This window comes from Gouania willdenowi, chromosome 18, assembly GCF_900634775.1.
Source record: "Gouania willdenowi chromosome 18, fGouWil2.1, whole genome shotgun sequence".
NCBI classification, from domain to species: Eukaryota; Metazoa; Chordata; class Actinopteri; order Blenniiformes; family Gobiesocidae; genus Gouania; species Gouania willdenowi.
Window position 1 is genome coordinate 12,006,889 of NC_041061.1, and position 406,239 is coordinate 12,413,127.

The 406,239-nt window shown below is 36.3% G+C and overlaps 2 protein-coding genes across 3 annotated transcripts; both read right to left on the reverse strand.

Moving 5' to 3' along the window:
- Window positions 1-92,239: 92,239 nt before the first annotated feature.
- caap1 (caspase activity and apoptosis inhibitor 1) lies at window positions 92,240-98,151 on the reverse strand. 2 transcript variants are annotated; one of them, XM_028474787.1, is made up of 7 exons: window positions 97,930-98,151; window positions 96,238-96,429; window positions 95,836-95,920; window positions 95,693-95,738; window positions 95,532-95,599; window positions 92,461-92,893; window positions 92,240-92,255 (listed from the first exon to the last, which is right to left on the reverse strand). In XM_028474787.1, coding segments are annotated over exons 1-7 (930 nt in total). In that variant the 5' UTR covers window positions 98,035-98,151; the 3' UTR covers window positions 92,240-92,254. The 2 variants fall into 2 exon arrangements, with proteins under 2 accessions (XP_028330588.1, XP_028330587.1); XM_028474786.1 differs by lacking the exon at window positions 92,240-92,255 and having other exon boundaries at window positions 92,297-92,893.
- Window positions 98,152-138,685: 40,534 nt separating this feature from the next.
- Window positions 138,686-381,773, reverse strand: LOC114480064 (ATP-binding cassette sub-family A member 1). Its single transcript, XM_028473858.1, has 50 exons — window positions 381,622-381,773; window positions 371,291-371,420; window positions 364,798-364,891; window positions 364,510-364,651; window positions 364,260-364,399; window positions 359,788-359,915; window positions 358,076-358,273; window positions 353,409-353,495; window positions 353,111-353,306; window positions 335,750-335,889; window positions 335,152-335,268; window positions 329,639-329,836; window positions 324,122-324,327; window positions 322,779-322,970; window positions 310,150-310,372; window positions 304,741-304,962; window positions 297,843-298,047; window positions 297,471-297,587; window positions 295,958-296,129; window positions 295,190-295,321; window positions 294,428-294,567; window positions 293,064-293,201; window positions 285,264-285,487; window positions 282,813-282,888; window positions 278,991-279,193; window positions 276,944-276,992; window positions 275,541-275,648; window positions 275,356-275,388; window positions 271,474-271,613; window positions 263,661-263,788; window positions 255,324-255,422; window positions 254,147-254,336; window positions 236,198-236,292; window positions 235,512-235,617; window positions 226,711-226,785; window positions 223,034-223,203; window positions 213,726-213,903; window positions 210,785-210,900; window positions 209,532-209,676; window positions 198,452-198,575; window positions 193,804-193,933; window positions 192,011-192,131; window positions 181,085-181,147; window positions 177,267-177,373; window positions 176,533-176,674; window positions 174,959-175,093; window positions 170,500-170,603; window positions 168,686-168,778; window positions 149,133-149,376; window positions 138,686-141,536 (listed from the first exon to the last, which is right to left on the reverse strand). Exons 2-50 carry the CDS (start codon window positions 371,354-371,356, stop codon window positions 141,405-141,407), a joined length of 6,783 nt encoding a protein of 2,260 aa, XP_028329659.1. The 5' UTR covers window positions 371,357-371,420; window positions 381,622-381,773; the 3' UTR covers window positions 138,686-141,404.
- Between the last annotated feature and the right edge of the window lie 24,466 nt (window positions 381,774-406,239).

The following is a 406,239-nucleotide window of genomic DNA, read 5'->3' on the forward strand; positions in this document are numbered from 1 at the left end:
TTTTTTGTGCTTTTTAATTTTGTCATTTTCTCTACTTTTCTTCATTCCAACACAAAATAACTGCCGTGGTATTTTTGCAGTTGTATTTAGAGTAATTCCAAAGCCTTAGATCAAGAAAAAAAAATTTAGAATTTTTTCACTTTTTGGCCATGCCGCGCCTTATTTTTTTGTGCTTTTTAATTTTTGTCATTTTCTCTACTTTTCTTCATTCCAACACAAAATAACTGCCGTGGTAATTTTTGCACTTGTATTTAGAGTAATTCCAAAGCCTTAGATCAAGAAAAAAAAAATTATAAATTTTTTCACTTTTTGGCCATGCCGCGCCTTATTTTTTTGTGCTTTTTAATTTTTGTCATTTTCTCTACTTTTCTTCATTCCAACACAAAATAACTGCCGTGGTAATTTTTGCAGTTGTATTTAGAGTAATTCCAAAGCCTTAGATCAAGAAAAAAAAAATTATAAATTTTTTCACTTTTTGGCCATGCCGCGCCTTATTTTTTTGTGCTTTTTAATTTTTGTCATTTTCTCTACTTTCTTCATTCCAACACAAAATAACTGCCGTGGTATTTTTGCAGTTGTATTTAGAGTAATTCCAAAGCCTTAGATCAAGAAAAAAAAAATTCTAAATTTTTTCACTTTTTGGCCATGCCGCGCCTTATTTTTTTTTCCTTTTAATTTTTGTCATTTTCTCTACTTTTCTTCATTCCAACACAAAATAACTGCCGTGGGAAGTTTTGCACTTGTATTTAGAGTAATTCCAAAGCCTTAGATCAAGAAAAAAAAAATTCTAAATTTTTTCACTTTTTGGCCATGCCGCGCCTTATTTTTTTGTGCTTTTTAATTTTTGTCATTTTCTCTACTTTACTTCATTCCAACACAAAATAACTGCCGTGGTAATTTTTGCACTTGTATTTAGAGTAATTCCAAAGCCTTAGATCAAGAAAAAAAAAATTCTAAATTTTTTCACTTTTTGGCCATGCCGCGCCTTATTTTTTTGTGCTTTTTAATTTTTGTCATTTTCTCTACTTTTCTTCATTCCAACACAAAATAACTGCCGTGGTATGTTTTGCAGTTGTATTTAGAGTAATTCCAAAGCCTTAGATCAAGAAAAAAAAAAAAAAAAAATTTTTTCACTTTTTGGCCATGCCGCGCCTTATTTTTTTGTGCTTTTTAATTTTTGTCATTTTCTCTACTTTTCTTCATTCCAACACAAAATAACTGCCGTGGTATGTTTTGCAGTTGTATTTAGAGTAATTCCAAAGCCTTAGATCAAGAAAAAAAAAATTATAAATTTTTTCACTTTTTGGCCATGCCGCGCCTTATTTTTTTGTGCTTTTTAATTTTTGTCATTTTCTCTACTTTTCTTCATTCCAACACAAAATAACTGCCGTGGTATGTTTTGCAGTTGTATTTAGAGTAATTCCAAAGCCTTAGATCAAGAAAAAAAAAATTATAAATTTTTTCACTTTTTGGCCATGCCGCGCCTTATTTTTTTGTGCTTTTTAATTTTTGTCATTTTCTCTACTTTACTTCATTCCAACACAAAATAACTGCCGTGGTAATTTTTGCAGTTGTATTTAGAGTAATTCCAAAGCCTTAGATCAAGAAAAAAAAAATAAAATTTTTTTTTCACTTTTTGGCCATGCCGCGCCTTATTTTTTGTGCTTTTTAATTTTTGTCATTTTCTCTACTTTACTTCATTCCAACACAAAATAACTGCCGTGGTATTTTTGCAGTTGTATTTAGAGTAATTCCAAAGCCTTAGATCAAGAAAAAAAAAATAATAATTTTTTTCACTTTTTGGCCATGCCGCGCCTTATTTTTTGTGCTTTTTAATTTTTGTCATTTTCTCTACTTTACTTCATTCCAACACAAAATAACTGCCGTGGTATTTTTTGCAGTTGTATTTAGAGTAATTCCAAAGCCTTAGATCAAGAAAAAAAAAATAAAAAATTTTTTTCACTTTTTGGCCATGCCGCGCCTTATTTTTTTGTGCTTTTTAATTTTTGTCATTTTCTCTACTTTACTTCATTCCAACACAAAATAACTGCCGTGGTATTTTTGCAGTTGTATTTAGAGTAATTCCAAAGCCTTAGATCAAGAAAAAAAAAATAAATAATTTTTTTCACTTTTTGGCCATGCCGCGCCTTATTTTTTTGTGCTTTTTAATTTTTGTCATTTTCTCTACTTTACTTCATTCCAACACAAAATAACTGCCGTGGTAATTTTTGCAGTTGTATTTAGAGTAATTCCAAAGCCTTAGATCAAGAAAAAAAAAATTATAATTTTTTTCACTTTTTGGCCATGCCGCGCCTTATTTTTTTGTGCTTTTTAATTTTTGTCATTTTCTCTACTTTTCTTCATTCCAACACAAAATAACTGCTGTGGTTTTTTTGCAGTTGTATTTAGAGTAATTCCAAAGCCTTAGATCAAGAAAAAAAAAATTATAAATTTTTTCACTTTTTGGCCATGCCGCGCCTTATTTTTTTGTGCTTTTTAATTTTTGTCATTTTCTCTACTTTACTTCATTCCAACACAAAATAACTGCCGTGGTATTTTTGCAGTTGTATTTAGAGTAATTCCAAAGCCTTAGATCAAGAAAAAAAAAATAATAATTTTTTTCACTTTTTGGCCATGCCGCGCCTTATTTTTTGTGCTTTTTAATTTTTGTCATTTTCTCTACTTTTCTTCATTCCAACACAAAATAACTGCCGTGGTATTTTTGCAGTTGTATTTAGAGTAATTCCAAAGCCTTAGATCAAGAAAAAAAAAAATTATAAATTTTTTTTACTTTTTGGCCATGCCGCGCCTTATTTTTTTGTGCTTTTTAATTTTTGTCATTTTCTCTACTTTTCTTCATTCCAACACAAAATAACTGCCGTGGTAATTTTTGCAGTTGTATTTAGAGTAATTCCAAAGCCTTAGATCAAGAAAAAAAAAATTATAATTTTTTTCACTTTTTGGCCATGCCGCGCCTTATTTTTTTGTGCTTTTTAATTTTTGTCATTTTCTCTACTTTTCTTCATTCCAACACAAAATAACTGCTGTGGTATTTTTGCAGTTGTATTTAGAGTAATTCCAAAGCCTTAGATCAAGAAAAAAAAATTATTTATTTTTTTCACTTTTTGGCCATGCCGCGCCTTATTTTTTTGTGCTTTTTAATTTTTGTCATTTTCTCTACTTTTCTTCATTCCAACACAAAATAACTGCCGTGGTATTTTTGCAGTTGTATTTAGAGTAATTCCAAAGCCTTAGATCAAGAAAAAAAAAATTATAATTTTTTTCACTTTTTGGCCATGCCGCGCCTTATTTTTTTGTGCTTTTTAATTTTTGTCATTTTCTCTACTTTACTTCATTCCAACACAAAATAACTGCCGTGGTATTTTTTGCAGTTGTATTTAGAGTAATTCCAAAGCCTTAGATCAAGAAAAAAAAAATTATAAATTTTTTCACTTTTTGGCCATGCCGCGCCTTATTTTTTTGTGCTTTTTAATTTTTGTCATTTTCTCTACTTTTCTTCATTCCAACACAAAATAACTGCCGTGGTATTTTTGCACTTGTATTTAAAGTAATTCCAAAGCCTTAGATCAAGAAAAAAAAAATTATAAATTTTTTCACTTTTGGCCATGCCGCGCCTTATTTTTTTGTGCTTTTTAATTTTTGTCATTTTCTCTACTTTTCTTCATTCCAACACAAAATAACTGCCGTGGTATTTTTGCAGTTGTATTTAGAGTAATTCCAAAGCCTTAGATCAAGAAAAAAAAAATTATAAATTTTTTCACCTTTTGGCCATGCCGCGCCTTATTTTTTTGTGCTTTTTAATTTTTGTCATTTTCTCTACTTTACTTCATTCCAACACAAAATAACTGCCGTGGTATTTTTTGCAGTTGTATTTAGAGTAATTCCAAAGCCTTAGATCAAGAAAAAAAAAAATTATAATTTTTTTCACTTTTTGGCCATGCCGCGCCTTATTTTTTTGTGCTTTTTAATTTTTGTCATTTTCTCTACTTTTCTTCATTCCAACACAAAATAACTGCCGTGGTATTTTTGCAGTTGTATTTAGAGTAATTCCAAAGCCTTAGATCAAGAAAAAAAAATTTATAATTTTTTCACTTTTTGGCCATGCCGCGCCTTATTTTTTTGTGCTTTTTAATTTTTGTCATTTTCTCTACTTTTCTTCATTCCAACACAAAATAACTGCCGTGGTATTTTTGCAGTTGTATTTAGAGTAATTCCAAAGCCTTAGATCAAGAAAAAAAAAATTATAAATTTTTTCACTTTTTGGCCATGCCGCGCCTTATTTTTTTGTGCTTTTTAATTTTTGTCATTTTCTCTACTTTTCTTCATTCCAACACAAAATAACTGCCGTGGTATTTTTTGCAGTTGTATTTAGAGTAATTCCAAAGCCTTAGATCAAGAAAAAAAAAATTATAAATTTTTTCACTTTTTGGCCATGCCGCGCCTTATTTTTTTGTGCTTTTTAATTTTTGTCATTTTCTCTACTTTTCTTCATTCCAAAACAAAATAACTGCCGTGGTATTTTTGCACTTGTATTTAGAGTAATTCCAAAGCCTTAGATCAAGAAAAAAAAAATTCTAAATTTTTTCACTTTTTGGCCATGCCGCGCCTTATTTTTTTGTGCTTTTTAATTTTTGTCATTTTCTCTACTTTTCTTCATTCCAACACAAAATAACTGCCGTGGGAAGTTTTGCAGTTGTATTTAGAGTAATTCCAAAGCCTTAGATCAAGAAAAAAAAAATTATAAATTTTTTCACTTTTTGGCCATGCCGCGCCTTATTTTTTTGTGCTTTTTAATTTTTGTCATTTTCTCTACTTTTCTTCATTCCAACACAAAATAACTGCCGTGGTATTTTTGCACTTGTATTTAGAGTAATTCCAAAGCCTTAGATCAAGAAAAAAAAAATTATAAATTTTTTCACCTTTTGGCCATGCCGCGCCTTATTTTTTTGTGCTTTTTAATTTTTGTCATTTTCTCTACTTTTCTTCATTCCAACACAAAATAACTGCCGTGGTAATTTTTGCAGTTGTATTTAGAGTAATTCCAAAGCCTTAGATCAAGAAAAAAAAAATTATAAATTTTTTCACTTTTTGGCCATGCCGCGCCTTATTTTTTTGTGCTTTTTAATTTTTGTCATTTTCTCTACTTTTCTTCATTCCAACACAAAATAACTGCCGTGGTAATTTTTGCACTTGTATTTAGAGTAATTCCAAAGCCTTAGATCAAGAAAAAAAAAATTATAAATTTTTTCACTTTTTGGCCATGCCGCGCCTTATTTTTTTGTGCTTTTTAATTTTTGTCATTTTCTCTACTTTTCTTCATTCCAACACAAAATAACTGCCGTGGTAATTTTTGCAGTTGTATTTAGAGTAATTCCAAAGCCTTAGATCAAGAAAAAAAAATTATAAATTTTTTCACTTTTTGGCCATGCCGCGCCTTATTTTTTTGTGCTTTTTAATTTTTGTCATTTTCTCTACTTTTCTTCATTCCAACACAAAATAACTGCCGTGGTATTTTTTGCAGTTGTATTTAGAGTAATTCCAAAGCCTTAGATCAAGAAAAAAAAAATTATAATTTTTTTCACTTTTTGGCCATGCCGCGCCTTATTTTTTTGTGCTTTTTAATTTTTGTCATTTTCTCTACTTTACATCAGTCCAACACAAAATAACTGCCGTGGTATTTTTTGCACTTGTATTTAGAGTAATTCCAAAGCCTTAGATTAGGAAAAAAAAAATAAAATTTTTTTTTCACTTTTTGGCCATGCCGCGCCTTATTTTTTTGTGCTTTTTAATTTTTGTCATTTTCTCTACTTTTCTTCATTCCAACACAAAATAACTGCCGTGGTATTTTTTGCAGTTGTATTTAGAGTAATTCCAAAGCCTTAGATCAAGAAAAAAAAAATTATAATTTTTTCACTTTTTGGCCATGCCGCGCCTTATTTTTTTGTGCTTTTTAATTTTTGTCATTTTCTCTACTTTTCTTCATTCCAACACAAAATAACTGCCGTGGTATTTTTTGCAGTTGTATTTAGAGTAATTCCAAAGCCTTAGATCAAGAAAAAAAAAATTATTATTTTTTTCACTTTTTGGCCATGCCGCGCCTTATTTTTTTGTGCTTTTTAATTTTTGTCATTTTCTCTACTTTACTTCATTCCAACACAAAATAACTGCCGTGGTAATTTTTGCAGTTGTATTTAGAGTAATTCCAAAGCCTTAGATCAAGAAAAAAAAAATAAAAATTTTTTTTCACTTTTTGGCCATGCCGCGCCTTATTTTTTTGTGCTTTTTAATTTTTGTCATTTTCTCTACTTTACTTCATTCCAACACAAAATAACTGCCGTGGTATTTTTGCAGTTGTATTTAGAGTAATTCCAAAGCCTTAGATCAAGAAAAAAAAAATAATAATTTTTTTCACTTTTTGGCCATGCCGCGCCTTATTTTTTTGTGCTTTTTAATTTTTGTCATTTTCTCTACTTTACTTCATTCCAACACAAAATAACTGCCGTGGTATTTTTGCAGTTGTATTTAGAGTAATTCCAAAGCCTTAGATCAAGAAAAAAAAAATAATAATTTTTTCACTTTTTGGCCATGCCGCGCCTTATTTTTTTGTGCTTTTTAATTTTTGTCATTTTCTCTACTTTACTTCATTCCAACACAAAATAACTGCCGTGGTAATTTTTGCAGTTGTATTTAGAGTAATTCCAAAGCCTTAGATCAAGAAAAAAAAAAATAATTTTTTTCACTTTTTGGCCATGCCGCGCCTTATTTTTTTGTGCTTTTTAATTTTTGTCATTTTCTCTACTTTTCTTCATTCCAACACAAAATAACTGCCGTGGTATTTTTTGCAGTTGTATTTAGAGTAATTCCAAAGCCTTAGATCAAGAAAAAAAAAAATAAAATTTTTTTTTCACTTTTTGGCCATGCCGCGCCTTATTTTTTGTGCTTTTTAATTTTTGTCATTTTCTCTACTTTACTTCATTCCAACACAAAATAACTGCCGTGGTATTTTTTGCAGTTGTATTTAGAGTAATTCCAAAGCCTTAGATCAAGAAAAAAAAATTTATAATTTTTTTCACTTTTTGGCCATGCCGCGCCTTATTTTTTTGTGCTTTTTAATTTTTGTCATTTTCTCTACTTTTCTTCATTCCAACACAAAATAACTGCCGTGGTATTTTTTGCAGTTGTATTTAGAGTAATTCCAAAGCCTTAGATCAAGAAAAAAAAAATTATAAATTTTTTCACTTTTTGGCCATGCCGCGCCTTATTTTTTTGTGCTTTTTAATTTTTGTCATTTTCTCTACTTTTCTTCATTCCAACACAAAATAACTGCCGTGGTAGTTTTGCACTTGTATTTAGAGTAATTCCAAAGCCTTAGATCAAGAAAAAAAAAATTATAAATTTTTTCACTTTTTGGCCATGCCGCGCCTTATTTTTTTGTGCTTTTTAATTTTTGTCATTTTCTCTACTTTTCTTCATTCCAACACAAAATAACTGCCGTGGTAATTTTTGCACTTGTATTTAGAGTAATTCCAAAGCCTTAGATCAAGAAAAAAAAAATTATAAATTTTTTCACTTTTTGGCCATGCCGCGCCTTATTTTTTTGTGCTTTTTAATTTTTGTCATTTTCTCTACTTTTCTTCATTCCAACACAAAATAACTGCCGTGGTAATTTTTGCAGTTGTATTTAGAGTAATTCCAAAGCCTTAGATCAAGAAAAAAAAAATTATAAATTTTTTCACTTTTTGGCCATGCCGCGCCTTATTTTTTTGTGCTTTTTAATTTTTGTCATTTTCTCTACTTTTCTTCATTCCAACACAAAATAACTGCCGTGGTATTTTTTGCACTTGTATTTAGAGTAATTCCAAAGCCTTAGATCAAGAAAAAAAAAATTATAAATTTTTTCACTTTTTGGCCATGCCGCGCCTTATTTTTTTGTGCTTTTTAATTTTTGTCATTTTCTCTACTTTTCTTCATTCCAACACAAAATAACTGCCGTGGTATTTTTGCACTTGTATTTAGAGTAATTCCAAAGCCTTAGATCAAGAAAAAAAAAATTATAAATTTTTTCACTTTTTGGCCATGCCGCGCCTTATTTTTTTGTGCTTTTTAATTTTTGTCATTTTCTCTACTTTTCTTCATTCCAACACAAAATAACTGCCGTGGTATTTTTGCAGTTGTATTTAGAGTAATTCCAAAGCCTTAGATCAAGAAAAAAAAAATTATAAATTTTTTCACTTTTTGGCCATGCCGCGCCTTATTTTTTTGTGCTTTTTAATTTTTGTCATTTTCTCTACTTTTCTTCATTCCAACACAAAATAACTGCCGTGGTATTTTTGCAGTTGTATTTAGAGTAATTCCAAAGCCTTAGATCAAGAAAAAAAAAATTATAATTTTTTTCACTTTTTGGCCATGCCGCGCCTTATTTTTTTGTGCTTTTTAATTTTTTTCATTTTCTCTACTTTTCTTCATTCCAACACAAAATAACTGCCGTGGTATTTTTGCAGTTGTATTTAGAGTAATTCCAAAGCCTTAGATCAAGAAAAAAAAAATTATAAATTTTTTCACTTTTTGGCCATGCCGCGCCTTATTTTTTTGTGCTTTTTAATTTTTGTCATTTTCTCTACTTTTCTTCATTCCAACACAAAATAACTGCCGTGGTATTTTTGCAGTTGTATTTAGAGTAATTCCAAAGCCTTAGATCAAGAAAAAAAAATTATAAATTTTTTCACTTTTTGGCCATGCCGCGCCTTATTTTTTTGTGCTTTTTAATTTTTGTCATTTTCTCTACTTTTCTTCATTCCAACACAAAATAACTGCCGTGGTATTTTTGCAGTTGTATTTAGAGTAATTCCAAAGCCTTAGATCAAGAAAAAAAAAATAAAAAATTTTTTTCACTTTTTGGCCATGCCGCGCCTTATTTTTTTGTGCTTTTTAATTTTTGTCATTTTCTCTACTTTACTTCATTCCAACACAAAATAACTGCCGTGGTATTTTTTGCAGTTGTATTTAGAGTAATTCCAAAGCCTTAGATCAAGAAAAAAAAAATTATAAATTTTTTCACTTTTTGGCCATGCCGCGCCTTATTTTTTTGTGCTTTTTAATTTTTGTCATTTTCTCTACTTTACTTCATTCCAACACAAAATAACTGCCGTGGTATTTTTTGCAGTTGTATTTAGAGTAATTCCAAAGCCTTAGATCAAGAAAAAAAAAATAAAAATTTTTTCACTTTTTGGCCATGCCGCGCCTTATTTTTTTGTGCTTTTTAATTTTTGTCATTTTCTCTACTTTTCTTCATTCCAACACAAAATAACTGCCGTGGTAATTTTTGCAGTTGTATTTAGAGTAATTCCAAAGCCTTAGATCAAGAAAAAAAAAATAATAATTTTTTTCACTTTTTGGCCATGCCGCGCCTTATTTTTTTGTGCTTTTTAATTTTTGTCATTTTCTCTACTTTACTTCATTCCAACACAAAATAACTGCCGTGGTATTTTTTGCAGTTGTATTTAGAGTAATTCCAAAGCCTTAGATCAAGAAAAAAAAATAAATAATTTTTTTCACTTTTTGGCCATGCCGCGCCTTATTTTTTTGTGCTTTTTAATTTTTGTCATTTTCTCTACTTTACTTCATTCCAACACAAAATAACTGCCGTGGTAATTTTTGCAGTTGTATTTAGAGTAATTCCAAAGCCTTAGATCAAGAAAAAAAAAATAAAAATTTTTTTTCACTTTTTGGCCATGCCGCGCCTTATTTTTTTGTGCTTTTTAATTTTTGTCATTTTCTCTACTTTACTTCATTCCAACACAAAATAACTGCCGTGGTAATTTTTGCAGTTGTATTTAGAGTAATTCCAAAGCCTTAGATCAAGAAAAAAAAAATAATAATTTTTTTCACTTTTTGGCCATGCCGCGCCTTATTTTTTTGTGCTTTTTAATTTTTGTCATTTTCTCTACTTTACTTCATTCCAACACAAAATAACTGCCGTGGTATTTTTTGCAGTTGTATTTAGAGTAATTCCAAAGCCTTAGATCAAGAAAAAAAAAATAAAAATTTTTTCACTTTTTGGCCATGCCGCGCCTTATTTTTTTGTGCTTTTTAATTTTTGTCATTTTCTCTACTTTACTTCATTCCAACACAAAATAACTGCCGTGGTATTTTTTGCAGTTGTATTTAGAGTAATTCCAAAGCCTTAGATCAAGAAAAAAAAAATTATTTTTTTCACTTTTTGGCCATGCCGCGCCTTATTTTTTTGTGCTTTTTAATTTTTGTCATTTTCTCTACTTTACTTCATTCCAACACAAAATAACTGCCGTGGTATTTTTTGCACTTGTATTTAGAGTAATTCCAAAGCCTTAGATCAAGAAAAAAAAAATAAAAATTTTTTTTCACTTTTTGGCCATGCCGCGCCTTATTTTTTTGTGCTTTTTAATTTTTGTCATTTTCTCCACTTTACTTCATTCCAACACAAAATAACTGCCGTGGTATTTTTTGCAGTTGTATTTAGAGTAATTCCAAAGCCTTAGATCAAGAAAAAAAAAAAAAAAATTTTTTCACTTTTTGGCCATGCCGCGCCTTATTTTTTTGTGCTTTTTAATTTTTGTCATTTTCTCTACTTTACTTCATTCCAACACAAAATAACTGCCGTGGTATTTTTTGCAGTTGTATTTAGAGTAATTCCAAAGCCTTAGATCAAGAAAAAAAAAATAATAATTTTTTTCACTTTTTGGCCATGCCGCGCCTTATTTTTTTGTGCTTTTTAATTTTTGTCATTTTCTCTACTTTACTTCATTCCAACACAAAATAACTGCCGTGGTATTTTTTGCAGTTGTATTTAGAGTAATTCCAAAGCCTTAGATCAAGAAAAAAAAATAAATAATTTTTTTCACTTTTTGGCCATGCCGCGCCTTATTTTTTTGTGCTTTTTAATTTTTGTCATTTTCTCTACTTTACTTCATTCCAACACAAAATAACTGCCGTGGTATTTTTGCAGTTGTATTTAGAGTAATTCCAAAGCCTTAGATCAAGAAAAAAAAAATAATAATTTTTTTCACTTTTTGGCCATGCCGCGCCTTATTTTTTTGTGCTTTTTAATTTTTGTCATTTTCTCTACTTTACTTCATTCCAACACAAAATAACTGCCGTGGTATTTTTTGCAGTTGTATTTAGAGTAATTCCAAAGCCTTAGATCAAGAAAAAAAAATAAATATTTTTTTTCACTTTTTGGCCTTAATTTTTTGTGCTTTTTAATTTTTGTCATTTTCTCCACTTTACTTCATTCCAACACAAAATAACTGCCGTGGTATTTTTTGCAGTTGTATTTAGAGTAATTCCAAAGCCTTAGATCAAGAAAAAAAAAATAAATAATTTTTTTCACTTTTTGGCCATGCCGCGCCTTAATTTTTTGTGCTTTTTAATTTTTGTCATTTTCTCCACTTTACTTCAGTCCAACACAAAATAACTGCCGTGGTATTTTTTGCAGTTGTATTTAGAGTAATTCCAAAGCCTTAGATCAAGAAAAAAAAATAATTTTTTTCACTTTTTGGCCATGCTGCGCCTTAATTTTTTGTGCTTTTTAATTTATAAGCCTTAGATCAAGAAAAAAAAATAAATGATTTTTTTCACTTTTTGGCCATGCCGCGCCTTAATTTTTTGTGCTTTTTAATTTTTGTCATTTTCTCCACTTTACTTCAGTCCAACACAAAATAACTGCCGTGGTATTTTTTGCAGTTGTATTTAGAGTAATTCCAAAGCCTTAGATCAAGAAAAAAAAATAATTTTTTTCACTTTTTGGCCATGCTGCGCCTTAATTTTTTGTGCTTTTTAATTTATAAGCCTTAGATCAAGAAAAAAAAATTCTAAATTTTTTCACTTTTTGGCCATGCCGCGCCTTATTTTTTTTGTGCTTTTCAATTTTTGTCATTTTCTCTACTTTACTACAGTCTAACCCCAAATAACTGCAGTGGTAATTTTTGCACTTGTATTTAGAGTAATTCCAAAGCCTTAGATCCAGGAGAAAAAAAAAAGACATTTTTTTGCCAATTTTTTGTGGTTTTTAGTATTTATGTCAGTTTCTCTAATTCACCTCAGTCCTAAATCCAGATTTTTTTTTTTCATTTTTTAGCCACACTGCACCTTACCTCCAAATGTTTTGTGCTTTTCAGAAACTCAAACACTTACTTCACCTGGAGGTGGAGACACAAGCAGCAATACCTGGAAAGACAAAGACAAGAGTTAACACATGAAGGTAGACTCGATAACAGAACAAACAAAGACTCTCAAAAAAATAAAAAAAAAAAAAGACCAAAAGGGCTACACACAAACAAAACATGACAGACTCTGACATAACCCCCCCTTAAGCAGCGGGTTTCAAATGCTCCAAAACAATGCCTGGGAGTTGGCAGGGGTTCCGGTGGAAGAACCAGGTAGAACATTCCCAAAAACAAGACTGGGGAGTGATGAGCCGGAGGTCTGCCATGATTGGGGAGCGCTTGTTTGGCGGTTTGCTGAGTGACAGACCGGACACGACAGAAGAGGGCTCTGGCGGTCCAGACGAAAAGGGCAGGGAACCGGCTGTGGTGGCAGAGTTAAGCTAGCCTGGAAGCTAGGGAACTCGTTTAAACAAGCCTGGACCTGGTGGGGCTGGGCTGTCGTCTTAGATCGGCCTTTTCCTTGCAGGACCATGGGACAAAACGCAGCAGCACACGAGGAGGTAAACATTGACAACGAACTAGCAGCCATTCTGTGTCTAAGCAGTCAGCTCAATAGTGAAGGAGGCCTGATAGGGAACGGGCGACACCTGGGTGCAATACATAAGGCAGCTAATCACTCACAATCCAAACACACTGATTTTGTCAATTTTTGTACTTCACTTTCGTCTAACCCTGTTTAATTGATTTGGTAATTTTTGCACTATTCCATAGCCTTAAATCCAGAAAAAAAGAATTCAACAATTTTTCACCTTTTTGCCATACTGCACCTTATCTCCAATTTTTTGTGCTTTTCAGAAAGCCAAAAACACAGACATCTCTGGGAGGCGGAGACAAGAGCAGGAATATCTGGAAACAAAAAGACAAGAATAAACGGGGAATTAAAAGGACAAAAAGGGCTACACACAAACAAAAAATGACAGACCCTGACATACTAAACTTCAGTCTTACCCCGTTTAATTGCCGTAGTCATTTTTGCACTAGTATTTAGGTTCCTTCCAAAGCCCTAAATTCAGAAAAAAAGCACTTTTCATTTTTTGCCATACTGTTCAAAAAGAAGACAAAATTAACTTGCTGGAATTATTACGCAGAAGTCGAGGACACATCAAAGGGATCAGCAGATGACTCTGAAGAAGACTGGCAGTTAACAGTTGAAAAATGTCTGGAGATCAAAGTAAATTTCTTTAAAAAATGTTGTCTGAATAATGGAAACCTTAACACATTATTCAAAAAGAAGACAAAATGAACTTGCTGGAATTAGGATCCAATGACTTCAGAAAATAGGCCTTGGGTGACGCAGTGAAAGTTAAATTTGTCCTTCAGCAAAGCAGAAATCTCCTTTCTTAACAGGTGCAACATACCTGAACATTGGCACATCATCCCAAAGAGATCCTGTGCTGAGCATTACCTGCTTTGAACTTTGAGCTCTCTACGCGTCCCCATTCTCAGAGCAGAGGCAACATGGACTCAAGGTGCACTTCAAGGTAATTTCTGAAACTGATGGTGAGTCTAAGCACTGCAGAAGCTCCCCAGAAAAGAATACCTTCACTTAAAGCTTGCATGGATAAAGAGCTTTCCTTTAGATGTGAGGTCGTGGTGACGTTTACGCAGAGGTTACCATCTCCGCTCTGGTGCAACTCTCACTAAACTCTGAGGATGAGGCCACGATATTTAAATTTTGTCTTTGCAAAGCAGGGCAGCTTTGGAAAATGTCTTTTACACTCTAATCCAGTGGTTCTCAAACCTTTTTTAATCTGTTTTCTTTAAATGTAATCTGCTTGTTTATCACAGTATACTTCACTGATAACCAGAAAGTAGCCCCAGGAATCAGGTGGATAGCTTACCTTTAACTTCTGTTATTATCCTTGAGGTCAATCGGACCCCATTCAAAGTTTTTCATTCAAAAAAATAACAGTTGCCTTTTTTATGTTTCATATTTCATGACTTTTCTAATTTGATGGGTAAAGTTTTAAAGTCTTCACACTAGCTCTCAGTCAGCCTCAGAATAGACTTTAAAGTTCTGCTGCTGGTGTATAAATCTGTGAATGGGTTTGGTCCAGAATACATCAGTGACATGTTAGTAAGGTATGAACCCAGCAGGTCTCTCAGATCTATGGACACAGGTCAGATAGTGGAGCCCATGGCTCACAGTAAACATGGTGATGCTGCGTTTAGTTGTTATGCTGCAAAGAAGTGGAACAAACTGCCAGCAGAGCTAAAGTCAGCATCTAATGTGAACATTTTTAAATCAAAGTTAAAGGCACTTTTTTTCTCTACTGCATATGATTGAGAGAGAAATTTCTGGTCATGTTGTTGATGTAATGTGTTTGTTGATGATTTTACTGATGATTTTAATTGATTTTATTGATGATTTTAAATGTCCTTATTGATTTTAAACAATTGAATGTTTTATCATGTAAAGCACATTGAGTTGCCCTGACTATTAAATGCGCTATACAAATAAATTTGCCTTGCCTTACAATTGATTAAGCAAAAAATTATTTTTTCAGTGTTCTGAACACATATTGCACGCATTGGTGTTCGTCTGGTGGTCAATTTGACCTCAAGTGGTTTTAGCTGTGTAAAACTTGTCTGTATGTGTGTGACCTTACATCCTCACACCTGCAGGTGCAGAGTTGATACATGACATAGTGGAGCGAGAGAAAATAAGCCATCTCACAAATTATGTTCACACTGGGTTTTTATTTCATTTTATTTTAAGTTTTGTACATTGTTTATCTGGTGTTAAATATGGATTAACTTTTTTGTTTGAACTGTGTTCCAGTTGTTATTTACTGTGTGGCAATTCTGAGAGTTTTAGTGTAGGCTTGGTGCTTTGTTTTATCAGTAATTTTTTTGTTATTTGTCATACCAAAGCTCTCTTTTGTCATGTTGTATTCTCCTTCTGTATTTTAATACCTTTTACATTTCTAGTTGCCTTTTAAAATCTGGCCAGGGACAACAGATGAAAACTAGCCTCTTTTAGCTAACTCTGGCTCATTTACAGCATCTACAGTTTGTCTATTAATGTGCATTGTCCCTTTTAAATAAACAATAAATGAAAATGAAAATGAGAACAGGTCAAGGTTTCATTATCAAGGGTAAATAAACAAAATGCCTGACACAAAAACTTTGTCAACAATTTTCTGAAAATCCTTTTTTGCAGGAAAATATCCCTTGAGGATAATAGGAGGGTTAATAAAGATTAAAAAACAAAAGAAAAAAAAAAATATATGTATACAAAACCTATGTAAACAACAATATTACTTGTGGAGTGTGGATCATGGCATCATATCAACATAACTATCCTCTTCATCCTCATTCTGTAACCTAGCTTACTATCCTTAACACAAAAGACAGAGGAAAATAATTCATTAAATTAATTTAAAATCTATATAAATGACTGCATACACACTGACTAATAAACATTCTGTCGCTGCACAGCTTTATCACTTATTGCTGTCCAACATACAGTGCATTTAAATTCATTTCTCCATCTTGATTTTTCTGGCTGACAGTTTTTTAAGCAGCTTCATCCAGACTCCCCAGCTAGTCTCCTCCTAGCTAGCTGGCAGAGCTCCATCCCACCCAGATCAGCTGTTCCATTGGATTATCATTGACAGGCAGTCTCGACCTGCTGAGTGAGGCACTTTTCTTCCTGATTCTCCATCTGACATTGGGACGGACAACAAACAACTCTTTTCCACGGGGAGCACCGCTTCCATAATCCATACTGACCTTCCCTGGCTGCAATTCAGCGTTATTTTTAGTCGAGCTGAGGAAGGGAAACCGAACCTCAACAACAATTTTCTCTGCAGGCTTCCCGATAGATGATTGCTTTTATATTTGATGAAATGCAAGAAAGTACAGGTTTCATAAGCTTTTTATACGTCTAGACTATACACTCGACTAATCATACATTGTTATCAAACTTTTAAAGTAGCAGACACAGTATGGTGCATGCAGTTTTGAGTAGAATCCATCACCTGCCGTTTATGGGTTGAGTTTTCAACCTTTCCTAATATATTGCAAACTTTGATGGCCTTAGAACTTCGGGAACACTAAGGGTGTAAGAAAAAAATTGATTTGGGGATATATCACAGTATTTCACCATGCAATTATCGTATCGATATAAAATGTCCAAATCGATTTCATTGCTCTAACACATGCATAGCACGTAAAAGCCCAGTCACTATAGGTGCCAGTGAACCACATCAAACCTTGTTACATTACCTAACTCCTCAATGCATTTTAGCTTGGAATTAAAAAACTGTCAGATTCTGTACAATGATTATATGAGGGTTGTCAGAATGTTGGATTTTAACCTGAATGCTTGTGTAGAATAATTATTGGGGGAAATTGACTAAGTAAATGTCTAAACACACACACAGCATCATAAAAAAGATGTGGACAAGAGCAGAAGATAATAATTCTTGGAACAGGAATCAGAAGAGAACAAAGACCCTGGAAGACACTCCCGTTATGTTGTTGGTTAGCGGAGCAGTCTGCTGTGAAGGAAGCAGAGAACTACGATCGTGCTTGTAGCTTTACATGTATCAGGGTTCTTGATTACAACATGTATTAGGGTTATTGTTAATACATCTAGTCATCTATGTAAGGTGAAAAGAAATTGATGTAACTCATTTAGCTACCTACTGCCACCTAGTGACATAGAAGAGTAGTTCCATCCATCCATTTTCAGAGCTGCTTGTTCCTGATTTTCAGGGTCGTGAGGGTCTGCCGGCACCCATTTCCGGCTCACACTGGGCGCTCGGCGGGGGTACACCCTGGACAGGGCACCAGTCCATTGCAGGGCAACACAGACACAAACAACCACTCACACTCACTCCTATGGTAAATTTAAAGACTCCAATCAACCTAACAGTCATGTTTTTGGATTGTGGGAGGAAGCTGGAGTACCCAGAGGAAACCCACGCAGCACGGGGAGAACAGAAGACTACTTCAACACTTTAAATATCAAACACATTGAAAGGATATTATTCAAAAGTTACTGAAGTAATAGCAAATCTTTCGACAAACCCAGAAAAAAAAGGTCATATAAAAAAGCTCTACAGTCCCTAGTGTTTTAAAAACATAACTTTCCCCGAGTCTGCCAACACATTATTTAGCTGACCTCCACAAATGTCCATAAAACACTTGAATAAGCTGGAACGCTCTGAGAGATATGCTCCGTCATTACCATACACTCCAGCACTGCATTATTTTGTGACCAATCAGCATTCTTTATTCTGCTTCAATCATCTCAGAAGGTCCATAATAATGCATTATTACAGAGCTGAACAGATAAATACGACTTGTGTATGCTTGAGTCATTTCTAAGATTTGCAATACCCAACTGTTTGAGAAAATTGGACTTTTAAAGTAAAATATCATCACCTGCATTTTTTTACTGTTTCCAATCATCAAACAAATTTAACCCTACTATTATCCCTGTGGTCAATTTGACCCCATTCAATGTTCACCATTCAAAAATAATAGATGACTTTTGTGTTGGTTCATATTTCAGGATTTTTCCTAATTTGATGGTGATAACTGATTAAGCATAACATTATCATGATTTCTTTTCAATGTGCTGAACACAAAAACTTGGTCAACAGTTTTCTAAAAATCATTTTCTGCAGGCAAATGTGTAATATTTGAGAAAAAAAGTCACATTATTAAGAAATTATTTAGTTTATTGACCAATATTAATTTTAAAATGTGTTTAAGTGTCGAAACTCCAAATTGTCATTAGTATGCCGGCACCTGCCATGTAATAATAGCGCATGCATCGTGGCGGGATGTACTGAGGTCGACGTCTACTGACAGGACTAATTTTCAGTCACCTTCCTTTCAGCTCTGCAAATGATCAGAGCCTCAGCTTTGGTTACACCCACCTTTCCTACTAAATAAGCACCCAGATAAGCAGATTGCAGGATCTGCTTCACGCCTGTGGAGACATTAATCTTCATACTGATAATAATCTGTATAAACACAATAAATCTATTATGGTGTATTTTCTCTGCACAGATGAGTAACTGGCACATGTTTGTGTCTGACTGCGTTACAGCTAAATAACTTGGCTGCCTAGTGTCTTATCATTGTAATAAATGAGATGTGATGATTACAAATGTTTTAATTATTTGCATTTTTTGTTAGATTAGGCAGCAATGAGCTGCCTGCAAATCAAAAGGATGTGAAGCAAATGAAACAGGACATTGTTTCCAGTGACAATCCCAGAGACTAATATTTGGAAGAGTTAATAAGTAGCTACTAAAAGAGAAAAGCAGTGACTTTACCCTGTTGGGAATAATTCCTTGTGGAGCTGTGCTGTGTGTGCAGAGAGTCTCTGTGTGTGTGTTTTGTGTGCGTGTACGTGCGTTTTCAAACAGCTGCAGTGCTTTCAAGTCTCAGAGAGAGGAAAAGACCGATGCAAGGAACGTGGAGAAAAGGTGAGTAAATGTTAAAATTACCATATTGATGGATGTTACAATATGAGGGCTTCATCTTGTTCATCGGAATTTCAATGACGCATAATTATAATGGTCATTTGCTTTACATATTTGCATAGTTCGGAGGATCATGATTCAATTTTGAGCTAATTTTAAACAACAGAGAAAAATGAAGGTAGGAAACTTAGTTTTTAGTGGGTCAGCATCGTGTGTCTTCAAATACCAGCAGATGCAGGGAGCAAAGAGTGGGGGGTGGGATGACTTATTATTGATAAATGGCGGAGAATGACTGAGTATCATGACTAAACAACTTCATAGCTGTTAGAAAAAGTTGAAAACTTAGCCTATACCCATCATCCATCTATATATTGACTGTAATGACTTACGTTTTAGCTTCACATCAACATTAAGACATATCATTCAAATTACTCTAATATTTCATGGTTTGTTTACCTATTACCACCCTGTATTTGTATATCCCAGTCAGTGACAGTCAACGTTACAACCTTACTCTGTAATATTTATCACTGTGTGTCTCAGAGAGTGTGTTTGCATAAACTGTCCATGGATAGCTGCTGCAGGTTCCCTCTCTCAGGTCTCCATAGCAACACCTTGTCATCTGTTTTTTTTTTTTTTCTTCTTCTTTTTTATTTAGTCAGGCTGCGTCGTCGTCATGTCATGGAGAAACATGGCCCCCAGTACCTATCACAGAGTGACAGAGCAATTTAAGCATCTCGCTAATCCTTATTTTCTCTCTCAAACAAGTGACTTTACCTGCCTTCCTTAAGGAAAATAGAATTCTGAGTGAGTGTAAAGTGATTTATATAGTATTATAAGAACTGGATTTAGTTTCAACAGACATGATGTCCAGTCCTGCAGACGTGATGTGTAGTCCTGCAGTTACTTATTTTGCAGTTCCTAAAGCAAATCCCAAAAAATTGTACTTCAAAAAGATGGAAGGAATGTGCAGCTCAACAAAATACAAAGTACAGAAAAACACAGCAAAAAATGCACAAAATGACATAAAATGACAACACATTACAGAATAGCTCCAAAGACACACAAACTACAAAATTACAGAAAATGACAGGAAAATACAGAAAACAACAACAAAAATACAGAAACTGACCCCAAAAATGCACAAATCGACACCAAAAAAGCAGAAAATGACAAAAATATACAAAATGACACCAAGAACACAAAATACACGAAAATTCCAAAATACATAAAATGACCACTTAAAAAAAAAAAAAAAATGAACAAACAAAACAACATATTACAGAATAGCACCAAACACACACACAGTGTTTACATAAAATGACAGGAAAATACAGAACGTGACCCCAAAAATGCACAGACAACAAAAATGCAGAAAATGACAGAAAAATACACGAAATTACAACAAGAACACAAAAACACACACGATGAGTCCAAAAGCACACAAAATGTGAAAGCTGAAAAAACATCAAAACCACAAAGACAAAAAAAAAAAAGACAAAACCCTTCTTTCCCTGCTGTATTAATACTCTGATTGGCCATTATTCTTAACACTGTGCAGTGGGATTCAGATATGTGTTGTGTGTGCAAAACAAATCTCGCTCCCAACCGCATAGATGAGGTTGTTGTTTTGGTCTTACATCAAGGTAAAGACAGCTCGTCCGAACACGGCAAAGTAAATCTACATAATCTATCAATAAGCTGTAAAGCTTTGAGCCTTCAAGAAGACTCAGTGGATCAATACAGCGCTGCAGGTATCGACAGGGCTTTAAATGGTGGCTTAGCACAATGTGCAACCTCTGGAAACATTTTTCACAGCTACACCCAGCTTGCACATTTGTCGCAAAGACGGAAACCTATTCATTCACAAGACTAAACATCTGTGCAAGAAGAGCCCCGGGGTGGGAAAGGAGTGAATTCTAAAGAGGACGCTGATCGGGATCGGTTCATCATGTCAGCTTGGGAAATAAACAACTTTACGAAGTGTGAGTGATTGTAGACACACGTGTATCATTCCAAATCTCATGGCTGTGTGGATGTGTAGGCAATGACAAGCTGGTAGCTACAATGTCAGGTGGCAAAGATGAGATACTGAATCACTAGTAGAAGGACACTTGGCAAATATTGAGGCGATAGTGACTCCTCATTATAATCCAAGGTGAGAGCTCAGTAATGTTCACACTGTTCTAGCCACTATCCATTGTGTCAAAAATATCAAAACAAAAACCAACAATTGCACAATTCCAAAAGCAGTGACAGGAATTTATAAACCTTTTTACGTTACGGTAATTTATTTTTTGGTATACATCTCCAGTACCTTCACCATTCATAGGCAGTTTGTTTAATACTCCTCCATGTCAATAGGTGGCAGAAGAGAGCAGCATAAGCCTAAAGTGTGCAATAAACTGTTCGGTGAAGCCATTTTCAATGCATAACACATTGATTAGACAATGGTGGTCATACTCAACCGCCCCATGATGCATTGCAACCGGAAGATAAAATCATCCTGGGACTGGCTTCAATGTAAGAGTCAAACATCCCTGTTTCAAAACAAAAGTATATCTTCTGGTCTTCCATTAGTTTTTAGTGCTTTTGTAAATAGAGCTCTTGTTTTGAAGTTAAGTGGAAGTTTAGTCAGTAGCAAAAAAGGCAAATCTCCGAAATGTCGGAATTAAATGTGTATAGGTGAGTTTTATGGATGAAATCACCAAGTCCTCGCTTAAAATGCTTTCAGAAGTTTTAAAGGTATTTCGTAGACAGTATATACTCAGTTTGTAGTGCATGGTACGGTGTGTGCTATTTCGAACACAGTCTAAGACTCATTTTTGTCAGTAATTTATATTTTGCAACAGAGCAGCCATAATTTTTTTTTTGTTACATTAGTTCCACTTAATCTAAGGTTTGGTTTTGTGTCAATATTTTTTTGGCTAACTCTGGTTCATTTACAGAAACACTGAGTAAACGTATATAGTCCCGGGAAAAATAAATCAATGGCATGAATTAAATAAATTGAACCAATACTTTCAGAAGGTGGCAAATCAACAGAGATACTTAGCCTCAGTGTGCTTCAGGTTTTTGTCGTTGTAGGTTCGAAATGCATCTTGGGAAACGTGGAGGTACTATACTTTAGTGGGAACAGTCATCATCCTAATCATACTTACAGTGTAGTATATAGCAGAAAGTATGTACTCATTGAATTTGTAGTGTATAGTACAGAGTGTGCAGTTTCAAACAGAGCCGAATCTAAGTAGAAACGTTTCCTACCATTCAGTTGGTAATTCTAAGCTTGTGATAGGTTAAGTAAGCAAAATGTATTTGTATCGCGCTTCTCACAGACAATAGTCACAAAGGGCTTCAAAATAAATACAATAAATGAGTATAAGAGCATGTAATCAAGTAACTAGTATAAATTATAACAAAACACAATGCTAGGTCAGGTTGGACTTAGAATGCTTGCTGATACAAGTTGGTTTTTAGGTACTCAGTTATTATTTTAGGTTATTGTTAATCAGCAAGACACAATGTTAAATAAGTCTTTCAGAAGTAATCAGACCTCCCTTCTTGGTAGTAATATTTGTGAATAGAAAGTAATTTAGTGACTTAAGTAATTAATATGACTTAAACTAAATTTATACTCATTTTAGATACAATAACTAAGTCAGAAGTGAAACTAAACAAACATTGTTTTCGTCACCCAACATTGCTTTTGTCACAATGCAATATTTAGGACTAAAACAGAAGAAGTTTTCACGTGTTTTAGGGACAACAGAATCAAAGCAGGACTTTAGTATTTTATTTAAACTTAATTTGAAATGCCAGCCTGGTACTGCTGCATCAACGCTTTCCAGTAATTCTAAAATAATCTATTGAAAGGATTTCTTCATAAAACCAATGGAAATACTGCATTTTATTAATATCAAGATATGCTTCCCCATTCAAATCTAGCATTGCACTCCTCTAGTCTTTCACACTATTCTACAGTCCTCTAACTCCTCTCCTGTGAATAAGAACCAACAGAATCTGACGATTTCTAAAGATTACTCAGCCATCAAAGCTCTGTCAATAACAAAAGAGGCAAACCCTAATAGACATCTGATTTGTAGCAGCACAAAACTTCACGCTCCAGTAAATGATCCTCTGGTAGATTTCCCTTGAGTTGTTAAAGGAGTAACTTTTCAGTATCTTCAAAGGAAAGCAGAAATACCACACATCTCTGATTCTAAACCAAACGCTGGCATCGTTCATGAATAAAATGAAGAGCTGATCACATCATGCTGCTTTACTTTGCATAGCTTCCCCTCCAGGAGCTTTTGACAAAACTCTTTTGTTTTTCTAGGTCCGCCCCAATGGCATAAAGTCTCCGTGGAGCCTGACAGGGCCAAAAACAAATGAAACGTATTTTGGACCGACATGAAAGGTGAGGAAGGAGCACAAAAGTCTCCATCTGGAAATGTCAACGAACACAGCGAATGTTTTTTTTGAAAATCTTGAGTCCTGACTCCTGCTCCCCCTCATGCTGCCTCTGATGCGAATCTTGCCAGCTTCTAAAGCGTAGCCAGATTATGAGCAGTCGACAGGAAGCCCATTGGGTTGCTGTAGAAGTAGTAAAAGCAAAAGGGCTGCACTGAAGCGCTGAGTGAAATTGGGCTAAGTGGGCTGTGAATGGTTGGAAGTGGAATCTGGCAGGTTGTCTTGCAAGTTGCATAATTGAATGTTTGGAAATGTTTAAAATGGAATCGCTGTCGAAATATTAAACTACACAACTGATTACAGATTCTTCAGAATAGAACAGAGGTAGGTAGAGCAGCCAGGATATTCATTCAGGTAGGAGTAACCTTGTTTTGAAGTCATTTTACTTGAATGTAAGTGGAAAGTGTCACAAAATATCACTTGAGTACTGTGAGTACTGAGTAACTGTTAGAGCGGAAAAGTCTGATTATTTTCAATGACGCCATAATTTGTGTGAAACAAAACATAAAATAATGTGGAAATTGTGATATTCATTGTGATACTTAAGTGAATGTGGCCGAGTACTACCCACCTCTAAAATCAAAAATGCTGTTCTGATTACTTGGATTCAGACCGTATTGTGCTGTATCACTGGGAAATGTAAATGTTTATTACATTGATCACGGGGTAAGCATATATAAGCTTTATAGCTTCAGCCTACTCCTTTTTTGAGCTTCTATAACTGGATAACGTGAAAACAAAACAAAGGGTTACAACTTTGGTATTTAGGAACTAAAGTTTAGGAAAAGTCATGTATTCCAATTGAAAGGATAGGTTACCATATATCCATCATCATCTACTTGTAATTGTTCAGGTTTCTTTATTTAGGCATAAGATAGAGCACACCACAGTCGAGACCAGTGTTTCACAAATGGGGTTACGTGTGCCCCTAGGGGTATGCAATGGCACTACAGGGGGTACTGGAGGTGAGACCGTGGAAAATTTACAAATAAAAGTTTTCAAAATATGTGTCAGAAAAGTTAGTTTTACTTAATAGAGTAAACTATTGCTTTGCACTGAAAGAAGGATATGTTTAGAGTTCTAGTTCTAGTAGCTGTTATTTAACTGGTCTGGCCCAAAACAGATCAAAGTGTGCTGTATGTGGCCCCAGAAGTAAAATGTGTTTGACACACCTGGGCTCGGCCATTACATTGAGTAAGGTCTTGTTTTTAAAGTAAATTCAATATACCCATCCTTTGCGTGATTATTTTTCACCTAATAAAATAGGTGAATGCTTTAGCCAAGATTCTGACATTTGCATGGCTTTAAAAAAATAAAAAAATAAATTAAAAACTGTTCAGTTTTTAACAGTTATCGTCACTTTTTATCATTTCTTCAAGAAAAAAACATTTTTTTTTGTAAAATGAAGAACTCAGCTGGCCTAAAAGACCAAGGTTAGCGGACTCAAAACGCCACTCATTTTGTTGTTCTTGTGTTGTGTACACGAGTTCAAATCGTTACTCCTCTGCTATTCGTGAACGGATCGAACTGAAATTTGGTAGGTATAATCTATGGATGTGTATGCATCAATGCTCGAAGCCCGCTTGTCAATTTGGGGCCCCAAAAGAAATAAAAAAACAAAAGTCGAATTTGAGAGCCCTATTTTTCAAATGAATACTCCTCCGTTAATGTTCGTTGAATCGGGCTGTAATTTGACATGGATATTCCATGAGCGGATGTCAAGAACCTCTCGGAGACCTTTGTCCTTTTTCTGGTCATTTCTAAATATATCAGAACATAGTTGTGTGATATATCGTTTCAAAAGCAATTCAACATATTACGATTTCACGTCACACAATTTGATTTGTTTTACTTGGTGGAACCGAGTCATTTGACTGAATTCTCGGGAACTAGGTACGTGCTATTCGGTGCAGAGATGTTCCGCGGGCCCAGCCGTAGTTCTTCTGAACTTATCAATAGAATGGCTTACTTGTGGTAAGCTACTCCAATTTGGAAAAATCATTTTGATTCATGAAGGTGGGTGAGGTTATGTTCTGCACTTTTATAATGACCTCCATGTAGCACATAGCTGTAAAATGTCTTCAGTGTATTTTAAATGTACAGCCAGAGATGTGTGCTTTTGATAATGCTGCGTATCATGTTTGTAGTTAGATAAAGCAACAGGATTTATTTTTTTTAACTTTATGTACAGTAGTTTACAGGTTAGAATTGAAAGAGAGCTTTTGTGGTTACTCAAACCATTATTGCAGATGCAAGACACTACTTGGGGCCTCCTAGTGGCTTATTGCAAATGCATAGTCCTCATATAGCCAGAAACGGTTCTGGTACCATAAGACTTGTTAAAGAGAGATTATTCTGGACTAGTAAATCATGTTGAATGACCTTTAATTTGAAATTATTTCCCATTATATTGGCATTACTGGTACTTTAATGGTGTAATTCAAGTAAAGTGAAAACGAAGCCGGTTTTCCCTGATTTTTGGCAACTTGGTCAAATACATCAGATTATAATCACAAACTAAAAGTAAAGCATCACTCCTAAGACAATCAAAAATGCTGTTGCTTACTTAACCAAAAAATCTATCTTGATGTCCTTGAATCTTAGAAAAGTCCTAGTTTTAAATTATACACATCATTATTTGCAGACTCTGACTTGGTGATCAATGCCAGCCTTCTTGGTCCACAGACACTGGTGGCCTACCCTGGCGAGCTAGCTGGAGACCATGAGACTCTTCCTGTGCTTTAGTCATTAAAAAGTCTGGCCTTATTCTGCCAATTCCTCTCCCCACCTACTTCAATCCTCCTAATTGATGGATGAGGATGTTATAGGAAATGGCAGGAGTTGTTATGGTGGTAATTTTTCTTCAAATATATCTGCCACTTGGCTGCTGAAGGGAAAGAGTGAACGACAACTTTTCTTGTACTGAGGAAAGGCAGAGAGGAGAGGCACGTGGGCTGGCAACGCTGCATCAGCAGGGGGTATAAAGGACAGACAGGCTAGATGATTGATGGGAAGTTAAAATGTAGAAAGAACAACCTTCTCTCTCATCATGCCCACAGCCTCAATGTCCAAAATAGTGGAATGAATGTTGGATGTTTCACAAAAAAGGAACAAAGCCCTTTCTTTTTGTCTATGATGGTCCTTTTTAATAACACACCACTTTCCCTGCAAACGATTTCTCTATTGACAAAGTGTACTAATGAAATGTCGTCTTCCAACAGCTCACCAAGACAATTGATGTTCAACAAGTTTTGTCGGTTTTATATGAACTTCACCTCCTGTACTCTTTTTAGGTCTTTGAGGTATTAACTATGCTCATGCTCAACATGAAAAAATTGAAGCTACAAAACTTTAAAAGTCTTTAAGGACTGCTGATGATCCTTGGACCAAAACGTTTCATCAGTGTTACAGAATTTGCACAACATAATAGAAGGTTTTCAAAACTAATAATTGGTCCATGAATCATTTCCATCACATTTTCTTCTAAGCATATAAGGCAAAAACACAAGTCCATTTGATTCTCCTGAGATCACCTGTCAAACTCAAGGCTCAGGGGCCAAATCCAGCCACTTAGAACATACAATTCGTCCCGCGGGCGAAAGTAAAAATGACTGGAAAAAAAAAACATTCATTGTGTGAATTACCAAAAAAATAATTTGTAGATATTGAAGTCCCTACACAATTTTAAATGAAAATGTAATGAAACACAAAATAAAGGAAATTTAAGTGAAGAACCTGCAGGAACTGTCACTTTTTGCTTGGATAGTGGATATATCGCATGATGGCTGTCATTTTTAAAGTTTTTTTTACAAAATCTTTTAATTTTCCTAAAATTATTACATAATACTTTCCTTAATTAAATATAAAATGGTCACAAATCACACATTTAAAGTGAAGCCCCTGTTGGGACTGGGACCACTTATTGTTTGGATACTGTCGATTTCTTACATATTTTGTATTTTATGGGTATGTACAAGTGCAAACTAGTGCGCAATAATGTTGAAATTACTCATTGTCCAGCATAAAATTTGTGGCCCTCTTGTGATCAAACTGCAACGTGTTTGGCCCCTGAACTAAAATGAGTTTGACACCCCTGCCTTGGATGGAGCCAAAAACTCAGCTTTGGGGCCTACATAGTGGCTCATGAGACTCTATGCAATTGTGGGTTCCTCCTTTAGTCAAAAGAAACTGTGGAAGTTAACTCAAATATACTATTAAGTCCTGTAAGGTCAATACTCCTTTTATACTTCATGCTTTTACACAATTCTTTAATGATGAAGGGCAGATTTGCAAGGAAAATACTTCATTATTATTGATTTGCATTCAATTCCTTCCTTCACATTAGAAACAATTTATTGCTGGTAATAACAATGGAACTGCATTCAATTAGAAAACAACACAGTGAGCGTCTGTGTGCTTTCATTAAAGCCTAACTGGTGATTTAGGAATCAGTCTTGCTCTGCAGGGGTTGTTAGTTTGAGGGGAAATGATGTCCGACCTCTGAGAATACTTGCCAACCGTGCTGCACCATCTCCATACCAATGAAATGCAAACTTAGTTTTTTTAGCATACGGTCTGTAAACCTAAAAAAGAAGTACACACGCAGATAGAAAAAAAGAAATACCATTATTCAAGTCGACTTCCTTCCCTCCATTGCATAGACTTTGGACATATACCCCTTCACGTGTCCATCGCATGGAGCACAGAGTCAGGAAAACAGCACGATTCAAACTGAGATTATACAAATATTAAGGCAAGATGGACAGACTTTTAATAACTGATTCTGCTACTATGGTTAAAGAAATATATTCTATGAAAGGGGAAAAAGAGGGAAAGCACTTAATGTCTAAGAATGGCCCCCTCAGTTCACTGTTTTGCCATTTGAGGTATAAATTACACTTAAGTTAAAAGAAAACCAGCTGAAAGCTAAATTAGCATCCCGCTCAGTTAATGATCCCCTATTGTGGCGCAGCCTCTGGAGCGTTAGATCTAATGTTTTCAATTACTGACACACTGAATGAGCCGCTTTTTAAATAAAAAAAAATAAAAAGAAATTAGCTGCTAATGTTAATGAGGGCTTTGAAGAATATGAACACTGACCTATACAGCAGAATGCATTTCCTGCTCATTTGAAATATATGTTTAACTAAGGTTGGTATGTGTTGCAGTGCCAACAAACAAAAATACCACTAGCACTACATCCGTTAATGGTTTATGCTAAAGCTATCATTCATTGGTAAAACTGCTTGGAGGTCATTTTCTCACGTCATGTAAAATATAGGTTTTATAGGAACTATATAGTATATTATCTGTTGTCAGGGTTGTTTCAATTCTGATTATTCAATCTTTGTTCAAACCATAAATAAAAAACTGCCAGTATTCATCAGAGAAGTCTGCTAATTGCTTTGATGTTTCCTTTGAAACATCCTTGATACCTTTGAAACATCAACGCAGACACCTTTGACAAAGACTGGCAGTTGTCAGTCGAAACATGTCATGAGATCAAAGTGGAACAGTTGTCTGAATAAATGAAACCTTAACACACTATTCAAAAGAAAACAAAAAGAATGTTGCAGGAATTACAACGCAGAAGGCAAGGAAACTTCAATGGAAACATCAAAGTGATCAGCAGACGCCTCTGACAAAGACTGGCAGTTGACAGTGGAAACATACCAGGTGATCAAAGTGGATTTCCTAAGGAACAGTTCTCTGAATAAATTAAACCTTCACATATTATTCAAAAAGAATGCAATAAGAATCTTGCTGGAATTATATAAAATAAAACAACCAACAATTAATAATGTGTGCTGGTTATGTGATCGCTTACCATACTAATTTCAAAGTTTAGGAGTTGCACCCGTATAATCTTTAATACTAAAAATCACTAGTAAATGGTAAATGGACTTGATTTATATAGCACTTTATCCTCACACTGAAGTAGTCTCAAAGCGCTTTACAATATCAGCTCATTCACCCAATCATACTCACATTCACACACCAATCGGACTGAGCTGCCATGCAAGGCGCTAGTCGACCACTGGGAGCAACCTAAGGTTCGATACATAGACTGGTATAGACTGGGATCTAACCCCCAACCTCTCGATCAGAAGACGATCCCTCTACCACCTGAGCCATGGTCGCCCAAGTAGTAAGGTAAATGTAGATAATTGAATGGGGGTGAGAGCCTGCAGTCAATATGACGTTGTTAGAAAATGATGTTGTCAGAACAAAGCCCCTCCAGAGACTGTAAACTGACTCTGTGACCTTTTAAATATGTACACACTGACTAAATGTATTGTATAATGTCAGTGGGAACAAATATCGCACCTAATTCCTCCTTGTCACAGCGTTAGTGGTGTTTTACAATTATACAGTTTACTCAATATATAATGTATCCCTGATTTATCAAACTCTGATATTTCAGTCGCAAAAACCCTGAGTAAACTGTGACAGTAATAAGTAAGTAATAATTAGGTAAAACAAATAGACCAAAGAGTGGATAAGTAAAAATAACTTGTTCCTTTTTATGTATTTAGAAAGAAAAACTGCAAGTCAAATGTCAAACCACATTATTTTTTCATTTTATTTCATGGGGGGGTTGCTTTAAATAGGTCCCTTAAGTTCTTAATTATTTATTATTTATTTATTTTTCTTCAATATAAATTCAATATTCACCCAGATTTATTTACTTTATTTAGCACTTTGAGATTTGGTATCAAATGTAAAGTGCATTACAAATAAAATGTATTTATTATTATTATTACAAAGCAGTGATTTTGAAATCTTCATCTATAAGATTTTCATTTTGTTACTTAAAAGTAGTATGCAATGAAAAACAAGGGTTAACTTTGAGTTTGTCCTATTCTAGCATTTTGGTAACATTAACTGATTGCCGCAAAATGCACAAAAATTAAGAACACCAGATATGACTAATGACGAAAAATAATTCAATGTGAGGATATCTCATGTACGTATAACATTAAAGGTGTATTTTATTGCTTTCCTTAATGGGTTTCTTTTTCCATACTCCAGTATAAAATCTGGCACAGATTTTAGTATTTTACGCAGCCTTTAGACATACTCGAGACTATAAAACATTTTGTTTCATCCTTACTCTTGGTGCAATAAATCTTAGGTAATGTTTCCTATATCAATTCTCGAATATACAACAAGGTAGGTGGCTTAAGTTTGTTTCTTGTTTACCAACTGGAAGTACAACTCTGCATTCAAAAGAAAAGCTTTTGTTTTTTAAACTTTAAAACATAGTCAAGTTGGGGAATAAGGAAGATTGTTTTGTTGCTTCTGTTTTAGTGTTAGGTTTCATACTGTTAGCTAAACATTGTAGAACAACAATCAAAGATGGCTCCAGTCACGCAGTCCCTACATTGAGAAATCAACCTGTTTCTCGATTTGGAAAACAAGAGCGGGAATATTTTCAAGCTTTCATCTCAGACGTTCTTATTTGTTTACCAACGACTCCCTATTGCGTCGTTTACGTCATTTGCATTCAGCGAACAAAGGTGCTACACAATATTAATGATATTTTTTATTGCCAAGTCTCTTTGGCTTTCTCAAAGTAGAGATCATAGGCATGTCCTGAGGCTACAGAAGGATTACTCTGTAGTGAGACACAACACAGCAGCGCAGACAGCTACGACGAAGTCATTTGCTTGATTTGGTTCTAAGACGAACAGCAAGGAAACGGTTATGCACAATAAAATAATTTCCTTAGTAGAGATTTTATTTCTAGGGATGTATGTGTATGGGGTGTGTGTTTGTGCTGCCCCTCAGTGACTTTTTGACAGCTGTTTGCGTTTGAAGAAGCACAGCGGTAATTTATTTATTTCCCACTTTGTGGATATGTAAAGTGTCTTTGCTCTCCTTTTAAGACACAAACAGACACAGGAAAAATCCTTGAGCCCTCTTTGTTATTCACTGTTTGAACAACAGCGAGACGTGGTGCGCAATAATAACAATCACTGCCTACGAGTCCTCAAAAGAGCAAACCTGCAGCATGTAATACAAATGCTGCTGCAGGTCAAGCACAGTCATCGATGATGATGAATGACTTCAACAGAAAAAACACAGCACACCACGCCCACCTTCAGAATGCCGTGGGAAATACCATCGCACATTTCGTTAGATCTCAGAAACTACAGTGAGCAAGTTAGTACTTGGATGAAAGAACACCAGCTGTGGTAGCTTACCACCACTATGAAAGACATAAATGAAAGAAAATTGCAATATAAAGCACTTTCAGTGTCTATAAACCCAGTGCATTATTAACAACCGCTTTATTTGACGCCGAGACGTCAAAGTCAATTTGCAGTGGTAATTGAAGTAAATGGAACTGTGAGCATAGTGGACTGGAGGCTCTGTGTTCATTTCATATAACAAATTAACAATTCTGGATGTTTGTTGGACTTTATCTGCCCTCACTGTATGCAATCACACATAATATAACATATTAGGATGACTTCTGCTATACATTGTCATTTCACTAAACAAACTTAACCGCATTGCATAGATTATTATCATTAATATTAATTAAAAGCGGGAAGAGTTGTGTCTTCATCATTCAATTAAAGAAAAAGTTGCTTCAAAAATAATAATTTAAAAAAAATTACTTCACCTAAAAAACACCTTTTTAAATCAAATAAATGTTTTTGAATGCAATTATTTAAAACCCAAATAATAGCATTGAACACTTTTTTCTTTGGTTGAAAAGGTTTATTAATCAAAGTGAGTTGTCCGATTGAAATCATCCATCTTTGTATTTTATACAAATTATGGGAGAACATTAATGAGGACACATGAAAGCGATCAGTAGAATCACCTCTGAGGAAGACTGACAGTTGGCAGTCGAACATGTCAGGAGATTAAATTTCCTGAAAAAAGGTGTCTGAATAACCGGAACCCATACACATTTACAGTATGTCTTTATTATTTCAATCCCCAATGTGTTTGAATAAAACAAATATTTGAACCCAAAAAGTTGCGTTTCAACACTTTTGTCTTTGACTGAACAGAAATTTTGAAAATTTCAAAGTTATAAACTTCTTGATTATCATCCGGTAACACTAAATTTGGAAAATTTTAATTAGGTTTTTGATTGGCTGGATGGGGCTGGGGTGGGGCGGCACTCTTTGCATGGCAGGAACCACATTGTGAATAGTTGTTTATACTAGTTTGTTTATTATGTAAGTATTATAATATTGAAGTAAATAGTTTGTTAAAATGGAGGTATTATAATGTTAATGTACTGTACATGGTGTTCTTTCAGAATTGTTGATTAAAAACACATTTTGAAGTGTACTTTTGCTTCTTTTTAATTTCTATCAATGCATCTTAACAGCTATGTGTACACCAACATCAAGGGTATATATTTTGTTCATACAAGAAATATATAGTTTCCTCATATTGATTCTCTGTGAGACCTTTAATGCCTTAAATTATTTCAGAGATGAGGTTTCTTGGATTATTTCTTTCTGGTTAAAAATGAAGCTGACAGACATTTCTCTCCCCATTCTTCCATATTTATAAAACACTTATTAATACAGTAGGAAGTTTGCTCTATAGAAGTAGGTGGTTGGCTCTTAAAATAGTCGTTTTGGGTGTGCTGGTGCAATATGTCTAGCCATGGAACGGCTCCTGCAGAGAAGTACGATGTGAAGACCTCTCGTCCATAGCTGTTAGCTGTGGTCCTGAAGGAGTCACCTGTGGCCAGATACCTGCACAGTGATCAACATAGAAAAGCTCAGATCATTGATAATCAGACATATATAATGTGGGTGTGTGTACGTGTGCATAAAAGGTTGAGAGATTAGAGAGAGAACAGGCCTTATCTCCCAGAATGTGTTGCCAGATGACAATAATTAACAGTAGTAAATAACTAATGATTTATGAATTATTAATATATGAGTTAAAAACTAAAAATATTATTAATGAAACAAGCCTTATCTTCCAGAATAGGTCTCCAGAGGACAAAAATATGACTAATGACTAAAAATAATTCAATGTGAGGATATCTCATGTACGTATAACATTAAAGATGTATTTTATTGCTTTCCTTAATGGGTTTCTTCTTCCATACTCCAGTATAAATCTGGCACAGTGTTAGTATTTTACACAGCCTTTAGACATGACCCGAGACTATAAAACTATCTATCTTTATTGTGTATGTGAGAGATGTGTCTGGTGAATCATGGCATCTTCGGTTGCTTATGAAACTTACCGGAGACAGACAGACAGTCGTTCGGCTGCAGAGATGGAGCTCCGGTAGTTGGTATCCTGCCGGGACATCCGTGGGCCAATCTGACCCAGCAGGTCGTCGAATCGGGCGCTGGTCATCCACAGGTACCGCTGGAAGCAGTCATCATCCAGGCGTACCTCCTGAAGCAGGCAGTGAAGCTCACCGAGTTGGATATGGCACTGGTTAACCTGGTGAAACCAGGAAAGCCGACGTTTCTTCCCCTTCTGAGGTTAAGGAGCAGTGAATTGATGGGGGTCTTCCATAGTTGATGATGGAAACAAACAGAGCCTGGTTGTTGCCTTTTTGGGAGTCTGGTGGGCGGAGCTTCGCTTCATACGCGAATATGAAGCAAACAGGGAAACATTTTTTGATCCTGCGGAAAATTTCGCGCAACAGGCGCGAACGGTCCCGCAGAAAACGTGTTTGGTGTAAACGCAGCATAAGGGTCACATATGAGTCACACACACACAGACACGTTTTGCACAGCTAAAACAGCATGGGTCAAATAGACCCCAGGGGAACACCAATGGTGCAATATGTGTTCAGGCCCATTGAAAAAATATCATCATGATAATGTTATGCTTAATCGATTGCACCCATTAAATTAGGAAAAGTTATGAAATATGAAGTAATAAAAAAATAAAAAAAGTCAACAACTTTTTTTGAATGAAAAATCTTGAATGGAGTCAAACTGACCCCAATGATAATATGAGGGTTAAGTGCACTTATGGACATGAATTTAAACAATTTCAGCACATTGCGGTATTATTGTACTACCTTCGCCACATACTGACATTGAGGACTATCTGTTTACTCCATCTACTAAAGATAAGACACTGGCCATGTTGTTTTAGTGGTATGAATCGTAATTAATAGTACTGTTTCTCTCATTGGAGTGAAAGTGAAAGCATCAAATCTAAATAGTCTCACAGCATATCAGCCCTGGCTAAAGCAAAACTTGTTCTGGATCCCCTCTACATTCTGTATAATTCACACATTCTGCTTTATTTAGATTACTGTATAGAGGCATGGAGAACACCCTACAAAACCTCACTTCAACCACTTTTCACTTCTGCAGAAAAGAGCAATCAGAACTGTTCATAATGTAGAGGATTCACACAAATTAATAAAATCGACTTGATGGAGCATAAAACAGCACAAATGTTATATGAAGTAAGGAATTAACTGATACCCAAAAATATTCAGGAAAAAATTTATGAAAGAGAGGGAGGTTATAATTTAGGAGGGAAATCAAATTAAACTGTTAAACTGTGGAACAGACTGAGTACTGAATTTAAAATAATTCTGATGCATAATTCTTGTAAAAAGAGCGTAAATAAATGATTTTTTCAGTGCTATGCTGATAAATAATTAGCACAAGGTGCTCACTTGATATTTGCAGTAAAAAAGTTGCGGGGTATGGTACAATATTTGAAATGGTTAATGTAAAAGAACAATTACTGCGTGGTTTCTGTGTGAGTATTATATTGCATTGGTTGTTTATTTAGATCATAGTTTTCAAGTTGGTTAGTAAACTGATTGATTATACTTTATTATTAATTATTATAATTATAAATTGAGACTTTGTTAAAATTTAAGATAGGAAATCTAAATATTGAAAGGGGTTAGAATTAGATATACTTCTTCCTACTCCTTTTTGTTCATGTAAACTGAGATACGTAAGAATTTGAAGATGCAAGATACAGTTTTTTTTGTTATCCTTGATTTATTTTACAGTATTTTACCCTATTTTTAAGTTGTGATTTACATGATCAAATAAATAACTAAATAAATAAATCCAAGTGAACAGTCACAGTACATCTCACACCTAATGATCCTCATGGTTGAAAATGCCTCTAACTAATAGGTAGCACATCAACTCCTACTTGTGTGCATTCTATTCTTTGCTTGTTCATTAAATCTGTAAACATTGTAACGCAGGGCAAACAGTGTGGACATGCAGTAGATACGTGTTGCTGAATTAAAAGATTACAATCTTAAATCTTTAAGCAAAGCAAACATTCACTGAATCCCACACAGTCTTTATCTGCCAAAGGCTTTGTCAATACAGGCATGACTTTTATTAATTCAGAGCTCCGCTGAGGCATTGATCAAAGCCTCTGACGTCCCCATGATCTCATTTCAGGCTGTAATGTGAAACTAAGGGTCAATAAAGATGTCTTATTCAATTCTCACATTGGCTAGTCTGGAGGTTTGAGGGGTGAGAAATGTCTACATTAACATCTTCTCTGATTCACTCAGAACACTGGCACAACTCTTCCTATTTGCAGTCTTTTCCCATCACTACACCTAAAGTTGCTATTTAAAAACAAACAGAACAAACAGTCACTTGAAGCCAGATTGTGTATTTTGCATATTGCTATTAGCTGCCGCTGCTACTTCAGGCATGTTTATGTGATTAAGTGTTCCATTTAGTGGTACAAAGTGGGATTACATATGATTAACCTGGGGGTGGACTGGGATTAAATAAATATTATAATTCATAAACCATATTTAATCTACGTTTTCATTTTAGCTGGATTAATTTACCTGAAATAATTATTACAGCATACTATTAAGGGATTTAATCAAAGCAATTAAAGTTAATAACCTTGTCATTTCACATGTAGAAAGCTAATATGAGATGTCTTTATCTGGCATGGCAAAACAATGTGCTTACATTTTGTACATTTTGGCTTTTGACAATATGTGAAAACTAATGATATGCTGATAGTAGCCTGATATTATATGGAGTTCTCGCATCCCAAGGTGAGTTTGAGGAGCTGTTTCATGTGGTCTTTTGTTTTCATGTACTTGTTCTGGGGTAAAGCAATGACTTTACTACAGTAGTATGCTTTCACTGGTTGAGTTGAATCCCTCTTTTGCATCAGCAGCCTCCTATTTTGGATTTATTATTACAGCTATGTTTCCTGCTGAAAACAAAGAGTTCAGTTGCAAAAACAAAGCTCAGTTTTCATATTTTTTTCAGAAAATTAACGATCTGCATTTGCAAAAAAAAAACAAAAACAAAAAAAACATTGTTCAACTGTTGAAAATGTAGTCAAAGTATTTCAACTTGGTTTGTTGTGTGTGACTGCCCTCTATGGGTTCAAACCAGGCTTTTGCTTTTTACATCACAAACGTCTACTTTTGGCCCCACCCCCTTCTATAAAACCTAGCAAATACATGTGAACTGCAATCTGTGGTGAGTTTTCCCAAATGAATTCAAGAAAATTCAATTCTAATATAATATACAAACATACAACTATGACAAAATATACATGAATTAATTTGTTGTTTCTTTTTTTTATTTTATTTTTTTTATTTTTTTGTTGTTCTTTTAAAAACAAGTTGTTTTTGGCGCTCGAGTCACTTGACCGTCTTCCTGTCTTGAGGTTGGTTCTTCTTCTGTTGCGCAATTCTTCTTCACAATATATCTGATGAAGTGACACTGCGCCCAGCAGTTCATGTATGGTACTGCAGCAAAAATGTAGTAGAAAGCGGCCGCCGGCCTGATTTTGTCATGACGCCTCATTGCAACATTATCAATTATGTTACTAATCATTTTTGCATTGTTGTATAAGTTACACAAATTGTGATTTTCTCAAATTTTGAGGCAGTCCATATATTTAATTCTATTTTTTTCATTTGACCCCCCCCCCCCCGGCAAGAATATCAAACTCTGCCTATGGATTAGAGAGGTATAATGAGTATTAAGTAGTAGTTAGCAGAGCATATATTGTTCTTTGGAGATTTTATAGTATAAACTGGGCGTGTCTTAACTGCTCTTGAAGCCCCGCCCACAATCAAGGCATTTTTTTTTTTTTTCCCCAGCCTAGATGCATGTCAACCAAAACCTCTGAGTTTAGTTCCTATTTAATATTCTTGTACTGTGCTATCCAGAGGTGATTTTCAGTCCTGAGGTTAAAACAACAGAAAACCACTGGTCTATATTAGCTGTAAAGAAAGGCCCCTTATTCCTTTTTTTCCATTACTGGAAAGAACCAATAATGTGTGTGAAAACATGTTAGTGAGTGTGCTCTGCTCACACATACTTTATGGTGAGTTAAAAGCATGAAGAGACATCAGATTAATAATACATGGGTCATTTGTGGATCAACAGTGGGCCATCAGGCAAGTGAATGGGCCTGAGGATTTATTCTGATTACTGCACACCAATAAAGATCCATTTGCAACCTGAATGTGACAGCTCATAATTAAGAAGCCTTCCTTAAAACAAAAGAGAGAAGGAGTTCTGCAGGAATGTGTCATTAACTCCAGGGAGAACCGCTAACATGCTAAATGGACCGGGCTCTATTTCACCTGCAGTTTGTCAACAAGCAAGAAAGATGGTCTTTAGGCCAAAAAAGTTAATCAGCATCTTTCTTATTATATTTAGGCCACAATGTGGAGTAATACCATTAGCCTGCAAGGGATTGGCTGCATTGTGCTTTAAATGCATTAAAAAATTATTGATTGAAGTCAAAGGCAACAAAGTACGGCAACATATATCAACCAGGTTCACCACTGAACCCTAACCACGTAGTAAGCTTCTTGTTGCACTAGCACTTATTTACACACACCAATCAGGACTTTTTAATTAGGTATTACTAAAAAAAAAAAAAAAAACTTCCTCAATTGCAGGCCAGACACAACTCCATCACTGCCAATCACACTCTGTCCTTCTGACAGCATAATGGATTAAGTGCTGGTGGCGGCAGTCGGCTACCTTTTTAATTGGTTTGTCTAAATGTTTTATGAAATCAAGATAAAATTCAATCAGCCCCGTAAAAGTGCTGATTCATCTTAAATGGATTTGGACGTTTGATGGATCAGTGACCGATGGGGCTGCAAAGTGATATGTTGCCCAATGTCGCAACAGCTCAAGGTTAAACGCTGCAAGCAGTGATTTTATGGCTGAGCAGGGTGTGTGTGTGTGTGTACGTGCAACACACACACTTTTTTACTGCAGGATGTGCTGCAGCAAAAGCACATGACGCCTTTTTTACAATGGATGCAACGACTGAAACATTGAGAGGACCAAGCGGACAGCATGATCAATCTCACACAGTGCATGACTGTGCTGGCCAGATGAAGCATTTCACACTCAGTTCATTAATTTCACCACTAGGCTTCCAATGAAAAGCAATGACTATAAAACCTCCGCTCCGAGACTTGCTTCTATTCATTTATTTGTTCTATGCAGCATTGAGCACGAGCCTTACCTTTCCCTCTGATCATCTTTGAGTCTAAAACAGTGACACAATTGCACTTGTAATTGATTATCATTAACCTTGAAAAGTGAACTTAACAAGTAGTCTTAGTTAAATTAGTTAAGGCCAGCATAATCTGTTCCGAGGTAACTTTAGAAAATAATCCGTTATAGCACAAGTGTCAAACTCAAGGCCTGGGGGAACAAATTTCATTCATCATTTTTAGTCTCAATTTGTTGAAAGAACTGTTAATTTTTCCAAAATCCATACATTTTTTCTCAAATTATTCCACAAAATTTCCCCAAATTAAATAAAAATGTGTCACAAAATAAAGGACATTTAGGTGAAGATCCTGCAGGGACCGATATCTGTCACTTATTGCTTGGATAGTGGATATATTGCATGATGGCTGTCATTTTTAAAGTGAAACTGTTAAAATAAAACTAAATTCTTACAAAATATTTAAATTTTCCTCAAATTATTACGGAATATTTTAATTAAATATAAATTGATCACAAATCTAGTAAATTTTAAGTTGAGCACCTTTGTAACTGATATCTGTCACTTATTGCTTGGAAATGGTTGGTTTCTTACATATTTTGTATTTTATGTATACGTACAAGTTGCAAACAAGGGCACAATAATGTTGAAATTACTGTGGCCCTCTTGAGATCAAACTGCTCCCGTGTTTGGCCCCTGAACTAAAGGAGTTTGCTACCCCTACCTTATAGGAATATAGAAAATGTAATCTAGCCAAACCAGTTAACATACATAGATAAAACCAAAATGAACATCAAGTGAGATTGATGCAAAGAAACAATGAACCTGTCCACCAGCCTGATAACAGTTTGTCCTGTGCGGCCTTGGCCATAACACTACAACAAAATCACTTTTGAATTAAAGCAAAAGATTTTGTTTTCATGCAGATTTTTTGGTCTGAGAATCTATACCTTTGGCAAAAACAGGTTTGTGAGCCCATATGTTTAGTTTGACCTAGTGCCAATAAGTGCCGTCCTCTAAATAACACTAATGATTATTCCGATTGCCGTGTGATAAACCAATCAACCCACTACTAAGCTGTAATGTTTGCCTCCTGGAATGGAGAACTGACACAATCAGTGGGCATAACAATTATAAACAGTGAAATCCTGAGCGTTATCCTGGCATTACTTTTAGAGTCAAAGTCTAATTGTGCTTTAAGGGGGGTTGTGTAATGACACGAATTGTGAATGTTGGGATGAGAATTGATGCTTTTATTCAAATGAGATTGATTTCAAATTAAAAGCCTAAAACTCTCCTGTGACAGAAGCAAGCAGACGTACTCGTCGCATATTCTCCATATCGCACTTTGCAGGTTAGGCTGTAATTGGAGTTTGCTGGCAGTCTGTTGCTGTGATTCACTGTGTTCTTGCATAGATATTTTCCTTCGCCGTGACATATGCTATCTGGGATGTCAGCTGAAATTAGAGGATGAGCGAAATGCAAAGCCATTTCCTGCCTGTTCCATTGTGCTGCTCAGCCATGTTGCTCGCCCATTGTAAAGGCTTCCTCTGAGTTATCTGTCAGGCCCAGCGAGCACACTATTATTTTCTGCCATTTGACTGTCCCTTCTTCCACAGTGCAACAATTCTGTCAAGCCATGTGATCAATCTGATTCCTTTGACATCTAGCGAGCGGGATCTGGCCATCTGTAATGGCAGTAACGTTTCCTGTCAGAAAATAGTCCCAGGGAATCGGGTGTTGGAGAGAGGGAGAGTAACTTAAAATGAGGATAAGAGAGTGACTAAAAGGACATGGAGAAAAGAGAGAACGTATAACTATTAGGGGAAATATTGCAGCCCAGGCTTTACCTAAAAGCAAAGTCAAAGCAGAACTTTCAGTGTCTTGATATGTGACGCATAAAAAAACCTGGTGGACTAAAAAGGTTTCTTCCTGTTGATTGTTCCAAACTTCATAAAAGGGAGCGACGAAGCAAACGGAAAGGCATTAGAATTCAACTGCTCTTACGTCTGTGTAGCATTTCAAGGAGAGACGTGGGCAAGCCATTACACCATTTGCGACATAGCTGTCAAAGTTGACAAACTGGCAAAACTTGAACGTTCATTCTTAGTCTGTTGCTCTTTTCAATGTCACTAAGAAAAGGTCGACGTTGAATAAAGCCTGTCATCTTCAGTTTATAGAAATCGAAACAGAATGAAGGACACCCTGAAGACAAAAGTTTAACAAAAAGTCAGACTTCTGGACTCATATCAGAACCTTTAGATTAAACTAGTCATCTTCCCTTATAACCAGAAAAATGTTGTGCCCTTGGGACCTTTATATTTTTCCATTAAAACCTGCTCATTTGCATTATTGGTTATAAAGTGTCTGCAAACTTCTCGAAAGCCTCGCCTCTGTCTGGAGAAACGGCACCTCAGTTTTTAAGCGATTCATTTCGTAATACATAGTACTCAAGACAACCACCCGAGACCAAGACTTGTCTTGCATTCATAACCATTAGGCTACTAAAAAGGAATATGCCGTATTTAAAATACATCTAAAATAAAACGCAATAAATATCCCACTTTGCAATTGGGTTAAACAAAAGTTTAGAAGCTAAACTGTTCTTACTTAAGCGTTGGATTCATGCACAAGTCAACTGTGGGCGGGGCACTGAAGTAAAGGACATGCTGTCCTATTCAACATGTTATTGTATTGAAAAGTACAAGGGAATAAAGCTGCAACACAACTTTTATATTAAAGACACTTTTCCAAAGCTCTTACTGTCCAATCTGATAATGCATTTTAGTTAGCAAAACAGTATTTCATTATACAGTGAAAGCATGCTAATTATAGGTTATAATAATGAGGCTTTGTTTAGTAGTTGTATTTATTAAGCAAAAATGCCCTTGCCACATGGCCCACTAAGGGTGTAGGGAACCAATCTGATAGACACTTCTAGAATAAAAAGAGGCAAATATTTACGACACAAGATGAGCTGTTATTAGTTTGCGGAGGCAGATAGTAAACACACAATTCAACCAAATAAAACTAACACCACTTCTCTGCCTAAACTTTGCAACAAGATTACATTGAAACTGATTTACAAATAAGAGAATATCATATCATCATGTCTTAGTGTGATAAGCTCATGAATATCAATTATTTCCCTTGGTCTACTGCTCGTAAAGACATTCAGAGCAGCAACGGTGAAGAGAAATGTGAGAAGCCTAAATGTTTTCCAAAGTTTCATGTCAACAATATCCTGCCTCTTTTCCCCCCTTTCACAGTGACAGACGCTAGGTATTATATCCAAATTGGATCTGTGAGATGGGAGCCTTGTCCGCATCTGCTCTGAGAGCCATGCATGCTGAGGCGGCTGATCGTTCGAGGAGGCACAGAAAATTGTGCTGTCATGGTTGGAAATGCTGAGAGATTAATGCGGGTAAATTTCACTGCCATCATCTCACTTTCATTATCAAGTAACTGCGCTGGGAGACTTAAAAAAAAAAAAAAAAATTCTCAGTTAAACCTGAGATGCGACTGTGACATTATGATGACAATTCAGTGTGTGTGTGCTATTCTGACAGATATGGGCATATCATGGTGAGCCATTACTGTCTTTAGTAGATTGGCTTGGCTTTTTATTTTTCATTTTTTTGCTGAGGTGTAATTGCGCAACTGCCTGGCATTAGGACCACCTCATCAAATTTGTTTGGGTGAGGCTGCTTTCCAAATGTACCAGAGTGAACACTTTAAAGTGCACACACGGCACTTACTTGGATTGTTTAACGTGGTCCTCCACTGTTTTTACAAATGTGGCTAAAATCTTTGAAATGAACTTATTAGAAGATCTTTGCCTAACAAAATGCATTCTTTTGCAACCATATTGTTTTTATTACTTTCAAAAATGGCACTACTTCACAGTTTTTAGTGCTTGTTGTTCCACTATCTTGAAATTACGTGATTGATGATGTCACATGGCCCCATTTGCCTATAAACATCCCATCATTTTTTATTGGAGTGAAGCAGTCAGCATGCTTTTTAGATAATTTAGCAGCTTTTTTTGGTCAAAATGCCAATTTGTGTTGCTTTTGGTTGCTCTAAATCAGATATAGGCAACTGGTAGCCCTTACTCTAATTTTGAGCAGCCCCCAAAGTAAAGGCACAAAATGACTACAAAAACACAGAAAACAGCAACAAAAAAACACACAAAATTAGAGAAAATTTACAAAATACAAAATTACAAAACAACAATGAAAACAAAGAAAACAAATACACAAAAAATGTGTCAAAAATTACAACATGAAAACAAAAACCCACAAAATTACTCCCAAAACTCGCAACAACAACAACAACAACTAAATGAGAGGAAAATGAGCACAATGACTAGAAAAACACAGAAAAATATACAAACGTTTCTAAAATCACAAAATGACAACAAAAATGAACACAATGGCTTATAACACACAAAACAACAAAAAAAAAAACAAAAAAAATGAGGAAAAAATGCTAAATGACTTCAAAAACACACAAAGCGACAGTAAAAACACATAAGACAACAGCAGAAAGCGCAAAATGATGGAGAAATACACAAAATGACCAAAACCACATGAAATGCCAACACAAACTAATTGTTAATCCCTGTATTAATGCTCAGATTGGTCATTTTTCTAAGTGCTGACATGAATATTGATAAACTGTGGGGGATCCCTGTAAGTGTATACCATTGGTTTAACTGGACAGGACTGTGAAGGTGAAGTTTCAAGGTCTACACTACAGGAAGTGAATCAATATGCAAGATGTTGGGTTTACATGCTAATATGGCCTTAGGTCTTCTTCCGCGAGCGCTAAGGTGTACCGTTACACAGAGACGGTGGCAGTGTTAATGTATTCCCGATCATGCTTCAGTCATGGGATCGCCTCGAGATAGCAGGGTATGTGGCTCAATGCAGGTGCATTAAATGTCATTTCAATCATCTGTTACAAAGCTCTAGGTTACATGGTCTAATGGGTGGTAGGTGTGTTTCCTGCAAGCAGTATTATTAAGTTCTTATTCTATCCTCTCCTGGGATTGCATATCATTGTTAATGCAAGCTAATAAGGATGAAAAATCCAGCTGAAGGGTAAAGTTTTAGTGAGACATAATAATGTAATAAGACACTGTGATTTTAACGTTTTAAGCTAATGTATGCAAACATGCTTGTATATCTATCTGAGCAATCTTGAAAAACTATATTTTACATTTATTCTGGCAACATTGTAGGCTGATGGATTTTAATGGCTGTAAATAAAGTCAGTCATTATATAAAAATAAATGTATTGTAATTTCATCCCATTAAAAATGACCCAGCTGTTTGATCTCAGCACAGAGTTTGAAAGCCAATAGCAACCTGCAGCAGCTCACAAAAGCTATTATGTTTGACTTGGCCCAGATGAGTTTTTTTTTTTTTTTTTAAACACTTTTTGGATGTGCTAACATAGTAAACCTGTTTATAAACACCTACCTAAATTTGAACTAAAACCATACGTAGAAAGCCTTTGCTAGCAAATTTGATAGCTCGGAAAAAAAGCTGAGAATGCATATTTATTCAAATTGCACCCTTGACTTTAGTTTAAGATCAAGTTGAAATAAATTAAAATTCTGCATTTTATTTAAATTAGATTCATATTTGAGAAAGTGAAAGTACAGAATCCAGTTGTTTAACATTGTGTGTCGTGTTTTAATTTAAAATAAGAATAATATCTATTTTTTCAAATTAAATATCAAATGTATTTTCATTCAGTAATTAATTATATCAATTACTAGACATTTCAGGCGACCCCATTTAAATTCCAGGCTACAACACATGGGGTCATGACCCCAAGGTTGAAAAACACTGGCTTACACTGATGTATGACGAGCAAAGTACAGAAGAATATTACAGATACGCTTCAATAACAGTCAAAACGTGATTTCTCATGGAAGAATAACTCTAACCCTTAGCTAGCCCTAGGAATAGCATACACTGCACTTGCATTTTGCAGTCTACTGAAAATACCTATACAAGTAAAGTAGATTACTGCTTAGTAAAGCAAAGCAGAGCTTGCTAAATGTAACTAAGAATCTGAAATGTCATTTTTTCAGCATGAACGTAAAAGTGCTTATGACAAAAAGAAAAATCTAGAAAAATGAAAAAACTGTTTTTTGGGGATGATTTCATGTCAGCAGTCTTAACAAATCAAAATATGATTAATGACGCTCATAAATTCTATGGAATGAAGCTGCTTTTAATGAATGAACCTTCAAACTTCCCACACGATGATTAATCATTGTCTACTGCAAACAGAAGAACTTTTTTCTTTGAAAAACATAACTTTGGTCAGCTTTGACTGTAATTAGTTCCACTGAAGTTTCATTAGTTTCAACGACATTTTATTAATCCTCATTACTCACCACACACGCTGTCTAATACAAATGCAAAATAGGGAACTAACTATCATAAGATATTCAACTTATGACTCTATGTCTAAATTTTTAATTGTGATGATAATGTTTGCAATATTTGCATATAAAATGTGGGCTCTGCTAAACCAGTAGTCAACCAACCATCAGGGGGCGAACGCATGGTTAAGGCTTTATTTAGCTGCCTCAATAACAAGTGAGCGACACTTCAGCAGCAGCTATGAGTCAATAGACAGACTGAGGTGGCGAGTCATGTTTAAAGAAGAAAGTACAGCAGCAATTGAAGATGAGGAGCATCATAATGAGGGGCTCATTCCTCAAAAGGGATCAACATCGGTTGTCTGGGTGTTTTGTATTCAGAACAAGTGATGTTAAAGAAGTCATGTACAGATTGCAGCAGAGTTGTGTCTGTCCCGCAAGGTAACGACTAACCTGTTAAACCATTTGAAACAGCATCACAAATATGAGGAATGTAAGAAGGCTTAGGGCGCATTCACACCGACAGACCTTACAGTGGTTTAAACTCTCTAGGATTGAATTGCTCGGATTGTCGGCATCGTTTGGGCAGTGAGAATGTTATGTCTGTATGGTGGGCATAGGTAGTGAGAATAATACAGGGTTATGTTGCTAAAGTTATATTTAGCATTGTTCTATTTCTGCCCTGGGCTCAGCATTACTCTTTTGAGTCAGCACTGTTCTTAGGTGCCGTGATCGTTGTGTGATGCCTGATAGAAGAAGTTCTGACTCGATGTGTGTGAAAAGACGGATGTAAATAAAATGTAAATAAAAGTAGTTGGTTGTGAACACATCAGCGTGTAAACAAGTTTCCAGGCAGCTCTGCTCCACGGACATAATAGTGAATGGGCAAAAAATGTCTAGAGCGGATCAAACTCTATTCTAGAGCGATTGTTTCTGCCACAGTCTCGGAGCGTTTCCAATCAAACCCTAGAGTGATTAGGAGCGCCGTGAACGCAACCGCTCTTGGAGCGGATGAAACACTTTGTTGTCAGGAGTGTCGACGACGGCGCAAAAAAGGGCTTTAAAACCACCAACAGCACGGCAATGTGTTGCTGCTTCACTGTTTAACGCTGTTGAATCATAACATAATCTAATCGCTAGAGTGGACATGGGCTCATCTATAAACGGTCACATTTACAGACCTTGGAGTCGCTGTTAGCTTACCAATAAACAGGAAGAGATTCATCACCCTTACAATAAGTGTTGACTAGGCCACTGGGAGTGAGGCCCAAGGCCAAGGCAGGCTGACTTGATAATAATGTATCATGTTTTTCTGCAGTCAGTGCCTTCTTCTCGCCCTTATCTCTCTGCTCTGTTTCAGGTGTCGTGAAGCTGATGATGGCAGTTCCTGATCTGTGGTTCACGACTCAACTTGTCTGGAACACTCTGATGTTCTATCACTCTATCTAGTTCTGTTGGTCCTTCTGTCCACGAACCCCAACCAGTCGAGGCAGATGGCTGCCACCTCTGAACCTGGTTCTGCTGGAGATTTATTCCTGTTAAAAGGGATTTGTTTCTTCCCACTGTCGCTAAATGCTTGTTCATGTGGATCTTGTGGGGTTTTTTCTTTCTTATTATGAATTTTATATTTTGATAAGCGCATTGAGATAGGAGTGTGACGCTATCTCGATATGGCGATATATCGCCATATCGGATTTAAGATTTATTTTATCATTTTCAAAACCTTTTCTGCTTTTTCACTAAAATGTGCAGGTATGTCTTCACAGAAATGTTAATACTGAAGGAACCAATATATTGTTTACTGAAATATTGCACTATAATGCCTGTCACTGGTAAGAAAGACCCTATTTTTTGTTTACAGAAAGCAATATTGGAGATACTTATTTGTTTACATTCATATGTTGACACTTATTTACAGAAATGTTACACTAAAATAGTGTCACTGTTCATAGGACACTTTTTCAATTTATTGCCCTTCAGAGATATAAAATAAAAAAAAAATATTTTTTCACTTAATCTTTTTTTTTCTTATGTCAGATTATTGTGAGCTGTGTATCGTATCGTATTGTGAGGTACCCAGAGGTTCCCACCCCTACATGGAGATGACTTTGTTGTAATTTGCGCTATACAAATAAAGTTGAATTTAATTGAATTTAATTGTGAAAGAACAAAGAGAAGGCAGAGGTTTCTGTGCACTCTTGAGCGCTCGCTTTGACCCATTGTTGAAAGCTTCTTCTTGTGTTTCTGTTTTTTGCCCTTGAGAAGTCTCTACTCGAGTAACGGCACCCTCAAGTGGTTAGCTTGAGGCTGTATGGAGCGGATCAGAAGTTGCACTTTGAATGCAAACCAAGCCAAACCAAAGGAATAAAATTATTAGATGTCCTCCGCCCATTCAGACCAAGACCAAACCGGTGTGAAAGCACCTTAAAGCTAACGTTGCTTCACTAAATCCCTGACCATGTCCAGCAGCAACTCGGGTAACCATAACAGCAATCCTGCACCAGGCAACACTGTACTCATCTACTTCCCAAAGACACGCTGAAATAACAGACGCAATATTATTTTATTTGGTCACAGATGGGTGTCCAATAAATACAGTGAGCAATCAGTGCTTGTGCATTTCTGCAACACGTTCCCCATCAGAAAGCGTCCTTCGCGCTCAAGACAGAAAATGTTGACAGGCTGGTGTTTTTTGCCAAAAACCTATAAGTCTAAGCCTAACGTTATCACCTTTTCTGTATAAGCTGTAATCGTTTCCAATGAGTTGCACTTTATGATTTCATTCTGCAATCACAATTCTTTGGTAGATTTCTTTTTTTTTTCTTCTTTTTTTAAGTATTTACCATTATTCTTCGTTAAACCTTAATTCAAAAGTATAAAGGTAGTGCAATAAAAAAATACAAATCAAAATATTTGCGATTATCATTTTGGCCATATTCATGCAGCACTAATTTGTTGTTTTGCTATCATAGGTTTAAATGGTAGCATTTCAATCTGTAGATGTCTTTTTTTTTTTTTTTTTTAACTCTGCAAGCATAGTAGATAATAATTTCCAGGGGATTTGGTATGACCTCACTCAAACTAGGTCACTGTCTCAACAGAAACTGTACCTGCTGCACTTACTGTGAGTTCTCAGACAAGCTTCCTCCCACCGGACCAGGCCAGACTAAAACCGGTCGAGTGAAGTGAGGTGAAATGTAAATTCAAAATTTTACTTTCAAAGTAGCTCAGAGCATTAAGGAACAGCAAACTGCTGCTATGAAAGTTTCATTGTGAGGCTCTGATGCTAATCCCTTTCTCATCACTCCGCTGAATGCTTTCGGTGCAGTTAAAAGAGAAACAATCGATAATGAACTGAATCTGGCCACATTAGAGCCCTCTTGTGGGATATCAGTGTTTCTCTTCCTCCCCATGAATCCATAAACACGAGCCCAACGCGGGGACATAAAAAAAAAAAGAAAGTGTTCTCAGTGCATCTTTTTTTTTTTTCTTTCAAAGATGAAAACAACAGCACTCATCTTTTTTTAGAAATCCATTGGCGTCCTTCGACATCAATATTGTTCAAAGGCACCATTTCAATGTCAAACAGTAATACTACTAAGTACTACAATTAAACCCCATTTCCCCCTCGCTTCAAACGCTTCTCATGTAAATGAACTTAACGTTACATTAGAGCACAAAAGCCACCACTTTCCGCTGCTAATTTGTGGACTTCTGTGTGGTTGAGCCTTTTGTTCAGTCAGGTCACGTGTGCCCCCGTTACCTCCCCTGTTTCTCACAGGGTCACATTCCACTTCAGTTAATTGAGTAATTAAATATTTTTATAACCGTGCTCATGGAGGTTTATAAATACTGTAATAACAGAGACGACCTTCGACTGTGAAGGTCAAACTTGTCGCACAGGTTTTTGTCTGGCCTGTTTAATATTTCACAAGTTCAAAATGAAAAATCGTCGAGCCAATTCAAATATACCTTCAAGTCATTGGCAGCGGCTTTCAGAGGGGGACTTTATGATTATAGTCGGGCTGAGCCTCTCTTTCCCACACAACAGTCCTTATGTAAAGTAAATCACTTTAAAACAGTCGATTCAATACTAATTTACGAAATAGAGACAATAACCAATTTTCACATATTTTTTCCCCAAGATGTTTTGCAAATAATTTAGGGTTCTTTGTCTACATATTTTTAATTTCTTATGTATTTTTCCATGGCCATAGATATTTTGTTTCAAATGTTCCCAAATTCTGTTTTAGGGTATTGTCATTTACGTTTTATTTATGCATTTTATCGGCTAACTCTAAACAGTTTCATGTAATTAGTGACGAACTAAAATTAATAGAAATGATAGGGATTAAGATATATCTTTTCTATGCTAATCTCACTAGACTGATCACAACTGAGCGGCCTCATGAGATTTTTCAGCCCATGGTTTTGCACCATTTTACAAACTACATACTGTATATTACCAAGTAACAAGTTTCACATGGAATGGTTTGGCAAAAATCTGAGATTCTACTCAAACACTTAGGCAAGGTATATAGCTCGTCACATATTGTAGCTATTTGCATTTCAGGAAGTTACTGTAATGACGTGATTTCTGTCTGTTTTTCGTTGACGGCCCTTCTTTGACTACTACTACAATTGGACAATGCATTTGTTGAATGCAAAATTATGTCATATCACTTGAAATGCCAAAAATATACATTTGTAGAATGAAGAATTACCTTAAATTTATTGATCTATGGTATGAGGCCTATATATGTCTATATAATTAAAAATATCAAAGTTGCTTTAATTCTTTTAATAACTTGTGTTTTTTAGACAGATATGTATGTTGCCTTTCACGTAACCTTTGTTTTGCAATGGCCCACCTATCGCCACATAGGCAATATTTGTTATGTATGTGTCAGTGTACTAATTCTCTGTGTTTATGGTGGATTTACATGGATTGTTATTGGCTCATATTATCCACAAGCACTTTAATAGTAGACTGAAAAAAAACATTTTAACATTTGTATGGCATTTTTGACAGAAATCACCAAAGTCACTTTTAGGACTCAAGAAACAAGTTAAACTCATGAAGACACTTCGACCAAGTACTATATTTAAGAAATACAACCTGTCAATGTGTACACACTATTTACTTCACACTGCTGGAATTAAGTGTCCAGTAGTTCAACCAGAAACCCGAGCCATTAGAACGTTTCCTCGGGGGATCACAAACGTCTCCACCAAACTGTTGCTAATCCATCTTTTATGTGTGGAGATATTTCACTGGACTCCATCCACCCCATATCTTTTCAAAGGTACTTCGGTATCATTCCACTAATGAGTGGACTCTCAGAGCACAAGAGTTAAAACCCAACGCATCTCTCATTTCATGCAAACGATATACTCCGATTTACCGTGATCACAGAAAATGGACGGAGAAAATGAACTACACTCAATCCGACACAGACCTGTTGCGTTTTTTTCTCTCTCTTTAATAAAAATTGAGCCCCAACATGACACAGAAATGCCTCACATGCATGTTTTGGGACAAAATCATGCATTTGCATGGTTTTTTTTTTTAATGAAAATGTCAAGAAAGTGCGACAATCGGTCAATATCTCTCACGGTGTGTTACGGTCAAACAAGCGACTATGTTATCTTCTGATTAAAAATGAATGCAGAGCTTCATTTGAAGAGTGTTTTTAATGTGTTGTGATGTGATAAACAAGCAGTTCAGATTACAATGACTGCCTTCAAATCTGAAAAGGCACTAGTACAAAGACAGGCTTAGTTAATGGTCTATTAGCTGAACTCGTGATGAGTTTACCTGGTGACACTTCATGACAGAAGCATCTCCAATCATACGGCTGTGTGGGGTTTGGTGCAAAACGTGAGGGTGATTCACCATTTCCATGATATTTTTCCAATTAAACAGATAGCTGAGTGTCTAGAAGTTGAAGTTAGACTAACGTTGACGTTAACAACACTGAAGCATATAATGTAACCCTATTAACCCTATTTAGCATGTTTAGTAAGATTTGGGGTATTTTATTAGCCAGTAAAGCCATTTAAACAGGAAAAGATGATTAAACAAAAAAGAAAGCGGAAAAGTGTACCATGAGGCAACATGACGCAGAAATAAGTAAACCCTGAAACGGATTTTTTTTAAATTTTTAAATGGACAATCGGATGCCCTACATTAGTGGTTCCCAAACTGGGAAGTTATGTCTGGGGGGCCATTAAGGATGGAATGTAGTTTTTTTTTTTTTTTTTTTTGCACTCAAAGAACTTTAGTATTACTGTTTTAAAATATGTGACTGTACATGTTGACCTTTTTCAATAAAGATAACATTTTTATCTATTTTGTTGAAAATCTGTTCTGATGGGAGGGCCTTAAAAATGTTTTATTGTTCAAAGGGGGATGCAACAGAAAAAGATTAGGAACCACTACCCCCACATAATTTACGTTGTTGTGACATTTTGTTATTATGAACAACAAGCCTCTGTTGTGTTGTGTTTACCCTTCTGTTGGGCTATTGGCCCCCCAACACTCACTTTCTAAAACATAAATTAGCAGACAATTAGAACACTGAGTCTAATGTTAGAAACTGATCTTTGGTGTAACCTCTATTTCTACATGTAGTTAAGCTAGGGATAGCATTAAAAAGCTTTAACACCAATCAGGCAGCAGCATCCTTCCTAACACACTGTCCGGCCCCTACAGTCCAATCTCCAAACTCACCTTGATACGATGTGATCATCCGACCGTTGCATAAAAAAGCTGAACGCTAAACATTAATCCCACAGGCTGGCACTAATTTGACTAATCAGCAGTTAAGGGACACAGGGATGCTGTCGCCTGAATGACAAATGCCAATATTCACAGTGATGAGGGAGTCTAAAGTGTGTGTGTGTGTGTGGGGGGGGGGCGGGGGGGGGGGGGGGGGGGGGGGTGAATGTGGATCAACAAGTCAATATGGAAGGACTGATCCATCATTTTGTCAGCCATTGTTTGGAGACTGAAGCATGTGTTTTTTCAATGAAAGGACACTCAGTGCACAGCAGGAGGGGTCAGCAAGCGACGCATCCCCTGAAAATGTGTGACTATGCCAACAAAGTGGCACGTACGTTTAATTAAAGAAGAGTAAAGTGAGAAATGTGCGGCTTTTAGCTTTGGTGCTACTTCTAAGCAGTAATGGCACTTTAACAAAGGTGTGAATTACTTTAATTCGCGCAAAAAGTGAAAGGTCGTATGTCGCCATTATATCGCAATACCACTAAATGCGTCACCCTCCTAACAGACCGGACTCATCTGAATAGCCCTGATCAAAGGCATTGAACCAGGAGGTTAGTGAACTCATCTCTCAACCCCAATTGTGTACACGTTGAGCTCTCTTCCATCAGTGTGGCAAAGAAAAACACACTGTGGTCCTGATTTAATGCTGCATCAATAATAAGCCTCTTTCAAAAAAAGAAAAAAATGCTCTCAATTCCGTACACGCTCCCACGCTATACAAGCGTAGCATTTACAGGGAGCTTTTAAGCAATTGCATTATTTAAAAAGCCACCCCCCTAACGCACAAAAGCAATTTGGTAGAATAGCGATCGTAAAATATAGCCTTCAGAAATTTGCCGTGGGCACAAATGGTTTGTCTTTCATCGCTGTTTTTTTTTTTTTTTTTTTTCTGTTTTTGTCCTCTAGTCAGACATGGCACCCACCACTCGCGCCTGTTGCAGACAGCATCATAAGTGTTACCGCCGCACTCCAACACAATTGATCTCCCATTAGGTACTCTTGAACTTTTCAACCCCGACCCAATTCACCAAGCACTTTCCAGGGTGCTCGACGGATTTGCCCTTCTGATTTTTTTTTTTTTTTGCAGCACACACTCGATGCTGAGAGACACCACAGATGTCCAAAACCTTCAAACTGTAGGTGGCAAGAACAGTTAGTTCTAATTTTCTTTTTGGAATCAAAGTTAGTTGGGTCAGAATCCAGTTGGATTGGTTATTATTTCAAAAGCTTTCACTCACCCAGTAAATATTATGTAGAGAAGGCAAGCCAAGCAGCTAATTAAAACGCTGAAATGGTGTAACCTTTAGTGGTTCTATGCTTTAAGAATTGCATCTTGTCTACCAGAAAGAGGCAAATTAAATCAGGTCCCAACAGTGGGAGACAAGTTCAATGTGTATGATTTATCGACTTAGACAAATGAAATCACTGTCAGTTTATTCTTGGAAAAAAAAAAAAAGCCTTTGATGTCTCATCTTTAGAACTAAATTAAATTTGTATACAATTCAATTTGGTCAAAATAGCATTCGCCCACGCTGATCAAATTGGACAGCACATCAGCTGTTCCCTTTGGATTGTGCGCATAATATGTTTCAAACATGAGCCAATATTATATAATGTAAAAAGAATTGGCCAAAACCACACCACCAGTTTAGGTCACCACCCAGAAACACCAACAATAGAAATTCTAAAAAACCAAAGATCAGAAAATTAAACTATTGCAAAGCAGTCCTAATTTTGGCAACCATTCTAGATTTAGTTTTAGAATAAAATTGAATATTGGTTTTATTCACATAATAGTCAATTTTACAGTTTTAAAAAGTAAATGGTTTTAGTCTTAAAGTCACATGGGAACATAATTTAATACTTAATAATGTTAGGCAAGTACATAAATGATTCTCAAATTAAACAACACAAACAATGACAAATAACTATGAATTATATAGTACAGCTTAAAAACATTTAAAACTAGTTCATTTTCATATTTATTTTCTCATATTATGAATTAAAATAGTCCTTAACATTACCAGTTTAAACTAATCAGGCATTATCAGATTCATTTTTACTGTAGAACCTTAAGAAAAAACATTTGCACAACAGTGAAAGGTTATTGGCAAAATAAGTGTCTTATTTTTCCCATTAAAAAAACCTGTTCAGATTCAAGTTGTTTCATCTCAAAATGCAGTATAGTGTAATTTTTGTTACGTTATCAAATATCATTGTCTCCTCTATAATATAGAGAAAAAAAAAACTGGCAATAAACATACTGCTTTATTTTCTTTTAAAAAATGAACAGCGTTCCAAATTTTCAACATGGCCCTGTTTGACTACATAATAACAGTTGATTTGGCTCACAAATTATTATGCTTTTTATTTTGTTTTCACCAAAATAGGATAATTTTTTAGTCACACTTGGCTTTGACACACCTGTCAATGATGTTGATGTTTTCTGTTTTTACTTGATTAGGAAGTATTAAATTCTAATCTTCATGTTCATTTCACATTTTTTTATTCATAAAGCTACTCTGCATTCATAATCCATCTGATATAAATGAAAGGTCCAAGAGAGCAACATTTTATACAGCCATTACTGCATGAAAATGAGTTGCCATTTGATGACACTGCCAACAAATAATCAACTAGTGTGGAAAATTATATCATACAGATCCAAGTCATTTGATGACAGATTAATTTTATTCCAAATTTAATAGATATTACTTCTCATCACAGGTAAAAAAAAACAACAAAAAAAAAAACAAAACACAGTTTAAAATTGCTGCGTGCATCTCAACAGACCAAATCATGTAAAGATTTGGAGATATGTTCAAGAACAAGACTTGAATGCATCTTGGATTCATTCTGCATTATGCAAAGTGATACAAACTTTTTCTTAAATTTGTTTCCTCTGGCTGGTTTGGCGACATCTTCCCCCGTCATCTTTGACTACAGAGTGTTTTAAATCTTAAGCTGACCTGCTCTTTACACGTTCCATGATATCCCACTTCATCTGGCTTCATTGAAGATGCCCAAAAAGAAACTATCAGGTGTAGCAGACAAATTCAAGAGCATTTTCTATTAACTCAGCTCCCTGAGCCTATTCAGGTCGCCTGGACTCATCATTTCCTGAAAAGCATCCTCAGTAGCCGACTGATAACAATGACAAATGTGCTTATTTTCACACTGCAATCACATCCCCTTCCAAATCCATAGTCATTTTCTGTTAAAGAAGGAAACCAACATTACCTAAGTGAGTGATTTATGAACTTCTCGACACAGCTTTAAGCACAGAAACCACAATGGGGAGGTTGGATTAGCCCCATTACATTACTTAGTAAAGTCGATATCATACGATTATACACAGGTAATGTACGCTAAGTCTTAACATGAAAAACTTTAGCTAAATACTAACAGTTTGCGAAAATAAGCAGGACAATCTGTCCACCATGCTGGTTTACAAGGAAACATATAAGTGCTGTATTTGCAATAGAGCAAAGGGAAAATAATATAGAAACCCCAGGTACTCATAACAGATACCGTTAGCCAGGGAAACAGCGAGAACCCGTGAATTACCAGACAAAGAAATGTCATGTATACTGAAGCATAAATATGGCATCTGTGGCTCAGCAGTAAAGCTGAAAAAGGACCGCCCTGTCAGAGAGAGTGCCAGGAAAAATACTGCATCTCCATCTACCACCTGTTCATATCAGGGGACACAGAAAGAGCTGCTCTGCATGTTTATAACAACATGTTCATTACAATTACGACTAAAAAACAGCAAACAAAAGCTCTGAAAAGGATGAATATTTCAGTGTTTACTGCATTATTTATACCTGTACATATAGATAGTATTGTTTTTTGTCCTCATACATTGTTTGTTTATACGTGTGGACAGGCTTGTCTGAACCATGTGGAGTAGTGGTAACTTGGCGTTCAACACATTTTTATTTTATTTGTTTTGTGGCAGAGAATGGGAATTTTATTTTACTATCGGAGATATTTCACTCTAAATAAAAAAAAGCTGTGTGCACCCCAATAAAAGGTGATTGCATGTTCTGTAAATGGGTGGAGTGGAGATATGAGTTGTGGTTAAAACGGTGCTCTATACCTAAGTTACTATAGTTCTTTAAGAAGAAGTGCAGTCGATGGCCTGAACAATAAAATGGTGCTCATTCATTTGAAAAAAATAATGATAATATTGTTGCTTGAAATACAATCAATGGTTGGCAGCAAAATTCAACTGGAGGCAGCATTTTTGCGTTAGCTCCCCATCGTCTTTATTTGCGTTTCTGTTTTGCTTTTTTCCACATTTATTTAAAAAAAATTTATATTGTGTCTGGAGCTGTTACTGGATCTGTAATGTCACCGTGGAGTTGGCCACAGCAATATCTTCACCTGGAACCAACTGTGACTTCGCTCTGTGTGACATGAGTGAGGAGGTATTGAAGGAAGAAATGAAGGGGATATTCTAGTGATTCTAAGGAGAATAATTATGCCAGAGACATGCATCACTATGGAGGGTGGTAACATATTACTTGTTGTCGCAACTGTGCCTTGTTGAGTACTAGTTAGACTACTTAGTATCTGTGGCAGCTTGACAAGGACTTATGGCAAAGAGCCGTATTTTTCCTAGTGTGTTCATTACCTCCTAAGTGCTTTACATTATCACCTATTCACACAGTAATGAGATACATTTAGTGTGTTGCCCAAGGATATTTCGATATGGTTAGGTATAGCCCTGGCATCAAACCCCCAACATCTAAAACATCACGTCAACTAATTGTTACGGTTTGTTGTTGTTTTTTTTTTTTTTTTTTTAATATTCCTGTTGAGTTTAAAAGGTCATAACCAGAGTAAGTTTGTAATAATGTCAAAAGTTAAAGTCAAATAAAAACATGGTTATTTTTCCAAGTGGAATTTTTTTTGGTCTTTATTTGCTTTCCAAAAAATTTTATATCATCTTGTTATCGGAAGCCCCTTATCTATCATATCGTGAAGTCAGGGTATTGTCCCATTTCTAATAGTGAACATTTATTTAATTTCTAATTCATAACATTTGATACATTTTTTTTAATGAAGGTTGGAATAATTAAGTGCTTATTGATTCTCCCCTTTGTCTTCTGTTGGTTTCAGAGTTTGCCGTGTTCATTCATTCATTCTAATTATGCATTTTTGACATTTTTGCTTTAACTTTTAATACATTAAGTAGTCATTCCACATGACTTCTTCTTAACCATCTGGAGTCCAGGGTATAACTTTTTAAATAAATAAAACGTTTTAGCTTGCCTTGTTTGGTATAATTTTTTTTTCAACACTACTTCAGCTATATGAATTCATAATTAATTGATCATTTTGACTTATTTGAAAGTCAAATAAGTCAAAAATATAGTTTGAAATATATATGATTGAATATTTCCCTGTACTCCCAATAGGAGTTATGCAAACTCGTGGTTGTGGATCACTGCTCTCGGGCTCCTTGTATTTCAGTTTGTAGCTTTTGACCAACAAAAGGATGAGGATAAGAGGTGTATCAAGTTGGGGTTTATAAACTGCCAATCCAGCTGTCAGTGAAAAAAACTGTTTGGATCTGATCTGAAAGAAGCATCTGTTAAAGACAGAACTCTCCCCTACAGATAAGAACGTGTGAACTTAATCCCTGGAGCTCCTCCAGGCCTCAGGATGTCAAAGGGGAAAAAAAAAGAGCAATAGCCAGTCAGTCCTCCTCATCCAATACATTCTCTCCATTTCCAGCTCCTTTTTTCTTTTTTTCTAATTACATATCCTGCCACTAAAAGCCAGAAAAAAAGTGATGTAAACAAAATAATTTGAGAAAGGTCAGTTTTAATCACAATTACGAATATAACTGCTTACTGCTGACTATTTTCAAAACAGACCAGCAATGATTTCCAATGTGTTTGAAGGGATTACTTTCAATAGCAACAGGAGTGGAGATACTTTACTTTGCCTAGGATTTCACTTATCTTAAAAACTTACTTACTTATTCATAAAACCTAGTAAGAAAAACATTTTTTGTGCAACAATATATTCCAAGTACAGCATATTTGATATTTAATGGGGCAGTATTATGAAAAAAAAAAATCACTTTATAATGGTTTTACTACAGTGATATACATCCCTTTAGCTCATTCAGAGGGTCAAAGTTGAAAAAGTTACTTTTCCTACATCCCTTGTTACTCCACATTTTGTAAAATGTCAGCTCCAAACGGGCCAGTTGGATTTTTCTCGCGTTGTGTGAAAACCCTACTCTTGACAATCCTGGCTCCTCCTACCCTACAAGAATGTGAGCTCCTCCTTCTCAATCTACCTCACAGGTAAAACAAAAATTGCGAAGGCAGGTTGATATTAGAGTTGATATCTTTACGTGCAGTTTATGGATAATCCAGATCAACCGAAAAGCGGTTTCACTTTTAGTAGCCGTGATACTACTGTACCTTGTATCACCTTTATGGGATGATCCGACGTGTTTGTGACCCAATGGGATGCAGTGGTCGAACAAAACAATGAACTATCGTCTTAAGTGGATGATTTCTGTGACCAGAAAAGGTAAAGAAGAGGAGAAAGCGGCGTAGCAGCTCATGTGAGTGCTTGAAACAGCTGACTCAGCTGATAGTTGAGCGTTTATTTTCCTGCGGCGCAGCGCAAGCGGTTACAATCAGTTCCATTTTTAGTAGCCGTCAGACAAGTAAAGAGGAGAAGAGAGACTGTTAATGATTTACTGGTGCTGCTGCTGTGATAAACACACATGCTGAAGTAACGCCTACTCATGCATATGTACAAAGGCCCAAAAAACAGCTTGCTATTAGGAGTGCTCTGATAGTGACTTTTCAGGGGACTAAAACTCCAAAAAACAGGCGAGTTTGGGAAAATAAACCTTAAATACTATGTTGTTGGGGTTCTTAGAACAAACAGAGATGGGTGAAAAACAGCATAATACTGGAGCTTTAAATAAAAGTTGCTGCTGAAGAGAGAAGCTGCTGTGCTCGTACTGTAAAGCTCCGCCCCTTCTATAATACATTTCCTTTTGGTTTTCATTCAGTTACAACTTTGGTGAAACCTAATTCCAGACGTGAACATCCATAATTCCAACCGAACCTACAAATATATTCCACCGCAGGTTAATCATACACTAGTTATTGTACAGGATTAAAAGCACACTTAGCAATAGCATTTAATAAAAGCTTTTCATTACAAACAGGAAGAAAACTCTCCTGGGTTGGTTAAGAATGTGCACAATGGTTTATTTGTCGATAATTATAGTTCCTTGACAACAATTACGAACAATTAAATCTGTAATGGGCAGGTAGTGGATAATCTGCCTGCTGTGACACCCTGAAAACTCCACACAGTACTTAGTGGCTAATTATAATTTACGTGTGATTAATAATTGCTGTAAGCTCCCAGCACATGCAAGGCTAAATGTGTTGTTAGAATCTAAGGTGATACTTCATTGTCTATTCATAACTCATCATTAGGCATTACAGTGGCCGACTTAATACTGAGTTTGAGCCCGTTGGCCACATAATTAAAGAATATTGTTGCAGTTCAATTTTCTCTGAGGTTTTACTCCCTGGTTTCAGCAAAATGCAAACAAATGGGACATTTTCACCCTGAGGGATGCGCGCGCGCGCACACAATCTGTGTTCCACCCCGTCAAGCAACAACCTGATGTCACAGAAGGTTCCTACCGATATACTGTACATGACACTCAATAAACACCCACATACATATACATAAATAAAATGGCCATGACAATATTTATGTTGCGTTTTTTTTGTTTGTGCTGCGATGCATTTTACTGGGAGATATCGCCTAAACAATACCCCAAACCCTGAAGACAGTGTTGTAATAAGATGCAATCGAACAAAATAACTTCCAATCAAAACTCATTAAGTTTAAAAGTCATGTATCACAGCACGAGAAAAAAAAAAATAAAAAATGCGGAAGTCGTAGAGGCAAGCACGAAAAGTGAAACTATTAATTTTGGGACAAGGTTCCCCTTAAGATTATTTTGAATTCCCACACCAAAGTCCATTGAAAAATCTAGGACTTTAAGTGAGAATTGAGCCAGCTGTGAATGCTGTGAGGTAGGGGCGGGGCTTACTGCGCCCTCACTGCTCATTGTAAAGAGAAACAAGCCATGTTTTCATCTTCCAAAGTCTTAACTAACACAAGAAAGGATCACTACATCTGTTGCCAGTTGCTTAGTTTGATTTGATAAAGAGTCACTGGAGGATTCTGAAACTAATTAAATGTTCCACAGCACAATGTTTCGGTGGTATATGGAGTATTCATTTAAGAAAAAAAAAAAATTCCACCCTGCACGAAAATATCCTGAAAACCGATTTATTACCCCATGTACTGTATGTTTACACATGAAACATATTTTCAACATCTGTGGAGATCAAAAGAAATATAATATTAAACTATCAACATAATACTGTATATTTTGTCAAGCATTTTTTTTTCACTAGTATATAGCAACATAAAACTGCACCATATGTGCATCACTATAGTTGCAGCATCCATGGAGCACCAAAGCTTTGAATGAAAACGATAAAAATGACCTTTTTTTTTTTTTTTTTTACAGCTGTGGGTAGATTAAACAGACCCAGAGCAGCAGCTGCTGCACAGAATTATGAGTCAAAGCTGTGTTGACAGGTGGTAGTAGGTTTAACACCCATAAAAGCTCAGGTAAAAGTCAAGACTGTAAATCAAAATTGAGAGAATCCGGGATTAGTGACGCGGTAACGTTGGACATGGATTCACAGCTTGTTTGTAAGAATTCCAGCTAAGTAACTATAAAGCAGGGGTGTTAAACTCATTTTACTTCAGGGGCAAAATACGGAGCAGTTTGATCTCAAGTGGGCAGCAAACTGTAGGCAGGCAAACAAGAAATTTCAACAATAATAGGCCCTACTTTGCGCTCCCAGCTTTAAATGATAAGTGAGTAAGGCACCAATAATATCCAAGCAATAAGTGATGGATATCAGTCCCTACAGGGTCTTCACCTAATTGTACTTGATTTTATGCCTTATATTTATCTAATTTGGGGAACTATTGTGGAATAATTTGAGTTAAATAAAAAAAAGTTGAGCGTTATTTTAACAATTTGCTTTTACAAACGATTGCCATCATGATATAATCATGGAAAAACTGTGAGCGCTGGCAAATATTGTAAAATTTTCTTAAATTTGTCTATTTTGCAGGACTATGATATCCACCAACAATTTAATTGGTAATTTACACATTGATTCTTCATGTTTTTTTGGTCATTTTTACTTTCTCCTGCGAACCAAATTGGTTGCCCTAAATGGCCGGAATTGGCCCTCGGGTCTTGAGTTTAACACATGTGCTATACTGAATGCTTTCTGACACATTCTTAAAGTCTGTTGCACGTAAAATCATTCAATAAGTAATGTTTATTTTTCACAAAGAATTATACACTTTGAAATATTGGATGTGTTCCTCTTTTTGCTCCTTATACAACAATCTGTTGCAGAGTCGACACACATTGACCTTGTTTTTATTTTTTTTAAAAGAAATAAATTCTAGCAATTTTTTACTGCATTTCTGAAAGAAAACTGTAACATTTAATATTCAAGGCCAAATGTTCCTTGTTGTTTAGCTTTTTTCATTCTAAACCATAAATCTCAACCTTTTTCGGGTCATGACCCCATTTTGATTTTCACCAATTTCTGGCGACTAATTTTTGATCATGCTTGTTTAAGTGAGTTACAAATATGGAGTAGCCGGGATTAGTGCACAAGATGTCCCACCTCAGATATTCTTATACTGCATTTTATTTCAACTAGATTTATTTTTGAGAGTTTAATTATTAAATACAGTTGTTTGATATTTAATGTGTGTGATGTGTTAATTTGGAGTACGAATATTATTTTTTCTTTTTACCAATTACTAGACATTCTAGGTGACCTTATTTTAATTCCAGGCAACCCCAAGGTTGAAAAACACTGTCCTTAACAATATTACTAATAAACCTGGTACATCGCTGTAGCCAATCAGAGTATATGCATGTGTTTACAAGATCACTCTTAAAGATTTTCATTAAAAGTTTTCTAGTGCATATTAGGCATCATTCATCTCCACTCTTAAAACACAAAAGCCAACATGCCATAAAAAACATCAACACATTCAAAATAAGCCATTTCTATGTCTTCCCCTTTAAAAGATTCCAGAAAGAATCTAGAGCAGACAGGGAGATTATGAGTGTTTGAAAAGTACTTTAAAGAGACCACTGATGTATGTAAATCGATGCCTCTTTTCTCCTTTGTGTGTATCTGAAAGCAAAGAAAAGCAAACCCCTAATGTGAGAACCTGCACTGCCCCCTATTGGTGAATTATTGACATACACCATGGAGGTTTTGAATTATTAAAAGCTTCCTAATTTTTGCATGGCACTTTTCTTTTTTTTTCTTTTTTTACCAGCTCAATGTCGGAGTGACCTTGAGCTGATAAAGCACTTATAGGAAATGAGCAGCGGGATGAATGAGAATTATGTCATGTGGAAATAGAGATTTTCAAAAGGCGTCTGCTGTATTATTAAAGGCCCTTTTTACCCTATTTGTGTGCGTCGAACCCAAACCTTGATTGCACCAAACATCCATTTTCTACAGTTGCCATTTGAAGATTACCTGCACCAAATCTCATTAGGAATAAAAAAAAAAAATAAAATAAAAATGCTAGCTAAGTATTGCACAACAACTGGGGAAATGGAAGACAATACAGGGAGATGGAGTTTGTTCTATCTGGCTGCTTAGAGCCTGAGCTGGGTGGATAAATCAAATCAATGGCTGGGAAGCACTTCTGGTCAGTCACACTGGGAAAAAGAGAGAGAGAGAGAGAGAGAGAGAGAGAGACAGAGAGAAAGAGAGAGGACATTGGGAGTAAAAGCCCCACACGCTGGAAAATGAACTGCTGTCTTTCAAACCAAAATCCCACATGATAGGGACGCAGTGAAGTGGCACGTGTACTGTGACGGTGTCTTGTTAGAGACTTAAGTAGAAGAACCACCACTGCATTTAAGTCTTTCTGTAGTTTCGGGAGCAGTGGAGAAAGAAAAAAAAATAAATAAATAAAAAATATATATATATATATATATAAGAGACACGGTGGGAGAGCACAAAGGGTAAAGTCAAAGAGGGAGGACAGGAAAGGAAAAAAGAAGAACAGGAGAGATACATATCTGGCCATGGATCACCGGGCTTTTTTTTCTAGTTCATCGGAACTTGTGCTCGGATTCATGTAATCTGTTTAGCTGTTCATTGGTCCCTGAGGTAGATCTCACCTCCTTTACAGTCTGACAAAAGGCCACGGTGCTTTTTAGATCTCCAGCAGCCAGGAACGGCATCAGAAGTCTGGCAACATATTTCAAATTAATTTTACAGAATCAAATACAAGTTCATCCCAGTATTGACAAAAATAGGTTTTAACTGGACAATTGGTATAAAATGGTGTTTCTCAAATGGGGGTACGCGATGGCACTACAGGGGGTAATTGAGAGAGAGAGAGAGAGAGAGAAACTTTTAAGAAATGAAAGCATTAAAAATATGGGGTTTGATAATGTTTGTTTTTAGTTAAAAATAGTAATCATACTAAATATTACCAGCAACTCATAGAACGACAACAAAAACAGACAAAATACTAGAACGATAAACTGAATAACAAGAAGAACAGACAAAATACACAAAATGACACCAAAAACATGCACTGAGAGAAATTTACTTACTATTCAAAGCACAACACAAAACGACAACAAAGACATACTAAATGAGAGACAAATACGCAAGATCACTAAAAAATAACAGAGAAACATACAAAACAACATTAAAAACAATCAAACAACACCAAAAACACACACACAGAGAATAATTTAAATAATACCAACAACACACAAAAACGACACTAAATGAGAAAAAAGTATGCAAGATCACGACAAAATACACAAAAATAACAGAAAAACATACAAGACGACAATAAAATAAGACAAAAATATATTGAATAATAAAAAGAACAGACAAACAACAACAGAATATACAAAATTACACAAAACACACAAAATGATGATTCAGGAGGCACTAAATACTGTTTCATTCCACTTATTTACAAAATGAAATTCTTTAAAATATGTCTCATCACTCATTCATTCCATCATTATGATCTAATGTTACCTTTTCACAGAATTCTGAGCAAAATCTTCTAGTCACACAAAGGGGGTACTTGGATTCAAAAGTTTGAGAACCACTGGTGTGGAATAATGTGGTGCCTTTATAGGGGTAAAAAGCCAAGTCATATAGGTTTGCTAGACAGCTATAGTGGTCTAATTACAAAACAAAGCATGTGACAGTGAGTAAGTAGCCATGCAGAATAGTATGAAAAACCACTTGCTTTGTCTTTGTCTAGAAGACTAAAAACTAAGCAACAAGAAGTAAAAAAAATAAAAAAGAAAAAAGAAGTTCATATGTAATTGCTAAAACAAAATTCCAAAGTGGCAAATAGCGATTGTCAAACAGAGACAGTTTTTTGGATGTAAACAAGGAAATTAGGTGGAAGACAGTTTATAGACCAACTCAAGCAAGCTGCACAAATCAATTAATATGTTTTCTTGTTCCTGAAGAAACATTTCAAACTGCGCTAATTGTGAGACATGAAAAGCTAAATAAACTGTGCAAACATGACACTCAACAACATAAGTTATTCACAGTATCAGAGTGCTGGTAAACAAGTGAAATACTTAACACCTATTTGGCAATGTAATTATTGCTAAAAGGACTTAAAGCTAGTACCCCCGATATTTATTTTCATTAAATAAATTCATAGTGTATGCCTCATATACAATGTATGCCTCATAGACCAATGAATCATTATTAGCATTAACATTATTATTAACATATAACAATATTTACTCCAAATAGAAAAAAAAAGGTCAAAATTTCAATTTGTTTTTATCTCCACTGTAAACGTTCTAGTTTGTCGACACTTTTATTACATTCAATTGTGGAATACTTACAATGTAAACAAATATATAGAAGTGTTTCACTTCATTCTTACTGTGATTTATTGTTTCATCAAAAAATAAAGGGGACAGGGATTCTTTTGACAACTGTTTTGTACTAGTTTGTTCCCGGTATTCCACATGATGTCAGAATAAAGTAATACTTCCATGCACACGTGCAAATGTCAATAAATGAACCATTTAAGTTGGAGATACAAAACAACTCAAGCGACAATTCCAACCTTTAACAAAAAAGTGCAACCTTCAAGTTGATTCACACCAAGTTTTGTTGCTGCTAAATGTTAAATATTGCTGCCAATAGAAGCAAATCAGTAGGAGAAAAGGGACTTTGTTTAGTTTTCTTTTATTGCTAGTATTTGCAAATAAACATATAAAAAGGAGGTTTGCGATGAATGAAGTTGCATTGGCGAGACGTATTATTGAGAGCGTTTGCTCATTGGGCAGACAGAGACATCGGCGTTTGGCCGATAGATTAAAGATACTCAGAGCGGCCTCTCTACAGCTTATATTAACCTTTATTTAGCTCGGATCATTCAATTAGAATAAATATCTCCATATCCATAGTCGAGTAGTCTATATTCTGATAGGAATATGGCAATATCACAACAACAAAAACAATATACTACCAATAAATTTCCAGCAGCATAGCCAAAACAGCCCCAGCACAAAAACAGCTTGATGGAAGTGACATTTTACAGTTCTACAATTTTATAAGTGGTATCACTGATTTGGGGGGGAAAAAAAACACACAAAATGACGCATTAGGAGTAGAATGACGACGCATGATCTGAGGCCGACATCGGCGAGACGTATGCGTGCTATCTGAGATCATTTTATTATGTGACAATTTAGGTTCTCAGTCAAACCTTTATATCATTAATACACATTTTCTCTATGCAACCTTTCATGTTTGAGTCTAAGACATTTATCAAGTTAACGCACGCTAATGCCAGCTTCCTATCTGGTGGGTGTAAAAACTTAGCCATGAAATGCTAATGTTTCTGCTAGCTTGTTTCTGCTATTCCCAGGAGGTCAGGTGAAAACTGACTGCAGATGTATCATGTAACAGCACACTGTTCATTTGAAAATATTTGTATATCAAAACAATTATCTTAAATAACACCTTGTTTTTTGAATAATTGCTCCCTAACTTTGGGGGTTTTTCTCCTTGAGTGTTTTCATTGGTGTTTTGATAGAACAACTTAATACCCCACTGTACTACAGTACAATACACTACAATAAAAACAACAGATAACACTATTTTATTTAGATGCAATGTTGACTGGATTAGCACCAACCTCTCTAATTTCCTAATGATGCTTCGTGAAGGTTTTCAACTCGTCTTGCTTTATGTTTTTGCTCCTAAAAGCAAATTTGGTTTTGTCTTTCAGCACCACCTGCTTCAAAAGTCTGCTTCACGTAGCTCCTTAACAGCACATCAGACAGCTAGAACAGTGCAGACTTCAATGCAGAGCTAATGTCAGGCTGACATTTAAAAAGAGGAGCTTTAGTGAAAAAGAGGCAAAAAAAAAATTAAATTACTGTTGCAGAACATCTACCGGTTGATATTAACTCTTCTTCATTCACAATGCTTATTTATCACTTTTGTGTACTGGTACTAAGAAAGGAAAAGGGGACAAACTGAATGCCACTCCAGCTATTTTGAGCCAAAAATAGATGTTAGTGATTACACAGGAGAGTGTGTACGAGTTAAAACAACACACACTCAAGCAAAACATGGCAACTCCAGGAAACCACCAATAATCAGATATTTTAAGCACAAGAATAATGGAAGTAAGAATATAATGCAAGCCTAAGTAAATGTTTGTTAGCTTTTAGTCTGGAAACATGACTTGGGTCTTATTTTGTTTATTCTAAATCTATTTCACTGTAATTTTACACTACTAAACATTGATGTGAGGTTTTTATTTATTTTTTTTTTATTGCCAATGTAAAGTCCAAATTCCCTGAGGTTTCATTAAAAGTTCTGTCTTTGTAATTAACAGACCCACCCACAGAAAGAACAGCTGAAGCCTTCAAAAGACAGACAGAAAAAGACTTTCAAACAACTAATCAGCTGGTTTTTTTTCTCCTCCTCTGGGAAAAGCTCGAAATATTCTTCCCTCCCTCAAAAATCCACACCAGTAAATACAATATGGCCCGAGATGGGGGAAATAAAATGAAATGATGTAAGCCAGTAAAGGAATACAGGAAATAAGCAGATGCTACACTCACACCCAAATAATCCTTCCTGGGAATTTCTGGAGCGCAAAGCGCAGCGTAGATTTCCGCTTCCTTCATCATTCTAAGAACTAAAAAGGATTCTTAACCCAAATGACAAAGACTGCATAACAGGAAGATTATATGTAACCTTTACTAGTAGGAATGAGGGGCAATTTAGACTCCAACTGGTGATAGCAAAGACATCCGCGTTTTAAAGTGTCTTCCTTCCAAATCTGCAGTAAGATGTTTGATAGTCGCATCAAAATGGTTTCAAAGTCTGATTTCTTGTTTATTGGTGAGTGTAATGTCTCAATCTGTTCACTGTAATGTTTTGGATCTTCTTAGGAATAATCGGATGACCTAAGAACTAAACTAAAAGCTATTTCAATGTACATTGTCTATAAAGAAGTGTAGTCCTGACGCAATGTCAACATGGGAACACTGAATGGTTGAATACTCCAAAATGGCGATGCCCATATAACAGGATTTTCAGTGCATTTGAAGGCGATGAGTTGATATAAACAACGCCAAAGACATTGGCTGTGTTCGAAATGGCACACTGTGTAGTATACACTACAAACTCAATGAGTGTAGGCTTATATATACTATAGTATACTTCGAAGTATCCCAAGATGTATTTCGAACCGAGAACGACAAAAACCTGAAAGACAGTGAGGCTAAATATCTTTGTTGATTCTCCACCATTGAAAGTTCTGAAAACATTTTAAACGAGAAAGTGACCAAGTAGAATATCAACATTTGGTCATTTGATCCATAAAACTCATGTATACATCATGTGACATCTCGGATATTTTTGGAGACCCACCATTGTGCTACTGACGAAACTTCAAGTTAACTTCAAAACAAGAGCCCTATTTACAAAAGCATTAAAAAAAACAAATGAAAGACAAGAAGAGATGCTTTTGTTTTGAAAAGGGTATGTTTGATTTTGAGCTTGAAGCCGGTCCCAGGACCATTTTACGTATATGGATATAGTATACATCCATGTATTTCTCGCATAATCAATATTTGCATACTACCTAATGTGAACGCACTACATACTAATTTTGACCTCAGACTTAGTATGAGTAGTACGTTACTATGCTATTTCAAACACAGCCATTGTCATCACCTAAAGTGCATTTGTGTAATTGGTCGCATACTGTATCTCTTGAAGCTTTTCCTTCCTCAGGGATGTTTGAAGGTTCCTCTAAACAGGTTGCTAGCTCATATGACAGAACAAGATACATTGAAACTAGATAATATTCACATGAAATATTCATTTATGGTAGAATTTTTCCTAATATGGTAAACATATGAAAACAACCTACGACTGCATTTAATAAAATGTCTACTTTGCAAACATAATTTATTTACAATTCTGTTTGTGTTGCCACACAACTCTTTATTGGCCAGTATTTGGCAGCAGATTAAGGCAATTGCGTGAAACTTTTTAATTTAGCCGAAATTTAAAGTGTAAAGCATAAATTACTTGTTCACTATGTGTGAACAAGTACCTACGAATGCCATTCTCACTCTCTAGAACCAAACGGTGGTCCCAAGTGAAAGATGGTCGTATGGCGACGACTCCTAGAACATGGTAAGACCTGATTCTCTCTATAATCCTAAAACACTGCAGAGCACCGTCAGGGTTTAACGAAGCAACATGACAGTGCATTGTATCAAAAGCCGGTAGGGGTCTGCGGTGGCATTCCACTCTCCCCTCATTAAAACACTCCTAATGGGCTCAGAGGAGAGCAAACCACTCTTACTGGCTTAACGCTTGTGCAGGTTGTCAGGGGAAATTATTTTTGTCTAAGGACAAACTTGTCACTCAGCGCTGAAATATTGATTTAAGTAAACTTTCAGGGAGTTGTCACAGACAGTGGTATAATGTGCCGTGTCTGTGGAGCTGATGACTCTAAGATACTCAAAGATGTAGAAAACTTTAAACCTAGATTTCTAATCAGGTGAAAAGTAAAAGATTTGAATTGTATGAAAAGGGTTAAACTACAACTTTGAAAAGACCTTCAGGATAAAGCTGAGTTAAATCATATTGTACATAATTTCATTCATAGGCATCACAATGGGATCAAAGCTAAAGGCTGAAGGTTCGTGCTTGATTTTTCCGTTCACCTTTTTCTCCGCATACTTCAATTTTCTTATAGAAATCCAATGATATGCAGGATATTTATTGATAACTTTAAGTTAACAAAAATAGGTAATTGTGTTTTGCCATACGGTAAGCAGGAACTGTAAACAATGTTTCTGATTGTACAGCAGGCGACTTCTCTGTGGGGTTTTCAGCTCATCGGCAGCAAAACATCTAGCAAGTGAAAATCAAATTGCAAAATAATGTGAATCACTTTGTGTGATGGTATAAGAAAATACGCTCCTCACTTAACTAGGAGCCCATTACAAGCCTGTTTACATTAGACTCCTGAAAATAATATGGTACCTAACCATGTCCGATTGCTTTCTGTGCTGGCAGCCAGTTAGCGTAGCAGGCTAGCTGCAGTTCAATTCCAGTAAAAAGTGACCATAAAAAGCTTTAAATTGACTAATATGTATAGTTTGAAACTTTTTTTTGTTTTTTTTAATCAGGGGGAATAATCAGAACCTTCCCTCCAGCATGCTCTGATTTTTCAAAGACTGAATATTGGCATTCACTTTAGCTAATAGCGCTTTTGGCTCAGGAAATGTGCCAATGAGATTTGCATCAAGCCAATCCAAAGCAGTCTAACATCCAAAAATGTGACATGAAGCCCAGAGCGACTTATATTTGAAAGCGACCTGAAAAATGTATATCTTACATAATAAATGATGTCTTTCTGAAGACCTTTAATACAAAATCTAAATGAGATACATTACAGTCAACCAAAGGCTGCTTTAGTCATCAAATGTTGTTATAAAAAGGGACTGAAATAATCTATTAGCCTCCAAAGGTATACATTTGTAATCATTCTCAAAATACTCAATAAAAGACTTATCAGAAGCAACCAGCAAGTTTTACAATCAAGCGTTTAGGGTATCTGTAAATGTAGTAGCGTAGATGTCGACTTGGGGAGTATTTAAACTTGGAAATTTCAGGAGTGTTTACAGAGCTATTTAACCTCATGCTAACATCACATCAACAAAATCTATATTTCTGGAACAATAGAAGGTAAATTTAAGTGTATATCAAATGCTATATCATGTTTACATAAATATCTTTAAAGTACAACCACATGCTTGATAAACAGATGAACATTAGTATGCTTTTATTGTTTGTCCTCATTACTAACCATTACTTACAATCCTACGCCTTAAGCTAGCAAAGACAAATACATTCTTATCCAGTCTGACAATGCAGAGAACAAAAATTAAACAGGATGGACTGTGTGTGTCATGCTCTTTGTGAGAAACCTTAATGGCCTCATTAGGGGTTCAGAAGATGGCAAATAACTCCTATAGCATGAGATGCAATATGGGAGTTTGTGTCGGCGAAGTGGCAGAGGAATAGTAGTGGCTCGAAAATTAAAGACAAGGCCAAATGATATGGTAATTAGTATGACAGTAATTGTGTGTTTACTCAGTTAATGGGTGCAGATGCTTAAACGTAGATAATAGGCAGATATGTCCTTGAGGTGGTGCGATTACCATAAAATGAGCCTTATTTTTCCATTTAGACACGGTCACACTTCTTTATTGAGATTAATGGCACAGTTGCAGTGATAGCGATTTGATACATTGTGTTCATTACAATATGAAGTAATGCTTTTTTTTTTTGTTTATTTTCCATTAGTTGTGGAATGGAAACCTGCAGTCGTATTATTTAGCGCCATAAAATTATTTGCACAGATGGGTGCAATGGATACACATTCATTAACACAAAGCTCCTGCTATTATTGTCATTTAATGACACCCTATGGAGAATGGGTTCACGACGCTCCACAAATGTATGTATGACGGTTAGAAGAGACATTAGACTTGCACACCTTGAAATAAATTCTTATAGTATTCTCAGAAATTTGTTTGTGCTGTCCCTTCAGTTTTCACACAAAAACAGGCTCTATCAAAATAGTATATTCAAGTTTGACACAATTTCTTGAATGGCTAAATAAATTGTATCAGAGTACAAGTGTTTAACAACCCACATGAAAGCAATATCTGCATTGCAATGCAGAGATGTTGAAAGGACATTCAGGCTATGTGAAAACACAGTTCTGTACGACACATCAGGATCATAGTATAGAAGTTGAACCTACAATCTCCTTCTAACACACAAACAAATGGCATATATTCAAATGTTGGATGTCATGCATGGAGAATAAAACTGCATCTGTCATTCTATCAGTCCTTTCATCTGTGCCTTTTGTGTTATCTACTTTATTCATGCAGGCTATGGGCACAGCTTCTTATAGAAGAGGCAGCTGTTGAATAATAGTTTCTCCCCCTTCAATTATTTTTCTGAAATATTTACACAAAAAGCTGCAAAATAAGGTGGATCGTAGATAAGGGAAAAATTGTTATTCGTTCAAGTAAATAATGTTTTAAGGTTATGAGTTTTTGAGTTGATTCAGGTTATTGGTGCAGTCCACAAGGTGGGAAAACTAGCAAGACTTCCTCTAAACTCCGCCCCATCCAACACCACATCCCCACAACCCTGAACACACATCTGATATAAAACTAACAAATCCCTCGAAAGCAGAAGAAATACTGAGCTGTGCAACAGAAAGACAGCAACCTGTGCATGACTTTTCAAGCTATTCAGATCCTCATTTGTGCTCGATATTGACGTGAAGGCATCTGATTGGTCATTTCTCGTCGGACTGAATGGCAGGGATTGGTCAGAGTTTTTAGAGGATTCCAGCTGCTACAGAGGTTCGACTCTTTTTGTTCCATTGCCAGAATACGTAATGTACTGAATAATCTCAGGATGGAAGGACCATTTACCAAGTATAACATAAAGTGTTGCTGAACAAAATTGTCGACTATTCCTTTAAACATATTAAATTGTAATTGTTCAAAAAATGCCTTGATTATGGGCAGGGCTCCTGGAGGAGTTACGACAATCTCAGTCTTCAAAGAACTATCTATGCTATGCTAACTAGCTACTTAATACTCACTATACCTCTCTATTCACAATATCTCAGTTCAACCTATTCCGTCAGAGTCCAAAGTGATAGTTCCTATAGGAGGGGCGGAGCCATCAGTGCTTGTTTGTGACACAAAATGGTTGAATGATGTCACAGAATCTTGTTCTCAGGCAATAGCAAAATGAAGTTGTAATAGCCTTTTTTCAATCCATAGAGGGCAGTCACTTTTATAATTTACAACAAAACACGCCAAATCGAAGTACTTGGACTAAAATGTTGAGAGTTGGACCTGGATTAAACAACAAACACTACTTCATACTATATACATTTGTTTTCAGCAAAAAAAAAAGTGGATTTGGATACAGCCCTTGTGAACTGTTGCGTTGCATACCCTAGAATTGTAACTCTTACCATCCTTAGTGTTTTCACACAGCCAACATTATTCTCTCATCCAAACTACCTCATGGATAAATCATTTTTAGAAATCCCAGTACACATTTCAGTTTAATGTCCGATACCAGTATCTGTATCAGCAAATCTTTGATATATATATAGTTTAACTAACTCTATGAAACCCTTCAATAGTCCCTCCTGTCACATTTTATATAAAGGCAGATTGATTGTATGTGTGAGCTCTGGACAAATGAAGGCCTTACTATCAGTTGACCTTAGAAGAGTATCTAAAGCCAATGCTGAGAATGCAGTCTTTTCCCTAATTTATGCTGCCACTTCAAATTCTGTCAGTTTCTCTCCAATGTGTCCCAGTTATTGACCTCCACTCTAATGTCAGCACTGCAGCTAATCTTTAGACACCCCCCAAACAACCGATCTTTATTTAATGCCCAACCTGCAGAGACAATGCACATCATGCATAACACTGAAACACAGTTTTGTGATTATATCTTCAGATAAATCCACATTAATCATGTGTTCAGTGCAAAGTCAGGCACAGCCCTGAAACTCCCTGTATGATTTTTCGCACTGCGGCACTTTCTGTAATGAAGGGAAGCCATAAGTCTTCAAAACAGCAGCTATCCTGGCAATCTATAAACATACATCATCCGGTAACAACACATTCATCACGGAATAGCGAGGAAAAGAGCTGAGGAAGGGAAGGCTTTTGCGTAATACCTCCGATTAAATCTCCGGTGAGCTGCACAAAAGTTCCCTTCTCGAGCAAAATCATTTGTTCTTAGCAAATTAGTGCAGGCAGGTGCTATTATTCTCACATGAACTCTTTGGCTTTGGGAAAGAAATTAATCTTTTCAGAAATAGGAGTGCAAATCGCTGTGAAGTTATTCAATCCCTGCCAAATGATTCAAGTAAAATTACCTTTTTTTCTGCTTTGCATGCAACTACTGAGCTTCGGTGCAGATTATATAAAGAACAATGACAGGGACTGTCAAAGAGCAGCAGTCTTGGTTCACGGCACCCAAGAGCTGTAGGGTGAAAAAGAAAAAAAAAAAAAAAGGAATCCAATGGATGCTCTGTAACGACGCTATTTCACTTTAAAGCTTAATGTAGCCTTAAGATGAATAACCCTTTGCTCTTCTGGCAAGGCCAAAAAAAGGCGTCGCCACAGTTTTTAACATTTAAAACGTGTCAAATTTTCCCCAACAACACCTCGGTGTGTTTAACTGACCCTTTCTTGCAAAACAGCCACAGAATGCTGCCGCGATATGAATAAATAAGCAAACAATCTTGTGCCACCTTACACGGCGTACAGTTCTGAACTCAATTTCACACACCACTGCTTTCTCAGACAATTTAGACAGGCTGATGCCAGCGGCAGAAAGTGAAGAGACAATGCATTTATTTATCGACTTTTTGGCAGAAGGGGGGATTTGTCAGACTGTGTGTGCGTGGTTGTGTGTCGTAGGAGTGTTGAGTGACTGCGTGTGTGTGCGTACGAGCCGCATATGCCTGTGCTGCTTCATGTGACAGACACATCGTAGAGAAGGAAGTGGAATGTGATTCAGCCCCAAAGAGAGAGGGGGAAGACAAGAGGCACTACCCAGGGAATTGTTTTCTTAGTAACCCGCACTCGTGCAATGTGTCTGAGTGGGACATAAAACACACTGAGTCCATAGAGAGAAAGACTTTTCTGTTGGAATAGTAACACATGGAAATGACTGTAATTGAGTTGGAATGCAAACTTGGCCAAATACTACAATAATTCAGATGAAACTACTAAAATAATGTTCTTGATCAACTACAATAACAGCAATGTCTATTTGTTCTACTTCAAAATCATCCACAGAAAGCAAGTAGCATCTCCTCTACTATCATCTTAGCATATTTTGCATCTTTTACATAATACCTTCTTGCACCACAAGAGGCTTTACTTATGATCAAACCATCAAGACTCACTGAGTGAGTAAAAGGCTAAGATGCTAATATTTTTTTTTGGTGTAACTTGAGCAAATTTGCTGCTTTTAGGCAAACAGGCTTGTGTTTAAGTGTTGCCCAAACAATACTAGCTTACAAACTTGAATCAGAATCATTAAACACAGGACGTGATGTTAAATCGTCCTTTGTGCCCAACGATGGTACATGAGGTTTACCATTTGAGAAAGGCATGGGAGTTGTTGCTCAGAAATGGGAAGGATGTACATTTGTGACACATCAGTCGTGTTCCTTTGAATCAGGGGGTGTTTTGGCCTTTTACACATTAGACATCCACATCAAAGGTGGCCAACTACAGGGTGATCAAGCCTGAGCTTGATAAGTGTATACCATAAGTGTTTACCATTCTCTCCTATCGGCAGGTTTAGGCCACCTCAGGGACAAAATCGCAACACAAAATTATAATTATGAGTGAAACTTCTGTATACGTTGAACAATCTTATACTCATGACTGTAGCATCACTATGACTGTAGTGTCAATGAACGAATTGAGTTTCTGCTAAGAAAACAAAAGAAATATATAAATCAAAATTATTTCAACATATAAGGTACTATTAGTGTTGATGAATACGTATAAAGCAATTTATAAAATAAAAAGTAAATGATTCCAGTAGCTCAAATGAAAGCATAAAAAATGTACCTCTCTGAACAGATTTGCCGGTTGAAAATGAAAATTTAGTAAAATTACTGAAACCACCAATGGTGGGGGGAGCATTCATTTGGTACTAATGGTCAGTGAGATACCACCAAAAATAATGTTCTTTGTGCCTTTATCAAAAAGTACAGCTTAACCCACATAAAGTTACAAAACTAATGTTTATGCAGTTATTATACAGTTGAGACCTGTAATAACTTTTTTGACTAATAATTGTCATATTTGCGTTGAATTTACTTTTTCTATTGTAGCCTATTGTAGACCAGGACTAAAATGTCGAACACATTTTAAAAAACATTTAAAAATAGTAACATATTTTCCAAGCAATACCATACACCAAGACAAATAAAGGACAATTTGTAGTCAATCATTCTCTGTATTTTGCTTAGCTCTGAAGTGTTTAATGCTTGACTGAAGATGAATTCAGTTTGTAGTGAATACATTTGGCGAGCTACAAGCTATGTTAGCATAGCAGGCTAAATGGGGCTCATTCTTTGTCGCTAGCATCTTTGTTCTTCTCATGCTTTGTGACTATCAACTGCATTCTTAACATTTGGTGCTTTTTGAGAATAATTGAGAAAAAATAATAATGTAACTGAAAGAAGTTGCTGTGGGAGACTAATAATATAATCACAGCAATATTTTGTCCAGTGAATGGCAGAACAAAATGTTATTGAGCCAATTCACCAGAGAACTAAAACTACATCTAATTTGCTGTAAATAATAACTTTACAGTATCTACTGTGTAGTGGTGATAGGTGTTCATATTATCTACATTTAAACTGTGTTTAGGGATAATATCCAATCCCATTTTCCCACATTAAATGAACATTACACCGCAATAAACCAAACATGAAGGTCACTGATCATTTAGGTACTCAAAGCATCATTGTTATCATCTTGCCCACCACTTTTACTGGTTTTTGCCCAAACCACATCATCATAGTGATATGCACCAGGTGCACAGTCATTGTCTGATTCCAATGAGTTTCAGTGGAGCTTTGACGACAGCACAACATAAGAAAAGACAAAAGCGTGTTTCGAAGTTGTTGACTTATGTTCTCCCTGCAGCTGTTTTATTGCTACCCTGGTGTTTCTACCCTGTAAATCACAGGTGGACACCACAAGTTGATGACTGCAAAACAGCAGTGCAACAAAAGATGCAACAAGCAGTCCTAAAAGAAGTAAAAGAGAACTTAAACAGTGTGATGAGTGTTTTTGAAGGTTAACTAATTTTCTGACTCCAACATGAACTAAAAGCTTTTCTAAGAAATCTCCCTTGTTCCAACTTACACATCTGAAAAGCCATTTATACAAGGAATGATTGCACTTCATATTTCGGGAAAATAAATAGGTTTTGAAATTGAATTTCAGATAAAATAGTGATTTCTCTTCAATTTACCTGCACTAACACTTCCTCCAAGTACAGATTTACCTCATTCTAACTCTTTCTTCATCCTTCTCGTAAAAACCAATCTTTTAAACTTCATTTCATATCACTCGCACTCACTTTACAAAGTAACATCAAGGACAAAACTTTAAGCTCCCATGAGGAAAATAGAGTAGCTTACCCGAAAAAGACTTTTTTTTACTTGGAAAATATTCAAAGCCCATGCGTGTGTGAAATATCCAAGTGCTTTCCAAGTAGAACCGAAAGGGTTCAGGTCCACTGAGCAGTTTCTTATCAGACTTTGGGTAAATGACTGTGACGTATCAAATAAATTTCCCCTTAAAATTCACAACTAAAGCAGGTGTGACATTCCATTGGGATTTCTCATTATAAAACCCAACAGGGGGTGATGTGTTTGAAAGTAATGCAACATGTCCAACTCTGAGGAGTTTCTGTCATTGTTTTTTTTCCTTGTGATTTGCTATGACCAACATAGGTGTAAAGAGTTTTTTTTTTACCACAAAAGGGAATCTATGCATGTAACCGACTCTTGGGAAGAAGATGCAAGACCAGTGTGATAAATCTGAAGCATTTTTTTTCCTTCTTGGATAAAGAAGTGAGTTCAGAATTTAGTTACTCAACAATGCCATTTTTCAGGCTTAAAACACGAAGACTATGAGTTCCAGGCGTGACCTTTTTTTCCCCCCCGTTTCCCTCCCACCGCGTGTTCATTATAAGACGTAAAACCTATGAATATAGATCCATGTGTCATAAGTGTTCCAAGTAAAAGACAAATGTGAACAAAAGACTCCTGAAAAGATGAATACTGTTTCCTCTCAGCAATATAAAGGGTTTAGTCTTCCCCACTGTATGCTATTATCATCATTTGCCAGTAAGCAGAAGCTCTTCAGATGCTCCCCAGAGAGTAGCGCTCAGCTATACGAGCGCCTTTGCCACGTTACCATGGAAACACCTTCAAGGCATAGCCCCCTTACAGAAAACTGACACGCCTCACTTAAATAAGCATTCAGACGGGGAAATATCATCCCTGTTGTTCAAACTTCAAGCCAGTATCTTTGGATCATCTTTCAATTCAGCCTGGAATTTTTTATTTTATTTTTTTTTTTAATCTTTCTTTAAATGTGTGTATTGGTTTAAAATTCTTCATACACAATGTGGTAATAGCCACTTTAATTTCAGATAGAAAATATAGTAAAACATAGTTTCAAATCATATTTGTCTTGATATCGTATTACTTATATTTCTAAAATAATTACTTTTTAGGTGTTTTTAAATGATTTCATACAAAGTACCCACATCCATATACCACCTTTCAATCAGAGGTGTTCAGAGTATTGATATATCATACTCAAGTAGAAGTACTGTTACTTTTGAAATTGTACTCAAGCACAAGTAAATCAAACATAAAATACTCAAGTACAAGTCAAAAGTAAAAACTACTAAATAATTGTACCACCCATGTTTATTTTTAATATAGTATAATACTTTGATATCATATTGGTCTTGGTGTCTTATTACTTATACTTCTAGAACAACTACTTTTTCTTTTTAGGTGTTTTTTTTTTTTTAAGATTTCATATACGCATCCATCAATTAAATATTCAAAGTAAAAGTTACTAGTTACTTTGACCCCCATGTTTATTTTTGCCATGATTTCCTTGCATACAGTAAACATCTCATGTACAAAGAAAGTTAACTTATTTTCATTTTCATTCAGTAATGGTTGAGTGTAGAAATGTAAAAAAATACTTAACTTCTTTAAAACATACTTAAGTACAAGTAAAATTACTGATTTAGAAACATACTCAAAAAAGTACAAGTACCCTTTAAAGCAACTCAATTACAGTAACACAAATACTTGTAATCCGTTACTTTCACCTCTGCTTTCAATTAATTAGTATTAGAACAGAAAATTTAAACAGTGGCCTCACACATTACGACTGATTTTGTGCTCAGGTTTTAACACAGGTAGAGATATGCAACAAAGAAATGCGCTACTGTAATCATCTTCTTCCTGTTGACTCGTTTTGTCATGTGCAAATTGCAAGAATTAAAAAACTCTCTGACACGGCATCGGTGTCCTCCATCACCTAAACGAGGACTTTGATGAGGTTAAGTACGGCAGTAGCCCCTGCTCGATTGTTTCACACACTCAGCGGTGGGGAGCCAATTTTCTAAGGGGGCCTGCTTGGTTTTGATTAAGTCACATTTTATTATCCCGTCCCTGCACCCGTGTAATGAGTCTGGTGTAAGGGCGATAAAGCTTTGATGAAACATCCAACACAGCTGTTATGACTTCACAGCGATCTAAAATAAATAAAAAAATATTTTGGTGAATGCTGAGTCTAACTCTTTGAGGAGGGGGGTGTTTGTTTACCTTGCGGGGGGAAACAGGGAAAATAGAGATAGGTTGGGTAAATGCCAAGCCTGGCCTGATCGAACGGAAGCTACATTACCGCTCGACTGTCTAAAAGCGACATCATCACTCACGTGCAGAACACTGATTGCTCTTTTATGACATATCATTACCACCCTGACTCATGAATCACCTGGGAACAGGTTGAGGTGAGCCTATCAATGCAAAGGAGTATTGTAACAGCCGGACCATAGCTGTGAGTAGCAATGACTCATGATGGATTTTTAAGGTTGTTGATTTTTGTGGCGAGTCATCTCTTCCGCGTGACCTTCACTTCTACAAAATGATAGTTAATTCATCTTTGCGGCAAAAAAATAAAAAATTCAACGCAAGTTCGATGGAGAAGTCTCAAGGGGGCACAGCAACTGATTAGTTTGGGTTGGCTGAGATTAAACAAATTGGCCAAGGTTGATTAATGTTAGAATTACTCTAAACTCACCTTGATTAATTCCAGAGAGATCATTATCAGTTTGCTGAACTGCTTAGCCTCTGAAAACAAGTAGCTCATTTCCTAAACTTAGACCAACATCGCACATTTGTTTGAAAAGGACTTTTCTCTCTTTAACACACCCTCTAACCGTATTGTTCTCAGTTAAAATGATTCCATCTACAGATATTCCATTATTGTCAGTAAATAGGGTTAATTGACTTACCGCATATGGTCAGTCATGCAGATAATGTGGTGCTGGAGGCAGTCCATCAAACTTTATGCAGTCATTTGCAGAGCTAACCAGCAAGCTCCTCTCAGATGTCTCCATTCACCACCCGGCCCAAAAAACACGTGTTCCTGCTAGAGAAGGAAAGACATTTTAGCATATGTCCCCAATTCCCAATTGAATCAATAAATCAGTCCAACAAAGAACTCATACTTTCAACCATTGAGTTAAGTTTCAAACTCGATATCTGAACAAAGTTGCTCATCATTTTCATACATAATTACCAGTTATGCTCTACAAAAGTTTATTAGCGATTTTAGCTAGCAAGCGTTAAGGTAAGAATACTATAGAAATAATCAGAAAAAGCCATAGGAGATGAAGAACCATTGCAATTTGTAGCCCTCTAGTTTTCTGTCATTTCATTTTGGTATGTAGGTTAGCTCTTCAGTGATGAAATGTTTGGTGGTTAGGGAAATGCTTTCAAGTTTTGAAAACACACTTTTGTAGGCCATGTTTGAAACGGCAAACTAACGTACTACTCATACTAAGTTTGACGTCAAAATGTGTATGTAGTGCGTTCACATTAGATAGTATGAAAAGATCGAGTACGCGAGAAACACCCTTATGTATAGTATAACGAGACTTTTTTTCAGTATGCACGGTGGGCACACGAGTCATACTCAACCGCCCCATGATGCATTGCTAGCACAATGTAAAATCATCCTGGGGCCGGCTTCAAGCTAAAAATCAAACATCACCTTTTCAAAACAAAAGCATCTGTTCTTGTCTTTTTGAAGTTTTGTCAGAAGCACAATGGCGGGTCTCTGATAATCTTTGAAATGTCGAAATTAAATTGTCTACGCTGTTTTCTGAGATTTCACATGATCACATGTTGATATTCTACTTGGTCACTTTCTCACTAAAAATGCTTTCAGAACTTTCAAAAGTGGAGAATAAACAGAGATATTTAGCCTTAGTGTTCTTCCGGTTTTTGTCGCCGTAGGTTCAAAATGCATCTTGGGAAAAATGGAAGTATACTTCAGTAAGAACGGTCATAATCATAATCATACTTATAGCATATAGTAAACACTATACTCTTTGAGTTTGTAGTGTATAGTACGGAGTGTGCCATTTTAAACACAGCTATAAACACAGCTATAGTGTTTAAAATTGGCCTGCTAGAGGCTACATTAGCTTAGTAGGCCAAACAGGGTTAATTCTCATTTTCTAGCATCTTTGCTCTTCTTTGTCATTTGTGGCTATATCAATATTGTTTATTCTTTGTCGCATGACTAAAATAGTGTTCTTTGATGCTATTTGTGAATGATTTTGCTGAATTTTTTTCCCTACTCTTTCAGACAAGAAAAAATATTTAGAATTTAAAAAGGTTTTAAAGAATTTGTGTTGAGTTTAACTGAGCTTAACTTTCTAGGCATTTAGACTGCTTTTGCAAACATTTGTGAAAGGAAGAAAATTCAAGTGGGTTCCCATGATAGTTTAGAACTTAGCATTTGTGTAACAAGTCCAAAACTTTAGGAAACCCGAACACAGTGGTGTAAAGTGCTCAATGGAGACTCTTTATCTGTAGTGACAAGTCAAGCCTCTCTGTTTAGTGGTTGTCAGGTGAGCTGTGCTTTACTGAATGCATTGTCCATAAAGACATGGCTGAGTGAGTTTGTCCTGCCCTCAACCTGATACAACACCATTGGGATGAATTTGAGTGGTGATTATATGCAGGTCCTTCTTGTTGAACATCAATACCTGACTTTAGAAATAGACTTTTGAAAGTATCGTCAACAAACTTCCATAAAGTCACTCCTAAACATTGACAATAGCTTTGCTATGAGTCTGCCAACATATAATAGACGACATATATGCAGGGTTGGGGTCAATTCCATTTTCAATTATTCAATTACAATTACAATAACCAGCATTTCTTCCAATTACAAATACATTACAATTATTATTTTTCACCTTAAAGTCAATTCCAATTATGTTCTCAATTACTGCAGTTCAATTACAATTTCACTAATTTGTATTTATATAGCATTGTGATGATTGTATACAGTTTTGTATGTGTGTACAATGTCATTTTAGCATCTTTACATAAATATTTGAGTGCATTTATATTGTAATATCTTATGTAAAAGCCCAACTAGGGACAAGATTTGGAATTTAGCATAAGCTCAACTCTTTTGTACAAAACATCAGTTACATTCACAGTATTGTTACTCTGTAAAATTGTATTGTACCTATAAAATACTAATAATAATAATCATAATCTATTATATTTTAACTCAAACCCACTACCGTTTCTAAACCTTACGACCTGTATGAGTGTGAAAATATATGTGTAAGCCAACCCATGTAAAGCTTTTCTAGATATATGCTTCACAAACTAGATATGCAAAATCCACAATAGTATTACATTTGACAGAAATTCACTAACGTGTCCATAAGAAAATGAGTAGGTGGCTAATATTAGCAGCTACAAAGGAAACTTCTCTGGTGAGTTGAGAGATAAGACGGTTTCTTTGGACTGAAAAGGAATTAACACTTGGAGATAATGTTGATTCACTGCTGCCATTAAAGTAGTTTGTTTTGATAGTTCCAGCATCAAAAAGTCATTTAAGTCTCCCAAGTAGCGTTCCCTTAAAACCTCTCACAATCAGAGCCCAAGATAAGCAATCAGTGTAGGGAGCCTGAAAGCAGACTGCCGCTGCCTAATTGGCTGTCAGGGCACTCCATTCATCTGATGAGCTGAAGAAAAGGCGTGTGTGCACGCTGAAAGATGAAGGGGGTTAGTAGGGGTCAGCTTTTGTTTTAGCTCAGACTTTTTTGTTGTTGTTGTTTGACTCATCGTGGAGGGATGTGTGTACGGCGGTCACAAATTGCGTAAATTGGAGATTGGGGGAAGGGAGTTATCATTTGTCAACCCAAAGTGATGAAGGAAAATTATGCCGTGTGGTTTTGTGAAACAAAGAAAGCTAAACTGAGACCGAAGTTAAAAAAAAAAAAAAATCCAAGAAAACAATTTCTCAGGCAGAAAATAAAAGGTTATCTGTTATCTATCTTGCTGTTTTTACCCTGGAGTCACATGGAGCCATATGGTTAAAACAAAGAACAGTGCCATTAACCCATGACAAAGATTGAGAGGAGGGCCCTGATGGGATGGCAAACAAACGTGTTGAGGTGTACCCTCCTCTCCTGACATTCCTTTTGACAATTACTTATGTAATGCAATTGCTTGCCAGCTGGTGGTGGGAAGCACTTTGACAGTTTTATCAAAACACTGACAAAAGTAATTTTCTCACTGTAATCCTTTTGTGCTTTCAGTGGAAAATAAAGCATCCAAATAAGAGTACATAAATGGCACCCCACCGGAGTTTGACAGTTCAGCGACACAAACAGCTCACATCATGAAAAAGTATTTGTTACCAGCGCCGTGTGCTGCACACCATCATCTGTCTTGGGGATGCTTTTGGGGTCTATTGGTGTTCATAAGACAACTGGGACTATACCAATGCAGCTGTTCACGGCTCAGCTTTACAAAAATGCCCATTAGTCTGAGGAGTTAAAGGAATTTTCTCATTTTTTTGGAAAAAATATTTGCGTGCGTTTTGTGTACAAGCTAGAAAACAGATCAATTTTTATGAGCTCATTAACAAGTATTAGCATTTTGATGCTGCGTTTAGTTGTTATGCTACAAAGAAGTGGAACACACTGCCAGCAGAGCTAAAGTCAGCATCAAACGTGAACATTTTTAAATCAAAGTTAAAGGCACTTTTTTTCTCTACTGCGTATGATTGAGAGAGAGATGTTTGGTCATGTTGTTGATGTCATGTGTTTGTTGACGATTTTAATTGATTTTACTGATGATTTTAAATGTTCTTATTGATTTTAAACAATTGAATGTTTTATCATATAAAGCACAATGAGTTGCCTTGTATATGAATTGCCCTATACAAATAAATTTGCCTTGCCTTGATACTGTTACATTAATCTGAAAGTGTTGATGACATAACAGATTTCTAACTTTGAGGAACAGTTATTGGTTTCATGTTGTTTTTAAGTTTTAACTTATTTCATAGTTGAAATATAATAGCTAAGGCTTTGAGCAAGTAGAAATTCAATCTTTAAATATGTTACTATGGTGAAGCTTGGCAAAGCTGTTGTTATAACAGTAGACAAGACTTCAAATTATCCCCTATTGTAATGAGGTGAATTAAGGCTCCTACTGTGAAAAGATCGAAGCAAAATGTGCTTTTTTTTGTAAATAGGCTGGTAGTATACAGGAAAAAATGTAGCTTAACATTCATGAATATGATTTTCTGCTACTGCATTACAATTAAATAGTATGTAACTTATGCATGGAAGCAACTTTCTTTTGAGAAAGGCTTCTAATGTAAAATAAAAAAAATACATTTTGAAACAAAGGCTTTATTTGAGACTAAACACAAGTAAAGTACTCTAGGTTTGTTTTGTTTTTTTAAAAGCACCATTCACCAAGTAACATTGCTTGTATTTTCTAAAAACTGAATCTGATTCAGGTTCGACTAGCCATAGGCCACTTTTATTACAGCAGGGGCCACATTATGATAATTCACATCAGGATTTAGAAGAAAAGTAGAATCTAAAGTCAGAGCTTCAAATATAACCAGTCTGACCATAATTGTTATTGTTGTATATTTTTTTTGTCTTTTTGTGTGTTTTTACTTTCTTTTTGTGTAATTTCTCTCATTTTATGCAATACATTGAGTTTTTTGTATTTAGTATGGTTTTCTCTCATTTTGTGTGTTTTTGTATGTCATTTTTAGTACTATTGTCATTCAGGCACGTTTTTGTATGTCATTTTTTGTTGTTACCTCCCATGTAGGTCATTTTTGTCAGTGTGGCTATGCAAGATGCAATTTGGGGGCCCTAAATTTACCAATAGATGGATTCCTTATCCATTTTATGGCCTACATTTATGACTTGCTATAATCTATTACACAATCTCAGCTAAAGAGGCTACAGTCTTTACATCTTTTTAAAAATGTAATATCTTAACTTGATTAAATCTCCATCTATGACTTTGCTAGGATTCTGTCTTGGGGCTCCCTGGTGGTTTACTTGCATAGTGTCTGCATACAGCAAAAAAAACACTCCTGTAAGGCACAAAAGCCCTTTATACTAACCATAGATTAATGCACATTGGTAACGCTTTCCTGAAACTGCTCCGTTATCAAAGATAAAAATCCTGGAGGCTATTGATGGCTTTACTTCAGCGAGAACGCCCAGCTATCCCGAGGACGGGGCTTGTTGATCGTGTTGCAGAGGCTGTCGCAGAGGGAGTCAGCTTTGATGTAATATTGTGATATTTCATTTGATTATGCTGATTTGATAGTGCGAGGTCATCCATCCTGGCTGATGTCTCTCGATATCCTTCAAAAGCATTTTGCGTTATTGGCTTGCTGGTCTACTGTGCAGAATTTCAATGGTTGTTTGATAGTATTAATGCACCATTTGAATGCAGACCCCGGAGTCGAGGAGGGCTGCAAAGATCGATGCAGAGAGAGCCTGCGTGGAATCTGAAAGTCCGAGGAGTCAGCAGAGGGGAGGGATTTTCTCCAGATGATAGGCTGGAGCGGAATATCAAATGATCTGATCTCTTTCAGGGATTTCTGAGTGTGACCAAAAAAAGGGGAGCTTTTGTCCTTCACATAGATCCATAACCACAAAAAGCCCCTGTATCGCTTTACCAAAGGGACTCTGCCAAGCAAAAAGCCCTTAGAGAGAAAAAAGCTCAGTATATCCACACATATATGAAGGGAGCAGATGTGCAGCTAATATGATCACAATTTGTCCTAAGTCTAAAGTTTAGGAAAGTTTTTATGATAATGTCACTTTAATTTCTTTTCATTTAAAGCTGCCAGGGGACAATTTTCTTTTAAATCAGATAAAGACAGTGTAGGCCTCATAGGTCATTAAATTGAAGATCTGCTCAAAAAAAAAAAAAAAAAACCCAAAATAAAACGTACGTTTGAGTCTCCACTGTTAACACTTTCTCTTTGACATTGTCGGAAAAGTTTTGCGCATGCCATTGTGGGATGTGGAATCCCGCAGACGAATGCATAAGTATTTTTATTTCATTTTTACTGGGATTACTTTTTTGTCTGGAAAATACAGCTAAAGTGACTTCCCAACACATTTCTAGTGTTTTCACAGACTGAAAGTTGTGGACCTTGTATTTTGGGGCTTACGATGAAAGATCCAAATCTGGCCGCAATTGAACATCTCAAGGAGTTAGGTGATACCACGGGAAACACCTGAAACAAACTAGAACAAAAATATGTCAAGTGAAAATAATTCTACTCCACTTTCCTGACATGTTAATAAAGCCAGTGTTTAATGTGGAGTTTTTTCAACCAACTAATTTTCCTTTTATTGATCTCTGAGGCCGACACTGTGGCCGTGTTTGGAATGGCATACTAACGTACTACTCATACTACGTTTAAAGTCAAAAGTACTGTGTAGTGCCTTCACATTTAATAGTATGGAAAGATTGACTATGCAAGAAATACCCGGATATACAATATATTATATGAGGAATTTTTTTAAGTATGCACAATTGGCACACTAGTCATACTTAACCACCCCATGATGCATTGCGAGCAGACATTCAGGGAATGTAAAATCGTACTGGGACCGTCTTCAAGCTAAAAGTCCAACATCCTCATTTCAAAACAAAAGCATTTCTTTTTGTCTTCCATTAGTTTCTAAACGCTTTTGTAAATGTGGCGTTAACCGGAAGTTATGTCAGTAACACAATGGCAGAAAATATGGAATCTCCGAAATGTTGCAATGAAATGTGTTTCCGCAAGTTTCATGGATCAAATGAGCACATGTTGATATTCTACTTGGTCACTTTCTCGCTTAAAATGTTTTCAAAACTTTCAAAGGTGGCAAATTAACGGAGAAATTTACTCTCAGTGTGCTTCAGGTTTTTGTCGTAGGTTCTTGGAAGTATACTTCATCATCCTAACAGTATATAGTAGACAGTATATACTCATTGAGTTTGTAGTGTATACAGTAAGACGTTATTGTACCATTTCGAACACAGCCTATGTCTTTACCTAATGCCACCTACCAAATAGAAGAGATAATACAGCGTATGCATGCTACTTCCCCTTCATAACAAAAGCTAAAAAAACTTGTTTTTGTTGGACACACAAAAACAGATCCAAGCTGCAATATTTGAATAGCTTTTGAAATCTTCTTTTGATACCTTAAGTTCCTGTGACCCTTCCAACCCGTCTTTAGCATTCCCTATCTAGTGTCGCAACATTTTTTTATGGAGAAAAAGTTTTTAGACGCAATTTGAAGAAAACAAAAAGTGTCCAATGAGTCACCGCACTGGGAAATGAATTCATTTCGTCATACAGAGGTGTCAAGTTCATTTTCTGTCCGTGTGAGCTGTTAATTCAATTTAATTCAGGAGGAACGAAAATTTGAAATGAGTTACTTTATTTATGCAAACAGGAAGTCTGTTTCCAACCAATAAATAAATACACATCAAAAATTTCCCAGTCTTTTCTCACGACAGCACTCCCACATTTACAGAGTGGACTTATTTATTTCAGGTTGCATCACAATAATGAACAACTTTAGGAAGACTTTAACGAACAACATTTAAATTCAGGAATTTGTCTAGTCGAGGTTACGTCTACTGGATATAAAGTAAAAGAGTCAGAACATGGTCTCTTCACCCTTAGCGCGGCCTTGGCCAATCAATGCTCCAAGCCCACAGGTGTGAAGATGAGTATCTTGTTTTCCTATAATTAAATGATTGATTCATTGATAATCTGAAACACTTGGTCCTCTTGTTGTCTTTGACTAATCTAAAGTCTGAACATTTGGCTGTTAAATTCAATTAACATTGATAACAGCTAAAAAAAAAAAAAACAACAAAAAATAGTCACCTTTGCAGAAACGCTGCACATTGTTAAATGACTTTGGTACATACTTATTTCTTTCCACTACACATGAATCTTTCTACAGTTCTTGAGGTGCTGACTAAGAACAAAATCACTATAAGAAGATATCTGGAGGAATTGTATAAGTAATCCATTCAGTCACCAGAAAAAGAAAAATAAATAAAGCTGAACATTGTATTTTCTGAGATCTGCAGTCATTCAGAGCTGCTGTTTGTTTTTGATGTGTTACTGAATTGTTACATCCACTTTGGTGCTTATTTTGCGTTGCATTATCTGCTGTATCTATAAAAGTCTTTCTACTTCTGTAAGCTCCACAAAGTTGATGAGCTTTGCTCAATATATTTGCACCGTTTTGAACGGATCCAATCAGAATCTACTACAGCAGTAATTAGAGATGAACTAAAGGAGGCAACACTCCCACAACCTCGTTTTTGATTTTGATCATGAACATCTTTCATAAAAGCATGTGAAGAAGAAGTTAATTCAAACTGGTAGGTGGCACTTAAAAACCAGGTGAAATTCATCTCCATCAATCCATTTTCCATCCTGATACTTAGAAGCCATTTATCTGCACACACTTAATCACAATTGGCCTTCTAACGGCTGTAAAATGACACCAGTAAACGCACACCGCCAATCACAGGAAGCACAAGCACTTCACAGTCTTTGCATTTCCCTTGTTTTTTTTTTTTTTTAGTAGAGTGGACATTTTTCCTCTTCTTATCAGTTACTATCAAGGATCTGTGGTGCATAGATGCAGAGGAGACAACACGCCTAACTCTCCCACTCTTCCCTCACCACCTCCATGCAAGGAATAAACCCTTTTATATGCAAATAAAATCAAATCACATATCATTGGACACAGGGCCATCTGGAAGAGGGAATGAAGGGGAGAGATTTTTGGGGTCCATCCATAAAGTCAGCAAAATGATGGTCCACTGTTCTATGAATCTGTGATATCCATATTTATTTATTTATCTGAATAATACTCACTGTTATCCATTAACTTTATTATTATTTGGGCTACAGCATATAGTCATCTTAAAGATGTAAATCCGTGTTTGATCAGGAATAAAATGGGTTAAAATTGACCAAAAATGGTGAAAAATGGATTTTAAAAACCACAGACAATGGTTAAAAGATGCAAAATAGAGTGGCCAAAAATGGACGTAAAAAGGGATTAAAGTGTTAATATTGAAACAATTTAAACTGGGAAATAATGGGCATGACAAATCGTAAATGTGGTTAAATTGGCAAAAAATATGCCCGAAATATGGTAGAAAGAGGTTAAAAGTGACAATAATGGGTCAACATATGTGACATTAAGTAGATTAAGTGATGGAAAGGGTTAATAAGTGCTGAAAATGTCTTGAAAGTTAAAAAAAAAATGTGCAGAAACCGCACTGAAATTTGATGGAGACACAGCAGAAAGGAGTAATGTAGCAAAAATGCATTAAAAGGAACAAAAATATGGCGAGAAAAAGTCATGAAAATAGGTTAAAATATGTCAGGTTTGGTGTAGTTGCAGAACAAGGTTAAAAAATAAGCAAAAATGGGCTCAAATTTTTCAAAAAATATTTGCAGATTCTTGAAGGCATCTGACGACCCTTAAGGTTGAGAACCTCTGCAATAGAGTGGAGCGAACCAGCTTTACAATAAATCAGAGGAAACTGTCAACATTAGGTTAAAAAGGATTTTAATCCCTTCTGATTCACAGAGGACAGTAAAAAGATAATACACAATTACATTCTACAACTATACAATGATTCATACAGGTGAGATTAGATGCCCCTACTTCTGCTTTAATAGACAACCATAATCCTAATCTCGTGCTGCTAAATACTGCATCTGATTTTCAGAGGTGAAAGTAATGGATTACAAGTTCTCACGTTACTGTCATCGAGTTGCTTTTATGGGTACATTTCTAAATCAGTAATTAGACCCGTATTTTAGGATGTTTTAAATTAAGTAATTTGTTACATTTCTACACCCAACTGTTATGGACTAAATTATACATATTTTGTGATAATTTTTTATTTCACATTGAACATAATCCATGTGTTCTTAGTTGTGCCATTTCTGATCAAAGCACAGCCACTTTTCTGGTTTCATGTTGTGGTTTCTACCTATTATGGTATTACACACATGGCACATTTGGTCAGGCACTGTTTTATAGTTCATAAATGTAGCACCAGTGGACGTGCACTGTAGCTGTTCCCACTCAACATTCTTGAAGCCAAAAAACAGCGCTAAGGGGTGCTTCCATCTTGCAAATTTGACGTCATTTGGAGCCAGAGTCTGTGCAGTAGGGTCCGGTGGGAGGAGCCCTGGTAACACAGCCCACCCATTTAGCGTACTGCCCTGGTGAGTTACGCACAGCCCAGCTACGCCAAGAATGGCTTGTTCAGATCATAGAGGTTAGTACAAATCCACAATATATTTCAGCTCAAATATCTCGTTGAATGGCGTCTCAAAGATGTAACTGCTATTCACAGCAAGTCTGTCAATCATTATCATATATGATACAAAAATCACGTTTTTCAACCTCAAATAACTTATTTAAAACAAACTTCACAGAAAAAGGACCACTTGAACACAATGTAGGGTGATAACCAATGATCACAGCAGAGTTTAGGTTTGAAATAAATTATGTGATGAGTATTTTAACGTTAGTTTGACCCATATCCCATCTGTCATTGAGGAGGCTGGGTTTATGAGCTATACTGCAGCCAGTCAGCAGGGGGAGCTCTAAAAATAAAAGTGTCACTTCCAGTCCATTCTTTTTACTGGCTATGATTTATATTTGGAGCCTGATAAATTTTTTTTAATTTAATTAACTGGTGATATTTAAAGAATTGTACATTTTAACAAACCTTTTATTTTATACAGATGGCTTTATGAAAATAAATTATGTTCCAATCGTGAAAGATTTCATCTCTTCCTTTATAAGTTTATACATGAGTTGTTTACTGTATGCAAGGGAACCGTGGAAAGATTTAATACCGAAAATAAATGTCGGAGAGTGAAAGTAAACAGTAACTTTTATGTGATAAGTTTTTGTTTATTTAGACAAGGTTTTTCAGTAAATTTGATATCCTGACATATTTCAGCTGTCAACTGCCAGTCTTCCTCAGAGGTGTAAGTCTAAACATATCAGTCGTTAACATTTCCTGAAAAACCTTGTTTGAATAAACAAAACCTTAACATGTTTAAAAAACTTTTAAATATACTTTTACTTGGAATATTATTTAATTGAGCTACTTTGTACTTGAGTATTTTATGTATGTATTACTTGTACGTGAGTACAATTTCAATCAAGTAACAGTACTTTTACTTTAGTAGGATATATCAGTACTCAGAGTTGTAAAGACTACTGATATAGCCTACTCAAGTAGAAGTACTGTTACTTGGTTGAAGTTGTACTCAACTAAAAGTAAGACATGCATAAAATAAGTACAAGTAAAAAGTAGCTCAATTAAATAATACAGTAAAAGCTATAAGTTATTTTCACTCCCCACAACTATTTTTGGTAATAAATCTTGCCACGGTTCCCTTGCATACAGTAAACATCTCATGTATAAACTTAAAAAGGAAGAGACCTTACACAATTGGAACTTAATTTATTTTTCCCAAAGACATTTGTATAAAATAAAAGGTTTGTCAAAATGTATAATTATTTCATTTTTTTTTTAAATTATTAAATAACACCAATTAATTAAATTCAAAATAGAAAAAAACATGATCAGGTTCTAAGTATAGCTACATTTATGAACTCTAAAACATGCCTAATATGACATGTGAGTAACAACATAATAGGTAGAAACCACAACACGAACCATAGAAAGTGGCTGTGAGTTGATCAGAAATGGCACGACTAAGAACATAATGGATTAAGTTCAATGTAGACATGTGTCAAAATTGAGGCCCGGGGGCCAAATCCGGCCCTATAGAGCATCCATTTCAATTCGCAGGAGAAAGTAAAAATGACAATGAAAATATGAATTATTGCGTAAAAGACCAAATAATCTAGTTGTGAATGCTTCGCGATATTTTTAAGGGCTTGCATTTTTCCTTTGTTTATATCACATGAATGTAGTCATTTTTCCTTGCAAATTGTGAAAAAAACAAATTTTTTCTAAAATTTCTCGCAATTTTTCACAAACAATTCCACAAACTTCCTCTAATAATATTTTATTATTAATATGATTAATTCAAAGTTAATTTAACTGATATTGAAAATAATGTTAAAATTGTTTTTTCCCCCACAAAAAAATTGCAGCCTACTTAAGATCAAAATGGTCCATATTTGGCCCCTGAACTAAAAATGAGTTTGACACCACTAATGTACACCATAAAACAGAAATAAAGAAATGATCACAAAAATTTTACTTCGTAATGGTTGGGTGTAGGAATAGAACAAATTACTTTTCTTCTTTTAAAACTAAAATTGTTTTAGAAATATACAAGTACCCATAGAATAAACTCAATTACAGTAACGTGAGTGCTTATATGATCCATTACTTACACCTCTGCTGTCTTTGATCAGGGTCATGCCTTCCGTCTCCTTCCTGTTGCAGGGTAACACTGCCATCTAGTGGCCAAAGAGGAAAACACGCCTGGAGTCACCTCTGCTCACATAAACCAAGGTTTTATTTATTTACAGTGTGTGCGAAATAACTACAAAATGAAATGTACACTCACCAAGCATTCCAATACGTTTTCACACTTAGATGTGAGAGCTCACACACACACACACACACACAGACACACAGAGAGAAAGAGAGAGAAACACACACTAGGGGCTTTTTCGGGTAGAGAGCATCTTCCCATTGCTTGCTTTCATCAGAGCCTTTATGGCCCTCGCCCTCATTTCCAGCTCCAGTAGCTCCAGCTGTTGAATGGAAGGCTGTGACACGGAGGAGGCGGAGCCACTAGGAGCATTCGCTGCAGGTGAAGCCACTTGTGTGGGCTGTGGTGGGACACTACTACTGTTTTCAACGTCTTTGCTAGAAGACGAGGACAGAGCTAAGATCTCCTTTACGCTTTTGTCAATGTCGCTCTGAATGTCTTTCTTTGGCTCTGCTTTAGCAGCAGTTTGTTTCTTGGCTAATTTTTCAGCCACATCAGCAGCTTTCACCGTCTGATCGTCCTTAGGCCCCTCAATGTCACTGTCGTATGTGTCTGCGTTAATGCTGAGGACGTCGCTCTCCTCACCAGAACCTCCTTCTTCTGTGGAAAACCATCCCAGTCAATACTTAAAGTAAATTTTACCTAATTCCAGAAAAGTTCATTTTGTCTTCTTTTTTTTTTAAATAAATATGTCAGTTTAATTTATTTAGACAACTTTTTTCAGGAAATTTATATTGATCTCCTGACATGTTTCGACTGCCAACTGTCAGTCTTCCTCACAAGCATCTACTGATCAGGGTTAGGGTCACTTACATTTTTCAGTTACAATTATGTTTACAAATACAATTCAAATACCATTGAAGTTTTCAGCATTATTTTTTTCAATTAGAATGATTTCTTTATTCTCAGAAAGTCAATTACAATTATGTTCTCAATTAATTACAGTTAATCACAATTACTGAGCCAGAAATGAAAAACCCAATAAAAGTTCACCTTCCTCTAGTGTTAGAATCTATTATGATGACGGGTCCTAAATCAGTTGTAAAATACACTAAAAACAAATATCTATAATTTAATTTATTTCCTATCTATTGATTACCCTGTTAGGCTAACTAATCAATACAAATATAGGTTTTAATATTGATGGTGTGGGCGTCTACCTTTTTCTTGTGTCAGTATACCCGTCTATTAAAAAGATTGACAAGGTAAAATCTGGGAAAGCTTTATATGAAACATATTTTAATAATTGTGAACTACATATGTGTAGAACTGTAACATGGTTCCCTAGTTTTACATTAAATTATAACTTATAATTTTTTATAGAATTTTCATGGCAATTACAAAGTCAATGATCGAAAGTCAATTACAATTTAATTATGATTACAACAGTGACATTTTAAAAATCACAATCATATTTACACCTAGGGCTGGGCGATATATCGAATATACTCGATATATCGCAGCTTGTAGTCTGTGCGGTGTTGAAAATGACCATACCGTTAAACTCGCGGACTTTTTTTTTTTTTTTTTTTTATAAATATCTTAGTGGCATTATGCACAAAAGGTGCACTTAAATTTAGTGTTGTTTTGAAATGTCATCTTAATGACAACATGCACAAAAGGGCACTATTTGTTTTAAAATATTGTAGTGGCATTATGTACAAAAAGTGCACTTTAATTTTGTGTTTTGAAATGCCATGTGAGTTGCATCCTGCACTAATGTCTTGTTTTGAAATGTCTCTGTGACAATTTTGCACAGAACGTGCACTTTCTGTTGACAATTTTATGTTTGAGCCACTCACTGTTTAATAAATACAGTTATGTCAACTTTGACTTAGTTGTGATATCCCCTTTTTTGCATGAAAGTTTAAAATTGGCATATATTAATGCAGTATGATCAAGAATGTTTTAATGTAGACATATAGAATCATCATACTGGTGTGATTTTGTGCATCAAAGTGTTAATTCAAGGGTAATGCAAAATATCGAGATATATATCGTGTATCGTGACATGGCCTAAAAATATCGCGGTATTTATAAAAGGCCATATCGCCCAGCCCTATTTACACCATAATTGTAATTAATTTGGTTGGGGTCAATTATAATTGTAATCACATAATTGATAATTAAAAGTATTTAATTCAGATAATTCACTTTGTAATAGTAATTGATGTGGAAATTCTATAAAAACTCATTTATGATTTAAACACAAACCTGGGGAATCATGTTACAGTTCTATGGCTTACAAATGTGTACCTTTAACAATTATTAAAATAAGTTTCATATTCACTTTTCTCACTAACTGTCAGTTCTGAGGATCGTTTTACCATTTAAAAAACAAAAAAAAAAGAAACCAACTGGTACACAGACACAAAAAAGACTCAAAAATATTAATACCAATATTTTTATGGATAAGATAGTCTAACATGGTAAACAATAGACAAATAAAAAATTGATAGATAATATTTTTTAGTGTATTTTATAGCTGATTTAAGACTAACAGATGCCGACAGAAGACATAGCATAAGTTTTATGGGGTTATTTATTAAAGGCTCAGTAATTGTAATTTAACTTTAGTGATTGAGAACTTAATTGTAATTGACTTTCAGAGGTAAAGTAATAATTTAAATTGTAATTAGTACAGTGTACATTTTAGGACATCCTCTGGTCTCAGAGTGATATATCGGATATCAGTCATTTATCAGACCAAATGGACTCAGGCCTTTAAACACGACAGGGTGGTTTTATTTTGAAGGAACCGAAAGCACACATGAATAAGTAAGTAGAAAAGCTGTGCTATCCTTTTATTTTTTCAAAGTTAAGGTATATCAATGTATTGTTTGATTAATAAATACATAGTTAAACAAAAATGTATTATATCTTAACCTTTAAAAATAAAAAAAATAAAAAAGAACAGCGTTAAAATCCAGATAGGTAAATACACATGATGTCATCAATATGTGAATAATTGAAAAGTAATTGTAATTCTTGTAACCGTTTCTGATCGCTTTCATGTGTCCTTATGAGTTCTTTCTGGGCGTGGCCAACTGAAGAGTTAGGGTTAGGGGAAACGCCCAGAAACAACTCATTAGGACACATGAAAGTGATCATGAGATGCCTCTGAGGAAGACTGACAGTTGGCAGTCAAAACATGTCAGGAGATCAAAGTAAATTAAACTTTAACATATTAAATTGTTTTTCTTTACATGGAAAATAATGCTTTTAAATAACTGAATACCTTGTTTGGGTTGCTCTGTTTTTGCCGTGTCCTTAAGGCATGATGTGGAGTCAATGTTATTGTCTTGTCTTAATAAAACAAATAAAAGACACATGAGAAAAGCACAAAATTCAACACATGCATTAAAAAAAAAAGAAAAGAGTGATTAACTGTGAACTCACTGGCTTTCAGAGTTGTTGTTGCCTTTTCCATCACAAAGCTCATCACCTTGACCACAAAAGAAAGGAAAAAATGGATTTAATCACCTGTTTGAAGATGAAATTAAAGTATAAAAGTTTCAAAAGTGGCAAAACGTCAATCTTACCTGTTAGAATCTGAATAAGATTTTTCTCAGGGATCGGCATCAGTTGCTCGCAACATAGTGTTTTGATTTCCTGTAAACTACAGTCCTGGAAATAATGACAGGTTTAAAAAGCATTTTTGACTACGCTAACACAGTGGAAGGCGGCGCATACAGTTCTGCATCAACACGAATTTTGGTCGATATATATGTGTTTATGAAGATTTTGCTTTGTTTTGGTTTTACATTGAAGTCAGCTGTATAGCATGCGATGCACATAAGAAACAAAATGCAAAGGGAACATTTCAAATGCAAAAAAAAAAAAATTACACAAATAAATAAAGGAAAGAGACTATTTTTAGTTTGGATTGCTTTGATTATAAACCAGACTTTTCTGCTATGATTTCAACTAGTTGCACTAATCACCTTGAATTCATCAGGCAGCATCCTCCGGAGCTTCTTCTCTCCCAACACTTGAAAACACTGCTCCAGCAGCTCCTGCTTGTCACCAACGTACGCTGTGATTGGTTTAAAGGCAACGCTGAGGTCCAGTCCTCCCTCCTCAATGTCACTACTGATCCTGTCCAGCTCTGTGTCGGCCAGCTCATCCTTTGGCTCCTTTAGGTGTTGAAAACAACAAGAAATATTTAGATATTTGTTAAAGAAATTATATTCATGCATACACATATGTATTACTTTATGATCTTAGTAGTCTTTCATATAGTTAATCTCAAGTTTTTGCCCTTTGAATAACACATTAGTGTTTCTCACTTAAACTCAAAGTAATGTCAAGTTAAATCATTAACTGCATAATGTCAAGTTAAATCAATAACACACTGGGACAGGGTTGGGCTGACATCCTTATCTAAGGTTTTTACCTTTTTGCTCCCTATCGAAGGTTTTGTTAGTAGATGGTTTACATCACCACCCACTTTTACAAGTATAAAATATGTTCCATTTTTGTTCTTTTTCAGACAATCAGCTGACTTCTACTGCAATTGTCTCCTTGGTTCTTTCATTAAAACCAAAGCTCATTTCTCAGTGTTTTCTTCTTGACTCTTACATGGTGGTTTTTTCTCTCTCATGTAACAATATTGGAAATAAATTCTAGTTTAAAATTAAAGCTTTTAATCCTTTTGTTGAATTGAAAACAACCCCAAAAAAAAAAACCCAACAATATTATACATTATAGAGGTCACTATTGCTTCACTTAAAGATAAGGGTGTCCCGATATCCATTCATATTTGTCTGATATCACAATAAACAAACAAGTATTGAATTAAACTAATTATATGGGCCTGCATCTAAAATCACTAACACATTGTTTATATTGGTTGATGTTATTTTTCAGAGTCTTCTAATTTTACTTTTTTTTTTTTTTTTTTTTTCAATTGTATTACAATCTTACATTTAGGTCAATTTATTGTTTAGGGTGTTCTATAATGTATATTATTTATTTAATACAAGTGGAGAACAATTTTACATTTAAATTAAGCTAGTGTTTTTTGTTTCGCACTTTAAAACTTTTTTTTTCCTCCATTGGATTTATTGAGGTTATTTTTCAGGGTCTTCTAACTTATCCTTCATTTATTCTATTCAATTATAAAATATTATTTTGTTTGGTTATTAATACATGAGTCAGTTTTCCACCAATTCTAACAAGCCTTTTATGACATTATAAAATACAAAACAAGTAATAAACTGTTTGATTCGTGCCGATATCGTATTGGATTGATATCTGTAATATATCTTGGTAGTTGAATAAGTTATATATGTACAAACTCTAGTTAAATATCTAATCTTTTACATTTATTCCCACACAAACAATTTAGGTTAAAACTAAATACTAAAGTTTGGAGCGAGTCCACACCACTTATCCCACAGTGTTATTTCTGCAAACGTTTTATTTTACAAACACTGCCGTAGAAAACTAACTCGCTCGCTCCTGTAGTAGATAAGATAGTTGAGCAACTATAGGACATTTTAGCATTTAACACAACACTAAATGGTGCACATTCATCATGTATATAGGAATACATGCTATGTCGGTCATTCACGTGTAGCCATAGTTAACGTCTAATTGTCACCAGGTGTGGAAAACATTTAAAGAAAACTCACCTCCGGTTTGCATTCCGCGCTTCTTCGTTTCCTTCCGTCACGTCGATCTTCGGGCACCGAATGTTTCCTCTTCTTCTCACTGCTCCGTGATTTTCTTTTCAGCATTTTAAACTAGGTTTTTTTTTAAATCCCTTTTAACTCAAAAAATAACATTCACAGCTGCTGCTGTCCCATGCTGTCGCAGGATGATGAAGTCACCGGATATACGTCTTCTTCTTCGCCTCGAGTTTCCGTTCACATGGAGATTTTTGGCATTTGATACCTCCTACTGGACAAAAGCGTTATTGCACCAACCGAAATGTCAATACATAACTCAAAATTAAACTTAAAAAAATGGAGATTAAAGTTAATGAAACGGTTTGAATACACACTAAATATAAATATGAACAAAACATATTGCGCACATTTTTCAATCTTTTATTTCTACATTGATTTATTATTTAAATTAGAGTAAATTGTCCTTTTTAATCTCACATTGGGGAAATGCCCTTGTCACAGCAGCAAAGTGATAAAACAAATAGGAAAAATAAAATGCACTTCACAAAAAAACATTTTTACAATATGGTACAAAATATTTATCAATAATAATAATGATAATAATATCCAAAACATTTTACCACCATGCGATATACAAATGAGTATGGCTGACTTTTTTTTACAGCAGCAATTATGGAAACAAAAAAAGGCACTGGAAGTAATATTTAACAGTGTTTTTCAATCTTGGGGTTGGGAGCCCATGTGGGGTTGGTTGAAATTAAAATGGGGTCACCTAAAAAGGTCAAGTAATTAATTAGAAAAAAAAAAAAAAAAAAAAAAAGACACAAGACACACAATAAATATCAAATACCTAACACAAAAAAGGTTGGGAACCTCTGATTTAACAGGAAAGAAGAAAGTATGGAGCTGCTGTAACTGGCTGCCCCTCAGGCAGCACCATATTAAAATAGTATAGAAAAGAGTAATGAATTTGCATTTTAATAGTAAATATGTCTGTGGAAAATGACTTTTTTTTTCATTTTTAATTCTTAAAAAAACTTTTTTGGAGGCAATGAATCAGTATTTCCTCATTTTTCCCCCTGATTTTTTTTCAAAACATAAATGTAACCTTTTAAAAAAACTAAATGAATGAGCACTTTTTAAAAAATGTTATTAGCCTTTATTTAGTCAGTAGAACCACGTTGAGAATAATAATCTCTTTTACAATTGTATCGTGGCAGCAGTACATAAAACAATAAAACAAGTTACAGTGTCAAAATAAAAGTTAAATGTTTGTAAAACAAGTAAATAGCACAGAAGACCTGAGGGGAATTCCATAAAGCGGGTTATGTTCAAACTATGAGTATGTTTGGGCTCAAATGAGGGGAACTCTGAGTATCCCATTCTTAACCGCTGGGTATGTTCTTCTCTGAGTTTGTTACCATGGTAACATTGTCCGTGAACTAAATTTGGGGCGTATTTCATCAAAGTGTTGATGAAATAGTTGAACCAGGTTTATGGTTTAGACCTGGTTCAACTAAGCTGTCCGTGACCATGCTGGCTTTCACCATTTCATCAAACTCTTCTCAGCTTCAAGCTCCCCAGCTGAGCCGAGCCAGCTGACAGTGTTTAGCTTTAGTGCACGTCCTCATAAGACCCACGAGATCAATCACAGATTTAATGATTAGAGTGACAGCGCATGCGCTGCAGCTTTTACGATGAATGAGAAGCCAATAGGAACCAATGCTGAGACCAACAGGACGTGACGTCATCTGTTACTGAGCAGTGAAAATAAATGACGGACACGTTAAAACATTTAAAAGTGGTAAAGGGTTAAAGAAATTGTCATTTATTAAATTTATCATAGCAAACAACTGAAGCATGTGATCACACACTGATTGTGTGCATTTGATACGTTTTTTTTAACGCCTGTCAGCATTTAATAAAAGAGATGATGTAACACAATTAAATATAACATGTAATTTATGAGACTTGAGTGTTTGATGAATAGTTTGTTGAACTCAGCACTAAATGAACATCGAGAGCAGACAGCAGATGCTGCAGGTGCAGGTGAGTGTACACAAGAGTTGCATGCATTGTGCATCCATCCCTGGGACTGTCCCTGAAGCACCTCCCTCTTTGTATATCCACAGCTTTCTCATTATTAATCTCTGATCAATGAATGGACACATTCATACCGTGTGGTAAACGGAGGTGATGGATGATATTATTATTGGATATTATTACTGATGGTTTAAACACATGGAGACTGTGATATCTCATTAAAAATACGGTACACATTAAACATGTCATAAGACAATCATTCCATCGTCATTTGTATGGATTTAAAATCATATTAAAACATTTACCATGATATTCTGTTTAATTTCCTTTTAAAAATACCGTATTAAAGCGGTATTTAAAAAAAAAAAAAGTATAACAGAAGTCTTTTTGACTCCTTTTTCCTTTTGTAGATCTTTTATGAGTGTTTTAAAGCATCACTAAATGACTTCTTTAATAATGATGCCATGGTTTCACGAGAGTGCGTCTGCAGCTTAAGCCAAGCCTGCTGCTTAAACCTGGTCGGGAGCAGGTTTGACCCACAGACTGTGTTACTATGGTAACCAAGATGTTTTATTTTTTGTAAACTCTTGGTCAACATACCCCGCAATGGGAAACTCTGGGTATCGGATTCCATTACAGCTGGTATGAAGTGGGTCAATCAACCCTGAGTATGTAAACCTTGGGTTACTTACGTGCACGCGTGTGATAAAAAAGCCATCATCAATGGATCAAAGGTTAGACGAACTACCATGGTAACCACCCGGAAGAGAGTGATTTATTTACCCTGATGGGTGAAATAAGCCAGCGTTTGAGAAATATGAGCCTTCAGTGACTATAATGGCTTAAATCACCCGTGATTTGTCGCGCTTTTTGGTCGCTTCATCACTTTATCACTTTATCACTTCAATCACGTGACAAGCGGGGAATAATATGAATAAAATGTCTCTGGAGAGACAAAAGCAGCAGCATAGGATGGCTGCATAGAGAGCCCTCCCGTTACACTGGCTATAAAGACAGTGACGGTAGCTTAATATCGCATCGTTTATATTAATTTTTTCATGTAATATTGTCGCCAGAGTCATCTCAATGTCCAAAAAATATGTAATTAAAAAAAAAAAAAACGACTGAAGCGGGATGCGAACCCACGATCCTTCGCTTCCAAGAGCAATGTCATAATAATTTAAATTGTCATCTCTCCTGCAATTTCTCCACAGGTTTGTATCCAGGGAACTTTACTACAGACGTCAGTAGGCGTTTTTAATGCAGATCAACCTCAGTGTATTTCACTTAATGCTCTGCATCCACAATGTTCTAAAGAAAACTACCGTTTGCACAAAAAAAAACATTGAACCAAAAAAAAAAAGTAAAGCAACACATTAGTAATGATGTGAGCACGTCTGTGGTGTGATGTTACTAATGTGTTTCAGAGAAGAGTGTCAAGGTTCATTAAAGTGTTCAGAAGCGGTCTTCAGATGGGCGGAGCCAGGTAGAAACCCAGGGTTTCTTTGATAAAAATTGCCAGCGACCAGGTTTAATTCACGGACAATGTTGCCATAGTAACATACTCAGAAGAAGAACATACCTCGCTTTCAGAAATGGGATACTCAGAGTTTCCCTCATTTGAGCCCGAACATACTCAGAGTTTGATCATCATTTTGTCGAAGAAACCCTGGGTTTCTACATGGCTCCGCCCACCTGAACACGCTTTAATGTACCTTGACACTTTAATCTGACACACATTTAACATTACACACCACAGACGTGCTCACATCATTACTAATGCTGTGATGCTTTACGTCTTCTTTTTTGTGTTTGTTTTGCAAATGGTAGTTTTCTTCATAACATTGTGGATGAAGATCATTTAGGGAAGACTGACTACTAACGTAGTATATTCAAATAGATTGACTGTGGCACAACAAGTTTATGCTTCACTCTTAAGCTCGTAGGGTCGGGGGTTCGAACCCAGTCGACGTGACTCTGGCGATTACATTGAAAATCACTATAAATTACTCATTGTCAACCAGCTGGCTGAACTATTTCACCCAACGGGGTGAATAAATCACTCTCTTCCGGGTGGTTGCCATGGTAGTTTGAGTATATCTATGCTCCATTGATGAAGGCTTTTTATCGCCCATTTGCACAAAGTTTCCCATCGCGGGGTATGTTGACCCATAGTTTATGGATATATACTCAGAGTTTGCTGAACCTCTTTTCTGGAATACACCTCAGTACATGAAAACCAGTAAATAGTAATTAGATGAAAACCATTTAAAAGTAATTAGTAAAAAAAAAAAAAAAAAACATGACACACAATAAATATCAAATAACTCTATCCTATACTTGTAAATTTTAAATAACATGCAGTACAAAAATATCTGAGGTGGCACACTTGTCATTTGTGGACTAATCCTGGCGACTCTGTATTTGTAGCACACGTTAATAAACATGATCCAAAACTAATTCTTGGGGGCGGGGAAAATGTCTCTGTGGTCGCTGGACATTTATGAGATAAAAGGGGTCACGACCCGAAAAAGGTTGGTAACCTCTGATTTAACAGGAAAGAAGAAAGTACAGAGCTGCTGTAACTGGCTGAACCATATTAAAATAGTGTATAATAGTGTTTAACTATTTGCATTTCAATAGTGAATATTTCTGTGGATAATTACTTATTTTCCATTTTTATTTCAGAAAAAAACTATTTTGGAGGCAATTAATCAGGCTTTCCCAAATTTTCCCCCTGATATTTTTAAAAACATAAATGTAAGCTTAAACAATAAAAGAAAGATAGATAGATAGATAGATCTTTATTTCACAGTCCATATATATAAAAATACAATATATACAAATCACTGAAAGAAAAAAAAGAATGATATAAATGAGCACATTTTTGAATATTATTAGCCTTTATTTAGGCAGGAGAACCACTTTGAGAATAATAATCTGTTTTACAAGTGTACCCTGGCAGCAGTACATAAAACAATAAAACAATTTACAGTGTCAAAATAAAAGTAAAAAGTTTTTAAAACAAGTAAATAGCACAAAAGACGAGTACATGAAAACCAGTAAAAAGCACTTTTTTTGATGATTAAATTAATGAGTTTGTGCTATTTTCGTGGTTGAAAAATAGGTTTTCCATAAGGTGACCTGATGCATCCGATTCTGCAGATTCACAGCTGTCATTCGACTGGAACTTTTACTTTAATCCCTCTAGCTGACGATGGAAGTGCAAAATAACTGTTTCACGTTGTCACTTTCACACTTCAAAGCTTGCTGAGATGCCTGCTGACAGTCACTCACCAGTCTTCCTCTATAGTAAGTGATCTCGCCCTCTCTCAGTTTCCATCTGCCTCACTTGTTTCATCACATGTCTGCATAGCGAACTCATTACGCCGCCAAAACTTCCCAACCAGACTCATTTACACCCTTTGGGATGACACGTTTCACAAACAGCCAGAACTGTGCTTGCTGAATGTGACACAGGTTGGTCATGCTTTACAGTGCAAAACAAAGAAACACATGTGGAAATACTCCAGTAATGAACGTATGCATTATGCATGGACTCTAAGGATATGCAAAACTGGGCATAAAGAGGGAAACAGGCTCAAATGTAATCAACAAGAAATGGTTTGTTAGGGTAAAAATTCCAGGTGTGATTAAAATATTGGAATGAAATTATGCACATACAAAAAAAATATAAAACATTTCCTACAAAATCAAATTCAAGGTAATAAATTTAAGAAACTTATGTTGATTAAAGCAGTGGTTCCCAACCTTTTTAGGCCACGGCCCCCAAAATAAAGGTTCCAGAGACTGAGGACCCCCACTGTACCTGAAGGTGGTTGAACACAGACATTAACATTGAAGAACAGTCATGTGGAGACAGGGTCATCTACAAGAAGGAAAAAAAGGGAGAGATTTTGGGGACCATCCATAAAGTCAGCAAAATGATGGTCCGTTGTTCTATGAATCTGTGATAACCACATTTATTTATTCATCTGAATAATATCCACTGTAATCCAGTCATATTAAAGATGTAAATCCATGTTTTAATCGGAAATAAAATTGTGAATGAGCTTATAAAAGCAAAAATAAGCATGAAATATGGTGAAAAGTGCAGAAAATGTCATGAAAAAAGCATTAAAGGCATTTAAATTTGATGGGGAAGTGGCAGAAATGGGAGTAATGTAGCAAAAATGCATTAAATGGAAGATAAATATGGCAAGAAAAAGTGATGAAAATAGGTTTAAATATGGCAATTTTGGTAGTTGGAGAAAAAGTGGTAAAAAGGTTTCAAAGTGTCAATATTAGAACAAGTAGTTTAAACTGGATAATAATGGGCATGACAAATTGTGAATGTGGTAAATTGGCAAAAATAATCATGAACTATAGTGAAAAGAGGTTAAAAGTGACAATAATGGGTCAACATATACAACATTAGCTGGGAAAAGTCATGGAAAGGGTTTATAACATATGCTGAAAATGTCTTTAAAGTGGAAAAAAGGTGCAGGAATGGAATTGAAATTTGATGAAGTGGCAGAGATGGGAGTAATGTAACAAAAATGCATTAAAACAAGCAAACATATGGCAAGTTTGGTGTAGTGGCACAAAAAAGGTAAAAAGTAAGCAATAATGGGCTCATATTGTTCAAAAAATTATCTTTGTTTCTTGAAGGCATCTGTCGACTTCAAATGGGGTCCTGACCCCAAAGTTGAGAACCACTGGTTTAAAGTTTGGTGCAGAGGTTCCATTCATTTTCTGCTGTGATCCGGCCTTTATCACCACCCTGGTAGCTATGTGTTCTCCCTCAGCTGGACTAGGGCTCAGGCTCCAAGGCGGTGACGACAGCAATGCTGCTGTAAATCACTCTAATTGGCTTCCCCCGCTTCTGCCTGGAATAAGGCGGGAGACGATGCAATGGTTGCCCAGGCGCCATGGCGACAGCTGTCTCCGCATAATGCAGGTTGTTATTCTGATGCCAGCCGCCCCGAATTACAGTTCTGGATGTGGTGGACGGTGGGCATCGATCACAATCACGTCACACTATGTTTTCCTTGCAAAAAATCTGCTCTCATGTGTCTGGATATATCACCGCATTAAAATAGCCATGATGGAGCTGCCACTGTGTGGACAAAAGAGGGGGTGGGAACAGTGAAGGAAAAAAATTAGAAACATCAGATCAATCTAGGTTTAAACCAGACATGGGCAACTGCCGGCCCGGGGCCCACATGTAGCCCTCAGTCTAATATTGTACGGCCCCCAAAAGTAAAAACACGAAATGACAGAAAAATGCCCAATATTAACACCAAAAAGTCAGAGGACGACCACAAAAACACAGAAAAATGACTCCTACAACATAAATTTATTCCAAAATCACACAAAATGAGAGAAAAGCATACAAAGCGACAACAAAAGTAATAATGAGGAAAAAACTATACAAATCCACATAACACAACAACAAATAACAAAGAAATACAAAATTACAACAAAAATACACATATCAGTGCAAAAACACACAATATATAACAAAAATAATAATAATAAAAAAAATTTAAAACAACAACAAAAATACACAAAATCACATAAAAAAACATTAGATAATTACAAAAATAACATTATAATCTACAAAACGACCTCAAAAACACAAAAATCCTTTGTTTTGTTCTTGTGTTACATCACTTTCACTGTGATAAAGCTGTTCCAAAATGAGAACATTGGGTCACACATAGGTCACACACAGATAGACAAGTTTTACACAGCTAAAACAGCTTGGGGTCAAGTTGACCACAGAGGAACACCAATGTGTGCAATATGCGTTCAGCACATTGAAAACAAACCATGATGATTATATGCTTAATCAATTGTACCCATGAAATAAGGAAAAGGCATGAATTATGAAACAAAACAAAGAAAAAGAAAGTAAACTATTATTTTTTGAATGATGAGCATTAAATGGGGTCAAATTGACCCCAAGGATAACAGGAGGGTTAAACAAAGCTGCTGAGTTGTGATGAGGTTGATTTCAATGAAGTTTTTGAGTTGTCCTTTTGTCCTTTTGCGGGACAAGATTGAGTGTTTAATGCACATCCAAGGCCTTGTTGTTGTTGAATTAAAAAACATTGGCTGATCCTTGGGGCAACCAGGTGAAAGATGTGTGACATTTTAATTAAAGTGTGGTGGTTACATCACAGCATGAAACACAATGAGTCACAGAGAGAAAATCTAAAACATCTCAGAGAAGAAATTATCTCATTCAAAAACAAACAGAAAATGAAGAAGAAAAAAAAAAACAGATATGTTGACAGGTGAATTAAACACTTGTTTGTCAGGGGAAATTACAGCGCAAAGCCATTAATGTGTCATTTTCTTACCTGACATTCCACTATGTATGTGACGTCCCTATGGAAGGTGATCTAAAAATGAGTCTTAGTCAGAAGTGTTGTTTACCACCTTTCCCCACAGAGTACAGAGTATTGAATAAGCCTCTAAATACTATAAATATGAATAAGAAGAAGCAAGACTTAAATGGAAAATAACATGAATACAGAAACAGCTGATCTGCTGCCATATTTGGTAAGTGTTTGGTGTCCATATGTATGTCACTTTATCATACTTCTGATGAGTGCAGCACTTTCCCCATTGAACTATAGGAAAATAGTGATGTGATGCACAGGGCCAATCACATATGAGGACTTAGATCATGTGGTGCGCCGAATGTAAAAACTCACTCACTTTTTCATAGCCAACATAATTTGAACATTTAGCTCACTTTACTCACGTTTAGCTCAATATTCATTTGAGACATAAATTCATGTAAAACAGCATGTTCCACATCATTGTTCAAAATGTGTACCCATGAAAAAGAAATGCAAATGTAAATATTAAATCTAAATCAAAACATTATATGTAAACCTAAATGTTAAATCTAAATCTAATCGTTAAATCTAAATCTAATCGTTAAACCTAAATCTAATCATTAAATCTAAATCTAATCGTTAAATCTAAATCTAATCGTTAAATCTAAATGTTAAATTGGTCGTCAAATGTAAAGCTAAATGTTTAGAGACTATGCAAACTGGGCAGGTAAGCACCTGCCGATCACGAGGCCCCGCCCACACCACCGACTGGCTCAGTGAGTGGTGGGGTGTGTGGACATTTCGCTTTAAACTTGGAGACCGATTTAACATTTAAATTCAACATTTAGATTGACATATAGATTTACATTTAACTTTTACATTCAGATTTATTTTTCATGTTTACATATTTTTAACAAAGATATATAACATACTGTTTTACATGAATTTGTCTCAAATGGAAAAAAAAATGAGCTAAATGTGAGAAAAGTGAGCTAAATATGAAAAATATTTTGACAGTGTCCCCATAAAGTGCTTAAAGTGTATTGATTATTTAATAGTGTATGGTTGTTGTTTTTGTCTTTCTACTTTTTCTCCTTTGTTTCCCTTGAAAAAAATGATTTAAAAAAGGGAAGGAAGGGGGATAATAAAGATAAAAAATAAAATAGTGTATGTATTGGGATTACATCTGTTCTATCTCAGAAAACTTTCTCAAAAACTGGACTGAAATCGCAGTTTACCATTTATGAAATCAGTTTGGTCCTATTTTCTCTCATGTGTGCGTTGGTTACCAGTGTTTTGTCAAACTCACTTTAATTCAGGCACTAAACACTGACCAGTTTGAGGTGTAAATGGCTGCTAGTTTTTGGTGGGAAAACAAGCAATTTCACAATTACAGTGCCCTAGTTTTCACTTCCTCATATAAATGATTCATAATAAAGTATCAAAGGAACTTACAATATAAAGTTCCTTCCTGCAGAGACAAATTTTCTTGAATTCTCGAACAAATTCGATTCAATTTGGCCAAACTTTGTGGGACAATTTCAGGACAATTGCATGATTTTGAAAACAAAAAAAACAAAAACAATTTGTGATTAAAAATGACTGATGTAACGATAAGAAAACAGAGCCCCTGCAAATAATGCCAAATATACTGTTTCCGTTTCCATTTACACTGGTGCCTTTCCAAAAAACTCAATACTGATTACATCATAGTTTGATATTTCTAGCTGTAATTACATATTTACAATAATGTCACCTTCACATCATTGAAGTGAGAGTTGTTGATACACGATTACACAAACTCTAGAATTCGCTCATTGATTTTCATTTCTAAATGTGCCTTTCCCTGCCAATTATTCCTCCAAAAAATGAAAAAAAAAAAAGACAACAGGGAAGGTTTCATGTGGAGCGTAAAAATCTTCTTTTGTCTTTTTCAATTTCCTTATTTTATCCCCTCCGTCACAAACACCTTCCCTAAAGCCTTCCAAGTTGTGAACAGACAACATTCCAATCAACACCTGTCTTCGTCAAATCAACACGTATTGACAGTGGGATTTTAACAGCCTTTCTGACAAACTGAGATGGATGGGGTTCAACTGTGCTTTACCATCCCAAATACCCTACACAGCAGAGTGTCACATTTAGGCATACAGCTGGGATCTGTCCTGTGCGCCAATTATTTCACTAGAATTTTAAGAATGTGCCGCTGTGAGGTTTTATTAGCTTATTAAAAGGTGACTGGTCTTATTAATTGTGTAAAAAAGAACCCCAAAAAGTGTTTTTAATTTGGACATGTATAGAACAGAAACTTTGAAAAGCTTTAGTTGTAGAGAAAAAAAAAAAAAAGTTTGTAAGTCATTGATGTCAAAAATCAAGTGCAATAACAGACCTTTGGACTTGAAATCCAAAAGTGTGATGGATAAAACAGCACGAATCCAAGCCGCTTTTCACTTTTCATGTCTGATGAGAGGTTGTTGACATTGAGAGGCTTTGATAGTGTGTCACTGGTCCAGAGATCAAACTGCACTGTGATTGTAAATGTCTGAAAGAGAACGTTTCACAGTGACAGAGTCACAGCTGCAGCAAAGCAAGGCAAAAAGAAATAAATGTAGCTTTCTAAACGCACCCAATCCAAATCATCCTGTCTATTATAGCTGTTTATAAATGCCAAAATCAAAAGAATGACTTTACAACATTTGTATAATAATGAAATCAATGCAGTAGGTCATTTTTTTATCAGAAAACTAACCTGAACCTCTCTTTAATCTAGCCATCTATGCAGTAGCATTATGTTTTTAGCTAAATTTCACTGGGTGGTAAATCCTTATGGGATGCCAATTGTAAAGTTGCGCATGCTAAAATAAACAGCAACATTTAGCAAGAAATCATGTTAAAAAACAAATGCAAATTATTTTTTTGTTACTTTTGATGATATTTACACCAATACATGAGATATTTTTTTTCTAGTAAAAAAATAATGTAAATGTTAAATGTAAAATCTAAATGTTGAGTATAAATATCTAGTCTAAATATATATAAATATGTAGTTTCACCTATGACATTTAAATTTAGATTTAACATTTTGATTAAACATTTTGATTCAACATTTGCATTTAACATTTATATTTAACATTCATATTTAACATTTATATTTATATTTAACATGTCTATTTATATTTAACATTTATATTTTTAGTTAACATTTAAATTTAACTTTATATTTAGACTTAACATTGACATGATATCTTTACGAGAAAAGAAATATCACTAATTTTCAAAATATTGTTGTAAATCTGGTCAAAACTAACATTAAAGTTTTTTTTAAACGTGTTTTGTTGCTAAATGTTGCAAAAAGTTGCTGTTTATTTTAACATGCAAAACTTTACAATCAACGCTCCATAAATCCTTGGTCACTCACATTCAAGCCCTTCTTCCACTCAGTTACAAAACTCCTGGCAGTTCATTCTTTAAGTGGAAAGGGAGCACAAGAAATGAAATGATTACTTAATGTGTTAATTAAGCTTTAAATAGAAGGTTAAATATCTAAATCACACAATCTTCAAAAACAGCCATAAGCAGCCTCGAACAGAGAAAAATGGCTCAGACAAACACATCACTTTGGTTTTGGCTGTGATTTAGCTCTCCTGCTTCCCTCATTGTGCATGCTGTTAACTTGAATATCAATTGTTCTCACTTAAGCTGTTCTCTGCGGTGCTGCAAAGCAGCTTGTTAGCGCTTTGCAAAAAACACAAAGCTACGTTTACACAGTTGTTCTCCACTTGAGTAATGAAATCCAAAAATGTCCATTAAGAATCTATTCATTGCCTTTCATTGACTGCAGGAGCAATGCGGCGCATCAGCAACCACCACAGTCACGGCTGAGAGAAGAGGATTCAACACACTTCAAACCAAACAACACTTGACGGTGTTGCCTTCTGGCTAAACTACTGTAGTCAGATTATTCAACAGCAGTGATATGTTTAAACATTTATGAGCCCTGAGGTTTTTAATTAGACATGTAAATGTTCACCAAGTGTACAGTGTTGCTTTAACAATTTTCTAAATTAGTAAAAAAGTCAGAAGCATATATATATATATATATATACAGCCTACACCCTAATTTAAGCACTAATGAGAGGCTAGAAGAGTTTTTTTCTGAGTGGAACTTGACTTTGTGAAGAGTAATAAGGATAGTCCAGGCTCTACTTACCCAGTAACGCCTTTTTCTCTGACTGCATTTTATCCATTTATCACAAGAGGGAGTTACACTCAAAAACAGGAAGTCGAAAGTTCTGGAAAAAAAAACAAAAAGAATTTTATCATTTCAATTAAATACTAGATGACATATTTTAAAGAGCGATACACAAGACATCACAAGAATGCATGCGTTATAGTGGAATAATGTATATACCCCTCGGGGAAAATGGGTAAAAACGCAGAGAAGAATTTCACTAAGATGATGAAAAAATACATTTTATTTTTTTACCAATTGGTGTCTTAAATGTCACTGCAGTGAATCATTTATTATTAGCCTTCTAATATACATAATATCCCTTTATATATGGGCATCGCAATTTTGGAGATTTTAGCCAATTAGCATTCAAATCATCTTCCCCTTACGTTAAGACTCCCCTTGACTACTACTACTTTGTATTTACCCTCCAACAGTTGCTTGGTTTCACGTCATCCAGTTGCTTGGAGGTAATGACATTTTTCCTAAAAAGACCAGGAACATTACGGTAGATGGATTTGGACGTTGCATGTACGAGGGAATGAGAAATCAGACAAGAAACGGTTAAGTCTACGCAACCAAGCGAACTATCGGAAGCCTTAAACCTCAAACAGTTGGAGTTAAATCATGAATGGAGCACTTCCTTGAGTAATCACTACATCACAGTTTGTCAAACATGTCATTTTGTATCCCTAAAATACTCAATCTTCCACCGCTGAAATATTCTGCCATTTCCAGGAGAACTAATTAACACAGGGGTGTCCAAACCTAGTCCTGGAGGGACACTAGTCCACCTGGTTTTAGATTTAAGGATGCTTTCACACCGGTATAAACCCGGATTCTGGCCGAATGGGCGGAGAACAGCTGACATTTTTATCGCCTTGATTTGTGGTTTTGTGTTGATTGCGCACCGTTTCCCTTCCAAATAGTTTCTGATGCAGTTGGGGGTGCCGTTACTAGAGTAGAAACTGTTCTCGACAGACGAATAAAAAGAAAAGAAAAGGCTGTGAGTGTGTCTTCTTCACCTGTTCTTTCACAACATTAAACAATGGAGCAGTTACAAGTTGCTGTGCTTTTGGTGGTCTTGATGTTTTGTTTCGGGCTGTAGCCCATTCTCCTGCCCACACACAATGCCATGTGCTCTACATCATCTTCAACACTTTAAAAGTGTTTGTGTTCACATCAGCTGACCAGAATCATTCCAGACTTTGTCTGGAAGAGCTCCAATCTACCTTGCTGATCCGCTCTAGACTTAGTTCGCATGTTCACACCAAGAAAACAAAGTAAACTATCGAGTAAACCAATTCTGGAGCGTTTTAACCGCTCTAGAATTCTTTGGTGCGAATGCACCTTTGTGTTCCAGCTCAAACACAGCTTTCTACATTATAGGATTGATTGATTGATATGTTATCTCTAATTTAGGGGCTCACCTCCGCCACCAAAACAGTCAACATGGGAAAACCTCATCATATATGGTGATCTCACATATTTGCATTGCATCTTTTATTACCTTCGCAGACACTTCCCTCCTTCAGAATTGACAGTTGTCACATCCACATTCTCTGTAGCTTGTAAGGCACTACTCTGTAACCACGTGTCCTATTTATTACATTTTCTCAAAAGACCTGGCACACATTTACACTACGACATGTAAATCAGCAGGAGATTATCCATCTTAAATCGATGGTATACTTCAGGAAAACGAAAAAATAAGCTTTTCCCCATAAACCACTTAACTGTTGTCAGTCATGCTCATATTCTAGTTGTCACTGCGGGATAAGCCTCTCCCTGCTTACACCACAAGGCTCGAAAATGTTTAGTAAATAACAACATAAAAGTGCCACTTCTTCATAGGACAGGTGACGAGACGTGCCGAGGAAATGAAGCTGGCGTGTGTCATCTGTGTGCATTTCATGCAGGCCGAGGGAGTTGAGAAACGAAGCAACATGTGATGGAATGGGAAAGAAAAGGAAGGTAAGGGAGCTCCAGCTGAGAAAGAGCAATGAACTTTGAAGTTTCTTTGGAGAGCAACCAGAAGCTCAGTTGCAAGGTTTACTTAGAGCTGTGCTCGGTGTGTTAAAAGGGAGAGCAAGTGAACAAGCAGGCAGAGATAGCTTGTCAGGTCTAACAGGGCGAGATGAGAAGAAGAAGGCAGAGGATGGGATTTAGCTATCCTCTCACATTTGATTCAGTAACCGAGGATGAAAACTGAAAAAGCTCTCAAGAGCCCAACAGTATTCTCCCAAAATCCTTGAGTGCTGTATTGTTCCCGGTATGCTAAACCTAGTTTGCCCCCACAATAAGGCAGAGTTATCCTACAAGTCGATGTGTCACATGTGATTCATACGACCTGATTGTCTCCTTTTTCATTCCAACTGCCTTGATAACAACTGGAATGAATTCATTTTTAAAACTAAGCACTAAGTTAGCTGACTTGGCAAAGCATAGCAGTGAATCATGTATGTAAATAGCTAACTCTAGCATAGCAACAAGTATTATAAACACAAATGACACACTCTTGACTATACACTATAAACTCAATGACCATATACTGTCTACTACTATGATTAGGATGATGACCTTTCCCACTAAAGCACTTCCAAGTATCTCATAAGACATTTTGAAACCACAACAAAAACCTGAAGCACACTGAGGCTAAATATCTCCGTTGATTCGCCACCTTTGAAAGTTCTGAAAACATTTTAAGAGAGAAAGGGACCAAGTAGAATATCAACATGGTCATTTGATCCATACAAGTCGAGTATACACATTTCATGCCGATGTTTCAGAGATTTTCGAAGACCCGTCATTGTGGTACTGACAAAACTTCTGGTTAAGCTCAAAACAAGAGCCCAAAAGCGTTAAAAACTAATTGAAGACAAGAAGAGATGCTTTTGTTAAGAAAAGGAGATGTTTCACTTTTAGCTTGAAGCCAGTCCGAGTACGATTTTACATTCCGCGCACAATGCATCATGGGGCGATCGAGTATGACTAGTGCCCACCGTGCATTATTAAAAAATGTCCCGATATAGTATACATCCAGGTTTTTCTCGCATACTCAATGTTTTCGTACTATCTAATGTAAGCGCTCTACATACTAATTTTGACGTCACACTTAGTATGAGTAGTAAGTTACTATGTAATTTCGAACAGAAAGTATTTCAAAGCAGGCACAATAAAGCAACAACATGGGAAACAAAATGTCATAGTTTTCACTGGAGTCTAAAGTTAGGGTTCATGTAGATATTACTGTAAACATTATAATAAGAAGATACATTTTAAGGTAACCTTTAAAAGGAAAATACTTTAAATCAACCATATGACGGACTACGGGCCAAGCTTTGCATTTTAGAGCCATTTCAGCTCTCAGGAGGATATCTACAATTTCAAAAGATGCTGGTTTATCTTTGTCTAATTATATTTCCTCTTAAATATAATACTAAAGGAAATCTAAAGTCAGGTGATTAAAAATAACTGATAACAAAATGTTCCTACACAAGATTTGAAATGTTCTATATGGTATTTGCTCAGAAGAGAATAGATCATTTTTTGGAGAATCTACCTCTCGGTCCACATGCTGCAAAAGCGCGTGATTTCCATAGATGGCGCTGTTTCCCTGCTGCAGAAAGTAAAAAGGCTCATTGCTGCCCACGAACAAATGATTCAGCAGCTGACCTTGAATCATCAGGAGTATGATGTCATGCTGTGACAAGCATCACCCAAAATTCAGCAGCCTGAGTCACACGCTGCTTGTATGAAATGAAAGCGAAGTGATATGTGATGTGTCTAGACGACAAATGATCCCAGCAAATATGTGGCCCGTTCCACTCTCGATGTGTTATGACATTCATATCATGGAAGTCCAAATGGTCGATGTAGATTCATCTGTATTTGAAATTGGGTTTTTAGCAAAAATTAGGTGTAATTTCTCAACAATAGGGAGAAAGTGGAATGTTGAAAGTGTCCTTGTTAGTCTTAGAGGAGTGAGTATGCCTTATTCCCACTGATTATGAGTTCCTTTATTACCTTTTATTATTTAAAAACACTTAATTATAAAAAAAAAACGTTTTAATTAACAAATATTTTCATTGTGTAATATATAGTTAATTAGTTACAATGCATTTCCAGACAGTTTGAGGATGTTGCAGGCATTTCTTGCTATAGGTTGACTATGTTACTTTTGCATGGGACCCCAATAGGGGAACTAAGTGTGCCTGTTTTATTTACCAATTTCTTTAAAATAATGTTTGCCGATAACAGCAAGACAAACACAATTCTTTACTGTGCTGGTGTTTTTGAGGCATAATTAGAATCAGAAGCAGAATACTTCAATAATCCCAGGGGGGGAATTACTTTGTTACACTGACTCTAAGCACAAGTTATAACAAGGCGAAAAGAAACACTAATAATAAAAAAATGCATACAAGATTAAAAGTAAGTAAATAGTAAATATAGAGACTAAGTCAATTATTATATTAAAATAAGAACAAGGATTAAATAAAGGTGCAAACATGGAGATATAATACAAATACACAAGTATCAAGTCAAAGCCAAGTCATAATGAAGGTAAACATGTTGGAGCCTAAAGTGCCCCAGTGTACGACGCCAACCTAACACTTATAAAGAGACTGCTGGGGAATGGTTCACCCAAAAAAGAAGTTTATATCTGCAAATACTGTCTCAATGGGTCCACATTGGTGTTTTCCAACCACGGGTTATGATGAGAAGTACGTGAGTATGTTGTAGGCGGTTTGTACACATATCTCCACATTTATGAGCCTTTAAATCTACATGTATGCTGCCCAATCAATCATTCGACTCAGTATAAACAACTGCGGAAAGAGATTACATTACAAGGTGAAGCGAAATCAAACACAAAAACAAAAAAGAACATCCTCAATACTCATTAATTTTAATGGTGGTTACTTTTTCCTTAATCGACAATAAAGCAAATGAAACGATCAGTTCTGTAAGTGAATCACCTTGAAGGTAAACATCAAAGTGCCCTTGAGCAATGCATCTGGAACAGAGGATGGCAACAGTAAGAGCTGCTGTTTGATCTGCGCTGCTTAAGTCAGTAAATATGTGTGAAGGTAAAGCAGGACATTTGTGCTGAAGGAGTTTGCATGCTAAGCAAGACTTAACAGGATATAGTCGGGTTAGGACACACACGCACGCACGCACACGCACACGCACACACACTTACTTCAAGTACAACACACACAGTCTTTGCTCTGTACTGAGAATACAATGCATGGACTGTCTACCGTTCCTTTCTATCTTTACAGCTATTAAATATGAAAAAACGTAACCCCCAAAAGTACATTCACCTTCACCTGATAGCTGCAAAAACTATGAAACGTAATATATCATTGATGTTATATCCTAATGTTTTCATGTAACTGATCCATTGCGTGACCTCATCATCCATCACAGTTTTCAATCTGTCTCCTTTCTTCTGCTCACTCCTGTACTCCAAAAAACGAGCTCCCAAGCTGTGCCCTGCCCATCGAAACAATTTCAAACGTTTCACAATTGTCTCAGACGGGATACCTCAGACAGAACCGGCCCTGTACTGTGTATGTGTCCAATAAGAAGGTCATGTTTGAAAGATTGTTTTGCAACTAATGAACAAAGTGCAAAATGCAACATGCTGTCTGAAAGTCCATTTAGAAATAGTTATCAATGTTAAAGTCAAGCTCTTTCACCTGCATTCAGTGCTCACAGCCTCTATTTATACCTTTGAAATAATTGTTTCACTTGCATTTTAAGGGAACAATCAAAAACCTCAATAGAAATCACTGAAGTCATTGGATTTACTGAATGTCGCCTGATGCGGACAATAACTACTGGCACCTTTTTATTTTTCACATTTTCAATTGTTATGGTAACGTGATTAAAATACTTTCCATTTAGAAAATATCCCAGTCTTCATCTCCTGTGAGTGAGTTTAGCAGAAACCTAGTAACTTTAAAAAGAGAGATAGAGTAAAAAAAAAATGCATCGTATTGCAATAAATGTTTGCCAGAAGATAATATTGTGTAACCAGTCTGCAACTGTTGTTTGGTTGTAATATGAATAAAAACACAGTGTGCCTTGAACTATGGTTTCATCATAAAGGAAACATTTTGTGTGATGGCAAATAGCATCAGTTTTTCTGTCTTTAACCCTTCTATTATCCTCAAATATTACTCACACATTTTATCCCTGGGGTCAATCTGATCCCAAAGATATTTGCCTCCAGAAAATGATTTTCAGAATATTGTTTACCATGTTTTTGTATCAGGCACTTTGTTTATTTGTACATAAATAACTCCTTAATAATGAAACCTAGACCTGCTCTATAGCGCCACCATCAGTCCAAACTTTTAAATTAGAATTTATTTATCTTGAATTATTTTTATCCAAATATCCTCAAATATACTAACAAAATGACCACTAGAGTATGAACCCTATTGGTTGTGGTGATGCTATGACCTTTCTTTTTTCCTGCAGAGCCAGCAACAGGTCAAACTTTCAGTTTTAGAGTTTGTGTATCTTGAAAATCTTTCATTTAAATCAACACATTCATGACTCTCACAGAATGAACCATATTAATTGATGTTGAAAACCCCCCATTTCCTCTCATGAACATATTTATTTACTTATTTTTGTGCAACATATTTGGGGTTATTCACTATAAAGTCCACTGTCTCAGACACATCCTCATCTACGTCACTTTCACTGTGAAAGAGCTGTTCCATGTCATACTGTATATCAACTCTGCACCTGCAGGTGTGGGGATTTTACACAGCTAAAACAGCTTGTGGTCAAACTGACTCCAGAGAAACACCAATGCATGCAATATGCCTTCAGCTCATTGAAAAAATATCATCAAGAGGCTTAATCAATTGTACCAATGAAATTTGGAAAAGTCATGAAAAGAAAACAAACAAGTTAATTATTGTTTTATAAATGATGAACATTTAATGAGGTCAAATTGACCCCAAGGATAATGGGAGGGTTAAATGTGCACATAGACGAATCATCAACAATTTGCTTGGCAATCACAATAACAACAGTATTTTGTTAAGTCTGAAGTAAACACCCATGTTTGGCTTTAGTTCCCATAGACTGCCTAAACACCATTTTCCAGCAGCTGTGCATGATGTCACCTCATTGACACAGCACATCCTGACTTTGATGGAGCAACCTCACCTATGGCCCCCGTGTCCTACACCGCTTGGCATGACCCGCTCATTAGCAGGTTGAAGGGTCCAAACCCACCATCTGTCCGATAGCTAAGGTTCAGGGGGGTACCACTGTGTCCCAATGCACTCTCCCTATAGCTGAGAAGCCAAGGAGCAGAAGGTGACATTCCAACTTTCTGTTTCTTTCTCCAAATAACTCGAAAAAAGCTTGGTCCTGAAAACTCAGCCAAAAGTTGTTTGTTTTCATTGTTAGAAAGGGCAGCGAGAGTGGATCTCTGAGAGAGGAGTCTCATTTTGTCTGTGTCTGGCTGTGTGTGCTGTAAACACTTGTTTATACCCACTCAGTTTTAGCAAGGGGAAGTCAGGGAAGGACAAAGAAACCAGCTTTTTCCCCAAAACACCATTTGTTCAAGAGGAACCGAGACTTGATGAAAGCATGTCTGTCTGCACTGCTTTGCCATGGCAGTTTATGTCTGTCCTTTAAAAGTCATAAAACTGCAGAACAGGGAGGAGGTTCAGAAGCTGAGCGTCTCCTGTCAGAGCTGCCTGGTACTGATGCGAGCTGTCACCCAGACTGAAATTAGGACAGGCTCCGACGGTCAGAAAATCACAGGCACGGTAGAGTCATCGCAATCGCTGTCACTACGAATGAATTTCACAGTAATAATTCTCAATCCTTTCATTGTGCAGGTGTATGTGTTACCATTTCTAACCTTCTAAGAAAGCCATTAATTCATGGACGGAAACGTCTTTTAGGCAAGACTTAGAATGGTGCTTATTCTTAGCAAAATACTATTCAATGTGAAAGGCTAATATGAGAGTTTGGAACAAAGATAGTTTATGTACCTTAAAGTAAAAGTCAGTTAAATATCATCTTTTGAATTACATGCTGCCATATATTGGAAGACTAATCAATAAAGAAAGTATTTCAGGAACTTTAGCTTGAGCCATTAGCCAGTAACCTAATTTAGAATAAAAGCTAAATAATAGCTGATTAGAGAAAAAAAACTTTAATATTTCAAGAGAAAAAACATACAAACCACTCTAGTCACAATGATAACCAAAAACATTATAAATGAAAGTACTCTTTGTTATCCAATAATTTGATTTTCAAACAAGCTAACCGCTAGCTTGCTAAAAAAAAAGTCAGTTCTACTATAACCTTTCTTTGTCACCAATTATTTTATTTGACGCTAAATAATGAATTAATTTATTATTAATTTCCACACTTTGTTATGTTAAAATATTAGGAATAAAATGATTAAAGGTGTTTGTTGTCATCCCCTTCTTTAAAAAATAATAAATAAATTAGGAATTAGACTCACCCATTGTAACTTGAATATTTCAAAAGTGGAAAAAAAAAAGTTGTAGGTAATAATTTAATTGTAAAGTCCTTGAACACAATCTTTCTGATTATCCTGCAACAGGTATATGGTATTCTACATTTAGTGTTTCTTCTCAACAATACTTTTTGGTCATTTCCATTATCTTATCATGATAACTTGAAATATAGACATTATTTTGTATCAAGGAAGCCCCACTAACTCAGTTAAATGAATATAGGCAAAGCAAATCATCTTTTTTGTATTGTGTAACATGTGGAGTGATTTTGAAATTGAGATCTAAATTAAGAGAAAACAATGACCCAGCAGCAGACAGTAGAACTTGATGAGATCTACCTGTCTGTACTTGATGTAACACTGCAGACCTGTACCACTAGGGGCCAGTAAGTCAACATCAGATGAAGCCGTACCAAGTATTTCCTATGCAGTCTCATTGATTACACTCTCAGGCCTCTCAAACCTGGACATTTCTACACACCACAAAGTGATTCATAGAAGCACACAATAGCACATTGACTGCGATAAATATTCTGCTGATCAGTAGTAAATGAAGTTTATTCTCGAACTTATTTCATAATAATTAAAACAAATATCTGGTGTCTTCATTGATATTTATAAGGTTTTGTGCTGCAGGGGGAAAGAAAAGCCTCTATCTTGTGCCAGGTCTGCAGAGTAAAAGTGATATGGCTTGAAGGTATTATTGGCAGTGAGTGAAATTCAGGTGAAAATCTAAAGCGTGACATTAACGTGATGTTGCAAACAACTCTACCTTTGATGTCTCTAGTCAGCATTCAACTCAGCCACCTTATTCTTCCCCTCTCCAAATAATTCTCTCTGATGACAAACCAAGTTTCTTATGTGAAGTTTCTATAGCAACCCTGTTGCCAGCATGATCTCATCAGTAAATTTCCCTATAGGCTTTCTGACAAAAAACAACAAAGACTTTGGGCACCAGGTTGACTTTGTGGTGTTGAGGGACAGAGGCAAAGTTTGAGATTCTTGCCGCGGAGGGCAAAAGAAAAAAATAGAATTAAATATGTAGACCGTCTCGAGATTTGCAACAATAATGCAAAAATGAATAGTAACATAATAGATAATGTTAACTCCGCACATTTTGGCAGCTTTTTGCTTCATTTTTGCTGCAGTACCATACACGAATTTTGGCCGCAGTGTCACTTCACCTTTTACAATGTGAAGAAGAATTGCTCAACAGAAGAAGAACCAACCTAAAGTCTCAAAATAATAATGGCTTGCATTTATATAGCGCTTCTTTCAAGGACAGTCAAAGTGCGTTACAGAAACTGTTATTCATTCACACCAGTCACTCACGTAAGTTATACTGGTGGTGGTAAGCTACATTGTAGCCACAGTTGCCCTAGGGCATACTGACAGAAGCGTGGCTGCCATTTCACCCCTACGCCACACCCGACCACCACCAACATTCATGCACAATTCATACCCATTTGTATGAGCCAATGAGGGTAAAGTGCCTTGCCCAAGGACACAATGACAATGACTTGAATAGAGCAGGATTTGAACCCCCACCACCTTCAGATATTGGACGACCCACTCTACCACTGAGCCATGGTCAAAAGCTCACATGTATTTTGTACAGTCACTGTGTTTTATGGCACAAAATATTATAAAGTGCAAAACTCCATGAATTCTGACGGATGCTTCTTGAGCTCCATTTCTACTCAGTGTTTGAGTGGCTCAATGACTTACTGCTGAATTGTAACCAGGAGTAACCAAAAAAAGTTGAAGATTGTGGTTTTAAGCAACCTATTGACCTCATTTTTTTTTTTTTTTTTTTTACAAATGTAAGACTTTCTCTCCCCAGCAGACACGATAATATGCTGTGTAAGCATTTGCCACAACAACAACAACAAAAAAGAGGTAAAAAATGTAAGTGTCCGCAAAGTCCTTGTAATGTGGTGAGCAGTCAACGGGGGAAAACCAGGTGTTCGAGGGCAGAGGACAGGGCACAACCTAGCTTGTTAATGTCTCCCTGACAGCAGGAGACGCCTAATGTGGGTGGAATACACACAGCTCCGGCATTGATGGGCCTTCGAGGGGGCCTCTCACGCAGTTGGAAACCTAGCAGCTTTTAGGCTCTGGCTGTGGCCCTGGAGGTCTTTAGAAATGTCAGTCATGTGTCTCTGCACACTCATGCTGGGACTCCAATGTTATTTAAGTCTTGCAATCAAAAACTTCCACAGGCTAGTTTCATTTTAGAACAAAGACGGTTGCTTCCTTAATAGCCTACTCTCCAAAAATGTGGGACAGATACCATTAGAGGAAACAATTAAGTTGTAAAAGTCCTCAAGACTTTTCTTTTATGCTTAGACTGTGTTTTAAACACATGGCCAGACAAAAGGTTGATGCTAAGCTAACTGGTCAATGACTAATGAAGTAAAATCAAAGCTTTGATAGCACACATTTTGATTCAAGTATTGATTTTCAGTTAAATTAAGGAATCTGATATTTAAAAGCTGTCATATAATTTTTCTAGGTTTTACCATAAGCATGGCAAGAAAAATAGCTTAAGGCGCTTAGCTGCACACATGCTTGTAGTTCCGGTTAGCGTGGCAAATAAAACCTATTTAACTTTCTTTTATGGCTCAAAGTTTCATGTATGTTTTTGATAGGTTTTCCTCTTATGGCCTTATGAGCCTTTAAATATATTTTCACTCAAAGCAATATTGAAGAAAGTTGTAGCATTATTCAGGTTACGACTTGGAAGGATGCAATCAAGTGTTAACTGATTATGTTTGGTGAAAATCTGAATCTTAAGGCACTGTTTTCACAAAGGTAACCCATCTCAAAATCCAACGTCTCTATTTTTTAATATCAGATAGAAAGTACATATTGCATACCCAATAAGTGAGTCTTTGTAATCAAGAAATAAAACATAGTAAAACTCAAGAGGAAGTAGCTGCCAGGTTGAAATGCTTCTGTAATCTAAATCCAAATGCAGACCAATATTTGCTGCTTTATTGATTTTGCCATGTCGAAAATCTTATGGGCTTTCCTGTTTTTTCAGCGAGTTGACAAGAAAACGCATTCATTTGGCTGAGCAGAATAATCACGGAAGCATCCATTACTTTTCCCCATATACAACCTAAAGTGACACAATTTATTACAGATCAATCATTTTATCTCCGTCTGCAAACATTTGCCAACATCATTCTGCTACTTGTCATACAAATACAGCCTAAAAAGTTCAGGTGGAGCAGCCAGAAACTCACTCAGACATTGATTTGCAGTCGTAATAAACAGCTAAACGTTTGAGCTGAAAGTTATTAAAGCAGAACTAGAGATGAAAAAAAAGAAATAGGTGGTTTGCTCAAGGTGATGTTTTCCAAGTAATAAAAATGTTTGTTTTTTTAGGTCTTGAATGACAATTGCCGTAAAAGCTCCTAAAAAAAGTTGAACCTTTAGCAGAGACTCACATTGAGAGCTTCTTCTAACCAACAGCTTTATCAACTTTGTGACCTTTGCTTGGAGAAATGTATTTTGGCTGCTTCGTGACTTTTCACTGTTGTTTTGTCCTTCAACAACATTGGTAAACAACTATTTATGGAAACATACGCACATAATATTCGTTTAGAAGATTGTTGATAACTTATACTTCAAAAAATTGATGTTAACTTCTTTTTCTTATTAATATAGTACCCATTGGCAGAGTTTGAAAATTTTGCCGGGGGGAAAGAAAAAAATAGAATAAAAATATAGACCGTCTGAAGATATGCACCAACCCCAACATGTGTAACGTATACAATCATGCAAAACCAATTAGTAACCTGGTCAAAATGCATCTTCTCACTCATTCACGCTATTAAGAGATTAAATGCTTCTCAAATACAGCAGCATATCACAAGTTTCATTGTTACGGCCCCCTCCAGGATGTTTGACCAAATGGCTTGAGGGGCCGCAACATAAAAGATGCCGAACAGAAATCGAAGGTTTTCAAAGTATTTGATATCCCATTTTATACAGCTCCTTCTCCCTCTCCACCTGATTACTGATGTCAATCAGGTATGTTAGGTGAGAGGGAGGAAAGGCAGGCTGAGAGGCCAGGAGTCACCAGCCATAACAATCATACCATTTGAAAACTTAGAATATTCATTTTTTGACCATATAAACCATTTTAGGACACAACCATCACAGCAAACACAGTCAAATATTTTGTCTCACTGAATCCATATATTCCATCAAAGCGGTCTCAAAATCTTCCTAAGACATTTAAAAATTTAATGAATCCCAGCATTTAGTCTAAAACACAATAAACTGCGGTAAAATAATAAAATGTAAAGTCCTATTTACAATAGGAAAGCAGCTTCACCATTTTTTAGCTCTGTAAGGCTGACGGTGTCGTTAAAAATCCTCATTTTTAGCTTAATGTTGTAAATTTATGATATAATCACGCTGCCGGCCGCTTTCTGCTTCATTTTTGCTGCAGTACCACACATGAAGTGCTGGGTGCAGTGTCTCTTCACTGTTTACATTGTGAAGAAGAATTGAGTGACAGAAGAAAAACCAACCTAAAGTCTCAAAAGTCTGAAACCGTTTCACTGAAAACTTATACTCCACACCTGAGGTAGAACTAACATCTGTTACATGAAACTAACAGAATCACAGCAGTTTATGTCCATTATACAACAAATGAAGAACTAAGTCACATGACTCGAGTGCCAAAAAATAACTTGTATTTTCAAAAGAAAAACAAATTAATTAATACATATTTTGTACAGTCACTGTTTTATGACACTAAAAATATTTGTATATTATGTATATTATATTAAGAATTGTATTTTGTGAAATTAATTTGGGAAAACTGTAAAGAAAACTTTTGATTACTAGCGGGGCAATGCTCTCCCTGCCCCCGCAAACTCTGTGTATAATAGTACCTATCCAATAATAAAACAGCTATTGTTGAAATTAACTTTCAGATAAAGACTAAATAGATGAGCTGAAAAGCTTCTTAAACTTTAACTAAACAAAGTTCATACAGTCTTACTGAAAGTCTGGTTGGGATGTGGCGGGCGTGTCAGGTATAGGAGCTTTGACATTGTCACTGGCACATCATAATGAAAATAGCCTCGGAGCGCTTCTGCCATGACATCCTCATTTTCGTCTCTTCGATTGTGGATAGACCTGCCATTCAGCGCGCTCGACAGCCGTCAATCACTCCACACATTGATGACCCTCATTATGTGAGCGTGGCCATACGGAGCCATGCTTTGTGAGAGCTGGAGCAGCTTGGCATTCACTACTGTACCCTTCCTTCGTGGTTGTGGGAAGCAGATTGCGATAGAGATAGAGGCCACGCTCTTGGTCACCTCGGTAAAAGTCTCATCGCCACAGTTACGCTGACAAACAAAATATGGCTACCACGCTCGGGGGGGTGACTGTAATGGACTCCTTGCATCTGTTTGAGAATGTCATCCCAGATGTCCCCTTCTGTCCTTTTGAGAGCAACAGAATGGATGAGTAAGAACCAGCCAGGCTGCTTATGAATGAAAGTTTTCAAAATTAAAGTCTCCTTCTGCATGACTGTAATTTTGTTTCGTAAACAGGCTCATATGGGTTTTTCCAATCCTAATATAAACCCACTGATGATACTTATATTTGAATCAGGCAAAAGGTTAACTTCCATGTCAACAGAAAAGATTGAACCACCACTTCTCCATTTAGAAACAGATCGATTTCAAGACCACTGCATCTTTTGGGTATACATTTAATTTCACCCTAATCTGTAACATCCATTCAAACCTTTTGGGGGGAGGAGAATTACAGGCTTCTCAAGGATGCCTTTATCAGAAATCACTCAAAGTTCACAAAAAGCCTCTCTGTAAGAAAATTGACAGATGCCCAACAATCACCCCCATTACTGAAGATGATGACCAAGTTTAGATATTACTTATAGTTGTGTTCCTGCTGCATTAAATAAGATCAAGAAAACCATTAAAACTTTTGTAACCGCGTCATGTAGAAAATGATGAAGGGGCAGTGGCAGCTGGGACATTTTTTCTCCAGGGGGGGCCACAACTCCAAAATAGATATACACCAAAAAGAGTGTTTGTGTGTAGCTTTGAACAAATAAGTAAAGAAAATTGCAGTCACAGAACTGCTTTCAAACTAACCACATTTATTGCCACAGAACCCATAACTGAGCAAGAACAAATGTTGTTTATACCAGGGGTTCTCAACTGGTCTCACCCTAATACGGTCATTGAAACATGACCCAATTATTTTTAGAATTCAACCAACCAAATTTAGTTTTTCAAAAATAGCTGTTGAAAACACAAATTAATAATCCTTTTTCAAACATGAATTCATATATTTCCCTGTGCAACATGCATTTCACAGCATGCCTGTCAAAAGAAAAGTTTCTTTAAAAATAAAAGGCATATTAACTATGCACTTCGTGACCCACTTTTGGGTCACGACCCACCAGTTGAGAATCACTGCTTTATACAATAGAGTGAGTGAGTGTGGGTCAGGGTTATTATACTGTACTTCTTGAAATTGAATTTGTTTTTTATTTTGTTTTTCAGATTTAATTTTTTTTAATTTATTTTTTTGTTTTAATTAGTTTAACAAGTACTTAAATAAAAACGGGGGTGACATATTACTGCCCATGCAAAACTTTTAACGAGGGTGAACGTCATCAATCATTATCAATATAATATTCATTTTGATTGTCTAAACACAGATATACATTTCTTTTGTAAAGTATTTTTAATTCATTATTCATTTTTATTTTGTTTTTCATGTCTTACTCAAACGAATGTGGTGAGTGGTGGGGCGGCGCCCTAGTGCCTTATATTGGCCAGCCGCCACTGTGAAGGGGTCATTTAGAAGAGACTGTAATCAATAACGTCAGATCAGATCAGAATCTATCAGAATCAGTTAAAAGTATAATTCTCTGGTTTTGCTTTAAAGAGTGTGACATGTTCAGTCAAGTGGTCAAGGGTTCCACGTAGGCTTGGCATTACAACATACCTGTAAGTTTTACATCCTTAAATGAAGAGGGCCCCGACCAAGGGTTACCAGTTGTTGAAACCATTAAATACTGGGCTGTAAAGAAAGACAGTAAGAAAAAAAAATATGATAATGATGTTCAAGAACACTTTACTTGAAGTTTTATTCATGAGGCTGACATTACACTATTATTATATGTCATTAGCATTAATAAGGTGTCATGAAGGCTGTTATTAAGTGTCATTCGCTAAATTATGACACTTTTGGAGCTATGTTGGCATTTTTTGGGTTAGGTGGAATAATCTAGTAAGGGTTTAGGGTAAGGCTTAGGGATAGGGTAACGAACGACACTTAATGACACCTTATCCATGCTAATGACAGGTGTCATGTATAAAACTTCAAGTAAGGTATTACAGAGGGTTTTGGGTATTTAATTTTTTTTAAAATGCCATGTGTGAAAGCAAGAGGAGCTGTACGAGAGGCGTGAGGACAATGATAACCCCACTAGTCCCTCGTCACTGGCATAGTTTTTGGCAGTCTCAGATGATAATGCACAGAAGCCATTTCTGACATAAAGAAATTATCATTTCATAATTAAACTTTAACCAACATAACCCTAACAGCCTCTACACCTTCACAAAATCCTTGATAAATGGTGTACAGTGCAGAGAAACCCGAGTAACATGTGCCGGCCCACACCCTGACTTTGACTCTCCTTACCAAACTGAGTGGTCCAGAACCATTCAAGGGGTTTCATTGAGAGAAAATAACCACAAATCAAACCATTCGGACAGTTGACAGTTTTAGAACGTACAAACAGGGTCTAAAATTAACCCCCAATCTGCACCAATCAAAACAGTAAACCAAGACTGGGTAAAGCTCATACCATCACACCGGTACAAAGGAAGTCCCTGGCACACGAAAGGTTGGAAACCACTACTATTATGTACTACCAGTACATTTTCCAAAAAACAAAGATAAAGATAGATTAGAAACTCTCTCCATCTGCTTTTGTTGAAAAATATTTGAACACAATTTTGTCTGCTATGTATCATAGAGGCCTAATTCTTATTCCCAACATCACCAGATGAGTCGAGATATGGGTACTCAAGATCGTAGCACCGACCAGACAAGGATGAATTGAAATGTCAAAATCAACAAAGATCAAATGAGTAATTCTTGCAGCAGAAATATATTTGCCATTCAACAAACAGAAAAACGATATCTCTGTCCAATGCAGGACTAATTAAATTTTTGCTTTCCTTCAGTGTTTATTGTAGTTTTGTCTTCCCTCTACTTTCATAGAAGACTTCAATTTTTCTAAATTAATGTTAACTTTTTTTGTACTTTCGGACATTAGGGCTGACCTTCACATCCAGGATGTTTTCTGTATTTAATTCATGATGCCAGAAGTAGTTAGTATGGAAATGAAAGTCTTTGTCTTGAGGATTGCCTCCTCAGAATATCTAAAGCACATTTTCATTTAACATAGAGTTGTATTGGGGAATGTAAGCTTTACTTTTTTCTTTTTTTTTTTTTAACCCTTTTTTACTATTATTTAAAGAATTATAAGCTAAGCTGAGCTGGCAAACCATGGCTACAACAGATTAAGCATGGCTGAGGAACCAGTCTCTATTGCCATCGACGAGCACCTTGTGTTTCCACCACCGAAGCGTTTATTTTTAGACCTCAGCGTGAACGTTCCACATTTCTCGGTTTCTCTCTTCATTTGGCCGTATCCTCAGAGACGACTGCGTGCAGAGGAGCGTCGCCTCCATCCTCTTTCACTGTCAGTGGTTTCTGGTGATGTGGGATGCCAAGTGGGCTGGAGAATGTTAATCAAAGCTGTTGGAAAACGCAAACAAGCCGCTGCGAGGCAGGGACCAAACATGCAGAAGCACTTCTATTCACAGAAGCGAGGGCCATTCAGCGCTGTTTCTGGTGATATGTTGTAGGCCTATATATATATATATATATTTCATTTGAAGAAATAGACGTTAAGTTTTGGCCATGCAGGTGCAGCACTATCAGATAATGAATTACACAAAGTTAGCTACTGACGAGGGTTAACCTGACTAGAGAATGATTCACATGCACAAAGATGCAGATGAAGATAATACATAAAAAGAGTAGGAGATCAAGCAAGGGGCCTTCAACATCTTTCTGAGAAAGGATTAAATAAGACATAGTGACCACACATACTACCGCATATAGGTTGATGGCCATATCTCAAAAGGGCCTTGTATGGGGAGATACCCCTCCCCATGGTAGAACAAAACAACTTTATTTTTTTCAAAGAATAAACTATAAGAAGTCAGAAAATTATTCTTGTGGTCGCTGGAATTGGTGGCAGGGGTGATATACCTGTGGAAGATTTTTGCAATTTATCGAAATAACATAATTGTCAAATGAATTCACTTCAAAAAAATATTTGTGTACGTCATTTTTTACCAAAATGTCGACAATGATGAGTCACATCTTCAACAAAACAAGTTGGGTCGCTTCTAAATTTATTTTGGTCATCAATAGTCAAAAATATTTTCACTTCGGGAATTGTTGCGCAAGATTGTCCATAACATTGTCATAATACACCATTCCAAATTTTGGTTAATTTTATTTTTTACAATTTTGTCAGAAAATTAGGGGTTAGTTAGCGGACTGTATTCGTGCAATAATTGTTTCTTCTTGCTGAAAGTATTATTTTATGAGCTTGGAGAATGAACTGGGATGATTTTTTCACAACATTAATTGCAAAGGTAAATTAATTTGTCCCTTTTTGTCAAAATAGATTTCTCATCCTTGTTGACATTTTCATATCAAACATGACATTAAAAAATGTTTTAAAATATATTAATTTGATAATTACGTGTTTCCGATAAATCGCAAAAATCATCACCAAGGTATATCATTAAATTGAGCTCAAAAACACCCCGGCCACCAATTCCGGAAACCACAAGAATCACTTTCTTACTTCTAATATATCATACAAAAATACAGTTGTGTTTTGTTCTACCATGGGGAGGGGTATCACATTTTTTCCTGGTGCTGGCCACAGACCTAATAGGATGAGGCTTCTCCTTACCCGTGCTCACTAGAATACACACAAGATTCCCTATGTATATGAAATGAATGTATTTTACCAAAAAGCATGAACAGAACTACTATAATTAGACTAGTCCCTTAAGAACAAGACAGCAAGAACAAAAAAATAGGCTTCTTACCCCAAGTAACCCAGGGATTTGGGGCATCAAGTTGAAGTCAGTCACTCGAGTTAAAGGTCTTCACTTTTTTCCTTGCAGACTTTTAGATGTGGAGTCAAAGGGAAAAGCTAAAAAGTCTGCAGAAAGCCCAAATTGCTGACTTGTGGGCTTAGTAGAGGGGTGAAAGCAGGCCTTTGCCAAAATTCATCTAGTCTGTAAAAGCTCTCAAGCGAATATTTTAGTGTGGGCTCAGCACTGACTTCCTGATTCTGCTTGGCTGTAGTCTGTAAAGGAGCGAGAGGGGTCTCACAGTTCACTACTCTGCTGATATGATCATAAAAGACATCAGGTGATATTGGCTGCTTCTTGTCTTTGAAATAAGGTTTGGAAGACGGTCTTTAATTCCTGCCAGTAATGGCAGTGACCTATTAGGGTTCATGTGCTGTTCGTCAATTCAGATGAGTATCATAAATGTTAGCAAACGAATATATTTTGGCTCTGATTCCTACACTTGATAGTTGAAATTAGGTAGAATAAAGAGTCTTGCAAACCACATGTTTTGTAATGCGATATTAGTCCATTGGACTCGTGAGATGTGTGTGCACAGCTTAAACATTTGAGTCCGGCACACTTGGAAATCCACACTTCAGGAGCTCTACAGGAGACATACCAAAAAGGACAGCGTGCTCTTTGACTAACGCTGTCAAACCTCGCTGATCGATCGGCTTGGCCTTTTACTGGCACTGTACACACAGGCTCGCCCTTTGGACAACACGCGCAAAAGCAAGCAACAGGCAAACACCTTATCACATCAAAGAACAATAACTACAATCACATGAAAATGTTCTCATGATCCGAATGCACTGCAGTCTTTATACAGATTACAACAATTGTTTGATTATCTCAACACTCCAACTTTTATCAAGCATTCAACCCTAAACATATTCCAACACTGTAACCATCAAACGAATCATAGAATAAACATAACGACACATTAGGTATGCAAATGACTTACCCTTTTGGTAAAATTGAGTACACTGAATAATCAAGAAGGAGCAGAATTACCATTCACATTTCAAACTCCACCAGAATGTACTTTTCAATTTTTAATTAAGATTTACCACTAGCGTCTGTCAAGTATCAACTGTGGCCATCTCATCAAAAACCTGGGATTATTTCGTCCAGCTGCTGCAGCATTTTGAAGGTCGATCTTTTTGCTCCTCCATACCAGTTTTTTCCCTGATGCAGCGAAGTACAGAGATGGTAAACATATGTATCTTTTTCTTTTTTAGCCGACTATGCTTATCTGCGAGAGTGCAGCGTGCTGATACTGTTAGTTTCCCCAGCCGTGGCACCCCATTCTGATGTGGCTTTAAACACTGGTCCTCTGTTTTGCCTATTTTGTATTCCAATGCAGCTAAGGTCAAACTTTGCTTGCATTAAGGAAGGAGAGAAACAGGCTTATTTTCTATAGAGAGACTTGAGAACAAAGAAGCCACAATGCCATGAAATGCAAGATAAAGATCTGAATAAATCCCTTTGACTTCCGTCAGGCTTTGCGGGCTGATAGGTGTCGTATATCTAAAATCATATCTGTTGAAATACAGTTATATGGTTTATGACCAATACCTGAAGTATATCAGTTACTGGTACTGGAATGCTATTGCAGACACCTGAAGAAAAACAACAGTTAAACAAGTAAAGTTCTACATAATTAATTGTTTTGGCATTCCGAAGAGAATAAATCTTCAAGTACAATTCTGAATTTCAGCACAGCCTCATGAGGAAATGTGACACTGTCCCAAAAATGAATGTTTCCATTTGCGTGTCAACAAGATTTCCACATTCTTTTCTCGTTGCTGGACACAACTTTATTGCATGAAATAACTTTGCTCGAGATAATTAATTTAGGACTAGGGCTAGGTTAGCGTTAGGTTAAGAGCGTTAGGGTTATTGTGGTAAATCCCACTGACATACATCTGTTTGCAATTCGTTTCCAGCCGCTCTACACATATTGGGCAGTTATAGCCAACGATGGCTTCTACAAAATGAGAAAGCAGCGGTTTGGGCCCAATAAAGAGATTTCAGCACGACAGCTTCAAACAGTATGAGAACAAGTTAATTCTCTAGTTTTGCCTAAAATGGGTTCCATGGATTGAGAAAATATTAATTTGGACCCCCTAAAAAAGATTTCAGTACTTCAGCTTCAAAGTTGAAACTCTAGTTATAGACTCAGTTGGCTTCTACTGACTGAGAAAACAAAGAGATTTCAGCAACAATATCTTATTCTATGAAAAAAAAATCATGCTGATATCCAGTTATAAAAGTGCCAAATTATGCCCAGTTTGTTAGTGATCTTTAATTTAGCATCATAATTTTCACTACCGCCGAGCGTAATGTCAGATATGAATCTTCTACTCTGCTCACCAACAATACAGAAGTTTGATTTGTGGCTTCAAATTGTATGAGAACAAGTTCATTTTGTTCCTAAATTGACCTAAAAATAAATTGTGTCACGCATGACAAAAACATTTCGTGCCAGGCAGTACGAAAAAAAACAAATGTTCCTCGTGGCACAAAAAATATGATGAAATTATCTTGCCTCGGATAAACAAAAGGAAATTCCAGTCATTTATAGGACAGTTTCATGATCCCTATGAAATTGGGCTGTGAATTTGCAGCTGCTGTTGAGGTTACTAAACAACACCAAATTTGGAAGGCTAAAATGTTTATTCTATAGAAAGTTTGCAAGTTGCACAGTGTGCACCTTTATCATCTGCTGACCCCGTTCTGTGAATCATGTGAGCAACCTATTCATTGCCGAGGAGATCTTTTATTCATTTGTTACGTCTTTATCATAATTTATAATTAATTTCAGGGGAAAAATAGTATGTACTTTAAGTGATCAAATTTGAAAATGTGATTTAAGTTGTATTGTGTAAGCAAGAGCTCCGTCATCCATTCAGAGCCAAACATCTGCTAGTACCTCCTTGCACATGCTTGAGTGTAGCTGTTGGGTCTTGAAACCTTGTCAAAGTGAATAATGAGGTGATGTGGTCTCCAAGGCCGAGTCACTGCCAGGCCGGGCAGGTGACACACAGAGGGCAAAGCATGCTGGGAGCTGTGTGCTGTCTGCTGACAGTCCAAGCAGTGCTTCGTCATTAGCTTTGGTTTGGTTACATACTGTGGGGGGCTTGAGCTGTCAACGAATCACGGGTGGCCAAATCCCCTCCTGATGTCAGATAAACACTTGGAGTGGAGAAGTCTGCCTGGATACACAACAGATTGGAAACCCACGAGGAAGCTTTACAAGGAGTTGGAAGACAAACAGAAGGGCACAAGAGCGTCTGGGCCATGAACTCTGCTTCAGTTTCCTTTCTCATCTGATTCTCTCACCAACTCTACAGCAACCTTGCCTGGAAAATCAAGTCTCTTCACCAACAGTGAGGTTTTGAAGTAGTAAGAAGCAGTGGGAGTGCGCTTGTTATTTCTTCTATATTGTCAAGCAAGAACACAGCTTCCTAGTTCGAACAACCGCATTGCTTTTCAGTCAAGGTTACGTGCAATGTCATGACCACTGCAAAAAACTTCAACCCACTCTTAAGTGGACAGGAACACAAAATACCCTGAACCCATCACAATGAAGGAGGAAGAAAATGAATAGACTATCAACAGAAATGCCATTCTTGATTTACAGTTTGGTTTTCTTTATGGTTTAACTGCAAAGAAAGCATCCATAAAGTATCCATCAACCAACTGAATGTTTTCCTTTCTGTTGAGCAAAGACAAACCTTCCCGCAAGAATGCATCCACTGATTTATTATTCTAATGTGTACAAGACAAATTAGCGATGCACTACTTTTGATGATGGTTTGTTATCAAGGTGTCTGTGGGTGGTTAGTTTTCCATTGGTCTAATTGTGTCAGTGTAATAATCCAATCAGCCTCCATCATCTCAGTAATAAATAGAAATCTGTAGCCCCAATAACAACAACAACAAAAAAAAAGGACATGATGAACTCATAACAAGCTGTAAATTACTTCGGGCGGAGAAAGGAGGTTTGAAAACCTTTGGTAATTTGTTATGGAATGTGTTTGAATTTTGTTTTTAGAAAAAAATGTTTTAATAGAATCAGTGAAGCTTAAAAAAGCTACTTTAAAATCTAAAAATGGTCATGCTCCTTTGGGAGCTGTGAAGAGCTGAATTAATGAATACAAACTAATGTCTGACAAGTTGGATGAGTTATATACGATATAATTGTCTGTTGGAACTCTTTGAAATAAACACAGCAAACCTGTCAAATGATGTCCCACTAGATAAAACTACTAAAGGCGATATATATACAGGGTATATTATCAGATAAACACATGCTGTAGGCCTCAGTGATCAATAAATTTAGGATCATTTGCTGAAAAAAAGATTTAAAAGGTAGAAATTGCCACTCGAAAATGTATTTTGATCTGCACTGTAAACAATCTCGGAAATGTTTCGAGCATTGCATGGTGATTCTCATGGTGATTTCTTGTATTTGCCCCCCAAAGCCCTCTCAAAGTGACTTCCCAACACATTTCTGGAGTTTTTACTCACTGTAAGTTGTGGTAAACCAATGGCGGATGATTATTTTGAGGTTTACATTGAAAGATTGGAATCAGGCCGAAATTAAATGTCTCGTGGACTGAGGTGATATTACGGGGAATACCGGGAACAAGTAGAATATAATAAGGTTAAAAAAGTTGTGCTAAACAACAGATTAAGAGGATGCAGACTAAATTTGGGATTTAATTACAAACTAAAGCTTCCAAGTCTGTTGAAAATCAAAAGTGTGGGGATGAAGCATTGCATTGTGGGATGTGGAGTCGCAGAGACGGATGCATAGAAGAGTTTTTACTTCAATCTAATATCAAGGGGAGTACCTGGAACCAACTAGAACAAAAATGGTCTCAAACAAATCAATGTCCTCCTTTTTTGGCAAAGAAACAAAAGAAATCAGAGTAAGAATGACGTAAAAACACATCTATGCATTTGTTTACAGGACTCCACATCCCACAAAGCAATGCGCTAAACTTTTCCCGAGTTTTTCAGTCAAACAAATGATCTTTGATTGATTGATCTGAGGCCTATACCGTCTTTATCTGATAAATAATAGTCTCCAACATTGTTAAAACAACCAAATGTAAGCACTTTTTAAAATTTGTTTAAAACTTTGCACTTCATTCAACACTAATTGAGAATTTTTGGCCTTCAGATCCTATGGATTACTTGGGTTGTAAGCAGGAGGTGTAATTAACATCACCATAGAAATAAGTTGCTTGTGAAGGCCACGTGTAATCCTTGTTCAAACACTACTTCAGATTAGTCTCTCGCCGATTAAATGTGCCTGCTGATTAAAACCATAATAATGTGCGTGATCTGTCCTGACTGAGTACCTCATATGGTGGGAGGAGCTCATCATTGAGCCAATGAGGCTTGTTGTATCTCACACTGAACAAAGGCTGGAAACATTGATGAGGAAAAGATGCCTTCAGGGACTGTAGGAAACGGTCCCACTAGGCCATGAGGCGCTGAGGACTAGCACACATTCACACAGTTATCGTCAATGAACACCTGGCAGAGAGTTATTTCTCATCAAAGAGTCAAAGAGTTACTTCTTATCAAATATAAATGACAGCATTTATGAAAATATGCCTTGTGAAAATATGAATGCAGCAACCATTATTGTATTTTCTGGTCAATCTCCTTATTACCTCAGTCAGCCAGAATATCAAACACAAAAACCTGAAACTGAGAATAAATTGAGGCTATTAATTGCTTTTCTTTTTCTTCTCCTGCACCGACTTGGCGTCTCTTTTCAGCGGTAGCTCAACAGCAGGTAGAAGTTATTTCCACTATTCTCTGCGTCGCCTTATCAATTCTCTTCACTCTTATCAGGACTTTTCATGTATGGCTGAGAGAAAATGAATGATGTCGGAGTGATAGAATGTTTGACCCAGACAGTAGGCTAAAGCCACAGCACTGCAGGAAGGTAACATGAGGCTTTCTCGCTTTGTTCGCCGTTAATGTCAAGTTAGACTAAAACACCCCAGTCTGTTGCTATGGCAGATAAACGACGACAAGAGTTTCACTCTAGCCGAAAAGTTCTTTACTCTGAACTTTAAATGTATGCCTTATAGAAAATATTTGGGTATCAAAATGTGATAATGTTTTAAATTAGCATTGTTTAGGAGAGGCAGTACATTATGTCAATGCTGAGTATCAAATAAAAGTCCATGTTATAAAGGAGGAAAAGCATTATTGTCATATACACTTGGTTACAATGTAATGGTTCTTTAAATTAATGGTTAGAATTATTTTAACAAACTCAACATGTAAAATACTATCACTGCTGAATTCAGGGGTTCCCAAAGTGGGGGCAACCTTGCTAAACTTTGAGCATGATATTTTTTATTCATTTTTTTACCTTTATAATCAACTATTAACTATTACTTTTTCTTAAAAATGGAATTGCACATAACTAGGCAAAAGAGGACATGCAAACTTCACTGAATGAAACCATGAATACACTTGAAAAACTGTTGATCCATTTATTAAATTAATGAGAATGCCCTTTTTTTTTTTTTTATTTGTTAAGAATTTTTTTTTTTTACTTTTTTCATACCTTGTTAGACCCATACAGAGGTGTGCCTTTCCCAGTATCATCGATTGAGGATGTCCATGTCTGCAAAAATGAAATTAAAAAAAAGTTTAGAGCAACAATAAGAAAGCATAGGATTCCAGAAATCTATAAAGTGATATAAAACAGCTTTTAAATCAAAGGAAATGCTTTTAAAGGGCAGTTTTTAAACACTGAGATTGAGGGCACTTACTAATAACATTCAAATGTCAACTTCCCCTTTTTTTTATTACAGAGAAGTAGCTTAAGGCGGCACAATGTTATTACCAGAGGGCACAGGTGTGTGTATGTGTGTGTATGGTATACGTATCCATCAATGAGACAAAACTAGAAAACGAACGCGTATATCCACAGATCTGCAGGTTTCTGCTGAAATCCTCTTGTCTGTTTAAAGCTTCTGAGGGAGATTTGTTCAAACAATATTATCCCACTGCTGTCACTGCAGAGATCATTCAAATTATTGAACTGAAAAAACATTTAATGGGGTTTAGCCATATATATAAAAAAACAAATGCAATGAGCTCAGGATTGGATGTAGGGAAGCAGTGTGACAAATTGTCATGATACACAATGATAAGAGAATTAGGGATTTACCATTACTAAAAGTGTAAAACAAACTTATTGGAATGCAAGATCATAGTACCGTCATTGTGTTGTCAATAAATAGTACAAAATGTTTCCCATATAATGGCACAGTAAACTGGAATAATTGGCCATAAAGGTTTGGTCGCCAAGATGAAAGCTAATGAAATGGGTTTATGAAAATAGTCTGCGTTGTTCTCCAAATGTTCTGCTTTTATGTTCTCTACCCCTTGGTTGGAAAGCAAGAGCTGCAATTCTAACATAATTTTAACGTGAGACACAAACAAACAGCCAAAGGGTTTTAGATCTAATCTGTTCGATGGGGATTCCAACACTGAGCTTCACCTGGCACAGAATGAAACAGAGAAAAAATAAAACTAAACTAAAACATGATGAAAATGCGATAACAAATTAGGGAAAAAAAACAAAAAAAACATGAAAATTAGTCGAGTACAAAAACAACATTCTTGAAAGGGGACTGCAGCACTATAACTGGCATGAGATGAATACAATACATTGCGGTGATTACCAACTTCTGCAGGAAGCCTATAAAAGAAACCCTGAAGCTAGAAAGTGCAAACTCACCGAGACAGAAGGGACGGCGGCAGCTCTGCGTGCGGCTCGCCCGTCGAGCAGATCACTGAATCTCCTCCAGCTCCTGTAATCTTCCCATTCCCACTGACAATTGTATTTTTGTATTCTTCTACTTGACTGACAGAGATTGGCAAAAATGTTCAACTGTGGGGGAGTGACAGTTCTGCGGATAGTTTGATCAATAAAAATGTGCTATCAGCATAATGGGAATCCTCGGAATGCGTGTAGCAAAAGTAAACACAAACACAGTAATTTGATGACAAAAAGATGAGACACTGGCAGAGAGGAGAATGCCAGAAAGACTGCTTTGACTTTCAGTTCTTTGAAATGGAAATGCTTGTTCTCTTTATATTCCTATTCTCAACGTTTCCAATGAAAGCAAAGTACTCTCTGCAAACACAGCTTTTTGTATGAAGGTCATAAGTGTTGCCAGGTTGGAAAGGTATGCCTATCATACGGTACCAGGGACCCAAAACTATCGTCATTCTGACCTCCTCCCCTCTTGCGATACCACTCGTAAAAGCTTTATTCAAGCCAAAAAAAAAATCCGAACTGGCCGGAGCCCGACAGAACATGACCCCAAACCGTCCAACCCGAATAAAGCCAATGTCTCCTTAAAGGTAGGGTAGGTAATTTCCTCCAGATACACTTTTTAAGTTTTTGGTTGAAATTGTCTTTATGTCCTGACAGAAATTAAGATCTTATGTGCTCTGAAAAAGGAATGATCACCTGTAGCAGCTGTAAACCTGTAAACACTTCGACCAATGAAAAAAGACGGTTCGTTTTTTATTAACAAATCATGTCTCCCTGTCTCCCTGCTCATTTTCGACCCCTCGCGTGCATGAGTCCACACTGAAAGCGCCTCACCGGTGACAAAGTTAAAACAGAGTTTTTAAGTCACCTTTTTTAACATATATAATGATAACGTTTAGTGTTTACTTACCGCTGAATGATACAAGAGACGACGTAGTTTCTACACAATACAAGCGATGAGCTGAGGTCCGCTATTGGAGCACTGGCGCTCATGCATGTGAGTGATAGGTGTGGCTTTAAAGGGAGCACAGAGGGGAGGGGGCAGGTAAACGTGACTTTGCAACAGATACGACTTTCTATTTTTGACGCCGGAGCAACTGGGCATACAGTACATTCAGCAAAAAAAGCTTGTGTGGGACAAGTAGTGCACGGACAAAAAAAACCAATAAAATAAAACCCTGAGTTCAAGGCGGATTGTATTTCTACTTCTACTTTCCGAACAGCGTGCTCCTTGTCAGGGTGGTGGGGGTCTGCTGGTGCGTGTCTCAGGCTTTCTTCAGGCGCTAGGCAGGTGCACACCTTGGACGGGGGGCTGTGATTCGTATTTTAAGTATAAATATTGTAAATATCCATGTTCGAATCACAATATTCTCCACAAAAGCAGAAGATCTACAGTGCAGGACGAGTCAATTTCCTTCTGATCTTCAGAGCATGGAGACGTTACGCATCGGAGACGTCATGGAACCGTTACGCATCCGGTGGAAATCCGGTATTCTAGCTCAAGATGAAAAGAAGAAGAGACACTTTCGTAGATCAGTTGTATATCAGGTTTGTTTAATCGAGAGTGAATCTTGATTTAGCACGACAAGAAAACAAGATATGTCCACGAATCTTTACAAAAAGGTAAAAACAACATGTTCAAAATGCTGAATTGGAATTGAAGGGACAATCTGTCTGACTTTAGGCAGTCTTTAGTAAAAAATTTGCAGAAAAAGGCCTCTACTTTAAAAGGTTTTGCTCCACAGAGTGACAGGACTTGAACTGGTGACTACATGTCTTTAAACCTCACTGAATGGGAGTTAAAGGGCCTTACGCAGTGTGGAACTGTCTGTACCCTGGCCTCTGTTAAAGGTACAAACGTGAGTCAACAATTGAATGTCACTTAAGAAAAAAGGCAGGGAGCAGGTGGTTTGGCTGAAATGAAGAGAGTTTTACAGTTATAAACAATGACTGAACGGACAAGGAACCCCATCTGTGCACAAACATTAGGTCAGATTCATGTGTTTACCACTTGTCTTGGCAAGAAGTCATATTCATTGCAACTGGGATTCATCATTACCAGCTTAACTAGGTAAACTAGCTTCTTTTTTTATTGGGGGGAAAAGAAAGATGATGTGGCCCAGCTGAGCATACAAATCATGACAAGCTTTGAGTACTGCAAAGATTCCCGAGAGAACAGAGAGAACTCTCTACACTCTAAACAGTCACATAACCATGAATATAAAGTGAACGAGATTACTCTGCTTCAACGTCTCCCAGTGTTTACAGAGCAGACAATGCATCACATCGTACTAGTAGTGGAGGAAAACTGTTTCATGTATTTGCTAAAACATATTTTTGATACAAATTTACTGAGTGGGTTTATAGATGTTTTGGTTTTTGGACAATTTGACCAAAAGTAAGGCTTCTATCGTTTTCATTAGAATAAAAGCACAAATAATCAGGAAACAAAAAAAACAATGTACATTCCAAAATGTGTCAGTAGACACTGAAAACTGTTTAATACATGTGCTAAAATATATCTTTGATACAAAGTTCCTGAGTGGGTTTACGATGGTTTGGTTTTTGGACCAGTTTTAGCAAAAGTAAGACTTCTATCGTTTTATTGGAATAACCAAACACAGCAAATTGTCACGTAATAGAATAAAATATTTCTCAAGCCAATATATAAAGCGCATACATACTTATGATATTAAAGCCATGTAAGATAACTTTGCTCTATTTTAGTTTCAACACATATTGGTTAATAATCCTATTTGATGCATTAAAGTGACTTGAATGTGTTTTTTGGCATCAGTGCTAACAATGAGCGGTTGCATTAGTGGCATGTTGGTATCCTTTGATATACGTAAGGATATAAAAGAGATTGGACAGCTTTTACAGCTGAACATATAACTACTGGTAAAAAACTAATTCATTTAAAGCTCAAGCTGAAAGTATTTGACATGAGTTGTCTTAAAAGGCTAAAGTGCTATAACTGCAAAGTGAATGCACTGCACAAGCTGCACTTAACGTTAACATCGCAGCGCTATGCAATGCCTTGATATTAGAGAGAGGTATTTATCCATCAACGTCGAGGTATATCATCCAGCAATAAATGTTGGAACAACAATAAAAAACTCGTCCATTTCAACATTTTGGCAAACACATCACATTCGTGCACGTGGGAGAAATCGGTTTATTGAGCCATTAAATTAAAACATCAGTGTTATTAAAATTAATGAGCTTTTTTCCAAGAACTAATAGACTTTTTTAAAATTCAGACATAATTCTACTCAACTATTCATTGGTTTTGCACAACAATTGGATATTTTCCTGATATTAGATGTGTTTAATTTTTTTTAATTTTTTTTAATTTAAAGAGTATGCTAAGGCAATCCGGAGATGTTTTTAAGTAATTTTTTTAATTATCTGAAGATAGATTAGGTATCTGTGGTTATGGCTTTCAGTAGTTTTTGACTTGGGTCATACAGCCGTTGGTAGTAAATGTTTTATCTACCAATGGCGAGTAACACCCTGACTGGATTCTGTTTAAAGTCCACCAAACACCTTAGATGTTCATTTTCATGAGTTTGCTACGTCAATGCAAATTTATAGTTTTGCCTATCTTTCAACTGAGTTAGCATCAGCATTACTATTTTAACTGAAGATGTTGGTTGTAGCTCTAGTTAACCAAGGTTCAATTGGTAAAAACCAACAACCTCCAATTGGGAATAAAAGATAAAAAATCCACTTCAAATTTCGCCTTCATGATGTCACCATTTTAAAGCCATTTTAAAGCCAACTGATGTAGTTACACGTTCTATTGGATCTGTGATCCACTTAATCTGCGCAACCTGTTTTTATAGTTTGGCGTCTTCTTGAATGGTCTTCACATGGTCCATTGGCAGTTCATCTGAAGTAATTTTTTTAATCATCTGATGATAAATTCAGCAATCATGGTTATTGTTTTTAGTAGTTTTTGACTTGGGTCATATACAGCCATTGGAAGTAAATGTTTTACCTACAAACGGCAAGTAACAACATTACTGTATTGTGTTTAAAGTCCACCAAACAACTTAGATGTTCATTTTCAGGAGGTTGCTGCATCTTAATGGAAAGTTAGCTGAGTTAGCCTCAGCATCACATTTTAACTGAAAATGTCCAATAGTGGGAATGAAATCCACTTCAAATTCTCCACAATGATGTCACCATTTGAAGTAGTTGCACATTCTATTGGATCTGTGATCCACTTCATCGGTGCAACCTGTTTTTATAATTTGGCGTCTTCTTGAATGGTCTTCACATGGTCCATTGGCAGTTCATCTGAAGTGTCCACTGTGTTCACATAAGCCTGAGATTCCTCCTCTTCCTCTTGCTGGTGCCGTGCAAAATTGACAAAAACCTGAAACAAAAACAAGAAGATGCCACTCAAAGAATAATAAAAAAAAAACAAATGTGACATTTAAAAAAACAAAACTATTCTATGTCTGCCTTTTACACAGAAATGCTCAGAACAACAGGGTGCATGTGAATGATTTGCCAGACGAGAGCTGTGAAGCATCAACAAAAGCATTGCGGCTCATGCAGTGAATGTCAGTTTGACTCTTTGACCAGCTGAGGAAGAGAATAAAACAAATCATTCTTCCTCTCTCTCTGTGACGCCCATTTAACGTCAGAAGAAATCAATCCTATGCCGTTCATAAAAAAGCTGAAAGTACTTGATTGTGCTGTAAACACGGCTGCAGCGCAGGCCTTTGGACTCGCTGAGCATTAGCGATAAAAGCGGCACAAAAAAAAAAAAAAAAAACTTTCAACCAACAAAAAGCTACAAAGTGGATCACATAAAATGATAAGAGCATTTGTTTTATCACAAAAGCTTTTTTCATTGGCCGCGCGTGAACATAAAAGGATGTGAATTACTGGATTACGAATAAAGTCAACAAGGCCAGATTTTATCCAAACACCCAACCATTGGAAACTGAATCTTATTTTTATTTTATTTTTTAAATTGGACAAAGTGTAGCTTTGGTCACAAACATTCCAACAAGCTTCAGGCCCACACAATTATTTTTTAGCTGTCAACAATGAAGCTTTAGTTTGTAATTAAATCCCAAATTAAGGCAAAGCAGGAACATTTATTGTATAGCACATTTCTAATTGTTTTACATGATTTTAACAGAAAATACTGAACAGTTTAAAAGTCAACAATAAAAACATAAAAACATTAAACAAATTAAACATGCACCCTCTTAATTTTCCCTCTTTATTAGCACTATTAAATTCCACTTTTTAAAAAGTCATTACCCAAGTTGGTATTAAAATACATAAAATAAATATAAAAGATATTTTAAGCTGCTGAAGACAAAACATTTCAACAGATAAATCCATCGTGTAGACCCCTGACAAAAACAAGGAAAAGGTTGAAATTGCTGCTTGATAGTTTGTTTTAATGTCCACCATAAACACTCCAGTTCTTGACATTTTTGAGCATTGCATTGTGGGATGTAGAGTCCCGTAGACAGATGCATAGAAGGCGGACAGTGATTATCTTGAAATCATTTTTGTTGTAGTTTGTTCCCTGTATTCCCCATGTACGCTGGCTAAGAAGTGCAAAACATATTTACAAATACCACAACAAATGTACAATAAAAAAAATCAAAGATACATAATTATCTAAAAAAAAAAATGGCAAATAGCAAAACCTTTTTACAAATGTTGAAACAGATTTACAGCGGCGCATTGTAAGTGTAAAAGTGTTTCCATATTTGTTCATTTGTTTTGCCTTTTTGTAAAAGTTTAATTTGTAAATTTTCTTTCGGTATTTGTAAATTTTTTCCCCCAATAATTATCTATATCTGTCTTCAAAAGTGTACATTTGTTGTGGTATTTGTGAATGGGTTATGCACTTCTCAGCCACCGTGCCTGTGATATCAGATTGAAGTAAAAACACTTCTATGCATCCGTCTCCGTGACCCCATACACCACATTGTTTTACTTCATCAAACACTTTTGTTTTATAACATACAGTATAATTCTTAAAGATTTATTTGTAATAAAATCCCAACTTTAGTCTGCATCCTCTTAATTTGTTGTTTAGCACAATTTTATTGACGTTATTAAATTTGACTTTATAAAAAGGGATTTCTCAAGTTGCTAATAAATAACCTAAAGGAGATACACAAATTATTTAAACACTAGCGTAACCAGTGACAACGCCCCTCCCAGCATCTCATTGGCCAACTCAGCTCAGATTGATTAAGTTCAATACCCTGGGAGCAGTTTAATAGTAAAGCAGTGGTGAGGGATTGGTTGATTGATTGATCGTCCTGTTGAATTACTGTATCCTGAGGCGATTTAGTATAGATTAAATTACTGACAGCATGTATGATGTCACATCAAGCCTGCAGAATAGAAGGTTGTGTTTTTTTTCTGTATCAATAAATGGTAGATTCAATCAGAAATAAAATATAGCAGACAGGAATATTTAAATGAGATATTTTACCAAAAAGTATGAAGTTTCTCAGGATATTTTAAGGAATAGACTATTAAGGCTGAACCCACGTTTAGTTTAATAATTAGACTTTCTTTCTTTTTTAATTCAAGAGGAAAACACTGAGCATAAACTCCAAAAAGCTGCATTGGAAAAACTCCTGGAGGCAGTATTAGTTTACACATAGAGGCAGTGTCATGTTGTATCTGCTAGACACAGAGCAAAAGAGCAGCAGAATAAATTAAAGGTTAAATGCCTTGCTTCAGGGCAGTATGGCAGCGGTAACACGTAGCAACACTTTTCTGACTCCCTTAGACTTAGGAGTCAAATTCTATGAGAACAAATGAGCAGATTTAAGTCTAACAAAAATCCATGTACCCTTCGTTCTTTGGTTATTCCGTTTTAAAACCAAATCAAAATAACAAATAAACAGTGTGGTTATTTTGTTTATCTGACTTAAAACCAAAACAGAAATACAGAAAAACCAAAACCCAAACAGGCAGCGTTTTTTTTTTGTTTTGTTTTCAGGGAACGTGATCAACTTCTGTAATTGTTTTTGCAAAAGTGTCAAATGGTTGAAGTTCTAACATCTATTGTTCCTCACACCAGCCTCACAGTCGATAGTCAGTCACCAGTTTATCTGAATACTATTTAGATCATAACACCGCAAAACAAAACAAACGTGAGCAGCTTTTTACGAGCTAAAACATCCACAGACTGAATGAAAACATGAGCAGGACCAGAAAACTCCTGAAATACATCCTTAACAGTCCTATTGTGTGAGGAGACCTGGTCCAGGACCTGGACAGGGAGGTGAGGTGCAGCGGACTTCAGTTCTTGCTCTAATTTCCCCGTAAATATCAAAATATCACACAAACAAAAAAACAGAAAAAAAACAGAAAAAAACGCTGTTTATCTGGTTTTTTGTTTTTTTTTTTCCGTATTTCGGTTTTGTTTTTAAATCAGTAAAACAAAATAACCACACTGTTTATTTGTTATTTTGATTTGGTTTTAAAACAGAATAACCAAAGTACACAGATTAACAAACAGCCTGTTTTTATTTTATTTTTTTTGTTTCAAGTGAGTGTTTTTCAACTTAAAGCTTTTCAGTTATAGTAGTGCTTCTCAAAGTCTGTGGCACGCCCCCCTGGTGGGGAAACGAGGTAGGACAGGTGGGGCGTGACAAACAGGAGGAGGTTATCAATTTCTTGTTAATCTTCTTAAACGTCTTTCGTCATTGACAATAAAGATCATTAACACTAAACAAAACACCTACACACAAAAAAAAGTAAAAATGACAAAACTAAAATTGTAGCAGAAATTAAAGAGCGTTAAATTATTAGACTGCATTAGATATGGACCAGGAACAAAATGTAAGGTAGAACTAAACTGCAAAAATAATGATTTATGCCGGCATGTAGTTCACATGGAGCGGAACAATAAACAAACTTCCAATAACTGGCTTAAAATTTTTTATTCCTTTTTCTGTTTTCTTAAGCTATTTGTCACAGATTTTAAACAATGTTTCTTCATTTCCTGTATTTTTGACTGCTGTTTTGTTTTTTTTAAGCAGGTGCTTTGTTAAATTTGGTTTTTGAGTTTTTATTTAATCATGAATTATGTTACTTGTTCCCTGATAGTTAATTTCATACGTGCACTGAATTTCCTTTTTGTTTTGTTTGTTTTTGTTTTCTTGGGCTTTTTGTCTCAGATTGCAAACAGTGTTTGGTTAATTCCTGTATTTTTAGTTTTTTTATGCAGGTGATTAGTTTATTTTTGGTTTTAGATTATCATGAAATATGACGTTACATGTTCCCCGTTTGGGGGGCAATGGGCACAGGCGGGGCTTGAAATTTGACCTTCATTCAAAGTGGGTAATACCTAAGGAAGTTTGGAGAACCAATGAGTTATAGTGTCACTGGAGCAGGAAACCTGGTTAAGTGGAAACTTGTGATCTACAAAGTGAAGTGTGAGCTCCAGCAGCTGGTGGCTAGTTGGGTATAGAAAAAATAAAAAGAAGCAAAAACAGTGAGTAACTCCTGCAGAACGCCCAAGGCTAGGATCCCAGCCTACTTCTACGTGTGATATCCCATCAGCAGAGTGTTTCAAGGTCACACTTGTCAAGGCGTCTGAGGGCGAGTGAGTAAAGGGGATAAAAATGACAGCACCACACGTGCGCCGTGACCCTGCTATAGACCCATATAATAGTGTTGTGCTGAGTCATGCACAGCATAAAACTCTGCACAAAGTGAATAAAGATGAGCTTTAACGTTGCGCGATACCAAAGTCACAATAGCTGCTGACAGAGGTTAGATTATCTCCCCAATGTTCTCTGCTCTCTGTATTCAGCCAACCATCCATTCATGGATTGAACGTCATGCACCAGTGCTGCTGAGTGGCATATCCTTAATAACAGCTGGATAGAGGCATTAATTACATCACAGATGCTGCATTGGGGTGTTTATTTGGTGCCTGCTGAGGCAGAAAGCAGGAGGTAAGAGATGTGCACCACCCAATTAACCTCTACTATATCAAAGGAGAGGTGGCGGGCTGTAAAATGACCTTTTTTTTTAACTTACACTGAGTACATGTTTTCAACATGCATATCCTCAGCTGTGACACATACAATAAACATGAAGATGCAATTTAAATATATATATTAGTGACTAAATAACCACTACTAATAAGACCATGAAAAGTTGTAAATGGTCATTTGTAATGCACTTTGTTACTTTAGTAGATTATTAGTTTTAGTAAGCCAGGTCTACTTCTGCCATCATTGTTAAGCATTTTGAAAAATGTCATCGGTTGCCACTGATTCTTAAAAAAAAAAATAATAATTGATGAAAATTTCCAAAATAGCACAATAAAGCTGTGGAAAATACTTCTTGATTCTTTATTTTAACCTTTTTTTCCCCACTCTATTTATTTAAAATCGGTCCCCAGTATGACAAGGAAATTACGACGGTGTTTTAGGGACACCGGGAAAAAAAAAAAAAAAAAAAAAAAAAATCTTTCTAAAGACTTTGAGAATAAAGTAGGAATATACAAATTTTAATCTCATAATGTAACAAGAAGAGTCATAGGAAAATCCCAATTAACTCATAAAATTACCAGGTTAAATTTGTAATATTACGAGAATAAAGTTTTAATATTATGAGAACAAAGTTGCAATATTATTGTAATATTAATAATATGAGTTGTAATGTAATATGCCAACTTATTTCTCAAAGTCTTCAAAAAAAAAAAAAACGTAAAACACGTACATACGTTTGACAAATGGACACACATGTGGCTAATGTCGTAATTGCTCGTGATTTTGGGAAGTTTTGAATTGGAAAATTCAAAACTGCACCCTAAGCATGTTAAATTGAGGTTTTGTTTATTCAGACAAGGTTTTTCAGGAAATGTTTATCTCCTGACATGTCTATTACACGGAAGTCAAGTGAAACTTCAAAGGAACCATCAAAGGCAATTAGCAGAACGTTTCTAGTGAAGACTGGCAGTTGAAGAAGACAACATTAATCCAGCTGGAACCTGCCCTTAGTATGATTTTCTGCCACTATTAAAAAAGCTATTAGTTAAACTAGCTACTTGAGTGCTGCCCTGTTGAGCTCTCCAGGGCAGTATTATCTTTAGCTAAAATTTAAAACACTAAGCTAATCGTTGTGATGCTCTGAGAACGAAACTTTTCACTTTTAGCCGACTTTCTTTCAACAGATATGCATTTTGTGCTCTGCCATCCTTAAATAGATAGAATTATACTCTAATTAAAAATCCAAATAACATAGAAAGCTGACCTCAGTGGAATGACCAAGGAACATCAAAGGCTCCATTGTTGCTTTGCTTAGATTGGGCATCCTTATTGTTGCTGTTGCTTAAAACGGTAATTATTTCACGTTCCAAAGCCTAAAATCCATGCTGGTTAGTCAGCAGACACAGTGCTGTTTTACCTTTTGAAGCCCTACACCGTCTCTGCCATCAGCATTAACGCCTGAGCCCCAGGCTGTGACGATCAATATTAATTGTAGTGCAAGTCGGGTGTTATACTATAGGTCGAGGCTTTTCTCTATAACTCACCAGCTGAAAGGTGACGATCTTGACTTTCCACAGGTTTTTCTACCCTTCCCCCCAGTGGTTTAATGCTGTGACCTCCTGAAACCAGTATGATTTATTGACTGCCTCTGATCTGGTAAATATTGACCAGAGGAGCATATGGGGCAAGTTGGTCTAGGGAAAAAGCTGAAATAATGTATGATGTTAAAGTATATCATGAATAATTTGTGCAAGAGATAGAAAGAAAAAGAAGAAATATCCATTTACTGTCATTGCAGTAGGACACTTCTCCATAAATAGAGTGAATATGATGAATAATAGATTATAAAGTATTTAATCATCAACAACCACAAACCCACAGGAGGATCATAATAATATCATATTTGAAAATTGTACCTTTTTATTAGATATTCCGATAAAATAATCATGTATCATTGACAAATGGTGCTTCCAGCTCTAGTTTTCTTGAGAAAAATGTGTTTTCTCTCACAAGGGGAGTGGATGGATGACCTTTGTTTGTTGCTCGAGGTCATCTTCGCCTCCTACTTCATCAGCTGCTGCTGAGCTAATGGTGGTTTACACTGTCAGACTCGTACTTGCTACAAAGCACTACATCACATCAGCTCCTTGAGGAAGTTTTTGTTACAAACAACTCAAAAGGTCTTGGAAAATAATCAGCGAGCAGACTGGCTCATGTTGGCTCCTTTGATCTACGAAAAATTACGACACACTCGTTTCATCATTTCACATTGTCACCAGTGTACCAAATTTGTCAACGAACAGTTTTAGTCATAGTTTTCATCGACTCAAGTGACAATAACTAGACTATGACTATAGTTCCAGCAAGATTCATTTTGTCTTCTTCATGAATAGTATGTTAAGTTGAGGTTTTGTTTACTTTCCTTTGATGCTACCTTTGAAGTTTCACTTTACTTCTCTATAAGGATGCATCAAAGGCCATCAACAGAACTCATCTGACCAAGAAGCAGTTGACAACTGAAACATGAGATAAAAATTTCCTGAAACAAATTGTCTGAATAAACAAAACCTTAACTTAATAAACTATGACTGATTAAAAAAAATATTGTGAACAAATAATATTTCCTCAACTAATAAAAACAAAACTATTGATCACATCAAATCTGTTTGTGTGTATTTACAAATATTAATACTATCCCATAACAGGTTGATCAATGGAAATTGAATCTTTAAAAAAAAAAATTCCTTAAACTCCTATCCTGTATATTTTAGTTGACTAAAATCTTAATGCACTTTAGACTAAAACTCGACAATTACTGAAATAGTCCTGATGGCTACATTTTGACTAAAAGTAAGTTCCACTGTAGTCAAAGGACTAAAAATACAAATAAATCAAAATTAATACTGAATGTTTCTCCAAAAGTTTGTGTAGTTTTTAAGTTTTTATAGTAACTTTTATGCCTTTGGTCTTACCTGATCCAGAGTCGTCTGCGACACAGAGTAGTCGTCTATGCTCAGCCTCTGCTGATGGCTGGTGAACTGGCTGAAGATGTAAGCCAAAGCTCCCTGTTTGTATGGGAGCTGATACTGTAGTGTGTTGTGATGCTTCTCCTTCAGAATGCTGCCTGGAAAAGTCTGCTGGACAAAATCCTCAACTGGCTTCAGGGCAGGAGAAGAGCCACCGACCCGTACAATTACAGTGTAGCCATCACCGAATCTAAAAGGAACAGACAATGTGTGAAACAAATGAGATTTTTCCCTATTAAATTATCTCAATAATCACTAGTTTCTCCTGTGGCCATGCCAAAAGCATTAATGATGAAATATTTTTGATATCCTTTGTTGTTTTTGGGCTTTCTGGATGTGATAAACCAAAGCCACTGCAAAGGTAATTTCACTTCAGTTAAAGGAGAAAATCCAATTAAATCCAGTTAAGTTCACAGGTCTCTTTTCATATAAGAGAATAAATAATCATCTGAACCAAAAGTAATAGAAAAAAAACTATTTGATAAAGGCAAGAAAATGGGAAATGGATGTGAGAAAAATGAGAAACCTTATTTCAGCTTGGTGGTTTTTGCTAAACTAACAATATTTCAAAGTCCCAATTATCTCTTGGACATGCATTCTGTTTACAGAATGAAAAACTTACACAAACTTTGACAAAATGTTTAGTCTCCATCAGAAGATGTAATAAAGGAGCTTGAGTATGGCAGTTAGCTATAGCTAAAAATGTAATTATCAAAGTGGTAGACAACCACAGGTAAAGGTCACATATTATGCTATTTTTCACCCATCTCCATTTGTAAGAACCCCAAAAACATAGTATTTGATATTTATTTTCCAGAGTTTTAGCCCTCTGAAAAGTGACTTTCTGACCAACGGGCTGTTTGCTGCCTCCTTATGCATATTCATGAATGGGCGTGTCTATACACTGACTTGTCTGAGAGGCTCCTGCATGACTCTCTCTGAGGAAGATCAGTGATCACCAAAACAATTTTCTCTTGCTATACACACACTTTTGTTATTATTTTCAGCCAAAAAACTGCACATTACAGTAAAACACATGGCTATTTAAAGCGGCTACTGCGTGAGTCTGTCTCCGCACTGTGTGTTCATCCAGTAGCAGCAGCAGCAGCAGTTTTAAACACTCACCGAAGCTTTAAGCTGTTAATTCACTTTCTTCTCCTCCTCATCCCTATTAAATACAGGAATAATGCATTTAAGGTGATACTCATTTGTTTATCACCTCAACCGTTGCGTCGCACTGGGTCACAAACACGTCAGATCACGGATGGTTCAGAATGCTAATGACGTCACTAGCATTTGAACCGCTCGTTTTTCAGAAGAGGGCAGAGAAGCAGCTCAGAGAGCAGGATTATTGAGGATTTCTCAGAGACGCAGGAAGGAAGCCCAATAATATTTTGGGGGTGTTTATGATAAGGAATTGACATTGTAACAAGGTTAAAAGCTCAAAAAAGTTGATTTGAATGATATAGGACCTTTAAGGACATTAACTGCTTAAAAAAAAACCTTATAAGCTTTTTCTAATGAACTCAACGACCTGTTAGCTTCATAAAATGGATCTTTAATGCAAGCTAACCCAATTAGCCATAAAAATTAAAGGTAGATTTAGCATTCAATGCAATCCAATTATCTCTTGAACAGGAAAATGTCTATGAAAAACTTCAACTTTGACAAAAATGTTTACAGAATAAAGTAGCTCGAGTATGGCAATTAGCAGTTAGCTATAGCTTAAAATTAAAACATTGTTAGTTATCAAGTGGTGGACAACCAACGTTAAGGACATTAACTGTTTAAATAAAATCTTATGAGCTTTTAAGGCAAACTTTATACATAATCCACCAACCTGTTAGCTTAAAAAAGGAGGATGTTAAATGCTAGCCATAAAAATTAAGGTTCAATTTTACATTTAATGCTTTAATGCATTTAAATACTTTGATGCTTCTTCAATTTTCTTCTTTTTTCAAGCAAACATTTATCATCAAAAACAAATGCGGGATGCAGTTTGGCCTTAAAGCTAATTAGCATTCAGCTTTTTCCTGAATGTGTGCTACGTCTGGTGAGCACCAAATAAAACCCTAAGCCTTGTTATTCTGCTGTGAGCACTCTTATGACCCATTGTTTTCAGGCTAATTAATTCCCTAATGTTAGATTTGCTCATGAAAACCTCCACTGAGACTAGTCAGGAGCCACATGCAACAGGGCTCAGAGGCTCCCTTAGTGGCAATTAGAGATATGGGAAATAAACTGTAGACCTACACTATTCCCAAAGGGATTACGAAAGAAGAGGAGTTGAAGCTCTACGTCTATACCGGGAAGCAGAATGAGCGCATCCCACGGGTAGCGGAGTCCCTTTGGTTAAAACATGGCTGCTTGGAGTTTCAGTGCCACAGTGCACAATGAGGATAAATCTGCATATTTTGCATAAAGGGAATGCTTATTTAACAGTTATTGTTATTAAGAATGCATACATGTTTGAATGGTTTTTAATGCTTTATTCTGAGATTTAATCAAGGCAACCCTCAAGCCCTGAAAGTGTTGCCAGATTGGTGCGAGCAAGAAAGTAACCGTGGTAGATAAATAGCTGTACATACATATGTACATGAATTTAAAGTGATAAATGGTTGCTTTTTGGGAGTATATTTGCAATTTATCAACAACTCCAGGGGGAATAATTCAATTAACAAACCTGAACCCTTGTTTAGTTATTTTTTTAACATTAATCTAACTTTGGTGTAATTCAAGCAAAATATTTTTTTGATAATATGTTAAGGTTTCATTATTCAGACAACTGTTCCTCAGAAAATCGACTTTGATCTCCTGACATCTGCCAGTCTTCGACAGAGGTATCTTGTGTTCGCTTTGATGTTTCCTTGACTTCCGCTTACTAATTCCAGCAAGATTCTTTTTGAATAATATGTTCAGAATTCATTTATTCAGACAACTGTTCCTCAGGAAATCGACATTGATCTCTTGACATGTTTTCGACTGACAACTGCCAGTCTTTGACAGAGGTTTTTGATGATCGCTTTGATGTTTCCTTTGAAGTTTCCTTCGAAGTTTCCTTTGAAGTTTCCTTGACTTTGGCGTAAAAATTCCAGCCAGATTATTTTTGTCTTCTTTTTGAGTAATATGTTAAGGTTTCATTTATTCAGACAACTGTTCCTCAGGAAATCCACTTTGATCTCCTGGCTGGAATTATTATGTGGAAGTCAAAGAAACATCAAAGCGATCACACACCAAAATTTTATACTGAATGTTAAGGTTTAATTTATTCAGACAATTATTCCTCAGGAAATCTAGTTTGATCTCCTGACATGTTTCGACTGATAACTGCCAGTCTTTGTCAGAGGTGTCTTCTGATGGCTTTGATGTTTCATTGACTTCTGTGCAATTAGAGTTATGGCTTTATGGGTGTAAAAGTTTTTAAATATCTTGTAATTGTGGGTTTTTGTGTTGAGAGTGGCTAAATTAGCAGTGATTTTTCGCTGTCCTTGGTGCTGAAATATGGCAGATTTGACAGCTGTCGCTCAGAGTGAGACGGATGCGCTCTGTAACAGGAGATTGTCTGTGCTTCTTTAAGGCTGACTCATCATTCTTTTACTAAACATTTAGGTTAATTGGTTGTTTGTGTTCATGTGATGTTTTTAGCTCATTTAGTTAGGAAAAGGCACTTTTCCGTGACATTTTTGTCTCTCTCTTACTGCTGGAACAACATGCGGCTGCTGCTCCGGGACCTAATGATTTACAAACTAAGCACTGCACAGAAGTCAAGGAAACTTCAAAAGAAACATCAAAACAATCAGCAGACGCCTCTGACGAAGACTGGCAGCTGTCAGTCAAAACATGTCAAGAGATCAAAGTTGATTTCCTGAGGAACAGTTGTCTGAATAAATTAAACCTTAACATATTAAATGTGGTCTATGTTGCGAAGGACAAAAAAGATTCTGTCAAAAATGATAGGATGAAAAACATGTTTTGTTTGAACTCATATTTCTTTGTTTAAAGCACAGATTTTACATATTAGATACATACATGTATTCCTAGCTATGATACACTTCAGGTTTAACTACATATGTGGTAGAATGAAAGAAAATAACAAAGTACAGAGGGTGAAGGAGTAAGAATGATAGTTATTCCACACATTACAGCATCATACACAGAGTTGCCATCCACAGCATCAGCCTCTACCCTACAGAGAGGATTGGAACACTGAGCCTGGACTGTGATCTCTGTGTGCTGTGCACCATGGGTGATCAAAAGCATCCCTGTGAACCTCTGCAACATTTTTATCTGCAATACAACCTTTGGATACAACTATAACTGACCAAGTATCAGTATGTTGGCACATGGGAAACCATTAAAAAGAATGTTTATCTAATAATCAAATCAGACTGAAGTTAATTTGTTTTACATTGTGCTTGAAATGAATCAAAGTCCTTCATTTCGTCTGAGGCACAATACTGATACTACGAAAGCTTATTGCTTTCACTGAAGTAAAAAAAAAAAAAAAACTATTGGTTTACTGAGTTGATGAGATAAAAATAAGTAAATGAAAAAAAAATGGCCCTGTTTTTATGTTTTCATAAGAAATGTTTTTCATGTTTTTTAATTGATAAGATTAAGATGAGTAAATAAAAATATGCTGCCCTGTTTTTCTGTATTTATAGGAAATATCTTTAGTTTTTTCTGAATTGATGAGATACTTTTTCATAGGAAATATTTTTCGGTTTCCCTGAGTTGATATGTTTTTATAGGAAATTCAGACAAAACAAAAAAAAAAATATTTCCTATAAAAAGTACTCTAATTAAATCAGAAAATAAACTGAAATATTTCCCATAAAAACAGAAAAACAAGGCAACATTTTTTGTTTCCCTATTTTTTATCTGCAATTCAGAAAAAGCAAAAAAAACATTTCCTATAAAAACAGAAAAACAGGACAATTTTTTTTCTTTCTTTAGGTTTTTCTGAATTGATCAGATAAGAATAAGTAAATACAAATGTTGCCTTGTTTTTTCTGTTTTTATGGGAAATGTTTTTAGGTTTTTCTAAATTTCCGATGAAAACTTCTCATCAACTCAGAAAAAATGTAAAATATTTCCTATGAAAACAGAAAAACTGGGCTTCTTTCTTATTTTTATCACATAAATTCATAAAAACCTAAACTTTTTTTAATTATAAGTGAATGTAATAAGCTTCTGTATGATCTGGCATCGGTGCTACAACATTTTACAGCCCAAATCTTGTACAGGAACTACAGTCTGCTGTTTTGAATAGCAGGCTATCTGACACACTTCCCTGCAAAGGCATCACTGTAAAAACAAATCCTCTATTTATGGAAGGATTTGCATCATTTAGCAGAAATGTCAAAAGTAGCAACTATCACAGTGGAAAATGTCATCAAACAGAGCATGAATTCTGATGAGCTGGGCTATATTTGAATTAATTAATGTTATTCAATTCATGAAAGTGTTGAGCTTCAGCTACAGTTATTCTGATCAAGAAACAAAGCAGATTTTGCTTTACAGAGGGAAAAACAACAAAAAAAGGGCCACATTTCTACGATTAAAACACTAATCAAAGCAGAAGCACCATTTTCTCCAAAGAAACCAGCAGATACCGAGTCAAGACAGGACAAAATATTTTCTGCCATTTTAAACCACACAATAGTTGATGATTTTTATGAGATGCAACAGATGTTGCGCTCTGTAATCAGACACCACCACCACCAAAGCATCACAGCCATCTCCACACATTAGGCTTTAGTCGTCATCCAATCAAGTCTGGGAACATAATCTCCTTGTGTTTATTACGGCTGCCAACGCTGAGGAAATATTTTTTGTCCAAGGACTGTCAAGCTCAGCCAAGATGCACAAATCCAATAAAGCAAGGCAGCGCTGTGGCAAACACTATAGGTTTTGGTGAGTTTTTTGGGCGGTACTTGGGTTATGAAACGCTAAAAGAGCGCATCAATTAGCTTCTTCTCTTTCTTTCTTCAGGGCCTGCTTCACTTTCATTTCCCAGCGTCACAAAAGACAACTTTGGGAAATATGTTGCTTATTTTTCATTATTTTCTTTTTACTGCTTCAGTATTCACAACAAAACAAAGGCTTTGATCCTTGACGCTCTACCTGGCATGTTCTCTTTTCATAAAGTGTAAGTCTGGATGTTATTACACGGTGTCAGGCGTTCTCGGTGTGTTCCATCAGTAACACAGCATGTGGAAAACAATTCCGAAGATTTTTAAATGGTGGTTTAAAGGCTTAGAGCGTTACCAGTAAGATATATAGGCCGATGAAGCTCTCACTGCAACGTCTTTACTGCTGCGATACAAACATCAACAAAGGTTCAACAGAGCAGGGGTTCTCAACCTTGGGGTCATTTTTGTTTATTTTTACTCTTTTTCTGCAACTACACCAAACTTGCCATATTTCAACTCATTTCCATCACTTTTTCTTGCCATAGTTTTGCTCCTTTTAATGCATTTTTTTGCTACATTACTCCCATTTCTGTCACTTCTCCAATAAATTCCAATGCCTTTTCTGCACATTCTTTCCACTTTAAAGACATTTTCACCACTTATAAACCCTTTCCACCACTTTTCCCACCTAATGTCGCATATGTTGACCCATTATTGTCACTTTTAACCTTTTTTCACCATTTTTCACGTATATTTTTTGCCAATTTAACCACATTCACGATTTGTCATGCCCATCATTTGTCAGTTTTAACTTTTTAAATTGCATTACCCAAACCCCCACTACCTCCAATTTCTGCCACTTTTAAGCCAATATTGACACTTAGAAATCTTTTTACCACCTCTTCTGTCGGTTTTTGGCCACTTTAACTTGCTACTTTTAACCAATTGCTGTGGTTTTTAAAATCTCTTAACAACCTTTTCGCATATGTTGATCCATTATTGTCACTTTTCACCATATTTCATTCTTATTTTTTGCCAATTTAACCACAATCACAATTTGTGATGCCCATTATTTGCCAGTTTAAACTCACTGTTCCAATATTTTTTTTTTTTACCACTTTTTCTATTTATTTTTCGCCACTTTAATTTGCAACTTTTAACCAACTTCGGTGGTTTTTAAAATTCCCATTTCACCAGCTTTCCCACATTTTTTGCACACTTGAAACCCATTTTATTTCTGACTAAAACAAGGATTTACATCTTTAATATGACTATATACCAGGGGTCACCAACCATTCTGAAACTGTGAGCTACTTCATAGCTACTGTATCGTCCGAACTGAAAGGCTTCCAGTTTGAATAGAGGTTCTCAAATGCTACCTTTTCACAACTTCACTTTAACTAGAGCGTAAGATAATAAGGAAGGCTAGCAGGCACTTATAAAGGTAGCAAATGTTTAAGTTTCAACGTGCAACACTTTATTTCTCTTAATTTATTCAATTGTTTCATTTTCTACATTAAATAGAAAACCCCCATGTTGCTTTTTTACTAGCGACTAACAAACAACTTCTATCTAATCGTATAACATATACAAATTGGTAAAATACAGCTTACGTTTTGGAAAAATATATTTCATTTATATCATATTATTATATATAACATACCACAACCCATACACCATATCTGCAGCATGTAAAACCAGTTGTCACAATGTGTCAGTGAAAATAAACACTTAAAGATGATTAATTTAATATTAAAACTTTATTATGTGCAGCAGGATTTAACTTAACTAAGTAATAACTACATATGCTGCCTGCATTTTATGTTATGATAACGGGTCATAAATCAGCTGTAAAATACACACAAAAAAATATTTATCATCTAATTTATTTCCCATCTATTGGTTACCTTGTTAGGCTTCCTAATCATTGAAAATATAGGTTTTATGGATGGGCCTCAAAAAGGTCTCTGGTACCTTTATTTTGGGGGTCACGGGCTGAAAAGGTTGAGAACCGAATAGAAAAAGCATGGTGGTGTCCACACCCTCTCCACGCTGGACCTCATAAAAGTCATTCTTCCATGTAATTCAAAACAAACAACAGCCAGACACATATAAGGCCATGACAGGCAGAAAGTAATTTGTCTCTGCCTTCATCTGAGTAAAGTAAAGAAAGGTCAGCCTCACCCCTGCCAAACCTTGCGCCTGTACCAGCAGGAGGGGGAGGACGCAGGTAGGGCGAGAGGTTACAGAGTGGCACGGGCGGTCCTGTGCTTTGATCAGACAGGAAACCATCCCAAAAAAAAAAACAAAAAACCTCCTCCTCTCCTGAAGGGGAAGCTAAACAGAGCGGTAGGGAGTGTAGTACAATGACAGAGACAGATGGATATTTAACAATTTTAGTCCTTTTGCTAAAGGACAGCTTTAAAGTCGAACAAAAACCCTAAAAAACGTCTTCTTCAAAGAACTGAAACAAAAGCACAATATAGTGTTTTTGTCACTGCTCACATTTCTCTTTGACCTCAGGTCGCCTATTTCTGCATACTTGGCATATTGAGTCAGTGCTTATACCAATCACGGTAATAGTGTGAAACTGTTGGCAGGAATATGTCTCCCTTAATATGTGTGTCCTGTCCTTGTTCTAACGGACTTTATGACGGATGGGTTTAACTTCAGAAATAAAATCAAAACAAGAAAATATTGCACACTTTCAAATTTAGGGCAAGGCAAAGAAAGTAAAACACTACACATTGGAAAATAGCCTATGGCTATAATCTGACATATTAACATTTTTTTTTTTTTTTTTAATGTTCAATTATTTGTACTGTCCCTACTTAAAAAAAAATAATAAATAAATAATAAAATAAATTAAATTTAAAGCACACTTGCTGGGGTCCTTTCTAATTTAAACTATCACGGAATAGAAAAGATCATTGTTGACGTTTTCTTTTTTTTTGCATTAATCTAAAACTAACAAAAAAAAAAATAATCAACTGTCTTTTGTAGCTACAGTTTGACTTTGACATTTTTGTTGTTGGCGAAACACTTGATTACTTACATTCAGAACAAGCCTGCAAACATATATTGCAAAATTACTTATTATTACAATAATCCAGATAAGTAAAGGGTCACTAGTGTTACATTCCCAGATCATCTGAACTAGTTTGTATTTAAACCCCACACCAAACCATGACCTCCATAATGGAAACAAGTTTATTTCTCAAATACATTTTAATAAATTATGAAGTAGATTTTTAATAATTTTTTTGTTTAGTTTTTTAAGGTTCTTACTGATTTTTAAATTGTTTGATGTTTTCTGTTGCACTTTTTAATAACGTCAAACACATTGAATTGCCTTGTGTTTGAAATGCACTATAAAAAATAAATTGCCCTTGTCGAGAAAATAAACTGAAAAACAAATGAAATTTTATTTTTGCCACGCACGTAGGAGCCTCCAAGCCAATGAAAACAGATCAATGACCCACCTTTTCCTCACTTATCCATGAGGCTAGTTGAAACACTGTTTTTAAAGACTAATTCATGCCTGAGGTATGGGCGGGGCTCCTGGAGCAGATAAGAAACGCCCAGTTTATACTATAAAATCTCTAAATAACAATCTATGCTACGCTAACTACCTACTCAATACTCATTTTACCTCTCTATTCACATTTCTCTCAATCCAGCCTACTCACCACAGATTGCTAGTTTTTATAGAAGGGGCGGGGCTAACAGTGATTTTCATGATGCAAGATGCCACCAAAACTTAAAAAAACCATTTCTCAGCCAATCAAAACTTGATTGTAATTGTCAGGTTTTAACCCATAGAGGGCAGTCACGCTTATATTTTTACCATAACATACGCCAAATTAACACACTTTGACTAAAATGTCAAGAGTTGGACAAGAATCAATCAACAACACAACCAAATATATTTGTTTTTAACATAAAAATTGGTTTTTGAGGTTTAGTTACACTTTAACTGAACCATTCCTGATATTTATTGCAATTTGGACATCAAAATCAATCAGGATCGCAGCCCTTTGGGATGATAGTTTAAGAACCTTTATTAGAGAGGAGTATGACAAACTGTCATCGGTTTTAGGGCCTCTGAGCCTTTACTGGGATCCCAAATAAAGAGCACTACGTTAGGTACGCAAACAACTAGATTGCGTATGCAGATGATAAACATTGGTAGTAGAGACACACTACTAAACTGAGGGATTTGCACTCATATGGGGGCGCAAGCTTTCTGCTGCTACCATCATGAGTTACATCATCAATAAAGACTAGTGAGCCCTTCATTACCTCCACCATGCTTCACAGATGAGCTTGTGTGTTTTGGATCAAAAACAGATCCTTTTTTTCCTCCATACTTTGGCCTTTCCATCACTTTTGTCAAGGTTAATCTTGGTCTCATCAGTCCATAAAACTTCTCTGTACTTCTTTGCTAAAGCCAATCTGGGCTTTTGATTCTTTTTGCTTTTTGAGTGGTTTGCATCTTGTGGTATGGCCTCTATGTTTCTTCTCTCAAAGTCTTCTTCAAACAGTGGATTGTGATTCCTTCACCCCTGCCCTGTTGTCTTTGGGTGTTTCTTCACAGCTCTCACAATGTTTCTGTCATCAACTGCTGTTGATACCCTTCCCCGACCTGTTTGATGTCTGTTGCTCGGTACACTAGTAGTTTCTTTCTTTTTCAGGACATTTCATATTGTTGTATTGGCTATGCCCAATGTTTGTGCAATATCTCTGATCGATTTTCCCTCTTCTCTCAGCTTCAAGATGGTTTGCTTTTCTCCCATAGACAGCTCTCTGGTCTTCATGTTTGCTTAACATCAAATGCAGTTTTCACAGGTGAAACCCAAAGTCAAAAACAAGAACTATTTAATGTTTAAGCAATTGATCTAAAAGGAAAAACCCATCAGTCACATGTTCCAACACTTTTGCTCACTCAAAAGTGGGTGGGTTCAAACAAAAGGTCCTCTGTCCTGAGTTGTTGAACACATCTAGATGTAAATACCATGAAATAAAAGCTGGAATTCTGATTTGTTTGTCTCATATTCATGTTTTGATCTGAAACCCAAATGTCTTCAGTATACAACAAAAACAAAGGAATTGACCTTGCTGTTCCAATACTTTTGAAGGGGACTGTATATGAATTAATTTGTCCTTTTAAAAATACAAGTAATTTTTTTGGTGCTTTTCTTCTGTTGTGCAATTCTTTTTCACAATGTAAATGGTAAAGCAACACTGCGCCCAGCAATTCATGTATGGTACTGCAGCAAAAATGAAGCAGAAAGCAGCCGCCGACCTGATTAAATCATGAATTCACAACATTAAACGGCACGTCAACGCAAAATTTTGCAGTCAACATTATTGGTTGGGGGTTCGATTCCCGCTCTAGCCAAGTCTTCGTTGTTGTGTCCTTGGGCAAGGAACTTCACCCACATTGCCTAGTATGAATGTAGTGTGTGAGTGAGTGTTGGTGGTGGTCGGAGGGACCGATGGCGCACTATGGCAGCCTCGCCTCTGTCAGTCTGTCCAAGGGCAGCTGTGACTACAATAGTAGCAAAAGCATAATGCACATCAATGAAAAGCACTTTGAGTGTCTATAATAAAGCGCTATATACAATCCAATGCATTATTATTATTATTGTTTATGATACACACCTGAACCACGAGATGGTCTATATATTTCATTGTATTTTTTCTTCCCAGCCCCGGCAAGAATCTCAAACTCAACCTATGGTTTGACAGACGTAATTGTTGTTGCACCCGGTTAGTAGATAACTGCCAACATGTGTTAACGTGTGCCATCATGGAAGCGCCCTAAATTACATGTCATGTTATATTCAAAATGAATTACAAGATGTTTTTATTGTTTCAGCATTAGCTGCAGTATATGAAGAATATCTTCTGTCTAATAAAAAGAAATGCAGCAGAAAATTGTGTAGTGCAAGAGTCTCATAAAATAAAGAGAGAAGACGTGGACGATGGCAAATTAGTAGATGTTTGCTTTGTTGGTAAGCGCAGCATAGATTGCTGATGTTGTTTCCCATCAAACAATGAAGGGTGAAGATGTAAAATCTACACGCTCTCAAATTCTTAGGCGAACATACAGAGTGCACCATCTGTGTGTGTGTCAATGTTGAAGCACTCTTAATTACATCTTTGTCGGGGCTCCATTGTAAAACCTTGAGGAAAGTTTAGTTTGCCATTCATCTCTGTGGGTGACACGCACACTTAAGTCGTAAACTATTTACTTATTGGCACACCTGCAGAGTTGACTCAGACGGAGTGGGAGTTTATTGGACTTCTTCACGTCAACTTCAACGGGGAGTGATGCAAACTTTTTGACACCGCTCTTGTAAAAAACTCATGGTGCATTACTTTAATGCATTAAAGGCACTTTACACTCCACTTTTATATCATGACGTGCTTTAAGCAAAGAGAAAAATCAGACTCAGGTCTGTGCTGTGTACTTAGTATACGTATTCGGAAAAGACGACGGAATATGAATGATATCAATCAGTAGAAAAAAAAATCCTCCAACGGATGTCCTTCCAGGCTGACAAGATTATAGAGGAGGTTTGAAGCTGCTTTTATTGGTTCCTCCACTTCAGTTTGCTTTACTTAACACCTGCAAGCTTTAATACTATCTCACTCCTCCACTAAAACCTTATTTATGGCATCGTATGCATCTTAAACCCGAGCTGTTCTCACCTTCCCTTATCATCACATTTGTGTGAATGCTTTGAGGGCAAGAAATATATATTTGATGCATATGCTCGGTACCTATCGCACAAAGAAAAAACTTTCAGCTCTGGCTCAGATTCTGACCACTCCAGTGCCTGAATGGGCCATTTAGCCCGTAAAAATATATCAATGTTAAATCTAAATCTAAAAGTTAAATCTAAATCTAAATTTTAAATCTTAATCTTAAAGTTACTTTTTACCAAATTTACAGCATTATTTATGAAATTTGTGATTTTTTTTTTCTTGTAAAAATATAATGTCAATGTTAAATCTATATATTACACTCAAATACAAATGTGAAATTTAAATCTCAAATGTAAAGATTAAATGCATATCTTAAGTGTTATGTAATTCTAATTCTAATGTTAAATCTAAATGTTTATTTTGGTACTTCCATTGAAATTGCATATCAGTTAAATATGTAGTTTTACCCGTGACATTTAGATTTAACATTTAACATGTAGATGTAACCTATAGATTTGATATTTAAGATTTACATTTAACATTAAGATTTAGAATTTTGATTTAACAATCAAGCATTTAGATTTAGATGTACCATTTATATTCAAATGTAATGTTTAGATTTAATATTTAACATATAGATTTAATTAGATTAGATTTCATATTTAAAATTTAGATTTAACATTGTATTTTTCCAAAAAAAAAATAATTTCACAGGTATTGCTGTAAATCTGGTCAAAAGTAACATTAAAAAATTCACTTTTAAAAGGGGTTTGCTTCTAAATATTGCAAAAAGTTGCTGTTTATTTTAGTTTGCACTACTTTACAATCAGCGCCCCATTCTGTGACAGACAATGGTCAGTGGTGAACTTAAGAGGGCAGTACTAACAAGGGCCTGGAAGGCTTTACAAAGGAGTGCACAGAGAGAGAGAGAGAAAGAGAGAGAGAGATGGAGGAATAAATAAGGGTAATAATGGTGAGAGGCTTTTGAAGGAGAGGGGGTAGAAGTAGGAGGTTGCGGCGCACAGGGAGGGTGAGCATGTATTACATATGAGCAATAGGGGGTCAAAATGTGAGGGGTGCTCCCGCCGTGAGATTCGACACTTCTTTTAGAGCGCTTATGATGAAATAGAGATGCAGGATTGAGTCGGGTAGTGGGAGGGTTGTTTTTTGAGTGGGAGATGCATCCCTCAGCTTAGCAGGTCACCACCTTACGCTGGGTGACAATTGCATGCGCCACCTGCCTCCATCGCAATCCGTCTCCACTTTATTTCAGCCCTTTCCTTCCGTCCCAATAGACGTCTTCCCATCTTGAGAATCAGCCTCTTTAGTTTTGCATTTATGGGCACACACACACACGAAGAAAACAAAAAAAGCTCTTTTTTTTTTTTACGTGTGGGAAAGTGTGTGTTTGGGATCAGCGGGACAGCACAAACATGTGGTGGGATAGCGACAGAAAAGGAAAACAGAGACGACGTTCCTTAATTGCCTTTCCAGTCATTAACAGGGTTCCACACCTCATGAAACATTAATTACAGCGAGCGCGACGGAGATAGGGATGCTTAATTAGAAATTATTCACTGCGTGGCGAGAACTGAGCGATAGCATTTCGGAGGCATGTAAATTGTCCGCGTGAGATCTGAAGCGAACGCGATGAAGATGACGATCTGGTTGTGCCGTTGTCCTTATCTGGCTTTCCCTCTTGACTAGCTTCTTCTGCTTGTTTTGACTTGTGAGGTGAGAATCCTCTTTTTCTACCTGATAGCATGTGAAGTAGGACATGTGTAAACCATAGGCAGAGTTTTAGATTCTTCAGGCTTAGTTTATAGTCCTTCTAACTTCTTGAAATATAATTTTGGGGGATTTGTTTTGAGGGCCACACAAAATACGATCGGGGGCCAAATATCTGGTGTAACATATGCAATAATGCAAAAATGATTGGTAACCTAAGTGATAAATCTGCGTCGACGTGTCATTTAAAACCCCTTAACGTCCACTATCCTGAATGGTTCAAAATGCATGTTCTAACTCATTCACGCTCTTGTACGCAGGGTGCACAGCAGCAGACAGGAGAGCGCTGCAGAGGGTCATCTGCACAGCCCAGAAGATCACTGGCTGCTCCCTGCCCAGCCTGGACGGCATTGCAAACTCTCGCTACCTCAGCAGAGCAGGCAACATCATCAAGGACTCCTCCCACCCCAGTAAACACTTGTTTGACCTGTTACCATCGGGCCGACGGTACAGGTCACACAAAACCAGGACAAACAGACTCAGGGATAGCTTCTTTCCCAGAGCTATCACTGTAATAAACAAATCCGCTCACATCGCTCACACATACTGATCATATTGATCTTGTGCAATAAAACATATTGCTGCTAATGTAGATCTGTACATTCAAGCTGCTATCTGTGTATTTATCTGGGTATTTATTTGTCGGTACATATTATTGTGTCATATTTAAATTTTTTATTGTTTTTGCTGTGTTTTATATTTATTTATTTATTTTTTCTCTCACTGGCACCTTGGAGTTGCACTCAAATTTCGTTGTACCCTGTACAAGGACAATAAAAGGATATTCTATTCTATTCTATTTTGTTTTTAACCATATAAACCATTCAAAGACACAACCATCAAAGCAAACAGTCAATTATATTGTCAAACTTGGAAAAAAATTGGCGACATAAACATGGTCTCAAAATCTTCCTAAGATATTCAAAAATCAAATGAATCCCAGAATTTAATTCAAAACACAGAAAAACTGCGGTCAAAAAAAAAAAAAGGAACATTTTATTTACAAGAAGAAAGCAGCCCGCCCTGATTTCTTCTTACTTTTTTTTTTTGGCTCTGTAAGGCTGACCGTGTCATTAAAAATCCTAATTTTCAATTAATGTTGTAAATTCATGATAAAATCAGGCCAGAGGCCTTCATCTTTGCTGCAGTACCATACATGAACTGCTGGGTGCAGTGTCGCTTCATCATTTTCATTGTGAAAAAGAATTGCGCAATAGAAGAAGAACCAACCTAAAGTCAAAAAGTTTAGCTAAAAACCTATACTACACACCTGAGGTAGAACAAACATCTGTGACATGAAACTAACAGTAATATGTTGTTGGAATCAAAGCAGCAAAAAACTATTTTATTAAAATAATGTAGCCTTGAAAGGAAGATGATAGTCACATGACTCGAAAGCCAAAAATAACTTGTATTTATAAAAAAAACAACAAATGAATTACATATATATATATTGTACAGTCACTGCGTTTTATGGCACCTAAAATATTGTTATTTTTTTTTAAATAAATTTGGGAAAAGTGACCACTAGTGGGGCAATGCTCCCCCTGCCCCCCACAAACTTCACGTATGGTGCTAACCCTTTGTTCTCCTTTTGTTTACCGCCCCCTCCCTCTTACACCATTACACCCCCTGCATAGTTTATTAATTATTTACACCAGGCTATTTGAGTCCCTGCCGGTTGGGAAACAATGGACAACAGATCAGCCAATTACCTCTACTTCTGGGAGGAGCTAGAGATGCACTTCACTATCGCTCTAAAAGGGTCTACATGCTTCTTTTCTCTGATATAAAAGCTCAGCCATTGAGATGACATTACCACTCTTGATGGGAAATACCCTTGACACAGCTGCCCCTACCTCGCCGTTTCAGACATTTCCCCTAATCCCTTGCCCAACTTGAAAAATGGTCTCCACCAACCCCCATCCCAGGTGTATTGATCCTCCTCTCCTCTCAACGTTTGCCCCAACAAATTCCTGTCATGAAAATTACGTGTCTGCGTGTGTGTGTGTGCCCTTCACATTAGCAGCTCACACAAAGGGCCGGTAATAATGTCACCCCACTGTAGCTAAGGTAATGGATTGGCCATATGGTTACATGCAGAGCTCGGGGCATAAGTGCTGGCCTTGGGAAATGTGTGGGGGGGGGAGAGATATCTATGATGGAGATGTAACAAAATGCATTAAGAGACGTGTACAAAGCCTATTAGGGCTGGGAATGAGGATGGCAAAGGTGGAAATGGAATTTATGGGTCTGGAGAGAGAGAAATGCAAAGTGGAGATAATGGTGAAAGATTTGGTATATCAACCCCCACATGTCCAGGGGCTCGGCTGGATCTGTTCATGTGAAATCAATAAAATAATACTGAAAATAAAAAGCTCCACCTTTAGTGTGATGTCATAAATTACACAAGGATTTAAGCCGTACTATTCTGTCACATGGGCTAGAGATGAATCAGGCTGTTTTTATGGCTCTATGCACTCAATATGAGTATTTATCTTACCTTGGTACACACTGGGTGCATATTTATCCACCAACCAATCAAAATCATTCTACCTACACAGTGACCTAATTAGGATTTACTAAAATTGGTATAATCAAATCACACCATCGAATATTGGTTGTATATGACAATTTGTGGATAAAAGGGAGAGTTTCATAAAACTTGAAAAATATATGTCAAGAGTTTTAAGACGCTGGACACTTGTTATAAGGCTTTAAAGCATGTGTCAAACTCAAGGCCCGGGGGCCAAATCTGGCCCTGTCAGAGACCGATATGTAACAATGACCCGAAATGTAACAATAGCCAAATTGTAATAACTGGTCATTAATGTAACAAAGGTGCTGAACCCAAAATGTAAACAGTCTGGGTTTTATCACATTTTTTTTTTACCGTATATTATGGCTCTGCATTTTTGTTTCATTATTGACCAGTTATTACATTTCGGGTTTCATTAAAAAGATTTTACGTAACATTTCGGGTAATGTTACAGTTCGGGTTGTTATTACATTTTGGGCTCTTTAAGCATATAATTCAGCCCACAGGAGAACAAAAAACAGAGAAAGAAAACTTGTATAATTGTGGAAATTACCAAATTATTTAGATATCTTAGTCCCTGCAAATACAAAAAGTCAATGAAACTTCACAATATTTGCATGGCTCACGGTTTCCACATGCATTAATCGCAAATTATGTAAAGAACTCAATTGTTCCAGGATCCTGCTAATTTTCTTGAATGATTTCATTAAATTGGCCCAAATTATTAGAAAATGGTCCCAAAATCGATACATTTTAAAGTGAAGTTGCTGTAGGGACCGATATCTGTCACTTATTGCTTATGCAGCAAAGCATTTATCCATCAAAGTTAAAACTATGGCACATAGATGTTGAAATTGCTCGTTTTCCCTCCTAAAATCTCACTCCTCCCACTTGAGAACAAACTGGTCTGTATTTGGCCCTTGAACTAAAATGAGTTTGACATCCCATGCTTTAAAGGCTTCATTACTGTAATAGTACTTGAAGAATTATATTTGAAATGTTTGATGTTTACCTCATATGAATTAATTCAAATAGATGCAATAATCCCAGGCTGATGTTAAAATATGTATTTAGCAAGATTTTATGAAATAATGAAATTACTATATTTCATTTACTGTAGTAAGTACGTTTATCACGGTTTTAACTGTTGACTTTCTGGTTTTTAAAGGTTAAAAAAAAAAAAGTCAAATCAAGATCATACATAAAATGATTTAATAAACCAACTCTGGTGCGCCACGTGCTCCCTGTTGGATGTTGACTATGTCCAAGTGTGCTAAGTCACGTATTACAGTGTGGCACTGATTCTGATCCCAAAGTTCACAGCCAGTCATTTTATTTCCTCTTTATTGCAACATTTACGCTAGTTTCCAGCAGTTCTGTGATAAACCGTGCTCTCTGTGCATCCTCTGGTCTCCATCACTACACCGAGGATGAATAATGAAGGAAAAAGACACAAGCTTTCCTTCCCTACTTTAAAATCATTTTTAACTTCTTTATTCCTTTTTATTAGTATTACTTATATACTCACTATTCTGTTATTTATAGACATCGCATTAATGACAAAGTCTATGCATGAAGTCCTTTCAGCGTCAGTCAAAGAACTTCATATAATTCAATCTCATTCTGACTACGCTAAGATGTGAAAGTTGCTACTTCTGACACAAACGAGCTAAAGCAGTGCTTCTCAAAGTGCGGTGTACCCCCTGGTGGGGAATGGAGGTATGACAGGTGGGGTGTGACAACAAAAATCATTAAAAACACTAAACAAAACGCCTACACACAAAGAAAGTAATAATGAGAAGCCTAAACATGTAGCAGAAATTAAAAGAGCATTTAATTACTAGACGACATTAGAAATGTGACCGAGAGCTGAATGTAACGCGTAATTAAAGTACATCATTAATGATTTACGCTGGCATGTACTTCATGAAAGATGCAAGGTTAATGCTAGATTAATGTTAATGCTAGGCTAATACTAATGTTAGGCTAATGTTAAGTTAATGCTAATGTCAGGTTAATGCTATTGCTGGGCTAATGCTAATGTTAGGTTAATGCTAACACTAGGTTAATGCTAACGCTAGGCTAATGCTAAAGCTATATTAATACATGAAATGAATGCTAATGCTAGGTTAATGCTATTGCTAGGCTAATGCTAGATAGATGTTCTTGCTAGGTTCATGCAAATGTTAGGCCAATGTTAATGCTATGTTAGTGCTAATGTTTGCTCATGATAGTGGTAGCTAATGCTAATGCTAGCCAATACCAATGTAAATACTAATGCTAGCTAACGCTAAGCTAATACAGTGTGATGTCGGCCAGTACCTGCATCATCACTTGCATTTTCTGCATGCAAACATTGCAGTTTGGTTTGTGATTTATTATGAAATATGATGTTACTCGTTCCATGTTAGTTTAATAAATTTGAAAATGTGTTTTTAGTTTGAATTATTTGGGGGGCAATGGGCGCTTGAAAGTTCAACCTCAATCAAAGAGGGGGATACCCAACAAAGTTTGAGAACCAATGAGCTAAAGGAAACCCCCACCTGTTCTTTAGATGCTGGATGCTCCCGAGGCACTTGAACTGGCCGTTTACCATGATGGCCATGCGGGTGCACAAAGCTTCACACTCTTCCATGCTGTTGAGGGAAAGACAGGAAAACTATCAGCGTGATGGAGGAGGAACTATAAAACTTAACACACCGACTCAATTCAGATAGCAGATGTTTGAAAGACAAGCTTGGAGGGATTCGGTTGTGTTCATCTTGTTCTTGTTTTAATGGCTAACGTGCTCGATTTAGGGCAAAATCAAACAGCTTTTATTTGCTGCAAGCTACGGTTAGCCTGAGCTAAGATACTGCCATTGGTAGGTTTTTACCATCTCACATCTTTTTTCAGTTATTTATACTGCAGGCAGGTAGAACCTGGGAAGTCTCATTGAGGAATGGTGTAATTAGAAATATGGCTTTGTGAAACCTGGTGAATTAGCTACTTATCAAAACACAACCACCTGGTCACGCTATGGATGATCAGACGCCACTGTTTGCAACAAATGTCTTTATTTCCACCCTAAATGGGGTTCAACTAATGAGGACAATGCATTCTGGATGAAACAGTAGCGCTTATTACTCACAAAGGCTTCCAGGAGCGAACATTATTCAGTTTGTGCAAAAGGTGAAACAACAACAACAACAACAACAAACCAGTAACCAGTGGGTAGATCTTCCAGAAACACTTGGGTCATCAAGAATTAACCCTCCTATTATCCTCAAATATTACTAACACATTTTACCCTTGGGGTCAATCTGACCCCAGGTATATTTGCCTCCACAAAATAATTTTTGGAAAATTGTTGACCAAGTTTTTTGTGTCAGACACTTTGTTTATTTGTTGAATATATTAATAACTCCTTGATAATGACCTTTTCGCTCGAGTTAGTGTACTTTGAAAATCTCTCATCCAAATATTTTCTAATTTAACTCTCACAAAATAAACCATATTGATTGATGTTAGTGACACTCCCTTTCCTTCCATAAACATATTTATTTACGTATTTTTATGTCCTTTTTTGTAACATATTTGGAGTTATTCTATTCAAGTCCTCTGTCTGAGACATATTCTACGTCACTTTCACTGTGAAAGAGCTGTTCCAAAACCTCATTGAGGGTAAACTTTAAGAGAGAGTGTGTCTGTGTGTCACACATGGCTCGCACACAGACAGACAAGTTTTACACAGCTAAAACAGCTTGGGGTCAAATTAACCCAAGAGGAACACCGATGCATGCAATATGTGTTCAGCACATTGAAAAAATATCATGATAATGTCTGCTTAATCAATTGTACCCATCAAATTAGGAAAAGTAATGAAATATGAAGTAAAAAAAAGTCAACAATTATTTTTTGTATGATAAACATTGAATTTGGTCAAATTGACCCAAAAGGTAATAAGAGGGTTAAGTTAAAAACTGGCCAAAAAATACACACAGAAACTCAGGAGAGCTCACTTTGCTCCACTAAGCTTTGGATAATGAAAAGACTCCAGCACAGATATTGACAGTTTATCCTTTCATGGAGGCAAATAAAAGCACCAAGTCAGTCAATATGCTTCACCAAAGCTTTATAGCAGCCGGTGTGCTCCTGGCAGCTTATATTAACTGCCACGCAGGAAACAATACAGCTCTACTGATGTGCCACACCAATCAATGCTAATAACAATATTTATGACTCACATTCATGTGTGAACAGTCTGGGTGTTTTTTTTTTTTTTTTTTTTGTTGCACTTCTCCTGGTGAGGTGTCCCAATATTTGGACCATCAGCTGGTGAAGTGTGAATTCACACAATAGAGGAGAGATGTAGCACCTGTGTGATGTGAGGATGACCGAGCGTCCCTCTTTGATGACACTCAGGATACAGTCCCACAGGAAGCGACGCGCTTTGGGGTCCATGCCAGTAGTGGGCTCGTCCTGTAAACAATTAGCATAACTCGCTATAATAAACAACCAGGGATGTCCTGAAATGTGTATCGTCGAAAATTTAAACAGGCTTTTATCCTCATGCTTTGGTACATTTCTACATCGGTCATTAGCAACTGATGGTCCAGGCCTAATTTGGTGTACAAAATGACAAAAATATACTTAAGTACTTCCAAATCACACAAATTTACGACAAAAATAGACACAAAAAGCACAAAAATTACTTCAAAAACATGCAAAATTATTAAAACACACAAAATGACTGCAAAAAACACAAAAACTACTGAAAAACACACAAAAGGAATGCAAAAATACACAAAAAAAAAACTACAAAAATGTCAGAAAATTATACAGAACAACAAAAAATAAACATACACATTTAACAGATAACAATTACCAAAACTGTTGATATTGACAGCAAATTTGGATTTAGTTTTAGTCATAGTCTTTTGATGAAAATGTAACTTATTTTTAGTCATCAGGACTTCTTCAGGTATAGTCTAGTTTTAGTTAACTAAATTATAAAGATTTTAGTCGCCTAAATCTGTTTCAGATATAGTCAAGTAAAACTGTTTATGCATTTAATTACCATGTATAGACCTGACAAAGGCTAGTACGTAATAAGTTTTTGTCTCACCTTCCACGGAACAAAAGTCTGGAAGTTTTCATTGGACACCTTCCAAAAAAGAATCTTAGTTCTGATTGGATTTTGTCCCATACGAATACTATAGTTTAGTTTTTAATAGCCCACAAAAATATACATTTTTTAGTTAATCATAGTCTAGTTATTGTCAGTTAGTGGAAGAAAACTATGACAAAGACTTTTAGCTAACAACTAAAACTGTACCAAAATAAATAAAAACAGAAAAATATACAAAACAACAACAAAAACATAAATTGAGAGACAAATTTACAAAAATAACTCCCAAAACACACAAAACAACAGAAATACAAACAATATCCTTTGTATTTCCTGTATCATGCTAAGATTGGTCTTTATTGTGAACCACGTGTCAAACTCAAGGCCTGGGGGCCAAATCTGGTCTTTTAGAACATCCAATTTTGCCTGCAGCAAAAAAGTCAGAGAAACCATGAATCATTGTGTAAATTACCAACTAATTCAGTTGTAGATGTCTCCAAAATAAATTCACAAATTCAATGAAACTCCACAATGTTGGCAATATCTCAATTCTTCCAAAATCCCACAATGTTCTTCAAATATTCCTCAAAATTACATAAAAATGATAGCACAAAATCAAAAAAATAAATTGAAAGTAAAGATGTCTGTCATTTATTTGATATGGTTGGCACTGTACATATTTTGTAATGTATTTAATCGTGGAACTGCAAACTAGTAGAGCACAATAACAATTCATTTACTCAATTTTCCAACTAAAACCTGCTGCTCACTTAGGATAAACTGCACTGTATTTGGCCCCTGAACCATACTTAGTTTGACACCCCTGCTCTAAATGGTGTCATGTGGCCCTCAGATCAGACTTTGACATTTTTGTGACAGAAAAGCACAATATGGCCCAGAACTAATTTAGTTTGCATTCTTTGGACAATAACCATGCCCTCATAACTGCACCACATTTCATTACTGCCCACATGCACACAGCTTCTCAGAGCCTTGCTGTGTGTCTTTCCTTAGGGCTAGTCTGCCTGTCTATGATAGGAAGGTGACAGTACTCAGTTCACTGGCTGATGTTGTTCCAGGCCAATCCAACCCCCCCCACTCCCTTCCTCCCTCCCTCCCCATTCACAAGCAAAGTTCTACAAAACCCGTGGGGTGCTTCCATGGCCGTGCCCAACGTGTCCCTGTCCAAACTCAATGTGGCGCTGCCTCTGGGCTGCCTGGGCTAGCACGCACAAGGGAAAGTGACACAGACGACACATTGCCTCAAAGGGAAAGCTAGTGTTCCTTTGACGAGCAAGTCCGGATGCTTGGAATAGTGGAGCTTGATATTTTACAGCAGAAATTGGTAACTGGAGGGACGGGGGCCACATGTGACCAAAACAATACCCAAAATGACAAAAATACTCAAAAAATCCCCAAAAAGATACAGATTGACAATAAACAAAATGCAAACAACACACAAAAAATAACAAAAACATGACTCATAAAATACACAAAATGCCACCAGAATATCCCAAAATGACAGATACATACACAAAATGACAATGACAAAAAAACCCCTGTGTTCTTTCCTGTGTTAATGCTCAGATTGGTCGTTATTCTGAATGATAGCATGAACGTTGATAATGTGGCCCTCGGATCAGACAATCACATATTTGTGGCCCCGCTGTGATAACAGTTGCCCATCCCTGTTTTACAGGAACAGCTCAATGCTTAACTATTTGACCTAAAAGTTATACAGATTTACTCATTAATAGGCTAAAACAGCACGAAAAGCTAATTTAATGCTTCTAGATCATTTTCTTTACTTTATGGATCATTTATTTTAAGGAAATAAATTCCACTCCAAACTCAAAATATATTTTAATACATAAGTGTCCAAACTTGGTCCTGGAAGGCTGAAAACCTGAGAGGATTTCTCTAAAACATAGGCTGTGTTGGAAATGTCATACTAACGTACTACTCATACTAAGTTTGATGTTAAAATTACTATGTAGTGTATTCACATTAGATAGTATGAAAAGATTGAGGACTCGAGAAATACCGGATGTATACTACATTGGGATATGTTACACTAAATCAACTTTTCTTTAAACAACATAAAGTGCTATTAGGGCTTCATACACATGCCCAATGTGTTTTTTTCATTGATTCCCTCAATCGTTAGAGGGTGATTTGCTCCTTTCTTACTGCAGGGTGAGCCCAAACACCTCACTCCAATTTGATGACGTGTTCCCACTTTGATGACGAATTTGACACGACACTGAGCTGGAGAAGTCACGCCTCCAGGAAGCTCTCTGCCGTGATTGACACGTAAACAGACACGCCCACAAAGGTGAGCATTTCAGCGTCCTTCGCACAGTGCTATGTATGTATTTTCTACAGTCTATGTATGTACCGGTGAATGCCCCGCCCCCACGCTCTGTCTCGTGTTTATAAAGCAGCATGAGCTCGGCTTTGGAGTGGGTGGGAGGAGGGCGGGCCGTCCTCTGGCCCTACATCATCGGGAGGAAGTCAGTGTCCCGTCTATGGACACGCCCACTCATGAATATGCATAAGTAGGCCGTATATCAGCCTGTTTGTGTAGAAAGTGACTTTTCAGACGTTAAAACTCTGGAAAACAGGCGAGTTTGGAGAAATAAACCTCAAATACTATGTTTTTGGGGTTCTTAGAACAAATGGAGATGAGTGAAAAATAGCATGACATGGGACCTTTAAGTGTGCAGACTAGGCATACTGAATCGCCCTATGAAGCAACATAAAATGGTCTTGTTTTGAAGTCAACCTGAAATTTTGTCAGTTGCACGATGGCAGGTCTCCAAAACTCTCTTTAATGTCAGCATGAAATGTGTTTTCTGTGAGTTTTACAGATAAAATGACCACATGTTGATATTTTATTTGGTCACGTTCTCGCTTAAAATGTTGTCAGAACTTTGAAAGGTGGCGAATCAACAGAAATATTTAGCCTCTGGTTTTTGTCATTGAGGATTGAAATGCATCTTGGGAAACTTTGAAGTGTGGGAAGGGTCATCATCCTAATCCTCCTAACCCTAGTATATAGTAGACAGTACATACTCATTGACTTTGTAGTATATAGTAGCGAGTGTGCCATTTCCAACACAGCAATAGTGTGGAAAAACTACAGTAGGTAGAGAAAAAAAAAAATCAAGATTTAAGTATGAATTACTCAATACCTTTATTTACTTGATATATCATTGATTTTCGGGATAACTCCTGCTGGATTGGACCTCTTTTTTAACTTTAAACATTGTGCCGCTAAAGGTATTGTTACTACTAAACAGAATGTGTGTTAAAGTCTGTATTCTGTGTGAAGCTTTGGTTATACAGTACGTCTTTATGGAAACTTGGAGTAACTTTTTACCCCCAAGGGAATTTCCTTTTTCTAGTATAAAAAAATCAAAATGAAACCTGGCCTGAAGGATCTTCTATTCCCACCCACAACAATCATGCATGTTCTCCTCCAGGAAAGAGATTAAGGTTTTCACAAATTGGAACCTTATATATATTTTCCATTCCATACATGCTCTCGCACTCATTTTTCCATCATCTGTGTGCTTTCCAAGAAAAAACAATCTGTTTCACTGTCTCCGAGACATTAATATTGATTCTGAGCCTTACGCTTCACACAGCTATGCATCATGTTTTCATCACACACATGCAGCTCATTAATAAGGACGTGTTTTACCAGGAAAACCACTGGAGGACATCCGATCAGAGCCATTGCTGTTGAAAGTTTCCTCTTGTTGCCTCCGCTGTAGGTTCCAGCTGGCTTGTTGGAGTACTTTACAAGGCCTAACTTCTGGATCCCCCACTCTGCCACCTTTACCAAGGATTAAAACAGACATGAAAAAAAAAGGGGTTTTACATGAAACCCATAAGCACATTTAAAAAGTTGCCCAGTAAAATGCTGAATATCTTTTCACCAGAATCAGAATCAGAAAATACTTTATTGATCCCAGAGGGAAATTACTTTGTTACAGACACTCAAGAAAATTATAAATGAAAAGAAGAAACACTAAACTCATTTTAGTTTGGGGGCCAAATACAAAGCAGTTTGATCTCAAGTGGACCACAGATTGTTTGTAGGAAAACTAGTATAATTTCAACATTATTGTGCCCTTGTTTGCACTTCTACATATATATGAAATACATTATATGTAAGAAACAGACCACACCCAAACAATACATGATAAAAACAGCATCCTTACTTTAAATTTCATAGATTTTGGCACCGATTTCTACTTAATTAAGAGAAATGTGTCATAATTTGAGGAAAACGTAAGGATTTTATAAGAATTTTTAGGCTTTTTTCAACTGCTCAAATTTAAAATTGATTGCAATCATGTGATATAAGCACCGGGAAAACTGTGAGCCTCTGCAAATATTGTTGAGCTTTTCATTTACAAAATGATTCATGTGTTCTCTGTCATTTTCTCCTCGGGGTCGACTTGGATGCTCCAAAAGGCTGGATTTGGCAAGAAGAAATATTTCATGAGGCACAAAAAAGCATATATTTCCTTAGTTTAAGATATTTTGACTTATTTCTTAGACATTTTTTGCAATTTGCAATCAGGACATTTGGCAAAAAGTTGAGCACAACTGATCTAATGATTGCAGGCGATGAGGAAAAACTGTGGATTTTCCGCAGAGCTGCATATTTGCTTCCTTCTAATGCAAATAGGTCGACACTTTGGCTTGGGCTTTGTTTGGATGCCGCTCGACCCTCCAAAACAAACCGTAAAAACAATGAGCCACAAGAAAATTAGGAGTTATGCAAGCAGCGTGAGTTTGGTACCTTTGCACTGCAGCTAAAAAAACATCAAAGCTTTGGCACCCGGACGGAGGCCCCGTGGTCACCAGCAGCCCTCGTCCTCTTTTGATCTCGGTGCAGCAGTGGAGAGCAGTGCGGAAAAGAGCGCCTTGGGCGGGCCACACCACTGGGCTCGGTGAATAATGTAGAACTATAACCCACAGCTGCTGCTTTTCTTCCCCCGGCCATTTTTCATTATGTATGGCTTCACTCACTGGGGTTATCCATCTCCTCGACCTGCACTTTACTTTTCCCTACATGCATGCTAATTGGCTAATTGGAGAGTATTTTGTTGGTGGAGAAAAAAAAAAAAAAACGAAACAATTTTGATGCTAAACAACAATACTCGCTAATGTATGTTGTATAATTTTGTGCTTCACAGAATGGGCCAACGGAGACAAAACCGCAGTTAAAACTTGTAAGCCTGATTCAAAGAGTGTACTCGTTACCATGGCGACTTCTTTCTCAGGGACTCCTCGTAATCGAGCGTAAAACTCCAGGTGCTCGCGTCCAGTCAGCAGGTCATTAATGGCGTCAAACTGGGGACAATAACCCAGGTTCTGATGAACATCCCTCATTTCTGTTCGAATGCTGCAACAACAACAACAACAAAACACAGAACGTCGAGGTCGTTAATGCGTGATATGTTAGATGGCCGTCGAGGCGGAGGAATGCAAATTTTTGCTCCTAAAAAAATAAGCAAGGCAGGTCGTCTTCCTCTTGAGTGCTCCACTCTTTGTCCTCCCACATTGAGCAATGTCAAGGTATTTTTTCAGGCTTGTACAAAAAAAAAAAAAAAAAAAAAAAACTTCTTATGGCTGATTTTTGCTAAGGCTGAGACAAGAACCTAGAACGAGATGCAGGGCAAGGATGTGAAAGGGAATGAATTATGGGTAAGCTGCGCGAGAAAAAAAAGGAGAGAGAGAGAGGGAAGAGTGTTCAGCGTTTCTGAGAGTACAGCAAAGGTGAACAAAAGCAGCGGCAGCAGAGTGTGTTCAAGAAAAAAAGAAACAACTTCGCCAAGAAAAACACCCGGTGAACCGGGGAAATGGAAAGCGCGGTTAGTGTGAGTGCAACACGCTACTGCTGCTACTCCTACTGCTAGATCCCCCATGTGAGCGGCCATGTTGGGTGGCTAATTATGATGAGTTACTCTGTGTGCTGGTGGGATTTAGCAGCTCACCTGTATCCGTTTAGGAAGGCCTCTCCACTAGAGACTGGGATGTCTCCTGTCAGCATCTTGAACGTGGTTGTTTTCCCAGCCCCGTTGATTCCCAGCAACCCAAAGCACTGTGGGAAACAACCAGAGGTGACAAGTACTCACATTTATGGTAATTGAGTTGCTTTTATGGGTACTAGAGCATATTTCTATATCAGACATCTTACCCTCCTATTATCCTCAAATATTACTCACACATTATATCCTTGGGGTCAATCTAACCCCAGGAATATTTGCCTCCAGATAATTATTTTCAGAAAATTGCGGACCAAGTTTTGTGCAAGGCAAGTGTGGCAAAATTTATTATCAACAATAAAAATGGAGGGTGAAAGTAACTAGTAACTTTTACTTTGATTACTATTTAATTGAGCTACCTTTTACTTGTACTTGAGTATTTTATGTATGACTTTCAATCAAGTAACAGTACTTCTATTTGAGTAGGATATTTCAGCACATCTAGAAACATTGAGCAACGTATACAGGGGTTTGCAGACCCAACTAAACAGTGCATCCCTGTTTGTTTTTGTCACATTATAAAAAGATTTGTGCTGGCAAGAAAAAAACAACAACAGTAAATCAACACAGCAGGTGTACAGGAACAATCACCGCAACTCTAGCAGTCCCCAAAGTATCCCATTCTTCCCCACTGCTCTACACACAACAAACACCACCCTCTCTTTCCTGACGCTGCTGATTTTACGTCCCTCTGGAGGTCTCAGCGACAGGAAGTCGTCTCCGCGGAGCTCCGTGGTCACGTGACCTACCTCAGCTGCTCCAGCTCTTGTTATAAATATTTTATTCCTGCCATTCATTGATCCCTGCTTATTTGTGACCCTGTGCTTGCGAATGCAAAGAGGAGAGCTAAGCTGGATGTAAATAATGCATTAAGGTGCAGCCTGTGATATGTGTGATCAGCAGAGCTCGGTGAATCACAATATTCCGCTGACATTTACAATGGGCTTTGGGTAAACACCAGCAGGGAGGATGAAGGCAAAGCGCAGAGCCCAGAGTGAACAAATGTCCGTCAGCATTTAGGAACATGCTAGAATCAAGACTCACACTTGTAAAAGGGCCTTTCTTTGCATGAGCAGCGCAGGCCTTGTGCACGATCCTGAATAATGGATCATCAATACCCAAAGGGTTGGTGGATCCAAATGCTTTCAGTCTTTGGGAAAGAACAACTAGTGTCAGTCAGAGGACTATCACATGGTAGCTGTGGCTACAGATGTAGGTTACCTTCATCGGGACTACTGTGAAATGAATGGGTATCATTTTCTTAGCATGCTTTCAGCTAAAGATACCCATGTTACCTTAATACAGGGGTCTGCAACCTGCGGCTCTGGAGCCTCATGTGGCTCTTTGAGTCCTTTGCCATGGCTCCATATAGCTTTAAAAAAATACTGAAATAAAGAGCTATTTTCTTACAGAGGCTATTAATGATTAATGACAAATAAAATCATGATATAACAATTTGTTAACTTAAAAATAAATCACGTTGTGCACCTTCCTACTTCATCTCCTGCAACATCTACAGACCATCAACTTTCCTGCACCTGTGGTTAACCTTAAGTTTTAAATCCCTGGTAAGATAAATAAACCAACAAAAACACTATTCTGGAAGAAAACAGAGATTTTAATTGTGTGGGAACAGATTCTTTTAACCACCAATGTGCCGGTTAAATATGCATGCTTTATGTGTGGCAAGAAATTAGCAATTAGCATGTGTTGACCACATGATCATGCATTAATACATTAAATACATTAACATAAAAAATATTATTTATATAAATTGTGTTCATGTAAACTGAAATGCGTAAGAATTTGAAGATGCAAGACACGGTTTTGTTGTTATTTTTTTTTTTACGTCAATTCATTTTATTTTATTTTAAACTGTTTTTACGTCGCCATTTACTTGATCAATATAAATCAAATTAAAAATTAAATCAAACATTATTCTATATAATTTTAACTGTATAGAATTTAATACACTGTATTGTATACATTGAGGCGGTATTTTTCCGGCTCCAGGAGGACTTTATTCGGGGTGAGATGAGGTTAAATGGCTCCTTTGAGAGTAAAGGTTGCAGACCCCTGCCTTAATACATTGTTTCCTAAAGCAAAACTAGGCCCCAGTTGGTGTTTCCCCTACCATGTACAGACACCAACTGTGACCAGATATGGTTCAGCTTAGTAAATTAAGTTATTGATTGTATTTCTGAAATAAAATGTGTTATTTATTGACAATCCGAATTATGGAAGCATGATCTTTCATACTTAAAAGGCTTGTAAGAAATGTCTATCCACATAAATAGTGATACAGTGGATTTTTTTTTTTTTTTTTCTAAATGCAATCTGCATAGGAGATCCATATAAAAGTAGGTGGGTTAATTGATAAAACAACCCAACATAGCTCAGCCAAATTTCATAAAGATCAGTCAATTACAAACCAAAATATGAAGTTTTGAAATTAGGATTTTCCCATTTTTGAAACTGATCTAGGATCAGTCTATTGATCCAGATCCCCTCCAAAATTGAATGAAATCTTTGATGATGTAAGGTTTATCTTTGGTTAAACTTCTGTTAAAATGTGACATACTGTAATGCTGCTAACAGACAGACAAACAAACAAATAAATGCCAGTAATAGCTATAGGTTACACATTATAAGCTAAATCCAAACTTTCAGATTTGATAACATCATAGAGAAGTACTTTTCAGAAATCAAGTTGCCATCTGAGGTGAATATATCTGTAGCAAATCCTCTCTGGCCCTTTTGAATGACATTTTGACAAGATGGAGACAGTTCACATGGACTGTGTTTATAATCCCGCCCCCTGTCACTATAGGAGAGTGCTCAGTCGTTCTGATTTGACAACTTGCTCAAAGATAACTGTGGATGTGACAGACGGCTACGACACAGGTGAGATTCATTTCCAGGTGCCTGAAGTCAATATTGCCCCTGATAGGACAACTCTTTGCAACATGCAGAGCTGTAGTCCATGATAAACAGAGTCGAAAAAGGCTAATTGATGAATGTTTGTACCCAAGCTTCCCTCCTCTCGTTTGGTTTATCCCACCTTCTCTAACCAATGATCTTCCCTTGCCAGGATCTGGATGATTCCATCATCAATGACAACCTACTTTTCCTTTCAGATGTAGGTGTCCGGCTGGATTTAGTCCTAATAAGTGGCCTCTCTTTTCTTGTGCCAGTGCACTTTCTCCACTTTAAACTGTATTGGATTAACCCCAATCATTTGCTTTGGGCCTGGGTGTTTTGTCCCTCTGTTCCCAGTGCTTTTTGTCCCAGTGTGTTGTTGTGTTTGAAGTGGAAAGAACCTCCTGAGGATTTCCAACATGTCAACAACTTAAGGAATGAGTTGTTGCTCCTCATGTGCCTTCTTTACTGTCTTTTTGGATTGGTTTGTTGATTTGATGAAGGTCAAACTGGGTTCTTAGATGTTCCCTGATGGGCTTTTTTCATACCTGAATTACCACGACCTTGATGATTGAGACAATCTGGTTTCTTGGTGGTATTGGGTTAAGAAAGTTGTTTTTAAATTGAACTTTTCCTCAAACTGGGAATAGGAAAAGTAAATGACTAAGATAATGCAACTCTAGATTGAGGAGAAAAAAAACACTACATTATCAAAATACTAAGGTTTTATTGGGTTGTAATTCTAATAAAACTCCTAAAATTAGTCAGATGTGATCAAAAGAGTCATCCACCGAGTACACACACACACAATAAAAGGTGCTGGTGCGATTCAGCAGCATCTGGCCTACCTCTGCAGCAGGTACGCCCACACATAGCCTGTCCACAGCGGGGTTGCTTCTTCGAGGGTAAACCTGCAGGGAGCAGACATTAAAATGAATCAACCAGCTATAGCCAGAGGAAAGGAGGGGAAAGAGAAGCCAGTAAGAACGATTGTACAGAGGATTGTATGAGAAAATATGGAGCGTTAGACAACAGCAGCAGGGAGGGTGTGGGATGTAGGAAGATGGAAAAGAATGAGAGGGCAATGGAGAGGCCGAGGGGGGGGATAGAATATTTAGCTGGAAAGGGATCATTTGCAACACTTAAAATGAGCCAGATGGAGATGGAACATCTGAAAAGTTAGAAAGTCCACTGGGGAAAATTCAGAGGATACATGAGGATGGACATGAAACTACCTCATTAGCAGCATTCACGACCATTAATACAAAAACACCCCAAAATACTATCATTACAACACTTGCTCATGAAAACTTTTGCCTATTTTGGACATGACAGAACACTTTTCAGGGACTTCACTTTATGTCATTAGTGTTAACAATTCAAAAACAGGATTAGAAATGTTCAATATTGGCTTTTTACTGACTAATTTCCGATTTCTGTAACTAACGATACCAATACTTTGACATACCACCACATCACCAATGTAATTTTAGGTCACATTATATATATATTGCCATGAAAATGACACATTAAGCCTATATTTAATGTGATGCCCAACTGGATGTTTTCCACATAAAATATAATCCTTGCAAAATAAAACCAACTGCACCTGAGCTGTGGAAAAAGTGCCATATGTATTTTTAACATGTCTGAAACAACAACTAAACGGTTTTTCAATATCGGTGGGGAACGGACACTGACGTTTAGTAATATTTTGTTTTATGGCAATGATCGGCCAATAATATCAATATTATCAGCCATCTCTAGGATTAACCGGCGATACCCCAGCTGGCCAAAGAAGGTGATAAAAACACTTGACTATTCAGAAAGTTTTACAGAAATGTCAACATAAAACAACTGTCAACTGCCTCTGACGAAGACAGTCGTCAGAGGCTGATCTGCTGATCGCTTTGATGTTTGCTTTGATGCTTCCTTCCTTCCTGACTTCCGCGTAATAATTCCAGCAAGGAACGAGGCGGAAGTTACGGAAACATCAAAGTAAACATCAAAGCGATCAGCAGGCGCCTCTGACGAAGACTGGCAGTTGACAGTGGAAACATGTCAGGAGATCAAAGTGGATTTCCTGAGGATCAGTTGTCTGAATAAATGAAACATAGTATTAAAAAAACAAGACATCTCAGCGTTAGTTATATGGCGCCAACACGTCTGAAACAACAGCGCTTATTGGTTTTTATTATTGGCGTAAAACTGACACTGATATCAATTAATATTATGTTTCATGGCAATTATGGGCCGAGGTGAGAAAAACATGTTTGTGACTATTCAGAACATTTGCCAGAAATGATAAAAAATAAAACCTTGTAATTAAAAAGTATATTTGAATCTATTAAATGTAAAACCATTAGCATTAAATGTATCCCTGCCCATCCCTCTGAGAGACGATACAGGCTCCTGAGAACTACAAGTAATAAATATAAATGTTCTTTTTATCCCTACTGCAATTAAAATGATAAACCTGCGCTTGGTACTTAAGCAATAATGATAATGCCCTGTTTACACTTTGTGAAGCACTTTTTTTTTTTACTCTTTTTATTGAAGGTTACTATTGTTGTTGTGGGATTATGATTGTTGTGTATTTATGTTGTGTGTCGCCCCTACACTGTGAAACTAATTTCCCCATGAGGGACAATAAAAATAACTGGATGTACAAATGTTTTTTAACCACTAAATATGTTATAATCTCAAAAATAAATGACCTGTATGAACATTGCACTTAAAAAAAACAAATACATCTCTGATATAAAATGGATTGAAAAGTCAAGCAAATATAATAAGTCTTTGAATTTGCAGCATTCAAGCTATAGCTGTTGTGTTTCTATGGATCCGTGAAGGTCTGACATGTTTTAAATGTAGTTTAAAAGCATAAGCAATAGCTTTAGCGTGAAAATAAAAGACAAAAATCACTGCTGTAGATGCAATTCTGACTCGCGACGTTGAAAACAAAGGACAAAACACTTTCAAAAGAGTCTGCTTTTAAATGAAAAACACAACATGCTCAGACTGCTTTGTGGGGTTTACCAAGTCAGAGATATACTGTAGTACACTGTATATAAAACAAAAAAATGACTCCACTCAAGCAAGTTAGCAAAGTTTTGTCTGCTATCAAGCAGACATAAATTTATGACATTTCAATGAGCTCCAGGCTTTATTCAAAAGCACCGACAGAAAAAGGAAAAAAAAGAAAGAGTTGCAGACATCCATCATGCTTGTGCAATCTGGCAGATGTACTCCCATTTTATCAATCTGGATTACCCATTTTATCTCTTAGCATTGGCCCTCGGCGCTCGTACGACATCAAAGCATCGGATACACGAACAAAGGTGGGAAATTATAGAGGATAATTCCCCACAGACTCTGGCGCAGCTACATCTGTTAGAAAATACAGGTTGATGGCTAAATCAGTAGAGAAAGTAGAGAAAATGACATGGCACAGCATCATGTATATACTGTATATATATATATATATAGATATATATATATATATATATATATATATATATATATATATATATATTCAGGTGGTACAACCAGTCCCTTTACTGGGAATACTTCATACAAAAACAGTCATTTGCAGCGATACGAACAGACTTTGCAAGTGAAAATGTAACATTTTGCAAAGAAAAATGGGGTTCCGTGTCTATTCCACAAAGCTCAACTCTGAAAATATTAAGACTGACTTCATAAAGAATGCAGTCTGTCTTTGATCCTTTTTTCCACAGCAGTTACGCAGTTTTTAAGGAGGTGAAATGTAAAAGTTTGATTTTTGAAAAAGTTAAAACACCTTTATTTCACTTGATTTGGACATATTTATTCCATGAAAAAAAAAAAGAAAAATTATGCTGATATCTGGTATTTAAAGATGCTCGATTTGTCCGTAATCTTCAATGAAACAGTATGATTTTGAAGTTTTTCATGTTGGGAATGAAATATGCTTCAGATAGGAAGAGCTCACCCCATGAATAAAACCCCTACTGTAGAACCGCAAGTTTTCAGCTAACATAGTGAGTTTGGTCTATCATATCACTTTACTAGCATTTATGCATCAGTTATTTGAAAGTGGCAGTTCTATAGTGAGATAACTTTTTTTTTTTTTTTTTTAAACTCATAAGCAACAATAAAATGCTTAATATAACATTAAAATCCATAGACCCTCCGTAGAAAAAAAACATACTTTGTGTATCATATCACATTGCAAGCATTACATTAATTATTTGAAAGTGACAATTGTTAGTCAGATTTTTTATTTATTTTTTTTCTTTAAAGTGTGGTTCTGACGTCTATGGTTACAACCCATATAAGCAACATTAAACTGAAAAGTTTTATGTTAAGCTGGATATATTGATGTTGAATGTTTTGTGGACTCACTATTCAGGGTGTGTTCTCGCATTTTACATGACGATAAAATATGGTGGCATATGCACTTTAATGTTGTAAGTGAATTTAAGAAGATTTGGATTGAAAACTATTGAAAAATGTGTTTGTGTTTAATATTTGAGGATAATAGGAGGATTAAGAATGGTGGTGTAGAAACTGGCTACTAACTGATATTAACATATATTTAGTTATATTGCTGTCTAGCAAAGCTAAAGGCAAAATAGGTCACATTACAATACTACATATATAAACGGTTCCTAAATCACTTAAAGTAATAATTTGCGTCCGGATTGCTCGACACACGCCACGTCTTTAACAACTGGGCCATAATTATGATAAATACGCTCACACCAACTCCATTCTTTTTTTTTTTTTTTGCTGCTACTTCAGAGAGTCAGTCAAATCATTTTATTCAAATTTTAATCAAGAGTCGATAAACAACATTGGCTCATTGGATCACAGCTATGTGTTTTTGATTGTGGTTTTTCTTTCTTTTTTTTCTGGTGTTTTCTTGAAAAAACACATTCCTTAAAATACTCATGTTTTTTTTAAGATTAATCAGCAATCTGATTACATAAAGAGACTTGGCTGTGAATTAATGCCTTAACCATAAAAAAAAAAGGAAAAAGGAATACAAATGACATTTTGAATATATTGTAATCAAAAATATATTTTCTTTTCTAGGTCGAGTATAAGAATTAAGACTTATGGAGGCTAACAGATTTGCTAATCTGTAAAATGGTGGTCCATTATTACAGGAATCTGTGATAACCACATTTATTTATTTATCTGAATAATATTCCCTGTTATCCAGAAGTTTAGTATTATTTGTGCCATTGTATATAGTCATCTTAAAGATGTAAGTTCTTGTTTTTTATCTGAAATAAAATAGATTAAAATTGACCAAAAATGGTGGAAAAGGTGGTGAAATGGGATTTTAAACACTACAGAAATTGGTTAAAAGCTGCAAATTAGAGTGGCCAGAAATGGACAGAAAAAGTGGTAAAATAATAGTTTAAACTAAGGGTCAATATTGGAACAATTAGTTTAAACTGGCAAATAATGGGCATGACATGAATGTGGTGAAATTGGCAAAATAAGCATGAAATGAGGTGAAAAGAGGTTAAAAGTGACCTTAGGAGGAAAAAGTGGTGGAAAGGGTTTATAAGTGCTGAAATTGTCTTGAATGTGTAAAAAAATGTGTAGAAAAGGCATTGAAATTGGATGGAGAAGTGGCAGAAATGGGAGTTATGTAACAAAAATGCATTAAAAGAAGCAACAATATGGCAAGAAAAAGTCATGAAAAAAGGTTAAAATACGGGGAATTTAAGTGTAGTAGCAGAAAAATGGTAAAAATAAGCAAAAATTGGCTCGACTTGTTCAAAATATATATTCTTTGTTTCTTGAAGGCATCTGGGGACCCCCTCCCAGGTACCACTCAGTCACTTCTGCGTCTCCTGATTCCCAACAGCTGTTACAACGTTCTTTAAAACTTTCTCTGTCAACTTAGTGAGGGAATTTAAGGTTGATCTGACAGCCCTGGGCCTGCAAAACGTTCGCAGATGGACACACTTCCATTACGGTCTCCATCAATTACAGAGCCGACGCTAACGCTGCAGCTAGGTGGAGGCTAACAGGTGGGGCTCGCAGTGGTAGAACTCCTGTGTGGAGCAGCGGGAAAAGAGAGAGGGAGGAGTAGTGGAGTCTGACACATGATTGATGGTCTGTCGATCGCTTCAGAGGCACGGCTCAGATTTACGACAGGACCCCGGCCTGTGCCGCATGACCACCGGAGCCGTGGGCTCATTGATCAATTCGCTATCTGTGCCGTGAATGGATGCGACACAGCTGTGGTGGGAGTCATTGAGAGCAATGAGAGGAAGAATTTTGATGTTTTGGTTTATTTTTTTTGCAAAAGTGCGTCCGGGCCTCATTACGGAGACACAGCCTCATCTGTAAAACTGAAAACTTTATCTAAGCAAGATAAGTTTGATCTGATATGTCAAGTTGTATTTACCCTCCTATTGTCCTTGGGGTCAATTTGATCCCATTTAAAATAACAGGTGCCTTTGTTTTTTTGATGGGTACAATTGATAGAACATAATATCATCCTGGTATTATATTTTTTCAATGTGCTGAACACATATTGTTGGCATCGTTGTCCCTCTGGGGTCAGTTTGCGTAAAGCGTGTCTGTCTGCGTGTGACCCATGTGTGACCGTACATCTCCTCACATACTTTTGTGTTGATACATGATATGTCAGTATATTGGAAAAAAAATGGATGTAAACTATTCAAGATAAATTCATTCTATTTTAAAAGTTTGGTCTGATGGTGGCGCTAGAGAACAGGTCATGGTTTCATTATCAAGGAGTTATTTATGTATTCAGAAGACACAAAGACTTGGTCAACAATTTTCTGAAATCCATTTTCTGGCAGCAAATATCCCTGGGGACAGATTGATCCCATGTATTAGTAATATTTGGGGATAATAGGAGGGTTAAAGGTATTTATTTTCTTAAACTGATGCTGATTTTTACCCTCACATTTTTCCATGTGCAAATGAAAACTAAACTAATAAATAAAAAACTCCTGAAACTCCTAAATAGGGAAAATGTAAGATTTCTGCAACAGGAGGTTCTGACACACGGACAGAACCACAGCTGTTGGTAGTTTTTATCATTAGCGATATAACCTTTTGCAATGTTATTCACACTTTAGTATTTGAAAAAAAAGTTCTTTAAACTCACTCAGAAACATTCATCATGTCTTCTTACTACTATAGGCGTTTTTTGGTTCTTTTTTCAGACATTAAGTATAAGAGTAGATGCTGCTCTTCTTTACATTTTTTTGCTTGACAGTTTCGGCGATGCCTCTCGCCTTCCTCAGAAGCGTCTCACTGACAGCGTGTGACGTGTCAGACGGCAGATTTTGAGGAAGGCGAGAGACATCGCTGTAACTGTCAAAGCAAAAAAAGGTAAAGAGCACCATCTACTCTACACTTAATGTCTGAAAAAAGAACCAAAAAACATCTACTGTTCTTTGAACTCCTTATCAAAATGTGGCCGTCGGCAAATGCAAAAGAACAAAAACAAAAAAAGAATAACATGTAGCACAGTGTTTTTCAACCTTGGGGTCGTGAAATGTCTAGTAATTGAAAAAAAGTTGCTGATTTTTTTTTTCATTATTATTATTATTATTATTATTTTTTTTAAAACAATCTTTTTTTTTCCAAAATAAAACACACAATCTGTTGAATACTTTCACTTTCTCAAATATAAATGTAGTTCACTTAAATATAATTAAATACGATTTGATTAAAAAAAATAATGCAATAAATAGAAATTAGATTAGCTGGTGCGTCACACCACTAAAGTGCTACTCGTAACTAGGGATGTAACGATTCACTCAACTCCAGATACGATTCGGTTCACGATACTGGGTTCACGATATGATTCTCTCACAATTTATTTTACAAAATGGGATTGTAGACAAATGATGATTGAAAAATATTCCTTTATTTTTTTTGGGAAAAAAACTAGGAAATACTGTATTATTTTCCTTTTATTTTTCATTGTCAAAAGAATCCTTTGATAAACTATTCAAAACAATGCAATTTAACTAAAAATAAATCTTAAATGAAATAAATAAAGGAATAATACAAATGAAGAAGAAGTCTATTATTTAAATTCTGGTTCTATAGTAAACAATGCAAAACTGCAAATAGTTCTTTTTCTTTTTAAAAATGGAACTGAAAATGTATTTTGTACCTTAACAATTGGACTTTTTAAAAAAAAAAAAAAAAAAAAAAAACAGTCATTGCCCTGTATTTATGTCAGATATTTGTTTGGACCAGCAGAGGGCATTGGTAACCCAGTGGTCGGTTGCCATGCCGATATTCTGTGCAGTGAAGAAGAGATGCTATGCTAGACAGAGCTAATAGAAAAACGTGACTTTTACAGATATTCACGTAATATTACAGATATTCGTTCGGTGCTAAAGGGGCAAGGAATAATTTATAAACATATTTAAGAGTAGAAGGCGGCCAGAAAGAAAGTAGTAGCAGATTCCGCCCGCCGCCTCAGCATTTGGACAAGAGAAGGATAAATATGTTTAAAAAAAGTACTGCGATTCAATTTTCAGAAAATCGATATCAACCGTGATACATATGTATTGATTTCTAACTGCCTTACGATTAATCGTTACATCCCTATTCGTAACACAATATGACAAACAATAACTCTAGAATAAAAATGTCTCTGGGGTCGCCTGAAATGTGTGGGATCACGAACCAAAAGATGTTGGGAAGCACTGACGTAGCACAACATGCATGTGTAGATAGAGCCGTAGTAGATAGAGTGGAAGGCTGAGATTTATGAGATGGCAATTCAAAAGCTTCTCCTGAACACATTAGGTAATAATCTCTGTTTGACCTGCAAACACTATGTTCATACCAGAGGTGGGACTCGATTAAAAAAAAAAGAAAAATGAATCTAATTAATTACAGACTTTGTATAAGAACAGTACATTCTAGAGAAGTGGAAACTGAACAGTGCACAAAAGGGATAATTTAGTTTGAATTTGTCTTGTTGCATCGCACTTCATAAAATGGGTCAGACCGCAACCCCACATCCTCTACCGTTATTTTCTTGTAATTAATTAATCCCAATTAATGCGTTAAAGTCCCAGCACTAGCTCGATATATGCTGATACTAAACAGTACGATGATGATACGAAATACAATTTATTTCATTTTTTTAAGGTGGCGCCAACAAGTAAATGCTGACTGACTGTAATTCTAGTACCAATATAAAAAAAAAAAAACACAAGTGGTATGTTAATCAAACTCTCAAATTACAAGCTTCTACAACAGATTCTGATTCAAAAAAGTTCTTAAATGCTTCAAAAAACATACATCTATAAAAGTGCCCAGTACGTTTTATAAAAGTGTAATCAACTTCCAAGCTAAAAACAAACAAAAAAAACAACAACTTCCGAGCTAAAATGCATTGAGGAGTGAAGTAGTTTAATAAGGTCTAATGTACTTCACTGACACCAAGTGACCGGGCGTTTACGTGCTATGTTAGCGCAATTAAATCGTTATTTTCTCTAAAAAAAAACTTGATTAAGAAAATCGATTTCAACATTTGTTTGGATTGATACAATAATCGCACGGTGAAATGTATTTTCTTACAGCCTTAGTACTATGGCTGTTTCCCTACATAGTATAGTGATATTGTGATTTCTGACAGTCTATGAGGAAATATTAATATGCCAACAACAATATATATATATTAAAAAAAATGCTTAAATCTAGATATTAATTTGGATTAAAGGGACATGTTAGTGCTGGCTTGGTGTTACTGAATGTGTGTTGAATCTCTTGGCAACAGTTATTGAAATAACTAATAACATTTGTGTTCCACAACTTACAAAATATGTCTTTGGCATCGATAGAAAAAAACACTTTTAGCCAGTAGTTATGAGAGTTCCAAATGAAAAATGATTTTCTACGAAACCAAACAAAGTGTAAATAATCACACTTGTTTCCAGTGATGGTACATTCTATCCTAACCATTTTAGCTTAATGTATTTTATATTACCATCAAAATACATGTTCACTAATTGTCCACAGGAAGTGGAGCTTCTAGCTGTGTGTGAAACATTAGGCTCAATGAGGTCAAGGAGACGGCAGGAGAAAAGAAAAGGGTCTGTTAGATGATCCAGCTGTTGGCACTGCAGAGACACTTCCTGCTGCCTGCAGGGAGGCAACATCTGTCCACCAATGAAACCATCATCTACGGTTGTGCAAGAACTGCAACAGTGCACGTGTCTTAGCCTGCTACTTCTTACCAATGAAGCGATGTACAGTTGCAGCTTTGTAGAGCTTTTTTGTCTAACCCACATTCAAAACTTGTATATCTTATTATTATTATTATATTATTTGGGGAAAAAGGGAATAAAAAATGATCATGAAAGAAAGGTCACTGTGTCACTGGCTTGAGGCAAAGAAAGACTGCGTTCAAAATGGCATATTAACGTACTACACACTATACACTCAATGAGTACATACTGTCTACTATATACAGTACTATTAATATGGTTCGGGGGACTAGGATGGTGACAGTTCCCACTGAAGTAAACTTCCAAGTTTTCCAAGATGCATTTCAAACCTACAGCGTCTAAAAACCTGAAGCACACTGAGACTAAATACTGTATCTCCATTGATTCGCCACTTTTTTAAGTGAGAAAGAGACCCTTCAAAACAAGAGCCCTATTTAGAAAAATGTAAAAAAAAGAACTATTGGAAGACATGAAGAGATGCTTTTATTTTGAAAATTGGAATGTTTGATTTTTAGCTTGAAGCCGGTCCCAGGACCATTTTACGTTCTGCTTGCAATGCATCATGGGGCGGTTGAGTATGACTAGTGTGCCCGCTGTGCATACTTTAAAAATGTCCCAATATAGTATACATCCGGGTATTTCTCGCATACTCAATCTTTCCATACTATGAAATTGAAACACGCTACATACTGTTTTTGAGGTCAGACTTAGTATACGTAGTACTAGTAGTATGTGATTACAAACACAGCCATAGCTTGATTTACTTTTCCCATGGTTGTGAAAATGGCTGCATGTTGACATAAATATGAAAATTCATCATTACAAAAAAAAAAAAAAAAACAAAAAACAAGTGAATAAAATACATTATCAAATACATTTTAGGGCAAGTTTTAGTGTAAAAAAAATGCTTTATTTGTTTGAACATGATTTATTTTTTCTCTACAATTCTTTAATGTGATCAGCAAAAAAAAAGAGTTTATTTTGAAAAAAAAGTTGTTTCATCAACATCTAAAAAAAAACCTCTATGACCTTTGACATAGTATGCTTTAATTTGTAATTAATCCAAAATAAAAAATAAACAATGAGTAAATAATGTCAAATTCAATTACAAACAATCACTATCTTTTAAGGAAGTTTTTCTTTTCTTAGCTTTTTTTTTATTTTTGTTGCTTTACAGCAGACTTCTGAAGCAGGTAAAAGTGTGTTCAACATAAAACAGGGCAAAGATAAGCAGAAATAAGCCAACCATCCAGTCATTACATTTTCCCATTTCATCTTCACTTGTGATGTTTGTTTTCCTTCAGATTTCACCAAAAATCCAACTGAAAACAAATGTCGCCGTAAAAAGCGTAATTAACTGGGACCTGCCGCGCGAGAATCATCATTTTCACAAATTAACTTTCTCGCTAATCAAAGCCCTGCAGATGCCCTGTAAATGGCTGTGTGCCCCAGTGGATGGAGTGCAATAATGATTTACAGTCATCAAACTTCTAACCAACACATTTATAAATGAAACATTTCCATAGAGGGACATACTTTTGTTAGGTCACAGATCCTCAGGAGGTCGTTTTGAGCTTTTCCTGCATAGACGCGCTCACGTTCCCGGGCCACGTCCACGTCCTCATCCTGCTCCGATACAGACTTTCCTGAAATGAGTCTGAAAAAGAACCACAGTCAAGGTTTCTGTCAGTTTAACCGTGAGTCCATAGAAATATATAAAATAGTAATGGTCAATAAACTATGCTACATCGCCAAAATTGCTGGTAAACTAGCTTAAACTCATTGAAGAGTGTATGTGTTCTGTTGAGACGTTCTTGCATGAAAGCTGGTGGAGATGGTATTTCTTATCAGATCAATTCATAATTTAGGCCTCATAGATCAATCAGTTGCAGGTTATTTCTTTTTTGTTTGATTGAGTTTCCCTGCATTGCATTGTGGGATGTGTAGTCCCGTAGATGGATGCATAGAAGCGTTTTTACTTAATTGTTTTTTTTTTCTCGCAATACAAGGAGGACTGTGATTCTCTTTATGCACCTTTTGCTCAAATTTGTTCCACGTAATATGACCTCACTCTGTGAGACATTCAATTTTGGCCAGATTTAAATCTTTCCGCGTAAACTCAAAACTAAACATCCACCATTGTTTAGCCGCAACTTTCAGTCCGTAGAAAAAACAAGAACTTAGTTGGGAAGTTATTTTTGCAGTTTTTTGGGGGGAAAATGCAAAGAATTACGGTTCCTCAACTCAACACAACACAACCCAAATTCATTTGTATAGTCCTTTAAGACAGCCACACAATAGGTAATAACAACAACAAACACTTCCGTCTACGGGACGCCACATCCCACAATGCAATGTGTGAAACTTTTTCCAGTGTCAATAAGAGTGTTTACCATTACCATGGAGATTAAAACAAACTTTAGATCTGCGATTTCAAATTTTTACATCTTTTATTTAAGCAAATGATTGTCAGTTTATTGATCTATGACACCTACATGGTCTGGTATAAAATGTAGTCTCCAGCAGCTTTAAGATTTGCTCACGAGTCATCGTTCAGAATCAGAATCAGTTTTATTGCCAAGTAGAGTTTTTAGACTATACAAGGAATTATACTTGGTCGATGGTGCAAAATAAAATAAAACAAACACAAAACAGAAACAGTATAATAATGATAAAATGTCTTATGGAGGTGGTGGTGGTGGGGGGGTGAGGGGGGGGGGTGCATCAGTGGGGGACTGTTTTTGTGTCTGGAGGTTCTGGGAATGCAGACTATCTGACGCTCATTTGTGCCACGTTTTACGGGCCTGCGTATAAAGTTTGAATCAGTGCCGTTTGTGGATATATACATGATATGCAATTCACTAGAACCCAAAACCTAGAGTCCTCGCCCTCATCCAAGGATATAAAATGGACCTTTCTTCATCCAGTTACTCCAAAACAAAAGTAGAACGCTTGACTTCTGTACTCTGTGGACATCTAAATCTGCTTCCCCCCCACACTGTGATTACTTAGTGGCTGTGTTCCTATTTTTCCTGATTGCTGAATAACGTTGAATAATTAGTAGAATATGCAGACCAAACTACTTATGTAATCAGGACATTCTACAGCATCTCTGTTAAATAACTGTGCAGAAACTCTTGGGAAACACTCTGCTTGAGTGCTTCCATTCATACACGTGTGGCCATGAAAGAGTTCAGAACCTAATTACACTTTTGAACATTATTCCTGAACAAAGCTTGGTTTAGGCTTTTTTTTTTGTTTTTTTTGTTTTTTTTGGCCTTAGTTTCTATGGCAACCTTATCTTTCTGATTGATGATGGCCACTTTTACCTTGGTTTGCAGAAGAACTTGTACTGGATGAGAATTGTAATGGTAAACATGACGATTCCTTGGATCGACATGGCACAGAGGTTTTTTCCCACCATGTCCCAGCTCAGCGGGTCTTTGAATCGGTCCTCCCCTGATGAAGAAAGACAAACAGAAACACTGAGAAAACCAAACCAAACAATGAAATAAGCTAAATAAAATGTTATATATCATCACTTTAAGCCAGGGGTTCTCAACCTTGGGGTTAGGAGCCCATTAGGGGTCACAATACACTAGGAGGGCGTTGCCAGATGCCTTCAAAAAACAAATAATTTTTTTTTCACAACTTGAGCCCAAATTTTGCTTTTTTTTTTTTTTTTACCTTTTTTCTGCAACTACACAAAACTTGCCATGTTTTCACCCATTTTCATCACTTTTTCTTGCCATATTTTTGCTCCTTTTAAAGCTTTTTTGCTACATTACTCCCATTTCTGCTACTTCTCCATCAAATTTCAATGTGTTTTCTGCAAAAAAATTCCACTTTCAAGACAATTTCAGCACTTAGAAACCGTTTCCACCACTTTTCCCACCTAATGCCGCACATGTTGACCCTTTATTGCCACTTTTAACCTCTTTTCACCATATTTCATGCTTATTTTTGGCCAATTTAACCACATTCATGATTTGTCATGCTCACTATTTATCAGTTAAATGACCGTAATTGTTTCTACAACAATAATTATTCCAATATTGACACTTTGAACCCTTTTTACCACTTTTTCTCTCTGTTTTTTGGCCACTTTAATTTGCAACTTGTAATCAATTTCTGTGTTTTTTGTGATTTCTTGTCACTTTCAACCCATTTTATTTCTACTTAAAACAATGATTTACATTTTTAAGATGACTATACTGTATACTATGGTACAACTACCAGTAATACTAAAATTCCTGGATAACAGTGGATAATATTTAGATAAATAAATAAATGTGGTTATCACAGCTTTGAGCCATTAAGCAAAAAGTCTTTTGTCAAAGCCAATGAACGATTGAGCTGAAAGTGTTTTTAAGGTAAGAGCAAATGACCGGATGCATGTGTGGGTGATTTTAGACGGCTGTTATGCTATTTGTCCAAACTTGAGGAAAAAGCTGTATTTTTGTCATCTCTTTGAAGTGATTTCCAGGCATATTCATTTGGTGAAAGCCAGCAGTTTAAAAACGCCACTTAGTCTTAGAATGAAAATAAATAAATAAATCACAGTAGAAACTCAGTTGAACCTGTCATGTGCGGAAGTGGATGACATCCTCCGTTTTTCATGCCGAAGTCTGTTTTTTGGCTCCTGAGTATATAAATAAAGTGATGACAGCCCTCTACTCAAAACTTTTTTTTTTTTAAACATGCTCCGCTTTTCTTTTTTCTTTTTTTTTTTTATTCCTTCTTCCTTTTCCTCGCAGCATCAACAGCCCTTCAGCCCTTGAAGGGTAGTAAGGCGACAAGCAAAACAAGAAGCGCTTTCAGTCTCATTCGTCGGTAAATAGCCGCCCTAACGCCGGCCCTTTTATGTTGTGATTGCTTTTCTCTTCCTGCTCTCCATTACCGCCGCAAACCATTCCCTCACACCGCTATTTCCTGCCCCATCTCCTCACAGATAAGACTCTTCTTCCTCTTTCATGTGCCGCTTTGCCACTTGATGGCCTCCTCGACCCCGACTCCACCTCTTCAGACGCTGCTCCACCTGTCACTCCATTGCTGGTCTGTATAACACTTGTGTGGGAAGGAAATGTTTATTTTTTTTTCCTTGGTGACTTGCCCTCATCTGACATTGTTTTTAAAAATATGCCTAAAAATTAACACTCACCTTAAAATAGTCTATTGTTCCCCACCCCTTTCATTGTCCTACCCTGACTCCATCTCCCCTGTTCCCTCCCCCTTTACCAAAGTGTAACACTGCCCTCTCTTTTTTATATTCTCCCTTTAATAAAGTTTTTTTTTTTTTTTTTTATCCCTCCTTAGGGAGAGCTGGTGATGGTCACAAATTATGCAATAAAATACCTATACTTACTTCATTGCAGTAATAAAACATGCATAGCTGTCGTGAAAAGATTGCACGAGATGTAGCGCTCACCTTCAACAAGGTGCAGACGAGGTGAAAAAATAAAAAAAAAAATGAACAAGAATGTTTTTTAAGAAGGCAAAAACATATATTTGTCATTCAATAAACATATTGAACAGTGTTGTTTAATAACCATTTTACCATATTTCAACTAGGGTTGAAAAGGGTTGTAAAGTTTCCAGTAAATTTAAACGGGAAGCTAAGCTTGGGAATTAAAAAAAAAAAAAAAAAATTAAAAAATATAAAATTTTAATGGGAATTATTTATTAGAATTTACCAGAAATTAGGAGTCATTTTAAACCACTGATGCTGATATCTTAGATCAGTGCTTCCAAAACTTTTTTTGGGTCGTGACCCCATTTATGGTGACCCCTGAGACTTTTTACTTTCTTTTCTCAAATGTTAAATAAAAATATATATATATATATATATATATACAGTATATATACTGTGTTACGAGTAGCAAGTATTAGTTTTTTATTTACCGTATAATTTTTTTTATTTAGATTTAGTTTAGAATACAATTTGTGATGATGTGGTGTTTTAATTTAAAAAGGATTCATATTTTTATTTTTTCATTTTTTTAATATACAGTACAATTAGAATTCCAGGTGACCCTGCATGGGGTCATGACCTCAAGGCTGAAAAACACTGTCTTGATGATGCTAAAATATATTAAACAGGGTAATATTTTCACCAATGTTGTTTCTATCTGTTTGTCTGTTTGCAGAATTACGTTAAAAGTTTTCGGCCCCTTTGCAAACTTTTCAACAAATCTTTGGTAAATAATAATTAGTTGCATAATAATGTGGATTGTCCATTTAGTGCCACAAAATACACACCAAAAAAACTTAACAGACTTGAGCACAAACTGATTCTGTGACTAAAGTGCAGTAAAATGAGCAACGCAGAACTTTGACTTTGATTTAACATTTTAATGTAAGTTTCTCTCACAGCCAAACCAGCCAATTTTATTTCGTTTTTTTTTTGTAAATACCAGACATTAACAACCATTAATGTGTCCCTGTATACATTGAAAACGGAGAATTTCAAACCTTCCTTCCAGATACATTTATGTTACTTAAATTGGCTGAATGCGTGGAAACGCTGACTTTGATTTGTTCCGACGCTGGAATCTTATTGGGTTTTAATGAGAGAGAGAGAGAAAAGGCAGCATCAGATTTACAGAACTTGCACTCAGGCACTGTGCGGTCAGCTGGTGGCTGTCACCATGCGGAGACATAAATTGCTTTGATTGCAACCAGTGGTCAACAGATTTTAGATAAAGTTCCAGATTAGAACAGGGTCACAGCATAGATCTATGTGAGCCAATCATAGAGTTAGATTGTTTTTTGTAGTTAAGTGTGCACACAGTTACATTGGTTTCTGGAGTTTAAAAAACTATTGAGTTAAAATCAATACTAAATAATGCCAAAACATCACAGACACTCATAGCCAGTGAATGACAAACAAATTCATTGCGGTTTGCTGTGAATTCATTTCAGTTGCCAACATATTTTATTATTATTATTTTATTATTATTACTGTTTAATTGCATATTTTATGTTATTTTTTTAAGGTGTTTTGAAGAACAACAGATACGATGTTTTAGATTGCGTCATCAATTATGTATTGATTAATTTTAAGTTAAGGTGCAGAAATAAAATAATTTTATTATTATTATTTTTATTACTGCTCCTTTACAATCATGAAATTGTTTAATTTGGACTGTGATGCTATTTAATGTACATGGGGAAACTACACTGTTAGTTTAGATTTTCATGAAAGGATTAAATAAATAAATACATACTGTAAATGACTAAATGGTTACTTTTTTAACACCTTTGTTGAAAAATGGGTAAAATCTTAAATTTTTTAAATTACAAAAAATATCTATGAAGTAAAAACTAATATCTTAAGAACCAAACAATACCCATATTATCTAAGTAGATAACAGGACATTTCTTAGAAAGTTTGCTGGCATTTGTATGTTGATGTGCAAAGTTAGTACAATAATTTACATTAATAATTTGTCATTTAAGAGATGATTTTTTTTATATATGTGTAAAATATGCTGTATTTGTTTGATACGTGTGTTAGTGCATTAACTAATGTATTAGTTTGTGAATTATGGTTTGTATTTGCAAACCACATTCAGTTTTTCTTTCAATCTTTCAAGAACAAAACAATATCCATATTATTTAATCAGAAAACTGGTTTACTGGAATTGAATGTCGATCTGCAAGGTTAGTGCAATACTTTATATTAATACACAACTGTTATAAAATTGTTTTTGTTGTTTTTTGTTTAGTTTAGTTTTGTTTTGTTTTTTGTAATTGAATAAATGTTTTTAGTATGTGGAAAACATGCTGCATTTAATTAAGAGGTATGTTTCTTATTAGCAAAACAAAATGCTTTAGTTTGTGAATGATGTTTTGCTTTTGCAAACCACACAGTCTTTCTTTCTTTCTTTCTTTCTTTCTTTCTTTCTTTCTTTCTTTCTTTCTTTCTTTCTTTCTTTGTCTAATGTTGTGTGTTACTGCTCAATGAGGGTTTCTTACCAAAGCTGCTGAAGAGCGTGGCCATTGCCTGGTTCTTTGCCATGTCGATCAGACCTCGGCCCAAACAGAAATGTGGGAATATCAAGAGAACCTGTTTCACTACATCGTTTATACGGGACACGTTCTGTTGGAGAAAAAATAAAAAAATCACACAAAAACGACATTAGTTAGGCCACCAATGTATGTGTTGGTGTCGAAACAGCTGGGCAAGATAAGAGTGGGATTTCATTATAATCCCAGTGGGAGCATACTGAAGTAAAACAACCCACGCTTTGCTCTGCAAGTCGGGCTCCATTTGGTTGGAATGGAGACGATGCACAAAGAATTAAGGTTGATCTACTCAAAAGTGGGGTATGGGTGCCCCCAGGGGTTCAGGTAACTTTATTAGTACCCGCAGGTAGGTTTGTAATGCAGTGAAAAATAGAGGACGGCATCTGCATGGACATTAAAACAACAAACAATCCACAACACGACATCGTACTCGACAACTTCCTTAAACAGTGCAGACGCTGGTGGCCCCTCTTACACACAGCTTCACAGTTCTCCTAAAAGTTCAATTGCTATCAATAATGGTACCAAGATTGCACACATTCAACATTGAATCCCTTGATGGTCATGGTTGTTCTTCTAAAATCAATCAAATTATATCTTTGATTTTTGTATTGTTCACTTCCAGATATGATTCATATCACCATTTGGTGAAATCATCAATTATACGACCATGGCTGCTCTCGTTGCCCTGGAGGAGACTAACGACCACTGTTTCATCACCATACTTTAAAATAGACCTATTTCTAAAAGTACTCTGTACACATATTGTCAAAGGGTTGATGTGAAAAGAATCTAAAAACAGCGTGACAACATTGGAAACTGGAATAGAAATTGACCAGCAGTCAGGAGCGTCCATGCATTGCCACAACTTACACATGCCAATCTCCGTTATACAGCCTCAGACAGAGAAAAAAATCTAATCAAAAAGGCACAAGTATTGAATTCAGCCAACATTGAGGAGTTCTGTGCATCTTGTTGAATGTTGTATCACTGGTACATGTTCAATCAACAAAAAAAAAAGAGATTGGTTTATCACTGTTAATGTATGGGCCACATGCTAAAACAAATAGAAACTTCTTGCAACATTTAGCAACAAACCACGTTTAAAAAATGCATGTTATTTTTTTTAACGTTACATTTGACTAGATTTACAGCAATATTTGTGAAATATGTGATATTTTTTCCCCGTAAAAATATAATGTGAACGTTAAATGTAAATGTTAAATCTAAATCCAAATCTAAATATTAAATGTAAATGTTAAATCCAAATCTAAATGTTAAATATAAATCTAAATGATAAATTAAAATCTAAATGATAAATATTAAATTAAAATCTAAATGTTAAGTCAAAATGTTAATTATTAAAACAAAATGTAAATGTAAATCTAAAGTTAGATGTTGAATATTAAATCAAAATGGTAAATCTAAATCTAAATGTTGAATATTAAATCTAAATCTAAATGTTAATAAAACCCCATAGCGGTAAATCTGGTCCAAAGTAACATAAAAAATTCACATACGTTTTTTTAAACGTGGTTTGCTGCTAAATGTTGCAAAAAGTTTGCAACTTTACAATCAGCGCCCCAGTAGGTAAAATAATTACAACAAATTTCACTCTAGGGCTACAATCTATATGACATTACTTTAATATGTTTTTTTTAGGTGTGCAGGAGCAGGGGGTACATGGCTGAAGGGGTACGGGACCAGGAAACGTTTGGGAATCACTGATCTATGAATAATGCTTTAATGATTAGGAATAGACATATGTTGATTATATTTATTGTGAAAAATACATAAGGAATTGTGGCAATCAGGCAAAAGTAAATTTCATTTTGTTGCTGTAAACCTTTCGTCCCATGGGGACAATTCACCCCCCTGTGCTGAAGCAAGAAATACCTAAAGAACAAAAGAAGACAAAAAACCAGGACAGTGCCAAACTTCCTGGAGTGAGACAGGAAGCAGAGTGAGCCAGCGTCGGGAAGAAGAAAAGACTTAATATTATGAGTTTTGTGCGTCAGTATTCAAAACTGTGTTCATGTATTATGCATAGCGCTTCGTTTCAGCAGTCTTCAAAGCTACAGCCCGGACAGAGGGAGACTCTAAATTCATCATTTCTGTTCCTGTGTGAGCCCATGCAAAGATTAGGTTGGGTGTAGGGGGGTGTAGGGGGGTGTAGGGGGGCGGAGACGACAGTTGTTAGCGGCGTGTGCAAGATTTGGAGATGATGGTCCGTTATTGTTGCATTCACGGATGCGTGTAACGGCTCCGGGAAATTAGTTTCAGTGACTGAGCTTTCATTTGGCAGTTTGAATGAAAGCAAGGAGCTTAATGAGTTTCACAGCCATTAAAAACGTTTAGTGTCGGGTTTAAATAAATGAAAGTCAGGTAAGCTGACGTGTTATCTGGACACTTTTTTTTTAATCTGCTGGAGCATTTGAAAATGTGCAACTATCGCTATCTGAACTTATTAACACAAAATACAGCATGTGTCTGCATGGGGGGGTAGGGGGTGGTGTGCAGAAATCCGTTTTATAGATAAGTACAAAATTTATATTTTTATTTTTAGATCATTTGTATTGGAATGAAAAGACCCCTGTGTGAAAGTAAGCTGGTTGTTAAGCAAAGTTTTGCACTAAAAACAATTATTCATGCTGCATCAGGGCCCTAGCTACCACCCCCTTTAAAACCTGTGCAAATGGTACGACCCGCATGAGCTTCTGTTGCTGCGCTGTGGCAGGTAGTCTGAACTGTAGACTTGACAAGGAGCAGGGGATAGACAGCAGCAGGAAACCATGTCTTTCCTGAAGAAAGCAAAACCAGACCAAAAACACAAGGAAAGAAAGGGAGAGAACCAGAAGTTTCACGATCCAATATTGATATCAAATATCGGTTTGATATCAGCCAGAAAACGATTATCAAATTTTATCGGACTGCATCTAAAATCGCAGATATATTATATTATATTTATTCAATTGTAGAATACTGTAGATATTATGTTGAAGGTTAAAATGTATGTAACTAATTGGTTAATAATAAATGAGTCAGTTTTTTCTCTGCTGTTGCTGACTATTGTTCTGTGTTTGAGTGACATCACTTGATCAAGTCTTTTCTAACATTCCACACTACAAAATAAGTAATCAAAGTATGTATGATTCGTGCTGATATCGCATCGGATCGATATTGGTCAATAGTCAAGGCTGCAATATCGGTATCGTATCGGGACATCCCTAAAATTAACTATGTGCACTATTGGGCATTAAATGATCAAACATTCTTTTCGTACATCAAATCTTAATTGGAAATAAAATTATTAAAAAAAAAAATAAAAAAAAGATTTGTATGAATACATTTTGCTGCCACCAGGTCTTAAGTAAGTGGCCAGTGTCCCCATGATTCTAATCATTTTATATTTACATTTTATTAACCAAAAAAATATAGCAATATGATTAATACACTTTCACTAGCCGCACAGTAAATGTATATTAATATTCAAGTAATATTTCCCCCCCCAAAAATTAAATAAAAAATTACCAGCCACCCTTAAATTGCAATAGTTTGTCACAAACACACAAAAATATTGTTGAACAGATTTATAAAATATAAACAATGGATATGGAGTCATTACGTTATTGTGAAGAAAAAAGAAAGCTTATATAATGATGCAAAAATACTAGTGTAGTGTACATAAGATGGTTTGTACCCAGGGCCCAAAACGTGGTGATACGTGTCTGTGCCGTCAGTGCAAAAAAAAAAAAAAAAAGCAGAAAGACGGAGAATAAAACACAAAGAAAGAGATGTGCCTATTAGATGTGAGGGCTTTGGGAAGGAGCACAAAATAAGTCTGAGCAAGAACAAAGTGTCATTGACAAAGAAGCAGATTGAGTGAAGTAGCACATTCCCATTAAACTGAAAAGCTAAACCAAAATAAGTGTACAGTAGTCTCCATCCCAAGAGACTGCCACAACAATTTGTTCAGGAGTTTATAATGGTTTCAGAGTGCTGGAATATCAAATGAGGTATTATTTAATCTCTAAAACACAGATACACACATACATACACAAACAACACATACAATCTCAGCACAATGCAAACTCAGACCGTGACAAATAATCCTGCCGGTTGGAGCCATCACCTCGTTTTGCTTGTAGATGTTTTAATTAAATTTTGAAATATTGTATTTGGACACCTGTGTCTTTTATTGAGTTGAAATCACTGGAAATTTTATTGTCCGCACAAAAATAAATGTAAAAATTAAGCGTGAGTGAAGTTAGGCCACGCCCACGCAACGTCTAAAGTGTGATTTTCCGCAAAAAGATTTCTCCGTCAGCTTGGAAGACGGTAAAAATGGCTAAAAAAAAAAGGCAGTTGGAGCTAAGCCTGAGGTAAATAAGTCTGAGGTTGTTTCTATGAAAAATCGTGGAAAAGAGCAGCAGCAGCAGCAGCAGCTGTTAGCGTAGCGAGTAGCAGCACCTGTAGCGATAATGCTAATGCCGGAGCACAGGGCCTCCAACAGACAGGACACGTGAGGACAACTATCCAGTGGACATGAGGAGGACTCAGGGACAGAGAGAAGAGAAGGAGACGACGGGGAAAGTTCTATATGGACATTGAGACCATGGAAGTTTGGACAGAGGCTCAGTTTAAAGCCAGGATGAGCTGCTATTCTTGGCTTATGAAAGACAAGCCTGGCCTCGGCTGTGAAATGTGTAAAAAAGTTGCGAGGATACAAAGAGTTCCATGGCAGGTTTTTCAATTAAAAAGATGAGCACACATTTTATTTTAATTTTCTGCTGTGTTAATGATTCATTAAAGGAGTTATGGCCTTATGGGTGTACATTTTTGTAAATATTTTGTTTAGTGGCCTTTGTGATGAATTAGCGGTGATTGTGATTTTGCGCTGTCCTTGGTGCTGAAACATGGCAGATTTTACAGTTGTCACTCAGAGAAAGAGACGGATGAAGCTCCGAAACGGCCAATTGTCCATGCTTCTTTAAAGCTTTTAATAAACATTTAGGTTCATTGGTTGTTTGTATTTATGTGATACTATTGGCCCATTCAGTTAGCAAAAGGTGCTTAAAAAAAAAAAAAAAAAGTATTCTGTGACATTTTTGTCTGTCTCTGACTGCCAGTCTGTGTTCTGGGACCTGATTATTTACAAATGAAGCACCGGTTGTATCATTATAAGGAGCACATTATCACTGATTGTATTGTATCGTGAACTCCCACCCCTAGTCGTTCTACCTATTTTTTTTTTTCCTACATTTTGTCACTTCAAATCAGAGTAACATGTGCTATAGCTTTGAATAGTAATTAATAAGAATTAAATTACAAACACCACTATTTAAAAAAAATTCATTTCAAGTTATACAACAGTTAGTTCCAACCAAGTAATTTGATTGGACAAGAGACATTCAATAAGTGCAGACATCATCACTCCGTTCTTTATGTGTTGCCTGGCAACAGCCTCGTCTTCGTTCCAGTTGTGGACTAATTTCTTTTGGCTAAATAAAAGATGAAAAAAAAAAAAAAAAACATAATCTCTTGTTGCTTTACACTGTTGAGTAATAAAATGCGCTTGTAGAACTACTGCATGTTGTATAAAAGCAATATCACTCCCTCTCGTGTGTTATTGCTTAATTAATAGTCATTACAATATTTGCTGTGATTTAAGATCTATTAAACTTTCAAGAACTCAACACATGAAATATTTGCACTATATTTCATCAACTTCCAAGTTACTGCTCGCTGCGAGTTAAAATGAAGTCAATTTAGCAAAGTTGTATTTATTTTGGTTTATTTTGTACGGACTTTCTATAGTAGTTGCGTCTTCTATGATTAAAAAAACAAAACAAAACAAAAAAAAACATTAAATTTCTCTTAAAAACTCAAAAAAATAAAAAAAAAATAAAAAGCAATGTGAAATTGTATTTTTTAATAATATTCTCCTTTTTGATGTTACATCGGATCAGCACAATGACTTCTAAGTAGTGCTTTCAACTTGAGTTTGTCTTATGAGTCACAACACGTAGCAGAGCAGAGATCAAACACGCAGGCATGTGTATATGTGAGATCATTGATTTATTTTTAGGATGAGTAGGTGGCCACTGGATGAGGTGCTTTCAGGCACATGGTGATGAAAAGATCTCATCGATTATGATGTCAAAACTAATCCGTTAGATGTCTGGCTTTGTGCTCGGCAATGATTCAGTCATGCTTTTATCTACATTTACATGTCTCATTTGGAATCATTAGGATCCAGACAGCAGAGTACTTTTAAACAAATATTCTTAGCATTATTTTTTTATTTTAAATCAGCCTGATTATCTGTATTTTTGACTAAATCTTGGAGTTATTCTTTGGTATATTTAGCAGCACAAATGTTCTTCTCCAAGGTTGTCATTGAAACTCTTCTATCATTGTTTGCCAACATTTAATATTGTCCTTTTTTGCCTCTTGTTGTTATTCGCAAACACACAAGAGACTTTAAACATACAGAACGCTAACACACATAGCCGAAGGCACTACTGTACATTCAACACTAAGCCTGTACACTGATAAGAAAGCCTAACAAACAAACAGCAGCTATGACCTTGGAAGCAAAGTTACGCAACGCAAAAAATTTAGGTTTCATTTGACAAGTTACATTTTTCTTGTACTGTCTGCAGTTAATCATGGAAATCAAAGACAATTTTAGTCTTAGGCGATGAAATACTTCACAATTGTATTTCTATACGTGTATGGGCCTGCTATGTGGCCATTAATCATTTTTAGAGGATTTTGAAAGCTGTATCTGACCCGTATTGTTACTTTGTACCTATTTCCTTAGCGCAACGTCAGTAAATACATTTTTAAAACAGTACAAGCTGTCAGGAAGAATATATAGCTCAAACATTTTCAGGAGGAGCTGGACGAAGTGGCCGAGGACAGGGAAACTTGCCATATTTTAATCTATTTTCGTCACTTTTCTTTGCCTTTTAATGCATTTTTGCTACATTACAACCATTTCTGCATCAAATTTCGATGCCTTTCTTCACATTTTTTTCACTTTCAAGACATTTTTGGCACTTTTGAAACCTTTCCACCACTTTTCCCACCTAATGTCACACATGTTGACCCAATATTGTCACTTTTAACATCTTTTCACCATATTTCATGGTTATTTTTGCGAGCAAATACTTTCACTTAAACAATAAACTCCCTCCATGTCTGCCAATATTGACACTTTGAACCCTTTTTACCATGATTTGTCATGCCCATTTTTTGCCAGTTTAAACTAATTGTTTCTACTTTTTAAATTACATGACACAAACCCTCCCATTTATGTCACTTTTAAGCCACCATTGACACTTTGAACCCTTTTTACCACTTTTTCTGTCCATTTTTGGCAACTCCACTTTACAATTTTTAACACATTTCGGTGGTATTTAAAACCCCATTTGACCACCTTTTCAACCATTTTTGGTCACTTTCCTGATTACATCTTTATGACAACTATATACTATGGCGCAAATAATAATAATAATAATAAACTTCCTGGATAACAGTGGATAATAATCAGATAAATAAATAAATGTGGTTATCACAGATTCATACAACATTTGGGCCTCGAAAAGCTCCACCTTTATAGATGACCCTGTCTCCACATGACTGTTCTTCAATGTTCATGTCTGTGTTCAACCACACTTCAGCAACAGTGGGGGTCCCCTGTCTCTGGCACCTTTATTTTGGGGATCAAGGGCTGAAAAGGTTGAAAACCACTGCCCTAAATAACGTTTGAGATTGTGGCTCCTGCTCGCTGGACCCAGATAAGTGCCAGACTACAAAGCGAAACAGAAGTTTGTTGATTTTTTTTAACAACACTTGGCCTGCAGTTTAAACAGCGACTTAATCAATCCTGGTGCATTAGCTGCAACAGACACCAATTACACCACAGGAGGTTGGGATTATGAGGCCATGAGGCCACAGCTACATCTTCTCTATGGAAGGCCTAACTGTGCCTGCGGTTATCTGTGAGTGGCACGTGTTGGAAGTATTGACTCAGACAGCGCTCGGAGCTCAGAGGACGAGCTGGGATTGATGCAATCCATGGGGAGTTGGACAGTCCTGAGGGGAAGAAAATCTTTCACTGGTCTCAAGACAAAACTAGGGCATGGAATCTGTAACTCTGCTCTCTTTCTCTCCCTTTGCCTCTTTGGGAAGAAGAAAAAAAAAAAAAAAAAGAAAAATTCTCTTGGGAAACATACCGCTATAGCCAAAAGGGATCTAGATTCACCCGTGTGTCTGAAAACAGAGAAAAGACAGAAGCCTGTAGCTTTGCTTTGGAGCGACAGTGTCAAACTAATGCCACCTCAGATGAGTCTGAAAATGAAGAGATAAAGCTTCAAAAGTTACAAAATCAGAAGGCAGGATAGTGAGGGGATGTGTCGGATCTACTCTTTCTGGTTAACTGGAGCATATCGGGCCACTGTCACATCTGTGTTAGGTATTTTGTGAAGAGTCTTTTCAGCTGAGATAGGAGCTCTGAACAGTTATTAGTTATAACAGTTTCTCTTACATTTCTAACCAGTTGTGGAAGTGTATTGTAAAAATCAAGCTAGATTCGTAAAGCAATTATAGATCCTTATCTCTGGTGTGTGTCAGAAAGGCACTGATGATTGTTCTTGAGCCGTTTCTTGCTATATGTGGACCATTAGAGAGCTTTAGAGATAAGTGTTTTTTTAATTGAATGCTGCACTTTAAACATTTGTACGAATTGTTATTCAAGAGAATAGTTTTTGGTAATTTGGTGAAGGACCACCTCCTTTTAAGTGTAGCCTAAATCACAGAAACAGATGCGTTACTACACGGGTTGCTGTGTCCGGTAGCTAGTTGATTAGATTTTTATTCATACTAGGTTTATTTGTTTTTTTTAATCTTTTTTGGATTGAAGGTTTAAGTGTGAAAGGTAGAATTAGGTTTTTTAGGAACTTGGTGCACTACATCCGACTTATGAAAGGTTGATCTTTCAATCATCTACTGTACTAAATATTTTGCATTGTTTTTGTAAAGATTATCACAGAATTAAATTGAATTAGTTGCACTGATTTAGTTCCATTTCTGAAATTAGACTAAGTAGTTGCCCTGTCACAGATCATCAAAAAAGTTAGAAATCATTCCCACACATGTAAATAAAATAGTGGTTCCATAAATAAAGATGCCAGAGACCGGGGACCCCCACTTTAGCTGAAGGTGGTTGAACATAAACAATGAAGAAAATTGATGTGGAGACAGGGCCATCTATAAGGGGGGATAAAGGGGGAGCTTTTTGGGGCTGCACCCCTTGTGTTACATTACAGTAATTATCTCCGCCCCTTTTGTTACGCCACAGTAATTGACTTTTCCCCTTTGTTCCATTACAGTAATTAGCTCCTCTCCTTTTGTTACTATACAGTAATTTACTCCTCCTTTTTGTTACTTTAAAATAAATAACGCCGCCCCTTTGGAACAGTGAAGCATTAGCTCATCTCCTTTTGTTACATTACAGTAATTAATTCCGTCCATTTCGTTAGGTTACAATCAATAACTCCACCCCTTTTGTTATGTCAGTAATTGACTCTGCCCCTTTTGTTACATTACAGTAATTAACTCAGCCTTTTGTTACGTTATAATTAATAACTCTGAAGTTTTTTTGTTATGTTACAGTAATTAACTATGCCCCTTTTGTTACAATATAATTAATAGCTCCGCCCCTTTTCGTTTGTAAAAGTAATTAGCCCCTCCCCTTTTTCTACTTTGCATTAATTGCCTCCACCCCTTTTGTTATGTTAGAGTAATTGACTCTGCCCCATTTGTTGCGTCACAGTAATTAGCTCCTCCCCTTTTGTTATGTTACAGTGATTAACTCTGCCCCTTTTGTTACGTTACATCAACTCCGCCCCTTTTGTTACGTTACAGTAATTAGCACCGCTCCTTTTGTTACATTAAAGCAATTAGCTCCACCCATTTGTTACATTACAATTAATAGCTCCTCCCCTTGTGTTACGATACAGTTATTAACACCGGTGACCCTCCGATTACAAGCTTAACCACGACACCGCGAGTGCTACAGCAGCTGGTGTGCGCGTGTGGATCAGACGTGTACCCTATGACTAAATGAGGTTTAGTAGTAAATCTTTACTGCGTTAGCAAACAGACGACAGTGGTTGGTTACTGTGGAGGAGCTAATGTGGAAAGCATTTAATACAGCATGTTTTCACCTTTCTCACATAATTGTTACTGAAGTCATTAGTAATCAAACTACCAAATTATCAACAGACTGACACAAGACTTTGTTTACTTTTGTTTTTTTTCTGTTTTGGTGCTTTAATGTGTATGTTTGTCTTTTTTCAGACGTCTTTTCATTTATTTCTGTATTCATAACATTTTAATTCACCAGTACACAAGTCATGTGACTTCATGTGTGGCTGCTATTGGTCAGTGGGCTCAATCAACAAGCTTAAAAACTGCATTTTTAAATCACTTTTTTTTCCTATCATTCTGGGTATTCTTGTTTCATTTGTATTTCTATTATTTGGAGATTGACAAAAGTTTATTAAAAACAATAAATGACTTCATAAAGCCACTTTGTTATATATCAATCCTTTGATCTGTCGCAGTAATGTAGTTTAAATGAAATTACCTCAAGTTGACAGTGTTTCTTAGCAATATTTAGATGAGATTAAAAAAAGAGATCAATTAGATTAATTATTTACAGAGCATAATTAATTAATCGCACAATGTTTTTAATCTATTAACAGCACTAGTTATTATTGCAATGTATCACAAAGTACTGTATCAGGATATATCGTATCGTGACATGCCAATCGTGAATCGTGTCATATCATCAGATTAATGGTAATGTTCACCCCGAGTCACAAAGAATGCAAAAAAAAAGGAGAGAGCAGCTGGAATCAATGTGTGTGTGTGTGTGTGTGTGTGTGTGTGTGTGTGTGTGTGTGTGTGTGTGTGTGTGTGTGTGTGTGTGTGTGTGTGTGTGTGTGTCACCACGTACATCATCATCAAAGAGCTCCATGACAAAAGTGGCGATGCTGCCGTTGATTCCGATGAAGAGGTTAATGCACGTTAAAACGACGTAAGCAGTGCTGGGCACGCTGAAGATGAAGCATGCTGGGTACATCATGGGAATGATTGCCCACCTATAGAATGCAAAGGTATCATCACACATGATAATAATACAATCCAACATCAGGGTTGATTATATTGACCATTATCTCTTCTATACAGCCACCGAATCCCTTTAAATTCAGTTTGAACTAGGTAGTTTGATAGTTTGAACTGTTGTTTAAACCAGGGGTTCTCAACAACGGGGTCACGAGACACGAGTCTTCAGATGCCTTTAAGAAACGAAGAATATTTTTTGAACAATCTGAGCCCATTTTTTTACTACACCAAACCTGGCCATATTTTTTTGAACCCTTTTAACACTTTTTCTGTCTGTTTTTGGCCACTTTTAACCCAATGTGTTTCTGATTAAAACAAGGATTTAGATCTTTAAGATGACTTGATTTTATGGTGCAAATAATAATAAACTTCCTGGATAACAGTGGCTGGAGGTGGTGTGCATGGATCGGGAGATCTGGGCATCTCTGTTGAGACTGCTGCCTCCGCGACCCGGCCCCGAATAAAGCAGAAGAAAATGAATGGATGGATGGATGGATGAATAAATACATGTGGTTATCACAGATTCATATAACATGTTTTTTTTTTTTTTTTTTTTAAATTTGAGCCCATTTTTCCTTGTTTTTACACCTTTCCTGCAACTACAACAGACTTGCCATATTTTAACCTGTTTTCTTCACTCTTTTAATTCCATTCATGTCACTTTTAACCTATTTTCACCACATTTCATGCTTATTTTTTGCCATTTTAACCACATCCATGATTTTGTGCGTGCACATCATTTGCCAGTTTAAACTAATTGTTCCTACTTTTTAAATCACGACACAAACCTCCCATTTCTGCCACATTTAAGCCACTATTGACACTTTAAACCTTTTTTATTATTTTTTCTGTCCGTTTTTGACCACTCTAATTTGCGACTTTTAACAGATTTTAGTAGTATTTAAAACCCCATTTTACCACTTTTTCCACCATTTTTGGTAACTTTTAACCCATTTTATTTCTGATTAAAACAAGGATTTCTGGCAAGAATATCATGGCATCCAAACATTAAACATTTTTAAGAGGATTGTGCTTCAATCAATAGAAATAAATAAATAACAATGCATGAATTGTTTCACTCACCCATAGAAAGCCAACAACAGAATCAAAGCTGGTAGGTTGGGAGGAGACACATAGGCTTTTTGTTGGAAGCAGAGGAAGATGACAATCACAATAATGCAGGGGACGATGTAGTTACACTGTCAAAGCAAAGACAAAAAAGCACAAAGTTAAAGTCATTTCCACAATAAATAGAATTGGGTCTTTTAAAATGCTTTCAACACTTTTTTTCCCTCCATTTTTTTACCAAACAAAAATTATATGGAATTATGGGAACCATTGAACAGTCCAATAATCACACTAAGGAACCGTGCTGTTCTTTTATTTGCTTTTGTTTTAGTATACAGGCAATCTTTGATGTTCTACTGCAGTTTATGAACAAACCCACAAAATGATGATATAAACACACAAAACAACAACAAAGATAGACAGAATGACAAAAAAACAAAACAACATAAAAAGAACAAAATTGCACTTCAAAATCACACAAAACGACAAACAAAAACACAAAATGACAAAAACACAAAAAACAAAAAAAGAACGATTGGGGGAAAAATTGTCAAAATTACACAAAACCACAAAAAACAAGCACAAAAATCTATCTTAAATGACAAAAAAGGGCAAAAACACACAAAACAGCACAGCAACCAAAATAGGCCACATGACACAAACACGCTCCAAAACTACACAAAATGACAAAAACATTTTATAAATTGACAAAAAAGACACAAAATGACAAGAATTGTTCAAAAAATAACAAACACATAAAACAACAACAAAAATAGAAACAATGACCAAAAAAAGGGATAAAAACAATACAATGCAAAAAAAAGCACAAAATACACAGCAAAACCACAAAAAAACACACAAAACAGCAACAAAAAAGACACAATGAAAAATAGTCTAAATAACAAAAACCTATCTAAAATTACTCAAACTTTTTACTCTAATTTTTAAACAAACACAAAATATATGAAACTATGGCTTGAATAATTCATTAATCTCTCTAAAGCACTGTCCTGTTGTTTTATTTGCTTTTGTTTTAGTTCACAGCCACTCAGCAGTTGTGATTTTATTCTTAAATCAAAGATTAATTTGAATTACATTTGAAATGAATAAACCCAACAAGTGGAAGATGTTGCTTTTTTTTTTTTTTTTTACAAATCCAATTCGTGAATGAGGCTAAAATAAAAATAATTACAAAGTGCTGAAAGATTAATATATTTAAGTGTTTTTTTCTTGATTAATTTACGGTGCCATTCTGATTAGTGATGGATTCCAGGCGGGAATCATCACGAACCTGCTGCTCCCGTGCATTCATCTCCTGCTCAGACACCCTTTATCTACGATAATGATGGATGTCTGGATAGCATTCCCTCTCCAAAGGCGGCTGATGAAATGTTTACCTCCATCATGCTGCAGAGAAACTGCCCCAAAGCCGGTTGAGCTGTACCACTGGGAACAGCTCTGTCGATAATTACAACCCAGCCAATAGTGTTTGCTCAGGTGAAGCCTATTCCCAGTGGCCAGCAGCGTCTAAGCCAAACCATCAATTACACAGCCTATTTTTTTTTACATTCTGTATCTGTATAATGCTATAAAAAGCTGGTATGGATATACCACAAAAAACACTTTCAATCAAATATTTGCACTCAGCATTGGTCCCTATGCCTTATTTTTGTGAGGCCCTCGCTAAACAAAGACAACAACAAGAAAGACACGACGACAAAAAAAAACCCAAAAAACACTATCACTTCAAAACCACACAAAAAATGACAACAAAACGACAAGAAATGTACACAAATTACAAAAAAAATGCTATAAAGAGCATAAAAGTCACTTCAAAACCACAAAAAAGGACAAATACAAACAAAAACAGCAACAGAAATAGGCAAAATACAAAAAAATTGTCTAAATGTCAAAAAAATACACACAAAACAAGCACAAAAATCAATCTAAAATCATACAAAATGACAAAAATACACAAAACGGCAATAAAAATAGAAACAATGAGGGAAAATAAAGAAAATGACACAAAACAACACAGCAGGAGCACAATAAAATCCCTCCAAAACTACACAAAATGCAAAACAAAAATAAATCACAGAAAATATATAAAACGACAACAAAAAATGAACAAAATGACAAGAAATGTACACAAAAGGACAAGAGACACACAAAATGATGAACTAAGCAGAAAAAACAACAACAAAGAAAATAGACGCAATGACAAAAATTGACAAAAACACAAAATAGCAACTAAAATGAATCTAAAACTATACAAAATTATTAAAAACACACAAAACAGCAGCAAAAATAGAAACAATGAGGAAAAATGACAACGCACACAAAAAAAACAAAAAATAAAAATAAATGGCAAGAAATATAAACAAAATGAAAAAAAAATATGACAAACACAAAAAACAACAAGAGAGACGCAATGACAAAAAATTGACAAGGAACAAAAAACAACATAAGACAGAGCAAAAGTCTCTTCAAAATGACAAAAAATTACAAAAACACACAATGGAGGAAAAAAAAAATCTAATTGAGAAAAATGTACAAAAAAAAAAAAGAGGAAAAATAGGCAAAATGACAATAAACACAAAACAACAAGCACGAGCACACACAAATCACTCCAAAACAACCAAAATGAGAAAATTTCACAACATGACAGAAAAATATATAAAACAAAAACAAAAAAAAATGCTCAAAACTACAAGAAATGTACACTAAATCTAATAAACCTCAACAGAAAATGAGCCCAGAAACAAAAAAATTGCACTATTTGTTCTCAGATCGGTCATTATTCTAAATACTGAGATGTTGACTATGTGGCCCTCAGATTAGCTATAATCACATGTCTGTGGCCCTGCTGTGACAAAAGTAGCCCATCTCTGACTAAAGATATAAAAATCCATCAAGTGGTATTAATAGCAATAATGGCGGCCAGGCTGGTACTTACCATGTCCCAGACAAAATTGGCCACCCAGTAAACGGCCGGGTTTACTCCGCTGACAAACTGCAGATGCTTGGCTTTGTTCACTCTCTCTTGAATGAGGAAGAGGACGAAACTGGCGGGGATGAAGGACATGGCAAAGATAACGCAAATGGACACCACCACATCAGTGGAGGTCGTAGCCCTGGGATGGAAACAGAACAACAACAGGAAGTCGATTCAAATATCCATTTGTGAGTGTGAAAATATTGGGGGAAAAAAAAGTCAATATCTTTGCCTGATGTATTTTGTTTCCTGCTTAAAATAAGGAGGTTTTTTTTCTTCAAATTGCCATCCTTCCAAGAACTTGGAAAAAGTCATTTGCAAACAGATCTCAATAATGAATGAAAACTGTCATAGGTACAAAGTTATTATGTGGCTTATAATATGGGCGAATGTCTGGATCTATTTTTAAAAATTAATATAAAGAAGTCTGCACCACAGTCACATTAACAAACTGAAGAAAATGAACTTTAACAATAAGAAACAAGAGTAAAAAAGTGCAAGTGTAGCATTAACAGTTGTGATCAATGCCCCTGCCATTAAAACTAAGGCAAAGATTTAATCACAAACCATCTCATTTCCTAAAATTCATATAAATTTTATATAATTAGCCAACACTGACACATAAAGAACTCCTGTATTCATTACAACATCTCTATTAACCTTCATTAATCATTCAAACCAATGAATGTTTGAAATATGGTGCGTCTAAGGTACCATTAGGATGATGTACAGTATAATGCTGTATTTAGGTTAACTTATGCAGCAGTATATTAAAAATAGTGTGTATCATACCTTAGGGACAAATAATGTGCCATCACAACTAATTGTTATGTTGAATCTCAGTATATTCAATAAAGTTTCTCTGAACTAAAGAATCCGTGTAAAACGCAGAAACAATGGCATTATATGTTCTACATAAGGAAATCCAAATCAAAACCTTTCATACCTTAATTTTAACCCATTAAGATTGTAACATTGCATGAATAAAAGGCAAAAAAAGTGGATGAATAAACAAAACATCCATTTAGAAATAAGTGTGAGTTTGTTGGATGAATTTAACATGAAGACATTAATGTAGATGTTGGAAGAAATCGCTCTGAAAATTCTGTTTTGCACATATTCAGACTTAGGGGAATAAAACCTCTCCACTGACACCACTTTTTGAATAAATTAACGGTACAATTATGTGTTTCACTCACACTCCAGCAGGTGTAATTCCGACTAATTTTAACATTTTTCAACCTTTTTCAACTTTATTGTTTAAGATCCGTTAAACCTGTAAATATTTTTGATCTTAATTCTACTTTCTTGAGCTTTTTCACCTTTCTATGTTTTTCCAACCCATTTCAACTATTTTCATCACAAGCACTATTTCATAAAGGGTTCAGCTGTATGTGTCCTCACTTGCATTTTTTTTTTCTTCAGAAGATGCATTTTTCTAGTTGCAAATACATCCCCCTTTTTTTTTTATTAACTATGTAATAATTTTCTAAATATTATGGTTACTTTTATTTATTTATTTATTTTTTTTACTATTTTCACTTAATTTTAAAACATTTTTTCGGGGGTTACATCTAGACATCTTAACTGAAAACACTGCCAATTTTGCCCAAATAAAGCTTTTAAGCTGTAACCATTAGAAACCATATTGTATTTAGTTTTGTCATTAGGTCTTTTGGCAAATCAACTCAACAGGTCTCAAAAGATTAGTCGTACACTTTTATACTTACATATGTCTATTTTTTATAAACATGTATAGCTTCAGTCTTTTAACAAGGTCAACCTTCCTTTTTATACTCCTACGTCTTCATTATGCATAATCCTTATATGCATCTTGCAAATTAGCATTGATTAAAATACATAAATAAATGTTGGCCACCCACCATCGTCGTTCTTCACCTTTGGCTGAAGAAACTCTCACCATTCCCTTCTGTGCCGTTTAGCATATTAAGAAAAGCTACCCCATGCGGCGCGATTAGACTGGGTACATTTATAAAACCAGCGTCAGCAGTGGGTGCCAGCCCGCCTTTCACCAGGTTCTGTGGTGAGGAGGTGATGCAGGGGACAACGCTGCAAATGATCTCACCCCCGAATGCTTGAAGGTGGTTAATTGCTGTGAAAAGAGGACAAGCAATCTGCTAATTAACTAATAATGGAGGAGCGAGAAAGATGAGCTGAGGGAGTAAAGCTTTACCCTACGCGACGCTTTTGCTTTAGGAGTTTTTAATTGGAACGGCTGCAAGGGACGGCTATAGCGAAGATGGGAAAAATTCACCAGATAGCTCGCTGTGGTGTGGGCGAGTCGTGGAGAAAAAAAAAAAAATAATATTGATTAATGCAAAAGAATCAGTCAGTGAAGTGACAAACGTGTGCCAAAGGGAGACGTTTTAATGCATTTTTAATGAGATAGATGAGAAATAATAAAGAAACATTTACCTGATAATTCATCAAATATACATGAACTTCCTGTTTAATTTTGGTCTGCTTTGACTACTTAGATTTAAATATGGCAATCAAAAACTGTCTTTAATAATACTTTATTAATGGGAAAATACTAAAGCCAAGACTATATATTTGGTTGAGTAAAACAACGAAAAGTCAACAAGATCTACGGTACTACCCAACAGATTGTTTTCAAAAAGTTTTAGAGAAACTAAACCCTGAAGTTTTGGTGAGAAATTATAAAAAAATGCCTTGATTATGGGCGGGGCTCCTGGAGCAGCTAAGACACGCCCAATCTATACAATAAGATCTCTAAAGAACAATCTATGCTATAATACTCCTCCCTATTCAGTATTCTCTCTATCCATCCTACGCACCACAGATTGCAGAGTTCACAGGTGCTAGTTTTTATGGAAGGGGCGGGGCCAACAATGGTGGTTTGTGATGTAAGAAGCCACCGAAACATCACAAACCTCCATTATCAGCCAATAGCAAAATTTGATTGTAATAGCCTGGTTTTAACCCATCGTGGGCAGTCACTCTGACATTTTTTACAACAAAATATGCTAAATTGGAATATTTTCACTAAAATGTCAATCAATCAAAAACACTACTTTATACCAAATATCAGAGCTGGACAATATATAAGATTCAAGATATATCAAGGTTTCCATTTATGCGATATGGAAAATTACAATATCGCCTATATTGATATATATATATATATATATATATATATAGCTTATTTTATATCAAAATACCTGTTTTAGGAGTCATTTCTTTCTCTACTTCTCAGAAAAGCATCAACAGCCCAATTAGATGGATTGCTGAGTGCGTTCTACCCCAGATCTACCACTAAACCAAACTCACTCACACGTGCTGTCCCTTAGAGGAGAACAAGCCTAAAGTGGAACATATCGTGCAGCTGTTTGTTAATAAATGTGTCTGTGTGGCATTTTGCATCAGCAATTTTAACCTGAATTGTCAATTTGGTAAGATTTCATTAGAATTAAAAATGTTCAAGATTTATATTGTATATTGCCACTTTGAGAAAAAATATTGAGATATAAGTTTTGAACCATTTCGCCCAGCCCTACCAAATACATTTGTTTTCAGCAGAAATAGGTGGTTTGGGGTTTCATTACTCGTTAATAGCTTGTATTTCAAACTCGATGCTAGGCTACCTGCTAAGCTCGTTGCTAGTTTTAGAATCAGAATCAGAAATGTTTTTAATGGCCATGTACAGTTTTAAGGACAGTACAAGGAAATTGTCTTGGTTGTTGGTGCACAAAACAAACAACAAAAAAAAAAATAAAAAAACAAAGAACAACCCAACAACAATAATAATTGAATTGGGCTTTGATGGAAATCGCATACTAAGACTGAAAGAGTATGTAGTGCATTCACATTAGATAGTATGAAAAGATTGAGTATGCGAGATATACCCGGATGTATACTATATCGGGATATTTTTTTCAGTACGCACGGTGGGCACACTACTCATACTCAACCGTCCCATGATGCATTGCAAGCAGAACATAAAATCATCCTGGGACCGGCTTCAAAGTAAAAGTCTAACACTTCATTTTCAAAACAAAAGCATATCTACTTGTCTTCCGCTCTTGTTTTTAGGTGAACTGGAAGTTTTGTCAGTAGCACAGAGGCGTGAACGACATGAAATGTGTTTCTGCGAGTTTAATGGATCAAATGACCACATGATGATATTCTACTTGGCCGCTTTCTCACTTAAAATCTTTTAAGAACTTTCAAAAGGCGGAGAATCAACGGAGATATTTCACCTCAGTGTGCTTCAGGTTTTTATCATTGCATCTTGGGAAACTTGGAAGTATACTTCAGTGGGAACAGTCATCATCCTAATCCTCCTAACTATACTTATAGTATATATTAGACAGTATGTACTTTTGCAGTGTGTAGTACGGAGTGTCCTATTTCGTACACAGCCTTTGAGTTTCTTCTTCTGTGGCTAAGAATATTGGAAAAGTTGTGTTTTTTGTGTAGTTTTTTTTAAGAAAAAAACACAAAATTTAACCAAAATCTTAATAGTATCAGATGCTGAATCACAATTTCTGAGTTGAATCAACTTAATGGAATCTCAACATAAATAATTTGATTAAGAGAGTTTTGGAATTGCTGCTTGGAGTTCCACACTTATCTCACCATGAAGGAGTGTTTGGAGCTAATCTGGAAATCACGGTTCATAAATTGCAGTCTTCACAGTTTTGTGAGGATGGGAAAGGCTCATTGGGAATCTACGGCACGCAGGATGTCGTTATTATCTCTGAGCCAGGTGCGCTGTGCCTCTCTAACTCAGGGCTGTCTTTAGCACTGAATCACTCCATAAATACTAGACTGGGGATGGGGTTGGAGGAGCTGTAAAGGGACAAAAACCGCCATGATTGCTAGCAGCCAATGAATTTACCTCCTTGTTGTCAGGAGTTGTAGTTGTGGTGCTGAACAACACTTCTGTCTCTCAAGAAACCTCTTCCAACTGCTTTATATTTACCATAAAGGTATGGAGAGAAATGTGTCTTTTTTATGCAATCAAACAAAAAATGGTTTTGAAATTAAAAGAAAGATTGGCAAACAAAACAATCATGACTATTATTATTATTATATTATTATATTTTTCTGGCACCCAGTGTGGGGCAGCTGAAGCCATGAACACAGCCTTAATAAATAATCATTGAAATCAAAAGGCGGTCCAAAAACTGAACACACCGCGTTGCCAGATTGGGTCGGAAGCCGCCGCGCCCCGACCAATGTGGTATTTTAAGCAAAGCCGCCGCGCTAATGCTTAGAAACTAAATAAATAAGACCGCCGTGTCTTTGTCTTTTAAAGCGCTAATGTTATGAAAGGCCGCCGTGCCGAAAAAGCTAAAATTAATCACTGCGCCGTCAGTGACTGTGACATCAGAAGGTAAACAGTAAGTTGCCAGAATTAGGAAAACCCCGTAAAGATACGTAGAGACATTGCAAACTAGGAATTTGCTACCCCGAAGAGCTCTGAAACTCTAGTATCGGCCAACGCAAACAAAGTGTAAGTCGTCCGAGTATTCCGTTCCCCAAAAACGGACACGCTAACGTTGTATTAGCTCTTCTTGGTTGAAACACATGTGTGAACGCTCCGGAAACCGGAAGCAAGTGCGTCAAGCCGCCGTGGCTTAGACGAAGACAGGCCTTCCTGTCCCTTTTTGAGACGCGACTGCCCCTTGTGGCAAGCTCGCGAATAACAGGCTAACGAGAGCCTCAGCCTAGCAGCAGCAGCCTGCTACTAAGCAGTTAGCATCCAGCTAACCTAACGTGCCCAGTGAGGCTTTAAACACATTTAAGATACAGCGTGTCTTTTCGACACGTTTTGGCATGACAGCTGTGCTCCGACACAGCTGTCTTTGCCGTCATTTTTGCTGAAATCGTGTGGTTTTAAATGTGCTCGATCTGATTTTGTCATCTCTCGGAAACACGCACGCACGCAGCTGGATTCACACTGAAGATTTTGATGGAATTTGAATAAATAAAATTAATAATTAAAGTAAAATACACCTTTTACTAAATAATTATTCCAGTGTGATTAAAATTAAATCAATTTGATTAAAAACAATTAAATTGATTAGGAAGTTAATTAAATCAAAGCAACTAATTTAAGAAGGATTTATTAATTAAAATAAGTTTAATAAAAGTTAAACCAGTTTTAATTAAGGTAATTAAATTCAACACAACCGAATTTAAACACAAACCATTCTTAAACCAACCTAACAAAAGTCACACTAAAATGAAAAGCTGATAATTAAAACAGGATTTATTTAATTAAAAATAACATTTATTGATTAAAATAAATTCAATAGGATTTGAATTTAATTTCAATAAAAACATTTTTTTTAAATACCTGTTAATTCAAAGAAATTGAATTAAAGTAAAGTTAATTTAAATAAGTCTTAGATCAGTAAGAACAATTGTTTAAATTAAACACACCACAGCAAACTTTTTCAAGTTACCACTCAGCTTTTTATTTACCAAACAGTGAATTACTAAGAACAAACAGAATAGAATAAAACAACTTACCATCAGTGTATCTTGTTATTGAAACTTACCCCAAGCTTCAACATGTCGGTCTCGTCGGAAGACCACGCCGCCGGAAACTTGGAATTCCTACTCGAGGAAATCCTAGGTGACCAAAAGTCTACTATCGATGCCAAGATAAAAGCACATCCCCCTCAAGACCTCGCACACCTCATAGCAGATTACGTCGCAATCGCTGCTGAGAAAAAACTGAAAGATAAGGAGGGCTCACGCAAACGCAAACAAAACTTCAAGAAACGCAAGTAAAAACTTTGAAAACGCAGTGAAAATTTCAAGAAATGCAAACAAAATTAAAAAAAACGCAGCCAAAACTTGAGGAAACGCAACCAAAACCTTAGAAAATGCAATCAAAAATTCAAAAAACGCAAACAAAACTTCAAGAAACTCGAACAAAAATTCTGAAAACGCAACCAAAACTTCAGGAAACGCAACCAAAATTTCAGGAAACACCAACAAAAACTTAGAAAATGCAAACAAAAATTCATAAAACGCACCCAAAACTTTAAGAAACTCAAACAAAATTTAAAAAACGCAACCAAAACTTCAGGAAACGCAACCAAAACCGTTGAAAACGCAATCAAAAAATCAAAAAATTCAAACAAAACTTCAAGAAACACAAACAAAACAAATTTTTGATTTGAAAACAAAACCAACATTAAAAAAAAATAAAAAAATTAATGATAGTTTTGTTTGGTAATCTTTTTGTTAATTATCAATCCATTATTTTTGTTTGATCGCATAAAAAAAGACACATTTCTCTACATATAATAACTAACTCTGATTAAACTGAAATGCCAAAAATCTCCTTTTTTTTTAAGAAACACCCACCCGGTCAAACTTTCTCACCCTGACCCTAACCAGCACACAGAGTAATTATAAATGTAAAGTATGGTATAATATATACCGTATATATTAGAGTCAGGCCAATCATTAATCTTTGACTCGAGGGGAAGCTGCTCCATCGCTAAGCCTGGGGAAAAGAGATCCCAGTGAGGATCTCCCATGGGCCTTTAGGATCCTATACACACTCACACAGATCCATCATCCATCTATCTGTCTTATATATGCTTTCTACAACATTATCATTTTTATTTTTATTTCAGAGCTGCTTCTCTTTCCCCTGCAATTCTTTTTTCCTCCAACTCACTTATCTTTCTCTGCTTTCAGGTCACCATCGTGCTCGCCTTCTCTTTAGTTTGACACATAGTTAGTAAACCCAAGTATTCCACTTGCAGAGAGAGAAGAAGAACAAAAGCAGCAGTGGGAAGTCATAGGTTGGTTGGCAACAGTTTTTAAGTATCTGTAACAAACCACGATCAAGTTGCTGGTTTTTGGAACTGGGTCTTGACCAAGTTAAAGTATTCTACTGCTGCCATGTCGGTAAAGAGAAATTTCATAAAACAAAATGAACAGGTTTGTTGTTCCATTTGCAAAGTGTTTGATTTTGTAAATTGGTCAAAGACATGTGTGCGTTTATTATTGTTCCCCAGCTAGCCAAAGTCTTAATAAGTAGAACCTTGACATCAGCTTTAAACAGATAACTGTGGAACATATCACTGGATAGATTAAACTTTTTATAAATATATGGTACAGAGGAAGTGATTTCTTTAAAATGTTATTTTAGTTGTCATTATTTATAGGCAGTGGCTATTCGTACGGTTGCCGTAGCAATATACCGACATTCTATCTGTACGCACCGCCCCTATTTGGACAGTTTAGGTCACGTGACTAAAACTAAACCTTACCCTAACCCTAACTCTAAAAATTGTTGCAATATTGGATCCTACCAAACCGTAACCTTAAACCTGATACGTTTTGCAATTTGCATGTCACGATACAATATATTCCAATACTGAACAACGTGATATACATCACGATACATCGCAATAATAATCAATAATTACAAATTTCACCGTTAAAAGTACAAAATAGTATGAAATATATATAAAAAATTTAAAAATAAACTTGTGAGAACAAGTAAATGGTAACTAGCTGTAATTCAAATACCAATATCAAAAACAAGTGGTATGTTTATCAAATTACATTTTTCACAAAAAAGTTTACTTTTGCTTCTACAACATATTCTGATAAGTTCTTAAATTCATTAAAAAAAAAAAAAAAAGTAACCACATAAATCTATAATAAATGCCCAGTCTGATGTGGTTCACTAACACCTAGTGACGGGGCGTGTACGTGCTATGCATACTGTATGTAAGCACAATTAAATGGTTTCTTCATTAAAAAACATGATTAAACTTTTTTTTTTTTTTTTTCATCGATACGATAATCGCACGGTGAAATATCGCGATATATCGCAGAATCAATTTTTTCTTACACCCTTATTTCAAACTACTAATTATTAAAAGTTGTTCTATTGGTTGACTCGTGCAACAAGGGTATTTTGGGATGCATTTTCTAAATCTTTCATGGAGTAATGTCTATCTTTGTTCAAAACGATGTCATATTCCATATTTTTGATGTAATTCTGTTAAGAAATAAACAATCATTTAAGGTTACATTTACACATGCTACACACGTGCGTGCAATTTTAAACCAGTATGTTTAGATAGATAAGCAAATGTCAGCTTTTAATGCAGTTTTTTTCCCTACTGCACTAAACGATACTGCTTTGTTGACATGTCGTGTAACAGGATAGAATAATGTTTATCAGTGAAGAGTTGGTGGAGGTTCTCCAATCTTTAACGTTTTCACTTCACTTATAAACTCACAGTGCAACGAAGGAGAGCTGCTCCTTTGTGAGGTTCAGGGGGTAGTTGGAGACGGAGATGCCATACTCCCGTGGATCGTGTCCCGCTGGCAGACTTCCTCTGAGGATGGCGTTGCTGGCCACACTGAGGAAGGACACCACGCCGTGCCATGCCTGGTTGTAGAACCACACCTGCAGGAGAGGAGAACAAGGACTGGCGCTGTGAGCAGCATGTTGTGGACGCTTTGTGCTTGCATTGAGGATGTCTCCTAGCAACCACATCCAGATTCAGATTCATTCAGTCATACAAAGGGAAGACAAGTCTACCTGGGGGGAGGGTTTAAATATAGCAGCTTTGGCGAGGGACCTAAGACACAAGTGTTGACCACTTGAAGAGAGAATTTGTCCATTTCCCACAGACCTAAAGGAGTACATTTCTTTTTTTTTACTTTGTTACTCAGGCTCAGTAGTAATAGTCAGGAAAACAACACAGAACATTAAAAAGCTGGAATATGTTGAAACAATGTAACTCCAAATCACTCTTGTCTAAACCAGTGGTTCTCAACCTTTTCATCACGTGACCCCCAAAATAAAAAAAATCACAGAGAACGGGGACCCCCACTGCTGAACATAGAAGAACAGTCATGTGGAGACAGGGCCATCTATTAGGGGGAATACAGGGGAGAGCTTTTTAGGGTCCATCCATAAAGTCAGCAAAATGATGGTCCATTGTTCTATGAATATGTGATAACTACATTTGTTTATTTATCTGAATAAGATCTACTGTTATTATTTACGCCATAGTATATAGTCATCATAAAGATGTAAATCATTGTTTTAATTTGAAATAAAATTAGTTAAAAGTGACCAAAAATGATGGAAAAGGTGGTTAAATAAGATTTTAAAAAGCACAGAAATTGGTTAAAAGTTGCAAATTAGAGTGGCAAAAAATGGACAGAAAGTATTGGAACAATACAGAGTCAATATTGGAAATGACAAATAATGGGCATGAAATATGATGAAAACAGGTTAAAGGACATTTAAAAAGAAACTTAAATCTAATTTTAGAATGGCTGTATGTTATTTAAAAAAATATATATTTTTTGTCAATTGTTTATTTGTTAATGAGGATTATTAAATGTGTCTTAAAATGTTTTATTGGGTATATTATTAATTGTATTTGGACTTTGAAATATCTCAGTTGATGTGATTGTCTGTTCTGTATTTGTAATTTATTAATGTCTCTGTGGACCCCAGGAAGACGAGCTGGTTACTAAGGTAACAGCTAATGGGGATCCTAAATAAAAACAAAAAAAAAAAAAAAAAAACATAAAAAACATTTTTTTTTTAAAAAAAAGTGAAAATAATGGGTCAACATATGCAACATTAGGTGGAAAAAGTGGTGGAAAGGGTTTGTAATGTCTTAAAGTGGAAAAAAAAATGCAGAAAAGGCATTGAAATTTGATGAAGAAGTGGCAGAAATGGAAGTAATGGATCAAAAATGCATTAAAAGCAGCAAAAATATGGCAAGAAAAAGTGTTGGAAATAGGTTAAAATATGGCAAACTTGGTGTAGTTGCAAAAAAAAAAAAGAGTAAAAAAATAAGCCAAAATGGCCTCAAATTGTTCAAAAAAATATTTTCATTTTCTTGAATGCATCTGGTGCCCTAAGGATGAGAACCACTGGTCTAACCAACAACAGAAAAAAAACAAAAAATAATGCACTTTAACCAGAAAACCAAACTGAGCTGACAAAAATAAGAAAGATAAAAGACCACAGTGATGACCAAATCATTCACGATGAGATTACATGATGGCAAAAGATTCAAAGCTTTTTTTTGAGACGGCTTGGTTTTTAATGTGAGGGAGTGTGTAGCTGCTGTGTGAAGAAAAGAGGAGGAAGAAAGCGAGAGGAGGAAGACGAAGAGGAGGACCTCCTGCTGAGAGCGCAACGCTAATTAACAGTGGATGGTGTTGGAGTGTCAGCCTATCATAACACTGCATGACAGAGCAGGATATGGAGATGTTGGAGTACACACACACACACACACACACACACACACACACACACACACACACACACACACACACACACACACACACACACACACACACACACACACACACACACACACACACACACACACACACACACACACACACACACACACACACACATTCCAGTCGCTCTCTCTCCTTTTTTTCGTCTCTGGTCTCACATGCAAAAAAGAATCAACACGACTGGCGCCATTTCTGTAATTCACCTCCTTCATCTGGTTTTATCTAAAGAGTCTGCAGCTAAATCATCTTCTGGTGTATTAGCGATAGCAGAAAGTAAGAAGCATGAATCTGTTCCCAAACTGAAACTACGGAAAGTAAGTAATGTTATAGCAACACAAAAAGACAGGATGCTTTGATGAGGGGCAAAACTTCACTTTGATGAAGAAAATGAAAAACCAGAAGGAATTTAATTGAACATTAAATCATATTAAAAGTGACTGTAGGCCAGTGACATGGAGTGAGATTCATTACGAGTGAGACAATGAGACCTCTAAAGTCAAATGTACCAATCTATGAACTCTAGAAGCTGAAATCTGCAATATTTCTTTTTTTTTTAATGTCATATTTTGTAAATCAATTTTACTTTTATTCTGTACACTTGCATATTGTCATATGTCAGTGTTTTTCAGCCTTGGGGTCACATGAAATGTATAGTAATTGATAAAAAATACTAATAATAGTTACTGATTAGATAAATATTTTAGATTTTGTATTTTATTTTTTCAAATTAAAACACAACACACAATCTAAATCAACTGTATTCTATACTTTCAGTATCTCAAATAAAAGTTGAGTTCAATAAAAAAGGAAAAATAAATGAATAAATTGTATAAAAATATCTGCGCTGGCACATCTTTGTGCACTAATCCGGGCTACTCTGCATCCTGGCCACATACTGTAGTATAAAAAACATGATTAAAAAAATAAATAGAAAAAAAAGTCTTTGGGGTCACCAGATGTTTTTTTTATATCATCATGGGGTCATGAGCCAAAAAAGATTGGAAACCATTATCATATGTAATGCTTTCAATGAAACAATAAAGGTTCAAATATAATTTATGCTAATATATAAAAACAATAAAGATTTTGATTGTGATTATATTTCAATTTTGACCTTAACTGATAAAAAATCCAACAAAACAATAGCAAGGAAAATAAGAACTTCCAAAATAAGGTGAAAGTTGCTCTTTATAAAAATTTAAATAATGTTTGTTTTTTGTTTCAGTGAATTAAGGTTTCTTAGGAAATCCACTTTGATCTCCTGACATGTTTCAACTGACAACTGCCAGTCTTCGTCAGAGACCTCTGCTGATCGCTTTGATGTTTCCTTTGAAGTTTCCCGTTTTTTTTTTTTTTTTCATTTTTTATTTACATTTTTTGCTGATTCATGATTTTACCTTGAAGGTTAGAGGTCACTACTTTTTAGCACCCACAGTTTAAAATAAATATATAAATAACATAGTGATGTATTTCATTTTAAACGTAGACTCTCCATCTTTTTTTTATTGTTGTAGCCATGATTGCTTTGAACTCAGAAAAATGAAGTCCTTCACCAATTTTGTCCTTGTTTTGCTTCTTGATCATCACCAAAAAACACAATTTATTTAATTATAACAGTGCTTAATAACACACAAAGTACCTTGAGGTTGTCCCTGGTGCCCAGCCTCTTCAGCAGTGTCTCGGCATTTTGCAACAACTGTTGAGTCACGTTATCCTAGTAAAAAAAAAAATGAAGAAAACAAGAAAAATAGATGATGAGTATGGGAGACTTAATTGGACACACTTGGAGAAGCACCGCTGCTCTTTGAAATGCAAAATATGGGCCAGAAGGAGATGAGAATTAGGACTCGAAAAAGCATCTGGGTATGTGAGACATTTATTTTTTTTTTTTTTACAAACTTGGGAAAAACAGTGTGACCCTTGTTACTCTGGCTACTTTTTAAGGGCAATCTTGTCTTTATTAAGTCGTGCAAAATAACTGAAATTGCATGGTGAGAGGCTATACGTGGTGAAAGCAAAACAAGAGAAGCTGAGTGTATTTTTTGAGAGTTTCAGCCTGATTTTAAAAGTTCAAAAGTCTGCTTTTCCTGCACTCGTGTCTCATGTGAAATGAGCCCTGGCGCGAGCACTCGACGGTTTTTCCAAAAGTCATGTTGATCTCATGCTGTTTAGCCTGAACATAAAGGAACATGAGCACCAAACAAGTGTGATATAAATGCAAATAGAACATTGGTTGAACTGTGCCTTCATCCAGCAGCAATAGTGAAACAGAAAAGAGGGGATGTGGGCTGAAGAAAGGAGAGATCAGTGGAGGCGAAGATGCACGGTTTGACAAAATTGGAGGAGAAAAATCAAAAGCGACGCCGCAAGAATGTGAAAGTGTGCTCAGGTGTGAGAGGATGTCGGCGCTAAAGAAGGACGAGGGGAAACAATGAATCTGACAACAGGACCAAAGACAAGACAAGACAGTGAAGGCATCACGGCATGTTTGTTGTTCCAGATTTTTCCCCATGGCTTCCTTTGAAATGTTTACACTCTGCAGAGGTGAAAGTAACGTAGTACAAGTACTCAAGTTACTGTAATTGAGTTGCTTTTATGGGTTCTTTCACTTTTTTTGAGTATATTTCTAAAACAGTCATTTCATTTGTAGTTAAGTACATTTGAAAACAAGTAATTTGTTGAATTTCTACACCGACGTGATGTGAAAATACAAAAAAATTAAATGACCAGACAACAATCAAATGCATCGCATCATAGCCGACCAATCAGATTCAACATAAAGTACAGCTCCAACATCGGTGGCGCTACCCCCCACTCCCTGGCCTCGCCGCCGGCGCCCTTTGCCGGGGATTGGGGCGGACGGGTGACCCGACGTGCGCGAGGCGGTGTCCGGCGCCAGGCGGAAGACGGGTAGGCGGAGGGGGCCGCGTCTCTGCAGCGTATTTTGAGCCTCCTCAGAAGCAGTTTTAAACTTTTTGCTTGCCTCGGCCATGACAAGGAGTCGAACAGGCGGAAAAATACTAGCAAAAACCTTTAGCCCAATGAATATAACGTAGATGGGCGGTATTTCAAGAGTGAAGCCCCACACGAAGCATTGATACTGTCAAGCGCTGTATATTAACTTGAGGAATCATTTAAAATAACTAATATGGGTCAACTGTTTAGGTCAAAACTTCAACTGTGTGCCTTTAATTTGCAAAAATCTGTGATAGAAACCCAGCTTCTGATGTTCTCAGGTTTGAGCAAATACAGAGTAACTTCACTCTTTTCTAACACAGCCTTTCCAGCTCCTACAGGGCTTCCATAGGGTTTCCTTTCCTTTCTCGGAGCAAACCCAAAGGAATCCCTGGCATTATTCTGTGTTTTCTCCACTCTGGCCTAATTTGTGCCAAGTGTTGAGAAGCAGCTCCAATAGGCTGCCTTGTTGAGGATTAACAGTGGCTGAAATGAGAAGAGAAGTGGGCCAGCGGCCGACCCTGCTCTAATCCTTGACAAACTACTCCCTGCTCAAGGACAATGACAAGGCTAGTTTGGCTGGCTGAGCCAACACTTCTATGGCTCACGACACAGCAATAAAGCCAGTGGAGTGTGTGCTGACTATTTATGCTGGTGGGCCATTGTGGTCGGTACACGTTGTTGGTCGATTGATCCGTGTTAGAATGTGTGTGTGACAAAAACAAACAAGGGAAATATCTGGTTTATTAACACCGCATCGGGGCATAATCGGTTCAAAAGAGAGAAAAAGAGATGTTTTTGGAGGAGAAATCCATGCTGATTGATTTTTTGTTGATTTTTGATATTGTATTTGTTTAGTTTTTGTAAAAATGCCACTTTAATAATGGTAAGACTTTATATTAAGGTGCCTGCAGTAATCAGAAGTTATTAAGCCTTTTAGTACAACCTTAGTACATTTTTCCTATTTACATTATGAAGCCTATTTAAGGGGTAATACAAATCACAATTAATGTTATTAAAATAATTTCTGTAAATATAAGAAAAGTATCTTCTTTAAACATTAAATATTAAATATTAAATAATGACGGGAAAGATGAAGATTAGGGACACACACAGACAGCTGTTTATTTTTTTTATTTATTTATTTTTTTTTTTTTACCATTTATAACAATGAATAAATGTCATTATGTAACATGTCGTTGAGCATTATTTCAACAACTACATTTTTCTACCCGTCATCAGTGGAAGAGATTACTGGGAATAACAAACTTTTCTTAAATCCTGCAATTTTGAAAACATTTAGGATTTCAGAGATGTGCTTAAGAGCTGGTTTATGCACTCAATAAGTGCATATTAATGACTTGAATGATTCAAATAAATGACTTTGCGCACTTTAGATCCGTTTGTAATGCCATCTATTCAATGTATGAATGGATAATGGAAGTTGTTAAGATTTTCCACACATGTATTAATGATCATATACATCTTAGCGAGGTACCTTTCCCAGAGCATTACTAACTGTTAATACGTACACAGCAATGACTTTATTAATCCATAAAAAGCACTATTCCCATGTTAGATCTATTAGCTGTAGAGCAGCATTGTTATATGTCAATGAACGCATAATAAATTATGTATTAGCCTTTTTAAGGCATTACCATCTTTACCCAAGTTTAATATCAATAAAAAACAAATGAATGTTAATAAGTAATTAAATCCTGAAATAAGCCCTCATTAAGAGGCGTATTTACATCATTACTGCTTTATTTATGAAAGGTTTTATTAACACTTATATAGCCTTATTAATATTAATATTAGCATTTAAAAAGGGTTTATTAAGATACTTGTTACCATATATTTTAATTTAATAGCAATAGCATTTATTTATGAAGCTTTTTATTAACACTTATATAGTCTTAATAACAATAACAATCCTTTAATAAGGCTTTATTAAGATGCATTTTGCCTTATTAATACATAATATATATACATATAATTACTCCTTTATTCATTAGGCTTTTTAATCAACACTTATATAAGCTTTTTAATAATAATAAGCATTTCATGTCATTAAGATGCTCATTTACATATAATGAATGCCTATTAGTAGCAGCTTTAATGTATTAACAAATATATAAGTGTAGGGTTTTAGTAACACTTATATAGTCTTATTACTATTAATATTAGTATTTAATAAGGCTTTATCAAGATGCTCATTGACATATAATTACTGCTCATTACAAGCAGATTTAATTTATTAACAAATATAATAATTAAGGGTTTTATTAATCCGAATCAAGCCTTATTAATATTTAATAAGGCTTGATTAACATTCTCATTAGCATATAAGTACTGCTTATTACAAGCAGCTTTAATTTATAAACAAATATATTAATTAAGGGTTTTATTAACACTTATATAGTCTTATATTAAAATCTAAAAAGCCTTTATTAAGATGCTCATTGACATATAAGTACTGCTTATTACAAGCAGCTTCAATGTATTAACACATATATTAACACTCATATAGACTCATTAATGTTGATAACAGTTTAATAAGGACTTATTAAGAGACTGATTAAGTTATTAAGACATATTACAAGCAACTTATTATAAAGTGTTCCTAAAATAAGCAGGTGGCAAGATTTGACACTGAATTAACCCCAGAACGTTTACACTGAACAACACTTACACTTTACACTAAGAGACAAAAAAACAAATGCATTTAAACAAGATTTCAAAGGCATCTTTTTCTGTCTAAGCAGGCGACTTTAACATTACATTTTGAGTTTGTCTCACATTAAAATGCCTGCTGAGCAGCTTTGTTGAGCCGGGCATTTCCCAAGGACAGTGTAGCACTTTAATAACAATGAATGCAGAGCAGGGCTGGCTAATGCCCAGCCATTAGGGTTACATCATCTTTGCTGCACAAATTAAAGTCACATTAGCGTCAAGATCTGGGAGACAGAGAACAAAGCCTGGGAAAAGGGATGGGACCGGAAATGCCTGAGGGTAAAGCAATGTGCTGATCTCCGAGCAGTTTAAACATCCCAAATTTAAAATGTTAATGAGAGAATGCGTGCGTGCGTGCATGTGTGTGTGTGTGTGTGTGTGTTTGCAAAAAGAAGCTGAGAGAGGTAGAAAGAAAAGAAAACTGAGTTTATATTAAGTTCAAGTGGATGAATGTAGAAAGATTACCGAGATTAGGCTGTTAAATATTGAATATTAAAACTGAATATATCATGACAAGCGTAAGAACAAGCGCACAAATATCACATGGTTCAAACTGTGTCTATGTGTGCACTCAAGAACCAGATATTTTACAGAGTTTAAACCTGTTGCCATGGACACTCAGTCACCACAATGGATTTGAAGAATCTAATCCTCCTCTTTTCATTTCAAATCAACGTTCTCTTCTAATTATTAAGGATTCAATTGGGTCCTAAAGTCCACTCGATAACATCACCTGTATCCAGGATACAGAGCTAGCAGAACAATGAGCATAGCGCTTCTGGTTGCTATAGCTATTCCCTGACAACAACTGACAAACTACAGCATTGAGAACTTAAAGCTGATAAAACCACAAAGTTGGTCATTAAATCGGGTTCAGATTTAGTAGAAGTCACATTATTAAACGCAAGAGTTACAACTTTGATAATTCGGGAAGTCGGGCATGCGGGTAAGTAGTGACATTTTTGCCTAGCATCGCCGGTCGCTATATTTGTTTGGGTTATAACAACATGTTATAACAACGTGTTCACCAATGCTGAAGAGCTGCTCCCTTAACAAAAAGTAGTTTATTCTATACTTGTAGTGTACTACAAGTATACTTATTTTATACTAAAACTGAGGCAGCATACTTAAGACAAGTATAGTGAAGTATACTTAGCTTATACTGGAAAATTATAAAGAATAGACTAAGTACATTAGACTTACTTTAATACTAAAACTTATACTTGTACATTAGTATAGTTTTTTACTACGAAGTATTAATATTTAGTATATCTTGATCCAAGTACAGAATAAGGTCAAGTCATTGACTTGTGCTTACATTTAATTTAGCAGAATAAAAAAGTTTTTCACTACACACATTTGATTTGAGGGATTACACCTAGGGATGTAACGATTCACTCAACTCCCGATACGATTCGATTCACCATACTGGGTTCACGATACCATTCTCTCACGATTTGGCATAGAGATATCTTGTAGTGAAGAAGAGATGCTCTGCTAGCAGACAGAGCTAATAGAAAAACGTGACTTTTACAGACATTCACGTAATATTACAGATATTTTTCGGTGCTAAAGGGCTAAGGAATCATTTCTGAATATGTTTAAGAGTAGAAGGCGATCAGAAAGAAAGTAGTAGCAGATTCTGCCCGCCGCGTACTCTGCTGGACAAGAGAAGGATAAATATATAGCTGTTTAAAAAAAGTACTGAGATTCAATTTTCAAAGTATCGATGTCAATCATGATACCTATGAATCGATTTTTAACTGCCTTACGATTAATCATTACATCCCTAGTAGTCAATATGACAATTTAAACCTAAGTGTTGAATTTGGGGCTAAATTCTAGCTTTTGAAATGGAATTATTTTGTCATAAATAATGTTTAATAATAGAGTGTTGTTACAGAGAAATGACAGTAGGCCTTTAACATTATGTTAAAGTTGGAAAAAGAAAAAAATACTTCATTTATTTAGAAAATATTTTAAAACCTAAGCTTTTTCAAGTTATTCTTATTATTATTCTGCAACTTATAATTAGTTCAACAAAAATATTTTAGACAGTAAATCAAACAACTGGGACGCTTATTTGAGTCCGTATGTTTGGTAATGGAACAGTGTTAAAAATGGGAATAAATTCTCGCTTTAGCACTGGAATTACTTTGTCAATAATAATATTTGATGACAGAGTTTTGTTCCACAGAAATTATATTAGGCTACACATTATGGTAAAAAATATTTTTTTACAAGTTATTCTTGTACAACTTAAAATTGGTTCAAAAACAGATATTTTAGAGTAATAATAGCTCATAAATAATATTTAATGATATAATTTTGTTACACAGAAATTACAGTTAAAATAAGAAAAAAAATCCTTTTTTTTTTTGGAAAATATTTTGTAACCTAAGGTTTTACAAGTTATTTGTGTAAAAATGTTTACATTATTTATTTTAGATAGTAAATCAAACACCGTGAAAGCTTATTTGAGTCAGTATGTTTTGGAAATTTGGACAGAATTTTCTCGCTATAGAGAAAAAAAAGGCATCTTTGAATGTTTTAAAACTTTAAAGCATGTACACAACTATGAAGATTAAACGTGATTTAATAACTTCATGACCAAACAATTAAAATATAGCCCCTGAAGCCTGGAGATTGTAGTTATTTGGGCTGTGAAAATGTTTAGACCTTAAAACTTCTGCATTACTTGCTTTCTTAAGCAACACCAGTGGGACAACATTGTAGAGCAGCATTACTCACGCTGAGAAAGTCTGAAACCAGTCACAGATGGGCTTTGTCGTCGATCCTTTTTTTTGGCAGATGTGTGTTCATTAAATAAAAAAAAAAAGAGTAGATTATCCGTGACTATAGGGAACCACTCAGCATGTCACGAGGCACTATTGTGCTTAATGCTCTCTCCTGAATTCTCATTTTTAAAACCATCTGGACTATTAGCATCCTTGACCACCTGACGCCTCGTCCTGCGGCAAAGCTAAGATTCATGTGCATGTGGCTGACTAATCTCAAGTGAGGTCTTCACCCAACAACTGCCATGGTAGTATTATTATTATTATATTATTTTTTGACACCACAATATGGGTGAAAGCTGTTTAATGCTTAGAAATGTGTGTGTTGCATGAGCCGTGTCACTATCTCATTTGTGTAGAATTCATTTCCTGAATTATCTGTTGGTGAATATACTTTAGAGGATGAGCAGACTTGTTTTGTATATTACGTTTATCGTCTATGGAACACAATGGATGGCAGACTTGGGTAACTAGTGGCCCTCAATTTAATTTTTGCGAGGCCCCAAAGGAGCACACAATAAAACAAAAAAACAAGAAACCCAACAAAATTACAAAAAAAGCACTCCAAAAAAACCTAAATGAAAGACAAATTCACACAATATGACAAAAAAAAAAATCACACAACATGGCAAGAAAAACAAACAAAAGTACTTCAAAAACACACAAAATTACAACAAAAAAAAGTCAAAATGACTCCAAAAAACCCCAAATGACAGACAAATACACAAAGAGGGTATGTTACGAAGCGAGATTACCTGTTATCGCGCTAAATTCCGGGATTTAATTAGTGTGTGCTGTCCTACGAAGCTCGCTATCGTCTTATGGAGCTAAATCACCATGGTAACTTAGGCTGAACGACTAACCTGGTCGGGAGCAGGTTTTGTTCTGGATAAGATCTTAGCGAGTGCTAAAGTCCCGCCTCCTGACCAATCAGTTCTCTTAGAAAGCGAGCTGTCGGTGATGTGTAAATATGACAGCTGACAGGAGAGAGAGAATATTTAGACATTGATGCAATCCTTTCATTTACTGATGACGTCGTGTAGGAAAGCTATAGATTTACATCTAATGGACTGATCTATAGTCAGCTGATGAAGCCTGTGTCTTCGTATGCGCGGACGGGTGAAGTCATTAATTAATTAATTAATTTATTCATACACTAGTGAGGCTGAATAAATAATCTCACGCTTTTACATATTAACAGTGTCAGCAGATTTCTGCCTGGGTTCTTTCATTCCTGCCTTTTCTGTAACAAGAGTGTTGTTTTTGGTTTGAATTATGGATTTTAATTATTCATAATTTTAAACTTAAGCAACACTTAACCTGGCCGGGACCAAGTTATGAAGTAGATCAGATCTGAGCGAGTTTAAAAGCTCCGCCTCCTGGTGCTCTGCACTAACACTGTTGCTCATCCCTGTCATCATAGATTTAAATTAATTATATTCGTTTTTAAGATCATGAGTTGTTCCTCCATTGTTAAGACGATCTCTCTGCCAGGTTCTCCACTGATTGGTCAGACTCTGCAATCTCCACCCCTTTTATGTGAGTGTGCACGTGCTCAGGCTGAAAACACTTGGCTTAAATTAGCGTGTTGTAATCGAGATTCGTAGGACAGCTTCTCTCTGACAGGGAATGTTTGGTAAGGTGAAGCCCGCTAACGAATAATCCAGGATATGATGATCTAGATTTGTAGCATACCCAAAAAACACTAAAATACAACAAAAACACATGAAATGACTCCAAAAAACCCCAAATGACAAATACATATTAAATGACTCAAAAAACACACAACATTGCAAGAAAAACAAACAAAATTAATATTACGTTGTAATTGGTGCTATTTAAGTAAATAACGTTGAATTGAATTGAATTAAAATAACTGACAGAATGATAGACTGTGGAATATTACACAACTCATAAAAACAGATTTAACACCTGGAAAGTATAAACGTGTTACCTGAAATGAGCTGAAAAGTTCCTTAACATCTCTGAATGTATCTTCAATTTGTGCTTCAGTCAAGCGGACCTGGGAGTTGATTCCTCCAACTGAGATGCCACCATATCTGGAAACAGCCATACATGTTTTAGCTAAAGCTGAGAGTGGAAGAAAACAGTTATAGCACACAGTGTAAGACTCCCATCAAACAAAAGATCATCAAAAAACAGCCACGTTCGGGTGCAGATCCCACTAGTCAGAAGCCTCTACAGATGCATGAACTTAAAGCCTACGATTTCTCTCCTTCCGACTGACAGTTAGCGCTAAATGTTTTCACAAAAGCAAATGACAGGTTAAGAGAAGCGTATCAAAGTGTCGCCCCATTCGTCAAAATATGACAAGTGGATAACGTTCACAGATGGAAACAGCACAACCGTGTTCTGGACTGTGTCCTCGTGTTTGTACGGTTATTCTGAGGACACGTATGTACAACACAGAGGCTTATTTGAAAATAACTGCTCAGTAACGCCCATCACAGTCATCCACAGTGTCTGCAGCATCTCCGTCTGAATGGTGTCTTTGATGCCGCTTTTTGTGTCAACGCAGAGGTGTCATGTAAGGTGGTTTTTAATTAAAAACGCATCATGGAAGGTTTGTACACAATAGTGCATACCATAAAACAGAAGTGCCACATAGTCAAATGTTACCTTGTTTTTCCAGAGTGTTCATAAGTCTTCACCAAGACGTCTGTCATGTTGTACCCAGTTAGGTCCAGCAGTGTGTCTGTTGTGTTTTGCACCCTCTGTAAAAAAAAAAGTTAAAAAAAAAAAAACAACAAAAAAGATCAACAGCAGTTTAATATTTGCTTTTAGGGGTTTTGATAATAAAGTATTATATTTGGACAGCTGTGTCTTTTATATTGAGTTGAAATCACTGGAAATGTCATTGTACACACAATTTAATGTAAAAACTGAGCGTGATTGAGGAAGAGAGGGGAAAGTCAGGCTACTCTGTCTAAAGAGGGAATTTTGCGCAAAGATTGCTTCTCTGTCAGCTCGGAAGCTGGCAGAAAATGGAAAAAAAATAAAATTAAAATAGAAAAAAGGCAGTTGGATTTACAGAGTTTTTTTTTTTTTTTTTTTAAGCCAAATATTGAAGCTGATCCTGGGATAAATAATTTTAAGGTTGTTTCTGTGAAAATCGTGGACAAAAGCAGCACCTGGAGCGACGACACTAATGCATGCGAACCTGCCTCAGACAGACAAACTATCCAGGGGACACGAAGAGGACTCAGGGACAGAGAGGAGGAGACAATGGTAAAAGTTCTGACATGGACATTGAAACGGGCTCAGTTCAAAGCCAAAAAGAGCTTCTACTCTTGTCTTATGAAAGACAAGGCAGGTCTAAATTAGCTGTGATTGTGCGCTGTCCTTGGTGCTGAAACATGGCAGATTTGACAGCTGTCACTCAGAGAGAGAGAGAGAGATGGATGAAGCTCCATGATGGGTGATTGTCTGCTTCTTGAAGGCTAATTCATCATTGTTTTATTAAACATTTTGGTCAATACTTTGTTTGCGTGAATGTGATGTTATTGGTTCATTTATTTAACAAAGTGTTATTTTACAAAAAAACACAATTATAATATACAGTACATTGCAATAAATAACAGTAAACCTAATGTAACTTTACTATAATAAGATGTTGTATTCATATAAATTAAAAATCTGATCATGACAATCATATTTATTTATTTTTATCATTGCTCGATCTTTTATCGACGGTTGACTGATGTGATGTTTTAAGCATTTTTTAAAAAAAAATCAGTACAGCAATCTCTGTGCATGGCAAATCCAGCACGGGTACATCTCAGTACGTACTGAGATTGTAAGACAATCTCAATAAACTTAGTCAATGACACCGGACTCAAAATGCCTTACAATCGCCATGCGGAGGTAAACTCAGTCCGTGAGATTGTAACCGTGCTCGAATTGTAAAACAATCGCAGCAGTCACGAACCGAGTTTGTGCCCGTGTTGAAATTGCCAATGCTCAAATTGTCATATTGTGAATACAATGATATCTTAGTTGTTATTCAATTTAATATTGTGCATTAAGAAGTGTAATAATGTATTTTTCATATTTTAACAAGTTATTTGTCAGTGAAGTGCATTTCGTGCCAAAAATGTACTTTGAAATTCAGTATGTGACAACGAATAAAGGTAGTTTGCAGTGTGAGCGGTTACACAAGAACATATATTATAGTGGAGAGCATAATAATAATACATAATACATTGTATTGGTCATGCACTTTACGTTATCGCATTATTCCAATATCACTTTATAGAGTTTTAAACAATACAAGGAATGTGACTTGGTGGATGGTGGGAAAAAACTAAAACAGACCAATAATAATAATAATAATAATAATAATAATAATAATAATAATAATAATAATAATAATAATAATAATGAATCAATTTTCAATATAAAATCTCCCTATAAATTCAAACGATCATCTCGGTCATTGAGTGTTAATACTTGAACGTTAACATGGCAGTGTTAGTGCTGCTTTTCTCAGAATGTAAAACTTAGGAAAACAAGCATTTTCCACTTTTGTTTAATTGAAAACATTTGCATTTAGAACTTGACTGTGCCGTGGAACAGACAGTGTAACAACCACTGACACAAAGCATCCAACTTTTGAGCAAAAACAATTGACAAGTGCAATTTTTTTCCCCCTCCTGCAACTATGAGAACACGTTCTCTGATTCCTAGTCATAATAGTCAATTACGCCAGGCTATGGGGGGACCTGGTAGGAATACAGACCCCTGCCAAAGTGGTGTCGAATGTCAGAGAAGCCTAATTAGCTGCCCTGTGATAAAGAGGTGCATCCCAACATCCAATTAAGAGCACGGTGCATCACAAAGCAGTAAGTACACACTGCACCGTGTGTGTGTGTGTGTGTGTGTGTGTGTGTGTGTGTGTGTGTGTGGCGAGTGACACACGGTGCACACGCCATCACCGAGCCGCCCTGGTTATTTAGGGAGCTAACTATGCTACTGAGCAGAGTAATACAAACACCTCCATGAGTATTCTTTGCGTGCACATGGTGAGTTGTTTTATTTTGGAAACACCTGTAAGACAATTACCTTTCAGTGCATTACTACTTAAAATCACAGGTGTAAAGAGTACTGATATATAATGCTCAAGTAGAAGTACTGTTACTTGATTGCAATTGTACTCGAATAAAAGAACAAGTACAAGTAAAGTAAAAAGTAGCGCAATTAAATAATACTCAAAGTCACAGTCCAGTTTTGCACACAGAAACTAACAATCCTTTCACAATAAGAGCCTTGGATATAAATTGGAGACTTGGAAATGAAAGCATACTTACTCCTGAGTAATTACGGGAAGTAATCGCAAACTAACAGAGAGTACTGATATATCCTAGTAAGTCATACATAAAATACTCAAGTACAAGTAAAGAGTAGCTCATAGTTTAATTTTGGTAATAAATCTTTCCATGGTTCCCTTGCGTACAGTAAACATCTTATGTATAAACTTAAAAATGGAAGAGAGAAAATCTTAATTTATTTTTCACAAAGGCATCTGTATAAAATAAAAGGTTTGTCAAAATGTACAATTAATATTTTTTTTTAAATAAAGTAACACCAATCAATTCAATTCAAAATCAAAATCAAAAATCTCAGGCTCTAAGAATAGAAACATTTATGAATTTTAAAACAGATGTTTTATAGTTTTGCATCTGCTTTGGCGTGGTGTATTACGTTTAATCTGATTGGTCGGCTATTATGTGATGCATTTCATTGTTGTCTGGTCATTTCAGTGTTTGTAGTTTCACAATGTCCGTTGATCAATTTAAAACAAAACAATTCTAATTTACTCAGAAATGGTTGGATGTAGAAATGTAATGAATTACTTTACTTATTTTAAAACATACTCAAGTGCAAGTAAAATGACTGATTTAGAAATATACTCAAAGTACAGTACAAGTATCCATAAAAGCAACTCAATTACAGTAACTTGAGTACTTGTAATGTGTTACTTTCACCTCTGGTAATTTGCATTCAATACAACTCAGAAATACACATTTTCAAGTTGAATCTTCAAATTTTAGTCTTCAAAGAGTTTCATGTAGCAATATCTCCAATATATGGCTGACCTAGATAATATTTACAACAAATACATCAATGTTGGTGTGTATACTGGCCTTCCAATACACATTTTTTATAAGTAAGAGGTCAGAAAATGAGGAGTTCCAAGTTGTCGCGAGGTATAAGATGGTAAGTTTCCAAATTTAGAAAATTCCTGGAATTATGCAAACCTCGTGCAAATGTTATGGTTTTATTTGTATTATTTTAATACATGCTGGTATTTATGTTTTGTTACGCCAGTTATTTAAAGTTACTAGCAATTTTAGAAATTTGCAGAAATTCTCATCAAAGTCATCCCCATAAAAGCAACTCAATTACAGTAACGTGAGTCTTTGAGTGCATTACGACTCAAAATTCAGGATTAGACTGTAGATGAAGCGCCATCATTCCCAAACTTTAATTTATGGTAAATTATTTCATTGATCGCTTAGCTCAGGTCAACCCTGCATGGTCAGCTCATCTTAAATACCAACAGACGCAGCCAATTAGATGTGGAGACAGCAAAGAAGAAAACTGAGAGAAAAGTATGAAACGACTATAGAGAAGCTGCCAAAAACAAACAAGAAAAGAAAGCAGGCGAGGCGCAGGGAAAAGGCAAGTTTAAAAAAAAAAAAAAAAAAAAAAAGTTGGGAAGAGAGAATAGTGAAGGAGGAGAACTCAAATCACAAGACAAAGAACAAACAGAAGGAGAAGGCAGGGAAAGAAGAGGACCCATCTGGCTTATGAATCAGAGATAAGGAGGAGGAACTGCGCAGCAACCTTGGCTTATCTCTCAACAAACACGCTTCTCCTCAGAAAAAAAAAAAAAAAAAGCCACAGGAAGACAAAACAAAACCAAAAATACCAGTCGTTCATTTACACTCGGTATGAGTCTCATTTTGTTGGCCTCGGTCCATATCCTTTATCACAAAGACTAAGATGGTGGAACATTACGTGACTGTGTAATACCTGGATCTGTATATCTCGTTCATTACCTGCAAACAGTAGAAGTGTGTACTTGGCATTCTGTACCTGACACCATTTCTCCAGCGATAGCCGGGTAAGCATGCAGAGGAGAGGGAAATGTAAACCACAGAGTAATCAAATCTGCTGAATGAGCTGGCATACTTGAGCACAGCCGAGATAAGAGACTGTGCTAGTTTCATATTAATCTTGGCACTTGTTATGTGATGCTGCACCTCGGAGATACAATCCCAGGTTTATCACACGGGAAAAAAAAGGCAATCCTGGAGAAAAGGAACGGACTTTGATGGAACATGTTAAGACGCGACGCATCTAGTGCCTGAAAAACAGGTTAATTGTGCACAGGAACAGGTTTTTTGAGAAGCTTGTTTGATTTTTTTCTCTTTTCAGTGAATCAAACAGGTAGTTTTGTTAGTGCAGGTGTTCTTTTGTGAATGTTTGACAGGTTTTGTTGTGTGGACCCGATTTAAACGTGTTATCGATGACTCGTACAACTGCAAACCATTGACTGGCTGTGTTTAAAGCAGACATGGGCCATTGGCGGCCCCTGAATTCAATGTACAAAATGAGTTAAAAGCTCATACAAAATTACAGAAATATACACGAGACAACATAAAAAAAAAAACAAACAACTACATCAAATGAGACAAAAATTATAAAATTACAAAACAACAACAACACGGAAACGAACACACAAAACATTTCTCAAAAATCACAAAATGACGCCAAAAATACACAAATTGGCTCATAATACACGAAACAACAGAAAACAAGCAAAAGCAGAGGAAAATACACTAAATGACTTTAAAAATGCCCATAAAACGACAGTAAGAACACACAAAACGACAGCAGAAAGCTCAAAATGAGAAAAAAAATACACAAAACCACCCCAAAAAAACCAAAACAAAACAATAAATGACACCAAAAAAACATGAAATAACACTAACATATTGATCGTTGCTGTATTGATACTCAGATTGACAACAAAAGAAACAAAATGCAAACATAACACACTAGAAACACATACAATGAATCATAAAACACACAAAACGCCAGGAGAAATTTCCAAAATAACATAAATACACAAAATGACTAAAAACAACAACAAAATGAGAGAAAAAAAAACAAATAATGATAAAAACTCATTCTTCTTTCCTGTGTTAATGCTCAGATTGGTCATTATTCTTAACGCTGATGCTCACCTCTGGTTTAAGGAGTGAATGGGAAATATCTAAACTGGGTTCATATTTATGTTATGCAGTACATGAATATAGTCGGGATTAAAGCAATGTTAATTTTTGTCATACTTTTCGTCGACTACATTTTAAAATGACAATAAGAAGACTATGACTAAATACAAAATATATGTAAAGGAAAAGTACAGCAAAAATGTATTGATATTTTGTAACGTTCATATGGGACAAAATCCAATCAGAAGTTTCTTCTTTGGAAGGTACAGTATATAATCAATACTACTTTTGTTGAGTGATAGGCGGGACTAGTCGGTAAATTATCCAATAGGAAGTAAGATGATCGTGTTTGTGGACGTAAGACCATTAATCACATCAAATCTGACATAAATATTATCCCATATCAGGTTGATAAATGGTATTTGAGTCTTTAAAAATGTCTAAATTCTTCTCATGCTTTATATATTAGTCAACCATATTGGTAATGATTGAGTCGACTAAAATCTTTACGTCATTTAGTTGACTAAAGGCTATACCTGAAATAGTGCTGATGACTGCATTTTGATGAAAACTAACATTTTAGTCAAAAGGCTATGACTATAACTGAATCAAACTTTGTTGTCAAAATGCACACTGGTTTAAAGCTGATCGAACTGTTTTTTTTTTTTTTTTTTTTCAATCTAATCATTGTTTATGAATTAATGTTCATGCCTTATGAATAAATAAGAACGCAAAAAAAAAATAAAATGATATAAATGTTGACTATCGTATTTTTCGGACTATAAGGCGCACCGGATTATAGGGCGCACTATCAATGAATGTGTCTGACCGGGTCTATTTTCATACATAAGGCGCAATGGTTTGTTGTTGTTATTATTATTATTATTATTATTATTATTATTATTATTATTATTATTATTATTATTATTATTATTAAGACGCATTAAGCGAAACAAAAGATATGATAAGTCAAACTTTATTCAACACATGAACAATAACTCTCAACATTGTTCAGGTTTAACACATAAAATATAGAACATTACACTCACTTTTTCTGTTCAGTATGTTGAAGCACAGTACAGGTACATATCACCCCACAAGGCATCTGACTACGGTAGCCCTGAAGTGCCAAAAATCCATCAAGAGGTGCAGCTTCATAGTTTACCAAAGTTGTACTAAAACATTTTGACAGGATTTTAAGTGCGCCTTGTAGCCCGGAAAATATGGTATTTGCTCTGGGAATTTTAAATTGTTATTTTGTTAAACAGCTCTTGCTATTTTAGTCGTTCTTCTCAGAGAAAGCAACATTGGCATAAAACAAGCAACATAACAACCTAAGAGCACTTTGAGTTTGAACTTGGTTTTGGGTTCATTTTTTTTTCCTTTCTGAAAACTTTTAAAATAACTCCCAAGATCAAGACTTCATGGTGCAAATGCAAATGGCTCTTCAAGGAGACAACATGCCTTGCAAACAAAAGAGCACCCCCTCCTGTTAAGAGGATACTTTGCTTGACAAAATACATTCTGCTGTTCATTTTTATTTGCTTCCTTTTGTGCCCCCCTACAATGCTGAACCTCAAAAACATGCTGGATGAGGCCGAGGGGAGTAATCTGCACTCTGTAGTTAGGGCCAGTACGCAAACGATGAAGACATCAATCGCAATATGGTGAACGTGTTCTATGCACGCATGACGGCCTATCAATCTATGAAGGTTAAATATCACAAGTGATTGAGAGTCAATACCCCAGAATTGACATTGGGCTTAGTGTTGCCTGCCATTTCCATGGAAACAATGATTTCACACCATTTCTCTCCTGTGGTGTTCCGTCCACGTTTCTTTCCCCAGTTAGAGTTTCTCAAGGGTATATCCGCAGCATCGGATACGGGATCAAAAAGGGAAACGAGAGTGAACCTGGTAGACTTGGTCATGGTTTATTCAGCACAGTCAAAGGGTCAAAGGGAATACATCCCAGCACTGAGCTCAGATTCTAGTGGTGCTTCATGGGTGGGGCTTGGGCTAGGCGTGCCTTAAAGGATGGCCTCCTACTAGGGGTCGTACCATCTGATGATTCTAGATCTTAAAGGGATTAAAATGTGACGATGATCTGCCAAATCACAGATCGTAGTGCACGTTTAACTCTCCTATTATCCTCAAATACTACATTTAATTTGCCTCCAGAAAATTATTTTCAGAAAATTGTTGTCCAAGTTTTTGTGTTGCATACATAATTAACCCCATGATAGTGAAAACTTGTGTTCTCAACACTTTTTTTTTTTCACTCTTATTTCTGAATCAAAGTGCCCCCTTTGTCCAACATCTTGCTTTGAAAACAATTATCTATAGATCATAATGATGGAATGAATGAGAGATTTTGTAAATAAATAGAAAGAAATAATATTTTGTGCAGTGGTTCGCAAGCCTTTTTTTTGGATCGTGACCCCATTTTAATATGTTTAAGCTCAGATGTAATTTTGAAATATTTTTTTTACTGCAATTTAGTTTAACTAGATTTATAGTTCACAAAGTGAAATTATAGAAATGCAGTTGTTTAAAACTGTTTTAATAATAATAATTCATCTACTTTCATTTTTTCTGAAGTTTCAGGTGAAGCCATTTCAATTCCATGCGACCCTACATGGGGTCCCCATTGTATCCCTCTTCCTAAACAAACCTAAACAAACATTCTCCAAAGCAACACATTTGTTGAGCTTTCAAAGAACAGAATGAAACACTGCAAAGCTTCCTGGCTGAGAGTGTTATAAAAACTGACCTTCACTGGGAAAAAAAAAGCCGTCCTTTATGCAAAACAAAGGGAATAAAGACAACAACGTGACTGTTCACAGCATGAGGAGTGCATATAAATTACCCTTCCTGTGAAATTCTTCCATTCTAGTAGCTCATTTGTTAACTTTTCTTTGTTCACAATTGGAGACAACAGTGGATAATATGACACATAATTAAACTAATGCCCTCAAGGTGGTTTGGAAAAACAGCAATAAGCCCATTGAATCTGCTTTTTTACAATATCTGGATTGGAACAAATAAAAACCCAACAAATAGAGGAGTAATAATGAAAGTGAACGCAGAGAGCAGGTGGAAACGACGTCTTTATATGGAAAGGTGTCATAAAATAAGTCCTGCAAAGGAGTCAAATGGGAACCATGCATCAATGATGAAAGATCTTAACAAGAAGCGCCACAAAAATACTGTTGAAAGACTGAAGAATAGGAATATAAGAAGAGGAGGATAAAAACCTTGATGGCCTAACAGAGTGTGAGGTTGATAGCGGCTAAACAAATTGGGACTCCTCAGCAGTGCTGTCACACGCTAAAAGTGACTATCAGGGATGAGAAAAGGTTACTCAAAGGGCACTTCTCTTGTTTGACTGTCTCAACAATCATCCTTTAACATGTTACCCAGACAGCTGCTCCTTTTAAACGGCCCGGCGTGGCCTTGTCACAGAGAAACACGCATCAGGACTCGCCAACGTTAAACAGTGTGTCGGTGTCGCACACTCATGCAGCGAGGGCGATTGCACTTCATAGGGTTATGAAACTAGTGTAGGATGTTTTCAGGGATTTGACGCAAACATCTTGTAGAGAGTCAAACAATTTGTGTATTGTTTCAGCAAAAAACGCCTTGCTGAGCTGCATTAAAAGCGTGAAAAGAAGCATTTGGGATCACTGCCATGTATAGTATGTAATATTTTCTATTATTATCCAATATCTGTAAATTAGTCTCTAAAACATTTTTTTTAAATCAATATCCAGAGATGAAAGTAACAGATTACAAGTACTCATGTTACTGTAATGAAGTTGCTTTTATGGGTACTTGTATATATTTCTGAATCAGTAAATTTACTTGTTTGAAAGTATGTTTTAAAAGAAGTAATTTGTTACTTTTCTACACCTAACTGTTACTGAGTAACTTATTATTTTTTCTTTTAAAATGATCAACGGATATTGAGAAACTACTCAAATTAAATGACCAGACAACAATTAAATGCGTCACATCATTCGCCGACCAAAACAGCATTGAATGCTGGTTATTTCATCAGTTTTAGAGTTCATAAATGTAGCTATACTAAGAGCCTGAGAATTGATTTTTTTTTTGCGTTTAACTAATTGGTGTTATGTTATTTAGATTTTTTTTTAATTTTATACAGATGCCATTGTGGAAAATAAAAGAAGTTCAAATTGTGCAAGATTTGGTTTCTTTCTTTTTAAGCTTATACATGAGATATTTACTGTGTGCAAGGCAAAAATGAACGTGGGAGGTGAAAGTAAAAATGTATTTTATGTATGACTTACGACTTGCTACTTTCTTCGCACCAACTACCAAGTTAAATTCCTTGTACTGTTTTTAAACTGTACTCGGCAAATAAAAATGTTTCTGATTTGTACTTGAGTGCAATTTCAATCATGTAACAGTACTTCTACTTGAGTGTGATATATCAGTACTCTTTACACCTAACAAGCAAAATGAACTGTTTCTGTTGACATCATTATTGTAGTTTTGCACCGTCAGGTTTATTTAGGAACAGTATTAATGGTGTTAAAACGAAGAGTTACGAATGTAACTATGGTTCTATGAATCCCGAATGACCGCCAGAGGCGGTGCTTTAAGCACTGAATATTCCCCTTCGCGCATGCACAGTGCGAGTATGTATACCAACAATGTAACCCGTGACCCCTGGATGACCCAGAGGAAGTTTATATCTTCCGGTATCACTCCAGGGTACTTTCCTACAGAATCTTCTCGCGAGCACACGAGGGTTCTGGGTGACAAAGAGCTCTGGCGGTCATTCGGGATTCATAGAACCATAGCTGCATTCGTAACTCTTCGTTCTATTTCATCCCTGCTGACCGCCAGAGGCGGTGCTTTAAGCACTGAATGACTTATACCAGAAAAGTCACGAAGAATCCTGCTTACCACCCTTCAGTGTGTAGGATCAGAGGACTCAGGCCGAAAGACCACAGCCAATGGATGGGGTGTGGCTACATTCACCCTGTAGAATCTGGAGAAAGTGCCCCCCGACGCCCATGAGGCCGCAGCACAGATGTCCTCCAGGGGCACTCCCCTCAGGGCAGCCCATGACATAGCAACACTCCTGGTAGAGTGGCACCGCACACCAGATGGGATGAGACGGTTACTTGCCCGATATGCATGGGCAATCACATCGACAATCCAGCTGGACATGCGCTGCTTGGAGACAGCACCACCCCTGTTAGGGCCACCATAACAGAGAAAGAGCTGATCGGACCCCCGAAACCTACAGTAGCTGCAATGTAGGCTTCCTGGGCGCGCACTGGGCACAACAGGTCAGGCTGAACCTCTGGCTCCACGGAAGAAGGGTTGAACCGTGCCAGCCGAATGGGCTGGTTGAGGTGAGCGCGGGATAGCACTTTAGGGAAAAAAGCTGTGTTCGGCCACAGAGTGACTCCCAAGCCGTCCGAATGCCACCTCAGACATGTGTCGCTGATTGACAGGGTGTGCAGCTCACTGACACGCTTTGCGGAGGAAATGGCCAGAAGGAATGCAGTCTTAAAGGGGACATAACATGGTTTTAAATCCTTCCTTTTTACATATAAATCATACAGTTGTGGTCTATGTAAAGCGGAACTGCAATGCTTGGGTCTGAATTCCTCATTATTATAGCTCCACAGGCCCCTTTTCTACCCCTTTTCTGATGTGCTTCTGAGAGCAACTCGTTTTGGTGCTGTCTCTTTAAATGCAAATGAGACACTCCATACCCCGCCCCCTCTTCAGGTGACACTCGGTTCAACTCCACCCTGCTCGGCCATTTTTGTAGTTTGATAGAAGAGATACGGCTATGTAGCGGCGCATAAACTTTTTATTCAGAGGTTATTTACAAAATGTCAACAACGGAAGACTTGTCCATCCAGCCTTACATGTTCGAGCCAGAGTCGGACCCGGCAGAGCGAGATGAAAATGAAGATGATGAACCTGCAGAACCCTAACAAGTGAGCAAACACAAGCACCGAGCTAACGCTAGCGCCAAGCTAACGTCACGAAATGCATTTTAATACAGTCTTTTCAAAGACAAAAACGGCAAAATGAAATGACTAATGAAAACTTTAGACTTAAATTAAATCACGCAGGCCATATCATCAAGGATCTAAAACGAGCACACAGCGCTAACATATGAAGTCTGAAGACAGTGCAACTGCTAATGCTAACAAAACAATGACAGGGACGTCTTATCACACTTTTTACCGTTATTTAGTGCTTACCGAAGTGCTCTGTTCGTCATCTCCAAAGATAGAAGGAATTGAAACCTCAATCAGACAAAGTCTTTCGGCAGGAGCCAGGGTGCAAAGACACTGTTGTGAGACCTTGAGCCTCCTGCTCCTGTGCCGCTTGGCATCCAAGTGAAAGCTGTTCAGCCATATCTGCAGCAGGCGCAGCAACAGCAAGCCCAGAGGATCTACCCCCGAGACTGACGTTAGCTTGCCCAAGAGACGGAGGAAGGAAACATAGGTCAGCCAGCGGCCCTCCCTGAATAAGGCGAGCTGGCGAAAAATACCGTCCACACGGTGGGGGGAGGGTTTTGCTGTCATAGTTACACTGTTCACTAAAACCCCAATGAAAGTTGTGACCCGGAATGGCACCAGGCAACTTTTTTCCACATTCACCTTGAGTCCAAGTCGAGCCACATGGGACAGGCGACGCTCTGTGTCTTGTGATGCCTGGACCCGGGATGGAGCACAGATCAGCCAGTCGTCCAGGTATGGGAGAACATTCAAGCCCCGAGACGGTAGAGGTGCTAGGGCCGCAGACACACACCTTGTGAAGACCCTTGGGGAGAGAGAGAGGCCGAAGGGCAGCACCCTGAACTGCCAGCGGCGGCCGCGGTATGTGAAGTGCAGAAACTGCCTGTGTTGCTGAGCAATTGGGACGTGAAAGTACGCGTCCTTGAGGTCTATTGATGTGAACCAGTCCCCATGAGCCACCGTTCTGAAGACATCTGCTGTGGTCAGCATGTGAAAAGGTATGACCTTCAGAAATTTGTTCAACCCTCTGAGGTCCAGGATTGGGAGGAATCCACCTGTTTTTTTTGCCACTAAAAAGTATGTTGAGTAGAACCCCGGTGACCTGACCAAGGGTCTACAGGCTCGATGGCGCCCTTGGCCAGGAGGGCGGACAGCTCCTGGTCTAATGCGAGAGCCTTTGCCAGGTCGCTGATGGATGGCATTCTGACCCGGCCGGATGTGAAGGGCAGGCGGCGGAATTGAAGTTTGTACCTGTAGGTTAGGGTGGTGACCACGCACGGGTCTGAAGCATGAGTAGACCACTGTTGGAGCTGCTGATGCAAAAAATATCCGACCGCCGGCCCCAAGGCCTCAATCTCTGCCCCCCCGACCCCTCGGGGCCCTAGTGGGAGGGCGGAAAGGCTCTGGAGCTCGAAATTGTCTGGGGGGGCAGACGAGCAGAGCCCCAAAAATCCCGGACTGCTCTCCGTGCGGGACGCCGGGCATCACGACGACCAGTGGAGTGAGTTGTCGGCGGCATGTGACTGCGAAAAACCGCCGGGGGGCCCTTCAGCCTGCCGGCCGGGGGTCTGCCAGGGGGAGGCAAGATGCTGCCTGGTTTGCCCCGCCTGGATGGTCCGTTCCGGTGCTTCTTGGGCTGCTGGACCGGTTCGACCGGGAGGCTGCGCAGCATTCTCCTGGCTGCCTCCGTTAAGTTCGACTGGGACAGCCAAACCTGATGACGAACTTGGACTAAGATGGACAATATTCGCCCAAGCTCTCTGGACATGAGCCCAAAAGCCTCCAATGAGGCATCACAGAAGGTAACCGCATCGGCATGCACACCGCCCTCCTGCAGTGAGGCTGAGAGGGCCAACATGAGGTGTGATAGGGAGTTTCCCATGCGACCAGCACGTGCTCCAGCATCAAAAGCCCTCGTGAGAAGGTCATCGGTTCTTCGACACTGGGGTCAAGGACACCTAACATCCCTTCGAAGTGCTTCATCTGGGGACACAATAAGAGAAGCGATGGCAGGCTCAATGGGTGGAGTGCGATGCAGGCCGGCCCCCGCTGCATCACGCATGGCTGCTAGGGTCCGCCCATCTGCAGAGAGACGGGAGCAAGCCTTACTGTCCCTCCAACAGGACTGCAACTCCTTCAGATAATCCTCTGAATGTGGAATAGCAAAAGCTGTGGGGGCAGCCCTGCACCTGAAGAAGGCGCTTGCAGATGCTGCCTCTGCCTGCTGTGGGACAGCCGTGTGCAGCCGCTGTAGAGCCAGGCGCATGACAGCGTGCATGGAGTTGTCTTCCACCTCGGCCCCTGAACTCTGATCCAAGGAGTGGGAGCCCTGCTCAGACACCTGGGATCCGACATCCAAATTCTCCCCATAATCACAGAAATGGCTAGCCAAAGAGAGTTTATCCTCCTCGGGCAGCAGCGTTGGCATTGGGGGAGAGAGTGCCGCATCAGCCACCAGGGGAAAAACCGGCTGGCTGTCGGTCAGCAGGGATCTCATCTGAGCCAATTCAGCAGACAGCTGCTCGACTTTAGATGATAACCCACTATGGTCAGATTTCGTTCTCTTCCTGGAAGGGGCAGCTGCCGCAGCCTCTGCCCGCCTCTTGGAGCGTGTCTGACATGTCTGAGGTGGCTGGCCTGGGGGGAGGTCGACTACGGCTACTGAGCCTTCCACCCCCGCCAACCTGGCAACCCTGGCCGCCCAAGGCAAGTAGCTGCAGTTCAGGCATGCGGGGCATAGGTCGTGGCCATCCTCTGGCTGTAAAGAAACCCCACAGGATGTGCAGACATGTGAGCCATCCATCGTAGCTTCACTGAGAAGTCACTGATTTCAACACAGGTATACTAGTTCAACAACGGGAGGGGGCGCGCACGCCGCCTGTCCGGTATCACCCCTCACTCCTCGGCATAGCTTGAGCGCGGACGATGTAAATTGGGCGGGTATAGGGACCAAATACTGGGGAAGGGAGTGCACACGCTGCCTGCACAGTAGAGGCCCAAATATACTAAACAAAAAACAACCACTGTACTGTGGTCCTCACCCGAACTGGGCTCTTGAACAGAAGATGACACTAGCTTAGCCGGTGAAGCTAATCTAAACAAATCCACGCTGGGCTCCGGGCGTGCGCACACGACCCACCAGCAAACAAATAAAGTCGGCTAACTTAAATTTCGGGAGTTGGTTGCTCAAACGCAGCCATCACCGACAATTTTATTTTATAAAGACAACCGTTGATCTGCCGAATAAGCGGTGACTTACCTTGTCAGCGTGTGTCGTCGGGACCAAACACAGACCATATGCTGGGGGGAGGCGGCGCTAACGCGGACTGTGCCAACAGAGGTTTCTAATGGGTGAAGCTACCGCTACCCAAACACTCACCGTTGCAGCTCCTGGAAGGCGAATGCACGCTGCTCCTACCTACCACAGTCACGGAGCTACTACCGACGGCAGCTGTATGCACAATATTCCAGCAACTGCGCGCGAGAAGAAAAAAGGGAAGTACCCTGGAGTGATACCGGAAGATATAAACTTCCTCTGGGTCATCCAGGGGTCACGAGTGACATTGTTGGTATACATACTCACACTGCGCATGCGCGAAGGGGAATATTCATTGCTTAAAGCACCGCTTTTGGCGGTCAGCAGGGATGAAATAGAACACAAAATGAGATTGAAGGTACATTTTCTCATTGAATAGGCTTCTTTTTTGGATGAAACCACATTTTCTGCAGCTTTTATCTGACGGAATCCCACCTATCAACAGTCTGTGTGCGTCTCCATCTCATTTACTCAAAGTGCTCATTCAGAACTGCAGGAAAAACAAATCTAAAGCACTGCTGTTTTAATATGATAAAGACATCTGTTTGGATTTACAAGCTGCTGCCAGACACAATTCTGTCTCCAACGTAATTGCGAGTGCAGCGTTAGGAACCCAAGTCATACCATGACTATGCATTGTTTAAATAATATGTGTGTGCTTAGCTTAGCTTAGAACGTCAGTTGTTTGCCAGCCACAATTAATGGCAGTGGTGACAAGTAATGAAGTACAAATATGGAGGAGAAGCTAGTGCTAGTCAAGGTGCTAACATGGTGGAGAAACTAGTGCTATTCAACGTGCTAACATGGAGGAGAAGCTTGCTCTCATCAACGTGCTAACATGGAAGAGAAGCTAGTGCTAGTCAACGTGCTAACATGGTAGAGAAACTAGTGCTATTCAACGTGCTAACATGGAGCAGAAGCTGGTGCTCGTCAGTGTGCTAACATGGAGGAGAAGCTAGTGCTAGTCAACGTGCTAACAGGGTGGAGGAACTAGTGCTATTCAACGTGCTTACATGGAGGAGAAGCCAGCACTAGTCAATGTGCTAGCATGGAGGAAAAGCTAGTGCTAGTCAATGTGCAAACATGGAGGAAAAGCTAGCACTAGTCAATGTGCTAACATGGAGGAGAAGCTAGTGCTAGTCACAGTGCTAACATGGAGGATAAACTAGTGCTAGATAACATGCTAACATGGAGGAGAAGCTAGTGATAATCAATGTGCTAACATGGAGGAGAAGCTAGCGCTCGTCAACGTGCTAACATGAAGGAGAAGCTAGTGCTCGTCAATGTGCTAACACGGAGGAGAAGCTAGTGCTAGTCAACGTGCTAACATGGTGGAGAAACTAGTGCTATTCAACGTGCTAACGTGGAGGAGAAGCTAGCGCTCGTCAACACGCTAACATGGTGGAGAAACTAGTGCTATTCAACGTGCTAACATGGAGGAGAAGCTAGTGCTCGTCAACGTGCTAACATGGAGGAAAAGATAGTGCTAGTCAACGTGCTAACATGGAGGAGAAGCTAGTGCTAGTCAATGTGCTAACATAGAGGAAAAGCTAGCACTAGTCAATGTGCTAACATGGAGGAAAAGCTAGTGCTAGTCAACGTTCTAACATGGAGGAAAAGCTAGCACTAGTCAATGTGCTAACATGGAGGAAAAGCTAGTGCTAGTCAACGTGCTAACATGGATGGGAAGCTAGTGCTAATCAACGTGCTAACATGGAGAAGAAGCTTGCGCTAGTCAACATGTTAACATGGAGGAGAAGCTAGCGCTAGTCAACATTTTATTTTCACAATTTGTATCCATGTATTCTTCAAGTTCTTAAAAATGTTAAAGATTGGAATTTTACTTTGTCTTATCATTTGTTTGACATTTGTGTTACTTTTTACTTTTATTTAAGTCAGGGAGCAACCGCAATACTTTTACCAAAGTCATTTTTTAATCAAGTGTCTTTAATTGAGTATGAAGACTAGTACTTTTGCCATCAGGACTTCATCATTACGAAAAAAAAAAAAAATTATCAACCATGTCGCGGTTTAAGATGAGTTTGCTACTGCATAAGACAGTCCAATTCTCCTTATTAAGATGACATTGAAGTGGTGGTAGCAGTTTTTTATCTATTCACCTCTGAGCTTAGGAGGGTTTATTATCATTGTGAGGCGGCCGTTCAAGGCTTTGCATTTCAATTTGGAGCCCAGCATTCTCCACGTACACCGATTGGCTGAAATAATGAGTCAGACAGTGTGAGGTATCCAAGAAACCCACCGATCTCTTTGTGGATCCAATCATTAGAGGTCACACAGTGCTGCAAACTGGCTGCTTTTATATTATTAAATTGATGGCTGAGTTAGGATAGATTTTTACAACAGAGATATACAGACAGAGGGAAATCTGGACAAAAAAACAAAAAAAAAAGGTAAATTATCCATCCCGGAAAGACGCCTTGAAAAATAATAGAAGGATATTTTATACAACAAAATGATTCATGTTTTTTTTTTTTTTTGTTTTTTTTTTTATCATTTTTACTCGAGCTGGCCAGATTTGATGCTCCAAAGGGCCGGATTTGGCCCCCGGGCCTTGAGTTTCCCATGTGTGTTTTAAACCAACATGTTCTTGGAATAAACTTAACCACTGGTAATCGCTATTTCTCTGTATTTTCAGTGGCATCAGTTTCAGTCCCTCTTTCTTGTGTGCAGGTTTGTTCACAAAAGCAAGCCAGCACAAAGGACTGATTTGCATTTTGCAGTGCAATCAAAATTCCTCCTTCTTAAGTACCTTTACATTTTCAAATTAAAAGTATGCTGAGTGGGACTTTCTGACCGCAGGCTAAAAGCTACCATGATAAGCATTATTATTCTATGTTCTTGTCACAGGTTTATTCATTATTTATGTCTTTTGTTAACAAAATAAAAAAACTGTTATTTAATTTTTCCATTAAAGATTTTGTATTTGTAACTAATGATTGCAGACTGTTTGAGAGAGAAGTAAATATGGGACTAACCTGTGGTGGGGGTAGACCTCCTGCACCCAGTGGGCAGTCTGGTAACATGATGGTGCGTTTAGGGGTGCTGCATTGGCATGAAGGAGAGGGGTTTGACATGCTCCAGTTCCCATTGATGAAGATGTCCATGACTGCCTGATCCACAGGAGGTGTAAACCAATCAGACCCACCAGAAGAGCATGGTAACTTCCTGTAAAGCAATGGGAGAAATATGTGAATTTCTAGCTCCCACTGAGTCTTTCGATCAACAGTTTCTCCTTCACATACTGTTCAACTTCTCCCATTTTTAATAATATCTGTGTATTGGTCATTTGAAATGTCTGTATCTGTGGCTTCTTCGTAGGAGAGGGAAAAAAATATAGATTTTTTTTTTTGTTTTTTTTTTTTGCGTGTGTGACAATATGGAAAATCATTATTTCTCCCCAGAATTGATTTTAAACTTTTATTGTTGTTTAATGTTTTCTGTTGCTATTTTTTTTAACCATGTGAAGCACATTGAATTGCCTACTCTATGAAATGCACTATACAAATATATACTGTATGCAGTGTAGTGCAATTTCATGTGTAGTTGAAATTTCATTTCTACAAGTGTATGATTCAACTTTTGCTTTTGTATAAGGAATGTAAGAACGTAAAAGTTTGCGAAAATCGCTACTCTTGAATCGAGATACTTCGCAATACAAATCAAATCGGCACCCAATCATCGTGATTAAAATCCAATCGCTTTTGTCCCTGCCCTACTCCTGAAATCATATCTTTGCTTGAATAAGGAGGATACTCGTCTACTTTGAGATCTGGAATACAAACTGAGATGAGACCAAAAATAGATGTTTTGCTGTAGGATGAACTTTCCGATACATTTGCAAATGTCTTTTTCAATGATAACTTAGAGAACTTGTTTGGATTGATCGGCTATTTAAAAAAAAAAAAAAAAAAAACTGCAAGACTTTGATTTGGAACAGATTACTGGTACTTACAGATAACATCGTGGAACACACCTGCTTGCTTGGGCCCTTACACTATTACAAAAGCTGAGAGTTTCACATCATACATGGCAAAAAATAAGTACTTGTCAAGACGATACAGGACCAATAACGAGGTACACATAATAAACCCATCCCCCCCACCTCACACTGGATGAATCCATCTAAATTCAGTTTATATTTGGATTACTTACAGTATTGGGTCTCCATCCATACAGCGTGTTCCAAATCCTGGGTTATCCACCAGGGTCTCCACAATCCTGGACATCTTGGGATTTTCAGGCATGTCGTTGCTATGAAAATGAATTAAAAGCTGGTCAACACAGAATCCTTCTTTAATCTGACAATTGATAACAAAGACAGTCATGTGACGTATTTGGGTGACAGCGGTGAATAGTTGGCAGAAGGGTCATCTTCTAAAAGATTCCAAAGGATTTTGAGAAAGTCAGGTAGTGGTAGTTAGCTTTTGTGATGAAAATGTATTATTTAATTATAATATTTATTTATTTAAATGTGTTATTTTATTTAAAACAGTGTAGCAGAACCCAATCCTCCCACGTTAATGATTCATTCCTCACTGAATGCATCAATTGTATTTAGCCTCTTGATACAAGGTAGGAGTTTGTTCAGTGGGTCAAGGATTTGTTAAAACTACACTGTATGACCTGCCTCAGTGCAAATTAATATTTCCATAACAGCACATCAAAATAATCCTTCTTTACAGGCATATGTACTCTTCATTTGAATGTTGAAAACACGTGTCAAACACACACGGCCCAGGGGCCAGAACTGGCCCATTAGACCATCCAATCTGGCCCGCCGGACTAAGTTAAAAATTATTGTCTAAATTATCAAATAAATCAGTTGTAATAATAATAATAATAATAATAATAATAATAAGTATTATTATTATTATTATTATTATTATTATTATTATTATTATTATTATTATTATTATTATTATCAACACATTTTATTTGGAAGCCAGCGCCTTTCAGGTCACCAAGGGTCACTTTACAATGCATAGTAGCCTATAGAACCCACAAAAAGCTAAGCACATGACTGCAGTCATTTCAAATATCAAATTGTTCAAAGAACTTAAATTTCCTGAAATTACTCCACATATTTTTCCCAAATAAAATAAAATTTGGTCACAAAATCAATGAATTTAGAAGTGAAACTCCTGCAGGTACTGGATATCTGTCACGTATTGCCTGGATATTGGTGACGCCTTACATACGTTTGTTACATGCATGATTTTGAATGCCGTGTACAGTAAAAATTTGCGGACATTTATGTTGAAATTGCTTGTTGTCCCTCCTAAAGTCTGCGGCCCACTTAAGATCCAACTACTTGGTATTTGGCCCATTAACTAAAATTAGTTTGAAACCCCTGGACTAAAACCGTGGATGATCATACATCCTACACTTGGCATTAAAATAAAAAGTAATGAATGCAAACTCATTGAGTCAGGCCAAGAAATCCATGAATGTGACGGTTTTCTTCGCGTGAATATTTCCTGATTGGTATTCAACAGATTCAAACCCGTTCATGGCTCTGTGTACAGCATAAACGCATTCCCTGCCTTTCATTATCATCCGAGTGTCCTCGACACATCCAAGTCTTGCTTTTCCGTCAAACAATCTTCCCTTTTCCAATTCAAATCTCATTATCAACCACACACACGTCCTTTATCTTAAGGGTGCAATGAGAAGTTAAAAACAGCGTTTCATGAAGACCATCGTGATGGCTTTGTGCCAGCTGTGGCCACAGCCCAGCCAACCATTTGGATTAACACAGTGTTCATTGTCTCATTTAGAAGCGTCTCCATGAAGGTCACACGGTCATTTTCTTGGCCACCGCCGAGTGCAAATGAGGTGGTTCCGATAGTAAAAACGGATTATGTGCAGCCATCTGTTTTGCTATTAACAATGGCTGAGTTACCATGTTATTCAAGATAATAAAACTATTGGATGGTTCCGAAATGAAGACGTGTGCTTGTACAGAGAAATAGTGGAACTAATTTACACTCATCTACTCTAAATGAAACATCGCAGGAGTGAGACAATATCACAGGAAAGTCAAACCAAGGCAACAGCATATAATGGGGTAAAAAAAAGTCATTTAGTAAATGTGAAATAGAAAATATATACGTTTTAAACAAAGACTCCGAAAGTAAATTGAATATGTTTTAGAGCATCAAGTGAATAATTCATTCGCTCAGCCTTCTGCTTTTATTCCACAGCTTGCACTTTAATTACGAATAAAGTATTCATGTACAAGGTTTCTAATCATAGCCTTGAGACTAAACTGTAAAAACAGGTCAATCTGTCATTATAGTATTTCAAATGTTTTGAAGATATATTAAATGGTAAATATAACTAAATCCTAGCTCTGAAGGCTCTACACAGTAAAGAACCAAGTAAGTTAAAGAATGAATTTAAAGTGTTCTCTCAAAAAAGGGATGGGAAATCTTGGGAAAAGCTGTATTGTGAAAAAATCACTGTATAATGGTTTTGCTACAGTGGTATACGTACATCCCTATAGCCTCGTTCACTGGGCCAAAGTTGAAAAAGTTCTGTTTCCTCCCTCCCTTGTTACTCCACATTTTGTAAAATGTCAGCTCCAAACGGGCGAGTTGGATTTTCCTCGGTACCTGACGTCACGTACCGGAAACTTTGACTTGTTTTGCGACGTAGCAGCTCCGGTAAGTGGAGTGTTTTGAGTCAGGGTTAGTTTTTTGTTGTCTTTTAATATAATTTATTGTTAATTATATGTATTATGTTGTAGTTTTGTGTGTTTTTGTTGTTCTCGTGTATATTGGTTGTTGTTTTGTGTCTTTTTGATATTGTTTTGTATATTTTTCTGTATTTCTATAGTCGTCTTTGGAGTAAGTTTGCATATTTTTGTTGTCATTTTGTTCACATATTGTGCATATTTCATTTTACACATTTATTTGGAGGCCACAGAAAATGAAACAAAGGGTGCCAGTTGTTTGTCCAAAAGTCTTAAGGCTTGTTTTTTTGCTAACTGTAAAACTGAGCCTTCTATCTGTATTCCAGGATCATTTCATCTTTATTTGAACAGACCCAACAAAGCTGTACGCCTAGGACCCAATTTAGCTGAATGCATAAATAAATGGGTTTTGCTGAACCAAAAACAAAGCAAGGCCCTTAAAGGGATCCTCAAATGTTGTCAGAAATGAATCCTAAAAGCCATTACTGTAAATGTCCTTATTAGGAAATCTTTGCCTAATAAAACACATTACTTTGCACCATAACTTGACCATTTTAGAGCCTACATGTATTCCGCCATCTTGAAATCACACAACCCCAGCTGCCTGTAAACATCCCATTGTTTTCTATTGGAGTGAAGCGTTCAACAGGGTTTTTCAGATCGTTCAGCAGCTTTTATGGTGCAAAATTATGTTTTGTTCGGCAAGGATCTTCAATTGAGGACATATCAAAGCCACATTTGTAAAAACAGAGGCGGATGCCTTTAACCCTCCATCGTGTCTCTTCCTCAGATTCTAACATTTCAGATTTAATAGTCGCCAGGTTTCATACTTTGCGTATATATTGGAAACACTGTTGAAAGCCAATGTCTTCCTAAAGAGAGTGATTAGTAGTTCCACTACAAGTCATCTTATATACATACTGTAACACTCACAGCCTTTGATAAACGGAACAAGTTGCCTGACACCAACACTCGGCTTGATTCATTTCTGTCATTCCTCACTTTGAAAAGTGGGGGTGGGGGGTGGTGTCGTGCTTCCATGGTCATGTGACTGAGAATATGGAAGTATTGCAGTTTAGCTCTAGTGGCAAATCCAAAATACAGCCATTTGCAAACATGCCTTTTATTTTATCTACTGTATGACTGATTTATTTTTAATATCTTCTACCTGCCTATTAGGACTCATTAGCTCGCAGCTCTACAGACATACTTGACAGCGTGTGTACGGAACATAGTCAGTCAGGGATTTCTGGGTTCAACTAAATACAAAATGCCTGCGGGAAGATTTGGAGGCTGTGAGCAGGAAAGCATATGTGATGAGTGACAACACTGTGGGTGGAGAGAAAACAACACAGGCTGTACTGATGTTTCAGCACCATGGACAGAGCCAGGGATTTACACGTTTCATGGCATGAATACGATATTCAGGAATGTGATCCTTTTTTTTTTTTAAGGAGAATTGTTTACGGTATGGTGGAAGTTTTAAGTCTGAACATTCATGCCAGTATTAAGAATAACGACCAATCTAAGCATTAACGCGAGAAAAAACACTGGATTTTTTTGTCGTGGTTTGTTGTCTTTTCGTGTGTTTTTGGAATTTTGGAAATTTCTGCTGGCACTTTGTGTATTTTATGAGTCATTCTATGTGTTTTTGTTATTTCTTATGTGTTATGTTTGCATTTTGTTTATCCTCAATCTGTGCCTTTTTGGATTTTTTCAGTATTTTTGTCATTTTATGGAATTTTTATGTAATTGTTAGTGCTGTGTGTTTTTTTATTTTTGGTGTCATTTTGTATATGTGTTGTTGTTTTGTGTGTCTGATGTCATTTTGTGTGTTTTTGGAGTCATTTTGTGTATTTATCTGTCATTTTACATTTTTTTGCTGGCATTTTATGTATTTCATGAGTCATTATACTGCATGTGTTTTTGTTATTTTTTGTGTGTTATGTTTGCATTTTGTTTATTGTCAATCTGCCTTTTTTAGATCCTTTTTAGTATTTTTGTCATTTTAGGTTTTTTTTCTGTCATTTTGTGTAATTGTTAGTGTTGTGTGTTTCTTTGGTGACATTTTGTATTAGTGTTGTTGCGTTTTTGTGAGTTTAGTTGGTTATTTTGTGTGTCTAATGTCTTTTTGGGTGTTTTATGAGTCCTTTTTAGTGTATTTTAGAAATGTTTTGTGTTTATGTTGTTGTTGTTGTTGCTTTGTTATATTTTGGTTGACATTCTGTGCATTTTGCTGTGATTTTGTGTATTATGTTGGGTTTCATATTACTTCCAATTTCTTGAATTACAATTTTTGGGGGTCGCACAAAATGACACCAAGGGTCACCAGTTGCCCATTTCTGCTGTATGCTATTCTAAATGATGGAACAAGATTGTACAGTAAATCAATATTAACAATGTAACATATTCAGTTCTGTTTCTGAGACAAATAAGTCGCAGCTTCCATCCTTAACCCTCCTATTTTTCTTGGGGTCAATTTGACCCCATTCAGTGTTTATTGAAAAAAATATTAGTTGCCTTTTTTTTTTTTTTTTTACATCCTATTTCATGACTTATCCTAATTTGATGGGTACAACTGATTAAGCATAAAATCATCATGATAATATTTTTTATTTATTGCACACATTGGTGTTGCTCTCGGGTCAACTAGACCCCAAGCTGTTTTAACTGTATAAAACGTGTCCATCTGTGTGTGACCCATGTATGTACCCATCCCCAATGACCTGATGGTGGCGCTACAGGAAAGGTCATATCATCACCACAACCAATAGATTTCATACTTGTGGTCGTTAATGATGTCACTAAATTTGAGGAGATTTGGATGAAAACTATTTAAGATAAATTAAGTCAAGGTTTCATTATCAAGGGGTTATTTATGTGTTCAAGAAAATAAACAAAGGGCCTGACACGAAAACTTGGTCAAAGAGTTTCAGAAAATCAAATCCCTATAAGGGTCAGAATGACACCAAGGGTAAAACGTGTTTGTGATGTTTGAGGACAGTAGGAGGGTTAAGATCTGGATACAAGCTGAAACAAATGTGTTCATCTAAAACTGGTGTCACACTGCTTTGATACCATCAAAGTGAATTTATTTACAGTGTTTCCAGGAGGATTAAGATCAATAAATACCTGCTGAATGAATGAATTAGCCAAGACAGCTTCCTGTCACGAGAACGCGAAATGAAGAAGGTGTCAAGATAGTATTGATGGTTTGAACAGTAACGTCAGTGAAATACAGATGCAAAAACAGTAAAAAAGGATTGACTTATAAATATAACAAAAAAAAAAAAAAAAAGAACAACCACAGCATGCAGTTTTGTACCATGCCTATCCAAATTAGGATTCCCAAAGAACAGACATTGACAGCAGTGAACTTCGTCACTTTTGTGTGCGCTCTTGTTCTCATTTGGTTTTTAAAGTGCACCAAGGCTATGGCCTGTCACCAATTACGCTTGTGATTCACAGCAATATCAAGCCGCTGCCAAGGACGCGGCCGTGTTAAGATTGATAACCTTGGCAATGCAAAATTCTCCAGCCAAGGAAACAACCAGCATAGTTTGCTGATTAGTTCATACTTTGTCTTTTCCTCTTCCTAAGAAAACTTTCCTACAGAGTAGCTGTCACTCAGTGAAGTGTTCAAGACAAGATCTGCACATTCTGACACCCTTTGTTCTGATAAAAGGAAAGATCTCAAAGAACTGTAAAAAGTTGTGAATAAATTTGAGATCACTAACGATTTTGTAAGGGTGTCCTGATCTGATATATCAGCCTGCATTTAAAATCTCTGCCATAATACATGTTTTTATTGGATTTACTGAGGTTATGTTTCAGGGTCTTCTAATTACTTCTGCACAGGGGCTTATATTTTCACCATTATTTGTCTTTTAGTAGGACTACGTCAAAAGCCCATAACATTTTAACTGAAGATAAACCTTACGATTACATTTTGGAGGGGGATCCAGATTAATTTACTGACTCTGGATCAGTTTAAAACAAAATCTAAAAAAATCCTCAATATATCTCATTATTAGTAATATTTCAAAAAAATCATATCTAGGTTCGTAATTGACCGATTTTTATGAAACTGGACTAAGTTTTGTCAGGTTTCTTGATCAGTAAAGGTTGTAGATAATTTATATCTTCCTGAAAATACACAAACTGAACCTACAACTCATGTTCAATGGAAATGTAAGAATATTTCCAGAAAGCACAAACCAAAGCGTAATAGAATTTGTATTTTTTTTTATTTATTTTTTTTTTTTTATAGCTGTCAGCTAGCAACTCAGATTTCGACTCCTCACCTCTCGCTACCATTTTGTGGCTGGATCATTAAATATTTGATCATTTTCCTGTCAAGGGCTGCAAATGATCACAGGTGGAGGTGGAGCGGAGGTGACAGAATACAATAACCAACTATAACATTCTAGTTTTCATTCCTGCATTTCACTTACTGAATGTTGTCAGGATCAATGTTGTGTGAAGAGGTTTCAACCATAGGTGGAGTTTGAGATTCTTGCCAAGAGAGGCAAAAGAAAGATGTGTGTAACATATACAATAATGCAAAAATGATTAGTAACATAAATGATAATGTTGACTACAACAATTTGCGTTGACGCGTCGTAACGTCCACCGCCACGGATATGGGTCAAAATGCATGTTCTCACTCATTCACTCTCTTAAGGGATTTAATGCTTCTCAAATGCAGCAGCATATCAAGTATTAAGTATCATATACGGTTTGAAAGCTTAGAATCTTTTGTTTTTTAACCATATAAACCATTCTAAGACACAACCATCTCAGAAAACACAGTCAATTATTTTGTCAAACTTGGAGAAAAAAAGATGGCGGACATAAACAAGCCAGGACTCCTCACCTTTAAAGCAATGCCATGTCTTACTGAATCCAAATATTCCATCAAAAGTGGTCTCAATATCTTCCTAAGGCATTCAAAAATCTAATGAATCCCGGCATTTAGTCCAAAACACAGTAAAACTCCTATGAAAATATAAAAAGTAATGTTTTATTTTCAAGAAGAAAGCAGCTCTGCCCTGATTTTTTCTTACTTTTTTATTTTAGCTCTGTGAGGCTGACAGTGTCATTAAAAATCCTCATTTTTAGATTCATGTTGTAAATTAATGATAAAATCAGGCCAGTGGCCGCTTTCTGCTTCATTTTTGCTGCAGTACCACACATGAACTGCTGGGTGCAGTGTTGCATCACCATTTACACCATTAAGAACCAACCTAAAGGCAGGACGACGATGGTCACATGACTCGAGCACCAAAAAATAACTTATTATTTTCAAAACAACAACAAATGAATTCATGCATTTTTCGTACAGTCAACTGTTTTTCAAAAAATATTGGGAAAACTAATTAAAACTTTTGACCACTAGAGGGGGCAATGATGCCGCTGCTCTCCGCAAACTTTGCGTATGGTTTAAACCAGTGATTCTCAACTGGTGGGTCGGGACCCAAAAGTAGGTCGCGGACCTGTACTGGGTTGGTCAAGGAAAGCTGAGCAAAAAATGTCATGTGTGTCTTTTATATTGAAAGAAACTTTTCTTTTGACAAAAAAATATATATGCGTGTTTTCAACAGCTATCTTTGAAAAAACACTACATTTGGTTGGTTGAATGAAAAAAGAAAGAAAAAAAAAGTAGGTCGCGATTTGATGACCAAGGTAAAATGTGGGTCCCAGGGTGAGACGAGTTGAGAACCCCTGGTTTAAACTATCAAGAATCTAAAATGCTTGAAGATTACAAAAGCTTTTTCCAGCTTTAATGCACTTACCTATAAAACGTGGTTTGAGGCAGGCCGTACATCCAGGGCTGAAGCTCCAAACTTGGATATTCAGTGAATGGCGGCACAATTAGGGAGAAGATCAGAGACAGACACACGAAAACAGCAGGCAAGACCACCTAGGAGGAAAAGGGATGGATCTAAAGTCAGGATCCCCTCATTAAACAGTCGATACACATTTGTTCTCATGGCATCTGAAGACTTTCGAGCAAATTGCTGCAGAAACTGGTTAAAGCGGAGCGTTAAAGTCGTGGCACAAAATTTGTGACGGAAAGTTTTGGAGAAAAACACATTCTCCATCTTTGTTTCAATAACTCCTTGAGATGTTCAGCCTTTTAATCATGCAAAACAAGCCGTGGACCAATCAAATTATAGCTATCTTCCTCCAAACGGGATAAAAACCTTTATTAGTCTTTATGGGTGTCATTATGGGGTGATGCAGCACTCAAACAGTCAATGAGAGATTCATTCACCACCCTCCATTCTCCCTCTCTGTTGGTTCCCTTACTGTCATTATGTTCCATGAAAGGCTAAATGACTGATGCAATCAACAACAACACAGGACCAGCGCAATAAAGCATTAATGTGCTCCCTGCCAACTTGTTTGGGCTCTTTTGCATTGTTTTATGAGGTTGATTAAACACTTCCCCGCGTCGCTGACATCATCCGGCCACTCAAACGTAATTAGTTTCTTGCTATTCTCTTGTCTTTCGTCTGAAAAAAATACAAAACCAGAGACAGACGCGTGCTTTGCTTTCATGCTGCTGAGTTTTATGCACTCTTTATTTCTGTTGCTTGCGTAAGTTTCCTTTTGTTACATTAATAAAGCTGACAAGGAGGTCAGGGCGCAGGGAAAAGCAAGAGTATCTTTACTACTAGTTAATCTTTTGTAAGTTGGATAGCATAACAGCTCGCGGCCTCCGTGTGTTTTGATTAATTGCCGAGCACGCAATTTGCCGGGTCAATTCAAGACACAACAATTGAAAAATCCCTAAATATACTTTATGGTAGCCGTAGCTATGGAAGCATGTTCAGGAGTAGAAGATAAACAGCAGCAATGAGAGTGAAAGGCTTAATGGCTGGACCTGGAAAAAAGAAAAGAAAGAACTGCTCTTGTTCTTTTGCGTTCTCTTTTTTTTTTTTTTTTTTTTTTGTTCCAACCCCTTTTCTCTGGCGGTAGTAATTGCAGGTGACAGCTGGTGCGTCTTCCATTGAAAGAAATCTGGGAGAAACAGGCAGAAGTCATTACGCTCACAAAGCCCAAGTACTCCCATGAACAATGCATGAGTTTATCTCACCCCTCAAATTTAGTGGGGATTTAAAGGAAAGAATAGGATTATATGCAAAATGGTGGGGGGGAAAAAACCACAACAACACGATTAAAGATGTTTTATTCCAAACAAAGTCAAATACCTCATTAGTCTGAGAGTATTTCCAAAGATGAGCATTTCGCGCCTTTAAATGCGTGTTTGTGGCTTTGCGCCTTCCATTAACATGGATAAAGTCATCACAGTGGATCATTTTACTTATCTTTTAATGAGAGTTTTTCATAATCCTTGGGAAAAATTAAGTAAATTACCAATAAACCGATTATCTCACGTCAAAAAAACAGGATATTGGGAAACATAAGCTAACATACCTGTGATGTAACAGCCTTGCCCACACAGATGTAGTTAGATGTTGTTATTTTCTTCTTTATTCACATATTAAAATTTTTTAGCTCCAGCTAATAAGGAGAATGCTAGAGAGGCACTAACTAAGCTCAGGGTGACCATATTTTGGGCTCGTCTTACTCAAAGTACTCAATGTTTTCTTTAATCTACCATGTAACAGGTAAAATACAATATAGTAACTAAATAGGTTGTTATGGTCAATAAGGTTTTGAAAAATCGGTGGTAACTCCACTCAATCATCTTTATTACACATTATAACCTATATAATCTGTACTTGAAAAATCTCATATAAACCTTCATAAAATCTTTCAGTCATTGAAACAACATGAGAAACATCACCTCCCAGAAATTGATATTAGCAGAGTTACGGTGTCATGTACTGAGTTTGCATCATACTGAGATTGTATATGTGCATATATGGACATGCGCGCCCATGCGTACTACCTGAAAATGAATTTTTGCTAAAAAAATAAATAAATAAGAATTCATTTTTGTTTATTTTTGTTTTCAAAGTGAACGGACACGTGTTTTATTTGTGTATTGGATTAGGTTAGGGTCATAATCTCAGCACGGAGGTAAACTCAATACGTGACAAAGGTCTTTTCAATGAATTGTTCCCGAGATGCGTTCAAGGTCATTGGGAAACCCGGACAATTTCATGAGATTTTAAAATCCGGCCGGACAAGACGTGAAAAGTGGACATTTGTGGGTAAAACCGGACGTATGGTCACCCTCACTAAGCTGCATTTCTTCAGTTTTCACTAATGATTCAGCCTTCTCGTGTATGTCAATTGGTGGCTCATCTAAGCAGAGGCTTGCCTCACAATCCACGAATAGGGAAATCATTAGTTCAATTCATCTGGTTGATCCCTAAGCATATAGATTTTCCCTGGGTTCTCTGATTTCCTCCCTCTGTCTAAAAACATGCATTAATTGGAGTTGTATATACAGCTGGCCTGGAGTAATACTGAATTGGTATAGTGCTGCAAAATGAATGGATAATAACAAATAGGCCAATTTGCTGTCATTTGTCAATCCATTTTCTCTTACTTTATGCACTATACGCGCTATAAAGGAACTACCTGTACTTATTGTCTTGCGCCTTAATGGGAACACGCAATCACTGCTACTGTGCACTCAGAAATGCTCCTGTGATTTAGTTTTGTTCTTTCACTGAAGGAGTCAACAACATTATCTGGACATGGAAAAAAAAAGCATATGGATAAAATGATTTGGAGGAAAAAATGCTCAATGATAAGGTTCGGTGAGAGCTACATTTTTTAAATGAAAAGCCTTTTTTTTTGGTTAAAATGACTAAACAGGCGCCAATTAGAATTATGACAACATTTGTGACACCTAGAGGTGTACATAAGGCCTTACTGTACGGATAATGCAATACAACTCAGAAATCAACTTTCCCGAGTTTGATATTTGTTTGTTTATTTATTTATTTCATTCAACACATTAAAACAAATGCATTTCTAGTCCAGATTGAAAAAAAGAAGAAAAGTTGAATGAAAAGGAGCAGAGAGATGTAAAACTTGTAACATCTGCCCCCTCCATAAAAAGGAATTTACATTAAACAAAGGCAAACTTCAAAGCAGTCATCACATCTCATTTGAAACAACATTACAGTCACACTGCAATCTCATATTTTTTCACCATAATACACAAAATACACAATCTTGATAATTTGAGTTCTCAATTTGGGTTTTGCGAATATTCCTCATAAGGTATAATTACTGTCTCTGGGTAAGATTTTTAAATGAGCTTTGTACATGTTTTTATTTTAATATTGTATTAAACCAAATTATGACATTTTAATAATATTTGCTGTATAAATATTGGGTTTGTATGTTCCCTGTATCCGCTTCCACTAATAATTCTCAGTGCTCGTTTCTGTGACAGAAAAATTGGATTTGTGTATGATTTATAAGCACTTCCCCCACACTTTAATACAATAAGTCAGATAGGGAACAACCAGTGAGTTATACAAAATATACAAAGACTTATTTTAAATCAGTGACTGCTTTACCTTAAAATAGCCATAATTACGCATAATCAATATGCGATTTCCATGATAACTTGTCATTTATCATAACACCCAAAAACTTGTGGTTGAATTCCTTCAATAAATAAAGGATCTCAGTCTTCAAAGTGTTCCATGTCGAATTATCTCCAAAACATGGCCGACCGAGAAGGTATTTACAATGAAAACATCAATGTTGGTGTGATTTCTGGCCTTCTAATGTACGTTTTTACAAGTAAAAGGTTGGAAAATGCAGAATTCCAAGTTGCCTTGAACGCAGCATTGCTGCTCCTCAAGGTATAAATATGATTTTTCCAATTTAGAAAAATCCTTGGATTTCGCAACCCAAATACAAATGTTATGGATTTTATTTGTGTTATTTAGACCAGTGATTCTCAACTGGTGGGTCGGGCCCCAAAAGTAGGTCAGAGACTTGTACTGGGTGGTCAAAAATAAATACACACTTAATTTGGTCTTGTCTTTTTATTTTGAAAGAACATTTTCTTTTGCTGAGAAATACATGTTGCACAGGAACATGTATAGATTTATGTTTAAAAAAAGATTACATATGTGTTTTCAACAGCTATTTAAAAAAAAAAAGAAATTTGGTTGGTTGATGCGAGTATCTATGTTTTGATGTGCCACAGTTATTTAAAGTTACAAGCAATTTCTGGTTAATTCCAATAAATAATTCCCATCAAAGTTGATATTTTTCTCAAGTTCTCATGTAAATTTACCGGAATTTTTTTCCGAAAAGTTTCACATGTCATATTCACAGAACCCAGACATGAAATGAGATCAAAAGCAATAGAGAATCCTTCAACTACTCCACCTCCACCCACCCAGTAACCACTTCTCTCCATTTCTCTCATCAACCGGACTCGCCTGCCTCCCCCAACTTCCAGGCCCATAAATCACTCCTTTTGTGTTCCCTGCTATAATCTCCTTTATATTGGCCAAACTGTCTGTATTGTAGGAGATTACCTTACTACACAATCATATCTGCTGACAATGGGGGGGGGTAAGAGGTGTGCTCATGCTGACAACATGTCCCTACTCGTATCCGTCCATTCTGTTTCCCATCCTACACTAAAGAGGAACATATTATAATGACAGTGACAAATGAGCTAAAGGTCCCACTGCAAATTAAAGGAACTACTCTGATTTAGTCATGTTGACACCTAAAGGTCTATTCTTTGGACCCCCACTGTACCCCCACATTTTGTTTTATTTATCTGAATAATATCCACTGTGATCCAAGAAGTGTATTATCATTAGCACCAAAGTATATAGTCAACTTAAATATGTAAATCCTTGTTTCAATCAGAAATAAAATCAGTTAAAATTGACCAAAAATAGCAGAAAAGCTGATGAAATGGGATTTTAAAATTGGTTTAAAGTTGCAAATTAGACTGGCCAAAGGCGGACAAAAAAAGTGGTTAAAAAAAAGGTTCAAAGTGTCAATATTGGCTTAAAAGTGGCAAAAAAAAAAGTAGGAACAATGGGTTTAAACTGGCAAATAATGGGCATGACAAATTGTGAATGTTGTTAAACTGGGGGAAAAAAATTGGCATGAAATATGATGAAGAGGTTAAAGGTGACAATAATGGGTCACCATACATGGCATTAGGTGGGAAAAGTGGTAGAAAAGGTTTATAAGTGCTGAAAATGTCTTGAAAGTGGGAAAAAGATGTGGAGAAAAGGCATCGACGTTTGATGGAGAAGTGGCAGAAATGGGAGTTATGTCAAACATTTCATTGAAAGCAGCAAAAATGTGGCAAGAACAAGTGATGGAAATAGGTTAAAATATGGCAAGATGGGTGTTGTTGCAGAAAAAGAGGAAAAATATGCAAAAATGGGTTCAAATTGTTTAAAAAATATTCTTGTTTTTTGTTTCTTGAAGGCATCTGGCGACCCCCTCCCAGTGTCACACAACCCCAAGAATGAGAATCCCTGTCATAACCTACGTCATCTCTGCCATTTAAAAAAACAACGTGATTGGAAAACGAAGTAAAGAAGCAGGAAGTTGGACCAAACTTGCAAAAGGGCAAATTTTGTTTTGCTAGCAAAAAATTTCCTAATCACTAAAATTGGTTTTGACTTGGTTAAATTACTTATAGTCATTGGTTTTGACTTGCCAAATTAAGTTTTCGTGGCACAAAATAACATAGACATAAACTTAATAAGCTAATGGCAGTCTGTCATCGGCGTAATTGTTATGCAAACACAGCTAATACACAGCTAATGAAAAGACATGATTAACATGCGGTAAAGTGAAGGAAAAACTAATTATGGGTGTCACTTTGGCTTTCTCGTGCCAATCACACTGATCAGGTAACAAAGATGGTGGCAGCTTAAGAGAGGATAACACTTCTCATGAACACACGCTGCACTCACGGAGAAATGGCTTTGTGGCTACACGAGGTGCGACATCCCGTCAATATGCAAAGGTGTGACAAGAATTTAAAGTGATCTGATTCTCGTGCGTTTTCTTATCGCAGAAACAACTCGTTAACTGGAATCTACAACTATAGTTGCATCTCATGGCGGCTTCTTTTGAAATGATTTGAAGAGACAGGTTTGGTGGAAAACAGGTTAGCGATGCTACATTTCAGGTGTTTCATCCCCTTCTGTGCACATTTCCTTTGTTGGCTTTAGGTTTGGTCAACTTAATTCAACCCTGTCAGACAAAACCAAGGGTTTAATCCTTAGTAATTTTATGTTTTGTCTTCCTCCGGGTTGGGGTAAATTTTGATTGTAATTGTTAATCAATTACAACGATGGCGTAATTATCATTTTTATTGTAGTTTTTAAAAAAAAATCGGTTGCTGTCGTCATCATAATTGCATTGTAATTTAGTTTAGATGATTGACTTTTGTAATTGTAATTGCCATGAAAATTCCATAAGAATTGTCAATTACAATTTAACAATAAACTGGGGAACCCTGTTACAGTTCAATGTACATTTCTATGTAGTGAACAATCATTAAAATATGTTTCATATCAAGCTTTCCCACATTTTACTATTTAAAAAGATGTGAAATCGAGGGCTACATTGACACAAAAAAAGGCTCAGACGCCAACACCAAAAATATTAAAACCTATATTTTCATTGATTAAGAAGCCTAACAAGGTAATCAATAGATAAGAAATACATTAGATGATAGGCATTTGTTTTTTAGTGTATTTTAACACTGATTTAGGACTTGTTATCATAAGAGATGCTAACAGAAAGCTAACGCAAGAGCAAGGTTAACTTTTATTAGGTTGGTTATTTCAGGCTCACTAATTGTGATTAGTAATTGAGAACAAAATTGTAATTGACTTTCTTAGGATAAGAAATATTTGTACATGAATTGTAATTGGAAAAAAACAGTAATTGTAATTAAATTGTAATCGAACATTGGTAATTGAAAAAATAAGTGTAACTGAAAAATGTAATTGACCTGAACCCTGGTGAAATATTACATACTTTTACCTTTTTTTTTTGCATACTTTACTCATTTATTTAAATGAAATATGTTTTATTTTGCACTATTTATCAATGTTTTGCCATTTACCATTTACTTCATCAATTAATGCCACCATTATTTATCGAAAGTATTTTGTTTTTATGCTAATGCCATCCATGTTAGTTGAATCATTTTACCTTAGTTATAATGTCATTGCCATTCATAGGACTGTTAAAATGTACCTTTCTTAAAGATGAATAACGTCTGATAATCTTTTTCTTGGGTTTGTTGACACCGTCAACAAATATTTACATTTCGTAACAACGCTTTTGTAATAATTTCACCGTTAAAGCTTTATTTTGTGATATAAGTGGGAATATTTTTCAAATCCTGCACTTCACACCTTTGGACATTCATAGATGACATCCAGAGTAGATTTAGTTTTTAACAGCTAACGTTTACCCAACTATTGACTTCATCAAGACGAATGGCTTCTCCCCGCAGATTAAAAATTAGCTCACTTTATCAAATGTGCCATTACCTGATTTCGAAAGCCAACATGTATTTCACAGAATTCTACCTTGATCCTCCCTCGCAGCCCCAACCAGTACAAACCCTTCAATTCATCAATATGACAGACAGACCATTACCTGGGCAATGAGTCCCTTGCGGCTCCTCCGGGCGTGGTGGAAGCGCTTGATGAAGAGCGCCAGGAACTGCCTTCTGATCAGCTTCCACCCAGTGATGACCGCTGAGCCCCTTCCACTCACAACCGTGTTCTTGCTTAAATCTGGTGTAGAGATTAGACCAGACTGTTATTTATCATCCATGCATATTGAAAATAGCTGCTGAGCGTGCTTCTTGCTGGACTAATGGGCTGATAAAATATAACTTGAGTGTTAACCTGGCAGCGGCACTCGCTCATTTCTCAGGGTAGCAACAGGCGTGATTTGGGTAATGGTTTGTGGTGGATGGGGGATGTCGATACTTTCCATGAAAATATCTCAGTAATCAATATGAAAATGACACTAATTACGGCAGGCAGAATTTACAGAAGGAAGTGATCAGTCGAGCTCGATGAGCTTACTGAATGGATCAGCAGAACCAAAGTGTGGGCAAGGCTTTATCAGCACATCTGCATCTAATCCAGGAGAAACTCCAGTTTCTTGAACCAGTTCCACACAGAATATACATTCTAAGTAGTAAAATACCTTTCAATCAGGCAAGGAGGACCTGTCAATCATCAGAGATGCTTACATCTAGAGGTGGAGCTAAGAGAACAAGTTCTGATTAACTACGACCACGTTCTCAGCCGTATTGGTTAAGGAAGCGGGCTTGAAATCTGAGGTCTAGGGTTCAAATCTCAACTGGGCCATCACTATGGGACTAACTTTAAAGTAACAAAAGGGGCGGAGCTAATTACTGTAACGTGATAAATTGGAGGAACCAAATGCTGCAATGTAACAAAGGGGTGGAGCTAACTAATGTAACATAACAAAAAGGGAGGAGTCCATTGCTGTAATGTAACAAAAAGGGAGGAGTCAATCACTGTAACACAAGGGGCTGAGCTAATTATTGTAACGTAACAAAAGGGGAGGAGCTAATTACTGTAACGTGATAAAGGAGAAGAGTCAAATGCTGTGATGTAACAAAAGGGGCGGGGCAAACTACTGTAGTGCAACAAAAGAGGAGGAATCAATTGTTGTAATGTAAAAGGGGCGGAGCTCATTACTGTAACATAACAAAAGAGGAGCTAACTACTGTAACGTAACAAAAGGGGAGGAGTCAAGTACTGTAACGCAACACAAGGGGCGGAGCTATTAATTGCAACGTAACACAAGGGGAGGAGTTAATTACTGTAACGCAACAAAAGGGGCAGAGTTAATTACTGCAACTGTAATTTTTTTGTGCGTTATTTTTGGCGGTGAATTAAAGTGAAAGGGCGTGGCATGATGATGAGAGCCAATGAGATGCAATCCCTGTGTTGGGAGTTAGACATTATTTGTAGTAGAACTGACACAATTGAATATTTTGAATGCTGCTAAGACACTGGAATATTGTTTATTATTCTTCAATATCTGTAAAATAGTCTCTAAAATATAAAACTTCACGTTTTTAAAATCTATAGTTAAGTCGACTAAGAGATTCACATTAAAATGGATTTTTTGTACAACATAAAATAATGTGAATTTTGTTAGGGAAGGCAATATGAAAAAGGAAAGCTGTGCGAGAGATAAACATTAATTGCTGCCTTACAAGATTTCTTGGTTTGTCCCTAAGGAGTGACCACACATCGACTTCCTCCTAGCCGGAGGGGCCTGGGGGGTTTCACATGGTGGCTAATTCAAACAGTGACCTACACTGAATAGAATGCCAACGGGAGGTTATTTTTGCACAGTTTGTCAATTTTCCTTAACTTTTTAAAAAACTTTCAATTTTGTTTTAACTACTCTTTGGATGGACACATTTTATCTAATATAGGACGTCCAACACAGTTTTATAACTGGGGGTACGGGACGGCACTACAAGGGGTACTTGAGAGAGAGTAAAATTAACAAATGAAAGCAATAAAAATATGGGGTTTTATAAGGTTTATTTTTTAGTTAACAATGATAATAATACTAAACACTATCAGCAACTCATAAAACAAAAACTAAAACATACAAAACAAGAGAAAACCATAACAAATGATAAAAAGAGCAGACAAACGACAACAAAGTGACACCAAAAACATGTTTACTAAGAAAAAAAAAATACTATTACCAACAAAACGACGACAAAAAAAAAGATGACCACAAAATACACAAAAATAACAGAGAAACATACAAAACGACATAATAAAACGACACCAAAAACACACACACAGAGATAGAATAATTTAGATACCAACAACAACACAAACACAATCAGAAAAAAGTACACTGAATAATAAAAAGAACAGAAAAACAACAACAAAACACACAAAATGATCTTGATTAGAACATGAACTGAAAAGTCAAGGTTCAGTCTTGGTCCCACACAAGGAGCTAGTGACAGGAAATGATAAAAACTATAGAAAAAAAATCCATTCAGGCACTAAATACTGTTTCATTCGACTTATTTACAAAATGAGATTCTTGAAAATCTGTGTTATCACTATTTATTCCATCATTATGTTCTATAGTTGTTTTTTTCTGAGCAAATCGTTTGTTGCTGGACATAAGGGTGTACGTGTGCTAGAGCCAAAAAAGGTTGCTAACCACTGGGTAAGGATGGAGGAGAGAACTGTATTTTTTTTTCTTGGACGAGGCACAACGAAGCCTTTCAAAGATTGCACAGCACCCGGTGACACTAATCCGAATAAGCAGGTATAGAAGACGGATGGATGATGGCATCAGTACAAGCGCGACCTTGATACAGAAGTGCCAGCACTCTGCGACGACTGCTGCTAGTCTGTCATTAAAATAAACAGCCAGAGTTTGACAACTTTGCTGTTGAATTCAAGACACTTCATTTCTAAAGACTTGATTCTATACATATGTACTGTATATAGAAGCTCATTGCATTCTCATAAAAAAAAAGTTTAGGTTTTGTTGGATTGATGAGATAGAAATAAGTAAATAAAAAAAGTCTGGCTCTGTTTTTCTGTTTTTATTGGAAACGTTCTTTGGTTTTTCGGAGTTGATGAAATAAGTTTTGATAGGAAATATTTTTTTCAGTTTATCCTCTTGTAAAATGATCTCATCAAAAAACAATAAAAACTCATCTCATCAATTTAGAAAAACCGAAAAATATTTCTGATAAAGATTACCTCATCAAATAAAAAAAAAAATATTTCTGATAAAAGATTACCTCATCAATTAGTAAAAAAATATTTCCTATAAAAATGTATTTCATCAATTCAGAAAAAACAAAAATATTTCCAATAAAAAATTACCTCATCAATTCAGAAAAAAAAAAAATATTTACAATAAAAAATATTTTATCAATTCAGAAAAACACAAAAATATATTTGATAAAAGATTATCTCAGTGATAAAAAAAGACTAAAATATTTCCTATGAAAACTTCTCAATTGAGAAAAAAACAAAAAATATTCCTATAAAAAATATCTCATCAATTCAGAAAAAAAAAAAACAAAAAAAATCTTATAAAAACTTCTTATCAATTAAAAAAAAAAATACAACAAAAAAAATACAAAAATATATTTGATAAAGATTATCTCAATAATATTAAAAAAAAACAAACAAATTTTTCCGATAAAAACTTCTCATCGATTCAGAAAAAAAAAAATAATAATTCCAATAAAAACAGAAAAACGGGGCCATTTCTTTTTATTTTATTATTTTTATCTCATCAATTCAGAAAAAACTAAAAATATTTCCAACAGAAAAACTGGGTCATCTTTTTTTAATGTACTTAATTTTATGTCATCAATTCAGAAAAAAACAAAACTCTTTTTTCTTCAGTGAAGGCAATAATACTACTAATACTTGACAGATTGTGGGTAAAGAAACTAGGACAGTTCTTAAAATGACAAAATCCACCACTTACCTTCCACTTTATTGTTGAACTTTTCCTTTAAATCTAAAGTAGAAATAGATAAAAACAACAAACGAGCAGGAGTTTGTTAGATTTTTGGAAAAGTTTGTATGGCTCTCATTAATGGATGAATGCATTCCTAATGGTCTTCCAAGATTCCTTTTTAACAAATAAGATGGTGCACATTTACAACTTGCCATTCATTTCATTGGTTTTCTCTGCTTTAGTATGGAGGCTGGCGATGCTGTTCCGTTTAGATTCGCGGGAGCTTCTCCTGCAGTCCCGCTCCAACAGATCCTTTGTTGCTGTGGGAATACCAATAAGATATGTTGTTTTGGCCTGACCCAATTTAAGGTTATAAATAAGAAAAGCTACCTTCCCTACAGAATGCCTTATTATTCCTTATAAAAAGGCACAAACACAGGTGTTGGGTGGAAAAAAGTAAGAAACTGCTTTTGAGTTTAAACTGAAAGATACAACTGCTGAAAACTCTTGATAAATACAAAAAAAATAAGGATTATCTGCCAAGGTCAGTCAATGACAGGGACAACTTGAATGCATTAAATTTAAATATTTCCAAAGGGCTTTCACAGTGAGAATACATTACAGGGTGATACAGTGTAAAGAAATGAGATGCTACGTTATATGTGAAGTGTTTGTGTACAGGTATGTAAATATGTGTATGCACTTGTATAACCTGATGTGTATGTGTATGGATATACTGTATGTAAAACCCTGTAAATAACCTTTTATAAAATGTATAACATGTTCTACATATATTTTACTATACTTATTGTTTTGCACAGCACAAATGTTTCTATTTTCAATATGTATTTATTTTCGTGTGTACAGTACATTGTTCTACGTCACACTTTCTTTATCAATGCAAACTTGTTTCCCGTGCCAATAAAGCTGTTTGAATTCAATTGTTAACCCGTTCCCTCACACAGCTTTTGACAATTACAAATCTTTAAATAACAGTGAAATACATTGACCATCTAAAAATTCAATACATTATAATTAATAGTCACAGTTTCAACTCAATGTTGTAAATTCACACACATCCATGTCTAGATATTTATTCATTCCTTTCTGGAGGTAAAAATATTTACAATTCTTTTGTGTACAAAACAAAAACACACAAATACACTTGCCAGACACAGCCATATAAAATAATTGGTCTGAACAATCTTTTTTGTTCTTTGAGAAAAGTTAGAAACATCACCACTTAATGACTTTAGTACACATAAATAAAATGTGAGAGGAACGGCTGATTAACTGTCATATTTGGTCATTATCCAAATATCTAAAAAAAAAAAAAAAAATTCAAGAATAAAAAGTAAAAACTAACCACAGAGGTGAACATTTTTATTTTTTTGACTTGACAATAAGTCACAAACCAAGTCCAGATATATATCAGCGCGGCAAAATTACTATACAGTTCCATTCAAATGTTCTAACCAGATTATATATATATATATATATGTGTGTGTGTGTGTGTGTGTGTGAATGCCTGCTGACATTTCAAATATCAGGTTTTTTGGGGGGGACTAAAATACCCTACACACCTTATTAGCATGCATGCATGCAATGCTCTTACTTGTTATTTCTGCATCCACACCACTATCTTCAGCCACTTTCAGAAAAATCTGCAAAATAAACAAACAGCTCATGTGCATGAAATATGCATGAGTGAGTTTGAACAGTTTGTATGGTTGTTGTGTTTTTTTTTTTTTTTGGCGTTATGTTATAAGCACAGGCTGCATAATGATAGGAACACACTGTACTGCTGTGGGTAAATAACAGTGTCGGTATGGTTTTACATTTCTAATTTGTTTTTGTCCAGGATAAATATGTCTTCAGACTAAGTAATAAGAATTACTGATCAATGATTTTATGTGTATTTTCAAATCTCACTGGGTCTCATAACACCTCAAGGTCGTTGGACTTCAATAAAGAATATTTTAACAATTCCTGTAAAGCTGACTTCAAACAAAAACACTGAAAGGATAATAAAACTATATTATATATCAGGGTAACATACACAAACCAGTGGCCACCGCTGCCCACCTCATGACCGTGTAGAAATTAGTGCCCGACTAATGTTTTTTTGATGCATCAACATGATGCAAGCAGCTGAAATATGTTGCACGCACATTTTAAGTCAGATTTAAGTTTCTTTGTAGAGGATTTTTCTTAATTCTACTGCAGTTGCTACAATTCCAGGCAACGTGTTTCAGTATTAAACCGCCCAAACTCGCTAAAACTAGCTAAAATCACCTTGACTTCAGTCAGGTACGGCCTGCTTCCATTTGGTTTTACAAAATCTCTCAAAATAAATGTTGATGGTTTCGTATGGAGGAGGATTTGTTTGTTTGTTTTTTAAAAAAAATTTAAACATAGAAAAATGTTTCATTCAAAAAACACCTTTTTTTAAAAAAAAACAAAAACAAAAAAGTGTTTGAATGCAAATAAATATTTGACAAACACTTTTTTTTCCCTGTGAAAGGTTTTTCAAGTGAATTATTTTGATTGAAGCAACTTTTTTTTATTCAAAGTTTTAAAGTTAACTTCAGCACAAGTTTCAATTGTGAATTTCTGAAGGGAAAGTTCTAAAGTTAAAGTTCAAAAGTTCTAAAGTAAAATTTCTAAAGTTCAGTTCCAATTAAATTTTATTAATATAGCGCAATAATCATCTCAATACGCTTAACAAAATACAAAGTTCATAGTAAGAAAGAAAGAACCCAACAAGAGTGGTTAAGGACGCTGGGCTTGTAATCGGAGGGTTGCCGGTTCAAGCCTCACCTGGGCCATCACTGTGGGATGTTGAGCAAGTCCCTTAACCCCGAACTGCTCCCCAGGCGCCGCAAAATGGCTGCCCACTGCTCCTCAGGGATGGGTTAAATGCAGAGGACAAATTCCATTGATGTAATAACGTTACATGGCCAATTAAAGGCGAAAGCCCCAATTTTAAAATTTTTAAATGTAAAAAAAAAAAGTTCAAGTTCTTGAGGTAAAGTTCTGAGGTTATATTCCAAAGTTGAAGTGAGTTGAATTGATAAAAAAAAAAAAAAAACACATTGTTTTCATTGTGCAAAATAGATTTGGGATTTGAAATTCAATTAAGCAGGTTTATTTTAGGTATTCTATATAGACGGGTCATTGTTTTACGCCTCAGACAAAGAGAGTATACAGAATGTGAAGAAACCACAGGGATAAATTATAAAAACACAAATTTAGCTTGATAGTTTAGCAGATAAACACTTGATAGTTTTGATATTTAGTCTCACAGTAAAATTGACTTTACTTAGTTTTGTACAAACCCAGTTGTGCCAATCTCAGTTTTTATAACGCAATCTATTTGTATTGGCTTTCTCCATAGACATCAAACTATCTTATTAGGAGGCTTACCAAAAATGAAAAGTGGAAAATGCAATTACTTACTTAATTCCCCAACAATGTTGAGTAAAGATTTGCAACTCAAGTCAGAAAACTTTTAATTACTGTACATTGGAAAGTAGAAACATAACCTGTGAAGTGTTTGTTTGTTACTTTATGAGAAGAAAACAACAAGAGTCCATGAAGTATCCAAGCGTTATGTTTTATATAATATGTGCAGGCTTGGATGTGGAAGGCGTAGTTCTTACCTCCTCCAGCGTTGTGTCAGATATACCGTAGCTGGTCAGGCCGAGGTCAGCCATGGCGAGGTCGAGTTGTTGAAAGAGCAAAGCAAAGGTTCCATCTCTGGCACCGCTGTAAGGCAAGACGTAGGTGATCTCTTGACCAATGCTCTCCAAGAAGACGGCGTGAGGGATGTGGCGGCGCACGAGTTGACCCAAGGCTGTCAAATCTAGCGGACGATAGTGGACATAATCACTCGCTCAACACACTTCAAAGAAAACAGTAAGTTTTTTTTCTTTTTCAATCCCCACGTGTACATATGTATAAATATATACATTGTTGTTTTAGTTGCTAACTGTGTATAAAACACAAACACAGAATGAGATATACATTTTTTCAGATACAAGGTGGACTGGGACTAAAATGAAGTCATGGCATTTTGTGTCCAGACCAGCCATGATCACTGGACACCATGAAGAAGCTGTTATTCATTTGAATTATTATTCCCCTAGAAAAAGATAAAACCTTTTTAGACTCCTTTTTTACCTATTTCCTATGACCATTTTTCCATTTCCTTTGACCCATTTTTGTCCTTTTCCAAAAAAGTTCTGACACTTTTTTTCAGATTTTAGCTACCTTTTGCCAATAAATATCCCTTTCTTCCTATTCCCAAGTTCATTTTGACATGTTAATCCAATTTCTGTCCTTTCTTGAATTTATTTGGTCACTTTTCATCCAAACAAGCTAACGTTTGCCCAATAAATATCACTTGTTTGCTTTTTCCCAACATTTTACCTCTTTTTGTTCCACATTTTGCCCCTTTTCATTCTCGTTTGCCACATTTTGCCCATTTAAGCTATACCCTTTCCCATTCCATACCACCTGGTTCCTCTTTATTTGCCATTTTTTGGCCAGTCTTGACTGCTTTTGGCCCATTTTAGTCAATTTTCACTCTTTTCTTGCCACTTTTGGAACATTTTTGTCCACCTGTTAACGTGTCTTCCTCCACTTGCTCGTCAAAAAAAACCAAACAAAAAAAAAAAAAAAAAACGTAGCGGACCGGACTGGCTTACTTCAGGTGGATAATCAACCGGGACGATGCCTGGTTTGCCAGATGGCCAGTCCATCCCTGGATACAAGCTCAGTGCACTGATTTCTCCTCGTTTCAGAGTCTGCAGCTCGGTTTTTGTCAGATTCAAACTGGCCGGTGTTGCAGAACACACAGCATCCATTATTGATCCCGAACCTCTCATACATAATTACTGCAGCTTAACAACCGCTGGCTCTGTGCTTTATGAAGAAGCAAATGGATCGGCTTTTACACATCAAACTGAATTATTCGTGAAACAGTCAGATGGCTGCTGTGCATTAGTAACGACATCCGTTGGAAGTGACAACACTTTGATGGGGATTTTTCTTTAAATTTTACTTAGCTGCCAAATGGATATATGACGTAAAGGACTATTATGTGTAACAATCCCACTGTTAAAGTGGCTTCTATCTGAGCGTGTCTCTCACGGGCACCTTTAGTTCCATGATCAAGGCTGAGAATGATCAAATGCAATCAAACAAGCACCATTATTGTCACGCTGCGCAGAAGCCCTGCATATTCCTGTTGTTCACCACTATTTCTATATGACGGGAGATTACAACTAGTCACTACAAACACACAACGTAACTGGTAATGATGTCCAATTCAGAGTGACGCCTTTATTGTCTTTGAATAATGAAAATTCAAACTGCTGCAGTAGAAGAGAGGAACAAACAAGAATGATGGAGGTAAGGTCACAGAAAAATCACAATCTAGTGATTCCGAGGAGGCGGTTCCAAGATGGCTACGATCACATGGTGCTGATGCGGGCAAGGTTCAACAACAAAAGTGTCATTAAGCTATAGTGACTCCAGGTGCTCTAAGTAACCAACTAAAGAACAAATAATGATACATTTAATAGAAGCTGTCATAAAACATATCGCCACTTCATAAATCACGGAGGGGCAACTTTTATCACAGCGTGAGCCACAAAAAATGTGATTGTCTGACCTAAGGGCCACATTATCAAAATTCATGTTAGCATTGAGAATAATGACCAAACTGAGCATCAAGAAAGAACAAAAGGGTTTTTGTGTGTTTTTATGAATCTATATTTTTGTTTTTATTTTTTGCAGAGTTCTCTTATTTTATGTTATTTGTTAATTATTTGTATACTTTCTTCTCACTGTATGTATTTTGTCGATTGTGGAATTTTTTGTTTCATTTTATGTGCTTTTTTTTAAGTCATTGTGTGCGTTTTTGGTTTCGGTTTTTTGTCTAATTTTTTACAAGTTTTTGGATACATTTTGTGTATTTTAGCTGTCGTTTTGTGTTCTTGGAGTCCTATTTGTTGTTAATTTATAAATATTAATCTTATTTTGTGTGTTTATGGGGTAATTTTGTCTGTTTTTGGAGTCATTTGGCAACTTTTTGTTGTCATTTGTATCTAATTTTTTATCTGTTTTTGGAGTCAATTTTTGTCTTTCTTCCTTGTCGTTTTCTTGTATCTTTCTCTTATTTTGTGCATCTTTGGAGCCATGTTTTGTGTTATTGTTGTCCTGTTGTGTAGTTTTTCTGTCATTCCGTGTGTTTTTGGAGTCATTTTGTGCATGAACCACCAGCTACTCATGTCTGCAATACATTTAAAAAAAAAAAAAAAAGCATTTTGCTGCCAGTTGTTATATAATACATATATAACCAAAACATACAAAAAACAAAAAATAAATCTGCAGCAAATGGTGACATAATGTGAAGTAGGTGGTCACTAGATATGAAGAATTGATCTCACTGGCTTTGTTGTTTGCTTTTGTTCAGAGGCTTCGTCTGGTTGCCGCTAAACCTGTTATTCTGCCACTTGCACCATTGTTGATTGAGCATATTTCCTCAGATCATGATGATTACTCCTTAAATCATTGGTCAACACCACACAGGAACTGGGCAAGCTTCCTAGACTGGTGACAGGTTTGCACAGCAGACCAGAAAATACCCTAAAGACACCTGCATCAAACTGATGTCTTACATTGTGCTGATTTTTATGGTGTGAAAATAGAGTGCGATGTGATATGAAAACTACGGTGGCCCTGAAGGGAAAAGCACGAATGCAAAAGGGAGAACTCACACAAAAGAAGAAAAAAAAAAACGTAAAAGACAAACCTCAAACGCAAAAACAAAACAAATGCAAAAAAGAAAACACAAACGCAAACACAAAAAACAAAACACGAACACAAAAAATAAAATACAAACAAAAAACAAAACACGAACACAAAAAATAAAATGCAAACACAAAAGCAAAAACAAAACACGAACACAAAAAATAAAATTCAAACAAAAAACAAAACACAACACAAAAAAATAAAATGCAAACACAAAAGCAAAAACAAAACACAAACACAAAGGACAAAACACGAACGTATAAAAACAAAAAAGAAACGCAAACACAAAAGACAAAACAGGAACGCAAAAAATGAATCGCAAACACAGAAGACAAAACACAAAAGCAAAAGAAAAAGCAAACACAAAAGACAAAACCCACACACAAACAAAACTGGAAGAATAAGGCGGGGTGGGGGTGGGTCACATGAGCCATTGCTGATTGGACGAGGCAGCTGTCATTCAGCTTTTGAACCAGGAGATATTGGACAACGGCGCCATTTGACCTTGTGTTTTGTCTTTCCTTTTTTGCGTTCCCGTTCTGCCTTTTGTGTTAGCATCTTCTTTTTTTGGTTATTCTTTCTTTTGCATTCGTGCTTTGCACTTCCGGGCCACCGTAGAAAACCATGACAACCTTTTGCTGGATTTCCTGTGATGTGAAACGTACCTGAGGGATCAGAGTTGCTCCAGCTCAGACTGCCGATGCCATCATCTGGACTGCTGCTCAGAGGACATTCTGTCTCCTGTTAATCAGAATTGGATTAGAAAGGCTTTATCGCGTCTCGCCACTTAGAATGATGAGCGCTGCCTCTTTGACAACTCCTGTCAGGCATTAATCAAAGACTTTGGCAGAAGTTTGTCCTTAATTGCTCTAAATAACGCTCTCTGCAGACACCAACAGGTAAAGCTGTTATTGATGATGAAATGTGTGCGCACTGACAACACTCGCTTAGTGAACATCGTGCTTTAATTCAAATAAAAGGCTGGGTAAACTTCATCTTTTAAAAAGAACTTCGTGACATTTAATAAATGGGAGTTTAATTGCTTAAAATGAGATCAGGGCAATTAAACTTTCCAGCTCAGTTTTCCTTGTTATAAACGCTGTGTAACTGCAGAAATCCTCCAATTAATTACTAAAGTGTCATCCAGGAAAAAGGGCACTCTGCTCGGTGCGTAAAGGTGTTTGGATGCCTATTTATTTATTTCACAACAAATGACTGCGCTCACCTCGAAGAGCTCTGCAGATAAATGGTAATCGCTATCGCCCTGCTGGCATTAGTGCATCTTGTTCATTCGCTCCTATTGATTAAAACTAAGTGTGTGCGGCATCATTGGCGAGCAAAAGCCAGAATCACCTTTCTCCCATGTGACAATTAGTATCATCCAGCACGTAGGCGTTTGCCAATTCCCATGCTGGGAAAGACTAAACAAGGATCGTTATTGGTGGGGGGTGCGGGGGGGAACGGGTTATGAGCAGTCGAGAGCAATGCTAAATGAACTAGCAAGAGGTTAGTGTTGGGCCAAAAGTGCCTGCAGCTCAAGTCAGTTACTGGCGGTTGATGTAGATCACGTGTCAAACCCAAGGCCTGAGGGCCAAATCCGGGCCATTATAGCGCCTAATTCGACCCCACGAGAGAGAGCGAAAATGACAGAGAAAATCTGAAACAGTGCATTTAAGTTCCCAAATAATTCAGTTGTAGTTAATTTATTCAGACAAAAGTTTTTTCAGGAAAAAGTACTTTGATCTACTGACATGTTTCGACTGCCAGTCTTCTTCAGAGGCGTCTGCTGATCGCTTTGATGTTTCCTTGACTTCTGCGTAATAGTTCCAGCAAGTTCTTTTTGTCCTTTTTTTTTTTTTTTTTAAATAATATGTTAATGCTTCCTTTATTCAGGAAATGTATTTAAGTTATTCAAGGAAACAAAGCAATTAGCAGACGCCTCTGAAGAAGACTGGCAGAGTTGACAGTCGAAACACGTCAGAAGATCAAGTACATTTCCTGAAAAGTGTCTGTCTGAATAAATGAAACCTTAAAGTATCATTCAGTTGTAAATAGACCCTCCAAATAGTCACATGATTGAAGAACTCTGTTTTATTCATAATCCTGACATTTTCATTAAAATTATTCCACAACATTTTTCTACTTAAGATAAAAAAAAAATTCACAAAAATCAAGGACATTTAAGTGCAGGTCTTGCAAGGACTGACATCGGTCACTTACTGCATGGTGCCATACATTATTTACATATAATTTAATACTGGGACACATTAAGGTTGGAACGGCTCCTTTTCCATCAACTATAATCTGTGTCCCACCATATGAAACTGCTCCGATTTGGCCCCTGAACTAAACTGAGTTTGACACCCTGACGTAGAGGTATTATAAAATGACTTGGAGGTCATAATGGCTGATAAATACATGCACATGTGTGTGCACATTTTGACCACTTATAAAACCTTTCCTCCCCTTTTTCACCTATTTTCATACATGTTGACCCATTATTGTCCCTTTTTAACCTCTCTTCACCATAATGCAAGCTTATTTTTTATTTCCAGTTCAGCCACATTCATGATTTGTCATTATTTGCCAGTTAAAACTAACTGTTCCAATATTGACACTATGAACCCTTTTTACCACTTTTTCTGTCCGTTTTTGGCCACTCTAATTTGCAGCTTTTAACCAATTTCTGTGGTTTTTAAAATCCCATTTCACCACTTTTTCTGGGGGTCTTTCTGGAACCTTTATTTTGGGGGTCACTGGCTGAAAAGATTGAGAACCACTGGACGAGGCAAATGTACATTAACATGGCCAGCAACATACACACTTCCACAAGTGCAAAGAAAAACTGGTAGTGAGTTATTTGATGAACCAGTTGTGGTTTCACTTTCAAATGTGACTTTGTGGAATAATAATAATATGTTGAATATTTTTGCACATTTATTTCACAAAGAGGTGGTCAATTGTTTTCTAAGCTTTGAAAATCAAAGCCACTCTTGAGAAAAACTGTTTAAAAGTTTAGACAAAGCAACCCCGAACTTCATGTCCGGCTACACAAAATGTTTCACTCTGAAATCTATAAAGGCACACAACAGATACACAACATATACTGTACGTACCGTTTGACCACCTTTGGCCTGAGTGCTTATGATGCCATCACGCTGAGATGTCATCTTTGCTGATCCTTCTCTGACCAGCGTGAGGTAATACCCGCTGCCAAAGCATTTCTTCAGGAACAGCGACGAACCGCAGCAACGCATTCGGCCGTGGGAGATGATGGCAATTCGATCACCCAAGATATCGGCCTCATCCATGTGGTGCGTGGACAGAATGATGGTTCGACCTAAGATGGAAGGAAACGGAATAAATAGTGTCACCTGACCAGGGGTGGAGCAGCGATTGTAAAAGTGAAGGTATTTACTAAAAACAAGATAAAGCTGTTATTAAGTCAGTGATACTCAATATGTGGCTCTTTGTTATAATTTTAATGATTATTCCCCTTGACAAACTTAAAAGAGGGAAACCTTTTTTTTTTTAAACCCTTTTTCCTTTTTTCTTTGGTCATTTTGCAACTTCCATTTTTGCCCCTTTTCCAAAAAAATGTACACTTTGTTTCAGATTTCAGCTTCACTTTGCAAAAAAATATCCTTTTTTCCAAATGTTTGTTCATTTTGGCAACTTTTTGCCACTTTTCATCCAAATAAGCTACATTTTGCCCAAGGAATACCTCTTGTTTATTTTTTCCTCTACATTTTGCCTCTTTTTGTTCAACATTTTTGCTTTTTTTCACTATTGTTTGCCACATTTTGCTCATTTAAGCTACATTTTGCCATTACATACCAATTGATTACTCTTTTTAGTCAATTTGTGCCACTCTTGACTGTTTTTGGCTTATTTTAAACAATTTTCACTCTTTTCTTGTCACTTTTGGACCAGTTTTTGCCACATGCTACTCATTTTTTTGTCACTTTACTCATCCCTGTAAACTCTGTTTACTTTCTTAGAACGGCAGCTTTGTCAAATGGCTGGCTGTGATTGGCTTGATCACCATTCAATCAATCTAACAGGACCCAATACGTTTTCAACAATGAATCCTTCTGTAAAAAGTGCAGGTGTCGCATCCCCCGCGGGTGAGACGCACCTGCACCTGAGCGGGCAATTATTTTTCAAAACTACACCGGATCAGAGTCGTGTGAAGAACAAAAAAAGTTCAAAAATGAAGAAAGCTGGCAACATTTATTTGTGCTACTTGTTTATTTTCATAACTGCTGATGTTAAATGGCCTTGCACCAAAAAAGACAGCGCGGATCAAAGCTGTTCAAATTAGGCCAGAATAACAATCAGACTCTGCATGAGTCACTTTTTACTGCTGACACCTTGTTTTTCAGTCCTGCCTATCGAATGGCAACAAAGCAAACTCCAGAGTGGTGCATTGGCTTGAATCTTGGATATAATTAAACTTGCACTGCAAGTCTTTCTTTCCAATGATTCTTTTCTTTAAAAAAAAAAAAAAAAAAAAGGACATTGTTTCCTTCTGCTCTCACTTGTTTCTTTTACAATTCCTTTGATTCAAATGGCTTTAAACTTGAAAAAAAAAAAAAAACACAAAAAAACCCAGCACTAACAACTAAGGCAGCTTTTCTGATCTTTTCACATCACGCTGTATCAGATAACACACATTCATTATCACGTACCCCCGGAAATCAGAGAAACGACTAGATCTGTCGCAAAGTCACAGCGTGGGCTCGTTTCTACAGTCGGCGTGATAGGATGACTTCAGATGGCTGCGAAACTTTGATCCTGGTACGTTTAGAATTAGGAAAAATTTAACCTCGTGCTTTTACCTAATCACTTTGAAACTCAATGTGATTTCTTACAAATTGTCTAATACAAAGACCATTAAATGAACTACATTGTATTTTCTCCCTGTTATGTGTATTTTTCAATCATATTGACCTCTGTACACGCAAAGGCACAAAATGAAAAGAGTCTTCTAAACTATCAAAGAGATGTGAACAATTAGGATATGCATTTGGGAATTTGGAAAGTAAAAACATTATTGTTAAATCCCATTAGAATCTAAACATATTATTACACGCCAAATAATTAGACCTGTACAGGTAATTAAAAGAAAAAACGTCAGCTTTCCATAAGCCTTAAGTTGTTGCCAACTTTTTCAGTGATTTCAAAACAAATTCTTTGTGGGGGGAAAATAAACACACACAAAAATAAATAAATAAATAAAAACAGGTAAACAGCTTTTGAATTGATAAGTTAATTATCCAGAAAAAAGACCCTTTTGTAAATCGTTTTCCAGTGAGGAAACATCAGAAATATAATGATTGTTTAAAAAAAAGACAAAAGAAAGAAAGAAATAAAGAAAGGAAAACTAGACCAACTGCATTTCTTGTAAAAAATGCAAGTGATGATGATGCAAAAACTGAAAATGCCACATCAAAAGACCCGGCAGCCAATTAGGAGTGAGACCTGTGACATCAAAGGAACTGATTGACTAAATATGGGGGACGAATGACTGGACACATGAGAATAATAACATACTACATGCTATACATCCTCACTAATCAAGCCCTTTGTAACTCAACCCCTGGAACATGTTTTTCACTCACAGAAGATCAAATAATATGCAAGACAATCAAAGTGTAATAATAAAGATGTTTAAAATGTGTAACTGAAATCTGACAGAGAAGCAGCCAATCAGATGTCACTTTCTATAAGTGTATAAACACATGTCCCGCCTTCGTGGATTATTTAGAAGACACTTTCTAGTTTATTGTCCTGGTTCTAAAGTGTTTCTTCTTAGCTCTCTCCTTTTTGATTTCCAATTTAGGATTTTAAAAAAAAAATGAAGAAACAGTAAAATTGTGTCAATAAATACATTGAAAAAATATTTATTTTGTAAATTGGAAAAAAAAAAATATATTTTGTGAATTAAAGTGAAAAAAAAAAACATTTTGAAAGCAACTATACAAATGGAACTGAATTAGCTCAAATCATTGCAGATTCAGGTCTCAAGTCATGTTTTTATGACGAAACAACCAATTCCACTCCCTAAAATTTGGAAAACTAATTTTCGTTTCTAAAAGTCTGATTGATTGTGAAAAGCAATAAAACTCAAAGACATTTGCAAACACACGGCTCACATTTTCACACGATAAACCTTGAGCAGTGTTGGGCACAGAGGTTTTATATGGACACAATGAAACCTGGATTCTCACAAGTGACATTATCCCAAGGACACCTCTAAAGGTCTTTAACTGCAGCCCCAATGAAGCCATTTGACATGGTCAACCAGCCGTGCCCTGTCACCATTTCTCCCATGTCATCTCTTCTCTACTCCGTCACTCGCTGAGGGGCTAAATCAAACTTTCAGCTTTGTGCCATGCCCAGTCAGTCTAACAACACATTCAATAAGTTTAGTGAATTCCCGGGAACGGCGACACCTAAAAATGACTTCTTTTTTTTTTTTTTTATTCCTGAGGATTTGTTTTTGTTTACAAGGAAGGAGGAAAACATCAAAAACCACTGGATCTTTTGTGAGTTGGGAGATAAATGATTGTCTTTGGACTGCGGATGGACCACAAAGGTATTCTGATTTATAGTGCGTTGTGGGGCATTACAGCACAAAGAAATACATCAAATGGAGTTGTGTGTATTGGTTAAATTGCTCCTCGTACTTGAACCGCATAGGGTAAAGTACGGCTGGGAGTCTTGGTACTGAGATTTACCTTTAGTACCTCTAAATCACGTTGATAGGAATGGATTACACCACAATTCAAGGTATATATTATAAACATCTGTTCGCATGAATTATGGAGGCAAACTGAAATTAAACTGTAGTTTATGACAGTGTTTCCAGAAGAATGCCATTTAAAATTACTATAATGATTTTTTTTTTTTTTTTTTTCCGAAAATATTCGGTAGTCTGAAGTTTCAGGTATTTTAGTTTGGAAGGGTGCTTCAAAATGACAACGGTGCTGTTTGTCAATTTTATTTAAGGTTTCTTGGTCAGATTTCTCACATGTTGCAGTATTAGATTAAATGCACTACTGTTATTACATATATAAAGTTGTTTATTTACAGCAAGAACACACAACTCTGAACGCCCAATGATAAATCCATTAATAATAACTTTTATCATCAAAAAAAATTGATTGTCTGATCTGAACATTTTCTTGTGTATTCTTGTTGGGATTTTGTATTTTTGTTTGCTTATTTTTGCGTATTCTTGTTCTTGTGTGTGTGTTTTTTTTTTGTCATTTTGTGTATTTTTCTGAAATAGCTGTTGTTTGGAGGGTTATAGTGAATTTTTAGTGTAGGTTTGTGTGTCATTGGAGTTATTTTTGTTGCCATTTTGTGCAATTTTATGAGTAATCTTTGTAGGTTCATGAAGTTATTTTTTGTCTTTCTATTGATGTTTTGTATCTTTTCCAAGAAAATGTGTGTATTTTTGCTGTCCTTTAGTATTTTTGTTGCCCTGTCATTTTGTCTATTCTTGTTCTTGTGTGTTTTTGGAATCATTTTGTGTATTTTTCTGTAATAGCTGTTGTTTGGAATAATTTTGTGTGTTTTTAGTTTAGGTGTCTTTGTTATTGGTGTCATTTTTGTGTTTTTTTTGACGTGTGTGTTTTTGGAGTGTACTTTGTCATTTTGTGCAGTTCTGGAGTTTTTTTTTGGGCCTTTTAATGTTCATTTTGTGTGTTTCTAAAGTCATAATGTTGTTATTTTGAGTATTTTTGTTGTCCTTTTGTGTATTTTTCTCTAACAGCTGTTGTTTGGAGTCATTTTGTGTATCTTTTGTGTAGGTGTAGGTGTTATTTTTTGTTTTTGGTGCCTTTTTTTGTGTTTTGGGGGTCATTTTTGTTATTTCGCGCAGTTTTAGAGTCATATTGTGCATTTCAGTGTTCAGTTTGGGTATTTTTAAAGTAATTTTGTGTGTTTTTAGTTTAGGTGTCTTTGTTATTGGTGTCATTTTTGTGTTTTTGTTGACATTGTGTGTGTTTTTGGAGTGTACTTTGTCATTTTGTGCAGTTCTGGAGTTTTTTTGGGGCCTTTTAATGTTCATTTTGTGTGTTTCTAAAGTCATAATGTTCTTATTTTGAGTATTTTTGTTGTCCTTTTGTGTAATTTTCTCTAACAGCTGTTGTTTGGAGTCATTTTGTGTATCTTTAGTGTAGGTTTAGGTGTTATTTTTTTGTTTTTGGTGCCTTTTTTTGTGTTTTGTGCAGTTTTAGAGTCATATTGTGCATTTCAGTGTTCAGTTTGGGTATTTTTAAAGTAATTTTGTGTGTTTCTATTGCTGTTTTGTATCTTTTTGGATTTATTTTGTGCATTTACTTTGGGGGGGAGGACGCCCAAATTAGATTGAAGGCTTCATGTGGCCCCCTCAAGGACCATTTTATAGCATAACAAGGAGGGTGATTTAAAAGACATCAATTTTTAGTAATAGATAACCATTAAAAATTTACAAGAGTCTTCATTTTTAAATATTCACCTTGTCTGTGCAAGTCCTAATTAAAAATGACAAGGGACATTAACACCCACCTTAAATGCAGAAATTAAACACCAAGATGTCGCCCACCTTTTTAGCACTTTAATCTACATTCCCATCGTCATTAGATTATAGATTAAGTGTCGAAGGCTTTGTCTTCTTGTGTGAAGACAAATGGCACCATCACAATCCAAATAAGCCCCCACTGACTTAAATCTAAACAACACCCACTCGGGGGGGAAGCGGTCAAGCTGTCTTTGTGAAGAATACGCTCACTTAATTAGCTCCAAAGAACCACAGTATTAGGTCCAATTTTGAGGCTTCAGCTTTTTCATACAAATAGACTGTCTGTAAGCTCTTCCTCCCCTCTCTTTAATGACAAATCTCAGCAATGTTGCAGCGCAAATAAGACCGCAGAGGCACAAAACACCACTCATTTAAGTAGGAGCATTGTGGGAGCTCTCATTATACCAGTTATCTCCAGCTCCCAATTAAAGTAAAAGGACTTGATTAGAGAGGGAGCGAAGGAGGAGCAAATGACGGAGGGCCGAGTGTCACTCAATGCACATTAAACATTTAGACATCTGTTGAGACGTTGTGTTATATACTGTCCTTGCCCTGAAAACCACTGAGTACAAAAACCAGGGAGTGATGTCTGACTGAGCTGGCAGACAATTAGGGACTCTATTAAAGTGCAATGTCAATTCAAGTTTCTTGGACTGATTTTTTCGGCATTTGGATGTCATTCCGCAGCCAATTCATCCACTACCATCTCTCCATCATTGTTAAGTGATGGAGACTAAGGGTGTGTTCACACCAACGAATCCTAGAGCTGTTAAAATGCTCTAGGATTACTTGAATAGTTAGCACGCAAACAGAGTCTAGAGTGGATCAAACTGGGAGATTCTACAGTAATTGTTTCTGCCTGTCTCGGAGCATTTCCAATCGAAGCCTAGGTGTGCTGAGAACGCAAGCAAGCGGACTAAAAACGGCAAGTATTGAAGACGTGGGTGGGTGGGTAAAACCCCCAAAAGTATGGCAATTTGTTGCTGCTCCAGTGTTGAATGTTGTGAAGAAACAAAAGCGCACTCTTAAGCGCTCGCTTTAACCCATATTTGAGAATGTCCCCTTAGGGTCATTGTTTCTATGCCAAGAGAAATCTCTACTCCAGTAAGTGCCTCGTCAAGTGGTTAGCTCATTACACTGCACCAAAGACTGTTTGGAGCGGATCAGAAGTTGCGCTCTGAACGCAAACCGAGCTAAACCGAGGTGATTGAAATAATCAGCTGTCCTCTGCCGATTGGGACCAAGTCCGGGACTAAATCTCATCTCATCTTGTCCCTTGCCTTACTTGGAACAATCAAAACCCCATCATTTAAACATTGTTCTTCAGTTTTTAGTGCTGGGTCATATTTTGAAGATGTTAATAGGCTGTTGAGTGGGAACAATATGGTGTAAAGCAGGGAAGCCCACACTTTTTCCGACTTGTGATCTACTTTTAAAACGACAGCGTCATTGTCAAGATCTACCATTGTGGACAAAACCAAAACCAGAAATAAGGTTTTGCAAAGGCAAGCATGAATACCACTTGACATTTCCTTTCCAAATAACAATAGTTCTAGTGCTAGTAATGCCTCCTTAAACCTTTATATTAGAGTCAATGCCAAGTCACACACACACACACACACACACACACACACACACACACACACACACACACACCTCACAACTAAACACCTTTAATGTTGTCTAACTCTGTGGAGTCTGGCACAATACAAATATGATGAGATTCAAAACTTTAAAAAGATTTCCCCTTGATTATATTCAAATTGGCTTACAGGAATAGCTGTTTCGCTGCCATACTTGGTAAGCACGGAATTATAGCGATGCCTTCAAGAACAGTTATTGGTGAGTTACTGTCAGATTCTGTACACTGAGTCTAGAAGCTAAGCTTAAATATTGTTGGGGGGGTCATAGCCCCACTGCTGGACTCTGACCTGTAGGTGAAAGGCACCAGAAGAACAAGGGACTCAGAGAGTGGAAGAGGTCTTTTGCATCCAGAGCAGACTGCTGCTAAGGAAGCAAAGAACCTCGATCGAGCTTGTAGCTTTACATGTATCAGGCTTATTGATTTTGTGTTAATTAAATCTAATCATCTCTGTGAGGTGATGAAAGAAAGTCATTGACTCATGTCCAGGTCATTGGAAACACCAGCTGACATTGCCCAAGCTATTTATTTGCTATATTGTCGTGAACCCTCACCTTGTTAAGTTTGAATATTAAACTTCTCATCTGTTACTTCTACTGTACTTTTATTGATGAAATATTGAACTTTTAATGAACCTACAAGTTAAAGCAGTAGTTGGCCTCAGGGACCTCACAGTTTTGAGGCTTACCACCGTCTCCTTACCTTGTTTGTACTTCAACAACAGTTCCCAGATACCCCTGCGTGAATATGGGTCAACCCCAGCAGTGGGTTCATCCAGGATGACAATTTTGCTGCCGCCAACGAAAGCTATGGCAACCGACAGCTTCCTCTGCATGCCACCTGAAAAGCACATCACTGGGTTATCTCAGTGCAGGGCATGATAAGGTTGTCTTCCTACATGACGAAAAGCGAAATTCACCAATACCAATTAACCTTCCTGACATTACGAACAAATCTGTCAGTGTTTGCGTTTTCACTTGTAAAATAGAAACGGGAAGTAATCACGGAATAAATATGCCAAGATGTACCTGAGCATATTTCATTGTCTGTGCATGCTATGAAGTGATTGATGACAAGGAGACAGATAAGGATTTGGAGCATAATTCCTGCTCTTTGCAAGCTCTTCAAAATGCATCCAATGTAGTGCTAATGTGGTGGAAATGTCAGCATAGATCAACCTTGAAAGTCATATTTCAGTGATTTTTGCTCACAAGCAGTCCCTGACTGGGGACAATTTATCAAGTCGGATTTGCTTATGCCCGTAGACAATGAATTACAACCTGTGACACTGAAGCACAGTGCGTGTGTATGTACATCCTGAATAGAAGGAATAATCTACTGTTGATGCACCCTTGAGGGGGAAACGCACACATATTCAGGGGTGGAGCAGCAACTTTAAAGGTGAGACGGTTCTAAGGGTATTTCCTTAAATTAATTTACTAAAACTATGACACTGTTATTAAGTCAGTGATACTCAACATGTGGCTCTTTATTTCTTAATTTTAATTATTTCCTCAAAAAACCTTAAAAGGAAGAAACTTTTTAACCCCTTTTTACCTTTTTCTTTGACCATTTTACAACTTTTTTTGTCCCTTTCTTGCCAATTTTCTCCAATAATTTGACACTTTTTTTTGTTATTTCACATTTTTAGCTCCTTTTGTCAGAAAATATCCCTTTTCCTAAATTTTGTCCATTTTTGCAAGTGGTTTTTCCCATTTTTGTCAATTCTTTAACCATTTTTTTTTTTGACCTACTTTAGTCACTTTTCACACCACATTTTTGCCACTTTTGGACCATTTTCTGCCACCCGTTACTCATTTTTTTGTCACTTTACTTCCATTAAATGGCTGGCTGTGATTGGTTTGATCACCATTCAATCAATCTAACTGGACCAATACGTTTTCAACAATGAATCCCTTTGTAAAAATGTGTGGGGGATGAATTGTTGTTTTTATGAAAGTGCAGGTGTTGCATCCCCCACGGGTGAGACATATACATTTACGCATGTAATAATTACAGCCTGGGAAATGCAGATGGAAAATACATCAAAATACAAATTGACACACCTGACAGATTCTTGGAGAGATCCTTCCTCTTATGAGGCAAACCCACGTCATTAATCATCTGTTCTATCTCTGTTTGAACCTCGCTGGAACTGCAACCTTTTAGCCGAGCGTAAAAGTAGATGTGCTCCTCCACCGTTAGCCTGTTGCGAAAGAAAGAAACGAAACAGACGCTGTTTGACTGACACCTATAGAGTGAACCAAGGGTGCATTACCTGCCACTTCATCGCACCTTTGTGTTTCAAGTGTTAAAAAAAGCAACCTTAATGGGCTTTAAAGGACATTTCAGCTCCTTATAATTGAATGTTCCTGAACTAGAGGGAAAAAAAAAAAACCAGAAAGGGCTGCTTCACTTGCTAAGAACATAATAGATCACAAAAAGCTCGCTTTGAGCCATACATGAATATTTCAACCCGACTTAATATAGCAGCTTTCCAAATTAACGTGAATGTTGCTAATTTGCAGGTGAAATGCAATAATTAGGATGTTAGACTAGTTTAGAATTAAGGGGTAAAATGAGAATGAGGTGAAATGATGCATTAGAAGAGATTGAGACAAGCGAGTGAACAAAGGTCAAAGACAAACACAAAGTGATGTTGATGGCAGAAAACAAGGAAAACCTCAGTCCTTATTTCAAATGAAGATCATTTACTGAGCCTTAACCGGAGCATCATTTTACTAATGGACATTTGGAAATATAAATGAGCAATTGATATATATATATATATATATATATATATATATATATATATATTATTCACTCACTCATCAAACAGGACATTATGCTGTGGACACATTCCCAAGCACTTCCGGATGCTGTCCATGTCAGTGCGGATGTCGTATCCATTGATGAGCGCCGTGCCAGAAGTAGGCGGGAATAAACCGGTTAGGATCGACCTGTAGGGAAACATCAGGGAATTGCATACATGATTCGTCATTTAAAATAACTCTTATGGATCAAGTCTTTAGGTCAAAAAGTCTGTGGTGTGGCTTTAAATTCAACACCACTAGCCTTTAAATGATGTACTGTACGTTCACTGTGAGCTCAGCACGTCTGCTTAGGCTATATTAATAATAATAATAATAATAATAATACCAGGTCACTGACAGTCAGACCCTGAGCCGTTAACATACATCTACACCCAGCTCTACTGTGACAGTCCTTCTTCTTCTTCTTATTGCCCTCTGTTGTGTCGCCTTCCTCTGTGTGAAACACATCTTCCTCACAGTCCTTAGTCCTGCATGACTTGCTCTCACTGTCGCTCATCCTTTCTGGGCCACTGGGTTTCATTTACTTCCTGTCATCCTAAACCCCTTCCAACCTTTTACACAATCTTTAAACACCAATTAGATAAGTCCAACAGCTGACTCCGTCTGATAAATGTCCACTCGTGAGACATCCCTCAGAAAGCTCTGACCACTGAATCAAGCTTGGTGCAGTGCAGTGGTTGTAGTGTGTGTTTCAGATTAGCTGCACCCTGCTCACAGCCAGGAGGGAAAGAATGGAAGAAACAGATAAAAAAAAAAGCTCACATTGTGGTTGTTTTGCCAGCTCCGTTGTGGCCGAGAAATGATGTGATTTGGTTCTCGTAAAAATCGACGCTCAGCCCGTCCACCGCCAGCTTCTTTCCAGTCTTGTAGATTTTGACAAGATTGCGAACAGACACTCCTGCTTTGGCGTTGGGCGAGGAATTCTCCAGATACGCTACAGGATTACATGACGTGTAGACATAATTGAATTAGGAAAAAGAAAAGCATGAAAGGCAGACACAAATAACACTGTATAACCATGCAGAAATGTTGATGAGAAATGAATCAACAATCATTCTTTTTAAAAGTAATTTTGTTAGTTTTTTTCCAACAAATAACCATCATTTTATAACAGAAATTAATCATCAGGGTCTGAAATTATTAGTTTTTGCTGTGAGGGCTCAACATAAAAGTTGATTTCCTGTGTGTTGAGCACCAAAATATTATTGGTATCCAACAAAAGTGGGCATTTTTTTTCAACAAAGGTTTTGTAAATTCTCTATAATAAATGTTTGATTATGTTCAATAAAGTGTGCTACAAATACAATTTATTTAAACTAGATTTATATTTGAGAAACTTTAAGTTAATGATAAAGTTATTTCATATTTATTGTGTGTGATGGATGTAATAATAATAATTAAAAAAATATTTAACAAATAAAATTTTAAATCAGTTTTTACATCATTTTTTATTTGTATTTTTTTTTAAATGTTTTACTAATTACATTTCAGGTGACCCCACATGGGATCCCAACCCCAGGTTGAAAAACACAGGGGGCGAGACCTAGTTTTTTTTTTTTTCCTGTATGTGCAGGACCAAAATATGTTATTGAACAAATTTTACCAGTCGTGAATAACAATTGATAGATTTGCAAGACAAGTGTAACCACGGAGCCATTATACTGTGCAAAGAATGGCCTCAACACTACATGTAGTGTTTGTTTTATTATTGCTATTACATAAATTAATTTATTTTATTGCACAATTGAGACCATCAGAAGCACTCCCTAAGGAAGGGTAAGAAAAACTTGATGAAAGGGAAAATATAATTAGAGAGGGCAGTGTTACACCTCGGTGAGTGGAATGGAACAGGGAAGAGGGAGTTAGGGTAGGACAATAGTCACACTTTTTTTAACTTTTAATTTTTGATTTTTTTTGTGTCATGAAAAAAACTTTTGGTGTTGAATAAATAAAGTTGATACTGATTCTGATTCTGATTCTTAAAGCATATACAAAGAGATTTAGCTTGTTATCACACAGCTGAAAAGCCAAATTCTCACATTTAACTTTATTCATAGCATCAAGTTCGTCACTCAAAACTCTGTCAGTCGTCTCTTATAAGCACCGAGCGCCAATATCACCAGATGTAACAATAAAGGTGCTAATGCCTCTTCGCTTCCCCATGCAATTAACTTTTATTTCTTCAGTTCCCTCCGACATCTAACATGTATTCATTAGCACGTATAGGGCTACAGCTATGTTCCACACTATAGATGAGGATTTTTTTTTTTTTTACCGTTGTACATGATGGAGTCTTTCAGCCAATCGGATTTATCCTCAGTCACTGGGGTTGTGCCACACCAATAAGATGAAGTGAAAGGGAAGTAGAACGGCTTAGGGATTCCATATTGACCTGGGAATCATCAAGAAGAACATTAGTCACTTTTTAATATCTGTTTGGCTTAAGGGATGATTCCGTACATTGACATACAATAGATTCTGCGTTCTTTTAATTATAGATAATGAGATACACCTTGGGGCTTCCCAGTATGAATGGTAGCACCAGTGAGTAATTCAAACAAGCACCTATACAACAAAGATATCACTATGTAAACATCATATAAACAAAGTTAGAAGGAATACAAACATGATAATAAAGGAAGAATACCTGGAAAGACGTTTTCAATGTACCAGGTGAGCAGCCAGTACACGGTGGCATCGAGGAGCATCATGAGGATGGAAACCAGAAAGGTGTAACGCTCCCCATCTTCGGGGCTCTTGGCGATATTGTGCCACTGGATGCCGATGCCTTGCTCCTCGTACTTGGAAAAGGCTTCGCAACCGTAGCCGAAAGCCACGCACGATAACAAACTCTGTAAAGAAAATGTAAAAGTAAAGAAAATGAATAAATACATTTGATCAGAGGACTATACACCCATAACCAGCCTACCCCATAGTGGTCAAACATTTTCATTACAGTTTTCCCAAATTTATTCAAAAAAATATAATTCTTAATATAATGTACATCATACACAAATATTTTAAGTGCTCTAAAACAGTGACTGTATAAAATACATATGAATTAATTTGAATTTAAAATACAAGTATAAGTTTTCAGTGAAATGGTGCCAAACTTTTGAGGCTTTAGGTTGGTTCTTCTTCTGTTGCACAATTCTTCTTCACAATGTAAATGTTGAAGCAAAACACCAGTTCATTTATGGCACTGCAGCATAAATGAAACAGAAACGACGCAAATTTTTGTCGTCAACATTATCAATTATGTTACTTATCATCTTTGCATTGATGTTTATTTTACACACATTGTGGTTGGTGCAAATCTCGAGACGGTCTATATATTTCATTCTATTTTTTCTTTTGCCCCCTCCTGGCAAGAATCTCAAACTCTGCCTATGTTGACAGCGTTTTAAAATCATCTGAAGGTTGAATGTCAGGGAAACAGCCAGTGAGATTTTTGGTGGTTTCCTGCCAAAATGGTTCCAACTCACAGAGATTGTTTGGCAAAATGCCATTTTTAACACTCATTTTTGAATGAAATAATAATAATAAAAAAATATGTCAGGGGAAACAATTATCTTTGCAAGCACAACGACGATGTGTTTGTTGTTATGCACGTTTATTCACTCGTAAATATGTGTAGAGTAAATGTGTGTGTGTAACTGTTTTCACTCATTTTGGTGAAAATCTAGACCAGGGGTGTCTCACTGTTTTTTGTTCAGGGGCCAATTAAGGAGCAGTTTGATCTCAAGTGGGCCACAGAATCTATGTGGGAAAACACATAATTTCAACATTATTGTGATCCAGTCTCAACAGGATCTTCACTTTACATTTCCAAAAATTTGTGACCATTTTCTATTTAATAAAAGGAAATATTATGTAATAAATTGAGGAAAATGTTAGGATTTTGTACAAATTTTGAGTTTTTTCAACTGTTTAACGTTAAAAATGACTTCAATCATGTGATATAAGCACTGGGAAAACTTTGAGCATCAGGGCCGGTTGTAGGCAGGCATTTATGAGGGGGCAGTTAGAAATGTAAAGGGGGCATCATATGTGCACATCATGCTCCAGCACTTTGTTTCCCCAGTGCTAATAACAACAGTGTTTTTTTCATTCTCTGGTGATGATGAAACCCCGTCTCCCCCTCTCTCTCTCTCACCTCCTCCTCCCGCTCATTCACATTTTCTACAAAAGATATGATAAGAGCTTCCACCTGCTCCAGAGTCTCATCCTGTAAACGCATCCCTAAATTGCGTCTAGCCCAGGATGAGGCTGTCTGGAAGGGGTCTCGCCAGTCGGCTGTGGGTATGCTCTAGAGGGCTTCAAACTCAGCCTCCATGGCCACCGTGTAGTGGTCCTGGAGGATGAGCGTGGCGGTGTGTTCCCAGTTTTTAGCTTTCCCAGTAATTCATGTTTGTGTTTTATTACAGGGGCCGGCAGGTTTAATAAAGCTGGATAAATGATTAGTCAACCTCTGAATTGTGGGAGGGGGTTTAGAGGCTGAAACATTTTTTAGATGGTGGGCCATTTTTACTATTTTATAAATAACACGCACTTTTACCACAAAATCTAGGTCATTGGACTGGGGTTCATCATCAGTGGTGTTGTGGGGTTGTGTGCTTGGTACTTCGTCAAGCAGCACCGTGGCTGTGCATGTCCGCGTAATGGCAGCGTGCTCATTAGAGCGATATTTTGGGGCTACAAAGTAGTCCTGCGGGTCAAAAAATTGTGGCTGAAAACCTGGCTCTCTGTAGTCTTGTGTCGCGCAGCGGCCCCTATTCCGTGTGACGGACGCATAGGTGTGCCGCTTGTGGCTGTTATATAAGCAGTCTGAGGAGGTGTTTGTCAGGGTCCCGACTGTAGGAAACCACCGTCCGCCCGCCCTCATATCCCCGTCTATCCATAACAGGCGTAAAACAGCCAAAACAAAGAAAAAGAAAGCCGGTCGCGACGTTTGGGTCCTTAAAAGGGCCTTCTTCAGGCAGGCTTTTGCTAACTAATACGTGTGTAAAAATGTGCAGAACAGAAACAGAGTGTAAGAGATGCGTCTCTCATGAAATTTGAACAGGAATCATAATCTTTGATTTGAAGGGGCAAGACATTTATTTGAAGGGGCGCTGCCCCCCGCTTGCCCCTGCATAGAGCCGGCCCCGTTGAGCACCTGCAAATGTTGTTGAGTTTCATTTTTACAATGAATCATGTTTGAATGATGAATGATTTTCCTGCGGGCTGAATTAGATGCTCCAAAGGGCTGGATTTGGCACCGGGGCCATAAGTTTGACACATCTGAGTATTTTATTCCCACACTTTTGACACGTTTCTTGTTTAGAATTAAACAAAAATACAAATGTGTGAAAAGTTTCTGTTTGGGAAATTTAAAGATAAAATAATAATAATAATAAACATTTTCCATCTCTCTCATTGGCTAAAAATACAATCGTATCATGGATAATATGAGCTAATAAATATTTGGCACTTTTCTTATTCTCAAAGAACTTGATGTTGATGAAATGATGGATACTGAATGAGTTTGTTGCACATGGAGATAAGTGGGATCTTTCATACAGTAGGAAACTACAAATGATGCTCGGCCCAAAGACATCATCTCCAAAGGCCTCTTCACTCTGCATTGACATGTTTCCCGCCAGCTGTTTCATCACGCCTCATTGGCTCGCAGCATTCTCACTCGAGCAAAAAAAAATGTTGCGGAGGCTTTAGAAAAGGAATCATAATCATTGCTGTTTTACCGATGTTCTCCTACAAGGCAGAGTAGCCAACGTTATGTCTGCATGGTGTGTTCTGTGATATTCTCTCTAATGCCCATCTGGCCACCAGTCAATGGGTGAGAGCGGACATGACAGTGGTCGTCCATCCTTGACCTTTGTGTGAATGGCTGACAAAGCAACAGGAGTCACTCTTTTGGCTTCAAAGGGAACCAGACTTGGAAGGACAACACTACACAACAGCTTTCCCTCTTGAACTCATGCCTCACTCTAACTGTTATTCAGTGTTCAGAATTTGACTATTTGGGGTCCTATCGATTAGTAAAACACAATGTCAAACTGTCAAATTTTCAATCGCAATTCAATAAATTCCAGCACATTTATTGCTGTCTTCTTTTGTAATAATATGTTAAGGTTTCATTTATTCAGACAACTGTTCCCAAGGAAATCCAATTTAATCTCCTGTCAACTCCCAGTCTTCATCAGAGGTGTCTGCTGATCGTTTTGATGTTTCCTTAACTTCTGCGCAGTGAATTCCAGTAAGATTCTTTTTTCAAGATTCCACACAGAAACTTCAAAGGAAACATCAAAGCGATCGGCAGACGCCGTTGATGAAGACTGGCAGTTGTCAGTCGAAACAAGGTCAGGTGATCAAAGTGGGTTTCCTATGGAACAGTTGTTTGAATATATGAAAATCCCAACTGAAGTAGTTAGAGGATGCTTAAAAAGCTAATTGTTTTTGATATTTTTACTTGTCACTTCACAACAGAATTAATAATTTATAACATGAAACCAATGCAATTTTTCTCATGTCTGCTTGATTAAAAAAAAAACAACTGATATTTACTTAGTAAACACTTATTAATGCATCTGCTGTGATGGGAGTGAGATAATGGTACAACTGGGAATGCAACGCATTTTCTATACTTCACATGATGATAAAGCTGCCACCTATGATCATTTTTTTATTAGATAAAATCACAGTGTATGCCTCAATGAATCGAACATTATTTACTCAAAAAAAAACAACAAAGGAAAAAGGTTGAAATTGTCCCTTGAAGGTTTGTTTTATCGCCACCCTAAACACATCGTTTGTTAAAAACACAAAACATTTTTGGGCAAAAATTTAGAAAAACAAGTGCTTAGGGTGCCTTCAAGGGGACATTTTGCCCTTTTTCCTTTTTGTTTTGAGTAAATTATGTTCAATTCATTGTTCTATGAGGCATAGACTATGATTTTATCTAATAAAAAATTATATGGTGCAGCAGCTTTAAATATTTATATTAATAGCAGTAAAAAAAAAGACTCACTCTCAAGCAAATGCTTCAGTGTGAAAGTACATTTTGGAATTATCTAAACCATTGACAAGTATTTATGCTGGTTATGATTTCAAGAGCAGGTTTAACAGTGTCTCTTTTTCTCTACTGGCACGTCTCCCTTTGGTGCACAGCAGAAATCAAAAACCAGCTCATATATATTCAGGTGATCTTTGGAAATCCTATTCAGATTAAAGACTTCATTATCAGGGGACGAATTTGTATGCCTCGGCACAATGGGGTGTTATCCGAGCTGAAAGGAAAGGAGAATCGCACAGACGCGCACGCACACACACACATTTCTGATAAAGTGCTGGGTGGAACTGGATAGTGGTTTGGTCAGACGAACATTGCTCATGCTAATTAGAGGGCGAGAGGGCTATCCATCTACTTGGAGCAAAGGGGGGGGAGTCTTTCTACCAGGGAAGGGCCTCACAATGGCACTTTGTGTTGAGATTAAGTAACGTTTGCTCTACTTTATAGAATAAAAGGCCGTCGTTTTATTTAGAAGGGTTGTGCATCACTTTTAAGGAGGTAAAGGCAATGGTCGCCAATCTCGTGAAAAAAAAAATAGAATCCGAAGATGAAAAATTTAAACCAAGTTGTTTTTTTCTCGAAACAAGAATAATATATTGACTACTTATATGTCTCATTGATATTTAGGAAACAAAGAGATGGCCATGCACTGCATTGTTTAAAGCACAAGGCCCGGGGATCAAATCTGGCCCTTTAAAGTTTGCAGTTCGGCCCGCAGGAAAAAGTAAACATGAAACCTTGTGTAAATCACCAACTGATTCGGTTGTAGATACTGCATCTCAGTTCCTCCAAATACACAATTTCAATGAAAATGTACATTTTTCCCATGATTATATCACATGATGGCAATTATTTTGAACTTCAAATTGTTGTAAGAACTCAAAATTTCAAAAAAAAAAAAAAAAAAATTCCCTCAAATTAAATAAATGGTTTAAAGGGATACAACAAAAACAAAAACAGGACCTGATCAGAATTCAGTGAAGATCCTTCAGCGTGCACTGAAAATGAAGATCCAACATTTTGTGCACCTTTTGTAGCAAACGACAAGTTTAAGGATAAATGACACCAGCCATGCCATAAAGGTCACAGAGAAAGGCTACACTGAAAGTTGAGCAATGATACACACTTTATCATTATCGCTTCAAGGATGGAAGAACACTCCTCTTTCTCTCTCTGTGCTTGTCTGTGGGTCTTTTATTTCATGTAAATTTAAAAGTTCTTCGTGTGGCCATTTTGGTGTGACGACTTTATGTTTAAAGTTAAAAGTTTCCTTTATTTCTATCTAATAAAAAAATAATTAAATAAATAGATTCAAATTCAGTAGCGGATAAAAATGTTTATTTTTTGCACTTTAGCGCTTTTGCTTTCCTAAAATTAATACTTTTCTTATTATTATATACTGTATTAGTTTAGTTTTTTGACATTACAGCTGTAAGATAAAGTTCATATAGAGAATACATAACTTATTCAACCATATCAGATAAATAATTAGCGTTGGTTCTCGCAGTTTTGCTTTTGAGACTATTTTCCGCCCTTTGTCAAATTAGCCACAAAAAAGCTCTGCCAATGGTAAACATTGATTCAGCCAAAAATATGTATAAGTTTGGAGAAAAATGCAAGTATTTGTGACACGTCCTGAAAAAAGGAGGACTGGAAAGTCTAAAAACAATGCTTTATTAAATAAAAAAGTGCAAAGTTGACAACACCAAAACAGGTTAAAAGAAATAGATTTAGCTTAAAGTTATTTAGCTAGCCATTTTATTAATTACACAATCATGATGCCACGTTTGATTAATTTATTACAATTCCAAATTAGTATTGGTCAATACCATAGTAAACAGCGGTTTCATTTCACAAACATGATATGGTAAAAGAAGTAATACAATTTTCCACAGTTGCATAAGAGCTCATCGATGTAGCAACATTTCTTTTAGGAAGCAGCTAGCGTACATAGCGCTACACTATCACTATTTAAGGTTGTAAAGGGTCTGAAAAGGCAATATATTTTGTTGTAACAGAGATAAGTTGGGTACAGATAATCCTGGCAGTCACAGGAAGAACAAAAATGGGGAACTTAAAGCTGCTACCCCGTTGAAATGTATCGCACATTGCGTAGACGGGTGAATAGAAATGTTTTCACTTCATTCTGAAATCACGGGGAATACCAGGAACAAGCTAGAACAAAAATCACTGTCTTTCTTGTCTGACGAAGAAACACAGAAAAAAAAAACTGAGAATGAAGGAAAAACACTTCTATCTCAATGGGACTCAACTTCCCACAATGCAATATGCAAAAATGTTAAATAAAGTGTTTACGGTTGAGATAAACTTTCAAGAGGCAATTTTGACCATTTCCCTTTCTTTTTGGAGTAAATGAAGTTCTATTCATTAATCGATTGATTGAACTATCGGGAGTAGCAGCTTTAAACATTAGCAGAATTATATAAAGAACAATATGAACTGAAGAACTTACCACAGCGACCTTGGCCCCGAAACCCATGACTTCCCTCCAAGCGTAGCAAAGGATGTGCGGCAGGTAGAGGACAAAGTAGATGAGGCCACCACAGGCCGCTGCTAAGTTGGCCTTAGAGAACAGGACGCTAATAAAGAAGCACTGAGTGATGGTGGCCAGGCAGAACACCATCAGGAAGACAAAGATTACAGAAGGGTCGCTGTACTGCAGAACTTTGCCATACTGTAAGGGAATAATATGGTAAAAAACGTAGTTTATATAAACATCAACGATTCAAAAAGGCTAATTATCAAACTGGCATGCAGAAAGTAAAACATGAAAAAGGATTAGCAATGTTAATTAAAGATGATTAATAAAGGGTAATCAATACATGCACTTAAATTATAATCCCCCAAATCAATGATATCATTGGCAGCTTCAAGGAGGACCACACTTTGATTCTCGAGGGTTTTTTGTGAATCTCTAATGTGTGTTGTAATCATTTGGCTATTGTAACAGCTACAATTATAGTAAGTCTCCATAGAAGATAACGTAGGACTAGGTCATGCACATGTCAATTACATATTTGCAAAGGCCAAATAAAAACGACCAAATGTTTGCTTCAAGTATTTATATTTTAACTTGTGTTGCTGTCCTTGTCAAAAAGACTCTGGGTGCGTCTGAAAAGTCCCTCTTATCCCTTTTCCTATCCACTTTTCCTTAACCTCCGGAAGTGTTTAAGTGGCAGCCATGATAAGAATCATTCCAATTCTCTAAAAGCTAAGGAAAGGAGGCTCAATGCTTCCTTTATAACCTCCTTTAGCCTAGGAAACACTGATGCATCCTTTACCAAAGGATGCAACATAATGCTGTCCCACAATTCCTTGCGGCAAAAACATTTAATGAAAGAAGTGGTCATGTGACCATGTACCTCACGTCATGTGACTATGTACGTCTCATTCTGTGATATTTGCGGTTTCTATAGCGCTATTACGACATGAGTTTTTTTTTTTATACAGGTGTTTCCATTGTAATTTTTTATTGCGCTATTCAGATATTCCGTATTTCCAAGAGTAATGGAAACGCAGCTAATGTGACGTTCTTTTAGTTTCACTTTTGTTCTTCGTAGCCTGGTAGCCTCGTTTCCTTTGATTCACATTCAAACCTTCTGATATTTCAGATTATATCAGCTGTTAGATGTAGAGCGGAAAGTGTTTTAAATGCCCGTTTAGTAGTCCATTTTCAGAAATTTGTAGTTTTTTCACAACGGCAAACGTCACTAACCTTCACCGCCATCAGATTATTACGTCACCAACTCCATGACGTCATCCACAGGGTTAACAAAAAGTGGATAGGAAAAGAGATAGGAGGGAACTATTCAGTTGCAGCCTTAATGATTGAACAAAGTTAAAAATAAGTGAGTCCTCCTTCAGGCTTTGTAAATCAATGGTAGATCACCTTGAGGACAAGAGTAAGAAGAACAGAGCTGATGGCCAGCGGCAGCCCACAGGAAACCAGCCAGCTCAGCCAATAGATGGTGCTTGACATTCCCATGATCCTCACTGTCTCCTTTAGCCTCGCCTCTTTCTCTGCAACAATACTCTTAACGATCATGGCCACCGAATAGATCCAGGCTATAGTCATGTACAAAGGCAGGGAGCTGGCCAGTGAGCGGAGGAATCTAGAAGGTGGAGGAGCCAAACAAGACAGTGAACTCATCTTCATCTGGCGTTGACAAGTTCCTGGTTATGTAACGTATCATTAGTATGACTAAGAGCGCCTTGCCAATGATTACACACAATGCTAAATTAGATGTAATAACTGAGGCGTTCGGTGCTGAGCTGGTTTTCCTCAGTTTCTTCATACATATTTCAGAGACTCCACTGTTCCAGTCATTAAGTGAAGAAATTCTCATTTGTTTCAAGAGAAAAACAATATTTCTCAGAAAAGAAAGTACACGGGCGACCGTGGTTAAGGTGGTAGTGGGTCGACTTCTGATCGAGAGGTTGGGGGTTCGATCCCAGTACCTGACTATGTGTCGAAGTGTCCTTGGGCAAGACACTGAACCCTAAGTTGCTCCCAGTGGTCGACTAGCGCCTTGCATGGCAGTCCTGTCCCACTGGTGTGTGAATGTGAGAGTGAATGGGTGAATGAGCTGATATGTAAAGCGCATTGAGACTGCTTCAGTGTGGTGATAAAGCGCTAAATAAAATCAAGTCCATTTACCATTTACCATTTACCATCTCATCTCCCTGGGGACAAGATTCTAAGAAGCAACTCCACTAGAAAGGTCAGGGCTTTGCAGATAGATTGGCTGTGAGACAAGGGGAAAGATTGGTCATACGAAAAAGTTACTACTCGGGTCTATCTGAGAGCTGAACGGAAAAGACCTTTTTGTTGAAAGGTGAAATATGTTCAAGGAGAAATTCTAAGCAAGTCCAGTTGTTTTAATGATAGGAACCGTGTCTGAACAGATATCTCACCTGTCAGTCAATCTTTCTTTGAAGCTTCTTCCAAAAAGAAATAGTAGAGAAGTGACTTTCTATTTCTTAATTTATCTCTCAATTAACAAGCATTGAAAAACGATACTGATCCAAAAAATTTCTAATGATGGGGGGGAATTTAGCTCAATTAGCTAAACGGTATTAACCACAAAGTTTTCAACCAAGTTCATAATTGTACGACGGAGGGCACACATTGACTTTTGTAATTTAGCCTGGTTTCCTTAACGGTAAGAAACTCAATGGCCACCGATTATGTCCTCCTTTGTGCAAAAACTATAAACTATGGGCTTAGATAAATTGAGGTTTTAAGCAGTAACTTGGACAAAATTAATCAGAAACCAAGCACAAAAATAGAGAGAATTATACAAAACATCACATATACACAAAATGACTCCCAAAAACACACTCAAAATAACTAAAATACACAAAATGACAGAAAAACATTCAAAACAACAATAAAATACATAAAATGGATCCAAAAGTACAAAAACAACCAAAATTGATAAAAAATACAGAGGAATGTACAAAATAACCCCAGAAAGACAACCAAAATACATAAAGTGACAGAGAAATTGACTCCAAAAACACTCAAAATGACAAAAATACACAAGACGACAGAAAATTATTCAAAACAATAATAAAATACATAAAAATGATCAAAAAACAAACAGAACAACAACTAAAACACACAAAATGACAGAGAAATGGCCAAAGGAACAACATTAATTCTCCTTAATAGACTTTTCATTTGTACAGCTAGTTGCTAGTTTCTGTGCATGAACTCAAAGGCCTTAATAATACACATGTGAATAAACATTGTCTAACATTATCTCTTCAGACCATTCCAATAGTCTCGTCACTTGTTCTGGAAATGTACCCTGGCAAGAATATTTGGTGCAATTAAAAATGTACACATCCTCGAGAAGCGGACAAATAGTCTTGAAGGAGGAGCGGCTTTTACTTTCAGTTGATTGTCTTTGACTTGTGGGCATGAGTGATTAATGGGGTGTCAATAGCTGCTCCCACTTTGAAGGTGATTTTTAGGGGGGGTTGTTTTGCTCAACAAATGAATCAAATTGTAATTGCCGAGTAGGAACGTGACGGAAACATTCACAGGGGAAGCATCACATTGTCCAAACAAGAGCCGACTGCACTGCCGAGTGTACCCAATGTACTGATGGGTGTCAGGTTTGTGCAGAAAATCCTCCCAACAAACACCTTGTTTCGCCGATATGAGGAGGGAGAGGAATGTAAATATATCCTGTCTAGATGGCAAACAAACAACATGGGCCTCCACCATAACAAGAACAAATGTAAAATGACAGAGGACTCAGGTGCAGCTGACAAACCTGGTTGTTGTCACACACACCCCCGATCCAGATCCAGGGTCCTGATAATTGCCTTTTGATTTGCCATTACTATTAATGCGCTGAAAAACGACTGTGAAACCATCATTAGAGCAGGTCTGTGATCTGAATATACATTCTCCTTATAGGATTCTTCCTCCTGAAGGCGCTCCACTAACTCAATTTATTGTTATTAATGTTTACAAGATGGCGATGACTTACAAACACATTAGGCAAATCGGAAATTACATTTCAAGCAGCTGTTCAAATATCATTTTTTTTTTTTTTTCATTATTTACCAGACACGTTTTCCAATTCAACTGCAAAAATACAATTAGGCCAAACCCTTTTCAAAAGTTTCATTAACGACGGACGTGAACAAATGAGTTATTGAAATGCGGTGGTCTGTCCATACAGGACAATATGAAACCCCTATTTTTCATAACCGAGCTTAAAGCTTTTAGCTCTGATTATAGCTTATAAAGGAGGATCAGTCTAGATTCCAGAGATTCATATCCCACCAAACCATAGACAAACACAAGATGTACGGTCTTTAGATGAAAAACCATACGCTTTAGGTACGGTGTATAGCACAGTCAAAGCAGTAAATATAATCGATGAATGACTACGACTAATAAAGGGACTTTTAAAAATCGAGCCCAGTTGAAAAAAAAAAAAATAGGCCAAATCTTCAGTATATTTTCTATCACAGAGTAACTCACATGAACTAAAACGCCTCCTCATCGCAACACAGTAGATAAATAAACCTCCAGAAGCAAAAGGTCAATACAATTGAATAACATTTCCGGCAATTAAAGAAACCATGTATATCAAAAAAAAGTATTAGTGAAAACACAGAAACTTAAAGAAAATGTCAAAGTTTTCCAATTAAACTTTGGAGAAGAGGCATGCTTAATTAATGGGTCTAATTAAATATGATTTCAGAGATTTTGAGAAGAGATTTTTGAGAATTTGTCATTAGTAATTGGATTTAAATATTAATAGTGAGAATACCAAAACGGAAAGCAGAACCTTTTCCTGAACTGAGCGACACAAAATGGCCAAAAATGATGCGTTATTACAGTGTGTGTGTGTGTGTGTGTGTGCTTGTTTGTGTGCTTAGGAGAAAAATGGGTTTTTGCTTTACTTTGAAGTTTTATACATAAAGGCTGACATTATGCTGTCATTATTATGACATGACTGGCATGAATAAAGTGTCACTGAGGCTGTCATTGAGTGTACCCTAACCCTTTGTTACCCAAACCCTAACCCTACCTAAACCCACTGGATCCCTCCACCTGGCCCAAAAAATGCCAACATAGCTCCAAAAGGTGCCATAATAATAATAAAGACAGGTAATGTCAGCCTTATGTATAAAACTTCAAGTAAAGTATTATCAAAAAATTATATAAATTGCAATGCAATGGCAATGCCCAAATAACAGTGTATATATGTAATTGTTGATCAATTTTATGAATTAAAAAAAAGCCCTATATTTTACAATCAGTGCCATCAAACCTGGTGTAGATCAGTTTTTGTCATTTTGTGTCCTCTCCACTGATCGTCTCGTCTCCACTGACCTTAACCATGAGACTTATGAGTAAACAAGGCACCGCGAGGAGAACAATGTTCTCTATGAACCTGGCCGACCAAAGGGCGCCATTCTGAATGCCGACCGCACGCAGCACCTCCTTGAGTCGTACTTCCTTCTCCAGCACCAGTCCTTTGATGGTCATGCACACTGTGTACATGAAGGCCAGCACCAGAAACATGGGCAGGACGCCTCCAATGCTCTGGATGAAGCTGGTTTCAAATAGAAAAAGCAAGTGAAAAGGTCAGAGCGCATTTTATTTCATTTTTTCTATAAAAACAATGTTCAATGACCAAAGAGTGACACAGAGGTGGGATTGATGCAACAGAAAGTGACAACCCAAAAAAATATACAGAAAGCTCAAGTACCAAGAGGTAAAATAGTTTTGGAGGCATTCCAGCATGAAATTTAAAAAAATACAAGAGTACATTTTAAAACTTCACAACAACCAACCACTGCTGGAATGCAGTTATTTGTCAACTATTTTTCAGACATTGGCAACTGGGCGGCCAGTGGGCCACATTAATCATTTATTTATTCGACTCATTTTGTGCTTTAAATTGTCATTTTAATTCAGGACTTTAATTAAACATGAAGCAAATCATGAAACATTGACATATCATGCAGTTATCTTTTTTTTTGTTAAAAAAAAATAAAAAATAAATAAATAAATACTCAAAAACTATAATCTGGCAGTATATTGACTTTAGTCATAGTCACTTTAAAGTGGTCTTTACCTTTGAGTCCAATTCATTAAGAAATGGGTTTTGTACATTTGGAACGACATATGAAAAATTAACCACAATATACAAAATAATCATAATAGAAGTGCAAAAAATAGCTAAAACAAAACAACAAAAACCAATAAAGAAATAAAAGGAATTCTAAATATGTTAAAAAAAAAAACACCTACAAATTAAAAACACCAAAAATATTCTTTTCTGAAATAATGCTCTGATACTAAAAGCTGATAAACCCCACTAATATAACAGTTGCCCATTCCTGGCCTAGAATAAGACAAATGTCAACAAAAGCACGAGTAAAACTCTCACTAAAAAGCATTGAAATTGAATTTTTTGTTATAAAGATAAAGTAATAAACTAGTATAGGACTAATCTCATGCCATCCGTGTTGTGGGTTTGGGGCAAATTCAATAATTGTGAATTAGTTTCAATAAAATAAGATAAAGTTAAACTAAAATAGGGCTCAACTTTTGTCAAAACTTAATTAGAAGTAAGAAGACTTAATATTAATATTTATAGATGTTAAACATTGATTATCGTCATTGTTGTACTGTTGAAAGAAAAGTTATAATTACGCAAATCTAAAATTCTAATTTTGTATGTGTTTAGAAAAAATAAATACATTTCTTCAAAAAACAAAAAACAAAAATAAGGACAAAACTGTCCAATTTTAAAGCCACTCAATACGTTTGAAGAGTTATCATTCCTGCGCTTGTGCTAACCTTTGTAAACATGAAGCATCAGCTGGAAGGAGCACTTAGTGCTTCACCTCTAGACAGAGCTGATGTACGATTTGATGCTGTTAGACCACAATAAGGCAATATTAAACTGGCTTCATAATGCCACCAAAATGCCATGTCAATATCTCCTCCTGCCGCCAATACAATAAAGTGCTTCCTTGGCTTTATGAGACAACGACCACGAGAAATCAAATACACTTTGACAAAGTATGGATTCCACCAATCGCCGATGTTTGCATTCTGTAAATACTAGCAATAAAGCGAGCGCTACTGTGCAGTTATTAGTTTAGGACGATCGGACAAATCTGCAAGAAATACACTGACCAAAATGTTTTACTTTTATTGAAATTCAAGCTTAATGGAAGTAGTTCACTCAGACATTTTTAATTGCAAGTTATCAGTGCGTGGAAAGATGATTATTTTTTTTTTGAAGGTGAATTTGCTTCATTTCCTTGTTTACACGAGGGATGATTCAGTCGTCGTTGATTGTCTGTTTTCCATTTATCTCACTACAGCAGCCTTGGATTGACGTCAAAACAAGCTTTTTTAATAAAAACAACAATTTTTATCCAAGAAATATGGAGTTTAAAGGGATCCTCCACTGTCTTTACAAATATGGCCTAAAACTTTTAAATTGTCCTTATTAGATGATGTACAGTATGCCTAACAAAACACATTATTTTGCACCATATTTGTTTTATTAACGTTTTAAAAATGGGACGACTTTACCGTTTTAGAACCTGCATTCCACCATCTTAAAACTATTGAGAGTGAAGACGTCACACCTTCCCATTTGCCTGTAAAAATCATACAGTTTTCAATTGGAGTGAAGCATTCAGCCAGCTTTTTACATCATTTAGCAGCTTTTTTGGTCAAAATGCTAATTTGTGCTGCTATTGGTTGCTCTAAATAATCGGGCAAAGTTAAGATGTCAACGTAATGTAACCCTCTTTCGTTTCCCGAAAGAGGATAAAAACACAAAAAATAATCTATGACCGCAGGGGGCGACGGTTTCGTAGTAGAGAATGAAGCAGAGAAGAAGAGCTCTTCGAGGGGACCTTTACTCCCCCCTTAAACAGTGTACAGCTGACTCTCTAGTGGCTGAAGTTAAAGAACTTCTATCCTCAGGGTTTGTGCGTCTTTAACACGTGATTTCAAGATGGCGGAACGCAGGTTCCAAAACAGTAAAGTAGTCCCATTTTCAAAAAGTTACTAAAACAAATATGGTGCAAAATAATGCGTTTTGTTAGGCATAAATCTTCTAATAAGGACATTTCAAAGGTTTTAGGCCACATTTGTAAAACAGTGAAGGATTCATTTAACAAAGTTAAAAGTTTTATTGATAATTAAAGTCTTGGACAGCTGCGACAAAACGGGGAGTTTGGTTACATGAGACACACACTTGTTCTTTGGGGATGCTTTTAAAGAGCTTGTGGAAAATATCCGTTTTCAGTGAGGTCTTTAAACCCACCGGAAAGAATCAGGTGACACACATACGCACACACGCACACACACACACACACAACAAATTAACATACTGATGGGAAAATCATAGATTTGTTTCAAGACTAAATTAAAAATCTATTATTTTTACCCCACAACTCAATCGTCAAACCCCAACAAGTGCACGAGGAAGAATATAACTTTGTACTGCTATGGGCTCAAGATTGAAGCCTCAATATCTCTCTAAAAGTTGACAGCTAGCATGCGTTAACTCCTTGGACGACTCCAAGCAGCACTAGGAAAAGAGATCAGCCATGCACAACGTGTCTGACACTGACAACCTTGCCACCAGAAGCTTCTGAATTATGCATTCGCTGATCGATCAAAGGTGCTTAAGTGATAGAACTCCAGGCAAGTCGGTGTTATGGGGCTACGGTTACATTGGCGGCCTGACCTAAATTTAGGAAGTTGTGTAAGACTGATTCCTCAGTAAATGAAGAGATAGCGGAACAGTCTCCCCTGCAGATGGCATTTCCTGCTAGTGTGGGAAAATAAAAAAAACCTTTCATCTCCTTTCAGAACTATATAGTAGTATAGAGTTCCTTGACAGGCACAGAATGAAGGATATAATGAGAATAAAGCTTTATTGTTAAATATGATTGATGTGTGATAATAATTAAAAGCTTAAGTGATTTAGACATTTGGTGGACTTAAACAACCATATGGCTTTATGTTTTTCATCTCATTTTTGGCAAAATCTAGAAAATGTGTCTTTTTATCCTATCTTTTATTGAAATAAACCAAATCGTACCTTAAAAGTCTACTAAGTTTTGCATGAAGTAGTCAATAGTGTGTATTGCAATACACCTTCAATACAAAAGACTGTTCTGGATTTTTATATATAGCCTTGTTCTTTTATTGTTGAAAATGTACACATTCAGTCATCAATCTGCACAATTACTACCCATCTACAGTCTAAATTGGATGTTAAAACTCTCTATTGGAGTGGGCTAGGACTGATACTTTAAAGTTAAATGATGAAGAAAGACTCAATTTGTGCATCTTTTTGTCAAAGTCGAATATATATGTATCTCACACGTGACCCCAGCAACTCTGGCGAAGAGATTATATTCAAAAATCAATGTAAATGACACAACTTTAAGCGACCTCCTTTCAAGTGATGCAAATCACGCAATTCCAGCGACTCAATCACGCGATCTGATTCACTGAAAGCCGCTCAGAGTTGAAAATTTGAACTTTTCAAGGAACTTCGACTAACGCTGTGTCGCGACCATGTCATTACCCCGGTCGTCACGTTACTAGTCCCTGACGAAGCGAGCAACAAGCGCGACCATGTTCAAGCAACTCATCACGGGCAGTTTAAGCAACTGTAGTCACTGAAGTTGCGCTCCATGTCAACGCATCTTAAGGGTTCTCTTAGGTGAATAACTAAACTTTTTCTTAGAAGTGGCTTCCAGTAACCAGTGGTGTGGCCAGTGGGAGGAATCCTCAGTGCATGAAAAGTTTACTTTCACGCATTAATTGAGATGAATTAATTACAGGAAACATGAACGCACTTAAAAAGTAATCGCGTTAATTGCTTCTTTTTTTTTTTTGCGCTGCAAATCGCTCAGAACCTTTTTCATTGCACGCGTTCCCGGTATACCCATAAATACTGATGCACCGGCAACAATGGTAGAAGCTGAGGAGTCTGACTAGTTAATTTTTGTTAAAAAAACACACTGGATGGATAACTAATGCCCAGTTGTGTGCAAATTGTGCAAGAAAGAGTTTGTGGATCACCGGAGGTCTTCAAGTCTCCCACCTCAATGCTAAATATGTAGCAGCTAGCACCTCAATGCTAACTACGTGGCAGCTAACAACTCAATGCTAACTATGTAGCAGCTAGCACCTCAATGCTAACTATATAGCAGCTAACATCTCAATGCTAACTATATAGCAGCTAGCATGGACAGCTGTCCTTTGGACGGTACTCCATAGTCTAGACCAAGTGGTTAGGACACACTGGACACGATGGCAGGGTTCAGAGCCAAAATGAATAAATCAATGAGTGACAAATAACAAAATGAGTAAATAAATGATTGTAGTGGACAGTTGGTGGTAGAGGATGGCTCCTACCACGAAAAGTGACTTAATTTTGTGTCATTTTTGATGTGCTAATTTACAGCATTGTGATTTATGAGTCTGTTTTATTTATTTTATATTATCTGAAGGAGAGAAAAAAACAACAAGTTCGGTGCTCATTAACTGTATTGCTCAGAAAATTGCTCCTACTGTTTATGATGTGCTAACTTATACTACACATGGACCTGATGTTTTATTTCATTTCTATTTTCTATTATTTGGAGATTGACGAAAGTACACATCAATATTTCCCCTGATGGTCTAAACTAATGGTGTCAGCATCCCTTTATAGTCTCACATACAGTGGAATGGAAATGTTTCAAGTCTGTTAAAAACAATAAATGACTTTATAAAGCCACTTTGTTATACATCATTCTTTCAATAATGTAATTTAAATGAAAATACCTCAAGTTGAGGACATTTCTTAGCAATTTTTGGGGGAGATTAAAATAGATATCAATTAGATGAACTTATCACAGAGCATGATTAATTAATCACACAACATTTTTAATCTGTTAACAGCACTATATGAAATATAATACAAAAAGTGAATATATATGTTTTCTAATAAAAGACTGCTTTCACATTTTGTTTTCAATTATTAATATGTTTAAAGAGTTTTCAATGGGAACAAAAGGAAACACAATCTGAACTCATTTGATGGTAATATATGTATAGTTGAGAAATTTGAATTTATTGATATTTCAAACCAAGCACAGCAGCCAAAGTGCAACGTATCAGGAATCAATGGGACACACAGGTTCATGTGTTTTTCTATGGATAGGGTTAGCTTCCCTCTAACAGGTCTGTTGACCTTTTCTCTTGTATCATATTGATTGTGTTTAGTCCATTAAATCTACTGAAAAGTAGATTTTCTCCCAACAGAATTGGCTTTTTACTTTCTATTACAGCTACAGTTTGCAGTGTACAGCAGTGTCTGAGTTAGTTAGAATTGCAAAACATGCAACTGAGCCTCAAACTGACTCTGAAAATGTCATAGAGGAGCAAAATGTATTAAAAAAAAAAAAAGAAGACACTTTTTTTTTATGTTTAAGTAGTAGCTACAGCAGATACAGCATTTACGAAAATGTCAACTCGCTGCACATTAATCTCTGTGATAGTAGCTTAAAAAATGAATTACTGAGGAGTTTGATTCTTTATTCTATCAGCAATAAATATATAACTCTTCACCTTCCAATATCCTGAGAGCAGAAAGAAAAATAAGTCAGAAAGCTAAAAGTAGAATTGTATTAGATTTGTGCTTTGTATGCAAGTAAAATGTGTGGTTGCTGTAAATAGAAATCACCAATGGCTAATTTGTGCCTCTCTTTCAGGTTCTAATATTCAATTATGGTTCATTTGGTAACTATTCTAAACATTGGGATATTTTGCTAAAGTTAACATACTAATGGTTATACTTTTTTTTGCTTGTATTTTAGCGTTTATTAATTTTTATGGTGAATATCCTACAATAGAGGTTGAATTTTATACAATTTGGCAAGGCTCAATAGTAGCTTGGTTTTAATTATTTTCAGTAGGATTTATTATTATCGAAGGCTACTGTCTGTACACACAGTCAGTGGCGACAATCAGTTATTCTATTATACATATTCAGACTTTTTCAGGATTTTTTTTTTATCTCTCATCATGTTTCAACTGTTAACTGCCAGTCTTCGTCAGAGGGGTTCGGTTGATCGCCTTTGAAGTTTCACTTTGAAGTTTCATTTTGAAGTTTCACTTTGAAGTTTCATTTTGAAGTTTCACTTTGAAGTTTCACTTTGAAGTTTCACTTTGAAGTTTCACTTTGAAGTTTCATCTAATAGTTCCAGCGACATTCATTTGGTTTTCTTTTTTTAATAGTTTCACAGTTAGGTTGAGGTTTTGTTTATTCACACAAGGTTTTTCAGGAAACATGTCAGGAAACAAAAAAATTCCTGGAAAACCTTATCTGAATAAAAAAAACCTCAACTTAACATACTATACAAAAAAGAAGACCAAATGAGTTTCGCTGGAACTATATCACATATTAATTTACTCCACGTGTCAAACTTAAGGCCCGGGGGCCAAATCCAGCCCTTTAGAGCAGTGTTTCTTAAATGGGTATGTGTACCCTAGTGGTATGCGATGACACTACAGGGGGTACTTGAGAGAGAGTGGAATACTACCAAAAAATGGGGATTTTAAAATGTGTATTTTTGGTTAAAAATACACATTTGGTGTAATAAATATATTCAAGAGGAATACTGTTTCATTCATTCATACCTATTTACAAAGTTAAATTATATATGTGTGTTAACACTCATTCATTCCATCATTATGATTTATGGCTGTTGTTTTTTGTTTTTTTATAGTATTCTGAGCCAAATTCTGTCGCTGGACAATGGGGGTACTTCGATTCAGAAACAAAAAAACAGGGGTACTTGAGCCCAACAAGTTTGAGAACCACGTCTTTAGAGGATCAAATTCAGCCCACATGATAAAGTCAAAATGACAGAAAACATGAATTATTGTGTAAAAATACCAAGTAATTCAGTTGTAGATATCTCAGCCTTTCTTAACACATGAATTAAATTATCCCACTATCGCACGTCATTTTTAATCACAAATTGTTGAAAAAAAATGCATCTTTTCCAAAAATTATTCTAAAGATTCTTAAAGATTATATATTGTCTGTAACTGCCATTACTTAATAAGATAAATAAGTGAGAGTAAAATCACACAAAAGAAGATGTGCTGGAATATATATATATATATATATATATATATAGAGAGAGAGAGAGAGGGCAGGGCAGAATAATGTTTTCCCACCTAAAATTTGTGGCCCCACAAACAGAGATCAAACAGGTCTGTATTTAGCCCTTGTACTAAAATGTGTTTGATGCCCCAATGGCTCAGATTAACATAATACACATGTTTAAAGAAAAAAGAAGAAAAAAAAAAAAATTAAACTTGAAACTTCCACACAGAAAACAACACCCACTTCCCGACTGTTTAAAATCCTTCTTCAGCTGTTGTACGTCATTACATTCGAAAAAGAAAACAAATCTTTAATTTTTGTTATGATCATTGAAATTCTGCAGGATGCTGCAAAAATACCAAAGCCTGATAATAAAAGGCAGAGTTCAACACGCTCTGGCCCTACAGGGAGTCTGGTGGTTTTATCCAGCACCATCAATGCCAGCCTGTGTATATGAGCTAGAATGGGGTGGGGGGTGGGTGGGGGGGGGGGGGGGGGGGCGGAAATAGTTTGATTATCATAGGTTCAAAATGCCAACAGAGTCAGCCGTGGCTGTTGGAGCTCAAATTGCCGATAGCTGGTCTCGCGCATTAGTGCCAAAAGCTTTGAGGAGGAAATGAAGAACAAGGAGAGGAAATTATTTGAAGAGCAGGAACCAGTGATGACTGCCGGGGTTAGGCCAGATAAACAGGGGCCTGTTAGTATTCTGTCAAGACTGAAAGAACATAAATAAAGCATAAAAGAGCAAATCAGAAAGTACATGTTGCATGCTTTATTGAGTGGGTGGAAAAAACTTTTGCAATCTTTTTTTCTTTTTCTTTTTTGTGTTTTTTGTGCACCGTTTATCCATTACATGTGCATTTACTGTATCTTTATCTACACCTTCAGATTCACACATGCAAATATATTTAATAAAATTTATTTTATTTTTATTTTTTTGGGGGGGGACGGGGCAGACCACTCAGTCATCTCTTTGTCCTCATGCCTGACAACTCACAGCTCAAAATGGAAATAATGACGGCCAAAGTTCGGCCCTGCCATGCTCCGCTGTGTTCCAGCACATCTTCCTTTGTGTGATTTTACTCTCAATTATTTATCACTATAAAAAGCAGTTTTCACGCGTTAATAATTGATAGAAATGCCCGAATGTCTCAGCAGGCAAAGGAGTAAATGCCTGAGCGACTACTGTGCTTTACGGCTTCTATTTATCTCCTGCAATTATTCATCCTTTGTTTTTAGGGGCGATGGGCACTGAAGCAACAAGGCTGGCGTGAGCGAATTATCTGCACCGTGACTGTTTAATTTCAGATCATTATCACTTCAATGACTTGTAAATGATTACCGAAAGGAAATTGTGGCTCTAAATATGAGCTTTTGTTAGCAATTACAGGATTTGGACGGTGAGATGGTGAAAATAATGGTATATAATAATAAAAAAAAACGCACAGGCAGATACTTGGAGCTACTGAGGGGGAGAGTTTTAGTTTTATTGAACTTTTTATCTGAAATGGCAGCACTTGGATAAATATCTCCTCTGTGTCCACCATTCACTCTCTAATTAGTTCATCTACTGGTGCCACATGGACTGCTGCAAGAAAAATGTTAAGATAGAGTCTGAACCCATCTGGTTGTCTGCTTAATCCACAACCACCTACAGCTCTCGAGCATCATGTGGCTCTTTGGCTTTTCTGCCAAGGCACATATTAGTAAAAGAAAATAACGTTATCCTAGAGTAGACCAAGAAAAACTTTCAATAAGTGTCTTCAGTGACGTTTTGAATTTGTGCAAAAAGACACCGAACATTATCTGGCCGTGTGAGGAAACCAGTCATCAGGTAAAATGGACGCCACTTTGACCAAAACACCAATGACGCTCCAACCTGCTCTTCATGTTTTAATGCTAAACCACCCACAGAGTAACGGATGATCCCACATTTTATGTATGGGGCGCCAATTGTAAAGTTGTCCATGCTAAAATAAAAAGCAACTTTTTGCAACATCGAGCAACAAACCACGTCTTAAAAAATCTAAGTGAATTATTTTATACCAGATTTACACCAATATTTGTGAAATGTGTGATAATGACTTTTCTTGTAAAAATATAATGTCAATGTTAAATGTTAAATGTTAAATCTAAATCTTAATTCTAAATGTTAAATCTAAATCTAAATTATAAATGTTAAATCTAAATCTAAATTATAAATGTTAAATCTAAATCTAAATGTTAAATTTAATACTACATTTAAATCTAAATGCTACATTTAAATCTAAATCTAAATGCTACATTTAAATCTAAATCTAAATGCTACATTTAAATCTAAATCTAAATGTTAAATTTAAATGTTAAATGTGAATTTTAAATGTTAAAAGCAAATGTTAAATGTTATATCTAAATATTAAATCTGAATGCTAAAGGTTAAATCTAAATGTTAAATCTAAATGTTAAATTTAAATCTTAAATATTATATCTATATATTAAATCTAAATGATACATTTAAATGTTAATTGTAAATCTTAAATGTTGAATCTAAATCTAAATGCTAAACGCTGCTGTTTATTTTAGCATGCACAACTTTACAATCGGGCCCCATATTCATGTAATCTACACTACTGTACATGATCAAAGGTGGTAGAGATCCAGAGGTGAGACGATACACTGAGTTAACGATACAATAGATGGTAATGGGCTCGTGATAACAATACGCCTTAGCACGAGCATTATTCTTAGAAGTAGCACCCCCAGGAATATGGTAGGTGTAGTGCAGCTTTGTTCAATCTTCAAGCAATGATGAAAAATGTATATAGGCTTAAATGTGTACTCAAATATTTGTTGGCATTTTTGTTAAAACAAAGAAAAACATGTGAATTTATGAGTCCAAATTCTATTTTCATGATCCGGTCGCGCTATGATAATCCCAAACTCCCACGTTACAATGACCTCATAGGAAATTCAAAGCTGTCCTGCACACATTTTATGTTAAAATTACACTTCTAATCACTGGAACGGCATATTCCCATCAGGATTGTGACGAGTGAAATGGGGGCTATTGTGTTGTTGGACTGAAATCTCTCTGGTAATTATCTGTTCTCTTGATGGCATCGCTGGGTTTTTCTTTTATTAATGATGATCATAATATTGGGTTGGATGGGAGACATTTCAGAGGCACTGAGGAAATGTTGGCTAAAGAAGATTCAGTGTGATACCACGTCATGTTTGTCCCAGAGTGAGACATCCAACAGGGTAGAAATGAATACATAGCAAAGGCAGATGGGGGGCACATTGCTTATTTTGCTAAGAGGGAGAACAAGGAGAAAAAAAGTCAAAGTGGTTCCATGAATAATTCAGTTTACCAACTGTTCAAATTCAGGAAGTTCATGTGGTTTGACTGAAATCAATAATTTCCACTCAGTGTGTCCTATTTTTTCCAGTCTTCCTTTCTACATTTCAGGCTAATCTTAAAAGATTGTCAAACGTTTTTATGAACAAGGTCTCATGTAATGATGTATGGAAGTGTACTGCATTCAGAATAAAAAAAATCTTTCTGAATAATGTATTTTTTTTCTTTGTTTTGTGTGGCAATTTTGTTCAGTTTTTTTGGACAATTTTTTTTTTTTTCTCTTCTGTTTTTCAGAGTAATTTTTTTCTGTTTTTTTCAGAGTATTTTTTCCAGTTTTTCAGATCAATTTTTTTCTGGTTTTTAAGAGGATTTTTTTCCAGTTTCTCAGAGCAGTTTCTTTTTTTGGTTATTCTGACTGTTTTTCTGTTTTTCCAAGTAATTTTTTTCTGTTTTTCATGAGTACTTTTTTCCTGTTTTTTTTTTTTTTTTCCAGATATAATTTTTTGTGTTTAGTGTTTTTTTCTGGTTTTTCAGAGTAATTTCTTTTTTTGGTTTTTCTGACATTATTTTTTCTGTTTTTCAGAGTAATTTTTTCTTGTTTTTTTTTTTTTTTTTTCCAGAGTTATTTTTTCTATTTTTTTTCAGAGCAAATGTTTTTTTTTTTTTTTTTTTTCAGATATAATTTTTTTCTGTTTTTTTTTTTTTTTCAGAGTGTTTTTTTCTGGTTTTTCAGAGCAATTTCTTTTTTTGTTTTTTTCTGACATTATTTTTCTGTTTTTCAGAGTATTTTTTTCCCGTTTTTTCAGAGCAAATGTTTTTTTTTTTTGGTTTTTCTGACTATTTTTTAGTTTTGCTTTGTTTTTTGTACTAATTTCCTTTAATTTTTTCCCTGAATTATCAAAATACTTGAAAATCCCTGGAGAACATCCATCCTATGGCGACTCCTTGCTGCACACCGTGCATATGCAGTTTTTTTTTAGCACTTCTCCTGATCGTCTCTTGGGTGACCACGTAGCTGCAGCCTGAATGCACTTCAAATACTAATATTTTATATTCATGGTACATGCCATATCTGTTCAACTGATGCTTAACAACTGCAAAGTCCTCAGTTGCCTACGTAAAGTCAATGGCTTAAAGATAGAATAATCGGCCAGTGTCTTCAATTAAGACGAAAGAACATTTTAATCATATTAAACAAGCCAGCCATGTTTGCTCCTAATGAAGAAATACATGCATCTGTTGTTTTAAATGTGCTCTAAGCTCAGAAAGTTAGTCCAAAAAACAGGGGGAGAAAATAGAAGAATTGACTCCAAAAAACATGAAAAAATAGCCCAAGAAACCAAAAAAAACAAAAACAAAATCACAAAAATGAATGCAATACGCTTCCGTAATAACGCTTTCATCTACAGTATAAAAGAAAACAAAAAAAAAAACACCTTTCATTATCATTTCAAACAGCGTATGTAAACTCACACGTCGTCGACGTAGCAGGGATAGGGCATCTGCTGGGCGAACACGCCCAGAGGCTGGCTGGTGGTGGTGTTGGTGGTGTTGGTCTGCACGCGGACGATCCCGTGGTCGATCATGTCCTGCAGGTAGGCGAACCCTCCCCAGATGTAGCGCAGGTCATTAAAAGAGTGGTCTTTGGCACCAGGTGACCACGACCTTTACAGATGACAGGAAGTGACACGCAGAAAAGGGCGAGAATGATCAGAAACACCATCAGAGTGTCATTAAGGTGTTAGTGAAACAAATGAGCTGCCATGGTGAGGAGAAACAATGAGGAGGAGGAGGATTTACTACGAGCTGACAGGAAGTCAATTCCAATACATGTCGTGTGTCATTTCAGCACAACTATGATGCAAACACACCTGAGCCTGATGTTGGAATTAGATCATCTTAAACCAGTTTAAAGCTGTCAAATTAGACATAAAATTAAATTAAAAAAATACCCAAAACATTTAATTATACACTTTCATAATATAGTGTATTATTTAAACATTACCTAGATACATGTTTATCAATCATATAGATTGGGATGGTTATTTTATTTATTTGTGTTGTTTTTATGAAGGCTAACTAATGAAATGTGTATGATTTCTCACAATATCACTGTGTTAACATAATTGTATTAATATTTTGAATTTTAAGTTCTACTTTTCTACAATGGCTGTAAAATGTAGGATTAGTTAAAAAAAAAAAAAAGATCAATATCAGTAATTGTTTTTAAATTATCACCATTAAAAGCAATATTAGAGTAAAAAACAAAGGGTTTGTTGTTGAATAAATATATATATATATATATATATATATATATATATATATTGTCATTGTTGTTTGTCATGTTTTTTTGTCTTATTGTATGTGTTTTCAGAGTTTTATTGTGTATTTTTGTTATCAATTTGTGTTCTTGCAGTCATTTTTGATTTTCTTTTTTCAATGTGTGCATTTTGAGTTTTTTTTTTTACTATTTTTGTTCTATTGTGTATTCTGTCATGTCATGTGTTTGTGGAGTCATTTTTTTTTTATTTTCATCTTCTGTATTTTTCTCTCTATTTTTTTTTACTATTTTAGTTATCCATTTGTGTATTTTCATATCAGTTTCTTCATTTTTGGAGCGTTTTTATGTATTTTTGTTGTCCTTTTGAATATTTCTCTGTCATGTTGTGTGCTTTTGCAGTAATTTTGTGACATGGAGAAAATCCGTACGTTACTTTACTGTGTGTATTTGGTACATGGACAATATGCCTAGCTTGAAGATAAAAAAGTATATAAAAAGTAGTAGTTGGTACGTTTCTGCTGCAAACTGTACATACCGTTCTTTAATCTTGTTGGTGCGCTCCACGTCCTCCACGTCCATGCGGATTTTGTATTTGACGTAAGGAGGAGGACGGCTGGAGTTGACTTGGAGGTTTTCAAAGACAACGCCGGCCCAGAATGTCTCGGTTTTCAGCAGCTCCATGGCTCTGCTCACCAGCTGGGCTTCAGTGGGGGTCGCCTCGAACTTATTCAGATCCAAACACTGTCAGCAAACACAGGTAATATTAACTAATCAATCATCTTTCAGGGATAAACAATTCTCCTATTTGCAATATTAAACTATTTAAACAGAAGTCGGCAAGACAAAAAGCTCAGAGCACCGTCCGTCCAGGGGGCGCCACACGTGGAGGAAGAAAAATATACATCTGATCTCATAGTATTATTATAGTACAGGTTATTAGTACCGTTTGGTAATATGAAGGTGACACTGATTGGACTGTACCTGCACCCTGGGGGGATGAAACATTTCTTTGCATGACCATAAAATTTACCACAACAGGCATCTGTTCAAAACAGAAATTTTAATGTAGTTGTTTCATGTAATTATGCTAATTTACTGTGTTAATACTGTTTCTATATATTATCTTGTGTGTGCCTCGTTCCTTTTGCTGACATCATTTATTTAATATCACTTGTTCAGACTATTCTTTTTATTTATGATATTTATATATTTAATTAATGTGTAGTGTTATTGAATTGTGGAATTTACTGTTATATGCATCACCTGAAATCTTGCCTGGGACGTCAAATTGCTTAGGATGTCAAGGCTGTGAACTAAGCAGATATCAGATATTATATAATTAGTGATCATGTGAGTTTAGAATTAGCCAGAATGTTTTTAAAAAGCGGGCCGACCTATTTTGAGTTATTTTCGTTTCCTGCCCACACATCTGGAAGTAAAGCCATTCCTATAATTAAAAATAAATAACCTGGATTTTGCTTTAAATTGAGAAACACATTCAAACATCCTTTTTAATAAGCACGACTGCTGCAGCTGCTGCTGACTTATGATCAGAACTGAACTCTATAATCTACCGTAAAATACATTAAATAAATACTTTAAATATCAGATGTAACAAATATTTTCTAAAACAGTTGTGCACTGCCACCAGCAATTTGTTTAGAGTCACTAAATTATATTGTTTTTATATATTAAAAAAAAAAAAATGGTTATTGACCAAATTGTATTTATTTTTTGCTAAAAAATACTTAAGATTTCATTATTTTTATTCCTTTATGTTAATTTCTCCCATACGCGTAAATATATTTCCTGTTTGTCTGTTGAAATATTGTTGCTACGTAAACCAACTCTATCCTATATAATGATAATTTAACACAAATAAAAGCTACAATGGTAAAAGTTTAAGGGTTAAAGTTCCTGTTCAATAAATCTCATGCCTGCACATGTATAAATTAGTGCACGGCTATTGTACACACAGTAATTCCATCATTTTCAGATCACTATAATGCGCAGGGGGAAAAAATCCATTAATGCAACTGTAAATTTGCAAACTGCAAATATTTACGTGTAGATGCACGTGTATTGATAGTGTTCTTATCCCATACAACACACATGGGCAACTTTTATCACAGCAGGGGCCACAATAAATGTGATTGTCTAATCAATATTAATGCAAGTATTAGGAATAATGACTGATCTGCGCATTAATACAACATTGTTGTGTGTTTTGTCTCACTTTGTGTGTTTATTTTGTAACTTTGTTTATTTCTATTGTTTTTTTGAAGTTTCGTTTGTGTTGTTTTTGTGTATTATGAGTCCGTTAGTGTATTTTTCTGTACTTTCGTTTGTATTTTAGTCTCTTTTTATGCATTTTTTTTGTTGTTTTTGTATGTTTTTGGACTAATTTTTGAAATTTGACCGAGGGCAACATGTGGCCCCCGGGCCGGCAGTTACTTATATCTGCCATGCCAGTTTAAAAATGATTCTTAACTGTTATTTTCATGCATTAAACCATTCTAATGGGTATTGATACCTGACACTTCAGTTTGAAATTTGGAGTTGAAGTGCAACAGTTGGCCTACTTTTCAATGCCTTAATAAAATGTTTAATTATTTGTGAACACTTTCTATTAGTGACCAGTAAAAGGATTTATCTTTAAATGTCTCTATATAGGTATAGCTTCATCTAGGGGGAGGATTTGTTCAAATTGGTTTCAAACCCCATTTGCTTTGAACAACTGGAAAAAAAACGACCCATGCTGTTTATATAACATTTCCAATTGCTTCAATATGTTTTCCAGCCACTAACTGAATTAAGTTATTAAACTGTGCAACATAAAGCATGAGAAATGAGAAGCAGCCTCTCACTCTAATTTGTATCCATGCTTTTAAAGAGATGCAAGTGGTCGCTGGTGTTTCTGCTGAGAAGCCATGCTGATGATAAAATGCCCACAAATCTTAAAGCTTTGAACATTAATGATATATTTTCACTTCATGAATAATATTTTCGGGGAACGGATATGTGCGATGGGGGGGGGGGGGGGGGATTATTAAGGCGTTATAAATCTCAATCTTATTGAAGAATATCAAACGTGGCATTTAACTAAGAGTTGTACAAACACAAGGTGGGAAGGTCACATGTGATGGAACTGGGACATGATTTACAGCAAAAACAGTCAAGTGAAAGGTCATTTTCAATAAAGATATAAAACTAATAGTTTGCATAAAAATAATAATATAGAAAGGGTTTATATGTGCAAACCTGCATGATTATTAGTGGTGTGCATTGCCATTTATATGATGATACGATACGATATATTCCGACACTGAACAATACGATATACATATATATATAATATACACAGTATATAGTCATGTCAAAAATTACAAATTTCACTTTTACAAGTACAAAAATGGCATGAAATACAATTTATTTCATTTTTTAGTAAATGGTAAATAACTTTAATTCAAGTACAAATATAAAAAAAACAAGTGGTATGTTTATAAAACTGTCAAATTACATTATTTTTTTTTTTTTTTAAAGTTGAACTTTTGCTTCTACAACAGTTTCTTATTCTTTAGAAAAAGAAAAAAAAAACAGTAACCACATACATCTATAAAAGTAAAATCAACTTCCAAGCTAAAATACATTGAGGAGTGATTTAACAAGGTCTGATTGGGGCCAATTTTGATGGAGAAAACAATTTGGGACAAATCAAGAATAAAGTCAAAATGTCAAGAATAAAGTTGAAATATAATGTTGAAATTAAAGTGGAAGGTTTGCTAATGAAATCAAAGACTTTTTGTCCTCTGATAAGCTCTGATGTGGTTCACCAACACTTGTGACCTGGACGTTTACGTGCTATGCATATGTTAGCGCAATGAAATGGTTTCTTTTTCGTTAAAAAACATGATTAAAAAATTTGACGATAATTGTGGGTGGAATATTATGATATATCGCCCGATAATTATTTTTTCTTACACTCTTAATTGATCGACGGACATTGTGAAACAACACAAAAGGAAATGACCAGACAACAATCAAATGCATCACATCATAGTCGACCAATCAGATTAAACGTGATGCACGTCGCCAAAAACAGCACTGCATGCTGGTTATTTTCTCAGTTTTAGAGTTATTAAATGTAGCTATTCTCAGAGCCTGAGACTGTATTTTTTAAATTGAATGTATTGGTGTCATTTTATTTTAATTTTTTAATTGTACATTTTAAGTTGCAAGATGAGATGTTTACTGTATGGCCAGATTTATGTAACTAGTAACATTTTACTGAGTACTATTTCATTGACCTACTTTTTACTTGTACTTGATTATTTTATCTAAAACTTACTCGTATTTGAGTACAATTTTAAGAAAGTTAAAGTATTTCTACTTGAGTTGGAAACATCAGTACTCAAGATTAAATATCACAAATACTAATATTTCACACGTACAACTATTTAATTAACCTTGATTAAAAAAAAAACAAAAAACTATAAGAATAAAATGTGATTTTTAGTCAACAAGTAGAGAGGTAGAAAGTTCAACAAGTTTTTAAATGTTTGTTTTGTGTTTTTAGCCTAAATCCTATTCACTTTATAAATGACACATAATAATCAGGACATAATGACATCACTAATCCTAATATTAACGATAATCTGTGCTATAAAGCATTTAGGAGGGAAACTACCAGACTACTGTAAAGTCTGTTTAAGTGTGATAAACCAAGGTGGCGTACCTGCCATGTTGACGCAAATGTGCGTGTGTGTGTGTGTGTGTGTGTGTGTGTGTGATTAGTGAATGTGTTTGATGATGCACCGTAGAGAGCGAGTGAGGCTTAACTCCGAACTGCGCCACAATCGATACTTCAATGCGGACTGTGTGTGTTCATACGTGGAGACGCGTCTCTGTTTAATGTCATTTCAGGTTTGTAATTCCTGCTTCCTTCACAATGTGTTCCAGGGATTATAAAGGAAGGCAACGCTCAGGTAAATATTACTGTGTGACACAGTGTAAGGCAAGGGTATGAATATCTGATAAAGTCCATCCATTCCATCCATTCATATAAGCACAGAAGACATGAGCAACATGCTAATTGTAGAAACCTAACATCTATCCATGGTTGGGTTATTTGTGATGTGAGAAGGGCTGGGCAATATGGACCAAACCTTATTATTCAATATTTTTTTCTCTCAAAATGGGAATATACAATATAAATCTCATTTTAAATCAAATAAATTCCTATTAGAAAGACAATTAAGGGTTAAATTTGCTGAAGCAAAATGCCACTTGTGCATGTATCACTAACGTGAGCAACTAGTGGCCCCAAAATAACAGCAAAAAATACACAAAATTACTACAAAAACACAAACAGAGAAATACACAAAAAAACAACAAAAATACCTAAAAGAATAACAAAAATACGCACAAAAAAACCTTTAAAAAATGACAGACAGATACACAAAATGACACAAAAAGAGAAGAAATGCACAATGGGACAACAAAAATACACAAAACGACTCAGAAAGACATCCAAAATTACCAAAAAATACAAAAAAATGACTACAAAAACACAAATTAACAGAGAAATACACAAAAAACAACCAAAAATACATAAAAAAACAATAAAAACAGACACAAAAAACCTTGCAAACAAACTGAGAAATACACAGAAGAACAAAAATACATAAATAAATTTAGAAAAAAAACATAAAAAACAAAACAACAAAAATACCAAGGACAACAAAATACACAAAAGGAGTAGAAAAACACACAATGGAACAGGCACATTTATTAACAAATTGCTGCACAATATGTGCCACTTTTGGCTTTTTCTCCTATAAGGGACAGCACGTGTGAGTGAGTTTTGTAGTGTGGCTCGTTGAGGGGAAGATCTGTCTTTTTTTAATACAAAATAAGTTCTGGAAAAAAAAAAAAAAAAAAAAATATATATATATATATATATATATATCATAAGGTGATATTGTAATTTTCAATATTGGCAAAATAGCAAACTCGGTATATGTATAAGTAAGCTCTACATGAGATTACTTACACCAAGGAAGGTAGAGATGAGCTCCAGGATCTGGGTGGAAGCGTTATAAGCGTCCCTCCAGTCATACTCTGGCATTCCAGGTGGACGATCTTCTGGGGGTCCGTTGTAGAGAAAGTTGGCGAGTAGCTCAGCGGTCCATCCAGTGTTATTTAACCGCTGGTTGATGATCTCAGCAGACACAGGGTTGGCCAGTAAGGCCTGGTTTTCAGAAGCAAAAAAATAATATTTATCAGAATCCATGGTTGCAAAACTGTAGAAAGTAGTGATATAATTTATAATTAATATTGTTTGAAGACAAAAAGGACTTTTGAACCAAAGAGTTTAATATATTATAAAGTAAGGTGATTCAACTACATCTTCGCTGTTTGTTAGGGTGGAGCTTCTCAACCTTGGGGTCGCGAGACACTGAGAGGGGGTCACCAGAAGCCTCCAAGAAACTAAGAATTATTATTATTATTTTTTTTTTTAATACAATTTGAGCCCATTTTTGCTTATGTTTTTATCCTTTTTCAGCAACTACACCAAACTTTCCAAATTTTCACCTATTTCCTTTACTTTTTCTTGCCATTTTGCTCCTTTTGTTGCATTTTTGCTCCATTACGCTTTCAAGACCTTTTTAGCACTTATAAACCCTTTCCACCACTTTTCCAACCTAATGTCATGTTGACCCATTATTGTCACTTGGAACCTCTTTTTACTATATTTTATGCTTATTTTGACAATTTAACCACATTCACGATTTGCCATGCCCATTAATTGCCAGTTTAAACTAATTGTTCAAATATTGACACTTTAAACCCTTTTTTACCACTTTTTCTGTCTGTTTTTGGCCACTCTAATTTGCAACTTTTAACAAATTTCTGTGGTTTTTAAAATCTCATTTCACCACCTTTTCTGGTCACTTTTAATCTTTTTTTTTTATTTATTTATTTATTTATTTTTATTTCTGATTAAAACAAGGATTTACATCTTTAAGATGACTTTATAATATGGTGCAAATAATACAAAACTTCCTGGATAACAGTGGATAATAATCAGATGAATAACTAAATGTGGTTATCACAGATTCATAGAACAATGGACCATCATTTTGTTGACTTTAAGGATGGGTCACATATTTATGTTCCCTCAAATAAATGTCTGGTAACACACAGAATTCAACACATATTGAAACATTTAGTAGAAACATCAAGAAAAAAAGGTGTTTTACCCTAACCCTAAATCAAGCAATGAGTGCTTGAGAAAAGCAACAAAAACAGATATGTTTGACCAAAGTAATCGTAATCTTCCACTTACAATAAACACAAAGGCTATTGAGTGCGTGTCTTATTTGTCTAGAGAAATAAATAGCTCTGAGTCCCTTATAGAACTGCTACTGGATAATAAGGCAATTTAGTTTCCAGCCATGTGTTGCCCTCTATTTAGTATCAACAACCATCTTCCACCCTCCCACCCAGTATTTGCATAGTTGGCCATGGCAATGAAATTACTACGCAGTGTTAATATAATACTGTTCCTATAATGATAGGCTTTCTAAATAAACTAAAACTAAACCCTTGTAATTTGCCTGTCATGTTCACTGTGTAGAGCCGAGAAAGGAAATTAAAACTTGCATGTAGAATAATTCAATAGATTCACAGCTTAAGTAACGTTTGCGCATGTACATGTATGTCAGAGGCTGGTTTGTTACAGAAGTCACTGGTTTTTCACTGGCTCTTCAGAGCAAAAGTTCAGGTCTATTCTAGCCAGTGGGCTCAGTGGCATTTCAGTGTCAAAACTTCTGATCTCTTCCTGCTTAACTTAAGGACACAGTGTCAAATTAATTCCTCGAGATGCTGCTTTTGACCTTTGAAAAGACATGGTAATCTATTCTTGAAGCCATCGAAAAGACTGGATCAGTTCTTCTGTTTTTGAAAACTCTTCTACCATGACTTATATCTAGATAGAAAAGCCATACTTTTATTTGTATTCAGTAACATTTGATAGTGTTGTACTCAAGACCATGCTATCCAAGACCAAGAGTAGCCCAAGACCAGAACGCACCGAGACTAAGACAAGACCAAGACTTTTGGGAGTCGAGACTGAGACAAGATCAAGACCAAACCGACTGGTCTTGACGGAAAGTCCTACTAGTCTGAAACCGAGACAAGACCAGGTAAAAATGTCCTTAAAACCGGTCTTGAGACCAAGATTGGTCCCAAATTTTAGGATTTGGTCTAGAAATATTTTTATCGCCCATTTCTGTTCAAGGTTGCAGAGCTCGACTAACTGGCACTAGGCGAGGACAGGGCACCAGTACATCACAACACACTACCAGGAGCAAGTTAAAGGCCATTATACAACAGTCGGTTGCGACCATGTGATTTGATTGGACGGCAGACATTCCAAGAGTGCTGATCTAGAGCAACGACAGCACTGGGACATCTTACAAATCATATCACTCTGCTGTACAGCTGATCTGAATACTGTTAATTACCTTACACTGTCACTGTGTTCACACTGCAGGTCTTAATGCACAATTTGATTTTTTTAGGCCCGGCTACCGAACTCAAAACCCCATTGACTTTGTTGTTGTTGTGTACATTAGTTACACTACTCCTCTGTTATTCGTGAACGAATCGCGCTGAAATTTGGTAGATTTTGATTTGGGGCCCAGGGGAGCCCCAAGTGGCCCCAAAAGAAAAAAAAAAAAGAAAAAGTTGATTTCTCATTTATTTGTGAGTCAAATATTACGACGGTTGGTGGTACCGAATCATTGGCACATACCAATATCTGAATGGGCCCCATTACGCTGTATGTGCCACAGGGGCCCCATTTTTCAAATGACTACTCCTCTGTTCATGCTCGTTTTACTCAATGGAACCTAGTCATTTGACTGAATTCTCAGGAACATCGTACGTGGTATTCGGCGCGGAGACGTTCCGCGAGCCCGGCTGTAGTTCATCCGGAAATGTTTTTGTGTGTGTGGTTGTTTGGAGTATGAACGGAATGCGACCCTGAATTGATGCGCATGTGCAGAAGAGGTCCTAAGCTGACCCATGACCCCACGGTGTTTATGGAAGTAAATACGGAGGCGTCCAGTGTAGGGCTGTGTCGTGCTGAGAAATTTTCTTTCCAACAGCACTTCATAACTTTAAGGAGACAGGAAAAAAAAAAAGAGAGCTCGGTTTATTGCTCTAGCCGTTTGCTGTGATGGCTGTTACATCTGTACAGCGGACTGTTTGGGTGTCAACAGTGGTGGGATAAGGAGGTCAGCGGCTTCTACAATGCAGAGTTCATTCAAATGAGAATGGTGCTGTTCAGAGTGTCTTTAACAGATCGGATACAGGTCGCATATGGGCAGAAAGATCAGATTTAGGTCACATTTGCCTGCAGTGTGAACGTAACGTGTGTTAACTAATAACATGTGCTTCTAGAACTGTTCTATAAAAGCAATATGACACTCGAGGTCGTGCTATTGTGTGAAATATTAGCACTGGTGTCATTATTGACGACCGAATCACACCAGTGCTGATATTTTATCACAACAGCAGTCCCTCTTATTGCTTAAATGAACTGAACCTACATGATTTTGGCTGATGGGAGGACACCACGGATTTCATCAAACTCACACAGGAAGCATCCTACACGCACCTCTACCTCGTCTTTATAATCCCACAAGGACTGGGTCAAATGTTCATTTCTAAAGGGTACTTCATACATGACATGCTTTTCATTTTACCTGTTAAACAGATGGATTATGAAAGGTTTTTCTTTTCTTCAAAAATGAGATTTTTGATGGAGCAGCCGTTAGACAATGAGTGCAAGACCAAGCACACCCCGCCACAGTTAGTACAAACGTTTCTAAAAACAAACAAGGTTGAAGTGTAACTTTGAATCTATAAAGTCATGGATAGTTATGGAAATATTTGGTGGTGGAGAAGCCAAAAGAGGCAATATTTCTCTTATTATCTTTGACCTAAATAATCTTTTCTCTTAAAAGCAGATGTGCTGAATATGGTAATTGGCTCATCCATGTAAAACGCATCTCTGACCCTGAAGGACCTTGAAATTTGACAAACCTCTAGAGCCGCCAGCTTTGTAGCAGGAGGTGGAGAGGAAAGGGCCCGGCTGGGAGAAAATGAAGACAAAGGAGGATTGCTGGTCCATTTGTGTAAAGGTTAGGGCTAGGGTAATGAATACCCGAGCTATATGGAGCTCCCAATGTCTGCTTCCCTGCAGCTGCCTATAAGCTCATTTGGAGTGACACTAGAGTAATGTCAGTGTCAAGGAAATACGGAGGAAGAGCGAGCAGGAGAGAGACTAAAAGGGAAAGAAACGAGGGGGGGAAATAGTGGTGAAGAGTCCATGTCCTTTACTTCTACAGATAATCCTTTCAGCCAGGATGAAAATTATCCTGCACTTATCCATAATTACTTTCCTCCCTCAGTTTCCATATCTAACAGTCTGCCGCCACATTATGTACACAGTGTGTATATTCTCACCTGCAGCATATGTCATTCATTTCATTTTCACACTAAAAAGAGTCTTAACAGGCCTACGTGTTGAGGACTGGAAGCAGCATGCGAAAATGCAATCCTGGATTTAAATCCTGCTAAGTGTAGCATAGCTGTGAAAATGTCTGAATCCACAGAAATGAATATACTGTACTAATCAAAAGATACAGGAAGTAGGATTTAAATGTTGTCTCAATGCACTTTTACCATCACATATGATTAATAGAAAATGTATTACGATTAACTATTACTATAAACTCTTTATCGATGCTGCTTCATCCACACAACATAGGCTAAAAATGTTTCAGTGCACAAAACTGACTTTTTTGGGGACAATTTTGGTACTATATGGTACTTTATATAATTAATGAAACTGAAGCTGATAATCTTTTCTCAGAAGCAGCATTTGCAGCGCTGGAAGGTTTTACTGCCTATTAGACAGCTATGCCCTCCCTCTCATTGGAAAAACAAAGTCATATTTGCAGTTAAACAACATCATTTACAATACCATAGTACTATACAAAACACTGTAACAAAAATTATTATTTTGGTTTTTTTCTTGGAGCCCAAAACTGTTGGTTTCTAGTTTCCTGTTGGCATAAGAGTTAATCAACGAAGTTAAACTTTATAGATGTTTAAATGTCGTGTAAATCCCTCATCAAAACTCACCTTTTCAAATTTAATATTTTTATGTATTTTCTGAATTCATCTTTTTTGGTTTTAGTTTATTTTTCGATTTGTGTGTAATTGTGAACTTATGAACAAAATTATTTTAAATTATTATTATTATTATTATTATTATTATTATTATTATTATTATAAAATATTATTATAGATACCAAAAAGTACATGTCTCAAAACACCAACCTATGGTACAGAGCAGATATTGCATAATACAAATGTAGATTTGGTGTTCTCTGCACATTTGGAAATCAACATTTGATTTTTTTTTTTTTTTTTTTTTAAAGCTCTAAAAATATGAATGTAATTATGAAATGGTGGTAAATGTCGTCTCACCCGCATTGCATTGACTTGAGGGCTGTTCTGCAGGAAATCGAAGAGGCGTGGTCCCAGTTCATCCCAAGAATCAGCGAGCTCTTTTAACATGGCCAGGGCATTGAATGTGACGTTTGCCTAAAACCAACAAACACAACTGTGACATGCACTGTGATACGCACACTCCCTCTGTGTCCCCTGACTAAAAGTGCACGGAATGAAGCTTAATTGTTGTAAAATATCACTGAGCTGCACTTTTAGCCATTCCCCAAAGGAACTCGCTGTTGCACTAGACCTTGCCGCTATGCACACACACACACTGAACAGCAATGAAGGTAAATGGGGTTATTTACCCCTGAACACTGACTAGTAAACAATCCGACTGTGCAGCGTGAAGAGTGCTTCTGTTCAACAAGTTTCACTTGAAATCTTTTCTCACTCTCAAAGCCAATTCTTCCATTGTCCTTTCTTTCTGTGAGATTCAGTTTTGTCGGTGGTTTTATTTGAAAAAAAAAAAAAAAAAAAAAAACTGTGATGGAGGCGCCAAACACTTTTAAAGTGATTGAACGTCTGTGTCCATGTACCAGTAAGTGAATTACGGCTTTCCGTCAAAACCTACTTCTTTCACCAGCAGACGAGCAGCAGGGGTATCAGGTGTGTAGAGGACTTTCCCCTGCAGTAATGGCTTGAAGGTGCTCCAAAAGTAGCGCAGGCCAGGTGTGCCCTGTAGGACGTCAACGAGATCCTGACAAAAATCATCTGGTGGGAAAACGAGGGAAGGAGAGAAGACAGGGAAAGTCAAGTTAAGGCGAGGCCAAGGACATGAATCAGAATTTACCACCACAGTGTGGATTCGACAGGCATTCTCTTCAGAAGTAGGGTAAACCAGTGTTTCTCAAATGGGGGTACGTGTACCCCTAGGGGTATGTGATGGCACTACAGGGGGCACTTGAGAGACAGCAAGAGAGAGCGGAAAATTAGCAAATGAAAGCATTAAAAATATGGGGTTTATAATGTTTATGTTGAGTTAAAAACTATAACCATAGTAAATAGTACCAGAAACTCACAAAACACAACACAAAAAATAGAGAAAAACACATTGAATAATAAAAAGAACAGGCAAACTACAACAAAATACACAAAATGACACCAAAAACACACACACTAAGAGAGAAAAATACACAACATAACTACAAAATACACAAATATAACAGAGCAACATACAAAACGACATAAGAAACAATCAAACAACACCAAAAACACACACAGAGAATAATTTAAATTATACCAACAACACAAAAATGACAACAAAAACACACAAAATAAGAAATAAACATACTGAATAATAAAAAGAACAGAAAAACAGCAAAATACACAAATTGACACCAAAAACACACACACTAAGAGAAAAATACTTACTATTAACAGCAACACACAAAACGACCACAAAATCACACAAAATGAGGGAAAAATACACAATATCATGACAAAATACACAAAAATAACAGAAAAACATACAAAATTACATAAAAAAACAACCAAACGACACCAAAGACACACACATTGATAGAGAATAATTTAAATAATACTAAAAACACACAAAAATGACACAAAATAAGAGAAAGATACAGTGAATAATAAAAAAAAAAAATTGAAAAATAACAACAAAATACAGAAAATGACACAAAAAACTTACAAAATGGCATGAAAAACACAATGATGATAAAAATGATCTTGATTAGAGCATGAATTGAAAATACAAGGGTCAGTTTTGGTCCCACACCAGGAGAGAGATGACCGTAAATAATAAAAACTATAGAAATAGATCTATTCAGGAGGCACTAAATACTGTTTCATTCCACTTGTTTACAATTATATTCTTTAAATTGTGTGTTATCACTCATTCATTCCATCACTAAGCTTTACAAGTGAGAAAAAGGTGTACTTGAGCCAAAAAACCACTGGGGTAAACTACTGCAGTCGGACATGTTCAAGAACTCAATACTTAAATGTGACTTTCACATCAACATTTCCTTTGATTTCCTTCACCTTTCCATCGGGAAATGCATGTTTTTCCAGAATACATGTTGTTTTATCGAAGAACACCTTGTGCACATGTGACCACTGAAGTGCATTGTGTCAGATTCTTGTCACTTGACCTTGACCTAGGTATTAACTAACAGGTAAAAAAAAGGTTAAAGTATATCTCAATGCTTATTAGAGCACATGGTGAGCCACTTTGGAGGACACAAATAGCTAAAGATGTTTCATTACAAGCCCACTTTGCACTAGAAGTACTCAGTCCTGTTTCTCACATGCTGTTTTGTACAAGTTCTCTCTTTTACGCTTTCTGCAGCTTCCATGGTGGGAATCAAAGCAAGCCATCATTTTTTAAAGCATAAAAAGCTTTTTGGAGAAAAGTGAATTCCACAAAACTCCTGTTAACTTAACCAAATTTACTTAATATGTAACTCAATTTCATTTTACAAGTGTTATAAATAAGATTCATAAAATACAGGCTGATGACATAAACAAAGGCATTGACATAAAAGGAGACGGACTAAAGTAAAACTGCAGATTTACAGACAGTAACAATGTAGTACTAACCCTGTAACTAACCCTACAACAACATCAACTGACCTCATTCATATATATATATATATATATATATATTACGTTTTTGAAAGGCCTTGCCTGTAAGTCTTGTGTGGCTCCTGCATGTGTCAGTGCTCCAGGAGCATAAAGAGAGATCCTTTCTCTGGTATATTAGTGTTTAAATTCACTTTTACACTTCCCAACACCACATTTAACACACATCCATCTACATTTAGACTGTGATAATACTGATGAACACACAACATAATAGCTCTATTTGATTGCGACTTTAATTTTTAAAAATTAACACCTTTTTTACGTACCAATTCTGAAGTACTACTCATACTAAGTCTGACGTCAAAATTAGTATGTAGTCCAATTTGATAGTATGAAAAGATTGATTATGCGAGAAATACCCGGATGCATGTGTACGTATAAGTGTGCACGGTGGGCACGCTAGTCTCAGTACTCAACCGCCCCATGATGCATTGCGAGCGCAACGTAAAATCGTCCTGGGACCAGCTTTAAGCTAAAAATCAAACATCGCCTTTTCAAAATAAAAGCACCTCTTCTTGTCTTCCATTAGTTTTTCAACACTTTTGTAAATAAGGCTCTTGTTTTGAAGTTAACTTGAAGTTTAGTCAGTAGCACAATGGAGGGTCTCTGAAAATCTCCGAAATGTCAACATGAGATGTATTTTTCGCAAGTTTTATGGATCAAATGACCACATGTTGATATTCTACTTGCTTTCGGAACTTTCAAAGGTGACAAATCAATAGAGATGTTTAGCCTCAGTGTGCTTCAGGTTTTTGACGTTGTAGGTTCGAGCACATATTGTATAATAGCAATAACCTAAAATGGACATGGTCTCGTTTGGTCACAATTACACATAAATGGTCAACATCTCAGACCATTGTGAGAAACTGTTACAATCATAACCTACTTATTTATTAAAGTGTACATCATATAGTTGCCATAATTTAAATGCGGGCAAGTGACTTACTGTAGTGATCAATGAGATCACTATGTGTGCCCATTACAAGACAAAATCTCATCTGTAATGGTTGCATACGCAGAGCATGGTGGATGGCCGCTAGACGTTTAATATTAATATTAACCTAACCACTAGGAATGAGTATATTATAGTATATCATGTTTTTCCTGCAGTCTGTGCCTTCTCCTCGCCCTCCGAGGGCTCTCTTTTCTGTTTCAGGTGTCGATGTTGGATCTGACGGTTCCTGATTGATGGTTTGTGGCTCAACTCGTCTAGTACAATTGGATGGACTATCCTTTTCTGTTTGTCCTTCTGTCCACTAACCTAACCAGTAGAAAGCAGATGGAAACCAGTAGAGAGCAGACGGCTGCCACCTCTGAACCTGGTTCCGTTGGAGATTTCTTCCCATAAGAAAAGGGAGTTGTTTCTTCCCAATGTCGCTAAATGCTTGTTCATGTAAATCTTGTTGAGTTCTATCTTTCTTTCTTACTATGGACCATATATTTTGTTAAGCACGCTGAGATGACTACGTTGTAATTTGCGCTATATAAATAAAGTTGAGTTGGTTCAAAATGCATCTTGGGAAAGTTTACTCCAGTCGGAACGGTCATCATCCTAATACTAATAGTATATACAGTATGTAGTAGACAGTATTTCATTGTGTGTGTATAGTATATTAGTTTGCAAATTCAAACACCACCTCTGTCTCTGGCGTAATAATGTTTTGAATTTACTTGTACACATCTTAAACACATATCTACATTTACAGAGCTGATCATTCTGATGAACACACATTATACGTAATTGCCCTGTTTGATTGGGATTTTACATATTTTTTGATAAATAAACACCTCTTTTATGCACTGACCCTGATTTTCGTTCCTGCCTTTGTCATGCCCTAATGCTGCGTTCAATTGTACTCGGAACCACGAAAGGTCCAGGTTGTCAATTCAATCATCCGATGTCAACGTGTTCATTCTTTAAGCTCGGAAAACATGACTGGTTATAGTAAACTGATGTTTGTTTTGATATTCTTCGAGGTACAAAAATGCCTGCTGGGGAAAAATATTATAGCAAGTCGAGAGTAAGAGAGAGAGAGAGAAATGTCATGTACTTTAAGTATGATTTGAACGCACCAGCAAGGGGAATCCTGCAGGCGTAGTTAAACCATAGACTGGAGAAAGAACGTGTTTAACTATAGGGGCATCCAATATCACCTTCCAATGGAAATGCCACTACAAAGTTATTCTATACTTTAAGTAACACAAATGCCAAATTAGACCCCACATAGAAGTAAAAGTTGGAAAGAAAGTGACTGTTTACAACTAACGGTGTGCAGCACCATTTTGCTACGACATCTTTGCTGCCCGAATTGGTTGGTTCCTGAGCTCAAGGGACATGTTATTGCACTTTCCCGATTTGTTCTGTCGGATTAATCCTGAGTTCTGAGTGCAATCAAATGCAGCATAAGAACTGCATTGTAACTATTTCTTTATTTGTTTGTCCCATTTATTTGTAAGCTTCTACTCCATACTGCCACCTACTGAATTGGGTATTTGATTACCCTGGATATGAATACAGATGGCACTGCAGAATCAACTAAAGTGAAAATTAAAATCCAGTAGGGAGAGAGTATATATTCTTGCATGCGACTGATGGTCTCTATTGGCTCGGTGGAATTAAAAACACGGCAGTAGTTCCGTGTGACCCCAAGCAAACTGAAGAACATTGAGTGGGTGTGAATCTCTTTTTTCTACTCTCCCATGAGTGATTCTTACACTGTGTTCTTACACTCATCAGACAGTCTGATTGATTAAATGAGTATTGTATGCTAGTCAATAAGGCACTTTGTCTATCTGATTAGATGCTAGCTTATTTTCTTCAGCCCTATGGTCTCACCTCATGTTTTTTTTTTTTTTTTTTTTCTGGTAAGCAGCTAGACTTTAAGCCTATTCCCTCTCTTTCAGTCGCACCAGGGCGTCCATTTCTTTTTATCAGGGAGATTTTAAGCAGCCATTTTTTTTTTTTTTTTTTTAGTGCAATTAAATGTTTGCCCCACTGCCTGCTGGCAATCTTTCCCAGGTGCTCCTGGGAGGTCAGTGTGCAATGAGCTAATGGCCAGCCTTTAGTCGGAGTCTGGCCAGCTGTTCCCCCCACAGACTGCACAGATGCCACCTCCAGCAGTCATATCACTTGAAAGGCAGGGGATGTGTGCTACATGCTGCTCATTAGCTTTCTGCTCAAAACACTGTTTGATCTAACTTGGGGAAAAAGTGAGTTTGAATTGAAAGATTTTTGATTCCGGGGATAAAATAAAGCCATTGGCCACCAGTAGGATGAAAACTGAAATAGCTAAATGGATAGCCAGAGGTTAAAGTAATGGATTACAAGTACTCACGTTATTGTAATTGAGTTGCTTTAATGGGTACTTGTACTTTTCAGTAATTTCACTTAAAAGAAGTAATTTGTTACATTCCTACATCCAACCATTACGGAGTAAATTATTCTTTTTTTTTGTTTTAAAATGATCAACGGACTCTGTGAAACTACAAAAAATGAAATGACCAGACAACAATCAAATGCATCCCATCATAGCCGACCAATCAGATTAAACGTATAATGCACTGTGCCAAAACAGCGGTGAATGCCGGTTATTTATATCATAGCATTTAATAATGTATTAAAATGTATTGCAACCATCACCAGCCCTCCCTAAGGAAGGGTAAGAAAAAAACGTTATTAGAGGGATAATGTAAAAAGAGAGGGCAGTGTTACACCTAGGTAAGGGAACAGGGAAGAGGAAGTCAGGGTAGGACAATGGAAGGGGTGGGGAAAAGTTGACATTTAATCTTATTTTAATTTGAGTTAACCTAAATCGTTTTTTTTATTAGTTATTATTCTTTATTATTATTATTATTATTATTATTATTATTATTATTACTATTATTATTATTATTATTTATAAATTATTTTTCATCAATTTTTTCAAACTGATGATCTATTTTATATGGAATTGAATTCATTGGTGTCATTTTATTTTGAAAAGAATTGTACATTTTGACAAACTTTTATTTTATACAGATGCCTCTGCGGAAAAATGTGCACGTTTCCATTTCTTCCCTTTTTAAATTTATACATGAGATGTTTACTGTACGCAAGGGAACCATGGCAAGATTTATTACCAAAAATAAACATGGAGGGGTGAAAGTAAATAGTAGAATTTAGTTAAAGTACTATTTAATTGAGCTACTTTTTACTTGTACTTGAGTATTTTATGTATGGCTTACTTGTACTTGTACACATTGAGTCACAGTACTTCTACATGAGGAGGATATATCAGTACGTTTACAAAACTGTGGTTGAAGCCTACTAATCACCCTAAAGCCAAATGCTCCACCCATGTTTTATATAGGAGAACGTGTGGATCCTTTATGTGAAGGTAAACATAACCAAGAGTTATTGGAAGTTCTATTCTTCTTCCTCCCAGCACAGCTACAGGGGAGGTTTGTGTTTTGAGTGACAGCAGTGAATATGTTGTCCTTGTGTCGGTTTTCCACCGCGGGGAACAAATGCTTTGCTATAGCTACGCATCGTGGGAACATGACGTGTTGTTCAGCGCACAGACGCATTGGCTGTTCTTAGAGTGAATTATGCAGATCCATCATTAAAACCTTCTGATTCTTCACCCCTCATCTTGTTATCATTAGCTATGGTGAAAGAGCTTTTATTTTTATAAAGTGGGGGAACTCCTATGTAGGGAATTGGTATAATCTTCCAAATCCAACATACATGAGATAACATCTTAATATGTAAAACTATGACAATCTGTTTTGGATAGGGTTTCATTAACCAACAGGGGAATACAGATTATATTTAAAGCCCAGCTACAAATTGGAAAAATAGATGAAATAAAAAGAGATTCAAGCCATTGCCAGTATTTTAGTATAAATGCTGTTTGTTATTACTGTTCAAATGGTGTGGTTACTAGCGTATTTACTACTTAACCTTCATTTCTTATCACCTTGAGAAGTCATATTATTTCTTTAACCCTCCTTTATTCATTTTTAAATTGTTATAATTATTGTTTTGTTCTTTGCTTGAAATGTGTTGGTTTTTAATCTTTGTGGCATCCATTTGAATCTATTATCAATGGGGTCAATTTGACCACATTCAATGTTTATCATTAAATTGCTTCATATTTCATGGCTTTCCTAATTTTATGGGTACAATTGATTAAGCATAACAATATCATGATGATATTGTATATTTTCAATGTGCTGGACGCATATTGCACGTATTGGTGTTCCTCTGGGGTCAATTTGACCTCAATGGTAAAATGTGTTAGTAATATTTGATGATAATGGGAGGGTTAAAGTAATTGGATGTTAAAAGTTTATCCTAATTCTTAGTGTTTGAGGGAGGGAAGTTAAAGGAAAACCCTGAGATGGAGTTTGAGAGGGAAACCTCGTAGGATAAAGGCTCATGACAGACGTTGCTTAGCTAAAGAGCAGATGTCAGAGTCCAACGGATGTTTTCTAGCCTGATTTAAAGTAACTTCTAAGGTTGATGCGAAGTTTACTCAAAGTGAAGATATTAAGCTAGCAGAAGGTAAAAAAAAATTGTATTTTCGCAGTTTTTGCGAAATGTAAATGCTATTGCACTTAGATTAGAAGCATTGTCGCAATGTTAGCACACGTTTTTACTACTAATGTGCAATGTTTGTGGGCATTTCAAGCAAAGATAAAAACCCAAAATAAACTCACTAAACCATAAAACCCAACATAACTTGTGAGTAAAAACAAACTCCTGCACATGTCAATAATAGGTGTGTTTGTTGCTTGCACGGCGAGTGAATGATTCATAAAGTTTTGGACCTCAACGAACACGCAACAATTCATTTTGTCAATAAATTTCCCTTTTTTGTCCGTCCTTTAACTTTTGGCCACTTTTCTTCCAAATGAGAATTTTTTTTCCCAATAAATACCACTTGTTTCCTTTTTCCTACATTTGGCCTCTTTTTCTTCCACATTTTTGCCCTTTTTGACTATCGTTTCCTCTTCTTTTGCCCATTTTTTGGCCACTTTTGACTGCATTTTAGTCAATTGTCACTCTTTTCTTGCCTTTTTTGACCATTTTTGGCCACCTGTTACCATTTCCGCCACCACTCGCTCATCAAAAATGTAGCAGACCAAACCCCAGTCCACCCCTGGGCTAGATGAAATTTGGGTGTTTTTTTTCATTTTGTTTTAAGTGTATATGACTGAAAGTTTTTGAATTCAAAATTAATTAGTAATTTTATTACTCTCATGATCTCACCTGTGATCAGCTGTGAACATGTAAAGGATTTCACTTTTTTTTTTTAATGTGTGTCAACACTATTGTTTGGCGCTACGTGTGTGTGAGTTTTCCATTTCTGAGTTTTTAAGTGTGTACGCATCATTGCCAGTCAATTATATAAAGGGTAACAAAGTGAGAGGCTAATTGACTTTTTTTCAACATACTTCTAAGTGGAATATGTGGGTTTCAATTTCCAAGAGAGTAGTAGAGGCACCCAGTTAAGTCATAGTTATGATTTATTTACCAAGATACACATATATTAAATAAAAGCACAGTGGCAAATGTGTACAAGAGCCCAGCACCCTTTCCATAGTACTACACCATGACTATTATATATTCTCTAATTCTATGCTACATGCCACATAGCAAAGCGAAAATATATATTCACCACTTTAATGTCTTGGTAAGTCATTCACATGTACATATAATCCTTTTTTTCCTCTATTTTTTACCTTGTCTGCACATAATTTTGAAGGTCAACACTACATGTAATGCAATCTTTTTGTGAGAGCAATGCACATTTTATTATTGCAATTAAATAAATGAATTTATTGTGTTATTTCATTAATATTTATTTTTTTAATTAATTTAAAATGTATTGTGACCATCACCAGCCCTCCCCAAGGAAGGGTAAGAAAAAAACGTTATTAAAGGGATAATGTAAAAAAAAGAGGGCAGGGTTACACCTAGGTGAGGGGTAAGGGAACAGGAAAGAGGGAGTCAGGGTAGGACATTGGAAGGGGTTGGGAAAAAGTTGACATTTAATCTTATTTTAATTTCACTGAACCTAAAACGTTTTGTTTTTTTTTTTAATTTATTATGGGGTAAAGCCAGGGAGAATATGCATTATGCACGAGTGCTGACAACTACACAAATTCCCAAATTTTAGCTCCGTGCATTATGTCTCTATAGCTTATGCTTTTACCATAACTCCAGTAAAATCCCTCAACAATTCGTCCTTTTTGTATACTTTAGATGAAATATATAAGGTCGTAACAGGAAAAACTCCACAAGACTAAAATAACTCCATAACTTCTAAAGATGATGTAATCATTTGTGTACTAAAGCAACGGATTACAGAATAAGTCACTCATTTCTGAGTCGTATAGATTCCTTCTGGCTGTAGTAGCATCCAGCTGACTGAGACGGAAGGGAAATCTTTACCTTACATCAGGTTTAAAGCCTCAGTCAAATAATTGCTTGGAGCCTCAAGTCAGCATCTCAACTTACCTAGAAAATGTAATCAATTTCAGTTGTACCCTGGAGATTGTCTCAGTTCAGCCATATACAGTGCGACCAATGCAGCACAAACACAGCCCTATACATGCACAGTCTTAAACAAATTACACTGGAGAGGAAAAAATACCACCAGGGCAAAAGTAATCATGTCTTTGAACTGTCCCTAGCATCAATCAAACAGCTCTTTATTACAATCTGTGCAAATCATACTCTGTTTGCAGCATTTACACTGAAAATGGAATAAGCTTGAGTAAATGTCATTGTCGTGGAGACAATGCAAGCTCCTACTTTTAGAGTCAAACTATTAATGGGGAAACAAAACAAAAAAAGTAGCCTAATTAAAGGCAACATTTTTATTTTATCTTCGATTTTAGTATTTGGCCCATTAGACGTACTGGTACCATGGGTGGACGAGGACAAAAATTCAGCCATGGCATTTAGTCAGTGATTCTCAACATGTGGCTCTTTATGTCCTAATTTTAATTATTATTCCCCCAGAAAACCTTAAAAGGGTAAAACTTTTTTTATGCCTATTCCCTTTGGCCAATTTGCCACTTCCTTCCATTTTTGCCCTTTTTCAAAAAGTTCTGACACTCAGATTTCAGCATCTTTTGCCAATAAACATCCCCTTTATCCAATTTTTGTCCTTTAATTTTTTGGCCACTTTTAATTTAAAATGAGCCCAATAAATACTACTTGTTTCCTTTTTACCCTACATTTTTCCTTATTTTGTTCCACATTTTTGCCCTTTTTCACTATTGTTTGCCACATTTTGCCCATTTAAGCTACCTTTATCCATTACATACCACTTGGTTCTTCTTTATTTGCCCATTTTCTGACCACCCATGACTGCTTTTCTAAAAGTTCAGACTTTATCTACCTTTTACAAACAAATATCCCTTGTTTCCTTTTTTTTTGTCTATTTTTACAAGTTCTTTTTGACACTTATCAAATTTGTGTCCTTTCTTTAATTTTTTTGGCTATTTTTCATCCAAATAAGCAAACTTTTGCCCAACAAATACCACTTCTTTCCTTTTTTCCCTACATTTTGCCTCTTTGTTATAAGTTTGTGCCCTTTTTGACTATTATTTGCCACAAGTTGTACTTTTTCACTATTGTTTCTCACATTTTGCCCATTTAAGCTACCATTAGCCATTACATACCACCTATTTCCTCTTTCTTTGCTCATTTTTTAGGTACTATTGACTGCTTTTGACCCGTTTTAGTCACTTTACACTCTTTTTGCACCATTTTTGACCACGTTACCATATTTCCTCCATTAAATTGTCAAAAAAATAAATAAAAAAAAACATAACGGACCAGACTGGCTTATTTCATCCTCTCCTGATTGGTACAGCTTTTAGTAAACTGCTATATTTTGGCTGGGCCAGAAGAAGAAGAAAGACTGAAGCATTATCTTTCCATTAGCCACAGCTCATCGTTAGCCTTTATTGTTGCTATTGTTCCATTCCTTTGAGGGTAGTTATACACTTACAGAGAGTTGTAATTGGTCATTATGCAGACAGACTGCACATTTCAAACCCATTTAATTGCACATAAAGCCACACAACTAAATTCCGCAGCAAATTCAAAATGAGCGATTAGCATGCTAACCGAGAGGATATGATATTTTGTGATCATTTTTGCTGGGCCAAGCATGCAATTCCACTTCATTGTGAAACTTTGTATCAAGGGAATATAGGCTTCTCATAAAAAAAAATAAATAAAATATATATATTTTGCTGCAGTTTTCTCCAAAGAACAGGCTTTTAATGAAACTGTAGTGCTGGGCCTCTAATGAGCAAAACAGCCGCTTTTAGGGAACAAACAGATTCACTGATTTCCACGGCTGCCCCCACATTTCCCAATTCTGCTGTGTTGCTTTAATTTGTGATTTTATGGTTAACTGATAATAGCTATTGTTTTTCCATGCACTGTATTGGCTTCAAAAGCCAAACCTAGTATTTATTCATATTTTTATAAACAGTAATAAAACAAAAAAAAAAAAAAATGGAGCAGTTATTTTTCTTACGCTATTCAGTCATTAAAACATAATACAAATTCTTACAGGCAACCATCATTTAAAAAAAAAAAAAATGCATGTACACATGTGCCAATGCTAAATTCATTATTTGTGGATACAATTAGCATCATTTACTAAGCTTGAAATCCAATAACGTAGGGCTGAGTTTGAACAAATGTTGTTAAAACATTGCCTGTTGCTCAGAAAGCTGGAGTAATACATGTAAAACATGTATAGATCCATTCATCAATTTACAAAAAAAGACCATTAGGAATAATACACAAGGTGGAATTCCGGACACCTACTAACGAACTGTTTAAAAAAATCTAGAATAATAAATCTTATGGATGTATTAAGATTAAAAGTGTTAGAGATTGTGTTTGAATCCATCCTTTGGGTATTTTGTCACTTTTAAAACAAAGAAGGAAAATACAATTTAAGTGGGTTTAATATTTTTGAACAAAGAAATTTAGAACAGATGTTCAAAGAAGATACGTTTCTGTTTACGGTGATAAAGTTCGGAATGATCTTGAGGATCACTTTAAGTTAATGAGTTCACTGTTTATGTTTAATAAAAAATCTTTAAAAAGCAAAAAAAAAAGCATAAAAATCTCATGTGGACTTCATTGATGGTCTTCCTATGGAATATTATAACAACTAAAACTCATTTTTATTGATACCAAAAGCTTTCTTTCAGTACAGAAACCCATCATTATTCCACTACGAATGCAGTTAATGGTTGTTATTTTACCCAAAGTAAGAACTTCATTAGCACAGCACTCAGTAACATACAGAGCTATACATGAATGGAATTCATTACCAAATGACATTAAATAAAATCATATTTATTATATTTAAAAATTCCCTGAAGTGATATTTATTAGGAAACTTTAGTGACAAACATTAATTTTAATACTTTGTAGTATTTACAGTATGTCTGTTGTTATTAATTCTGTTTGAGTTGGAGTTGTTGAAATGTGATTATTATTTTCATTGTATAAATTGCATTGTGTAATTTGTGGACCCCAGGAAGAATAGCTGATAGCTGATGATTAAGCTATTGGGGATCCTATTAAAAAACAAAGCAAAAATATAGAAAATGAATCCCAAAACAGAGAAAAATCACAACAAAATACACAAAATGACAAGAAACGCATTGTATGACAACACACATACACAAGAATGACTTACACAGTACAGTAAGTACACAGACTGCTCCAAATAACACTACAAAAATACACAAAATGGCTTCAAAATAGATAAAACAAAAAAGGTGTCAAAAATAACAGCATAATATAAAAAAAAAAAAAAACAATAAAATAACATGGAATGACAACAAATATGCACCAAATGTTGGTCCTTTGGAAATTGTTGCTACCATTATTTAAATGTTTATAATACTCAGTGGGCTCCACAAACTGAATATCCTTTTCCTAATCCATAAAAATGTTTACGGTTTGGCAATGCTTGCACAGCTCGGTTCATTTTCACATATAAATAGAAATACTGAACTTTTTCCTTTTTTTTTTTAAATCAGTAAAGAATAATGTGTAGGTCCAGTCAGGGCAGATTTTGCTTGCAGTTTGTTATCTAATTCATCCCAAGGGGATTATTTCATGCTGATGTCAGGTAAGTTCCTCCACTCATTCATGTCTGAAATGACCTTGCTTTAACTGGAAGAGGAACAGGAGGGTGACCTCAGGGCTGTTCCCACTAAAGTTGTTTTATTCATCAACCAAAATGTAATTACAAATAATTAATACAGTGCCATTCCAAACGATTTAAACCCATTTTACCAGATTTAAGTGTGATCTGTCACTTCAGAGATCATTTCGGGGCGACCGTGGCTCAGGTGGTAGTGGGTCGTCTTCTGATCGAGAGGTTGGGGGTTCGAGCCCAGTACCTGACTATGTGTCGAAGTGTCCTTGGGCAAGACACTGTACCCTAAGTTGCTCCCAGTGGTCGACTAGCGCCTTGCATGGCAGTCCTGTCCCACTGGTGTGTGAATGTGAGAGTGAATGGGTGAATGAGCTGATATGTAAAGCGCTTTGAGACTGGTTCAGTGTGGTGATAAAGCACTATATAAAATCAAGTCCATTTACCATTTTTACCATTTCAGGTTTCCATAGAGCTCGAGTCCAGTTATGGATAAATAAATAGAGTGCAGCGTTTTTCAACCTTGGGGTCACCTGGAATTCAAATGGGGTCCCCTGAAATGTCTAATTATTAATAATAATAAAAAAAATACTGATTACATTTTTTTTTTTAGCTGTTTTAATTATTATTATTATTATTATTATTATTATTATTATTATTATTATTATTATTATTATTATTATTAATTTAACACAACACACAAAACAATCTTAAACAACTGTATACGTTCTCTACTATACGTTCACTACATTTCTCAACGATAAATTTAGTTCAATTAAAATGCAATATAAAAAAATCTGCAGTGGTGCATCTTGTCACTTTGTGCGCTAATCCTGGCAACAACACACATTAAAAGCTAATTCTAGAAAGAAAGAAAAAACTGTCTGGAGATGCCAAAAAATTTGCGATATTAAACTTGGGGTCACGACCCAAAAATGTTGGGAACCACTGATGTAATGTCATGTACAACGTATGAACAATTCATTGCATTTGTGATAATATTGCGATATGATAAAAAAAAAATTTCCTAACCGCAAAAGCTGCGATTTAGAAAAATTGTCGTACAATGGCTTCAGGCTTGACGGACGCAGACACCACGCAACGTTGGAATAACCGACCAATGGCAGATGCGCCGCCGTCCGCGGGGGTGTGCGGTTCGTCGCTTGGAACCCCACTCCGCCCCCACTTTGGCCACCGACGACCTGTCCGACGCTGGAAATAATTTAGTGTGCTGCAGTTATTGAGTGAATATGATGTTTTTATTAGTATTTGAAATGTTTTCTTTCATTCTTAATGTTTAATAAAAACATACACTTGTTTATTTTGTGTTTATTGGGACTTTAATTTACCTAAAATTTGTGCAATTTGTTTTAGCACATATCTGTTCCCTTTACTTTTCCCGCACTTTAGTTTTGTTTGGCAGAACTTTGTTTTGTTACGTTGTCGTACTGCATGTCAAAGTATTTAAGTTAACTGTAACTGAAGTATATAAATGTCTTTAATATTAATTAATGCTTCATTTTCTTTTATCTTAACATAAGCCTAGCCTATAAGTAACAATAATTCATGTACAATACATCTGATCATGTTTATTAGAACACATTACATTTATTTATTCATTATTATTATTATTATTATTATTATTATTATTATTATTATTATTGTTGAATAATACATGAGAAGAAGAGCTTGAAAAAAATAAACGCAAATGAAATCGCACTCGCAATATTGAGGAAAAAAAATATACAATTAGATTATGTTCCAAAATCGTTCAGCCCTAACACAATATAGCCCTACAGTGAAATTTGTTTCTGAATTTTACCTATCCTGTTAAGGAATAATATATACTAATAAACAATAGAATAATTATCTGTAACCATAGGTAGTCTTACATCGGCTAATGTGTAATTTGTGGCAATGCATGGAGGCTCCTGACTGCTGGTCGATTTATATATACTGTAGTTTCCAATTGTAATTTTTTATTCATGTACCCCCTATGACAAATTGCGTACCCCTGTGGCTACCGTACCCCACTTTGGGAACCTAGGGAGTAGGCTATTTATAAATATGTATGTCTATATATAATGTGTATACATTATCGCTTTGTGTCGCTTTCTCTGATCTTCCTTCATTCATTTCGTCTAATTTCTGAATAATTTTTGCTGCTGTAATGGATTAATAAAATACCATCTTATTTAGTTTTCATGACATGCCAGTCTGAATACACAAGTACTTGATTTTTATAGACCCATGGCTTTGGAGTTAATTGGAAAAACTGATTCTCCGTCTCCTTTTGGCACCATAGTGTAAATCAAGAGCAGACGGGTCAGGTCTCATTTGAGACATTCGAGCATAACATTCTTTTTTATCACCACAGGTCTATTTCAGATATTCAGACACCTGCTTGGCTCTGTTGGATGTCTCGTCCTATTATCATGGAATAAGTTAGCGGGAAATGACACGCTAGGCTCAAGAAAAGTTTCACTCTATGATAAACGGACATCTGTTGTGGCAGGTCTAACAGAGAACTAGAAAAGCAACACATACACAAACAAGCAGATGCAGATTTGCTTCATTATCATCATCATGCACACCGAAAAGTTCTTTGCTTTAGCCTGAAATGCAAAATGTAGTCTGCAAAAAAAGCAAATTTTTCCAAATAATTCATTAAAAAGTGCTTTTGCAGAATTCAGCAAGCTTAGTTTGTCTTACGCTTACAGTTTCTGTAAAAAGTTGCATTTCAGAACAATGATTCACCTGTAAACCTATGATAAACCTGCTATCGGAGAAGACTGTCTGTGTTCTAAAGCAGAGAAGAAACACCAGAGTTTGGCTGCATGGAATAAATCTTTCATAGAGATTGCTACACTTCTACAAAAACACACAACTTTGGCTTTCGGAGGAAACTCGGTAACTTGGCTTCATATTGGCTTTTACTAAATTATCACAACGATGTGAGATATTGGCACCACGGGAACACACTGGAAACACTGTGCCAATTCTCTCTACCAAAACAGACAATACTCTAACAATACGCATCTTTGTTTATTTATTCATTGCCTTTCTCACACAAGCATCACTTTGTCGACGATAACAACACTGCATCAGAGCGAGAATGTTGGTTTTCTTCTGACCTTTCCACTAACTTTTATTGGTATCAGTTCCCTCTTTCAAATCGCTGGCCTGGACTTTCCCCTCCATAGGCAAAATATTATTATGTCAAACCCCTAGTCCAGACATCGGCAATTTCAGTAAAATGACAGAAAAATACACAAGACAAAAGCAAAAATCCATTAGAAAGTACAAATAATTAAACATTGCAAGAAATTACAGTAAGAGACAAGAAAAAGGCAGAAAATATTCCAAAAACACACAGAACGATGACAAAAATTAACAAAACGACAAGAGTAATACACAAAATTACCGCAAAAAACACAAAACGACAACAAAACCATACAAAATGACTCAAGAAAAAATACAAAATTACAGAAAATGACAAAGGTATGCAGGAAGACAAACCCACAGTACTACAATCAAGCAAAACGACAATAGAAATACACAAAATCACTCCAAAGAAATCCAAAATGATAACATAAATACTCAGGACTCCAAAAAAAATACATTTTACAGGAAAAAATACACAAAAGGACAACAGAAATGCACAAAATGCAATCAGAACAAGCAAGACGACAACAAACAGAATGACGATAAAAAACTATGTTCTTTCCTGTGTTAATGTTCAGATTGGTCATTACTCTAAATGCTGACATGAATGTCATTGTGGCCCTTTGATTAAACAAACACATTTTTGTGGCCCCCGCTGTGATAGAAGTGGCCCACCTCTGCCCTCGTCTAAACTCCTGATAAATGCTGATGATTTCTGTATCTTAAAAAATGATTTATCTGATCTATTCACATTCTTCCACGGCCATGTTTGCCCTGTTCAAAAATAACCACCCATCAGTTCCTGTGTCAATGATACTCCACATTATGTGTCGCCAATTCTTGATTTTTCTCCATTTCCTGGCTAGCATGACTATACATATAGTGCTGTCAAGCTAAAATGGAGATAAGTGATTAAGACGAGTCCTGTGTGACAGGTTTGCTTTATAAAAGGAGCTTGGCGCAGCACTTACCGGAACTGTTGCCCATAATGGAAATTGACTTGTTTGTAGCCGTCTGTCGAGGTAAGGGTATGCTGAAAGTTGTATTGGTGGAATTAGAGTCAGACTGCTTCCCACACAGAAGCATATTGACACTGCCTATCAGGTCCTCCTGGAAATTCAGTGAGTTTGCAGACTTAAAGGCAAGGGAGCTCCGGAGCCTGACCACCTGAATCAGAAGAGTGGCAAAGAGACAAATAAACGTTATTGCTACTGTAAAGGAATGAACAAACATTAATTCAAAGAAGTAAAAAGCAACACAAATACTTGCCTCCTGAATAACTGGTGATGCATTTTGGGTTGTTCTTCTTATTAATGCGAGTGAGTTTGTGCCATTAAGGGTAAATGGGGAAGATATCTGTAAATAGACCAAAAGTTACAATGAAATAAAGAACCTTCAATCAATTGCAGTGAACTAAGCATTAGGCCTAAGCATTAGGCCTAAGCCTAAACCGAACACTTAGGCCTCCAACTTATCAAAGGAGAATTAAATTGACATCAACATACTAAAAAATATATGCTGTGTAAGGTATGAGGATAAAATATACCAATATTATAAGCAGTGGCAAGTGTTTTTGAGGCACTATTAAGTGAAAATCATGGACATGTGCAGCGCGCGATTTCAGTCGACAGGAAATACACTAATGACTGGCAGTAGTTTGTGGACAATTTGCTCAATTAGAAATATCTCCAAGTAGTTATGCAAATGAGGGGCTCTCAAACAGCATCCGGCATCGGGCCCCCACTAAACTAGAAACAGCTTTGCTTACATTTGTTGGACCATATACTTGATATGTAATTACAGAATGCTCTCCTGGTTAGTTCTGGTCAGACGTACCCTAAGCAGGCCAGATACTGTAGAAAAGAAAAAGCTAAAGAACATCTACTCCTACACGTAATGTCTGGAAAAAACAACCAAAAAACGTCTACAGTAGTAAGAAGACATGACAAACGTTTTTGAGCTAGGCCAGATATCATCGTACGCTGATCGCACTCACCAAGGCTTCTGCCTGAGGAGGATCTGCTATGTTTTGACTACTGCTATCAGCAACATGCACAACCCTGAGAGCACTGAACAGCGGCAGATTCACTGAGGAACACACACTAAAAGCCTGTTTATCTCTGAGATCCCAGACCGGTTTGTTCCCCACACCCTTTAACCATGAAAACCCGTGTCCGCATCTGACCAGCAACCCTAAAGCTTTACTCCATCTCATTCATCCAAACCGCCACAACAATATTTTAAATATTCATTAAACTAAACATGTTTTATGATTATGTAAAATGTATACACTTAACCCAATACTCTTTATCACATAGTGGAAACCTATGGCATTGATTCTAAATGATCCATAACAGTGAAATAGCTTGTACACAGCTACTGTATAGCCAAGGGAATACTGAAAGGAAGCACCAAGTTCCAAATGATTAAACTTTTAAATATTAATATGATTAAGTCATATTTGATAAAGGATAGAGGCAATCGGTGGCTTTATTATTGCATAGTGGATAAAATAAGTCCCTCCGTTTTTTTTTTTTTTTTTACTGTTGCTACAGGGTCAGGATCACTGATGTCTAAAACTCTAAGTGGATGAATGTCTCGGGTCTACATTACACTCTCACTTTATGTTTTTAACAGCAGTACACATTAAATTGCACATCTCAACCTGCACACAGAATAGTAATGTCAAATGTCCGTACAAGGCCACGTGTGTTACTGTGTGGGAGGGTGACATTCTGATGGTACACGGTACAAATGTAGCCTTTTAGATGATATGTGTTGTTTTTGAGTGCCTGCATATTTTCATAGAATGCGAAACCTTACGTCTAACAATTTTTCAACAACGAGAAACCTTCAATTATTGCCTGGACACATTTTGAATTACTTAGTTTTCTCTTTACATTTACTAAAGAGCATAATAATGGGACGATCGAGCGAAAACACATTTAAAAGAATCTCATTTTGTAAATAAGTGGAATGAAACAGTATTTAGTGCTTCCTGAAGAGATTTAGTTCTATAGTTTTTATCATTTACAGTTATCTCCCTCCTGATGTGGAAGCAAGAGTGACCCTTGTATTATCAGTTCGTGTTCTAATCAAGATCATGTCTATCATCATTTTGTGTTTTGTGAAAATGGTCCCAAACTTTTGAGACTTTAGGTTGGTTCTTCTTCTGTTGCACAATTCTTCTTCACAATGTAAATGGCCCCAGCAGTTCATGTATGGTAGTGCAGTAAAAATAAAGCAGAAAGCAGCTGCCAGCCTGATTATATCCTGAATTTACAACATTAAACAATGCGTAGATGCTACATTTTTGTCGTCAATATTATCAATGATGTTTAATCATTATTGTATAAGTTACACACATTGAGGTTTGCGGGGATCTCGAGATGGTCTATATATTAAATTCTATTTTTTCTTTTGCCCTCCCTGGCAAGAATCTCAAACTCTGCCTACGTCCTAAGGGTAGAAACACTGATGTACATTATATATAAATATTTTAAGTGCCAAAAAAAAACACAGTGACTGTACAAAAATGTATGAATTTATTGGTTGATCTTTTAAGAACACTAGTATAAGTTTTCAGTGAAATAGTCCCAAACTTTTGAGACTTTAGGTTGGTTCTTCTTCTGTTGCGCAATTCTTCTTCACAATGTAAACGGTGTATAACCGGGGCGACCGTGGCTCAGGTGGTAGAGGGTCGTCTTCTGATCGAGAGGTTGGGGGTTCGATCCCAGTACCTGACTATGTGTCTAGGTGTCCTTGGGCAAGACACTGAACCCTAAGTTGCTCCCAGTGGTCGACTAGCGCCATGCATGGCAGTTCTGTTCCACTGGTGTGTGAATGTGAGAGTGATTGGGTGAATGAGCTGATATGTAAAGCGCTTTGAGACTGCTTCAGTGTGGTGATAAAGCGCTATAATAAATCAAGTCCATTTACCATTTTACCATTTTATAACACTGCACCCAGCAGTTCATGTATGGTACGGAAGCAGAAAGCGGTCGCCGGCCTGATTTTACAATATTAAACAGACGCTACATTTTTGTCGTCAACATTATCAATGATGTTAATAATAATTTTTGCATTATTGTATTTGTTACACACATTGTGGTTTGCATGGTCTATATACTTAATTTTATTCTTTCTTTTGCTCCCCCCCCGGCAAGAATCACAAACTCTGCCTATGTCCAGACACATCTTGAATTACTTAGTTTTCTCTTTACATATTCTCTATCAAGTAGAAATAATTGTAAGCATGTTTATTGTCAGTCGTACTTATACGTTGTAGGCCTACTGTCTTCTACACGGACTTCAAAAACCAAATGCTGTTGAAGAATAATGTCAAAATCACTCCGTACATCTCTGATAAACACTGACTTTTTACTGCGTCCCTTTCTTTATGCTACTCGTGTTGTTATCAGAATCATTCAGCAGCGTCGAGCCTTAAGTGTGAAGGCTTGATGTTTGTCTCCATCCATCTGCTTCAGGCGTTGAAGAGCATTTCCAACATATCTTGTCTGAGCTTCCCCACAATCCACCCCCCCCACCCCACAAATCCCACCTCCCCCTCCCCCTGTGGCTGAAAATGCCTGTGGGTTTAAATTGTTCAAATGCTCTCTCCAAAGAACTTCCTGCCTTATCACTTATTTATTGAATTTGCTGTCCCATATATTTTCTCCCAAAGATAAAGTCAGGGGGAAAGTGCAGGATTTCATCATCCCAAAGGGAAGTGGGAGATTTAAAGGAGTTGGTGAAAAACATTGGTTCTAATAAATAATTCTCCTCTGGTTGCATGAAATTTGGTAGAATCAGCAGAAGACAGAGTCAGCTTTGATACAAGGGGAGAGTGAATAACAAAAAAAAAAAAAAAATGAAGGTAAAGTTGTAACAATAAGGACTGAGGTGAGACAATGGGGATATCATATTCTTTATTGGCTAAAAATGTTCAAAAGATGGGATTTGTTGTCCCTGTGCAAATTCATTTGGCATCTAAATAAAATATCTGAATTCTTTGAATGTTATCTAATTATTTAAAATATTTAATATTTACTATAACTATTTGAGTTTAATTCAATATTTACAATAATCATTTAACTGTATTTTAATATTTACTATAATTACTGGGCTTAAGTTTAATTTATTATGTATTCTAATTATTTCAATTTAATTTCATATTTACTATAATTAAGTTTAATGTAATATTTACTATAATCATTTAACTGTATTTGAATATAGATATTCAAGTTTAAATTCATATTTAATAAGTTTAATAAGTTTAATTTTACTATAATCATTCAAGTTTAATTTAATATTTACTATACTTATTTAAGTTTAATTTAATATTTACCATATTTATTTAAGTCTAATTTAATATTTACTATACCTATTTAAGTTTAATTTAATATTTACTATAATTATTCAAGTTTAATTTAATATCTACCATTTTTTAAGTTTAATTTAATATTTACCATATTTATTTAAGTCTAATTTAATATTTACCATATTTATTTAAGTTTAATTTAATATTTACTATAATTTTAAAAGTTGAATTCAATATTTACTATCATTTTTAAGTTTAATTTAACATTTACTATAATTATTTAAGTTTAATTGAATATTTACTATAACTTTTTTAATTTATTTTAACATTTACTGGCCAATGAGGGGCGTTGCGTACGGATACAGTGCCATTATATTGATATGTGTTACGTATTGATCGCAATTACTCAGCTCTACAACCTCACTCAGCAGAAGTTTAGTTTATTATCATTTTTTTTTAAATACAATGATGAGTATTACTACTGCCATGTCCGACCTAAACCCTGCAAAATGTTTTTTTCATCAAGTGACTTATAAAGTTACTTTCTATCTCTATCAAGGCTGAACCCAACTTGTAAGATGTGTTAATTCAGTGGAGGTTGCAAAGAAAAGCTTACCTCAGAAAAGACCTTCCTCCAATCAAGGTTTTGCAGAAACACTCTCTGGGTGTTAATCAGCTGCTGCGGTGTGAGGGAGCAGCTGACATTTTGAAAAGCCTCCTTTTCACTGGGGCTCTTAAATGTGACATAGTCGTCCAGATCTGAACCCTCACACAGGACGGAGCTCAGGTCGGACGGCCTTTGGAAACCCACGAGCTGAGAAACAAACAGAAGCTTCAGGAAAATCACCTGTTTTCATCTAATAACGGATAATTAAGCATTGCTGTGCAAAGAGGTGGTGATAATGTCAAGAGCAATGGTTTGAATTCACATATTTCAGTAAAAACTAAACTACCAATTTATCACCAAAAATGTAATCTTAAAAAGCAAAATGTCACAAACTTTTGAGAATCATGTCTATTTTTTTTTTTTTTTGGTTTATTTGCTTCAAAAAAAAAGTTATCTTATCAAAAGATAAAGAAAAAATATTGTGCTTGAAAATTAATGAAATGCAACCCATAACTACTATGAGGTGCCATTTTTAAAGTTGTGCATTTAGCAACAAACCGCGTTTAAAAAAAAAATATGTTAATGTTACTTTTGACCAGATTTACAGCAATGTTTGTGATTTTTTTTTAAATTTATCTTTCTTGTCAAAATACAAATTAATATAAATATAAATTTAAATATTGAATATTAACTCGAAGTCGAAATGGTACAGCTAAAGATTAAATGTAAATCTAAATGTTACATCTAAATCTAAATGTTACATATTAAATCGAAATAATAAATATTAAATCTAAATAATAAATATAAAATCTAAAGAATAAATGTTAAAGCGAAATGTGAAATGTTAAATCTAAATGTTAAAGTTAAATGTTGAATAATAAATCTAAATGTCACGGGTGAAACAAAATATTTAACTAATGTGCAAATTCAACGGAAGTAACAAAACAAAACCTAAGTGAAGCAAATGAGTGCCATCCGTGGTCAATTCAGGCGGAGTGATTGCGCTTCACATTTAGATTTAACATTTAATATGCGGATTTAACATTTAACATCTAGATTCAGATTTAAAATTTATATTGAAATTGAACATTTAGATATAACATTCAGATTTAAGTTCAATATTTTACAAATAGATTTAGATTTAATATTGACATATTTTGACAAGAAAAGTGTCACAAATTTCTCAAGCATTACTGTAGATCTGTTCAAAAGTAAAGTACAAAAATACACATATGTTTTTTTAAACGTGGTTTGTTGCTGTTTATTTTAGCATGCGCACCATAAAATACACAATCCTTTTTATCCCCTTGAAAATGACAGCACACGATAATTTTTCTTTTCGGAGGCCAAGCAAATACTCACAATCCTTTTTTTTGGCCCTTGATCCATAACCTAAGAACATCTGCAATAGCCAACAGCGAATGCGACTTTGTTCGGGGTTGGGTAGGAGGACTTAAAGCTGAATATTTATGATTTATGTTACAAATCATTCTTGCTTACTGAAGGCAGCGTCAAACAGCGGAGGAAGCTTTGATTCTGATTATTAAGACAGAGAGTCACAGAGGCAGCTCTTTGCCAAAATATTTCCTTTTGGAAATGACTCAGAGTTTAAGGAACATGTCGACTTTTGAACATTTTGGTGCTATTGACCTTCGTCACAGGTGGAAAAGCCTACATTAGTATTGTAAGTATTTAATCCTTAAGGTGTGAATGATACCCACCGATTCCCTCTGAATTTCAGCATTCATGACACTTTGGACTACTGTAGGTGGCACTGACAGATCGTCTGTCAGGTGGGTGGAGAAAGTTTTGTCGTCTCTGAGAAGACTCCGTAGGATGACAGGCTGACCTGAAGCAAGAGTTGGGGGAAAAAAAAACACTTTAGTTTTCAGCCTGGAGTTCAATGAGTACACAGCAAATTCTAAGTGAACAAGCAAGTTGGATTTGACACACAAATACAGAAAAACCTTGAGATATATTAAGTCCTCTGTGTTTGAGCTTGGTGAATTATACGTCGTGCTCAGAATACCCAAATGGACTATTGTCATTCTTGTCTTTGACCCAAGTTCTGTTGTCATGGCTTTGGCCGTGAAACTTCTTTTATTCACCATCTGCACTGCAGATATTCTGCAGCCCGCGACTCATTTATTTTTTATCTTCTTTGGCTGTACACACGTCTCAATGCATCCACACTCATCTGAGTTATTTGTGCCAACTACTCAAATGTGTTCTTAAAAGCTAAAAGCAAAGAGAAACCTAATACCTTTCAACCATCAAACTCACCAACGAAGCTTAGGAAAATGTATTACAGGCTCTAAAGAACAAAAGTGAAATTTTAGTCTAAAAAGTGATTTCATTGTGGCAATAAAACAGCGTTTAGGGAGATCTCTTGAGTATGCATTTTAAAAGTTGAAATGCTCATGTGTATTGGTAAAACAATAAAGATTGTTTCCCAAATGGCAGTCACAATGAAATCCTTCACTAGTGCGAGAAAGCAGAACAAGTAGGTAACAAATTGTTGCTAAACATGGGCTAGATTGCTAACCTACTTTCCTCACTTCATGAGGTAATCATTTTAAAGTGAGCCAGTTCCCAAACCAATAGACGACTCTTTTATAGTGCGTTCATCATTTTTATACTCCCCCTATGAAAACTCTGAAAAAAAATATTATTAATCTTTGAAACTGTAGATTTTGTAATGGGATCTACTGAAGTGTAAGTAACTTTTGTTATGAAATTGGACTTTTATTTCAACTCATTTATGCACTTCTCATGTCAAAACTGAACACTTTGGAGAAAAAACATGTATTTTGAAAATATTTTTCTTCTTTTTTTAATCTACCGTAATCTTGTAAAAACTAGTGTAGATTAAAATTCGGAAACTGAAATTGTGTAAGAGAAGTGGGAGAAGTAACCAAGTAGCAACGTCAAATACAGTGTTAGTAATTATAGTTTTGTTAGTCATTACCCCAACCATAAAACTCTGAAAACAAATATTAGTTTGACAATGAAAAACTTGCATTTTCTCATGGAATCTAGTGAAGTGTAAATAACTTTTGTTTTGAAATGGGGGCTTTTATTTATTTTTTTAAATCTGTCAACTGAGAACTCATTTATACACTTCTGATGTAAAAATTGAGCACTTTGTATATAAAAAAAAACCATGTATTTTACAATACATGGCTTCATCTCTTTCTGTTTTTATCTAGTGTAATCTTGTAAAAACTACAGTAGATATAAATTCGGAGACTAGAGTTGTGTAAGAGAAGTAGTAGAAGTTAGCAAAAAGCAATGTCAAATACAGCATTCATATTCATAGCATTGCTCGTCATAACCCTAACCATAAAACCAAATTGGTGTCATCGTTATTTTATCTATACCCTAAATACAGTTGTATGTAGCAGCTCTAGTAATAATGTAGTCGGCGCTACCAAAAGACTGTTAATAAATATTTTACGTATGAGTCTGCCAACACTCCAGGCATTAAATTGAATGTTAGACCATCCCATGGTTTTTAATCAAAAACACATTGGAAACAAGATGCATAACTCAACTTTGATGCAGTTTTACATTAAGTCAGAGGTGTCAAACTCATTTTAGTTCAGGGGCAAAATACGGAGCAGCATGATTTCAAGTGGGACACAGATTTTATGCTATTTAATTTCAACATTATTGTGCCCTAGTTTGCACTTCTACAGTACGCATACATAAAATACTATACAGTATATGTAAGAAACCGACAATATCCAAGCAATAAGTGACAGATACAAGTCTCAACAGGACCTTCACTCTAAATTTCCGAGATTTTGTGTCCAATTTCTGTTTAATTAAGGGAAATATTTTACTTTATTTCAGACTCGGGGTCAATATAAACAATACAAATAAACACAAAAACACAAATAATGTAACACTGAGGAAAATTGAAGGAATTTTGAGTTTTTTTCAATAGGTGGGCACCTGCAAATATTGTTGAGTTTCATGGACACAATGATTCATGTTTTCTCTGTAATTTTAACTTTTTCCTGCAGGCTGAATTGGATGTTTCAAAGGCCCATGAGTTTGACACAAGTGCATTCAGTTCTTAGTCCCTATCTTTCCCATTTCATGTTTTTTTCTCCTTGCTAAGTCGACGTGACGATGAAGCAGTTATGTAATGAAAGATCTCTTTAGCAATTGTAATATAGACATGTTAGCCAATTATACGTTTAGAGAAAGCAGGAGGAGGATGTGACTTTTGTTCTGTTTGGTAGAATTAAATGGAGTTAAAAATAAAGTTGTACCCACTACTCTCACATTAAAGAACACTCTAAACCTTCCCACTGATATTTCCAGGCTGTTTGTGACGATGGAGGCGTCAAGGGTAAGATTACACAGAGAAGGAACATGATCCAACTTGCTTCCTGAATGCTGTTGCCGTTTTGACTGAAGTGACCACCTGAGTCTTTTTAATCAACCCAGAACAACCCCCCCCAAAAAACATAATCACCTTTGTCTTCGTAGTCTTTGGATAGTACTTCACTCCCCTATTCTTGTTGATGACCTTTTGTGTCCTTGCCGCAGACAGCAAGTCCCATTAATTATGCCCAGGCTTAGATCTTTGATGGATTTAATCTTGTAAATTACAAGCCAGCGACCCCAAAATGCAAATGGCCCTCAAGCCGCTTGTTGAACAGCAGCAACCTCCCCTCCCTCTGCCTTTTTGCAAATTAGGTGGCGTATGAAAATCTGAATATCATCAGGCTAAATGAGCCTAATGCAAAGCAGCAACTTATCAAGACAAACGATCTGTCAGTCTGCATGGTAAACTGCATCATAAATAATCACATGCCGTTGTTTTTAAGGGATAAAGGGAATAACAAATCCTGCAACTTGTCAACCGCATGAGGGATACATTTCTTGATGAAGAGTACTTACCAGAGACACAGCAGAGTTATTGTTGCAGCAGAGTCCAAACTATATCAATTACTTTTTGAAACATAGTTATGGAGCATTTATGGAAATAACAAACACATGCTTTGACCTTGAATGCCATTGATTATACCAATATCTATTTTTCTATTTAAAAAAGACAGTTAAAGGGATACTCAAGACTGGTCAACTGAACGATTATTATGTAACCTTTACTATTAGCAGTGTTGTACTCAAGACCACAGTATCTGTGACTAAGACTTGCCAGAGACAATAATTCACCAAGACCAAAACAAGACTTTTGGGAGACCGAGTCAAGACCATGACAAGCCAAGACCAAGATCAAAAAAATCAATTCTAAAAACCATGACATGGTTGATCAACAAAACAAAGCACAACATGCAAAAATCTTGATAAGTTTCTCCAATTAAGTTCTTACAATAAATACATTTGTGTAGATATAAAAGCCACTGATAAGTCCAGAGTCAATAAGTTTCTCTTTATTGTCACAGCTCATTATTAGCTCAGTGGTTAAGAATCTATTTATCTGTCTGTCTGTCTGTCTGTCTGTCTGTCTGTGCTGGTTCTTGATGGAAAATCCCGACAAAGACACGACCAAGTAGAAAGACCAAGAACTTAAAATTGGGTTCTTGAGAACAAGACCGGTCTTGAGGACTACAACACTAACTAATAGGAATGAGGGGCGATTTAGAAGTTACTGTACAAAGTACTGTAAACACACACTTGTGGATGTCAGCAAGTTTGACAAAGTGTGACATGGTGATTACTCAAGGAAGTGCTCCATTCCCGTAACTCCAGCTGGTTTTATGAGGTTAAAGGCATCCAATGGTTCCCATGCTAGCATCTGTAGTCAGATAGCTGATAGTGGCATCAAATGCTGCATCAACTTCCATTTTGAAAGTCCTTTTTCTTGTAAGTGCATCAAGATCTATCCACCATAAAGTTTCTGGTCTTCTACGTAATACAACTTCAGATTTCAATGCTTAGACTTTCTATAGGAGCGTAAACACGACGAGTAATCCTGATGAGATGACAACACGGTCTACAAGCTTTGATAGGCTGAAATCCCTCCAATGGCGATGCCCATAAATAAAGAGATACGACATGTGTTTGAAGGCTAAAAGTTGAAATGAATGACTCCAAAAACATTTCTGAACAAATTAGTAACAAAGTTTTATACTTCAGCTTTAGATAAATCATCTAAAGTCATGTGATTGGTTGTGTATTTCTTAAAAATTCAGTTAATTTGATGAAAGATCATTACCATTTGGGTTGCTGTTGCCAGAATTTGACTGCGCCAGGACCGTTGCCCACTCATTGACATCATCTGCAAGCAACTGTGCCTTTGTAAGAAAGGAGTTGTTCACCAGCGTGGTTTGCAGCTCTATCAATATCCCTGTGATTCTAGTTGCAGAAAAAACACAAACGTATGTCAATAAGAAATTCTCGAGCCATCACGTAAACAGCGCGCTGATGTAAACGTGAGTATGTTTGAGGAGCATTCATGTACTTACACAGAGTTGTTGTGGTTATTGACTTGGCCCGGTGTCTCCCCCGGCGTGGAATAGTTCAAACAGGGATTGTCGATGTTGCACACCATACCCTGAAGCCAGGGCAGCACGCCCGCCGACGGCATGGCTTTGTTTGGATAGTGACCTGAACACATTAAAGACGCATGCCATTATTTGATGCATCCATTAGGGAATAAACAAAAAATAGATGTCTTGTTGATATTGACATTTGAACCATTGTGGAAACACAGAAGCAGTTATGTTCCTTAAGAAAACAAGGACTCCACTCACATTGGCCTTTGTAAATTGGCTTATTGGTCGCTCGCACCGCCACTAAAATGAAGAAGAGAAATAGGGGCCACAGTACTTCAACGACCAGCCGCACCTGCACGAATACAAATAGGAAAATTATCATTTCTCATCTCCTTTTTTTTAAAAAAAAACTTTTATTTTGGATTTGCTTTATAATTTGCTACATATAAAACCACTGTTTTGTTGTGTATACTTAATATATGATAAACATTTAAAGAGGTCTTGTATTAACAAAAGTCAACTTTTTTTTTTAATTTAAAGGTTATTAAAGGATTTAAGCCAGTGTTTTTCAACCTTGGGGTCGTGACCCCATATGGGGTCCCCTGGAATTAAAATAGGGTCACCTGAAATGTAAAATAAAAATGAAAAATGACTGATTAAAATAATAAAACCACAAAAGATATCAAACAACTGTATTATATACTTTCACCTTCTCAAATATAATTGTAGTTCAAATAAAATTCTGCATAAAATATCTCAACTGTCACTTTGTCCATTCAGCCACACTCCAGTCAGGAATGTGTCCTTCATATATTATAGTGTCAGAACATTAAAAATAATAATTCCTAGGTTATTTTTAGGACTTCATATAATAATCTGGTTATTTTTTGCATCAGACAAGCAACAGATCAAATTCTAATTTCATCAAAAAGTAAAAGATTCAAGGTTTTATTGAATTCATATGAAATTGTCAGGGTTTGTGACCCCACGTGCTACATTAATGCAACTTGTTCGCTTTGACTTTAACGCTCAAACCCTGACATTGAGACTTTTTATGCATCCTTTGCAACATCATCATCACTCATCCACTGAACCCTTTTCCCAGTCGTGGACGCTAACCTGGGCTGACCTGATGTGCCTGAATGTGCAGTCATCTCCTCCTGCAGCATTACTGATGAAGTGACCTGCTTAGAGGCATCAGCTGCAAAAAGCCCCACACTGTGCACATCCTGTCATTGCATCAGATGACACATACGGAGGCAACACGTAATACGAAAGGACATGTTATTGTCATCGCTGCTACAACAGAAGGTGGGCAGAGGCCATGAAGTGATACACGGTAAATTGCTTGTTGTTTTGACAGCATTATGGAGACGTTAGAGCTGGAGAATGTTTCAGTGATTTCCTGATGTTACAAGATAGAAAACATGTTAAGTTGAGGTTTTGTTTATTCAGACAAGGTTTTTCAGGAAAAACATGTTTCAACTGTCAACTGCCAATCTTCGTCAGAGGAGTTCTGCGGACGGCCTTTGATGGTTCCTTTCACATGACTTCCATGTAATAGTTCCAGCGAAATTAATGTCTTCATTTTGGTATGTTAAGTTGAGGTTTTGTTTATTCAGACAGGGTTTTTCAGGATTTTTTTTTTTTTTTTTTTAATCTCCTGAAATGTTTATATTAGATGGAAGTCAAGTGAAACTTCAAAGGAACCATCAAAGGCGACCAGCAGAAATCCTCTAACGAAGACTGGCAGTTGAGGGTCGAAACATGTCAGGAGATAAATCATTTCCTGAAAAACCTTGTCTGAATAAACACAACCTTAACTTTACATACTATTCCAAAAAAAGACTAAATTAATCTCGCTGGAACTATTACAAGGCCGTGAAATGAAACTTCAAAGGAACCATCAAAGGCGATCAGTAGAACTCCTCTGACAAACACTGGCAGTTGACAGTCGAAACATGTCAGGAGATAAAAACATTTCCTGAAAAACCTTGTCTGAATAAATGAAACCTAAACTTAACATATAATTTAAAAAGAAGACTAAATTAATCTTGCTGGAACTCTTACAGGGAAGTCAAGTGAAACTTCAAAGGAACCATCAAAGGGGATCAGCAGAACTCCTCTGACGAAGACTGGCAGTTGACAGTCAAAACATGTCAGGAGATAAGAATTTCGTGAAAAACCTTGTCTGAATAAATAAAACCTTAACCAAACATAATATTCAAAAAGAAGACAAAATGAATCTCGATGAAACTATTACATAGAAGTCAAGTGAAACTTCAAAGGAACCATCAAATCATCTGATGAAGACTGGCACTTGACAGTAGAAACATGTCAGGAGATTAAAATTTCCTGAAAAACCTTGTCTGTATTAAACGGAAACTCAATTTAACATACTATTCAAAACAAAGACAAACTTAATCTCGGTGGAATTATAAGAAAGAAAACAGTCACTGGAGTTGATGCTACAGCAACTCACTTCAGTATTTGTGGCTAAATGATCCGAATGAATAAAACAGAAACGTGTAGTGAAGAAACAGATAATCTCAGCCTTGGAAATTATATGAAATACTGAACCATAAAATCAGTTTCACAAATCCCAAAGTGCTTGGTGAGGCATTGGTTGTAATTGGTCATTAACCTCCCACGGCATCCAGACACACAGTTCATTGTCCTTGCTTAACTCCCACTGGTTTTTGTCTATTACCAATTCTTCATGTTGACATTGGCCAAATATACCACATTCTGAGCACACATCCCCCCCACCCCAAAAAAAAAAAAAATGTTTCAGAAGAGTGAGTGAGAAGTAGCTATTCACCTAATTCACCACAGTACATAAAAAAAAAAAAAAAAGCATTTTTTTTTTTTTTTCATTCTGCTGTTTGGAAATAACATTACAAAGAGAAAATCTCACTGACACCAAATTGTAAAATTGCAAATGACTTTGCCTTGAGTTATTCTAGGAAAGTGTGAACTTTGTTGAAAGCAGTTTTCTTTTTTTTTTTTTTTCCGGTGAAGACGTCCCTTTGTTATACTCAAGTAACAGGAACACTGCTGTGTTTGAACCCCTTAACAAAACAAGTGAGTGGGTGTGCATTCAATTGTCACCATGAGAATGTAAATCAAAGAACACACAGTGCGACTGTGAACATCCGCAATATCTGGGCTCCTGCACTTGCTTATCTGGGCCCTTGAAACACTGTGAAAGACACGTGCGTGACTATTATCTGCCAGCGGGAATGTGAACTCTAAACCAATGACGGTGATGTCACATCTTGTTATGCAAGCCTTTTTTTCTTTTTTTAAAGCTTGTCATGGGTTGGGTAGATGATTTCCAACAGAGAAGGAGGGACAGTGACCTGAGAAGTTTTTATGTTTGTTATGCATTGATAGAGGAAGAAGATTGTGTGTGTGTTATAACAAGGAGATTATATACCAACTATGGAGTACCCATTTTTACCTTGTCATACATATCATGGAATAAGAAATATTAGTTTTAGTAGCTGAAATGTGTGATGATGACTACAGCAGACATGATTATAAACATTATTCACCATTTCACCATATTTATATTCAGTGTTTAAGGACGTGTAGTTTGTAAATGTGATCCCTTAAAGCAGTGGTTCCCAACCTTTCTTGTTTTGTGTACCCCTTGAGCCTTTTTGTCATGAGTACCCCCTCACTCATACATGTTCATGATTCTCCAAAAGTAGAACATAACACAACTGAATATTCAACGCAAGTAATTTTATTTCATCTTCATAAATTGAACAATTAATATTCAGGTATTATCTTCTTATTTAACTCAAATTAAAAGGAGCTTCTTTGAATATGTCCACTTTAAACAGGCATTTACATTTTAAAAACAAGTTGAAGCGCACATGTACCATTTTATTAACGGACTTATGAAATGACTGAGAATATTTTTTTATTATCTTGGAAATCAATTCTTAATATTTCCGGGTACGTGTACCCCTGGTTGGAAAACACTGCCTCAAAGGACCGGTGTGACATTTTGAGCCATGCCTGTTTTCATTTAAATGCAGGAGCCATTTTAAGTTGTTTTTTTTTTTTTTTTATCTGTGATAACGACACACTTTTGAGTGTTTATTGCAAGAATTTGTCATCTCGCTTGATATTTGAAACAAGTAGTTTAAAATGTATTTTGTAATGCTAATTCTGATATCTAACAACACCTAATTTGCAATATCAGCTGATTAATAAATAATATTAGTATCTAGCAAAATCCACAAATATTTGTATGCAATAAAATACATACAAATATTTAACAATGTAACAGATATTTATATATTGGGGTTTTTTTTTTTAAATCTCACACTTAGAGCAGCATTTTCATAATTCTAGGGGTAAAACTAGGGGGGGGGGCTACCATATGATCTGCCACCCCGTCTGGGCTGCCGATGCTATTGATTGTGGTAAATACTACCGCAAAAATCCTGTGCAACAATGTTTAAATTTGTTGATTAATGGTTAAAAATGATCACAAATATAAAATCTGAGATGCGGCTGGAAAAATCCAAAGTGTTTAAAACCAACATTTTGCGGCCACAAAAGTGAAACTAAGTTTGTGAATGCTATTGTTCACCCTCCAAACCACAATAACCAACATGTTTGATGGTTAGGTCTAGTTTTAAAGTCAGAGGACAACAAATATGGCTTAATTCATTAATACCAGACTAGAAGACTGCTTTGTCCCTTAGAATGTTACACAAAGTGACTGTGACGGAGCAACTCCGTCAGTAACTGGGCCAGCATCACACACACACACACACACGCACGCACAGGGCTCCTCGTCGCCACATGTAGCACACAAAACATACAAACGTCACAGACATTCCCTCGATTCCATTCCGTATTTCTCCCACATCATTCATTTAGTCTCTCTCTCCATCTCTCTCCTCTCTCTCTCCTTCTCTCTCTCATCTCTCTCTCTCTCTCTTCGACTCTCATCTCTCTCTCTACTCTCTCTCCTCCTCCTCATCTCTCTCTCTCCTCTCTCTTCCTCTTCTCTCTCTCGTCTCCTCTCTCAGTTCTCTCCTCTCCCTCCTCCTCCTGCTCTCTCCGCCTCTCCTCTCTCCTCCTCTCGCCCTCTCTCCTCCTCTCTCTCTCCTCTCCTCTCTCCTCTCTCCCCTCTCCTCATCTATTCGCCTCCTCTCTCTCTCCTCTCCTCTCTCTCTCCTCGCTCTCTTCTCTCCTCTCTCCTCTCTCTCTCTCTCCTCTCTCAATATGTGTTTCCACTGTAAATTTGAACACCTGCATTTTTTTGGGAAATAAAAGAAGTCATCTTGCCATGAGGATGAGAACCCCCGCAACAGTAAATTTAGCAACGAGCTATTAGAAGTTTGCAACTATGTTGATTAGCTAAAACTGTGAAAAATAGAACTGCTACAATAGATGTTACCAGCAATGAAACATTATTCTATAATAAGTATCCATTGTGTTCCTCTGAAACTCTTACTCTACAGAATATGTACAACACTGTGTGTGTAACCCTGATGCTGCATTCACACCGTATGAGTCTTCTGCAGAACCGGACGCATCTGCCGTACGAAACGTACCGCACGGTCCACAGGATCAAAAAATGTACCCATTCACTTCATACGCAAATATGAAGCGTATGCGGACTGTATGACACGTTAATAAAGGCCGTGTCATACAGCTCCAGGTGGTCACACACAGCTTCTACTCCACGGTTGAATGGGTGAACAGACTGGTGTCCGTGTTGACGACCTGACGTCATCGTCAACAGAGACTCTGATTGGCTTTCGTCATGCGAAACAGCCCACTAGTTCAAAATTTGTAACTCTTGTGGATGTGCGGATGTGCGTAAAATCGGGAGCGCACTCGCACGGCCAACGCACTTGACGTACGAATCGTACCGCTCCGCCGCACTGGAAATATTTCGCATCTGGGACGCATCTATCCATTGACTTTGTATGTAATCTGGACGTACAGATATTTCTTGACGCATCCGGTGTGAAGACATTACAGCCAACTCTTAAAAAATATCGTCATGAACAACACAATGTTTTTTTTTTTTCTTACAAAGACCTAATTTACTTCTATCAGCATCTATTAGTTATCTTTCAGCCAGAAATTTTACATTTCAATGTGTGTGTTGGCATTTATGTGTTGGAATTATCAATAAGCGTGATATATAAAATGTGGACGTTTACACTCAAGTCGAGAAGCATTAAAGCTTTCTCAACCTATTTGAAAGTAATGATTGAATTCATGTAAGTTCCTCTTTACACACTTAAGCAACATTTATCTGAACTGTACCGCCACTCTCGTTGGATCACTTTTCCTATGTATATTTGGTAAGAAGTGAAAGAGAGTGGCTGCCCTTCAAAGAGAGCATTTATCATTCATCACTCTCAATACACTTCATCTGAGCCTAAGGCCAGCTTTGTTAGAACTCACACACTGCTATCGTCTGACATAACGTGCACTAGAGATAGATCACCAGAAATTGAAGGTGACACTTTGAATTGGTTGGCATTAAAGGCAAGATTGTTCTTCTTCTCTGGTGAGTCGAGAGTTAGCAGTGGCTTATATATATCTAAGGGAGGCAATTTTAGTCGAAAATCCCTACTATTACAGACCCCTGGCTCTAATGCTCCAGTTGCCCTTAATAAAACAACTCTGGGAGCGTCTTCTTTTCTTTGCCGAGCCACATATGCATTGATTGGGTGAAATTCGGGTTGGATGAGCATGAGTGTCGCACCTTTTGTCTCTTCCGTAGAGTGAAGTTCTTCCACAGGAGGAGAGTGAACTGCGTCAGGAGACCCATTACGGCTTATCCTTGCAATATCCTGCCAAAGCGTCGCTATGGCAACTGGTCCACCTAATAAACCCTGGTGGGAATAAAAAGGCAGAGTTTTGGTTTTTAGTACAGAAAAGGCAATGCATTTGGGATGAATGCCACTAATCATTCACTTCCCAAGGCCCTCGGGCTTAGAGTAAAGCACCTGCTCCAGGAGTTATTACCCAACACGCAGAAAATCTCAGCGCGGGGGCTAATGTTGAGCGCTCGAAGGTCATGGGGGTGTACAAATCTTCAAAGAACGGTTGTTTTACTACACGCGTCACACAAAACTTTTGAATCCCAAAACAACAGCTCTTTCAGCTTTTCAATATCAGATCAAAATTACTCATTCAGTTTAAAGACTAATTGTATGAACCTTGGCCTGGAGGAATATTCTTTTAATATCATGTTCATAATTCCATTATCACTTTTGTTGCAAGATATATAGAACAGAAGATTTAAAATGTAGAGACACTCTTTGTGTCCGAGACCAATTTGGTCCCATTGACATTAATAAATAACCACCTATTTTGGATATATTTTCATCTTGTCAAACTCAAGAATGGGGGCCAAATCCGACCCTTTAGAGCATCCAATTTGGCCTGCAGAAGACAGTAAAAATTATTAAAAAAAACGTGACAAATTCAATGAAACTTTACAATATCATTAGGGGTTTGAAGTTTCACATGAATGTCATTTTTATCGCAAATTATGGAGAAAAATCACATTTTTTCCAAAAAAAAAAATTACAAATAAATCCACTAAATTACACAAAAATGTGTTGCAAATTAAATAATTTTTGAAGTGACAATCCCATAGGGACTGATATTTAAGACTAGAGCACAAAAATGTGTGCTTGTTTTCTCCCACCTAAAATCAGTGGCCCACTTGAGATCAAGCTGGTCTGTATTTGGCCCCTGAAGTAATATATTAATACAGAAATATCCGTTCACAAAGTTCACATTTATTCAAATTCAAACAGTTTCACTTTCAAAGTTAACCACATTACCAGACTTGCGCACCTTAAAGCTGATATCCGGAGTTTCTGAGAAATCTATGTTCATTCAGCTAGTCTTTTACTATGGTCTTCTGCCAGTGGTCATTCATATACATTCATGTATATAAGTTCCTCCTTCGCCCTATAGACTATTATTCAAATGGAAACGATCGCTGAGTGCGCCCAGCCAATAGGCTTCCACTTCCTGTTTTTGAGACTGTCAATCAAAGTGAATGCGGAACTGTGCACGGAAACAAGGCCGCGCGTCACAACAGCAAACAGGTTAATATGATTTTGGCCCGTACTTGACCCGTAGACCTATATCAATGTGACCCAATGCGATTGTTATAGTCTGCGATGCAGAAAAGTAGAGGCGTGGCTTCTGGTAGATTACAGAGGCAAGGGGAGGAAGTGGAGCTGTTGAGGGAAACTCAACAGCTCCAGATATCAGCTTTAACATGAAATAAATTGACTTTCTCTTTCTGTGTTTTGGGTAAAATGGGGGGAAGACTACAAGTCTGAGAAGTTGTTGTTTTGCAGTCAGACTTCCTGTTGACACACATCATTAAACTTGCCCAGAGTTTGGAGTGGTAAACGAAAACTATGGTGTTATCCAGACATAATTGGATACCTGGCACCTCCTGTTCACCAAAAACACTATATTATGAAAAGATGTGCGCTTTGGATTATAAAAGAAAAATAATGATCATTACTAAATGTGTTGGCATTTCAATGCCTGTTTTTGTCGACAGCATCCTACAGAGGCTTTAGTTGATCCTCTGTGAAGACTTAAGTACACCAAGCAGGTGGGCCTCTCTGATGGGCTTTCTCGCCCAAGGGTAGACCTGACAAATGTGCTACCTTTTAATGCTCCATTTCCCCTTTCTGTTCCGATTCCATCTCCTCTCAGTGTGTTTACATTATTTAATGCTACTTCATGGATGTTTCATTGACTGGCATGGGGGAAAAAAAATATATATATATAGAATCGAGGCTTCTTCACTTACCAACACCCAAATAAGCTCTCTAATGGGCTGAGGAAGAGCGCTCAGGGCTGATTTCTAATGGATAGGCAAGTTTATTGGGGAGATGACAATAAAGCAAGCACAAAATGTCTGAAATAATGGTTTGCTAACAATACCGAATACCTTTTTTTTAACCTGGTAAAGCTCCACTGAATCACGGCTGTAACCAGTCTCAGCCGTATTCCAAAAATGTAACTTGTAATATACACAGAGAGAGAACATTTTACAGTTCGGGCGTCGACTCATCCATTAGATCGATAAATCGATTTATATTCCTACAATCCAACTACATTGATCTGTGCTCGGCAAGTTGGCTTTCCAGATGACGTTAATCGACCTAATACGGTAATCAATCAATTGTATCGATACAAGGACATAACGTCTTGCATTTAAACACAGCGGACTTTATATGGACGTGTTTTGGATGTAGCATTAGCTTGTTAGCGTTAGCTTTGCAAAAGCCTCAGGTCTCACCATCAAGTTAAAATTAAAAGTAGCAGGTTTAACCACTGCTCATTTAACCTGAACAGATCTTAGTTGTACTTTGTTTTTGACATTAATATTGTATTATTTTGATGTATAAAAACAAGCGGAAGAGTCAGGTTCAGCCCTTCTCAAATAGTGGGGCGCACCCTGCTTTTTTTGCTGTACTATAGTAAAGTGTAATTGCACATCCACTACAATAGGGGGCAGTGACGCTCTCATGTGTGTGAATGCGCGCTCTATTAGAGACCAAAGAGCAGGGGTTCCCAAACTTTTCAGTCCACGACACCCAATATATACTGTCTTTGCCCTTGAGACGAGGGTAACGCGTGCACTCTGGACACATTGAAAACCATCTTCCTGCTGGGTACCTGGGGGGTGTGTCAGATGGGGTGACTTCAAACTGGGACGCAGCCTGGCTGGGGGGGATCCTAACAAACTACCTGTTTCACAAATTGTTTCATTCATTTTTGTTTTGTAGGTTAAAGTGTTTTATATATTGTGCTCTTGAGTTAATGTTGCTGGTTATTTTGAACATATTATTATTATTATTATTATTATTTGAGTTTATTTAATTTTATTTTTCAGTATCAAACGGTTCAAGTTGGTCAAAATGACCCGCAGCACTTGTGTGTGTGTGTGTGTGTGTGTGTGTGTGTGTGTGTGTGTGTGTGTGTGTGTGTGTGTGTGTGTGTGTGTGTGTGTGTGTGTGTGTGTGTGTATATATATATATATATATATATATATTAGTGTTTCTGGTTTGTTGTTTTTAAACTGTACTTGGCGAAAAAATGCATATAGTAAGTAAATAAGTAAGTAATTTATTTATAAAGCCCTTTTTGCAGATAAAATCACAAAGTTCTGTACAGAACAAAGGATAAATTAAAACAAAAGGAGCAACATCATAAAAGGATAATAAAAATTTAAATCAATTTAACTAAAAGCTTTTTTTTTTTTAGGCAAATTGATGCACTTTACACCTTGATCTATATTTCTTTCTTTTTACTTTTTTTGTTTTCTTTAATGTTAATAAGGATACAATGTTATGCAGAGGTGTACTTTTTAAGAGTGGGGGAGTGCAAAATGTTTTCTTTTTCCTGGGGGGGGCGTGACAGAAAATAATTGAGAAGCACTGGGTTAATCTAATATGTATCCTTATTGAAAACGTATTGAGGATTGCAAATGAGAGCTGCAGTTAACATCCTGTTCATTTCAACTGAAGTGTTGGTTGGACTTTATTCAAATAAACCTGCACTGTACAGTATTCAGATATTTATTTCACTCACACTTGCTAAATGATTATTTTGGCTAAAAAAAATACTGGATCGATTTAAAATCACTGAATCGTTTCGGATCAAATCGTTCTAAATTAACCAATATTGTCATTGAATCGAATCGGCAACAATGAATCCTGATTCAAATCGAATAGTTGCTAAAACAAATCGTGACACCCATATGCGGAGTTTGTCAAACATTGTCATTACAGTTTTCCCAAATTCATGAAAAAAAAATAGAAAATAGTTTTCTGCTGCTTTAATTCTAACATATTACTGTTAGTTTTCACGTTAGTTTACTGTAGTTTTTCTTCACAATGTAAATGGTGAAGCGGCATTGCCCCCAGAAGTTCATGTATGGTACTGCAGCAAAAATGAGGCATTAAACGACTCGTCGATGCAAATTTTTGTATTCAACATGATCAATTATGTTACTAATCATTTTTGCATTATTGTATATTACGCACATTGTGGTTGGCACAAATTTAATTCTATTTTTTTCTTTTGCCCCCCCCACCCCCCCTGCCCCCGGCAAGACTCTCTAACTCTGCCTATGCTTACAACCCTACTGTTCAGCTTCAAGGGAGTTATTTTATTTAGCCTTTGGATTCCTTTGAAGAGGTTTGCAAGAAATCCATTATGGAACTGTATAGGGATGAACTACTTCTTACCTTGTTACATAGAGGACAAGGATACGCATGAACACTCCACACTATAAAAGGCTTGTATAATTGAGTACATGCTTGAGTACAGTTGCATCATTTGAAACATGCAACACACGAAAAGAATGACAGTTGGGTACCACCTACAGTATTTCAGATTCACTCGGAGCATGAAGGGTAAACAACATATTGAGATGTTTCAAAGCTCTATGGAAATTCCTGATGGTGCGAGTATTTGTCAATAGCGTATGAAAAGGTGGCAAGAAATTAGGAAATATATTGTGATGGGCGAGCGGGTCAGTGTATGTTTTTGGTCATGGAATTTTCTGTGGTAGAGTGGGTCGTTCAATGACCGAAGGGTTGGGAGTTTGAATCCTGCTCTTGCCAAGTCATTGTGTCCTTGGGCAAGGCACTTTACCCACATTGCCTAGTATGAATGTGGTGTGTGAGTGAGTGTTGGTGGTGGTCGGAGGGACAGATGGTGCACTATGGCAGCCTCACTAATGCACATTTGGAGGTGGAGCTGGCAAAAGACTTAATAAGGTAAGAACCTGAATCTCCCTTTTGCTAAGTGTGCGCGTTCGTATGAAGACAAGGAATCTTGAGCAACTTTAACTATGTGCATTTATGACAATTATCAATTAAATAAATTAACAAAATCTGTAAAATCTGTTTCATTAGGCCTTTTCTGTGCAAAATCTCCTCAAATGTCTTGCTGAAAAACCCATTCCACTCCTACTTTTGGTGCAATATATTTGCAGTGATTTCTTCAGAAGACATTTTAAATAGCAGGGGAAAATATAGAGATAATGAATAGATTTTGATGCCAGAAAAACAGCCGTGTCCTCATATATGTGCTCTTATTTTGAAAAGCACAACTTCCGGTCTCACTATAATGAAAAATGGATGTTTTTTTGTTTTTGTCCTCTGATTTTAGAAACAAAAAATGAAAATCAATTGATTTTTAAATCTTCGTTTAAAACGTCACTCCACGCACTAAGAAGCTGCACAAACCCCAGGAATTAAGGAGTGTGCGGCTGCTGCACATCGCAATGTGCCATCAATCCATTGAGCACGTTTCCTTCTAATGAAAATGTATAGTAGGTGGAGCTCACAAGGGGAGCAAAAACATGGGAGGAGGACATGCAAATAAATGAAAGTGGGCGCAATGCAATTCACTGTTTGCGGTGATTGTTTAAGCACAGGAAAATACTACGACTGACAAGCAGGTGCAAACACACGCAGAGATCCGCTGCAGTAAATGTTTACACAAAACACAGCGGAGATGGAAAAAAAAAACCTCCAGTTAACCTTTCTAGTATAAGAAAATAATTAATCCATATGCGGACCTCCATGGATGTCGCTTTAGACGCAAAGCTCCAGTGAGCTTCTTTGTCTTTTTCTCCATGATTTGACCGTCAAACTCTTGTGTTGCGTTGATGTCAGGCCAGAATCAGCTGATCAGATGCGTAATTTATGCAGTGATGGCGCAATGTTCAAATATGAGTGTGAGTGACACAGCGCTGCTCAGACCTGCTGGATGATGCTCAGTAGTTCATCTTCAAATGGTGCAGACTGATTGACAGACTGTGTTGCTATATTAACTGAGATCAATGGCAGATCAATAAGACGGTTTCCGTCCAAATCTGCCTATTTTTCATGGACTGATCAGAGCAAAGTTACAGGACCTGACTAAGCACCCATATTAAATTAGGGGGAAAAAAACATCATTTTTTTCGTTTAATTAGAAGTCCATATGCCTCCAATTTAACTTCCTCAAATGTCATTGTGTGCTTCTGTGCGTCTCACCTCTCCACATTAAACAGGCAAAACGCTCATTTAAATAGGGCACCAGTTCCGCACACACACTAATTATTGCTGAAATCTTAGTGAATTCCTCACAGCAGATGAGGAAACGCTGTGTCACCAAAGGATTTAGGGACTCACCTAGTTAACCACCTTTTATTTCAGATCTTAGTGAATCCGCCCCTGAGCTTTGTAGCCCAAGTGCTAAAAAAAAAACCCTATCCGGTGTCACAGACCGAGTTTACTTCGCACTGAGATCAATTATGAGCATTCATGCGCATGCGCACTACTGGAAAATGAATTTTTGAAAAAAAAATGAATAATTCTGTTTTGTTTATTTTTGTTTTCTGTTTTATTTGTTTATTGGATTAGGGTTAGGATGAGGGTTAGGTTACAATCTCAGTACGGAGGTAAACTGAGCCGTGACACCGGAGAACAAAAACACACACTGAAGTGTTTTCAAGATCATCATTATTGAATAAAACAATTGAAATTATGTACTCTGGCACCTTTTCCACTGGCTAAGCCTTGAGATCCTTTATTCGGCTTTTTCTGCTATCATTAGTTTCAAAGGATGCCTGGGGAAAAACCAAGAAAAAGAAGTAAGAGAGGGGGAAAAAAAAGTATTGAGAGCATATAAATGCTGATGCATGCCTGGCATTTGGGGACCGGGCTTTGGCAAAGTGCATTATTTCTTCTGCCAGATGATGGAGAGAGAAAGCTCATATTTGTCATACAGCATGAGAGCGAAAGATGCTGTAGAATGACTGCAACATCAGTTACAAAGGGGGTCGCCATAACCCTCTGAAGGGTATAATGGTCCCTGTGCGCCTCCGTTCAATCTGTCTTTCCCTCTCCTGTGGAACTCTCTCCACTGTGAGATCTGCACAACTTTACTGCAGTAAGGAAATCACACGGCCCACTACGACCGCTACATTCTGACAAACCGTAATGCATTTACTGCTCTATCCTACGTTTAAGATGTTATTTCCCTGAAAGGGAGCGGCAGTAATATTATTATGTTGTTTTTTTTATGTTTCCTGAGTGCAGTCATAATCTGGTTTAGTTTTCCCTTTTCTTTGGACTGTGCTGTTTCAGTTAATTGTACAACATTACGCTCATGTTCAATAACAGTTACTTAGACAAACAAGGAACTCCAAACGATACAGTGTATTACACAGTAAGTTTTGAAGTTTAAAGTTTGTGTTAGTGTCCAAAAGCAGTGTTGAACTGCTGCTTAAAATAACAGGATAAAGCCAAGGTTAAACGCAATCCTATGGTAAAAAGTTTAATGTTCAATATTAAAAAGGAAAGATCCAATGGTTTAAATGATGTCACATAGCAGGCTATCTTTTTATTTTAATAAGCCTAATCATTTGGGTAATTCAATCAAATATCTAAAATTATAATCAAAACTGGCATGTGCAAGGTTTTGGTTTGATTGTCCACCACGTGCTTACATAAATAAATTAGCAAAGTTGCCAAATGCCTAGAGTATGAGTATAATTGTTTTGGGAAAGTTTTAGATTTAATAAAAGAAACAGAAAAATTAATACATTATTTAATATGATTTAATTAATATTAATTTTGTGAAAATAATAATAATGACACTTCCATATAAATTAGAAAAAAAACATTTTAATCACTATACACCAGTATTAGTTCACATTTTACGTTTGAAAATCCTCTAATCTATAAGCTGAACAGTAGACTATTTATTTACCTTTGAAACATTTTGAAGATGAAATTAATAACTTTACCAACGATTATTGGTTAAATTAAAGTACTGTATGTGTCAAAATATTCAAATACACAATACAGACCTTAATCTAATTTGCAATTATAAATGACAGAGTTTTTAATCATTCAAAAATACACAAATAAAAGTTTTAGAAAGCAATCGCTTAAAACAAAAAACTCAAATCCAACACTTTTTCCCCTAATATTCCCATTATATTCTCTCTACATGTCACTAGATTTCACTCCTATGGACAATAGTGGGAACACATACTAACAGCTATAAAAATAAGTTCTGTCCTCCCTAACTCCTTTACCCTTGTGTTCCCCCCCCTCACAAAGGTGTAACACTACCCCATATTTTTACAACTTATCCCCCTAATAAAGTCTAACTTACTCTTCCTTAGGGAGGGCTGGTAATGGTCACATTTATGCAATATCATAAAAAATAATTGCAAGAAAAAATGATTGCATTACATAAAATGTCTTCCAGCCACAGTAAATATTTTCCAAAAGTGGCCTTTAGTGTTACAAGCAGGTACAAGCCAGTTTATTCTCACCATGTCGAATTCTAAAAAAAATACAACCAAAAAGATGTTTCTGTTTAAATTTAATCTAAAAAAAAATCCATTGTACTTCAAACAAGTAAACTTATCTGAGTCAAGGGTTTTAGGTTTGAATCGTGTTAAGTTTCAAACAGCTTTATCTCATTGTCTCGGTTTCGTATTATGCTTCAAAATGCCAATCAAATGCAGGATACCCAGGGTCCTTTGGGAGCAGCAGGGATGCCCTTTGTGTGCCTGCTTCACTGTCACTGCATTAATGCACCTGAATGTGCTCTGTTCCCCCCTCAGGCAACTCTCCTGGCTGTACCCGTGCCAGCTCTTCTAAGCAGACAAGGAAGGATGAACTAACTGACCCAAGGACACATTTGGACATTTTTTTTTTTTTTTTTTACAACTTCAGCTCTAAACTGGGTTGCTTGGTTACAACATAAATGTTGGACTAAAAAATTGTGTTTTTTTTTTTTTTTTTTTTTTAAAGATCAGTTATAAAATCAATTTATAGTTAAAATATTTGTGATTGCGTCTATCATACATACAAGGATTACTTCTTTCCAAATTAACAACTTTTATTTTTATTTTTTGTACAATAGCGAATTATAATATTCTATAAAATCTGTATGCATCCCATGAGTGACATATTGTCTAACATTAATTAGTTTGGGGGAAGTAATGTATTTGAGCTGTGGTATGTTTGCTATAGTTATATGAATCTGTCAGTCATGGTTAGGCAGTGATTACTCATTCATTAGGCCCAAATGAAATGGATAAATAAGAAGAAAAAAAAACAACAATAGATGTTTAGCATTGAATAAATCATTAGAATATGTCATTCAAGAACAGAAAGGTACATGTGTAGCTGGGAGTCAATCATTACCACACATCTATGTCTACAGTAGAGTAAAGTTCACCATTTGCCTGTCAATTACTCTGCAAACACACTCAAACTCACTGAAAACCAAGCAAAGGATTTTATCTCATTAAAAGTAAGTACTAATACTTTAATCTTTAATCTTATCATTCAATTTCCAGTTTGGAAGCATCCAGTCAGGGAACTGGTTTATTAAATGAATTGGAAGAAGATAAGCAGGTATTAAGACACACAGTTTGATCCACTCCATAGCAAAACAGAAACAGCCTTGTCATTTCATGTAATAATCACCACATGGAAGTCAAGGAAACTTCAAAGGAAACATCAAAGCGTTCAGCAGACACCTCTGATGAAGACTGGCAGTTGTCAGTCAAAACATGTCAGGAGATTCAGGAGATCAAAGTGTATTTTTTTTCAGATTTCTTTTCAGATTCAAAAAGAACACAAAAATGTTCTCGCTGAAATTACTACGCGGAAGTCAAGGAAACTTCAAAGGAAACATCAAAACCATCAGCAGATGCCTCTGACGAAGACTGGCAGTTTTCAGTTGAAACATTTCTTTTCAGATTCTACAGTGACAATGTACCAAAAGTGCAGTGATAGAGCAGGTATAAGCAATCAAAGCGATCAGCAGACACCTCTGATGAAGACTGGCAGTATTCAAGTCGAAACACGTCAGGAGATCAAAGTAATTTTCCTAAGGAACAGTTGTCTGAATAAAAGACACCTTAACATAAACAACAACCCTAGCCCGGGTTAGCTCTCTCTATATTAGCATAGCATAGGAGCTTTGGCTATAGCTCGAGTAAACATAGTCAAAAAACACCCTTACCTCCGAGCACAGTTTCCATCCATCAACACATCCTAAGACCTTCTCTGTATGGACTGGGAGAAGTTTAACTGTCAGCCTTTACGACTCTGACAAAAGTCACGTTTTTACCATCTCCTTTTGCTCTCTGCCTGCGTCTCATAGTTGTTATCTCCATTTCCTTAGTCATAAAGTATGCAAATGACCTCTGCTGAGCCAGTCGTGGTGACTGTATCCAGCCAGGAAGCACACAGGTGGTGGTGTACATTACACAGCATGTTCCCTGTTGCAGGGCACATATGTCAACAACTTGTAGTCCTGTCTTTTAGTCTCTTCATGGAGCAACGAGGGCAACTAAAGCACTGCCCTACATTTAAATGGCCTTGTTTTGCCTTAAAGGGCAATCACCTGTAAAGTTAAATATTTTTCAGCTGGTGATTCATCACTATTTATTCATAGACCTCTGGTTTTAGAAAGTTAGAGACAAGATTTGTATCCAGAGGAGCACGTTTATTTACCCAGAGACAGCTGAGGTGGAACCGTTGACTCTGGTGTAGATTAGCATCCGAATGTGTCCCATGGGAATGTGTAGCGAGTTTTATAGCAACTATATTTTTTGGTTGCGAGGGGACTCTGAGCCGATAAAGAATATAAAAACAAGAATATATTATTGGAAGGATCGACATGTAGATGAGATGGCTGTTTCTAAGAGGAATCAATATTCAAACCATGCTCCTCACGCATTATGCGTAACTTTTCTTGTAAATGTTTACACACTTTGCCAGGAAGAAAGGATTGCAAACTATCTGTGGCAGTTTGTGGCATTTAACATATTTAATAGAAAAACTATAATTAATGCATTGTTCCCTGTGAATCAAGTACTTAAATAAATACATTAGCCAGCTTCCCCTGTTGAAACTTCAAAACTTTTGTCTCCGAATCACTTAAGGGTCACTGTGACTTGTTAATGGGAAACAGGTCCGCAGTGTGGATTAGTTCCACACATGGTGGAATGAAGGTGAAACACTGACCAGAAGTAATTGCTTTGACTAATGAAATGCTGCCACTCAAAGGTGTCAGTGCAGTACACCTGCTGTTCCCATATCAGTAAATCCTGTCCGTCTATCCTTACCAATGACTGACAGAGGGCACTTTTACATTAGCTTGTCAAAGAAACGACAGATGTGTAAACTCCAACTTTGAATTAAGAGCTTTGATATTTGTGTAAGATAAAAGGAAACACATTATTTGAAGTTTTACACACAGGGCTGACGTTATGCTCATTATCTGTCCTTAGCATGAATAAGGTGCCATGAAGACTGTCATTAGGTGTTGTTTGCTAACTTATGACACTTGTGGAGTTGTGTTGGCATTTTTTGCATTAGATAAAGGGATCTAGTAGGGTAAGGGTAACGAACGACACTTAATGACAGCCTTTATGACACTCATTCATGTCATAACAGGTGTTATGTTATAATAATGACAGCGTAATGTCGGTCTTTATGTATAAAATTACAAGGAAAAGTATTACCAAATGAAACAAAGAAAAACAAGCTCAAATATTTTTTAAAGTTGTTGGATAAAATGTCCAAAATATGAATGGAAACTCAATATTCCATTTATCTTGATCTGGTTCGCAATCTTTCTTCTCAACCAATTCACTTAAAAAAAATATAACTTTCCCAATACTTAGGAAAACAATTTCTGCAGGATATTGAAAGAGTTGTCCAAATCAATAAATAATAGCATAATATAGCATAATAAATAAATAAATAAATTAAAGAAACACTTGCAATTTTCCTTTTAGACAAACATTAATCTGTGCGCACAGGTACGATAACAAGGCACGTCATAAATTTAGATGCAACTTTTCTTTCCACTTACTCTCAAGAAACTATTGAGCAAAAATGAAGTCCTCTACTTTACAAAACACACACACACACAAACACATATATATATAAATAACAAAAGTGCTTACAGTGAACCTAACTATAACATTTATTTATTTTTTAAAGTAACTTTGGAATGGCTTTAAAAAAAAACTCACTAAAAAAGCCTTTAATGTGCAGAACCTTTGATTTCCTTCCAGTTTGTGAGAATCAAACAACTAAAGATGGTATCTTGGATACGAAAACAATGCTAACACTTTACCAAACAAAATGCAGCAGTTGTTCTGTTCGGCAATGAAAAAATGTGTAGAAAGCATAAAATACAATAATAGACTTTTTGAATACAACTCTTTGTCAGAGATCAAAGAGCACATGCTACATTAGCTAAAGTTAGCTCGTAGCTAGCTACACTTTACTGGCAGAAAACAAAAAAATAAAGGAACATGATCATCATTTGCTAGCTTCTATAAAACCAAAGTTTGCATTGGTCTCATAATCTGGTTCTGCCTCATTAATCTTTTTTTTCCCAACATATCTCTTAGAGTCCTGTTAGAAAAACATTGTCAAAATGCACAAGGTGGGTAATGTTTACTTTGGGGTGATGCAGGATTGTGGCACGGGTTTTATCGGTTGAGAGTTTGCGCTATCTTTTATTTTTCACAGCTCTCGTGTCTCTCCAAATTTCTTTAAATTAAAACATAATTTCATTTGACAATCAAATAAAAAACAGAAGAAGGCAGTACAGAGAGATGAAACAGCCCTAATGAGTTTTCCAGCTTTTTATCACAGCCCCTCCTGGAAAAATGAACAGAGCTCTGCTCAAGGATTATGTGTCTGAGTTCTCACTAAATACTGGATCATTTCAGGGGAAATAAGGGATTTATACAAACAGGAAATCCAACAACAACCAAAAAACTGATACTAATACACAAATAGGAGTATATACTGTACATAACATGATGTTGGTTGTTGGCCTCAGTCACATGCTGTATTGTTATGAGACTAAAAACTATATAAACATACTTAAACTAACACAAACATATGTATTGTAGATTTTTTTTTCTGGTGTATAGCCATTCTAAAGGTCTATATTAATCAATAAGACTATACTTTTATCTATAACTTTTCACTACTTGACAATATTCATTGTAGTTATTTTTTTATGTTTATTTTTTGAAAAAAATAAATGAAACAAAAAAAAGGTAAACTGATGCGGACATTTAATGGGTATGAAAGATTTCAGGAACTTTTGAAACCCGACAGTATGTCAAAAATATGATCTGGAAGAAAGCATGTGAGCTTTTCAGTTACAGAAAACAACGTGCAAGAGTTGTTGACATTTTTGGCAATAATTTCAGAAAAGTATTGCTGTTTTGCTTTGAACAAGCCATCATTGAATTTTCGCAGACTTATTTTGTATTTGTTTGTATTTTGTTAGTTCTAGATAAATTTGGAGTTTTGTTGATCTCCATTTACGCTCAGCTCTTCTACAGTCAGATTTCGATTTCTGCATTATCTCAGTCCTCCTCCAAGGTGTTTTCTGTGTGTTTGGTTTTCTCTTAGTTTTCTCTTAGCCACCACATCTATGACATTACAGACTTTTGTATTAAACTCATTCAAAAGTTCATCAACTGTCTAACCACTCATTGTTGGTGTTATTGCTATGGCTTCCATAAACTGTGCACTTGTGTTGTCACTATGGATGAAATGGGAAAAAAACTTCCAAACACCTTCGAAAGAAGAACTATTGGAGGAATGCTAACAACGTCTGGCAGGGAACAAGGCCAACACGAACAACGATAGAGAGGAGGAGGAATAAAAAAAAAAAAAGACAACACTGACTACAGATGAGAATACACAAAAAAGGACTGTTCAGAACAACTCAAGAATGTTTGACCAGAGAGACATGTAAACTCATGTAAATTTGCGATGGTAAAACAGGGGGTGGGACCCAGATAAGCAAACTGCTTCTCTCGTCTCCTTTTTCAGCATGTACAAAAAAAATAAATAAATAAAAATGTAAAAAAAAAAAAAAAAAGTGAATGTAACCATGTCGGAAATAAACTGAATAAATAAATAAATAAATAAATAAATAAATAAATAAATAAATAAATAAATAAATAAATAAATAAAATTTATGTACCTTTTCTTTAAACACACAGAATCAGAATCAGAAATGTTTTAATGGCCATGTACAGTTTTAAGGACAGTACAAGGAATTTGTCTTGGTAGTTGGTGCACAAAACAAAAAAAAACAAAAAAAAAAACAAAGAACAACACGGCAACAATAATAATGATAAATATAACGGATGAGGGATAAATAAAGGATAGATAGAGAATAAAGGATGAATATATATATATATATATATATATATATGCAGTGCAGCAGAAGTAGGGGGAACAGATGTTACAGTCTCTAGGTCAAAAAAGACACAGAAATGATCAGATAGAGCTAAGTCTCTTACATCAACAGCAGAGATGTCAACACCTTTAGAGATAACCAGATCCAAAGTGTGACCTTGAGTGTGTGTCGGACCAGTCACATGTTGTATAAGACCAAAAGTATCCATTAAAGCATACAGTTCTTTGGCAGTATTGTCCATGTTATTGTCTACATGAATATTTAACTCACCTGTTATTATTAAAAAGTTGTATTCAGTGCATACAACTGACAACAGTTCAGCAAACTCATCCATGAATTCTCCAGAATATTTTGGGGGTCTATAAATGACTAAAAACAGAACTCTTGAATCACCCTTCAGTAAGAATGACATATATTCAAAGGAGATAAAATCACCAAAAGTTATTTCTTTGCACTGAAATATTGATTTAAAAATGGCAGCAACTCCACCACCTTTCCTGCAAGTACGACACTTATTGAAATAAATAAAGTCTTGTGGTGCACTTTCATTGAGAACAGTATTACTGATACCATAATTCAACCACGTTTCATTAAGAAATAAAAAGTCCAAGTGATGTGTCACAATAACATCATTAATTAATAGTGAATTGTTAACAAGAGATCGAACATTAAGAAGAGCTAATTTTAAAGACTTTACTGGAGACACTGGTGGACTTTTTGGATGACACGTTATAGGAGTCAAATTTTTATCTCTATAAAGATTTTTGCTTTTCTTTAATTTCACAATTTTACCTGTGTTACCTGTCACCACAGGAATTAAAGAAGCTGCAGTTAAAAATAGAGCTATTGCAGTCCGGACCCAGCACACATCAGACCTGTGTCGCTCTAATTTGAATACAGCTGGCCAAAGAACGCCAACAACATAGAATTTTCCCAAACTTGCCTGTTTTCTGGAGTTATACTGGAGCCCTCTGAAAAGTCACTTTCTGAGCAGTTCTAAAAACGGCTGGTTTGGGGCTGACTTAGGCATATTCATGAGTGGGCGTGTCTGTAGACACAGACTTCATGCCTTGCTCTTGCGAGGGAGATCAGTGATCACCAACGCAATTTTCTTTTTGCTTTCAAAAAACTGCACATTACTGTAAAACACATGTATAAGCATTAATCGGATGATGTGTTTATTTTGCAGCACTTGCCAACATGTACAATGGTTATACTCAATTTCTTGATGTAGATTTCTGATTAATATTTGAATGAACATTGCAGATGTTTCAATTCTTTTCAGAATTGAAAAAGTGGTTTGCCAGTCAAAATGGATTCAGCACACTCAAAAAAATAAAATAAAAAAAGCTGTAGGCAACACTGAGGTTGACAAGCAAAAAATGTACAGATAATTTGAAAAGGTGAAGGTAAAGGGAAGTTGCACATTTTTACAATTATTTTGTTCTAACGCACATTTATTTCATCTAATGTCCTGTCATAGGAGTCAATCATTTTTTACGATATGGTGTGTAGTCCATTGTTATTTTTGTTTAGCTCACTAGTCGCTGACATTGTATTTGAGCTTCACAATGGCAGCAGCTAATGCATGCTGGTTGTAGTGGACGGCCATTATTTTGTGTCCAAAAGTAAATCCACCTCTGGTGACATTGCTCACAATGCAAAATTGCTTCCATATCATTCTTTTACAAGACAAAATAAATAAATAAATTGCTACAGATTGCGTATTGATTACTTCCGACAGAGATAATGAGAGACGAGCGTCGTGGGCACTGATCCCCAAGGCAATGTCCCTTAAAACTCATTGTGACTTGTGGCGATAACGCAGCCCATTATATACATGCTCAATGGAACCTATGAATACAACGGATGATGAGAACACCTGGAGGTTTTTTTTTTTGCTATTGAAACCTTGTTACAGCTCTGAATAGTGTGACAGAAGAAACTGTCAAAATGTTTTTTCACGTCAGTTCAGCACACAAAGGCAGCAGCACCAGTCTCAGGAAGTGATTATTTGCATTGAATGGCCAAATACATGAAAAACCTTAAAGAATGACTTGAGTATTTGTTTTTCAAGGAGATCAACTCAAGGTTTGTTCCATCAAAACTCTCACAGACAGGGGTGGAGCAGGTTTAGGGCAACCGTCGACTCCCAATTTAATTTATTACATTAATTTACTAAAACCATGATAAAGTCATTATTAAGTCAGTGATTCTCAACATGTGGCTCTTAATGTCTTAATTTTAATTATTATTCCCCCTTAAAAGTGGAAACCTTTTGATCCCTTTTTACCTTTTTCTTTGGCCACTTTGCAACTTCATTTATTCCATTTTTGCCAATTTTCAAAAAGTTCTGATTTTAAGTTCCTTTTAACTTACCATTTTGAAACTTTTATCCAATTTGTGTCGATTCTGTAACCATTTTTCGCCTTTTTTCACGATTGTTTGCCACATTTTGCTCATTTAAGCTACCTTTTGCCATTAAATACCACCCATTTCCTGTTTTTTGTCAAGCTTTTTTGCCACTCTTGGCTGGTTTTGGCCAATCACACTTTACACTCTACTTACCATGTTTTTGGCACTTTTGGACCATTTTTTGATACCTGTTACTCTTTTTTTGTCACTTTACTTACATTTTACTCATCGCTGTTAACTCTTGGTTTACCTTCTTCAAACGGCGGCTTTGTCAAATGGCTGGCGGTGATTGGCTTGATCACCATTCAATCAATCTAACTGGACCAACATTGAATCCCTCTGTAAAAAGTGAGACGCTCCTGCTCCCAGATAAACCACATATGCCAAGAAGACCTTGGAAGAACAAACAAAAAACACTTTTTTCCTATTTCTTTTGTTATGTCAGCATTTTTTGTTCAAACTTTCAATCACTATATGAGCGAATCAAAAGTCTAAATTCCATGAAACTCCCACTCTGAGATTAAACCTAGTTCTGAGGCCAGAGAAAAGGTCTGTCAAACAATAAATAATAACCACTTTAGCTTTTACGCGCATGCACCATAACCAAAAAAGAAATATTGCATTGTGTCCATTCAGAGTTTACTTTAAAAGCACCATCTACAACCAAGCTGACTTTACGCACTGTAACCAACTTTGAACACAGCATTTTTTAATCATACTGTAAAGCTTTCTAAGTGAATTACTGTTTTTAATTTGGTGAGTAGTGCACAATGCTGGATGTTTATGGTTCCACGTCTAAAGAAATGGCAGAGTGCAAATGCTAGGCCATGTCCCCAATGTAAGCACTCTCCGCCTCAGACACAAATGGGCATGCATTAATGTCAATTAGTACAAGTGTCAAAACAGCTGCAAACAGCACTTATTCATGCAGTATATAAGAGAAGTACCTCTAAGTTAGTGCACCTAATTTAAGTAATCATTTTATGCTAAAGTTGCTCCATGTTGTAATTAAAAACATCAAGGTAATTGAAACAGGTTGAATGCATTTTAGTGGAATTGAATATTTACAGCTAAACACTCGTGGTCCAGAGTCTCTGGAGGTTGCACAAAAAGTCCAACTGCACTAATTGTTGGACTGAATAGAGGAAACATTGGGTTTGATTTGTTGCAAATGATGTCAAAAACCATCAAATAACGGACATAGGGTCGCCTCATGTGCTATACAAATAATTTTGCTTTTCCCCAAGACTAAAATTAATCACAACTAATGTTGCTGTATCAGTGGATAACTTGTTTTTTTTATTTTTATTGTTTATTAATTAATCATTATTTAGACTTTCTTCCTGGAGTCCCCACAAAAGTTACAAGCAATGAGAAACAGTATTATTTACAAGATCAAAATCAAAACGGGTGAGATCCTTCTACACCAGCAACTAAAACAGAAGAACAAAAGAACATCCAACATCTGTCATCCATTCAAATGCATCCATTCGCTAGGTTGTATCAGATCAGTTCAAATTTCCTTTCTAATTACAGCTTTTTTAAGTTTCTTTTTAAGGCTCAGTGTTGTAGCAATAGCAATTATATTTGGGAGAAGGTGATTCTGGTATGGAAACCGCTTTATATATTACTGTTTATTCAGTGCATTAGTTCTTGGCCCAAGCAGAGTTGAGTGCATGCCGCAAGTTATTGTGATGAAGGGGTTGGACGTAATCTTCTTAAAGTGTAAGTACACCCCAAACCAACCTTTTTCTGCTGAATATATGTGTATTTGGGTATTAAGTAGTGCTGTTGATTGATCCTAGTCCCACTCTTCACATTTTAGCGACAGTATTTTAATTTTGCGTATTTAGCTGCAAAATGTCCGGTATACTGGCCACTAAGGGTTGAACGCCGGCTATTACAACGCAATTTTGCTATTGGTTGAACGGTAAGCTCCTGAAATCCCTGCGTCATCACTTTAACTGTTGGCCCCGCCTCTCCTATAAAACCTGACACCCGCCTCCTTGCAAAACTGTGGTGCGTAGGTTGGATTGACACCTCAAATGACCTCTCTGTGGCAAAAGTGTCCGCACCGTCGGACTCGCTCATGTTTAGCTCGTTAGCTTAGCAGTTGTGATGGGGTTTGATTCTGTGTGTGTGGGAACGGAGGGGAGGGGGCGGTTACTGAAAGTAGCTGGGTGTGTTTCACTGCTAAAACCACCTTTTTTTTATCTGAATGAAGTATTTTTTCCAGTCCCATTCCTGGGTTGAACCCCTACAATCAAAGCATTTTTGGATTTTCCCCCTAGTGGCCGGTCAGCAAAAACCTGGGGGTGCACTTACACTTAAAGGGCCCATGTTAAGCTAAATAGACTTTTCTGTGCTTTAAACATGATAAAGTGCTATTAGGGCTTCATACACATGCCCAAAGTGTTTTTTCATTGATTCCCTCAATCATTAGTTAGAGGGTGATTTGCTCCTTTCTTACTGCAGGGTGAGCCCAAACACCTCACTCCAATTTGATGACGCGTTCCCACTTTGATGACGAATTTGACGCAGCACTGAGCTGGCGAAGCCGCGCCTACAGGAAGCTCTCTGCCGTGATTGACATGTAAACAGACACGCCCACGCAGGTGAGCATGTCAGCGTCCTCCACTCAGTGCTATGTATGTATTTTCTACAGTCTAAGTATGTATGCCCCGCCCCCACGCTCTGTCTCGTGTTTATAAAGCAGCATGAGCTACGCTACGGAGTGGGTGGGAGGAGGGCGGGCCGTCCTCTGGCCCTACGTCACCGCGCGGGGAGGAGGAAGTCAGTGTCCCGTTTATAGACACGCCCACTGATTCAAATCAGCCTGTTTGTGTAGAGTTGCTCAGAAAGCGACTTTTCAGAGGCAAAAACTCTGGAAAACAGGCGAGTTTAGAAAAATAAACCTCAAATACGATGTTTTTTGGGATTCTTAGAACAAATGGAGATGGTTGAAAAATAGCATGACATGTGACCTTTAAAGCCTCTGAGTCTCTATAGAAAGATGAGACCATAGATATGGAACGTAGATGCGCTGTTCTCTGCCGTTGCTTGGAATGCATCAAATTTAACTACACACAGCAACCAGCTTCTAGTTGGTTGCTGTGTGTGTAGGACCACTGCTTTTGATTCTGTTTTATGTAATATCAAATTAATCAATATAATTTAAATACAACTACAAGATGCCTGTCTTTTATTTAGTAATGAGCTCCAAATCTTGAATATTGTTAAATGCCACAAAACTGTTATTTAATGTGATGGTATTTATTAGTAGTCCTGTTTATATACAGTACATGGACAGAATAGTTGCTAAGTGTAGTTAGTCTCTAACTATACTTGAGGCAAAGTTTATTCTCTGTGTATTTTTATAGTTGAGGCCAACACCAGTAAAACTTAGAATACATTTTATAGGATTATTTTCTACATATTCAGTTGACTAAATAAGCAATATGTCATTGAAAATACACAACTATTATTTCTATTGAAAAAAATGTAAAGTTGACACGGGTTTTTAACAATGAAGGTTATTTATACATGCCTATACATACATATACATCTGTATTTTAAATTCTACATTAAATATCAGTGGAATTTGTGCGTAAGTACTAAACCTCAATGTCATGTATTCAAAAATAAAAGGTTAAGTTGTGTTGTGAAAGCCTGTTTGTTACGGCTCATGTAGAGAAAAATACAGCGTTCAAGCAAGTAACTTCACATTGGTAATTCTTATAAAAATGAATGAAAACTGTGATTAAATAATTTAAAAGAAAGAAAACGACCTTGTTTCCTTTTAATTATATTCTTATTGCTTCATAGTTTACCAGGAAGTCCCAAGAGATTACATTTAATAAAGTTTCAGAAAGTGATTTTTTAATACAGTAAGAAGTCGATGCTGTATATATTTTGTAGGTCGTGTCACTATCACTATCAAGGTGAGGTAGTTCTAAGTGGATTGTGGAGATCGTCTGATGACAGGTTCTACTTATTTATAGCTTGTGACATGAGCTGTAGTAATGATCTACATTCAAATAGACGTACGGTTCTCTGGCATTTCAAACTAAAGTTGGAATTTCTTTCCTGCACACACTACAGAACAACTGAAGGGTCTTTGTTCTAACACTGATCAATCATTCAGCACGTTCTCTCTCTCTCTCTCTCTGGTGAGTATGGGCGAACAATCATTGTGTGCAGATTTCATCTGTGAGTAGATCTCACTCTGATGTGTGACGAGAGATTTGTTCCAGTTTCAGGTGCGAAAGACATTCAAAAATACAGTGCAATAGAGTTGTCATATAAACACACACACACACACACAATCAGGGTACAACTGTCTCTTCAAACACAACAAAGGCCAGAGTATCCACGAGGCGCACGGACACGGATGTCATGAATTAATCTCAGTGTGATGCCAGAGCCTGGAGCAGAAGATGGCAACGCAACAAATCGACTTGTATCCTTTTTCATGCTGAATTTGAAAACAACATGTTTCGGGGATTTGCCTCACTGTGTAAGAAACATCGAAAACAGCAGGAGCACTGTGTGTGTGCGAGATGTTGGTTCTTGGATAAAGGTGTAGTTGATAGAGTGTGTGTGGGTTCAATAGTCAACACAACTCTATAACGCAGATCAAAGAAAAGGAGTTTAGTGTTACAAACTAACTGGATAGTTATTCATTTGCACTCTGAACACATCAGAGGATATTAAGCAAAGGTGACAGAGTGCACGAAGAGGCCACGCCCACAACACGAAACTAGGCGGAAAATGGCTTTTGGAGAGACATGGAGCAACAAGGAGGGCACCAATGTTTTCTATCCACCTTTTCTTTCAGTTACAAAAGGTTTAAATGCATACAAATATATCATATTTACTATTTTACTCGTGAAAACAGAAACTTTACTCATAAAAAACAGGATTTATTTTACTTGTGAAAACAGAAAATTTGCTCAAAAAAACAGGATTTATTTTACTCACAAAAACAGAAAAATTACTCAGAAAAAGAGGATTTATTTTACTCGTAAAAACAGGTTTTATTTTACTCATAAAAACAGAAAAATTACTCAGAAAAAGAGGATTTATTTTACTCGTAAAAACAGGATTTATTTTACTCATAAAAACAAGATTATTTTACTCACGAAAACTGGATTTATTTTACTCATAAAAACAGGATTATTTTACTCATAAAAACAGAAACTTTACTCATAAAAAAAGGATTTTATTTTACTCATAAAAGCAGAAACTTTACTCATAAAAACAGGATTTATTTTACTCATGAAAACAGAAAGTTTACTCATAAAAACAGGATTTATTTTACTCATAAAAACAGGATTTATTTTACTCGTGAAAACAGAAAGTTTACTCATAAAAACAGGATTTATTTTACTCATAAAAACAGAAACTTTTTTTTATTCAAGTGAATGCGGTTAGCTTCCGTAACACATAACACCAAACGTATGATAATCAATATAGTTCTGGAACTCTCTACATAATCAGTATGAGGCTTTTTTTTTTTTCGTGTAAAAGCCGATGTATACGATTATATACTGTACATGTAATGCAAACAGAATCCACCATGGGACAGTAATTAGTTCAGCAGAAGCCTTTCCAGCTGCTCTACGAGATTGTCATTTATGAGTAAAGATGCACATGTGGTTTAAAAAGAACATTTCAATTTTTTAAAAGATTAAGGTAAGAAAAAAAATTCTATTTTTTACTGAAACATCAATAGGAAGAGTTACTGGGTGATATTAGTTTAGATCATGTAACTCTAAATCAGTCCATTACAATTTTATTGCATTTTCATGCATTTTACAAATCACCAAACAACATAAAGTATTTATTTAGTTTTTTCAAGTAAACAATGTTCTTATATACAGTATGTACAAAGTCAGCATTTTGTTGACATGTTTGTTATTGATCATGTTTTTGTTGGTTAAAAAAAACAATATTTGAGCAATATTGACAATATATTGATCAGATGTATCAGATATGATGCAAAATGAAACTCAAAAATAGAAAAAGATCATTTTTATTCATGGAATTTAAAAGTATTATATTATGAAAGTATCATAACATTCATGCAAACTTTGTCTAATGATGCCCATGTGATGAAAGTCCTTTTATATACGTCAATGACCCAGATACAGTATATGATTGTCATTGTGATTCCTTAACTAGATCACTTGAATAATTCACACCACTGTAAACTAAAGGTATGAGAAAGAATCCATTCAGGAATATATTGCAATATTTCACAGCGTGATTATCGTATCGATCCAAAAGAAATGTCCAAAATAGATTTTGTTTTTAATTGCGCTAACATATGCATACATTAAAAAAAGAAGAATTTAAGAACATAACAAAATCAAAATCTGTTGTAGAAGCAAAAGTTAAACTTAAAAAAAAAAAAAACGGAACTTGACAGTTTGATAAACATATCACGTTTTTAATTTTGGTAGTTCAATTTCAGTTAGCGGTAGTTAATATTTACTCGCAAGTTGAAAAAAAAAGAAGAAATAAATTGTATTTCATCCCATTTTGTACTTGTAAAGGTGAAATTTGTAAACATTGATATCGCAATATATCGCAATGTATGACGTAGTGGGATGTATTGTATCGTGAATTACAGCGTCAGATTCATGGCAATGAACACCCCTCGACTTATATATTAACACACTTTTTGGAGTATTTAGGCTTAAACACAGTTGTATAAACTGGAAAATGTGTCACAATTGTTTATGTTCACCTTTAACTTTCTTTTTTTTCGACATTGAATGCCAAAGAAATTCCAGATAAAACGTCTACCCATTCACTTTCCTGTCATAATGTTGCCCGTCAGTGGTTATAAATCTATGGCTCAATGGAGTTTGTGTGGCACAGCTGTAGTAAATGTGTTGAAGCATTTTGAAAGCCAGGCTGTACCTGCCTTGGGCGTAATAGATGAGAATGGCTTGCAGCTTGTAAGCGATGTGTTTGAGAATGCTATGATGTGAGGTTTTCTCTGATAGCTTGTTCTAAAGTGCCATAAAAAATGCTAAACAAAAGGTCAGCGTTATACGTTGCTATCCATCATTAAACACACAGCTTCTGACATTCTTTATCTGCTGAAGAATCAGACACAGGGGGATGGAGATGGATCTACGCAAGTTTTGACCTTGGATTCACATCGCAAAGTGCCGTCAGCTCAGTCTCCAAATTGCTCAGTGTTCCAAGTCTGATTGACGTTTACCCCAAAAAATAAAATAAGAAAACAGTCCGAGGATAAAACCAGGACAAATCAATGACTATGAGACACTCCCGCAGGCTTTAATCCCAGCAGGAAGGCTGAGCAGTGATCAGTGTGGGTCAGCTACACCTGAACAGCAGGACTGGAGAGATGCTGGGATGTATTGAACAGCAGACTGACATTTATATGCAAAAATATTCCAACTTTGTTTAAAAAAAAATTAAATAAAAATAATATATTCAAAGAAATACATTAAAACTGGCAGACATAAAAATCAGTTTTAAAGTGAGTAGAGAAATTATTACTGCAGAAATGGCTTAAAGGGCCCATGTTAAGCTAAATAGACTTTTCTGTGCTTTAAACATGATAAAGTGCTATTAGGGCTTCATACACATGTCCAAAGTGTTTTTTCATTGATTCCCTCAATCGTTAGTTAGAGGGTGATTTGCTCCTTTCTTACTGCAGGGTGAGCCCAAACACCTCACTCCAATTTGATGTCGCGTTCCCACTTTGATGACAAATTTGACGCAGCACTGAGCTGGAGAAGCCGCGCCTCCAGGAAGCTCTAACTTAATTGACATGTAAACAGACACGCCCACAAAGATACGCGCATTTCAGCGTCCTTCGCGCAGTGCTATGCTATGTATACTCTGTCTCGTGTTTATAAAGCAGCATGAGCTCGGCTACGGAGTGGGTGGGAGGAGGGCGGGCCGTCCTCTGGCCCTACGTCACCGTGCGGGGAGGAGGAAGTCAGTGTCCCGTTTATAGACACGCCCATTGTTTACATTGTGGAAGTGTAGTTTTTCTGTTGGCTTTCTGTGTTAAACAGCCGTGTGTAACCACTCCTTCAGTAATAAAACTGCACCATCCAGGTTGTACGTTAGGAACAGATTAAATATCATCTTTCTCTGCTTCTTCTATGTGGCCCTGTGCCGACTCAGCATCCAGAATTAGCCGAACGGACAAAAGAAATGTTTCTGCAGGGTTTTTCTCTGGGAGTTATAGCAACCATTGGCTTTAAACTTTACACTGCCTAGCAACAGCTAACAGGAATCAATGAAAGCGTGTCATATGCTGACCAAAATGGCAGCTCTCCATAGGTGCTCACATTTTGTTCATTGGTAATACATTAAAAACAAGTTTCGCTATATACATTTTCACTACAGGTACCCTTTAAGTCCAGATTTTTCTATGTGGAATTTCTACAAATGTGTGCTATATTTATCTTTATAAAATGACTTGTGAATTATATTGTGCATCCGCCCTGCAATGAACTGACTTGTCGAGGGTGTATAACTTGATCTGCCTTTAAGAAACATGGGATTGACCCAGTTCCCTTTGGAGTAAATTGATAATGATATGGAAATTCCTGAGTCACATAAATTGATTTATTTGTCTTAGAAAAGAGAACTCTTATGCCTTTGACCTTCTATTAGCCTTGTCTTTTTTTCCTGCTTCTGACTTTCTTTTATAAATTCACGTCTCATCCATTTTTCTCAAACCATTGTCGATTATATTTCAACAAAACTGTTTTAGGCTGTAATGGATTTTTAAAGAATGGTGGTTTCCTCTACGCCCAAAGGGCCTGTTAAAGTATCACGCTAATGAAAATGTACTTTGCTGAAAAAATATTTCAAACTGTGATCACGCCTGACTGAAGTAGAGCAAGAAGAGGCATTCACCTACGAGTTGGAGCTTTGGAAACCTGTTTAATTCCAAACTCAAATAAACCCTTAATCTCCACGTCTTCTTCACAGTAGCTACTGGCCTGACAAAAATATTTAACCCTGCCGCTCTCTAGATATCAGATATGCCCCCCATCCATTGAATGCACCATGGGTTAGTGGGGGTAGTTTTCATTCCGCGAGCAACACAATGGCTTTCCTCAAGATAATGAATAAGAATAATGCCTTCATTTTGTAAAGCACTTCGAGTGTCTATGATAAAGCACTAAAATCTGATGCATTATTAATATTATTATTATTATAGTGAATGATGAAAACATACAAATACTTTGACAGCTGATGCGCACTCATTACAGTGCTAACACCCTAAAAGCCAGTAAGAGCTGAGACAGGTGTTTTCACATCAATCCACTGATTAGACATTCCTCAGACGTGTGCACGCGCCGTCCACGTTTGACTGACGTCTCCCTCACTTCCACGTCTGACTATTGACACGTAACAGCTCACTCCTATGAGGACATGGAGTCTGATGACCAAACAGAAATGTTCAGCGCCGCTTCTTTAAAAATTCTACATTACATTTGGCCTCGTCAGCCGGAAACTCTTGAGCTTTAACACAGAATCAAATGAAGGAGTTCATATATATTATATATACTGCATATATAAATTAGTGATTAATTATCAATGTCAATCTCCAAATAATAGAAAATACAAATGGAATAAAACACCAGGTCCATATATAGAGCAATAAGTTGGCACATCAAAAACAGTAACAACACTTTTGTGAGCAATACAATTAACATAACACTAAACTTGTTCTTTTCTCTCCTTCAGATAATAATGTTTATCCAGTGACTTTCTTCATGGACTTGTTCATTTTAGCTCTAAAAACTGTCATCTTATCCAGTGTGGATTGGAGACACAACGTGGTCGCAGCATGTCAAGCTGTCCATGCTAGCTGCTACATGTTTAGCATTGAGGTGGTAAAGGAGGCTAGAAGAGCTCTTTTTTCTTTTGTTTCCCATCTGGTATTTTTATACGCCAAAATTAACGCAAACAAAGCTCAGCAGTGTTCCATCTTATTATTGTAGTCTGTGCATTAGTATTATGGTATACTGGGAACTCTTCAATGAGAATGGTTCCACGCTGTTTGCAGTGCAAAAAAAAAAAAGTGTTATTTTTCCTGTAATTATTGAATCGCAATTAACGCATTAAAGTCCCAGCCCTATCACTAATATGCATTTTAAACAAGCTTACCTTGAAAGACCAATAACATTGTATTTCTCTAAAAATGTGTAAGATTTTTGTTAAAAGAAAGTTAGTTGGATTATGAATGGATTTTTTTTTTTAATTAAGTGAGGTTTTTTTTATTTATACCACAAGATAAAATAGTTTTACAGACAGGGATACAGCAGTCCAACGAGAAACGTCGGAAGAAAGAACAAAAATACAGGACCAATATAAAATATCAGGAAGATAAATTACACGATCACCACAATTTCTTCACAGGATAACATCCCAGGATTTGAACTCTTTCAGAGTTTCGCCACACCAGCACACTTTAAATCCCGTGTCAAACTCAAGGCCGGGGGGGCCAAATCCGGCCCTTTCGTCCATCCAATTCAGCCCGCAGGAGACAGTAAAAATAACAGAGAAAACATGAATTTTTCCAGTTATGGATGTCTCATTTTCACCAATTTAATGAAACTCTACAATATTTTTCAGAACTTGCAGTTTTCTTTTTTTTTTTACATCAATAGAAAAGTCATCTTTAATTGCAAATGGTGGAAAAATCAATTTTTCCACAAATCTCACTATTTCTCACAAACAATTCCACAAAATTCCTCTAAATTACACAAACATTGGATACAAAATGAAGAAAATTTACGACACAATGTTTTTAAAATGGTTCTTTTTCCCCCCCTAAAATCTGTGGTCAAACTGGTCCATATTTGGCCCCTGAACCAAAATACGTTTGAAATCCCTGCTTTAAATTAAGAAAGTGTCTATTTGTACGGTTGCCGTACGAACAACCCCCGGTACGGTTACCAAAATACAAGTACATAGCATGTTAGGGTTAGGTTTGGGGTTAGGGTTTGGTTATAACCCAATATTGCAACAATTTTTTGGGTTAGGTGAAGGGTTAAGGTTTGGTTTAGGGCAAGGTTGAGTGACCTAAACTGGCCAATGACTGACCTATCACGTGACCTAAACTGGCCAAATAGGGGCGCTGCGTACGGACAGAATGTCGGTATATTGATACGGCAACCGTACGGATAGCCACTGCCTTAAATTAAAGTATCACTGTCAATTTATGACCTATTGGGGAAATTATAGAAATAAAAATAAAATGAAAAATAGATTCTGCCACACCTTTTTTCATTAAAATGACAATCCAATGCAAAACACACATCTAACTAATGCATAGAATTCAGGCTTCTTGGACATTAACCAATTATTTTCTTTTATTTCTTCCAATACTACTGTAAAACAATATACTAAATATTTTCTTTTTTAAGTAGATTCTTTTGTGGTCTGTGGACAGGACTAGAAAGCAGGGAGGATATTGGACCACCAACACACTGACAAGTAAATTGGCAAAAACAATCTTAGCCAGGCCACAATGATATAACACTTCACCAGGGGAGGAGAACTTTACATGAAATGTCAGAGCAAACATTGGCCATGACAGGCCCACCACTGAGGTGATCCATTACTGGGCTCTGATAATGGTGGCTATGCATGCAGCCTTCAGAATTTCCTCCAGTCCTCCTCCACACCCTTGGAGGTTTTGTTGGGTGGGGTGGGAGGTGGGTGGGCAGACTGTGAGGGATGTGAGTGATGAAGGTGAAGATGAATGACTGTTAGCGGAGCCGGGCCGTAGCCGTAGGGAACACATTCACACTCACTAATATACAACCTTCAGATACAGTATGTCTCCCAAGTCCAAGAGCCAAGATTGACCCATCTGCTTCTGTTATTAGGCCATCAGGTTTACCACATGCTTTAGCTTCACCTCACTTTAATTCAATGTCATTAATACCTCACAGAGGTATTGTTGACTATACCGAGGTCGGGCCAAGAGTTATTATTTTTCTTATGTTACATGTCCTTATGTGCAGCAATAGGAAGGGAATATTTGGAATGTTCTCATAGTTATTTATATATAAATTAATGGGCTTCTTGTTTGACACAAGCGCACAACCAGTTTATATTCAAAAGCTCCTGCAAAGCCCACAGGCAGCCACGCTAATTGCCAGCTATCATCCCATTTGCTGTCACTGTAAAATGTCAATATCTTTCCCACCAAGCAAGTCAACCCGTTAAACCCCTCTTGAGAACCATCTCCCTGCATGCACTGCAGGGGCAGAAAATCGCACATGCCATTTCACATTTTAGTTGAGCTTAAAATCATGTGCCTTGTGCTCCATGCTAGCTACGCTGGCGTAGCCCGCAGTGGGTTTTTTTTTTAATGTTTAATTGAAGTAACTTTTTGATGCAACTTTTGTTGGTTTTGATTTAAGAAACTATTCTACAGCTTTCAAAAATTTGAAAAAAAAAAAAAAGTGGGGCATGAAGAGAGTGTACCAAAAGAGTCTTCAGATGTGTCTGAAACACACAGTGTGAAAACACTGCAAAGGCTTGGAAACATTTTTCAACTGAACTACCGAGCAAATCCTTTTTATTCCTGGAGCAACACAGCCATTTTGGAAGCAAAGCGTTTCATTCGTTCCTGCACATTTTTTGCTACGGGCAGTTGGAGCAACCAGCAACCAAAACATTGTGAATGGCCAAAGGAAGCTTTGGATAGGGGGGGGGGGAGGTTAATGAACCCACAATTTCCATCATACAGGGGGCGTTTCATTTTTTTTCTCCTTCTTTTATGGGGAAAAATTAATTACTTGTGACAAATACACCAAGGCTTGGACGATCTGCCTCCTCTGCCAGCTGGCCTGTGAACAAAAACATTTTTTTTATCATTTTTTTTTTTTTTTGTAGTTTGGTGATGTTCATCAATGACTGCCCTAATCAATGGTTCATGCACAAACTCAAATTAGTTAAAAAAAAAAAAAAAAAAAAAATCCCCCGACGAACTGAAAAAACATACCAGCACATGCAAAATGCAAAGATGACAAAAACGACCTCTGCCGTGTCTCCATTTAAAATAAAGAACAACCATGGTGACAATTACATGTTTTTTTAATTTAGAATGACTCATTATGAAATAATATTTTTCTGTCTCGTGTTTACATGGAAAAAGCCATTCCGAATTGAGGTTTATTTGGCTTTTTTCAATTCCGCTTTAGGTCTGGGGGTTTGGAATGGTTCTGATTGGACAGGGGGCGAACGTGACATATCACATCTATCGGGGGGGAAAAAACAAACTTTTTTTCGGCGTGTTGCAACCAACTTGAATAAGTACATATCGCCCATATCCATGTCTTTTATGGCTCTTATTAAATAAATAGTCTCACCATCGCGACAGGTAGAGCATGCGCAGAACGACCGGAATTAATTTAAAGCAGAATTAAGCTTTTACAAGATCGAGGAATTATTGAATTCAATATTAAAATCAAAACAAACCAGCCAGGGTTGGGATCAATCACATTTTTCATCTACATTTACATTTTAAATTATCCATGTTCACTTACGACTGAATTACGAATACAGTAACCAGCATTTTTTTTCCAATTACAATGAAACATACAATTATTTTTGTCCTCAGAAAGTCAATTACAATTACGTTCTCAATTACTAAAGTTGCAATTAATCACAATTCCTGAGCCTTTAAAAAATAACATTCCTCTTACGTTAGCTTTCTGTTAGCATCTCTTATGACAACGGCTCCTAAATCAGCTGTAAAATAGACTAAAAACAAATATCTATCATCTAATTTCTTTACTATCTATTGGTTACCTTGTTAAGCTTCCTAATCAATAAAAATATAAGTTTTAATATTTTTGGTGTGGACATCTGAGCCTTTTTTTTGGGTCAGTATACTCCTCGATTTCAATTTTTTTTTTTTTTTTAATGGTAAAATGTGGGAAATCTTGATATGAAACATATTTTATTAATTGTTAACGACACATGTGCAGAACTGTACATAGAACTGTAACATGGTTCCCCAGTTTTGCATTAAATTATAATTTACATTTTTTACAGAACTTTAATGGCAATTACAATTAAAAAAAAGTCAATTATCTGAAATCAATTACAATTTAATTACGATTATGACAGCAACAGATTTTTAAAATCACATTTACTATTATAATTACACCATAATTGGAATTAATTATCAATTACAATTATATTTGAGCCCAACCCTGAAACCAGCCACTTAATTCAAATTTAGGTTTAATTCGGAATAACCATTTTCTTTTGAAATTAAGTTTTTACAACCTATTTTTTGCTCTTGTAAGTTTGCTTTTATTATTATCATTATTATCATTAAAAATAAAAAGAAACAATAGTGTTTGTGTGTGATTTTTATTTTATTGATGTAAACCTAAACAGTAAAAACAGTCGAGAAGGAAGTGATGTCAATTTATTTAGCGTATATGTTTGAAATGATGTACCTACCGGCGTATATTTCACCTAACGGACTACTACAAGCCGAAAATACTAGCGGTGATGCTAGTGAACATTACATTAGCTGTAAATAGGCTTATACTCACTCAACCAGTGGAAAAAAGGTACGAGAGGTTTATTAATGTATTTATAACTATGTAATCTAAAAAAATAATAAAAAAAAAAAATCACATATGGTATGACCGCTAAGGACATGTTTCTTAACACTCAAATTTTGATTTGAGGTATTTCAGACATTCACAATAATTCAACATTTGGCCCATTTAAAGAGAATTTAACTTTTATTCTGAATTAAAATGGAATTACAGTTCTCATGTAAACGTGACCCATGTGAGATAGTGGTAAGAAAGTCCTCCACATCCAGAGCAGTCCCCTCTTCATTTCACACAATGGAATATCCTAGTTGAATAATTCTCCACCATTCCTCCCACAAGTGATGCCATCATTAAAATGCCATTCTTTAGTGTCTCCGGTTAGCACCACATTGACCCCATTAATCACGCTACTAAACGACGGTTCCTTTTCCGGATCGGTCAGTTTGATTATCTGTTCATGGGGTCCTCTTGTTGAAGCGTCCCGTAGTCGGAAGTGCAACTATTAGGCTAATAAAAAAAAAACCTGAAGGGAGGATTAATAATGAAGTTCATTGCATTTATTGTCCTCACCAAACGCCACAAAGTCATGATCCTATAAAAGCTTTACTTCTTTGTAAAAATATGTACATTAAATAAAAATAGCTGCTAACTCCACCAGCTATAACTTACTCTGACAGCGACACGTCATGATTTTCTTTGACGATCACCCACAGCTGTCTGTCAGTACAACATAAAGTATGCTCCAGTGGGAGTGCAAAGCTCACCTCGGATAAAACCCTTTGAGCTGGCCTCGGCCGAGAGTCCCTGAGGGACGGCGCTGTAATCCGCGCTCGTGTTTCCCATCTTTATGTAATCCAAAGTGCAACAAAAGTAGACAGAGGGACTGAGTCAGAGAATTTAATGGGAAAATCTAATCAAAATATTGAGGAGGTGGGGATTGAATGAGGATTTCAACACTTCTGGCAGCGACGAAACGCAACTATCTCAGGAGGATAATTATATAGTCATCCATATACACCAGTGCTACCATTCGATAAAGGAATGACAAACTATATTTCAATAAAGTTGAACTTCTCTTGTTCAACCTCCAAAGGACGCGAGGACAACTCAAATTTACAACTTTTCTTTTTGCTTTGTCAGTTGGGTTGTGTTTCCGATCATTAGGTTGTAATAAACCTTTAAAGACAGAAACAAAGTTAAACATTTTAACAAGGCCGTGGCTATCGATACGTTAAATGTATCCATAGACTGCCACTCTATGCACACGCAGCACCCCTCATTGGCCAGTTTAGGTCACGTGATATGTGCACCAAGTGACTTAAAGTTACGTCAGTTATATTTTAGCTCGTATTTATTTTTAGCTTCCCCCGCTAACCCTTTTATTTTAGCCCTAACCCAATCCCTAACCCAGGAAATACCCTAAAATGTTTAATTTTGTGGGCTATGTCTTTGTAAAGGTGGAATTTGCCATGTTAAATATGTTAAAAGGAAAAAAAAACCAAAATGTCAAAAGTGGGATTTGAACCCACGTTACCAGAGGGAAGAATCCTTGAGTGCTGGGGGCAATGGCTACGTTTAACGTATCCCTAGACACTTTTCTTTTTTAAATGACAAAGAAAAATCTTATGACATAAATATTCCACATTTTCATTAAAGTTTTAACAATCAAAAAAATTGTAACATTTTTTACTTTGGTTTATCATATTGTATTTTATACTTTTAATTTACTAAACTCTAAAATGAAATGTTGCCTTTGTGCAACTATATTCAACACAAATCAATGAAATTAATGCTGCAATGTCACATTTCTAATCTGTCATTTAGTTAAACAACTTAAAACGTTTTTGTGTAACTTAGAGGAATTTTGTGTCATCATTTGTGAGAAATTGCAAGATTTGTGTTAAAACAAAGCTTTTTCCACCATTTGCGAATAAAAGTGACAGCATTCTAGTGATGTAAACAGGACAACTGCAAATATTGTAGAGTCATATTGAATTGGCAATTATAATACATCTATTTCGAGTTCTTTGTGTTTATATTTGTATTTATTTTTACCATAGTCAAGGACCAGTTTGATCTCAAATGGGCCACAGATTATAATTAGGGGGAACAGAAGAACAATTTTAACATCATTGTGCCCTAATTTTCAACAGCAGTTCGTTTCACTTAAAACAATCTTGATTTTGCACCAATTTTTGTGTACTTTAGAGGAAATTTGTGGAATTGTTTTTGAGAAATTGCAAGATTTGTGTAAAAATAGAGTTCTTTCCACAATTTGCAATTAAAAATGACAGCATTGATGTAAACAAAGGAAAACTGCAAGCCCTGAAAAATATTGTAGAGTTTCATTAAATTGGTGAATATGAGATATTTACAACTGGATTATTTGGTAATTTACACAATAATTATTGTTTTCTCGAACAAATTGGATGGTCTAAATAGCCGGATTTGGCCTCCGGGCCTTGAGTTTGACACGTGATTTAATGCCTTTGTGGTGCTATTCTGGACTCATAGACAAATTAGCTACATTACAGTGTGGGAATATTTAAATTACATGAAATAAATATCACTGAATCCCAATGTCAAAGTAAAAAGGCAGCTATTCATTAAAAAATGCACTCTGGCTCAGTGACTCAATTATGATGATTCAATAAAAACAAAATACCTGCATGGTATTATACAAATATGCAAATAGGAGCAAAACAAATGAACAGGAACAACCAGGCAGAAGACTGAGCCAAAGTTTTACGACTTAATTCCTCCTCCGTTTACAGTATTTGTGTTGGGATACCTTATAAATTATCTGCCGTAGTCTTTGTAAATGATACAGACAAGCACAGATGCTCCAGTCGACAGAATTATATCCAAACGCTCACATAATCTAATGCAAGAAGATGATTGGTCCAGTGGGAGCTTCATCCTTGTATAGGAACCAATAGATATTACTTTCATGAAGGACAAGGTTTTATTTCTTAAGGGGCTAGGATGTTGGATTTAAAGTCAAACTAAGAAGGGAAATAAGGAAAAACTTTTTCGAAACTGGAAGAAAAGTTTATGGTACATGCTTTATTGGGTTAGTTGGGTTACGTTGCAACAGATAAACAAATAATGCAAATAATGCAACAAATAATGTAATATATTAAATAAATGAATACAGGTTTCTAATAGATTTGGTAAAACTGTTACAATAGCTGGGTTTCCATTACCTTTGGAAATGCGGAAAATCTTAATAGCGCAATAAAAACTGGTAATGGAAACACCTGAATTTCACTAAAAAAAAAACCACTCAAGTGTCGCCAAACAGTTTTTACACTTTCACAAGGACAAATTTCAGATGTTTCGTTTCGATACTGAAATGTATCGCAAAAACACCACT

Bases quoted from the DNA above. Each gene is read 5' to 3' on its own strand.
- caap1 (XM_028474787.1), bottom strand. From the start codon at position 98,034: ATGCTGAAAAGAAAATCACGGAGCAGTGAGAAGAAGAGGAAACATTCG. The intron at 96,430-97,929 runs GTGAGTTTTCTT...CAACACCTAAAG, and splicing joins GCGCGGAATGCAAACCGGAG to GAGCCAAAGGATGAGCTGGC. The intron at 95,921-96,237 runs GTGATTAGTGCA...CATTATTTCCAG, and splicing joins TGCTGCCTGATGAATTCAAG to GACTGTAGTTTACAGGAAAT.
- LOC114480064 (XM_028473858.1), bottom strand. From the start codon at position 371,356: ATGGGTCTCCTGACGCAGTTCACTCTCCTCCTGTGGAAGAACTTCACT. The intron at 210,901-213,725 runs GTAAGTACCAGC...TTGCTTTGACAG, and splicing joins CCAATTTTGTCTGGGACATG to TGTAACTACATCGTCCCCTG. The intron at 141,537-149,132 runs GTAAGACCAAAG...TTTTTGTTTCAG, and splicing joins CGCAGACGACTCTGGATCAG to GTTTTTGTCAATTTTGCACG.